Here is a 549,054-nt window from a genome sequence, read left to right as displayed (position 1 = left end):
CAGAATGATTTTTTAAAATATATTATTGTGGTTGAAAAAAAAAATTTTTTTTCAAATAATTGACAACTTAAAAAAAATAATTTAAAAAAAAATAATTTGATTGATTGTGCCTGTTTTTTTTTTTATTTTATTAAATTGAAAATAAAATTTATTTATTGATATCGAAAACAACTCAGTGAAACATTTCTAGTTTTTTTTTTTAAAGATTAGTTTTATGACAACCGATTGCCTTCTAAAGGTTTAATGATGTAAATTAAAAAAATATTCGGGAAATCGCAAATTAGGTGCCAGCGCCATCTTTGAGTCGAATAAAGCGTAGGGTAATTGTATGAAAGAAAGTTTGGTGCAATCAGTAAATGGTCGAACCACTTAAATATCGGGAGTATTATAGTTTAAATTTTTAGTGTCTACGGATAACGCCATGTGTGTATTCGCACGTCTTTCACCACTTACGAGGTAGATAGAATCTTTATTTTAAGTAGAAAAAAAAATTAGGAAAAAGTGAAAAGAATCACTTGAGTGACATATTTGGCCAATCGACGTAATATTTTTTACATACATATGTGTATACGGCTGTACAACGCCGCATTGGCCGTATGATTAGTGTAACGCGGTTTTAAATTATTCTAAAAGTGGAATTTGCAGAAAATGTTATTGAAATAAGGAAAGCTTATTAATATAGCACGACATTAATAAATTTTAATTTTTAACATAACATAAATCGTGGTAATGAGGGTTTGCGAATACACCCGCGCGGATTATTCCGTTAGTTGTACACGAGGGCGCGGGATCGTTTGTTCCTTTTTATTCCGTTCCGATCAAACACGATTAGCCAGACGCGTTTTTCTATCGCCATCCTTGTCTTACACGTACAGTTCGAGAGAGAAGGCGATACAAGATGTCCGTTTGACAGATCAATTTGATAGCAACGGGGTTTTATGTCAGTCTACAAGAAGCTTTACTAAAATAAATGTTAATTTTTAAGATTAAAAAGGTTGAAATTCACCGAAGGAGCAAGCGACGCCGCGCCCGCTTAGATTTCGTACTGTGATTTTTACAAGAAAAAACGTTACAAAAAAAAAATATTCCATATTTCCTAGTTTTTAAGTCTGTGTGAAGAAGAGGTCATCTGATTTTAGTAAAAAAAAAAAATGTTTACTTTGAATCCAAATTTAAAATTAAATAAGTTTTATTTGAATGTTCAAATGTTTTTACGTGAATCGTCAGCATCAGGCCTAAAATATTTTTTAATATCTTTTTTTTTAGATGAAGCATAGATTTTACGTAAAATTTTTTTTTTACTAAAATGATATGTACTTTCAAGTGCGAATGGGCGATTTTTAAACATTTAAGTGAAAAAAAAAACTATTCCACCGAAGGTCTTTTACATAAATGTTATAAATAAGTATTATAATATTTTTTATTAATATTAATATAATTAATATATTATTGAATTCATCTGACTAACTCTCCTCTTAGAGTTTCAAAGTGTCAAAATTTATCACTACACTCATTGTAAAATAAAAATTGGCATTTTTTTTTTTTTAATCTTTAATTATTATTTCTTAGTGTAATAGTAATTATAATGTGCGATAATTTTCTTAATCGTATTTAGGTATTAATGAAATAAACGACAAAAAAAATGCAAATCTTAAAAGAAAAATCCGAAAAAAAAAAATGATCTCAGGTACGTCAAAGTAGAAAAAAAAGCGTAGTTAAAAAAAAATTCAGCGTAAATATTTTCATTTTAGTTCAGCAACGATAATTTTAAAAGTATGAATATGTAGGTATGTGTGTGTGTGTGTCTGCAAATGCTTTCTCTTTTTGCTTCTTGGTGTGTTGATATTGAAGAAAAAAAAAGCTACGTATAATAAGAAAGATCTTTTTTCTATAAATATTTCTAAATAGTGAAATAGTATGTGTGAAAAACTGACGCGATGAGGTTGGAATATATATTAACGATCAGATAACGCATTTATTTCTAACAAAAAAAAGTCAGTCTACTGTCCAGAATATAAGTTGAACTATTTGTTCAATGCGAAAATGTTTACTTAGTTTATGGAAACCCTTTTGTAGCTTAACAATTTTTTTTAATTGTTTTTTCTCTACTACAAAGTCATACATACTATTATAACGACCGGAAATTTTGATAGGACGTGCTGTGTTAAATCTTTGCTACCGGAAGATCGTCTGATATATATATTTTATAACCTCATCGCGACAGTATGCCGAAAAACGCGAGCTGTGATACTCGTCGTAGGTATTGGCACATAATGTTAAGATCAAATTTTTGTATTATACCATTTAATTGAAAGGCCTAGAATGAGGTTGAATTTTGTACGTTACCCATGGGTTTAAAGAAAGTAATCTCTAGCACGATCTATATATTTTGACAATTGAAGTAAAATATTACACAATTGAAATAAGGTTTCTTTTTTGGGTGCCTAACACTTATGTGTCAAACCACGAAATATATAACTTTAGCATTTATGATAGTTTGGATTAGTAGATTAACGTAAATTCAACCTCGTCTTTGCATTCTTTTATAAGGTTTACGAAGCGTGCCAACTCGACAATTCGGTGGCCATTTCATAGAAATCAGACATATTTTCATAGATTTTTTATACCGTCAACATTACAAATCATATTACACAATAAAGGCAGAAATTGACCAATCAGATTACGTTTTTAAAAAATATACCGCTGTGATTGGTCGATTTTGAATCGCCCGTGCCAGTCATTGTAAATATTCATAATAACGTACATATCCTGAACCGAATTGTCGCGTGCATTTACATAGTCGTGCCTGGGTCGCGGCGATATGTAGTCGTGACGTCATAAAACTCGTATTTTAAGGTTATGTTGTAAACATATGTTTATAAAATTTGTTGTGTTCAATCTTGGTAAGCGAAATTTTATAGTTCTAAACAATTTAGTATTAGGAGGCTTATAGTTGAAAATCTACTTAATTCGTTATTTGGTGCAATTATTTACAAGAATGATGTCGTCATGATGGCTGTCGCCGCGCTTGTGTGTAACAACCCTTAAATCTCGAATCAATGAGAGAATAAAAGTTAACTCTTTATTTTATGACTTTTTATTTGTTTTCCTTGTAGCACCTCTACGTCAGACGAGAGTCTAAAACTTAGGCCAAATAAACATGTATGAAAATAACAAACATTCCAAGAACCAGATTCAAAAAGTTATTTTCCATCAAGCCTTGACTGAACTGAATCTCCACTCTGGTCTGGTAGCAAAAAAAGGACATCCTTGTATGTCAGTACTAGTGCTAGTGCATTATACACGTGCCGATTGTAAAAGTCAATCAACTTTGAATTGTATTACCAGATGGACAACCTGTCACTATCTTAAACTATCGTTTTGAAATCACAGTATATCGCTGTGACTTTTAGAATACATTGATAAGTTACAGCGATGTACATACGAAGAAGTCAATTTTTTTTGTATAGCGCGAAAATATTTGTAACCTATAATATTTGGACCCATCAGAGCGCGCCTTTAGAACCCGTGTCTGTCCGCTATTTGTACTACTATTGTTTAAGATGTTAAGTTTAATTTACTTCATTATTACTATGTTTCTCCATGGATTTTACGGGTCTATACACTCCGGATTTTTGAGAGGAATGCGTGGGGATTATTATTGAGTTTTCATTTCGTTTAATTCGGCGGTAGATGTGCTATTCTTGCGCCTTTCTGCCGAGGCGACATAAAAAAGTGGTAAGTAATATACATAAACTGTATCGTCGGGATTTAAAATGAAAAACACAAGAACTTTACAACAAATTTTATTTTCAGCAAAACAGATTTGAACTTAATTTCATAATCAAATAATATATTTACACTGGTGAACATTTTTCAAAAAGTGACTTTGGATATACATTCACAAATTCTACAATGGGCGGAGTGGAAATAATGAACTACGAGATGATTTTCGATAAGTGAAGTAAAAACAAAACAACATCGATATAAAAATAGTTGTTTAAGGTAACTGCTTAAACATAATGTGATAACAAATTTACATTCCAAAACCTAAGTCTTATTACTAACTAGGTAAAGTTACCGGCTTATAAATAAATTATAATGTTTACTTATAAATTAATCCTTTTTAAATAAGCACCAGGTAATCCGTGGTCTTAAAAATAAATGTATTATGCAAAGAACTAGATTTTCAAAAATTACAATTATAGTTTATATTTTATACAGTATCTATATAAAAAAAATCGGAACATATCAGAATAAAAAAAACGGATGTTGGCTCTGAAGGTTTAATCTCCATGGTACAAAAATATTACTTAAGAAATTTCCGGCAGTTAAGATGAACTATGCGTACTTAATTCACTTTTAAAGGTATTAATCCTGAGTTAACAACATGGAACTGAAACTAAAGAGCTAAAGGCTTAATGGCATTTTAGACAATTTCAGAATGGAAAATTGACCTCAAATTACCTTTTGTTTTATTTGCATACGTCTCTTTCTAATTGTAGTAATTAGAGAATAGAAAAAAATATGTTTAAAAAAGATGTTCGTTATTTTTTTTTTTCATGGGTTTATGGTTCAATTTATATTTCGGCTACTGAATGTTTAAAATGAATTTTTTTTAGTACAAAATAACTTTACAACAATCAATTAGCAACAATCCTTAAATTATGTTAGCTTAAATTAACGTTTCATAAGTAAGTAAGATGCTATTTACAAAAGATATCCAATCAAAGTTTAAAAATATAACAAAAAAAGTAATGGTAAATCTGTGGTACCAAAGACTATAAATTTTGCCATCACATGATATTCATGGTGGGATAAATTCGTGACTTAAAAAATTTCAGATCAAAATGATGAAGAAATTATGAATACACTAACTAAACTACAATTTTTATTTATTTATATGAAGGGTGAATGAAAGAAATCCAAATCCAAATTGCCAAATTTTTTAATTCTATTAAGACAGAGATCCGAAACTTAAATTTGAATAATGGACTTAGATCGAACTTATAAGCTACGATTATGTACGAGTAGGTACCCGTAGAGTAGAGTAGAGTAGGTATTTTATAACATAGAAAAGTGCAAATTTATTTGTTCATGTAACTAATCTCTTTATCCGCATACTTTCGTCAGAATCAAGATTCTGGAACGGCGCGATTTTTTTTTACTGGCTTTTACGCTATATTAGCGGAAGACAGTTTGGTCAAAATACAGTCAAAATTAAATAATTCTGGGAATTATTAAGAATAAGATTTATCCTTATAATTAATATTACCGACATATACATAAAGTAAGGCGTTGATGTCTTAGAATACTTCTAATAAAAGTAAAATATCCTTACATATCAAAAATATATTTTTTTTTGATATAAATTGATTTTCATCATCAATTTCATCAACCTGAGTGCCTAGGAGTCTATTTACGAACGTTGACTTTTTGGAAAAGTTTCGTAAATAAGTCAGCTGTTCAAGTAAGTTTAATAACTTTTTTTGTCTTTGAGAAACTTTGTAACGATGGATAGACAGATCCTCATGCTGTATTAAATACAGCGGATGGTGGGCATGTTAGGTTACTTTTAAAATTAGAATATTACAGATACATATTGCTCAAAATTACAACTCGCGTTTTTAGTTAAACGTCGCGGTCGGATAAAAACAGGCAAATTTAGGCCTTTTTAATACGGCGAACGGTTAATAGAAAATATAATTTTCAAATCTCTTGATATTACAATTTGCTTTTTTTATTTTCCAAAATGAAGTTAAAGAAATCCAAATTTAATTAATTCTAATTATCAATTCTATTCTACTTTCAAATTGACTTTCGAATAATCCAAATTCCGATAGGCTGACCAATCAAAATTAAAACCATTTTTTTTTGGAGAAAGGTAGTGATCAGTGAGATGGCAAGTGACAGAAGTAATTGGACAAAATTAACATACTGTGCCGAGACCACATAAAAAGTGGCAAAATGTACCAAAGAAGAACAAGAAGAGTTTCACTAGTATTCGGTAATTCCGAAAAGGTTTTTTTTTCGTTCGTAGACATTCATTGTCAATAGCAGGGCTTCCACGCGGCTTTATAATCTTTTAAATATATACCGTAGAATGGTCCTACTTTACTCCAATAGGCGCATATATGCGCCACAGCAGCTGAGAGGTTAATGGAGCAAAGTAGGAACATTTTACGGTATCTGTACAATTTTTTTTTTCGTTCGTTATTTGAATTTAGTTTCTGCATTTCTTGAGAAACTCGAACACTTCAAAAGGGTGGTGTTGCCTCAGCGGAGAACGGGTGGCCTCGCGTGCGTACTCCAAGGGCGTTTTGGAGCTGTAAAAAAAAAGTAAATAAAAAAAATGTTAAAATGCGTGTGGGCGATTCAAATTCTACCTCGACCACGCGTACCAATGACTTTTTTGAGTTATTGACAATAGTTTGAGAGCTCTATCTCTCTATCCCCGCAAGGGATATAGACGTGGCCATATGTATGTATGTTTGAGAGCTGACTGATGCTCTTATGGTGGAGGAAAACGTCGTGAGGAAACCTGCACATTCAGGCAACTGTAAGGCGACTAAGTAATAGGCTTATAAACTTGGGATTCTTCTTTTAAGCGATGGGCTAGCAACCTGTAACTATTTGAATTTCAATTCCGACTGTTGTCTCTGTCTACCCCGTAAAGAATAAAGATGTGAAAAAATAAATCCCGTTATCTCCTGCTCACGCGGGAATTCCCAAAAATCCATTCTTAGCTGGTATGTTTTGGTTTGAATCTACCTTCCTGAAAAATTTCATCTTTATTTGCGCAGTAGTTTTTGAGATTTCGTGATCAGTGACTGACTGAGTTTTCTTCGCTTTTATTATAAAGACAGACATATTTTTTATACAAATATTTGTCGTTTAAAACATTAGTATGCACTTAAATTTTACAGCATTTTAAAGTATTAACTTTACAGCATAATAGAGTGTAAAATTGTTAGTAGACCCCAATAAAAAAAATTCAAAAAAAAAAAAATTAAAAAAAAGGATGAAACTCACCGCATGTTGGGCGTATGCGCCAGTTTCTTCCATAACTTGCGGTCCACATGCCTGAACAGCACCATAACGAGCTGAAGGTCGCAACTCATGGAGTTCACGGCGAGGTGGAGGGGCGTGTCACCGCTTTTCATGTTCTAGACAAATAACATAAATTTATACTTAGCTATACTAGCTGTCCCGGCAAACGTCGTTTTGCGAAATAAATATTTTTTTATGTAACTTCAAGTTAAAAATAATATTAAGGGTGGACAACCGTTATTACAAAGGGGTATAAAAAAGAAAAAAGATGTCGGCCTATTCTCAGACCTACTCAATAGGCTCACAATTTTTTTTGAGAATCAGTCAAACCGTTTCGGAGGAGTACGGGAACGAACATTGTGACACGAGAATTTTATATATAAGATACACTAGCAAACGAGAGATTTTTTCGGTAAAAACTTTTTGGCGGGATTAATACATCATTGGCGCACCGATCAGCTGATCGACCTCCGCCATGTTTTCCTAGAGATTTCCTTTTAAATATTTTATTTTTAAAAGTAAAAACAAGTAAATAATACTATTACTTATATACATCGGTCGCCGCCTATTTGCCATGCCTGTAAAAGGTTGCTAAGTTTTAAGCTGCATTCCAAATTTTATGACCAATTTATTCATTTATTTGCCAATAATGCTATGAATATGATTATTTGTTGTATCAAACGAAACATGTCATTATCTATGACGCCTGCAGGTCGTAGACAAGAACATTACTTTTTTAAAGCGTAAAATTTTCAATAGGTTTGAATTGTGCACTGACAATGATCTATAAATAAATTCTTACAATGTTTTTCTTAACTAGACCTTTTTTTTTGTCATTTTTTGGCATTTGTCTTTCATCTCACCCGATGGCACGTGACGATGAAATTTTACAAGCTTATCCAAGAGTAACCTATTTATTGTACTTTTGAATGTTCGCAGAGAGTAACTTGTCGAGGAATATAGACGCAGGCAGTTCATTCCACACCTATCTATCTTCGAGATACATACATACACGTCACGTCTATATCCCTTACGGGGTAGACAGAGCCATAGTCTTGAGAAGACTGAATGGTTCAGCTATTTGGCTTAATGATAGAATTGAGATTAAAATAGAGTAATCTTTGAGATTTGTGATCCATTATAGACTAGCGACCCGCCCCGGCTTCGCACGGGTGCAAAATTCGGAAAAAATTATACATAAAAACCTTCCTCTTGAATCACTCTACCTGTTACAAAAAACCGCATCAGAATCCGTTGCGTAATTTTAAAGATTTAAGCATACAGACAAACAGACTAAAATAGCGACTTTGTTTTATACTATGTAGTGATAAATAACGAATATTGTATAATGTCTCATCCCTATAAGCATTAAAAAAGTAGTTTGACAACTTACCCCTTTCCATATGTCCGCGCCGGCGTGCTCCAGCAGAACATGCACTGAGTGCAGTTTGGGGGCCGACGGGCTGTGCTCTGTGCATGACACGTGCAGCGCTGACATACCTGCAAAAAAAAAAAAAAGAATTTCATCCATGCATACATAGAATCACGTAGTAATCCCTCACGGTGTTAACAGTGTCAACTGTCTTGAAAAAACTTTTAGGTTATGTTAAACTGTTTGGTTTTATAATAGAATTGAGATTCAATGACTTATTATTAATTACTTAGGTACAATAACTTATTGAGTTAGAATGCTATTTAATGAAACTATGTAATATTAATATTTAGGGTCTGTTGTGTTGCCTTTAAAAAAAAATTAGTGACAGCTTGCTAGCCCATCGCCTAAAAGATCTTCCCTTGATTGACTTTAACAATCTAGCACGGGAAGAGAAGCAGCCTGGGGCACACACTAGTTTTCTTCGATCTATACCAGCAAGGAAGCTTAATTTAAACAATATATAGGAGAGATTTGTAAGTATGTTGGTTGATTCAATAACGATTGAAATTTTGTAGACGATTTTGACTTGGCATAGATAAGACTGGATATTTTAAAAGCAAAAGAATTATTTTTGATAGGACGGTATCCATTTTGAATATAATTTATTATATTAAAGAAATAAATATTTATTTTAAGGTATGTTGGCGTCGTTGACGAGGATGCATCAGCTTTTACGTCAAAAGTGTTATCTTCCTAAACCGCAATAATATATGACTCAGAGAAAAATAATGTATTGCAAAACAATCGATGAGCTAAATGTACCATTTCAATGATTTCATTATATAAATGTAGGTACTGAAAGTAAAATAAAAAAAAAAAATTGTTACATACTTTCAAATATTTGAAATAAAAGAAGTCTATTCGGGCAGTAGTTAAGTATTTTTAGCACTGGCCATTTTAAAAAGGTAACATTGGTAACAAATTTGAATTCACCATCAGCAGCGGTTAGTACGCACTGTCTGTGACACCGGAGGTCCCGGGTTCAAATCCCGGCCAGGACATGAGGAGAAAAGAACTTTTTCTGATTGGCCTGGATCTTGGATGTTTATCTATATAAGTATTTATTATAAAATATAGTATCGTTGAGTTAGTACCTCGTAACACAAGTCTCGAACTTACTTCGAGGCTAACTCAATCTGTGTAATTTGTCCCGTATATATTTATATTTATTTATATAAATTTTTGCTTTCTCAATTTCGCGCCAATTTTTACATGTCTTCTTGTTTTGGAGTACACTAACAGTAATGAATTGTGTGGCTGACTACTGACAGTAAGGGTTCTTGCGTCCTTCCGATGGGTGTCTTTCTACAATATTTGAAAATCTTTATTAAATATTAAATTTATATTTTAAATTGTTGTATAAAGAGAAATAAGTTGAATAAATGAATTGAGTGAGGAAATAAATAAAAGTATTTCTAAAATATATATGTTTATGTATATCTTTATTTTCCCTTTTAATTGGAGTTAATTTAAACAAACTTACATGTCCAATATCAGTTATCTACGTCCAATAGTTTTAGTTCAACTGTACTTTGTAACAAAAGAGTTACATATATAAATTGATAAAAAATTTATGGATCAGGACAAACCACATAGTAAATTTACCTGTTGATTGAATTAATAAAAGGTAAATGATTCAGAAAATCTTGGATCGTGTTTACCAAGAAACAATAAAATATCTCATTGTTCACTTAACGATAACTTTATCATCAACTTTGTTTTTATTTTAATAATTCTATGGTAACTTACACTTAATAAGTTGAGATGTTTAGTAGAAAATTGTTGAAATTTAAAGTAAATATAGCAGGTAAATCGTAAACGTAAATCTAAAAATCACCATGATTCTAATTCCCGCGGGAATTTCTAAAATTCTCTTAGTGCACCCCTAGACCACACAAAGAACCTACACAAATGCCAAATTTCAAGTCTAGACCAAGTTGTTTGTGCTGTGCGTTTTCATGTCAGTCAGCAGTTATTAACTTTCTTCTTTTTTATATATAGCTGAGATTCAGCCTAAAAAAAATTAAGGGTGGACAACCTCTATCACTAAGGACTATGAAAAATAGATGTTGGCTTATTCTCAGACCTGCTCAATATGCCAACATAATTTCATGAGAATCGGTCAAGCCGTTTCGGAGGAGTACGGGAACGAATATTGTGAGGGTGAGAATTTTATATATAAGATGTAAGTATATTTTGATTAAGACATTTTAAGATTAAAGACCTATAATTTCACTACAGTAATACACTATAGATTAACTTGTTATGTTAGCAATATACACTAACATTTTATACGAGTATGTAGGTATTTAGGTATATGTATGGATAAATTCTTGTAAAAGAGGAAGTGGATATACGATGTTTACTTAATTATTGCATTGGCACGTGTTTATCTGTTTTATGTACGCAATGCACATTATTAAATGAACAATATCTATATTATGTGCCCGCAACTTCATCCACGTGGAAACTATTCCATTTAAAATTATTCATCCTTGAGGGCCAAAATAACTATATTTTGGGCATCATTGAAGCCCTCAAGTATGAATAATTTTACCCGTTTTTTTCACATTTTCCATTATTTATTTGCTCCTTATAGTTGCAGCGTGATGTTATATAGCCTAAAGACTTCCTCGATAAATGGTCTATTCGACATAAAAGGATTTTTCAATTCTAACCAGTAGTTTCTGACACTAGCACGTTCAAACAAACAAATAAACTCTTCAGCTTTATAATATTAGTATAGATATGTACCTATAGAACGAAATGGTGACTTATTGACTGATATATCAACCCACAGCAAAAACCGCTGGGGCTAAGACTTGAAATTTTGCATACGTCTATATCCCTTGAGGGGTAGACAGAGCAAATTTGGCATGTCTCCAGAGTGGTGAGGATGCAACCGGGACTAAAGCCAAGAGTAAGAAGATACTAAAGTACCAATTCGTTATACCTATATGTATAAGTAGTTAGATATTTTTGCAAACAGTACATCACATATAATCACGTCTATATCCCTTGCGGGGTAGACAGAGCCAACAGTCTTGAAAAGACTGATAGGCCACGTTCAGCTATTTGGGTTAATGATAGAATTTAGGTTCAAATAGTGACAGATTGCTAGCCCAAAAGAAGAATACCAAGTTTATATCCCCTAACCCTGAGTCGCCTTTTACGACATCCATGGGAGAGAGACGGAGTGGTCCTATTCTTTTTTCTTTCAGATGAACGACAAACGATGAACTTTCAGATGTAACATATACTTTTTTTTTTTTCAAATTATTTAGGTACTGGAGCGAAAACGCGCGCGAAAGCTAGTTAACTATAAAACAGCTGCAACAATCAATTTACCAATGGGATTTCCCAAAAAAGCCATACTTACATTTATGGGATTTCCCCGTTGGCAAAATATTTTTTGGCTTTTTTAATAACTTCTAATTTTGGTTGTAGCAAGACTATGTTAATTCGACGACCCATCCCAAACATGTACAGTGCACAGGTTGCTTACCATCAGCTTGGAAATGTTCCCCTTTACTTGTTACTTAATCCGTAGACTCAGTTTTCTATATCATATAAACAAAAGGTAATTTGGTGACCCATCCTAACCATGGACAATACTACAGTTACTTACCATCAACGTGTTGGACCATCTCCATATACAAAAGTTACTGGAAATCAGATACTGGCCACTCATTCTTGTAGCCCAAAGTCTTTCGGCGACCCATCTCTATCATGGACAGTGATAAGGTTGCTTACCATCAGCGTTGAGGTGTTCCAGCCGGAACAGTGGCCTCTCCTTGTCTTTGACGATCTCGTACAAGACGTCCGCGTGAGTGTCGCCGACTCGGGCGCAAGCTATCACCAATGTGTCGCCTTGGGCATCCAGCTAAAAAAAATAATGTTAAATGTGTCATCATCATACATACATATATATAATCACGTCTATATCCCTTGAGGGGTAGACAGAGTTAAAAGTTTTGAAAATTATAAATTATTGTTTAATATCCTATAAAGTCTCGTACTTATTTTGAGGATGACTCAATCTGTCTTCTTACTCCTGGTTACATCCATAAAGAGAGAGAAAATAAGGGAGCTTTACTAAAAGAAATTATTATAATATAAAAATATAGTATCGCTGAGTTAGTATCACGTAACACAAGTCTTGAACTTAATTCTAACACTTAACCTAATTTGTGTAATTCGTATATATATTTATTTATTATTAATAGATATTATTCATACCTCGTGAAATATAGACCTTCTGTCGCCGAGCAAGCTTGGGTCGTGTCGTATAGACGTTTGTATGCATTCAACGAGGTATCTCGTGAAGATCGGTCTCCGGGGACATCGCAAGGCAGCCGATGACAACAGCTTGAGCCCTAAAATTAAAATCTTTGTTATTCAAATTTCTATCTATGGTATGGTCCTTTTTTTCAATTTTGAATTAAGAACGCACGTCACGTGACATTACCACGTTTCTTTTTAAATTGATGGCGCAGAATAACGAATGAAATCTCAAGAAAAAAACGTCATTACAAAATACAAAAACATTAAACTTACAAAAACAATACAGGTGACAGCCCCTTTTTTTCGGAATATTCTTTGAACGCCAGAATACTTCGTAAGAAAGACTTAAAACCCTGATAATTTCCATTTTCGTCAGTCAGTCCTTTTTGGCGCTAAATGTATGTAATACTTAACAGCAAATCCCGTTATTTAGTTAATAAATACATACATACATATAGTCACTTCTATATACCTTGCGGGGTAAACACAGCCAACACCATTGAAAAGACTGATAAGCCACGTTCTATTTGGCTTAATGATAGAATTGAGATTCGAATAGTGACAGGTTGCTAGCCCATCGCTTAAAAAAAGAATCCCAAATTTTTAAGCCTATCCCTTAGTCTTATTACTTACTTATTTTTATTAGTTAGTTAATTCCCATGAGAATTTTCAAAAATCCTTTCTTAGCGGATGTCCACATCATAGCAACTATCTGCATGGTAAATTTCAGCTCGATGTGTCTAGTAGTTTGTGTTATGTGAGTTGATACATCAGTCAGTCAATCAGTCACCTTTACGTTTTATATTATATAATTATATTTAATTCATGGTGGAAATCTTACCAAATTGCCCCACGAAGAGAGCAGAATTCTGTCCCATAACTTTTTCGCAGATAAGACAGAACATCGCGTGCTGATAGTCCTCAAACTCCGACCCTTGAGACAGGCTTATAAGAATATTCTGCAGCACTCTGAAAAGAATTATAATTAGAATTAAAATAGAAATAGACACTGATTCTATAATGTTTTCCATCAATATTACCTACTAATATTATAAATGCGAAAGTTTGTATGTCAGGATGTTAGTATGGATGTGTGTTACTCTTTCACGCAAAAACTACTGAACCAGTTACGATGAAATTTTGTATGTAGGTAGCTGAAGACCCAGAATAACATGTAGGCTACTTTTTATCCCGGAGTTCCCGCGGGATTGATAGGGTTTCCATGTGGACGAAGTTGCGGGCGCTAATCTCAGGAAGTAATGGTTGAAATTGAAAAGTTCTTTTTGCGTTGAATAGACCATTTATCGAGGAAAGCTTTAGGCTAAATAACATCACGCTGCAACTATAAGGAGCAAAGAAATAATGGAAAATGTGAAAAAAACGGGGAAAATTATTCATCTTTGAGGGCTTCAATGATGCCCAAAATAACTGTTTCACTCGGACGAAGTCGCGGGCACAGCTAGTGTGCAATAAAGAGTTAACAAACATCTAGTAAAATCTTAACCTACAATCTTAAAATCCATGAAATGACTAATTAATTTAATTTTATACATTTTTTGTATGACTTAGTTTTATCTGTAAGTACTTAACAAATCTATTCGTGCGTTAAAGAAGGCTTGTATTGTTTTTTTTTTATTCACGATCACAACGATATTGAGTGCTTTTTTCAAAGTCTATCAGTGCTCGTTGCTAAATATAACTATCATTTGTTTTTTTTGTGATGTCTTATTATGATAAGGTCTTTGACCGCGATGGAATAGTCGTAATAGTTTTTTTTTTTTTTTTATTGTATCAACCGTATTAACAATATTTTCCAAGTTTTTTTAATATTACTACTAATTAAAAAAAATTATATTCAACATTTTAGAATTTTATCTAACTTTGTGTATCAATGTTATTAATGTTTTCAACTTTGAGTAAATAGTGTTTACCTTCAATGGTTTGCACATTCAGTAATCAAATTAACATATGTATTAGATTGTATATCATGTATCAATCTAGCATACAATGGTAGACCAAATCCTACTAATATTATAAATGCGAAAGTTTGTGAGTATGTTAGGATGTCAGTATGGATGTTTGTTACACTTTCACGCAAAAACTACTGAACCGATTACGATGAAATTTGGTATGAGTGTAGCTGAAGACCAAGAATAACATATAGGCTACTTTTTATTCCGGAGTTCCGGCGAGATTGCTTGTTAATTTATGATAGGGTTTCCACGCGGACGAAGTCGCGGGCGGCCTCTAGTAAATAAATAAATATTAAAGCATTCAGACGAGAAGAGTAACACGTCGAAATATTATCTTTTATATGTCATTAGTTATGTCATTTGAATGGAATGCCGTATAAAATGATTCAGACATCTTCAGAGAGACATTCAGGCAACTGAACGTAAGTATAACCGTGATTCAATATTCCTGATAGCCCTGCAAAGGTTGCGGAGTCACTTCGTGAAAAAAACTGACTTTAAAAGGATCATGGTATTTAAACTACATAATAATTTACTTAGTACTCCATAATACAACTTCCTCCTGGCTTTAGTCCCGGTTGCATCCTCACCACTCTGGAGAGGAGCCCGGGGTATACGTTTGACCATGGATCCTAGATTGGGCGAGTCAGGTTTTATACGAAGCTACTCCCATCTGACCTCCACAACCTCTGCAGGTAAACCTAACCCGTATTGGATCGATCATGGTAACACATCTAATTGCCTGAATGCTCACGATTTTTTCCCTCACCGTAAGAGCATCGGTTAGTATTCAAACTAATGTAAACATACATACATACATATGGTCACGTCCATATCCCTTGCGGGGTAGACAGAGCCAACAGTCTTGAAAAGACTGAATGGCCACGTTCAGCTATTTGGCTTAATGATAGAATTGAGATTCAAATAGTGACAGGTTGCTAGCCCATCGCCTAAAAGAGGAATCCCAAGTTTATAAGCCTATCCCTTAGTCGCCTTTTACGACATCCACGGGAAAGAGATGGAGTGGTCCTATTCTTTTTTGTAATGGTGCCGGGAACCACACGGCAACTAATGGAAATAACTTTGAAAATTGTCATTGGTACGAGGTCGAGGTGGGATTCGAACCTGTGCCTTGTCGGGCATCGATTCGACCACCGGAGTGGTGAGGATGCAACCGGGGGCTTAAAGCCAAGAGTAAGAAGAAACATTAAAAAAGGGAGCAGACTTACCCATAAGCTTGGTTGAGATCCATTGCAGTAACGTTGTAACACATACTCATTCTTTCATCTTGCCTCAACTTCTGCATGTGTTCCTGAAAGACCTGCTTACATGTTTTCTTGTTAATCTGACAGCAGTATTTCTTACTGAAACCATTACCAATCTCTTTTTGCATATCCTTATATTGCTTCATGTGTTTTTTTACAGAACCAGGCGGAGCTCTGTCCCTTTTTAAAGTCTTCTCAACATCATTATTAGATACAGACACGGGGTATTCTAAATCAGCTATCGGAGCGATCTCCTGGAAGACTTCGTTGTCGCTATTAATGGCGGATGAACTATCTGGTGACAATGTGCATTCACTGTGTCTGTACATTGAGTTTTGACAGTCGGACATTGGACTAGCTATGTCGACTGAACACGGCGGCGTCGGATATACAAAAGTAGCGTTACTTGCGAGACTTGTGAGTACATCATCGTAGTTATTCTGATCGACTAGATCATTATCAGTATTCAGATGATTCATGTTAGTGAACTCTTCTATAGGATTCGGTGTAGGCTCTGCAGCTGGTACATTGAGATTATAGTTGAATTCGGATATATCGACAGGTTGGCCGAATTCAGCTAAATTTGATTCTGATTCAGCTTGTGTGTGTTTTGTGATTATTTCGTCTACGGCTTCCAGGAGCCAATCTTCACCGTTTTCGTGTTGGGATATGGTCGTTGTTTTTTGTACTTGTCTCAGGGCTGTCTCGACCTCGTCCAGATTGTGTGCTATCAAGTTGTTTGTATTTGTGACTGGTACGGAGTTCTCGATAATTTGGCCGCCGGAGAAGAACTGCTTGTTGACTTGATGGATCTGTAAATAAACAATGTTCATTGAGTTATCGTGCCGTGGTGTTTGTTTTTAATTCTACTTATCATATTAATATCTACGAGTATACTAATATTATGAAGCTGAAGAGACAAACTCTTCAGCTTCATAATATTAGTAATGTTTGTTTGAACGTGATAATCTCAGGAACTACTGGTTCGAATTGAAACCCTCTTTTCGTGTTTATTTTTTATAGCACCTAAGTGATTCCTAGTGCATTTCTAAGTAAAATGGTAGAACCATTTTACTATGAAATGCACTAGGATTCACTTGTGGTTCCCGTTGTGGCCACACGTGTGGTTCCCGGTACCAATATAAAAAAAGAATAGGAATACGCCTTCTCTTTTCCATGATGTCGTAAAAGGCGACTAAAGGATAGGCTAAAAAACATGGGATTCTTCTTTTAGGCGGCAGGCTAGCAAACTGTCACTATTTGAATCTCATTAAGCCAAACAGCTAAACGCGGCCTATCGGTCTAGACTGTTGGCTCTGCCTACCCCGCAAGGGATATAGACGTGACCATATGTATATTATTATTTAATCAATCCGTATTCAACCTACGTACGTCAAATAAGCCAATTTTGAAAATACATCTATTCCATTCAATGTATTAAAATTGTTTTTAAATAAATACATATAATGTATTAATGTATACCTATGTAGCAAAATATAAATGTTTACGTTATATCCGTGTGAAAATGAAAACAGGATATATAGTTAAGTTTGTTGCGCACGCTACGGTCGTGTTATGTAAGAAGTGATTGCTTGGGTCACACTAGGTCGAACTTGGGTCTTGGTGAGGTCTAAAATCTATACTAATATTATAAAGCTGAAGGGTTTGTTTGTTTGTTTGTTTGAACGCGTTAATGCGCTGTATGTAAGAAACAAGTACAAATAAAGTATCACCTATACTATTATTATAAAGCTGAAGAGTTTGTTTGTTTGAACGCGCTAATATCAGGAACTACTGGTTCGAATTGAAATTATTTTTTGTGTTGAATAAACCATTTATCGAGGAAGGCTTTAGGCTATTTATCATTACGCTGCAACTATAAGGAGCAAAGAAATAATGGAAAATGTGAAAAAAAAAACGGGGAAAATTATTCCTCCTTGAGGGCTTCAATGATACCCAAAATAACTATTTCACGCGGACGAAGTCGCGGGCACAGCTAGTATAAATAATAATACGCGAAGAGATGACTGACTGATGGGCCTAGTTTAGCGGTTTGGTTTAATGATAGAATTGACATTCAAATAGTGACTAATTGCTAGCCAATCCCAAGTCTATAAGCATATCCCTTAGTCGCCTTTTACGACATCCATGGGAACGATGTGGAGTGGTCCTTTATTTTTTTATTAGTGCCGTGAACCACACGGCACCGTACATATGTATATATACGGAATTACACAGACTGAGTTTCTCATCATGCCTTAGCTGGGAATCGAACCCGGGATCCACTGTTTTACAGACAAGCACAATACCTACCGCTTTGATACAGATGTAGTCAAAGACATTTGAGAATTTGTTTTTTTATATATATACGGGACAAATTACTCTAATTGAGTTAGCCTCGAAGTAAGTTCGAGACCTGTGTTACGAGATACTAACTCAACGATACTATATTTTAAACGATAATAAATACTTATATAGATAAACATCCAAGACCCAGGCCAATCAGAAAAAGTTCTTTTCTCATCATGCCTTGACCGGGATTCGAACCCGGGACCTCCGGTGTCACAGACAAGCGTACTACCGCTGCGCCACAGAGGCCGTCAATTTTACATGTTTAAAGCCAGCAGAGAGTTAAACCAGTGTTATCCGTAGACTCTGTCTACGCTATTATAGTATAGACGTGACAATTAGAATGCATATGAGGAAATACACACGATAACAACAAGGACGTCGCAAGTATATTTGAAATTAGAATTTCAATTCCTTCGCGGTAAAAGGAAAAACATTTATTTTTTCTCAATGCGATCTTACAAGGCAAAGAAAATCATTATACGTACTTAATATTAGAACATACCCGAATAGCATACTCATAGATATAATTACATCTTTATCCCTTACGGGGCAGACAGGTTCTGCTTCTAGCGACATCTTTGTTCAAATAAGTATCAATTTAAAAAAAAACGCCTTGCAATATCGTCATTTCCCGAACCAGTAATTCCCATGGGAACTGAAAGGCAACAAATCCAAGGATCACGCTAGTTAACATTACAATTGATTGATTGATCTTTTTTTTTTTAATACATATTTCCTTATGCCACTGTTAATTCCCGTGCTTACGTCATCGTGAAGATTACGGCGTGTTTATTATTAAAAGTAGTAGGTATTTAAAAGGGCGTAGGTAGCTCTGCTATCGGTTATAAGTAAGTACCTTCTCATTTTAATTACTAACAACGGCAACGCTCAACCAAATATATGTTGTATATTTTATAGATGTTTGGCTTAATGATAGTATCGAGATTCTTATATATGTATATATATATATATACGGGACGCAAGTCTTTGTTACGAGATACTAACTCAACGATAGGTACTATATTTTATAATAAATACTTAGGTATATTGATAAACATCCAAGGCCCAGACTAATCAGAGAAAGCTGGTTTCTCATCATGCCCTGACCGGGATTCGAACCCGGGAAATCGGGTGATAGAATAGTAGAAATATTGACAGGTTGCTAAGGTTGCTAGCTTATCGCCTAAAAGAGGAATAACATGTTTATAAGTTTGTCGCCTTTATTAAGTTATTTTTATTTAATTGTTTACTTTAAAAAGGGAACAACATATAATTAAGTATTTTGTGAAAATTTTAAGCATCTACCTATTACCGTTTTTAATATTGAGCATAAAAAAATACTAGTTTATAGAATGTGTAGTGTGTTGATGCGGTATGCTAATTAATTTTATCAAACTACTAGCTGTGCCCGCGACTTCGTCCGCGTGGAATAGTTATTTTGGGCACCATTGAAGCCCTCAAGGATGAATAATTTTCCCCGTTTTTTTTTCACATTTTCCATTATTTCTTTGCTCCTTGTAGTTGCAGCGTGATGTTATATGTATAGCCTAAAGTCTTCCTCGATAAATGGTGTATTGAACGCAAAAAGAACTTTTCAATTCGAACCAGTAGATCCTGAGATTAGCGCGTTCAAACAAACAAACAAACTCTTCAGCTTTATAATATTAGTACATACATATAGATATGTGGGTATATATCTATACTAATATTAAAAAGCTGAAAACACAATATATCAGTGTTTAACCAACTTGCGTGTTTCTTTTACCCTTATAAGTATGGAGCCTTAATATTTTCATTTTTCTTATATTTATGTAGTTTATTTTTCGCTATTCTAGCGGCAACGTCAATACATAATTTGTGAAAATTTCTGCTATTACGGTTTAGGACGTTTAGACGGACAAATGGCGGAGACTATGAGGGTCCCGTTTTTTACCTTGTACCTAAATCCTTACCTTGTACATTCTTGTTAGTCCCGGTTGCATCCTCACCACTATGGAGAGGAGCCCGGGGTATGCATTTGACCATGGATCTTGGATGGAGTGAGTCAGGTGTATTTACACGAAGCGACTCCCGTCTGACCTCCGCAACCTTTGCAGGTAAACCTAACCCGTATTGGATCGATCATGGTAACTAACGCATCCAGTTGCCTGAATGTGCAGGTTTCCTCACGATGTTTTACCTCACCGTAAGTTTTTACCTAGAAAGGTACGCCACCATAAAAGGGTTTTATCTATACATATAATAAAACAGTAAAAATATTTTGTCTGTACATTTAGTATTTTTGACTGAAATGGATAGAGGGACACTAAGAATGAACAATAGAAAGCAATTTTTTTTTTTTTAATTTTTTGTCTGTCTGTCTGTCTTTATTAATGTTCATTGATCACGCTTTTCTCCGAAAGTACTGAACCGATTTACTTTAAAATTACACCAATTGCTTTGTTTTAACTCAGAAAAACATTTAAAGTTTGTTTCATCAAAATCGGTTAACTAAAAAAAAAGTTGTCGTCGTTTGAATGAACTCAAGGCATGAGTTTGCCTGCAAATAAGTTTACGCGGAAAAAAATCGAAATTTACGCGGTCGAAGTCGCGGGCAACAGCTAGTAATTTATAATTTATCTTCATGGTGTCTGGACAAAAAAGTTTATAAACAGAAGTATGTATAGTATAAGCATGTTAAGGAAAAACTTAATTTGAAAAACAACCCAATTTGACTATAGTAGCTAACTTGCCCGTGAGGAGTTATTTGCATAACTGGAAATACCAATTTGTATAGTAGTATGACAATAAATAAGTGTAAAAACCACGGCTAAAGCTTCAACATACATACATACATAGTATAGTCGCGTCTATATCCCTTGCGGGGTAGACAGAGCAAACAGTCTTCTAGACTGAAAGGCCTCGTGCAGTATGATGGAAATGAGATTCAAATAGTGACAGGTTGCTAGCCCATCGCCTACAAGAGGAATTCCAAGTATCCTAGTAGCCCTTAGTCGCCTTTTACGATATCCATGGGGTAAGATATGGAGTGGTGCTATTCTTTTTTCTATAGGTGCCGGGAATCGCACGGCACTGCTGTAGGACAAAATTTTTTTTTTTTTTTTCTGTAAATTTCGTGGCAAGTGGATATCTCTAGTCTATCCCGATGGGAGACAGGCGTGATGGTATGTATCATATGTATGTTTGATTATATGTTCGTGTGGCGACATCTCTACGCCACACGACACAACAGCCAATCACACAACTACTGTCAATCATCGCGAAGAAATCGACACGCTCAACCAATTGCAGCGAAGAATCTAAATCGCGATTACAAAGATTTCACGGATTGGAGCATATGCAACCTCCGACACAACATCGTTGTACATAAAAATATGAACGCAATAAATAAATAGGTAATACGGCCTCTGTGGCGCAGCGGTTGTACGCTTGTCTGTGACACCGGAGATCCCGGGTTCGAATCCCGGTCATGGCATGATGAGGAAAGAACTTTCTCTGATTGGCCTGGGTCTTGGATGTTTATCTATATAAGTATTTATTATAAAATGTAGTATCGTTGAGTTTAGTATCTCGTAAAACAAGTTTCGAACTTACTTCGAGGCTAACTCAATCTGTGTAATTTGTCCCATATATATATATATATATATATATATATATATATATATATATATATATATATATATATATATTATTTATTTAATAAATAATTGATTACCTGACGACATGATCCATCCTGCGTCGGATACGGCCTCGGAGTTTGATGGCTGCTTAACTTCTTCCGAAAAGGCGACCTCTTCAAATAAACAGTCTGCCATCTCTTTTTCTTTTTTCCATCGTCTTCTATTTTCAATTGACTCAAATCATCGGCCAAATCCTTCTTCTCTTCCCCAAAACCACTATCTTCAGACGATTGTGAGTCAATCCGCTCGGAGTGAGGTAACTTTGGGACTCTTTCCACCTCAACGACGGTACTGGAGAACTTATCTGCTTCATTCTCAAGGCTGACTTTATCAGCTTCGTCTACAAGGCTGCCTTTATCACTTTCATCGGCAATGCTGTCTTCTGACGCTACTATTATCGTTTTCTCAAATTCAAGAGCTTTTGCTTTCTCATTATTTTTCTTGTCAAGAGCAAGCTTAGTGAAATTTTGAAGAACGTCTTGAACACTTACTGTTATTTCTTCAACATTGACTTTATCTTCTTCTACGGTTTGTTCCCTTTTGTCTTTTTTCTTGTCTTTCCTGAAAAAACGTTTGATGCCTTTGAATAGCTTTGTGAACTTCTTCTTTTCCTCCGCCATTGTTTGTAGGTTAGAAGAATAAACTTTAGCACTGCCCATCTTGGGTCGTGTTAAATCTTCTTAAAGTAATTTTCCATTCTGTAACAATGAAAAAAAAAATATTAACGTTGCGTTATAAACTACCAATAAAAAATTGAATGCGGTGTCATTGAAATCTTATAATATAAAAAAGCTTTTAAAATGATTTGCAGAATGTGTTGGTAAGCGCACAACTCAACAAAGCCTGGATCAATTTGTCTATTTCTTTTTTAAATTTTCGTTAAAGTTCGAGGATGGTTTTTACGGTAAGAAAAAATCAAATTATTGCCGGAAAAACCATTAAAACAGCCCTTTTCTTTTTACTATACAAACTTTTTCTAACTAAAACGTCGATCGTCTATAGAGTCAATATGAGCTTAATTGCTTTTATATAAAGTTGACTGTTGCCTTAGTAGGTGTGTTCAGAACGTCATAGTTAATTTGCACTTTATTATCGCTGAACAAAATTTCAATTTTTTTTTTAAATATAAAATAGGCAAGAACAAGATCTGCTACATTCAAAATTCAAAAATTCAAAATTCAAAATTTTTTATTCAGTATTATAGGATACTATTATATCGCTTAATAATTGTCGTATGGTTTAACAACTTGGTTGACGTCGAATAAATTACTTAAAAACTAAGTTTACTGCCGCTTCCAAGGCGTCAGTGCAGAAGAAGCGGTAACAAACTGCACTGCAGCATTTTCTTCAACAACGTCAACTTCACAATATTAAATTATACTTAGAATAGAATGTGGTTTATTACAAATCTTTTTGACAGAACGAAGTATGTCGGGTCCGCTAGTTCTAAAGAACTACATTTTATGAAGTCACCCTATTTTCCTCTGTTTGTATGTAAGCGCTTATCTAGGAAAGTTGTGGACGGATTTTGTTCCTGTTTGAATTGTTGGAAATAGGATTTTCTGAGGTAGGTCTATATATATAAATGTCAACCGTGCGAAGATGGCAATTGATAGAAGTAATTGGAAAAAATTGTGTGACCTGGCAATTGATAGAAGTAATTGGAAAAAACTGTGTGACCTGGCAATTGATAGAAGTAATTGGAAAAACTAATATACTGCGCCGACCCGACGTAGAAAGTGGGAATAGGTAACGACGAAGAACCGTGCGAAGCCGGAGCGGGTCGCTAGCGATGTAGAAATCAGAAGAATCGTTTATGAACTTAATTTTATTTTATCCTACGAATCCTATGTTAGTACAAGGCAAAAAAAATACAGAAAGAATGGCAAATAAAATTGTAAGTAAATTAAAGTTTAACTCTTAACCACCTAGCATATATCTTTGTTACACGACCACCTACCTACCATACGTCTGGACCCCAGAATAAAAAAAAATATTTTTTTGTTAAATATTAAGCAAAGGTATAAACTTGAATAAAAATTATGTTTGGTGCATTATTATTCTCTTCATTAAAAAAATAGGAACATGAAAATCAGGAATCAAGGAACATCAAAAAAATAAGTTAATATCATTTACGGTTTACTTTCTAACAGTTCTAGAAAATTACATCCACAAAAAATATTTTAAGTAATAGGCAATTATTTTTATATTTATTATATAATTCAATTAACAAGGAATTAAAAAAAAAAACTCTCAATAAAATAATTAATTAAACAAAATTGCAGACAACCACCGCTCAATTACAGCGTCCCTAAAAGACTATACCTAAAACTAAAAACAAATATACATAACAAAAAAAAAATCACGTAACCTCCTAACAGGGGTCTGTCAGACCTACTCTGGTATTTAACTACTCACCTGAGACAAACGCGCACACTTCTAACCTTGACGAGCCGTTATGCGGTACTCAGGGGCGCAGGGAAAAGGTACAGGAATGTACGAGTCGATACAACACTCCGGCGCAAAAATATTCACAATAATAATATCAACAGGATCTTTGAGACGTATGGTAGGTGGTTAAGGGTTAAAATTAAATTACATCAAATCCGTTCAGCAGATTTTGCGTTAAAGTGTAACAAACAAACACACACACGCTTACAAAGTTTCGTATTAACATACAGATATACATACAAATCATGATCCAAAGTACACCATGAAAAGCCAGGTTAAGTCGCTAGTACTAGGTATGAATAGAGAATAGCCCGTATGGTAAATGGAGCGTTGCATGCCTTTATGAGCAGTCAGACACTGTCCAAAAAGGCTCGCCTGGCTGTGCATAAGGGCGTGTTGGTCCCGACATTAATGTAAGGGAGAGAAAGTTGGGCGTGGCAAAAGAAGCACGAAAGCAGAATAAATGCGGTGGAAGTGAGAGCGTTAAGGAGTATGATGGGTGTGAAATTGGGTGGCCGGATAAGAAACAGCGTGTTGGTGGTGCGATTGTTGGTGCACTTTGCACATGCAACTTTGCATTACAAACAAAATACATACAAGAAACATAAAATTCATACAAAATACATTAAAAATACATAAAATATCAAATAAGGATGACCCATATTGATCTGACTTGGGACCATGGGATTCTTTTTTAGGCGATGGGCTAGCCACCTGTCACTATTTGAATCTCAATTCTATCATTAAGCCAAATAGCTGAGCGTAGCCTATCAGTCTTTTTGACTGTTGGCTCTGTCTACCCCACAAGGGATATAGACGTGACCATGTGTATGTATGTATGTATTATTGATCTGCCGAAGGTAGAACTCATTAACAGCATATTTGAACGCCGAGCGACTAGAAGCTCTCCTAATCTTTTCAGGAAGAGCATTCCAGGTACATGATCAAATATGGAACATCCTGACAAAAAGGTCAAGAGTACCTAAAGCAAAAAAGAAAACGAATTTTGACGTAATTTTGTAGACATGTAAATTATACAAAAAAATAATAAGTACTTTTCGTTCCGAAAATTAATAAAAGAACCAGTACAATGATAACTTAATTGTACTTAAAATGTAAAATGCAATTAATTATTTGTCTTTAACAGTGCGAAAATGAAAACCAACGAGTCTCGCAATGCTCGAAGACCAGGGCAAGAGAAGTTTAGTAGAAGTAGCAGTTTTTATTTAAAATTCTAGAAATCCTAACGGAAAACGCGTAATTATTTGATAACGAAATAGATGATTCATAACGGCGAAATTAGATTACTATTTATTGTAATGTGGCCAAAAAATACATTACCACCGTTACTCAGAAAGCGTCATAGACATTTAACTCGATAGAGAACGTGAGTATAACAATATAATACATACATGCATACATATAATCACGTATTTATCCCTTGCGGGGTAGACAGAGCCAACAGTCTTGTAAAGACTGATAGGCCACGTTCAGCTATTTGGCTTTAAGGTAGAATTGAGATTCAAATAGTGACAGGTTGCTAGCCCATCGCCTAAAAGAATCCCAAGTTTATAAGCCTGCCCCTTAGTCGCCTTTTACGACATCCATGGGAGAGAGATGGAGTGGTCCCATTCTTTTTTCTATCGGTGCCGGGAACCACACGGCACAAAATTAACCAAATAGTAGTAACAGTAAAAGTCAATGAAGGGAAAACTTGCGATTGTGCTTTTAGGCGATAGGCTTGTCGTTAACTTTGAATTACGTAAAACCCCAGTTCCATCACTCAGAAATGTTGCTCGCCAAGCACATTGTCGCCATTTTTTTTTCTCTATGGTCCTCTTCTTGGCTATAGCCCATCGAGAATAATCAATTTGCGAATGATGTTTTCCTTGAAACGGATTCTAAATGTACTTTATTACAACCCACGGTTTTATTTTAATAAATTATTTTTGTTGCTAGGGAAAATGTATGAGTGTCATGACCAGTTTGGAAAATCGGTGGCCTCATGTAGATTATGTTATCCCAATCCCAACTAATAATAAAATACCATAGACAAGTTTTATTTAGGTTTACCAAATAATAATTAAAATGAAAAATGAAAATATACTTATAATAAAAAATATATAATATTTTTTTTAGTTTTATTTTAATTAAGTATTATTTGTTAAACGTAACTAATAATATAAATGCGTTGAAGTTTTGTTTGTTTGTTACCTTTTCACGCGATTACTAATATAGCAATAATTATTATGGGAGAATGGTTTACGTAGAAAGACTACAGTCTCGCTAGCAAAAAGAAGTAACCTAAATTTACTAACTATTTTTTTTATTACTTAATCTGATAAAACTAAACTTAGCGAAATTAATAAACAAATAAAAACAATGAGGTAGTAACAAGTTTCTTCAAATTCATGTTTGTTTGTTTGTATTTCCGCCGATTACGTGTTTTAGCGAAGTCGATTAGAAGTTAAACGATATGACGGTTATCATATTATCCTTATATCTTATCCTAAGTACATCTCCAGATACGTTGGTATCGATTTGTGATACGTCGTCAAAGGATCTATCGATGATGTCATCAATGCATTCATGTAAGGTTAGTATGTATTGTTTTTTTTTCTTCACAGACGATATATAAATAGATAGCAGTTATAATGTGACAATTTCTTTTTCTTGATAGTTGCCGTGGCAATCAAACTTCTTGTGAAGTAATTTTTTTAATACTGTGTTTCATTTGAATTTGAGATAGCACTTACAATGTGATAAATAATTCTATTTTTTTTTATAGTCGCCGTGGCCATCAACCTTTTTTTTAGTTACAAATTCGCACATTTCTCACCAGCCACTCAAACACTTACGTCCATCAGACACACCCATCCACGCACTCACCCACACACACATACAACCAAGCACACTTGCGCACACGCATTTACTTATCCTCATCTTGTAGACTAAAGCATGTTATTTTCTTAAAGAAAGATTTCTTGTCTTTGTTTCATATAATAGTAGTCAGAGTTGTAAACATTTATAGGAAGTAGCGGCTCATTCCCATCACTAGTATCTTTGGATCACTGGGAAATCCAAGCACTTACTTGTAATCTAGATAACTAAAAAATAAAATAAAAAAAATATTAAAATATTTTTTCTTTCTGAAATAAGCAGACCCTATGTAATTTTGTTTCTTGTGTTTATCATTCTCGATGTTTTCTGTGTACTATAAATTAGTAAATAAATAAATAATCGGAAGTTGGTTAAGTGTACGAATCACTTTGTTATCTGACACACAAACTGATTCACACCTGTAAATACCTATAAAATTTTGTTGTAATCCTGTAATAAGATTAAGTATAACCTAAAAATTTAATTAAGAAGATTTTCTGATATTGGCTAAATATCATGGAATTCTATGTAAATAAAAAGCAAAACTACGTACTCGTAGTACGTATACAAATTTACGACTCTTAATGAGTGAGTTGCAAATGCTTTGGTCAATTGACCTTGTAATTGTATCTATTTTTGTCCTCCGCGAATTTTAACTGTTGTCCTGCTTTTGGCGTAAGGTATACTTCCACTAGCTCGCGACACGAGGGCGCTAAATTGAAAAATTAGCTAAGTAATTTTAAACCATCATCAACTGTCAATATGAGGCTTGCGTAACACACATAATGACGTCACGCTACGCTCAGGTCCATGACCCAATGATACAATTCTGATTCAAATAGTGAGAGTTCTGATTCGAGCAATTGTCTTTATACTCCTGTGATGATGAAGACCGCCGGAATGGCAAGAAACGAAAAGCTTAGTCCAAATGGTCTTATGAAGATTGTTCCCATTCATAAAATAATTATGTCATGTCATTGTTGAGTTTTTATTAAATTAATCTGAGTAATAAACATTTAGGTACTACTATGTATTGACTTGTATTAATTGTTTGAAACATTGGAAAGTAATTGATCTGGTTGATTGGCAGCGTTTTTGACAACGTTGTAGGATTCTTGGCTCTACACGAAAAGTTTCCGTGAATATGATGAAAAAAAAAATATTTTTCTGTCGGGCTTGGATTTTACATATTTGTCTATTTAATTAATTTTTCTACTCACTCTTGATGTTAGTACCGATGTCGTAATCACTTTCAAGAAAGGAGCCCGGGGTGCGCCTTTTTAAGTAGGTACTATATGGGAATCCTATTGGTAGTTGAAAGAAAAGTACAGGGGTAACGCACCACACATGAACACTAAATACAGGGTTTCAAAAAGATTTGCGAAGTCTTAACAACAATGGCGACAAGCCCGCGTCGAATAGCTGTCGCCGGCCGACTGAAAGTCTGAAACCCAGCGCGCACGACTTGGGGTGAAAGAAAGCGAGACAGCGATAAATTTTATTGGTAGGTATCCACAACATTGTATCATACTCATAAACATAATAAAGTCGTCACCGTAAGCCTAGCCGTGTATGTTAATAATTTATTTATTTCAAAGAAATTATTTAAATCGATTTTTTTAAATAAGAAATTTCCTAAGTGGTTTATTTCACATGGTTTCAAATTAAAAGTTGCGGGCTTTGAACGGCGCCCCAGATCAGTTTTTGGACCGCTTGTGCTTTTTCGTGGGCGTCTCTCGCTTCAACCAATTTATCTGACAAGCTTTAAGGTATGGGAGTCCACTATAGCCCTCAAAATAGTGAAGGCGTCGCTCGGCGCCCACAACTCCTTTCCGAAGGTAAGGTACTCGTATTCAGGTGAATAACCTGACTATCTGTATCATTATCATCATTGCGAATCTGACTGCAAGGTGAATATTCTACTCGACGTGGTCATTCCCTACGAAAATAACCAGCTGAGGCTTCAAGTCTTTGTTCTTTCGTTAAATGGGGTTGGCCTCCGGGTGGTAAAATGGTGTTAGCACCTGGTCAACATGACATGACCCGCCTGCTGCATCACCTTGATGACGAAATGGACTCCATTATCCGAAGTACACCATATCTCAGAAAAACCTCGTTATACGAGTGTTTTAGCATACTTTTGAGTGCCAATTATTCCACCCAACTTGACCCAACATCCTCGATGGTAAGGATCCATCTATTACGTAGAGGGGGTTCCAAGAAGGGACCAAATAGTTCCACAGATAAAGACATAGCAGGCGTTTGCAACAACTCAGCTGGTTTCTTGTTGCGTTAGTTTAACATAACACAAATTTTGGTGACCTTGAGTTTAGTTCAATTTGTGCGATTGGTCTATACTATTACAAGGAGGTAAAGTTTGTTTGTTTGTAAGGGCCAATCTACGAAAATAATGGATCATCAAAATTATTTCACCGTTAAAAAGATAATCACATTATCTGTTTGTATTTATGGACCACGGTAATGTTATGCTCAAATTTGCATATTTTTAAGTAAGGTTTGCTCTTACTATTTGTAGACTATCACTTTTTTTTAATAATGTAACATTCGTATATTGCTGGCAACGCGGGCTAATAGATTTGTAGCTTAAACCCGCGGCCGCCATCTTGGATTAATGCCAAGGTTCGCGGATCGCAAACTATGTTGCAGAAATTATCTGTTGTTGTTTTCTCGGAAACTAAGGATGTAAATAGAAAATTTATGTTTTTTAGTCTACATTATTTTTGTTGCTTTCTTTCTCAGCTTTACTTACCTAATATTTCCAAAGTTCTAATAATTATAATCATATTGATTTATTACTTAATAGTCAATCTAGTGCCGTGTGGTTCCCGGCACCAATAGAAAAAAGAATATGACCACTCCATCTCTTTCCCATGGATGTCGTAAAAGGCGACTTAGGGATAGGGTTATATACTTGGGATTCCTCTTTAAGGCGATGGGCTTGCAACCTGTCAATATTTCAATCTCAATTATATCATTAAGCTAAACGTCATTTGGAGACTGTTGGTTCTGTCTACCCCGTAAGGGATTAGGACGTGTAATAGTCTAAAAGGGACACTCCCCGAAGAATGAGGAAGTTATTCGGTAAAATGTAGGTATGTCTATATTTATACGCCACTAGTACCTAATAATGTAAACATTTCTGATATACATGGAACTCTTATCAAATGCAGTATTAACCCCAATTGACATTGCTACTGTCCGAGTATATGTAATTAACTTAGTAACAACATTAGTCCGCAGTTCCGCTATTGTGGACTAGCTGTGCCCGCTACTCCGTCCGCGTGGAATGGGCATTTGGGCATCATTAAAGCCCTCAAGGGTGAATAATTTTCCCCGTCTTTTTCCATTATTTGATTTCTCCTAATGGAGCGAAGAAATAATGGAAAATGTGACGCTTCAACGCAACTACAATATACGAATGCTACACAACGCTTCAACTATTAAGTTGAAGCGTGATGTTATTTAGCCTTAAGCCTTCCTCGATAAATGGTCTATTCAACACGAAAATAATTTTTCAATTCGAACCAGTAGTTCCTGAGATTAGCGCGTTCAAACAAACAAACTCTTCAACTTTATAATATAAGTATAGATTTTGGTCGTAGCGAGAGCAATGATTCAGCTCGACCGCCACTAGTGTTGCCCAAATTCAGTCTTGGTCTTGCAGTCTTGGTCTTGTTCTTGCGTTTTTGCAAGACCAAGACCAAGAACAAGTCCGCGTATTTTTAGCAAGACCAAGACCAAGACTGACTGTGCAAGACTTGAGCAAGAACAAGACATAGCCTGCAAGACTCTTGCGTCTTGCAGCTAGGACTTAGCGCTATTTCACTGAGTAGTTAGGTGTAACAGTTCGGTGTATAGGTAGGTACGCTTAGGAATTCTATGAGACGCAAAAAACTGTATCAAAGAATATGAAAAACTGGACCTATGCGCATTACGACTAATACCATAAACATAGCGAATAAAAAAATATCTATTAAAATCAAACTGAGTGCATGCATAGTTATGTTTTAACCATCGGCACTTCGATAATGCGGCATCAAGGTTTTGTACTTATATCTCAAAGAAATTTGCCGCTTTTCGGAAGTACATGGTTATGATACCCGCGCCGGCGGCTTCTTTTGAAATCAAAAACAATCGTTGCCGCCACGCCGAAATCATAACATTTGACACTATTTGATTGCCGCCATAGGGCGTAGGTATACTCATGCAAAATAATTTCGAATTTTAAGAGTACCTACAGGTGTTCCAAAGAATAAATAAGTTTCAGAGTGCTTAGAATGAAAATGAATACATTATACTGATCACGCAAGTAGTATTATGATTAGGATAAAATGGTAAGGATAGGTAGTAGATGTCATATTAATTCATTCTAGTAAGTATATATTATAATATTGATTACTTATATGGTTTTAAACTAATTACTTAGGTACTATTATTGTACATTTAGTCATTATATTTCTTAAGTTTTTACAAGAAAAAATAGCAAAAAAGTGTTCAAATATCACCCGTTTAATAAATATTGTAGCCACTTTTAGATATACTTGAAACGTGTAAAAAATTCTACAAAACTAATAAAATAATATAAAAAGCGTAGGTACTTACCTACTAATAAAATAAAAAGCCTGCGATAAGAGTTTTGTATTACTTACCAGCCCGAATATCTCTGAGAGAGATGATGAGAGTAAGTATTTACTAGCTGTGCCCGCGACTTCGTCCACGAGGAATAGTAACTTTGGAGGTATAATGACGTTTAGGACTTATTTATTTATTTTAAAACTTCTGTCATCAAACATACAAACGAACTCTTCAGCTTTATAATATTAGTAAAGATGTACGCCAAAACATTCACTTATATGTAAAGAATAGTGATTGGCACTAATTCTTTACATATATTTTATTCACGCGTCGCGTCTGTACAAGTAGGTAATATTTAGTGTGTGTTTGTACGCCGCACGCGGCATTGTTTGATTTGCGGCGGCATCCTTTTCATAGAGCCGGCACGTGGCGAGGGGGCGCGGTAGAAAGCAAGGAAACGTACTATAAATAAAGGAATTATTTTAATTCCAGTCATTTCCAATTGAGCTGTGCTTCGAGTCTAACTTAATAATTGTTTTTACTAATTCTCGTTGTTTTCTAAAAACGTATCACGTGTACAATTTAATATGAGTGACGAAGATTCAAATTATTCTAGTCCGAGTAACGAGAGTTTGAGTCACAGATCTAAAAGACCCAAAAGCAAATTTGTGGAGTTTTTCGAAATAATTCATGCATCCCAAACTGCCTCTGTAAATTGTGCCAACATAAAAAGATTGAAATAAAAATGAAAAACAGAAACACTTCAGGCTTAAGGAAACATCTAATATCTTTCCACAAAAAGGAATCAGAAATATTTCTTCCTGTTAAACCAAAATTAAGTGGAGATATCACAAGCTTTTTAGTAACCGCTGGAAGAAGTGGACAGGTAAGAATATTTTTTTAACAGTTAAAAGAATTTTAACTCTGCGTAGCTATTCATGCGATACTTTCAAAAACGCCATTAACTTACGTAAGTATTTTTGAGTTAGTGGTGTTTTCATCTAGGGGTGCGACATATTAAGTATGTAATTATCGTCTTAAATATTTTTTATAAACACCCATATTTTCATTTAATCGGCCAGTAACAACTAAGTACTTTATTTTGGTAAATTACAGTACAGTGCAACCTTAATATAACAAATATCAATTTAATAATTTTCTCGATTTAACAACAACAAACCTCCTCCTCTTATACGCTCAAACCTAGTATGTTTTAAATAATAACACAAGATTTATTGTTTTGTTTCAGTCGGAAAACAGCAGTGACAACATCACGACAGCTACAGTTGATTGGGTGGTGAAAAAATATCTTCCCTTCTCATTTTTCGATGACGAAGCTACACAAGTATATTTTCGACGTATTTGCGCTAATATGGTGTTTCCTAAAAGGTCTACACTTAGAAGGAAAGTCAAAGAGCGATTTGAAGAGCTCCAATTGAATCTCAAGGAACGACTTCAACAATTATCATCTAAAATGTCTTTTACCATTGATGGGTGGACGTCAATTGCTGGTAGGAGTTACTACGGGGTTACTATTCACTATATTGACAACGAATGGTAGTATCAATCTGTAGTTCTTGATTTTATACCATCACGCGGTCGACATACTGGGGAAGATATTGCAATGATTTTCCATGAATGTTTATTGGAATATGGCATAATTGATAAAATACAAGGTATCACGGTCGACAACGCCACTGCAAATACCAAATTTATGTATGAACTGGGCAAACAGCTGCCGCCACACTTTGATTCAGACAATCAACATTTCCGGTGCTTAGCTCACATTTTAAACCTTGGTGTACAAGATTTATTAAAGACCTTAGCATTACACTGTGAGTCTGACACTAACGCGCAAGATCAGCAGTACGAAGACTATGCAGACGAAACTGAGGATGAGGAAGATGAAGAATCTGCACCAAATATTGCTGACTCGCGTACATCTGTAACAAAGTTACGCAGTATTTCCAGTAAAATAAAAAGAAGTGAGATAGTGAAGAAGAAGTTTCAGTCTGCTTGTGAAGCAGCTGGCGTGCCATCAAATCTAAATGACATTCTTGACTGTCCAACGAGATGGAATTCCACACATGATATGATTGGATTTGGTTTAAAAGTGAGAGCGGGCATTGACATATTGTGCAGTTCTGTCACCGAATTAAATGATTTTCAAATCACAGCTAATGAATGGCAGGTACTCGAAAAATTACATAAATTTCTAATAAACTTTAAACTTTTACTTGGTGGAGACAAATATGTTACATTACCGCTAGTCAGTGTATCATTCAATCTCTTGCTAGATAAAATTGAATCCATGGTAAAACAGTTAGATGAGAAACCTAATCGATCTGAAGTGGATGAAAGGCTCATTCTAGCTTTCCAAGCAGCTCGAGACAAAATGCTTAAACATTACAAGAAGAGCAACTGGATTTATTGTACTTCTTTAATTTTAGACCCAAGGCATAAGGCTCAGACTTTTGACCTGACAATGTGGGGGAAGCAACTTAAAACAGAAAGTCTGCGCAAGTTCAATGAACTTTATGAAGAATATAAAAGTCTACACTCACTGAACAAATCTCTGGAATTACCAGAAAAAGAAAATAAAGTATGTGATGAAGATGAAGACGTAATAGACTTTGATAAACTCTATGAATGTCCCTCGACGTCATCTGGATCTTGTCTTCAAGGCTTAGTGATAGACAAGTTGGAGGAGTACCTGAGAAAACCAAGAACTGCCAGCTCGGAAGACATTTAGATTGGTGGAGGACGCATGAGACAGAGTATCCGATTTTATCGAAAATGGCCCGTGATTTTCTCTCAATACCTGCAACTTCAGTACCTGCTGAGAGGTTATTTTCTAAAGCATCATTAGTAATTAGAAAACATAGAAATAGGTTAAGTGATGAGTCAGCCAGATGCTTACTTTGTATTAATTCTTGGTCAAAAAAATTTATATAAAGTATCATAACCTAATGATAAAGCTGTTGATTTGTGTTGTATTTTATTTTTTATTCAAATAAATGATAAATCGTAAAACTCTTTTATTAAATTTCTTATAAGTTGAGGGTTCAATCTCTTTCTAGACAGATAAGTATTGTTCTTTAAAATACAGTCAAGTTATTGTAATTAATTTGTTTTTTTACATGTTTTAGCAAATGTAAGCTTATAAATCATAAATGTTTATTAAGAAACAGTTACTTCCATAGAAAACGACATATATCGTAGGTCAGTTGATTTTTCGAATTTCTTATCAAATCTTCAGTTATTTATTAATCTGCTTGATCTTTACTATGGCTATGTTAATTCAAGCTCACAATGTTCCAATTCTAATACGTTTTTCTAAGATTTAAAGTAAACTTTAATAAATAGTAATAGACTAATAGGTAATTGCAAGACTTGCAAGACTCTTACTGCAAGACCAAGACCAAGACTGGCTAAGTCTCGTCTTGTTCTTGCATTTGGGCAACACTAACCGCCACCAAAGGTAAGATCTTCCGCCAGGCTGGTGTGATGCCTGGGGAACCGCGCGACACACGATTTTGTGTCGGAGGTTATATTTATGTACCAATCCGTGATATCTTTGTAATCGCGATTAAGACTCTTCGCTGCTATTGGCTGAGCGCGTCAATTTCTTCGCGATGAATGACAGTCGGTGTGCGACATTAGTGAAGACGCCACATAGGTAATATTGCGTTTTCGATATCCTGATTCGAAAAATTGAGATTCAAATATAAAAAGTTGCTAACCCATCGACCAAAATAAGTTTACAAATGATAATTTCTCAACTGCTTGTATTTTTGGATAGCAAATGCAAACGGTATATATATTTTATTATAAGTTAAAAGCTAGACTAAATTATTGCCCCTTGCAGGGGTGAGAAATGTTTTTTGCAAGTAAAGGTAATAACCAGTTTCTAATTTTGATCAAGCTACTCGAAAGAAAACCACATATAAATCGGAGCAGTAGTTTGCGCGTTTTGCGAGTACAAACATACGGACAGAAATTTAAGAAATCACATTTCGACTTCTGCTGGTCTGTCTGTCTGTCTGGCACTTTATAAATTCGAAACTAATTCAAAATCTTTCACATATAGGTCTTGGCGCCACATTTGCCCTTTCTAATATCCCAATCGATCTCAATGACAGTTTTTTTTTTTGGCAAATGTCACCCGCCTACCTGCACCTGGCTCCGTCTGCTTGGGAGAGAATGCAAAATTTAATTTTAACAATGTTATCTGATATTACCGTATTCTTCACTTTGAAGACGAAATTAATCACTTTCGGACCAAAACTAATATAATATAAATATAAATATATACAGGACAAATTACACTGATTGAGTTAGCCTCGAAGTAAGTTCTTTGAGACTTGTGTTACGAGATACTAACTCAACGATACTATATTTTATAATAAATACTTATATAGATAAACATCCAAGACCCAGGCCAATCAGAAAAAGTTCTTTTCTCATCATGCCCTGGCCGGGATTCGAACCCGGGACCTCCGATGTCACAGACAAGCGTATTACCGCTGCGCCACAGAGGCCGTGAAGATACTGCGAATATGTTTCGTTAAAAGCGTCTTTACAAGCTGCTTTTCATTCGGGTCGTGAGTGTATAGCCTATAATCTAAATTACTTATTAAAAACAAAGTAATTGAAAAATAAGCAGACCGAAAGAGGTTCTTTTAATGTATTTGTGAAAAATGCGAAGATTTTAATTTAAAGTGTTAGTATGTAGTACGTTAAGTCATTATTGTTTTGAAAAATAAATAAAAACAATTGAGAAACGGTAGTTCCTTAACTTGCGCTAGTATGTATAAAAAAAACTGCCGCTTCTATAATTTTTAAACGTAGGTATTACAATGTCCATGTGCAAATTAAATGACGCCATGATTCCATTTACGAATATTAACGATGCGTTCGCATTATTCCAAAATCAACCTAATGCCTTCACACGTAAGTTCAAATTACCCTGTTCCGCGAATTGTATCGGGATTTGTTTTTAAATTTAGCACTATTGGAAAGATTATTTTCGCACAAACAAAATAAGGTCGAAATTGCGTAGGTCGATTTAGAGGTGTGTTTGCAAAGTACTTTACCTGACCTGTGTATTTTAAGAAGTGAATGTTGTATTCGAACATATGCGAACATTTCATCGGATGTTTTTTTTTATTTAGTTCTACTACGTATCCAAACAGTCACTCGCGCCTTTTAGACGTGCGTATACTTTTTTTTCTACATATTTACGTTCGCGGCGAACCACTCTTATCAAACTTAAAAATTACTTTTAACCAATTTTGATGCCTCACGCACTTAAAAAATCTATTGACAGATACTACATAAATTTCATGAAAAAAAAAGTGTTTTCACTCCGAATTGATTCATAGCAAAATAAAGGCACTGAATGAGAATGCTTAAGTTTCGCTGATATAGATTGAAGATCAGACGTGAACTGCTACGTGCCGTCTGAGTTACCCTAGAGGTGTGACTAATATGGAGGAAACAGAGACAATAGAAGAAAATAAATCGCGTGAAAAAAAACGAGGCAAAAGCCAGGATGAGATGACATCTCTTAACACAGGGGCGGTACTCGTATTAAATAACCTATCAACGTATTTTTCCATCACGGCCGCCATTTTCTCGTGCTTATAGCAAAATAATTGAATATTTTCCTGTACCTTAAGCAGATAAAACTATAAATAAATTTTGCTCATGGACTTATTATTCAAAATGTCGCACTAGTTAAGCAGGTTTTTGTTATTGTAATTTAGAAAAGGTTTTAAAGAATTTTCATTGACAAGCGTTTACGATGCGAAAATGATTAATTATTACTGATGGCGAAGAGATGTCGCTACAGCTCTGTCTACCACGCATGGGATATAGACGTGAATATTATTATATGTATGTATGTTTATATTTTTCTAGGAATAAAACGTCATAGTTTACTTCATTTACAAAAAAGTGGGTTGTGGATTAAAATGTTTTTGTTTACACAAATTTCTGAGATAAATTTTATTGTAAGTCGAAACCACTGTATGTATTTCTAAGTAAAAATTACGTCCGCTGAAGTATTCAGCGTCTGCAGTATTTTATATTACATAATATACAGACAAGCACAATTATAGTTTACCAAATTTATAATTTCAAATGTAAAATACTTGTATTTGCTTGCTAAATGTTCTGCTTTTTATTAGCAGAATTAGCATAGGCATACGAAACTCTGACAAACAATATTTTGCGTGAAAATGTGCGTCTATTTGGACGTAAATAAACCATAGATAACAGTAGATGTTCGCGCCAACTGAGAGATTACATTGTCATGGCCATATGTCATACTCATAGCGGAGACCTGTGTTACGCAATGAAGCCCTAAAAGACTTAAAAGTTGTTATGTTACGTCGAGCCAATTTTTACATTCAAGTTTTGTTCAATTATATTAATAATAACAATTTTTTTGTCAACGCATTTGAAGCTTTTCATTGGACATTTCATTTGGACAAATATCCTACATACATACATATAATCAATATAGTATAATCACGTCTATATCCCTTGCGGGGTAGACAGAGCCAGCAGTCTGTAAAAGACTGATAGGCCATGCTCAGTTTTTGGCTTGATGATAGAATTGAAATATCCATCGATATAAAAATGATGATTGATTTATCGCGGAGATTCGTCGAGTCTAGTTAAAGTTCTGTTTTGTCAAGCCTACTAGATACGAGTAATTATGAATCATATAATAACAATATGTAAGTACAGAGTAAAGAACTGCTATTTTATCGAGTGTGTCTACTTAATTATTATTCTCATACTTTGAGACAATAAGGTAACTATTTTAAAAACATAAGGGGCCGCTTATGCAACAAATCAAGATTTATTTATATTTTAATAGGTGGTTCAATTTTTGTATGATCATAGGAAGGAAATGTTAAAAATTCTTTAAAAAGTTTTCAAGGCAAAGTTGCGTCCTTTTATGCCAAAAACGTAAAAAAAAGGTTTAATAAGCCCATAAGAATCAAATCATGTGCCTAGCCCTAGATCGCATCTATACTTATATTATAAAGCTGAAAAGTTTCTTTGTTTGAACGCGCTAATCTCAGGAACTACTGGTTCGAATTGAAAAATTATTTTTGTGTTAAATAGACCATTTATCGAGGAAGGGTTTAGGCTATATAACATCACGCTGCAATTATTAGGAGCGAAGAAATAATGGGAAATGTAAAAAAAGCGGGGTAGATTATTCATCCTTGAGGGCTTTGATGATGCCCAAAATAACGATTCCACGCGGACGAAGTCGCGGGCACAGCTAGTGTTGGATATTTTGCAAAGAGAATGTAATTAAATTAAACAGTCTACTGATATGTTTAATTATGACTGGTAAGTAAGTAAGGAAGTTTTTCTTTATCTCAGTACAAATAGTCAAGTCAATTCTTATCTAAATAGCATATTATTTCAACTATAGTTCTAAATCATTAAAAACGTATTAACCCTTAACCACCTAGCATATATTTTTGTCACACGACCACCTACCATACGTCTGAGGGACCCCAGAACAAAAAAATTTTTTTTTTGCAGTCGCCAAATTTAGAGCTTTTCGCGACAATTAGAACAATTTTTATTTGAGCATTCAAGGCAAATGGACGCTTTGCATTCGAAACACATGTATTGTGTTTTGCGATTCTTTTTGCATTCACAAGTAGAACAATTCTAACGACCTGATAATCACTCTTCAGCAGTGCTGATGCATGGAACAGCTGCTGGAGGGGTCACGCTGATCTGGAGTATGCATTGTATGCTAACACGTATATATCTCGTTGCAATTTCACGTGCCATATGCGGTCTTATTAGCTGTTCAGCAAGTTTCTTCAAAAACTTGAACCTGCTTTCAATCTTTTGTCCTAGTGTCTGCACAGACAGGTCCAAAACATAGCAATTTGAGCAACAATATTGCCAATGGCCACCTACGAAAGCGACGACTAATTCGAGCACCTTTGGTATAGAAGATACACTCCAATTTTGGTTTGGTTATAAAATAATATGATCTCTGGTTTCTTCGTCACTTTTTTGACACCTGGAGAATGGTGCATGTTTGAAACAGTGATGACTGCCTTATTTTGTTTTGGCACATATGACACTCGGAATCAGACGCACAACTTTCTTCTGGGACGTGACTAATTTCGACCGGCTCCACATCGCTGCATTCGTCATTTGGTATTTTTTCATCGTCTGATAAATTATTTTCCAACCACCACTCAATTACAGCGTCCCTAAGAAACTATAACTAAAACTAAAAACAAATATACATAATAAAAAAAATCACGGAACCTCCTAACAGGGGTCTGTCAGACCTACTCTGGTATTTAACTACTCACCTGAGACAAACGCGCACACTTCTAACCTTGACGAGCCGTTATGCGGTACTCAGGGGCGCAGGGAAAAGGTACAGGAATGTACGAGTCGATAAAACACTCCGGCGCAAAAATATTCACAATAATAATATCAAGTGAGACGTAGGGTAGGTGGTTAAGGGTTAAGGATCTTCAAAGTGGGCTCAATTGTATATTATTTTTCCACAAGCTTTGGTCCGGGGCCTCACTTCTGTGGGAATTCCCAAAAAGTAGTGAACGTAGTTTATGTTTAACGTAAAAAAAACTATAGGTAATCATATAATACCTATAACATTAAAATCGGTCGGCTTAGCCGTGAAGGGTTTATACTATTTTTTTAAATTAATGAGGACAAACTTGGTTTATTAAGTACCAACATTTCAATAACATCTGTCCTGTTTTCCTTCACCAAATAAAACTAGAATAATCGATTTTTTATCTAAGACCTGATCTGATTCATTTTCGCGCTTTGCTCTGACATTAATGGTGAAAGGTTACTAAAAAATAAAATTAATAATTGCTTAGAGAAGAGGTATTATTGTTGCCAAAAAATAAGGGTTTCATAGAATATGCAATAATTTTAGAGAAAAATTAGTTGCATTATTTGCATGTCTAACCTATAAGTACACACATAGGTATTTATTGTATTTATATTTATTTAAGTTTAATGAAATAAATATAGGTATATATGTACGTGTCTTAATTAGAAGATATCTATTTTCTAAATATTTTCTTATGACCGCGCACCCCAAGCTCCCAAATTCTCCTCTCACGATGTGTTCCTAGAAGGGATTGCATAATAACGATAAGACCGCCTTTTGTACATTACTTTAGCTATCTATCTTGTTAACTTGGCCAATTGTGCACCTATACGAAGCGGTATTGCGTCATTTAAATAAAATAATAGTTTTTCACCTCATACATAACATTAATAAACTTATTTAGCGGGAGCTGTCATTTGAGCTCGTCAAAGGGAACCGCCGGCTCCGACGATGTTGTTTTTTTTTTTTTATTGGACCTATCCTTGTTGCTGCCCGAGGGGCTTTGCAACGTGACCGGGCGCTTTTTAGTGGCGGGGCCGGAAGGGCCTCCTGCCTACGCAGTGGCTGCTCAAAGGGTTCCCAAAGCGGGACAAACCTCGGCTTTGACGCCACCCGAGTAGGTTTAACCTAGTGTTCAACTGCCATAAGGGCTCCGACGATGTTGTGTCGGAGGGGTTGTATTTATGCTCCATTCCGTGAAATCTTTGGTTGCGTGATTTAGACTCTTCGCTGTTATTGGCTGATAGCGTCGCGTGATTGGTTGTTGTGTCTTGTGGCGTAGAGATGTCGCCACGCATGAAGCAGACGAGACGGAACAATAGGGGCTTGTCAAATACTATTCCCACGCTTAACGGCCTTATATGATAAAGTAAGAGAAAATTTAGCTAAATAGAAACAATAATTACATTGATTAAGGCAAATGTACATTGGATGGTCGATGTTCTTAGCTTGTAAATAAGGAACTTAAAACTCGAGCAGGAGAGAACTAAACAATGAGTCAATAGGACTTAAAAAATTCTATCAAAATCTATACATGTATGACGTGAATGAGATAACAATATCGTAGAGTCATTTTATTTATTAAAAATACGCTAGCAACTAGCAACACAAATATAAGATATACGATATCATTACTAACCGTTACGGAGTAGACAGACTGAGGATTAGTCACAAAACATTACATAGAGAGGATTTTTTCGCGGAAACCCAATAGTCATGTTGTTTGTTCTTCATCCAATTTGTGTTTTTGACTTATTGTTAATGATATATGTATTTGTGTGGATTATATAATATCAAGTGTTCAATTGATTTTTTTCTTGTTTATACGATGGAAAAATGGGCTCATGAAGAGGTTTGTTTGCCACAACGAAGAAAAAAAAACAACTTACAAAACGGCGCGTTGGCGCGGGAAGAAGAACAGCTGGCATTATATTATTCTTTGAAACCGGTCTAGCAAGGAAGCAAAAAAAAAAAACAACGTTTGTCTAAGGTTTACAGACAAAAAAATTCCGCCATAATTGAAGATCAAGGATTAGCGGGCTGGTATGAGATTACAGTTCAATATGTTATCAAGTTAGATAAATATGAAGAGTGCGCGTGTGTCATTTTATCGCGCGGAGTTGTACTCTAGAAGGACATATTTATTAATTCAATTCGCAACACCTTCCTCGCCTGTTTTTCACATTTCAGACGGAAAATAAACAATAATTTATTTTGGATACCCATAAGTGCTCATCCTAACAATATTGTCTATACTAATATTATAAAACTGAAGAGTTTGTTTGTTTGAACGCGCTAATCTCAGGAACTTACTGGTTCGAATTGAAAAATTCTTTTTGCGTTGAATAGACCATTTATCGAGGAAGGCTTTAGGCTATATAACATCACGCTGCAACTATTAGGAGCAAAAAAATGGAAAATGTGAAAAATATCGGGGAAAATACTTCATCCTTGAGGGCTTAGATGATGCCCAAAATAACTATTCCACGCGGACGAAGTCGCGGACACAGCTAGTAAATGATATAGATGTGGGTTTGTTACGTTTTCACGCAATTTTTTCCGATAACTATTTGGAGAAATTTCGATGTCTGTGAATTTTGATTATTAAATTTTGATGGTAAAAGAATATAACCTAATATAAATGCACCCATAGCGTGTCACGCACGATGAAGTTTTTATGGCGCGAAAAACTATTGTTGTTCCATTTCACGTCATAACAACGATACAAGTTACACACGAGTGGGCTGGAATACAATGAATAAGTAGGTAGTTTTTAAGTATTATTGATGTTTTTAAGTAGAATTGCTAAAAATAAATGAACAATGTATTCTCTCGTCCACATTCTATTCTAAGTATAATTTAATATTGTGAAGTTGACGTTGTTGAAGAAAATGCTGCAGTGCAGTTTGTTACCGCTTCTTCTGCACTGCCTTGGAAGCGGCAGTAAACTTAGTTTTTAAGTAATTTATTTGACGTCAACCAATGTTGTTAAACCATACGACAATTATTAAGCGATATGTAGTATCCTATAATAATGAATAAAAATTTTGAATTTTTGAATTTGAATTAATCTTAACCCTACTTACTTTAGCTTACTCTACAGTTTTCTATTAAGTTTTTTACAGACACGAATTATGTTACAACTGTGTCAATTAAAAAAATATATATTGATACCTACTAGGTATTCGAGTTTAACGTCAACAAGAGAGTCAACATCTACATTTTTAAAATCCACCAATTAAAAGAATTCACGCAGTATAAAAGTAACTTTACTTTTATTTTCATAAGGATAATGTGAAATTTATTGTCAGATTTATTTTAAGAAAACATGTATACGGTTAATTATTTTTTATTTATGCTGTCTGACCTTAAAGAGTAGCGATGCACTTATAAAATTTGTAGGTACTTTTAGAAATGTAAAGAAACAGATTATAATAAATTAGCCATTATTGCCGATAAATGTTATTAATTTCGTAAAATTAGTCACATAATCGTGTTTTATCAATCACACCACGTTATACCAAGCTAATAACAATAATTAAGATACCAATAGATAATAACATAAAATCACGCTTTTTTCCCGGAGGGGTAGACAATGACATATGTTTTTCCATTTGCCACGATGTAAATGTGGCCCTAACTTCTCCATAGGGGTCAGAATGTAACTGAGACTAACGCTAGGAGATTAAATACCTACATAGATATAATCACATGTGTGCCGTGTGGTTCCCGGCACCAATACAAAAAAGAATAGGACCACTCCATCTCTTTCCCATGGATGACGTAAAAGGCGACTAAGGGATAGGCTTACAAACTTGGGATTCCTTTTTAGGCGATGGGCTAGCAACCCGTCACTATTTGAATCTTATGGCAATGGGCCGGCCACGTCGAACTTCGACAAAAATTTCGAACGTCGTAAAAAAAGGGAGATGTTAGGAGTACCCGTAATCGTCTGCTATGCGTGAGAAGAGTGATAAGGGTCTGTAAGGATCGTAGCTAGTGGAAATCCATAGTCTCTGCATACTCAATTCAAATAGTAACAGGTTTCTAGCCCATCACCTACAAGAATCCCGAGTTTATAAGAAGTTGCATGGGAGGCGAAGAGACTAGAACACGCTGTTTTTTTTTTCGCATATAGACCAGCATGGAAGTCGCCTTAGGATGATGACATAAATTATTAAAATTGCTTTTAGTAAACAGAAATGATAAAATTTTAGTTCGTTTCCATTATTAAAATTATGGTTCCATAAAATAATATGATCGTTATTCAGCTTGTTCAAACAAGATATGCTTGTCGTTAAGGTAAACAGTTAAACACGTCTATCCATGTTGATATACACTGTAATTATTATGTAAGTAACATCTGTAATAGGCATTGAATAAAGTTGAGTTCAGGCTATTACTAAATTCAAAAAAGTTTTATTAAAAAAATTAAAAGTTACTGTTTAAGGCTACAGGTTTTTTTTTGGTAATCAGTATGATTATTTTATTTTTATTTATTTATTCCTTATTGTAACAATAACAATTTGTAAAGTACAATACCTATGCGGACTTAATGCTAATAGCATTATCTAACAGTCTACCAACGCGGGAGTTAGTATCTCATGACACAAGTCTCGAACTTACTTCGACACTAACTCAATCTGTGTAATTTGTCTTGTACAGATTTATCCTTTTATTCTTTATTTATAAATAATATATACGGGACAAATTACACAGATTGAGTTAGCCTCGAAGTAAGTTCGAGACTTGTGTTACGAGATACTAACTCAACGATACTATATTTTATAATAAATACTTATATAAATAAACATCCAAGACCCAAGCCATTCAGAAAAAGTTATTTTCTCATCATGCCCTGGCCGGGATTTGAACCCGGCACCTCCGGTGTCAAAGACAAGCGTACTACTGCTGCGCCACAGAGGACGTATTTATTAGTAAGTTAAAGTATCAAGTGTGGACTTGCCCATAAAAAAACACCATACTTGTTATGCGTGATTGCACACTTGCAATAATGTGACCTTCAATTTGCCCCAGTAATACTATTGAGGGATAAGTCTATCCTGCTCCCACGGACGCAATCATATATCTCATCTCCCTTTCATTATCGGTCATCACTCGCGGTATACAAATGTATTCTGCCGGCTCGCTGCTTTTTTAAACGGATTATATGAGATAGATACTTGGCTGTATGTTGATTGTCTTTGCCTCTTTCTTATGACCAGGAATTTTTTTTCCCTATTGCTTGAAATGAGACAAACAATTCCAAATGCCTTTTGGTGGGAACCCAAAGGTCCTGTTGTTGGCGCTCTAATATTTCTTTGTCATTTTTTAATTTAGCCTGGCATTTTTTAATTTTTTAGGTTAACCATTAGATTACATTCACAAGAATTTAAATAATACTTTAATAGGTATGTTTGTTTCGAATTACATCTAAGTCCTAAAAGAGCATAATTTAGCTACTCATACTTTTTATAACACAGCTTTATTAATACCTTTAGTGGAAGATCTGTCTGCCTATATGTATAATAAAAAGATATGAAATAAAACAATTATGTTTATAATAAATGTTACCTAATATAGTATAGAGTCAATAACATTACCGGCATTGCAGCAGAAGAGTCGAAACTCCGTCGTCCCCTCATCATCTTAAAGCGAATTAGCAAAGAAGTCCAGAGTCCAGAGATTAGAACCAAATCCCGAGCGAAGAAATACGTCTTTGCTTTCTCTTAAAGAACCGCAATGAGCGCTTTTATAATGAGGTTATGGAAGTAGCCTCGGCGATCCGGCGAAAGCTGGTCGAAGGGGAGCGCGCGAACGTGGAGCACCAGCGGGTGCACGTGGCGGACTTCAGCCGCTTTGTGCAGTGCTATAAGTGCCTGCAATTCGGGCACACCAACAACAAGTGCACCGCAGCAACCCGTGCGCCCGCTGTGGTTCCATAGGAATGTGAAAAAATAATCGATTATGGAAATAATCGATGAAATATCGATTTTTTATAATCATGCAATAAATGCACTCCGACATTACGTTTGGTCTTCTAGCTTGGAGCCCGAAACGGGAACTGCCAAAGAATACTATCATAGCCATCTGTCCATTCTTTCTGTGCTTTTAAAACAGTTTAAATGATTCATTTAATCAAACATTCACTAGATTTAGTTAGTCGATGAACTGTATTTTACCGACATTCGGTTGATATGTAATTCATTTTTCGTTGCTGAAACTTCATTTTTCAAACTTGATTGTTTTTATAACTTTAATTTGGGTTGATTATATAAGAACTTACTGCTTCTGTTGTTTATTTATAATAAATAAATATATTGATATATAATGTATATGGCGTTTAGTTTGACATTAATTGAAAAATTAGGAAGAAGTTTATTTATCTATGCACGCCTTAACTCGAGATCCCATTGGAAATTGGTGAATTGTACCAATTTCCAATGGGTCACGAGTCTTGCGTGCATAGATACCACATCAAAAGTGGCCGCCCTTGATGTAATGATGTGCCTCAACAAGAAAATACAACTTTATAATTTTAACACCCCATCAAAATGCGAAGTCGCCACAAAATACCTAATAAGTATTACATATCGATAACATAGTCACAAAACTTAAGCAGATGAATGGCACCTAATCAAACAAACATAGCTCTAGACAGCAGGTACCCATTACCGCGACTTTTGTCTACATTAAATCTAGAAAACCCAATCTTGGAAAAATGTTGCCAACTTTACGGTTGCGGCGCTAAAATCGGCGGTTTGCGTTGTGGTGTTGAGGCGTCGCGAAAAAGAACATTTTATTGTCGTGCGATAGGATAAACAGTTCCTCGTGATTTTTATATTTGAATATAATATATATATTAAGTTTGATTGTACAATCTATTAATTATTAAAACGTCATATCGCTGGAACTAGCGCCACGATGCTGTGCTGCGCCGCAACAATCGGCGGTGCTGCTACCGCCGATTCTCGCGGGGCGGCGCCGTAATGCGATTATGTGTTTTGGCCCTTTAGTATAAAAAATACTTATACATATTTAATTTCATATCTACTTAAAACCAGTGCAGATTTAAAGAGACTATTACAAACAACATATCAGGTGTATTTGTAGTCGATTTGAGTAGGTTGTTGACTGTAATTATTCTTGTACTATGCTTTAATGCTGGTCTGCGAAAACATAAGGTGTGCTTGCTGTTTTAATAATGGAATTTTGTTGAGATTGTAGAGATAATGTTAAGTAGAGCATTGGCGGTTGAATCAGTAAGGTGCACCATTGAAATGTGTGTGGTGCAAAATGGGCACAGGTTTGAATCCTACCTCGGCCATGTACCAATGACTTTATACTAAGTTATGTACATTCATTTGATTTGATGATGATGCTCTTACTGCAAGGCAAAACATCGGGAGGAATCCTGCACATTCAGGCAACTCAATGTGTAACCATCTGATCCCATACGGGTTAGGTTTCCCTGCAAAAGGTTGCGGAGGTCAGATCAGTTGCTTCGTGTAAAAATCTGACTCCTTCAATCCAGGATCTATAGTCAAGGGCTTATCCAGGCTCCTCTCCATAGTGGTGAGGATGCAACTGGGACTAAAGCTAGGAAGAAGAAAAGTAGGGATAATGTCAGAGCAGATTCCAGGCCCCAAAGAGTAACAGCTGCGGGTGCAAATTTGTAAGAAAATTGCAGTTTTAGTTGTCACGGTCCTATGTTTTACAAAGCATTAAGTTGGTGAGTGATATGTTTTATATCATAAGATAAAAATATTGTCTCTCATTATTTGTGATTTGCTCAACTCCCAATTTATGTTTACAATGAATCATGATAACTTAATATTTTTTATACTTTTTAAACCAAATCATGCTTTCAAGTGCTAGAAGATAGTCTGAGTGTGAAATGGGTCTGTCATGAAATGTAAATAAAAAAGAATTAACTGGACACACCTTCTCTTCTAAAAAGATTTTAATAAGTTTTGTAATAATACTTATAGAAAACGATATCTATTCTGTTTTATTTATTATTTCACTAGTACCTACATAAACAGAAGTATTTATCATAAAAATCACTCATTAATAGCAGTGGCAGTTGGTACCTATCAAACAGGAATTCCCAACTTGGTTGAATAAATTATTGTCAGTTTTATCATTTTGTACTCTTTTACCAAGACATAGAACATGTTTCCTATTGCTTACAATAGTGAAAGACGAAAATTTAAAAAGAGAATCAATCCATAGCCACTTCGACGCAACTTTTTTTTGCAATAGTTGGGCGCGAGGCAGCAACCGTTCGTATTAGGATTTTACTTACAGCACTTACAAAGCTTATAAAAAGTGTGAAGGTTTATTTAGGCCACTCACCTCAGTCTGTTGAACATAGTGCGATTATTGAATGAGCAAAAACTCAATGTTTTTTTCGCTGCTGGATAGACACTAACACCGCATCCACGTTAAACACACTCTGTCACTGTTGATAACACATATCAATCCAACCAAAAATATGTTCTCAATGAATGCACTACTTCCTAGAAATTTGTTGTTTGCGAAATATGGATTTTCGCGAAACAAACACGCACGTCAATCAAATTGCGATTCACAATGCGCTTGAGTTTGAGTAGAATGGCAGGAAGTGCCAAATTGACAGTTGAAACTCGGTGTTACTAGTAAAGATTTTTAAAATTTTACAGAACGGTTAAAACAAAATAATTTATCTCATATTAACATTTATAATGTGTTAACTCAATATGCCCTTTCTGTTTAATTTTCAACCTTAGCCTTATTTTCAAATTTAGCCAAAAAGATTTTTAGGGAGATTTGTAAGTAAGTATTTAAAATGATTTTGAAGTCTAATTTTAATTAAGGACTCAAGTCCTTAATTATCTCCATCTCTATTTATCTTCTCTCCATTATTCATTTACTTCCAAACAGCCTTTTGGATTTTAGGTTCTTGATAAGTTAAAATCGCTTGCTTGAAATTAGTTGATAAAATCAGTTTTATACAACTCTCTAGTCCATACCTAGTATAATTATAATATATCGTAAAGTGTATTCAGTACCGTAGTCTTATCGATAATTTTTTGAGTACAAACTTTACCTGTTTTATTCAGTGCTACATTGTTTTGTTGTATGTGTCTTTTTCGGAAATATCTCTATTTAAATAAAGATTATGGTAACTTATTTACTATATATAATACATATATATAATCCGGGAACCACACGGCACTTATTTACTACAGTAAAATAATAAGCACACACTGTATAATCAATTTTTATCTAGCAACACATAAAGTGCGTCATACATACTATTATGTCAACGAGAAATCGTCTCATCTCGCTCGCTCTTAGAAAGAGATATTGGAGCTTTGATATTAAGTTAAAAACAGTGCATTATTTTCTTTGTTGTTGGTTGACGTCACAGTGACGTCACTCAGGAACCCGAAATATGACTATAGATTAGTTAGACTAGTAAAAATTAAATAGGAGTATACAAACATACTTACATATAATCACGCACGCCAATATCCCTTGCGGGGTAGATAGAACTAGGGTTGCCATCCGTCCGGGTTTCCCCGGATTTGTCCTAGTTTAGCGGGCATCCGGGGAGCGTCCGGGGAAGGTTTCATTTGTAGACCGGGGTTTAAAAAATTCATAAATAAAAAAAATTTGATTATTTTGTTTTAAAATTTTAATGCCCAATGTAACTTACATTGCTGTAGGTCTAAACTTTAAAAATGTTCTGATTTGTTGTTTAATATTTAAGAAGACTGAACTTAGTTTATATTCTGCTAAAATAGGTGTATTTTGTTACATAAATGACTCCTGGTAAAAAGTTAAACAGATAATATATTTTAATAAGGTGTTGTTTTCTGATTTCAAGAATTAAAAAAGGTGATTTATGACATTTTCAAATGTCTTTTATTGCATTATGTTTAAAAGATCTTGTTGACATGTCCGGCTTTCGGACTCTAAAATCCGGGGTTTTCACGCGTCTTGTCCGGTTTTCCAAATTTAAGAGATGGCAACCCTAGATAGAACCAACAGTCTTCAAAATGGTGTGCCGTGTGATTTCCGGCACCAATGCAAAAAAGAATAGGACCACTCCATCTTTTTCCCATGGATGTCGTCAAAGTCAAAGGCGACTAAGGGATAGGCTTATAAAATTGCGATCCTTTTTTTTAGGCGATGGGCTAGCAACCTGTCACTATTTGGATCTCAATTCCATTATTAAGCCGAGCAGCTGAACGCGGCCATTCAGTCTTTTCGGGACTATTGGCTCTCTCTACATAGACTCTATATAGACGTGACTATATGTATGTATGTCTTCAAAATTGTTATATGCCAAAAATGAGGTTCAAATACTGACAGGTTGCTAGTTTATCGCCTAAAAGTAGAATGCCAAATTTATAAGCCTATGCCTTAGTCGCCTTTTACTATATTAATGGGGAAAAAGATAGATTGGTCCTATTCTGTTTTCTATTTGTGCTGGGAACTACACGGCAATTTGTATTATTTTTGCTATCAAATAAAAGAATAGATAGATGGACTCTTTATTGTACCATAAGAAAAAGAATACATAGGTACATACCGGGTAATGTTCTTTGAATTATGTGAACGAAGCCGCGAGCAAATGCGAGTTAATTAGTTAATGAGTTTGTCGAGATAAACTAGAAATCTCAATATGTCGTTGACCTAAAATAAACTAGTAATTAAGTAGGTATGCTATGCTGCAAGATGTTAAATGTACTTACACCTAGTATTTAAAGTACTTAAGTATTTATAAGTACTTACGTACTAAGGTATTTTAATGCTGTTTATATTGGTGCCTTGAAACATGTTAATATAATTGTATATCTGTATTAGATCTCACTTTTATTTTTGTGGAAGTTGTACATAGATAAAAATCACGGCTCTCTCCCGGCAGGTAGACAGAGATAGCTTTTCATTTCTTTAATCACATTATCATACATCAATACATAAGTACTATCGTAATAAATCTGATGAACAAAAATTTTAAACACTGGATATTTTTTTTAATTATCTGTGGAATATACTTAGTTTTCGATACATATGACGAATCAGCAGTTTTTAATCTGCAGTTTTTAATTTTCTTTTGTCTGTCTATCTGAACTGAACGAGCATCACGCAAAATCCACTGGACCGATTTACTTGAAATTTGGATTATGTTGCCGGGGTAATATCATTGTAGGTATACCGACCAACTGTCATGTTCCTGTAGGGTTAATAAAAAAAATCAACAGAATACCCACTAGGTAGTTTAAAAGATAAAAATAATCCAATTAGTGCACAAAGTCTCAAAATGAGAGCCCGTGAGCTCGGTTCTAGCAGTCATGGTATTAGATATTATCTATTCTGTAACAATTCTGACCATTTTTATTGCTCTCTCACCTAACTAACCCATTCCTTTTTATTAAAATTAATTGATTGACTGACCAATTGACAATTATAAAGTCTAGAGATTTGAAATCTAGCAGGTAGATTCCTTATGTGCACTAAGATGGGGCTTCCGTAATTCCCACGGGAACGGAATTGGGGATTTCTTCAGCATACATGTAAGACTAGATTTTCCTCAAATGAAGTAGCACACATCCTGTTTTTATGAAAATGGATCCACTCTACGTCAGAGGTAACGTTAAAGTTGGAGGTAGCAATGTCAGAACAAAAACAGGTATAAATGTAAAAATTATGCGCGGTCAGAATGACAAATAGGTATGCTACATAAGTTCACTTTTTTCATGCTACTTTTTAGTATACGTGTAGTTTTTCTTCCCGCGCTGTCATTTATAATGACGAAAAACGGGACTGAGATTGTTTTATTGATAAAGACGGCGTTGCGCGTGTCATCCTATGGGGGGGTGGGCTGGTCCCTGTTACATCCTTTACTATTATCCCTAAAAAACTTTTATACACGAAGCGAGTCCAATACCTAATTGAACTTCGCAACATTTGTCAGGGAACCTGATTCATATTGAATCATTGGTGTCACATCTAAATGCCTGAATGTGTAGGTTTCTTCCCCAACTTTTCCATCACTTTAAGGGCATCTTTAAGAGCTAATTTTAAATATTACTCATGAAAGAGTAATTAGAACACGGGAGAGGTAAGATTTGAACCTGTGACTGAATCCTGTCGTTATTTCTGAATCCTTATACATAGTAAAATAAAAAAGAAATAAATATGTACGGGACATATTACCTACACAGATTGAGTTAGCCTCGAAGTAAGTTCGAGGGTTGTGTTAAGAGATACTAACACAACGATACGATATTTTATAATAAATACTTATAAAGATAAACATCCAAGACCCAGGCCAATCAGAGACGGTTAATTTCTCATCATGCCCTGGCAGTTCAGTAATATAAAAAAGTGAACTTAGCGCTTGTCACCTACCTATGCTAATTCCTGAATATTTTAACCTTATCCTAATTTTACAAGGTTTGAAACAAACAAAATTTCAGCAAGTGTAGTTGTTTTATGGTACCTATTTAAATGTAAGTAGTTTATAAAGATATATTCCATTTGATTTGATCGAAGTATACAAACTATAGTTTACATCTTAGAGCAGAATTGTTCCACTTAAATCACCTGGCTGAAGCACCCAGATGCTTTAGACTACTTTTTGGTTATTATAAATACATTATATTAGTTTAATTAAAAGAATCAAAAAAAGTCAGGTCAAGATTGAGATGTTCAGTTATTTATATTTTATATATTAGAAATAAGCTCGAAACAACTTCAACACCAAAGGTATGAATGTTTATAAAAAAAATAGGTAGGATGGTTTTTTAAAAAGACAATAAAAATAAAACAAAAAATGAATGCCATAAATATATTATTTATATTAAAAAAATACATAATTGTGTAGGATTTTAAATAAAGAACTCTAAAATGCACTGATTTGGATAAATACGCTGGATATAATTTTGATTTAGTGAACTTCAATTTAAAAGGTGATTAAATTATTTTATTATGAGATAGGGTGAAATGGTTCAAAGTTATTGAGATAACTTAAAGTTATCCTTTTTCGACAATTTAAATCACTTCTTTGAACACAGGACATTAAATACCGGAGCGGCACATACAAACTGCGTTAAAAAAAATCAGTTTCTTAGAGTAAGACCAGCGTATTATTTTTTTACCATCCGTGCGTTTTGTTACCAAAGAGAACTTATAACATATTATATTACTCTCTACCTACTAATATTATAGTTGCGTTTTGTTAATACAATCTGATAGATCTTCGGACATTGGTAGGGATTTCAGATACAGCGTCGTAGCAAACGCAGATTCTGCCTCGTGGGAGTGGTCCTCCCACAGCGGTGGAGGATGCTGTAAAAGAAAAATTGCATAAACATTTTGGCGCGAACTTACACGTTTTAATGACAAGAAAATGGATGTCGTAACAGGTCACTAAGTGATAGGCTAATAAAGTATATATATCTATATATATATATTATTCGTATTCAGAATGAAAAAAAAAGAAATTCAGTATTCAGAATAGTGCCGTGTGGTTCCCGGCACCAATAAAAAAAGAACACTCCATCTAGTTCCCATGGACGTCGTAAAAGGCGACTAAGGGACAGGCTTATAAACTTGGGATTCTTCTTTTAAGCGATGGGCTAGCAACCTGTCACTATTTGAATCTCAATTCTATCATTAAGCCGAACAGTTGAACGTGGCCATTCAGTCTTTTTAAAACTATTTCCTCTGTGTACCCCGCAAAGGATATAAACGTGATTAAATGTTTGTCTAAGTGATTTACCACTAGCAGCTGAAGAACTAGCGCTTGATGATGAAGCACTGTTGTTGGCTGCGCCGGAGTTGCTGCTACCCGAAGCGGCTGAAATGAATGACTTTTGTAAAAAGAGAACCGTCTCCAATAGACATCCTCCTTTTCGAAGTCGGTTAAAATTAAATAAAGGGCTGTTAGTGCCGTGTGGTATGGTAAAGTACCAAACATATTATTTAAATTATAAAAATACATACATATGGTCACGTCTGTATCCCTTGCGGGGTAGACAGAGCCAACAGTCTTGAAAAGACTGAATGGCCACGTTCAGCTATTTGGCTCAATGATAGAATTGAGATTCAAATAGCGACAGGTTGCTAATCCATCGCTTAAAATGAATCCTAAGTTTGTAAGCTTATCCCTACGTCGCCTTTTACGACGTCCATGGGAAAGAGATGGAGCGGTCCTATTATTTCTTGTATTGGTGCAGGGAACAAAAACATCGACATGTTGCTGAAAGAAATATACACATTCAGTTTGAATGTAGTCATATTTATTTTCATAGATTCATATAATCACGTCTATATCCCTAACGGGGTAGGCAGAGCCAACAGTGGCGAAAAGACTGACAGGCCACGTTCAGACGTTTGGTTTAATGATAGAATTGAGATTCGAATAGCGACAGTTTGATAGCCCATCGCCTACAAGAGGAATCCCAAGTATATTAGCTTAGTCTTCTTCTTCCTGGCTTTTGTCACAGTTGCATCCTCACCACTCTCGAATCCTCTCCAATCCAGGTCAAAGTCATACCCCAGGTAGGAACCTGGGGTATGACTTTGACCATGGATCCTGGATTGGGTGAGTCAGGTTTTTGTACGAAGCGACTCCCGTCCGACCTCCGCAACCTTTGCAGGTGAACCTAACCCGTATAGGATAGATCATGGTTACACATCCAATTGCCTCAGTACAAGTTTCCTCACGATATTTTCCCTCACCGTAAAAGCATCGGTTAGTATTCAAACTAATGTGCCTAGTGATAACAAAAAATTATAAGCGAAGAGTAAACAAAAAAATTAGATAAATATACCTAGGGTGTTGTCATACCTGATGCTCCTGAAGAGCTTGATGCTGAAGAACCTGGTCGGCCCCTTGTAGATGTAACTGGAACAAATAATATTAATTTATTAGAACACATTGCCGTGTGGCTCCCGGCACCAATACAAAAAAGAATAGGACCACTCCATCTCTTTCCCATGGATGTCGTAAAAGGCGACTAAGGGATAGGCTTACAAACTTGGGATTCTTAGTTAGGCGATGGGCTGCCAACCTATCGCTATTTGAATCTCAATTCTATCATTAAGCCAAATAGCTGAACGTGGCCATTCAGTCTTTTCAAGCCTGTTGGCTCTGTCTACCCCGCAAGGGATATAGACGTGACCATATGTATATGTATGTATTAGAACACAATTAGAGCAATCACCAGGAGATAAAATTAGTTTTGTATTCATTCATGTTTTTTTAAATGTAGACAATGTGCATTTGTCCACGATTTAGATTAAAGAGATTTATATTTGTATATTGACGTCCGGTGAAAATGCTGCACTGTAGTTTGTTCCGCCGCTTCTTTTACACATGCGCTTCGGAAGCGGTAGTAGTTATAATTAGATTTAAGTGATGTGAGGTCAATAAGTGATAACTTGTATCCAATTTTGAAAATATTCTACCTATTCTATTAAAACATATAGTTATGAACAATGAGGTTATTTGATAAATACCTGTGGTAGTAGATGAGCCTGATGATGAACCTGAAGCACTTGGAGCAGGTGAGCCGCTACCTGATGTAGCTGAAACAATCAATTTTGCAACAATCAGATGAAGAGGGAGCGATGTTTTAGACTCGACCACCACGAAGGGAAAATCATGAATTTTGAATAAAAAATTTGTTTGTAAACTCATGCCACGTCATTCATCTAAGGGATGAGAAAATAGATGTAAAGCAATACCTGCTGAAGATGAACCACTTGATGCTGAGGAACCTGATCCTGATGATGTTGGAGCACCTCCGCCGCTGTTGGATGTGGCTGTAATAACAATAATCTTTAAAACATACGAAAGAAGGGTAATAACACCAATAATAAAAGCCGTGTGGTTCCCGGCACCAATAGAAAAAAGAATAGGACAACTCCATCCCTTTCCCACGGATGTCGTAAAAGGCGACTAAGGGATAGGCTTATAAATTTGGGATTCTTCTTTTAAGCGATGGGCTAGCAACCTGTCACTATTTGAATCTCATTTCTATCTTCAAGCCATTAGGCTTTAAGAATTTAATTTAATTGAATCTGAACGTGGCCTATCAGTCTTTTCAAGACTGTTGGCCCTGGGATATAGACGTGTTTATATGTGTGTATACGTGTATGTATGTATAAAAGTTCAAAAAAATTCTCTTGTAGGAATAATGGTCATATTAGTTATCTGACGGAGCATGATTCAGGTCAAGATAAATTAATTATCAATAAGGTTAATGTAACAATTATTTGACGATAATGATCAATTGATTTGACAAAACTAGAAGTAAAGATTATTTTTTGACAAATAAAAAGAGAATACCAATTTTAACGTCAATTAACTAATGAAGGATATAGTTAAAGATACCTGTTGAATGATGTTAAGCAATACCTGTTGAAGACGAACCACTTGATGCAGAGGATCCTGATCCTGATGACGCTGGAGCAACTCCACCACTGTTGGACGTGGCTGTTACAATAATAAAGTTTAAAATACCAAACGATCTTAACAATTCTAAATGTATAATTCCCTTGTTAACTAAACTGTCTTAATTTATTTGCAAAATGAAGGTTTTATTGGCAATGTATTTTGGTCATTATTATCACAATTTATTATCTATCATTTTCGCACTGTAATAATGATTTCTTTAAACAAATGAAAGGGTAAAGAAGTCACTAAAACAACAAAAACAATAAGACTGTTGTGATTAAATGAAAATCATAGGTTAGACATTATATTGATCATTAATAATTCTAAAGAAATAACAACAATAATATAAAGAATAAGATATCAAACATGATCATACCTGTTGATGATGAACCACTTGATGCAGAGGATCCTGATGAGACTGGAGTACTTCCACCATTATTATTAGATGTGGCTGAAAAAGTTAATGTTTAAAACAAGTTAATATAGTTTTATGCCTAAACAAATTTTGTTTTAAATATATTTAAAGTAATATTAAAACTATAAATTAATTTTAAATTCAGTTCAGTAATTCTTTAAAAAGTTTTATTTTGGTTAATTAATATTATGTTTTAAACATACGAATAATATAAGTTTCGACAAATTTCACTGTATTTTTAATAAAAGATAATTTTCCTATTAGCAATAAACTTTGGCTCATAATTTGACAAAGCATAATTTAGATTTTTATTATAATATTGAGGATCCCCAAAAAACTTTGCGGAGGTCAACCGGGAGTCAGTTCGTGTAAATAACCGACATATCCAATCCAGAATTCTGTACCGTAATACAAATTTCCACGCGTGCGAAGTTGTGCGCAAAAACTAGTTCAGATTAAAGTTCTTGACAAAATTCTTAGTTGAATTAAATTTTAAAGTAGTTAGTAGTTAACAAGAAACACAATATTGAAGTACAAATTAGTCAATTAACTTATAATAATACCTGTTGAAGATGAACCACTTGACGCCGAAGATCCAGATACTGACGAAGCTGGAGCGCGCCCACCATTGTTGGATGCAGCTGAAATAAATTATTTTTTATAAACCAACGTAAAGAAAATTGTTCTAAACCATTATCGAAAACGCAGTAAGTACCTTCAACAAATAAACAACAATTATAACGAAAATCCCTTCTTTTGGCCGAAGAATGAAAATTGTCATGAATTTTTGAGGCGAGACATATATACGAATATTCTTTGTGCATTAATTACGCATATACATATATCAATTAAAGCGTATATTGCTTGCAAAGCAAGTATTAATGTTCTTATAGATAAGTTTATTTTTAAAGAAGTACATACCACTTAGTAATAAATAAAAATTCTGTATATACTATAATGTTACCTGTCGATGATGAACTACTGGATGCAGAGGATCCTGAACCCGATGACGCTGGAGCTACTCCACTATTGGTAGATGTGGCTGAAATAATAATGAAATTTTTTAAACATAAACAGGTAAAAAATTATCATGAACATTCAATTTTAAGAGTTCAGTTCCCTGAATGAGTAACCATGATCTAATATGAGTTAGGTTCTCCTGCAAAGGTTACGGAGGTCGATGTAAGACGCTTCGTGTAAAACTGACTCACCTAATCCTAGATCATGGTCATAAAGACGCATCCCTGACTCCTCTCCGGAATGGTGAAGATGTAACCAGAACTAATGCCAAGAGGAGTAAGGTAAGACATTTCTTACCTAATCCAGCAAAAAACTGATTATTATTCCCAAGGGATAAAAAAGCAACAAAAACTATTAATAAATATACCTGTTGAAGATGAACCACTTGACGCTGAGGATCCTGATGAGACTGGGGCGCCTCCACCATTGTTAGATATGGCTAAAATAATAATGAATTTATAAAATATTTACAAGGTAAGAAAATTATAATTTAACTAAGAAAAAAGCAGTACAATACGGCATAGAACCATTATTTTACGGAGCATGATTCAGATTAATAGGACAATGTCTGTATCAATTTGAGAAATTGATTATTGTTTTAAAGAAGCAGCAAGTAAAAATGCAGCTAGATCTTTAAAATTAAGAAGCAATAAAAGGTTTTATAAGGTACCTGTTGAAGATGAACCACTTGACGCAGATGATCCTGATCCGGATGAGCCTGAAGCACTTCCGCCATTATTGGATGCTCCTGTTATAAAAATATACTTTAAAATACGTTTGCAATACAAACCTGGCATAATTCATGTCTGTATATCCAGTAGGAGCTTAAATCCAACAAACAGTTAACGTTTAATCCCCTGCCGACCAAAGTGACAAAATTTTATTGGTAAATACCTAAATTGTAAAAAAAATTCGGCAATAGATGTAGATTCTGCTTACCCCTTCGACAGAGGCGTGATTTTATATACCTATGTATGTATATAATACCTGTTGAAGATGATCCACTTGACGCAGATGAACCTGATCCGGACGAGCCTGAAGCACCTCCACCATTATTGGATGCTCCTGTTATAAAAATAGACTTTAAAACACGTATACAATACAAACCTGACATAATTCATGTGTGATAATCTAGCAGAACCTTTAGCACGACAAACAGCTAATGTATAATCCCCTGCCGACCAAAGTGACAAAATTTTATTGGTAAATACCTAAATTGTAAAAAAATTCGACAAAAGATGTAGATTCTGCTAACCCCTTCGAAAGAGGCATGATTTTGTATATGTATGTATGTAATACCTGTTGAAGATGAACCACTTGACGCAGAGGATCCTGATGCAGATGATCCTGAAGCACCTGCACCATTGTTGGATGCTCCTGTTATAAAATGAAGTTTAAAATTAGTTTACAATACACTCCTGACATAATTCATGTCTGTATATCCAGCAGGATCTTAAATTTAACAAACAGTAATTGTTTAATCCCCTGCCGGCCGAAGTGCCTTAATTTTATTAGCAAAATACATACCTTGAGAATATTTTTGACAATTTTCAAATATATGAATGTATGTAATACCTGTTGAAGTTACCTTCGTGTAAAAACCTGACTCACCCAATCCAGGATCCATGGTCAAAGGTATACCCGGGCTCCTCTCCGGAGAGGTGAGGATGTAACCGGTATTAAAGCCAGGAGGAAGAAGTAATACCTGTTGAAGATGATCCACTTGACGAAGATGATCCTGAGTCGGACGAGCCTGAAGCAGCTCCGCCATTATTGGATGCTCCTGTTTTAAAAATAGGCTTTAAAATACGTAAACAATACAAACCTGACATAATTCATGTCTACATATCCAGTAGGAACTTAAATCCAACAAACAGTAAACGTTTTATCCCCTGCCGACCAAAGTGACTACATTTTATTGGTAAATACATTGGGAAAATTTTGCGACAAAAGATGTAGATTTTGCTTACTCCTTCGAAAGAGGCGTGATTTTATATATGTACTCGTATGTAAGTAATACCTGTTGAAGATGATCCACTTGATGAAGATGAACTTGAGCCGGACGAGCCTGCTGCGCCTGCACCATTGTTTGATGCTCCTGTTTTAAATTATTTTACAATACAAACCTGACATAATTCATGTCTGTATATCCTGCAGAACCTTAAATTCGACAAATAGCTAATGTTTAACCCCGTGACTAACGAAATTTCTAAATTTATTGGCAACATACATAACACATGGTAAATATATTATGTTAATTTTACGAAAGAGGCGTGATTTTATAAATGTATGTATGTAATACCTGTTGAAGATGAACCACTTGACGCAGAGGATCCTGATGCAGATGATCCTGAAGCACCTGCACCATTGTTTGATGCGCCTGTTTGAAAAATAAAGTTAAAAATACGTTGACGATATAAACCTGACAATTCTCTTGCCGACTTAATCGACTAAATTACATACATACATACATATGGTCACGTCTATATCCATTGCGGGTTAGACAGAGCCAACAGTCTTGAAAAGACTAAATGGCCACGTTCAGCTATTTGGCTTAATGATAGAATTAAGATTCAGATAGTGATTCTATCATTAAGCCAAATAGCTGAACGTCAGTCTTTTCAAGACTGTTGGCTCTGTCTACCCCGCAAGGGATATAGACGTGAGCATATGTATGTATGTATGTGTATACAAGGTATGAAATTCCTTACCAACCCACCAAGAATAGGAAGACTACAGAATTTGTAATAGTTGTGATTAATTGAAAATCATGATTAAAATTAGTATAAATTAGTTGTGTATACTTAAAAAAATAAAGAGTAACAAAAAAAAAAACGTGAATTAAAAACAATTAAGCAACATAAACCTGTTGAAGATGATCCACTTGACGCAGATGATCCTGATGCAGACGAGCCTGAAGCACCTGCACCATTATTTGATGCTCCTGTTATAAAATGAAGTTTAAAATTAGTTTACAATACATTTCTGGCATTATTCATGTCTGTATATCCTGCAGAACTTTAAATTCGACTAATAGCTAATGTTTAACCTTGAGCCTACCGAAATGTCTAAATTTATTGGCAACATACATAACACATGGTAAATATATTATGTTAATTTAACGAAAGAGGCGTGATTTTATATATGTATGTAATACCTGTTGAAGATGATCCACTTGACGCAGAGGATCCTGATCCGGACGAGCCTGCACCATTGTTGGATGCTCCTGTTATAAAAATAGACTTAAAAACACGTATACAATACAAACCTGACATAATTCATGTGTGATAATCTAGCAGAACCTTTAGTACGACAAACAGCTTATATTTAACCCCGTGCCCACCGAAATTTCTAAATTTATTGGCAAGGTACATAACACATGGTAAATATATTATGTTAATTTTACGAAAGAGGCGTGATTTTATAATTGAATGTAAGTAATACCTGTTGAAGATGAACCACTTGACGCAGATGATCCTGATCCGGACGAGCCTGAAGCACCTGCACCATTGTTGGATGCTCCTGTTATAAAAATAAAGTTAAAAATACGTATAAATTAAAACCTGACAATTCTCTTTGTTACCGAACTGACTAAAATATATAATGATATTTAGAAATTGCGTTATTAAAGCATACATACATATGGTCTCGTCTATATCCCTTGCGGGGTAGACAGAGCCAACAGTATTGAAAATACTGATAGGCCACGTTCAGCTGTTGTACTTTTTAAATTTCAATTCTCATCATTAAACCACACAGCTGAACGTGGATTTTCAGTCTTTTCAAGTCTCTCAAGGCTCGGTCTCCCCGGCAAGGGATATAGACATGATTGTATGTGTGTATGGACTGTTGATAGTTCAGAAATACCTGTGGATGAAGAACCGCTCGATGCTGAGCTTCCAGAAGATGGTCCTGATGGAACTCCTGGACCGCTGGTCACAGTTGTGGTGGAAGTTGACGATGACCCTGAATTGATTTGATGAAATATTAAATATCCTACTACTATTATAAAGGCGAAAGTTTGTATGGATGTTTGTTACTCTTTCACGCAAAAACTACTGAACCGATTACCATGAAATTTGGTATGTAGGTAGCTGAAGACCCAGAATAACACATAGGCTACTTTTTATCCCAGAGTTCCCGCGGGATTGATAGGGTTTCCATGCGGACGAAGTCGCGGGCGGCCTCTAGTATAAATATATAGTGGACAATAGAATAGAATAGGACCACTCCGTCTCATTTCCCGTAGATGTCGTAAGAGGTGACTAAGGGATAGGCTCTTAAACTTGGGATTCTTATTATAAGCGATGAGCTAGCAACCTGTCACTATTTGAATCTCAATTCTATCATAAAGCCAAACAGCTGAACGTGGCCTGTCAGTCTCTTCTTTTTCTTGAAAATACTGATAGGCAACGTTCAGCTGTTTGGCTTTATGATAGAATTGAGATTCAAATAGTGACAGGTTGCTAGCCCATCGCCTACAAGAAGAATCCCAAGTTTATAATCCTATCCCTTAGTCGCCTATTCACATCCATGGCAACGAGATGGAGTGGTCCTATTATTTTTAAATCGGTGCCGGGAACCACACGGCATTCAATTGTACAAGTAATTACCAGATGTTGCAGTAGAGCCTGGAGCCGCTGGTGCTGGGGCAGTTGTAACTGGGGCAGTGGTAGCTGATGACGCAGTTGACGCAGATGACGCAGATGACGCAGATGACGCAGAAGAACCTGATGACGATGAGGCTGACGAAGCAGAGGCAGCCGCTGTCAAATAAATCGAGTAAATTGTTGAGGAGTAATTTCAATCTCACAAGTAAATTGTTGAAGAGTAATTTCAATCTCACAAGTAAATTGTTGAAGAGTAATTTCAATCTCACAAGTAAATTGTTGAAGAGTAATTTCAATCTCACAAGTAAATTGTTGAAGAGTAATTTCAATCTCACAAGTAAATTGTTGAAGAGTAATTTCAATCTCACAGTGCACTGGTGAACTCAGATTAGTGGTGGATTTCGCCCTACCAGTTCACATCCGATCCAAACAATTTTCTTAGCTTTACAGCGTTGCAATGCTGCCGGTATTAAGGGTAATTTGGACCAGAGGTAAGATCGGGAAAAACTATTTTTTTTAATTTTTATATACATACATTAGTCGCGTTTATATCCCTTGCGGGGTAGATGGAGCCAACAGGCTTGAAAAGACTGATAGGCCACGTTCAGCTGTCTGGCTTAATGATAGAATTGAGATCCAAATATTGACAGGTTGCTAGCCCATCGCCTAATAGAAGAATCCCAAGTATATAAGCGCATTCCTTAGTCGCCATTTACGACATCCATTTAAAATTTAATTTTTGAGTTTAGTTAGGATTATTACGAGCATGTTATGTCAATAACACGAATGTATTATACGTAATGCCAATAACACCGATGTTACTTATTATGGTATAAGTATTTTATTTGCTGTGAAATTAAAATGGCCTATTAGTCTTTTTAAGACTGTCGGCTCTGTCTACCCCGCAAGGGATATAGACGTGATTATATGTATGTGTAAAGAAATATGTCGTCAAAAATGTTAAACCGTAACTATAAATACAAACCATTTGAGAGTTATGAATGTGGATGAAGCGAAGCTAATATGCAGAGATCGTGGCAAGTGGAAAGAGGTAGTCTCTGCCTACCCCTCCGGGAAAGAGGCGTGATTTTTATGTATTACGTATGTATTATCAAACCTCTTCCAATGTTACGTACCTGCCGTGCTGATGATCTGCTCCAAAATGGTGATCAATTGTTCGGCTGTCGCAATAGCTGATGCTGCAACAGTGAAATCAAAATATTTAACAGGAGTCTGACTTACTCACTTCTCGAAATTCCCTAAGAGACACAAATCGAATAATTTTTGTAGGAATCCATACATATATATGATCACGTCTATATCCCTAGCGTTGTAAATAGAGCCACCAGTCTTGAAAAGACTGATAGGCCACGCTCAGCTGTTTGGCTCAGTGATAGAATTTAGATTCAAATAGTGACAGGTTGCTAGCACATCGCCTAAAAGAGGAATTCTAAGTTCATAAGCCTATCCCTTAGTCGCCTTTTTCAACATCCGTGGGAAAGAGATGGAATGGTCCTATTCCTTTTTGTAATGGTGCCGGGAACCACACGGCATTTTGTAGGAATTTCAGGAATATATACATAAATCACGCCTCTTACCCGGAGGGGTATGCAGAGACCACATCTTTTCACTTGCCTCGATCTCTGCACACTTCTTTCGCTTCATCCACATTCATAACTCTCTTCGTGCAAGCTCGTCGGTTTCGGGTACTCTTAAACAAAACTTTTGCTAGAACATCTCCGATTTACCAACAGTCCCATTCACACTTCCTTTGTATATTTGCTTAGTCAACCCGCTTTCATTCGGGAATACATAAAACATTTTTTTTAATAAAGCTTTTGTCTGACCGGGCGATAATTTTATTATGTTTTTTGTTGTTTGCAAAGTTTTTTCTGTGTGTTAAAAAAAATGGCATTTCGCTCTTGTGGAAACGTTCAGAGAAATAAATGTAGCTGATTAGAGCAGAGTTTAAATATAGAGGTATAGTATAGTTTAGAGGTAGATATTATAAATAGTACTCTCGTCCTGATAAAGCTATTTGAATAGATTATTAACCATGATATTGTGCCGTGTGGTTCCCGGCTCCAATAGAAATAAGAATTCACTTCATCTCTTTTCCATGGATGTCGTAAAAGGCAACTAAGGGATAGGCTTATAAACTGCTTCTCTTAGGCGACGGGTTGGTAACCTTGTACTTATTATGAATCTCAATTTTGTCAGTAAGTCAAACAGCTGAACGTGACCTATCAGTATTTTCAATACTGTTGGCTCTGTCTACCACACAAGGGATAAGACGTGATTATATGTATGTATGTACGTATATATGTTGTTATCGCTGATAAGAAGAAGCTATGTAAATTGACGTCCGATGAAAATGCGGCAGTGTAGTTTGTTCCGCCGCTTCTTCTACACATGCGCTTTGGAAGCAGCAGTAGTTATAATTAGATTTAGTGATGTGACGTCAATAATTGATACCTTGTATCCAATTTTGAAAATAAATCTATTCTATTCTATGAAAGGTCAAGGGTCGTCCTGGTAAAGGGTCAGGTCAAAAGTACCCGAAACCGCCGAGCTTGCATGAAGAGAGTTATGAATGTGGATGAAGCGGAGGAAGTATGCAGAGATCGTTGGAAGTGGAAAGAGGTAGTCTCTGCCTACCCCTCCGGAAAAGAGGCGTGATTTTATGTATGTATGTATTCTATGAAACAAAATAACAAACCTACAGCTACAGCTATAGTTAATCTAGTAAAGCTACTATAAGTCGAACATGATGATGTTAACGCTGATGATGTTGTTAAGAAAAGGTAAGAAACAATACCTTCTGCTTCAGCAATAGCCGCGGGGGAAGCTCCTGGTCCTGGAACAGCTGGTAACGCGACGATGGGTCCTGGTGATGATGGACCGGTAGATACAGCACTTGATGATGCTTTTAATTAATAAAAAAAAATTATTATTGATAAAAGTATAAATTTTCTATAGACAAAAACAAAATATTGGTTAGACACTGGTTGAGAACGTAAAAAATTATATTTCCCATTCGAAAAATAATATTTGCAAAGCAGAGATAGACAATAGAGTAATACAAAATATAACAAGAAACACTTGAAATGATTTGTTTGGTATCATGCAATAGTAAGCAAATTCTACGGATATTTACATAGAGATAAAAATAAATTGGATTAGAATCGTCAAATTTGATTAACCCTTTAACCGAAATTCGTATCACTACAAACCTTATTATTGAAGTGCCTCGTAGATACGCAAAAATATAGTCGCGCCATGGATAATTTTACATCAATCAATCATAAAGACAGTGAAGCAAACAGTCTTTAGAAGACTATAAGGCCACAGTTAACTGCATGGCTTAATAAAAGAATTGAGCAGTTGGAAAAGTTTTACTTGTACCGTTAATAAGGTTAAAATATCAACTAACACTTTAAGAAGTGTTTTTACCTGATGACGCGGCTGATGATGATGATGATGATGCAGCTGGCGACGTCGAAACTGAAGTCACTGGGCCAGTTGTGCCAGAAGTTGCTGTTGCAGCAGCTGTGTGAATGGATTAAGATAATGTACGTAAGCATAATATAAATTGAGATTTCCATATATGTAAATTGAAGTTAATAATAAAAATTAACTAAATAATTATAAAGTCACTGAATTAAGGATATGCGGAAGTAACAAATAGGCTTGAAATTCCAAAAGTGTTCGTTTTTACTATTTGTATTTATATTTGTTTTTAAATAGTTTTTAAGTTTACCTTGTTTCTATAAATAGTTTAGGCACATGAAAAACTTTTCGATACATAATTTGCGTTTTAGTAATACCTAAAAGATTGATTTAATTACCTCCTGATCCCGATGTAACAGTTGTCTCATAAGTAGTCACTGTGCCGTCATCTGATGTAGTCGTGGTAGCTGAAAGTGACAAGAAAATTGCAAAAAAATACTTCCTACTGGATGGTTGTTGTTAAACATATGATAAAGAAAGAATAAATGACTAGTTTATGTCACACTGTAATGGTATGTGCATTAATTAACAGTCTATAGTTAGATATCTATATAGAAGAAATTAATAAGTTGCATTAAATAGATAGCACAATCAAAAAGTTGAAAGAGAAATATTGAAAAGTGGACCCCGGTCTAGTGGGGAAGAGTGGAACTGGGACGTAAATATGAGAGAGAGAGAGAGAGACAAAGCTAAAATCAGTAGATCTACATATATACTATAATGATGACACAATTCTTATTGATATCGACTCACTTGTTGTAACTGGCGCACCAGCAGCTGTTCCTGAACTTGTGGCAGAAGATGAAGCGGCTGCTGAAATAATATATACACAAATAAATGATCACTTTTCATTATCTAATAATTTTGCTATTGATATTATAAAAATCTGTTTTATTTTCCATTTCACTGGGATGGTACCGTATGAATTGCATCTTTGTGACAATCCAATTTCATACGCATACATATATTTACACCTGAAGGGACAACATCTTTTCAATTATATAAAATGTATAAAACCTAGTTATAAAATAATCTCAAGGCTCACCTTTGTAAAGAGGAAAATAAACGTATTTTATTATTATTATTATAATTGCATCACTGCATACTTCTTTTGCTTCATCCACATTCATCGCTTTTTATACAAGCCCCATCTTGACTTGGCCTTTCGCCAGGAAATGATTACGAAATTTAAGGCTAATAGTTAAAAAATAAGTAAAATATACTTTACACACAATGCTAAAGAATAAGATTAATTACCTGCGGATGATGACGTCGCTACGGGAGCTGGGGCGACAACGGGGACAGTAGATACGGGGGCTGGGGCAACTGACACAGTAGAAACAGGGGCTGGGGCAACCGACACAGTAGAAACAGGGGCTGGGGCGACTGACGCAGTAGAAGCTGTGGCAACTGCCCCAGATACAACTTGAGCTCTTGATCCTTCAATGACCTTTACGTTCTGCCCTCCCCCAACTACGATCACTTGAGATCCGGGTCTGGTTTCAACTTCTCTAACGTTTGGTTGTTCAACAATTGTTTCCTGACGAACGATTTCGTTTTGTGGTTGATATTGCACTGGTAGCTGGTACTGTTGGACGTTCGATCCTGGACAAAAGGTTCGTATTATTTAACCTTTTTGTAGGTCAGAACGAATGCTCAATGGATACATATATATTTTAGGTGTGAAATGTTAGTGAATTGTATGATTCATTTACATATAGCATACATACATTCATACATATGGTCACGTCTATATCCCTTGCGGGGTAGACAGAGCCAACAGTCTTGAAAAGACTGAATGGCCACGTTCAGCTATTTGGCTTAATGATAGAATTGAGATTCAAATAGTGACAGGTTGCTAGCCCAAGGCCTAAAAGAAGAAGTTTTTAAGCCTATCCCTACGTCGCCTTTTACGACATCCATAGGAAAGAGATGGAGTGGTCCTATTCTTTTTTGTATTGGTGCCGGGAACCACAAGGCATTTACATATAGTTATAAGATAATACCTTTAATATTAAGTACACAACAAAGTTAGCTAGCTATCTATAAAACATTTTGTCTGGATACAAAGTGTATGATGAAAAACCAAATTTACGACAATCTACGACCTTTCTTCCGGAGGAATAATAATTAGTTAAAGGTTTAATGATAACGAATCATAATGACGGAGGAATGCATAGAAATAGCTTCACTTACGCGAATACATATAAATGGTCTTAAATACACTAAATAAGATTTTGTATAACATATATAACTGTATATTTCCCAAATGAAATTAAATAAATAAAAAAAATAACAGAAAAGAAAGAGAAAGTTTAAGATCTTATACCTGATGATGCACTGGATTGGGAAGATGCTGAACTTGAAGCTGAAGAACCGCTATCTGTAATAAATATCACAATATATAAACCAATTACAAAGTAAACCCTGATTGAAAGGACCATATAAGATTCAATAACAAATTTTCAATTCTTTAAGGTTGAAATCAATGGAAACCCACACGCATCTAATGGGAAAATATCTTACATTTACATATAAAGCCTTAAAAGGAATACCGCCGACAAGTGTGGAAGCCGAAAGGGCATTTTCTGCTGCTGGCTATATTGCTTCTAAAATACGCAGCAGTTTGGCAGATGACAGTTTAGATATGTTGTGTTTCCTTCGCAAACATTTACAATTAAAAGCTTTAGCTGACAAACTAAATAGATAAACCAACTTTTATTTTCAGTTGAAATTAGTTTTTTAGTTGATATTTTATTATTTTGGTGTATTTTATGAAGAAGATAGATTTCATGTTTTTTCAGTATTTGTTGCTGTATTTGTGAAGAATAAACGAAGTAATTTGATTGATCTCATACTTATAATAATATTTAAATAAATGCGGAGTTAGTTGATTAATTCATTGTTTTAGTTGCCTTATTTATATATGAATATTTTCAATATGCGGGATCCCGCAAATACCGAGATCCCGCGGGATTTAAAATTTGTAATCCCGCAAATACCGAGATTGAATTCAGGCTGCGGGATTGGAAGCCCTAATTCAAACAAGTCTTTCCTAATTTGTACATGATGCATACAAACTACAAGTTAACTAATGCAATTTTCGATAAACAGTCGCACGTACAACATTCACAAAGATGTTAAACTTTGTTGGAAATTGAGGATATTATATTTCGGTGGTACTTTAATGTTATTCTACTAGATGGTTATAGATTCTATCAGGGTCGCCTCAGGGAACATTGTTGGGTCCTCTCCTCTTTATAATAGTCGACGTGAATACATATAATCACATCTATATCCTTTGCAGTATAGACAGAGACAACAGTCTTGAAAATACTGATATTCCACGTTCAGCTATTTGGCTTAATGATAGAATTGAGATTCAAATAGTGACAGGTTGCTAGCCCATCACCTACAAGAAGAATCCCAAGATTAAAGGCCCAACTCTTAGTCGCCTTTTACGAGTTCCATAGGATCGTGATGAAGTGTTCCTTTTCTTCTTTTTATTGGCGCCGGGAACCACACGGCATTAAGTTAATTCACATCAAATTGTTATATTTTGCCAAATTATAGTTTTATTGAAGTAGGCAATGAGGAAAGAGAGGAACCTTTATAGGCACGTCTTGTGTTTAAAATTTATTTATTTTATTTGAACTCTAGATGTGCCCGCGACTCCGTCTGCGTGGAATAGTTATTTTGGACATAATTAAAGCCATCACGGGTGAATAATTTTCCCCGTTTTTTTCATATTTTTCATTATTTCTTCGTTCCTAATAGTTGAAGCGTGATGTTATACTCGTAAAGCTTAAAGCCTTTCTCAATAAATGGTCTATTCAACACAAAAAGAATTTCAACCCAATTTCAATTTGAACCAGTAGTTCCTGAGATTAGCGCGTTCAAACAAACAAACAAAAAAACTCTTCAGCTTTATAATATTAGTATAGATTTAAGACCGAAACCACTTTAAGGCGGTCTACTCACCAAATAATGGTACAATTTCTGTACTTATAACAGCCCTATTGTTTTCTTTACTTAGATGAGATTTGAGCTCAAACTCAGCCAAATCTGCAAAACCAAATTGTACATTTGGTAGGATTTCACTAATATGTTATGCTTGAAAATGAAATTTATTTTTGGCTGTGAAATTTCTGGGGCATATTTGTTTTGTCTTTTCTTTATTGTGTTACTTTTTTTTAGTTCACATATCTAATTACCTATGTAAGCGAACCTAATATTTTTAATTATTTTTAAGCCAGCCAGACTTAAATATAAAATAGAAAAATATAAAACTTACTTCCAATTGGTACTTCGATAATCCTCGGGCCTGTAATAAAACAATTTGAGAGTTCAATCGACCTTACTTAAATTGTAAAGATGGATGCCGCCAAAAAACAAAATAATCCGGCTTTTAATTTACCGTTTAGTTTGAATGAAAACAATAATGAGTGGGGAGGAAGCGAGGTATGTATGTAGCGATCGTAGCAAGTGGAAATCCTCTGCCTACCTTTGTGGCAAACAGGATTTGCATAAACTAGCTTAGCGGCTCAAATGGTTTGTATTTTTAAATGCAGTACCGGTTTAAAATTTTTGACGACATCTTTCTTTACACATACATACATATAATCACGTCATCATACATATGCGACACTGTCACTTATGCAAAAATTGCAAAAATGAGTAACATATGTAATAACTCTCCTAATGTTTCCCTTAACTTGGTGCGATAACGTTACGTTTGTAGTACACATAGTTACCGCAGTATAAGCTATTCATCTTGTAAAAATCTTCAAATATGACAATGTTATGGGATGTTAAGTTATAAATGCTTCTCTTTTAAATTGTGTTTTTGCATAAGTGACAGTGTCGCACCGGGGGTGCGATATGATGTATAAACATATAACCCGCAAGGAATATAGACGTGTGAAACTAAAAATAAAAAAGAAAAACAAATTATTCTACAGTTTTTTTTTGACTTGTAGAGAGAGGTAAAAGTTATTGATATATTTTCTTGGTGCAATAAAGTGTACATACATACATACGACCACGTCTTTATCCCATACGGGGTAGACAGAGCCAACAGTCTTGAAAAGACTGATAGGCCACGTTCAGCTATTTGGCTTAATGATAGAATTGAGATTCAAATAGTGACGGGTTGCTTGCCCATCGCCTAGAAGAAGAATCCCAAGTTTATAAGCCCATCCCTTAGTGGCCTTTTACGACATCCATGGGAACGAGATGGAGTGGTCCTATTCTTTTTTTATATTGGTGCCGGGAACCATTTATTGTTATTGATATACATATATTTTTTCTTGGTGCCATAAAGTGTCTTTCTCTAATTATCTATTTATCTCTCTGTTAAAAAATTAACTTGTTAAATTTATCAATTTCTTACTTGACACAGTGTTGACCTGCTCGTTGACTGGATAAACATTTTCAGTTTGTCCGTAATTGTTTCTTGCTATCTCCGCCTGTCTCGCTACATTCTGCCATTGCGCAGCTTCGTTGTTGTTCACTGAAATCAATTGTAAGTTATTTAAACACGAAAATCCCTGTAATCGATGCACCTAATTTAGCGGTCGGCCAATCAAATTGCTTCTTTTAAACATAGAACTTGTTAATAATAAGGAATATTTATTAAACCTCTTTTCCTGTTGTGTTTTAAATAAATTATATAAAAAATCCTTAATCCAGGTTTAGGTTATGCGGTGTCAGTCGTCTTTCTTACATGTGGGCATTCAATCAAATAGCGTTTGGTTTTAAAGACATGTGCCGTGTGGTTCCCGGCACTAATACAAAATAGAATAGGACCACTCCATCTCTTTCCCATGGATGTCGTAAAAGACGACTAAGGGATAAGCTTACAAACTTGGGATTCTTTTTTAGGCGCTGGGTTAGCAACCTGTCACTGTTTGAATCTCAATTCTATCATTAAGCCTAATAGCGGAACTTGGCCATTCTGTCTTTTCAAGACTGTTGGCTCTGTCTACCCCGCAAGGTATATAGACGTGACCATATGTATATATGTATGTATATTTAAAATCTTTAAACCAGGGCGGTGTCAGTCATCTTTCTTACATGTCGGCATTCAATCAAATAGCGTTTGGTTCAAAAGTTATTTTAGCCACTTCAGATGTGAATGTGAGTGAATGAATGACTAATTCTTCTTTGTTTATACCTGAAACAGCGTTGACTCTCTGTTCAGCTGCTCTTTCTTCAGCTATCGCCTGCTGTTGTTCAGCTTGACGGATCACGTCTCTGTATTGAGATGCTTCGTTGCTATTGGCTGGAATAACATTGTTCCCATTAGGTATTTTCATCTCTTTGATTACATGAATGAAACAAGTTAAATCTTTATTGGTAGTCTTTGAATTATTAAAACTTTAATTGTCGATATTTGTGAAAGAAATAACTATTTCTTTGAGCAATAGGTATATAGCCGCATAATAGTTGATCTATATAACTTTAATCATTGAAAGTTTATTACAGGTCACACAGTATTAACTGCCACTTTTCTATGTACATGCGCAGAAATGAAATTGTAGGTCAATAATATATGATTTATGTTTTAGTTACTTAAGGACACGTACACGACTGTTTGTTACCTCAAAGAAATAAATAAAAATATAATGATGAATGAAAGAAATAACTTACCGTTGATGACATTAGCCCTTTGCTGGTAGATGTTTTGGTCAGATTCGACTTGTCGGGCTATATTCCTGTAGTTCACAGCTGCATTTTGGTAATTGACACTGTTAGCTACATTTTCATAGTTAGCTTCGTTAGCAGCTGCTATATTTTGATAATTAAGTCCATTATTGTGGTTATAAGCGTCGTTATTAGCTGCAATGGTTTGATAATTAGCAGCGTTATTCTTGTTGTAAGCCTCGTTGTTAGCAACTATGCTTTGATAATTAGCTGCGTTATTTTGATTTATAGCGTTATTAGAAACTATGCTTTGATAATTAACTGCGTTATTTTGGTTAACAGCTTCGTTAGCAGCTACTATATTCTGGTTATTAACCAAGTTATTTTGGTTATTTGCTACAACGTTTTGGTAGTTCGCTGCGTTATTCTGATTGTAAGCCTCGTTATTAGCAACGATGCTTTGATAATTAGCAGCGTTATTTTGATTTGTAGCTTCGTTATTAGCAACTATATTTTGGTAGTTCAGTGCATTATTTTGATTATTAACTTGATTATTAACTCCGCTGTTCTGATAGTAGTTTGCTGTAAATTTGAAAGAAAAATTATAATCATTATGGTAAGTCACTATCAGGCAACTGATCTTAGCTATGATCCTGTATGGGTTAGATTTCTCTGCAATGATTGCGGAGGTCAGATGGGAATCGCTTCGTGTAAAAACCTGACTCGCCCAATCCAGGGTCCATGGTCCAAGGCATACCCCGGGCTCCTCTGCAGAGTGGTGAGGATGCAGTCGGAACTAAAGTCAGGAGGAAGAAAACTAAAACTCCTTGCGGTCGCTGACAGTAGTTCCCTCCCGGCATCTCTCTTCCCCGATACATAGAATAGTGCCTATTCACTCTAGCCTTAAAAATTCCTAACCAATTTTTAAGGCAAGGGTGAATAGACACTTTTTCAGCTTGTGTGCATCACCTTAGGCCTCATCTCACACTACCAGGCAGATTGAGGTCAAACGTAAAGGTTATCTTAGAAAAAAATATACATTTGAATGGAGAGCTTAATTTTTTGAAGTCGGTTAAAAATGCCATGACTGCTTCGTCGGGTCTAGATATAATAATATAAGAGGCAGGCCAAAAAACAAACCTGGGTGACTTAAAGTTATATGAGAGTTAATGTTCTTTAAACTAAGGGTGCTGGTGATCAGAAAAAGTGCAGAGAGAAACCTCAAAGCGGACCTTAGGTCCGATAGGAAATTGTGATGGGTGCAACTGGGAATATGCAAAGATGAGATTGAGAAAATGATACTAAGTATTATTTAGTAACATAGTTCAAACCGCTTGGTCTAGACCAATGTGGTTCAGAGTTTCTAGAAACTTAAAATTTGGTATGAAGGTTCAAATCTATATAGATTTGAACCCTATTTGAAGACTAAGGGAGGATTTCCCAAAATTCTCGCAGGAACAGAAGTTAAAGAGATTGTTCGTTTTACAAAAATCTTTGCTTGGATTTTCAGTCTTGTCGAGACTGCTGGCTCTGTCTACCCCGTAAGGGATAAATACATTTTGAATTTAAATTTGAAAACAGAGCCAACAGTCTTGAAAAGACTGATAAGCCACCTTCAGCTTTTGGCTTGATGATAGAATTGAGATTCAAATACTAGTAGTGACAGGTTGCTAGCCCATCGCCTTTAAGAAGAATCCCAAGTTTATAAGCCTATCCCTTAGTTACCTTTTTTTTAAAGGATAAAGATATATTACATGTATGTACTTACATGACAGAAGATTGGATCTCTGCTCGTTCTCATAGTTGTTATAACTTCGCTCCTGACCAGATTGCTGGTAGTTATGGAAGTTTTCGTTGTTCACTGAAAAAACGAAAGATTATTAGAGAAAAATGAGAGATAGAGAGAGAATAGAGAAAAATTAGAGAAAAATGAGAAATATTTAAGGCTAAATAAATATTTTAAATGATAAGAATATAACTTAAATGTCTTAAAAAAAGGTGCCTGTATATTTAGCTGTGGGTATCCAAATGAGCATTTATTCCTAAGTGTGAGATCAAATTACTCTCAATGAAACTGACATAAAGTATATCAAAAAATTATCTGATAATATTATAGAACTGGAATTGAAATAATTTAATTCGCGACTTTTTGCTGTGCTTAGAGACAAATGCTTTTACAATTTTCAGATTTTTTTTTTATTGTAAACTGATCAAATATATCTTTCCTTCTCAAAATTACATGCATATGTAGCGAATTCTATATCACAAAAAAATAAAAAAATTACATCACGCGACGCTATCAGTCATTAACAGTGAAAAACCTAAAACGCGCAAGTAAAGATTTCACGGATTGGAGCTATATATACAACCTCCGACACAACATCGTCTGTCGCGCGGTTCCCCAGGCATAACACCTAGCCTGGCGGAAGATCTTCCCTTTGGTGGCGGTCGAGCCGAATCATCGCTCCCGCTACACATAGGTACTCTTTAACTATTAGATAATTATATATTATGTGATGTGGACCCCCCGGGCTCTGAAGACCAACCAAGGACCGTGAACAGACTCAGAAGATGATACATACATACATATGGTCACATCTATATCCCTTGCGGGGTAGACAGAGCCAACAGTCTTGAAAAGACTGAATTGCCACGTTCAGATATTTGGCTTAATGATAGAATTGTGATTCAAATAGTGACAGGTTGCTAGCCCATCGCCTAAAAAAGAATCCCAAGTTTGTAAGCCTATTCCTTAGTCGCCTTTTACGACATCCATGGGAAAGAGATGGAGTGGTCCTATTCTTTTTTGTATTGGTGCCGGGAACCACACGGCATCAGAAGATGATAAGAGAGATAAAGAAATAATATAACCTTGGTTTGGCGCTGCTTTGACGCTCAGAACCTGTAAGAAAAAGAAAGAAAAATGACATAGTATTTTATTTACTCAATCATCAAAAATTTTACGTATTAGGTATTACATATTTATGGTAGATTTTCTTTATCTTGTACATACATACATAATCAAGTCTATCTCCCTTGCGAGGTAGACAGAGCTAACAGTCTTGAAAAGATTGATAGGCCACGTTCAGCTGTTTGGCTTAATGAATGCTAGCCCATCATCTAAAAGGAGAATCTCAAGTTTATAAGCCTTTCCCTTAGTCGCCTTTAACGACATCCATGGGTCTTTCCTAGATGGAGTGGTCTGAAGAATGTGGAAAAATGTTTATTTATATATTTATGTACATCAAGAAAAAAGGAAGAAAAGAAATTAAACTAAAGAGAAATTAGGTATCTAATGCACAAGGGCACTATTTATTTCTAGAGAAATTGCTTCCAGTAGGCCCACGACAGGAAAATGTAAAGAAAGGCATTGCCTTCTGTACTTAATTAATCTATACTAATATTATAAAGCTGGAGAGTTTGTTTGAACGCGCTTATCTCAGGAACTACTGTTTCGAATTGAAAAATTCTTTTTGTGTTCAATAGACCATTTATCGAGGAAGGCTTTATGCTATATAACATCACGCTGCAAAAATGGAATATGTGAAAAAAAGGGGAAAATTATTCATCCTTGAGGGCTTCAATGATGCCCAAAACAATTATTCCACGCGGACGAAGTCGCGGGCACAGCTAGTAAGTAATTATTTATGTACTCACACTGAGGGCGCAGATCCAAGAAATAGTTGCAATAAAACGCATCTTGGCTGATAATTATGACCACAACCCAAGCCGAAGTCAAAACTTGACTATACTATTTCTACATTTGACCAACTTTTATACCGAAAATTTTGAAAATCTGTCCAAACAATAATAGCCATTTATCATTATAACGACTTACTCATGCGCATTATGTATTTTCAATTGTCTGTAAGCGCCATAAATTAATAAAGTAAATATCGTGTTTCTATTGTAGATACCCTAAACATACTTTGGTATTTTTAGACAAAGTACCTTTAGGCTTGTCGTGTGGTGTCAGAACTTTAGAATAAAACCACTCCATATGTTTCCAATGGATTTCGTAAAAGGCGACTAAAGGATAAGCCTATAAACTTGGGATTCCGCTTGTAGGCAATGGGCGAGCGAACTGTCACTATATGAATCTCAATTCCATCATGAACTGATTAAACGTGACCTTACAGTATTTTCGAGAGTGTTGGCTCTGTCTACCCCGCAAGGGATATAGACGTGACTAGTGTACCTTTGAGATCATTTATGCATAAATTTAATGACGTCTTTATCCCTTACGAGGTAGACGGTGCCTATAGTCTCAAAAAGACTGAAAGACCGCTTTCAGCTTTCAGATTTTAGCCCATCGCCCAAAACAAGGATCTCAGTTTATTACTTGATCGACTTCTAGTTCTCTTTGTCGACTTTTACGACATCCATGGGAAAAAGATAGAGTGGTCCCATTTTAAGATAAAAATAGGTTTTACTAAAATCAACCACTTTTCGTCAGAGCTTAACTCAATCTGGAATATTTGTTCCGACAAAAAATATAGAAAAGAGATTACTTATGTGCCTATATTTATTTATTTAAACACAGCACAAAATACAAATGTTATAGCACAACTGGCGGACTTAATGCTAGAAGCATTATCTACCAGTCAACCATTGGGTCTGACAGAGAACTTTATGTGGGGTCAAACTAAAAAAAAACATATGTATACCTACACAAAATATAAAATAAAAAGAAATATAACATACTTAAATGCATAAAAACTACAAAAGATAAACAATATACATAAATAAATAGGTGCAGCGATTACCAAATGAGTGGAAAGGCTTACCTATAGGTATTAAATACGATGACGATTCCACGCTAACGAAGTCGCGGGCATAAGCCAGTTGTAAATGCCTTATTGTTACAAATGTTTATCCGCGTATTAACTATGCCATATTTACTCAGAACAAAGGTATTTTCAGTTTATTTATTCTGAAATTCGACGCACTTTTATTCTTAACTATACGCTTGTAAAATATAATAGCACACTTGTGTACACATTGTTATATTGTGTGCAGTACATATGTATGTATACATATGTCGTATTGTTCTTGTCACTTTGGAAAAAGGACTACGCCATATTTTAACGGAACCCTAATAATAAACTTCCGTTCAGTACTTTGGAAGTTATATTGTACCGGACAGACTCATAAGATAATAAGATAAGATTCATAAAATTGTTTTTTTTGGATAAAAAAAAAATTTGGTACCGTGTGGTGCCCGGCACCAATAGAAAAGAGAATATTACCACTCCATGGATGGCGTAAAAGGCGACTAAAGGATAGGCTTATTGACTTGGAATTCTTCATTTAGTCGATGGGCTTACAACTTATTTGAATCTCAATTTTATAATTGAGCCAAACAGCTGAACGTGGCCTGTCAGTCTTTCAAGACTGCTGGCTCTGTCTACCCCGCAAGGGATATTTACGTGATTATATGAATGAACTTTTACGAGCGAGATAGCATTCAGCTGTATGACTTGAGTTTTAAATAGAGAAGGTTCTTCTTCTTTGTCATAACCTTTTCCTACATTTTACGTGGTGGCACAGTATGTAAAATTTTCCAATTACTTCTGTCACTTGCCATCTCACTGGTCACTCCCTTTCTACTCATACGTAAATTCTATCCTTAACGCCGTCCATCCATCTCCTTTTCGGTCTTCCCCTATTTCTTAAACCTCCCACTTCCATATTTAAGGCTCTTTAGTAAAATAGAGAATATTGTTAGCCACAGATTTCCCATAATGGAGTAGTCTGTTATCTGTGTTACTATAAAGCCCATCGCCTAAAAGACTATTCTCAAAACAGTTGTGTTATTATTTTAATTGGAACTTTTTCTGTGATAAGCCATTGAAAAATGGCGTTCAGTTCGCGGGCTCAATACAATACAATACAAATAATTATAGTTATGTAAGTTAATATATAGTATATATATATTTTTTATTTATGTATGTTTAGCATGAATTAGTTTGTAATTAATTGATTATTGTAACGCATCCTCAATGCTTTTAATGTGCGCTACCTCTTTGATTATGGATTTTCCTTTTTATTTTAGGATAGGATCGTTCAATCTCTTTCACATGGATGTCGAAAAATGAGACTAAGGGGATAAGCGCACTTTCATCTAGTGCAGCTTCTACGTTTGTCTGGTAAAAATCTTCATCTCTTTCCTAGCTAATTGTAAAAGTCAATTAAAAGAAAGCTAAAGTCTGGTATTAAGTGAAGTGGCGAAATACTTCTGTGGAGGGTGTAACCGGGAACTTGGAAGATGAGAGAGAGAACAAGCCTGGGATTCTTCTTTAGTCGATGGGCTAGCATTTGAATGTCAATTCCATCATTAAATCATTCAGCTGAACGCGTGGCATTTCAGTCTTTTTGAGACTGCTGGCTGTGTCTACCCCGAAAGGTATAAAGACGTGATTATGTACAGTAAAAAAGAGTACCCTATACCTATTGGGATTTCTTTACAAGAAAATTTGAACAGAAGAACTAAAAACCTTTGTTACTTTGGTAGGTACCAAGCTCACTTTCAGGTCATCATCATATCATCACCTGATGGTGATGTCCATACTTAAAGGTATAGAGGAATTTAATAAGGAAAGGTATTTTGGTTCATGACATGACCAAACTGCATTGATTTTGATTGAAATTTGGCACAAAATATATCGTCTATGTTACTATAGACTAACTGGATTTCTCAAAATTATTATTATCTACGTTTTATTATTATAAAGGAATCTTTTGAATTGATTTAAGATTATTTCTTTTTTCTAGTTTTAAGATTGTAGTGTTCCCAACCACAGAAAGTAAGGATCGAGTTTTTTTTTCCAATAAATACAAAAATGTAATGCTCACAAAATGCTCAGATTTATTATATAAATAACTCAATACAAAATCCGCCATTTTGTCGCTAAACAAGATGGCGTTTAAGCGCCGACTTGCGCGCGCACGTTCCCAGGGATATCGTGCAAATCGTCGTAGCAGACGCAGATCTTGGTCTTCCCTCTCCTTGTCCAGGGTGAGTTTCCAGCAGTAGCTGAAGAGCTGGAACTTGAACTGGCTGCCGACTGTCCCCGGCTGGTCGCTGTTGATCCGCTAGAGGCCGTTGAAGAAGCAGTCGAGCCTCGATTTCCAGCAGTTCCAGCATTGCTGCTGGCGTTTGATGAGCTGGATGAAGAAGCTGAAGTTCCCTGTCCGTAACCTTGTGACCCGTCATTGCCTGAAGTCGTGTATATAATAGTCTTTTGTCCTGAGTTGCCGTTTGCGCCTGTCTGAGTTGAACTTGAGGCATTGGAAGAGCTTGCTGATGAAGCGTTAGACCCGGATTGAGCTGCAGAACCTGACTGAGCAGTGCTAGAGGCATTTGATGTGCTACTAGACGATGCTGACGAACCTGATTGCCCTGGGGATGAGTTGTAAGTGATGGTCGTTATAGTCTCTTCCTGTTCTCCCTGGTCATTTGTTGTGTAAGTTTTGGTGGTTCCAGGTCGTCCGGCTAAACTTGAAGCATTTGAACTGCTAGATGATGAGGCGCTGGATCCAGTTTGACCTGGTCGATTCGCAGTGCTGGTAGCTGAAGATTGGCTGGCTGAAGACGCATTTGCTCCGGATTGGGAAGGTCGAACTCCGTTACCAGCAGAGCTGCTAGCTCCTGATGAACTACTGGACGACGCTGTTGACCCTGATTGTCCAGGCGAAGTCGTGTAAGTGACAGTAGTAATGGTTTCCCCTGATTCTCCTGGTTGTTCATTAGTTGTAGTATAAGTTGTTGAGCCTGGTCGGGATGAGCTCGAAGCGCTTGAAGAACTGCTGGATGAGGCACTTGACCCTGTTTGCGTGCCAGGTTGGCGGTTCTTATTCTGATACCAAAGCCACAATTCCCAAAGCTGATCTTCAGTCAAATTAGGGTTTGCAGCGGCAAATGCTTCTGATACAGAATTGGATGAGCTTGAAGCAGTTGATGACCCAGATGAGCTGGTTGCGGCTGCAGCACTGTTGGATGAGGCCGCAGCTGATGTTGGTCTACCGGAATTTTGTCCGGCAGAGCTAGAGGCAGCAGAAGAGCTTGCCGCTGCGGCTGAGGAACCTTGTGGAACACCTCGTGAGGACGTGTAAGTTGTGGTAGTTGTCGTCTGTCCAGGTTGACCTGAGTTTCCATTTGACGTATATACCGTGGTAGTGCCTGGTCTTCCGGCAGTGCTAGAAGCAGTTGATTGGCTGCTAGATGATGATGATGATTGCGCTGGCTGCGAGGAACCAGCTTGGCTAGTGCTGGTTGAGCTCGACTGGCTAGATGACGTTGAAGAAGCTCCTGTTAGTGGTCGTGGACCTGTAAATTATTTTGATGTTATCAAAGATTTTTCATTTAAGCTGTATTTTGGGTTCGAATGAAAATTAACGACAATAATATTTAGTGGGCAATGCAGCATTGCCATTCAAAATGGCAATGCTGCCAGTCTTCTGGGCACACTCCCGCAAGTCGATGCTATGCAGGGACTGTACAATTTGTAAATTTAATTTTAGTTTGTGATCATCTTTTTTTATATAAGTAGTTTTAGTTGTAGTTGGCAATAGTATTAACTTTTATAAGAACATTCGGAAGAAGATTTCAGATTTTTAATTTCCTCATATTGTTATTTTTGATGTCATTGACAAATGAATGATTAACCCTTCATTTATTTTTCCTTTATATATTTATAGCAAACCTAAAAATATTACCTGGACGGGCTGGGCCGGTCTGAGGTCTTGATCCAGCTCCAGCTCCGGAACCAGCTGTAGCAGAACTTCCAGAGCTAGCACCACTTGAGCTTTGCCCATTGTTGGTACCACTATTGGCATTAGATTGACTACTTGATCCAGCATTGCTAGAAGACTGTCCTGAAGATTGACCATTGTTATTAGCACCGCTGTTGGCGTGAGATTGACTTGCAGAATCAGCATTGCTAGAGCTCTGACCATTATTGGATTGACTATTAGCATTAGATTGGCTGCTAGATCCTGCATTGCTAGAAGATTGACCGTTGTTATTAGCACCGCTGTTGGCGTGAGATTGGCTTGCAGACCCGGCGTTGCTTGAGCTCTGACCATTATTAGTTTGGCTATTGGCATTAGATTGGCTGCTAGATCCTGCATTGCTAGAAGATTGACCATTCTTATTAGCACCGCTGTTGGCGTGAGATTGACTTGCAGACCCGGCGTTGCTTGAACTCTGGCCATTATTGGTTTGACTATTGGCATTAGATTGGCTGCTTGATCCGGCATTGCTAGAAGATTGACCATTGTTATTGGTGCCACTGCTGGCGTGAGATTGACTTGCAGAACCAGCATTGCTAGAGCTCTGACCATTATTGGATTGACTATTGGCATGAGATTGGCTGCTAGATCCTGCATTGCTAGAAGATTGACCATTGTAATTGGTGCCACTGCTGGTGTGAGATTGACTTGCAGACCCTGCGTTGCTTGAACTCTGGCCATTATTGGTTTGACTATTGGCATTAGATTGGCTGCTTGATCCTGCATTGCTAGAAGATTGACCATTATTAGCACCGCTGTTGGCGTGAGATTGGCTTGCAGAGCCGGCGTTGCTTGAGCTCTGACCATTATTGGATTGACTATTGGCATGAGATTGGCTGCTTGATCCTGCATTGCTAGAAGATTGACCATTGTTATTGGTGCCACTGTTGGCGTTAGATTGACTTGCAGAACCAGCGTTGCTTGAGCTCTGGCCATTATTGGTTTGACTATTGGCATTAGATTGGCTGCTTGATCCTGCATTGCTAGAAGATTGACCATTGTTATTAGCACCGCTGTTGGCGTTAGATTGACTTGCAGACCCGGCGTTGCTTGAGCTCTGGCCATTATTGGATTGACTATTGGCATTAGATTGGCTGCTTGATCCTGCATTGCTAGAAGATTGACCATTGTTATTGGCACCGCTGTTGGCGTGAGATTGACTTGCAGAACCAGCGTTGCTTGAGCTTTGTCCATTGTTACTGTTGGAATTAGATTGACTACTAGAGCTGCTTGAAGATTGACTGTTGCTTGCGGTCTCTTTTTGCAAGTACTGTTGGTACAACTGCCATATTTTCTTCCAGGCGCCCGTTCCTGAAGCAATAATTATTATTTATTTATTAAAAGGCAGTTTTAAAATAACATAAATGTGAGTTATTTGTTGATATTGTGTGTGTAGTTATTATCTGATTTTAGATAGGATCCTTGGGCGTTGTTTTAATTTATTGTTTCATTTAAAAATTAGAGATAAAGCAAAAATTTATATAACATGTGGATTACTATTGCAATCACAAATTATAAAATTAAGTAGGTACTTTAATATGTATGTGTATCTATGGTGAACGATGTGTTATTGTTGATTGATATGTTGTTGTAATTTTTGACAGATATCTGTAGGTAATTGAAGTTTTCGTAAGAGCAAGATGTTGAGAGAATTTCCATAAATGTTTATAAATAACTTTCACTTACCATCGCCTCCTGAGTTCTGTTCACTCGAGCTGGATGATTGTGAGTTGCTGTTGGCACTAGACCCTGAATTGCTATTATAATTATTAAAACTGGATTCGGAACTAGATTCATACGAGTTTGACGCATCTGAACTGCTATAGTAATTATTATAGCTGGATTCTGAGCTAGATTCTTGGTTGGAATCGGAACTACTGTAATAATTAGACTCCGAGCTACTGTAATAGTTTCCGTTGTTGTTGTTACCATTGTTGTTGTTGTTGTTATTTTGATAGTTGTTGCTGTAACTCGACTCGGAACTTGACTCAAAATTTGACTCGGAGCTACTAGAGTAGCTAGATTCGGAACTAGATTCGGAATGATCTAGAGATTTGTGGCCTAAGGCCTTGTGGCCTAAGGCTTTATGGCCTAGGGGCAAATGGTGGTGGTGCACTGAAAAAAGAAGAAGTATTTAAAAGCTGTCAAAAAATTTAAGTGTTTGGAGAAAAAAAAAAATACACTTTTCATACTTACATAATGCTCTCGCGTTTATGATCTGTGGAAGTTGAAAAAAAATTGATTTATCTCTTATTTAATACTTAATAACTTGTGTTTTCCGATATGATCACGAAGTGAGAGGATTTTAGAATTGTGGGACCTTAAGGACATAATATTTCAGGGTAGTACCCGTACTAAGTTCAACAATTTTTATCTAATTGTTGATGATAAGAGAAAAAAAGTACATTTACTCATGGATCGGTACAGGCGAAATGTAAAATCTAATATCTTTAGTTTTTCCAAAGGTTTTCAGCATCTACCAAACTTATTAAGTTGACAAGGTAATAGGTAATATTATACGGAAATTTAATTTACTTACGCATAGTGCACCAAGGGCCACGAATAATATAAAACGCGCCATCTTTGTTAGTACTGACTCCACTGAAGATGTCAGTTATACTATAACCGTTCGTCTTAATTTTTAAGTTTTATACTCTTAAACTGGCCTGTGTAAACAGCCAGTAATAAATTAACTTTATATAAACAAAACATTCAATCGGTTCTTTTTGAATAAAGAATTATGGCGTGTGTATGTATTCTTCTTTTAAAATTATTGCCTGTTTTCGAACGTTTGTTTGTTAAGAAACGGAAATTATTTTGTTCAAGCTATTTCTACGTACGATAATAGAAATTCAAGTCTTTGTAACAACGATACAAAGGTATTTCTGTTTGTTTTTCGTTTGGACGCAAACGGCTGTTGGTTGGAGTAAAGACTGAAGGAAATTTTACAAAGCCCGGGCCCTTTTATACCGCACGATTTTTCACTGTCCCTGTGTGATAGGTGTCTATAACAATGCTTAAATTTATGGCTGTAGCTTTAACCAACATTTGAATATATTATTGAATTCTATAAACATTTTCTTGTCTATTCCAAATTTGCATTGCAATGTTATACTTAGAGTGCCGTGTGGTTACCGGCTTTTAAGAATGAGGCCATATTTCCGTGGTAGGTACATCGGGAACAAAATTGAACAAAATTAAAATATATTTGTCTACGAACTTTTGTAAAGAACATTAACAAAAAAAAAGCCTTATGAGCGGCTTGAGATCGAGATTGAACCTTATTACTTTTAAACATACGTATATCTCTTACTGGGAAGATACATACATACATACATAAAATCACGCCTCTTTCCCGGAGGGGTAGGCAGAGACTACCTCTTTCCACTTGCCACGATCTCTGCATACTTCCTTCGCTTCATCCACATTCATAACTCTCTTCATACAAGCTCGGCGGTTTCGGGTACTTTTGACCTGACCCTTTACTGGGAAAATAAAACCAACAATCTCAAAAGCTACGTTGAGGTGAATGACTTAATGAATTGAGATTCAGATAGTGACAGGTTGCATGCCGTCGTCTAAAAGGAGTATCGTTTTTCTTATTATTTAATATCTATGTTATAGGTAAAAATTTTACGTTAAAACCATAAATCACTATATATTAATCAAACATTTCTTCTTAAATGCGTAAAACTTGTGTTAACAACGCCTATTGTATTAGCCTACACGCTATTTCATCTGAATAAACATATTAATAACATTATTTGCTTAATATTCATTGTTCCATGAAAATTACTACCTAGTTTAAGTAAATATTTATAATTCTCCATGAAAACCTTCCTTTTATACGAATAAGCTGAACAATTAGGTAGGTATAGCAAATTACCGCGAAGTTACACCGATGTATCCACGCGGAATTAAAATTTTCGTTTGGCGCGCAAATATTTGAGCGAATGAGCCAATCAGAGCGCTCCATTTAAACCCGCGAACTAAACTGTACGTTATTATGAGCGAGTAAGCAGGAGACATTTCGTTTTCGGATTTTAATGTATTTGTATTATGATTGTTATATTTTTACTTAGTTCTTTCATTCGGTTTGAATCAGCGGTTTGTTCTAGTCGAATATTTCAATAAATAATAAATAAATAAATACATACGGGACAAATTACACTCTTTTTTGAAAACTGTTTTAAATCAATCCTGAGACTGTGTTATACCTATAGAATTTTTATTAAAATTTTTTGAAGCCGAAAAGTGCTCTAAAAACGATTTATTATTTATGATTTAGTATTTTCGCGCGAAAACGCCATCCGCCATGCTGTTTTGACTCGTGACGTCATACTTTTAGTAAACAATACGGCTCTACGTAAGACTAAAGTAAAAAGATTTTTGTAATAATGAATTACAATACATATTGTTGGTGTCTTGTTCCTGAATGCAAGAATACAAGTATAAAAACACCAGAAAAATTGTGGATTCCACTGCCAAGTGATATTAAAATGAGAAACAATTTCGCCACCATCAACGTATTAATCCTCGGTAGATTTATATTGTCTGCTTTCACAAAACCGTCTTCCATGATTCTATTAAATTATTAAAGAGTAAAAACCCAAAAACGTGATAGAAATTTTAAAATTTCAAAATAAACAGAGCCTGACATCATCAATATGTTTTCGATTCGATATTTGTTTACTAAAAGTATGACGTCACGTCAGTACCCAACATGGCGGATAGCGTTTTCGACTTTTGAAGAACAGATTAAAAAAGAGGATTTTTTAAATTGAATTATAAAATCCATATTGCACTTTTATGAATAATGATCGATGTTTTTCTTTTATTTTTTACAAAATCTATAAGATACGTGCATTTTTATATTTTTTTTTTACATGGTGTAAAATAGCCTATTGTATAATAAATGCTTATATACATTAAAAAATCTAAGGCCCTGGCCATTCAGAAAAAAGATCTTATTTCATCATGCCCTGGCCAGGATTCGAACCCGGGACCTCCGGTGTTACAGACAAACGTACTACCGCTGTGCCACAGAGGCCGTTGATTTCCGATGTGATGTCAAAGTGGTAGTACTGATATGCCGTGTGGTTCCCGGCATCAATAAAAAAAAATAATTAGACCACTCTATCTCGTTCTGATGGATGTCGTAAAAAGCGACTAAGCTTTTAAACTTGGAATTCTTCTTTGAGGCGTTCGCGTTGGGCTAGCAACCCGTCACTATGTGAATCTTAATTCTATCATTAAGCCAAACAGCTTAAGGTGGTCTGTCAATCTTTCAAGACTGCTGGCTTTGTCTTTCCCGCAAGGGATATAGACGTGATTATATGAATGAATATCTCTAGCACATCGCCTAGGTACTCGTAAAAGAAGAATCCCAAGTTTATTTCCTTGATTGACTTTTACAATCTGCGCGGGAAGAGAACAAGAAGAGATTTTCTTTTCTACAAGATCAATATGGTAAAAATAAAACAACGTTTTTAATTTAATATGTTTATTTTATATATTTATTTATTGTACCAAGTAGTTTTGGATGTAAATTACCAAGCAGAATTAAGAGTAACAGGTTTGCACATCTAACTTAAATATTACTTTACAAAAATATGTATTCGTCTTGATCAATTTTACTTTGAACATAAACAAGTAGAGGTTTATTGTTGAAACGTTTTTCCAAAATGTCCCAAACATCTTCACCCACTCCTGTCAGCTCCAACGGCATTAATTCAGGATATTTACTTTGTATTTTATTCGTATTACGATCAGTTATTTCATTATGAGCCAATACATTATTATTAATCAAAATATTTTCGTCATTATCTTTGGTCATATCGAAAAACCATATAGTTTCCACAGGAGGTGATTCATTATCTCTATTCGTCAATTTATCTTTACCTGCGTTTGTATTTATATCATCATGTTTTTTTTCTACATTGCAAGAACAAGGACATTTTTCTGCAACCTCTTCGGACATATTCTCTACAATTATTGTTTTAGAAACATCAGGATCTTCGCTAGTAACTTCTATTACTGTAGTATCATCATATTTTTCTTTAGAATCACCACCTACATCATCTTCAAGACAATCGTTAACAGTTAATTGTAGTTTCAGCTCTTTCTCTTCCGTTTCATCTTCAGAGTGACTTTCTATGTCGATTTTGATGAATCTTATATCGTAATTATCGAATTCAGTTGATATGTTGTTGAGAAAATCTGTAATTCGGGTCACTATATTGTTTATTTCTTTTTCTTTTTGCTGGTCCATTTTGATGCAGTGCTCAGGTTTGTACGGATGATCTGTGAAAATTAAGTTAATATTACATCTTTGATGTTAGCTAAGCCATGTTTCTGTCGTAAGACGAATTTGCATACTCATATCCATTGGTCAAGTCTCTCTGCAGTCGACAATGACTGTACGGTACCTAACTTAAGTAATATAAATAAATAATTTGCGACCATCTCCTTGAAATTTTGCATAAATAAGTACGAGTAGAAAATAAATAAATATATACGGGACAAATTACACAGATTGAGTTAGCCTCGAAGTAAGTTCGAAACTTGTGTTACGAGATACTAACTCAACGATACTATATTTTATAATAAATATTTAGATAGATAAACATCCAAGACCCAAACCAAATAGAGAAAGTTCGTTTCTCATCATGCCCTGACCGGGATTCGAACCCGGGACCTCCGATATCACGGACAACCGTATTACCGCTGCGCCACAGAGGCCGTGAGCAAACGAACTAACAAAACAAAAATTGTATAATTTAAGTACTCACATTAAGTTTTTTAAGATAGTTTAGCTTGAAATAAAAACAAAAAAGTAATATAAATAAAAAAAATAAAATAAAAAGATAACCTCTGGCAGGAATGGCTGCAACATTTTGTATCATCTGAAACTGAACACGAATAAAATTAAAAAAATAAAATTCAATGTAATTTTAATATGAATGAAGTGAAGTTATTTTCCAAAATATGTGTTATTATAAAAAAAGGGTTGTAATTTTCCAAAAACGACCTATTAAGAAGCAATTACTTTTTACCCACAGTATCTAAAGCTCGCACTCATTTAGCGCCACAAAAGATTTCAGGTTTTCGCAAATCTCACGGGAACTATATTTTTTACCGGGATGAAATGTACCCTGTGTCCTTTTTCACACTCTTAATAATATATAAAAATTTCAAGACAATTGCTTAGAGGTAGATTACGCGTGTAGTGACAACAAATAAACATACTTTCGCATTTTTAATATCATTTGGGATAGTTTTGAGAAAAATTAAATTTAGTTTTAATTGCCCTGTTCGGCGCTGTAAATCGATCCCCGGTTAGATCATAATTAAAAAAAATAACTTTATTTCTTTTTACATTCTTTATCTTGAATTATTTAAGTTGATATTTATTACAAAATATAGTTCGTTGAGATAGTAATCCGTGACACAAGATTCGAACTTACTTTGGCGGTTGATAAATTATAACCATAAAGAGAGATATCCAATACATACATATAATCACGTCCAAATCCCTTGCGGGGTAGACAGAGTCAATAGTCTTGAAAACTCTGAATGGCAACTTTCAGCTGTATGGCTTATAAAGATGGAATTATGATTCAAATAGTGACAGAGGTTGGACTAGCCCTTCGCTTACAAGAAGAATTCCAAGTTTATTAGCCCTTTCATAGAGATATAAACAAATCAGTACACATTATAAAGTCCTCCTATATTCTCTGTCTGTACGAGTATGTATGAGCACTAATCTCGGAAAGTTGCTAACGGATTTTGTACGTGTTTGAAATGTCAAAAAGAGGGTTTTCTGTGGAAGGTTTATGTCTATAAATGCTACCCGTGCGAAGCCGGGGCCGGGGTAAATAATAAATCTACTCACAGCAAACGCACACAAAATATAAATTTGGACCTCCATCGTCACCTATAAAGGCTTTACGAACGACAGTGAGACTAACACTGTTCATATTCCTACAAATAAATAGCCATTTGAGCAAATAAGAATAAATGTTTTTGTATACGTAATGTGCGTATTAACAGATTAAGTATTTATTTAGATAGGTACCTACCTACTTATTGTCATTTATTTTGTGAAGTACCTATCTATTCATCATCTGTTGCTTAATTCTATTACAATCTAAGTGCGTCATTAGACATTTTTAACCGCTTCAAAAAAAATGGTTCTCAGTTTGACCCGTATGTATTTATGTTTGTGCACGATTATTACCTCCTTAAATGACAAAAGAATTGACTACTATTAGGTGTCCAATATATCTAATAGTTAATTTTAATACATACGTAATGATTTTAGTGTTCTTTAAAATGATGTGGCGCAGCGGTAGTGCGTTGTCTGTGACCCAGGAAGGTCCCGGCTTCGAATCCCGGCCAGGACATGATGAGAAATGAACATTTTCTGATTGGCCTGGTTATTGGACGTTTATCTATATAAGTACCTATTTATTTTTATTTATTATAAAATATAGTACAAAAGTCTCGAACTTACTTCGGGGCTAACACTATCTGTGTAATCTGTCTCGAATATATTAATAACTATTTAATTATTTAAAATCTGAGATATTAAAAATGTGATATTTCTGTATTTGTCTGTCTTATACAAATAATAAAACAAAAGTAGGCCATATACTACTTGTTTATTTGTCCAAAAGGTTTACAGTCCACCGCAACGTTTACGAATCATATTCTTCTGACGACAGCACCTCATCTACTTCTTTCTCAATCTTTTTCCTCCCATTATCTGATCGAACTGTAGTTTTGCTTCAAACAAATTCCTTCTCAGTCGATACATCATTTCGTTAGCGGCATTATCAGTTATTTCTGGATATTGATGTTGTATATTCTTCTTTATCTCATCAAACTTCTCATCCATAAAACCATCTTCTATTTTCTCCATCTGCACCCATTCTTTATCGCTCATTAAAACATCGTTCAAATCAACCGCGAGTCTTTTGAAAAACTCGTCTAAAACTTTAGATATATTCTGGGATTGTTCTTCCGTTGTGTTCTGATTGGAAGTCACGAAGTCTTGGACTATTTTTCTGAAGTGTTTGGCATGTACAGTAATGTCATGGTTGAGAGATATGGCGGGGTTTTCATGCTCGGGAACCACTTGGCCGTTGGCGTATAAACATACGGATAGGAGAATAAGTGAAGACCCTGTAACAATTTTGCAGAGTTATTTATATAGCTTTTAAAAGCAGCTTCGCCCGATCTGATTAGCGCCACCTAAAAGCGCGAATTAAGTACCCGAAACCGCCGAGCTAGCATGAAGAGAGTTATTAATGTGGATGAAGCGAAGGAAGTATGCAGAGATCGTGGCAAGTGAAAAGAGGTAGTCTCTGCCTACCCCTCCGTAAAGAGGCGTCATTTTTGTATGTATGTATGTAAAAACGCGAATTTAGCGACGCCTACAAAAGAATACGGGCTTATCGCAAAAGAACTGATTTACCAAGATGCAAAATATCCTATGTAATTCTCTATCTTAATTATAAATACGCAATATTTCAAGAGAGTCCAGCAGATAACGAACAAAGAAGAAGAGGTGACAAGCAAACTCACTTTCGCATTAATAATATTGATTGGAATTGGGATAAAATCATTCCTCTTTCAAGTAGAGCTGGGAAGAAACTACATCTTTCAACGGCTCACGATCCTTGCATACTTCTCATACATAATCATCATTCTCTTTATGCACACTCGTTGGTTTATGATTCTCATCTCTCGAGTTCCCGGTTGCACCCTCCACAGAAGTTCCGGTGCCCGGGGTCCGCCTTCCGACTTCTCTCTCCACTTGGTCCGGTTTTCGGCGTCCTTGGATTTCAGTCCATTGGCTCGCATGTCATCTTTTGCGACGTCCAGCCATGATCTTTTCGGCCAGCCCTTCTTCCTGAGCCTGGCGGTAGCGGCATGATATCTGTTTTATGATTCTCATGACCTGACATTTTTACCAGAACATCCCTGATTTGATCAAGGTACGTTCCCTAGAGATTCCCTTTCGTAAATTCTCACACACACTTTTACAACTACCTCGTCTAATTAAATAAATAAATATATACGGGACAAATTACACTGATTGATTTAGCCTCGAAGTAAGTTCTTTGAGACTTGTGTAACGAGATACTAACTCAACGATATCATGTTTTATAATAAATACTTATATAGATAAACATCCACGACCCAAACCAATCAGAGACAGTTCTTTTCTCATCATGCCCTGGCCGGGATTCGAACCCGAGACCTCCAATGTCACAGACAAGCTTAACTTTCTTTTCTGCATCACGACCAAACCATCCAAGCATTCCCTTTTCTATTCCTGTCACTACATCTTCTTTCACATTCCCTTATAACGCTGTTATTCTATCACTAATTTCACACTGATTTTACTCCTTAACGCTCACATTTCCACCGTATTTTTTAATGATAATGATAAATGCGCATTCTAGCAGTCGACGCAGATTTTTTTACTCCTACCCTACATACTTAGTTCCTTATTTTAATTTTTGTTTTACAAAGACAAGACAAAGTTTTAGCAAGACAGCGAGCGTCTTGCTATACTTATGTATATTGTAAGTTTCTCAGTAAGTGAATTGTTAATACTTTGTGAGGAAATATAGTTCTTTAAACTCAAATTAAATTCACTTACACATTTCGTTGAGATGCGAATATGACTGAGTTAGAATGAAACTACATATTAACAAGATGAAATTGACACTATATGCTTACGCATTGAACTGTTTGTAGTTATGCAACAAGGAACCTTTTTTTCTATTATCACTATTAAACCATTCGTGCCGTGTGGTTCCCGGCACCAATACAAAAAAAAGAATAGGACCACTCCATGTCTTTCCTATGGATGTCGTAAAAGGCGACTAAGGGATAGGCTTACAATCTTGGGATTCTTTTTTAGGCGATGGGCTAGCAACCTGTCACTATTTGAATATCAATTCTATCATTAAACCAAATAGCTGAACGTGGCCATTCAGTCTTTTCAAGACTGTTGGCTCTGTCTACCCCAAGGGATATAGACGTGACCATATGTTTGTATTAAACCAGCATGGTTTAATTAAGGTAAAAATAGTATTTTAATTAATACAAATAGCTTAACAATTAACACGTTAATTCTTGTTTAACAGGACGGTCTTAATTAACTTACTGTTTCAATACAAAAACATTTCAATTCATATCAATCAAGTTTGGTAGCGAAAGAAGAATATTGTTCTCTTCTCGTTACTACATACATATAGTCACGTCTTTACTTACGAGGTAGACAGAGTCAATCCTACTAATATTATAAATGTGAAAGTTTGTGAGTATGTCAGGATGTCAGTATAGATGTTTGTTACTCTTTCACGCAAAAACTACTGAACCGATTACGGTGAAATTTGGTATGTAAATAGCTGAAGACCCAGAAATTTCCCGCGGTATTCCACGCGGACGAAGTCGCGGGCGGCCTCTATAGTCTATATGGTTAAATGATGGAATTGAGCAAATTATGTAAAAATAATAGTTTAAAAAAAACTAAAAAACGCACGCTTTTTTCTCTGATTTAAATTGTTTTGTTTATAAATTTAATTTTGTTATAATTTTAATCGGAGGTAATTGACTATAACTGATTGTTAGACTTGCTACTACTGTTTTATAATTCCTTTGTCATTAATTTTTATTTTCTATTTTTTAGTTCGATTAGCAATAAAAGCGTAGTTTTTTAGTTTCTTTATACGATTATTTTTTGGAAGTTAACACTTCTAGTATAACTACTATCTTACTAGAAAAGACATTCGCAACCATGCGCCCATCGCCGGAGGTTTTCACAATTAACTTTCTTAAAGTTATACGTGGCCTGATTGGATTAAATCTCATTATATTCTCATAATGATGATTGTTAAACCCAGTTGAAAAGAATTTTATAGGGAAAAATCACTGTTAATAATATTTTTGACTATCCAGCAATGATAATAATTTTCGATTGTGGCCTTGCCAGGAATCAAACCACAAGATTAAGAGGCAGATTGATACAGGAACAAAAATATTTCAAACATACCTCCACCTCCTTTACAACCAGGAACGCAACAATGTTTATCTGAAGACATCGTGGCACTTTTGTTGTAAAATCTGTCTTTCACAAAAACAAACACAAATTTGGGAGTCCTATCTCAAATAATCAGGTACTTTTTACAGGAGTCCTATCTCAAAATATCTGCACAACACAGTGAACACAGTCAGACGTCAGTCATGATAAAATCACACGAATATCCGGAAGAACAAAGCTCGACTCAACGGAAGATTCCAAACTCCAAATAACGACAAGTTATCAGCACAAAACAAAGTGCAAATAAATACACAGGTACCGGTAAAAAAAAAAAACAGAAAGAAAGTTTACAGGTGTTCGAATCGAATTCAAAACTTATTTAAAGTAAATAAACTGTCACTCATTTTCCAAACGAGTATTACAGTGTTGCTATTATAAATAGGCAAAAGATACCTAATGTTAATTCAAGAATTGCATTAATATGTTAAATACGTATTAAATATCGCAAAGTTCTGTAGGTAGTAATTTTATTCTTGTATTATTGTAAATTTAGTTGTTCAATTTTCATTTATTAATTTTGTTTTATTACTTATATATTTTTTATTGTTTTAAAATATTCTACTAATTCTACTATTGTTTCTAATGGTAATTCTAAATGGAGCGATGCGATGAAATAAAAAAGCCTCAGGTTAATAGTAACTTTATATTACATCTCTTTTTGGACTCGTTATACGTCAGAACTTCTCGGTTTATTGTATATAGATTACTGGCACTGGCGCTATCTCTGTCTCTTTTACTCTCCTACGAAGGATTTAAAAATGAATTTATTAATCCTGGCAGTTTTAATAAGGATAATGAGAAACTCTTATCAAAATATTGCATTGTCATCGGTCCTTGATACGTGTGCAAAGTTCCAAGTTGATCAGACGTTTAGAAACCAGTGAAAATTAAGCTCAAAGATTCCGTTACATACATACATACATACATACATACAACCCAAGCTAATAAAAGCGTAGTAAAAATGGAACTAGTACACATACATACATATAATTACATCTATATCCCTTGCGGGGTAGATAGAGCCAACAGTCTTGTAAAGACTGATAGGCCACGTTCAGCTATTTGGCTTTAAGATAGAATTGAGATTCAAATAGTGACAGGTTGCTAGACCATCGTCTAAAAAAGAATCCTAAGTTTATTAGCTTATCCTAAGGGATAGTCGCTTCTAACGACATCAATAGGAAAGAGATGGAGTGGTCCTATAATTTTATCTATTGGTGCCGGGAGCCACATATAGACGTGATTGTATGTTTAAGGTAGACCTATTCTTAAGGCGAGAGTACATTAACTTCTTGTTCCATTCTCGCATAAACTCATCCTATTATTGCTTATATCCTGTCGTAAGGCTAGCACCAAATTGACGTCCTATATCAAGTATTAACCGTTTGTAAGTAGCAACTCCTATACAAACATGTTTTCATCTCTTACACACAATTTGGTTTCAAAATTTTTTTCTAAACGGTCACGATTTAAATTCTAGAAAAGATTTATGTACAAACATAATTGACAATTGACATCCGGTAAAAAGCTGCAGTGTAGTTTGTTCGGCAGCTTCTTCTACACATTATACGCTTTGGAAGCGGTATTATATATTAGACTTAAGATATTATTTTTTTTATAGTAGTTTATATATTAAGTATTTATGAATGTTGACGTAAGTAATGTTGACGTCAATAAATGATACCTTATGTATCGAATTTTGAAAATAAATCTATTATATTCTTGAAAAGACTAAAAAAGCCACGTTCAGTGTGGCTTACCTAATGACAGAATTGAGATTCAAATAGCGACAGGTTGCTAACCCATCGCCTTAAAAATAATCCCTAGTTTTTAAGCCTATCCCTTAGTCGTCTTTTACGACATCCATGGGAAAGAGATGGAGTGGTCCTATTCTTTTTTGTATTGGTGCCGGGAACCACACGGCACACACACGTTTAACTACCCAACTATAAAAATATCGAACCTAAATTATTTATTTTAAACAAAATCAAGTATCTTAGGAATTGCAATTATAATACGCCATTTCTATTATCTCATAAACCTATATCAAAGTTTATACACAGTTCTAACTCAGACGTTACATAACATAACATATATTCACGTCCCTTGCGGGGTAGACAGAGCCAGCAGTCATCAAAAGACTGAAAGGCCACGTTCAGCTGCTTGGCTTAATGATAGAATTGAGATTCAAATAGTCTGCTGCTAGCCTAAAAGAGAAATCCCAAGTTTATAAGCCTATCTCTTAGTCGCCTTTCACAACATCCCTGGAAAAAAGATTGAGTGGTCCTGTTCTTTTTTCCATTGATGCCGGGAACCACACGGCACGATTGAGACGATTCCCGATTTAATTATGTACTCACAATGATCACCAGTCTACAGATTCTTATTATTTCATTAACAGTGCGACACGAAACAGATCTATTTAAAAAAAAAACAAAGAATCCAACGGGAACATTTGTATCAATTTGTATCTAAATCTTTTTAAGTCTAGGGAACGTCGGGGTAGAATGTACATAATCTGTTTTAAAAAAAATAATGTTTTCTGTAATAATGTATAAAGACTTGATTATTTGTATGTGTATATGTTTGTCCATACATACATACATACATATGATCACGTCTATATCCCTAGCGGGGTAGACAGAGCCACCAGTCTTGAAAAGACTGATAGGCCACGTTCAGCTTATTGGCTTTGAGATAGAATTGAGATTCAAATAGTGACAGGTTGCTGGCCCATCGCCTAAAAGAGGAATCCCAAGTTTATTATCCTATCCCTTAGTCGCCTTTTACGACATCCGTGGAAAAGAGATGGAGTGGTCCTATTCTTTTTTGTAATGGTGCCGGGAATCACACGGCACAAAAAAAATGTGTATAAAGACTTGATTATTTGTATGTACGTTACTATTATATAATTATTTACTATCAACAGGAAACCAGCGTCTCCGCCCGCGTACATTTTAATAATAACACTATTTCAATTTCCCGCGGGAATTTTGAGAAATCCTCCACCACATACCTAAGTAACATATATCCCAAATTCCAATTCTAGATTTTAACTGTAAAACAGCGGCTGATATCAGGTAGTAAGTTATATACAATAAGGAATGGAATTTCCAAAAATCGTATCTTGATACACGTCTCCTACTTATAATCTACCTTCCCGCCAAAATACACTAATTGGTCTAGTTTTAAGATTTCGTGATCGGTGACTGAGTGAATCATAAATAAATAAAGAGTTAGCCTCGAAGTAAGTATGTTCTTCGCTTTTATATATTTAAATGCACCAACAAAAAAAAGGAATAGGACCGATCCATCTCTTACCCGTGGATGTTGTTAAAAGCGACTAATGGATAGTCTTTATAAGACTTGGTATTCTTTTAGGCGATGGGCTAGCAACCTGTCTCTATTTGAACCTAAATTCTATCATCAATTCCAATAGCTGAACGTGGCCTATCAGTCTTTTTAGACTGTTGGCTCTGTCTATCCCGCAATCGATAAAGACGTGACTATATGTAACTATTTAGATAAGAACACATCGCAACGTTCCATTTTACCCGAATCTCCCCACTCATTAGCATACAATTCCGATCAAGTTTACTATAAATTCCCGGATTCACCCTTAGTTTTCCAGTGTATAAAAATTACCAGCGACACTTGGACTAAAAATGTCGACTCTGAGAGATAAATTTTTATTCCTATTAGTAACATTAAGTTTATATATCGTAGTCGTTTATGGTGACGAATTATTGCTAAAGGTGAGTTATTGTTCGGTACCTAGTTTTAAGAATAGCAAATTCGTTTTTTTGTTGTGAAAATTTACGTAAGTAACGGGATTTTTCTTTAAACGCGAGCGCTCTCGTGTTTTTATAAAATCTGTTAATACTTATTAGGTACATTTAATTTTTTCCGCTTAAAGCTTTAAATTAATTTAAAAATGTATTTTTCCACGAAAAAATATGTCATATTGTTACTGTTTTTGTAGTAACATACATACATACTTACGTACATTCACATAATCACGTCTATTTCCCTTGCGGGATAGACAGAGCCAACAGTCTTGAAAATACTGATAGGCCACGTTCAGCTATTTGACCTAAATAAATGGACTATATATATATAGTGAAACCCTTTGCCGTGGTGCAGTGTGGTTCCCGGCACCAATACAAAAAAGAATAGGACCACTCCATCTCTTTCCCATGGATGTAGTAAAAGGCGACTAAGGGATAGGCTTACAAACTTGGGATTCTTTTTTAGGCGATGGGCTAGCAACCTGTCACTAGTTGAATCTCAATTGTATCGTTAAGCCAAATAGCTGAACGTGGCCATTCAGTCTTTTCAATACTGTTGGCTCTGTCTACCCCGCAAGGGATATAGACGTGACCATATGTATGTATGTATGTATGAAACCCTTTATAAGGTATAGCAGGAAATGTGTTGTTTTTTCAGTAGAGCGCGCGCAGCCAAGTTGGAAACGTGGGGAATTCTTTTAAGGTTAGTTTCATTTTAGTTATTAGGTAACTAAGTAGTTATGTTTTGTATAATCGAAAACTCCCATTTTTTTCCCATTCCCGTGGGAATATCGGGATATCTTGACTTTGAGGAGAGCAAGGAACATAGCAAGTGAAAAGATGTAGTCTCTGCCTCTAATCTGAGTTCCAGCAGTCCACTTCTTGTTCTCTAGTCGCCTCTCACGACATCCACGGTGTGCCAACTACGCTAAAGTCAAAACAGTCAATCAATGTTTGTACCCATTATTAAACCAGTGACTATTGTAGTAGTTAAAACTGAAATGTACAAAATGATGTAATAAATTAATTGAAATCACGCGTCATTATCAGCCAATAACAGCGTAGAGTCTAAATCGCGCAAGCATAGATTTCACGGATTGGAGCATATATAAAACATTCGACTCGAAATCGTAGGTCGCGTGTCTGTTTTTTTCAAAATTGGATACAAGGTACCACTTATTGACGTCACATCACTTAAATCTAATTATACCTAACTACTACCGCTTCCAAAGCGCATGTGTAGAAGAAGCGGCGGAACAAACTACACTGCAGCAAGATAGCTAGATAAGAAGGTGTCCATTTCTTTTGGTAAACAATCTTGATACTTTTGCGTTAAATAATACGTTTTAAAATAATTTTATAGTAGTAAGTTAATAAAACAAAATTTAATAACACATTACTTTTGCTACAAACCATATTAAGTTATATTAAATACATTTTTCAACAAAAACACGTAAGTATTAAGATTGTGTTACTATATTTAATTAAATGCCCAGGTACCTAAAGTAATGGACTATTTTAATCTTAATGTCATCGGGTGTTTTTTAAACATATCTAATATCATCGGGTGTTAGGTAGGGCCGCTCGTGTCTGTATGTATGTATGCTTAGATCTTTAAAACCACACGACGGATTTTGATGAAGTTTTTTTTTTAAATAGAGTGATTCAAAAGGAATTTTTATTTGCATAAATGCTACCGGTGGGAATTCGGAGTAAGTGAAATACAAGAACTTTGGCGGCAGTACAATATTTTTTTTAAGTTATGATTGTTTTTTTTTTTTAGGATGAAAGCATAGACCGTGGGGCCCACAGTGACCGCAGTGGTCTATGGTTCGGCCCACGATTGGGGAAGAGGTCTTACCCCCCAGCGGAAGATGAGAGGTAATATAAAATTGATGCTCAGAAATAGATTTAATTTCGGAGTATTATGTTTATGAGGTATCACTTAATGACATCAACGTAACTTGAGTATAACTTTATCTACTACCGCTTCTAAAGCGCAAGTGTAGAAGAAGCGACGGAACAAACTACACTGCAGCATTTTCATCATCATGACAATAGATCTTTACGGTGTACATAGAGCCAAAGGTCATGAAAAGAATGAAAAGCAAAACAAAAAGCAAGCAAAATTGATACTCATGTCATGTCGGCTCTGTCTACCCCGTATGGAGATAAAGATGTAAAATCGTCTCCGCGCGAGGAGTAACACCAGCCTCGCCGAAGATCTTCCCTTTAGTGGCGGTCGAGCCTGAAAGATTTTACGATGATGGAAACCAATCTTCAGGAAACCTGCATATTCAGACAACTGAATGTGTAACCATGGATCCAAAACGGGTTGGGTTCACCTGCATAGGTTCCGGAGGTCAGATGGGAGTAGCTTCGTGTTAAAACCTGACTCACCCAATTTCACTCATTGTCAAAGGCATACCCCGGGCTCCTCTCTTGAGAATTGAGGATGCAACCGGGGCTAAAGCCAGGAGGAAGAAGAATAGGCTGAAAAATCGCTCCAGCTATATGCAATATGTAATTTTTTGTCAGTTTAAAAATTGACTAAGAGATAAGCTGATAAACTTGGGATTCTTCTTTTAGGCGACGGGCTAGCAACCTGTCACTATTTACTGACTATTTAAATCAATACCCTTATTTCACTATACATTCAGTGTTTAAATTAAGGACGTCCTGGTAAAGGGTCAGGTCAAAAGTACCCGAAACCGCCGAGCTTGCATGAAGAGAGTTATGAATGTGGATGAAGCGAAGGAAGTATGCAGAGATCGTGGCAAGTGGAAAGAGGTAGTCTCTGCCTACCCCTCCGGGAAAGAGGAGTGATTTTATGTATGTATTCAGTGTTAACGAAACTGTTAGCTTTGTGTATCCCACACATACATACATAAAATCACGTTTCTTTCCCGGAGGGATCTCTGCATACTTTCTTCGCCTCATCCACATTCATAACTCTCTTATCCGCAAGGGATAAGTGGATATATATTATTTTACAGAGATATCCTCCAAAAGCTGTTAGAAGCGGCGGCAAATCTAAAATATGAGAGCGATCTTTACGAACGTGCAACTGAGTCTGAAGCAAAAGGTAACTTATTTTTGAATGAGTAATCGATTATTATGAAAAAAAAAATTTGAAAGGGGCTTGATTCTTTATTTAAATAAACAAACTATCTTTGAAAGAGTCCTCATCTTTTTTATGAATAAAAAACTATTTCTAAAAGAGTCCTCAGCTTCTTTCAAAGAAACCTAAATACAAAAAAGAATAGGACCACTCCATCTCTTTCCCATGGATGTCGTAAAAGGCGACTAAGGGATAGGCTTACAAACTTGGGATTCCTTTTTTAAGCGAGGTAGACAGAGCCAACAGTCTTGTAAAGACTAATAAGCCACGTTCAGCTATTTGGCTTAATGATAGAACTGACATTCAAATAGTGACAGGTTGTTAGTCCATCTAGAACTGACATTCAAATAGTGACAGGTTGTTAGTCCATCTAGAACTGAGATTCAAATAGTGACAGGTTGTTAGTCCATCTAACAACCTGTCACTATTTGAATCTCAGTTCTATCATTAAGCCAAATAGCTGAACGTGGCCTATTAGTCTTTACAAGACTGTTGGCTCTGTCTACCCCGCGAGGGATACAGACGTGATAATATGTATGTATGTATGTAAAAATAAAAATGTTAATTTAGGTAACCACAGGTAAATGCATAATACAAGTTGTAGGCGTCTTCTTTTAAGCAAAATTTCTTGTGCTAGGAGGCACCGCTCTGCCATAACATAGCAATTGTTATTACTACTAAATAAACTGTTTACAAACTTAAGCTAAATAAAGGTTTGAAGGTACTTTGAGTGTTGTATGTTATGTTGAGATGGTTTGGACATGTCGAGAGAATGGATGAGGACAGACTAACGAAAGGAATTTATAATGCAGAGCTGGCTGTAAAAGTGGGACAGGGCCGGCCATGTCGAACTTTCAATGACCATACATACATACATACATATGGTCACGTCTATATCCCTTGCGGGGTAGACAGTGCCAACAGTCTTGTAAAGACCAATAAGCCACGTTCAGCTATTTGGCTTTAAGATAGAATTGAGATTCAATCAGTGACAGGTTGCTAGCCCATCGCCTAAAAGAAGAATCCCAAGTTTGTAAGCCTAGCCCTTAGTCGCCTTTTACGACATCCATGGGAGAGAGATGGAGTCCTATTCTTTTTTTATTGGTGCCGGGAACCACACGGCGCATTTTTATTTTTATTTATTTATTTTTATATTCTTTTCAACTTTGGTCACCACATCCTCTTTCACTCCACATGTTTTTCTCACATAGATATTTCTAATTCGACTTTATTATATCTGTGTTAAAGTTCATTAAACTTTATTTTAGTTATTTCGATTAAACGTGTGTTTTAACTTACTCGTATTTCACAGAAGGGGAATCGCGACGTTCATGGCTTAAAAAGCTACCTTCAGGTAAGTTGTCAGGACCTGAACTTTCTTTAAATAAATATATACGGGACAAATTACACGGATTGAGTTAGCCTCGAAATAAAATCGAGACTTGTGTTACGAGATACTAACTCAACGATACTATATTTTATAATAAATACTTATATAGATGAACATCCAAGACCCGGGCCAATCAGAGAAAGTTCGTTTCTCATCATGTCCTGGCCGTGATTCGAACCCGGGACCTCCGGTGTCACAGACAAGGGCACTACCACTGCGCCACAGAGGCTGTCAAATTCTCTTTATTTATTTATATATTAATTTGTGTTTCTTAATTTGTTACTAAAATTTCTTTAGTCGCCTAGTTGTTTATTGGTGACGTGTGGTTCCCAGCACCAAAAAAAATTAGGACCACACTCCATCTCTTTCCCATGGATGACGTAAAAGGCGACGAAAAGATAGTCTATATAAGACTTGGGATTCTTCTTTTAGGCGATGGGCTAGTAACCTGTCACTATTTGAATTTCAATTCTATCAGAAAGTCAAATGGCTGAACGTGGCCTGATAAGAAAAGAAAGACTGATAAGTCTTTTCAAGACTGTTGGCTCTGCCTATCCCGCAAGGTATATAGACATGATTATATATATGTATGCATGTATTTAATTTTTTTTAAACTAGTTGTAAGTGATACATACATACATACATATGATCACGTCTATATCCCTAGCGGGGTAGACAGAGCCACCAGTCTTGAAAAGACTGATAGGCCACGCTCAGCTGTTTGGCTTAGTGCTAGAATTGAGATTCAAATAGTGACAGGTTAGGTTAGGTTGTGAGTGATTGTGTTGTATATACATACATCATACATACATAAAATCACGCCTCTTTCCCTGAGGGGTAGGCAGAGACTACATCTTTCCACTTGCCACGATCTCTGCACACTTCCTTCGCTTCATCCACATTCATAACTCTCTTCATGCAAGCTCGGCGGTTTCGGGTACTTTTGACCTGTGTTGTAAGTATATGTATGTATGTATGTTATCAGGTTTCTTCACACCGCGCCCTGGGCGCTCTCAGAAGGAGAGACAGGACCCCAGGAGGAGGTATAACAGTAATGTGGACTTCACACCGAGACTCGGCCGCGGACTGAACGAAGACTTGGCAGTCTCAGATGAAGACTTGTGAGTATTTCCATTTTATAAATGCGAAAGTAAGTTTGTTTTGTTTGTTTTATCTTCACGCGTTATCTACTGAACCTATCTTCTTGAAATAGGACTACCTACTCCATCTATTTCCCAAGGACGTTGTAAAAGGCGACTAAAGGATGGGCTTATGAACTTTGGATACTTTTTAGGCGATGCGCTAGCAACCTGTCACTATTTGAATCTCAATTCTATAATTAAACCGAACAGCTGAGCGTGGCCTATCAGTCTTTCCAAGACTGTTGCCTCTGGCTACCCCGCAATTGATATGGACGTGTCTATATGTACTCTAGTAGATTCAATAAGAATATGTTTAATTTGTTTAACAGAGCGACATATTATGCAGTAAGAGCAAGTAGAAAACCTGACTTCACCCCTAGACTTGGCCGTGAACTCGTTGGTAAGATGTCTTATTCAAATTCATAACTTAATTAATTTCGTCTGGCGCAGCGGTGGTGAACTTGTCTTTGTCACTGGAGGTCCCGGGTTCGAATCCCGGCCAGGGCATGATGAGAGAAAGAACTTTTTCTGATTGGCCTGGGTATTAATTATATATTATAAAAAAATATAGTATCGTTGAATTAGTATCTCGAAACTCTGCCTGCCCTTTCGGTATAGGGGCGTGATTTAATATATTCTAAGTTAGTATAATGTGAAGTTGACGTTAATTTCTTCAATAATGAAGAAAATGCTGCAGTGCATATTGTTACCGCTTCTTCTGCACTGACGCTTTGGAAGCAGCAGTAAACTTGTTTTAAGTAATTTATTTGACGTCAACCAATGTTGTGAAAGCATTATGACAATTATTAAGTCATATTGATATATGTCCCAAAATAATGAATTTAAATTCCTTTTTTTACAAGTTAGTAAACAATTTTATTTTCATCGACAAAAAAATTTTTCCAAATTGTGAACTAAGAAAATGACATTTCTAATTTATACCTATTATTAAAAATACAACTAATATTATTTCATAATTAAAAAAAAAAGGATTTGAATTTGTATCTTTGAATTTCTTCCACCAGATTACCCAGACACAATCAGATTGGTGCGGAGTGTGAACAGCACGTCATAAGTGGAACTGAGATACTACTAAAATAATAAGTATTTAGTATATTTTGTATGTTTTGGGCAAAGATATTTGAGATGTATTTAATATAAATGAAACAATAAAGATTGTCGAAATTGAATATTAGTTTTTATCAAGAATTTTTATCTAACTTTCTGATAACGAACCATTAAAAGAAGAATTTGAAGTCCGCCTTTGTGCCTTCTCTGTCTGTTTTACACTTATGGTGCAATAAAGAGTTTTATCTATCTACTTCCGCTTGCCCTGCGTTTGCAGGGAAACCTTATTGGATTATGGCTACAAAGCCTGAATATAAAGATTTCCTCACTGTAACATTACTTATCTTCTAAATAAAGGATTGGTAATCCTATGCTCATACGGTGAGGTGAGAAATAAAAAAAAAGAGAATCAGAGATTTACCGGATTTATCGGGAGCCCGGGGGGCCTAAATTCCAAAATACCCTAGAAAGTCCCGCTTAAAAAGCGATTCAATTCTAGATGAAGTCCAGGGTAAGTTAAGTAGTTTACATTTTTACTTGGATGAAATATTTTACGGTGAAACGCAAAATAAGTATAAAGTTTTGAAATTATTGCATTTTTATGACGAATTCTATAAAAAATAGCAATAAAATTTCCCACTCACAATGAATTTATTGTTGCATATAGTTCACGTGTGTAAGTACTGAGCCTTATTTATTTTTTGGTTTAGGTGATGTTAGCTCGGTCCATTCTATACTTGCTGTTGTCAAATTAATAATAAATCCGCAAGACCAGCAAAAGTATACAATTCTCGCGCTTGGAATCGAATCTAGAAACAACGTGTTGCGAAACTGATTTTTAATCACCACGCTATATAGATAATCAAATAGTTCTACCCAATAAGTCTAATTTTCAGGTTATATTTCAGTTATAGTCACAGTTATCAACGGAGAAATACTATTCGCTGCAAATATAGACGATTTCAAAGCAATAGCCAAAAAGTACGTCCCTGAACAATTTGCTGAGAAGCTGGCTAAAATCGCTGCAGAAACTTCGTTGTTTAATAATAAAAATGTAGTAAATAATAAAGCAACAAATAACACTGTAACATATGTTAATAATAATCCGATAAAGAAAATTGCTAGATTAGGAGATAACAATAATAATAAAAGAATATCGAATAAACAAGAAGCTGTAGGCATCATGGAGCAACATGAAACAAAAGTGGTCCATAAAAGCAATGTTGATCCAATACAAAAAATACAAAGAAATATAAATGGACATGAAAATGAAAACAAAAAGATATCACTATCACGAATAGATCTTGACGAATTAGTTGAAAAAATTAAAGAACGATTGGACGCTCAATATTTGGAGAAGTACAAGAATTATGTTAATAATGTTCCGCATCCTGTTGTAAATGATAAAACTTCCTTAATAAGAGGTCAGCCAAAGCCTGATCCAGTGCCCGAGAAAGCTGATTATGATTATACTAATCAAGGTAAAGTAGAGGAATTTGAAGATAATGCGAATGTACGAAATCAGCAAAGCAATAATATGAATGGCGGAAACAACGAGCCTTTACCAGAAGGGGCAGCGCCGTTTTTTGAAGAAAAATATTTGACGAACACAAAAGACAGCTATGAAGAATATGAAATGAAAGTGAGTGATAATGTTCCAAAGAAAAGTGAAAATACACCGGTTCAAAAATCGAATACAAATGCAGCTACAACTCACAATTATCAAGTAAGTACATCTAAAAAACTAGAACAGAGGAAACCCAGTAATCCGAATTCAGAAGTAATACAAAAACAGGATGATAATGAGAAATTGGAATACGATTACAAAGCATTCAAATCTGATGAGATCAAAGCAAAAACTGAAAATTTGAACTACGATTACCACACTTATAAGATGAAGTTAGATAACATGAATGGCAAGACTCCAACCACGCGTAAAACTTTTAAAGGATCAGGTATACCAACAAGGGAGAGATTCAGTATGAGTAGTCCGAATTATTATGCTAGTGTTCCTGTTGTAGCTGAGAAGTATGACTTCAATGAACCTCTTCCGGACAGAGATAGAGAACCAGAGGATCTGAAATACTTGGAAAATCAGCCGGCGAAAATTAACAAAAAGGTTCATATATAAATATCTTCTGTTTAAATGAAAATGTTTATAAAATAAATCGTATAAAATCTGTGTATATTCTTTGATTAACTGTGTGGTGTCACCACAGACCGATTATTTTAAAATGCTGCCAAATATTTTTTATCTCTATCTTTAGCAGGCATTAAATTAAGCTATCAGAAGTCTTCCTATCTACAGAATTGCCTGCGCAGAATTCAAATTTTTGTAGGACGCAAAAATATTTGCGCTAACCTTGTGTGATTTGTCCCGAATATATAGTAATTTATTTATTTACCTATGTATGTAGGTAAAAAAATAAATGTGCCGTGTGGTTCCCGGCACCAATAAAAAAAGAATAGGACCACTCCGTCGCATTCCCATGGATGTCGTAAAAGGCGACTAAGGAATAAGCTTAAAAACTTGGGATTCTTCCCTTAGACGATAGACTAGCAACCTGTCACTATTTGAATCTCAATTCTATCATTAAGCCAAACATTTGAACGTAGCCTATCAGACTTTTCAAGATGGCTCTGTCTACCCCGTAATTATGTGTATGTAATGTAGGTATGTTCAGTTTCTCTTTCAAGAATTTTTCAGTCAATAGTGTTCATTTTTCATTTTATTTTGTTTAACTACATTGAAAAGATTGAAAAGTAATAAAATACGTGAAAAATGTACTCTTGTTGTAAAATGCTAGAAAATAAATTCATCATTTTCATCATTCATCTTCATCGTCATAACCATGAAGTTTTTCACATATTTTTTTGTTTTATTTTCTTTTGCTATTAATACAACGTCATTCGCGTCAGTGCCTTTAGTTTTAAAAGTTCCGCTAACTGTGGATCCTTTTGCGCCAATAAATCAATAATATAAGGCTCGTATAATCTGTACCTACCTGTGTTCATGAACAATGAAAGGCAATTGTGTCTAATTGTCTCTCGCTTTCTAACTATTAGCTTGGCTAGAGAAGTAGAAAGAGAAAGAAGATTATAAGACGTACCGTCTTTAAACGTTAATACATCTATGCAAACAGTTAAAAAAGTATTAAGTACGTACATTGAATATGAAGAACCAGTAGTAGTAAAAAAAAGGTTATGTTTGTGTTTGTATGCTAATCTCTGGATGGATAGATTTGAATTTGGGTAGGTTGGTGGGCTGTAGACTGTACATTTTCACAGAATAAAAATTCTACTTTTTTAGAACAAATCGTGGTCTTCAACCCTTATCAATAAGAAATTTGATGTCTTACACGGAGTTCCCGCCAAAACTTACAATAAAAACGAATAAATGGATACCATTGCGAAAACGTCAAGACAGTTCTGAATTAAGGAAGATGAGAAACAATTTATATTTTGGAAGTTTTGACGCGTATAGCGGAAAGAGAAGAAGAGTGTAACCATGGAATTATAACCAATATAAAAAATATAATCCTATACATTAAATATACATATTGGTAAAATTTTAAAATGCCAATCTAGCAGGATCCCTTGTCTGATTAATGTTTACTTTATTTTCAAATAAATCATTTTTCGTCATATAGGAATAGGACCACTCCATCTCTTTCCCATGGATGTTGTAAAAGGCAAATAAGGGATAGGCTTACAAACTTGGTAGGTATTCTTTTTTTAGGCGATAGGCTAGCAACCTGTCACTATTTAAATCTCAATTCTATCATTACACCAAACATCTGAACGTGGCCTTATCAGTCTTTTTAAGACTGTTGGCTCTGTCTACCCCGCAAGGGATATAGACGTGACCATATGTATGTATGGGTACCTGTTAAAGTTTAAAAGTATCGACAGCCTTTGATAGATAGTAAGAATTGTTATAAATGTAATATTTATTTATTTAATATCCCACATCATACTCTTTATTGCATTCTGTATCCTTCGGCTTACAAGTGGATTTCGGCGTTGCTGGTTTTGTGTAACGAGTCCCCAGGGAGCTTCTAGTTGATCCTGGAATGAAATCATTAATCATCACTTACAGTCTTCCCCCTAGCTTTAGTTTTTTGTTTTGATTGTTCCACATGTAACAGGCTAAGGTCAAAGACCATACTGCCTCATCATTAGTCAAATATATTACTTCTTCTTACTGCTTATCAACATACCTATGTAGGTATGTTGATAAGCAGTAAGAAGTATAACTTCATCAGTACCTATTTATTATGAATGATATTTCCATATTTTTTTAAGATATCGTAAAATACAATTATTAAAAAAAAAACAGTAAAACCCAAACCAAATGTCAAGCATCAGATATAAAATTTATTTTATGGCGCGAAAATATTTAAGCGTTTAAGCCTATCAGAGCGCGCCATTTGAACCCGCGAACTGAACTGTCAGCTATTACGAGCGAGATAGAAGCAGACATTTTGTTTTCGGATTTAAAATTTTTTTTTTTATTTTTTTTTTTGGCTTGATTCGGCAGTAGGTTGCGCTATTCTGCGTCGACAAAAATTGCTATTGATTTTGATTGGTTGAACTGTATTTAGATATCTAAGTTGAATCAAGACTTACCTTCAGAAGTTCCTATACAGGGCGGTCGAAACATTCGTGAGTCTTTGATCAAAATTTGCGTGTTAGACAGGTCCATATGCCACTTTTCGAAAATTTTCTTCACTCCGTGTTTTAATGATTTGAATGAGTGCTTTTGTCCTGAAAAAGTGAATTAATATAAACCCACGCTTTTTTTTATATCAATATTAGTAAGGTGTGTCGCCTTGGAAGCGGCAGTAAACTTAGTTTTTAAGTTTTTTGACGTCAACCAATGTTGTGAAACTAAAAGTTTTGACAATTATTAAGCGATATGAAGTATCCTATAGAATAAAAATTTTGAATTTTGGGACCACTCCATCTCTTTCCTATGGATGTCGCAAAAGGCGACTAAGGGATAGACTTGCAAACTTGGGATTCTTTTTTAGGCGTTTAGCAACCTGTCACTATTTGAATCTCAATTCTATCATTAAGCCAAATAACTGAACGTGGCCATTCAGTCTTTTCAAGACTGTTGGCTCTGTCTACCCCGCAAGGGATATAGACGTGACCGTATGTAAGTATGTAAACACACCGGGCATAATAAAATTGAATAATTTCTTCAAAGACGTAACTTCCCATTGGAAGAAGCGTAGTTGCAATTCGTTTATTTGATACAATATAGCTTCTATATCTTCTGGCGTTTGTGATTTGCCGTTTGAAGATAGCAGTTGGATGAGGCTGAAATAAATGGTAATATATATTATTGAGGCAAAGTTTCATGAAAATCCGTTCAGTAGGTAGTGTTTGGATGGAACAGTAACGAACAAACACACATCCTTACAAACTTTTGCATTTATAATACTAGGCTTAGCTAACGTAGGTCTTATTTTAGGCGATGGGCTAGCAACCTGTCACTATTTGAATATCAATTCTATCAAAGCTAAACAGCTGAACGTGGCCTATCGGTCTCTTTAAGACTGTTGGCTCTGTCTAGCTCGCAAGGGATATAGACGTGACTATATGATATGGATATACATTCAGTCAGAAAAGTATCGGGAATGGATTATTTATTTATGGTTCCAAATTCAAATTTTTGTTTTTTTTGTTGTTGTTAGATTGGCACAACTGTTTTCCATTTTGGCGCGGAGTTTGAGTTGCATCTGTTGTTTACATTAAATACAGTGCTATTTTTAGTTATATTATATCTAGTGTGTATTGCTAATTTCATAATGGATAAAAACATCGAACAAAGAGTTTGTCTTAAATTTTGCATTGCCAATGGAATATCGTGTTCGGAGTCACTGAAAATGTTACAGAAGGCTTACGGTGAATCGACTTTATCAAAAACTCGTGCTTATGAGTGGTACAAAGCGTTCAAAAGCGGTCGAGATGTGATGGAAGATTTGCCTCGCTCTGGTAGGCCATCAACGTCTGCAACTGAAGTTAACATCGCAAAAGTGAAGGAAATAGTGACTGAAAATCCTCATTCAACTTTGAGAGAGATAGCCACCGAACTTTCTGTATCTCACGAGTCGATCCGTACCATTTTAACTAATAATTTGGGTATGAAACATGTTGCCGCTCGGCTAGTCCCAAAAGACCTGAATTTTTTTCAAAAACTCAATCGCATGAGAGTCGCTGAGGACATGCTAGAACGAGTCAATTCCGACCCAACATTCATGAAACGCATTGTTACTGGTGACGAGACGTGGGTTTACGAGTTTGACATGCAAACTAGTCAACAAGCTTCGGAGTGGCGCCTTCCAACTGAACCGAAACCGAAAAAACCACGCCAAAGTCGTTCAAAAGTCAAAGTCATGTTGACTGTTTTCTTTGACTATCGCGGTGTTGTGCACTCGGAATTCTTGCCGGAAGGTCAAACGGTAAATAAGGAATATTATTTGAGTGTTATGCGGCGTTTAAGAGAGCAAATCCGACGAAAAAGGCCAGATTTGTGGAAAGAAAATTCTTGGATTTTGCACCATGATAATGCACCTTCGCACAAGGCCATCATTGTGAACGAATTTTTAACCAAACACTCAACAAATACCATCGAGCAACCACCATATTCACCAGATATGGCTCCAGCCGACTTTTTTCTTTTTCCTAAACTCAAATTACCACTTCGTGGCACCCGTTTTCAATCGGTAGAAGACATAAAAGAGAATTCGCGGCGAGAACTGACCTCAATTCCGGAAACAGCGTTTAAAAAATGTTTTGATGATTGGATTATTCGTTGGCGTAAGTGTATCGTTTCTAAAGGAGCATATTTTGAAGGTGATAAAATAAATTTGGATGAATAACAAACAGTTTGTGTATTATTGATCTTTTCCTGCTACTTTCTTGACAGAGTAGTATGTAATACATTTTGGCATCAGCGGCCGTGTCTCGTCTCGGTGTAAACTGACCTTTATCAACTAGTATGGATTAGTACACTTATAATAAAGAGAAAAGTTTTGTATTATTGTATGTTTATAATTATAACAAATAAACTCAAAAACTACTTAACCGATTTTGATGAGATTTGGTACACAGATAGACCTAGAGAGTAATCAGCACGAGAGTGAAATCGCGCTCAAAAGCGACTAATTTATAGAAAAAACTAATTTATAGACCTAGACGAACGTATCTTGATCAAATTAAGGACGACCTGGTAAAGGGTCAGGTCAAAAGTACCGAAACCGCCGACCTTGCATGAAGAGAGTGTGGATGAAGCGAAGGAAGTATGCAGAGATCATGGCAAGTTGAAAGAGGTAGTCTCTGCCTACCCCTCCGGGAAAGAGGCGTGATTTTATGTATGTATTTTATAGAAAAAAAGATTAAAAAAAATAATCACCGATTTGCAACCTGTTCCCCAATGAACTTGCTGACCGTCGCGTTCTTCTTCATGCCAGTTATAATAGGTCTCAACAGGTCTACACAGAGCAAGGAATGCCGCCTCCTCATCTCAGCTTCCGTCTGAGCGTCCAATCCCGTATCCCTCCTATAAAAAATCTCAACGGGGTTGCCATATTTTTTTACATGTTTCTCCCATTTCTTCGCCTGCAACTTCGTTCTCAAAGGTTTTGCTTTATTTGTTACATTTTCACGTATTGTTAAGTTATTAATGTTTATTTCATTTATATTTATTGTTGATTTTGTCGTGGGTATGGTGCGGATGCGAAGTCTTTTCTTCCTGTGTCTGCTTATAGGAGTTATTGGGCCAGTTCTGACGATTTTGGTCTCCAATGGGTCTACGTCGTTCTCAGGGGGGATAAATTCCGGTTTCTTCGTCCTTATATCCGAAGACATTCTTAATTTTAAAAGCGATAGTCGGTCCAGTATAGTTGGTGTTGGTGCGTGTATCAATAGGGTACATTTTAATACTGAAAAGGGTTAATAAATAAATTCATTAGGTACTTAAATGTAAGATAAGGATATGTTGCATCACCTTGGCTGTTCAGCGTTCAATGGATTTTGATTTGAAAGTGGAGAAAAGATGAATGAGTTGACTTGTAGTCAATAATGTCTTTGCTGTCCATCAGGTTATAATAGCTTTGTCGATCGAGTAACAGGAGAAGGTAAACAGTTTATCTGAAGGCGAACATACTAACATAAGTAAAACTTCAAGGTGTCACTGGTGTGTCAGAATTTTTTCACCAAAATTAATTAATATAGTGATGGATTGGACAGTTATGAGAATATCAATTAAAATAATATGTTTGCCATAACATTATTGCGACGGCACTATCACCAGAACTTACCACTAGCTTGTAGCGGGTATTAGGTTACATTTAAAATTTGCATTATAATTATATACATATATATATATTTAAAGATTTTTATTATACAAATAATTATAAAATACATACGTCAATACATTATATCATATTTAAGTTCCTGATGAGTCCGGCCCCTAGAATACGGTCCTGTCTCTTAATGGAAGACCTAGCGCCCGGCAATTTGAAATCGCGGAGTCTTCGTTTTTGTTCGATAGTTTTTTGTTTCTTGTCACATTTTTTCCATCGATTATTTTAAGTTAGCGTATTGTGAAAATAGCAAACAATAAATATTTATTTTGTTAATCGTTTTTTTATCTTCATATAATTCGCAAGTTGCTATTGCCTCATACATACATACATACATATAGTTACGTCTACATTCCTTGCGGGGTAGACAGGGCCAACAGTCTTCAAAAGGCTGATATAGCCACGTTCAGCTTTTTGGCTTGATGATAAATTTGAGATTGAAATACTGACAGGTTGCTAGCCCATCGCCTAAAATAAGAATCCCAAGTTTATAAGCCTACCTACCACTTCCTCAGTCTTATGATTAGTGTTATTCCGAAATATATTACTTATTTTGAAGAAACAAATCTATACTAATATTATAAAGCCGATGAGTTTGTTTGTTTGTTTTTTTGAACGCACTAATCTCAGGAACTACTGGTTCGAATTGAAAAATTATTTTTGCGTTGAATAGACCATTTATCGAGGAAGGCTTAAGGCTATATAAGTAGAGGATAAAACAATCTAATCAAGAAATGAATGAATAAACAACGTACCCACAGCAATAACTACTACGAACAATATTTCTTTCATTCTGAGAAGAACTAAATATTTCGTAGGTAATTTTTTTTTTCTGTTAATCACGAACTATGAAATTCAGCGATGCGTTTTTCAACATACAAGAGAACGTATTAAAAATCGGTCGCTTGAACTACGGCTGTTTTTGTTTAAAGTCGTGCCGTGTGGATCCCATCACTTTAATAGAATAGTACTCCGTCTACGCCGCAAGGGATATACATAGACGTGACTAGCTATATGAATATAGTGACGTAAATACAGATAATCACGTCTATATCCCTTGCGGGGTAGACAGAGCCAACAGTTTTTAAAAGAATTGAAAGGCCATGTTCTGCTGTATGGCCCAATGATGGAATCAAGGTTCATATGCTAGCCCATCGCCTACGAGAATTCCAAGTTTATAACCCATTCCCATAGTCGCCTTTTACGAAATCCATGGGAAAGATATGTCGTGGTTGTATTCTAAAGTTCCAGAAACCACTCGGCACTTTAGAATAGAAATATTTTATAATGATGGTCATCGGTTCATCAATTATTGTGGTGCATGCGACCGAAGTAGCAGATAGACCTTTAAAAATGTGCAAAACCAAATCGCAATCTCAATTAGTAATAGTAATTTTTATATACTAGTTGTAGTTGAGCGAGTACTAGTTGAGCCCGCGATTTCTGTCTGTTTGTATGTAGGTTAGGTACATAAGGGATAGGCTTACAAACTTGGGATTCTTTTTTAGGCGATGGGCTAGCAACCTGTCGCTATTTGAATCTCAATTCTATCATTAAGCCAAACAGCTGAACGTGGCCATTCAGTCTTTTCAAGACTATTGGCTCTGTCTACCCCGCTAGGGATATCCCTATACATACATTCACGGTCACGTCTACATAGACGTGACCGTGTATGTATGTTGTATGTACAGAAGACTGAAGATGCAAGCACTACATAACGCATGTAACCGAAACCATAGTGCGAATTTATTTTTTGTTATTTATACTGTAGTTATTTTTATATAATAAAAACGACGTCAAAGAAAAAAAAAATACTTTGTTTTTTCATTTTCTCTGTACCCTTAATATTTTTTATTTATTTAATATTCATTTCTACAGGTACACAAGAGGTACCAAATCTACATATACAGTTTAATTACCTCAGATGCTAACTAGAGGTACACCCGCGGTCCTGACGTCAGGATGGCGGGTGTACCTATTTAATTAAAAAATCTTTACATAGAAGGAGGTACACAGATTTTTAGGATCGGTACACTGAGGTACACATCAGGTACGTTTTTAATCCAAAACAGATATTTAAATCCGTGAGGTACACCCGCGATTCTGACACACATGTTAATTTTTAAAAATGAAAACAGCGTTGCGTCTGGCATTCTACTGGGGCTAAAATTTACCTTGAGGCTATATAAAAATCATAATAAAAACACACAAAGTTTAAAAGAAAACCAGATTTGCGAGATTTTGCGCTTAAAACTCTAAATTCGCATACGAATACACATTCGCGCGTTTACTTACTCGACTTTATATTGAATATAGTTGCCACTTTATCAAAAAACTTTACAATAAATACACATTATCACACATCATAACATTTATTGACATTTCTCAATCGATATAATATTTTTTCTGACCATTTTCGAAACTTCCCACATCTTCATCATCGTATTGATTTAATTCTTCATCCGCCATATCGCTCAATGCTTCAATCAGCAAATTCGCGTCATTTAAACAAACAGACTTGTCTACCTCCACGTATTCTGAAATAAAATAATAGTTTTAAAGTTCCAAAGAGAAGTTTTTCTGTATTTTTGTAGATTTGATTTCTGAACTAGCTGTTTTCCGCTACTTCGTTCGCCGTAATCTCAATTCATAAAAGCTAACCCTCTATAATATAAAAGCTAAATTTCTCCAAGAAGCAATAGAAAGAAATTTAGCTAAGCCAGTTTTTAAGTTGGACCAAACCAACACATCAGAGAAAACCGCATCCAAATCGGAGCAGCAGTTTCGCGTGATGCTCATATGAACATACTGACAGACAGATATTCTAAAAATGACAATTTTGGCTTTTGTTGGTCTTATGGGTAGTATAATTGCGAAATTAACTGTCTGTCTGTCTGTTACGCTTTCACGCCTAAACCACTAAACCGATTTCGATAAAATTTGTGAGGTGAGGAAGAACATAGGCAATAATTGAGAAAAAAGGGGAAGTCGAAAAAAGAAGATAAAAGATTGTCAGTTAACTTTTACGACGAAAAAAGTTGCGGGCAACAATTTTTTTTTATATATGTAACTATATAGGTAGGTATATGGATGGTCTACTTACGTTGCAACTTGTGCTTGCAATTTGCAGCGTACAACTCGCACCTACTTTTGAATACTACAGGGGTGTTGTCGTCTATATGCACAGCACATACAGGGTGTTCGACATTCGGACACTCTTGGGGGCACCCATCCCGGAGCGAGTACATTACATAGACCTTACAATATTCCACTTTCACTGGGTAGAACTCTGGAAGAAGCAGTAAACTCAGTTTTAAGTAATTCATTTGACGTGAACCAATGTTGTGAAACCAAAAGATATGACAATTATTAAATGATATGAAGTGACCCGTGCGAATTAATAAAAAATATGTTTTTTTTTAAATATGAATGAGTTGCTTAAAAAAAGGGATGCGTAGGCACATCTGTATATACAGGGTGTCTGGTAAATCGCGTTTAATATTTAGGGGCATAGTTAATTATGAACGCGCTTAATTTTATTTAAATATAGAACGAATATAGAAAAGAAAAAATCCAGCGAGCGCAGCCACCGGCCGCAAGGATCCCCATACTTCTTGTTTTTGTAGAATAATTAAGGTAGTATTAGTAGTAAAAAAAATTGTAGGTAAGAAAATCTTAACCTCATAATATTTTCTAATTATTTGAAACTAGAATCAGATTCTGAGTGCCCCATTTCAATATGCAACGGGATTTACCAGACACCCTGTATATAAAAGCGAAAAACATTCACTCACTCATTACGAAATCTCAAAAACTACTGAGCCTATAAAAATGATATTTCGTATCACGGACAAAAGCTGACCACCTGATTACCCACGAATCGGGGGAGAATTTTTTGTACATCAGATTTAAGTTTGATCAAGACTAACACACATCTCAGAAAGTTTTCCTATCATATTATGTACTTTTTATACCGCAATTCCCACGGAAGCGAAACCACGAGGCGCGTCTAGTTTTACTATACCAAGCATGTATGATTACTTACTTAATACATACATACATAAAATCACGCCTCTTTCCCGCAGGGTAGGCAGAGACTACCTCTTTCCACTTGCCACGATCTCTGCATACTTCCTTCGCTTCATCCACATTCATAACTCTCTTCATGCAAGCTCGGCGGTTTCGGGCACTCTTGACCTGACCCTTTACCAGGACGTCCTTAATTTGATCAAGATACGTTCGTCTAGGTCTTCCCACTCCGACCTTTCCCTCCACACTCTCCATGTAGGTATATCTGCTTAGTCAACCTGTTTTCATTCATCCTCTCCACATGACCGAACCATCTCAACATACCCTTTTCTATTCCTGTAACTACATCTTCTTTCACATCACAACATTTACTTACTTAATAACCCTCTGTAATATGAGCACTTGTTGTTTAAAATAATATGGCAGACGCTCTGAAACCATTGGAACACGAATTGTTTCCTGTTATGACCGCACGCGACTTTATTGTAGTCTTTACATCGTTCAGGGTCACAGTAGTCCATAAGGCTCGGGTGGAAAGAACTAGGTCTCGCAGAAATGTGGACATCTGGCCAACGGGGGGGCCTGTAGCCCCTTTGTTTCACTGAAATAGTAGATAGATAGATAGATAATTCATTTATTTGATTTCCATATACATACATACATATGGTCACGTCCATATCCCATGCGGGGTAGACAGTGCCAACAGTCTTGAAGACTAAATGGCCACGTTCAGCTATTTGACTTAATGATAGAATTGAGATTCAAATAGTGACAGGTTGCTAGCCCATCGCCTAAAAGAAGAATCCCAAGTTTATAAGCCTATCCCTTAGTCGCCTTTTACGACATCCATGGGAAACAGATGGAGTGGTCCTATTCTTTTTTGTATTGGTGCCGGGAACCACACGGTACTACTATTTGATTTGCTACACACAATTTACAATTTAATATAAAATACAAATTAATTAGGGTGTGAGTTGCAGCAATAGAAAAAGGTCACAACTCAAGGAATTTATTGTTATAGAGCAATACGCTGATTTTCAGTTATGACCTAGGTGCTAGTGCAGGTCAATCTGCGCACGTTATAAAAAAATAAACAAAAACAAACTGTGTCATATTATGATTAATTATCTATGAGTGTCAATGTCATTGTCAAGAGAGAATAAAACAGTTTGTAACGGACATACAATAAAAACAGTTTGTGATGGCGTCATCATGCAACCATAGCTCGAATGTTTTATTTCATAAATTCCTATATGAAACACAAACAAAGACTCGTGTCGTGACTAAGATAAAGTTTCAATTGTATAAGTGTGATAAATGTAGCGGCTTAATAACCAAAAGAATATCCAAAAATATTTGAAAATTCGATACACGCCCCGGCATCGCTCGTGTAACGTATATAAACCTTTTTCTTGAAACATTCTTTAAAATATATAATGGGAATGGAATAGAAGAGTACATGAGAAGCAGAATCCGAAATACTATATGTATATGTGTTTATACAATAACTGAAGATTCAGCCATCTTGTTTTACCAGCGAGGTCTTTAATTGACTATTTGTTTTGTGGCGATGATTCGGCTCGACCGCCAACAAAGGGAAGATCTTCCGACAGGCTAGGTGTGATGCCTGGGGAACCGCGCGGTAAATAATGTTGTGTCGGAGGTTGTATATATGCTCAAATCCGTGAAATCTTTGCTTGCGCGATTTAGACTTTTCGCTGTTTCATATGGTTCGGCTGGCAGAGAAAGCCTTGTGGCATTTAAGTCCTTTTGTACATTTTACATGCATCAAGTTTAAATAAATAAATACACTAGACATCCTTTCAGCGGTTTTTCTCACCCATTGAAAACGAATTTAAGGTTAACAGTTTGAAGTAGATATATAAAAAAATTACACACCATTTTTTTTCTTGGCCATCCACTCCTTGTAGAGGACTGAGGCATTTCTAAAACAGAAATTAAATTTGTTACAGGCGTCAAAAATATCTTACCTATCTTAAAAACTTAGTAGGTACAGGAATACACAAATAAAACAGCTTAAGTTAAAGTGGTTGTGGTAATTATTAAATAAATAAATATAAACGGGACAAATTACACAGATTGAGTAAGCCTCGAAGTAAGTTCGAGACTTGTGTTACGAGATACTAACTCAACGATATTATATTTTATAATAAATACAAATATAGAAAAACATCCAAGACCACCAATTTTATCTCCTGATATGGTTGCGAATGGAAGTGCCGTGTGGTTCCCGGCACCAATACAAAAAAGAATAGACCCACTCCATCTCTTTCCCATGGATGTCGTAAAAAGTGACTAAGGGATAGGCTTACAAACTTGGGATTCTCGTTTAGGCGATGGGCTAGCAACCTGTCACTATTCTCAACTCTTTCATTAAGCCAAATAGCTGAACGTGGCCATTCAGTCTTTTGAAGACTGTTCAGGCTCTATCTACCTCGCAAGGGATATAGACGTGACCATATGTATGTATGTATTTCTTACTTCCCCGAGGTGCCAGGCGATCCGTCTCTGAAAGTGATAAGAAAAACCATTTTAGTGCCGCCTCATCATTACAGAGTTCGAAAAATATGTAAATAAAAAAATATATACGGGACAAATTACACTGATTGAGTTAGCTTCGAAGTAATTTCAAAACTTGTGTACGAGATACTAACTCAACGATACTATATTTTATATTAAATACTTATATAGATAAACATCCAAGACCCAGGCCAATCAGAAAAAGTTCTTTTCTCATTGTGCCCTGGCCGGGATTCGAACCCGGTACCTCCGATGTCACAGACAAGCGTACTACCGCTGCGCCACAGAGGCCGTAAAATTTTTTTATGGCGCGAATGTATTTGAGATTGTGTGTCAAACATAGCTCGCTATTTGAACCCACGAACTAAATTGTCCGCTATTGTATCATTCATTATGTGTCTTGAAGTGTCGCTTATTATTTTTGGGGATTTAAAAAAAAATACGGAGCTATTTTTGAATAAAATTTGACTATAATTCGAAAATCGAAAAGTAAAAAAAAAAACACAATCGGACGCGTGCATTGCGTCAATGCGGCGCAAAGGAGGATAAATAGGAACTTCAACATTATGAGATGTTTTGTCTTTTATATTTTAAGTTAGATAAATGTACTTTTAATAAAGTCGTTATTTTTTTAATTTCATTCGACATTAGTCTGCGCTGTTGAACGAAGCCAATGTGATTAAGCCTAAGTTGTCATAGTTTTTTGCTATCATTTAATCGATTTCCATGTTATTAGACGAATAAATAAAAGACAATTTTTGTTAACGACAGCGTTGCCAACTCTACGTCTTTTTACGTAGATCTACGTATTTTAAGCCTTTCACGCAAACCAACAAACTTTAGTCCCAAAATCTACGTAGGTATTTTCTATCAAAATTATTCAATTGCAAAATAACATATCTCGTCGTTAGACTGAATGGGCATTAATTCCGTTACTTTCGCGAAAAAAGTTGAATGAATGAAATAGCGCAAATGACGAACATAAACAGACTTTCCACTGAAACGCTAACAGGCTTACTTTTCACGAAAAGTAGCTTAAAAATAAATCACGACTGATTCTATGTATAAATTTAATTAATCTAAAAATGAAATAAAATTGAATAATTTTAATAAATCGATGACCATGAAGTAGCAAACTTTTTTAAATTATCTGTAAGTGGTGTTTCATATGTAGAATGTAGATAATGTGAAACTTGACTAGTTACTGGAATATTTATTTATTTATTACTATTATTTTTGTTAGCGGAGATATCTTTAACCAGTTTTATCTATCTTCTGACTGTTTGCAACTTTTAGGGTCTTATGAATTGTCGTTTTATTCACTTCTTCATTTCAAGCAGATAAAAGTACGTAGATCTACGTATTTCTCATTTGGAAATTTTACTATGTCTACGTAATTTTCTAATCTGGCCTACGACCTTTTCAAAATAATAGTTGGCAACACTGGTTAACGAACTAGGTAATTCTTACTTTCCCGACTTCCCCGTGGAACCTGGAGCTGCCCCTCTGAAAATGGTAAAAAAACTTTGAGTGTCGTAAATAAAGAATTGTAGGTCTCATCTCAGATATTAAAATACATAAGTAAGTAAGTTAATGCTTTATTTTTCACTAAAGGAGTACCTACATTACAAATATAAAACAGTAGTACAGTACAAAGGCGGGCTTATCCCTAAACTATGGTTTCAGCTATGATTCTTATTTGTTACTAGCTGTGCCCGCGACTTCGTCCGCGTGGAATAAGTACTTAGTTATTTTTTGCATCATTGAAGCCCACAAGGATGAATAATTTTCCCTGATTCTTCTCACATTCTCCATCATTTCTTAATTCCCTAAATTCCCTAATAGTTGCAGCGTGATGTTATATAGCCTAAAGCCTTCCTCGATAAATGGTCTATTCAACACTAAAATAATTTTTCAATTCGAACCAGTAGTTCCTGAGATTAGCGCGTTCAAACAAACAAACTCATCAGCTTTATAATATTAAATTTAGAATTCGACATAAGTCTGCGCTGTTGAACAAAGTCAACGCGATTAATCATAAATTTTCATACAACATAGTTTTGCTAAAATTTAATCGATTTCCATGTTATTCAACGAATAAATCAATCAATCAGTCAAGTTGTGTTAATGAACTAGGTAATTCTTACGCCCCTGACTTCCCCGTGGAACCTGGAGCTGCCCCTCTGAAAGTGATAAAAAACTTTTAGTGACGTAATAAAGAATTGTAGGTCTCATCTCAGATATTTAAATACATAAGTAAGTAAGTAAATGCTTTATCTATACTAATATTAAGTATAAAGCTGAACAGTTTGTTTGTTTGAACGCGCTAATCTCAGGAACTTCTGGTTCGAATTGAAAAATTATTTTTGCGTCGAATAGACCATTTATCGAAGAAGGATTTTGGCTATATAACATTACGCTGCAACTATAAGGAGCAAAGAAATAATGGAAAATGTGAAAAAACGGGGAAAATTATTCATTCTTGAGTGCTTCCGTTGCGTGTGCTGCGAAAACGGTTCAAGATACCAAAAATATATGTATGAAAGAATTATTTCTCTCGAAATCATCTAAAATAATGTCTGCGACAGTTTATGTCTTTCTTTTAAGATAAGCTCACTAGAACCGTTTTATGGTAATCAAATATGGTTGAAATTAATGCATTATTTGTTAAGATTTGTATCAACGTAATAATATTAATCTTTATCCAATAAATTTGTTGTTGCCTTCCTCGACAAATGTTGTATTCAACACAAAAATAATTTTTCAATTCGAACCAGTAGTTCCTTAGATTAGCGCGTTCAAACAAACAAACAGACAAACAAACTCTTCAGCTTTATAATATTAGTATAGATGACCACTGTAAGTTATACAAATAAAATTTAATACCTTGCTGGCTCCCCATCTTTGCCTCTCTGGGACACTAAACGATAATTAAAAATATAATATTAGATATATACTTTTAGAGAATATTGCGTTATAAGAAAATTATTCTAAAATTCTATTATAACATTTTGAAAAAGAGAACCGACTCCAATCGGTGTCCTCTTTTTTTGAAATCGGATAAATCTCTTAAATTACTTTGTTTAAAAATCAATTTAATTCAAGTCACTTGCGCTAGTGGGACATTTTGCGAAAGATGAATTCTGTGAACGAGTAATTTTGCGACCAGGGGACATTTCGCGAAAGAGACCTCTTGCGCATGCGCCGAACAGTGGTTGTGTTTGTTACTCTTTCACGCAAAATCTACTGGACAGATTTTAATGAAATTTGGTACACGGATGGAAAAAACCTTGATTAATTAAAAAAGAGCGATGTCCCGTGGCATAGCTAGTAAGATATGCTTGTTTGATAATTGTGTCTCGTATCAAAGAGAAAACATTGTATGTGTTAACTGATTCTCTTCTGCAGTACAAATTGGTAAAGTCGATCAAGATAATGGCTAACAATTTTGGGTTCAGGAAATGAGTCACTATCTGAAACATATATCACCATTTCCTTTTGGATTTTTATTATAAGCCACTAGAATTAGGATATTAATAGAATGTATGGAAAAACTTATTTTTAACGTACTATAAAAAAGGTGGATTAATTTTTTTTAAAAAAGGAGAAGGTTTTCAATGCGACCGATTCTTTTTATACTTACAAACTACGGCCAAAATTTGCAGCAAAATCAAAATTTTTACCCCATAACACGTGTACATTTTAAAAAGACCTTTTCAATAAAAATTTTTTTGGCTTTCAACAATTAGTGGCTGTAAAATCTTTAATCACAAAAGAAATAACAATTTTATGGCTATAAAAATGGTTAATTAGAATTGAACATGACTTTCTTGATTAATTATTTTTTTAACGTGACGGCCTCTGTGGCGCAGCGGTAGCACCTACGTTTTGTGACGCAGTATGTCCCGGATACGAATCCTAGGCACGGCAAAGAGTATGTAAAGAAAGTACTTTGTGAGAAGGCTTATTATAGGACTGATGATTACCTTAATGATAAAAACATCTGGCTGGAGCTTGGCACAGAAACCTCGTAATTAATTGTAGTTTGATTTGAACTTAAATCAAAATTCAGTACACTCTGTAAGTACATAAATCTTTTTAAAATTGGCAATCCATAAAATATATATATATATATATTTTTAACAATGTATTCTCTCGTCCATTCTATTCTAAGTTTAATTAATATTGTGAAGTTTACGTTGTTGAAGAAAATGCTGCAGTGCAGTTTGTTACCGCTTCTTCTGCACTGACGCCTTGGAAGCGGCAGTAAACTTAGTTTTTAAGTAATTTATTTGATGCAATTATGTTAAACCATACGTTTTGACAATTATTAAGCGATATAATATAGTATCCTATAGTAATGAATAAAAATTTTAAATTTAGAATTTTTGAATTTTGGCATGATGAGAAACTAACTTTTTCTGATTGACCTGGGTCTTGGATATTTATCTATATAAGTATTTATATTAAAAACTAGCTGTGCCCGCGACTTCGTCCGCGTAGAATAGACATTTGGGCATCATTGAAGCCCTCAAGAATGAATAATTTTCCCTGTTATTTTTTACATATTTCATTATATCTTGGCTCCTTATATTGTAGTTCATCTTATATCCTAGTATTGTAGTTGCAGCGTGATGATATATAGCCTGAAACCTTCCTCGATAAATGGTCTATTTAACGCAAAATGAATTTTTCAGTTCGACCCAGTAGTTCCTGACATTAGCTCTTTCAAACAAACAAACAATATAGTATAGATACCTATAGTATCGTTGAGTTAGTATTTCAAATCACAAAGCCGGCGCCGGCGCCGAGCTGTCGACTCGTTTCTTGGGAACTATTATTTGGTTCCCGGCACCAATACAAAAAAGAATGGGACCACTCCATCTCTTTACCGTGGATGTCGTAAAAGGCGACTAAGGGATAGGCTTACATACTTGAGATTCTTTTTTAGGCGATGGGCTAGCAACCTGTGAATCTCAATTCTATCTTAAAGCCAAATAGCTGAACGTGGCCTATCTGTGTTTTCAAGGCTCTGTCTATCCCGCAAGGGATATAGACATGATTTTATGTATGTATGTAGATTAGAAATGTGTATGTAAAAGTGTGCTTTTGTCGTATTTTATGTCTTTTAACCACTTTACTTAATCTCAATGAGGATTTATATTTAGTGTGATTACACGGAGAATTTCACGCGGGCGAAATCTATTATAATTAAAATAATTAAAAAAAAAAAAATTTATACTTATAAAAATAAAATTTTAATCAAATTTGCCATTAAGTAGGTACTAAGTTACAATAAAATTTATACATAACAAATTTAAAATATTTAAAAAAATAAACGCTCTCCTTAAAACTATACCTACATTACAACATAATGCTAACAAAGGCACAATTAAAAATGGCCACAGATTTTTCCACTTTGTGAGAAGTTTGAGAACTCCAAAGACATATGTACATTCAATCGCGCAATTAAGGGACATAGATACCATCTCTCGAAAGGACTGAAAGGTTCAGATAAAGACGAATTGACAGCCCATCGCTTAAAAGATGAACATACATACATACATATGATCACGTCTATATCCATTGCGGGGTAGACAGAGCCACAAGTCTAGTTAAGACTGATAGGCCACGTTCAGCTATTTGGCTTTAAGATAGAATTGAGATTCAAATAGTGACAGGTTGCTAGCCCATCGCCTTAAAAGAAGAATCCCAAGTTTATAAGCCTACCCCTTAGTCGCCTTTTACGACATCCATGGGAAAGAGATGGAGTGGTCCTAATCTTTTTTGTATTGGTTTTGTGTAATCATATCCAGCTCAATATTTAATACGTTACAGTGGCGTAGCGTGAGTGTCGGCTGCCCGGGGCGGAAAACCATTTTGCCGCCCTCTTATTTAGGTATTTTAATTTAATGTATACTATACATTACATATATTAATTATAGAGAACTTTTCGGCGAGAGCAGTCATCATTATTTTGCATTATACAGGTTAGATTTTAAATAAAAAAGTTTATTTAAGTTTTACAATCACGTTTATTAAACAAAAAATCTTTTACTTTAACCACTTAGATACATTGATATAACTTAGGTACCTATCACTTAAGATTAATTACACCTTGATGATCGACAAGATTAAATAAAATCAATTTTTAATTAGAACTAGAACGATACTACAATGTTATATTTTTATTGAATAGTAATATGAGTATTTGTTACAATTAAAAACAAAACTTCCGTCTTCAATTAAAAATTTATACGTCTACTTTTTTTAAGAGCAAAGTCTTTTATTGCACCGTCAATGTCTATCGCATCACACACCTCTTGTTCAATAGACAAAATAGCCAAATTAGTTAGTCTTAGAGTACCCATTGTTGATCTTAAATAATTTTTAATTAATTTCAATTTTGAAAAACTTCTCTCACAGCTGGCATTGCTTATGGCAATTGTAAAAAATATTCGGAACATTATTAAAATATTGGGCAGAGTATCTTCCAGCTTGGATTTAATAATAAATTTAAATAATTCAAGTGAGTCTGCATTAATCAATTTATTTTCGTTGCCTGTAGCAGCAACGAAAGTCCGCAGTCGAAGTCGTTCCAGCTTGAAATCCTGCTCGTCAATTTCGTCAGATGCGTAGTCTAGATTACATTCAGTGTTGTCTGGATCTAATAATATAGCCGGCGTTAGATAAGCAAACTTATCCGTTAAATTCTGTAGCTGTTGAAAACGCTCACGAATTTCTACAATAACTCTATCTAACGAAGAAAACAGCTTTCGTCTCAACTCATTTTCACAAGACAAGTTAACATCTCTAGTTCCGTCATCAAAAATATGCTTTCTTGTTATGCGCCTCAGAGGTTTTATGGAAATTCCAAGTTCTTCACACATATCTTTTGCATAACCTACAGCGCCATTTGCCCATTCCTCTCTTTTCTCTGTCAATATCATCTGCAAAGCATTTACTTTCTGAGCGCACAATCTTATGTCAAGTCCTCTTGTTTGTAAATATTTTTGTGCATCATTCACTTCATGTAGCACCGGTTGCCACAGGCCCAAAAAACAAAGAAAGGAAAATGACTGCATCGAAACTAGTAAAGCACCTGCATCTGTCCTAGTGTTTAAGCTTTCACCTGCCTCTGTCAGTTTTTCCAAAGTGACGAGAATGTCTTTGTAATGATGCCATGTCATATTTACGGCATCGCCTCTTGCACTCCACCGCGTGTCTTGAACCCTTTTTAAGCTTTTGCCTGTAGCTGCTATCAGAACTTCCCAACGATGTGTCGATGAGGAAAAAAATGAATAGCAACGTTCTAAAGTGCCGAAAAAAGTTACTGAATCCACCTCAACTGAGGCAGCGTGTAAACAAACTAGGTTTAAAGAATGATTTGAGCAAGGTACGAATTCAGCTTTAGGGTTTATTTCTTGAATTCTTTGCTGAACTCCTGAATACTTTCCAGCCATAACAGCAGCATTATCATATGCTTGGCCTCTACAGTTGCTTATATCTAGGCCATCAGCTTGAATCTTGTCCAAAATCATCTTTGAAATTCCTTCAGCAGTTTTGTCTTTAGTTTCAATAAAATCTATAAAAGATTCCATTACTTTTACCTCCTGATTTTCAATTACTACGTATCTTAATACCTGACTTGTTTGATCTTTATGAGAAAGATCTGGAGTGCTGTCGAATATAATTGCATAATACTTAGCCTTTTTTATTTGTCCGATGATATGTTGGCGAACATAATCTCCCAAAATGGCAATAAATTCGTTTTGTATTTGTGGTGACATATAAGTGATTGAAATTTTGCCACACATTTTAGACCTTACAAGATGTTCACGAAGTACAGGATCGTATTTTGCAATTAAATTAACCAATTCTAAAAAGTTACCTCTATTGGTACTGGTGTCGTTTTCTATATGTCCACGTAAAGCCAAATTTTGTTTGGCAAGGAATCTTATAATATCAAACATTCTGATAAGAATTTCCTGCCATTTCTTTATTTCTTTTGCCACTATGTCTTGCTCTTTTTTGTCAATAGTCTGTCCTTTTTGAAGTCTGCTCTCCAACTCCTTCCATTTACAATAATTTTGGATGTGTAGTGCACTTGATTCGTGACTTGAAACCTTAGGATTTAATTTCCACCAAGTATTAAATCCATCAGATGAGCAAAATTTAGATCCATTCGGTGTATTTACGTTCTCAAATAAACGACAACAAAAGCAAAATAATGATGCTTTAGATGGAGAATAAGCCATCCAAGTACGTAAAACTTTTTCGCCGTTAGTCAATGTACGGTAAAACCATTCCTTAGTAAGCCGTCTTGTCTCTCCTTTTGATTTTAAGGAGCACGAATCTGAGCGTGTTACTGTTGACATTTCAGCAAAATTAGTATCAATATGCTGAATAATTTCCTGTCCTTGCTGAATGAGATGCAATCGGATATTGTCGTCTATGTGTTCAGGCCATTTTCCAATATCGTCGAAATTTTGGTATTGAATAAGAGACAATGCTGATGTTGTATCAATCTCTGTTTCGGAACTATGCATGTCCATGTCTGGACATACAGATGGAGACACTAATGCAGTAGATGTTGTTGGAATTTGATCTTTAGGAACAGTGTCAAGTTCTTGTATTTTTTCAGCTTGTTCTGAGTTTGAAGTTGTCTGTGATGAATTTAAACCTAACGAGGAATCTGACGTCTCAGGAATAACACTTTTCACATATTTAAGTAAAGCTCCTTCATTTGCTCTAATATTTTCCAACTTAGCTCTTCTCTTATTACGGTAAGATGCCCCACTTTCTTTTACTCTTTTCATTTTTGATGCTAAAATAAAAAAATATTAAATGATAAATGTACAAGTTAGAGGTTAGAGTTGTAAACAAAACTAAGCAATTTTTACTCGATCTTAATAAACAGGTAGAAACTTGAATATTTGTAAGTAAATATTTGGAAATTTATTAACCCTTAATAGGGCCTGGTATCAAAAGTATCAGGATTTTTGTAATTTTTTAGATTTGGGTTGCTATATAACAGCAGGCCCCCCTCGCCCTCCGCCGCTGCGCTTGCCCACATCAGGTCACGTGTCGTCTTACGCTTTTTCGATCAGGGTCACGTGTCCTGACGCGAGTTTAAGATTTTATACCCATTACAGAAAAAGTGCTCAACGCCGCTAAAGAAGTTTTCACTTCAAAAAATTAAAGTTTGAAAAACATATCAGATAGTCCAACATACAATTAGATAAATATAATATTTAATACTCACACAGTTAAAAGTTGTTCAATAATTTCACCACTACTACACGTACTTATTTGCACAAAAATCACAATTTAGAAAGCGTAACATAGTTAAAATACGAGACAATGTGAATTGGACAACTGACGATCCATCAATAAAACTTTCTCTGAATTGTCAAACTTTGTCAAAGCACGTAATTCCCCGTACTTTAAAGGGGCTTCCCCGTAGGTGTAATAAGCTATATTGAACTTAATATATATGTAATAGAAGTCATTCTCGCTGATTGTTAGTCATAAACGGGGAATTCCCACAAACCAGTATAGAGGTTGTTGCCAGTCGCTACAAAATATCATTCAAAGAGAAAGGATTCCCCGAATTCGTCACAAAATAAGCAATGAAAAATTCCGAGCTCCTTTCAATCGGTCCGAATTTGTAGTTGCGATAAAAATATAAAATGGTTCAAATATTTACAAAATATTTTTATTATTTATTGTTAAATTTTGCCGCCCCGTAAAAGTGCCGCCCGGGGCGGGCCGCCCCTGCCGCCCCCACTACGCTACGCCACTGATACGTTACATACGTCTAGAATTACGTCTATATAGCTTGCGGGATAGACAAAGCCAACAGTCTTAATTTAGGTTATAAAAAAATGTTATCACCACTTGCTTTACTAACTAAGAATTTTATAAAATTTCTTAATTTTTATTTTTACGTAAATATTAGAAATCTTGATATGTCAAAATCATAGTACTAAAACTTCTTCTAAACAGCCAGTTTTGTCACAGCTATTGGTCAAAAACATTTTAAAATTATTTTTATGATTTTGACCTGACACATGACAATTTATATTACAAATGTTATATATTTCAGTGTTGCATACAACACAATTGATGGTTGATTCGTCGATCTGTAATAGAAAACAGTATACATATTAGAGCCTTCGATTAACTATTATATAAAGTTCATATCTTTATATATATTCGGGACAAATTACACAGATTGAGTTAGCTTCGAAGTAAGTTCGAAACTTGTGTGACGAGATACTAACTCTACGATACTATATATAATAATAAATACTTATATAGATAAACATCCAAGACCCAGACCAATCAGAGAAAGTTCGTTTCTCATTGTACCCTGGCCGGGATTCGAACCCGGGACCTCCGGTGTCGCAGACAAGCGTATTACCACTGCGCCACAGAAGTCGTAAATTTTTTTATGGCGCGAATATATTTGAGATGGTGTGTCAAACCGGGCCGGGATTCGAACCCGGGACCTCCGTTGTCACAGACAAGCGTATACTACCACTGCGCCACAGAGGCCGTCCAGAAATGGTAAAAACTATAAGTTACTGTGGGATTTGCGAAAAACCTATATTATTTTTTAGGTGGCTGAATTCATCGTTCGTCGTTTGTAATATTTAAAAGATGTGCAGTGTGGTTTCCGGCACCAGTAGGAAAATAATAGGACCACTCAATCTCTTTCCCATGGATGTCGAAAGAGGCGACTAAAGGGAAAGTCTTATAAACTTAGGATTCTTATTTTAGGCGACAGGCTAGCAACCTGTCACTATTTGAATCTCAATTCTATCACTAAGCGAAGCAGCTTGGTTGCTAGCCCATCGCCTAGAAAAGACTCCCAAGTTTATGTAGTCTATCCCTTAGTCGCCTTTTACGACATCCATGGGAAAGAGATGGAGTGGTCCTATTCTTTTTTGTATTGGTGCCGGGAACCACACGGCACATTTTTCATAAAAGTAAAAATAAAACAAATAATAATTACCTGTCTAAGTAAATCAGGAAAATATTCAGTCATAAAAGGCAGCCTTAAGTTACACGTATGTTTTACGCTATTAACGTGATTATATATGTCACAGTCAAAACTCTTAACCAGTCAAAAGTACTATTGACTAGCACTTAACCAGTCAAAAGTACTATTGACTAGCAAAATCAGTTAAAAGTACTTTTGACCGTTGCTGCATGAAGCAGGTACGCGCTCTTACTAACAAATAAGTAGTCGTATTCTTTTCGGACATTGTTCTCAGACGCGACATGCATGTGATAGGTTCGAAGGGTGATCGCGAGCGCAGCGAGCGATCACCCTTCGAGTGTTAGGTATTTTTTTTGTAAACCACCCAAAAAGCTTTTTTGTTGCTAGTCAAAAGTACTTTTGACTGGTTAAGAGTTTTGACTGCAACATATATATCTTTCTTATTATTTAAAAGGTCCCTGCATAATAAGCATTTATGTGAACATCTTTGGTAAGTATTTCTAACTTTGGAAATCGCATGCCACGCCTCCCAATTCAATGCGTATTTTAAATTGTAACCTTTCAATATCACTAGCTTCCTCTTTTTAAAATTTACATTCGACATAAGCTGTGTGGACGAAGACACGCTCGCGTTGACCTCTGGTTCATTTTTATGGAAGAATAAAGATTCTTTTTGTTTTAATTTTTTATTTGACGTTGACATACAGTCTTCAATGTCAAATTGTTGGCGGGATAATTTAAACTCGCTATGCTTCAAATTTTCTTTAGAATCATCTGTGGTAGAAGTTGAGAGACTGTCTACAATTTCTGATACCTTTTCGCATTCATTGGATTCAACATCTGTGATAAAAGTTGACAGACTGTCTATTATAATCTGTGATTCTTTTTCGCACGATAAATTAGACCCGCTTTGTTTGGAATTTTCATTCGAATTAACATTTGTGGCGGAAGTTGAAAGACTGTCTGTAAACATCAATGCCTTTAGGCACGATGAATAAGTCTGGGTTTTCTTCAAATTTTCGTTGGGTTCAGTATTTGTGGTAGAAGATGACGCGTTCGATTTTGTCTCTATATCATTTTTGCGCGGTAAATCAAACTCGTTTTGCTTTAAAATTTCTATAGATTCATCATTTGTTTTACAAAGTGACAGAGTAACTTTTATATCTGTCTCCTTTTCGCGGAAGAATATGCACTCTTTTTGCTTTTCGTAGGCTTTACATATATATTTTTTTAATTGCTTCTTTTTAAATGATGACATTAATTTCTTGTTATTTTCATGTGACGTACAGTTTAAGTGCGCTTTAAAATCAGCGCGTCTCAATATTGTGTTGCAAAACGCACAGTGGTACAATAAAGTATTCTGAAAATGAAAATGTTGAAGTTTTATTTGATACTTCCTTTACATGTGACTACTTACCAATGACTATTTAATGAGTTAAATAAATAAATACATATGGCAACAAATTACACACATAAGTAAGCCTCGAAATAGTAACTCAACGATTCTATATTTTAAATAAAATAAATACTTATATAGCAAAACATAGAAGAACAATATATAAGTACATACATACAATTAATCACGTCCATATCCCTTGCGGGGTTGTCAGAGCAGACATTCTCGCAAAGATTGAAATGCCATAATTATCTTTATGGCTTAATAATAAGAATTGAGATTAGTGATAGGTTGCTAGCCCGTCGCCAAAAAAGTAACTTAACATATAAAACATGAGGCGATACCATATATATGTGATTGAGCTAACTATTCACCTGTCTAATAAAATTTTCGCCATATTCAATTAAAAATTTGTGTTTCTTCATATTTTCCATATGCAAATCACTATCAATATGATTTTTCACCTGATCGTATTCCACATTTTTTCTACAAAGAAAGCAATGTCTATCTCCGTCGCCTTTAGGCACCATAGCGTGGTAGGACATTAATGTAATTTTAGATCTACCTAAAGCAACTTCTATTTCAAAAACATCTGCTGAATCAATTTTGCTGTCTTTATTTGAGAATTTCTCGGCTAAACCTGATTCATTTGTTTTTTCAACCAAAACATCATTCACTATATTTCCATCGTCAACTGACGAAGTCTGTGTATTTTCAATTTCATCGTTGTTAATAGTTGTGGCATCATTATTCATATTAGAAACGTTATTGTTATCATTTAAAAAATCGCTGCTTGGTTTAGAAATATCGTCAATTTTATTCGCAACAACATTATTTATGTTATCAACATCATTATTTATGTTTCTAACATCATTATTTATATTTTCATCGTCATTATTTATGTTTGCAACATCATTATTTATGTTTCCAACATCATTATTTATATTTTCATTGTCATTGTTTATGTTTGCAACATCGTTATTTATGTTTGCTACATCGTTATTTAGTCTTGTCTCTATTCCAGCAGCAGTTGGAAAATTCTGTAACATAGCCTTGCCAAGAGCTAAGTTGGTCAATATTACATGACCTGCGTTCTGAATGTGGTGCAACAGTAAGTCTGGTTGTACAACACAATGGCAAATGCCACAATGCGGTAACCCATTGACCTGTACAAAAAAAAACTGTTGGCAACATTTATACATCCATGTACCGTATGACTGATTTTAAACTTACGCGTTGCATGATACTATATATAAATAATACAGGTATTAAACGTTACGTAACTTTATTTTATCTTCTGAAAAGTCGCTCGGCGACATGATTATTACATGATTCGAAACGTCCGAGATAAAATAAAGGTACGTTAGGGAGCGCTTAAGTATTACTTAATGCAATTTTTGAAGATTTTTGACACATGTCAACAAAACTGCATAATAAACCCAGTTGTCTTAGCTCATTAAATCGATTATAATATTATCTAGTAATTTGATGTAAGTTGAACATTTATAATGTTCGTCTTAGTTTTGGATAAAATTATGTAACTTAAATAAGGGCTGCACTGTTAAAACGTGTGAAATGGCTCTTAATATAATTTTAAGTTAACCCAAGTCAGTCTTTTTTATCAACTTTCTTTACACGCGCGACTTTTTCTTCCCTTGCAGAGCAACGACTATTTAATAGAAAAAAATACTTACCAATCTTATATAATTATAGCCATATTGAGGCAACGCCGGTACAGATTTCAACAAAAGTAAATGCATAGGATTACATATATGAACTTGTATATAAAAGAATGGAAAATTAATTCTGCACAGTCCACAATAGAATCCGTTCACATAACGAAAAATAACGTGAAGAGACATCAATGAAATATTGATTTTATATCCGCATAAAATCACGAAATGTCTTTCATTAATGATTGCATTTATTTTATCATTAATGTTTGCATCTATATTTGTTTTTTCATTATTTTTATTTCTGGTTTCGGAAAGAAGACATTTATCTTTCAGAATTTGTTTATTTCCTAAATGGGATTCAGGTGAACTCAGTGGTTCTGCAACTGCTTTCTTACTTTTATGCATTTTACTAATATGTTCGTCGATTCCGCTCAAAAAATGTACAGTATTGCATGTACCACAGTGACTGAACTTGTCATCCTGAAATAAAATTGCAACTTTTCATTAAAAACATATAATAAAACAGTATAAAAAAAAACTATACCTACATCAAATTAATTTATTTGAAATTAAAATTAGGCGGTGAGGAAACAGTAGTAATATTTGAATTTGAATACAGAGCTTTTTGTCTGTCATAGAAGATATAAATGATCTTAAAAATGTGACGATTGATGGAGAACCATGATGGTCCAGCTATACGAAGGAATTACGGAATATAGAATAGGATTCATTATCAAAAATCGTTCAGCCACGCGAACGAATGTGCGGGCATCAGCTAGTCATATAATAACCGCTTAAATTAACTTACCTGTCGAATAACATGATCTTTGTAAATATGATTAATTTTAAATCTTTTCAAATTATCATCATGCACTTTTTCAACGATATGATTTTCAATTTTTTCTAATTGATTGGCAATCTTGCAAGCCATACAATAAAATGTATTACTTTTAGATGCTTTACTAATACAAATCATATTCCAAGTATAATATGACATTTCTAGAACATTATTCAGAACTTTAACAGAAACTGTGGATTTCATTAATGTATTTTCGTATGATTCATCATTATTTATTTCTTTATTCATTGCACAATCATTATTTCCATTTGCATTGTCATCATTATTCTCGATTTCTGTAAGTGCTGCTTCCTCATTATTCGTATCATTATTGTTCATCTCTGCTCTTGTTGTTTTTTCGTCGTTATTTATTTTTTTATCATCATTCTGGATTTCCATTATCGACATAACATTATTATTGATTAAATTTGTATCAGTATTCTTAATATCCGTAGCATTATCATTGTTTTGCTTTCCGCCTTTTTTCTTTTTTCGTCTTACTTTTTTATGCCGCTTCGTAGTACGAGTAGCATTTAGAGATGCTATCGTCTGTTTATCACAGTGACTTCCCTCTTCCGAATGGGTTTCTAGATAGTTTTTATGCAATACTGTATTGCAAACGCCACAATGGCCGTGTTCGTTTTTCTGAGAGACAATATTTACGTTATAAACATCAATCAAACAATATCGCGGAAGTAATTTTGTTTACCCCAAGGAGACTTAATCTTCTTGAAATTTCGCATATTTTATGGTAACTTACTTTTGCGCGGGGCTCTCCTATATCTGTGTTGAATTTCGTGAAAATTACAATAGCGCCGTGTGGTGGTGCCGGGAAGCAATAGAAAAAAGAATAGGACCACTCTATCTCTTTCCCATGGATGCCGTAAAAGGCGACTATACCAAATTCCAATTCTAGATTTTAACTGTAAAACAGCGGCTGATATCAAGAAGAAAGTTAATACAATTAGGGATTGAATTTCCAAAAATCGTTTCTTGATACACGTCTCCTACTAATAATCTACCTTCCTACAAAATTACACGTAGGTATTGGTCCAATTAAGATTTCGTGATTGGTGAGTGAGTGAATGAGTGAGTGAATGTTTTTCGCTTTTATATATTTAAATGCACCAATAAAAAAAAAGGAATAGGACTATCTCTTTCCCGTGGATGTTGTTAAAAGCGACTAAGGGATAGTCTTTATAAGACTTGGAATTTTTCTTTTAGGCGATGGGCTAGCAACCTGTCACTATTTGAATCTCAATTCTATCATTTATATCATTTGACGGCCTCTGTGGCGCAGCGGTAGTACGCTTGTCTGTGACACCGGAGGTCCCGGGTTCGAATCCCGGTCAGGGCATGATGAGAAAAGATCTTTTTCTGATTGGCCTGGGGTCTTGGATGTTTATCTATACAAGTATTTATTATAAAATATAGTATCGTTGAATTAGTATCTCGTAACACAAGTCTCGAACTTACATCGAGGCTAACTCAATCTGTGTAATTTGTCCCGTATACATTTATTTATTTATTATTTATCATTAAGCCAAACAGCTGAACGTAGCCTTTCAGTCTTTTGAAGGCTGTTGGCTCTGTCTACCCCGCAAGAGATATAGACGTGATTATATGTATGTATTTTTCGTGGAAATCAGTAGTTTTTATGTATATTCGTAAGAAACATGTGGATTAAGAGTCTCGAGAAGGACATAGGCATCTTTCATCCCGGTAAAAATTATAGATCCCGTGGGATTTGCAAAAAAAAACTGTACTCTTTTTGTAGTTGTCGGCGCTAAAACCGCGCGGGCGAAGCTGCGTGTTAAAGCTAGTCTTCTGTTATAACTTCTAAATATTTTATTTCATCAAAACAGAGGTACATATAATAAAACAGTTCAAATCGAGTAGGTATATTATATCTTTCCAAAAACAGATGAAACCAAAAAATAAATAAAAATATTTGTAATTTTTGTTAGTCTGTCTGAGTTATATAACTGTTATTTCGAATTTGCGAATTTTTTATAATTTATTACTTCGAGCGATTTGAACACGACTTCCACAGATGTATTTACGTGCATTGTCAAAACTTTGTTTCATTAAAATTGATAAAGGATAAAAGAAGTTATGTATATATGTAATTGAAAAACTTCAATTATTGCTTCAAAACTTAAATTAAAGTATTTAATTTAGATAAGATAAAGCTAAAAAAGAAAAAATTAAATTAAATAGTTTACTTTAGATAAGATTAAGCTAGAATTTCTACTTTGTTTTATACATATCGTTAATGACAAAAACACACTGCAGTCTATTGATTTTATAAAAAAACACAATGAATGTGGATGTTCAATTTAGTTACATAAAAGCTTAATAGATGGCGCTCACTTATTTTAGAACTCGCTATGACTATTAATACTGATTTCGTATTCGTATACTTTATCTGTTATTTTTGTTTTCAATAGACCATTTATCGAGGAAGGCTTTAGGATATATAACATCACGCTGCAACTATTAGGAGCGAAGAAATAATGGAAAATGTGAAAAAAAAACGGGGGAATTATTCATCCTTGAGGGCTTCAATGATGCCCAAAATAACGATTCCACGCGGACGAAGTCGCGGTCACAGCTAGTTGAGTGTATATGAATCATAACGGTAAAAAAATAGGTTGTGGAAGACGAAGAGATGCAGTAACTTCTTACTACGTATTCACATGTTCTCCACCTTTCACGCTCACTATCACTTTAAGAGTTTCTTTCAGGGCCGAATGTCTCAGTTATGGGCTGCGTCTACTCTTCTAGAAACATGTGGTACACCTCGACCATGTACCAATGACTATTATCGAAGTTATGTACATTAGTGTTAATACTAACCAAAGCTCTTGAAAACATCGTGAGGGAACCTGCACAATCTGGTAACTGAATGTGTAACCATGATCAACCCCATCTGAGATAGGTTCCCCTGCAAAGGTTGTGGAGGACAGATGGTTGTGTAAAAACCAGGCTCACCCAATCCAGGATACATGGTCAAAGGCATACCCTGGGCTCCTCTCCAGAGTGCTGAGGATGCAACTGTGATCGAAGCAAAGGAAGAAGAATATTATTCTTCTTTTCTTATTTAAGTTCACTAACTTACCAGTCTCATAATGCTTAAACCAAATTTCTCCAAAGGCGGATATTTATCCAAGTTAATCTGATGTTCATCACTCCTGATATGATCATCCTCATCTTCTTTCCAAATAATTTTATCGCAAACAAAACAATTTAAATAATCATCAATAGCAACCATTAATGTGTGGAAATTAACGATGCTTAGAAATATTGTCGAATTAATTATATATCCATGGTTACACATTTTTATTTCCATATCAAGCTTTTTGGAATCTGAAACTATAATTACAACATTTGTAATATAAAAATATCATATGCTTAACTATGATAAACAATAAATATGGGACAATATCACCCAGATTAGCTATAACCAAACTTCTAAAATCTAAGAGCTGAGGCAATCAGAAAAATATTGTTATCAAACAGGACCTGCCGGGAAACGAACTTGAGACCTGCAGGTTAAAGGGAAGTACAAAACCACTTTGCCAAGTAAACAATTAAGTGACTCTTTCGATTGACTTATACAAACTGTGTGTGGACTAGGTTTTGTTATGACGGCCTCTGTGGCGCAGCGGTAATACGCTTGTCTCTGACATTGGAGGTCCCGGGTTCGAATCCCAGCCAGGGCATGATGAGAAAATAACTTTTTCTGATTGGCCTAGGTCTTGGATGTTTATCTATGTAAGTATTTATTATAAAATATAGTATCATTGAGTTAGTATCTCGTAACACAAGTCTCAAAGAACTTACTTAGAGGCTAACTCAATCAGTGTAATTTGCCCCGTATATATTTATATTATTATTATAGGTTTTACATTTCTTTTCGCCAAACTAAATGTACCTCTCGCAAGGCCCTCTGATGATGTAAATATTTTTAATAGTATTTATAAAAATATTACAAGTATTATTTATACATACATATGGTCTCATCTATATCCCTTGCAGGGTAGACATAGCTAACAGTCTTGAAATGACTGAATGGCCACGTTCAACTATTTAGCTTACTGATAGAATTGAGATTCAAATAGTGACAGGTTGCTAGCCCATCGCCTAAAAAAGAATCCCAAATTTGTAAGCCTTTCCTTAGTCGCCTTTTACGACACCCATGGGACAGTGATGGAGTGGTCCTATTTTTTTGTATTGGTGCTGGGAACCACACGGTATTATTTTTTATATTTTTTTATATTATGAAACTACTTTGAAAACAATTTAATTTTCGGTCCAATGCGATTCCATCTGCCCTTACATACCCTACACCCACCTCCATCCCTGGTTTGTTTTTTGATTTTTTTTTTTACATCCTCTAAAAAAACTCACCTTTTTGAGCATAAATTTTAAATGGTGTGATGTCACCAAACTCATTATACTCATCCTCTGCATAAAACTGTCCGTGTACCTCATAAACTTTTCTATCATACTTTGTCACTCTTTGCTCTGTCAACACAAAGTTCAATAAGTCTTTATTCACAAATACACTAGGTATTTTTGTTATATCTGTTGTTGATTGTATATATTTAGTTTCATGGTCTGTATTGCTTGAATTATTTTTTTCCTCTTTTGATATCTCCGTACCCATTGTAGCGTTATTCTGAAAGATTTTAAGCACTTTCCACATCAATTAAATACATTTTTACTATGTTAATCAGATGTTACTTTGGTACTCGGCACTTTACATACGAATTAAGCCATAAGGATGCTAGCCCACCACATAAAAGAAGAATCCCAAATTTATAAGCATTCACCTTCATTGAGTTTAACAATATGCACGGGAAGATGAGAAGAAGAATTTCAGATCAAAATCCAATATAATACTACTACTACTACAAATGAGCTTACATGAAAATTTAATTAATATTTATTCATGTTTAAAGAAAGACTAACAGGCTAAAATTAAAAACAAAGGTAACTTCAATGGTAATTAAACGATTGCTACAAGCCTACCTACATAGATTATTTAAAAAATGAACAATGGTTGAGCACTCGTGTGAGACTGTGGAAATCTGCGCATACGCTTTGTACTATAACTATGTCTGACATTGCAGCACACAAGTTGTGAGTTGATAAATGTAAATAATTAAAGATGATACATATATATTCACGCCTCTTTCGCAAAGGGGTAGGCAGAGACTACATCTTTCCTCTACACACGATCTCTGCATACTTCTTTCGCTTCTTCCAAATTCAAAGAAACTTAAAGTCAAGGGCTTATATCGAGTGGAAAAGATCTTATTTCTACCACCCCGGGAAAAAGGTGATAAAATGTATGAACAGTGCGCAATGGGAAATCAGATTACTTACCTTTTTGCAAACTTATTAACATTGACCCGACATGAAAATAATTGTTTTGGAGAATATGTAGCTACACTCTATCATTATCACAATAAATAATAACTTTGTATTACGTAACAAAAACACTGCAGCATCAAAACAATTCGGTCCGAAAACGTGTACAACGAAAATTAATGAAATTTCATTAAGTTGAGAAATCTACAAAAATATATTTATGGCGAATGAATAACTTATTCCACCAAATGGAAATGGTGGATGGAATCAGAACACTGCGAAACACATACACAACAGAAATAGATGTGTTGGGCTTGGGTTTGAAATCAGTGTCTGTGGGGTGAATGAGAACTCTGGGTTAGGGTAACGGGGCCAACCAAGCAAAAAACGTATTTCGGGAAAATCCCAGTCATAGACTAATAGAAATATGTACAGTATTGTTCGGTTCATTGATGGAAATGTTATGGAAACGTAACTGGGTTACCAAAGTTATGTACTCCTGAGACATAATCCTCTTCATAATTACTTGCTGCTCTGTCTTTGAGTGCATTAACAACAGAATCGTTAACTAATTCCCCAGATTATTTATAGAATAATCATATTTGATCAAGTCGACATACAAACACAAATTGTTACATTACAGCCAGTCGCTGAATGATTACAAATGTCTTATGAAATCTATAGTAGTAGGTACAGAAGTGTTTATAAGCTTTGTTTTTATGTACCTCAAATGTAATAAAATGTAATTGCGTCATGATAATGTTACCTATGATATTTTAAAAATAATCTTGTCTTTATTTTTATTGTCATAGTTGTGTATTAACTAGAATAAAACCAATAATAGCGCCTCCCTAGTGTGCTTGTTCTATCTTTTTGTTTTAGACTTTTAAGTATATATTTTTATAAGTAGGTTTGACGACAGGACAGATACGTATGAATTAAATGGAAATACTGCTTCTATTATGTGTTATATTATTCCGTGCCTTTATGCACAGCACCACTGATTGCAACCTGAGTTTGGCGCTTTTACGTTTTATAAGACATCTATGTCAGTTGTCACTAGCATGTCACAACACAACAGCTCAACCAACTGCGGTGGACTCAGCGGTGTTATTTGTTTACTTCTTGGTTTCCTTTCCTTATTGTGCGGTTCCTTCTTTTTTTTATTTTTACAATCTAAAGTCTGGAAAGCTGTTATATATTGCAGTTTATGTTAATCATAGATTACTTTTACGTAATCAAAATACTAATAACACACAGATTCTGCTGTTCTCTTTTCTAACTACATAATGGGTTGCGACTCTAGTTTTTGTGGAGAAATCGATGAAATTCCGGGAATATACGTAGATAATTTTGAGAAATATGATACACAGGCATATTTCCTCAGTCACGCACACACGGATCATACTGTGGGCCTCTTAAACACAGTGAGATATGGTGATAATAAGAATTCAGAATTTGCAAACTTCCTCGCAAAAAAAAGAATATCTATTTACATGTCAGATGTTACCGCCAAAATATTTGAACATGAATTTAGTGATTTAGCCCCTTTCGTGAAGCCTTTAAAGATGGGTAAGTATATGCATTCTGCATTTTGGTTTAATCAAGCTGGAAAACGATCATGATATATATAGATTGTCCTTAACTAATAAGTCAACCTTAAACTTCCACAAGCCAGAAGAAAAAGAGGTCTGGCTGTACCTGATGTGCTTATCTTTACTAATATTATAAAGCAGAAAAGTTTGTTTGTTTGAATGTGCTAATCTCAATAACTACTGGTTTGAATTGAAAAATTATTTTTGCATTGAATAGGCTGTTTATCGAGGAAGGCTTTAGCCTATATAACATCATGCTGCAACTATAAGGAGCAAATAAATAATGGAAAAAATTGGGGGAAATTATTCATCCTTGAGAGCTTCAATGATGCCCAAAATAACCATTCCAAGTGGACGAAGTTGCGGGCACATCTAGTACAAATATATATGGGACATTACACAGATTGAATTACCTACCAGGATTCGAACCTGTCGGTGTCATAGGCAAGAGACTTCCACTGCTCCACAGAGGCTGTCAACTTGAATGAATTAAGTTAAAAGAAAAGCTTATAAACTTAGGATTCTTTCAAGTGATAGGCTAGCAACCTGTCACTATCTGAATCTCAATTCTATCGGTAAGCCATTAATACTGATAATGGCCTTCAAGCTAAAGGACCACCCCATTTCTTTCCCATGGGTGTTGTAAAAGACGACCAATGGAATAAGCTTTTGTACTTGGGGTTCTTCTTTTAGGCAATGGGCTAGCAATGTGTCATTATTTGAATCTCAATTCTATCATAAAACCGAACAGTTGAACATGGCCTTCCAGTATTTTGAATACTCTGCCTACCATGTAAAGGGAAAAATATGTATAAAAATTGTATATCCATGTATTTTCAGGTGAACATAACATATTGACGTTGCCCAGTACTGAGAAATATGAGGAAGTACATCTTGGTGTCACCCTGATTCCAGCAGGGCATTGTCTGGGTTCAGCGATGATTTTGTTTCAAACAAACAGAAAGACTGTACTGTATACGGGTGATTTTAGGTGAGATACTTGTGAAAGAAGTGAAGTGCCGTGTGGTTCCCGGCACCAATTCAAATTCAAAATTTTTATTCATTACTATAGGATACTTCATATCGCTTAATAATTGTCAAAACGTATGGTTTAACAACATTGGTTGACGTCAAATAAATTACTTAAAACTAAGTTTACTGCCGCTTCCAAGGCGTCAGTGCAGAAGAAGCGGTAAAAAACTGCACTGCAGCATTTTCTTTAATATAAATAACATACAAGTCAAACTAAATAAAAGCTTTTAAAAATAATGTGACCACTCAATCTCTTCTTTCCCATGGATAATGACGTGATAATATGAATAAATAAATAATAAATATATACGGGACAAATTACACTGATTGAGTTAGCCTCGAAGTAAGTTCGAAACTTGTGTTACGAGATACTAACTCAACAATACTATACTTTATAGTAAATACCTATATAGATAAACATCAAAGACCCAGGCCAATCAGAAAAAGTTCTTTTCTCGTCATGCCTTGGCCGGGATTTGAACCCGGGACCTCCGGTGTCACAGACAAGCATACTTCCGCTGCGCCACAGAGGCCGTCCAGTCCGTCTCATCCGTTCCAGTTTTGAATGAATCAGTCATCATGCCTATTTATTTATAATTACAGGTATACACAAAATGATGTTAAAAAAATTCGTGACCTACACAATTCAAATAATCGTAATGAACCAATTCATATAGACACGATATATTTGGACACCACATTTCTGACAATAGACAAAGAGGACTTGCCAAGAAGGTCAGAGAGCATAGACTATATGCTCAGAGAAATAAAATACTGGCTGGAGAGAGGTGACGAGTTCAAAGTAGCTTTGGAAACTCCTGCTAAATATGGATATGAATGTGTGTTTAATGATATTTTTGAAAAATTGGGTAGGCAAGTCTATGTGGTGGACGCGAAGTGGTCTTTATACAGGTAAGATCGAGATAGAGAACAAAAATTTTTAATAGTAATTTCTCATAAGTTAAAATATTTTCTACATATTTTGTGGGCGATGACGATGGTAAGAAGTATGTAACAAATTTTATAAATAGAGTACTAGCTTTTTCGCGGGGATTCAGTCCCTTGAGAATTTCTAAGGGAGTTGCCTATGTTTTTTCAGAGTCGTTTACCTGTCTCTGTGACAAATATTAATGAAAAAAGGTAGAGTAGTTTTTGAGTTTATTTGTTACAAACAAAAGAATAAAAATACATATATTTTCTGTTTATTGTTATATGCAAATAAAATGAAATCATGAGAGAATTGGACGTGTTTAGTTTTACCGACGATATCCGATGACTGTTAGCGCCATCTATTACCCAATTTTTTCCAATAGATGGCGTTAAAGTAGTAACATTAATTTAACTTCTCGAAATTACTGAAGTACTGGTTGAGATTTGAAGCACTTAAAAATATTTCGCTAAAGGCGACTAAAGGAGAGGTATGTACACTTGAGATTCTTCTTTTAGGCGATGGGCTAGCAACCTGTCGCAATTTGGATCTCAATTCCATCATTACGCCATGCCTTTTATGTCTTCGCGTGACTGTCGACTCTGTCTACCCGGTAAGGGATAAAGACGTTATAACATTTATCTATGCATGTTTTATTTGTGTTTCAGCAAAATGAAAGCCCTACCAGGCGTAACGAACGACAAGAACCTCATAGACATTCACAACTGCGCTTTCAATTCCTCGGATCACAGAAATTGTGAAATACCGTTTCGTCATAAATATATATTTCTAACTATACGCCTGTCTGCTATGAAATGGAACGGGTACAAAATTGAAGATATACCTTTGGAAAAAATCGCAGGCAACAAAATGAGTGTATGCTTCAGTACTCATTCTAGTCGAAGTGAATTGATATATTTCGTGAATCATTTTCAACCAAACAAAGTGATAGGTTTTCCTAATGAATATGTTCTGAGTGAGTCCACTAGGGAATGTGTGGATGTCGTTTTGTCTCCTGTCAAAAAAAGGAGGGTTAAATTGTGAATGTTAGCGGTACAAAGCGTGCAAGTTAAATTTGACAAGAATTTTAAAGTAAATGGACTTTTTTTTTGTTTATGTTTTAACTTATGTTGTTAAACATATATTTTTATACTGACATGATGATATTAAGTTTATATTATTATGATGAATTGAATTTTAAATTATATTTTTAACATGGAATTCAATAAAAAGCATTGGTCTGTGATTAACGTATGACATTAATAAATTCTTTAAGAATTAAAATTTAGAAAAAAATCTTTGTTTTTATTTATTCCTGCGAATGTGGTAAGAGGCGATAAAAGGATAAAAGTACACCAATAAATTATATCAGTTTCTTTTTCAAGCATGAAAAGATAAATGAGTGTGGAGAAAGCGGGAGAGGCCTGTAAGGATTGTAGTAAGTGGAAATCCAGTCTCTGCCTACCCCAATGGGAAACAGGCGTGATGGTATGTATGCACTATGTAGCCGTACTTTTACCCTTTGTCAAATAATTGTACAAGACTTTTTATGTTTTATTAAGATTATGATTTTGTCGCAAAAAAATCTGTTTTTTTTTATATTGTTCAAAAAAAATCCCAAGTTTATAAGCCTATCCCTAAGTCGCCTTTTACGACGTCTACGGGAAAGAGATGGAATGGTCCTATTTTTTTTATATAGGTGCCAGGAACCTCACGGCACCAAAAAAAAAAATTATGAAGGTATGAATATTGTTCCCCGCATACGAAGTCTGGGCCAAATGCTGATAACATTTGATTACCTAACTATGTAATGTTTTATAAATTGAATAAACTGAGAAAAAAAAACAAATTTTGTAATTAGCAGTTAAAACATTTTTACGTGTTTCGATAAAATTATTGGTAAGTGTTTAAATATATAGGTACTGTTTAAATTGCACGACAAGCGACCATTCGACTAATGTTTCGGTACATTATTTTATTGGGTAAGTATAAAATACATACATATAGATATATACATATGGTCACGTCTTCATCTCTTGTGGGGTAGACAGAGACAACAGTATTGAAAAGACAGAAGACATATAAGAGAGAAGATAGAATTATGATTCAAATAGCGACAGGTTGCTAGCCCATCGCCTAAAAAAAGAATTCCAAGTTTGTAAGCCTGTCCCTTAGTCGGATTTTACGACATCCGTGGGAGAAGGAGTGGTCCTATTTTTTGTAGTATCCCGGCACGGGAACCACACGGCACAACAGTATAACATACGTACTATATGTAGATATGTTTATACATACCTACATCAATTCAGGTAGATTGAACCAACAGCTTCGCAAATTATCTAGGATCACTCCATCTCTTTCTGATAGAATAGAATAGGTTTATTTTCAAAATTTGATACAAGGTACCACTTATTGAAGTCTCATCACTTAAATCCTACTAATATTATAAATGCGAAAGTTTGTAAATATGTATGTTTGTTACTCATTCACGCAAAAACAACTGAACCGATTACGATGAAATTTGGTATGTAGGTAGCTGAAGACCCAGAATAACATATAGGCTATTTTTTATCCCGGAGTTCCCGCGGGATTCCACGCGGACGAAATCGCGGGCGGCCTCTAGTACCTACTTATATATAATACTCTTACAGTATTATGTCGGTGAAGTTAGCATAACAACTTTCAGCATATCAAAATTTTATGAGAGTTCTATTCGCATCCACAATAGTTCTATAGTTCCTGGTGGTTTTTAGAAAAAGTTCTAGTAAAATGAATTTTTTAAAAATTTTTGAAAAAATGATATGCCAACTTCCGGTAGCATATCATTTCGGACAAATTGCAATTTTTTTGGTTGTTAATTATTCATTAGGATCACTTTTATAGTTCTAGGTACTTCTAACAAAAAGTTCTGGCTTATTTGCTTCGGAAAAAAATAATAATGGGAACATGTACCTAGACGACATGATTTCACAAAATTGAATAATATATTTATTTAACTGTTACAGAAGAAAAAAACTTTCTTGTTTTAAGTCTTGTACACCAAATCAAAATAAATATTGAAATAAAAAACTGTGTGAGAATAAAAACAAGCCCAAGACGGATGAAAGTTCAATTTAACGGTATTATTATGAAATTCTTTCGAAAGAGTAAACATTTTATTCTAGCAAAATACAAACTGCAATAATACTGTAAAAGTGTAACTCATAAAAATCATAAATCATAACAAATAAAAACATTTTTTATTACAGAAACATCAATCTCTCACAATACTATCACCATATAAGTACTTTGATGAAATTACCGATGTTTGTAAAACATCTAGAAAAAAAATATTTTCTAAGTCTAGGCAATCAGAACTCTTCTGTTTTACATAGAACAGGTATATACCTATACACAAACATCAAAATCTAGACCAGAACTCTAACAATACTATCAGCATATCAAGGGTGAACATCAATACTTTGATGAAATTATCGATGTTATTAAAACATCTAGAAAAAAAATATTCTGTAAGTCAAGGCAATCAGAACTCTTCTGTTTTACAAAGAACAGGTATATACCTATACAAAAACATCAAAACCTAGACCAGAACTCTTACAATACTATCAGCATATCAAGGGTGAACATCAATACTTTGATGAAATTATCGATGTTATTAAAACATTTAGAAAAAAAATACTTTGTAAATCTAGGCAATTAGAACTCTTCCGTTTTACAAAGAACAGGTACATTCCTATACAAAAACATCAAAACCTAGACCAGAACTCTTACAATACTATCAGCATATCAAGGGTGAACATCAATACTTTGATGAAATTATCGATGATATTAAAACATCTAAAAAAAAAAATATTCTGTAAGTCAAGGCAATCAGAACTCTTCTGTTTTACATAGAACAGGTATAAACCTATACAAAAACATCAAAATCTAGACCAGAACTCTCATAAAACTATCAGCATATCAAGGGTGAAATTCAATACTTTAATGTAATTATCGATGTTATTAAAACATCTAGAAAAAAAATATTCTGTAAGCCAAGGCAATCAGAACTCTTCTGTTTTACATAGAACAGGTATATACCTATACAAAAACATCAAAACCTAGACCAGAACTCTTACAATACTATCAGCATATCAAGGGTGAACATCAATACTTTGATGAAATTATCGATGTTATTAAAACATCTAGAAAAAAAATACTTTGTAAATTTAGGCAATAAGAACTCTTCCTTTTTACAAAGAACAGGTACATTCCTATACAAAAACATCAAAACCTAGACCAGAACTCTCATAATACTATCAGCATATCAAGGGTGAACACCAATACTTTGATGACATTATCGATGTGATTAAAACATCTAGAAAAAAAATATTTTGTAAGTCTAGGCAATCAGAACTCTTCTGTTTTACATAAAACAGGTATATACCTATACAAAAACATCAAAATCTAGACCAGAACTCTCATAAAACTATCAGCATATCAAAGGTGAACATCAATACTTTGATGAAATTGTCGATGTTAATAAAACATCTAGAAAAAAAATATTTTGTACGTCTAGGCAATCAGAACTCTTCTGTTTTACATAGAACAAGAACATCCCTATACAAAAACATCAAAATCTAGACCAGAACTCTAACAATACTATCAGCATATCAAGGGTGAACATCAATACTTTGATGAAATTATCGATGTTAATTCAACATCTAGAAAAAATATTCTGTAAGTCTAGGTAATCAGAACTCATCTGTTTTACCTAGAACATCAATAGATCTATACAAAAACAGCAAAATCTGATCCAGAACTCTCATATTACTATCAGCATATCAAGGGTGAACACCAATACTTTGATGACATTATCGATGTGATTAAAACATCTAGAAAAAAAATATTTTGTAAGTCTAGGCAATCAGAACTCTTCTGTTTTAGAAAGAACTGGTATATACCTATACAAAAACATCAAAATCAAGACCAGAACTCTTATAAAACTATCAGCATATCAAGGATGAACATCAATACTTTGATGAAATTGTCGATGTTAATAAAACATCTAGAAAAAAAATACTTTGTTAGTCTAGGCAATCAGAACTCTTCTGTTTTACAAAGAACAGGTATATACCTATACAAAAACATCAAAATTTAGACCAGAACTCTAACAATACTATCAGCATATCAAGGGTGTACATCAATACTTTGATGAAATTATCGATGTTATTAAAACATCTAGAAAAAATATTCTGTAAACCAAGGCAATCAGAACTTTTCTGTTTTACATAGAACAAGAACATACCTATACAAAAACATCAAAATCTAGACCAGAACTCTAACAATACTATCAGCATATCAAGGGTGAACATCAATACTTTGATGAAATTATCGATGTTATTAAAACATCTAGAAAAAATATTCTGTAAACCAAGGCAATCAGAACTCTTCTGTTTTACAAAGAACAGGTATATACCTATATAAAAACATCAAAATCTAGACCAGAACTCTCATAATACTATCAGCATATCAAGGGTGAACATCAATACTTTGATGAAATTATCGATGTTATTAAAATATCTAGAAATAATATTCTGAAAACTAAGGCAATCAGAACTCTTCTGTTTTACATAGAACAGGAACAAACCTATACAAAAACATCAAAATCTAGACCAGAACTCTAACAATACTATCAGCATATCAAGGGTGAACATCAATACTTTGATGAAATTATCGATGTTAATTCAACATCTAGAAAAAAAAAATATTTTCTAAGTCTAGGCAATCAGAACTCTTCTGTTTTACATAGAACAGGTATATACCTATACAAAAACATCAAAATCTAGACCAGAACTCTCATAAAACTATCAGCATATCAAGGGTGAACATCAATACTTTGATGAAATTGTCGATGTTAATAAAACATCTAGAAAAAAAAATATTCTGTAAGCCAAGGCAATCAGAACTCTTCTGTTTTACAAAGAACAGGTATATACCTATATAAAAACATCAAAATCTAGACCAGAACTCTCATAATACTATCAGCATATCAAGGGTGAACATCAATACTTTGATGAAATTATCGATGTTATTAAAATATCTAGAAAAAAATACTTTGTAAGTCTAGGCAATCAGAACTCTTCTGTTTTACATAGAACAGGTATATACCTATACAAAAACATCAAAATCTAGACCAGAACTCTTACAATACTATCAGCATATCAAGGGTGAACATCAATACTTTGATGAAATTATCGATGTTATTGAAACGTCTAGAAAAAAAATATTCTGTAAGCCTAGGCAATCAGAACTCTTCTGTTTTACAAAGAACTGGTATATACCTATACAAAAACATTAAAATCTAGACCAGAACTCTCATAATACTATCAGCATATCAAGGGTGAACATCAATACTTTGATGAAATAATCGATGTTATTAAAACATCTAGAAATAATATTCTGAAAACTTAGGCAATCAGAACTCTTCTGTTTTACATAGAACAGGAACAAACCTATACAAAAACATCAAAATCTAGACCAGAACTCTAACAATACTATCAGCATATCAAGGGTGAACATCAATACTTTGATGAAATTACCGATGTTTGTAAAACATCTAGAAAAAAAATATTTTCTAAGTCTAGGCAATCAGAACTCTTCTGTTTTACATAGAACAGGTATATATCTATACACAAACAGCAAAATCTGATCCAGAACTCTCATATTACTATCAGCATATCAAGGGTGAACACCAATACTTTGATGACATTATCGATTTGATTAAAACATCTAGAAAAAAAATATTTTGTAAGTCTAAGCAATCAGAACTCTTCTGTTTTACAAAGAACAGGTATATACCTATACAAATACATCAAAACCTAGACCAGAACTCTTACAATACTATCAGCATATCAAGGGTGAACATCAATACTTTGATGAAATTATCGATGTTAATTCAACATCTATCATCAGTTCTTTGTAAAACAGAAGAGTTCTGATTACCTAGACTTACAAAATATTTTTTTTTTCTAGATGTTGAATTAACATCGATAATTTCATCAAAGTATTGATGTTCACCCTTGATATGCTGATAGTATTGTTAGAGTTCTGGTCTAGATTTTGATGTTTTTGTATAGGTATATTCCTGTTCTATGTAAAACAGAAGAGTTCTGATTGCCTTGGCTTACAGAATATTTTTTTTCTAGATGTTTTAATAACATCGATAATTACATTAAAGTATTGAATTTCACCCTTGATATGCTGATAGTTTTATGAGAGTTCTGGTCTAGATTTTGATGTTTTTGTATAGGTTTATACCTGTTCTATGTAAAACAGAAGAGTTCTGATTGCCTTGACTTACAGAATATTTTTTTTTTTAGATGTTTTAATAACATCGATAATTTCATCAAAGTATTGATGTTCACCCTTGATATGCTGATAGTATTGTAAGAGTTCTGGTCTAGGTTTTGATGTTTTTGTATAGGAATGTACCTGTTCTTTGTAAAACGGAAGAGTTCTAATTGCCTAGATTTACAAAGTATTTTTTTTCTAAATGTTTTAATAACATCGATAATTTCATCAAAGTATTGATGTTCACCCTTGATATGCTGATAGTATTGTAAGAGTTCTGGTCTAGGTTTTGATGTTTTTGTATAGGTATATACCTGTTCTATGTAAAACAGAAGAGTTCTGATTGCCTAGACTTACAAAGTATTTTTTTTCTAGATATTTTAATAACATCGATAATTTCATCAAAGTATTGATGTTCACCCTTGATATGCTGATAGTAATATGAGAGTTCTGGATCAGATTTTTCTGTTTGTGTATAGATATATACCTGTTCTATGTAAAACAGAAGAGTTCTGATTGCCTAGACTTAGAAAATATTTTTTTTTTTAGATGTTGTATTAACATCGATAATTTCATCAAAGTATTGATGTTCACCCTTGATATGCTGATAGTATTGTTAGAGTTCTGGTCTAGATTTTGATGTTTTTGTATAGGTTTGTTCCTGTTCTATGTAAAACAGAAGAGTTCTGATTGCCTAAGTTTTCAGAATATTATTTCTAGATATTTTAATAACATCGATAATTTCATCAAAGTATTGATGTTCACCCTTGATATGCTGATAGTATTATGAGAGTTCTGGTCTAGATTTTGATGTTTTTATATAGGTATATACCTGTTCTTTGTAAAACAGAAGAGTTCTGATTGCCTTGGTTTACAGAATATTTTTTCTAGATGTTTTAATAACATTGATAATTTCATCAAAGTATTGATGTTCACCCTTGATATGCTGATAGTATTGTTAGAGTTCTGGTCTAGATTTTGAATTTTTTTATAGGTATATACCTGTTCTATGTAAAACAGAAGAGTTCTGATTGCCTAGACTTACAAAGTATTATTTTCTAGATATTTTAATAACATCGATAATTTTATCAAAGTATTGATGTTCACCCTTGATATGCTGATAGTATTATGAGAGTTCTGGTCTAGATTTTGATGTTTTTATATAGGTATATACCTGTTCTTTGTAAAACAGAAGAGTTCTGTTTGCCTTGGCTTACAGAATATTTTTTTTCTAGATGTTTTATTAACATCGACGATTTCATCAAAGTATTGAAGTTCACCCTTGATATGCTGATAGTTTTATGAGAGTTCTGGTCTAGATTTTGATGTTTTTGTATAGGTATATACCAGTTCTTTGTAAAACAGAAGAGTTTTGATTGCCTAGACTTACAAAATATTTTTTTTCTAGATGTTTTAATAACATCGATAATTCCATCAAAGTATTGATGTTCACCCTTGATATGCTGATAGTATTGTAAGAGTTCTGGTCTAGGTTTTGATGTTTTTGTATAGGTATATACCTTTTCTTTGTAAAACAGAAGAGTTCTGATTGCCTAGACTTACAGAATATTTTTTTTCTAGATGTTTTAATAACATCGATAATTCCATCAAAGTATTGATGTTCACCCTTGATATGCTGATAGTATTGTAAGAGTTCTGGTCTAGATTTTGATGTTTTTGTATAGGTTTATACCTGTTCTATGTAAAACAGAAGAGTTCTGATTGCCTTGACTTATAGAATACTTTTTTTTAGATGTTTTAATAACATCGTTAATTTCATCAAAGTTTTGATGTTCACCCTTGATATGCTGATAGTATTGTTAGAGCTCTGGTCTAGATTTTGATGTTTTTGTATAGGTATATACCTTTTCTTTGTAAAACAGAAGAGTTCTGATTGCCTAGACTTACAGAATATTTTTTTTCTAGATGTTTTAAAAACATCGATAATTCCATCAAAGTATTGATGTTCACCCTTGATATGCTGATAGTATTGTAAGAGTTCTGGTCTAGATTTTGATGTTTTTGTATAGGTTTATACCTGTTCTATGTAAAACAGAAGAGTTCTGATTGCCTTGACTTATGGAATACTTTTTTTTAGATATTTTAATAACATCGTTAATTTCATCAAAGTTTTGATGTTCACCCTTGATATGCTGATAGTATTGTTAGAGTTCTGGTCTAGATTTTGATGTTTATGTATAGATTTCTACCTGTTCTATGTAAAACAGAAGAGTTCTGATTGCCTAGACTTAGAAAATATTTTTTTTCTAGATGTTTTACAAACATCGGTAATTTCATCAAAGTATTGATGTTCACCCTTGATATGCTGATAGTATTGTTAGAGTTCTGGTCTAGATTTTGATGTTTATGTATAGATTTATACCTGTTCTATGTAAAACAGAAGAGTTCTGATTGCCTAGACTTACAAAGTATTTTGTTTCTAGATATTTTAATAACATCGATAATTTCATCAAAGTATTGATGTTCACCCTTGATATGCTGATAGTAATATGAGAGTTCTGGATCAGATTTTTCTGTTTTTGTATAGATATATACTTGTTCTATGTAAAACAGAAGAGTTCTGATTGCCTAGACTTAGAAAATATTTTTTTTTTCTAGATGTTGAATTAACATCGATAATTTCATCAAAGTATTGATGTTCACCCTTGATATGCTGATAGTATTGTAAGAGTTCTGGTCTAGGTTTTGATGTATTTGTATAGGTATATACCTGTTCTTTGTAAAACAGAAGAGTTCTGATTGCCTAGACTTACAAAATATTTTTTTTCTAGATGTTTTAATCAAATCGATAATGTCATCAAAGTATTGGTGTTCACCCTTGATATGCTGATAGTAATATGAGAGTTCTGGATCAGATTTTGCTGTTTGTGTATAGATATATACCTGTTCTATGTAAAACAGAAGAGTTCTGATTGCCTAGACTTAGAAAATATTTTTTTTCTAGATGTTTTACAAACATCGGTAATTTCATCAAAGTATTGATGTTCACCCTTGATATGCTGATAGTATTGTTAGAGTTCTGGTCTAGATTTTGATGTTTTTGTATAGGTTTGTTCCTGTTCTATGTAAAACAGAAGAGTTCTGATTGCCTAAGTTTTCAGAATATTATTTCTATATGTTTTAATAACATCGATAATTTCATCAAAGTATTGATGTTCACCCTTGATATGCTGATAGTATTATGAGAGTTCTGGTCTAGATTTTGATGTTTTTGTATAGGTATATAACAGTTCTTTGTAAAACAGTAGAGTTCTGATTGCCTAGACTTAGAAAATATTTTTTTTCTAGATGTTTTAATAACATCGATAATTTCATTAAAGTATTGATGTTCACCCTTGATATGCTGATAGTTTTATGAAAGTTCTGGTCTAGATTTTGATGTTTTTGTATAAGTATATACCTGTTCTATGTAAAACAGAAGAGTTCTGATTGCCTAGACTTAGAAAATATTTTTTTTATAGATGTTTTAATAACATCGATAATTTCATCAAAGTATTGATGTTCACCCTTGATATGCTGATAGTATTGTAAGAGTTCTGGTCTAGGTTTTGATGTTTTTGCATAGGTATATACCAGTTCTTTGTAAAGCAGAAGAGTTCTGATTGCCTAGACTTACAAAATATTTTTTTTCTAGATGTTTTAATCACATCGATAATGTCATCAAAGTATTGGTGTTCACCCTTGATATGCTGATAGTAATATGAGAGTTCTGGATCAGATTTTGCTGTTTTTGTATAGATCTGTTGATGTTCTAGGTAAAACAGAAGAGTTCTGAATACCTAGACTTACAAAATATTTTTTTTTTCTAGATGTTGAATTAACATCGATAATTTCATCAAAGTATTGATGTTCACCCTTGATATGCTGATAGTATTGTTAGAGTTCTGGTCTAGATTTTGATGTTTTTGTATAGGTATGTTCTTTTTCTATGTAAAACAGAAAAGTTCTGATTGCCTTGGTCTACAGAATATTTTTTCTAGATGTTTTAATAACATCGATAATTTCATCAAAGTATTGATGTACACCCTTGATATGCTGATAGTATTGTTAGAGTTCTGGTCTAAATTTTGATGTTTTTGTATAGGTATATACCTGTTCTTTGTAAAACAGAAGAGTTCTGATTGCCTAGACTTACAAAGTATTTTTTTTCTAGATGTTTTATTAACATCGACAATTTCATCAAAGTATTGATGTTCATCCTTGATATGCTGATAGTTTTATAAGAGTTCTGGTCTTGATTTTGATGTTTTTGTATAGGTATATACCAGTTCTTTCTAAAACAGAAGAGTTCTGATTGCCTAGACTTACAAAATATTTTTTTTCTAGATGTTTTAATCACATCGATAATGTCATCAAAGTATTGGTGTTCACCCTTGATATGCTGATAGTAATATGAGAGTTCTGGATCAGATTTTGCTGTTTTTGTATAGATCTATTGATGTTCTAGGTAAAACAGAAGAGTTCTGATTACCTAGACTTACAAAATATTTTTTTTTCTAGATGTTGAATTAACATCGATAATTTCATCAAAGTATTGATGTTCACCCTTGATATGCTGATAGTATTGTTAGAGTTCTGGTCTAGATTTTGATGTTTTTGTATAGGGATGTTCTTGTTCTATGTAAAACAGAAGAGTTCTGATTGCCTAGACGTACAAAATATTTTTTTTCTAGATGTTTTATTAACATCGACAATTTCATCAAAGTATTGATGTTCACCTTTGATATGCTGATAGTTTTATGAGAGTTCTGGTCTAGATTTTGATGTTTTTGTATAGGTATATACCTGTTTTATGTAAAACAGAAGAGTTCTGATTGCCTAGACTTACAAAATATTTTTTTTCTAGATGTTTTAATCACATCGATAATGTCATCAAAGTATTGGTGTTCACCCTTGATATGCTGATAGTAATATGAGAGTTCTGGATCAGATTTTGCTGTTTTTGTATAGATCTGTTGATGTTTTAGGTAAAACAGAAGAGTTCTGATTACCTAGACTTACAAAATATTTTTTTTTCTAGATGTTGAATTAACATCGATAATTTCATCAAAGTATTGATGTTCACCCTTGATATGCTGATAGTATTGTAAGAGTTCTGGTCTAGATTTTGATGTTTTTGTATAGGTATGTTCTTGTTCTATGTAAAACGGAAAAGTTCTGATTGCCTTGGTTTACAGAATATTTTTTCTAGATGTTTTAATAACATCGATAATTTCATCAAAGTATTGATGTTCACCCTTGATATGCTGATAGTATTGTTAGAGTTCTGGTCTAAATTTTGATGTTTTTGTATAGGTATATACCTGTTCTTTGTAAAACAGAAGAGTTCTGATTGCCTAGACTTACAAAGTATTTTTTTTCTAGATATTTTAAGAACATCGATAATTTCATCAAAGTATTGATGTTCACCCTTGATATGCTGATAGTATTGTAAGAGTTCTGGTCTAGGTTTTGATGTTTTTGTATAGGTATTTTCCTGTTCTTTGTAAAACAGAAGAGTTCTGATTGCCTGGGCTTACAGAATATTTTTTTTCTAGATGTTTTAATAACATCGATAATTTCATCAAAGTATTGATGTTCACCCTTGATATGCTGATAGTATTATGAGAGTTCTGGTCTAGGTTTTGATGTTTTTGTATAGGAATGTACCTGTTCTTTGTAAAAAGGAAGAGTTCTTATTGCCTAAATTTACAAAGTATTTTTTTTCTTGATGTTTTAATAACATCGATAATTTCATCAAAGTATTGATGTTCACCCTTGATATGCTGATAGTATTGTAAGAGTTCTGGTCTAGGTTTTGATGTTTTTGTATAGGTATATAACAGTTCTTTGTAAAACAGTAGAGTTCTGATTGCCTAGACTTAGAAAATATTTTTTTTCTAGATGTTTTAATAACATCGATAATTTCATTAAAGTATTGATGTTCACCCTTGATATGCTGATAGTTTTATGAAAGTTCTGGTCTAGATTTTGATGTTTTTGTATAAGTATATACCTGTTCTATGTAAAACAGAAGAGTTCTGATTGCCTAGACTTAGAAAATATTTTTTTTATAGATGTTTTAATAACATCGATAATTTCATCAAAGTATTGATGTTCACCCTTGATATGCTGATAGTATTGTAAGAGTTCTGGTCTAGGTTTTGATGTTTTTGCATAGGTATATACCAGTTCTTTGTAAAGCAGAAGAGTTCTGATTGCCTAGACTTACAAAATATTTTTTTTCTAGATGTTTTAATCACATCGATAATGTCATCAAAGTATTGGTGTTCACCCTTGATATGCTGATAGTAATATGAGAGTTCTGGATCAGATTTTGCTGTTTTTGTATAGATCTGTTGATGTTCTAGGTAAAACAGAAGAGTTCTGAATACCTAGACTTACAAAATATTTTTTTTTTCTAGATGTTGAATTAACATCGATAATTTCATCAAAGTATTGATGTTCACCCTTGATATGCTGATAGTATTGTTAGAGTTCTGGTCTAGATTTTGATGTTTTTGTATAGGTATGTTCTTTTTCTATGTAAAACAGAAAAGTTCTGATTGCCTTGGTCTACAGAATATTTTTTCTAGATGTTTTAATAACATCGATAATTTCATCAAAGTATTGATGTACACCCTTGATATGCTGATAGTATTGTTAGAGTTCTGGTCTAAATTTTGATGTTTTTGTATAGGTATATACCTGTTCTTTGTAAAACAGAAGAGTTCTGATTGCCTAGACTTACAAAGTATTTTTTTTCTAGATGTTTTATTAACATCGACAATTTCATCAAAGTATTGATGTTCATCCTTGATATGCTGATAGTTTTATAAGAGTTCTGGTCTTGATTTTGATGTTTTTGTATAGGTATATACCAGTTCTTTCTAAAACAGAAGAGTTCTGATTGCCTAGACTTACAAAATATTTTTTTTCTAGATGTTTTAATCACATCGATAATGTCATCAAAGTATTGGTGTTCACCCTTGATATGCTGATAGTAATATGAGAGTTCTGGATCAGATTTTGCTGTTTTTGTATAGATCTATTGATGTTCTAGGTAAAACAGAAGAGTTCTGATTACCTAGACTTACAAAATATTTTTTTTTCTAGATGTTGAATTAACATCGATAATTTCATCAAAGTATTGATGTTCACCCTTGATATGCTGATAGTATTGTTAGAGTTCTGGTCTAGATTTTGATGTTTTTGTATAGGGATGTTCTTGTTCTATGTAAAACAGAAGAGTTCTGATTGCCTAGACGTACAAAATATTTTTTTTCTAGATGTTTTATTAACATCGACAATTTCATCAAAGTATTGATGTTCACCTTTGATATGCTGATAGTTTTATGAGAGTTCTGGTCTAGATTTTGATGTTTTTGTATAGGTATATACCTGTTTTATGTAAAACAGAAGAGTTCTGATTGCCTAGACTTACAAAATATTTTTTTTCTAGATGTTTTAATCACATCGATAATGTCATCAAAGTATTGGTGTTCACCCTTGATATGCTGATAGTAATATGAGAGTTCTGGATCAGATTTTGCTGTTTTTGTATAGATCTGTTGATGTTTTAGGTAAAACAGAAGAGTTCTGATTACCTAGACTTACAAAATATTTTTTTTTCTAGATGTTGAATTAACATCGATAATTTCATCAAAGTATTGATGTTCACCCTTGATATGCTGATAGTATTGTAAGAGTTCTGGTCTAGATTTTGATGTTTTTGTATAGGTATGTTCTTGTTCTATGTAAAACGGAAAAGTTCTGATTGCCTTGGTTTACAGAATATTTTTTCTAGATGTTTTAATAACATCGATAATTTCATCAAAGTATTGATGTTCACCCTTGATATGCTGATAGTATTGTTAGAGTTCTGGTCTAAATTTTGATGTTTTTGTATAGGTATATACCTGTTCTTTGTAAAACAGAAGAGTTCTGATTGCCTAGACTTACAAAGTATTTTTTTTCTAGATATTTTAATAACATCGATAATTTCATCAAAGTATTGATGTTCACCCTTGATATGCTGATAGTATTGTAAGAGTTCTGGTCTAGGTTTTGATGTTTTTGTATAGGTATTTTCCTGTTCTTTGTAAAACAGAAGAGTTCTGATTGCCTGGGCTTACAGAATATTTTTTTTCTAGATGTTTTAATAACATCGATAATTTCATCAAAGTATTGATGTTCACCCTTGATATGCTGATAGTATTATGAGAGTTCTGGTCTAGGTTTTGATGTTTTTGTATAGGAATGTACCTGTTCTTTGTAAAAAGGAAGAGTTCTTATTGCCTAAATTTACAAAGTATTTTTTTTCTTGATGTTTTAATAACATCGATAATTTCATCAAAGTATTGATGTTCACCCTTGATATGCTGATAGTATTGTAAGAGTTCTGGTCTAGGTTTTGATGTTTTTGTATAGGTATATACCTGTTCTATGTAAAACAGAAGAGTTCTGATTGCCTTGGTTTACAGAATATTTTTTTTCTAGATGTTTTAATAACATCGATAATTACATTAAAGTATTGAATTTCACCCTTGATATGCTGATAGTTTTATGAGAGTTCTGGTCTAGATTTTGATGTTTTTGTATAGGTTTATACCTGTTCTATGTAAAACAGAAGAGTTCTGATTGCCTTGACTTACAGAATATTTTTTTTTTTAGATGTTTTAATAACATCGATAATTTCATCAAAGTATTGATGTTCACCCTTGATATGCTGATAGTATTGTAAGAGTTCTGGTCTAGGTTTTGATGTTTTTGTATAGGAATGTACCTGTTCTTTGTAAAACGGAAGAGTTCTAATTGCCTAGATTTACAAAGTATTTTTTTTCTAAATGTTTTAATAACATCGATAATTTCATCAAAGTATTGATGTTCACCCTTGATATGCTGATAGTATTGTAAGAGTTCTGGTCTAGGTTTTGATGTTTTTGTATAGGTATTTTCCTGTTCTTTGTAAAACAGAAGAGTTCTGATTGCCTGGGCTTACAGAATATTTTTTTTCTAGATGTTTTAATAACATCGATAATTTCATCAAAGTATTGATGTTCACCCTTGATATGCTGATAGTATTATGAGAGTTCTGGTCTAGGTTTTGATGTTTTTGTATAGGAATGTACCTGTTCTTTGTAAAAAGGAAGAGTTCTTATTGCCTAAATTTACAAAGTATTTTTTTTCTAGATATTTTAATAACATCGATAATTTCATCAAAGTATTGATGTTCACCCTTGATATGCTGATAGTATTGTAAGAGTTCTGGTCTAGGTTTTGATGTTTTTGTATAGGTATATTCCTGTTCTATGTAAAACAGAAGAGTTCTGATTGCCTTGGCTTACAGAATATTTTTTTTCTAGATGTTTTAATAACATCGATAATTACATTAAAGTATTGAATTTCACCCTTGATATGCTGATAGTTTTATGAGAGTTCTGGTCTAGATTTTGATGTTTTTGTATAGGTTTATACCTGTTCTATGTAAAACAGAAGAGTTCTGATTGCCTTGACTTACAGAATATTTTTTTTTTTTAGATGTTTTAATAACATCGATAATTTCATCAAAGTATTGATGTTCACCCTTGATATGCTGATAGTATTGTAAGAGTTCTGGTCTAGGTTTTGATGTTTTTGTATAGGAATGTACCTGTTCTTTGTAAAACGGAAGAGTTCTAATTGCCTAGATTTACAAAGTATTTTTTTTCTAAATGTTTTAATAACATCGATAATTTCATCAAAGTATTGATGTTCACCCTTGATATGCTGATAGTATTGTAAGAGTTCTGGTCTAGGTTTTGATGTTTTTGTATAGGTATATACCTGTTCTTTGTAAAACAGAAGAGTTCTGATTGCCTTGACTTACAGAATATTTTTTTTCTAGATGTTTTAATAACATCGATAATTTCATCAAAGTATTGATGTTCACCCTTGATATGCTGATAGTATTGTTAGAGTTCTGGTCTAGATTTTGATGTTTGTGTATAGGTATATACCTGTTCTATGTAAAACAGAAGAGTTCTGATTGCCTAGACTTAGAATATATTTTTTTTCTAGATGTTTTACAAACATCGGTAATTTCATCAAAGTACTTATATGGTGATAGTATTGTGAGAGATTGATGTTTCTGTAATAAAAAATGTTTTTATTTGTTATGATTTATGATTTTTATGAGTTACACTTTTACAGTATTATTGCAGTTTGTATTTTGCTAGAATAAAATGTTTACTCTTTCGAAAGAATTTCATATAATACCGTTAAATTGAACTTTCATCCGTCTTGGGCTTGTTTTTATTCTCACACAGTTTTTTATTTCAATATTTATTTTGATTTGGTGTACAAGACTTAAAACAAGAAAGTTTTTTTCTTCTGTAACAGTTAAATAAATATATTATTCAATTTTGTGAAATCATGTCGTCTAGGTACATGTTCCCATTATTATTTTTTTCCGAAGCAAATAAGCCAGAACTTTTTGTTAGAAGTACCTAGAACTATAAAAGTGATCCTAATGAATAATTAACAACCAAAAAAATTGCAATTTGTCCGAAATGATATGCTACCGGAAGTTGGCATATCATTTTTTCAAAAATTTTTAAAAAATTCATTTTACTAGAACTTTTTCTAAAAACCACCAGGAACTATAGAACTATTGTGGATGCGAATAGAACTCTCATAAAATTTTGATATATTGAAAGTTGTTATGCTAACTTCACCGACATTACAGTATTGACCTTCCAATTTTCGACTTCCTACGTCTTGCTGGAAGTCAGCAAGGATGACAGGAACCAGTCGGAAGTGAATGCGTACGTGCACAAAGTAATTCCAGCCAAATCTGACCACCGTACAGTTGCGAAGTCAAAAGTTCGAAGGTAATTATTTTTGGAGTTCCATAAGTACTTAACTGAATTACCAAAATGGTTACAGCAATTTTTAACGGAAACTACTTATGAATTATATAAAAATAGAAAATCAAAATCAATATATTTTTTTTTGTTAATATTTCTTTTTTTTTTAATATAATTAATTATACGGGACAAATTACCCTGATTGAGTTAGCCTCGAAGTGAGTTCGAGACTTGTGTTACGAGATACTAACTTAACGATATTTATTTTATAATAAATACTTACTTATATAGATAAACATCCAAGACCCAGACCAATCAAAAAAAGTTATTTTCTCATCATGCCCTGGCCGGGATTCGAACCCAGGACCTCCGATGTCACAGACAAGCGTAGGTACTACCGCTGCGCCACAGAGGCCGTCAAATATTTTATTCAGTAAATAACCTTCGGAGGCACTTTTTCACGTCATTTGTTTGTTTGTTTGTAATATCTTTATTGTAAATACGAAAGAGCACAAAAATAATTTTGTAAGACAAAATATACAAAGGCGGACTTATCCCATTCAGGGATCTCTTCCAGGCAACTTTTGAGTAATTAAGAGGAGAGTAACTTGAATCGGGCAAAAGTACGTACAAATCCTTATCCTATATAATTCTACATACATATATACACAAACATTATAACTCACATTTCAAGAAATTTCAATTTCATTTAAGTTATATGTATAATACTAGCTGTCCCAGCAAAAAAAATGTTTTGCTATGTAATTGATATTAAAGTAATTTCTAGTTTAAAAAAAATGTAATGGTTGGACAACCCTTATCACTAAGGGGTATGAAAAATAAATGTTGGCCGATTCTCAGACCTACTCAATATGCTCACAAAGTTTCATGAGAATCGGTCATGCCGTTTCGGAGGAGTGCGGGAACGAACATTGTGACACGAGAATTTTATATATACTAGATATAATACGCCCGCGGCTCCGCATTCGTAAAACAAATAGGTCTGTTCCCACGGGAATTTTGAGATGTCTTTTAAGTGGTCTAAACCCTCTAAATACTAAAGCAACCTTCACACCAAATTTTTTAAACCGTGGTTTAGGCTATGCCTTGCTTTGGTCGAACGTAGCCTTGCAGTCTTTGTGAGACTGTCGGCCCTGTCTATCCCGTAAGGGATAACGACGTGATTATGTTTATGTGAAATTACTTTCTCATGACACAAGCATTTATTTTTTCACTTAAAAGAAAGTTTTAACAACTATCATTTTGTTATATGCCAACCCAATAAAATAAATGTGAGAATTTATTTTAGATTCGAGGTGAAGAAACGAGCTGATGATGTCGCACGTAACACCAACCCAACCCTGGAGTCAGACCGGAGCGAGAAGACGGTGGTGGTCATTAACCAGGCATTTGACGCTCTCAAGAGTATAGTGGAGAAGCCTGAGTTCAGAGCTATTAAAAACTTGTCTTTTATTGAAAATGTAAGTGATTGGTTTGTTTTTTGACGTGACAACGTCTTATAATTCGATTGAGCCGGCTGCACGCACGAAAAAAACATGAGTCATGCGGCGTTACCTCGCTCTGAGGCGTTCCATACATACATATGGTCACGTCTATATCCCTTGCGGGGTAGACAGAGCCAACAGTCTTGAAAAGACTGAATGGCCACGTACAGCTTGGCTTAACGATAGAATTAAGATTCAACTAGTGACAGGTTGCTAGCCCATCGCCAAAAAGAGAATCCCTAGTTTGTAAGCCTATCCCTTAGTCGCCTTTTACGACATCCATGGGAAAGAGATGGAGTGGTCCTATTCTTTTTGTAGTGGTGCCGGGAGCCACACGGCGTTCTATGTAAGGCTTGAAGTGCAAGCGAGAGCTCGGAACGAGCGACAAAGAGGCACAATCGGCCTTCGCGTTCGGCAGCGTTCGACATCCGTCTCTCTCTTACTTGAGTGAGCGATGCGTCTGCGTGGACGGCTAGGTACTATACTAAAGTACATTTACATGTTTTGGTCGAGTATCAAGTGGATAAAATACGTAATTAGTATATAAGAGGAAGTATGAAAGTAGCGCCAATAAATGAAAAGATGAATGGTAATAAGCTGGGTTGGTACGGACACATCATGAGAAGAGAGGAAGGTTACTAAAAGAGCCTTAAATATGGAAGTGAAAGGTTCAAGAAATAGGGGAAGACCGAAAAAGAGATGGATGGACGACGTAAAGGATAGTATGAGGAGAAAGGGAGTGACCAGTGAGATGGCAATTGACAGAAGTGATTGGAAAAAACTAACATACTGTGCCGACCCCGCGTAGAAAGTGGGAAAAGGTAACAACGAAGAAGGTCGAGTATCAAGTGCAATAAAAAGTGGAAAACAAATGAAATTTAAATTTTCTTTTGAATAATGCTACCACCATTCCATCAGTATTTTCTTAAGACGTTGTCACGTTTAACTATCGTCAGTGAAACGACTTTGCAGACACCCGATTTTTTTTTTAATATTTTCTCTTTTTCAACTGACGTGCCGTGTGGTTCCCGGCACCAATACAAAAAAGAATAGGACCACTCCAACTCTTTCCCATGGATGTCGTAAAAGGCGACTAAGGGATAGGCTTACAAACTTGGGATTCTCTTTTAGGCGATGGACTAGCAACCTGTCACTGTTTGAATCTCAATTCTATCATTAAACCAAATAGCTGAACGTGGCCATTCGGTCTTTTCAAGACTGTTGGCTCTGTCTACCCCGCAAGGGATATAGACGTGACCATATGTATGTATGTATGTTAACTGACGTCTAAATGGTTTAAGATAATCGAAGCTGCCAGAGAATTCGTGAACGCGCCAGCATTCAGGAGTAGCAAGACGATGAGGTACATCGATAAAGTTATCGACATAGTCAAGGAGGCAGCTTTTGGACCAGCCTACAGGACAGGGGGGGTGCCGGAGAATTTGAGTAAGAAAATCTATACTAATATTATAAAGCTGAAGAGTTTGTTGTTTGAACGCGCTAATCTCAGGAACTTCTGGTACGAATTGAAAAATTATTTTTGTGTTGCATAGACCATTTATCAAGGAAGGCTTTAGGCTATATAACACCACGCTGCAACTATAAGAAGCGATGAAATCATGGAAAATGTGAAAAAACAGGGTATTCATCATTGAGGGCTTCAATGACGCCCAAAATAACTATTCCACGCGGACGAAGTCGCGGGCACAGCTAGTATTTAATAATCTAAATCTATTTGAATCTCAATTCTATATCATTAAGCCGAACAGCTGAGCGAGGCATATCAGTATTTTTAAGACTGTTGGCTATGTCCACCTCACAAGGGATATAGACGTGACTATATGTATGTATGTATGTATTGTATGTATGTATATAGATAAACATTCAAGACCCAGGCCAATCAGAAAAAGTTCTTTTCTCGTCATGCCCTGGCCGGGTTTCGAAAATAAATCCACTTCTATTTCATGACTTAGCTGATGAACCGATTTTGATAACGTTTTGTATAATTTGAATACAGTTGATTATCCTAGTCAAACGTAGGCTTTCTTGTTTTTCCATTTACCATGGAAGTCGTAAAACCTGTCTACCCCGCAAGGCATATAGAAGTGATTAGACGTATGTATGTATACATACATACATATGGTCACGTCTATATGCCTTGCGGGGTAGACAGAGCCAACAGTCTTGAAAAGACTGAATGGCCACGTTCAGCTATTTGGCTTAATGATAGAATTGAGATTCAAATAGCGATAAGTTGCTCGCCCATCGCCTAAAAAAGAATCCCAAGTTTGTAAGCCTATCCCTTAGTCGCCTTTTACGACATCCATGAGAAAGAGATGGAGTGGTCCTATTCATTTTGTATTGGTGACGGGAACCACATGGCAAGCTATTTACCATGGAAGTCGTAAAGCCTGTCTACCCCGCAAGGCATATAGAAGTGATTAGATGTGTGTATGTATGTAAATTCTGCCCTGGTATAACTAAAATGCCGTTATCTGCCAAATCCTTGTTTAAAGTAAAACGTCAAAAACTGCGGTATAAATTTAAACTGATGCCATTCATCAATGAGAACGCCTATTTATGACTTAAAGGTAACAAAAAGTCGTATATACAGATCGAAAGAGATTTTTTTTCTTATTTTTCTGGTAAAAAAGGTGTAAATCCTGATGTCAGATAACGGCATTTTAATTATACCACGGCAGAATTTAAAATTATTTTCAGAGACAGAACTAGTACATTTCCGTAACGGGCAACCGTCTATGGTTTTCGAGGTGAAAACAAACTTCGTCGTGGATTTTGTCAGAAAAATGTTATCATCGCATCTTATTGAGAGGTATATGGACGATATGGAAATGATGCCGGCCGCAAACCAACATCACAGTTCCGTACGAAGGCATCCGAAGAAATACTTGCCAAAGTATATATTTATCTGTTTATTCTTATTGTAACAATTACAATTTGTAAAGTACAATAGGCAATAGTGCCGTGTGGTTCCCGGCTACAAACTTGGATTCTTTTTAGGCGATGGGCTAGCAACCTGTCACTATTTGAATCTCAATTCTATCATTAAGTCAAATAGCTGAACGTGGCCATCAGTCTATTCAAGACTGTTGGCTCTGTCTACCCCGCGAGGGATATAGACGTGACCATATGTATGTATATATGTACAGAGCTAAAAGTCACGAAAAGACTGAAAAGCCACGATCAGCTGTATAAGCTGCTGCAGCTGTACAAGAGGAATCCCAAGTTTATAAGCCTTAGAAAGTTTTATAAATCAGTTGTATTGTTGTGGAGAAAAAATAAAGTTAATTTTTATTTATTTATTTTATTATAATTTTTAGCTCTGCCTCACTCATAAAATATGTAATTAAGTTTAACATGAGGCATGTGTGCCTGTTCCTCTTTTAGCTATGACAAGAAAATGCGAGCTGAAGATGAGGAACTAAATGATGAGCCAAATATGAGAAGTAAGCAAATCATCAGAACTGTCGATGACACGTTTGATGCTCTCAAAAAACTCGCTAACAGACCGGAATTTAGATCGAGAAAAACTGCTGCCTTGGTTGATAGCGTAAGTAATTTCTAAGTATATTAATAACTATCACTATATATACTTATAATAGCTGTGCTCGCGACTTCGACCGCGTGGAATAGTTATTTTTGGCATCACTGATGCCCTCTATGATGAATATTTTTCCCCCGATTTTTTTCACATTGTCCATTAAAAGAATATAAAAACTCGTAATTTATAGAATAAAAAAGAATAGATTTATTTTCAAAATAGGATACAAGGTATCACTTATTGACGTCACATCACTTAAATCTAATTATAACTACTACCGCTTCCAAAGCGCATGTGTAGAAGAAGCGGCGGAACAAACTACACTGCAGCATTTTCATCGGACGTCAATATACAAATATAGAAGATCTCTTAAATCTAAATCATGGACGAATGAACATTGTCTACATTAAAAAACATGAATGAATGTAAAACTAGTATAAATTGTTTAGTACCTATTCCTGTAAAACGCTTGCCCACTGCAACAATGCTTAATCTTTGACCTAAAGCCCTCTGGTTAGGATCTAGATGCCTCGCTGGTCAAACAGGCAGTTAAAATGAGACATAACCTCATTCGTTAGTAGGTAGTACTGGCTGGAAAACAAGTGAAATTAAAAAAAAAAGGAACAAAAATTGTATGATTAGCGCCAAACCGAATTGAAGTTATTGTTTTATTAGTCCAACTTATTGATTATGGTAATTTAAAGTCCTTTTAATTTTAATAATCAATTAGTTCATCAGTGCATATTGTGAAAGTGTAAAATATCCTTAAAAGTATTGTGACAATACAGTGCAATCTACATATCTTGTTCTACAGTTTTCTTCACGACACCTACAAATCCTTCTGTTTGCTTATATTTCATGAAACATTTATGAGTTCATTAAACACTCGCTTTTATATATGTTAATTTTTTTATTAAATTTTTTTCACAAACGGGCACAGATTGTCGGTGCAGTACAAGAATTCGTCAACGAGCCTAAATTTAGACGCAGCACAACAATGAAGTACCTCGACAAGGTCATCGAGATAGCCAAAGAGGCTGCCTTCGGTCAAACACACAGGAGTGGAAGGACTCCAACCAATTTGAGTAAGAAAATAATTTCCGTGCCGTGCGGTTCCCGGCACCAATACAAAAAAGATTAGGACCACTCACCATCTCTTTCCCATGGATGTCGTAAAAGGCGACTAAGCTATGCAAGTTTAAATGCTGGACTGTTACCGAACAAAAAACATAGTGTCTGGTACATACTATGTTTTTTGTTCTGTAACAGCTGCTTCTCTTCCTGTGTAGGTTGTAAAAGTCAATTAAGAGAAAAGCTCATAAACTTGGGATGAACTTTAAGGCTTTAAATTAAATTTAAAATCCATATCAAAACTGTAGGCTTCACTTACACCGTAAGGGATACGGACAGACGTGAATTCTTGTATTTTATTTGCAGAATCGGAAATAGTCCATTTCAAAAATGACGAGCCATCGATGTTTTTCGAATTGAAAAAAGGTTTCTTCGTTAATTTCTTAACAAAAGTGCTATCATCAAGACTTATTGAGAATTATTTCGATGAAATGGGTATACCAGGAAGGTCTGATTATGGCGGTCATCACAGTCTCAGGAACAAAGTGAAGAAATATCCATCATCGCAGTATAAATACGTTTATCAAACGTAAATTTTGTGAATTAAACCGGTTCTTGGCGGCCATGATTAGTTTTTTTTTTATTTACGCGCGCACTTATGTGGCTTATGTTAATTTGGGATTCATCTTTGACGCGATGGGCTACCAACCTGTCACTATTTTATTCTTAATTTCATCATTAGGCCAAACATCTGAATGTGGCCTTTCCGTCTTTTTGAGATTGTTGACTCTGTCTACCACTATGGGATTAAGACGTGATAAATGTATGTATTTCTCAATATTTTGTTTTTCAAATGGTTTTACAGTTTTGCAGAAATATATATTTATCTTCAGTCCTGCAAGCATAGCATTACACGCGCGACGCCGTTTCTATCGCGCGATAAAACTATCGCTGTCCCGTTTCACTTGAAAATAAAAAGCGAAACAGCGACAGTTTATCGTATGATAAAAATGGCATCGCCCTGAATTGAAATTAAGAAATTATTAATCTGCAAGCAATGTTTTGTCTTTTAGATTTGTTGATTTATTTAAATGATGTCACAATATAATTTCGCATTCTGTAAGGAACGTAAAAATTATTAAATGGTGAATAAAAAAACTCAATTTGAAAAATATTCTTTTATTTTCATACAAATCAGTACGTTTACATTTTCATAATTATTACAGTATATAACTATTAAGTATCCTTGCTAAAAAGCAATACTACATTTTGTTTCCAATAAATCTTTTTGAAATAAACAATTTTTTTTATATAAAAATGCCTTATAGATCCAGAAGATCAAATATTTGCAACATCGTAATTCAACAGAAAAAAAAATTAAATATAAATCTATAATGTACATATTTATCTTAAAAAAGAAAAGTAATTCTTTTAATTGCATAACATATGTAGGAATGAAAATAAAATCACAATGTAAGCACCAAACATAACTTAATATACTTACGAGTTCGATAAATGTATAATATTTACATTAGTAATTTATAAATTTTTACGTGAGACTTCGCTTCCGTGCGACGTTCCAAAAAGAAAAGTATTTTACATTATTTCGTCAAAATAAGTCTAGTCGTTTTTGAGTTCCTTACAAATAAAAAATCAAGCAGTTTTTCTGTATAATATATAAGATTAGAAAATTGATTTTGGAGCTCGCTTTTAGTACTTTTGGTAAAAATTACATACCTTAATTTGTATACTTACTTTTGCCCATAGATAAAATTAAGAGCTAATAACACATAACATATTATTAATTTTTTTAACCTAGTTTTAAGATAAACAAAGTTTTTAAAAGAAATAAAAAATAAAATTCTTTAAGACTTCAATAAGTAAAAATATAAGTTAAGTATGGCATTTAAGAAAGACTTACAACTATTTGACTAAACAATTTACTATTTACACGATTGGTCGATAAAACGAAGTACCTTAATGTCTTTTTACATAAAAATAAAACTGTAACTTAAGTTTAAAATCACAAAAATCATAAAAAAATATTCACAGTGCGAAGAAAATTGATATCTAGTAAATTCGAAAAAAAAATGTTTTGTCGATGTTAATACATCCTTGAAATTCATGTACTTATAACACTTATTCCATGATAACTATCAAAATAACTAAAAGATCTAAGTAAGTAATGTTTCAAATAAATGCCTAAATTAATTTAGGTATTTGGTAAACATTCCTTACACAACACACATAACCTACGTCAAAAAATTAAAAAAACAACGGGGTAATTTCTTTTATTTTGGTCGTAAAATAAACTTATCGAAAATGTTTATACTTATGTATGTACAAAAAATAACCTATAAAGGTAAATAAAAAAATTAATCTTGATTACAATCTTTTGTTACAAAATTCATTCCTAAAAGAAAAATGATACCTAAAAAAACTGATTATCTGTTATTCCATTTAGCTTTTTCTTCTCATGACTATAAATTAATTTTAAAAAGTATTTTTCAACAAAGAGACGTGACAATTTTGTTTAACAACAGAGTCAATACTTACAGAAATGGACTTTAAGGAGACTGCTAAGCCAAGTCAAACACATATAATACTTAGAAAGCATATCTTGCTTACAAAACACACAACCACAATTAGTTACAAAATATCATACTTTTATACAATATGTATGTAAAAAAAAACCTTGTCCGATTTAAAAGGAAATATAACATTCTTGAGTAACAGGTTAAAAATAAATTTTGTAATTTCATAACTTATTACCCCAATAATTAGGTAATTCAATGAAAGTGGCAACACCATTTCAATAAGACGTGTTGGTTGCCATCTAAAAATGTTTTTTTTTTTAAAACTATCTTTGCCGAGAATCTGATTAATAAAACCTACAGGCTTAGTAACACAACCTTCGTGGATCGAACAAGGCTTTTGCTACATATTTTGCGTCTTAAATAATTAAAATACTCAGTACGATTTGAGCAGCCACAAGATGGCTGCCGTGAACAAGATGGCGGACGGCGTAATTGTCACTGCTCCACAGTGTAAATAATCGTTGGCGTAGAGGTTAGGCGGCATCGCTTCTTCGCCACCTTTGCAGTATTCTCCTCTAGACTATAAAAATAATAAAGAAAACAATATCGGTCTAATCATATTCATAAAAGTGATTTGTGAGTAACCCTGAGTAGTAGTCTACATATTTCCACTTTTCACGATTCCTTACGTTTCATCCGTCTCTGAATACTTCGCTATGTTGTTTATTTTCTTAGTGAACCTGCTAGCATTCAATTTTTCCATATTACCAAACCATCTAAGCATTCAATTTTTTAATCCTGCCTTCACGCTCTTATTATTGCTGTTTTTTTATTCTGTCACCCAATTTTATTATTATTCGGATTTGATCATCACAACGTACAGATCTTCCACCAAGCTAGTTAGTTAAATCCGTTAGTTGATTAATATAGAGAGTAGTTAAGTGATTGATTAGTATACCTATTATTTAGTGCTGTGTGGTTCCAGTCAATAGAGAATAGGACCACTCGCATTTATTTCCCGGGGATGTTGTAAAAGGCGAGTAAGGGATAAGCTAATAAATATATATATTTTTTTTATACGGGACAAATTACACAGATTGAGTTAGCCTCGAAGTAAGTTCGAGACTTGTGTTACGAGATACTAACTCAACGATACTATATTTTATAATAAATACTTATATAGATAAACATCCAAGACCCAGGCCAAGCAGAAAAAGTTCTTTTCTCATCATGCCCTGGCCGGGATACGAACCCGGGTCACAGACAAGCGTACTACCGCTGCGCCACCGAGGCCGTCAAATGCTAAAATAATATATATATAAAATAATAAATATATATGCTAGAATACTTACGGCGAATTCGTCAGCACAGAGTTCCCGGCAAGGCGGACATACCACGCCCCCCTTATGTAACCAGCCCTTCTTTTTTATGCGTATTTGTAATACTTGCCCCGCGTGAAAACATGTGTACGAATAGTTGCCAACCTGAAAACAATATTAGCTATATATTTAGACAGAGCCAACAGTCTTTGAAAGACTGATAGGCCACGTTTAGCTGTTGGGCTTAATGATAGAACTGAGATTCAAATAGTGACAGGTTGCTAGCCCATCGCCTTAAAGAAGAATCCCAAGTTTAAAAGTCTATCCCTCTCCTTATGTTTATTTTTATTCTTTCTTTATTCAACTTATGTTTATTCTTTTTATTTTTGTTCCGTGTGGTGGAATGGAAGAATTTTATATTCATACCTTAATTCAATTCAGTTTTAAATTACCCTTAACTTTCTATAATTCACTTGTATTAAAAAGCCTTTACCAACTGAAGTATTTTGTTATTTTTTTCCCTTTAACTTGTAAAGCAATTAAAATGAAAATAAAATATATAAATTTTGTTATAAGATTTTTTCTTTGCTATAAAAGTATTTAAAATGAAAATTAAACAAAATACTCACAACAATATGGAGTCGTCCACTCTCGCATTTATATTTGTAGCAACCAGAGCCCCAGTGTTGCCATTCTCGAATCTGTAAAATATATCACTATAATTATAAACATAGGTACGGGGTACGCAGAGAATACATCTTTCATCTTGCCACGATCACTGCACAATTCTTTCATCCACATTCATAAGGAGATAGGCTTATAAACTGGGATTCTACTTTTAGGCGATGGGCCAGCAACCTGTCACTATTTGAATCTCAATTCTACATATAATTAAACCTAACAGCTCAACGTGGCCTATCGGTCTTTCAAGACTGCTAACTCTGTCTACCCCGCAAAGGATATAGACGTGAATATATGAATGATTGAACTCTGACCGCCTCTGTGGCACAGCGGTAGTGCGATTGTCTGCGACACCGAAGGTCCCGGGTTCGAATCCCGGCCAGGGCATGATGAGAAAAGAACTTTCTCTGATCGTACTGGGTCTTGGATGTTTATCTATATAAGTATTTATTTATAAAATATACATAGTTTCGTTGAGTTATTATCACGTAACACAAGTTTCGAACTTACTACGACGCTTACTCAATCTGTGTAATTTGTCCCGTATATATTTATTTATTTATTATTGAAATTTCTTAACTCTCTTCATGCAAGCTCTTCGGTTTTGGGTGCTTTTGAACTAACCCTTCGCAAGGACCTCCCAGATTTGATCATGATAAGTGCGTATTAGATCTTTCTATTCCATGGTTCCTATTCACAGTAGTAGACCCCAAGCTTTACATACATACATACAAATAATCACGTCTATATCCCTTGCGGGGTAGACAGAGCCTACAGTCTTGTAAAGACTGATAGGCCACGTTCAGCTATTTGGCTTTAAGATAGGATTGAGATTCAAATAGTGACAGGTTGCTAGCCCATCGCCCAAAAGAAGAATCCCAAGTTTATAAGCCTATCCCTTAGTCGGCTTTTACGACATCCATGGGAAAGAGATGGAGTGGTCCTATTCTTTTTTGTATTGGTGCCGGGAACCACACGGCACGGCCCCAAGCTTTTCCCCAGGGTAAACGGGATCAGGACAAACGCTAGAAAGATGATGATGGAATCAATATGGCGGACTCACCTGCCGACAAGACTTCTGTTCCCAAACCTTGTCGCTGTGTTCGAAACATTTTGAATGCGGACCGTAATTTTCTAATGCGAAATTAACATCAGTCTCTGTGAAAGACGATATTATTTTTACTTTATAATTGCATGTATTTATGTACATATGTATGGGTAGTTTTTATTTTTTATAAACTTGTATAGAAAAAATAAATAAAATAATATCGTTTGTTACCACTAAAAGTTAATAGAATATTCTTCAACGCTTAAAGATTTTTTTTCTTGTACATTTTACCCCGTTGTGTTCTTTCACCCCAATATTTCATTTTTGCAAAATTGATCGTCAACTGTTTTGGCATTCCAAAAGCTATATATGTATAAACTCTTTGTCCTTTCTGTGCGTTGTTCTGTAATTCGATACAGTTTACAGGCCTAATGGCTTACTTGGCGTATTTTCTTCATAAGAACAGCGACTCCCTCTAACTAAGACGCTCTTGTGTTTCCACGTGAACTCTTGCAAATAAGGGCAGTAGTCAGCCAACGAGACGGAGCCCCCGTAGTGCGCCTCGTCGCCTGGAGGCACGTTTGGGAGGATGTCGAAGTGCTGGAAAAAATTAAAGATACCGTCCCAAATGTATTTATTTATTTGCCAACTAAATTTAAGGAATTAAGTCTAAATTTAGGAACATAAAATATTTAGAGAATTTTTTATTTCTTGTGTGTTTTATATTTTATATCTAAGACTAGTCGGATTTCACTGCAATTTAACATACATAGTAACAATAATAGCACCAGCTAGCGTTAAACGTAATGCAGACCATAGACAATCATTTGTTTATGCCATACATACAATCAAGACTTTATCCATTACGGAGTAGAACAGAATTAACAGTCTCGTAAAGACTGAAGGCTACGTTCAGTACGAGTTTAGACTGAAGGTATAGATAGAATCACCCACCTGATACGCTCTTGGCAGTATAGTGTCATGTCTGACGAGATTGCAGAGAACCACAGCATCACGCCGCGACGAGCATTCTGTCCGCAAGGGATTCCCTTTTATACGCTCGCAAAATGGCGCGGGGTTTTTCCGTCTGTGGAAAGAAATAGTGTTCTATCGTTAGCACGAAGTACGAAGACAATATGATAGGACTACAGAATATAAGGGGAAATAGTTGATTATGCAATGTAAAATATATATAATGTAAATTTTTAAAACTTACTCCTCTAGCTCCGTTCCGTTTAAATAGCTTGCAATTATAAAAATACAGAGTTACATAAACAATTAACAATAAAATATATATTGAAACTGCTGACCCAAAGATAACATTAAAAAAAAAACACTAAAAAGAAAAGTATATATTCTTAAAATATACTCACTCTGCTAAATCATCAGGTCCGCTGCTTGAAATAGAAATAAGTTAGTGGTTAGTAGTGTCATTGGGTACGTATAAATATATAGGAAAATAAGCAATAAAAATACTAAAACGTTATTGTGGCTCTTTCTATAACTCAAGCGTAATTATTTTAGTCTGGATATTTCAAAATAATTTGTTTTTAGGGTTCCGTACCTAAAAGATAAACCATTAGCCTCTGCTGTCTGTCTGTCTGTCACCAGGCTGTATCTCATAAACAATGATACCTAGAAAGCTGAAATGTTCACACATCATAGATTTCCGTTGCCGCTCTAACAACAAATACTAAAAATTAAAATATTAAGTCAACAAGTCGCGAGTCCGACTCTCACTTGGCCGGTTTTTGTTAAAATATATAACTTTTAAAATAGTAAAAGTATCTATTATTATGTAACCAACCAACGACCGAGGGGTTAATAAATAGTTAGTGAGTTAGCATGATTAAGTAGAAGCGAAGGCAAGAAAATAGACCCAGAATAAACCCCATTGGACCCGCATTCAGAAATAATAATAAAAAAACTAAATATGTATATCCAACATCCGAAAGGTTAATAAATATTAAGTTAGCATGAATAAATAGAACCGAAAGCTGGAAAATTATCGCACTGAAAGTCCCGATTCACCCCTGAACAAACCCCATTGGACCCGAATTATTAATTAATAATTCAAATAAAAAAACAACCCATAAAAATCAAAAAGTACCTCAACCTTTGTGTGTTTAGCCATTCCTTGCAGGATTTCATAGCGAAACGGCACCCTAACCCCCTTCCCCAATCAAGGGGTGCTGCGTGGCTGTAGTCCGCACGGTACCAGCCTGTGTCCTCCATCATGGCTAGGGTTATTCTGCTGAATACTGAGTTCTGAGTGTGTGTGCCCGTCATTGCTTCGTTCTGATGAAAAAAAGTAACAAAAACTTTTGGCGGGAATCCAAACGTCATTTTTTTAAAAAATATTATTCGACGTATAAGCTAATAAAGTACGCAGTTTATAATTTTTTTATTAATCATGACGACTCAATGGTCATTGGCCATTATATTTTTATAAAACAACCGCATTGATGTTTAGTTACCGACCTCAAAAACTCTCTTCTCCCAATGTGTGAGAGCTGTTCCGTCCCCTCCCTGGTCTTCCAATTCGGCACCTTCCAAAGACGAACAGTTGAAATGCTCCCGAACCTATGAATAACAATAAAAGAAGCATTGATGATTATAACATAAATACATACGGTCACGTCTATAGTTTGCTGTCTACAGGTTGCTAGCCCATCGCCTAAAAAAGAATCCCAAGTTTGTAAGCCTATCCCTTAGTCGCCTTTTACGACATCCATGGGAAAGAGATGGAGTGGTCCTATTCTTTTTTGTATTGGTGCCGGGAACCACACGGCACTCATGATTATAACATGAGAAAATTTAACTTTTATACCAGCTAAGTGACTCAGGGTTTTTTTATTATAACTAGGAAAACAAGCCCCCAGCTTCGAACGGATAGCATTAATAGATATAAAACCTGCCTCAGAAAACCCTCTTCCCAATATGTCAAACAGGAACAAAATCCATCCATAACAGAGATATTAGACTTTATAATATTTTGTGATGTGAAAGGTGTTTGTTTATCCGTCTTTCACGTCAAAAACACTGAACAGATTTTTATGAAATTTTGCATACCGAAATATAGTACGGAGTACGGAGAAGGACATTCATAATACATAAAATTTTAGAACACACTTTGAATCATACCTAAAAAAAATGTATTTATATAACCTGTAAAGAAGGTAATCATATTAATAAAAAGTATTTATTATAGTGCCCTGTGGTTCCCGGCACCATTACAAAAAAGAATAGGACCACTCCATCTCTTTCCCATGGATGTCGTAAAAGGCGACTAAGGGATAGGCTTACAAACTTGGGATTCCTCTTTTAGGCGATGGGCTAGCAACCTGTCACTATTTGAATCTCAATTCCATAATTAAGTCAAATAGCTGAACGTGGCCATTCAGTCTTTTCAAGACTGTTGGCTCTGTCTACCCCGCAAGGGATATAGACGTGACCATATGTATGTATGTATGTATGTATCTATTATACTTTGCTGTCAAATTAAATAACCTAAAACTTAATTGAATAACCCCTTTTTACAGCAAATAATAAAACTAAACTGACGTCACCACAGTATACAGATCAATTTCAATTACCTCCTTAACCACGCGTGGAGTTACAATCATATGAAATTTCCTCTCAGTATACCCTCCCCTGATCATCCAGTCTTTCCTATAGATGTTCTTCACCACCTTGTCTGACCATCTGTGGATCTGTAACCTGAAAATATGGAAAATAAATACGTTATTAAAAATGTGCCTCACACACACGAGAATAGCATAGCGCATAGAACACAATTTTTAAATTTACTAACGAAAGTAATATTAAATTATATATATATATAATTTAATAAAACATAGTATTATAAATTAAATTAGTAGCAATAAAAGGGCCAATGGGGAATATATTTAGCAAAAACTATTCTTTTTTTAAAGTACCTACTCGTAGCAAAATATTTGTTGTTATATATTATTATATAACTACTAGCTGTGCCCGCGCATCCGTCCGCGTGGAATAATTATTTTGGGCATCATTGAAGCCCTCAAGGGTGAATAATTTTCCCCGTTTTTTTTCACATTTTCCATTATTTCTTCGCTCCTAGTTGCAGCGTGATGTTACGTAGCCTAAAGCCTTCCTCGATAAATGGTCTATTCAACGGAAAAATAATTTTTAAATTCGAACCAGCAGTTCCTATGATTAGGGCGTTCAAACAAACAAACTCTTCAGCTTTATAATATTAGTATAGATATAGATTTTGTTATACTCACTCTTCATCTAAAGGTGGGTTTCCGGTATCAGACCGCCTTTCAGTCAAAGGGTCACCATTGTCATCTCTGAAAAAACAAAATGTAATTAAGTTTAAAAAGCAAACAGCAGAATGTGGCCTTTCAGTCTTTTCGAGACTGTTGGCTCTGTCCACCCCGCAAGGGATATAGACGTGATTATAAATATGTATGTATGTATATTCCCAGAAGATAAATTCAGTAGATAGGTAACCCGTGTGGTTCCCGACACCAATAGAAAAAAGAATAGGACCACTCCATCTCTCTACCATGGATGTCGTAAAAAGCGACTAAGGGGTAGGCTTATAAACTTGGGATTCTTCTTTTAGGCGATGGGCTAGCAACAGCAACCTGTCACTATTTGAATCTCAATTCTATCATAAGCCAAATTGCTGAACATGGCCTATCAGCCTTTTCAAGAGTGTTGGCTCCCCCGCCTGTGGACCCCGCAAGGGATATAGACGTGATTATATGTATGTATGTTTGTAGGTAACCCGTCAAGTCCGCTTAACAAGAAACGACGACACATAAAGGGTGAAAAAAATACTTAATAATATTTAAATATCTTAATATTATTATTATATATCTTAATAGGTATGTTACCTAATACATAATAACATTTTAAATGTCTTAACATTGTTATAATTTTCCCACACAAACACAAGTCCTTTCTAGAAAAAAAAACGTCATTTCTACCTGTAAAACGCAAATAAAGACACGCTGAAACCCAGAGCGTGCAACATTTCGTGCTTTACCGTCGACAGTACGGAGGGGAGGTCGCGGTCTTTGGTAGACAACTCGCCGGGGCAGAAGTTGGCGTGTCCCGCTACTGGTCTGAAAGAAAAATTGACAATTGACGGCCTCTGTGGCGCAGCGGTAGTACGCTTGTCTGCGACACCGGAGGTCCCGGGTTCGAATTTCGGCCAGGGCATGATGAGAAAATAACTTTTTCTAATTGGCATGGATCTTGGATGTTTATCTATATAAGTATTTATTATAAAATATAGTACCGTTGAGTTAGTATCTCGTAACACAGGTCTTGAACTTACTTCGAGGCTAACTCAATTTAGGTTTAATAATAAACAATCCGTCTTTTCCAGAGGGGTAGGTAGAAACTGAAAAAAGTACATCTCTGCATACTTCAGTCTAAGGGACATGATACGGCTTGAAATTTTAATATCCCTCCCTTAGTTGAATGAAGTGCTACTGTTAGTAAATTTATGAAGAATGGACGATGAACTAATTCAACTAATTCTAGGGCTATACTTCAACAAACGTGACCCGCTAAAGATAATCTATACTCAATATAAATAGATAAGTATTGTAACTTTGTAAGGGCTTAAATTCGAAATTACTGAGCATGACAATACTTTAAATGTCAAAAAAGTACAATATGGCGGCCGTTAGAGGTTAATTTATGCACCATGGACGAAGCCGTTAGCTTAGATAGTCAGGCTAATGATCTATATACCTGTCTAAAGCAGCTTCCTGCTGACAATGCGATGCGTAGGCGACGGTAAGGCCTCGTCTACACCGTTCCGTTTCGACAGCACTCACGTACAGCACAAAATCGGTGTTTTCCACCCCTTTGGGCACCTCGTCCAGTATTTCTTCTTCAGGCATCGCTGAAAAACAAACGCTAGAAGTTGTAGAGAAGACCAAACTGATTTAGATGAGCAGTCATACTAATATTATTAACTAGGTAGCTGTTACTCGCGACATCGCGCGTCGTAAAACGTAAATAGTTCACTGAGAATTATAATATGTACAAAAAAATCTGACCGCCTGCAACTGCAAAACTTTCTAAGACGGGTCGGGAGAGAATGATCTGAATAACAGATAAGTTATAAAAATCATATTTTTGGCTTCTGCTGGTCTCGTCGTCTCGTTTTTTGCACAGAAATGATCTGTTACAGTTTTATTATTTGTACGGATATGTTAGGTTACTTTAGCTTAAAATAAAAATAAAATAAAACCTGTAGTCTCGATGCCGTCGTTCAGTGCATTCCCGTTGATTTCCGTTGTCATATCGTCTTCTACGATCTTCGTTCGCAGCCGTGGCAGCACCCTGCAGTTATGGCCGGTGCTGTTGCAAACGTGACACGCCTGAAATAAAAAAAAAATAAAGTCAGGTGAACCTCGTGTTCGTGGCCGTGAAATGTTTTTAAAAATAATAGGCGGGAAAATCACATCAATATTGGAAAAATAAAATTTGGATAACAAACTAGGTATTCGTTGCGAAATTGTACTATGTAGTAGGTAGGTACGTAGGTAGGTACAAACTATCAACATCAAAATTCATAAGGTCGCATTAAAATTAAAAAAACAAATTTAGTTATAAAACGCACGGAATAGTCTTCAAAGAACTCGTTTCATTTAAAATAGTAACAGTTACTAATAAAATAGTTCTAGGTGAAAAAATCAGAATTTTTATATGAAAAAATCAGATATTTTTTCAAATACCTGTGTTATTGTAAATGGCAGTATAAAAATATTTACTATATATAATAAAAAAAACGCTGTTAAAATAAAACAATAAAAGTTAAAGTCAAATCAAAATGCTGAAGGCAGTATTGCGTCTTTTTTGTGAGTAATTTAATTTTCTACCCGTTTCTCCCGCTCGTATGGGTATTTTTTTTATACACTAGTTTGTTTAGTTGGCAATAAATTATTATGTTGATGGGTATACTGAATATTTGTATGGAAAGAGTAGCGTTGATGGGTATCTGCCATTTGATACAGATACCTCATCGTCGCTATATATCTCGACGTGCGGGTAGTTTGAATACCTAATAATAAGTAGGTAATTGAAAAGTGTTCTATATTCCAATTTCGAGTCATATTTCTATTTTAATTATTTAGTACTTTTGATGTTTCAAAATTAATTCATATGATCACGTTTATATTCCTTACGGGGTGGACAGAGCCAACAGTCTAGAAAAGACTGAAAGGCCATTTTTATCGGAATGGCTTTATAATGGAATTATGATACAAATAATGACAGTTTGCTAGCCCATCGCCTACAAGCTTATAAGCCTTCCTTTTGTCGCCTTTTACGACATCCATAGGAAAGATATGGCCTTTTTTATTCAATTTTGGAATATTAAATTGGTTCTACGCTAAAATGTCGGATACCACACGGTATTTTAATCAAATATATTTATCATTTTCAGATGTAAACCTTTTAATAGGCGGATTCTTAACAGACAGCTTCGTCTTACTTACGGCGAACGTGGAAGACCTCAAGCAGATAGCCAAGAAATTCCTATCAGCGTCACTTACAGAACAACTCACCGATTTTCTAGCTAAAGGCAAGTCTCCCGACCAGTTGTCTGAAGAGAATGAAAGAAACGCCCAAGAGTATAGGAATTCTAGGTAAAAAATAAATAAATATATACAGATGAACGTGGCCTTTCTGCCTTTGCGAGAGCGTTGTCTCTGTCAACCCCGTAAGGGATAAAAGCATGATTATACACTAGCTGTGCCCGCGACTTCGTCCGCGTTAAATAGTTATTTTGGGCATCATTGAAGCTCTCAAGGATGAATAATTTTCCCCGTTTTTTTCACATACATACATACATACATACATATGGTCACGTCTATATCCCTTGCGGGGTAGACAGAGCCAACAGTCTTGAAAAGACTGAATGGCCACGTTCAGCTATTTGGCTTAATGATAGAATTGAGATTCAAATAGTGACAGGTTGCTAGCCCATCGCCTAAAAAGAATCCCAAGTTTTTTAAGCCTATCCCTTAGTCGCCTTTTACGTCATCCACGGGAAAGAGATGGAGTGGTCCTATTCTTTTTTGTATTGGTGCCGGTAACCACACGGCACTGCCGGGAACCACACGGCACGGTTTTTTTCACATATTCCATTATTTCTTTGCTATACTATATACTATACTATACTATAAGATAGTTGCAGCGTGATGTTATATAGCCTAAATCCTTCCTCGACAAATGGTCTATGCAACGCAAAAAAAAAATTCAATTCCAACCAGCAGTTCCGGAGATTAGCGCGTTCAAACAAACTCTTCAGCTTTATAATATTAGTATAGATATGTAATTAACCAATTTCAGAGAACTAATTGAAAATAACGAGCCATACAATGACGTACAGACACCAGCGAAGACATACAGTTACGATATCAACGCCGGGCCTCCAATTGAAAATGTAAAAGTTAACACACAACACGTTCAACAGATGAAACGTAAAGAGAATAGGTACAGAAAGCCTAAACCGGAGAACGCGGATCCTAGACAGATGCAGATAACGTATTCCAAAGATACGAATTCGTATGAAGTGCAGCCGAAGCCGAGTTTTCCAAGAAAACAAAGGAAAATCGTCAGATTACAATACGGCGATGAGGATTTGAAGAAATTAAGAGAAGTTCAAGCTCCTAATTATCGTAAATTGCAGATGACTACTTTGAAACAACGCAATGAATTTGATCAATACGATAATCATAGAAATAATTTGGTAGCAACAAGCGGATATCTGGGTTTGCCAAGAGTTGAATGAGGTGTTAAAGATTTAGCTAATAAAGGAATGTAATCCATTACTTTTTTACCATACATACATAAAATCACGCCTCTTTCCCGGAGGGGTAGGCAGAGACTACCTCCTTCCACTTGCCACGATCTCTGTATACTTCCTTCGCTTCATCCACATTCATAACTCTTCATACAAGTTCGGCGGTTTCGGGTACTTTTGACCTGACCCTTTTTTTACCATACCATTTACCATTACCAAATTGAAACACAATTTAATTACTTCAGCAGGGAAAATGCATAATTATAATCACATCTTAATCCCTTACGAGGTTGACAGAGCCAACACTCTTGGAAAAAACTGAAAGGCCACGTTCAGATGTACGACTTACTGATAGAATTAACATTCACAAGTTTGCTAGCCCATCGCCTGAAAGAAGAATCCCAAGTTTACAAGCCTATCCCTTAGTCGCCTTTTACGACATCCACGGGAAAGAGATAGAGAGGTCCTATTCTATTTTATTTTGGTGCCGGGAACCACACGGCTCAAAGAGAAATGCCTAGCTTATTAGACTTTACCAATACTTATTAGCTTCAATTAATATTACTATTTCTGTCAATATTTGAATATCAATTCTGTCATCAAGCCAAAAAGCTGACCGTCCTTTTAGTCTTTTCAAGACTGTTGGCTCTGTATACCCCGCAAGGGATATAGACGTGACTATATAGTCAATCAATAAAAAATGATTGATTGAACCATAGATTCTAAGTTAGGGGCTTATCTTTCCAATAATTATAATACTCACGATTTAAAAAGATAATGATAAGCTAACGATAGGTACCCTAATAAATTTTGCCTTTGAAATAGATACCGTAATATGATACAGTCGCCTTCTTAGAATTACAAATTTATGTAACCACAGATAAACACATCTTTACCAAATAAATAAACGTGTATTTGTAAATTATTGTATGTTCACAAGAACGAAATGGATGTCGTAAAAGGCGACTAGGGGATAGGTTTACATACTTGGGATTCCTCTTTTAAGGGATGGGCTAGCAACCTGACAATATTTGAATCCCAAATCTACCATTATGGCAAGCAGCTAAACGTGGCCTTTCAGTCTTTTGATAACTGTTGGCTCTGTCTACCCCGCTAGGGATATAGACGTGATGATATGTTCACAAGAACAGTTGTAGTTAAGAGTCGCTTTTAAAGAAAAATTTACATGCTATTTATACTTAATTACGTCTTTATCCATCACGAAGATTCTTAATTCTATCGTCGAGCCAAAAAGTGATACGTGGGTCGTTGTCAAATTTTGCGCAGGTAAACTAGTCCCTTGACAGTTTTTACTTTATATTAATTAATAATTCAACTATTACTAAAAAAAAACATATTGAGTAAATAATAAATCACATTATTAAACATCTATTAATAGAATAAAGATTTAGTTTAGATGTTTTTGTTCTTTTTTTAAGTAACATAGTGGTAATTTTAGGTAACAGAGGGGTTTTCCTTATAAATTCTATCTGTCCCAAGTAGCCACCACTCCATCTCTTTCTCATGGATGTCGTAAAAGGCGACTTAGGGATAGGCTTACAAACTTGGTATTCTTTTTTAGACGATGAGCTAGCAACCTGTCACTATTTGAATCTCAATTCTATCATTAAGCCAAATAGCTGATAGTGGCCATTCAGTCTTTTCAAGATTGTTGGCTCTGTCTACCCCGCAAGGGATATAGACGTGACGATATGTATGTATGTATGTATTTTCTTTATACCACTATTGCCAAGGTACTCACATTTAAATGCTCCTCGGGGACTCTGACCTCCCCGCACATGGTATCAGCATTGCACTCCTCTATACAATGTGATATGCCACCACGCACAAATACTTGCCTCGTCGGACATTTCCTGAAACAAATATATATTTTTTTTAATTTTCGACAACATATATGTATGTTTGACTACACTTACTAACATTTTGTTGTCACTACATATTATAAAATCCCCATATTTTATATGTCTGTATGTGCTGTGTATGTATAAATAAATATATACGATTACACATACATACTAGATACAGATGAGTTAGCCTCGAAGTAAGTTCGAGACTTGTGTTACGAGATACTAACTCAACGATACTATATTTTATAACTAGCTGACCCGGCAAACGCTGTTTTGCCAATTATTTTTATATGTTATTACGGAACCCTATTTTTTTCCAAAATAAAATATAGTCTATGTTACTCGTGGATAATGCAGCTTTCGAATGGTGAAAGAATTTTTAAAATCGGTCCAGTAGTTTTTGATCCTATTCGTTACAACCAAACAAACAAAGTTTTCCTCTTTATAATATTAGTGTAGATAAATACTTATATAGATAAACATCCAAGACCCAGGCCAATCTGAAAAAGTTCTTTTCTCATCATGCCCTGGCCGGGATTCGAACGCGGGACGTCCGGTGTCACAGACATGCTTACTACCGCTGCACCACAGAGACCAATGTCGAAAAGTTGTAAACACATTTTGTTACTGTTTAAATTTTGGAAAGACGGTTTTCTGAGGAAGGTTTATATGTCTATATATGCTACAGGTGCGACGCCGGAGCGGGTCGCTAGTTCAGAAATCTAATACTTTGTATAAAAAAATATCATGAGAAAGGTTTGCAGATCCCGTAGGAATTATAAGGTACCGAACTCCCAAAACGATTTCCAATTACGAAGACCGCGTTCTCTCTAAAAAATGTGTGTAGGTGTAAGTACATGGGAAACATAAAAAGTTTCGTGTGGTTCCCGGCACCAATAGAAAAAAGAATAGAACCACTCCCATCTTTCCCATAGATGTCGTCGTAAAACGCGACTAAAGGATAGGCTTATAAACTTGGGATTCCTCTTTTAGGCGACGGGCTTGCAACCTGTCACTTTATATGAATCTGTATTAATACATTATAGACACATAATAGGTTTTTCTCTGATCAAAGTGGAATACATTTTATAATATTATGTAAATAATGTTAATTCTATGTTAAAAAGTACTTTTTTTTAAATTTAACTGTAGATAAAACGGTGTGGTTAATACCACTCCTGGAAACACAAAATCTCTATCACCACTTTCAAAGCCTATCGAATAGTCATTATTTAATCAAGTTCTTTAAATTCAGATTAAAGTTATCGCAGTCAGATTCCTTATAAAAAAATCTTGGGATATTGCCAAATGCCACAAAATAATATCGGCCGAATTATCTAAATTACCTGTCACTTGTTGTCATGTCACCGTATGAATCTCAGTTCTATCATTAAACCAAACAGATGAGCGCGGCCTATCAGTATTTTCAAGACTGTTGGCTCTGTCTACCCTGCAAGGGATATAGACGTGATTATATGTGTGTTATCTAAATTCCTTTCTTATCAAAACGCATTATATTATATGCCAATTACATTCTCAGTTATGAACTTCAAACCCTCAAGTTTTTTATGTTGACAACTTATAAATACTTGAAACGATTGTTTTTCCTAAGATTTCCCAAAGTCAAGGAATTATGATAACATGATAGTACCTATTTTGTTTCTTTTTTAACGTGACAACGTCTTATAATTCGATTGAGCCGGCTGCACGCACGAAAAAACATGACTCATGCGGCGTTACCTCGCTCTGAGGCGTTCCATGTAAGGCTTGAAGTGCAAGCGAGAGCGCGGAACGAGTAACAAAGAGGCACAATCACATACATACAAATCTTTTAAACAAATGAAATTAAAATTTTCTTTTGAAAAATGCTACCATTCCATCAGTATTTTCTTAAGACGTTGTCACGTTCAACTATCGTCAGTAAACCGACTTTACAAACAACCGATTTTTTTTAATGACGTGCAGCAACGGTTCATGTCACATTATTGAAAGTTGTATCAACAGCTCCATTATTTCCCCACAATTTTAGACAAATATTCCACGTTGCGATGATTGTCGATAAAATGTAGCACGTATTTATCATCGTGGTGATAAGGAAATGCTTTTATCTGCGATTATCATCACGGCTTCATTCTAGGTTTATCTTTGACTTGGTGCGTTGTTTTTTTTTTGTGAATCGTATCGTAGTGCTTTGTGAAATGTATGGTGTTTAATCTGTGCGTTATTTTGACAGTTTAAATGGGGTAGATAGTTGGTAAAACCGAAAGGTACCAATCCTTGGTCTGAAGGTACTAAATAATCAAATTTTCTTAATGTATTACACACAGCGTCAATAAATTGATTTACAAATGATAATATAAAATGATGACATTACATTTGGGTGTTAGCAGATATCTGAAAAGTTATGCCGCGTTGGCTTACAAACTTGGGATTCTTTTTTAGGCGATGGGTTAACAACCTGTCACTATTTTAATCTCAATAATAATTGTACCATTAAGCCAAACAGCTGAACGTGGCCATTCAGTCATTTCAAGACTGGCTCCGTCTACCCCGCATGGGATACGTCACGTTCACGTTTTCTAATATATGTATACTTATATTTTTTACTTTGTTTTATCTCATAATCTCATTACGAAAGATTTTAAATTCAATTCAACATCTTTATTGCTAATAAATATTATACATCCGTTGAATCACAGTCACTGCTTATAAGTCTGTACAATATACATACATACATAGTCACGTCTATATCCCTTGTGGGGTAGACAGAGTCAAGAGACTTAAAAAGACTGATAGACCACGTTCAGATTTCGGCTTGATGATAGAATTGAGATTCAAATAGTGACAGGTTGCTAGCCCATCGGCTAAAAGAAGAATCCCAAGTTTAAAAGCCTATCCCTTAGTCGCCTTTTACGTCATCCATGGGAACGAGATGGAGTGGTCCTATTCTTTATTTTTTTATTGGTACCGGGAACCACACGGCGGAATACGTACTGATTGATGATGGATACATACGAGATAAAAGATTTGAGTGAATAAAGTTGAAATTAACGTTTAATAAAACTCGTATAGGTAATAGGATTTTTGTGACGTAACAAAAAGTTCGTAAATTGTGTTATAAATAATGTACCTGAATATAGTAAAATTTATATAGTGTAGTGTAAAAAGTGTTTTTTGGATTGACAAAGGGCGTGATAATACGTCTTCTACTGTTGCCAACTGGACTGAGTCTCGTTTTAAAGGATAAAGCAACAATTGGTGAGTTTTTTTTTTTGGCAATGGAAGCGGAATAAATATGATAATTAACGACATCACATTAGAAACCTCAAATATAACAGTAATTCTCCACTATTTAATGGATGTTATTATATATAAACCTTCCTCTTGAATCACTCTATCTATTGAAAAAAAACGCATCAAAATCCGGTGCGTAGTTTTAAAGATTTAAGCATCCAAAGAGACATAGTAACAGAGAAAGCGACTTTGTTTTATAATGTAGGTAGTGATACCGCCTTAACTCCCTTAAGGTTTCTTACTCGTACCATAACATAAGCTTAGGATAAATTTATTATGTTAATTTTATGTGCATTAAAGGATATTCCATATATCTATCTAATACAGGTTTTTCGCAAATTCTACGGGAACGATAGTTTTTACCGGGATGAAAGGTGAATGTCCTTCTCCAGACTCTTAATTATATATATATTATATATATACGAAATAATGATTATAACTGATATTATAATTAATATAACAAAAGGTGAATGTTCTTCAACTTGTTCGTTTCTGTAAGTCCCTTCTTAGTTTCTTGCCCGTATACTTGTTTTTTGTCCTGTGTATTCGAAATGAAGACTGTCAAGGTTATAATAAGTATTTTGTTATATAAGAATTCTTTGCCAAATACTTTAAGAGGTGCACTACTACCGTTGTATTATTGGCGTAAATAAATAAATATACGAAAAATTGCAAGAATATTGGCTCAGTAGATAATGACAAACTTACTTTTGCATAATTAAAATGAACTCAAATTAAAACCAAAGCTAAAACTACTTATAAAAAAGAAACAAAAAAAGACTACTTACAAACTAAAATTTAATTTACAAATGTACAGTCCGTGCATCAAAATATGGGAGTGTGCCCAGGAGGCTGGCAGCATTGCTAATTTGAATGGCGACGCTGATTCTCTGAGCCAGATAATTTCCACCCCGGTCACAAGATACCTCAATCAGCTTTTTCGACAATGGTCGGAAAAGCTGATGGGCAGATGGGCCCCACGGTCCCAGAGTTTCTACCCCAAAAGGTTCAAATATATAGGTATTACCGATATCTACATATTGCATGCTTTTTATCCATTCGCATCAATTACCAGAAGTATTTTTATTGTCAAATGACAATCGATTGCGCAAATCCGCGATAATGTACGTTTTTTGAATGTGACGTAAAACGGAGTATAATGCAATAGGATCAAAGGTGACAAATGTGCGGACAATGTTACTCATATACATAGAAGAGGTTTATTATTATATTATATTAGTTTGAATAGTTGTGACGTTGACGTTGTTGAAGAAAATGCTGCAGTGCAGTTTGTTACCGCTTCTTCTGCACTGACGCCTCGGAAGCGGCAGAAAACTTAGGTTTAAGTAATTTATTTGACGTCAACCAATGTTGTGAAACCAATAGATTAGACTATTATAAAGCGATATGAAGTATCCTACAATAATGAATAAAAATTTTTGAATTTTGTATTTCTGAATCTTAATTCCATCATTAAGTCATACAGCTGAACATGGGCTTTCAGTCTTTTAAAGACCGGACTCTGTATATCTAGACGCGATTATATGTACTTACATGCATAAATTTAATCACGTCTATATCACTTGCGGGGTAGACAGAGCCAACAGCGATTATATATTATGTGTCTAATAATATTGGAAGGCCTAGAAGAACGTACCTTGATCAAATTAAGGAAGGCTTGGCAAAAGGTCAGGTCAAGAGTACCCGAAACCGCCGAGCTTGCATGAAGAGAGTTATGAAAGTGGATGAAGCGAAAGTAGTAGGTATGCAAAGATCGTGGCAAGTGGAAAGATGTAGTCTCTGCCTACCCCTCCAGGAAAAATTCGTAATTTAGACTGCTAGGTAAGTAAGGCCTCAGTCCAATAAAGATTTATAAAAATTAAAATAACATTGTAAAATTGGTCCTGATATTCTAATAATAGCCATCTTTTTAATTAAGAGCAACTTTTGTTGTTTATCATTTGTGAAAAGGGGAATTTCTCAGAAACTTGGCGTTAAATTTGTCTGAGCGAAGTTTACCTAATATAGGCACCTAGCAATAAACTGAAGACGGAATATTCACTGTAAATTCGCCTCTATTTAGTGCGTCATAAAGTTTCATGCCGGGTAATTTGATGTATCTACATACATATAGTCAGGTTTTTATAATATTTTCACAATTTTTTTTAATGTAGTCAAAGTCAGTGCATTCGTCCACGGTTTAGATTTAAGAGACGTCCGGTGAAAATGTTGCAGTGTAGTTTATTCCGCCGGTTCTTCTACAATGCGTTTTGGAAACGGTAGTAGATATAAGTACATTTAAGTGATGTGACGTCAATAAGTGATACCTTGTATCCAATTTTGAAAATAAATCTATTCTATTCTATCCCTTGCTGGGTAGACAGAGCCAACAGTCTTGAATAGACTGAGAGGCCACGTTCAGCTGTATGGCTTCATGATGGAATTGAGATTCAGTGATAGCCCATCGCCTACTTAAGAAGAATTCCAAGTTTATAATCCCTTAGTCGCAATTTACGACATCCATGGGAAAGCTATGGAGTGGTACTATTCTAAAGTGCGCGGCAATATGCGGTTGACTGTACATTTATTATATATATATAAAAGAATTTTATCTTTTTTTGAAAAAAAAAACAAGAGAGAGATTATAATAATATAACATAACTAAGCATATAATACAAATCTTCTCTTCATTATGAGTGTGTGTGTTGAGCAGTTAATATAGTAAAGAAAATCATTTTTTGTCTTTAAGAAACAATAAAAAGAAGTTTGTTTCGTTCGTATTTACAGTCAGCTGAAAAGAAAACAATGTACGCTTCATTTCCTCTGTGATTTGCCAACAACAATACTGTTTACAATGAGTCCTGTTTATTTTTGGAGAACAAATAATGATATTTTTGTTACATTTCTGTTATATTCCAGCCCAATGCCCCGAGGTGGGTCTTCGCTGTGACAGTTATGATATTCTGACTGAGATTTATAATATTATAAATGAAAGTATGATCTCCCAGACATTATCTACTGAACCAATTTTCTTGAAGATTTGTATATCTATACTAATATTATAAAGCTGAAGAGTTTGTTTGTTTGAACGCGCTAATCTCAGGAACAACTGGTTCGAATTGAAAAATTCTTTTTGTGTTGAATAGACCATTTATCGAGGAAGGCTTTAGGCTATGTAACATCACGCTGCAACTATTAGAAGCGAAGAAATAATGGAGAATGTGAGAAAAATCGGGGAAAATTATTCATCCTAGAGGGCTTCAATGATGCCCAAAATTACTTTCCACGCGGACGAAGTCGCGGGCACAGCTAGTATATAAATAAGAGTCTGGAGAATGACATAGAGAGATACATTTAATGCCGGCAAAAACTATAGTTCCCGTGGACATTGCCGAAAATCTTATATTCGTTAAATTCGTCGCTTTATGTAGATGGTGCCAAATTCAGAAGCTGCAGGTAAAAGTTAGTTTCGAATATTTTGTAATGTTAAAGGTGGCCGACCGAGTTACTACCTAATAAATTAACTTAGAGCTTCGCCCCTGGAACGGAGTTACGTAAATCAGACACAAAGATTCGTTTCATGAGCTTTTGTTAGCTTAAAATTTCATAATAGAAAGCTTCACTTTCATCTTGTTCGTCTGCATAAGCTTCAAATCAAATTATCGTGCCTTACATAAAATTTACGTTAAAACTTTATGAGAATTTTTTGGACACTATGTTTTTCCTCCACCTTGTAAGCATAGAAGTACTTATACAGGGGACTCTTTATAATTATAATTGTTTAAAGAATATGCCGGGATAAAATAACTACGTGTTGGTAAATCAATATAAAACTATAATGTATATACTAAAAACATAAAAATAACGTGAGTAATTCTAATCCATGACAATACATACATACATTCATACATATGATCACGTCTATATCCCTAGCGGGGTAGACAGAGCCACCAGTCTTGAAAAGACTGATAGGCCACGCTCAGCTGCTTGGCTTAGTGATAGAATTGAGATTCAAATAGTGACTGGTTGCTAGCCCATCGCCTAAAAGAGGAATCCTAAGTTTATAAGCCTATCCCTTAGTCGCCTTTTACGACATCCGTGGGAAAGAGAAGGAGTGGTCCTATTCTTTTTTGTAATGGTGCCGGGAACCACATGGCACATGACAATTATTGTGAAAATTAACAAAAAGAAGATCACAATTTATTTTTTTCCAATAAATACTTATTTACTTTTTTTTTTTAGCGGCCAGTGCGCTATACCTTTAATTTTAAACAATAAAATCAATGTTCTTTTAGTAACATGGCTACTAGTTCCAACGCGACGACGAGCAACCAGCCAAAATACCAGGGTTACCCGTACGCCAATCTCCCGGCATTCGGGGTGCCCACGATTGACTCCCAAGCGGCCTCCAGATACGCCAACCTGCCAAGGAGGCCGATAACTGCTGCCAGAACCGAAGCTGGAGGCAGTGGGATTCAAAATCAACAGGTGAGATTGAAGTGACATTCATGAGTGAGAATTAATTACTAGATTGCCGAGTAGTTACATCTCATCTTGGGGAATCCATCTATCCATATAATCACGTCTAACTATATCCCTTGCGGGGTAGACAGAGCCAGCAATCTTGAAAGGCTGACAGGCCACGTTCAGCCGTTTGGCCTAATGATAGAATCGAGATTCAAATATTTAACTAACTTTCTTTGAATCAAATCAATTATGGAGAATATACGATTTTATAAAAGGTTGCCGGAGCTAGTCTGTTCTTGATATGCTTAAACAAAAAATCAAAGGGTATATAAAGAAAGTACTTTGTAAAAAGGCTTAGTATAGGACTGATGATTATCTGAATGATAAAAACATCTGGCTTCAGTTTGTCAAAGGAACCTCGTAAAGAATTGTAGTTTGATTTGAACCTAAATCAAAATTTAGAACACCCTGTACATAAATCTATTTAAAATTTAAAATTGCCAATACATAAAAAAAAATATTATTTAAATTTCATATAAGTCAATTAATCAGAACAATATATTATCTCGTCTACATTTCTTTTCTAAGTATTGATATAGTTTTGAGGTTTATTGTTGAAAAAAACGCTGCAGTGCAGTATATCAATTATTAAGTGATATGAAGTGTCCCATAATAATGTATAAAATTTTTGAATTTGTATTTTCATCTTTATTTTTCCATTTCAGACCGGAGTCAGCTACAGTATTAAGAAAAAAACGACAGAGGTAAAAGGCTATTCGGAGGCTTCGTATCCCACCGCTGTCACCATTATAAAATAAAATTAGATCGATCATGAAAACTTTACCAATTTTTATCACAACAAGCAAAGTGCCGTGTGGTTCCCGGCACCATTACAAAAAAGAATAGGACCACTCCATCTCTTTTCCACGGATGTCGTAAAAGGCGACTAAGGGAAAGGCTTACAAACTTGGGATTCTTTTTTAGGCGATGGGCTAGCAACCTGTCACTATTTGAATCTCAATTCTATCATTAAGCCAAAAAGCTGAACGTGGCCTATCAGTCTTTTCAAGACTGTTAGCTCTGTCTACCCCGCAAGGGATATAGACGTGATTGTATGTATGTATTATATTGAATTAAACAGTCACTATTTTCAGGACGAGCAAAACAACCAAAGTCCGACCACACCAGCTCAAGAAAAGCATGATTTTGACGAGAACCCAGTGGTTTATGTTGACCTCCCTGATGGCACAGACAATGGTGTAGTTGATACAATAAATCAGGTTGGTGGTAATCGAGCAGTTTAGTTATTTTTTTTTTTTTGAGTTGCACTTAAATATCTTAATTATATTTTATCTTTCTTATATATAAAATTCTCGTGTCACAATGTTGTAGATATACTAATGTTTATTTATATACACATTTGTCTCAATATATGTATAATATAGTTACTCCAGTAATAGTCTACATATGTTTAGTTAAATAAATACTTTTTGTTTTCATATGAGATTGTGCATGAGATATCATGACTTATGTTAACCACAAGTGGGGGGGAGGCTGGTTTTCTGAGATACAGGCATCTGCCTAGTTCAGACACCAGTCTCTCATATTCATATTCTTACCTATTGCATTTACTACTTGATATTTGAGAGAAAATAAAAATATTTTTGATTTGATTTGAAAAAAAAAAAAAATGTTCGTTCCCGTACTCCTCCGAAACGGCTTGACCGATTCTCATGAAATTTTGTAAGCCTATTTAGTAGGTCTGAGAATCGGCCAACATCTATTTATCATCGATTCTGAGCTACCTACACTAACTAACCTTACCCAAATGTATATAATTTTAAAAAAGTAAGCACCTAGCAATTTCCTTAATGGACCATTAACAGACACATATAATCACGTCTCCATCCCTAACGGGTAGACATCACAGGAATACTGAGCCCGCAGTCTCAAAAAGTCTATGTTCAGCTGTATGACTTAAGATTCAAGTTGACAGGTTGCTAGCCCATCGCCTAAAAGACGAATCCCAAGTTTATAAACCATTTCCTGGATAAAAAAAAAAGATGATAGTTTCTATATATTTCCTTATTTTTACCGTGTGGTTCCCAGCACTAAAGAATAGGACCACTTTCGGAATTCTTGTAGGCGATGGGCTAGTAATCAAGTCACTAATTGAATCTCAATTCCATCATTGAGCCATTCAGTTGAGCGTGGCCTTTCAGTATTTTCAAGAATGTTGGTTCTGTGTACCCCGTAAGGCATAACAACATGATCATATCTATACTAATATTATAAAGCTGAAAAGTTTGTTTGTTTGTTTGAACGAGCTAATCTCAGGAACTACTGGTTCGAATTTAAAAATTCATTTTGCGTTGAATATACCATTTATCGAGCAAGGCTTTAGGCTTTATAACATCACGCTGCAACTATGAGTATAAGGAGCAAAGACATAATGAAAAAAATGAAAAATATTCACCCTTCAATGATGCCCAAAATAACTATTCCACGCGGACGAAGTCGCGGGTACAGCTAGTATATGTATAGTTTCCATAGCGTCAATGGTAACGAAGTAGAAGAGATTAAAACAAAAGATTTACATTAAAAGTAAAGTAAGGAAGTATGCAGAGATCGTGGCAAGTGGAAAGAGGTAGTCCCTGCCTACCCCTCCGGGAAAGAGGCGTGATTTTATGTATGTATATACATTCATATGATACATGTATGATTTACATTAATATTCTCCTCATATTTCCAGGAGACTGTGAAGACACCAGACGAATCCATCAGTTACAAGTCTGATGATGAACCGGTTCTGTACATAGACATGCCTGATCACGACGCCAGCGACATTTACGTGAGAAGTGACGAAAGTCCAATTCAGGTACCAAATGTAATACTAGACTTTACAAACATTTGAAACCTACAAAAAAAATCATAATAACATAAATATAAATAAATATATACAAACATACGGGACAAATTACGCTGATTGAGTTAGCCTCGAAGTAAGTTCGAGACTTGTGTTACGAGATACTAACTCAACGAAGCTATATTTTATAATAAATACTTATATAGATAAACACTAAGACCCAGGCTAATCGGAAAAAGTTCTTTTCTCATCACGCCCTGGCCGGGATTCGAACCCGGGACCTCCGATGTGACAGACAAGCGTACTACCGCTGCGCCACAGAGGCTGTCTAAAATATAAATAAAGAACATAAATGTCTATCCCTTGCGGGGTAGACAGAGCCAACAGTTTTTAAAAGACTGATAAGCCACGTTCAGCTGTTTGGCTTTACAGGTTGCTAGCCAAACGCCTAAAAGAAGAATCCCACGTTTATAAGCCTATCCCTTAGTCGCTTTTTACGACATCCATGGGAACGATATAGAGTCGTCGAGCACGCGCGAGAGAAACCTTGTTACAAAAATATGTAAAAAATGTACCTTGATAAACGATAAATATAATATTTTATCAGATACGTATTTATTTTGATAAACATATAGTCGATACTTTAGGAATGACATTATGATAAGCGCATTCCGCTCACGATCACAAGAAAATATTTAAAGAGGTTAGAACGGCCTCTGTGACACCGGCGGTCCCGGGTTCGAATCCCGGCCAGGTCGTGACGAGAAACGAGCTTTCTCAGATTGGTCTGGACTGGACCTTGGATATTTATCTATATAAGTATTTATTATAAAATATAGTATCGTTAAGTTAGTATCTCGTAACACAAGTCTCGAACTTACTTCGAGGCTAACTCAATCTGTGTAATTTGTCCCGTATATTTTTATTTATTAACTCCTAAACTTGTCGTTACCCAGGATCCTGGAAGACCGCCCCAAGCAGCTTCAAGCAAGGAGGAAGAAGAACACGTAGTATACATTGACATACCAGAATGCAGCGGTAGCGGCGTCAGCGAGAGACGACAGGAATTAGATTATGGACCGTCTACATCAGTTGTTCAGGTAATTACACCTTTTCAGGCGTCCGTAAAAGAGATACATACATATGGTCACGTCTATATCCCTTGCGGGGTAGACAGAGCCAACAGTCTGGAAAAGACTGAATGGCCACGTTCAGCTATTTGGCTTAATGATAGAATTGAGGTTCGAATAGTGACAGGTTGCTAGCCTATCGCCTAAAAAAGAATCCCAAGTTTGTGAGCCTATCTCTTAGTCGCCTTTTACGACATCCATGGGAAAGAAATGGAGTGATTCTGATACTGATAGGCCAAACAATACAATACAAATAATCTTTATTTCTCATAGCAAAATACCGAAGAACCTATTAGAAACTTACACAAAAAAGGCGGACTTATCGCTAAGCTATCTCTTCCAACCAACCTTTGGGTAGTGAAGTGTAAAAAATAAAACAGATAACCACGTACCTATTTATTAAGACTGAAAATCCACATTCAACTATCACGTAATCTAGAAATTTTAAAGTAACCAGTCGTACGAATCCATCGTTTCTTAGAGTACCTTTCAGTACTAGTAACTATTGGCAAAATAGCTAGGTACTTTAAAAGATCAACGAAAGAGCTGAATAATCTTGCTGTATGCTCCGAGCTGGGTTTGTTCAACTCCAGAACGAGACAGTTTGTAAAAAGCATGTGCTTGATTTAATCCGGTAGTTTAATGACTCTCAAAAGGTTCAATTCTTTGTGTTTTTTCTCGTCCCTTTCTGATTCCTTTTTCTTTTGTTGTCCTAGTTATTACTTATGTAGTATAATTTTGCAGACAGGCTGTTTAGATTTTTACATGTGAAAATATGTAAATACGTCCTGGTAAAGGGTCAGGTCAAAAGTACCCGAAACCGCCGAGCTTGCATGAAGAGAGTTATGAATGTGGATGAAGCGAAGGAAATATGCAGAGATCGTGGCAAGTGGAAAGAGGTAGTCTCTGCCTACCCCTCCGGGAAAGAGGCGTGATTTTATGTATGTATGGTATGTATGTTAATATGTAAATGGCCAATAATCTCTCATATAGTTATTATTTAAGACTGTATATTTTTTGAATAAAATAAAATAAATAAAATACTTTTTCAGGAGACCATTTTGTATGACCAATTCAAGGACAGGAGAATCGATGTGATCCCACAGACGTCCCTGGATAGTCCGACGAGCAGTACCGGCTCCTCAGCGAGGCTGTTCCAACGACCCACCCCCCCGAATAGCTTAAACCTTCGGCCCGCTGGCACAGCTAGTAAGTTCCACGTCATCACTACATAGTATAAAACAAAGTCGCTATTTTAGTCTGTTTGTCTGTATGCTTAAATCTTTAAAATTACGCAACGGATTTTGATGCGGTTTTTTGTAACAGGTAGAGTGATTCAAGAGGAAGGTGTTTATGTATAATTTTTTCCGAATTTTGCACCCGTGCGAAGCCGGGGTGGGTCGCTAGTATCTAATATATTTAAACGAGCAATTCTTGTATATATATAATCAGGATTATTCAGGATCTCGGAAACGGCTCCAACGATTTTCATGAAAGTTACAGATTAGGGGCTTTTCGGCTCAAGGAATCGATTTATCAAAGTCCTAGGTTCGAGAAAAGCTCGGTTCCCAAGATATATAAACATTTTAAGAACCGCGTTTTAAGAAACTATCAGCGCCATCTATATATATATATATATATAGATGGCGAGCTTTGCTCGGTCTACAGACTATATATATATATATATGTATGTATATATATATAATATATGTAAAAAATTGTAATCGACTGTTTCAAAGAAAACCTTACATCAAATCTTCAATTTCAGACTCATCACTGCCTCCTATCACCCCCAGACAAACCCCCACAATATCTTCCTACCTATCACCAAATAGTTATCGAGGGCGCACCCCAGAGGACGACTTCCGTTTACCCCCACTACCAGTGAACGAGTTTCCGGACCCCCCACCTGCGTACACGGAAATAGATTTCCGTAGCCCCGTCGGCGAGTTGGAGACTGCGCCTGCGCCGGTCGCGAACTGTGTAACCGCTCAACCTATACAGAGGACTAGAGTCGTACTTCATGGTTAGTCTAATTCTTTATTTATTCACTAGCTTTTCCGCAGGGTTTCACTCTAGTGGGACTTTAAAGGAAAAATGCCCATTTTTTATCTGTGTATAATTTTTGAGTTCATTTATAAAAAAGTGCAATTATTTTTCTCTCTTTATTATAAAAGCCGATTTATTTAAAACAAAAACAATTTGTTTTTTTATATTAACATTTTGAAAAAAAAAAACGTCATGATGATTAACTTAACAAATGATTTTCGGGTATTACCGAAAAACAAAACACGCCATATATGATAGGTAATTTCTGTTTACAGATGTAGTGGGGAATCCCAACCGTAAATTTATGACTTGCAAGCACTGTGGTATGACTGTCAACAGTCTGGTCATAAAGCGTACAACATTGGAAACACACATGCTCGCGTGTCTGTGTTTTATGTTTGCGTAAGTGTTTTTTTAATTTATTTCCTTTTGTTAATACATACATACATATGGTCACGTCTATATCCCTTGCGGGGTATACAGAGCCAGCAGTCTTGAAAAGACTAAATGGCCACGTTCAGCTATTTGGCTTAATGATAGAATTGAGCTTCAAATACTGACAGGTTGTTATCCCATCGCCTAAAAAAGAAGCCCAAGTTTGTAAGCCTATCCCTTAGTCGCCTTTTACGACATCCATGGGAAAGAGATGGAGTGGTCCTATTATTTTTTGTATTGATGCCGGGAACCACACGGCACCCTTTTGTTAATCGACTTTAAATAACTTTTGAAAAGAGAATTCGCCTCCAATTGGTACCTTTTGAATTCGGTTAAATCTTATAACCTTATCGTAAGTGTAACAAACACTTTCCTGAAAACAGCATCAGAATCGGTTCAGCGAAACGCGAGATAATCGCGAACAAACTTACATATATACATACATAAAATCACGCCTCTTTCCCGGAGGGGTAGGCAGAGACTACCTCTTTCCACTTGCCACGATCTCTGCATACTTCCTTCGCTTCATCCACATTCATAACTCTCTTCATGCAAGCTTAGCGGTTTCGTACATACATACATACATACAAACAAACATACCTACATAATACAAGTCACACTGTAAACCACCTTACTATTTTGAAGGCGGTCAAAAATTGGCCATAGATCTTTGAGACATTCATGGGAAAAAGATGGAGTGGTCCTATTCTTGTTTTATATTGATGCCGGTGGTGCCGGGAACCACACGGCCATTGTAAGTACATGTTCTTCTAAATTCAATAACTGTATAGAGAGAGCCAACAGTCTTGAAAAGACCGAATGGCCACGTTCAGCTATTTGGCTTAATGATAGAATTAAGATTCAACTAGTGACAGGGTGCTAACTATATTGTAATCCTACTAATATTATAAATGCGAAAGTTTGTGAGTATGTCAGGTTGTCAGTATGAATGTTTGTTACTCTTTCACGCAAAAACTACTGAACCGATTACGTTGAAATTTGGTATGTAGATAGCTGAAGAACCAGAATAACATATAGGCTACTTTTTATCCCAGAATTCCCGCGGGATTGACAGGGTTTCCATGCGGACGAACTCGCGGGCGGCCTCTAGTTTGTTATATTTATTTTTTAGTGCAATAAAAAGTTTGCATACATACAAACAAACAATTATCAAATGTTTTTTTTTAGAATGTTCCCGATCATCTTAATGATATACTGCTGTGATTACTGTAAGACCAAGGTCCACTACTGTCCCAACTGCGGCAAGGAGATGGTCAAGGAGAATTTCCTCAATTTCTGATCCATCTCTTCTGTTTTATGGATAAAATTCCCAGGAATTACAGCGGGAAGGGACCATGCATAATATGGCCACGTTCAGCTATTAAGCTTAATGATATAATTGAGATTCAAACAGTGACGGGTTGCTAGCCCATGGCCTAAAAAATAATTCCAAGTTTGTAAGCCTATCCCTTAAGTCGCCATTTACGACATCCATGGGAAAGAGATGGAGTGATCCTATTCTTTTTTGTATTGGTGCCGGGAACCACACGGCACTTCTCTCGTTCTCTTCCCTCTTCTATTTTATGATAAAATCCTCAGGAATTACAGCGGGATGAGAAATTAACAAAAATTTAAGCTTTCACTCGTTTACTTATGATGTTTGTATGCGTGGCTAACATATATAAAAAGTACAAATAATTTGTAAATATTTTTTAATCTTAAGTTTTTGTAAACAAGTTGAAATGTGATGTCGTCGATTATTATCCTACTAATATTATAAATGCGAAAGTTTGTGAGTATGTCAGGATGTCAGTATGGATTTTTGTTACTCTTTCACGCAAAAACAACTGAACCGATTACGATGAAATTTGGTATGTGAAATTTTATCCCGGAAAGCGGACGAAGTCGCGGGCGGCCTCTAGTAGGTACATATTTTTCTATAATCTTAACTAGATTTATAACTTTCCATGTCTATATAAATAGTAAACAAATGTGATAAATAAATTTAAAACATTTTGAATATTTTTTTTTTTATTTTATACCCACATTACGGAAAACCTTCTTTCCAACTTTTCAAACAAGAACAAAATAAGTCCTATTGTCCTACTTAGTATTTATATTGCATTAAAGCTTCTTAAAGTAACACAACCCGTTTCAATATCATTTCAAAAGCACTTACCTATTCAATCTGATTGGTCCTCCGGTCTTCCTCACTTTGAGAGCTTGCTCCCAAAACTTGACCGCTTCCGGCAGGATAGTGTTCTGAAATTTATAAAAATTCTGATAATTTACGTATCTTTAGGCTATATCTTAAGAATAGAATAGATTTATTTTCAAAATTGGATACAAGGTATCACTTATTGACGTCACATCACTTAAATCTAATTATAACTACGACCGCTTCCAAAGCGCATGTGTAGAAGAAGCGGTGGAACAAACTACACTGCAGCATTTTCATCGGACGTCAATATACAAATATAGATCTCTTAAATCTAAATCATGGACGAATGCACATTGTCTACATTAAAAAACATGAATGAATGTAGAACTAGTTACCTAAGTAGTTACTAAGTTACCTAACTACGACTAACACCTTTGATTTGTTTCTTTTATAACTATGTACATACTATTTTCTTGTTACTGTGTAAATTTCTATGCAATAAAGATATTACAAACAAACAAACAAACCTTTGACTTCTATACAGATCTCTGGGATATAAGATCTGTGACATAGTAGGCTCTATTTATGAGAAATAACCCCACAACATAGCACGTGAGATGCCTTTTTTACGAAAAACTATCGCTGTCCCGTTCCACGTTATAATAAAAAGTGAAACAGAAATAGCTTATTGCGCGATGAAAAAAAGCGTCGCGCGTGCCATGTTATAGAGGCTGGCTGGCAAAGAAAAAATATAGTGTCTACCAATTAAATCTCTTTTCCCGTGCAGATTGTAAAAGTCTGTTAAGGGACAGGTTTATAAACTTCGTATTATACTTTTTGGCGATGAGTAAGCAACCTGTCACTATTTGAATCTCAATTCCATCAATAAACCAGACTTTACTAGCATTGCATGCAGTCAAAAATGCATGATGCGCAAGACTCAGGTTCATGAAAATCATCGTGAGGGAACCTGCACATTCAGGCAACTGGATGTGTAACCACGATCAAATACGGGTTTAAGTTTTATAGCAAAGGTTACCGTTACAGACGGGAGTCGCTTCGTGTAAAAACCTGACTCACCCAATCCAGGGTCCATGGTCAAGGGCGTTCCCCGGGCTCTTCTCCAGTGGTGGGGATGAAACGGGACTAAAGCCAGGAAGAATACAGACAGTAATCTCCAAAAAAAAATTGTAAATACTTACATTAATCATGAAGAACTTCTGCGGATCTAACCTGTAATAAAAAAAAAAACATTTTATTATTTAACCTTTGCAACTTTTTATCCTCAACAGATGGCGCCATTGTCGCCTAAGGTTTTTCTTTTTACTCGAAATGAATTGAAAGACGAAACTACCCTTTTTAATTAAACCCGCTCGGCTATGCACGAAGCATTTATTTAAACTAATTTTACTGTCTAGATATCAGTTATTATGTTCTATCTATCTTGTTTTTCATAAAATGGATTTATATAATCATTTCAATTTTAGACATCGAGATTTTAGACCTCGATATTTTTGTGATCGATACGTCCGCTTACGAATCAAATCGATTTGAACATCGATCTTTTTTAAAGAAGAGGCTTTGATTTTAATTAAGTACGTGAATAACTTACCTATATACTGAATGGTCATAAACTATACTAATTCTTAAAGGCTGGTCTATACTCCGCTTTTTGACTATATGCGCTGGCTCAATGTGCACTCCTCGGATTACCTGTAACAAAAATATATATTGATTAAAAATATACGTTAACATATCAAATACGGGTATAGGTTCTACTGCAAAGGTTGCCGATGTCAGATGGGAGTCGCTTCGTATAAAAACCTGACTGACAATGATAGAACAGTGACTCAACATTATATACATTACATATGGTCACGTCTATACCCCTTGCGGGGTAGACAGAGCCAACCATCTTGAAAAGACTGAATTGCCACGTTCAGCTATTTGGCTTAATGATAGAATTAAGATTCAAATAGTGACAGGTTGCTAGCCCATTGCCTAAAAAAGAATCCCAAGTTTTTAAGCCTATCCCTTAGTCGCCTTTTACGACATCCATGGGAAAGAGATGGAGTGGTCCTATTCTTTTTTGTATTGGTGCCGGGAAACCACACGGAAAGTGGTAGTGACTCAATATTCAATTAATAACTCTTTGTGCAATGCAAATAAAGTAAAATTTTGAGTCGCTCTTTTTAAATGTCGTGTTTCATCTCGTCTTCGGTGTGAACAGACCCTTGTTGTCCATTTATCTCAATTGTGTGTGACCCCTTTATTGCAAAGACAAATGATGTTTAACAATCAATGATAGTGTAAACAAACATAAGTACTGCGTTACAGAGTTATTACATCACTAGATTTCAAGGACGTAGCTAGGACAGGCTAAAGTACCTAACTAAGGGATAGGCTTACAAACTTGGGATTCTTTTTTAGGCGATGGGCTAGCAACCTGTCACTATTTGAATCTCAATTCTATCATTAAGCCAAATAGCTAAACGTGGCCATTTAGTCTTTTCAAGACCCCGCAAGGGATATAGACGTGGCCATATGTATGTATGTATAAATAGGTAGCTAGGACAGTGTTCAGGGAAAGGATTTGATATTGTTTATTTTTATACTCATAAAGTCAGATGGCAAACAAAAAAATATACTAATAAAATACGGTGAATAAATCCGCGTGTTATATCTACTTACCGAAACGTTTGACAAATATTTTATAAGCAATAAAATTTTGAAGCAATACGTTTTTTTATTACTTTTTAAAATGTTGCTGCCTTTACTCCTATTTTTTATTCACACCAGCGTAGCAAGATGTAAGTAAAATTAATATTTATCATCCTACTTTGTTTTCGTTTTGGAAAGATATGTAAGTACCTAATGCAACCAATAGTTACATAATGTAGGTATAACAAACTAATTAAAATAATCTAAAACTAAATACTATAAAAACTTAACTAAAAAAAAAAGGAAAATTATATAAAAAACAATACATATTTAATCTGAAAAAGCATCTTACAAAAAAAAAAAAAACAAAATAGTACTTCTCTTATTTTTTTTTATTCTACTAACATAGTATCATTTAGCGTCTTAAAATTTCCGGAGAGGAGGCCTGGGCCCGCCTGTGACCACTGTACTTGAGAGTAAGTAAGCTACTCCCGTCTGACATCCGCAAGCACGTTTCTGGGTAGACAAGGCCAACAGTCATCAAAGGACTGAAAGGCCATGTTCATTCATTCTTTAATGATGAAACTTAATGACCACTGATGCTTGATATACAAACACTAATCACGTCTCTTTTTAGGGGTAGAAAAAACTCAATAATGACTTAAAGGCCACGTTCATACATACATATTATCACGTCTATATCCCTTGCGGGGTAGACAGAGCCAACAGTCTTGTAAAGACTTATAGGCCACGTTTAGCTATTTGGCTTTAAGATAGAATTGAGATTCAAATAGTGATAGGTTGCTAGCTAATCGCCTAAAAAAGAATCCCAAGTATGTAAGCCTATCCCTTTGTCGCCTTTTACGACATTCATGGGAAAGAGATGGAGTGGTCCCATTCTTTTTTTTATTGGTGCCGGGAACCACGCGGCCACGTTCATCAGAATAGCTTAGTGAAGAATTAAAAAATAAGTGACAAGTCAGCTAGCTATAAACTTGGGATTCTTAGAACCATCTAAGAGAAATCCCAAGTTTATAAATGTTCTCATTGTAAACACATTATTCACAGATGGTTCTTTGAAGGATGACATCTACACGTTCCGTCGAAATGTCATTCCAGAACTGTCCACCAGACTATCGTTAACAAAAACCACTTCAATAAAAAATATTTACGGTGAAAATAAAAATGTATTTCGAAACCTTAATGGTTCTGGCCATGACGGCATTAAAAAATTGGTCACCAACGTTTTGCCGCATTTAGGAATACATGAAGATGAAATAATGAAGAAATTGAACAAATTCAGATTGCACAGAAAACATACTAATTTCAAAATACCCGGAGTCATTCCTGATGAAGAAAATCAAGGTGTTTCAAATGCAACGCTTAGTAGAGTACACGAATATGTCAATAATGATACTAATCATAAAAATTATACAGATTTAAACGACACAAGCTTTACTGAATTCAGTACAGATGTAGACGAATACAGATTGCAAGCTAAGAAGTTTGAAAACGACTATGATTACGAATTAGGTGATGCGAATGATTTTCTTGAGACAGACAAGCCTAAAACTCCTCCTGTGAACGAAACAAATGATCAAGATTACGATGGAACTCCGAAAAACGTTCAAGGCATGATATCGCAGGTATTTCAGAAACAAAATGAGTTGATAGCTAAATTAGAGAATTACTTGCGCGCTGACACTTCACTGAGAGGTGCGGCCCAAGATTTCGATAAAATCTTGGAAGATATAGAAAAACAGAGGAATGTTACTTCGACAACTCCACTTGATTTCAATCTGTTTGAAGTAAGTAAGAAAGTTCCGAAGATGATACCGATCGTTAGAACGGTTATCGATCAATCCAAGGTCAAAGAGGCTCTCATGAAGGATCCATACATACGAAGAATATTATCTATGAACAAACAGCGGAGGGCTAAGTATGAAAGGGATTATAAAAAGTATTTTGGTCGTAATGCTAAGAAAAATATATCCGCCTAGTAGGTAAGAAGCATTGTCAAAACGGGTTAATATATATACACAATATACGTTTTGTTTTATTTATTTCAGTTAGACTAACATGTTCGTGGTTTAAGATGGTCAGATGTTTTTATTAAAAACATAACATATGATCACGTCTATATCCCTTGCGGGGTAGACAGAGCCAACAGTCTTAAAAAGACTGAAGGCCACGTGCAGCTTTTTGGCTTGATGATAGAATTGAGATTCAAATAGTGACAGGTTGCCAGCACATTGCCTGCAAAAGAATCCCAAGTTTATGAGTCTATCCCTTAGTCGCATTTTACGACATCCATAGGAAAGAGATGAATTAGTCCTATTCTTTTTTCTACAGCTGCCGAGAACCACACAGCACGCTGCCAGGAACCACACAGCCACAGCACATGTTTTAAATTATAATTTAAATACTTATGTACCTAATTATTAGATGTTATAAAGAAAAAAAAATCACGCCAATGATGTGGACACGCGGACGGAGTCGCAGGCAAAAGCTAGTACAAAAACGTTGGGTACTACCAAGATTGAACAAGGTAGTCGAAGTAAATTTTATAGAAACCATTGTTACCCATTCGCAAAGATCATTGCTATGAGTATCTGACCTAACCCAAAGGTCAGTTCAATCGTGCAGCCACGCCCGTCTTTGGGTTACACACGTACCTTCAAACGTTCATAATGTTTTTGGTACCAATGTTGTATCTTCACCGAATCTATACTAATATATAAAGCTGTCTATAATAATATATAAAGCTGTCTAAAATAATATATAAAGCTGTCTATACTAATATATATGTAAAGCTGAAGAGTTTGTTTGTTTGTTTGAACGCGCTAATCTCAGGAACTACTGGTTCGAATTGAAAAATTCTTCTTGCGTTGAATAGACCATTTATCGAGGAAGGCTATAGGCTCTATATATTTTATATGTTATATATAACATCACGCTGCAACTTTAAGGAGCGAAGAAATAATGGTAAATGTGAAAAAAAAATTCGTCTACCTGTTACTGTTATAATATTGAGCAAAAAAATATGAAAAATACACTGTTATCATAGTCACCCTTAATATTTTCATTTATATTTTATTAGAAATATAGTATAATTTGTCATATCATATCACGATTTATGAGATGCCCCCTGGTGGCTGACACAGCCGAAGCTGGGTAATAGGGTCCCATTTTTACCTCTTTGTACGGAACCCTAAAAATTCCCACCGGAATTACAGTTCCTAATTGAATGCAACCGCGGAAAAACAACGACAAAATTCCATTCGGATGTCAATATTGCAAAGCACTTACAATTTAGCCTGAGAACCTACATTTTTTTATGACAATTTTATGTAGATCGAGTGCAATTTTCGCGTGGTTATTCGTATGTCGTAATATTTCCGAAGGTTTAGTTTGTAACTGACTTGACAATTGAATATTGCTTATGCAAACGACGGTTTTTAACAAACACACGCACATACAACATACATACATATGGTCACGTCTATATCCCTTGCGGGGTAGACAGAGCCAACAGTCTCGAAAAGACTGTTACACCACGTTCAGTTCTGTTTGGATTAATGATGGAATTGAGATTTAAATAAGGAGGGTTTGCTAGCCCATCGCCTAAAAGAAGAATCTCAAGTTTACTTATAATTATAATCCTTTCTCTTAGTCGCCTTTTACGATATCCATGGGAAAGAGATGGAGTGGTTCTATTATATTTTTCTATGTTCGAACGAACGTATCTTGATCAAATTAAGGACGACCTGACAAAAGGTCAGGTCAAAAGTACCCGAAACGGCCAAGCTTGCATGAAGAGAGTTATGAATGTGGATGAAGCGAAAGAAGTATGCAGAGATCGTGGCAAGTGGAAAGATGTAGCCTCTGCCTACCCCTCCGGGAAAGAGGCGTGATTTTATGTATGTATGTATGTATATAAGTCTGTATATATGTAAGTTTGTCCGCGATTATCTCGCGTTTCGCTGAACCGATTCTGATGCTGTTTTCAGGAAAGTGTTTGTTACACTTACGATAAGGTTAAGGATTTAACCGAATTCAAAAAGAAGGGTATCAATTGGAGGCGTGATTTTATATATGTATGTATGGGTGGGTCAGGTTTATACATGAAGCTGACCCGTCTGACCTCCGCAACCTTTGCAGGGAACCAAACCCGTATGGGATCATGGTCAAAGTTGCTCCAATTAAATGTGCATATTCCTTTAGTCGCCCTTCTGATTCCGTAAAACTGAGTAAATGGTTTCCACACCAAAATAAAGATAAAATCCAGTGAAGTGACTCCGCTGAGGTCATAATGCGGAACCGGTCCGCCATTGCGCGTACAGACAGACACACAAGTGGTTTTAGTTTTAATATTATCATCAGACGAATTTATAAATTTTAAGGAATCAAAATTAAATATTTTGACAATATATATTTTAAATAATTGTTTTGACTCATTAATTAATTTATTACATACATACCTATGGTCACGTCTATATCCCTTGCGGGGTAGACAGAGCCAACAGTCTTGAAAACACTGAATGGACACGTTCAGCTATTTGGCTTAATGATAGAATTGAGATTCAAATAGTGACAAGTTGCTAGCCCATCGCCTAAAAAAGAATCTTAAGTTTGTAAGCCTATCCCTTAGTCGTCTTTTACGACATCCATGGGAAAGAGACGGAGTGGTCCTATTCTTTTTTCTATTGGTGCCGGGAACCAATTTATTATCAGACAATTTATTTCATCTGCCACTTTCACTACCACATCCGACCACGGCCACTCTGTCAAGAGTGTATCGATAAAGAAGATATATTGTAACTATGCATATAAAACATATAATCACGTCTATATCCCTTGCGGGGTAGACAGAGCCAACAGTCTTGAAAAGACTGATGGGCCAAGTTCAGCTATTTGGCTTTAAGATAGAATTGAGATTCAAATAGTGACAGGTTACTAGCCCATCGCCTAAAAGAAGAATCCCAAGTTTATAAGCCTATCCCTTAGTCGACTTTTACGCATCCACGGGAGAGAGATGGAGTGGTCCTATTCTTTTTTCTATTGGTGCCGGGAACCACACGGCAAATTGTAACTATGAAATGAGTAAAAAAAAAAATTAACACTTGTCTCTGCGTCTGTACCGTCTCAGAAAGCAAGTGGAGGTCAGTAACACTCAGTTCCGCAGAATGACGCTATTTTACACTTGTTCGGTTTTTCTTGTGTGCATATTTTTTTTAACATTGTTTACTTGCTTGTTTGTTGCAGTGTTTTATGTGCCGTGTGGTTATCGGCACCAATAGTAAATAGTATAGTAATAGGACTCGATCTCCTTCCCATGGATGTCGTAAAAGGCAACTAAGAAAAAGGCTTTATAACCTTGGGATTCTCCTTTAAGGCGATGGACTAGCAACTTATCACAATTTATAACTTAATTTGACCTCAGTCTTTTCTAGACTTTTGGCTCTGTATGCCCCGCCCCGTAAGGGATAAAGACGTGACTACATGAATGTACCTATTATGAACACGTTCATAAACTTGGGATTCTTCTTTCAGGCGATGATCTTGCAACCTCTCACCATCTGCCGGCTGGCTTTTGAGTCTTTTCGACATTGTAAGCTCTGAATACCACTTAAGGCAAACAAACGTGATTTTATGTATGTATGATGAACTAAACTGTGTGGCGACATCTCATCAGCCAATGACAAAGAAGAATCTAAATCGCGCAAGCAAAGATTTCACAGATTAGAATACATTTATTTTCAAAATTAGATACAAGGTATCACTTATTGACGTCACATCACTTAAATCTAATAATAACTAACTACTACCGCTTCCAAAGCGCATGTGTAGAAGAAGCGGCGGAACAAACTACACTGCAGCATTTTCATCGGACGTCAATTTACAAATATAGATCTCTTAAATCTAAATCGTGGACGAATGCATGAATGATTGGAAAAAAACTAATGTATGATTGGAAAACAGACACAAAATCTGTGGAGCCGCAGTTCTTAGCCTATCACTATCACGCCTAGCCTAGCGGAAGATCTTCCCTTTGGTGGCGGTCGAGCCGAATCATCGCTCACTATCAGGGATCGGATATTCGGATGCATATTTACCTAAAATTGGGGTGTTGGGTTAGTATGGAACGTACTTCTGTAAAAAAAAATCACGCTGTATAATTCTGGAATCCCGGTAGGTAGGTAATTTTTTTAATAAATGTGATCATCCATCACTTATGTTTATAAAGGTGTTTATCATACTTAATATACGATAAGTTTCAATTTCTTGTTTGATAAAATTTCCGGGATTCAAAATAATTCGAATCCCGAAAGCAAGAAGCCGCCTCCTTACTTTGTTAGCCAAAATATTAGTTTAGGTAAATATGCATCCGATTATCCGATCTCTACTCACTCTACAACTATATAATGTATGTCTTTATGAACGCAATCATTGACTTGAAATGCAGTCAGTATTCCTAATGGACATTGCGTAATTCATTTCCTTGTTTATGTGACCAGGAAAATACACGTTCTAAGGGGGGTAATGAGACATACGATCAATAACCGGTTTCTGTATGTGAGGCATTTCATAAGAACTTCATAAAATAAGATTGATTGATTTTTTATACCAGCTGTACGCCGTTACATTACCGGGCACGCGTTTTTATTCCTTTACGTGGTAAACAGAGAGCCAACAGCCTCGCAAAGACTGGAGGGTAACGTTCAGATTATGGCTTAATGATAAAATTGTGATTCAAACAATGACAGGATGCTAGCGCATCACCAAAATGAAAGATCCCAAGTTTACAGCCCCTTAGTCGCCTTTTACGACATCCATAGGAAAGAGATGGATTGATTCTATTCTCTTTTATATTCGTGCCGGGAACCACACGCCATTAAACGTAAAATATATATATTAGCTGTTGCTAAAAAGTTCCTAAAACAAAATTTCTACAGAATTATGAAAGCGTAAAATCGTTCGTACAAAATCGATTGGACAGAGCATAATCGAAATCGGTCAAGTTTTCGCGTTTTCAAAGTCATTACTGTGACGATTCTTATAAACAGTTGTTGCGGTCCGCTGCTTCTAACTTCTGCAAATACGGTAAATTTTAACAGCTAAAGAGAGTTATTTTGCCAAAAAAAAATGATGTGGTGTTACCATGATCCAATGCAAATTAAATTGACGCATTGAAGATTTAAATTGTTAGGAAAAGGATACCTATTTTTCTAAACAATTACAAGAGGTTAGGAGGAAGCCTACACGTTCAGGCAACTGGATGTGTAACCTAATTAACAATGTATTCTCTCGTCCACATTCTATTCTAAGTTTGGATATTTGCGAAGTTGATGTTGTTGAAGAAAATGCTGCAGTGCAGTTTGTTACCACTTCTTCTGCACTGACATCTTGGAAGCGGCAGTAAACTTAGTTTTAAGTAATTTATTTGACATTAACCAGAGTTGTGAAACCAAAAGATTTGACAATTACTAAGTGATATGAAGAATCCTATAATCTATACATATAATAATTACATATAATAAATCTGTAGAAGGGTCAATTCTGTACATTAAAAATATTGAAAAAATAAATAGAAGGGGGTGTTACTGGATCGATACCAAACCCAAATATGTGATAAAAAAAAATTATGTCTGTCTGTCTGTATGTTTAGGCATCACGTGAAAACTAACGGTTCGATTTCGATGAAACTTGGTATTATTATACCTTATTATCCTGGGCATAAAATGGGATACTTTTTATCCCGGAAAAATAGAAAGAAAAAAAACTTAATTTTTAAGTTTAAGCGAACTTCTCTTACTAAAACATCGAAACATGCTAGGCAAAGCCTAGACGTATTTGGGTCCAATAGATATTTATAAGATGGCATTGTCCGAGTTACTTAAAATGGCGAAATAAACCATCCACGCGAAGACCGACATCCGCGCGGACGGAGTCGTGGGCGGAAGCTAGTAATGAATAAAAATTTTGAATTGATCCTCTCTCCCTCCTCCATTTTGTCTGCTGTGTCACGGACATTAAGACAATGACAATGAGAGTAGTGAGCATATAAAGTGGAATAACGGAGGAAGAAAAAGCAATAAAACTGATGTATATAACCCTATTCCTACATTGTTATGAGCCATGACCCTATCCAAGCTAAAGAAACATCATAAACAATAAATCACATAGGAAGGCACATACATACATACATATATATATGTTAAGCAATTAAATCGTGATGAAGAGTCACGAGACAGACGCATATAATATGCATTATATATGTATATGTTGCATTGCTGATCATTAAAATTAATTGATATATCATCATGGTCATTTCTGGGTCATTATTACAGAAATTTAAGTCATTTCTTATGCGCGCTAGGGTCTTAACCTTTATATACATATAGTAATGGGGTAGACAGAGCCAACAGTCTTGCAAAATCTGAAACGCCAAGTTCACTGTATGGGTTAATGTTTCAATTGAAATTCAAATAGTGACTAGGCTGCTAGCCTATCGCCTAAAAGAAGAATCCCATGTTTATAGCCTTTCCCTTAGTCGCTTTTTACGACATCCATTGGAAAGATATCGAGTGGTGCAGTCAGTCAATCAGCTTCCACTTTTATATACCTTTATCAAACGGTATCATAAGTCATCTTGAATTTATCAGTTCACGGTAACCTTGTGTGTTCGTTTATAACGTGCATATCTCAGAAACGCACGCGCTTGGTAATTGTGTAAATTGTTTTGATTACCCTTTGTCCTTTATCTTAAGCTATAATACATTATTATTACAATAGCTGTTGCCTGCGACTTGGTCCGCGTTAAACGAAATCCGTGGCTAATAGTTCACAGATAATCTCAATAGAAAACCTGACATCCTGTGTTGCCCTCTCAAAACAGCATACATACATACATATGGTCACGTATTTATCCCTTGCGGGGTAGACAAAGCCAACAGTCTTGAAAAGACTGAATGGCCACGTTCAGCTATTTGCCTTAATGATAGAATCGAGATTCAAAAGTGACAGGTTGCTAGCCCGTCGCCTTAAAAAAGAATCCCAAGTTTGTAAGCATATCCCTTAGTCGCCTTTTACGACATCCATGGGTAAGAGATGGAGTGGTCCTATTCAATTTTGTATTGGTGCCGGGAACCATACGGCACTCTCAGAGTAAGGTGGAATTTTTATGTTGAATTAGGCTATACACATTTGAGTTCAAATTTTTTCAAATTGGAGCAATAATTTTCAGTTTTTCATTTGTTTTTAGATGTTTTCTGTTTTGTTTTTACTACTTTTTATGGATTTCCTCACGTCCACCGAGCACCGCTCGGTCTCCCAGGTACATACATACAATTAATGCGAAAGTTTCAAACTTCTTTGAACATATATATCAGTTATATAATTTGCTCTGTCGCATTGCTCGGTGATATATCGTCTTTAGGTACGTCCAGTTTCATTTATCTACGTGACAATGGTAAGTGGCAGGGAAAAAACTAGTTTAAACATTATTGTGTAACTCCATATAGATGTATGACCCTACTCAATAAACATAGAAGGCGTGTTAATGTGTATTTCTTTGAAGGAAAAAATAGAAAAAGATCAAGTTACCGATAGCGCTCTTATTTACATTTTCTGCTTAAATTGAGATAGTCTATAGAATAATATAGTAAAATTACCATTTTGAAAATATGGTCCTTCTTTTTCGATAAAATATATTTTAATTATTCGATATTTCCGAATGAAATAGTGATCACACAGCTGAACGTGGTCAGTCTCTGTAGTATCTGGGTCTGTCTTCACCGCAAGGGATATAGAAGTGAGTATATGTATGTAAAAAATGATCTCGAATTAATTTCTTCGTTACATTTCTTTCGGTGAAGAAAATTTTCTACTTGATTTTGTTTAAAAAGCGACAAGCGTATCTTCAACTTAACGTTTACTTTCTGAAATTTGTAAAACTAAGTCTGGCTCACAGTGATCATGTACCTCCGTCCGTCACACTCCTTCTATTTGTTATATATCTCTAGATCTATGATCTTACACAACGCCTTTCTATGAAAGCGACATCTTTCGTGGCCTATGACATTGCGAATTTTTATCTCCTCAAGCTATCGGAATTTAGCGAACACGTAACCTATATTTGTAGTGTAAAAGAAACCAGCCAAGTGCGAATCGGATTCCGTAGCATCATCACTTTTGTTGTTAAATACTATATTATACATGCATGTAATTACATCTAAATCCCTTGCAGGGTTGGCAGAGCCAACAGTTTTAAAAATAATGAAAGGCCACGTTCAGCTGTATGGCTCAATGATGGAATTGAAATTCATTAATCAAAATAATCAAAATAATAATAGGACCACTATTTTTAAATTTTGCCGGGAACCACACGACAAAATTTTGTCAATAAAATTGATGATGATAATCGACCAAAAAAATTGCTTGAAAATACGTTTATTGTATGGCCATGCCTTAATTAAATTTTATATTTTTTAAATTATTGACTATACGGGCTCCTGGACTCCTCTCCATAGAGAATTATGATGATTCAATTCAATTCAATGTGCAAGAGAATCTATCCACGTTCAAACTAATCTGGTCATCTGTCCGTTTTATATATCTATGTTTGTGATTCAATAACACGTGTGACGAATACTAATTATCACGGTCTGCTTAACTAGTTAGTTAGTTAGTTAACAAACACGCTCCATTGGTATTTCTGATTGATTGGCTTTACCTCACTCACTGGTACTTACTTGTAACTAGCTCATAGTCAGCTTTACTTTTGGTACCTATGGCATATGATTTTGTGTTCCGGGACTTAAATAGAATAGAACCACATCATCTCTTTCCCATAGTATCGTAAAAGGCGACTAAGGGAATAGGCACATTTATGTAGAGTAGCTTTGTCCATGACCGAATATGGGTCAGGTTCCCCTGAAAAGATTTATTTATTTATTTATTTAAACTTTTTGCACGTAACATGTATAACAAGTGGATTCAATGCCACAAAGCATTCTCTGCCAGTCGAACCTTTGGACCAAACTGAGATGGAAAGAATAGAAACCATTACAAAGGTTGCAGTGGTCAGACGGGAGTTGCTTCGTATAAAAACCTGACCTCCAGTGAGGTTACGTTGTCTTCTGACTTCCTCCTGGCTGTAGTCCTGGTTGCATCCTCACCACTCTGAAGAGGAGCCTGGAGTATGCCTTTGACTATGGACCCTGGACTGGGCGAGTCAGGTTTTTACACGAAGCGACTCCCGTCTGAACTCCGCAATCTTAACAAGGGAATCTATCCCGTATTGGGAATAGCAGGTACCTGTTTCCAATACGTTCACATTCATTCACCGTTTGAGCAAAACATAAAATATTAATTTTAAAATTAAGAAAAAAAACAAAATAATCTGGATCTTACAATGTTGCCAAGTTGCAATGTTACATTGGCATTCGAGACGTTATCGAGATTTGTGGCACTATGCTATGCATACATACACATATATACTATCCCGTCTATATTCCTTGCGGGCAAGACAGAGCCAACAGTCTTAAGGAAAAAACCGAAAGACATACAGTTGCATAGCTTTATAATGGAATTAAGATTCAAATAGTAACAAGTTGCTAGCCCATCGCCTACCAAGAAAAATCCCATGTTTTTTAGCCTATCCCTTAGTTGCCTTTTACGACATCCATGGAAAAGCAAGGGAGTTGTCCTATTCTTTAGTGCCGGGAACCACGGCACGGCACTAAGATATGCAACTAAGTATTTTATCTTTGTTCACTTTTAAACGAGTTAATTTTAAATGTTAATATCGACGGTTGAAAGGCTAATTGTGTCAAGCGACATTTTTTGCGATATTGAGTTATATACATATTTGGAATCTGCGAATTTTTCTCCATCGTTTGAGCTCACTCTCAAATTTTTCTGAGCATTTTTTTGGCGCTTGACACACCCGCAAAAAAGGGTCTCATTTTGGCGGACATTGATCTAAACGACAAAGATTTGGATAAATTTGTTGATCTGCCACTTAAACCTTTTTGACTTTTATCATAATTTTTGTGTCAAGGCGTATGGATTACATTACATCATACTATTTTGAAAATCAGAGGCGATTGCGCCAATTTGCCTTTTCGCTTTCTATAGGATATGGTCGGTTGACCCATTTTGATTTCTAAGATAATATTGAAGTACGTCGCTTAGCCGTTTTTGTTTTCCATTGCCCCACACACGCATGTCGTTTGACACATTTTGTTGCACGATGTAGGTAGTTATCGAGTTGTGTGCGCTACAAAAGGCGTCAGTCAAACGCCGGCGGTTAACGAAGTTGTACATACATACATACATAAAATCACGCCTCTTTCCCGAAGGGGTAGGCAGAGACTATCTCTTTCCACTTGCCACGATCTCTGCATACTTCCTTCGCTTCATCCACATTCATAACTCATACATAATGCATGCTCCTTTATTTTCTATTCCTGTAACTACATCTTCTTTCAAATCACAACATTTCCTTACCACGCTGTTCCTTATCCGGTCACTCAATTTCACACTTTCTCTTTCTCATGGATGTCGTAAAAGGCGACTTAGGGATAGGCTTACAAACTTGGGATCCTTTTTAAGGCGATGGGCTAGCAACCTGTCACAATTTGAATCTCAATTCTATCATTAAGCCAAATAGCTGAACGTGGCCATTCAGTCTTTTCAAGATTGTTGGCTCTGTCTACCCCGCAAGGGAAATAGACGTGACGATATGTATGTATGTATGTATGCAATTTCACACCCATCATACTCCTTAACGCTCTCATTTCCACTGCATTTATTCTGCTTTCGTGCTTCTTTTGCCATAGGTACCCAACTTTCACTGCCATACATTCATGTCGGAACCAACACGCCCCTATGCACAGCCAGTCGAGCCTTTTTGGATAGTTTCTGACTGCTCATAAAGGCAAGCAAAGCTCCATTCACCATGTTCCCTGCGTTCACTCTCCTTTCAATATCACTAACACACTTGCCATCTGATGTAAACTTTGATCCTAGATCTACAAACTCTTTCAAGTGAAAGAGTTTGTAGATCTAGGATCTAAACTTTTTCTCCTCCAATCAAAATATTACATGCTGTCATTTCTTTCTACATACATACATACATTAAATCACGCCTCTTTCCCGGAGGGGTAGGCAGAGACTACCTCTTTCCACTTGCCACGATCTCTGCATACTTCCTTCGCTTCATCCACATTCATAACTCTCTTCATGCATGCTCGGCGGTTTCGGGTACTTTTGACCTGACCCTTTACCAGAACGTCCTTAATTTGATCAAGATACGTTCGTCTAGGTCTTCCCACTCCGACCTTTCCCTCCACACTCTCCTTGTATATCTGCTTAGTCAACCTGGTTTCATTCATCCTCTCCACATGACCGAACCATCTCAACATACTCTTTTCTATTTCTGTAAATACATCTTCTTTCACATCACAACATTCCCTTATCACGCTGTTCCTTATCCGGTCACTCAATTTCACACCCATCATACTCCTTAACGCTCTCATTTCCACTGCATTTACTCTGCTTTCGTGCGTCTTTTGCCATACCCAACTTTCACTCCCATACATAATTGTCGGGACCAACACGCCCTTATGCACAGCCAGCCGAGCCTTTTTGGATAGTTTCTGACTGCTCATAAAGGCATGCAAAGCTCCATTCACCATGTTCCCTGCGTTCACTTTTCTTTCAATATCACTAACACACTTGCCATCTGATGTAAACTTTGATCCTAGATATACAAATTCTTTCACTTGTTCAACGTTTTCTCCTCCAATCAAAATATTACATGCTGTCATTTCTTTCTCCATTTCAAAAACCAGTGTTTTAGTTTTACTTACGTTCACTCTCATTTCGTTTTCTTTTAAAGCTTCATGCATACTGTTTACCATCTGCTGTAACTCCTCCGCTGATGACGCCAGTATAACCTGATCGTCGGCATAGAGCAGACATTTGACGAGTAACTCACTCATCCTTAATCCACTTTCAGACTCTTTTAAATGTGTCAAACAACTATCCATAAATAGGTTGGTTGAACAGTCGCGGTGACGCAACACATCCTTGCCTAACGCCTTTCTCAATCTTAAACCACTCAGTGTGCGCTCCGTTTATCCTGACACAAGCACTCGAACCCTCATATAAGGATTTCTTTTTTGTTTTATTTAAAAATAACCGTTATTTAATTCTTAAAAAATTATTGTATTGATGACAAGAACCTAAAGTCATGATCACCTTTCTATTGGCATGCCGTTTGTTTTAATTGCTCAATTTTCTTTTTGTATTATTTTGTCTTTTAAACTGAAATATCAATTTAGTGTTGAAAATTACATGGCATTTAAATCATTTTCAATTATTTTGTATTGTATGGGATGGGCGCTTGAACCATTTTGCTGTCCAGTTATTTGTTCACTTCAAGTATTTGACTCATTTTGCTGTCAAGTTATTTGTTCATTTCAAGCATTTAACTCATTTTGCCTTTCCCTGGAAAAGTGTCATTTTGATGTAAGCGCCATAAAATTACTGAAATATTGCTAAATAGTAACAGAAATAATGGTTTTACGTACTTTTTAACCTTATAAATATACTGTATTAATTTTATCAAAATCGGTCAAGCCATTTTTTTACAGCGAATTTTTTTCCAAAAATTAAAACTTTCAACCGCTTTTTCTCAGCTTTCACAAAATGGCGCTTACCACAATTAGCCTTTCAACCGTCGATATATTCATGACTTAACACATACATATACGAGGTATGTATTTAACGTAACGTCTACAAAAGACATCATTATTATTTTGCATAAATTTGAATCTTCGAAAAGATTCAAGTACATTAGAGTTTGACGGCCTCTGTGGCGCAGCGGTAATACGCTTGTCTGTGACACCGCAGGTCCCGGGTTTGAATCCCGGTCAGGGTATGATAGGATAGATAAGAATATAGAATATTTATTTCGAAAAAAACCACGACGACAAAGTCCCGGGATAATACTAGTTAGTTCGGTTTCATCATAATTCATGACCTGACCGGGGAACCTTGTGCGAGAAGAGTGCGCATAACCACTACGCCGGAGGCCGTCAGATATCCAAAGATTATCTATAATTAAACTCATTGTTAGGCCCAAGCGCACATTTCCGTGTTTGAGCAGAAATCGCAATTGATCGCGAACTTTCACTGCCAACTGTGGAAACACACGGCGTATAATTGCGTGCGTGAACGCTACGTTACTAAAAAAAATATGGCGAATCAATAACGTAGGTACTCAGGGCTATTGAATCACAAGAGAACCGCATTTAAATTCAATGTGCAGGTTTTTAAATTTAAGTATACATAGGCTATCGAGAAAAGTGTGTGACATCTCTTGGAGTGAAAATACAATTATCGAACCGTTGATTTGATTTTGATTAAAATTATAAAAAAATTGTGTAGGATCTGTGAATAAGTTCGTAGAGGCAATAAAATTTGTTAAGAAGTTTTTAAGATATTTATAATTTTGCTAAAATTTGCCGTATATGTTGTTAAAATTTTATAGGAGCGAGATCTAACATCGCTACTAAAGTCAACTATTTGGCGAAAAATAATATACGTTAACTTCCCATCAAAGCGTGCCTGTCCTAATTACCAGCCCGTATGTTTTCACTGAGCATGAGATAACGGATAACTGACAGGTTGCGCAATACATCTAACCTCTATTGTATAGTTTATTAACGACGGGTCTCAAACGAGCCCGAACGAGGAAGGTAGTTAATAGTTTAATTGTTCTTAATTGTTAAATAGTAGTCAATTTTCTGCTTGACTGTTTAAATATATCTATACTAATATTATACTAGTAAAGATCTTTTTTTTTTGTTAATTTTCACAATGATACTAAAACGTAATATAAGTTAGTGTTATTTTTTTATAATATGAAGTTTTTTATTATAATTTTATTTTGATTTCACCACACCGCACATACTTATTTTATTTTTGTCCCGCCATATTCTTTATATAACCTCAAAACTTAATTTTTCATCAAACATAATTCATTACATAACCGGTAGCCTATGGCGTTAGGTCGTGCGCGCGATTTAAAATATTAAGTAAGGTCAAAGGCCATGAAATACTTTCACTTTTCGCTGCCAAAATACCTAGAGTTTATTTAACTTGAGAAGTAACCGAAGTAAGTCGAAATTCGCTATCGTATAATCCTTATTATTAGGAAACTTTCAAAGCCGTGTGGTTCCCGGCACCAATAGAAAAAAGAATAGGACCACTCCGTCTCTTTCCCATGGATGTCGTAAAATGCAACTTAGGGATAACTTGAGCTCCTTCTTTTAGGCGATGGGCTAGCAACCTGTCAGTATTTGGATCTCAACTCTATCATAAAGCCAAACAGTTAAACGTGGCCTATCAGTATTTTCAATTTTTGTCTAATTAATAACACTAATCTTAATTACATAAAGCATTTTTTCATCTCCAAAATTAAATAGCGTCGCGTGTTTTCACTAACGTTATACTCTGTGTGTCCCCTCACACGTCTTCGGTATCCGTATTTTACAACACCAATTATGGGAAACGTTATAACCTTCAAATAGTTATAGTTTCGCGCCATTGTTCTTTTCTGTAGAAACTCTTTGGCAATCGACCTTGAAATGTGCTGAGTAATCTAATGTAGCAAATAGAAATGGACCAGCCGTGTGGTTCCCGGCACTAATAGACAAAAAATAGGACCACTCCATCTCTTGGATGTAGTAAAAGGCGATAGGTTTATGAAGTAGGGATTCTTTTTTTAGGCGATGGGATAGCAACCTGTCACTATTTAAATCTCAATTGAACCAGGAGTCTTTTCAGGACTGTTGGCTCTGTCTACCCCGCAACGGATGTAGACGTGATTATATGTATGTATGTATGTAAGAAATGGACCAGTTTGTTTAAATAAATATTTGTGATAAAATTTGAAAGAAATGCTTATTTACAAGTTTGCAACTAGTAACTAAGTTTCTACGCGCTATGAGCAAAGATCGTTAACTTATCATTAACCTAGCAGTGATTTAATATTTAAGTTCACTTTTGATCACATAAAAGAAGTAAATTATGAGTTTGGTCTGTGTCAAATTAGATAATAATTGAGTAAGTATTTCTATATATATGTACATATAATTCTTCGGAAGTTAAATGGAATATTGGTTTACATAATACATATATTTTATTCAAAAATATGTTAATTCCAACTTAGGCGACAGTTAGTCTTAATTTCTATAATTTAAGTAATATTTGACATTTTATTAGTATTTCGGGATGTGATTTGTATTTTAAAGTTACTCGTAAACCATTATGTAACTTATACACAGTTTTACGCATCACTAAATTCGCATTCGCTTATTGTACTACTCGATTAAAGTCAATTATCCTATTGACAGGTCAAACGACGAGTCCAAGCTAGTCATAGCTTTCATCAGGAGTTCGTTAACATGGTAGATCATTGTCAGGTTCATTCAACGCTTTAGAAATTGATTTTCCAACAAATTACTTGTGGTGATTGATATTTATAGTTATAGTAAATGCACAAAATGAATATGTCGTGTGGTTCCATGCACTTTAAATATGACCACTCCCATCTATTTTTCGTGTATGACGTAAAAGACGACTAATGGAATAGTAGCACAATCAACTAGTGCAAGCGATGAAAAAAAATTGTGTGTTGAACTGTTCAGCTGATAGGCTAGCAACCTGTCATTATTTGAATCTCAATTCCATAATTATGTATTTACTAGAGGCCGCGCGCGACTTCGTCCGCGTGGAATCATTCCCGTGGGGAGTCCGGGATAAAAAGTAGCATAAGGGCTACTTTTTATAAGAAGACGTTTGTACTACTACCTACCACATTTCATCGTAATCGGTTCAGTAGTTTTTGCGTGAAAGAGTAAAAAACATCCATACTGACGTCCTGACGTACTCACAAACTTTCGCATTTATAATATTAGTAGGATATTTACAATAGGAAAAACTAAACCTTGTTTTTAAGAAAAAAAATATATGCCCGCGGATCTTTATTATTATATCCACCTCATCAGAAATTAGCTTATAAATTGGCAGCCGTATTACCACAACTTTTTTTAAACAAAAATAAAAATACATATCCCTAGCTTCATATAAAATTATCCACCTGTGCTCATCAGGAATTAAGTTACAAAATGGCCGCCGTTTTTCCACGTTGTGATACAAATCTACTGACTTTCCTGCGCGTGTTAACGTTTAAATGAAATACCTTGCGACCACTGGACTGTGAACTAAAGCCATACTTAGAGCTAGGGTTGCCAACAGCATTTTTATAAATAAATAGATATATTACTCCTGGCGATAAAACATTCATCTATACTTATAATTATAAAGCTGAAGAGTTTGTTTGAACGCGCTAATCTCAGGAACTACTGATTCGAATTGAAAAATTTGTGTTGAATAGACCATTTATCGAGGAAGGCTTTAGGGTATATAATATCACGCTGCAACTATAATGAGCGAAGAAATAAGTGAATATATGAAAAAAAAACGGGGGCAAATAATTAATCCTTGAGGGCTTCAATGATGCCCAAGCTAGTACATACATAAAATCACGCCTTTTTCCCGGAGGGGTAAGCAGAGACTACATCTTTCCACTTGCCACGATCTATGCACACTTTTTTCGCTTCATCCACATTCTTAACTCTCGTCATGCAAGCTCGGCGGTTTCGGGTACTCTTGACCTGAACTTTTGTCCAGGACGTCCTTAATTTGATCAAGGTACGTTCGTGTACGCCTTCCCACTCTTACCATCCACACTCTTCTTGTATATTTGCTAAGTCAACCTGTTTTCATTTATCTTCTCCAACCATCTTAACATACCTTTTTCTATTCATCTATATAATATTATGAAGCTGAAGAGTTTGTTTGTTTGAACGCGCTAATCTCAGGAACTACCTACTTGTTCTAATTGAAAAATTATTTTTGCGTTGAATAGACCATTTATCGAGAAAGGCTTTAGGCTATATAACATCACGCTGCAACTATAAGGAGCGAAGAAATAATGGAATATGTGAAAAAAATCGGGGCAAATTATTCATCCTTGAGGGCTTCAATGATGCCCAAAATAACTAGTTTTACTATATCTCGCTGGGAACATTCTCACCTCTCAGGAAATAAGACCAAGGTGCGTACGATCATGAACCTGGATCGATTAAGTCGGGTTTTTACACGAAGCGACTTTCGTCTGAATTGCTCAATATTTTTATTGAATCATAGTGTTTGTTTGAATTTTGAATCGTTGCAAGTTGCAATATAATTAAGGACACGCTTAATATAAGAAACATACAAACTTTAATATAAACCTATACTAATTATATACATACCAATATATATTTGCGGCAGATTACATACAGAGATTATTTACTCTCTCATGACTGAGTCAGAAACAACTGGACCACGTGCGACTTAAAACTGGCGCGGCTCGGAGAAGCTTGAATGGAGTCAGGAAGTGCATTCCTATTATGGTTGTGATTAGTGGATTACGTACATGATTTAAGATTTTTTTTTCGTAATTTAGACAACCCTAACCTGAAACCATTTTTAGAGTCCGCCTGAAGACTATCGCGAATATTAATAATTTATTTTGTGCTGTTATAATCATTTGCATTCAGATGGCGATATGACGGTTGTCATGGCAACAGCTTGGAATCGCTTTCAATAAAATCACGTCTATATCCCTTGCGAGGTAGACAGAGCCAGCAGTCTTGAAAAGACTAATAGACCACGTTCAGCTGTTTGTCTTAATGATAGAGTTGAGATTCTAATAGTGACAGGTTGCTAGCCCATCGCCTAAAATATTAATCTCAAATTTATAAGCCAATCCCTTAGACGCCTTTTACGACTTGTAATATATGTATATTGTAGGATATAGAAGAAAAATTTGCGACCCTTTTGGTATGTTCATTGTATAGGGGTTTATGTAACAACGCCGAAGACTTAATACACTACATACGGATATAAAACAGAACTTGAAAATGGCGCTCACTTTTTCGAAGTCGGTAAAAATAAATGACGGTATTTATTTTTGTCATGTTATGCCATCATTTGAGACTTTCCGTTTATTATAGGTAAATATTGTTTGATCCTACTACTATTATAAAGGCGAAAGTTTGTATGGATGTTTGTTAATCTTTCACGCAAAAACTACTGAACCGATTACCATGAAATTTGGTATGTAGGTAGCTGAAGACCCAGAATAACACATAGGCTACTTTTTATCCCAGAGTTCCCGCGGGATTGATAGGGTTTCCATGCGGACGAAGTCGCGGGCGGCCTCTAGTAATAAATAAGTAAGGAAAAGTTACCTCGTTTATTTTCAAACAAATAATGTCTTTCGTTATAATTTCCTTGTTTTTCCAAAGGCGAATGTCCTCGTATCGACACGACAGGTATCATATCAGGAATATGAGGGAATATTGTTCCGAGAACTATTTCCTCTTGGCAAAACTGAATTTCTATCAAATTGAGTTGAGTTTGATAGAAATTCAGTATATGTGTTTCATATGAAAAACGTGCAATTCTTATAAGAATTTCTCGAATATGACTTCAATGATGTATTGGCATCGTTATAAATGATCTTATGATGAACACTATTTAAATGATTTGCCAAAGAAAAATATTTTTGTAAATTGTTGGACAATTAGCTTACAAAATTATGCACGGTGTTCAATGACTTTGTTAAGCAAATAATTTGACAACTCTAGCGTGTTAGAGCGTGTCTGATTGGCTGTCTGTCTGAAGGTTGAAAAACATTATTTAACCAACTTAAAAAAAAAGTTTGCAATAGTGAATTAACTAAGTGGTTGATTCTTTTCTCCCTTATGATATTGGTATAAGAATCTGTATCGTGTAAAGACTTTGAAAGACCTCTTTGTAAATGTGCCAATGTTTTTCGAGACATGGGATCTAATTTAAGTGGGCTTTTTCGACGGATTGAGTTATTTTATTCAATTCTTATTTTTTTTCAGGAATCACGACATATTGTTAAGTTCCCCTTATTTCTCTGCCTGTATGTACGCGTTAACCTCGGAAACTGAACGGATTTTGTTACTGTTTGAAATGTTGAAGAGGGTTTTTTTAAGGAAAGTTTATAACCTACTACTCTGTCAAGAAAGTAGCAGGAAAAGATCAATAATACACAAACTGTTTGTTATTCATCCAAATTTATTTTATCACCTTCAAAATATGCTCCTTTAGAAACGATACACTTACGCCAACGAATAATCCAATCATCAAAACATTTTTTAAACGCTGTTTCCGGAATTGAGGTCAGTTCTCGCCGCGAATTCTCTTTTATGTCTTCTACCGATTGAAAACGGGTGCCACGAAGTGGTAATTTGAGTTTAGGAAAAAGAAAAAAGTCGGCTGGAGCCATATCTGGTGAATATGGTGGTTGCTCGATGGTATTTGTTGAGTGTTTGGTTAAAAATTCGTTCACAATGATGGCCTTGTGCGAAGGTGCATTATCATGGTGCAAAATCCAAGAATTTTCTTTCCACAAATCTGGCCTTTTTCGTCGGATTTGCTCTCTTAAACGCCGCATAACACTCAAATAATATTCCTTATTTACCGTTTGACCTTCCGGCAAGAATTCCGAGTGCACAACACCGCGATAGTCAAAGAAAACAGTCAACATGACTTTGACTTTTGAACGACTTTGGCGTGGTTTTTTCGGTTTCGGTTCAGTTGGAAGGCGCCACTCCGAAGCTTGTTGACTAGTTTGCATGTCAAACTCGTAAACCCACGTCTCGTCACCAGTAACAATGCGTTTCATGAATGTTGGGTCGGAATTGACTCGTTCTAGCATGTCCTCAGCGACTCTCATGCGATTGAGTTTTTGAAAAAAATTCAGGTCTTTTGGGACTAGCCGAGCGGCAACATGTTTCATACCCAAATTATTAGTTAAAATGGTACGGATCGACTCGTGAGATACAGAAAGTTCGGTGGCTATCTCTCTCAAAGTTGAATGAGGATTTTCAGTCACTATTTCCTTCACTTTTGCGATGTTAACTTCAGTTGCAGACGTTGATGGCCTACCAGAGCGAGGCAAATCTTCCATCACATCTCGACCGCTTTTGAACGCTTTGTACCACTCATAAGCACGAGTTTTTGATAAAGTCGATTCACCGTAAGCCTTCTGTAACATTTTCAGTGACTCCGAACACGATATTCCATTGGCAATGCAAAATTTAAGACAAACTCTTTGTTCGATGTTTTTATCCATTATGAAATTAGCAATACACACTAGATATGATATAACTAAAAATAGCACTGTATTTAATGTAAACAACAGATGCAACTCAAACTCCGCGCCAAAATGGAAAACAGTTGTGCCAATCTAACAACAACAAAAAAAACAAAAATTTGAATTTGGAACCATAAATAAATAATCCATTCCCGATACTTTTCTGACTGAATGTATAAATGCTACCCGTACGATTCCGAGGCGCGTCGCTAGTAGTTCTGTAAAGAAAAGCTGATAGGTGTAATGCCAAAACTGAAACTGGTGACGACATCGTAAAAACTGTTAATCAACAGTTATTACTGAGGCTACACCGCGGCTAGATGACAGATCTTTAAAGTAATCTTATAATCGTTTTTCACACACACTCTCTCATTGCATAACTGAACCTTCACAAGGTTTGTTTAAACTTTTGTGAGAGATTAATTACATCATAATTTCTTTTTTATTTGTTTAACTACCCGACAATTATATATTTCACACGCTTTGTACAGTGCATATATCGTAGTAATACAGAAATAGCCGGGATATACTAATAGCCTTAGGGATATCCCTAAGGCTATTAGTATATCCCGGCTATTTCTCAATTATATATTTCACACGCTTTGTACAGTGCATATGTCGTAGTAATACAGAAATAGCCGGGATATACTAATAGCCTTAGGGATATCCCTAAGGCTATTAGTATATCCCGGCTATTTCTCAATTATATATTTCACACGCTTTGTACAGTGCATATATCGTAGTAATACAGAAATAGCCGGGATATACTAATAGCCTTAGGGATATAATCATATACCGGATAGTTATCAGAAAGCGATTCATTACTATCTTACTAGAGATATGGGCGACTAAGAGAGATGCTTATAAACTTGGAATTCTACTTTTTAGGCGATAGGCTAGCAATCTGTCACTGTTTGAATTTCACTTCTATTCTATAAAATGACCTGAAAGTACCACTTAAAAGTTACACTTCCAAAGCGTACGAGTATAGCACTTATATACCTACTACCATTTGCGTGGGATATCGCTCCCGTGGGAATATACAAAAAAAAATGTAGGCTTTATCTGAATGTTTTATCTGTATCTGTGTGAAATAGCGTCCATATTCAGTGTTTGAGTTTATTCGTTATAAACAAAATAACTAGCTATTTATTTTCTCTCTTTAATATATGGATTTACCGTGGATAATAATTTTAAGGTCATTACAGCATCTGCTGTCAGCAGACTAGAAAACTGAACTGGCTGTACTAAATACATTTCAATACTTCGAATAGTTGAGAGCTGTTAAAAAAAAAGAAAAAAAAAAGATGAACTAATGAACGAACGAATCGCTATTACGCCAACGTCTCCTTATGCGAATAGATCGCAGTTCGATGACAATGAAAGTGTTACGTAATGTTCGTGAGAATACCGTCAGATATCGATTTAAGATGGTATATAATTTTTGTTTTTCGTTTTATTTATAAGGCAACACAACAGACACTAATTAATAAGATACAAGGTTTCTTAATAACTAAAATTGTTCCAACTTAGCATCCTAAACGTGTATGCGGAATGCAAACGCAATGCGTTTTGGCAATTAAACTTCTTCATGAGCTTATCTTTGCCAGTGTGCAGTTTAGAGAGTTCAAGTCATAGACTTTAGATACTTACTTAATAAGATACTTTGTATTGGTCGACTATTAGCTGAGGATGATTTACTTCCTCTCGGGACTTTTTGTCATTAAATCCGATAATGTTATATACTCTCCCACAATCATGCTTGTCCACGAATACTAATTAAATCAATAATCCACACTTATTAATAATTAATGGTCCATTAAACACATATTTTTGAAAAATATTACCTACAGCGCAAACAAAATGACGTTTGGGTTCCCGCCAAAAATTCTACGGTATACCTTCAGTTATTTTATACATAAAAACACTGGTATACTAATACCTTTCAGTCTTTTCGAAACTGTTGGCTCTTTCTACCCCGCAAGGGATATATACATGATTATAAACATGTATGCATGCAGTAAATATTTATTGGACATCTTGTAAAGCAAACAGCATAAACTTTTTCACTTAGTGCAAAATTCTCTAGGATAAGGGAGGAGATAAGGTTAAAAAAGAAAGTGGAATAGAAAATATCTTATAACCAATGGTGATTTGCCCCTTTGTATGTAATTGATGTCCAGGCTTATTATACTGTACTAGTGATTCGCCCCGGCTTCGAACGGGTAGCTTTTATATACGTTAATTATTGGTATAACCTCTTAACATGATGAGAAATCATAAGTTCACAACTGAGGACGCTATTCAGTAGCGAATAGAAGTGGAAACTTAGTAATAGTATGAATATTTAATAATTTAACGAGCTTTTTATTTGGCTTCAGATGTCTTTGTCTGAAATTATATGTGTAGAGCAAGTTAAATTTGAACTTGTTCTAAATTTCACACAAAGACACCTAATATAATAGGATAAGCTTTGAAGAAATACATACATACATAAAATTACGTCTGTACATATACCTTGCGGGGTAGACAGAGCCAAGAGTCTTGAAAAGACTGATAGGCCGCATTGAGCTAATTGGCTTAATGACAGAATTGTGATTCACATAGTGACAGGTTGCTAGCCCATCGCCTAAAAGAAGAATCCCAAGTTTATAAGCCTATCCCTTAGTCGCCTTTTACAACATCCATAGGAACGACATGGAGTGGTGCTATTCTTTTTTTTATTGGTGCCGGGAACCACACGGCAAAGAAGAAATAAATAAATAAATTCGGGAATAAGTCTTTAGCGTAATACCTAAGTGCTCTGTAGTGTGGGTACATCGCGTGAGGGGCAATTATAGAAAGCGATTCTAACGTTGCTGCTGTCAACAGTTAGCCAAAACACAATAAGTTGGCTTTTCTTAAGACTTCAGGAATCGCAAACAATGTCTCGCCTGGTGAATTGCCCTTCGAACATAATCCTGGATTAGATAAGACAGGCTGACTACTACACGCTAAGCTACTCCTGCCTAACATCTGCAACTTACCCATGTAAGATAGTTTTAAAATTAAGAAGCCAAAGATATGATTTTTTAAATTTCAGTCTGTCTGAATTATTTATTTTATTTATTTATTATCATTACAAAAAAACAACAATTACAATGGTATACATAATGCATTAGGTTAAAACCACAAAGGTTTGTTGTGTACTAATGCAGTTTAAATACATGTTGAATGTTTTGCGGTACTCGCGTCACACGAAAACTATTGCTCAAAGAATGCAGTTTTCTAAGATGCGTTTGGTTAGCCAAACTTAAAAGTCGGGAGTTAGTGCAACGCTAGTGTGCTACTTAGAACTTGCTCCTTGCTTACGAATTGTACTCGCTATCTATATTACTAGCTGTGCCCGCGACTTCGTCCGCGTGGAATTGTTATTTTGGGCATCATTGAAGCCCTCAAGGATGAATAATTTACCCCGTTTTTTTTACACATTTTCCATTATTTCTTCGCTCCTAATAATTGCATCGTGATGTTATATAGCCTAAAGCCTTCCTCAATAAATGGTCTATTAAACACAAAAATAATTTTTCAATTAGTACAAGTAGTTCCTGAGATTAGCGCGTTCAAACAAACAAACTCTTCAGCTTTATAATAGTAGTATTGATACCTAAGTCACTTTAAGTCATGTGAAATGACTCGTGCGGTTATGCATTCAAAACGCATTCCTATTGCTTTATCGATACGGTGTTGCATGTTCATTTTAATTGTATTAAAATAAGGTTGATTGGATTTCACGGCTCATATGCGCAAAAATTAAGTAATGCGCGATTAAATACCTATTAAATAAACATTGGTTTATGCAAAATCGTGTGCAATGACTAGATAGGTAACCTACCTACTAATCTAAGCACGATTCCTCCATATTAAGTGGGTAGGTAGGTATATTGACATTATCACTTTTGTTTACATACGAAACTAATACTTACAAACATCTTAAACCTTTGAATTCGGTTATGGCCTAAGTAGGTATTTTAATAGATAGATAAAATTCTTTTTTGCACCATAAGAGTAAAACATACAAAACAGATAGAGCTAATGCAATCTCTTCCAGTCAACCTTTGGGTGGAAGAAAACCAAACAGGAGATTGGCGTTGGCGCAGAGCAAGAATGAATACTTTGAATAATAAAATACCTAACTAGTTAGGTACTTGATTTTTATAATTATTTATCTTTTAAGGTCCGCAAAAGAAGAAAATAGGACATCCAGTTATTAAATTGTGAGGGTTGGAGAGATAACAAGAACAAAGTAGGTAGGGACCTACCAAAGTAACTTTGGCATTAAAACAATATTAGTGTGTTAGGAAAATTTACCATAATGTTGATCCAATAGGTAGGTACGAGGTTCATCAAATTATGAATATCTTGTTAAAATTATTTAGTATTTATCTATTTCAGTACATAGGTACTTCACTTTAAGTGGATTAAAAGAGAGATATCTAGATTTCTCTACAAGATTGATGCAGATCTAATAATATGAAAAAAACTAGGTACCTACAATTAAAATTTACTGATTAATGATGATAACATTTGATCGTAAGATAGGTACTAGGTATTTCGTTTTCTAGTTTATTTTCTACCCATTACGTGCTTATAATGATAAAATAGTATAGTTAACGAATGAAGAAAGCATAAAACGATTAAACTCACACGTCAATGTGTTTATTTAATTAAAATCGCTGAACACAAAAACAAAAAGACAAAACATCTGCGGATCAAGCAAAACATAACCTCAAATAAACATAATTTCAAATGTAGAATTTTCTCGCTTTTCTTTTTAATCACCTTTTTTTTAATAATAAGAAGTAAAGAAATTAAACCTGTACATACTTGGTCTTCCTTGGGGTGTTCATGAGTACAATGAACGTGATGATGTTCGCTTATAATATCGCCACAAACTATATTACACAAAAACGACACAAGCACAGACACAGCGAACGTTAATCCGGACATTTTGAAATGTTTTACGACATATTTCACTAAGAAAACAATGTGTTTAAGTTTACATATTACTATATTTTTATCACACGATACGTGTTATCGCGATCAAAACGCAATCGTTACTGATTTCGCGGCGGTCGTGTTCGTGAATGGACGGGGGGTACATTAGAGTGAAGTTGCTTGGTTGGAAGATACATGTTGACGCCCAAAAAAACTGTTAGCCCTTACCCCTATCCCTTATATCACTTTTACGATTCCCAGTCAAAAGGAGAGAGGAGGAGGGTTTATATTTATTTATTTATTTGCATAAGACTTATTTATTTGACAATTTGATGTCGTATAAGGCGACTAAGGGAAAGACTTTTAAACTTGGGATTCTTATTTTAGGTGATGGGCTTTATATAAATCTCAATTCTATCAGTAAACCAAACAGCTGAACGTAGCCTTCCAGTATTTTCAAGACTATTGACATTGTCTACCCCGCAAGGGATGTATGTATGGAACCTTTTTGGTAACATTTAAGTTAGAATAAGATTTTTAAGTTAAAAATAACACTGTAGGTATATTCATAGATAATATAATTTCCCGTCGAAACGAACCATCAGCCTATTAGGCTATTTTCCCGGAGGGTAGGCAGAGACTACATCTTTCCATTTGTCACGATCCTTACATACTTCTTACGCTTTATCCATATTCATAACTCTCTCCATGCAAGCTCGTTGGTTTCTGTACTATTGACATTTGCCAGGAAGTCCTGAATTTTATCAAGGTTCGTTCATCTAGCTAGGTCTTCTCACAATCCAACTTTTTAATTCGCACTCCTTACTTATTCAACTTGCTTTTAACCATCAGTTTAGTCAGACGAGAGAAAAATAATATGAACTTATAATAATGATGTGTGTGTATAAAACGGCGCCCGAAAAGGGCGCCATTTTATATCCCATAATTATTTGTCCTATTGTTCTTTGGCATAACGGGTTTTATATATTAGGTAGCTAAGTTTAGATTAAACGTATGTAAGGTACCTACGTGTTTTTCTATTTGCTCAACTACTCAAGACCAATCCTATGTAATTACGTATTTAGCACGCGTACGGACGGACATACTGACCGTCTTTACGTAACATTACGTGATCGGTTTGTTCATTGTTGGAAAGTTATGATTTTCCTTAGGTTGGCCGAAGACTTATATAAAATTTCCTATCGTCTGTGCCTATAATTATGATAAAATCACTTTTTTTGTGGGATATAGATGCGAAAATTTTCAGCCCGTAACTTTTGGATTTTTATGACAAAATGAAGTTGCGAATACCAACTAAAACCTCATTTTCACAAAATTAGGCAGAATGAAGTCAACTGTTCAAAACCACTAGAATTTCCAGCGCCACAATCTTTTGATGTAACTATCAGATCAGTCTTCCCCGTTAAGGATAATGACTAAATGTGTGTATAATTCCGATTCACCTAATCTTTAGAAAGGTAAGGATATGACCGAGACTGACTCCAGAAAGAAGAAGATATTTAAGTGTATACAAGTATATTATTACAATAACATTTGTTAACTTAAATCCCAACTAATAACAAAAATGCTTAAGTTTAATTTAGTAGAAATCTCATAAAGTTAGTTAATGAAGTTTAGTAGAAAACCCATGAACCTAGGTACTTCATGGGTTTTCTACTAAATTAAACTTCTTGAAATATCACGTACCTATACCTATATAAATAAGAAGAGAGAGGAGAAGAAGGAATAATTCCCGTGGAATTGAATCACATATTTTGTAGGCTCGCTTTTTGTACGTGGCGTTTAATTCGTTGCTTTTTGTGGATGGCGCTTACTACATCGCTTTATTGTAGGTGGCGTTAAATTCGTCGCTTTTTGAAGATGGCGGTGAATGCCGGCGAAGCTGTTAGTAAAGGCTAGTCAATAATATTTCACGATGTTCGGTTACCAGAACCACACGATGAACTAAATTTAATAGGGAATGTTAAGTATTTGAAAAGAAAATAAACTTTATATAAAACACCTTTTAGGTACCTACCTAAAAGGTGTTTTATATAAAGTTTCTTCTCATGCGACATTAAGAAGGTATCAAGAGTACCTACTCTTGATACCTTCTTAATGTCGCATGAAAAAATATTTATTAAAAAAAAAATTATTGGCGCGGTGGTATAAATGGATAAATTCTTATGTTTAATACATATAACTGCAAAGTGTGTGTTCTGTAATACTGAGTGAAAAACTAACAAACACCCATGCATAAAAAAAAAACAAAATATTTCATACAATTTTCTATTTATTAAAAAATAAATGCTTATTTGAGACCTAAAAGCTTACCCTTACTAATAAGGTTAATTTCATTTTAAGTATTACTTTGTGAAAACAATTTCTCAAAAAAAAACACAATATCTTATTTTAATGTACATGACATTACAACTAAAGTTCACGCAAATGGTTTACAAATAAATCCAATTTAATACTTAATAAGTTGAAAAAGGCAACTTCACATTAAGAATTAATAATACTTTAAGATAAGCAAAACAAATGGCCGACCAATTATATTATATTAGTCTACATATCGGATCATCTAATTTTTTAAATCTTTATTGCACAGAATATAGAAGTTTACAATTTTGTAAAAAAAAAATATCGGCAAATGCAAACCCTTACCGCCGTGTCTTGCAATTTATTAAATTTTTTCGTAATAAAACAAGTCATTAAGTAAATATAACTTTAAAAATGCGCTTTTGGTGTGACAAAGGCTTAAGAGTTTATTATTCACTTATATTGTTATCTTAAGTATTATGCTGCAATATTTTCCTAACTCTATATTCATACTTTAATATAAAATTACAACTTTTATAATATAATGACAGTTCTGTCACTCTACAGATTATATAAACTTACTGTGTACTAAAACCCTTTGTTAATTTTTACACGAAATCTTTTTAACGTACAGTACAACAAGTATACAGGTTTGAATACAACATAGCAGAATTAACATTAAGTATAAAAAGGTCTTATATATCTAATTACAGATAGCTATTTCCTACATATGAAGCTCTAGATAATTAATGCGTTTTTTTTTATCTTGCACAACGTTACATACGAGTTTCTCGAAACTTTACCTATTTTATTTTCAAAGTGATATTATTTTTATGTATAAAAATTCTGAAATTATTCCGGCCAATGAGATTTTAATTCGAAAAATCAAGTTTCAACAAGAAAACGAAACACATACATATAATCACATCTAGTTGCCCAGTGGGGTAGTCAGAGACTGCATTTTTTAAAAGCACTGTCTTTGTTAACAAAATAAATCTTAGTTTAGATAGATTAAGCTGACTTAGCGAACCGATTTTAAAGTAAATAATTTAAAAATATGTAACATTTTGCAAGACACAATAGGTACGTAAATCACAACACAATTTTTTTCTCATCGACTGTGTTTCACATAATTTTTGAAGTTCACAGATAATACAGAAGATCTTGAAGGGTAACAACACATTAAGAGGACTGTGCTTATTTTAATGGACGATGAGAATAGTATTTGTTTTTCCCAGATTCCCACATTACTCCTGAAATTCCCACTTTATTCCCACATACATACATACATACATAAAATCACGCCTCTTTCCCGGAGGGGTAGGCAGAGACTACCCCACATTTATTAAAATTGGACATACGCTTTCGTGAAAACAAAAGAATCTTGAAATTTGATGAAGTAGTAATAAAGATTTTTGGAAATTTTATGAGCAAGTGCATGAAAAGTATAATAGCGACATGACCCGGGCTCACGTGGGTAGCATTCATAGATTTTAAACCTTCCTCAGGATACCCTCCTTCCAACATTTCAAACAGGAACACAATCCGCCCACAACTTTCCGAGATTAGCGCATACATACAAACAGGGAAAGTAACGGGACTTTACTCAGTGCAGTTATATTGATATCTCGAATCAATGAGCGACGTAGTTATGATGGTTAACACGCTTAATATTTGATGCTACATTCATTTGGTTTAAAAGTTATTACACAAATTAGGCTTTTTTTTATATTTTGAGAAAGTTTACATACTATCATCATTATTTCGCCTAATATTTCTGATAACAAGTAACGCGTAAGAATTTGGAGCCTCAATTAGCATTGCGTAAAAATTGTTTGCATATTCTGATGGGCGAACAAAATAAACAATTTATTACCGGATTCATGAGATCGGTGTGATATAAAAATCTTGAGTATTGATGCAATAGTTACAATACAGAAGAAATGAGATCTTATGCATTACGTATAAAACCAAAAATGATAATTTGATGAGCTTTATTATTCCCACATTCCCACACAATTTCCCATCTACTCAATAAGAAGCGACGCACTCGCGTAGGACACAGGAGAGTCTTGAGAATTCATATATCCTACTAATCCTACTACTATTATAAAGGCGAAAGTTTGTATGGATGTATGGATGTTTGTTACTCTTTCACGCAAAAACTACTGAACCGATTACCATGAAATTTGGTATGTAGGTAGCTGAAGACCCAGAATAACACATAGGCTACTTTTTATCCCAGAGTTCCCGCGGGATTGATAGGGTTTCCATGCAGACGAAGTCGCGGGCGGCCTCTAGTATTATATATGCGAAAGTTTGTATGTCAGGATGTCAGTATGGATGTTTGTTACTCTTTCACGCAAAAACTACTGAACCGATTACGATGAAATTTGGAAGGTAAGTAGCTGAAGACCCAGAATAACATATAGGCTTCTTTTTATCCCGGCGTACCCGCGGGATTGATTCCACGCGGACGAAGTCGCGGGCGGCCTCTAATTAGTTATATTTTCGACATTTTTATTTCCATATTTCCACTTTCCGGCTTCCTACAATTTTCATGTACACTATTACGAGCGACGAACAAACGGAAGTCACGGAAATCTTGAGATTTTACGCATTAAGTATATAATGTATATAATTTTTTTGATATTTAGACGAGAGATGGGAATAACAAAACCCACATTCTCACAATTCCCATCAACTCAATAAAAAACGCACTATCTTAAGACACACAGGAGAGATTACGAATATTTTGTTGTTGAGCTTTGTTTTCCCACATTCCCACACAATATTCCCACTGTTCCCACTGTTCTACTCGATCACTAACGAAGCACTTGCGTAAGAGACGGAAGAGTCCTGAGGATTCACGCACTGGGAAGACTGCGCATACTTCAGGAACTTCATCGACATACGAGGGCAGTTCTGTTGAGATTGGAGCTTCGCTATTGCCTGTAAACACAAAAACATACATACATACAAACATATGTATAATCACGTCTGTATCCCTTGCGGGGTAGACAGGGCCAACAGTACAAAAAGACTGATGGGCCATTTTCAGCCACGGTATGGCTTAATGATAGAATTGAGATTCAAGTAGTGGCATGCCGCTAGCCTATTTCCTAAAAATGAAGAATCCCAAGTTTACAAGCCTATCCCTTAGTCGCTTTATACATGTAACATGCTATTTATCTATCACGAAAGAAACCGTGACGGCCACTAGTAAAGTAAACCTAGTGGTAATAATGTTAAATAATGGAGTATGTTAATTTCAGAACCACGCAGAAGTATACATATATATATTTATTTAATTAATTAATTAATCTCAATTCTATCATCAAGCCTTCTCTCTCAAGACTGTTGGCTGTGTCTACCCCGTAAGGGATATAGACGTGACTATATGAATAGCCCTCCGGGGAAAAAGCGTGATTTTATGTATGTATCTGTGTGTGTATGTACATTATGTCAATATACCTGAAGCAAAACTCCGATAGGATGCCGGCCGCATATTGTGTTGCCATATTTATTGAGGTATTCGGTGAACGAGCGCGGGTCCATTTTCTCAATTATGTCCATGCCCTGTGAAACACAATGAACAATTAAAAAACCTCGCGGGGTAGACAGAGCCAACAGTTTTGAAAATACTGATAGGCCACGTTCAGCTGTTTGGCTTATGAGAGAATTGAGTTTCAAATAGTGAAAGGTTGCTAGCCTCACTGTTTGAAACTCAATCGTCGCCTAAAGCAAGTATCCCAAGTATATAAGCCTATCATGGACGTAAATGGTGACTATATGATAGGCTTATTAACTTGGCATTCTTCTTTTAGGCGATGGTCTAGCAATCTGTCACTATTTGAAACTTATTTTTTATTTGCTTCTATAACTAAGTTGTAGTCCTAAAATGAACATGAATGTGGGGGGGGGGGGGGGGGGGGTTACACCTCCTGTAACCGACCTGCCTGTCGAGCCACTCGATGCCCTGGTGTATCTCCTGGCGCGCGGCCGGCCGCCACGTGTAGCGGAAGCGCGCCCCCCAGTGGCAGAAGTCGGACGACACCACCACCAGGTTCTGGGGGTCCGCCAGGTAGGGCGCCAGGATCGAGCCGTATCTGACAAAAAAAAATTATGACAGGCATCATATGAATGACTGATTTATTGTGTGTTTGTTTGTTTGTAAACTGTACCAAAAAATCTTGAAAAAAAATTACCATTTATTTTTATGAGTAGCTATATGTACTAATATTATAAAGCTGAAGAGTTTGTTTGCTTGAACGCGCTAATCTCAGGAACTACTGGTTCGAATTGAAAAATTCGAACCAGTAGTTACTAGTAGTTTTTGCGTTGAATAGACCATTTATCGCGGAAGGCTTTTAGGCTATATAACATCACGCTGCAACTATAAGGAGCGAAGAAATAATGGAAAATGTGAAAAAAAAAACGGGAAAAATTATAACATTCTTGAGAGCTTCAATGATGCCCAAAGTAACTATTCCGCGCTAATAACTAAGTCGCGGGCGCAGCGAGTATATGATATCGTATAATACATACATATAATCACATCAATATATGTGTGTGGTTCCCGGTCACCAATAAAAAAAAGAATAGGACCACTCCATCTCTTTCTTATGGCTTTGTCGTAAAAGGCGATTAAAGGACTAGTTGTTCGACTGATAGGCCACGTTCAGCTGTTTAGCTTAGGGATAGTATTTAGATTCAATTAGTGACAGGTTGCTAGCCTATCGCCTAAAAGAAGAATCCCAAGTTTATACTGGTAAGCTTTTCCCTTAGCCGCCTTTTACGACATCCACGGGAACGAGACGGAGTGGTCCTATACTTTTTATTATTAGTGCCGGGAACCACACGGCACCTCTTATACATACATCTTACTCTTAATTAATTAAATCAAATTCTTAAAAAACAAACTTACTTGGCCTCTTTCTCCGGTGTGAGCGATCCAACAAGTATTGGTATGATTGTAAATCCAGTCTTATACCTGTACAAATAACAAGGGAATTCATATCACCTAGGTATTATAAATCAGTGTATTAATTGTGTGTTAGTTAGTTAGTTAGTTATAAACCACCTCGGCCCGGGTCTTGGATATTTATCTATATATTATAAAATATAGTATCGTTGAGTTGGTATCTCGTAACACAAGTTCCGAACTTACTTCGAGACTAACTCAATCCGTGTAATTTGTCCCGTGTATATTTATTTATTATTTATGTATGTATGTATGTATGTAACATTACATATACTCACTCCTCCATAACCTTAGCTATGTAAGGTAAGTGCATCTCTATAGAATGCTCGTCCTCATCTGTCTGCACGTCCATCCATTCGAACTGACGCGTCGCCTCCAACTCCGCGTAAACTGAAAAAAAATAAAATTGTCGGCCATGTTATATCGAAAATTCAAATTCAAAATTCGAATTCGAAAGACATAAATGCAATTTTAAAATTTACAAATTCAAAAGACTAAAATTCGAAATTCAAAACTTTTATTCATTATTATGGGGCATTTCAACATTGCTTAATCTTTTTGTTTCACAACATTGGTTGACGTCAATTAAACTACCGCCGCTTCCGAAACGTCTGTTCAGCAGAAGCGGTAACAAACTGCAGTACAGCATTTTAGAGTGACCTTTCCATGGATGTCGTAAAATGCGACCAACGGAATTGGGGCACCTTGATCATGCAGTAAAAGTCAATTCAAAGCCAATAATTACTTCGGAATCCTTCTTTTAAACGATGGGCTAGCAACCTGTCACTATTTGAATCTCAATTCTATCATTAAGCCACACAGCCGAACGTGGCCTTTCAGTCCGTTACGACTTAACTCTGTCTACCCCGCGCGGGTGGTAGATTGACTCCTAAACTTTTGTTAAACAAGTAAATCTTACTCTGTTTGTCTATGGTTAGATCATAGAGCGGCGTCTGGTATTTGTCCAATGTGGACAGAGCGCAGCCGCCCAGCCTCACGTGATGGGACGGACCGAGTATGAAGATTCGTTTGCTATAAAAAAAAAACATTTTTACTAAAGTGTGAGCGATGATTCGGCCCGACCGCCACCAAAGGGAAGATCTTCCGCCAGGCTAGGTGTTATGCCTGGGGCACCGGTTTGTATATATGTTCCAATCCGTGAAATCTTTGCTTGCGCGATTTAGACTTTTCGCTGTTTCTGACTGATAGCGTCGTGTGATTTTCTTTTTGTGACTTGTGACGTATAGTATACGTATTTTTTCCCACGTCGTAAAAGCTAATAAACTTGAGATTCTTCTTTTAGGCGATGGACTAGGTAGAAACCTGTCACTATCTTTATCTCAGTTCCAGCCTTCAGCTATACAGCTAAACCTTTCAGTCTTTTCGAGACTTTTGACTCTGTCCACCCCGTAAAGTATAAAGATGTAATTATTATTTACTAGCTGTGCCCGCGACTTCGTCTGAAAGGATGAAGAATTTCCCCCGTCTTTTTTCACATTCTCCATTATTTCTTTGCACCTTATAGTTGCAGCGTGATGTTATATAGCCTAAAGCCTTCCTCGATAAATGGTCTATTCAACGCAAAAAGAATTGTTCAATTCGAACCAGTAGTTCCTGAGATTAGCGCGTTCAAACAAACAAACCCTTCAGCTTTATAATATAAGTATAGATGTAAGTTCTGGCAAAAGTGTCATCAGAACTCACCATGATCTTGCCACTTCTATAGTATCATGTTATTTCGAATTCTACACTTACATGGGTAAGACTTGACAATGGAACAGGTATAGGTACTATAGGTATACTCACACAACAACCGGGCTGACTTGTCTGTACGCGAAAGCTGCGCACGCGCCGCAGTATGAGTAACCGGCGTGACTGAAACGAAAGAATTCACAGTATGTATTAAGAGCATGAAGACACAGGTTCTAATCCTACATACATACATACATATAATCACGTCTATATCCCTTGCGGGGTAGACAAAGCCTACAGTCTTGTAAAGACTGATAGGCCACGTTCAGCTATTTGGCTTTAAGATAGGATTGAGATTCAAACAGTGACAGGTTGCTAGCCCATCGCCTAAAAGAAGAATCCCAAGTTTATAAGCCTACCCCTTCGTCGGCTTTTACGACATCCATGGGAAAGAGATGGAGTGGTCCTATTCTTTTTTGTATTGGTGCCGGGAACCACACGGCACTTCTAATCCTAACGTGGACATTTGTACCAATGACTCTTTTCTGAGTAAGTATGTATAGAATAAGATATATTAAAAAAAAAGGATACAAGGTATCGCTTATTGACGTCAACATAACATATATAATTAATCTACTACTGCTATCAAACGGCGGGTGCAGAGGAAGCGGTAGAACAAACTTCACTGCAGCTTTTCACCGGACCGGAAAGAGGAAGATAATGTATAAATGATACCCGTGCATAGCCGGGAGCGGGTCACGTCTGTATCAACTGCGGGGTAGACAGAGCCAACAGTCTTGAAAAGACTGAATGGCCACGTTTAGCTATTTGGCTTAATGATAGAAATGAGATTCAAATAGTGACAGGTTGCTAGCCCATCGCCTAAAAAAGAATGTGCCGTGTGGTTCCCGGCACCGATACAAAAAAGAATAAGACCACTCCATCTCTTTCCCATGGATGTCGTAAAAGGCGACTAAGGGATAGGCTTACAAACTTGGGATTCTTTTTTAGGCGATGGGCTAGCAACCTGTCACTATTTGAATCTCAATTCTATCATTAAGACAAACAGCTGAACGTGGCCATTCAGTCCTTTCAAGACTGTTGGCTCTGTCTACCCCGCAAGGGATATAGACGTGAACATATGTATGTATGTATGTGTTATAGATAAAATTAATACGTACGGCGCTATGATAGCGCGAGCTGGGCCGTGTGTGAGGTCCGCTTTGGACAGCCAGAGGTCCAGCTGTCTTGATAGTTCCGTACCTGCAAATAACATACATACAATATAATAGATAGTGCGATAGTGTGGTTTACCGAATTTAAGAATAAGACCACTCTATCTCTTTCTGATGGATGTCGTTAAAAAAAAAGGCCACACATTGACTGTGTGATTGACTATACACAATTTACCTTAGTATATAAGCACTTGATTAATCTTTATAAATCATTAATTGTTCAAGTATAATGGGTGTGAAAATGAGTGACCAGATAAGGAACAGCGTGATAAGGAAATGTGATGTGAAAGAAGATGTAGTTACAGGAATAGAAAACAGTATGTTAAGATGGTTTGGTCATGTGGAGAGGATGAATGAAAGCAGGTTGACTAAGCAGGAGAGTGTGGAGGGAAAGGGCGGAGTGGGAAGGCATAGACGAACGTATCTTGATCAAATTAAGGACGTCCTGGTAAAGGGTCAGGTCAAGAGTACCCTAAGCCGCCGAGCTTGCATGAAGAGAGTTATGAATGTGGATGAAGGGAAGGAAGTATGCAGAGATCGTGGCAAGTGGAAAGATGTAGTCTTTTTAGTGTATGTATATATCTCTGTAGATTTTATGTATGTATGGTTTAACAGTCTTTGTGGTTTAATCTACCATACCAATCAAGGGAAAGGCTATTAAACCTGGGATTCTTCTTTTGAGCTAGCAACATTGTTTTGTCATTATCAGAATCTCAATATCATCAGCTGAACATGGCTTGTCATCCATTTTATATATTTGGCTCTAACTTCCCTATAATCCTATCTTGAAGTTAAGACAGGAATTCCAACCATATGTGGTCTATATTCCCATACCAGGGGGTGGTCAAAATTGTCACTCAGGAATTAAAGAATATTTAGTAATGCAATAAAAAAATTAAAGATAAAACATTTATTTACAACTATATTAAACATAAACATATAAAAATTAAACACATCTATCAATCTTCATCATCATCATTTGTGATCCCGGCGATCTTCTCCGACACCTCCTTCATCAGTTTCTCACTGAAATTCGGGAATTTCACATCAAACTCTGCTTTCAAACTATCCAGATCAAACCTATCCTTCTCCAATTGCACCAATGTCTGTTGAGATTTCTCGTACTCCTTAAATTTGTCTATGTCCAACTTTGAATGCTTTTTAATCTGTTCCAAACCCTCTATAGCATCATTGACGGCATCAAGTAGTTGTCTATGGCCACTGTTTTTATCGTAGCCAAAGTCTATGTTTTTGGTCTCCAATTTATCAAGGCATGCTTGCTCAGTTGTCATTAGATTTGTAAGAATCTCTTCAACCTTTGAGGTTTCTGTCATGTCGTAGAATTGAGAGACGTCTCTGTTCTTGAGGTCTATTAATCTAAAACAAAATACATTTAATAGAAAAATAATAGCACTTCATTGCACCAAACAAGTTAAAATAATAGCAAAGAAGATTATTGTAATGCTGAAATTTCTTGAATTTCCAACTATGGTCAATACTTGCAAGCTTCATAATTTAAACTAAACATTAATCTTCGTTATTTGCTTTACATATAAATTTAAATTTTATATACTTTCAAGATTAACCTAGAAATACTAACCTTTTCTTTTCAACAACAAATGATATATTCTTCAGCCTTTTATTGGTTTTGTCCAACTGTTCTATAGTTTTCTGAAACCTGTCTGCCAACTGGGCCATCTGAATATCTATCTGGGTTTCCTCGCGCTCAATTTTTTCGTCAACGAGACAGTCTTCTAGCATAGCGCGCATAAATTTCCCATATGCTATTTGCCGCTGCTCAGCATCAAAATCAGGCAATGAAGCTTCTGGTTTACATATTGTAACATCGCCATCACCGATCACAGTTGTATTTTTACTAACTTTAGGCCGCGAAATAGTATTTTTGTCCTTTGCTGATGTTGTTGGTATTTTTCCGCGAGAAGACGTAGTAGCGGCGCTGACTGTTGAGGGGCGTTTTGCTTTCAATGTTTTAGAAGTTGGGGGAGGCAATGATTTGATTTTGTCGGACATTTCGAACAAATAAGTAGTAAGTTATTATTTTTAGCAACGAACGATTGTTTTGTTTGGTCGATTTGACGTTCGTTTGAATTGATGTCAGATTGCTGTCAAGGGAAATTCTATTTCCGGTTTATTATTGTTCCGTTCAGAAATTACCAGTTGTCTATGATTTCGGTTATTTACACCACGGATTTTAATAACACATTCAACAAATAGGATGTCTTGATTTTGTTTATATAAAATCTGCCACAAGATAAAATATTTCAGATACACCAAAAATGAATCAGAAAGTCATAGTTGTTTTATCGTCAAAACTCATTGTATGATATATGTCGCTTTCAAAGAATTTACCTAGTGTTGAGTTACTACTGCACTATACTGCGGCTGGTTAAGTCTTCGGAGTCTTAAATTTGGAACGCTGGCAACGCGCCCATAAAATTTCAGCCTATTTATATTTCTACAAAATCAATACCTACAATAAAAAAAGCTATTCATATTTCAAAAAAATCAATACGACGTATTTATATCACTTGCTTTATCTTAATTTATTATCATACATACATAACAATCAGACAATAAAAACAATTATGTAGGTACTATTCCTGAACGAATATCAAAAACAAGACAACAAAAGTAAATCTTTTTATTCAATAGAAGTGCATACATAATGCACTAGAGGGCACAAATATAAACAAAATCATAAAGAAAGTGTCATATAGTAAAAAAAATCACACATATGAAAGAACAAAGACCTTTGTTAGTACTTTTCTTCATATTAATATGTAGCAAAACAAAGAGGTCAATAACCCTATGACTTTCCACGAAACGGGAGGAATTTAGGAATATTTTTAAGATATCTGCTCAGTCACGCCACTGAGAGACGCGTCAATATACAAAATAAAAATACATGCAGAACTTCTATTTTTACCTACTGCACTAAGTAACAAAATATTCCTAAACAACTTATCAATGTAACACCATCTCCAAAACACTGCATAGATAATAGCTAAGACTTACCATTTTCAGTGTACCAGCTACCTGCATGAGATGCATTGCGACAAGACATGTTCTTATTTAACAAATTAATTTGCAACAAATACCTACTAACAAAATAAATTATTATTACAATCACAAAAGCAATATTATTTGACGTTGACAACTTTGATTGATTGAGGGAAGGAAATGGAACGAACGTACTAGTGAAGTGCCAAAACAATCTACATTCGACTTCCTATCGATATTTGTTCGTTCACTTTCCTTCCTTAAGTGATGTTAATAACACATTGAAGATAAAGATTGACGATGATATGAATTAAGTGTAGATGATATGTAGTAACATTTAGTAAGTAATTTATACTAATATTATAAAGCTGAAGAGTTTGTTTGTTTATTTGTTTGAACGTGCTAATCTCAGGAACTACTGGTTCTAATTGAAAAATTCTTTTTGTGTTGAATAGACCATTTATCGAGGAAGGCTTTAGGCTTTATAACATCATGCTGCATCTTTAAGGAGTAAAGAAATAAAGGAATATGTGAAAAAACGGGGAATATTATTCATCCTTGAGGGCTTAAATAATACCCAAAATAACTATTCCACGCGGACGAATACGCGGGCACAGCTAGTTTATTATATACATTTATAGCGTTAAAGCAGCTAATTTTGTTTTTGGTATGACAATGACATTTGATTTCTTTTGAGAAAATCTCTCGGGAGATCTAGTGAAAATGAAGAAGTGAAAAGTGGAAAAACTAGTAAAAGTGCAATTAAAATGTTAATGTAGTTTGTGTTTTAAGACTTTCTATTCCTTCGCCTAACTTTTCATTGGATCTTGGACTTTTACCAAATTATAAATTGTTTGTTTTGCCTATCAAAACATTACCTGAATTTTCATTTTTCATTCAGTAATTTTTTTGAAGCCGGAAAATATTTGTCAGACTTAAACATAATATTTGTTTACATCTATCGTTCAAATAGTTCTGTGATATTCATTGTTAAGGTTCATAGGTTTATTGCAACTATATATTATATATAATTTTTTACTATATTCTGAGTGTCTGAAATGATAAACATGATAAAATTAATATGTAAGTATCTTTCATGATGTTTATCAAAATATTATAGATAAGTAACTTTGTAAAAACAGTTGCATATAATAGATATCTTCATCCTTGGAGTTAATTTGCTGAATCAATTATAACATTTAGATGAGAAATATTTTTATTGCAGGTATTTATTTGCTACAATCACTTTATGACCATGACTTGCATTCTATATTTTTTTATTAGATTTCTGTAATAAGATACATGCACATAAAAATGCGATATTTTAAATTTCTATTTAAAAAATATTATGATGTATGCCAAATCTCTTATGTAGCTGTTTCATAAATATAATAATTTAAAAAATTAACTTTGTCAACACGTAATATATCCCAAATTAATTATCTATTTTAGCACGTGTTTATTCTCTGCGGCCACGCCTCTCAGCGTCTTACAGCGTGACACAATCAGTGATTGAGACTGGAAAGAGGCCCAAGACTGGCATCGTCATGTTAAATATGGGAGGCCCAGAGACCACAGATCAGGTAATTACAAATTTGAGTGTGTCAGGTGTGGTTGATGTACTAAACTATAAAGTACTTACATAAAATCAACATAGACATACATATAATCACATCTATATTGCTTGCGGGGTAGACAGAGTCTACAGTCTTGTAAAGACTATTAGGCCACATTCAGCTATTTGGCTTTAAGATAGGATTGAAATTCAAATAGTGACAGGTTGCTAGCCCATCGCCTAAAAGAAGAATCCCTTTTACGACGAATTAGTCGCCTTTTACGACATCCATGGGAAAGAGATGGAATGGTCCTATTCTTTTTTGTATTGGTGCCAGGAACCACACGGCACTGCATTTTAATCTACATATACATTTGTATATGTAGATTAAAATGCCACGTTCAGCTGTTGGGCTTAATGATAGAATTGATATTTAAATACTGATAGGGTGCTAGACCATTGCCTAAATAAGAATCAGAGTTTAGCCTATCTAGTGTAAATTAACTAGTTATTATAATTATTTTGATAGCCCATCAATTATTCCCATAATAATCTTAGCAGACATCCTCTAGTCATAATATAATTTTCTACCAAATTTCATCTTTATCGGCCGAGATATCGTGATGAGTGAGTCTTTTTGCTTTTACATATATAAAGATTTTATCCAGGTCAAAGATTACCTACTCCGCATCATGACAGACCGGGACATGATCCAGCTGCCGGTGCAGAGTAGGCTGGGGCCCTGGATCGCGAACAGGAGAACTGAGGAAGTACAAAAGAAGTACGCGGAGATTGGAGGGGGATCGCCTATACTTAAATGGACTAATACACAAGGTGAGGAAACTTTACATACTATAGCAGCTTGCGAATTATGTAAAGAAAACAATGAATTACAAAATAAATATACATATATTGAATGCTCTTTATACAATACACTAACTTAAAAAATTTTCAATGAAAAATATGTGAAAAGAAACAAAAAACTATCAACAAGAACAACGAAATTCATAGAAGACTCCGCGATTTCAAATTGCCGGACGCTAGGTTTTCTATTCTATTAAGAGACAGGACCGTATTCTAGGGGCCGGACTCAGCAGAAACTTAAATACGATATAATTTACAAATAATAAAAATCTTTAAATATTAATTATAATACAAATTTTAAATTTAACCTAATACCCGCTACAATACATATAATGACGTGGAGCGTCGGTAGTCGAATTGGTAAGGTGCCCGGTTAAAAAAGGCATAGGTTCGAATCTCACTTCGGCCTTGTACCAATGACCATTTTCGAAGTTATGTACATTAGTTTGAGTACTAACTGACGCTCTTACGGTGAGGAAAAACGTCGTGTCACCATGGTTCCAATACGGGTTTGCGCAGGTCAGATGTGAGTCGCTTCGTGTGAAAACCTGACTGACCCAATCCAGGGTCCATGGTCAAAGGCAGACCCTGGGCTCCTCTCCAGAGTGGTGAGGATGCAACCGGGACTAAAGTCAGGAGGAAACAATGGTATTCTGTCTATCTATATACCCTCTGAAAACATAGCTCGATTGATGCAGTAACATAACTATCATGTTTCAGGTAGAATGCTAACGGAGGCCCTGGACCAAATGCTGCCCGAGTCGGCTCCCCACAAGCACTACGTAGCGTTCAGATACGTGCCGCCGTTCACGGCAGACGCGTTCACACAGTTGGAGAGGTGAGACTGTGTTCATCATTTACTAGCGATATAGCGGCCGTTCAGCGTCCATGGACAGACAGACTCTTTGACTTGACATTTTAGATGACCAAAACTGACTGACTAATGAACAAAAGGACAATCGAAATTATGACAAGACGACCTTGAACAGGCAAAATTCTGTTTTATTTTAGACACGACCTAACAGACCCTCGGCCCGTTCAAACATTGAGCCCCGGCTTTACACGGGTGAGACCTTTCCAACAGGAACAAAATCCGTTCGCAAGGTTCCGAGACTAACGCGTAGGTACATACATACAGGCAGGAAAATAGGGGGACTAGACTAGGAAATGAAAAGAATAGGACCACTCCATCTCGTTCCCATGCAGGTCGTAAAAGGCGACTAAGGGATGGGCTTATATAAACTTTGGATTCTTTCAGGCGATATCATTAAGCCAAACAGCTGAACGTGGCCTATCAGTCGTTACAAGACTGTTGGCTCTGTCCACCCCGCAAGGGATATAAATGTGATTATATGAATGTATGTATGTAACTTTTTCCCATATAAAAGGCGCGACGACTACTTGAAACGGTAACTCAGTTAGCGAGTTTCAAGTCAAAGAGCCAGAGTTCGATCCCTGGCAATGGTTACTTTTATTTTTTGTGTTTACAATTTTTTTTTGCTGTTGTTTTTTTCTTTGATGTTTTTTAATTTTTGCTTTGATGGTTGGTTGATGGTTTCCCTAGACGTCCACCGAGCACCGCTCGGTAACCCAGGTATTATACAAGTTAATCATCATCCAAGGTTTATTCTGACTCCTTCCTCACCAGGGACGGTGTCCAGAGAGCTGTGATCTTCTCGCAGTACCCTCAATACAGTTGTGCTACTACCGGCTCCAGTATGAATGCTATAGCGGATTTTTACAAAAACAGGTACAAAGTGTATGAATGGTATTCTTCTACATGGTATTCTTCTTTTAGGCGATAGGCTAGGATCCTGTCACTATTTGAGTCTCGATTCTATCATTAACTCAAACAGCTGAACGTGGCCTGTCAGTCTTTTTGAGACTGTTGTTTCTGTCTATACCGCAAGGGATATACATACATACATATGGTCTCGTCTATATCCCATGCGGGATAGACAGAGCCAACAGTGTGATTCCCGGCACCAATAGAAAATAAGAATAGAACCACTCCATATTTTTCCTATAAACGTCGCGAAAGGCGACTAAGGGATAGTCTTATAAACTTGAGATTCCTCTTGCAGGCGATGGGCTAGCAACCTGTCACTATTTGAATCTCAATTCTATCATACAGCTGAATGTGGCCTTCGACTGGTGGCTCTGTCTACCCCGCAAGGGATATAGGCGTGAATATATGTGCTTTTTTTTGTCTAGAAAGATTCCAGAAAATGTGAAGTTCAGCCTGATCGAGCGGTGGGCGGGTCACCCGCTGTTGGCGCGAGTGTTCGCGGAGCGCATCTCGGAGAACCTGCACAGGTTCGATTCCCGGGTCAGGGACAACGTGCTCATACTGTTCACGGCGCACAGTCTACCGTTGAAGGTACTTTATTATTACTAAAATTATAAATGTCAAAAAAAGTTTGTTTAATTAATAATACATACATACATATGGTCACGTCTATATCCCTTGCGGGGTAGACGGAGCCAATAGTCTTGAAAAGACTGAATGGCCACATTCAGCTATTTGGCTTAATGATAGAATTGAGATTCAAATAGTGACAGGTTGCTAGCCCATCGCCTAAAAAAGAATCCCAAGTTTGTATGCCTAAATTTAATAAATAATATCTAAATATATATACGGGACAATTTGCCGTGTGGTTCTCGGCACAAAAAATACGAAAAAAAGAATAGGATCACTCCATTTCTTGTCTCTCGTGGATGTCGTAAAAGGCGACTAAGGGATAGGTTCCTGTGAGTCTTTTCAACACAACTGTCTCTGTCTACCACACAAGGTATATAGGCGTGACCATATGCATATATGTATGTATTGTAACACTCGCCCCCCCCCCCCACTCACTCCCCCAGGCCGTGTCGCGGGGGGACACCTACCCCCACGAGGTGGCAGCAACCGTGGCAGCCACCATGAGCGCCCTGAGCGTGCCCAACCCCCACAGGCTGGTGTGGCAGTCCAAAGTGGGCCCCCTACCTTGGCTACAGCCCTATACCGATGACGCTATTAAGGTAAGCTTGTATTGTAGTGCGATATTTGAATCTCAGTTTTCAGTCTTTACTGCTTACCGCAGGCTCTGTTTGCCCCGTGAGGGGTGAAGACGGAAGAGTTATTTTTTTTATGTATTTGTGTTTATCTTTTCGCACTTTGTGTTTTTCTTTGAGCACTGCTCGGTCAACTAGCTACTAGGCTTTGGAGATATGAAGACAGGCTATGAAGTCAACAAGGCTAGCTATCAAGTAGGCTATGAGTTCCCTAGCCGTGCCGAAATAAAGTTGCTATTTCCAGTAGTTTTAAGTAATTTATTTGACGTCAACCAATGTTGTGAAAGTAAAAGATTTGACAATTTAAGCGATATGAAGTATCCCACTATAATAATGAATAAAGATTTTGAATTTTGAGTCCTCAGTGCTGTAATTACTTTTATACAAAGCTGAAATGAATGTAAATGTAAAAGTAGTGGGTGGGCGGGCGTGTTGTTAAGAAAAAGGTATAATTAGCATGTTATATATATAATAAATTGCCAGAGAGATTTAAGGATCTTATTTTTTTAAACTTTAAGTAGACATTGAAACTAAGTATTTTTATTATAAAAATGCTATTATACGATAAATGATTTTTTAAATGACAATACCTAATGTAAAAAATATTATTACCTTTTTATTTGTTTTTTTTTAATGCATGATCAAACATACCTAAATGTAAACGATATCTTGTGAGTGATAATTAACTTATTGTACTTCCTCTCTAGGATAAAACATAGTGATACTACAAAGTCATGTAACAAATCTGTTCTACTTACCTATATAATAAAAATCTTTATTGTAAACCATAGTTTACAATAAAGATTTTTGAATTTGAATTGATGGCAATTACATCTTCTTTTAGGCGACAGGCTAGCAACCTGTCACTATTTGCCAAACAGCTGAACGTGGCCTATTAGTCTTTTTAAGACTGTTGGCTCTGTCTACCCCGCGAGGGATATAGACGTGATTATATGTATGTATGTATGAATTTGAATGTAAAACATTTTCAAAATTCCAGGCGTACGCAAAGCAAGGGCGCAAGCATATAATACTGGTGCCAATAGCGTTTGTGAACGAGCACATTGAGACTTTACACGAATTGGACATCGAGTACTGTGACGAGGTCGCCAAGGAGGTGAGTTATTTTCTAATTTTGAGGTCGAGATATTTAAAAACAGCAGTGCCCGCGACTTCGTCCGCGTGGAATAGTCATTTCGGGCATCATTGAAGCCTTCAAACATGAATAATTTTCCCGGTTTTTTTTTTTCATATTTTCCATTATGTCTTTGGTCCTTATAGTTACAGCGTGATGTTATATAGCCTAAAGCCTTCCGCGATAAATGGTCTATTCGACGCAAAAAGAATTTTTCAATTCGAACTAGTAGTTCCTGAGATTAGCGCGTTCGAACAAACGAACAAATAAACTTTTCACCTTTATAATATAAGTATAGATATCACTTACTTACTTAATACACTTGCATATAATATATCACGCTGTTCCTTACCACTCAATTTTACACCGAACATCCTTAAAGCTCTTTTTAATTCATCCTTTTCACGTGATACATATACATACATACATAAAATCACGCCTCTTTCCCGGAGGGGTAGGCAGAGACTACATCTTTCCACTTGCCACGATCTCTGCATATTTCCTTCGCTTCATCCACATTCATAACTCTCTTCATGCAAGCTCGGCGGTTTCGGGTACTCTTGACCTGACCAGGACGTCCTTAATTTGATCAAGATACGTTCGTCTTTTTACGTGATCATTTAACAAAATATAAATATTTATTAATTACAGTTTGAAAATACATACACATATATATATATATATATAATTTTATTCTTCAGGCGGGCGTGGAACAAATAGAACGAGTGGCGACTCCCAACGACCATCCCACGTTCATAGCGGCGTTGGCGGACGTTGTGGCGAACCATCTGAAGAATGGGCCCAAACTCAGCAACCAATTCCTGACCAGGTAAGTGTGTACGCAAACCGGCCTATAGATATCGGCTGGATTCTGTAGTGGATACCAGATTTTGAATGAACCCAAGATGAATACCTGAACCTCGACGGCCTCTGTGACGCTTGTCTGTGACAACGGAGGTCCCGGGTTCGAATCCCGGCCAGGGCATGATGAGAAACGAACTTTTTCTGATTGGCCTGGGTCTTGGATGTTTATCTATATAAGTATTTATTATAAAATACAGTATCGTTGAGTTAGTATCTCGTAACACAAGTCTCGAACTTACTTCGAGGCTAACTCGATCAGTGTAATTTGTCCTGTATATATTTATTTATTTATGAAAATAGGAAGAAGGGTGAGTTGGTGGTCGAATAGGTGAGTTGCCCGGTTAAAATGCGTGATGCACAGAAGGGAACATACATATATATAGTCACGTCTATATCCCTTCCGGTGTAGTCAGAGCCAACAGTCGTCAAAAGACTGATAGGCCACGTTCAGCTGTTTGGCTTAATGATAGAATTAAGACTCACAGGTTGCTAGCCCATCGCCTAAAAGAAGCATCCCAAGTTTATGAGCCTATCCCTTAGTCGCCTTTTACGTCATCCATGGGAACGAGATGGATTGGTCCTATTCTTTTTTTTATTGGTGCCGGGAACCACACGGCACAGAAGGGAACAGGTTTAAAATTCACCTCGCCCATGTACCAGTGAATATTTTCAATTTCAGTTATGCACATTAGTTTGAATACTAACCGATGCTCTTACGGTGTGGGGAAACATAGTGAGGAAATCTGCACATTCAGGCAACTGGATGTGTAATCATATGATCCAATACGGGTTAGGTTCCCCTGCAAAGGTTGCGGAGGTCAGACGGGAGTCGCTTCGTGTAAAAACCTGACTCACCCAATCCAGGATCCATGGTCAAAGGCATACCCCGGGCTCCTCTCCAGAGTGGTGAGGATGCAACCGGGACTTTTAATTGGGATCATTCCACACTTTAAGTATCCTACTTCCTACTAATATTATAAATGCGAAAGTTTGTATGTCAGGAGTAAAGCCAGGAGGAAGAATATGGTAATAAGGAAGAATATAGATTTATTTTAAAATTTTCAGATGTCCCCACTGCGTCAGTGCGCGATGTCAATCATCCAAACAATTCTTCAAGCAGCTCATAAGTGGTGTTATCAGTGAATAAATTGTACAAAAATATGAGGTTTTTTTTAATTCATATCCCTTTTTTTTTTTTTTTTTTTTTTTTTTTTTCTCCGAAGGTGAAATCCTTTTAACGGACTGCCTCCCGGGTCTTCGCCCGGGAGAGTGTGGGACTCCTGGCATCTAATGTGCCAGCCTACCCACTAAAACCCCTCCGGTGCGCCCTTTTCGCCATTTTGAGGACATCATGGGATCGCATGGCATTTCACCACAAAATTCATATCCCTTGCGTCTGTCAGACGATCTGTGTAAAACCAGTAACTTTTTATATACATTTTCGCTTGCCACTATTCTTGCAGATAAACTGCTTTGCTGTTTCAAATATGGTGATATCTCGAACCCGAGTGGGACAAATCCGTAGGACCACGGGATGTATACATGATCTTTTCATATAAATTCGTCGGCTAAAGCTGACATTTTACCAGAACGCCACTGTAAATTATATACGTGCGCCTGAACGTGGCATTTCAGTATTTTTAAGCGCCTTCATAAAAGTGGTAGTTCTCATTTTGGCTTGTATGTATGTATATTTGTCCGCGATAATCTCGCGTTTCGCTGTACCGATCTTGATGCGGTTTTCATTAGTGTTCGTTAACCGACGGTTCTCTTTTTACAAAAGTTATACTTATTCATTATATCTTAATATTCTTGGCTCTATCTAACACTTAAAAGGCGTAATTATTAAAAAAAAAAACAGGTTAAATTTCGATCAAAATTTACTCGGTTTCACATACATAATCTTTTTTCGTAACCACGGCACGGCACAGAAATTCAACATTGAATTCAAAACGGACAAGCAATAGTCCAAAATATTCCTGAGGTGGATTCTTGGTTTTACGATTTCAGACTCCGCCTGAGGTATCACAGGTTTCTTTGGTATTTTTCTGACGATTCTTCTCGATTTTTTAACAAAATAATCGTCTTTATGCTTCGTTATAAAGCTACCGTCGACATCCAACTTGTACCAAGATTTATAGCGATCTAAATCAATATTTTTGTCATCGCTCGCGGCACAATCTTTGTCGATGCATTTTTGGCGCTCCGATGCCATCCAGTCTTCAACTACATGTAGATTTAGATTTGCTGACTAGAATTTTTCAAAATATTTGTACATAATATTTGATGATTGTGTCTGATAGAAGATTTGATTGACTTATGTAATGTCACTTTACTGATATCTATCAGAATCAGGCAAATAAGTATATAGGTATTTTTAATGTTCCTTAAGACCAAAAAAATCCTTAAATAAGAGCATTAAAAAAATAATTACGAATAATTAAGATTTTCAAAAGGTTTTTATTTTTAATGTAGACCACAGATTTAAAAACATTACATTTATATGTCTGTGATGAAGAAAAAATAACTTATCCAATATTGTTTTTTTTTCAATGGATTCAAGGAATGAAGCATAAATAAAAAACAAACATAGTAAAATATAAACTTTATTCTTGCTAACCAGTTTACATGCGGTAATAATTCCAAAACTTAACGAAAACAACTTTTTTAATTTTTCAAAAGTCTCGCTTCACATTATTGCCACCAGAGCGGCGCCACTGTCTAAAATATATTTAATTCATCAGCAGACAAAATTATTATTATCAAAAGGAGCAGCCATACATTTTACAAATTTTAATTAAAATAATTTAATAATATGTCATAATGACTGACAATACATAAATAAATAAATGTACAGTTATTGTTTTGTTTTTGTTTGTTTGTTATATTTTTATTTTATAAAGATAAGAGATTGTAACAAGGCTCCTTACGAAAATAATATCATTCACTCTTTCTTTAAAAACTGAATTTTATGTTCCATACAGAATCAATAATTTTACTGGTACGCATTAGTTATAAATTATATCAATAATTTTTTTAGTACTTAAGCTTATATACTTTATTATTACATCATCAGAGTATTGACTTGTCAAAGTATTAAAAAAAAGCGAGACTGTTTTTCAATTTTTTTTCAATTTTATTTACAACCTCTTTTTACCACTGACTATAAAACGGCTTATTTAATGTTTACTACTTTTTGCCGTTTTCTTTAGTGATGTTTAATAATATTATTTATTATATACTTACATTTTTTTTATGTAAATACAACCAATTTTTCTAATATATAGAATATAGATATATGTAGGGAAGTCGGCAAATTTAATGCACTATTTATATATGAAGGAAAAGGGTCATATAGCCAAAACCAATGAACCGATTTCGCTAAAATTTGTCATGCCGGGCAGTATTGATTTGATACGCATCTGTGCTAGGGATTTTGAAGTTCCCATGAAAATGTTCTAACTTATCTAGTAAATTATCAAAATAAATAATTTGCTTTATGTACGTACAGTGGACGCACAGAAATGTGATTGCACATTCCTTGTGTCCAATAATAAGTAATCTATATATAAAAGTATACAACCCGCGTAGGGTTGTATACTTTTATATATAGATTACTGTACATAACACTACTGTGATAGTTCCATCAATCGAACGTTTTGTTTATCAGATTTTTTATAATAATTCACAAGATGTGTAGAAAAATTAAGTTACTATTTTTTTCAGTACATGTGACATCTACTGATATTTCATATCGTTGTTTTTTTTAATGAATAAAAGCCCTCTTTATTGCACACTTAAATACCTCATATACATCAGTACATTAAATTATATAAAATAACACGCGTTCCAATCAAAAACAATCATAAACTTTTACAAAAAGGAACGTTCTTATTTTAAAAATATTTTTTTATCTTTTTGTGAAAAGAAATTATACAAAAATGGTAAAACAAATTTGGGGTCTACCGTTTTTTTTTGTAATAGGATATAATTAGTTTTTATTGAAAGCGCACATATAACAAATTTCAGTATCTAACATAGAATGTATAGAATTTGTACGTAACAAAATATTAATTTCATTAATTTAATACCGCTAAATAAATTTGCATTATTTTGACCTTAAAATATATAAGCTAACATATAAATAGCCCAATAAATAAATATTCCATTATTACATATAAATTTTATTATATTGAGTATTTAATATTATTATATTATTTTTTTTATCAACATTATTAGGTATTTTAGGTTTAAATTAATAAAAAATAAATAAATGTTTTATTTTATATCTCAGGAATATATTATGTATTTATATAATTTTCATTCTTCAATATTTCTTATTGCAGTTTTACACTTAATTAAATATGTATGTATATAATAAAATATCTCCACGTTTGCCGACTTCAAGTTTGTTAATAAATATATAATATATGTTTGTATGTTACAATATTTATCCTAAACCCGCCGCCATCAAGTGCTGCCGCGGCTCGTCGAGGGCTCGGTCGCACTTTCTTCCGTTGAGGCATCGTCCTAAAAACGTTAGATATTATCCACATATATCTATACTAATATTATAAAGCTGATGAGTTTGTTTGTTTGGACGCGCTAATCTCAGGAACTACTGGTTCGAATTGTAAAAAAACTTTTTTGTGTTGAATAGACTATTTATCGAGGCTTTAGGTTATATAACATCACGCTGCAACTTTTAGGAGCGAAGAAATAATGGAAAATGTGAAAAAAAAGACCGGGAAAATTATTCATCATTGAGGGCTTCAATGGTGCCCAAAATAACTAATCCACGCGGACGGAGTCGCGGGCACAGCTAGTTTGCTACAATAAAATTGTAACCGTTCGATGTCAGTTTGTAATTGAAAGATATTGCCAAAAATTGATCTATACAAGACTGGCAGGAGACAAATAATTTTTTATTTATTTTAGAATCAATCAATATAGGAATAACCATGATCGAACCAATACGGGTTAGGTTCCCCTGCCAAGATTGCGGAGATCAGACGGGAGTCGCTTCGTGTAAAAACCTGACTCACCCAATTCATGGCCAAAGGTAGGTATACCCCTGGTTCCTCTCCAGAGTGGTGAGGATGCACCCGAGACTGAAGCCAGGAGGAAGGAGATAAACATTCAACACCCAGGTCAATGAGAGTTCTTTTCTAATCATGTCCTGGCCAGGATTCGAACCCGGTAGCTCCGGTGTCACAGGCAAGCGCCTTGTCGCTGCGCCACTTAGGCCGAAAAAATATAATACATACATACACATAATCACATCTATATCCCTTGCGGGGTAGACAGAGCTAACAGTCTTGAAAAAACTGATAGGCCGCATTGAGCTATTTGGCTTTATGATAGAATTGAGATTCAAATAGTGTCACGTTGCTAGCCCGTCGCCTAGAAGAATCCCAAGTTTATAAGCCTATCCCTCAGTCGCCTTTTACAACATCCATAGGAACTAGACGGAGTGGTCCTATTCTTTAGTACAAAATATAATAAACTAGTAGTTCCTGAGATTAGCGCGTTCAAACAAACAAACTCTTCAGCTTTATATATTAGTATACATACATACATATAGTCACGTCTATATCGCTTGCGGGGTAGACAGAGCCAAACAGTCTTGAAAAGACTGACAGGCCACGTTCAGGTTTTTGGCTCGATGATAGAATTGAGATTCAAATAGTGACAGGTTGCTAGCCCATCGCCTAAAAGAGGAATCCCAAGTTCATAAGCCTATCCCTTAGTCGCCTTTTACAACATAGATGAGAACAAGACAGAGTGGTCCTATTCTTTAGTACAAAATATAATAAACCAGTAGTTCCTGAGATAAGCGCGTTCAAACAAACAAACAAACTCGTCAGCTTTATATATTAGTATAGATCATCATATTCCGACCTTGAGCGCACTCCTGCTCCTCTGCACGCTCATGCTGTTCTGAGGCACGCTGCAGTCGGGTGGGACGCCCAGGGAGTCGTATATCTCGCGGAGTATGAGGAGCATCGTGTCTTCAGACTCCCTTCAATTCATTAATTAGATTTTGTAAATTGCATTTCTCTTGAGGGGGTGAAATAGAGGTTGCAAGTTTGTATGAAACTTCGTTTTTTGATGGGTGTCGAAGTGCGAGAAGTCTTAAAATATTGGTTAGTAAAAAATACGTATTATTTGCGGAAAGCAGGATGGCACTAAATAGGATGGGATGGGACAGGATAGGGCAGGACGGGACGGGACGGAACAGAACGAGAAGAAGAATTTAAATCAAATATAAACTTAAAACAGTTCCGCACGATACAGGATTAAAAATAGGGTGAAATTTTATGGTGTATCCTTATCAAAAAAAAAATTTTTATTCATTACTATACTATATATTGCTTAATAATTATCAAAACGTATGGTTTAACAACATTGGTTGACGTCAAATAAATTACTTAAAAACTAAGTTTACTGCCGCTTCCAAGGCGTCAGTGCAGAAGAAGCGGTAACAAACTGCACTGCAGCATTTTCTTCAACAACGTCAACTTCACACTTATAATCTAAAATACATTTGCGCGGGCGAAGCCGCGGGCAAAAGCAAGTAATTAATAAATCCGTTCAGTGTAATGCACGTTCGTATGTATAACACTGAACATACGTACGTACATACATACGTCACGTCACGTCTATATCCCTTGCGTGGTAGACAGTGCCGACAGTATTGAACAAGAATGAAACAGCCACGTTCAGCCGTATTGTTTCAGTTCAAACAGCTGAACGTTGCTTAACATTTTTCTCAAGACAGTTAGCTCTGTCTACCCCGCAAGGGTATTAGACATAACTACATGTATGTATGTAAAGTGCAAAGGCGGGATTTTCCCTTAGTGGCATATCTTAGTGCCTTCTTTAAATTTAGAAGATCACATACATATATGTGCCGTGTAGTTCCCGGCACTAAAAGAAAAAAGTAGGATGGTTAAAAATGTCATGAAAACTTTTATTCATTCTAATAGGACACTTCAACATTACTTTATAATTTGTCAAATCTTTTGGTTTCACAACATTGGTTGATGTCAAAATGAATTACTTAAAACTGAGTTTGCTGCCGATTCCAAAGTCCGTTTAGGTACACGCAGACGTAGCCGCAGGTGACAACTAGTATCGACTACGACCGCCTCTGTGACTCAGCGGTAGTACGCTTGTCTGTGACACCGGAGGTCCCGGGTTCGAATCCCGGCCAGGGCATGATGAGAAAAGAACTTTTTCTGATTGGCCTGCGTCTTGAATGTTTATCTATATATAAGAACTTATTATAAAATATAGTATCGTTGAGTTAGTATCTCGTAACACAAGTCTCGAACTTACTTCGAGGCTAACTCAATAATTGTAATTTGTCCCGTATATATTTATTTATCTACTTTTAAAGACTCACCAATAACAAACATGGCTGCTCATGGCGAACAAATACTCGTTTATCATTTCGAATGGTGCCTCTTGAAGTACATAGTCTACCCGCCGGCCAGAGTTCAAGCGGCCGAGCAGTTCTGGGGTTACCTGACAAACAAACAAACACACAAAAATTTTAATTCATTCATATAATCACGTATATATCCCTTTCGGGGTAGACAGAGCCAGCAGTCTTGATAGGCTGATAGGCCACGTTCAGCTGTTTGGCTCAATGATAGAATTCAGATTCAAATAGTGACAGGTAGCTAGGCCATCGCCTAAAACAAGAATCCCAAGTTTAAAAGCCTATCCTTTAGTCGCCTCTTACGACACCCATGGGAAATGAGATGGAGTGGTCCCATTCTTCATCAAATTGGTGCCGGGAACCACACGGCACTGAAGGCTTTATTGATAGAGTTGAGATTCAAATAGTGACAGGTTGCTAGCCCATCGCCTATAAGAAGAATCCCAAGTTTATAAGTCTATATAATCTATATAAAGAGTAATTGTATTGTTAGTTAAGCGTCGAGCGGATAACAGCGAATCAATATTTACCTCCTCCTGAGTGGTTTCTTCTTTACATTCTTGGTCCTTCTCCATTTCCTCTTCGACGACCTGCAAAAGGAAATTACTTTTATTTTAAAATCTTTTAATTTTTGGATCGCATGGAAACCCTATCAATCCCGCGGGAATTCCGGGATAAAAAGTAGCCTATATGTTTTTCTGAGTCTTCAGACCTACATATACCTACATATCTGTCTATATCCCATGCGGGGTAGACAGAGCCAACAGTCTTGAAGACTAAATGGCCACGTTCAGCTATTTGTCTTAATGATAGAATTGAGATTCAAATAGTGACAGGTTGCTAGCCCATCGCCTAAAAGAAGAATCCCAAGTTTATAAGCCTATCCCTTAGTCGCCTTTTACGACATCCATGGGAAAGAGATGGAGTGGTCCTATTCTTTTTTGTATTGGTGCCGGGAAACACACGGCATTGAAACTCAATTCTATCATTAATCCAAACAGCTGAACGTGGCCTATCAGTCATTTCAGGACTGTTGGCTCTGTCTACCCCGCAACGGATATAGACATGATAATATGTATGTGTGTATGCACCTTCTCCAGCTGCCCGTCGATGGGCGGCGTGGTCTTCCACACGCTGGTCCACGTCGCCTTCAGGGACTCAATCAGCTTCTGCTTCAGATCAGCGCCCACTCTTGCCATGGTGTCTTTGAGCTCTGTCAAGTGAACATTTATCATATATAAACATACATACATATCATCACGTCTTTACGAGGTAGACAGAGCCAACAGTCTTGAAAGGCCACGTTCAGCTATTTGGCTTTTTGATAGAATTGAGATTCAAATAGTGACAGGTTGCTAGCCCATCGCCTAAAAAAAGAATTCCAAGTTTGTAAGCCTATCCCTTAGTCGCCTTTTACGACATCCACGGGAAAGAGATGGAGTGGTCCTATTCTTTTTTTTATTGGTGCCGGGAACCACACGGCACCATAACCATATACCTACTACATTGTATAAAGTAAGTGTGCTGTGTGGTTACCGGCACCAAAAAAAAAGAAATGGGATCACTCCACCCGTGGATGTCGTAAAAGGCGACTAAGGGATAGGCTTATAAACTTGAGATTCTTCTTTTAGGCAATGGGCTAGCAATCTGTCATTAAGCCAAACAGCTGAACCGAGTAGTCTTTTAAGACTGCTGGCTCCGTTTATCCCGCAAGGGATATAGACGTGATTATATGAATAAATAAATGATGTAAAAAGCAATGTCGCTTCCCCCGTTTGTCTTTATGTATGTATGTATCTTTAAAACTACACAACGGATTTTGATGCAGTTTTTTTAATTAATAGAGTAATTCAAGAGGCGGGTTTATATGTATAAATGATAACCGTGTGAAGTCGGGGCGGGTAGCTAGTTCATACTTGTATAATTACTTCATATTATAAAGTAGTCCCTTTATTTCCTCTGTCTGTATGTATGCGCTCCTCTCGGCAAGTTTTGAACGGATTTTGTCTGTATACATACATACATACATAAAATCACGCCTCTTTCCCGGAGGGGTAGGCAGAGACTACCTCTTTCCACTTGCCACGATCTCTGCATACTTCCTTCGCTTCATCCACATTCATAACTCTCTTCATGCAAGCTCGGCGGTTTCGGGTACTTTTGACCTGACCCTTTACCAATCTGTACCCTTTACCTTTGTCTGTATGTACGCGTTAATCTCGGAAAGTTGTGCACGGATATGTATGTGTGTATGTATGTAAAACTTACCCAAATGCATGCGCTTGCGACCCTTGTGGTGCGGTATCAAAGACGGTTTCACATCTTTCAGCTGTCGATTGATGAGAGGTTCGATTCTGTTCAAAATTAAAAAAGTCAATTTAAATAAATATATACGGGACAAATCACACAGATTGAGTCAGCCTCGGAGTAAGTTCTAGACTTGTGTTACGAGATACTAACTCAACGTTACTATATTTTATAATAAAAGCTTATATAGATATATAACATCTAAGATCCAGGACTCATGCCCTGGCCGGGATTCGAACCCGGGACCTCCGGTGTCACAGACAAGCGTACAACCGCTGCGCCACAGAGGCCGTTTACATACACATGGTTTTGGCAAATTAATTTATCTTTTCTTACCTATAAGCTAATTGGGTCGTAAATATAAATATTTTAACGAAGTCATTGCAAGAAGGGAGGCATAACTTGTATTGATTTAAAAGTGCCGTGAGGTTCCCGCCACTTCAGAATAGGAACACTCTTTCCCATGGATGTAAAAGGCGACTAAGGGATAAGGCGCATACTCATCTAGAAGCGCAGAAAGAGCCAATCAAGGGAAAGTTTAAAAAAAAAAACTTATTATTATTTTACAAGGCGATGGGCTAGCGACCTGTCACTGTTCGAATCTTGATTCTATCATTGAGGCGACCATTTAAAGACGGCCTTTCAGTGACTGTTAGCTCTGTCTACCCTGTAATGGAGAAAGACGTCATAATATTTATGAAAATTATATTTATGAAAAGACCTTTTATGAAAATGATGAGGTCTGTAAATAGGTAGGTTTCGTACGTAATGAAACATAGTATAAAGGATATATGTAATAATCTTCATGATTTATTTTCTCCTTATTCATTTTATCATACAATATGTTTTCAGTATAAAACAATATACTTTGTTAAATTCATAGAAATATATTATTTTATTTATTTTAATATGTATGTATGGGTACCAAACGTGTATGTATGGGTACCAAACTTGTTACAAACACATACATACATACATACATAAAATCACGCCTCTTCCCCGGAGGGGTAGGTAGAGACTACCTCTTTCCACTTGCCACGATCTCTGCACACTTCTTTCGCTTCATCCACATTCATAACTCTCTTCTTGCAAGCTCGGCGGTTTCGGGTACTTTTGACCTGACCTTTTACCAGGACGTCCTTAATTTGATCCTTACAAACACAACTTACCTATAAGCTATTGGGTCGTAAGGATGGAATATGTTGAAGAAGTGGTTGCAAGTCGGCAGACAGAACTTATCGCCCAGCGAGTCGACGCCTCGTATACACTCGAACATCGCTAAAGAGAAAGAATTAAGATAGGTTTAGTTGGCTTTGTAAATCTATTGTTACTAATATTATAAAGCTGAAGAGTTCGTTTGTTTGTTTGTTTAAACGCGCTCATCTCAGGAACGCGTTACGTCGCGTGCACGTCTGTGTGTGTGCGTTCGTGTGTATGTGTTTTTTTATGTGTGCGTGCGTGTTTGTGTTACACACATACATACATACATATGCTCACGTCTATATCCCTAACGGGGTAGACAGAGCCACCAGTCTTGAAAAGACTGATAGGTCACGCTCAGCTGTTTGGCTTAATGGTAGAATTGAGATTCAAATAGTGACAGGTTGCTAGCCCATCGCCTAAAAGAGGAATCCCGGAAGTTTGTATGTGCGTGCGTATTTGTCTTCATGTTTATTATCGTGTGTTTTTGTGTGTGAGTTTGTGTGCGTGTGTGTGTGTGTTTGTGTGAGTGCGTGTGCGTTTGTATGTGCGTGCGTATTTGTCTTAATGTTTATTATCGTGCGTGTATTTGTGTTTGTTATGTGTATGTGTGAGAGTATAATCACCGATAGGGCTCCCCAGCGCGTACAAGGCGGCGGGGCTGAACTCCAGCGCGGGGTAGCGCACGGCCGGCGAGATGTCCGCGCCCGTGCCGCCGCCCACCATGCTCTTCGCGGGGCTCCGGCCCGACTGGAAAACGTGTTTATTTACATTTTATGCACGTAAAATGTACAAAAGATATATGTATTTAATGCCACAAGGCATTCTCTGCTAGTCGAACCTTTGGACCAAACTGAGATGGATCATATATCATATATGTATATAAATCTTATCTTAAAGGAAGTATGCAGAGATCGTGGCAAGTGGAAAGAGGCAATCTCTGCCTACCCCTCCGGGAAAGAGGCGTGATTTTATGTATGTAGTATGTATGTATAAATATTATCTTTGAGTAGGTCTGAGAATTGGCCAACATCAATTTTTCATACCCCTCAGCGAGGGTTGTGCGCCCTTAACATTTTTCTTCTACATACATACATACATATGGTCACGTCTATATCCCTTGTGGTGTAGGCAGAGCCAACAGTCTTGAAAAGACTGAATGGCCACGTTCAGCTATTTGGCTTAATGATAGAATTGTGATCTAAATAGTGACAGGTCACTAGCCCATCGCCTAAAAAAAATCCCAAGTTTGTAAGCCTATCCCTTAGTCGCCTTTTACGACATCCATGCAAAAGAGACGGAGTGGTCCTATTCTTTATGATAAACAAAGTAACGTTACGTTGTTCTGATGACACAGCAGGTCGTACAATATAACGCTGCCTAAGGAATGCCCGCCGAGGGAGACGGTGCCCCGGTAGTTGGGGTTGCGCGATTTGAACAGACGGTATATGCGGTTCAATTCCGCGCACACAGTGTTCACTATTGTCTGTGGACAAATATTGTTAGATAATAATTTAAAAAAAAAAATAAAAAAAAATCAGGTCAAAAGTACCCGAAACCGCCGAGCTTGCATGAAGAGAGTTATGAATGTGGATGAAGCAAAGGAAATATGCAGAGATCGTGGCAAGTGGAAAGAGGTAGTCTCTGCCTATCCCTCCGGGAAAGAGGCGTGATTTTATGTATGTATGTATAATTTAAACTTGATCTTATTTGTGTAAGTATCAACCAGTTACATATAAGTATTTATTCATTATTATCTTCAAAATTTACTTATATATTATCTTATAAAATTAATCAAATATACCTAATTAAATAATATAAACTAATATTAGTTATTTTATAATAAAAAAAAAACTATTCTAAATTACAAACTAACAACATTATTATTTGTGTTGTATAAAACGTCACAGGTAAAAGAAATGAGAGATGATAAAAAAAAATTGATTTGACGGCCTCTGTGGCGCAGCGGTAGTACGCTTGTCTGTGACACCGGAGGTCCCGGGTTCGAATCCCGGCCAGGGCATGATGAGAAAACAACTTTCTCTGATTGGCCTGGGTCTTGGATGTTTATCTATATAATTATTTATTATAAAATATAGTATCGTTGAGTTAGTAACACAAGTCTCGAACTTACTTCGAGGCTAACTCAATCAGTGTAATTTGTCCCGTATATATTTATTTATCTACTTTTAAATACTTATTAATAACAAACATGGCTGCTCATGGCGAACAAATTCTCGTTTATCATCTCGAACGGTGCCTCTTGAAGCACATAGTCCATTTGTAATTAACCCCTTCAGTGAACAACGAAGCGTTCACTCACTCACTCACTCGTTCACTCGTTCACTCACCTGACAATACAACGGGCTGGTATAAAACAGTACGTCCAGTACTGTGTCATTCGTGAAGTTCCTCAACCTCGGTATGCTCTCCAGCGTGATCTCGGCGAGGCGGCGGTCCACGCCCGTCTCGCCCGAGTGAAGGCTCGAGTGCCACGATATTGGCAGCACCTGGTCAGTTAATCAATCGGATTTAGAAAAAAAAAGAAAAAACTAGCGGTGCGGTTCCCGGCACCAATACAAAAAAAAAATTGGACCACTCGCATCTCGTTCCCATGGATGTCGTTAATGACGACTAAGGGATAGGCTTATATATAAACTTGGGATTCTTCTTTTTAGGCGATGGGCTGGCAAACTGTAAACTATTTGAATCTCAATTCCGTCATAAAGCCAAACAGCTGAACGTGGCCTATCGGTCTTTTCAAGACTATTGGCTCTGTCTACCCCGCAAGGGACATAGACGTGATTATATATATGTATGTTTACAAAAAAAAAAGTAGTCATACGTGTCAAATGCAGAACCCACTTTTTTCAGGTGGGTTAAACAAGCTTGCGAATTTGGCTATAGATCGGGATTTAAAAAAATATTGTATCCGTTGAGAATACAGGCCGGTTGTGGTGTTAAAATGAAAATGGAACGGTGCTACGAGTGTAATTCGGAAAACACTGGCTGTTACTTATAATTTGAAAATGGAAGGTTGTTACAAGTGTCACTGGATATGAGAATGCTGGCCAGTTGTGGTACTTATAATTTGAAAATGGAACGTCGCTACAAGTGAACCGCGTTCCGTTCTATTATCAAGTGTCGCTAACTACACGACAATAGCTGGACTGAAACGTGCAAATAAAAATAAAATAAAGATATAACAACCAATTGCCTGAACGTGCAGGCTTGCTCACGATGTTTTCTCTCAACCTAAAAGCATCGGTTAGTATTCAAACTAATGTAAGTACATAACTTTGAAAATAGTAATCACAAACAAACAAAGTGTTTCTACAAAAAAAAAACTTTTATACCTCAACTCTGTTCACGACTCCGTTGTCGTACGAATTTCTGTAATGAGACTGCAGCAACTGAAGACTTGTCGCTCGGAAATCGTCCACTGAAAGATAAGAGTTAAAAGATAAATTCAAAACGCGATATATGTAAATGCATTCAAGATGTCAAAATGACAATAGTATTCGAAGTACCAACATGTTTCGATGAATGTATGTTTTATATGTAATGTGGGCACTAAATTTTATATATATAACATGTTAAGTATTAAATTAAATAACATAACATTTGATGACGTCTTTATCCCTTGCGGGGTAGACAGAGCCGAGTCTTCAAAAGACTAAAAGGGCAAGGTCAGCTGTTTGCCTAAACGATAGAATTGACATTTAAATAGTGTCAGTTTGCTAGACCACCGCCTAAAAAGAAGAATCCCAAGTATGGTTTATCCCTTAGTCGCCTTTGACGACATCCATGGGAAAGAGATGGAGTGGTTCATTCTTTTTTTCTTTTGGTGCCGGGAACCACACGGCACAATTAATTAAAATAACTGGTTATTATTGTTGCTTTAGGAAACCTCATAAAAAATGCCTAGATTTCTAGATTGATCGAAATTCTTAACAGCGCCATCTCTCAGCCGGTTTTGTAAACTCACCGACCTCTTCCACGGAAAAAGTACTTATATTGCACCAGTAGTTAGTTACCCGTTCCACAAAAGAATTACATCATGTCTTCATCTCAAACGGGTTAGACAGAGCCAACGTAACCACAAAACTCAGGAGACAATTTGATTGAGAAAATAACAATTATTAGGTAAAAATTCAAAACTAACCGACTTCCTCTACAGACCGGAAGCGCATATCACAAGCGGATCCGACGCCATGACACAGGAGTAGGAGGTGGTCTATGTTCGAAGGTTCGGTGTCTTCTATTTCGGACTCGTCCCATCCGCGACGGACGACGCGCGGGCGCATGGCCGATTGCTGGAAATTTATTGATTTATTTATTTATTGCTAGCTGTCCCGGTAAACTTTGTTTTTCCATACAAATAATTTTAAATAAAAATGTGTGAAATTGATTCATTTCTTCATTATAATCATGTCTATGTCCCTTGCGGGGTAGACAGACCCAACAGTTTTGAAAAACTGAAAGGCCACGTTCAGCTGTTAGGCTTAATGACAGAATCGAGATTCAAATAGTGACAGGTTGCGTAAAAGAAGAATCCCATGTTAATAAGCCTTAGTCGCCTTTTACGACATCTTTTCAAGACTGTTGGCTCTGTCTACCCCGCATGGGATATAGACGTGACTATATGTAGGAAAAAGTTCTTAAGAAGCGTTTTCAACAGCGTCGTCAACATACATGCATAAATATAATCACGTCAATATCCCTTGCGGGGTAAACACAGCCAACAGTCTTGAAAACACCGATAGGCTACATTCAGCTATTTGGCTCAATGATAGAATTAAGATTCAAATAGTGACAGATCGTTAGCATATCGCCCAAAAGAAGAATCACAAGTTTATAAACCCCTTAATCGCCTTTAACGACATCCATGAGAACGAGTGTTCTTCCTTTTGTACAAAAACAACATCAAAAAAATCGTGTATTTATCGTGTACCTCCCTATTAGTAGTTTTAACTACATCATACACTTAAATCGTGTATATTTCTACATCATAATAAATCGTGTGTGGTTTTCTAACGACTCTCTCCTGGTGCCTCCTGCTACCGTATTCTCCAGCGCCGTGGACCAGGAAGATCAGGTGATCAATGTTGGCTCTTTGGTCTCGGGACACGTGGATTTTGGGCGGGTTGCGGTACACGCGTTTGCCGAATGAGAACAGCTGGAAGTGAAGGGGGGTTAAGGAGGTGGGATTCATGGGGACATGTGGATTTGAAGGGGGAGAATTATGAGAAAATGTAATTTTGAAAATAGGATTAAATGTTACGCCAACGTGATTTAAGTATGTATAATTAAATCTTACTACCGTTGTGTAGATGAAGCGGCGGAACAAACTACACGGCAGCGTTTCAACTTGATGTTAGTTTACAACCGATTTGTATGTTTGTAACGAATAAATTTAAAAACTACAAGACTGATTTTCACGAAATTTGATTCTGTTGGATTAAGATCCTGCCATTACCGACTAATTTTTAGGTGTTTCTATCTAAAATTATTTGTAGAGGGGGGCCCTAGTTTAAAGTTATTGGTAGTTCTCACTAGATGGCAGTATTTTCTTACTCATCATCATAAGTTAAGGACGCTCTTGCTAAATAGTGTTGGCAGTTCTCACTAGATGGCATTAGTAGACTTACCGCAACGGAATTGAACCCGTCCACCTGGCCTGCAGAAGGTGCACCATCACAGAGGGGCCGTGCATCACCACCAGCTCGTTAGTTACCTTAATCTATGCATGCGGCAAAAATCTAAACCAGTTTAGATAGATTCCGCATGAATCCGTAAAAGCAAGTCTGTAGTGGACGCTATTGTTAAATAATGTTGGCAGTTCTCACTAGATGGCATTAGCGGACTTACCGCAACGGAATTGAACCCCTCTGCATTGACTATTGTTGGGTGTTTCTATGTAAAATCATCAGTAGAGGACGCCTTTGTATAAAGTTGTTGGTAGTTCTCACTAGATGGCAGTATTTTCTTACTCATCATCATCAGTTACGGACGCGAGTTTGTTAAATAATGTTAGCAGTTCTCACTAGATGGCATTAGCAGACTTACCGCAGCGGAATTGAACCCGTCTGCATCGACTCTTGTTGGGCATTTCTATGTAAAATCATCTGTAGAGAGCGCCCTAGTTTAAAGCTGTTGGTAGTTCTCACTAGATGGCAGTATTTTCTTAGTGCCGTGTGGTTCCCGGCACCAATACAAAAAATAATAAGACCACTCCATCTCTTTGCCGTGGATGTCGTAAGAGGCGACTAAGGGATATGCTTAAAAACTTTTTTAGGCGATGGGCTAGCAACCTGTCACTATTTGAATCTCAATTCTATCATTAAGCTAAATAGCTGAACGTGGCCATTGAGTCTTTTCAAGACTGTTGGCTCTGTCTACCCCGCAAGGGATATGGACGTGACCAAATGTATGTATGTATGTAGTAGACTTACCGCAGCGGAATTGAACCCGTCCGCGCTGGTCTGCAGAAGGTGCACCATCACAGAGGGGCCGTGCATCACCACCAGCTCGTTAGTTACCTTAATCTATGCACGCGGCAAAAATCTAAACCAGTTTAGATAGATTTCGCTTGCCTCCGTAAAAGCACGTCTGTAGTGGACGCTATTGTTAAATACTGTTGGCAGTTCTCGCTAGATGGCATTAGTAGACTTACCGCAGCGGAATTTAACCCGTCTGCATCGGCTCTTGTTGGATATTTTTATGTAAAATCATCAGTAGAGGGCGCCCTAGTTTAAAGTTGTTGGTAGTTCTCACTAGATTACAGTATTTTCTTACTCATCATCATCAGTTACGGACGCGAGTTTGTTAAATAATGTTGGCAGTTCTCACTAGATGGCATTAGTGGACTTACCGCAGCGGAATTGAACCCGTCCGCGCTGGTCTGCAGAAGGTGCACCATCACAGAGGGGCCGTGCATCACCACCAGCTCGTTAGTTACCTTAATCTATGCACGCGGCAAATATCTAAACCAGAATTAGATAGATTCCGCATACTACCGTAAAAGCAAGTCTGTAGTGCTATTGTTAAATAATGTTAGCAGTTCTCACTAGATGGCATTAGTAGACTTACCGCAGCGGAATTGAACCCGTCTGCATCGACTATTGCTATTGACTATTCCCCGCAAGGGATACAGAAGAGACCATATGTATGTATATATGTTTTCTTAGTCTGCGGTTCTCAAGACTTACCGCAGCGGAATTGAACCCGTCCGCGCTGGTCTGCAGAAGGTGCACCATCACAGAGGGGCCGTGCATCACCACCAGCTCGTTGTTGGGCAGCACCAGCCGCCGGTGCCATTCCCCAGTGGTAACGCCGTGGCGGTATTCCTCCTAGAAAATATTGACATGCACGTCTTTAGCCCTTGCGAGGTGGACAGAGGCAACAATGTTAAGATCTTCAGCTGTTTTTGGCTTACTGGTAGAATTGAGATTCAAATAGTGACAGGTTGCTAGCCCATATCGCCTAAAAGAAGAATCCCAAGTTTAAATGCCTATCCCTTTAGTAGCATTTTACGATATCAATGGGAAAGAGATGGAGTGGTCCTATTCTTTTTTCTATTAGTGCTGGGAACCATTCGGCACAATTGCATCGACCATTATATTTTAATTTTTAGTAGGTACCTATTTGTTATTATACCGGCAACGGAATTATACTAGTAACTTGTAATGTATGTGGCTCTGACAACCCCGGAAGGGATATAGACGTGATGATATACGGCCTATGTGGCGCAGCGGCAGTGCGCTTGTCTGTGTCACCGGAGGTCCCGGGTTCGAATCCCGGCCAGGGCATGATGAGAAACGAACTTTCTCTGATTGGTCCGAGTCTTGGATGTTTATCTATACAAGTATTTATTATAAAATAAAGTATCGTTGAGTTGGTATCTCGTAACACAAGTCTCGAACTTACTTCGAGGCTAACTCGATCTGTGCAATTTGTCCCATATATGTATGTATGTATTTCTGCCATTTTACAGCCTCATTGCGGGTTCGACTAACCTCAAGTTTCTCAGCAATGTGTTCTGAATATGGCACATAACGAGCGTCCGTGTTCCCTTTGTAAAACCAACTGCATCTAAAAAATTAAATAAAAAAATATATATATTATAATATTTAATATAAAAATCACTGTACATAGTAAGTACTAGCTGAGCCCGCGAGTTCTTCCGCGTGGAATAGTTATTTTGGGCATCATTGAAGCCCTCAAGGATGAATAATTTTCCCCGTTTTTTTTTCACATTTTCCATTATTTCTTTGCTCCTTATAGTTGCAGCGTGATGTTATATAGCTTAAAGCTTTCCTCGATAAATGGTCTATTCAATGCAAAAGTAATTTTTCAATTCGACTTCCCGAGTCCATCAGGACATCCCCTAGTCATTCTAGTTTCAAATCACAGGTATACCGGTTTTTCTAGAGTCGCGAGGGTATTTAATACTTATAAGCCTTTTCACTCATTTCGGTAATTGCTGCACCTATTTATTGATGTATATTGTTTTTCTATTGTAGTTTTTAGGTATGTATGTATATTGTATTATAATTATTTTATTTTATATTTTGTGTAGGTATAAATATATTTATTTTATTTGACCCCACATAAAGTTTTCTGTCAGACCCAATGGTTGACTGGTAGATAATGCTTCCAGCATTAAGTCCGCCTATTGTTTTAAACATTTGTATTTTGTACAATAATATTTAAATAAATAAATACATACGGGACAAATTACACAGATCGAGTTAGCCTCGAAGTAAGTTCGAGACTTACTTAACGAGATGCCAACTCAACGATACTATATTTTACAATAAATACTTGCATAGATAAACATCCAAGACCCAAAGGCTAATCAGAAATCATTTTTTCTCATCATGCCCTGGCCGGGATTTGAACCCAGGACCCCCGGTGTCACAGACAAGCGTACTACCGCTGCGCCACAGAGGCCGTCCTGAAACGTGACAAAAATACGTACCTCATAACATTACTCGGCTTATCCGACCAGTACACAGCCAGCCTCAGCCTACCGATGATATTCACATCATATCTACCCCCATCGGTCGCCACCAGAGTATTTTCGTTCAACGTTGCTGAAAAAAACAACATTATCTTTAATCAGTTCTATCATTAAACCAAAAATCTGAGCGTGGCCTATCAGTCTTTTAAAGACTGTTGGCTCTGTCAACCCCACAAGGGATATAGACGTAACCATATGTATGTATCTTAATCACTATCACTATACATATAATAAAAATGTAAGTACATACATACATATAGTCACGTCTATATCCCTTGCGAAGTAGACAGAGCCAATAGTCTTGAAAAGACCGAAAGGCCACGTGAAGCTGTATGGATTCATGATACATACATATGGTCACGTCTATATCCTTTGCGGGCTAGAGCCAACAGTCTCGAAAAGACTGAAAGGCCACGTTCAGCTATTTGGATTCATGATGGAGTTGATATTCAAATAGTGACAGATTGCTAGCTTATTGCCTAAACGACGAATCCTCAATTTATAAGCCTATCCCTTTTACGACACCCATAGGAAACATATGGTTCCATTCTATATTGGCGGAATCCACACGGCACTGTCGATGGAGACAGTCTGTCAGTTTTGGTCATCTAAACAGTCTAGTCAAAGAATCTGTTTGTCCATGGAGGCTGAACGGCCGCTACAGCCCCCCCTAGAATAGGGGGTGAGTGAAACAGAATCAGAGGGACACAAAGAAGATTTTGAAGGTGTTGAATAGATATTGCACCTTCATGCTTTTAATAGACAATGTTCTTTGTCATATTTGGATTTAGATTGTACTGCAAAGATGTTTTTTATCTTAGCTACCAAAAATATCAACTAATAAATGTTTAAGCCCTTTCACAGTTTGTTATGTACTAGAGGCCGCCCGCCCTAAACATCCATACTGACATCCTGACATATTCACAAACTTTCGCATTTTTAATATTAGTAAGAATTCTTCCCAACAAAGGCAGTCAAGAAAGGGTGAGTTGTTAGAAGCCAACACGAGAGCAGCGCACTCCGAACACGATTTTTTTATATATTTTTTTTTGTATAATTATAATACTTCATGTATTTATTTCATTTTTATATGCTTTAAACAGCAAGACATAGCGAACTAAACTCGTATTATTATTCAACAACTGTATCTTTTTACCTATGTTAATAAATTGATTGATTGATTGACGATAAACGGAAGGTTGGTGGAGCCATGGGTGGTGGTGACACACTACTTACGACTGTGGAACGCCTCCTCCAGGGCCTTGGAGTCGGTCAAGGAGAATCCTCTCCACGTCGACTTGGACTCCAGATCCACACGGTAGAACCAGTGGTGGCGGACGGGTATGTAGTCTTGTGCGGCACGATTCTGATTAAAAAAAAAAAACAACCTTTATTAAAACACTAGCTGTTGCCCGCGATTTCGTTCGCCTTCAATATCTATTAATGTTAGTTTATAATTTTGTTTTATTTAAACTAAAATTCATTTTATTCTTATGTCTAAGCTATGTGCCGTGTGGTTCCCGGCACCAGTACAAAAAGAATAGGACCACTCCATCTCTTTCCTATGGATGTCGTAAAAGGCGACTAAGGGATAGGCTTACAAACTTGGGATTCCTTTTTTAGGCGATGGGCTAGCAACCTGTCACTATTTGAATCTCAATTCTATCATTGAACCAAATAGCTGAGCCCCTATCAGTCTTTTCAAGACTGTTGGCTCTGTCTACCCCGTAAAGGATATAGACGTGACCATATGTATGTATGTCTAAGCTTGAACTCCTCCTCCTGGCTTTAGTCCCGGTTGTATCCTCACCACTTTGGAGAGGAGCTTACGGTACGCCCTTGACCATGGATTCTGGATTGGGCGAGGAGAGTTTTACACGAAGCGACTCCCGTCTGACCTCCGTAACCTTTGCAGGGGAATCTAACCCGTTTTGGATCATATGGTTACACATTCAGTTGCCAAATGTTCAGGTTACTACACGATGTTTTCCCTCACCGTAAAAGCATCGGTTAGTATTCAAACTAATGTACATAACTTCGATCATTGGTAAATGGCCGCGGTGTGATTCGAACCGGTGCCTTTATGCGCGCAACACGCAATTTAACCCTCAATTCGAGCACAGACTCTCATTCAATGCCTTCGCTATAACTGCTGTCATGTATTTGGTTCATGTACCGTACTATTTTTGTTTACCAGTTTTTAAGTTGGACCAAACCTAACGTATCTGAGCAATAGTTCTCGTGTAACGCGCGTACAGACAGATAGGCAGAATTTCTATAAATCACATTGTTGCCTTCGCTTGATTATGGATCCCCATAACGATTTTTTTTGGAAATACTTTTCAAGTCATCAATCAATTACAATTTTCAATAGGTATATAGATGGAGAATATTAAAAGTAAATACCTCTTTGAGCATGGCAACACCTTCACTTGCTTCTTCATTATTGCCGAGCGTCACCGAAACTTTTCTTTTATCGCTTCCACTCTCTCTACGCTCCGGTTGATTCATGTCGGCACTACCTTTATCGTTATTACTATTATCCATTACTTCCCTATACAATTTATCGTCATTTGTAATGTTACAGCAATTATTACAACTTTTCACTACATCGATTGCGTCATCGTTACAATTTTCCTCTACCCCTCCATCGCCTAAATCGTTATGTACAATCGTGTCTAATCTCTCTTTACAATAATTAGGCACTGTTATTTTAATTTTATTTATATTAATATTACTATCGTATTCTACGGTGAAATAATTCACTGTTCTAACTATTTGGTCTCTGTTAATAATGTTTTCGCACGAAGTTAAATCATTTATTAGGTTGCTAGTTGGAATGTTATTACGAGTTTGATTTAAATTAAATATTCGTTCGCCATCCTGGTTCGAGACGTGTCTGTAATGGTTTTGACTTTGGCTTAACTCAAAAAAAGACTTCGCTGGATCTGTTTTTGTTGGTGACGTAAAGTAACTAGCTAGTCTGTTGAATCCGTTATCCGTGTCTTCTTTAGGTTCTTCTTTGGAGGAAAAGAAGCTTAAAGGATCGGGTAATGTATCAGCTGCTGGAGGTTTATCGGCAAATACTGATGCTGCGTCACCTCCTTCCAATTTGATTGGGTGTAAACCGAAATATGATACTGTTTGTGATGTTGTCTCTTCTAAATGTTTAGAGTCGGTGGGCCCTGTAGAAGGTTCTTTATTCACGCCAAAAATAGTCGCGAAAGGAGATAAAGTCTTCTCCGATGATTCTTGTGGCTGATCATTTAAATCAAGTTTTGAAAACAATGTCGCAGGATCCGTTATCTTGGCAATTGTGTCTTGCACAGTGGTTGTTGGAGCAATGCTGTAAGATGTCGTTGTTGTTATTGCAGTTTGAGTTGCCGTTTCTGGTATATAAGGTTCATTTTTGTGTCCAAATGAATCTAAAGATCCACTTAATCTTCTCGGATGTTCATTTTCAAAGCCAGGCGGGACGCGTGTTTGCTTACTTGGGGAACTTATATTTATTTGGCTGAAGGGTGAAGATGACGATAAAGAGTTCTTATAATGCGTTTCGGCCGCATAGTTACCAGTATCGAAATACGAAGCTATAGTTATAGCTGGACTTGTAGAAGTTATAATTTCTATTTTCTTCTGCACACCAAACATTTCATCAATATTTTCACTACTTTCTTCCATTTTTTTAAATCTCTCTATCCTGTTAGTAAACGTGTCCACATCAGGGATTGGATCATCTGAGCTTCTTTCACGTTCCTTTATTTCAATTTTATCATCATCTGTTTCCGAAGGGTCAATCACAAATTCTTCATATAGAGGGAAATCATTTTTTGCATCCTGTTCTATAGAATGTACATCTAAACCAGTTTCATCGGATTTTGAATCATCATCATCTGGCACTGGAACTGAAGACGCCGTTGGTATACTTAATTGTCGGGGTGGAATAATGGGTGAACTTGTTTCGTCTTGAGAATTTTTGAATTCAGCCTTAATTTCATCGCTAGCATTACATGGAATATTTTCAAAAAACATAGAATTATCACCGAAAAAACCAATTGCATTTGTATTCATTTGAAATGAGTAATCGTGGTCAAGCACATCTTTAGGTGTTGTACTAGATTCATCTACATTCCAACCATAACTTCTAGTATTTTGTTCTGCACTATCGTTATCTAAGAGTTTTGTGGCTGACTGTCCCTGAATAGTTTCAATTGTGTCTTCAATTATGTGAGAAATTTCAGCACATTGATCAGAGTCAAAAATTATTCCATCGTCTACAGGAGTATTGATTTCTGTTAAAGGTACTTCAACTGGATTTGACAGCTGTATAGGCGCTATGATATTTTCAATTAATTGCGCTGTTAAATCTTCCTTTTCATCTTCAATCTCAGGCCTGTTTACTTCTCTACAAGTTTCACAAATATTAAAATCAGAAATACTGTCTTCTTCTTGACTGTCTTCAAGAAGAGGTTTATTTTCTAGATCATTTTCACTGAAACTTACACTTGCTTCCCGATCAAATACATTACTATCATTTTGAGAATATTCACGTTGGGAGTCCTCAAGTTTGCCAGCAATCATAGAAGATAAATCAAACAACGGGACTGATACGTTTGAACTTTTTTTCTCAATACTTGGATCCTTTTTCAAATCTTGTTCCTTTGGCGAGTTAAAGAAATCCTTGTCATTACTATCAGTATCGAAGGTATAATTTGCAAAAGCGTTTTCTAACTTTACGCTTTCGGACTCTTGACGATTTACAGAATTATTTGAATCAGTTTCTATAATTTTGTTAGGAGCCGATTTCAAAATTGCAATAGTTTCCTTCATTGCAGTCAAATCTTTTTTCTCACTTGATCTTGAACTAGAAAATGTATTTATAAGACTTAGTGGGATACAGGTAGATTGCTCTAGAGTGTCATCATTTACTTGGGATTCAGTCAAAGGAACTTCATTCCTGTGTAAATCTGTGAAACCTTTTTCTCTTATTAATTTATCTTCTTTGATATCTCCCTCTGAAGTTACTACATTAGAATGTAAATCTATTTCCCCCACTTTTGGGATCAGATCTGGTATCGACGGTGATATATCAAAATGCTCTTTAGCATGTAAATCAGTTTCACCTCTGTTAACACTTTGAATAAGAGCTTGACCTGAGCTATTGGCGCTTAAAATGTAATGTCTTTCCTCCATATCTTCTAAATAAGTTTCCGTAAAAACTTGAGCATCAACTATATTCCTTGATTCTCCAAATGCATTAGTTTCCGTACTTTCATGGTAAATATTACCCGTTTCAACCACATTGCCCGTATTTGCAAATACTGATGTTTCATGGGTGTTTTGAGCATGCAATTGTGTAAAATCGGTACAACTTGGATACATTTGACTCTGATTTTGGTAGTAATACTCTTGATTATTATAATACTGCTTATTCTCCCCGTAGTTATACTGTTGATTCTGATAATTTATCTGATCACTGTACTGAGGATATATATGTGGACTTGGATCTATACATATCCCTAAATTATCCTTTTGACCATAAACTGACGGGTTAAACTGATGTTCATAAGATTTATTAATAAACTTGTCCGAGTCATTTTCCTGTTTAGAATTATTATAAGAGGGGTCGAAAAAAGTTGTTACACTATTTTGTATCTTATTAATATCTAATGAACCAAGTTTAGATTTCAGTGAACCAATAATACCAAATCCTTTGGTTTCTTCTTTTGGTGGTTCATAACTATCAGTGGTTTGTCTGCTTAAGTCAAAAGCAGTGCTGTAACTAGCTTCAAAAGGTTGTACCATTGGATTACTTATATCAAATGAAGGATATGTTTGTGGTAAATTAGATTGTTCAATGTTAGGAACCACTAATTCTTGATCTTGAATTTGAGTAGGTGTGAATAGAGCACCATGGAAATTTCCAGGGTTGGCTGTAGGTAATACAGGTTTAACATTATTACTAATAGAACCAACACCCTCTATTGGGCCGGAATAATACTGAGGCCTTTTCTTTGTCAACCGATAATTCAAATTTCCAGATAGTTTTGGAGGTTCAGGTATCGGTTTAGGAGGCTCTGAAGCAGGTGCTAATAGTGGATTATCGTTTTGTTGAGGTGCAAAAACTGCATTACTTTGCATGTGCGTAGTATTCTGACTGAAGAATGTTGGCGGAGAAGGAAACTGTGATTCCATGGCTTTCTTATTTATTTCTATTGGTGGCTTATTTGTCAATACGGGAACAACGTTTGTACTTATCGGAGCCAATGAAGGTTGTGTTGTCAAAGTTGGTGGTGCGTTGTTTATTGAATTTGGAGTGGATTGGAATATATTAACTGGTGGTATTTTCGATTCCAACTTGTCATAAGACATTTTAGTTTCTGGTTTAAGAAAAGCATTTGAAGTAACAGACGCTGAAGTAAATAATGATGCTGATTGAGAATCCTCTGTAGTGATTATTGGTGTAAAAATATTTGTAGGCGGCGGTGGTAACGTTGTTGGCTGTGACGTAATTCTAAATATATTCGACGCTGATATCGATGGTGGAGCTGCTAACTTTGTCGATGGTGGAGGTAAGTTAACTGGAAAAGATGCCTCGTTAGAAACATTTGGTGTAGAAGCGGTTGCTGGCGGTACATTTGTTGTTTGAAATCCAATTTCTCGGTCTTTTTCTGAAGCCAGTTTTGTAGACGAAGGAGGTAATATTGTAGAAATAGATTGGTTTGAGCTTGATAGGAATGTAGACATATTTTCTTGTATTTCACCTCCTGATTGAAACTTTCCTGTAGAAAAGGACGGCGGCTGATGAATCGCTTGTTCAAATTTTCTCTGTTGACATTGATCGATAGAGGGCGTCCGTCCTAAAATATTTTCTTGAGTATTATCAATTGCAGGTACAAAAATATTACCAGTGTCGATTGGAATTTGTGATGTTTGTTGCTTTATTACAGGTTGATTTGCAGAAATGCGTCTGGCAACAGATGGCGGTAAGATAGACTTTCCTATTCCTGTTTGATTGTCCTTCCTAGGCAGATTAGAAAACATTGGTGGTGGAGGAATAATCGCAGTATTTGGTTGTGTGATTGGAGCTGGAGCATTATATATGTCAAATACTTTTTGCTCAGCCGAATCAATCTTTAATGGATCATAATTTGGTCGAATATTGGAAAAAGCTTGATGAGCATTACTTTCAAATGCAGATTCCACCCTTTGAGGATAATATATCGGCTGGGTTGGCTGAACACTTTGTTCAAGAGAATAAGTTGTATCAGATACAGGACTAAACGCATCGACATCCTTATGCTTTGATTGATCAAACATTGCGTCTTCCGTTCTAAACTTATCATCTCCAACTCCTGGCTGACTACGAATATCAGTGATATTTGGATTTGGTGTCATATATGATGGAATAGTATGACTTGGTGGTAATGCATTGATTTGGGTGTTATCTTTGGAGCTCAATCCTGGTATTTGCGCGTAGGCTTTCTTTTTTGTAGTTATCCGATAGTTCGATGTACCTGTAACAAAACCAAAAAAACGTGATGAGTTTTATTCACGCGGCGTTTTCGAATCGAATATATTAAATGATTAGTTTTTTTTACAACGCAAACGTCTTGTAGGCTATTTATCGCAATTATTTCTTCGGATTTATTATGATAATCTTCTCGCAGCGTATTCTCGATAACATTTTTGGCTTTTGACTTCAATGCTTTGGTCTAAGCAACAGTTTAGTTGAAATGGTCCGTAGTGACCGTCAATGAATGGTAATATAAAATCTTAATATCAGGTCAGCCTAACTTGACCTTTCAGTAATTTCGACAATCACCTCTGTAAGGGATAAAGACGATATGTAACCTTAAAATGTAGATACATACATAAATATGTAAATATAATTACGTCTATATTCCTGGCGGGTGAGACAGAACCATCAGTCTTGAAAAGACTGTCAGGCCACGTTCAGCTTGGTTTAATGTTAGAATTGAGATTCAAATAGTGATAGGTTGCTAGCCCATCGCCTAAAAGAAGAATACAAAGTTATCCCTTAATCGCCTTTTACGATATCCACGGCTAAAAGATGGAGTGGTCCTATTCTATCAAAGTGCCGGAAATCACGCGGCACAATAAAATATAGATTGTGTAGGAAATCCAATAAAATCTGAACTGGGTGGTATGTATAAATTGTACCTCAATCAAGAGTACAGCATACAGGTTTGGCTGGGTGCCGGAGTGCCTAGATTTTCTAACATATAATTAGTAACTGAAGCAACTTATCATGCTTAGTTACTTACATACTGGTGGTTTTCCATTGAAGTAACTGCGGCTCGGAAACTTTATTAAAACACTAGAGGCCGCCCGCGACTTCGTCCGCATGGAAACCCTATCAATCCCGTGGGAACTCTGGGATAAAAAGTAGCCTATGTGTTATTCTGGGTCTTCAGCTACCTACATACCAAATTTCATGGTAATCGGTTCAGTAGTTTTTGCGTGAAAGAGTAACAAACATCCATACATCCATACAAACTTTCGCCTTTATAATAGTAGTAGGATAATCTTTAAAATTTTGGTCTCGTCATCATCGTCTTTATGTTTTGACATTTTACTCATAATGAAAATTATTATAGAAATTATATTAAAAACTATCAATATCTATATTAAGATTTGACAATTTGATTTGTAGTAACAGTATTTTTATCGCAACAAAGTCTTGGACAAAAAATAATAATTTAACAACATACACGGAAGAGAATCAACTACTATGTTCTATGTATTATCAATTACATATACTACAGCTATATATTTATGTTTTCGACCTCTAAGGGCCCCCAGGGGTCACGCAAGTCGTGAGAGCGTATTTAACGTGCGTTTAACTATTGAAATATATACCTATAGTAATATTATTCAAAACTGATCCATACTGATGTATTATCTCTTTTATTAATATAAGTACTATCGTCTTAGACAAAACTAATTTACTCAAAATATAATTCAGAAGTTGAGTGCGTCGTGTCATTTTACAGGGGAACGTAACCCATATTGGATCGTGATTACTCTAGTCTCTTCACCATAAAAGCGTCGGTTACAATCAAAATTACACATAAGTGCCGTGTGGTTCCCGGCACTAATACAAGAAAGAATAGGACCACTCCATCTCTTTCCCATGGATGACGTAAAAGGCAACTAAGGCATAGGCTTACAAACTTGGGATTCTTTTTTAGGCGATTGGCTAACAACCTGTCACTATTTAAATCTCAATTCCTATCATTAAGCTAAATAGCTGAACGTGGCCATTCAGTCTTTTCAAGCCTGTTCCACCCCGCAAGGGATATAGACGTGACCATATGTATGTATGTTACACATAACTCAGAAAAGATTCGCACCTCGTTAGAACTTGAGCCGGCGCATCACGGATTTCAGTCAGGCAACTCCCGACCAGCGACGCTCAACAAAAAAAATCTTAATAATACGAAATATGCGTGCGCAAACCCATCAACGGACAGACACGCAATTATAGTTATTTGTCTAAAATTGCACTTCGTTACTCCGTGATCGTGAGAGGTCAACGTTATGTTCGGGCCTGATATAGGACGGACGAAACATTAGCTCAATTTTGTGAGACACCAACCCCCGTATCAATTAGGAATTGAAAATCGGGTATATAGAAGGTAAGCGTCACCAGGCTTTTTTTCAAATTCCATCGTATTTATACAAGTTTTTTACGAAAGTTTCAAGAAAGATAAGAATGACATATTTCATGTTTTTTATTAATAAAACCGAAAATATGAAGGAAACGGAAAAATACGATAGGAAAAGTATTGATTACCTTACAATATGCATCATTGTTTTAAAAATTGGTAATTATACATAGAATATATATATAGTTTTCCAATCGTTTTTTTTTGTATTTTTCGAAACAAACGACGAAAATCTCAACAAAACCGTTTTTTCTAAAATATATATATTTTCCTAAAAATATTTCAATGTAACAAACCAATAAAACGGTAAAATACGAAAAAACGTTTCTTTCACCGAAAAAAACAATTTGTTTCTTTCGGAATTTTCAACGCTACTGCTGACCCAGCAACACAATGACAAGCATAAAGCCAAAATCCTTGAACGTAACTCTTAATTATTAGCCAGGCCATCGTAAAATAGCAAGCAGTCAATGAAGCACTTTAATTATTTTCCTTAATAATGTGATATAATTATTTTTTGTAAATAAAGACTTCTAAATATTTTCATGAAATGAAGAACTTTGTTGTAAATAAACAGCTGTTTCCGCTTTATAAGCGACTGTATTTTTCATATTCTAGTCTATGTCAAAGTGTCAATCAAAATTTTAATGTCATACATACGACACAAAACAAAGAACGAAGTCTTGGAGGAAGGTTAAGGAGAACAAAGAAGTAATTATTACTCACCACCAATCGGAGGCTCCTTCGGTGGAGGCGCCACGTCTTTGACAGGTTCATCAACTCCCATTAATGGTACGTTGATCTCTTGTCTTTGACTAGGCACCTGATACCCAGGACTCGACTTCAGCTCCTCATATGTTGGCTCTCTCTTCATACTCAGCATATTTGAGAATGAACTAAACACCGCACTAGCAACTTGAGGCAAAACAGTCGGTAGCTGAGAGAAGTTCTGAGCTATGTCAGCCGTCAAGCTTTGCTGGACTTCAAGCTGAATTTTGTCAGGCTCATTGAGGTTTATCTCTTCTAAATTCTCGTCAGTTGTCTCGAGATTAGCATTGTTGTCTTCTTTCAGAAGACTGTTTATGGGAGCGCTTACGTATTTAGTTCCTTGAAGCCTAGCAAAATACTCATTGACGTCGAAATCGTCTTCAGACTTTGACGTGGCCTTGGACATTGTTGTAGGAGGATATTTGATTTTGGAGTGGCTATCATCTTGTTTTGTGCCAGGAAGGTTTGGCGTGGTGCTCGGATTTACTGTACGGTTAGATGGAACGGTATTAGAATTTACGTCCGCCGATACGATATTTGTTACGTTTGGTTCGGTGTTCCCCAGGGAACGGTTTTGGGGCCCAGTCGATTGATCTGTAACAAAGAAAAAATTACACTTTAAAATGTTATTGTGGTATTTTTGACCGCAGATAAAAAAACAACCTTTAAATGTAATACATCAAATGCCAAAGAAAAAACATTATCAATTCAATGATCTAAGGGATTTCCTCTGTGAGCGAATTGTATAAACCGCAAACCAATGTAAACATGTACTAACAATGAATACCCATAAATTTCAGATAGACTTTAGAATAACCACGATTCATCTTTACTTTTACCTATTACAAATTTTTACATCACTATGATAAGTTCAGTACAAAAAGTGATAGTAACGTCACCCATATTATGGCAAAACACAATCTTTTTTTGCTGTGCATTCATCATGTATATGACTCATCTCCTAATCAGATCCTAAAACATTTGACCAACTAAAAATATCTACGTGTCATCCTTGCAGTTCAGCATTAAAACAATAAAAAAGAACAACTTATCACAAATTTGACAACCCAAACTACTGACCTAAAACCTTAAAACACACATGTAACATACAAAACATACAATGGCCCAAGAGTCACTTAAACAAACCGGCAATTAAGTTATCTTTAAAAGTTAAAACCTGCAATCATATACACGATACTACTAACACCATCTTGGTACCATAGGCGCGGCTTTATGCAATAGTAACTAAATTAACATTACTAACGCTAATCATTAGCCATAACTCTTATTTTGTAACGCTTACGGTACAATATCACCTTTGAAACGTTAATGCGAATCTTGTGATGTACATACATATAGTTTAACGATCAATGCGAATGGAACTTTAAAACTGATGTGACAAGACATGTATTCGTTGTTAATTAGCATGTAAGGGCATATGACATAGTTCTTTTAAAAAGGAAAAGTATTGATAAGTGTTAAGGCGGGGTTGGGTTAGGTGATTTGGCGGTGTTTGAGGACACTGCCCAAGTAAACAATGATACCAGCAATGGTGTTGCAATAGATAAATCCACGCCTTAAGAGTATAGGCAATTTGTATCGTCCTTTGGTATTTTCTTAAGGGTCAAACAATAAAGGCGTGTTATTAACACATAGATTTAGGAGCCTGACTTAAAAAACGGGAATCGAAGGTTCATATCTTACGGGCCATCTACTAATTACTCTTTTCTGAGCTTATAAGTGTTAACCTATTCATTTATTTATTTACTTAGTAATTTATGTACACAGAAAACATCGAGACTGATAAACACAAGAACCAAAATTACAAAGGTTCTGCTTATTTCAAAAGAAATCTCTTCCAGCAGACCCGAGGTAGGAGACATGATGGAAAGGGTGACAGGCGTGTACTCCACTCACACAACTAATTATATACATACATAAACAAATACACAATTAAAATATAATAAAATACATATGTAAATACCAAATAATAAACTTATATACAATATATACCAAACTAGCTGTGCCCGCGACTTCGTCCGCGTGGAATAGTTATTTTGGGCTATATCATTGAAGCCCTCAAGGATGAACAATTTTCAACGTTTTTTTCACATATTCCATTATTTCTTTGCTCCTTTTAGTTGCAGCGTGATGTTATCTCGTATAGCCTTAAGCCTTCTTCGATAAATGGTCTATTCAACGCAAAAATATTTTTTCAATTCGAGCCAGTAGTTCCTGAGATTAGCGCGTTCAAACAAACAAACTCTTCAGCTTTATAATATAAGTATAGATTAGCAAGGCTTGGAGAGGTAATAATTTTTAATTAATTTTTAAATTGGGTCTGATGCTTTATCTGTGAGGGTAACATCGTGAGGAAACCTGCTCATTCCGGCAACTTATTTAATAATTATCCAATATGGAAATATATGTTTAAGTACAAATATTGTGTTGTTAACACAATATTTGTACTTAAACATATATAATTGCATTTTACATAATTTACACGAACTTATTCAAGTTTTTGCAAGCACTATTTATTTAATATATTCAGCGAGGCTGTTAGGGCGAGTCCTGCTCAACTTGTTTTACGTACAGACACACAGACAAACAGAAAGGTCCTTGTGGTACTTGTATTTACAAAGATTTGTCAACATTATCTTCTCTGATTGTTCTAGGTCTTGGATTTTTATCTATATAAGTATTTATAATAAAATAAAGTATCGTTGGATTAGTATTTCTTGTAAAATCAGTTCATTGGTTTTGACGTGAATTACAACAGACAAACAAATACATACACTTTCACAATTACAATATGAGCAAATTATTTATGAGTTTCCTCCATCTTATCCACATAACATTTTTGTACACGACGATACTAAAAATGAATAACGTCGCTCAGCTAGAAAGTGGTTCCGTCAGTCATTATAGGAGCAACGCAGGGTTATTAAACTAGCATTATTTTATTTCACAGCTCGGTATTATCAATATGTATTAATATAATAAAGAGGTACATAAGAGTTTGTGAGTTTGTTTGTTCAAATGACGATGCAGAATTGAACAATATATTGTAGAATGTGTCCTGTTATCTCGCTCATAATAGCGCAATAGCGGATAGTTCAGTTCGCGGGTTCAAATGGCGCGCTCTGATTGGCTCAACTGCTTAAATATTTACGCTCCATACGAAAATTTGACTCCGGCGCAGGCACATCGGTGTATCTTATAAAAGGCTTAATACCTTCTGTATGTATGTAGGCAACCTTCGTGTACGCCATAGGCACGGTTGCCATGGTATTGTTTGTTAGGTAAAAAATTTCAAAAGATATAATTTTTATTGTCAAATATTTTTATATTATTTAGAATAAAATATGTAGTAATTTTAAACTGATTATTTCTCTCTTCTTTTCTCCTTCTATCTTCTGTAGGAATAACTAACTTTGTGACTATAAGTACTTCCTACACGTAAGTACGTAACAGATTATATTCGTAAATTGCAAGGTGCTTCCCCTCGTGAGATCCTTATCATAATGGTGATGAACGTTGGGTAATCACCGTTTTTCGTTTTTGCAAAACATGATCACAGATGACTTCGAAAAAACACAGTGAGTCGGCCATTAATGCGCGCGTAGTGTAAATTTTTCTCAGAGGCTCCCAAAGTGTTTTTTTTCCGTAAACCTAATCGGTCTTGGATAAATATCCATATATATATATATAAACACATACATGCATTAACTCACGCCTCTTTCCCAGAGAGTTAAGCAAAGACTACATCATTCCACTTGCCACGATCCTTCCATACTTCTTTCGCTTCATCCACATACCTACATAAGTCTCTTCGTGCAAGCTCATTCTGACCCGACTTTTTGGCAGAACGTCCCCGACTTGATTGCTATATAGTTACATATATTTATTAAAAAATAAAGTCGTCCACATTCATCACTCTTTTCGTGCGAGTTCGTCATTTTAGGATACTCCTGACCTAATCTTTCGCCAAGTCATTCCGATTTGATCAAGGTAAGATGGTCCTTGCCCTATGGCTTCCTTTCCCACGTTTAAAATTACACTCTCCTTGTGTATTTGTAAGATCAAACTTCTTTCATCCATCTTCTACGAGACAAAACCTATTTTCTTCTGCCAGTGTATCTTCTTTCACTTCACAGCATTCTCTAATCGCGCTGTTCCTCATTCTAACTCAAATTTTTACACCTATTTTACTAACGTGATCAAATTGATCATAAGGAAATCACCTGAATTTGCATTATCCGATGAATATTACCAAGCTTGCGCGTGCGCACAAAAACAGCTCCGACTTGATGTAATTACTTTTTTACGCATACGTTGTTGTTATAATGTCAAAGACCTTATACTGATATACTAGAGTACGCCCGCAGCTTCGCTTACGTAAAATCAAAATTACTTAATTTCCGTTTCTGTCAAAATATCAAGTAATGGCTTAATATGGGTCCCCTGCAAATGTGCGCAGGTCAGACGGAAGTAGGTTAAAAACCTGACTTACCCAGTCCAGAATCGTGGTTACAGGCGGAACCTGGGCTCCTCTCCAAAATGGTAAGGAACTAGGTGCAATAAGAACTAGCGCCAAGAGGATGATTAACAAAAGAGTTATCAATCGCGGTAAGATGTGAACCTGTGTAACTCACTTTTATATTCGGGCACCTTAACCGTCCAACCATCGCCGCACTGAGTCATCTAAACTGTGGAACCTTACAAGGGTCAACCGCATGATTATTCGCTAAAGCAGGACAAACGTATATTTTGACCAGATTAAAAGAGAGAAACGGACAATATTCTGAAGGTAGCATAGTCACATAGAATGAATATAAAATAATTTTTCTGATAAAGAGCGTGTCAGGTTGCCTACAGACACATATAAAGGGTGACTTAATTCAACTGCATAAATTTAACGTGTGATGACGTTTAATTTAAATAGAAATAGGCTCAAACGGCTCAGAAGCATGGGTATAGTCTATGTTTAAAAGGATGCAGTTGTTTTAAATGTCACCCTGTATAGATGTATTTAAAAAACATTCCTGACTCCTCAGGGCCAAAGTGTTCATGTTCAAATTCGAATGACGGAGGGGTAGGCAGTGACTACATCTTTCCACTTGCCACGATCCCTGCATACTTCTTTCATTTCATCCACATTCATAACTTTATTCATGCATTCATCTGTTTCGGGCACTCTTGACCTGACCATGACGTTAGCCGTAAGCTAGCTAAGACTGCAATAAATCCGTACGAATCTTTGTTTTATACGTATTGAAGTTGTAAACTCGTATCGTGTTCCTCTTTGTCATTTAACTACTACACGTCTTTTGTTATAAAAATAAATGCCGCTTTGACTAATCTCACATACTCATGCTTTTAACACTCAAGTCACGTTCTTAATATAGTTATGTACATAAACTGAACTAGACCTCAACAACAAGTTCGCCACAACGTATAATCTACGCGCGTTAAAACTTGTTTTGTACACATAATAATTCAAATTTTCAAAATCACAATCATAATTATCACAACTTCTTGTTTCAAAACATTGGTTTACGTAAGATAAACAAATTGAAGCTAAGTAAACGATTAGTACCGCTTCTTAAGCATTATTCCCTCAGAAACGTTAACAAACTTCACTGCAGCATTTTCTATCAACAACGTCAACTTTTTCCTCATACGTCATACGCGCTCTATGTATTATTGTTACTCTAATGGCTGCTAGTGGACGCCCCTGACCAACAGCATTTCATTAGATCAATAGCGAATTTATTTACTAGCTCCTGACCCTGGTTTTGCCTGCAAATAGAGGCTAGGTTGATTTCGCTAGGATGATTTGCAAGCCAACTGTTTGAAAATAACACAAAAACAGATCATGTCGTTAACGAACAAAACATAGTGAGGGCCGACTGTTTCCCCTCTCGCACAGATTATAAATGTCAATCCAGAGAAAGGTTTATAAATTTGGGTGATGGGGTAGCAAGTGCCTCTATCTGAATTCTGAATCTCAATTTCATCATCATGAAATCCAACTGAATTATTCAACACTGCTTTGTCTACCCCTTATTCCCTATAGAAAAATATAAAAATATCTATATCATGCCTTTTGACGGCCTCTGTGGCGCAGCGGTAATAGGTACGCTTATTTATGAAAGCGGAGGTCCGGATTCGAATCCCGGCCAGGGCATGATGAGAAACTCTCTGATTGGCCTGGGTCTTGGATATTTATCTATATAAGTATTTATTATAAAATATAGTATCGTTGATTAAGTATCTCGTAACACAAGTTTCGAACTTACTTTGAGGCTAACTCAATCTGTGTAATTTGTCCAGTATATATTTATTATTATTTATTTATTTAGGAACTTAATATTATATATATATATTCCAAGTGGGGAGGTCGATATCTTGGGTTATCAAAGTGGAATAAAGTAGTAAAGGTAAAATAAGAATAGTATACTTAAATTAAAATGTATGACCTGTATTCCATTAATGGGACCAACGAAATAAATTTAATGTATAAACCCGTGAACACTATATAACACGTAACACTAGCGAAAAAGCGCAACTTATAATTTTTCTATAAAATGTACCGCAAAAATGTAGTGGCAGTGGGATAATTTAAATGAACAATTATCAGGTTTCGTATAATGCAATCAAAATAGTCTAGTTCGAATTCGAAATGTTGCCTCTTATACGTCATTCATAATTATTAGTTTATAATATGGCAACATTTTATTTTACGTCAGAAAGAAAGGTGCGACGTGCGAGCGAAATGACGAAACAACGTGGTAGTAGTTTTTACGCACGGACGGTGTTATTCAAGAGAGAGCGTCGGTGTTCGAACGGTAAAGGTGGCCGACTTAAAATGCGTATTGCACAGATTCAATTTCCATAGCGGCCATGTACTAGACTATAATGACAGTTTTCAGGGTTATCCACATTGGTTTTATTGTCAAACGATGCTCTACGGTACGTTACATTAGTTTGCATTCTAACCGATGTTCTTACGGTAATGGAAATCGTGCGAAAACCTGCACATGCAGACAACTGGATATGTAATCCGGGTCAGGTTCCCCTGCAAAGGTTGCGGAGGTTAGACGAGAGTCACTGTACGCATACCCCGGGCTCCTCTCCAGAGTGGTGAAAATGCAACCGGGACTGAAGCCAAGAGGAGGAAGCTCTACGGCACGAAAAAAAAAACGTCGAGACTCAACCTACACATACGAGCTGGATGGATATACATCACTACATAGTATAAAACAAAGTCGCTTCTCGCGCCTACATAAATTTTCAAGTCTGCGTCCGTTTAAATACAAATAATACCAAAACAATATACTTACTAAATTTATGTGTTAATTGCTGATAGATTACAGCACACAAAATATCTACTCCATGGCGTTGCGCGCGCGCTACCTACATCAATTTCCGGGCGCCTGCTCCAGATTCGTATAAGTATAAACCCAATAATCGTCTAGGTACGACGTTTTGTTAATTTAATTTTCTATTGATATTAGCTTTAAATTGTATTTTGTAGTCGGTTAATTTTTAATTAACTCTTATAATTTTAAGGGTAGATAATTAGAAATACAAACTTTGATATGTAAAATCACGCCTTTTTCCTTAGGGAGTCGGCAGATACTACATCTTTCCACTTGCCACGAACCCTATATAAGAATAAAACTTATTTTAGCATTAAATACATTACATAATGTACATCCGTAGTAATCATCACGTTCTACCGTTTTGTAATTATTCTGTTTTTATCAGTCACGCTTGATAGTTGGTATTTTATTAATTGATCTTCACTATACATTATAACAAAGAGGTGAAAACAAAAGAATTAATTATGTATCGTCTTTGTTTACGTCTTTGTCGCTTACTTAAATTTTACTAAAACCGGTCTAGCAGAAAATATCGTCCATGCCCGGTTTATAGATATTTATTGACTCATAAAGAATACAATAATTCACTTATAATGAGTCTAAAACTAATTTATAAATAATTCGTAAAAATATTGACGCAAATAAACAGTGTAGTTTTCGAAAAAGTTAAGTAATTTACAAAATTTTGGTGTAGATATAATTTTTAAGTCTTCCTTTAAACAAAGTCAAAGATTTTATGTTTTTTAAGTCCTTAGGTAAGTCATTAAACATTTTCGCTCCTTCATATAATATATCACTCTTTCCATATTAGTTCTAGGTGTGGGTAATTTTATTTTATTTGTATTTCTTAAATGGTGTTTATATTTATTTATCGCAAAAGTTATTTTTGTTTGAATTTTCTTTTCAAGAATTTTTTTTACAAGAATGCACATTTTATATTTATATAGTTGATTTAAATTGAAAATTTTGTTTTTTTTATAAAGCCAGCTGCCAGCTGCGATTATGAAAACATATTTGTTAGTTATGAATGAAACCAAAAACTACTGGACCTTTTTGATAAAGGGACATACAAAACCTTCCGAAGGAACGTAGACAGGCCTTTTATGTGAAAATTATAAAATTATAACGGGAGGGATGATTTTTCTCTTTATTTATTCTTACTTTGTTTGTTGTTGTTAGTTATTTATATATAGGACGATTAGGGAAAGCCTGTGCTTCTACGTAGATGGCAACTTATTAAAATTTCCAATCGAAGTAAACAATAATGCAATCATTTAGAAAGTGAGACAAAGAAACAAAAGTTAACACGCTGCCAACATTTTTCTTGATTACTTATTCATACACGTCAAAAATTAACCTCCGCTATTCATCCGACTGAAAAGAGACGAATTTATATTTAGCTATTAGACAGCCTTAAAATAGAACAACTCCTTAAAATATGAAATAATTAGCATCTGCGCGGAGGCCAACTTTCTTGGGAATTATCGAGAATAAGTTTATTTTACTCTTAAAGGTTTCATTTTTCTCTGTGCTAAAGATCATAAAAAATAAATAAAAATATAATCTTCATAACATAATATGCATTAATATAACTTTTAAAACCATTTAAACAAGGTTGAATATTTGACCTAACCGCTTGGATCTGAGACGTTATACATACATCACAATGTGACAGGTGCTGCTGCTCAAACACAGCTGATTAATATTTAAATAGTTTTAGTTATTATGGATGAGATAAGAAATTAGCAAGACAATGCTTTTACTGAGTCATCATCATTCATATCATTGATATCGAAATAAGGTAGACAGAGGGCGGTTACTTCTTGACTTCTCGCAAAGGGTCATGTATTATTCACTGTTATTGTACTAATATACAAAATCTGGTGCCGTGTGGTTCCTGGCACTAATAAAAAAAAGAAAAGGACCACTCCATCTCGTACCTATTGATGTCATAAAAGGCGACTAAGGCTTATAAAGTTGGGATTCTTCTTTTAGGCGATGGGACTAGCAACCTTTCACTATTTGAATCTCAATTCTATCATTAAGATAAACAGCTGAACGTGGCCTATCAGTCTATTCAAAATTGTTAGCTCTGTCTACCCCGCAAGGGATATAGACGTGATTATATGTATGTATGTATGTATTGTATACAAAATCTGAAATAAGTTCAAACTAAAGAGATAGATTGTGCAGTCACTCCAATTACCGACTTCTAAGCGAAACTACTGAGTCATACAAAATAATACACAAAGAGTGAAGATTACGTCGGCATCCTCTTAGTTAAGATTTTTTCAAATTCCAACCATGCACCGACCGATAGCTACACATTTAGATATTTTTTTTCAAATGTTTTGAACAATAAAATAATAACATAAAACAAAAACTAGTATGGACAATAAAAATATATCGTACACAGTTGGCAACAGTTAATGACTAATTAAAAGTTGACTTAGACGATGAACCCACCTTAAAATTGTCATAGCCAAGACTATTCGCGGAAACATTTATCATTAATGGAAAAGCTGTCAGCGAAAAGTTAATTACTACAACAAAGCGTAAACTGTTCATTATTTCATTCACATTCACCCGTATTAGATATATACATATAATCACGTCTTTATCCCTAATGTAGACAGAGCCGTGTGGTTCCCAGCGTTAATACAAAAAAGAATAGGACCACTGCAAATATTTCCCATGGATGTCGTAAAAGGCGACTAAGGAATGGGCTTGTAAATTTGAGATGCTTCTTTTAGGCGATGGGCTAGCAACCTGTAACTTTCAATCTCAATTCTATTCAAGTTAAAAAAGTCTTTCACCTAATCTTGTTTATTCCGCAAACGCTTACGACTTGTGCCAAGCAAAAAACATCAAAGTGCGCCGCTGCAAAATACAAGTATTTCATTATCTATGTAGTTTTGTAGAAATTTGTGTAAGTCATATCGCGTTAACTATTACTGTCATAGTCATGATATTTCCTGGCTAGTTTCAATTTCGCAATATAAATGGAAAAATTGGGCGGTAATAGAATTATGATTGAATCAGATTTCAGAGAATAATTGAATCGACAGGATCTATGATTAAACTGAGGACTAGTTAGAGGTGATGATATGTAGTTTCTTTCGCAGGAAACAAAATGCCCATGATCTTTCCCTTTATATGAATTTTTTGCATGAAATAATATAGAATAGAATATTATCATTGAAATAAATTTTATATATTACAAATTTTCCACAAATAAAATTATAAAACATTATTATGTCAAGGAAAATAAAAATGTATTAATTATTTTATAGTGTTTTATTTATATATTTAAAACTTTATTGAACCTTAAAAGTACAATAAGTGAACTTAATGCTAAATGCAATATCTACCAGTCAATCTTTCGAAAACCAGTTTTACATTAAGAAAAGTATCAAGTTTCTACTAAGTACTTAATGTAAATCGCCATTCAGATGGAGTTCATGACCTAACTATGAAAGTGCTTTTATATTTTTTAATTCCTTACAATAATCAATATAAACATAGGAAATAATATTTAATACATAGTGACAGGTCGCTAGCCCATCGCCAAAAAGAGAATCTTATGTTTATAAGCCTATCCCTTAATAGTCTTTTACGACATCCATAGGAAAGGCATGGATTGGTTTTATTCTTTTTTCTATTTGTCCGCGAACCACATGGCACGGAATCAATCATATTGATTTAATAATTATTTTGTACAATCTAGTAAGTAGTATACATTCGAGGCCCTTAAGTATGCTATTTCTTTGTGGTCACAATTGTGGTTTACTACAATAATAAATTTATAATATAATTTTTAAAGTTGAAAAAACTTAGTAACAATGGTTTACATACAAAAATAAAGGCCAGAACCATTAAAAAGGGATAAATTAAATCTTTAAAACATGACTATTACAAAACAAATTCCAAGAACAAAAACGACTATCAAATATCAACATATCCGGTGTTTTAACACAGGTTTTGACTAAGCGAAATAAAAAGTAATCAGATAACAAAAATGGAGCGGAAAGTATGTATTTTGAAGAATTCGCTCTTCTCGCATACCACCGTCCGGTCATTGAAGTATTTTCATAGACACCTGCGCGCGCAAACACCAGTTTAATTTTCGAACGCGGCGAGCACGCGCGTCAATTCAAATTAAGAATTCGTTTTCTTATTTTTTCGTCGTGTTGAATTATAGTTTTTTGTGACCAGCAATTGTCAAGTGTTTGTGATTAAGTGTTTTTTTTTTTGTGTCAAAGATAATATAAAAGTAAGTTTATTTTTCGGTAAAATATTTTTGTCGGATTACGAATTTGTGATGTTTGTTGTTTACGTACCTATAGGATGCAATCCGCTTATTAACACATGCCGGTGACATTAAATAAGATAAACAAACATATTCCGCAAAGAATTCATATCCTCTTCAACAAAAATAGTATCAAAAACTCGTTTTGCTTCTGATACGACTATTTTTAGTTTATTTTTTCTTTTGAATCACTAATCCAAACCTAAAAATAAAGAATTGTGTTTTTGTGAGATCCCAAATTTGAGTGTAAATATGAGCCAAATATTATTTCGTCGCGTAAGCGCATAATACCTACCATATCAGAAATAAAATAAAAATACATATAATGAAAAACTTCCGTAACAATTTGTTTCTGATACATAAACTGATGTTAAAGCAGAAATTGATGAAAGATGAAATAAATATATTTGAATAAAAAAAATTCGAAAGTAGTAACAAAAAGCAAGTGTAAGAAGAAGAAAAAAACAGGAATCCGCTCTTTTCATTATAACAACACATTTGCATTAAATTCAGCGCCAATGTAAATTGAATACTTTAAATATTAAATCACCAATTAATACAATCATAGACAATCTATATATATAAAACTCTTCCGTTACTGAGTGACTGACTGACAGACAACGCACAGTCGAAACTACTGGTCGTAGACAGCTGAAATTTGGAATGTAGGTTCCTTGGGATATGTAGGGGAGCACTAAGAAAGGATTTTTGGAAATTCAACCCCCAAGGGGGGGAAAAGGGGTAAAAACGTTTCTATGAAAAATCTTATTCCTTGGGTTTATAAACTTGAAACTTGGCATAAACACGTACATAGGCAAGTAAATATGTTTGACATTATAAGTTTTTTAAAACTACCCTCCAATCGTGATTTAGGGGGTGCGATTGGGTGACTGATTTATTAACGCACAGCCGAAACCGCTCGGTATAGGAGTCTGAGATTTTGAACAGAGGTTCCTTTAGTAACATAAGTGAGCACTAAGAAGGGATTTTTGAAATGTCAACCCCCAAGGGGGGGAAACGGGATAAACTGAGCCGGGGCTGCGGGAAAGTTCTAACGAGATACCGTGGCCCCGGAACGCAAAGGGCAACTGAAGGAACGAGGTGGGTTTTAGTCAGTAAAAGTCTGACACTCCCTTCCGTTCCACCCAGAGCGGGAAAGGTCATTTGATGATTTCCCATCCTTAAAAAAAAAGACTTTGTATGACAACTTTCAGTCGTCTCTTTAACATACATAATAACATACATAATTATGTACATACATGCATAACATTAATAACATCACGCCTTTAAATCCCTATTTTGTGTTAACACTACCCATACAAACAGCTACGAAATTTGTCCGCATCCATTTTCACCTAAATTCTTAACGTTAATGAGATTTACTTTTTATTATCAGGTCAACCTAATAGCCTCACATGTACGTATAACTTCGTAAGAATTTTCTTTCAACTCCTAACCGTTGAGGAGTTGTACCTTCCATCATCAGCTCATTCACATGGGATGATGACTATCAGACGCAAATACTTAAACAGATCTATGAAATTGTCAAAAACGTAATTGCCTGTAAATTTGAGGTTTGCCCTTGATTTCCCTGGAATACCATCATCAGATCCTGACTAGGTAACAACGGGACCAACTTGAAAGTATACTCTACCGAACAAAAAAAGAATCACGTAAATCGGTCCATAAATCTCGGCGTAATCGGTATGCATAAATAAAACACCCGAATTTTATATATAAAAGCGAAAAACACTCACTTAGGAATCACGAAATCTCAAAATCTACTGAGCCAATAAAGATGAAATTTGACAGGAACGTAGATTTTAATTAGGAGGGATACACTAAGAAAGAATTTTTTGGAAATTAAATTTCTAAGGGGGTAAAATGGGAGAAATTTTATGGCGTATCCTTATAATCTAAAATAAATTTGCGCGGGCGAAGCCGCGGGCAAAAGCTAGTGAGTAAATAAAATTCCACCGCTCTTTTGGCGCCAAGCAGTCTGCGTTTTATTATTGGCGGGATTTTTGCATGCATATAGGAAACATTCTGATGCCCTCAAAATGAAGAAGGCCGTTTCTTATATAATATGACCAGTGAGAATTCAATTCAATTAATATTTATTCCATATATAACAATAATAAACATTATGTCCGAAATTACGATACATAAAAATTTTAATAATAAAAATTACATCTTTATCCTTTCATAAATTGAAGTCACTAAATATATTACATTTCATTTTATTTGTGATTCCCGGCACCAAAATAAATAAGAATAAGACCGCTCCATCTCTTTCCCGTGGATGTCGTTAAAGGCGTCTAAGAGATAGGCTTGGGATTTTTTTTAAGTGATGAGCTAACAACCTGTCACTATTTGAATCTTATTTCTATCATTAAGCCAAACAGCTGAACGTGGCCTATCTACCCCGCAACCGCAAGGGATATAGACGTGATTATATGTATACTATGTTAATTTTAAAACATTTATCATTATTATTTAAGCCTCATCATTATTTCATTCCTTTTCCATTAAAATCATTATATCAATTAATCTATAGCATAAGAATAATTTAATAAGCTCTTAATCGCCTTTTACAGTTATTGAGAACTTTAAAAAAGCGATATAGATCCCGCAAAACTAAAATTTATGCAATATTTTTTTAAGCACAGTACCATAGGTCAGAGACAATTTAATTAAAAATGTATATGTATGGATGGTTACCATTTCTTGATTAATAAATATCTATGGTTTTGTCTGTGGATTGGTCTCCCGTCACGCCTAAACAATACAGTTAATTAAAACGACTACAGTGTTTTATTGTCACGAATATAAAACTATTATATATTTTAAAACACGACTAAAAAAAAACATGGAAGTAACTTTAAAAGGTTATAAGGTCACTTCCTCATAATCCTAACTAATGAATGCCTTTACAATGTTTTATCCTTCCATGTTACATACAAACATACATACCTACATACAATTATATCCTTTTACGTTACGGGGTACACAGTGTCAGCAGTCTTGAAAAAACTGAAGATCAACAATGAATATTTAATTTCAAGGTCATGTAATTGAGATGCAACAGTGACAGGTTACTACCCCCATCACCTATAAAAAAGAATACCAAACCAAGCTTATTTAGCGCCCCCCTTAGTCACCATTTACGATATCCATGGAAAAGAAACAGAGTGGTCCTATTCTATAATACCAACCGCACGACCTTTTTCTTTAAGAAAAAATAATTGTTAGGCATAACTTAATCAATTTAGCGAAATATCTAGAAAATATTAGCACAACTAGTTCTTTAGAGTATATTGTCACCAATCACAGGTATTTGCAATACGCGTGCGTGACCAGTTTCCGATACTAAGATACAATAATAAGTACGTACCAGGTATACAATAAGATATAAGACTTTATATATGTATATGGGCCTTGGCCGGCCCGGTTCGGACATGAATTTATGTAAGCAAAGGTAATGAAACTCTTTATAAAGTAAATCAACCAAATTATAAATACATACTTAATTGTAGTACTAGCTGTCCCGGCAAACGTTGTTTTGCATTTTGTGGCTATGAAAAATAGATGTCGGTCGATTGTCAGACCTACTCAATATGCTCAGAAAATTTCATGAGAATCGGTTAAGCTGTTTCGGAGGAGTAATTATTGTGACACGAGAATTTATATATATAAGGATATACATATAAATTTAAAAATAAATATTTATTACCGTATATAGTGCCGTGTGGTTCCCGGTAGCAACAGAAAAAAGAACAGGACTACTCCATCTCTTTCTCATGGACGTCGTAAAAGGCAGACTGACTGAGGGATAAGCTTATAAACTCGAGATTCCTCAAAACCAAACCAATGACTAGGTACACAACAGACAGCATACACTGATGAAACCTTCCTCCTGGCTTTAGCCCAGGTTGCACCCTCACCACTCTGGAGAGGAGCCCGGGACCTTTTACCCTGAATTCGACGAGTCAGGGTTTTTACACGAAGCCACTCTCATCCGACCTTCACAACCATTGCAGGGGAACCTAACTTTTATTGGATTGCCTCAACAAGAAGGTAGGGAGAGCCCTGTAATTTTAACGCCCTGTCGAAATGCGAAGTCGCCACGCAATCCTACTACTATTATAATCCTACTACTATTATAAAGGCGAAAGTTTGTATGGATGTTTGTTACTCTTTCACGCAAAAACTACTGAACCGATTACCATGAAATTTGGTATGTAGGTAGCTGAAGACCCAGAATAACACATAGGCTACTTTTTATCCCAGAGTTCCCGCGGGATTGATAGGGTTTCCATGCGGACGAAGTCGCGGGCGGCCTCTAGTATCCAGTATAGCACATCAATCATATAGTCACAAACCTAAAGCAGATCAATGGCATCCGATACTACAGACATAGCTCTACATAAATAGCGACGATGGGTATCTGTATCAAATAGCAGAGACCCATCAACGCTACACTTATCACACAGTAATATCCAGTATACCCATTTAATAAATAATTTATTGCATATATCAAAAAAAAACACAAACACATCCGGTTGCCTGAATGTGCATGGTTTCCTTCCGATGTTTTCCCACACCGTAAAAGCATCGGTTAGTATTAAAACTAATGTACCTAGCATAACTTCGAAAATACACATTGGTCGAAGTGGATTCGAACTTGTGCCTTTAATGCGCATTTTAACCATACCGATTCGAACACCAACGCTCTCTGTTAAGATCGTTCAACAACAATACACTTTCACCTTCATTCATTTCGTAGTCACACTTGAGATTCGCCGTGACCCCACAAGTGACTTGACACACGACAGGTCAACGACCCCAAAGGGAAAAGGTAGGCAGAACACGAGTTTTCCCCGTGAGTGTGGCACGTGTTTCCGCAGTTTGACATAAGGAAAACTATCTGTCTACAACGCTAGGGATATATATATATGTATATACATATAATCACGTCTATATCCCTTGCAGAGAGGATATATAGAGGCTATACAGAGCCAACAGTCCTGGAAAGTCTGACAGGCTACTTTCAGCTGTTTGGCTATATGACAGAATTGAAATTTCTATAGTGACACAGGTTGCTAGCCCGTCGCCTAAAGGAAGAATCCCAACTTATAAGCCTATCCCTTAGTCGCCTTTTATGACATCTATGGGAAAGAGATGCGAGCGATCCTATTATTTTTTCTATTGATGCCGGGAACAGATCAGTCTTTTCAAGACTGTTGGTAATGTCTACCCCACAAGGGATATAAACGTGATTATATGTATGTCAAATATGTAGTATATAAACAAAAATCATACGAACTTCTAGCGTCTTAAATGCGACTCCCGTCAGACTTTCACAGTCTGTGGCATAGAACCTAACCCACCCAATGATCCAATACTCGTATCATGGTTCAACATCCGGGTCGTCTAAATGTGTCGGTTTTCTCACGACGACGTTTCCACGGTTAGATGTCAAACGAATCATGTCCGCGGTAAGGTTAAAATAGGGATGGCGATCGATTAATCGAAGAATCGAAGAAGAATTATTTAAAATCGATATGCAGTACTGAATCGATCCAGGAAAACGATGTTTTACCTTTGAAAATCTTCTTCGATTTTATTTTAATTTAAATATGGGCCCTTCCCCGATGCTTCAAACTTTATTTTAAACAATAACTACATTTTGAAAATAAATGTTTTCTTTCATATCTGATCTCATTTTGATATAGAAATAAAATTAAGGTTATTATCGAACCCTAAAAAAAACTGATCTTTAAAATATTTTCTCATAAAATGGATTTATTTTACAATACAAATGCAAACTTGAAAAAACAAAAACCTTTTTTCGACCACAATTTTTTTTTATCGATACATCCGCTTACGATTCGTATCGATTCGAAAATCGATCTTTTTCGGAAAGTATCGCCATCCCTAGATTAGAACCTAATCGATGGTACCAACAAACAGGGCCGATCTGCACTAGTAAGTACAATGCGTACGTCACGCAAAACAGTACATATTATTTAATTTTCTTACAAAAAATGTTCATAACTTCATCAATCACCGAGCGCGACGGTTGCATACAAACATACAGTCAAGGTCTGTCCGTCTGTTTATGTATTCCGTTCTCGGGTTTTCCGGGAGCGTTACATTCTAGACGTGTGTTAACGACGGACCAAGTTAATAGGCGCCTCTAGCGGTCTCGTGTTGCGGTTTTGTGTTGGTTTTTTTCTTTTTTACATACATACACACATACATATGGTCACGTCTATATCCCTTGCGGGGTAGACAGAGCCAACAGTCTTGAAAAGACTGTAAGCCTATCCCTTAGTCGGCTTTTACGACATCCATGGGAGAGAGATGGAGTGGTCCTATTCTTTTTTGTATTGGTGCCGGGAACCACACGGCACCTTTTTCTTTTTTCTTTTCTATTTTTTCCCATTTAATACAAGGTTTGTTTATGTTAAACTAGCGACCTGCCCCGACTTCGCATGTCATTTATAGATATATACATTTTCTCAGAAAGCACTCTTTTCAACATTTCAAACAGGAAATCCGTCCGATTAGCGCATAGGCATACAGACAAGGAAAATGGGGACTTTTCTTTATAATGTATACTAGCTGTCCGGCAAACGTTGTTTTGCCATATAAATATTATTATACTAGTAAAAAATATCTAGTTAAATAAAAATGTTAAGGATGGACAACCCTTATCACTATGGGGTATGAAAAACAGATGTTGTCCGATTCTCAGACCTACTCAATATGCTCACAAAATTTCATGAGAATCGGTTTTGAAGAGCAAATAAACGTTATTTATTTTAATCGCTCAAGCTCTTTCGAAGGGGTACGGGAATGAACATTGTGACGCGAGAATTTAATATATAAGATATTGATAGTGCTGTAAAACATACATATACATAGGTAGTTATCCTAGAGAATCCAGCGGCTCCACCCGCATATAGCCCTTCACCCGCGGGAATTTCGAAAAATCCTATCTATTCCTTCCTTGACCCGAGATCCCTACATCGGATAAGTCTTAAAAAAAATACAAACAAATATATATTTACCGTTTTTAAACTTCAACGCACATTCGTTGAGAAATCAATACCAGCTTTTAAACACATTCATTTTGAAGGGAAAGTTAAAGGTGTTGCGAAATTGCATTTGCTGTAAAAAATGTATTTAAAGTTGCATAAGGCATAAAGTCAGCAAGATACAAGGCACATTATCTATACTTATATTATAAAGCTGAAGAGTTTGTTTGTTTGTTTGAACGCGCTAATCTCAGGAACTACTGGTTCGAATTTAAAAATTCTTTTTGCGTCGAATAGACCATTTATCGAGGACGGCTTCAGGCTATATAACATCACTAGCTGTGCCCGCGACTTCGTCCGCGTGGAATAGTTATTTTGTCAGGCGGTCACGCGTATTAGAAAGAACGCTGGTTCGCCGTATTAAATGTTTCGCTGCAAATTGCTTATAACGACTATATCTCAAAACCTATTCGTCTGATTTATATACTGTAAATGGCAATTTTAGTCTACATGAAAAGCTGAAAGTAATAAACATATTTATTTGGATAAGGATTAATACTGAATTAAAGAAAATTGGTTTCAAAATGACTTATGTTTATAATTAAAAAAATAATCTTAAAAAATGAACATAAAAGTGGTTATTGTAAGTAAACCTTAAGAGATAGATATATGCTCTCGCGGACTTTTTTATGGCAAAAAATGAGTACTTCACATCTTTAGTACATTGTTTTACTATATCTTTGTTGGTTTGCGCAGCGTTCGCGTGGAAAGCTCGCAGATTGCCGACTCATTCAACTTTCACCTGCATTGTTGACGTTTCCCGTAGGAAATCCAGGATAAAATGTAGCCTATAGCCTTCCTCGATAAATAGACTATCTAACAGTGAAAGAATTATTCAAATCGGTTCAGTAGTTTCTGAGATTAGCGCGTTTAAACAAACAAACAAACAAACAAACAAAACAAACTCTTCAGCTTTATAATATTAGTATAGATGCTGCAACTATAAGGAGCAAAGGAATAATGGAAAATGTGAAAAAAGCGGGGCAAATTATTTATCCTTGAGGGCTTCAATGATGCCCTAAATATTAAACTAAAACTATCACACGCGGATGAAGTCGCGGGCACAGCTAGTTACAAAATATGCAATGTTTTTTAAAAAAAATGTTATATTTGTTGCTTCTAACCTATAACAGCTATAAACCTCTGCGTGGTTACTTATAATTTAAAAATATATATAGAAAGCACCAATTGAAAAAAGAATAGGACCACTCCATCTCTCTCCCACGGATGTCGTTAAAGGCGACTAAGGGGTAGGCTTATAAACTTGGGATTCTTCTTTTAGGCGATGGGCTAGCAACCTGTCACTATTTGAATCTCAATTCTATCTTAAAGCCAAATAGCTGAACGTGGCCTATCAGTCTTTACGAGACTGTTGGCTCTGTCTCCCCCGAAAGAAATATAGACGTGACCATATGTATGTATGTATGTTTATACAATTAAAAAAAAATATTTTTAAACGAATCTTTAAAAACACTACACCGAAACCCTGTTTCTCCTATTAGGCATTAGGAATCCCAACTGCGTACATTCCTGACAACTTTTTGTCCCGCCTTCCGTCCGACCCGAAATGCGCGTGCCTTAATGAGCCCAAATTCCATGGTTTTGTTGTGGCGTATCTGTATTATCTATGTCATTCATTCATTCATTGTTGATTGAAGAAAATGCTGCAGTGCAGTTTGTTACCGCTTCTTCTGCACTGACGCCTCGGAAGCGGCAGTAAACTTAGTTTTAAGCAATTTATTTGACGTCAACCATTGTTGTGAAACCAAAAGTTTTGACAATTAGGTATTAAGCGATATGAAGTACCCTATAATAATGAATAAACATTTTGAATTTGAATTCTTATAATCACGTCTTACGTCTTAGCTGTAAGGGTCAATGAAAAAATTTAAATTCAAATAGTGACAGGTTGCTAGCCCATCGCCAAAAAGAAGAATCCCAAGTTTATTAGTTATTTTCCTGAGTCGCCTTTTACGACACAAATGAGAAAGATATGGAGTGGTCCTATTCTAAACTGCTAGGAAAAACGCCGATTATAGGTATCCGTGCAGAATTCTTAGAATTCTTTCACTTCATGCATCATTTCCTTTTCTTATTACATATTTTCTAATTATTTCTATCTTTTTTAATTTATTTTTTTCTTTGAAGGATTTGAAGTCGAAGCCGCGGCTGCAAATGAAATTTTATTTTTTCCCTTAATAAATTACACTTGCCCCGAACTCCTGAGCACAATTTTTTTTCTCTCTCGACACGTGCCTCGTGCAATGGGCCGAAATTCCAAAGAGTTTTTGTTGAAATTTGACGATGAGTCAGTAATTTTTAACGCGACCTCGACAAAGAAAGAGTTATGTTGTACACTACCAAACTAATATTATATTAAGATTTGTACTTTGTTTAGTGAATAAATACACATACATACATACATAAGGTCACGTCTATATCCCTTGCGGGGAACAAAGAGTTGAAAAGACTGAATGGCCACGTTCAGCTGTTTGCCTTAATGATCCATCGCCTAAAAAAGAATCCCAAGTTTGTAAGCCTATCCCTAAGTCGCCTTTTACGACATCCATGGGTAAGAGTATTATGGGTTCGATATATATAGGTATGTATTTTATATATATGGATGAGAACTATTCTTTTTTGGATTGGTACCGGGAACCACACGGTACGTGAATAAATTTTGTATAGACTTTGTTGAATTTTCTAAATGCGAAAGTAAGTTCATTTGTTTGTTGTCCCTTCCCGCGATATCGTCTGAACCAATCTTCTTGATATTTTGCGTATATACATATATATATAATTAACAGTCTGAAGCAAGATATACTTTTCATCCCGGTAAAAACTCAATTACCCGCGGGGTTTGCTAAAAACCTGTATTATTTTGTAGATGGCGCCAAATTCGCGCGAGCGAAGCTAGTTTCCCATAAAACTGGAATCATACATACGTTTTCATAATTATATCATAAATTATTTATTTCTATAGTCGTATTAGGTACTAGTTCCGGGTATTGATGGTCGGGCTAATAAATAAATGATTAATGATATTTGCATATTACTACAAATTATAATACCTAAGTACTATATTACGATGACTGTTTTCCTTGATCGCTTGTAAAATATTGTCCCCTACGTAAAACAAGTGTCCAACTTAATTTAGGGCTACCTTGATCTGTGTAATTTGTCCATTGTTTATTTATTTATAAGAAATAGCTACTTACATATATATATACATATAATCACGTGTTTATCTCTTGCGGGGTTAACAGAGAAAACTAACAGACTTGATAAGACTCAAAGGCCGCGTTTAGCTCTATATGGGTCAATTATGGAATTGAGATTCAAATAGTGACAGGTTGCTAACCCATCGCCTACAAATGGAATCCCAAGACACCTACCTTTTACGACAACAAAATTACAAAATATATGGAGTGGTCCTATTTCCGCAAAAAACGCTCTATCCGGATATTCGCTTCACAAATAAATAAACTTCTTCACTTACACAAATAAATAAACTGCGTGCTGTTTATTATTTAGTCTTGAATTAAATAATTATTCTGGTGTGAATTTGAAATAAATAAATCTTACAACGTTAATTTGTTTCAGATCTATCTTCGGTTCAACAATATGCTAAGAGACATCTGAACTAAAATCAACATGGCTTCTTCAAGGACTAAATTGGCTCTAGTTTTAGTGTGCATGTGTGTGTTGAGTGACATAAAGTGCGACAGTGAAGTGAAACTGAACTACGACATCGATGAACTTAAAGCATCAGAACTGTTAAGAGGCAGTGGGGATAACGAAGAAATTAAAGACACACAGACACAAATAAATACTGCAGAATTGGACAAAACAGATATCATTGAAGACGCTGACGATAATGGTACAGTGGTAGATAAATTTACAACTGTTGATGACGCTCCAACGACGACAGAATATCTAGAAGCTTTGGCGCTAAGCGATGTAGTAGAAAATAGTAATGAAGAAAATGAAGCGACTACAACAACAGAAGCGGATACAGACACTACATTGTCTATAATAGACAATAATGTTTACAAAAGCAGAGACGACATGGTGGATATTTATTCTGATGACCGCCTCAATACGAAGGTGAGTAATGACAATATTTTGCTTTTGTTGTAGATTGGAATATAGCATCACTGCTATATATATAAAAAGAAACTGGCTGATCTAACACACACCGGTCGGATATAGAAAAATAAGTAGGGATAAAAATTAGAAGAGTTTTACTTGTAATCGAAAAATCAAACAATTAGCATACGAAAGAGCGGATTAGATTAAGATTTATATATTTGCGATGCATTTGCCTTTTTTATACCCACGGCAATTTATATTATTGATTACAGGCTGACGCAACGGCCTTACCTACCACAAGAACGGTGGATTCAGATGGGTTGGTGCCCAGAATAGCTGAGTTGGACGAAGAAATGGACGTGGGACAGAGAAATCCTAAGACCGAAAATTGTACGTATTTAACAAAATCACTAAAGAATAATAATGATAGATTATTTCACGTGCTGAAGCCACCGAGCTTTACAGCAATCAAGAAACAATGGAAACAAGGTATGATGACGAAGAGAAACTTGATAGACCCTAAAACAATTTGCATTACGAAATAGGACCACTCCATCTCATTCTCATGGATGTCGAAAAGGCAACTAAGCGATAGGCTTATAAACTTGGGATTCTTCTTTTATGCAATGGGCTAGCAACCTGTTACTATTTGAATCTCAATTCTATCGTTTCAATTTACGAAAAATTCTACCAGGCAAACATGAATCATGAACATTGTTTTACAGCTGGCCCTAACCCGCCCGTCGACAAACGTAATTACGACAAGCCGCGCCCCTCCCCCGCAGTCAGCAAGAGCACCACTCTCCGTTCTTGGCTTGAAGACTCATGGCTCCGCCCGCCCACTGGCATCCTGGTACCTCTTAGGCCTGTGGCGCTGAACAGGGCCTTGGCTGTTTGGAATGATCTCGTTGTTGATGGTTTAAATTTGACGGATATCATCATCATTGGATACGACTCTAATGGTAAGTACAATTATGGAGAGGAGACAAAAAAAACTAACAAACAGTCTAATCTAGTCTCTCAGAAAAGATTTTCATATTAGTTTGAACACTGATGAAATTAGTCACAGAGCCAATCTTGAATCAGAACGCGAATAACGCCAAAGGGAAAAACTTGTCCTTGAAGAAAGTCAGATCAGCAGATGATCATTTATTTCCGTCTCAAGTTAAATCGGCAATAACTACAATTACAAATGTAACAATAAGAGATTCATACATTTTTCCTACGCCACTAAATGGATCATTACAAACTACTTGCAGAACAAATTGCGTAATTATAAACGCATAAAAGGGAAACAATCAGATTATGTCACTGACTGAAGGTTGGATACTAATTATGAGGATCTCGAATCAAAACTTTAGCACTGCGTTCCACGTTTTAAAACTAAAGACTTTTTTTTTAATAATGCCGGCAAAATAATGACATTACACAGATTAATCTAGCATCTAAATAAATTTAAATGTCCAATCGAAAAATCTTTAGAAGTCGCTCGCGTCTTACCGCTGGATTGTCTATCCCATAATCAAGTAATTACTTGCTTACGTCGCCTTTAACATTATTTTTTAATAAAGAAATAAAGACTCTTAAAATTGAGTGTTTACCTGCACCTACAGATGAAATCGAGTTTTCAAATTGTGCAGTATCTTACCTGAAACAAACAAATACGTTATTGTAAGATTTCTATTCAAATAAAGCATGCAATCCGTAGTACAAAATGTTATTAATACATATGTTAACCTAATTAGTTGACAGTTCTTGAAATTGTAGGACTACAGGTAAGAACTGCTTGTGGGATGAGTAGATTTAACACACCTTCTAATTCTATGTCTACACGTTTATATTTAATATACTTTCAAGTAGGTAGGGATTTTTTTAATAAAAAATGATTAATTTGAATGTTCAAAGCGGCTTTGAGGACATAATGTTATTATTATAATGGGAACGAAATCTACGCACTCAGTGTGTCTAGATTTCTCAAGTGTCTTTCAATATTATTAAATTTCAATGGAAATTAATCGAAATATACTCACACCCGGCCGATATAACTGGACCGTGACGCTTACATAAAGGTCTGAATGTCTTTACATTCACAAACAAGGTTAGATTTAGCAATTATTATGTGTGCTGGCCACAAGTTTTTTACTTTATTGTAAAAAGCGTTAATAAAAGAAAACGAATGTGCAATGTTAAAAATAAATTAATTCAAATACTAAGTTAAACATAACATGATCATATGCTAGTACAGTATTACCACAAGTTACACCGATACACCGGCGCAGTAATCTAATTTCTAATTGGCGCGAAAATATTTGAACGGTTGAGCCAATCAGAGCGCGCAATTTGAACCCGCGAATTGAACTGTCCACTATTGTACTACTATTATGAGCGAGATAGCAGATGACATTTTGTTTATGGGTAAAATCCAAAAATTTAATTTTAATTTTAATGAATGTGTAATAAGGACGAATTAAATAAATTGAGTTTTTATTCAGTTTGATTCGGCGATAGGTTGCGGTATTCTGCTACGTCGAATAATGTTGAGGTGACTTATGAACGTGGTAGTAATGTAACAGCTTTAAATACAATAATAAAATATAGAAAGACACCATCTGTAAGACAAGAGTTTGTCTGTAGTCAATGAGACAGCTGATGCGCACATATTTTTAAAACAGCCCGTCTCTCAGGACATATTGAAGCAACATTTGTAATTGTAGGTGTCAATTGGCGTTCGAGACACAGTCTTCAGCCGTCTAGCAACGGGATAGGTGACCGGGCAGTTTCTGAAGCGCTGTCCAAGTTACTCATGAAATACCAGGTGAGCATTGAAGACGGAAGACTGACAGCGGTATGAATCACTAGAGTTTGTCCGCAGCTGGACCCGCTGAAATTTGATTTTAAAAGTATCTGAAGGGATTAAATATTCTGAAGGACCTTCAGATACTTTAAAAATCAAATTTCACAGTTTCTAAATAAGACCTTTTTTTTTTCTTCAAAATTGACAATGTCCGTGTGAATTTTAAGAAATTTTTAACATTCTCACTAAACTACACTTCCCATGAACTTACTTGGCAAATTGCAGCCGCCTAAACTCGTGGCCTTTCAGTCCTTAGTAACCAATGAAGAGGTGTTCCTGATGAAGCAGCATGCGTAAAACAGGAAAAACCATTTCCTTTATTTCGTAAAATCCTTTCTTAGCGCCCCTAGAAAGAAACCTACTAGTCCAAGATCCCAGAGCCGTAAGACACAACTTATTTTCTAAAGAATGGATCTTTCGATTCTCAGTAGTCTTTCATGTACTTTTAATACCTGCATGTTTGTGAGACTTGCCCGGTGACACCTGCGCAGGTACCAGGCGAGAAAGGTAACTAAAAATCACAGTTACTTAACTTAAATTTTTATGACTGATTTTTATATATATTTTATAGACTATTACTCTGAAGTCATATCAGAGAAGTCAGACGCTTTCCATGCGCCAGAACTTTTGTCAGACGCTTTAAAGCTCTATCAAAAAAAAATTAACTTAATTTATTTTTAAATGTCTGACTTTTATATATGTTATTCAGATAACTATTACAAAGTTGTATTAAATCAGTCAGACAGTTTGTAATGACCAAACACCCCTTAAACACAAGAATTACTCAGCCTCGAGTATGAGCGCGATAGCACAATGCGCATGCGCGTCAGAGTAAAATATCTAATATTTGAAAAGTACTTACTGTTTTCAATTTCATATTTTTGCATATCTATTCAAATACGATGAAATTTATAATTAAAATAATAATTAATCATTTTTAAAATAATATAATATATTGCATACTAGCTGTTGCCCGCGACGTCGTCCGCGTAAAGTTCGAGTTGAATCTTAATCATACAGTCTGATACAGACAGACAGACAAAAAATGTAAAAAAAAATTCTCTATTTGTTTCAGTCAAAATATTAAATGTACAGACAAAATATTTTTACCGTATGATTATATGTAGTATTTTGATTTTCAGTTTTTTTAATAAATACTCAAACAACACAAAAAAAAATATTTTTAATAAAAATTAATATATATCTTGTTATTGTTGGGACTCGAACTCGGACCGCCAACTTCACAGTCTCACGCGCTAACCACTGGACCATCGAAGCCGTTGCGGTGGTGTCGAAATTAAAGTAGACTACATACATATGGTCACTTCTATATCCCTTGCGGGGTAGACAGAGCCAACAGTCTTGAAAAGACTAAATGGCCACGTTCAGCTATTTGGCTTAATGATAGAATTGAGATTCAAATAGTGATAGGTTGCTCGCCCATCGCCTAAAAAAGAATCCCAAGTTTGTAAGCCTATCCCTTAGTCGCCTTTCACTTATATTTATATGTTATAGGTTTACTATTACTATACTATTTTTTAATTGTTTATGATTTTATTTTTACGGAAAATTCTGCCAGCAACGACAATCTAACTGATGATGAGGACGATGACTTGAGTGGACAGTATAGAGATTTAATAAATGATGAAAATTCAAATGATTATTTTGATGATGAAGATGATAAAGAGACAATAAAATAATTATTCAATTGATTAATCATTATTAATTATTTTTTTATTGAAATTATTATAATAGATATATTTTTTTAAATAAAATAAAAATCATTCTTTTTGAAAGGCTATTGCTACAAAAAAATTCATTTTCCCCTATTTATATGCAATATATTATATTATATTAAAAATGATTAATTATTATTTTAATTATAAATTTCATCGTATTTGAATAGATATGCAAAAATATGAAATTGAAAACAGTAAGTACTTTTCAAATATTAGATATTTTACTCTGACGCGCATGCGCATTGTGCTATCGCGTTCATACTCGAGGCTGAGTAATTCTTGTGTTTAAGGGGTATTTGGTCATTACAAACTGTCTGACTGATTTAATACAACTTTGTAATAGTTATCTGAATAACATATATAAAAGTCAGACATTTAAAAATAAATTAAGTTTATTTTTTTTTGATAGAGCTTTAAAGCGTCTGACAAAAGTTCTGGCGCATGGAAAGCGTCTGACTTCTCTGATATGACTTCAGAGTAATAGTCTATAAAATATATATAAAAATCAGTCATAAAAATTTAAGTTAAGTAACTGTGATTTTTAGTTACCTTTCTCGCCTGGTACCTGCGCAGGTGTCACCGGGCAAGTCTCACAAACATGCAGGTATTAAAAGTACATGAAAGACTACTGAGAATCGAAAGATCCATTCTTTAGAAAATAAGTTGTGTCTTACGGCTCTGGGATCTTACTCTAACATGCCAAATTTCGTGTCTCAAGCCCAGGCGGTTGGGGCGTGTGTTGATACGTTATCTCAAACAGTGTCCCCTTTCATTTATATAGTTTTTGTCGATTCTATCAAGTCGAAAATAATCAAACGTCACAAGCAAAAGATCTCTTTGAAATAAGAAATGAACTGTATCGCACAAAACACAATTAACATACCAATGATGATGTTTCTAGATGTTAACAAATAATACACATGTTTTCGTATTTCAATTCAGTGTACATTCATAAAGACTAGTTTCACATCGATTACATCACAAAAAAAATAATACTACTTAATCTATTCCTGATTTCAATCTCGTGAGGACTGCATATATACTTCTCCCTTTTTAAGAAAGGCAAACTTTTGTAAATGCTTATGATTATACAGAAGATTTCATAAGAAGACAAATATAAAAAAAAATCAATGTGAATCATTCTTCTAAATCTTAATCATTTCGCCACAAGATACTTTAATCATTTGTGTAACCAACAGTACCACTTGAAGATAAAATAATACAACATGAAAAATGTAATCATCTGTAAGATCACATGCAAATTGGACCAAACCGCGAAGTAAGTTATAATAACGCATGTGACGTGCCCGATACATTTTAACGTACCTAAATGTTAAAGATTTGCAGACTTTATTTTGTTCCCGTCTTTATTTTCGTGTTGATACACAAATATACAAAAATATATGGTGCCGTGTGGTTCCCGGCACCAATACAAAAAAGAATAGAACCACTCTATCTCTTTCCCATTGATGTCGTAAAAGGCGACTAAGAGATAGGCTTACAAACTTGGGATTCTTCTTTAGGCGATAGGCTACGGCTAGCAACCTGTCACTATTTGAATCTCAATTCTATCATTAAACCAAATAGCTGAACGTGGCCATTTAGTCTTTTCAAGATTGTTGGCTCTGTCTACCCCGCAAGGGATATAGACGTGACTATATGTATGTATATATAATACACAAATATCACGTATTTAGGGTTAAGAGACAAAAGTCACAAGACACGAAGGTCACGCTAAACTGGTACATAGTAACTGATTTCTTGCCCACCATCTAAAAGAGGAATCTTTTCCATGGTTCACTCTTACAATTTCATGATAATGGTTCTGTCAATTCCCAGGAAGTCAACACGGACATCAACACAGATGGGACAATGCGCGCTCTCACGTCTGCTGCAAAATTAGTTCCTTACGATAGCGCCCTTTTCGTCGTCACCGATAAAGGCGCTGGTGACAGCCAAAGACTTCCGCTGGCTTTGAGGGCGCTAGTGGAGAAAAGGCTTAAGGTGAGACTCTATTTAGACATAGGTGATGAACAAAGATCAGCATTAAGGAAATACAATAAATAGTACTTCCTGACGACAATAGTCGTCACCGTTAGAAAGATGGACATCAAGAATAACACCTACCACTAAAACAAGTGGTACGACAACCTTATGGTTTCTGGAAGACAAATGCTTTTAACCGGTAACCCAATGACAAGAAAAAACAGATCCAAGTGTTACTTCATACAGTATCATGACGACATTTCGTCAAATTGAGACAAGAAACGATTACATCAAAATTCTCAACAAATAATCCGCTATTAGTCAACACGTTTCGCATACAGTAAGCGAAGATAAGTTTTTTACACGTGACCAAATTAATTGCCGACCAGATTATACTGTTTTTATTAATATATCAGCGCTGACCAAGAGATAATAAGGGGCGATGAACTGCAGATTTTGAAACACATTTTTGAGCCGTAGTTCGTGTTGTGTATTTAGCTTTTATGGTGAGCTGAAACTGTGTGATACCTGTACATGCAAATGAATGTGAACTAATGATCCAATATGAAGTATCCTTGCAAAGGTTGCGGAGGTCACTTTGTGTAAAAACCTGACTTACCCAGTCTACATAGGATCGTGGTCATAGGCGTACTCACCTCTTGGGACAAATGCCAGGAGGATGATTTTAGTGTGTTGTGATCTTTAGTATTATTATTTGGTGTATTATTTTCGGTTCCTATCTGCAAAGAATTTGCCTAAGCTGAGCCTGAGCTTTTGACCTTTGATTTCCTTTTTCAACCTTGAACTCTATCCCGACGCCAAACATCTATCTGGTTTCCTTCCGCCTTTGTACCATCTCTGTCTCATTTGTGTTGTTATTGTATGTTTTACTCTTATGATGCAATAAAGTGTTTTATCTATCTATCTGACCGTCCATTTCCAGGTGTACACAATATGGACAGACCCCAATCACCCCAGCGAGGAATCGGAGATGGAGTTGCAAGTTCTCAGAAACGTCTCCAGGCACACAGAGGGTGACGTTCTGCCTTACAATTTACAAGTCATGGTGAGTCTGTGCTGACATCTATAGTTCAGGCGCATCGACTTCAGGCTTGAAATTATTTAATCTACCACCAATGGGTAGATAATGTCGAAACTATATCCGATGTTCGTGTAATCTGCGAATAATCTAAGATATAATTATTGTCATCACGAGATCGGGCGACAGGATATGTCGGAAAAACGGTATATTCCACTTTGACCACCCAGGTGAAATCACCCGGGTGATCAATTTCCACAACCATGTTTGCTACACAGATTCCACAACTGCTCATAATGGAATAGTCCTGGGTGGACTTATGTATAAGTATGTATATCTTATACTGCAGGAAATGGATAGCTCCAGTAACCTCGCAACAGATGTTGATCAATGGGACTCGATGGACCTGCTCGGAGGTCGAAAGGCAAGACTAAACACGCAGTTGAACACAGAAAAATTCGAGGTGAGTATAACATTAAGAACAAATTAAGAAAGGTACAAACACGTATATGAAGAGTGTGCATGCTCATAAAATTCACTTATTGTTGGCACCAAAAAATCCAATAAAAAAATGGAAGTAGATTTAATTTAGCGGGAACACGCAATTATGGAAGAGAGAGACAAATTTAATAATTCAATTTGTTAAAAAAGTCAGATTAGCCCAATCCATGTTGATTCTTGATATTTCTCAAAATTACTCCGCTGTTACTCACATAATATTCCGGTTAAATATTCGGCTGGAACGTTAAAAGATGGCGGAGAATACGAGTATCACAGATAATAACCGGTACATTATTAATATTTCTCTCCTTCCAGACATTACTAGTACGGCGCGGCGGTGGGGAAGCTATCTCCCTCGGGATGCCTGTAGAGAGTGGAGTCACTGCGCTCAAGATCTTCATAGAGGGCGCTGTTGAACATGCCGTGCTTTACCCGCCTAATGATGGTAATTTCATATCTTGATGGTAATATCAATACTCTTAACAAGGCTGTTTAAAGAAAGTTCCTCGTTGCCGAAGGTACAAGACTAATGATCATTATTCGGCGTCTATACCATGATTTATGTTACTCATTTATCAAGTAAAGAATGTAGATATTAAACTGTCGTATGTACAAATTCAAATTCAACCTACCTACCTTTTGAAATCCGCGAAATCAGCTGTGTTTTACGAGAAATCGTGTTGAATCCAACAATTTGACGGCAAATTACTGAAACGCTAACGATCTCGGAGGTTCATCTCAATTTTGTCATCGGAAATGTATGACAGTAATTGCATCATCATCATTATAATGATTCACATTATTTGTGGCAGCTACCAAGGTCACTGTCAGGGCAGTGACGTGCATAGACAGTTCAGTAGGATCAGACAGATGCTCTTTTAACCTTTCTTTCTATATCACATTGCTTAGCCAGGCCTACACCTCTCTTGAGGGCTCGTTGAAACGCCTTATATTGTCAGTCCAACATATCCTTAGCCTGACACATACTGTGCCTGTTAGATTAAAGGCAGAACTTAGCACGCAATCACCACCGCTAAGAATGCAATCACGAATATATCATGTTAGTCTTGAAAACTCCAGTAATAGAACTAGACTTGTATGATGATATTTTAGGTATAGCAACATCAGAGACCATGACATCAATGTTCAACGTCATGGCATATGATTAAACTGAATCAAAAACTCCCTTAATACAATACAAGCCATTTCCAATTTTATCTTTTACAGGCCCCCAAATCGATTTATACAATAGTACATCGGTGGCTAATTTCTCTCCGTCATCAAAAAGCCAAGGCCATTCACCCAGGGATGTATATCTGGTCTTCCCCGGCGTGGACCCTGATGAGGACATGTAAGACTAAATTTTTACAAGATATTCTTATGCTTAATTATTTCTAGTGCAAAAACTCCGATCATCCATCGCAATTTTTTGTATCATCCCATAGCTAATTTGTTCCTTGTCTTTCTTGGACCATATGCAAAAACCATATGCTAATCAAAGTGCTTCGCCAAAAATTTGGTTGATAGAAAACACAGCACTAGCAGGACGTATTCTTCATTAAAATGATGTCTATTTAGTTCATAAATTTCTAATCAGATTGCGGTCATCAGCTGGCGAAGGACTGTTTCAAAGGTTTAGACACGTTACACTGTTTGTAACTGTTCTTGTTTTTTTATCTCAGTGATAAGCAGGATTAATGTGTGAATGTTAATCCGGTCCAAAGGACCATGTGTCATCATGCTTTTGACCGGCTTCTATGACCGAGATTGTTGTTTATATACTAACACGATCTTTACCAATTAGAACAACCTTTGTTTGTGACTTTGTCAATAATAATTTTAATCGTTATTAAACGTTTGCAGGACCATTGTTCCACGTCGTGTCGTTAAATGACTCAAAAGCTTTGAAATTTTAATACAAAAGACAGTATCAGCACTTCAAAGTCCCATCAACACATAAAAATATTTGACATAAAAGATTAATTCCCACTCTTTAACACCTACAAGATGTAGTTTTCTGATTTAATATTCTGCTGGAATCTACACGGTCGAGTGTATTGCTGTATACGGTTTTTTCATAGCAGACTGGCATCTTTTATTATACCTGTATAATGACTTTAAATTCACCTGCATAAATTTAACTGTTAAGTGTAGGTACTCATCTAAAGCATATTTAAAAACGTTAAAAGAAAAATATCGGTTCATATTTCAGAAAGTACGAAAAAAAAAATTATCAAAATCCACGATCAGCGATCTCGACAACTCTGTGTAAAATAGGCTTAAATGGCTCAGAAGCATGGGTATAGTCTATGGATTAAAAGGATGCCGTTGTTTTAAATGTCACACCCTGTATATTTTTTACCCAGGCTATCAGTAATCCCAGCCAGCACTTCCAACGTGGGCCCGGTGGACCCAATGGTGGGAGTCTGGCACCTCAGTCTCCGTTGTGACACGTGCGACTACCGACTCTGCGTTAGAGCCCGAGCGAGGCTCCATTTTGACGTGGAGACTGTTTCGAAAGGTCAGTGAAAACATCTTAAAAGAAACTCTTTCTACTCCCAACTTTGATCTCCTAAGCTTAAGCCCATTTTATTTAGGGTCGGTTCTGTTGTTCCTCGATAGTTGAGCGTTCTAAGACCCGATGCTCTTACAGTGAAGTTCTATTTTCTGGACTCCTACTATGTCTCCTGCATACAAATCTTAAAGGGAATTGGCGTCAGACTGATAATTCACCGTAGAAACTACCAATATTGTTACACTTGATGATTTTTGCGTACTCAGATCTTTGAATTTAACATATTGATAGAGGATCAACATTACATTGTAATTAGCTGCACAGATCTCAGCTACGTTTGAAAATAATCTTCACCCGTGTTTTTTTACGTTGGTCAATCAACTCATAACACCACAAAAACTTGGTTCAGTGAACTATGGGGTCAAAATATGATACTCATTACGTTTCTTTCATGGTTACTTTTATGTTCATAAATAAGAAATAAAGACTAATATGCCCGTACTAAAGGGCAAAATGACTGACATTCTGGCAACTAAAACTATTTAAACAACTCTCGGGTGTACAGATCTGCTTAGTAAACGTGATTTTTTATTCTCATAGGCGTATGTAGACATACATAAATACATAAAATCACGCATCTTTCCCGGAGGATTTCCCTTTCTATTAGCCGCAATTCCTTAATACTTTTTTCATTTCTCGTATGTAGAACCGAATCGAAAGAAAAACTCTGCCTTGATGTGAAATCTAGGCTGAGTTTTGTGTGTCCTTCTTTACGAAGTCGATTAGGGGTGAAATGGTTTCAATGAAAGCCAGAAGAAAGAAGAATAACCATGCAAGAAATACAGATAAATAAATAACTGGAGTATGTTATAAGATATTATAAATTCAAATAACTTTGTTAATGGTATAGCGGTCAAACTGAACGAAAAACCGGATGTAGTGAATGAGACGGAGAGTAAAAAATAACATGAAAAAACTGACAGAGTTATTATAAATAAATTGATTCCGTTTATGTTGCGAAACAAATTGTTAGCAAAAACATAATCATTTGACATGCTTGTTAAACTTAGACCCCAAACATTAATTCATTTACGATCAAAACACTGGCACAAAAAATGCAAACATTTAAAAATAAATAAAAAAAATAACCTTAAGATGTCACGATGACAGCGCGCCCATCTTCCAAAAAATGGCGACGCACTTTTTCTAGGCCAAGGACACAAATGTTGCACTGTGTTCAATACAATCTTGATTCGTATCGGCAGGTTCAAATGTCGAATTTCTAAGTTTAAACTCACCGGACCGTGACATCATAGGTAACCAGTTTTTTTGTGTTAATGTTACGTGACTATGTCGAAACTCAATCGTAATCTAAAATCGCTGTCATTATAAATTGCGTGAGAGAAGTAGAGGAAACGATTAAGGAGAGGAAAAACGGCGGAAACGCGGATAATATTGCTGTAACAATACAAAACGAATTGCCTAATTTTCTCTATCAATTATTATTACAGTACAAAAATTAATTCCGTATTCAAATTAGATGCCTAAGTTGAGAATTTAAAAGACACTGGCACGAATACTCACAACAACAAAAAAATAACAATAATGCCGCGTAAAATTAAAGCGAACAGACGCGTACTACTGACGAAACAAAACTAAAGTTCAAATGATATCGATATTTTGTAGGTTATTCCTTATCATATTCCTTATTGACTTCATCGGTAGCGTGAATTGATCGTTTTAACGCGCAAATAAACAAGATTAGATTAATTCATTAATTTATTGATGCATCTATAACTATCTCCTTATATATGTATATATTTTTTAATGTTTGTCTTTAACTATGAAAAATCGTTTTATAAGAAAATTAAACATATTTATTTACTATATAAGTACTTACATTATAAACCTTTGAACGATTCTATGTTATTAACACTAAGTTGGATACAGTTATATCAAGCAGTAGCGATTACGTTAAGAAAATATTAGGAAAATTATTAAGTGGTGTTAAAAATGTCCTACAATAAAGAAAAAATATTCGATTTTCGATTCTTTGACAAAAATATTTTTGTTTACAAAGAATCATTTTACAAATTACTTCCGCACTAATTAAAAACAATCAATTTTCTAAATTTAACACGAATCCAGATGCAACAGTTTGCTGGATTGGATAGAGATCAAAAGAGAAACAAAGGTAGACCACAATTAAGATGTGAGTATGATATCAATTAAGTGGCGGACAACAAATTGACCTTCTTGTCCTAAAAGAACACGGTAATTGAAATATCTTAACATCAAATATTTAATATACGAAGGTTTACAATAATATGAAATCAATGAACAAAACCATGAAGCATAATTAGTACAAAATAAGTTCAAACACGAGTATGTAAATCTATTTACAAGAATAAGCGGAAGATAGTGTCTTGATAGTACCGTCATTGAGATGAAATTGAGATGCGGAGATTACAGAGGTCGCCACTATCGCGCGGGTCGCGGCCCCGTGTGGAAATCAATCATTAATAAATAATACTTACGTCATGTGTCGAAAATAGATTAATTAATAAAATTAATTGAATATTAGCTCATTTTAAAAACGGAATGAGTTTACGTTTTTGATAAGAAAAACATCATCAGAAACTGTCACAGTGATATTTTCCAGTAAAAGCCGTAGTCGGTTTGATCTTGAATTTTTGTTTAAATGTTTTGATTCTAGGGGAAAAATTTTCAGGCGTGTATTACCTAAATATCTGATTGGAACGTTTTCTTTTATACTAATATTGTTTTGTTGTTAAACAATTGTTAAACTTAAAAACTACTCTGATAAATTATGGCACAGAGATATAATCTAGACCTTAGAAAAGTAACCCCTAAAACGTTCCACGGGAGTGAAGCCCAAAATCTGATTTTTTTGAAGGGAATTAAACTAAAACACCGCGCCAACAGAAATTGTTTGTTAACTCTTTGAATTAAGGTTCAGTATCAAAACAGCGAATGAGCCGAAGAATTTTTTTCTTTTACAGGAACGTGGAAGCTGAGAGTTTCAGGACCAGTTGCCAGCGTGAGGGAGTCAGTTCTTATTGACGAGTATGGAACTGAGCTTGCCAAGCTGCCTTTTAGGTATGAATTCTATCACGTGTTTATAAAACATGATACACCGGTTTCATTTCCAGTTGCCATCTATGTATTCACATGACAACTGAAAAAGAAATGGCGACGATTATTATATATATAGACAATAAAAATTGAAAATTAGAATTGAAAAAAAAATACAAAGTATTTGACGCATTGATATCATCGCACGCAAGGAAAGCGATACTCGATATGCACATTATAGTGATATATCGCAGGCATCAAGGCAAGCAAGGTTAAAAAGAATTTTTGGGGACATTTTGGAAAGTCCTTATGGAAAGGCCTAGACAGCATGCTAGCTAAGATTTTGAGTCGTAATGGAATAACTATAAATAACATTAATATACATATGTTTGACTCTGGTTTTTGAATCTTTTACTACTTTCAGCTACCAGCCAATGACTACAGACGGCCACGAGACCAAAGACAACCCTGTCTCAGAAGTAGTAGACGAAATCAGCATACCAACGGTTAAAGCATCCAAGATTTATATAAAGATTGTTGGCAGGGACATGCTAGGTGAGTCTACATCTTCAAATTTTAAATAAATAATTTTGTCAGGAGACTGACATCAGCGAAAAGCCTAAACGGATAAATATATATGATAACGCCCCTTTCTTCGAGGGGCAGACAGAGAATGGACGAACTCCACAAATAATATTTAAATGCATAAGACATTTCATTATCGTACAAACAAGATATCTGTTCAATATTTCAGCTTTTTCAAAGCAGGTCAAAAACTTAATAGACACGGGAGCAACTGTATCCGATATACTACTCTGTCAAGAAAGTAGCAGGAAAAGATCAATAATACACAAACTGTTTGTTATTCATCCAAATTTATTTTATCACCTTCAAAATATGCTCCTTTAGAAACGATACACTTACGCCAACGAATAATCCAATCATCAAAACATTTTTTAAACGCTGTTTCCGGAATTGAGGTCAGTTCTCGCCGCGAATTCTCTTTTATGTCTTCTACCGATTGAAAACGGGTGCCACGAAGTGGTAATTTGAGTTTAGGAAAAAGAAAAAAGTCGGCTGGAGCCATATCTGGTGAATATGGTGGTTGCTCGATGGTATTTGTTGAGTGTTTGGTTAAAAATTCGTTCACAATGATGGCCTTGTGCGAAGGTGCATTATCATGGTGCAAAATCCAAGAATTTTCTTTCCACAAATCTGGCCTTTTTCGTCGGATTTGCTCTCTTAAACGCCGCATAACACTCAAATAATATTCCTTATTTACCGTTTGACCTTCCGGCAATAATTCCGAGTGCACAACACCGCGATAGTCAAAGAAAACAGTCAACATGACTTTGACTTTTGAACGACTTTGGCGTGGTTTTTTCGGTTTCGGTTCAGTTGGAAGGCGCCACTCCGAAGCTTGTTGACTAGTTTGCATGTCAAACTCGTAAACCCACGTCTCGTCACCAGTAACAATGCGTTTCATGAATGTTGGGTCGGAATTGACTCGTTCTAGCATGTCCTCAGCGACTCTCATGAGATTGAGTTTTTGAAAAAAATTCAGGTCTTTTGGGACTAGCCGAGCGGCAACATGTTTCATACCCAAATTATTAGTTAAAATGGTACGGATCGACTCGTGAGATACAGAAAGTTCGGTGGCTATCTCTCTCAAAGTTGAATGAGGATTTTCAGTCACTATTTCCTTCACTTTTGCGATGTTAACTTCAGTTGCAGACGTTGATGGCCTACCAGAGCGAGGCAAATCTTCCATCACATCTCGACCGCTTTTGAACGCTTTGTACCACTCATAAGCACGAGTTTTTGATAAAGTCGATTCACCGTAAGCCTTCTGTAACATTTTCAGTGACTCCGAACACGATATTCCATTGGCAATGCAAAATTTAAGACAAACTCTTTGTTCGATGTTTTTATCCATTATGAAATTAGCAATACACACTAGATATGATATAACTAAAAATAGCACTGTATTTAATGTAAACAACAGATGCAACTCAAACTCCGCGCCAAAATGGAAAACAGTTGTGCCAATCTAACAACAACAAAAAAAACAAAAATTTGAATTTGGAACCATAAATAAATAATCCATTCCCGATACTTTCTTGACAGAGTAGTATATCCATCAAGCCTCTTTCTTGCAGTTGTAAGCTGAGACTTTTTACGACATTTGTCACGAACCCTGCATACTTTTGCTTCATTCATCAATCATATCATGCAAGCTGGTCAATTAAGAGTACAATTTTCCTTCTAATCTGTTCGATTTGTTCTTTCAATTAATACTTTTACAGGTGAACCATTTGTGCGTCTAGCCGGGCCGTTGAACCAGAATACAGAAGTGAGGGTAGCAAGGTCGGCCTCTATAGTGTTTCCTGACGACGTGAACGATCTGGAGAGAGCTGAAGAGGACAGCTGGAGGGTTTATAATGAGAAACTGCTGTACAATGACAGCAATGTGCTGCCTTTCAGCAGGGCAGTGTCACAGGTAATGAAGATAAATTGGGAGAGGAATGCTAAGTTATGGTACTATTAAAGCATATAAACTACTTAAAGGTGTTTATTCAGGATTGTAAAAAGAAATGTAGAGATAATGGCAAATTTGTGCAATTCGTCAACTGAGTAAATAGATGAAATCACACTTACGGTCTACCGAAGAGGCTTTCTTGTCCAGAGACAACATCTTTCCACTTGCCACGATTCCTGCATATTTCTTTCGCTTCATCCTTATTCTTAACTCTTTTCATGCAAGCTCATCGGTTTTGGGACTCTTGACCCGACCTTTTGCCATCGAATCGGAGGCATTGAAAGTTTTATGAAAACGCATCGATGGATGAGTTATGACTTTAAATGTTTGAAGTGGGTGAGTCTGTTTCAAGATATACGTTCCAGGTCATCAACCAAAGAGGATCGCTCTTGACAGCTGTTCAGATCGGTTTGAGCTCAAGACTGTACGGCGCTCCCGGTGACAACTTACAGGTATTATCAACTAAACATTGCCCGGTTGTCATAAAACGAAAAATCCCGTATTGTTCCGTTCCCTCGGGAGTTTCCAAAAAATCCTTTCTTACCCGATGTCTCCAATTTACAATCTACTTTCCTGTCAAATTTCACCACTATAGGCTTGGCAGTTTTTGAGATTTCGAGATCAGTGAGTGAGTCTTTTCCACTTTCATATATGTAGATTAAATATTTAATGCTGTTTTCCATACATAGATCTAGTGAATGTGGGTAGGTTGATATGCTGTTGACTGTACCTTTGGCGGAAAGGAACGGTGAATACGCCTTACAGCACTTTCTTTCTTTAAATTGTCTAAAGACACATTATATTATAACTTTTGTATAAAATACATTTTTTTTAGATACACTTCGAAGTTTCCAACTACAGAGAGCAGGCTGTCAATTTTCGTTTTGGCGCCGTTGGGGAATTGAGGTTTTTGAGAGGCATTAGTCCCACAAGGCAAGTACTTAAAGTTACCTTCACCAAAATCAAGACTATGTACACTTCCCGAGCAGATTGGCTTTAAGACTATTTCTATTTGAATCTCAATTATATCAATCAATTAATCATAAAACCAAACAGCTGAACATGGCTAAAGTCTTTCCGAGACTTCGGCTCTGTCTACCTTGCAAGAGAGAAAACAATTAATTCAAAATCGCGTCATTTCTAGTCTCTATTTCTCTTAGATCTTTTGGACTTACTGATACCGGTTTGAAAAGTTATTTCATTATAGTATGAGTATCAAAAATTCTAAAGCCCTAATTTAAAACGGTTATTTCCATTGTGCGTGACTTGATTTTTTTTTAATTTTCTTTCCAGCCAAACGGTACCTTCTGGACAAACAGTTAATGTCATTGTTAGCGTCGGGATCACCACCTCAGCCCAGCCAGGGGCTCGTGACCTCATAACTTTCACTGCTTATGGTAAGGCATGAAGTATGACATACATACACATTGTACTAGAAATAAGTAATTAATATAAATAACCTGATGATCAGCATAAAGAAGACTTGGGAGGAGTACCTTACTTATTCATCTTTTATCTTTTTAGTCTGTCAAATAAATATATATATATATTTAGGTTGAACAGATAAGGTGACGCAAGACATCCTTGTCTAACAAATAACCTTTGTTAATGTAAAATCACTGAGTTAACGCCCCATTAATTCTATGTAAGTGGAATTCTTATGTTAATATTTCAAAGTAAGTAAATAACTTAAGAAACTTGTCGAGACTTAAATAAATGGACTGCTTATAAGGCATAGAGTACATTATGCCTCACTGAGGAAGTTAAATCTTCAAAGGTCGACTTATGTGTGGATTTAAATGGTCAGGTATTTGGTGCAGTGGAAGATGATAATACGAATCACAATTTTCTTCAGGTGTAGAACAAGTTTCGATCTCTGCCTACGTTTACGTGGTGAACCCAGGGGAGACCACAACCGACATCTGGGCTCCAGAAGTCCGACACAACTTCCAGGGGACTTGCATCGGCCGGCAGGGGAACGACTGCGCACAACATGTCTGGTCTGCGACCATCATCGCTAGAGATGCAGTAGGAGGTAAGAACGAGACTGAATGATTCTAAATCATCTTCGAGAACTCGGGCGACAGAACTTTTCATCGTTAAAAGATACGTCGATAGAAAAGTAGGAGTCTATTCTGCGAAACGGCTACGTATTCTATGGAAGAAGCGATAAAAAGCAAAAGATACCGAAAAGTACTTGTCAGAACAATAGTTTCCTCTCCTATTCTTTTACAGTTGTCAGAACCAACCCAATTCTGTCGCTTTGATTTCAGCTTTCAACAACACATGCATTCTATCTAACGCCTGATGACCATGACAGTCAGTAAGGATTATCTTTTTCCACCTGCTAAGATCATCACAAATAATATATCTTGCTTCCTGTTCACTCACTAGGTCTACTCCGACTCTCGTCTTCACCTGTCGGCTTGGTCTACGACAGCAACTTCATATCAGGGTCTCGGGAGGAGGTCATAGCGACTTACAGAGCCACGTGCTGCGCCCCAAGGGTCATGGTGACCGCTGTGGACGCTTTCGGGAACGCCAACAGTTACGTAGTTGACATATCTGGTGAGTATTGGAATATGCGGCCGATTTTGAATGGTCTTTCGGATAGACCGTAAAGGTCTTTAAGAAGACCATTCAATTAAGAGTAATTAAATTTGAGACTCATTTGAAAGGGTATTTCGAGTAGACCACCTAAGGTTTTTTTATGGAGTTCATCTGTTTTTTAACGTTTTGCTATACCTTGGACGTATCTTCTGAGATTTTATAATATTGGATATATTATAGTCTTAACAAAATAGACTATTCGGTCTCACAACTACATCAAGTAACGAATACATTAATTTCCAGGCGATTTTTGTTGGTCTCTAGACCAGATCATTTTGAGCATAAATCATCTTAATAAATTTAAGACATATCGACTACAGATATTTTTTTTGCATTTAGAAGCATCAATTTCGAGTAAGGTCTATAGGTCAACTATGCTCGCGGTTACTTGGTATAATTACTTATTCCAGTATTGTGAAAATAAGGTAGTTTTGTAAATAAAAAGTACCTAACCTATATTACAGGACCAGAGATTAAACCAACTTCAGAGATGCCCAAAAACCATATCGGAAAGCTACATAATGGTCAAACTGTAGGTAATTTGCATGTTATAACGCATGCAAAGAATACAAATGGAGTTTTGGAGAGGCAATGGGTTTTCCTTTTGCTTTTTTTCTATTAAGTAATTTGCAAGCAGTCATGCTTATACGGTACACTGTTGATCTACTTAGTAGACCTATAAAACCATGCATCCTTCGATGAACCATAATAGTTTCATCCGATGATTCATGCATCTATATAGAATACTGTGATACACATTAATATAACTTGGCCAGTTTATTATGGGAGTGGAACTTCAATGGTGTGTGGTCTATTCGTGTGAAAGCCTCTTCCATTTATAACCCTTCTCATTTTCATTGGCAAGATTCATTAAAATCTTATCTGCCTGTACGTCGTTGGCGAGCTTATATTAAGATGGTATATACTAACAAAAATAAATAATTTCTAATGTTAGCAGTAGTGTTGCCGATAGATACGTCTATCGATGGTGGATTAATAGCAATAGTATCGATAGGACTAACAATAATAATGCCGCCAATACTATTGACACCCAAAATCGATACTATACATAGATAGTCTTCTTTGTCGTTGCCTTTTCCCGGCACAGTGTGTGAGTTTTTTCCAATTACTTCTGTCACTGCCATCTCACTAGTCACTCCCTTTCTACTCATACTCTTTCTATTCTTTACGGTATCCATCCATCTCTTTTTCGGTCTTCCCCTATTTCTCAAACCTTCCACTTCGACATTCAAGGCTCTTTTGGTACTCATAACATGACCTGTGTCCGTACCAACCCAGCTTATTACCATTCCAAGAATACTATATATAGTATTGGAGCTCAATATCGATAATGAAAGCAATACTATCCAGGGCAAGGCCTCAGTATTTTTGATGATACTGTACCAAACTGATCTATCGATACTATTGATAGGCCTATTCCTAATGTAGGTGATTTCCGGGTTCAACTATCGATAATTTCATTATCGATAGTCCGGCAACGCTAGTTAGCATGGGTTTTAATAATTTGAACTTTTTCAGGCTACTACACTCAGGCAGCGATCGCGGCTATAGTCCTCGGAGTATTGTTAGTGATAGCCCTTATAGGTTTAGTCATATTTTTAATTTACTGGTGCGTCAAGCGGCGGAGGGAGTCCCGCGAGCTGCCTACCTACAGCACCTCGTCTAGGAACGTTAGTTAAGTTTTGTCTATTAAGCTGAGTGCACACCGGGTCAACGAAGGCCACTAAGGGTTGGCACGCACGGTCGTAAAATCTCGATTATCGGTGGCTGATTTACGCCAAACTGCCCAAAAATGATCAATAGCTTGCAAACCCTATTTGTTAGCCTTCTTTGTGCAGGTGTATATGTATGTAACTTAACAAGAAACAGGTTTAGAAACAGGATAACGAAAAGTAAGACTAAGTTCATGTAAACAGTCATTATCTAAAAAATCTGACTGAAACAAAAGATTGAATGATTTAGAAAATAAGTTCTATAAACTGTTTATTTTCCTTAAAATTTAATGACAAATGACATATAATTAAATATAAAGTACTTTTTATGATAAATAATAGTGTTAATAATTTAGTCAACAAGGAATAATTTGTGATTAATTTAATTTTTTTGTTTTAAATCTTTTTTTTTCAATTAAGTACATCATTGCTGAACATGAGATCGTGGCAAGTGGAAAGAGGTAGTCTCTGCCTACCCCTCCGGGAAAGAGGCGTGATTGTATGTATGTATGTATGTATTGCTGAACATGGCCTTTCAGTCTTTGCGAGACTGTTGGCACTACCCCATAAGGGATAAAGTCGCGATTATTTAAGTAACCTTTAGCTTAAATTATTTTATAAGAAGGGCAACTTGTGAGAGGACACTGAAGCACAGTCAAAGAGAAATGTTGGAAAAAGACAAAAATAAAAGAGAGGGAGAGGGTGCAACATATTATGTGAAAATGAAGAGTATTACATTTTCTAGGTGCCATCCCCATTTGATCAGATAAAATTCTAAAAGAAATAGGATCACTCCATCTCTTTCCCATAGATGTCGTAAAAGGCGACTACAGGATGGGCTTATAAACTTGGGATTCTTATTATAGGCGATGGTCTAGCAACCTGTCACTATTTAAATCTCAATTCTATCATTAAGCCAAACAGCTAAACATGGCCTATCAGTCTTTTTCAGACTGTTGGCTCTGTCTACCCCGCAAGGGATATGAACGTGATTTTGAATTTATTTTCATATACATTCCATAATATTGTACTAATACGGGTAGTATCTATTTGTAAGTTAATTATTATTAATACGTCAAAAAAGCCATAATTTTGTGATGATGGTGATAATAAATGTATTTATTATGCGAGTTTAATTTTTTATTCATTCGTCAACTCAAGAACTTCCTTGTCCAAATATTTATTTAAATTTTGATAGCTCATTTAGTGTTATTTGATTAATTTACCGAAGCAATTAATTGATTTGTAACAACTGATTTAACATCCTTTAAACATTTTCTCAATTTGAAAATTATATATTTTTTGTCTAACATATGTATTTAAATTTAAGGTATTTATATCTTTTGCCTTTAATTCTGAAATTATTATGAATTTTAGCATGAACATTTCTTGTATATATATATATGTATATGTATTTAAAGGTAAAACTTTACATTTTACATTGAGTCATTCAGAGATTTTGAATATACATAGGTACATATTTAATTATTGACAGTAATAAAATCGTAATAATTTTGTCAATTACTACCAATGAGTTACTTTCCGTTCTACATAACTGATTACTAGACATAAATTATTTTTTTTCTAATATTAAAAGAACTAATATTTGTGACATTAAATAAGTAACAATATTGGTAGGTTAATGCGATATACAATCTGAGTATTTTTTAAAGACATTTAAAATTGATTTTCACAAAATCCGAATTTCTGTTTCTATTAACTACATTTCTGTTAAACGAAACTGCTGTGGCAGCTGTCAAAAACTAAATAAACAAATGGACAAGGTCTACACCAAATTGATAATAGTATTTTGTGTACAATAGACGGACATTAAATCCCCCACCTCACACCTGGGATTACACAGAGTGAGGCAGAGGTAAAGTCAACAGCACATCAACCTACCCAAATTCACTGCAAACTTGCCTTTATTATCTCGTCATAAAGTTACATGCAGAGTAACTTGATATGATGTTTAATGTACAAAATAAGTAAGTTATAGAAAACTGAACTAACATCCTCATTCTATTATGGGAGATGGCAGTATTTTGGATAGGAATTGTTAAGATGGCTGTCCTATCAACACCAAAATCAGGGGAGAGTGGCTGAATACTACATCTTCTAGCAATAATAGTTTACAAAAATAGTAAAAATAATAACTATACTATTTTTGTCAAGGAGTTGACCCTAGCTATCTGTGCAAATATATTGAATTGACAGCTGTCAAATATTATTACTATCTATGACATGACAAAGTAAAAAGTATCTGGTGCAGGTGGGCTAAAGCATGGTATGTTGGGGAAGGAGTTTATAATTTTTTAAAGACTCATTCAACTGAATTCCAATTGCCGGAGTAAAATTTGTTTGGTACAGGGATAGCATGCACTAAAGCTATTCCATAATATGACAAATACTTGAAACAGACCCCGAAAGTTAGTAGAAACTAGGGATTATGAAAGTTTTAAATATTTACTCACACGAAAGACAGAATAACTGCCCTTCTGGACTTTTCTATTCTTAACACTAGAACAAAACGGGAAGTCAGGCACGAAACCACTTTCAAATGGTGCATTCCTATAAGACTTGTATAGGAATGATGACATTTTTTACACTTCACTGTATAACTATTAAGTATTTATGTTCGCAATAAGTACCGGAACTGTAAAATTAACTTCGGAACACAGGAAAATAGTGCACAGACGTTATATATTTACGAAATTCACGTAAAAACGAACAACGCTCGCACGGTCTTTTCGTGTTATGTTTTTGGCATGTTTAAACACTCCAAGGTCAGCCTAATAGAGTTATGTGCGTAGATATAGTTTAAAAATAAAGCATAATACTCACCTCGGCCGGTGATCAAGTCCTGGCTTGGTACGACGGGCAGCAAGACAGCGTTGTGTGTCAAATCTTCAATAGAAAGCCCAGTAACTGCTGTCGAAAGAAGCGGGTTTTTCAAGACACTCCGACCCACTGGGTCACCGAAACCCTTATCGGACATATTTTCATTAAGCTATTTACCGTTGGAAATACGAATTTTCAATAATTTACACATTTGGAGGTCACAAAAATGAAAATTAATTAATTTATTGTGAAGTTACGTGTCACTTGGATATTTTGACAAATTCTTTCATGTGACAGTTAGTTTGACGTTTCTTTTTTTTTGCTGATGGAATGACAGGAAGTGACAAACGTATCGAATAAAAATTTGCCCAAAAATAAACAAAACGAAACACGTCTTTATTGTTGACTGAAAATTATGCACAGTCCTGCATCGTTGTCTTTGCGGCGATATCGTCGACGTGCTGGGCCAGCATGGCCTTTCTTGCCGCAGAAGCGCCGACCGGTTAAGTCGACACGCTGCTCTAAACAACATTATTCATTCTCGCCACTATCAACATTCCTGCAATTCTAAACCCAACGGTTTGGCTCGTGATTATGGCAAGAGACCTGATGGAATGACCCTCGTTCCTTGGAAATTGGGACGTCCCCTTATCGGGGATGCCACTTGTGTGGACACCTTGGCACAGTCCCACCTCCAAACCACCGGGTCCAAGGCCGGCTTAGCTGTAGAAGCTGCAGAAGACCTCAAACGGCGTAAATATGCAGTTATTGGGAATAACTGTAAATAAATTATACTGTAACTGTAATAAATTATACGACGTCATCGACTAGAGGGCTTAAAGACCTTTATCTCGCTCAAAATATAACCATTGTATCGCCATAATTTTCAAGAAGGGACTGTTTTATTAGCCTAACACCTAAATATGAATAAAAATGGTTATTGTACTAATTATCTTAGAATTAAGTTTTTATCGTGGCAATGCTGTCAGCCTTCTGAGCACTTTACCTCAAGACTCCGATTTGCTGGGACTTGCATTTTTTGTTAATAAGTTTAAGTTTTATGTATATTTAGGCTTATTTGTAGATTTAGCTTTTCATTTATTAGATTTATTCAGATGTATTAACGTAACTTACAATTTGTTATAATAAATTATTCAAAATTTTATTACTAAAATATTACTGGTATTTCTACATTTACAGCTTTTAGATTTGTGTAAGTACCTTTTAAATGATTTATGAACACTAATGTACCTACATCGCTATACATTGGGTTCTTTTAATTTTGTTAATAAAACGCAAAGTAGAACAAAAATAAACTTAATGTCAATGTCAACCTCAGATGTCAACAACACGCTGTCGGTCTGTTCAAGCGACATTAAGCCTTATTTTATTTTCGCAAGGCTGGTTTTTATTTGAGCGGCTTACTATTTACCTTATTTGATTGCATTGCATTCTGCAAGCTGTATCCCAAAAACGTACAAAACGAACTTACTGTTTTAGAAATACAAATAAATTTATTAGAATTTACAATAATGTCGGAGTCTCAAGCGAAGTCAGATCCCCCAATAAAACGCTACAGACGCGAAGAGAAGTCTTCGGAATCCGAAGAAGATGTCGACAACTATGAACCCTATATTCCCATTAGGGAGCGAAAAAAACAGAAGCTCATGAAGCTAGGTAGACTTGGACAGCTTACTGCTGAGGCCTCGGCTGAAACGAAGAGCTCTAGTGAAAATGATCCGGATGATGAGAGTAAGTTTAATTAGTCATATGTATTCTTGGCATCACAATTATCTAAATCTCATCACATACATAAAAGGCTGGAGCCTCTTCGCCGGAGGATCATGGCAAGTGGATATATGTAAGTCTCTGCCTAGCGAAAAAGTGATTTCTACGTGATTATGTACGTATGATATTCATCAACCATGTAAAACAAAATTTTCAACACAATTCTTTATACTTATTAACCTTATCTTCTCAATTTCCCAGCATCCCAAGAGGAATGGGGCCGCCTCAACAACGTATCTCTACTGGAACAACACAGCTCCCTGAAGCGACTAGCTGAAGCGAGGGCGCTCTCCGCAGCGGAGAGACAAGCCCGGGAAGAACAGCATATATTGGAGAGTGTGGCACAGAGCAAGGCGTTGATGGGTGTCGCTGAGTTGGCTAAAGGTCACAATCCTTTCTTATCATCATATTCCTAATCACATCCTTAGCTGTTGGTTTCAGATAATTTTTAACTAAGAAAATGTTTCCATGCCAATCTTGGCACTTAAGAATAGAACAACTCCATCTTTCCCATTGATGTTGTAATAGGCAATTAAGGCCGAAGAACTTAGGCTTATGAACTTGGGATTCCTTTTGTAGACGATTGGGCTAGCAACCTGTCATTTCAGTCTTTTCAAGACTATTGGCTTTGTCTACACCGCAAGGGATTTAGATATGACTAGAAATGTATGTATGCATGAAAGAAAACAGAAAGGATTTGTAACTATGATCAATATATATCTGCAAAGTTTGCGGAGGTCAGATGGGAGTTGCTTCATGTAAAAACCTGACTCACCCAATTCATGGACAAAGGCATGCCCCGGGCTCCTCTCCAGAGTGATGAGGATGCAACTGAGACTAAAACCAGGTGCAAGAAGAAGTTATTTAAACAGGCCATATTTAACTTTTCCATATCTATACTAATATTATAAAGCTGAAGAGTTTGTTTGTTTTTTTAACGCGCTCTTCTCGGGAACTACTGGTTCGAATCAAAAAATTCTTTTTGCGTTAAATAGACCAGTTATCAAGGCAAGCTTTAGGCTATATAACATCACGCTGCAACTATAAGGAGCAAAGAAATAATGGAAAATGTGAAAAAAAAACTATTCATCCTTGAGGGCTGCAATGATGCCCAAAATAACTATTCCACGCGGACATAGTCGCGGGCACAGCTAATAAAACATAAAAATAAAATAATATTTACAGGCATCCAGTACGAAGAGCCAATAAAAACCTCCTGGCGTCCCCCGCAGTGCATCCTCGCATTGCCGGAGTCCCGTCACGAGCTGGTCCGCCGGCAGCTGCGGGTGCTGGTGGAGGGGGAAGACGTGCCCCCACCCCTCAACACATTTCAACACATGAAGTTTCCAAAAGGTTGGCAATAAATTTTATGTTAATTCCATCATCTATACTACATATTATAATACAACAGTAAAAATGTTTTGTCTGTACAGTATTTTTGATAGAAATGGATAGAGGGACACTTAGAATGAATAATAGAAAGCAAAATTTTATTTGTTGAATTTTTTGTCTGTCTGTCTGTATGTATGATCACGCTTATCTCCGAAAGTACTAAACTGATATACTTAAAACTTTCACATTTTCACCAATTGCTTTGTTTTAATTCAGAAAAACATTTAAAGTTTGTTTCATCAAAATCTGTTCACTAAATAAAAGTTATCGTTATTTGAATGAACTCAAGGCGTGAGTTTGCCTGCAAATAAGTTTACGCAGAATATTCGAAATTTACGCGGACGAAGTCGCGGGCAACATCTAGTTATACATATAAATAAAACTCTTTATTGCAACATAAGAGTAAAACATACAAAACAGCACAGAACAGACAGAGACGGTACAAAGGCGGACTTATCGCTAATGCAATCTCTTCCAGTCAACATTTGGCTGGAAGGAAACCAAACAGGAGATTGGCGTTGGCCCAGAGCAAGATAAATAAATGTTTAAACATAATACAATGCACACAGAATATATATTTAGATATAATACATATAAATATATAAATAATAATATATTGTACCCGAAACCGCCGAGCTTCCATGAAGAGAGTTATGAATGTGGATGTAGCGAAGGAAGTATGCAGAGATCGTGGCAAGTGGAAAGAGGTAGTCTCTGCCTACCCCTCCGGGAAAGAGGCGTGATTTTATGTATGTATGTATGTACATATAAATACTTACAAATACATATTAAACCTTCCAACTGAACTGACCTTGTAGTTCAAAACTGTTGGTTCTTTTTCTCCTGGAGTTAATCCCGGTTACATCCTGACCGCTCTGGAGTGCGCTTGAACTCCCGGGGTCTGCCTTTTGGTCATGATACCATGATTTGGATTTCACAAAGGCGACTGACTGATCTATCAACGTGTAGCCCAAATTACTGGACCGATCGTGCTGAAGTTTTGCATGCCGATAGTACCTAACTATAATTTTTAGGAAGGATATCTTGAAAATTCTGCGGGAACGGAAATAGAGGGATTTTTGTGATATTCGCGAGAGAGGTTATACAACCCTTTGAAATTACAAACATACATATAATCCCATCTATATCCCTTGTGAGTTATTCAGAGCCAACAGTGTTGAAAGGACTGATAGGCCACGTTCGGCTGTTTGGCTTATAAACTTGGGATTCCTCTTGTTGATGACTAGAAACCTGTCATTATTTGAATCTCAAATCCATCATAAAGCCATACAGCTGAACGTGGCCTTTCAGTCTTTTCAAGACTGTGGACTCTGTCTATTTAGGATATCGACGTGACTATATGTTTGTAACACCAAATTCCAGGCATAATCCGGGGACTAGAAGCTAAGGGCATTAAAAAGCCCACTCCAATCCAAGTTCAGGGTATACCGGCCGTTCTGAGCGGGCGGGACATGATCGGCATCGCGTTCACCGGCTCCGGGAAGACACTGGTGTTCACGCTGCCGCTCCTCATGTTCTGCTTGGAGCAGGAGATCAAGATGCCTTTCATCAGGTCAGTTTATATTCAATGGACGAGTAGTTAAGCCATCTTAGTTGTCAAACTAAGGATGGAATCACACTGCGGTCATAAACCAATGGCTCTTTTCTGAGATATGTAAGTAGTTTGGAAGGTAACTGGTTCTATTACGGTGATTGCATGCATTATGAGGAACCCTGCATATTCACGTAACTCAATGTGTAACTATTGTGATTGGAATCGTTCCTTAAAATTACCCGACCAATCCAATTGTTTAGGCCCAATGATGCCCAAAAATAATAATGCGTTGCCTTTGCTAAAATAATAAAAATAAAATGTATTGTCGCGATGGTACTAACTGTCACTGTCATTTTATAGTTGTAATAAATTTAATTTTACTTTTGGCGGCTTCACCGGCGTTACGCGCTATAACTAAAACCAATTCGTAACTATCATTTCTTAATACACTAAAATTTAAGAAACTCGAGTTTTATTTGGCTCCAGTGTGTCAAGGGAAGACACTAATCCTGGGTCATTATCATAGATATTACCTATGTGAGAAGCAACTGTGATATGACAAGACGATCATTAGTTTGTTAGCTAACCAAGACTTACGGTGAGAGATCACAGGGTCAGACGCGAAATGCATTAAGAACATACATACATATAATCACGTCTATATCCCTTGCGGGGTAGACAGAGCCTTGTTAAGTACTGATAGGCCACGCTCAGCTGTTCGGCTTTAAGATAGAATTGAGATTCAAATAGTGAAAGGTTGTTAGCCCATCGCCTAAAAGAAGCATCCCAAGTTTATAAGCCTACCCCTTAGTCGCCTTTTACGACATCCATGGGAAAGAGATGGAGTGGTCCTTTTTTTTTCTATTGGTGCCACACGGCAACATGCATTAAGAATTACACTCCTATAGCCATCTCCCATAAGGCACTAGCGGTGAACTTCTCAAAAATCCCACAGGACCTAGGAAATCTGCTGAAAAAACTAAAGGGCATAAAAAAGCAAACTTCTATCCAGGTTTACTGGCTACGGAAGACCCAGGTGTTCACATCGACTTCTCATGTTGTGCTTGGAGCAGATCACAAACTCAATAATTTATTGCTTGCGCGCAGGAACGAAGGACCGTACGGCCTCATCATCTGTCCATCGCGAGAGCTCGCCAAACAGACACACGATATTATCCAGCATTTCATAAAACACCTTAAGATGACTGGCTGTCCAGAGATTAGGAGCTGTCTGGCTATTGGAGGTAAGGTAACATACATATAATCACGTCTATATACCTTGCGGGGTAGACAGAGCCGAGTCTTGAAAGACTGGTAGGCCACGTTCAGCTGTTAGATAGACTTAATGATATAATTGAGATTCAAATAGTGACAGATTGCTAGCCCATCGCCTAAAAGAAGAATCCCAATATAATAAGTCTATCCCTTAGTTGCCTTATACAACATCCATGGGAAAGATATGGAATGGGCCTATTTATATTAATGCCGGGAACCACACAGCACGAGGTAAGTTATATACGTAACATGTATAAACACAGGTATTTGGGTAGGCCGAAAGTACTTTCTGTTTATCCATCCACATTATTGTGCTATACATTTGTATTTGTACAATAAAGTTTCAATAAATAAATAAACTATAGGAAGTATAGTCGCAAATTTAGTTATTCACTACAGAAAACAAAAGGAGAAAAGAGAAGAGTAACCATGGTAACCGTTGCTATGGCGTACATAAAGAAGGTTGTCTACATAAACATTCTCGAACTTACCATGGATTATTCAATCTGTGTGATTGGTCTATATATATATTTATTTATTTTCAGGAGTGGCGGTATCGGAATGTATGGAGGTGGTCCAAAGAGGCGTTCACGTAATGGTGGCCACGCCTGGACGTCTGATGGACATGTTGGACAAGAAAATGGTGAGAATCTGCTTCTTCACTATGTCCTTCCCACTTCTGATGTGTGGTCGGTGTATGACTGAAACACGCCGCCATATTAAGCTTTATTGCGAGGACATAAAGCTGACACACGACATATTGAAGCTGTCCTACAAGTTTCTTTTTCTGCCGAATCTAATAACTTTGTGTACAAAAATATCTTATATTAGTTTTAAACCGCAGCAAGCGTGACATATTGAACCTGCTAGCCTGCAAAGTTCCTTTTCTGCCGAATCTAATAACTTTGTATACAAAAATATCTTATACTAGTTTTAACCTGCAGCTTCGCTTGTGTGAATTTAGCGTAGTTTAAATAAGGCGACAAATTTAACGCCATTTACAAAAAGAGACGAATTGAGCTCCACCTTCTAAAGAATACAGGTTTTTGTGTTTGTGACGTCAATAAGTGATACCTTGTATCTAATTTTGAAAATAAATCTTTTCTATTCTTTTTCGCAAATCTCACGGGAACTATAACTTTTACCGATACCCGACCGATTATGAAAGGTACCCCAATGTCCTTATGACTTTTTACTTATCCGTGCCGCTTCGGTCACCCCGGCGCCCCAACACAGCCCGGGAGCCCTATATCGTGCCCCGGGCCTTCGCCTTTGGTCTACTTCAGCGCTCACCAAGCGCTCCCAATCCTCTGGCGGCTATATGCTGGATCTCATGTCTATAGCTAAACTCACACCCCCTTGAATACTGTTAAACTAGTCCGCTAATACTTTTTTCTGATTGGCTTGGGTCTTGGATGTTTATCTATATAAGTATAAGTATTTATTATAAAAAATAGTATCGTTGTGTTAGTATCTCGCAACACAAGTCTCGGACTAACTTCGAGGCTTACTCAATCTGTGTAATTTGTCCCGTATATATTTATATATATATACATACATACATGCCGTGTGGTTCCCGGCACCGATACAAAAAAAAAAAAGGACCACTCCATCTCTTTCCCATGGATGTCGTAAAAGGTGACTAAGGGATAGGTTTACAAACTTGGGATTCTTTTTTAGGCGATGGGCTAGCAACCTGTCACTAGTTGAATGTCACTAGTTCAGCTGAACGTGGCCATTCAGTCTTTTCAAGACTGTTGGCTCTGTCTACCCCGCAAGGGATATAGACGTGAACATATGTATGTATGTATGTACATACATACATACGGTCACGTCTTTATCCCTTGTAAAAAAGAATCCCATATTTAGAAGCCTATAATTTTTATGTATGTATTTATTTAATTATTTATTTATCTCTCTTACCTGCTACGATTTCCAACAGGTGCGTCTGAACGTCTGCCGCTACCTGTGCATGGACGAAGCTGATCGCATGATTGACATGGGTTTCGAAGAGGACGTCCGCACTATATTCTCTTACTTCGCCGGGCAAAGGCAGACTCTGCTGTTCAGCGCGACCATGCCGAGGAAGATACAGAACTTTGCTAGGTAACCCTTTCACTGTTCCACTATGTACATACATACAGACATAAAATCATGCTTCTTTCCCGGAGGTGTAGGCAGAGACTAAATATTTCCACTTGCCACGATCTCTGCATACTCCCTTCGCTTCAGCCACATTCATAACTCTCTTCATGCAAGCTCGGCGGTTTCGGGTACTCTTGACCTGACCCTTTGCCAGGATGTCCTTAATTTGATGAAGATACGATTCACTATATTTTTGCAAAAATAGCTACTATGCTGGTCGGGTAGCGAATAAAAAATGTGCAGTGTCAGTTGCTTCGATAGGCTATAATGAGCATGGGATTCTTCTTTTAGGCGATGGGCTAGCAACCTGTCACTATTTGAATCTCAATTCCATCATTAAGTCAATTCAATTTTTCAGCTGTTTACCTGGCTTTGTTTACCTTGCATGGGATATAGACGTGATTATATGTATGTACTAGAGGCCGCCCGCGACTTCGTCCGCATGGAAACCCTATCAATCTCGCGGGAACTCTGGGATAAAAAGTAGCCTATGTGTTATTCTGGGTCTTCAGCTACCTACATACCAAATTTCATGGTAATCGGTTCAGTAGTTTTTGCGTGAAAGAGTAACAAACATCCATACATCCATACAAACTTTCGCCTTTATAATAGTAGTAGGATAGTAGGATGTAGGTCTATAACCGGTTATGATAGAGACTATTTTAAAGCGACTTCCAAAAGGGTGATTCTCATGTAGTCTTTTTCCTCCTGATATTTATCTCTGTTACATCCTCAACTCTTGGGAGGAGAGATACGCCGTTAACCATAAACCATAGAGTGGTTGAAAAGACCAAAAGGCCACGTTCAGCTGTATGGATAAACAATAATGACAGGTTGCAAGCCCATCGCCTAAATGAACAATACCAATTTTATAAACCTATCCCTTAGTCGCTTTTTACGACATCCATGAACTCGTGCTATTGTTAAGTGCCGGTAACCACACGGCTATACATATAGGCTGACTTAGTCAAAGACCCCTGATTTCCCTTGTCCAGGTCGGCCCTAGTGAAGCCCGTGACGGTGAACGTGGGCCGCGCGGGCGCCGCGTCGCTGAACGTGCGCCAGGAGCTGGAGCCGGTGAAGGCGGAGGCGCGCACGGTGCACCTGCTGCAGTGCCTGCAGAAGACGCCGCCGCCCGTGCTCGTGTTCGCCGAGCGCAAGCAGGACGTCGACGCCATACACGAGTACCTGCTGCTCAAAGGTGGGTCAGGCAGTTACCGCTATGGTCAGTACTGGGATGGGTCGCCATCCGGAGCAAAATGTCATTATTATATAGGTACATATTACTTAAAAGTTGGTTAAGCATATTACTTAAAGGTTGTGCAGTGTGGTTCCCGGCACCATTACAAAAAAGAATAGGACCACTCCATCTCTTTCCCATGGATGTCGTAAAAGGCGATTAAGGGATAGGCTTATAAACTTGGGATTCCTCTTTAAGGCGATGGACTAGCAACCTGTCACTATTTGAATCTCAATTCTATCATTAAGCCAAATAGCTGAACGTGGCCATTCAGTCTTTTCAAGACTATTGGCTCTGACTACCCCGCAAGGGATATAGACGTGACCATATGTATGTATGTATGTTGGTTAAGCTTTTACCATAATTGGGATGGGTCACCACACCGCTGGTTTGTAGTTCCAGTAACTAAAATAGCAGGTTAAGCAGTTAACTCGGTGGTCACAAATGGGATGGGTCGCCGTTCGTGATCAGCAACAGTCGCTAGATACAAGGATCTGTCACTTTATAATTGGTTAAGCAGTTACCTCTATGGTCACCATTGGGATGGGTCAAATTAAGTACCTACATATTAAGCTATGCATCAAAATTTTCGTCTTTGATAGGTTAATCAGTTACCTGTATGTCACAACTGGGATGGGTCACCATCCGAAGCGAAATGTCATTACTTTAGTATAATATATAACTTAAAGGTTGGTTAAGCTGTTACCTCCGTGGTCATAATTGGGATGGGTCACCACTGGTTTTTAGTTCCAGTAACTAAAATATCAGGTTAAGCAGTTAATTCGGTGGTCACAAATGGGATGGGTCGCCGTTCGTGATCAGCAGCAGTCGCTAGATACAACGATCCATCACTTTATAAAAGGTTAAGCAGTTACCTCTATGGTCACCATTGGGATGGTTCAAATTATGTACCTACATATTAAGTTATGCCTTAAAATTTTCGTCTTTGATAGGTTAATCAGTTACCTGTATGTCACAACTAGGATGGGTCGCCATCCGAAGCAAAAATGTCAGTTTGCAGTTCCAGTATCTAAAATAGCAGGTTAAGCAGTTAACTCGGTGGTCACAAATGGGATGGGTCGCCGTTCGTGATCAGCAGCAGTCGCTAGATACAAGGATCTGTCACTTTATAATAGGTTAAGCAGTTACTTCTATGGTCACCACTGGGATGGGATGGTTCGCCAATATGTAGAAATTGATTCTTTATTGAATGACTAATTGTACCCGGGTTTGCACGAGTAGCATTTGTACATATAATCCTTCCTCTTGAATTACTCTTTATATAAAATGCATCAAAATCCGTTGCGTAGTTTAAAAGATCTAATATATATATTATTCATTATAATATAGTATCGTTTTGATAGTATCTCGTAACACAAGTCTCGACCTTACCTCGAGGCTAACTCAATCTGTGTAATCTGTCCCATATTTATTTATTTATTCTCTTGTTCATCAGGTGTAGAAGCAGTAGCCATTCACGGCGGTAAGGACCAGGAGGAGAGGTCTCGCGCTGTGGAGGCGTTCAGGCGGGGGGAGAAAGACGTACTGGTGGCCACAGATGTCGCCAGCAAAGGTAATTGTTGGTGTTAGTTTTTCAGCCGTGAGGTTCCCGGCACCAATATAAAAAAGGAGGAGGAGGAAGGATATCCCTTGCGGAGTAGACAGAGCCAACAGTCTTAAAAAGACGTATAGGCCACGTTTAGCTTTTTGGCTTAATGATGGAATTGAGATTCAAATAGTGACAGGTTGCTAGCCTGTCGCCTAAAAGAAGAATCCCAAGTTCATTAGCCTATCCCTTAGTCGCATTTTACGACATCTATGGGAAAGTGATGGAGTGGTCCTATTCTTTTTTCCAATGGTGCCGGGAACCACACGGCATAAAAAAATTTAATTCATTATTATGGGACATAACATTGTGGTCAATTCAATCAAAACTCCTCCTTGCTCTTGTTGGGATACAGAAAAAAAGTAGCCAATACCAAGGACTATTATCGAAGTTACGTACATTAGTTTGAATACTAACCGATCGAAACTGGCACATTCAGGCAACTGGATGTGTAACCATGATCGATCCAATACGGGTTAGATTCCCCTGCTAAGGTTGCGGAGTTCAGGCGAGAGTCGCTTCGTATAAAAACTTGACTCACCCAATATCCATGGGAAAAGGCATACTCCAGGCTCCTCTCAAGACTGGTGAGGATGCAACTGAGACTAAAGCCAGTAGGAAGAAGATATGTAGGGACACAATAGTGTACTGTTCCCAGAATGCAAGCTGGCATATTTGACCGCATGGCGTGATGAGCGTCGCCTGTGGAACTTTCCTCAGTCTACCGCGCCTCCCGTGAAGAGCGATTTTCTGGATATGTTGCGTCTTATATAATTTGAGTTTATTTATTACGTGGATATATAATATCTATATTGTGTGTGTGGAATAAACTTATTGTGATTGAACTTACCGGTTTTTTGTGGACACACCCTAGTGACTTACATTCACCTCATACATACATATACTATATATACATATACATACATACATAAAATCACGCTCTTCTCTCCCGGAGGGGTAGGCAGAGACTACCTCTTTCCACTTGCCACGATCTCTGCATATTTCCTTCGCTTCATCCACATTCATAACACTCTTCATGCAAGCTCGGCGGTTTCGCGTACTTTTGACCTGACCCTTTACCAGGACGTCCTTAATTTGATCAATAAATACTATAGATGTATACTTATTAAATCCAATTCTCAGGGTTGGACTTCGCGAACATACAGCACGTGATAAATTACGACATGCCAGAAGATATTGAGAACTACGTCCACAGGATCGGGCGTACCGGCCGAGCGGGGGGCGAGGGCGTAGCTACCACCTTGCTGGGGAGGGCGGCCGATGATTCAGTGCTGAGGGATCTGGCGCACCTACTCAGGGAGGCTGGCCAGAAGGTACGTGACAATACTTAAAAAATATGATCTATTATTCTTCTTTTAGGCGATGGGCTAGCAACCTGTCACTATTTGAATCTCAGTTCTATCATTAAGCCAAATAGCTGAACGTGGCCATTCAGTCTTTTCAAGACTGTTGGCTCTGTCTACCCCGCAAGGGATATAGACGTGACCATATGTATGTACATATGTATGTATGATCTATTATCAAAATTTGCTTAAATTTAAGATGGGCATTTTCTAATTTATAGATTATCTATCGATATTTTTAATGAATAGAATGATAGCTTTAAGTGCGACAAAGTTTAATAAAAAATAATATAGTGTAAAAGATCAAGTTAGTGGATTCCAATCTTGATAATATGTACTAGGAAACTCAGTCTGGGGCTACCTCTAGGCTACATATAAGACACTATGGATTTCCACTTCCTACGATCCCTACAAACCTCCCACTTCCTCCATACTCTGCCTACCCCGATAGGAAACACGTGACGGTATTTATTTGTAGCGGGAGCAATGATTCGGCTCCAAAGGGAAGATCTTCCGCCAGGCTAGGCGTGATACCTGGGGAACCGCGCGACACACTATGTTGAGTCGGAGGTTGTATTTATGCTCCAATCCTTGAAATCTTTGTAATCGCGATTTAGATTCTTCGCTGCTATTGGCTGAGCGCGTCAATTTCTTCGCAATGATTGACAGTTGTTGTGTGATTGGCTGTTTGTGACGTGTGGCGTAGAGATGTCGCCACATATGTAGTTATTGAAACTTGCCCTGAAAATTAAGAGGCCTAAAGCCATTTTCGAAGATGGACATTTAAATTTACATATTTTAAATTTTTTCAGTGCCGTGTGGTTCCCGGCACCAATACAAAAAAGAACAGGACCACTCCATCTCTTTCCCATGGATGTCGTACAAGGCGACTAACGGATAGGCTTACAAACTTGAGATTATTTTCTAGGCGATGGGCTAGCAACCTGTCACTATTTGAATCTCAATTCTATCTTAAAGCCAAACAGCTGAACGTGGCCATTCAGTCCTTTCAAGACTGTTGGCTCTGTCTACCCCGCAAGGGATATAGACGTGACCATGTGTATGTATGTATTTTTTAGGTGCCATCGTTCTTACTGGAGATGATCGGCGAGCCGGACGTGCCGGCGCCGGACGGGCAGGGCTGCTCCTACTGCGGCGGGCTCGGACACCGGATAACCGGTAAGGTTACCTTATTGACCTCTCCTGACCCCTTAACCGAGTGTTTTAGATATTACGACATGACAATTTGTAAAGTGACGTTTGAAATGTCCTATAATAATAAGTTTTGAATTTTGGATATTATAACTATTTCCTAAGGATGTCGCAAAAGGCGACTAAGGGATAGGCTTGGGATTTAGGCGATGGGCTAGCGACCTGTGAATATTTGAATCTCAATTCTATCATTATCATGGCAAGTGGAATGAGGTAGTCTCTGCCTACCCCTCCGGGAAAGAGGCGTGATTTTATGTGTGTATTCTATCATTAATCCAAACAGCTGAACGTGACCTGTCAGTCTTTTCTAGACTTGGGCTCCGTCTACCCCGCAAGGGATATATACATGTATTACAAACATAATGACGTATGATGACATGACATGCTTTTACTCTATCTGGGGTTAATCAATCCCAAGGTCTGGCTTCCGACTTCTATCTCTTCACTTTGACTTAAGTCCATTGGCCAGCGTGTCATTCAACATTTAGCTTGAGATTACATACATACATACATATGGTCACGTCTATATCCCTTGCGGGGTAGACAGAGCCAACAGTCTTGAAAGGACTGATCGGCCACGTTCAGCTATTTGGCTTATTGATAGTATTGAGATCCAAATAGTAACAGGTTGCTAGCCCATCGCCTAAAAAAGAATCCGAAGTTTAAAAGCATATCCCTTAGTCGCCTTTTACGACATCCATGGGAAACAGATGGAGGGGTTGAGCTTTTGAGGGTTTGAGAGTTTGAGATTAGTATGGATTAATATATTATTTTTGTATATTTTCAGAATGCCCCAAGTTGGAAGCGGTACAAAACAAACAAGCGTCGAATATCGGCAGGCGAGACTATTTGGCTAACACCGCGGCGGATTATTGAAATAATAACCTTTGTTTATTTAGGTTATGTTTTATTGAATCTGATAGAGTACCGTAGGAAGTGGTCTGGGTTTCCAGAATTCAAATTCATTATAATAGGATACCTCATATCGCTTAATAATTGTCAAAACGTATGGTTTAACAACATTGGTTGATGTTAAATGAATTACTTAACTAAGTTCACTGCCGCTTCCAAGGCGTCAGTGCAGAAGAAGCGGTAACAAACTGCACTGCAGCATTTTCTTCTGAATGATTTGGAATAACCTCTTCGCGTCTGTGTTTCTCGATACCCACATTTTAGGGATTTTCAATGCAATAGTGAATAGGCGTTATTTGAACGCCCGTCTTATATCAGGCAAATTGAAATCAAACGCCATTTTTTTAAATAGATTTGTAACGTGGAGATAGTTATTTGTATATACAAGACTGATGTGATAATAATTGTGTAAATAAATTATTATTTAACCTAATTCCTTGACGAGTTTTATTTTAATAGATTTTAATGTACATTAAAAACAGCCAAATAGGTGAGCGTGGCCTATCAGTCTTTTCAAGACTATTGGCTCTGTCTAACCCACAAGGGATATAGACGAGATACCATATATATGCATGCATGCATTAAAAACATTTAGCAAATATTTTATTAATAATTATTTACGCTAGTAACTTGTGTCATGCCATGAAATCACTTGGCGTTAGTCCAGGTTGCGTCCTCACCGCTCAGGAGAAGTAGTGCGCCTTTGACCACGACACTGGATTGGACGAGTCAGATTTTTTATCGAAGCAGTTCCCGGTTGACCTTCATGACCTTTACAGGACAAAAATCTAACCCATATTAGATCATGGTAATACATCTAATATCGGATTTTCTAGCGATATTTTCCCTCACCGTAAGAGCATCGGTTAGTATTCAAACTAATGTACATAACTTCGAAAATAGTCGTACCTACACGGTACACGGCAATATTGCATCTAATGTTTAAAATAAACTTTATTTTAATAAAGGACGTATAAAAATTAAAAACTTTTTGCCATTAATCCGTTTATTTTATCATTAAACATAATATATATATATAATAACATACAATAGCAATACATTAGGATTCCGCATTTCATCAACTTTACATAATTTTTCAAATTTACACAAGTCATTTAGGTACATATATAAAAATATATCCGTCACATACAAAAAGTCGTATAGTTCTTATAACTATCAGCTTGCAGACTAAAGTTTCAATACTTAAAAACGTAAGCTTGAAAATTAGCTTAAAATAAAGTCATTTAAATGTAAAAAAAAAATTTCGACAAAAAAGTTGCGTTCTTCTGTTCTACCCAACATTAAGTTGATGTCGAACTTAAGTGTATAAAAATGTATAGTCTTATTTTTTTAAGGTAATCTACTAAATTTAAACAATCTTGTCTTATTGAAAAACACGTTTTCAAAATTATGTTTGGATACTAGAAAAAAAATTATAATTGCAAATGTCATCTGTTATTTCTCGTTATCTGTTCTTGTCATGAATGCTTTTGAATTAAAAATGTATTTTATATAATAAGATTTCAAGCACCATTATCATGATTTGCCAATATGTTGTAAATTACTATCGGTCCTAGTTGATGCCTGATTAGAACCTTCGAATCCCGGTCAGGGCATGATGAGAAACGAACTTTCTCAGATTGGTCTGGGTCTTGGATGTTTTCCTATATAAGTATTTATTATAAAATATAGTATCTTTGAGTTAGTATCTCGTAACACAAGTTTCGAACTTACTTTGAAGCTAACTCGATCTGTGTAATTTGTCCCGTATATATTTATAACCTCCTTTTAAATCCCAAATAATATTATAAATGTGTACAGTACAAAGGCGGACTTATCCCTAAGTGGGATCTCTTCCAGACAACCGACTTTAAGAGGATCGCATGCAAACTTACTTTCCCTTTTAAAATACTTATATAGATAAACATCCAAGATAGGCAAATCAGTACAAGTTCTTTTTCCATCATGACCTGACCGGGGTTCGAACCTGGGACCCGCCAAATAGGCCAACAAAGACGTTAATAGATGTAGAAGGTCATGGAATATTCTTTCAACGCAAATTTACTGAATAAATTATTAAGAAATGATTTAAAACAAAGAGCAAAATAACAAATACTAAACTCATATACAGGATGTCCAGTACGCGTTGCACATTTAAACAGGAATCAGTACATAATTCTCGTTCCAAATAATAGAAAAAAATATGGGGTTGAAATTTTAAATATTAGTCCAAACATTCTGAGACTTTGCGCACACTATTATGATTACTTTATCTTTTATAAAAGTGAGTATTTTATTGGTTTTAAATTTTACTAGCGGCCTCGCACGAGTATCATTTACACCTTCACTTGAATCTACAAAAAAAAACTGCATCACAATCCGTAGTGCAGTTTTAGAGATCTACGCGTACATACATACATAGGGACAGACGTGGCGTGAAGCGAATTTGCTTTAAACTATATAAGTAGTGATAAAGTTATAGCGTGTTCATGATTTTCAATGTACTCATGAAGCGCTATATACCAGACATATGCTATTTCAAGACTGTTGGCTCTGTCTACCCCGCAAGGGATATAGACGTGACCATATAAATATAAATAAATATGTATGTATACCAGACACCCTGTATAACTCCATGGCATTAAAATTGTTAGAATTAAGATTTCACCTCGTGTTCATTGGACATATGCTTCTTCAAATCAGTAGATTTTCTGAATTTCTTATCACAGATGGGACAATCCGCTATCTTGTACCTGCAAACAAAGATTACGGCGAATTAAAAAACATGCAAATACATTTCATACAATCACGTTTTTATTCCTTGCGGGGTAGACACACCAAACGGTCTTGAAAAGATTGAAACGTTTTGGAATTTGGAATTCAAATAGTGACAGGTTGCTGGCCCATGAATAATCCCAAGTTAATAGTTAAACATCTCCCTTCATCAACTTTTACAATTTGTGCAGGAAGAGAACGACATGCACTAAGTTTTTATTCGCTATATTTATATAAAAGCCGCTTGGTTCCCGGCACCAATACAAAAAAGAATAGGACCACTCTATCTCTTTCCCATGGATGTTGTAAAAGGCGACTAAGGGATAGGCTTACAAACTTTTAGGCGATGGGCTAGCAACCTGTCACTATTTGAATCTCAATTCTATCTGAAAGCCATACAGCTGAACGTGGCCATTCAGTTTTTTCAAGACCGTTGGCTCTGTCTACCCCGCAAGGAATATAGACGTGACCATATGTATGTATGTATGTACAGCATAAAAGCTCCGTCAAAACGATAAAGAAGTGATACTTGTACATACATACATATAATCACGTCTATATCCCTAGCGGGGTGGAGACAGCCAACTGCCTTCAAAATACTGAGAGACTACGTTCAGCTGTATGGCTTTCAGATGGAATTGAAATTCAAATAGTGACAGGTTGCCACAACCCTTAGCCTAAAATAGAATACCAAATTTATAAGCCTTGCCCTGAGTCGCCGTTTACGATATCCATGAGAAAAACGTTATATACCTATATAAATGTTATTTAAGCAAATAATTTACCTTATCCTAATATTAAGCTTTCCGTTGTTGGTCCATCGTCTAGAAAGCGAGAATTTAAAGAGAGTATAATATTACTTCATTGTGATATCATTAATTCATTTTTAGCATCATCATTCAGTCTTATATATGGAAAAAAGAAAGAATCAAAGTGAATAATTTATTAATTTACCACAATAACAACGGTTGACTGGAAGAGATCCCTTCATGGGATAAGTCCGACATTGCAAGTGATTTACTTCTTGTATACTGCTAACTACATACTATTTCTTATAACCATGTAAATTTCTAGATATCAATAGTTATAGAAAGGCCAATTGTTGACCGCAGTATCTATTTTATCTGGACAATATTGTCACACCAGCGTAGGAGGCGCTGCTGCCTACCTTACGCTTAAACCCTCAATCGCCTCCTACGATACTCCAGGGAAGATATGATGATAAGTGTGTAAGACTGAAAATAACGTAAGACTGAAAATTTCTAGATATTAATAGTTATAGAAAGGCCAGTTGTTGACCGCAGTATCTATTGTATCTGGACAATATTGTCACACCAGCGTAGGAGGCGCTGCTGCCTACCTCACGCTAAATCCCTCAATCGCCTCCTACGATACCCCAGGGAAGATACGAGTATGGAAAGGGAAGGTACAAACAATATTTACATGCCATACTTCTGGCGGAACATGTAAGATCACATATATTTCCAGGGCATGATGAGAAACGAACTTTCTCTGATTGGCCTGGGTCTTGGATGTTTATCTACATAAGTATTTATTATAAAATATAGTAACATTGAGTTAATATCTCGTTACACAAGTCTCGAACTTACTTCGAGGCTAACTCAATCCGTGTAATTTGTCCTGTATATATTTATTTATATATATTTATATTTCTAACACCCATTTGCACCATGTTTCAAGTAAGTAAATAAAGAATATTTTAATTCATACTAGCGACCCGCTCCGGCTTCGCACGGGTGCAAAATTATAAATGTTATTATACATAAAAACCTTCCTCTTCAATCACTCTACCTGTTACAAAGAACCGCATCAAAATCCGTTGCGTAATCTTAACGATTTAAACATACACACAAACAGACTAAAATAGCGACTTTGTTCTATACTATGTAGTGATATAAATAGAGACGGCACAAAAATAGCGACTTTGTTCTATACTATGCAGTGATATAAATAGAGACGGCACTAAAATAGCGACTTTGTTCTATACTATGTAGTGATATAAACAGAGACGGCACTAAAATAGCTACTTTGTTTTATACTATGCAGTGATATAAATAGAGACGGCACTAAAATAGCGACTTTGTTCTATACTATGTAGTGATATAAATAGAGACGGCACTAAAATAGCTACTTTGTTCTATACTATGTAGTGATATAAATAGAGACGGCACTAAAATAGCGACTTTGTTCTATACTATGCAGTGTCAATAAATAGAGACGGCACTAAAACAAGAGGAGATGACTGTCGGCCCCCGCCTACCCCGCAAAAGATAAGTATGAACGCAAAACGTTGTGTCAACGATATGGGTCTAGAAACCTGGAATAAATGATTTTTATTTTTATTATTTATTTATTTTATAAAACTGACCTGATGCCGTGCCGCTCCCACTGGTGGTCCCACTTGGCGCGCACGCTGGGGAACCTGCTGCGGCACACGAAGCACGAGAAGCCCTGGCTGCGCTCGTGGGCGCCCCGCACGTGCTTCTTGTACGCCGAGTGGCTGTAGAACTTCTTGTCCGGGCACCACATGCACGGGAACGGCTCGTAGTTGTGTTTCTGTGGGTGTAATGCTCATGTTAATAAGGGAATGCAGAAATTAAGAGGAACGTTACATACATATAACATATAAATGTTAATACGGGGTGCAGAAGTTAAGAGGAACATTACATACATACAACATATAATCACATCTACCACGCAAGGGCAGAAGTTAAGAGGAACGTTACATACATATAACATATAAATGTTAATACGGGGTGCAGAAGTTAAGAGGAACATTACATACATATAACATATAATCACATCTATCACGCAAGGGCAGAAGTTAAGAGGAACGTTACATACATATAACATATAATCACATCTATCACGCAAGGGCAGAAGTTAAGAGGAACATTACATACATACAACATATAATCACATCTATCACGCAAGGGCAGAAGTTAAGAGGAACGTTACATACATATAACATATAATCACATCTACCACGCAAGGGCAGAAGTTAAGAGGAACGTTACATACATATAACATATAATCACATCTACCACGCAAGGGATAAAGTCGTGGTTAAGTATATGTATGTGTACCGAGCTTGTATGAAGAGAGTTACGAATGTGGATGAAGCGAAGGAAGTGTGCAGAGATCGTGGCAAGTGGAAAGAGGTAGTCTCTGTCTACCCCTCCGGGAAAGAGACGTGATTTTATGTATGTATGTATTATTACGGGGTGCAGACGCTTAAGAGGAACATTACATACATACATCTAATATATTTAAAAGAGCAATTCTTGTATATATATAATCAGGATCTCGGAAACGGCTCCAACGATTTTCATGAAAGTTACAGATTAGGGGCTTTTCGGCTCAAGGAATCGATTTACCAAGGTCCTAGTTTCGAGAAAAGCTCGGTTCCCAAGATATATAAACATTTTAAAAACCGCGTTTTAAGAAACTATGTCAGCGCCATCTCTGGTATACCGAGCAAAGCTCGGTACTTTGACATTTTGAAGCATTTCATTGACTAAATATATTTGACATTTTGATGAATTCTATTCATTATGTTTTTTTTTCCCAATTTAATTGTTTTTTTTTTTTAATTAATCCGTAGTATAGCCGTCAAATATTATGATTACCTCCAAATGTGCGATGAGCGACGACTTGGCCAGAAACTTTTTCTTACACAAATCACAAATGAAAGCTCCCACGTTGTGTGTCTTCTTGTGTTTGACGAAATTGCTCGAGTCGCTGAATGTCTTGTCGCAAAACTCGCAGTGGTAGACCGTCAGGCCGGCGTGGTCGCGCATGTGACGCCGGAAACTGAAAACGTACATACATACATACATAACAATATAACTTGCGTGAAGTTATGAATGTGAATGAAGCGAAAGAAGCATGCTTATGCTATCGCTTTTTATTACTATGACGTGAAACGAGACAGCGATTGTCTTTCGCGCGATGAACCGGCGTCCCGCGTGCTAAGCTACGGAAGCTGGTTAACTTATACTCTCTGAAGAAGAGTCTATTGCAGTTTTTCTATTATATTATATATTATATACACCGTAATATAAGCGGGAGCGATAATTCCGCATTAAAGGGAAGATCTTCCTGTATACTGATGTTATACCTGGGGAACCGCGCAACAGACGATGTTGAGTCGAAGGTTGTATTTATGCTCCAATCCGTGAAATCTTTGCCTGCCAGCGTTGCTAAATCGCAGCAACGCTCTGTGATAGGCAGGTAGCGTGTGACGTTTGCGATGTCGTCATATACACTTCGCTGCTATTGGTTGAGCGCGTCGCACTCTCACTGTGATTGGCTGATGGTGTGTGACGTAATCAAGTCGCCACAGTATGTTTAAACTTACTGGTCAGACTTCTGGAACACAGATCTGCATATCTGACAGACGAGCCCGTATGTGTTGTTCATCTCTGCTAGAGCAGACTCCAACAGGTGCTCCACCAGATGCCGCTTCTTGTCCGTCATCCGACTAAAGAATCGACCGCACACTATGCAGTCTTTTGGTACCTTCTTGCGTACCGTATCGAAAATATCTGGAAAATTATATCATCTATACTAATATTATAAAGCTGAAGAGTTTGTTTATTTAAACGCGCTAATCTCAGGAACTACTGGTTCGAATTGAAAAATTCTTTTTGCGTTGAATAGATCATTTATCGAGGAAGGCTTTAGGCTATATAACATCACGCTGCAACTATAAGGAGCAAAGAAATAATGGAAAATGTGAAAGAAACGGGGAAAATTATTCATTCTTGAGGGCTTCAATGATACCCAAAATAACTATTCCACGCGGACGAAGCCGCGGGCACAGCTAGCAGACCATAAACCTGCGATATAATATAAATAACTAGATTCACAGACCCATATAGAACTAAAACAAAATAGAGTCGGAACTGCAATTCAAACTTGACATTTGCATATCACTTCAAGTTTTACAGAAAAAAAAGTACTGAATAGTGAGTAGTTTAATTAAATTTAAACCGTATTTACGTATTGTATAATCTCATTTATCTTTCATCATTGTAAATGTCTCAAATTTTTTTTTCAAATCTGTAATCTGCTTGGTTAAAAGCGTGATGCGCAGAAAGGCACAAGTTCAAATCCCACAGGTTTTAGTGTTAACTGATGCGCTTTATATTGTAACCATATTCAAGGAGTAAATGATTATGATTCAGAAATTTTCAAGAAAATGTTAGTTTTGGTTACAAGTTATAGCAATGCAAACATTTAAAATTAGCCATTGCCCGCGGGTTCTTCCGCGCGAATTTCGTTCGGGAACAGAAAATAAATACTTTGTATACTCCAAAGTATATAACGCCAGGAACAATCCTGTTTTTTTAGGATGTGCGTTAAACAATGTGCATGAAAAAAACCGCGGGACACAGTTAGTTTAGTAAATAGTTGATTGAAGGTAATAAAAAGACACTATACAAATCTTGATAAAGTTTGATGGTCAGATGGGAACACCTTCATGTAGACACCTGACTCATCTACTCCAGAATCGTGGTCAAGACCACACTCTGGGCTCTTCACCAAGAGGAAGCGTTATACACACATACATAAAATCACACCTTACCCAGAAATGTAGTCAGAGACATTTTTACACACATCTTTCTTTCACATTCCCTGCACACTTTCACTTCAGTCAGTCTGTTCCAAGTACTCTTGACCTGACCTAATGCCAGTATATTTGCACCGACCAATAAAAAAAACTATAACAACTCACCAACAATTTGCTCCAACAGTTCCTTAGGAATACCACTTTCAGATTTGCACTGCACCACCTTCAAATCCTGCTGGTGTATATGAGTCTCCCAATGCTTGAAGAACATATTTCTTTGCAGCATTTCCTTGCACACTTTACACCGGAACACCCTAGTCTCATTAGATAACAACTTGACTCTAACAAACATGCGAGTTATATGACTCGACATGTGCACTGTCCACAGAGAGAGATTAGCAAAAGTCATTTCACATTCATTACACTGCAAGTACTTAAAACCGTGCTTCGTCAAATGCTTGATGAAAAGTCTCATGGTGGGGAACGTCTTCTTGCACTTCGTACAAGACCTTTTGTCATTCAATTTTTGTAATTTAGACGATTTGCACACTTTAAGATGATTTTTATATTGTCGCCTTCTACCTTCAAAACCGCAAGTCTGACATACTATCATTTCATCTTTTATAATTTTGCCACTAAACGTCGTAGTTACAATGTCGTCTTCCATTGTCTCTAGAAAGTTCTGCAGTTGTTCTGTAAACTTTTTTGGCGTGTCAACATTTGTCAATGTATCATCATCGTATTTACACCCTGATTTGCGTCTGCGATCTAGAAAAGTAAGATTATTCGCGTCCGAATATGTTTTAGTTATCATTTTGGACGACCCAGCTTCCGCCATGTCGAAATCATCAACTTTTTCTTGTTTAACGACAATTTCGTCGAATTCCAACAAATCTGACGCGTTCACCTCTGTGCCTGCTTCGTCGTGAGGTTCAATTTTAATCGATTGTAGCTCAAGTAATGTCGGTTTAACATCAACATCCATTTCGTTAAAATTGCCAGTGTCGGGCGTATCAGCTTTAGTATCTATTTCACCTAAATTCGAAGAATTTTCTTCACAGTAATTTGCCATAACATTCTCTATCTTTATTGTGGGCATAACATTATTCGTATCTTGCATTGGATTTTCAATGTCATCTTCCAAAGAATCTCTTGGTTCTTTTTTAACAATACAATTCTTATTTCCCTCGTTTAGAGTACACAAATCCTGATTAGAAACTTTTAGAATAGTATCCTGGGTTTCATCTTCTGGGACAGAGGAAATTTCACGTTCTTCAATATCCATAGAATTTTGACTAACATTTTTATTATTTGAAACATCACAATCATCTTCTATCACATCTTCTCGAATAGAAGAATTCAATTCTTCAATATCTGTGGAATCTTGGCTTACATCTTCAATATTTGAAGTGTCTCGGGTACTGTTTTTAAGCGACACCGCTCCCAAATTCTGCTTGTCACCCATTATTAACTTCTCGAGAAGCGGGTTGGACTTGGATTTAGGTCCACGCTTAGGTAATGGTTTGTATTCCAGTATCTCTTTATTACCTTCGTAACAACTTGTTGGGATTATCACCTGAAACATAGAAACTTCATAATGAATTCCATTCACTGGTGGCGAAAGAAAATACATAGTTTTTTTATATTTCTTTGGAAATAACTGACCATTGGAGTCCATGTACAAAGTACTTTACTTAGTCTAAGATAATGTTGTATGTTATAAAATAAAATAGTGTATGTCAACTACTTCTCTTTCCCATGGATGTCGTAAAAGGCGACTAAGGGATATGCTTACAAACTTGGGATTCTTTTTTAGGCGATGGGCTTGCAACCTGTCACATTTTGAATCTCAATTCTATCATTAAGCTAAATAGCTGAATGTGGCCATTCGGTCTTTTCCAAGACTGCTGGCTCTGTCTACCCCGCAAGGGATATAGACGTGGCCATATGTATGTATCAAGGGAAAGACTAATACATAAACTTGCGATTCTGCGAGACAGAAACGCCACTTTATATGGCATAAATATAAAGCTGTGAACCAAATTAATAATGACACTTCCCAAAAGAAATTTTGCTAAATTGTGGCATTCAAACGTTTAACTTCCCACGGAGGAGAATCTGAGCGAAATGTATTTATGAGTCACCTTTGAGCAGCACCACATGAGCTTCGCGGCCCTGTGAACATGCACAGCATGTCTCTTCAACATCAACTCGTTCTCCAGCATTACGTTACTGTGACACATCAGACACTTATACATCAACTTAAACTTGTCCGTGTGCTTCAACAAATGGTCCATCATGCTGCACTCGCTCCCAACAATTTCCATACAAAATTTACACTGCACATTCTTCTTCGCAATACTCAAATGCATCTCAAAACCATTTTCAGATGGAAAGTGCCTCATGCAAATCTTGCAGAAGTATTTCTGAACTTTCCCTCGACAATAATGGTACGAGTAAACAAGGTAATTCTGATTACAGAACATACACTGACGTGTCATCACCAACATTGGGTAGTCTGACCGCGGTACGTGGAACATATACTGGTGCCTATTCAGTTTGTCTTGAGTGAAGAAGATTTGCGGACAAATTTTACATTTAAATGCTTTGACGTCTTTCGTTTTCTGAATTTTCATCTGCTCCTTCCACTTGCTAAGACATATTCCCTCATGTTCTACTAATGCTTGACATGTGTATAGGGTGCTCTTGCAAGCTGAACATTTATATGATTGTTGTAAGCCCTTGTGGGAGCCATAGCCTTTCCCACACTTCCAACAGGCCCCGTCTATTGGGAACATCTTAAAGGTAACCCGTTTGGTTTGGTCATGAGCTATGATGTTGCATTCCTGGTTATGTTTCTCAAGCGTGACAGACACATAATTATGACACTTAATATGATTTCTAAACGGATCAAGATGCCACCAGCCTTCATTGCAAATGTAGCATTTATATAGCAAAGGGACGGACCTCGTTGTAGTTGTACCCTGCCAATTAAACCATTGACGTAGGGCGTAGTCGATAAGCGCAGATTCCCTCGTCATCTCCGTATACTCAAATCTAGTGCCACCTATCCTGTTTCGTAACTCAATGTTCAAAGCTTTAAGTAATGGATCATTGCCTTTTGCTAACTCTTCAGCAGCATACAAAATAATGTCTTCCCCAACTTTAATTTGCTCGAGAACAGGCTTGTTCATACTTTTCCCCATATCTTTTAACTGCTTCTTCAAAATAGATCTTAAAGCGATATCCCTTAGTTCGTCTTTATTAATTTTCTCTGCTGATTTATTTACTTCAATTAATACAGGTTCATAATTTTTATCTTCATCTGATGAATCACCTATATTTATAATTGTGTCTGATTTCTCATCTTTTACATGGGGATTATTTACAACGTTGCTATTTTTCGGCGAAATGGACTTATTGGTATCACATTTAGGTTTAGGATTACCACAACTTTTATTTTTACAGTCATCAGGAAGTATATATATTGGTCTTTTACAGTGACTAATCTTTTTGGGGATCACATAAACAGGTTTCATTGCAGCTGGATCAATAATTACGAATTTATCTTTTATATTCTCAATAGACCTATTGAAAGTTTTATTTTGAATTGCAGTATTTTTTTCAGAGTTTCTTTCGTCACTATTCTTTTCTACCTTAATTGATTTAAGTGTAATATTTTTATCATTTTTATCAACAGTTATATTTGTTGTTTCTGCTTTAACAGGTTTATTTTTATTTATATTTGAAGATTTTATATTATTTCCTGGCTTATCATCAGAAATGACATCTAAGGGTGTTTTACTGCTAACAGATGCTGTAACATTTTCTTGCGGGTCACTCTTCACTAGTGATACACCAACCGACCTTGCATCTTGTTTAGGTACAGGTTCATCGGTGAATACAACATTGATTCTTAATTTTGGCTGCATATTATTTATAACTGGTTGATTATTTCTATTATTTTTTTTACTGTATGTTCGTTCGAAAGTTTTGATTTTCAGATTTGGTTTGGGGACAGGCTTGGTGGGAGACGGGATATCATCTTTTTTCTCTTTAAGAGGTTCTTCCTTTTTCGCGGTAACTTTCTCTTTAGATGGCCCCGCTGTAACTATTGGTTTGATTTGATTTTTTATTAGTTTTTCATACTCGTTCAGGGGCTCTTCATCGTTGTCGCTGTCGCTGGCAACTTCCGCCCAAAGCTTTCTATATTCGTCGTTCGTCCAATCATCCTCCTCTTTAATTTCTTTCTCTAAGGCTTCAGATAGCTTTTCTGTTTGCATTTTTGCGAAATTTTCCTGAAATCCAAATAAACAAGTAAACTGAATGTTTTTTTCAAAGAACAGCACTTACACTGTCTCCCTATATTTGGTCCACTGTATACAGATATAGATTTTGCAGAGGACCCCAGAAAATCATAAAGTCCCACTTACCCTAAAAGAAACATTAAATTTGTAATGCCGTGTAATTCTCGGTAATACAAAACAAGGTCACCTAATTTCTTTCCCACGCATGTCATAAAAGACGACTAAGGGATAGGCTTATAAACTTGGGACTCTTCTTTTCGGCGATGGGCTAGCAATCTGTCACAATTTGCAACTTTGAATCTCAATTCTAAAGCCAAACAGCTGATATCAGTCTTTTCAAAACTTGGCTCTGACTACCCCGCAAGGGACGATAAACGTGATTATAAGTATGTACATATGTACGACTTAGTGCGGGCCCGCTTTCAAACTGCGCTGCTTCAAACCTGCTTCTGTCTGGTGTAATCCTATGCACCTTTCGATCTCTCCCCTGGTGGACCAGTGCTTACCTCGATGAACAGCTCATCGTTGATCCATTCTTCCACTTCAATGTCAACCTTGAACTGGATTGAGCTGGACTTCTTCGGCGACTGCTGCGGCGTGGCCAAGCTTCTTGTGTTCATTATTTTTATCTGAGGCTCCTGTAATGAAATTATTATTTGTTATGCTTATTTAATAAAAATCAATGCCGTGTGGTTTTACCGGCACCAATAAAAAAAGAATAGGACCACTTCAAAATTTTTATTCATTACTATAGGATACTATATATCGCTTAATAATTGTCAAAACGTATGGTTTAACAACATTGGTTGACGTCAAATAAATGGGACATGATGATATATAAATGTAAAAATATCCCTTGCGGGGTAGACAGAGCCGACAGTCCCGAAAATACTGATAGGCCCCATTCAGCTTTTTGGCCTACTGATAGAATTGAGATGCATATAAACTGACAGGTTGCCAGCCCGTCGCCTAAAAGAAGAATCCCAAGTTTATAAGCCTTTCCCTTAGTCGCCTTTTACGACATCAATAGGAAAGAGATGGAATGGATCTATTCTTTGTTCCATTGGGGCCGGGAACCATAAGGTACAAAAAATATATTTTTTAATAATTACAGTGTCACTTTAGAATAGGATCACTCCATCTCGTTCCCATAGATGTCGTAAAAAGCGACTAAGGACATAGGTGTACATTATCTTGTGCATGTACAAAAATCCATGCTGCACTAATTGTATCCCAATTTCATTGGCCATTTAACTCATGGCTCAGTCATGTTGGCTTTGTCTACCCCGTAAGGGACGGAGACATGATAACATGATTCCAACATTTTAATAGAATAGGGTAATTTCATCCCTTCCTATGAATATCGTAAAAGGCGACTAAGGGAATAGGCACATTAATACAATGCATAGTTGTGGTTTTCCCAATATTTATACTGAAATAGAGCCTTTCAGTATTCTAGACTGACGGCTTTATCTAGCCCAAAAGAAATAAAACCTTGTTAACCTATCGCTTACAAGAACACCAATTAGCCTATCCTTTAGTCGCCTTTTACGATTACGACAACCATGGGCAAGAGATGGGGTGGTCCTATTCTTAAATGCCGGGAAGCAGTATATTTAATCTGTATTAAATATGTAATCTATTTTTTTTCCAATTATTTGGAATGAGAATTGGATACTAAGTGCCCCCTTTTAATATGCAAGGTAATTTACCAGACAACCTGTATTGTCACACTCTTGACTTGTTGACAATTTCGCCATTTTCTAAGAGAAATTTCTGTTTTCTTTCTGTTGTCTAAGAGAATCAAATTTCACTTTCCTGTTCAAGGACAACTCAGCCCATCATATAACCTCTTTAATACACTATAGTTCATAACAGAGCACTCATAGTGAAAAGTGTTTGTAAACAAATGACAACAGATGTATCAAACTTCTGACCTACTTATCATTTATCATATACTTATATATCTTAACTCTTATTACCTCTTAGATTATTTTGCGGTGATATAAACTAATTAGATTATATTATTGAATTTAAGTACATCATACAAATTAAATTAAGAAAATAAATGTTTTTAAAGTTCTTTAAGACAATATTTGCAGGTCCATCTAAAGGACCATGGGTACAAATTCACCAAATTATTATTTATTTTACATTAAGTTATTCAGTTATGTATCAATGATACTAACATAGTGCTTTATTAAGCTTTCGTAATAAAAAATTACATAGATGATATAACCTCAAAGTGTTTGTAAACATCAAATACTTATTACAAAATTATAATTAAGAGCTAATGGTACACAGGTACAGTTGTCTTAATAATATTTAAAGTTCGTAATTTTAAAAAGGATAGTTTGTTTTGTTTCATTATCACAAACGTGGGGTTGAGGAGGGTAGAAATATTTTTTTATAAATGTCAAAAGCATTTAGAATACCCGCAAATTTTGTTTCCTTTTTTCCCGCAATCGTTATTATACTGAATTATGTCATACAAATTACATCATATGTGGGTAGATAAGCATCAAGAATTTTCGAAAATAAAGTACAAAATGGTGGCCTACCTCCATTTCAGTGACTTGGATCTCAGGTTCTCCTCCTTCCGTACTCCGTGGCACTAATTTTGCTTTTCTGGATCTACGTTTTGGTTGAGACATGATAGCTTTTGCACCAATTAAATTTCAAAGAAATAAAATTAAAGCTTTCGGAGGGTATATAAAAAGCTAATCACCACGAAAACTGCTTCATTTTTTTCGCCAGGTAGGTACTTCGTCGTTGGCATTGGCATAAATCAAATCATTCGTTCACTTCAAATTTGTTCGTTCTTTATGGTTCCCGCCTTTTCGAGCGAGCCCGCCTATCAACTCATCTGACGTGTTCATGTGGCGTGTGATCTATAATGTGACGATTGTTAGAACTTGAGTTAAGGTGAATTGCAGTATAAAATTTGAAATGCAAGGCGAATTACAAAGTAGTTAAGAAATTAAATTATTTAAATACGTACATAGAGCACTGTTTTTTTAAAAACCATGGCAATTGACTCTATGGACCTTGTTTATGAGAGATCTTGTCTATGGATAAAATTACATTCTGGCAATACAAGCAGCAAAATCGATATTATTTTTTATTTTCATTGAAATCGATTTTTAAAAGGTTTTTTATGCTATTGTTCAGATAAAATTATATAATTTTGTTTTAACTTGCGAAAAAATGTAATAACAAATCTACAAATACAATCTAAGTCTACATCAAATGATGTCTTACTTTTATTAGTTTTGCCTAATTAATCGTTAAGACTTGTATGTCTTAACCATAATGTGATTGTTATTTATTGTATCACCAAATATATTTTTTCATTAATTCGTATAAAAGATGTTTGTTTTAAGAAAATTATTTAATTCAATTTGATTCAAATTTCTTTATATTTCTCCACAATTTAAACATGACACAGACTTATAGTAAAAGTTACATGGTTTAACTTATTTAAGTAGTAAGAGACTGGTGTCTGAACTAAGCAGAGCTTGTATCTCAGTGCACCAGCCTCATCGTTATTCATATTCGATTAATTATGAATCGATTCTTATTAAATTCTAAGTGTTGCCAGTTTCTGAAATAGATAACAATTACATCACCATTTCATGGCATCGCACGGGTTGACTTGACGGCATTTGTTAATTTTTCGACTTTTCGTGACAGCACGTCATTTTCGACATTTGATTGATAATTTTCCAAAGATCCATCAAATTAGTTTGTTTGAAAGTTAGTTTGGGCGCTAAATGTTTATGGCGTATAAATAATCGTTCGTGATAGATATGTGAGGAAGCGTAGGCCATATTTGGTTGGGTCTACACAAGCTTTACAATGAGTGTTCAGAAATGCGTCGTGGAGGGTTGCAACTTGGAGTACGATGTGGTTTGCAGCTTCTCCTTCTACAAGTGAGTTGTTTACATGCTATATTTCGTAAGAGCAACCGCGCTTTCATGTCTTAGGTCACCAGGTAAAACCGCGCGTGAGTGACCTCCAAGCGCGGGAGATTTACGTAAAGAGGTTGGTTTGGTTAACATATTGCATGCATCACAAGTCACTCATAGGTCTCATTCATTAGGTATTGATAGGTACCAATTTGTACATTGATGGTGAATTTGTTTTTATTAACCTTTTCTAAATGTTTACATAACTGTATATAGTTATTAAAAAAATATGTATATTTACATTCAGTCATGTTCAGAGAATGAATCAAAGCAATATGAATTTTGAACTTAGGCTTCCACCAAACGAAAGTCTAATTTAGAACATGCCAAAGAAGCATGTAGAGGGGCATGCTAGGATATAACTTGACAAATAGAACGAGCAATGGACCTAAGAGAGGTCACCAAATTGGAGGATATTAATATGAAGGTGAAAAAGAATTAATGTAGAGATGGACAGCACACATGATGCATGACAAAGTACAGAAGTGGGCACAACTGATCATGGACTAGACAGCAAGACGCAGAACAGAGAAAATGAGAGGTTAACAAAGAAGAATATGTACATACAGTATATGACATAATGCAGGTGCCTTCTGTGTAAGACTCACAAGAGACCAAACACTAAACACACAAGGCATAAAGGTGGATCTGAAGAAGGCTTTTGTTTCAGAAAGACAGGCTGGTGGAGATGTGTTTTTATTATAAGTACCTGGTTGGTACCTGACCGAGCTTTGCTTGGTCAACCAGAGATGGCGCTGATATAGTTTCTTAAAACGCGGTTTTTGAAATGTTTATATATCTTAGGAACCGAGCTTTTCTCGAACCTAGAACCTTGATAAATCGATTCCTTGAGCTGAAAAGCCCCTAATCTGTAACTTTCATGAAAATCATTGGAGCTTTTTCCGAGATCCTGATTATATATATACAAGAATTGCTCGTTTAAATATATTAGATAGATAGTTGTACATACATACATATAATCACGTCCATATCCCCTGTGGGGTAGACAGAGACAACAATCTTAAAAAGACTGATAGGCCATGTTCATCTTTTTGGCCTAATGATAAGATCCAAATTGTGGCAGGTTGCTAGACCATCGCCTAAAAAAAAGAATCTCAAGTTTATAAGCCTATCCTTTATTCGTCTTATACAATATCCATGGGAAAGAGATGGGAGATCCTAAGTTTTTTATTGGTGTCGAGAACATACATACAGAATTGTATACATATTATATGTATATAGTATAATAGTTGAAAATACTGATAATGTAAATCGGCAATAAAGGCTTTTGAAATTAAAATCAATAACCTATAAGGCAAATGTAAATTAGAATTAGCACGGAGATCCTTAGTCAACCTACCAATGCTTCCTAGGACAAGATGCTTATAAGTTTTGTCCTTCACCTAAATATAAGTATAATTGTATACGGGACAAATTACACAAATTGAGTTAGCTCTGAAGTAGTTAAGTTTGAGACTTGTGGGATACTGACTCTACAACAAAGAAAACCTTCGTATATTTTATAATTAACTAGCGACCCGCTCCGGCGTCACACGGGTAACATTTATAAATATAAACCTTTTTAAATCACTCAATCAATTTAAAAAAAAACTGCATCAAGATCCATTGTGTAGTTTTAAAGATCTAAGCATACATACGGACATAGGGACAGATGTGGGAAGTGCTTTATACTATGAAAATACCTAAACAGTAATATAAGACCCAGGCCAATAGAAAAAAGTAATTTTTCTTACGTGACCTGACCGGCGGTCGAACCCGGTACCTGTTTCATAGGCTGGAATCTATACTTATATTATAAAGCTGAAGAGTTTGTTCGTTTGAACGCGCTAATCTCAGGAATTGCTGGTTCGAATTAAAAAATGGAGGAAGGCTTTAGGCTATATAACATCACTCTGCAACTTTTGAGAGCGAAGAAATTATGGAAAATGTGAAAAAAAAAATACGGGGAAAATTATTCATCCTTGAGGGCTTCAATGATGCCCAAAATAACTCTTCCGCGCAGACGAAGTCGCCGACACAGCTAAGTAACTAATAATTGAAATGTTTCCGCAGTGCCAATATATCAACGGAACAAGAGAACAAGCGCCAAGACTGGATCGAGGGCGCCATGCAGGAAGAGAGTGAGTGCCTTTGGCGACACGTCAGCCTCCATCTGTGTGGGTGAGTTGTCAACTTTTTTTTTTTTTTTTTTCAATTCCAAATTTAAAATGAGATATCGAGCGTAGAGAGAGATTGAAGTAATTAAAAATTGATTCCCACGTCTTTATTAACTTGACATACAATATAGTCACGTCTTGCGTGGTGGACAGAGCCATCAGTCTTGAAAAGACTGAAAGGCCGCGTTGGATAGCCCGGCTTTATGATGGAATTGAGATTTAGTGACAGCTAGCCTATCCCTTAGTCGCCTCTTACGACATCAAAGGGAGAGAGTGATCCTATTCTTTATTTGTATTGTAGCCGGGTACCACACGGCACAATGTAAATACTTAAAGATTAATACTACTCGTAAATGCAAAAACGTTGTCTTTCCTTTCTTCACTCAATAACACAAGAGTTTTATATTATGTCATGAAGGAAAATGTTTATGTCCATAATTCCTAAAATCTAAATTTTCCAAAACATTTGATCATCACGTCAAATCCACAGGTACCACTTCGAGCTGGACAACCAGGGTCTCTGGATAGACTCCCCGATGCTCCCGGAACTCTTGACCCCTCAAGAGAAGGAACTCCACGTTCCAACCGAGGAGGAGAAGAAAGGTAAGATGACTGACCTGTCTGATTAGATATCATCACTCTGCCTCTGTGGCGCAGCGGTAGTAAGTGTGACACGGAAGGTACTTTACATCAGTGTAATTTATAAATACCTACGGTTATACTGTTAATTACATCAAAAAAAAAATTGAATTTTTATTGTTTGTTTAAAATTTTACTAGAAGAATGCTCTTACAATCTCAGTTGATAATGTTATTTGGGCAAATAGGAACGATTAGGTGCCCTTTAATAGGAGTTTCCAAAATTTTGAAATACCAATCAAGGTAAAGGCTAATAAACTTGGTATTCTTCTTTTAGACGATGGGCTAGCAACCTGTCACTATTTGAATCACGATTCCATCATTAAGCCAAACAGCTGAACGTGGCCTATCAGTCTTTACAAGACTTTTGGCTGCGTGTTGAGTAGTGTGGACGTGATAGAATAGAATATTTATTTATTTAAATGAATTAGATCGTATAATAGTTTAGGGGATATAAATAAATCGATATTTGAAGGAAGAAAAAATTTCTTATTTCGAAATTTGGTTTTGAAATCTGAAAAGTAAAATTAGGTGTAAGTTTTTTCCATAATTGCGAAAATAATTAATAACTAAGGGAATGCATAGTTAGGGGCAGGTAGAGCTAGGGTAGGAAATGAATGTTCCGGCTGAAACGAGTAATACGCCCCTCTGCTTGGTTGCAGGGGCGAACTCGAGAAAAAACGGATACCAGATGCTTTTTGAAAAATTTGTCCACCAAAAACCAAAAGGTATTATACCAATGAGCGTTCACTACAAACCCTGTTATATTAACTGTTTTTGAAATTTGTACTTCGACTCTCTGTCTACTCAAATTTTCCAGTGGTTTTCATGAAATAAAAATAGTATATTTTTGCACATCGAAACATGTGACAAAAATAATTTATACATTTTCTTTTCTAACTGTCCTAATGATCATATTTTTACATAAAGTACCTGACGTTGGGCAAAATTTTTAGGGAATTGTGTATTTCTGTATTAAAAAAAAAAAGATAATACACACATACACTTCACAGAAGTACTTATAAGTTAGAAGCAAAAGATAGATTCATCAAATCATTCATTTTCATTTTGATGTTTGTATAATATAATTGTTGTAAAAAGATAAACCGCGTCCAATCGATATCATACCTTTTTGAAGTCGGTTATATGTCATCTCCTATGTGTACAAACACTTTCCTGAAAACCGCATCAAAATCGGTTCAGTGGAACGCGAGATAATACATACGTACAAACATTATTTCAAACTTATAGGAGAGAGAATTAAAAAGCATTGTCTTCCAGCATTCTCAAATAAGTCATTTGTACTTGTTGAAAATATAAAATATTTCTAGATCCTATTGAAAATAGGTATAAAATATTATTAGAAATAAAATTCCTAATATTACTTGATTGTAAAATCAATTGTAGGTATATCTAAGCAGATAATTTGCTTTGTAAGTTTAATCTCACTGTTATTATTTCTAACTTGGGATTCTTTTAGGCGATGGGCTAGCAACCTGTCACACTATTTGTCACTTATTCCATCTTTAAGCCAAACAGCTGAACGTGGCCTATCATTATTTTCAAGACTGTTGGCTCTGTGTACCCCGCAAGGGATATATGTGTATGTAACATCCTTATTTAACACCAGCTGTGCCCGCGACTTCGTCCGCGTGGAATAGTTATTTTGGGCATCATTGTAGCCCTCAAGGATTTTTCCCCGTTTTTTTCCACATTTTCCATTATTTCTCTTCGCTCCTAATAATTGCAGCGTGATGTTATATAGCCTTCAACCTTCCTCGATAAATGGTCTATTCAACACAAAAAGAATTTTTCAATTCGAACCAGTAGTTCCTGAGATTAGCGCGTTCAAACAAACAAACAAACTCTTCAGTTTTATAATATTAGTATAGATTTTATTAATTCAATATATATTTGTCCACAGCGTTGGAGTTGATCCGTATAGAACACAATTACACCGTAGAAGTTCAGGAGAAAGCGCCCGAAGTGATATCCAGACTGAATGTGAGGCAGTTGGTGGACACTCTTGGCTATCTGTGAGTGACTTTTGTTTATTTTTTATTTTATTTTCAAACTAGCGACCCGCCCCGGCTTCGCACGGGTGCAAAATTCGGAAAAAATTATACATAAAAACCTTCCTCTTGAATCACTCTACCTGTTACAAAAAACCGCATCAAAATCCGTTGCGTAATTTTAAAGATTTAAGCATACACACAAACAGACTAAAATAGCGACTTTGTTTTATACTATGTAGTGATTATTCAATTTATTCCTTCGCAGATCCCTCAAGAACCTTCAGCGCAAGCAACTGTGGGTTGTCAAGGTGGAGACTGACAAGGCTGAAGCGTCCATCACCCAATCGGAACAAGTCATCACCAAAATGCAGGATCCTAAGCAGATCATAGAGGTGAGTCTTCTTCTTTGTTGTTACCTTTATTTATATCTATACTAATATTATAAAGCTGAAGAGTTTGTTTGTTTGAACGCGCTAATCTCAGGAACTACTCATTCGAAATGAAAAATTATTTTTGCGTTGAATAGATCATTTATCGAGGAAGGCTTTAGGCTATATAAGATCACGCTGCAACTTAAAGGAGCGAAGAAATAATGGAAAATGTAAAAAAAAAACGGGGAAAATTATTCATCCTTGAGGGCTTCAATGATGCCCAAAATAACTATTCCACGCGGACGAAGTCGCGGGCACAGCTAGTACATATATAAAATCACGCCTCTTTCCCGGAGGGGTAGGCAGAGACTACCTCTTTCCACTTGCCACGAGCTTGCTATTTATATATTTATGTACAACAAGAAAAATAAGCAAAAAAAAAACTTAAAATAAAGAGAAATTCAGTACATGGGCACTACTTATTTCTAGAGAAATTTCTTCCAGCTTAATAATTATTAGCTTTCCCACTTTCTACGCGGGGTCGGCACAGTATGTTAGTTTTTTCAAATTACTTCTGTCAATTGCCATCTCACTGGTCACTCCCTTTCTCCTCATACTATCCTTTACGCCGTTCATCAGTCTCTTTTTAGGTCTTCCCCTATTTCTTGAACCTTTCACTTCCATATTTAAGGCTCTTTTAGTAACATGACCTTCCTCTCTTCTCATGATGTGTCAGCACCAACCCAGCTTATTAACATTCATTTTTTTCATTTACTGGCGCTACTTTCATACTTCCTCTTATATACATACATACATATGGTCACGTCTATATCCCTTGCGGGATAGACAGAGCCAACAGTCTTGAAAAGACTGAAAGGCCATGTTCAGCTATTGGGCTTAACGACAGAATTGAGATTCAAATAGTGACAGGTTGCTAGCCCATCGCCTAAAAAAGACTCCCAAGTTTGTAAGCCTATCCCTTAGTCGCCTTTTACGACATCCATGGGAAAGAGATGGAGTGGTCCTATTCTTTTTTTGTATTGGTACCGGGAACCACACGGCACTCTCTATACTCGTTACATATTTCATCCATTCTTGTCACTCCACACATCCATCGTAACATTCCCATCTCACGCGCATGCAATTCCCTTTCATCCGTCACTTTCGTTGTCCAACACTCTGCTCCATACAGCATGACAGATGTTAGAGGTGAGTAATAGTACTAAAATTGTAGTTTTGTAGGCATAAAGTCGCAGGTAAGAGAGATAATGTCAAAATCCGTAGAATAACTACATGAACCTTTATTAGGACTACAAATTTAAAGAGGTGGGTTTAGCTGTAAAAACGAGATTCAACAAGTAGTCGCTAGAGTATAGCGAGCTACTTGGTGAGCGTTGAAGTTGACCAAAGGCGAAGGTCCGGTGCTAATATGTATGTATAGATAGATAGACGTAGAACGTATCTTGATCAAATTAAGGACGTCCTGGTAAAAGGTCAGGTCAAAAGTACCCGAAACCGCCGAGCTTGCATGAAGAGAGTTATGAATGTGGATGAAGCGAAGGAAGTGTGCAGAGATCGTGGCAAGTGGAAAGAGGTAGTCTCTGCCTACCCCTCCGGGAAAGGCGTGATTTTATGTATGTATATATAGGGCTCCACGGCTGTGATGGGGCGCCGCCGCGGAGACCGAAGCGGGCACGATGTCACACTGGAGCGGACTGGCTGCTGTTATTATATTCTGCCAACCGGAGTGTCGCCATTTTAGCGCTGAAGGCAAATACGATTGTCCATGGAACGTTATAGCTAAACGTCATTACTACTATTATGAGCGAGATAGCGGGAGACATTTTGTGTTTGGATTGTAATAACAAGGTCGTTATTTTATTAGAATTTTCTGAATTCCGAAAAATCTGGTACTTTTTTTTTTGCTATGGCACACATTTGCATATGTATGCCAGCTGGGTTTGCCTGTTAATATTTATATATAATAAATAATTGAATACAAATAAAGAAGGGGTTGCCTACACCATTAATTTATATCTCCATTTTTTCCCTAACAGATAGTACCCCAAACTTCGACATCCGGTGAAGTCCAACCTGGCCAGAGTGAAGTTCTGCAGATTATGGAGGACGGCACCATTCCTGACACCTTCATATACGAGATCGCTGAGGAGCAGGAGATCACCATGGAGGAGGTAGGTTCATTGTTTGCGTGTGTATATTGACGTCCGGTGAAAATGCTGCAGTGTAGTTTGTTCCGCTGCTTCCGAAGCGGTGGTGCTTAGATATAATATATTTTTTTTAGATGTGTGACGTCATTAATTTTGAAAATAAATCAATCGAAAAAAAAAATAGTACCAATGAATGTTTTTTACACTTTTACCTTTTTGCGCATCACGCATTTTAACCAAGCACCTTACCAAATCGACCACCGAAGGTCTAGTCATGATTATACATACATACATAAAATCACGCCTCTTTCCCGGAGGGGTAGGCAGAGACTACCTCTTTCCACTTGCCATGATTATATATATGTACATATTTATAAAATCCTTCACAGGTCAAAGAGATACCAGCGGCTGAGAACACAGAGTGGATGGTCAACATCATACCCGAAGACAACAAACCCAAATACGCTTACATCAAGCACTGCAACACTGGCAAGAAGAAACGCCACTTCACAGCTGAGATGAACGAGATCACCCTTCAGGGCGACTTCGACAACTATTACATCCTGCCGGACGTAGACCCGTCATCAGGAGTCGAAATAACAACTAGCTACGAACCCGAGAACTATATCGTCGAGGAATACCAGCATCTGGTGCTCGAGGACAGGCCGAGGAAACGCAAGGAGCCAACCGACTCCGGCAAGAAGAAGAGGAAGAAGTTCTCAGCTGTGCGGGAGCAAGTGAAACAGTTGCAGATTAAGAGCGAGGATGGTGATTGGGTTATTGAGAACACACCCGTTGAGTTTGAGCAGCCCGTTGAGGTGTACGAGGAGCCCCAGAAGACTCCAAGGGTCCGGAGAAAAAATAAAAAGTATTTAGGTTGGTATCTTTGTTGTTTGTGTGCTGTGTGGTTCCTGGCAGTGATTAATAGGACAAAAACTTTCCATGGATGTCGTAAACTGTGACTAAGGGAATAGATTAATCTAGTGCAGCTTTTGTCACGATCCAATACGGGTTAGGTTCACCTGCAAAGGTTGAGGAGGTGAGATTGGAGTCGCTTCGTGTAAAAACCTGACTCACTCAATCCATGGTCAAAGGCATGCCCCGGGCTCCTCTCCAGAGTGGTGAGGATGCGATTGGGACTAAAGCCAGTAGGAAGAATTTTTAATTTTGTATTTTTTTTTTTTTTGTTTTAGACTGAAAACTGGTATGGCGGGTATCGCGTGCGAAGTAGTGTACGAGTGAACGACGCGCGCAGCCAATCACAGGAGGGCATCGGATGAACCGCCGGGGTCGCTCTGTAAATACTGTTCGAGGGATATGAAATGAAAACGAAAATTTTTAGCAAGCGGGAAAAATTACATTGAAAGATTTCCGTACTCATCCATCATTTTATAATAGTTGTTGTTGAAAGAGACAGATCTGCCTCCTTTTAATTAGTTTAATATGAAAGAGATTAAAAGAAAAATACGTCTTTCATGATCGAATTTTGGTTCTGATATTTTTTTTGTTTTCAGCTGTTAAAACTTAGAAACATTCAAATTTTGAATAATTTCCCACTTCAAACTGACGACTAACTTTCGAATTTTAAATTGTGTTCGATTTCAAAACGCTGTCTTTAAAAAAAGACAGCGTTTTGAATTCTTTAACACTACAGTTTACAGTTTTATTTGATTTTATCTAGCTAATATTTTTCATTTGAGTCTTTCATATTTGGAACTGATATTAGGACAACATTTTATTTTTTATTTTTAATGCATAATAAGTACATTTTAAGTGTTTTATTTGCTTTAATAAAAAATATTTTTAATCATTTGATCAACAACTTTGGCAAGACTTAATAGGCCAAGGCTTAATTTAACTTTTTAAATGTACAGTCAACTGCTGAATTTGTTTTTCGATGTTTTGGGTTGTAGAAACATTTTTAGTTAACTGTACACCAAGAAGGTTAAGTAATAAAAATGGATTTTTGTTTAAAAGATCTAGATTTTAAATTGTTTTTTAATAATGAGAATAGAATACAGAGTGATCCCATAGGTCAAGTTTGGGTTAGCAAATATGCAAAATAGTTTGATCTTCATAAAACGGCACGATATTGCGTCAAAGATCGAGGTTTTAGTTACTTCTCTATCCCTTACGGGGTAGACAAAGTAGTCACAATATGCCAAGTACCGCTGTAAGTCTAAATTGAAATTTAACAACTTGGAATCCCAAGTTGTTAAGCCATTCCCTTCCATTACCCGATTACGGCGAAGTAAAAAGGGTCATGACTTTGACCTTTACTTATATTGTCTAATAATACCGTATTATTTAACATTTTAAAATTCTGAAGCATTTCGTTCCGTTTAATGAAAATCATACATCGAATGAACGGTGCCTGTAAAGGAATAGAGATGTTGTAATATAACTATTAAAGCTATGTTTCTTTTTTATCTGTAAAATAAATATGTATTCATTTTTGTCACCAAGGGAATGTATATTCGTCGACTAAATGTTAGAGGGAGAGTACCATGTTAATTAATATAAGTTCATGAAATTCATTATTGTAGAAATTCTGAAGTAAATAAAGTCACGCTTTTTCCCGGAAGGGGAAGGCAGAAACTACATCATGCCACTTGCCACAATCCCTGCATACTATTCTATCGCTTCGTCCACGTTCATAACTCTTCATGCAAGCTCGTCGGGTTAGGAAACTCTTGACCTGACCTTTTGCCAAGATGGAAGGAAAGTGATAGAGTAAATATTCACACAACGTTAGTTTCGCTATAGTTTGTAACTAAAACAACTTCTTTTCGAAGTTTCAAATATCATCAGGATGGGTTTTTTTAACTGAAACTTTGGATAACGTCAAAGTCATCATGTAGAGAATTTTATTTAATTTTAAATATTTCAGGGCGTGGTACACCCCTGACGAGGTATAATTGTAAAAAATTGAGGTTTGAAATTTTTCGATTTGAAATGCACATATAATCCGTGTATAGGTAATATGTGTCTGCTTGGCGGCTCTTTGAACACCTGACAAACTTTCTGAGAAAATTTAGTTGGTTTTATATGAAAAAAATATACCATCTCGTACATATGTGGAAGTCGGAATTTTTATGATTGATATAAATAATTGTCCAAGGTTTTGTATAGTACTACTAAACTAAACTTGAATCTGAAAATCTGCCTGGTATTAAAGAAACCAAAATGTAAGTAGCGACTAAGGGAATAAACACTGAGTGTAAAATGGTTGCACTGTGTATAAGTACCTATTCCTTTAATCGAGGGGCTTTCCCCGGGGAGACGGGACTAATACTCGTAAGATTGTGAAAACTTATTATTACAGTAAAAGTTCCGGATTCATCATATTTTTTTTTAGTTATTAATTATTTGGTATCAAAATTGTGTGTGAATATGGAAAGTGAATGGGTTTTTGAATCAGCAAAATTATTGAATATAACACGTGCGTTTTTTTTGTCAAATAAAATATAACTGTATAATATAAGCACTTTATGTGTATATTATTTAGAAAATATACTGGTAGAACATGTTTATTTTGTTTTAGTTGTAATTCGTTGTACAAGGAACGCATGAAATGATTGCAATGCCTAAATAAATGTTTATTTTTATGCTAATGAAGCGTCCTTTAGAACATATTTCGATTTTTTTCTGTGCCGAAAGTCCCTTAAAATAATTTGTTCTAATTTCGTCCAGTCCTTGTACAATATACCTAACTCCCAAATATTGAGTTCAGATACTATAGCGCGGATCAGTGCTAGATTGCATACAATTTCATATTATATTTTGTGCCGACGACGTTTAGTCTGGGTTTTATTCAGTCGCTGAGTTTATATCCCATGGTATAAAAACAGCATGTATAATATATCTAATGCTTTTAATCTAGCACTATACACGAAAGAAGGCACATACAGATGCATTTTCTCACTGTAAAAAATGTCGTGTGCATAGTCGCATCATGTCTTGGAAATTATGACCTATATAATGAAGTTCTAATTCATGCATATGTTCTTTACTCACTTCCTACGGCACTGGATGGTGTGGTTCAAACCCAGGCTAGGAAATGAAAACCAAATTAGCGACTTATAGAAGGTTTGCAATTTCATTGATTTGTGACCATTTCATTGTGTCGTAGTCATTGGCGTCTTTCGAGTCTTCTCTAGAAAAAGTTAAATGTAACCGGATGAAACGGTATATGTGTAGGTATAGCACGGTTAACATACACGACAAACTCACAATGGCCTACAGATAAATTTACTCGCCTCATACGGTAAGGTAAAAAAATGTAATGCAGACTTGCACAGACTATATACAGAGTATTTTTTTTAAAACTCATACACCAAAAGTGACTAGGTGCTAATTAACACATCAATCACTGTTATAAATAGGAACAAACTTACACTATTAACTTTGATTTTCTTGGCTTTGAAATTTTGTTATAATCAAGACTTGTATAAAGCTTTTCTGCATGTATAATAGTAGATAACGATTCGACACTATCTGCTATTAAAATCAGAATATATTAACTGAAATGTTTTAATATTTTTTTAAGTTCTTAACAGAATAATCTGTCAAACGGGACGTTTTATATTGCCGTTTGTTTAGTCTTAATCTTAATCATAAAATAATCCACAATTGGATTTTACAAAACTTGTTTCTTTATTAACTGTCATTATTAATTTGTAAGACTGTGAAGTGTGTATTCAGAGTGCAAAAATCTATAATTGATAGCAGTGTTATGAGGCTTTTCTGTTTTCTGTTCTCTTTCTCAGTGATTGTTACTTCTTTGCTTACACCAATAATTTAAAAATAAGTCTTCATTTTCTTATTATTTCACTGTATCGTATTTTAAAGCGGCTTTCGAATTTCTTAGGAAATTTTCGTAATTGCTGGAATTTTGCGCTGGACTGAACTTTTATTTTTTTTGTTGTTTGACGATACTTGTATGTAAATGATGTAATGATAGATGTATTTCGCTAAATCCGGATAAAGAATACTAATAGCTTAGCTATTTCTTGAATTACAATGTAATACGTTGTTATTTGTGAAGCACAGGTGGCCACAGAGCTTTTATGAAATACTTTTGTGCTTTTAACACCTCCCAATCGTGTATATTCCGCTGTAATTATCTACTATTAAAATATATTGTGTTTTCTTTTATTATTTGTTTTTTATTTATCACCTATTTTATATAACCTGTTAGAACCGCGGCAAGTAGGTACGCATTCCCAGCAAAAAGTATACATAGATAGGTAGATATAACATTTACTCATTTATAGCTACAATCGTATTGTATGCGTTTGGCTTAGATATTAAATGATCTAAAACGACTGGCCTTGGCACTTCCACACATAACCGCCCGTTCCGAAAACAAGGTGATCTTAACTAAGGCGTTGAAATAAAAGAACTCATGGTTTTTATTATTAATTTATTTATCAATATAATATGTATATAGTTGTAAACTTACAGCCACAAGAGTCGGCGCGGCGGGTCGGAGTTAGACGCGCGAAAACTTTAAGAAAACATACACCGATGATGTAGCGGCCGGCCGCCGACACCAAGCACGCTTAAAAAACATATTTATTCACCTATCAGTTACTGACTAATACTATTTTAAACACCTACGCATCCTATAATTACAACAACCAATTTTTTTTTATAATTTCCGATATTTCAAATTATAAAATGAAAAAAAAAATCAAACTCCGCTGGAAAGTAAAGTGTTCACTTTTACTAAAATCCTTAAATATTATACAGCGCTTAATATAACAGCAAGTTTTTTTTTAGATTTTTTACACTGGTCATATATTTTTTAATTATTTTCTTCTAGGCATTGTCTCCTTTGGCGTGTCTTAAGTTAGACGTTGTAACAAACGCAAGAACTAAAAAAACTTAACAAACACATAACGCATCATAAGTAATCGGTAAACGAAGTTGCAGTTTTGAAAATCTCCATTTGGTTACTACATTAGAAAAAATATAAATAAATATCTTGCTTAAACCAAATTGACCTTAAAATCATTGTTTTATAGAACTTTATTTTGCACCAGACTTATTTTAATCAAATGACATCAACTCATAAATGGCAAGATATAAGTTTAACAAATATGTCAAAATCTAAAGATACATGTCTTAATTAACATAAGTCAACAATTTTTAATCATATTTCAATGTGTGTACCTATCCATTAAAAATAATATTTCTGAAAGGAGTTTGAAATATTTCATTATCAAGTTTCAATTCAAATGTTTATTTTTATTTATAAATTATAAATGTGTCATGATTTCCAAAACTGTAACTTCGTGGCTCGCGACCGCTTCGGACGTTTTCACCATAATCGGTTAATTCAAATGCTAAAGAAAAGGACGGTTAAACATATAAGACCCGCGTTTCGTATCAAAACGCTTCATTTTAAGAGAGAAAGATTTTTTTAAATAAATTGAATTTTCGACTGATTTTATGATTGTTTTAAAATATACCTTATTGTTAGTTTAATTAATTTACTTCAAAACTGAGCTTTAATTAAGGACCTTTAGTAAAAATTACTTTAATGACATTTCAATTACCCAACTACAAGTGAATTAGGTTTTATGTCATGATAAGTATTCAAGTGAACTTTTTCAATGTAAACTAATAAATCTGGCAACAAAAGTATTAGAGACGTAATCTGATAGTTCACATCCAAACTATTTAAGGTCTTAACCTTAAGATTTTCGTAAATTGATAGGACTCATTACTATAAATCTTACTGTAGCCAGATGATAAAAGCAACAAGTTTTGTTAACTACACAAGTCCTTTAACTATGACACAGCAAACTTTGTAATGCGATTCATTATTATACTTACTTTTAATGAAAAAAATCAATCATTTAAATATATTTAAGTGGAATTGAGTCGATATTTAAGGATAATTCAACACTTTCAGTTCAGCTCGTGAAAAATTAACGTAACATAGGAACTATAATTAAAACGAAGCGATCCAAGCATCTAGACATAATATTAAACATTTACTCACTATTTTTTACGAATTAATAGCTTTCAGTTCGACCGTTGAACGTGTTCAAACAAGACTTATCATTTTTACGTCGTTTTTCACTAATATCTATATTTTTATGTAGTTTAATCAATTGTTTTTTTTAATTTAAATTCGGGATCAGATACAGACTAGCGTATATATAACATTATAATTATTATAAAATTGTTTTGAACATGCGCAACAGTCGTATGTACATCCAGCGTTTTAAAAATAAAAAGCACACTTATTAACTAAAGAAAAAAATGTGTAAAACAGCGGTACTCGCCCTATCGTATGTCCTTATGTTATATTTCGTGCATTATACAGTACAATGTGACTTTGTTATCCAAACTGAAATATTCATTTTTTTTTCTACGGCTCATACATTTGACCATACAAAATCTGTACAATTTTCATGAACGGCAAATGTATTGTTTAGTGTTACATGTCCTACTAAAAGTTACTGAAAATTGTGGAAAATCCATCCAAAAATTAATAGAAATACATTTTTGTGGGCAGTGAGTGTTCATTTCAGAAATACGTTGAAATTACTTCGAATCGGATAAGCCGGCCACTTTTGACGTGTCACATAGAAAATATTACACACACAAAAAAAAAATATATTGAGCAAATCAGCATTATTCATGATCTTGAGAAATTAATAGGTAGATCAATTATTACCTAGCCAACGCACACCTTAATATCATTTAGTTTCGTATACACGATCAATTAAATTTGGATAAGTGGAAAGAGTAACCAACATAGGAGGTGAAGGTAGCCCTATAAAAAATATTAATTGTAAGGTAAATTTTCAATTAGAAAAAAATTATGCCGAATTAAAGTCCAGGGTGGAAAGTAGCTTTCGATATTCCCACGGATAATTCAAAATTAGTTTATTTTCCTAGTAATCAAGCACTAATTACAATTTATCTTCAATTGCCAATAATAAAGAACTCCTTTAAAGTTAATTGAACGTGTATAATCAGACATATTTACAGAAATTTCAAGTTCCCGCCTCGCTGGTAACTTGAAAGATGTGAAGTCACTTTTCGTAGTTAACGGGTCAATCGATTATACGTACCCTGGTTCTCTTTTAGCCATAATTACCTTATGGTATCTCACAAACTCATGAAGCTTTCGCCAGAATTTCAAAATGGAAGTTGAAAAGTAACACCACACCCATCTCGCTCACACTGTGAAGAATGCGAGCGAGATAGCATTACGCGCGCCTCTCAACATAATAATTGCCTCAGACCCATGCTTTTGCCGTGTAAACATATGATACAGGAACGGAGATATTATTGTTAAATTTCGTTTAACTTAAATTTGTCAATTTTATTTTATTACGTAAAAAGTCTAAAAATAAACTTTTGAAACGTCAAATGAGTTCTAAAATGTCGATTTTTTTTCTATAATATTCTGATATTGTCAATACGAGTTAGTCGGAAACCTTTATAATGAAATTTTTCGCAGCAAAATTTATTATAATTAATTATAATTCAAATTATACCTGTTCTTTTATGAAATTTCAAAAACATCACATCTGTCAATTTTTCTTGCAACCATGTCACTGTATATGTATATATTTGAAACGATATATCTCCGAAACTGTTCATACATTTAGCAGTTACATGCTCAATTGTCCTAAAACACCGTGGCAGTACAATGGCCGACCCCGGACGACGAAAGTACGAAACATTATATTTTAGAATTTCAATCGAAATAAATTTTAAGTCTAAATTGACGAAAAATCGGACGAATTTAAAAACATATTAAAAGAAAGCAATGTCAATTGAATGTAGGTAAAGTTTACGAGTACATCACATCTAATGCAGACAGAACAGATGCGCTTGCTCTAGTAATAAGCAACCGTAAATCAAAGAGGATTTTGTTACAGCACTAAGAATTAAAAACTATTCAACGTTTGCAAGATATCATAACTAGTTATTTTTAAAAGTATTTTTATTGGATTTGTGCAAATTAAAAAAAAAAAACCTTAACAATTTTTCGCCCAAAAACCCATTCGTCTCCCGGGGTCGTCGCTTATGAAAAACACACCGGTCACACATTCTGCACACACGTTTATACAACCCGAAACGCCTTAACCTCCTTTTTAAGTCATGAAAAATATCAACAACTGTACATTATAACAATTTAGACGATTATTTTTTATAAAGTTAGCCGTTCGTCAATAGTTTTTTTAGAGTCGTGCAAAGTCCTTAGAAATTGTGGTGTCCATATTGAATGGCATACATTTTGATGGCATAAACAAGAGACATGAAAACGTTTTTGTCATAACCATCGTTTCACATAACTAATTCTTATGTTATGAAACACCATGATTATGTCAATTCCAATGCCAATAAAATGTATGGGACCACAAAATGTCACGTCACATTGACTACAAATATTTCGAGGGTAGATTCAGTCGTACATACTAAACAATTTCATCATTATTATCAACAGTTATCATATATCGGTAGCTATTCGAGCGTTTATACTAATATTAGTATTGTATTGTATATGCGCTTGCGCACGTCTCGAGCTCTCGTTCGAAATATGTCTTTTTTTTTCGATTTTAAATGACATTTGATGATAAAAATGAAATATCTAGTATACATCGATGAATTTATTCTAAAATATTTGCATTCAATTCTGGCAGATTATTTTTATTTATAGAAATAACATGAATATCTAGTTTTTTTTCTATAAAAGGAAAATTTGTCTTTATGTAGCTGATGGAAACTTGATTTTACGTGAGAAATATTTTTCGTAATTAGGAACTGATAGGGAGAAAATAAAATTAATTTCGTAAAGATCGTAATTAGGGTTCAAATTACGCAGAAAATAAATAAAATGCATTATTATTCGTATTATTTCTATAAAAAAAATTACCTACGACTTGTCAATATGTTCACACTACTCTGTCAACATTCATTATTCATAAGAGTTTTCATTAAAAAATCACTTAAAGATACACGTTTATTAATGTTAAGGATTACTACATATAAGAATTAGTGATTTATTATATTTATACACAGTTCCTTATTAATAATAAGACGAAATACCAATTAATAATGAAACAATGACAGTTTTAAAAAAATACATTCCATTTTCTTTCCAAATCCACCGTATTATTCCAACGCTTTTAGACAAAATTATACATATAAAAAATGCTCATTTGTGTTCTATATATTACACCGTGAATAAAGATTATATATTCAAATATCGGATGACTTCAAAGATTTTTTTAAACTATCATCTACGTTTTTATTTTCTATCTAAACATTTTCGCTAGGAACACAATCCGAAAATATTGAGCCAAGTCTACACCATCATGTAATTTTTCCAAATATTTCAATACACGCCTCGCAAAACTGTCTTTTGTAACACATTTCATTGATAAAGTAGACTTGAGACTCGTTATCCAAAAATCCAACATTTCGATCCGTGCAAATCTTGAAAAGTCATCCAATTATTTTATATACACCTTCATCTTAGCATAACAAGTTTAGGCAGTTTGACTGAACAAACATACAGACATTCGGCTAACCGAAGGACCGGAGATCCGCACTGTAGCACCTGGAGTGCGCACTTAACCTACGAAAGCGATACAAACTAAGAAAAAAAAAGAATTTTTAATATTTTTTAAGGTGAATTTCGAAACGCTCGAAGTATTCAATCTCGAAAAATGACGTAAAATAACCCTCGTATGATAGAACTGCATCGGAAAAACAAGGTTTAAATATTGAACAAAAGAGCACATCGCAATTTGAAAAAAATAAAAAAAAATATCAACGTGGAATCGAGGAGTTTTAAAAAAAGAAAATTCGATGTACTGTAGATTGACAATAACTAGTCATAAATTCTTGCCTTTGCTTTGACATAGAAAAAAAATCTATTCCAAATTCGAATGCGTTTAAGTCGATTTCATCACATTTATCAAACCAAAATTAAACCTACAGAACTCGAAATAAGGTCCACATTTGATGTATAAGTACCAACTGACTGTTTACATTACATAATAGCAACTTTAGAAAAAAAAATCAAGATCTAAATTCGAATTTACAATTTTAACTATTCACTTCAATCACGCGCGAAATCCACCATTTTGTTATATTACCAATTACAATTCTAATAGAAAAAAAATAACTAAACGTATGACTGCTGTTAATGTACATTGTCAAAAATATATATAGACATATGTTTACATCGAGGCATACATGTCGCTGGCAGCTCTAGCGGTGCTTATTGTCTTTGCATACAAGCTGGAACAAAGAAAAATAACAATTATTAATATTAATATGTAGTTATAAAAGGAGAAATTATATTTGCGTGATTTGAGTTACAGACGTGATACATACATATATTCACGTCTATATCCCTCGCGGGGTAAATAGAGCCAACAGTCTTGAAATAACTGAAAGGCCACGTTCAGCTGTATAGCTTTATGATGGGATTGAAATTCAAATAGTGACAGGTTGATAGCCCATCGCCTATAATAAGAATCCTAAGTTTATTAGCTCATCCCTTAATCGCCTTTACGACATCCATGGGAAAGATATGGGAGCGATACATACATACATATAATCTATCTATAAAACGATCAATCATCTCATACCCTTGCGGGGAAGACAGAGCCAACAGTCTTGTAAAGACTGATAAGGCCACGTTCAGCTGTTTGGCTTAATGATACAAACGATATCGATTGGGAGTGTTCCTATTCAAAACGTCAGAAACCGCACGGTTACCGAGACGGCCTCTGTGGCGCAGTGGTAGTACGCACTGTCTGTGACACCGGAGGTCCCGGGTTCAAATCCCGGCCAGGGCATGAGGAGAAAAGAACTTTCTCTGATTGGCCTGGGTCTTGGATGTTTATCTATATAAGTATTTATTATAAAATATAGTATCGTTGAGTTAGTATCTCGTAACACAAGTCTCGAACTTACTTCGAGGCTAACTCGATCTGTGTAATTTGTCCCGTATATATTTATTTATTTAAAGAAAAAGTGAACAAAGCTAGTTCTACACAGCATGTAATAAAGCATGTAACTCACCCAAGCCCCGTACGCGCGCAGCCTGCACCCTCGCGATATCAACACTACATCGGCCACCGTGGTCGTCCACTTCACTAATTTTATTTTATTATATTTTTATATAGTTTTTTTTTTTATTACTTTTTAATTTATAAAAATGCATCGATAAACTACTACGTTTAAGTATTGTCCGCTGTGAAATTCACTGTTTAGCCGCTAGTGGTTTAGGTTCGCAGTCCGGCTTCGTTTTCGGCTTGGCTGCAAGTGAGAAAAAAAAACAACATTTAATAAGTCGTACATTTCATTCGTTCATTCATTCATATAGTGACGTCTACATCCCTTGCATGGTACTGAGCCAACAGACTTGAAAGACTGATAGGCCACGTTCTGCCGTCCGTAAAAGAAGAATCCCAAGTTTACAAGCCCATCCCTTTTTAGTTTTAGTTAGTTGCCTTTTATTGCATCCATGAATAAGAAGGCTTAACTTAGGTTTCTTATTTAGGCGATGGGCTAGTGACCTGTCACTATTTGAATCTCAATTCTACCATTAAGCCAAACAGCTGAACGTGGCTTATCAGTCTTTTCAATGCTTGGCAATTTTGGCTCTGTCTACACTGCATGGGACATATACGTGATTATAAATATAAGTATGAATAAGAAATGTAGTAGTCCTATTCTCTTTTTTCTATTAAAAAGTAATGAAACATATTAAGAGTGTTTAGTATACTTCAAAATGAGTATTGGTTCAAACTCTTTACTTCGTTTACCAGGTTGCAACTGGACACATACAAAAAAATAAAAATAAAATTTTTGAGTTAACTTGGAATTCCATTAAGAAACTTAAGACCGATTTAATGTTTAGCATAAGTACCTATTGTTATTTTATTAAAGTGCATGTTTTTAAGTTAAAATCAAAGTGCAGTTTCAGTTCATCAAAGAGTTCATATAACTATTTTTCAATGAGTATTAAGTAATTCGACAGATTAGTCGCCTAATACGACACCGATTAGCGAACGTAATAACCAGAGATCGGAATAGGTAGATTTATTTGGGGCCAATGAACTAAAACGTATATATTAATATGGACATGCCTCCGACCGGGATTTGTAAATTATTAAGATTTTTTTTCGGAATTTTTACAAGTGGAATTAAGAATATATTAGTGGTAGCTGTTTTCCCCCGACTTCGTTCACGTACATTGTAGTCCTATGTTACCCGCGGACAATGTAGTTAACTGTAAGTACTGAAATGGAATCCCGAAAAAGAGGCTTATCCATATTATGCTTTCTATGGTAATTCATGATGCAAGTACATAAAATCAATCTACGTATTCCGATCTATGGTAACAACATTATTCCCCTATCAGTCTTCCAGTAGTATCGACAAATTATAGGCAGAATTCATTTTTATGGCGCGTAGGCAAGGCTTTCAACACTGTTGCAAAAACCATAGACATTGATATTTTTAACACCTCTCCAGCAAGGGCTAAGCATTTGTTGTATGAAAACTTCTTTTGTGATTAAGTATTTACATTTATCTTCTTTAAGACTAATTATTCACAGTATGTATGCACTTAAGCATCTGCTTCAATGTTATAATTAACTAGTGTGTGTTTAATTGGCGTTCTCGAAAATCTTATTTTTTAAACTGTTTTTATTAGTGAAGACCTGTAATTGGCACTTAAATGTATAATTGAAAATCTAATGATTGTAAAACTTGCTGTTGGTCATCCAAATATATAAAATAAAAAATAAAATAAAAAACAGAGCGCAGTGTACTCACGTGCGGGGCGCGCGGTGGCGACCACGCTCTGTGCGCCGCACGAGCCGGCGCGCCCGCGCTGCTCCTTAGCGCCGGCTGGTTGCGCGCTAGTGTTGCCGCCGCTCCTTGTGGAAGGAAATTAACGTTAATACATATAGGTACATTATTATGTAGAGTTAGCCTCGTAGTGAGTTCGAAACTTATGTAACGAGATACCAACTCGACGATACTATATTTTATACTTAAAAAAAAAAACTATATCATATAGATAAAATTCTCGTCTTATATATAAAATTCTCGTGTCACAATGATCGTTCCCGTAGTCCTCCGAAACGGCTTGACCGATTCTCATGAAATTTTGTGAGCACATTGAGTAGGTCTGACAATCGGCCAACATCATTTTTCATACTCCTTACTGATAAGGGTTGTCCACCCTTAAAATTTTTTTAATGTAGAAATTACTTAATAATTATTTATATGTCAAAAGAACATTTGCCGGGACAGCTAGTTTTATAATAAAAAAGAGTCAACGTGTGTGTGTGTGTGTGTGTGTGTGTGTGTGTGTGTGTGTGTGTGTGCGTTACCTGAGCGTGAAGCGTGCGTGCGCGCGCTCGCTCTCGGACAGCGAGCGGTGGCGGTCGTAGGCGCGCGCGTGCGGGTGTGTGTGTGTGTGTGTGTGTGTGTGTGTGTGTGTGTGTGCGTTACCTGAGCGTGAAGCGTGCGTGCGCGCGCTCGCTCTCGGACAGCGAGCGGTGGCGGTCGTAGGCGCGCGCGTGCGGGTGTGTGTGTGTGTGTGTGTGTGTGTGTGTGTGCGTTACCTGAGCGTGAAGCGTGCGTGCGCGCGCTCGCTCTCGGACAGCGAGCGGTGGCGGTCGTAGGCGCGCGCGTGCGGGTGTGTGTGTGTGTGTGTGTGTGTGTGTGTGTGTGTGTGTGTGTGCGTTACCTGAGCGTGAAGCGTGCGTGCGCGCGCTCGCTCTCGGACAGCGAGCGGTGGCGGTCGTAGGCGCGCGCGTGCGGGTGTGTGTGTGTGTGTGTGTGTGTGTGTGTGTGTGTGTGTGTGTGTGTGTGTGTGTGCGTTACCTGAGCGTGAAGCGTGCGTGCGCGCGCTCGCTCTCGGACAGCGAGCGGTGGCGGTCGTAGGCGCGCGCGTGCGGGTGTGTGTGTGTGTGTGTGTGTGTGTGTGTGTGTGTGTGTGTGTGCGTTACCTGAGCGTGAAGCGTGCGTGCGCGCGCTCGCTCTCGGACAGCGAGCGGTGGCGGTCGTAGGCGCGCGCGTGCGGGTGTGTGTGTGTGTGTGTGTGTGTGTGTGTGTGTGTGTGTGTGTGTGTGTGTGCGTTACCTGAGCGTGAAGCGTGCGTGCGCGCGCTCGCTCTCGGACAGCGAGCGGTGGCGGTCGTAGGCGCGCGCGTGCGGGTGTGTGTGTGTGTGTGTGTGTGTGTGTGTGTGTGTGTGTGTGTGTGTGTGTGTGTGCGTTACCTGAGCGTGAAGCGTGCGTGCGCGCGCTCGCTCTCGGACAGCGAGCGGTGGCGGTCGTAGGCGCGCGCGTGCGGGTGTGTGTGTGTGTGTGTGTGTGTGTGTGTGTGTGTGTGTGTGTGTGTGTGTGCGTTACCTGAGCGTGAAGCGTGCGTGCGCGCGCTCGCTCTCGGACAGCGAGCGGTGGCGGTCGTAGGCGCGCGCGTGCGGGTGTGTGTGTGTGTGTGTGTGTGTGTGTGTGTGTGTGTGTGTGTGTGTGTGCGTTACCTGAGCGTGAAGCGTGCGTGCGCGCGCTCGCTCTCGGACAGCGAGCGGTGGCGGTCGTAGGCGCGCGCGTGCGGGTGTGTGTGTGTGTGTGTGTGTGTGTGTGTGTGTGTGCGTTACCTGAGCGTGAAGCGTGCGTGCGCGCGCTCGCTCTCGGACAGCGAGCGGTGGCGGTCGTAGGCGCGCGCGTGCGGGTGTGTGTGTGTGTGTGTGTGTGTGTGTGTGTGTGTGTGTGCGTTACCTGAGCGTGAAGCGTGCGTGCGCGCGCTCGCTCTCGGACAGCGAGCGGTGGCGGTCGTAGGCGCGCGCGTGCGGGTGTGTGTGTGTGTGTGTGTGTGTGTGTGTGTGTGTGTGTGTGTGTGCGTTACCTGAGCGTGAAGCGTGCGTGCGCGCGCTCGCTCTCGGACAGCGAGCGGTGGCGGTCGTAGGCGCGCGCGTGCGGGTGTGTGTGTGTGTGTGTGTGTGTGTGTGTGTGTGTGTGTGTGTGTGCGTTACCTGAGCGTGAAGCGTGCGTGCGCGCGCTCGCTCTCGGACAGCGAGCGGTGGCGGTCGTAGGCGCGCGCGTGCGGGTGTGTGTGTGTGTGTGTGTGTGTGTGTGTGTGTGTGCGTTACCTGAGCGTGAAGCGTGCGTGCGCGCGCTCGCTCTCGGACAGCGAGCGGTGGCGGTCGTAGGCGCGCGCGTGCGGGTGTGTGTGTGTGTGTGTGTGTGTGTGTGTGTGTGTGTGTGTGTGTGTGCGTTACCTGAGCGTGAAGCGTGCGTGCGCGCGCTCGCTCTCGGACAGCGAGCGGTGGCGGTCGTAGGCGCGCGCGTGCGGGTGTGTGTGTGTGTGTGTGTGTGTGTGTGTGTGTGTGTGTGCGTTACCTGAGCGTGAAGCGTGCGTGCGCGCGCTCGCTCTCGGACAGCGAGCGGTGGCGGTCGTAGGCGCGCGCGTGCGGGTGTGTGTGTGTGTGTGTGTGTGTGTGTGTGTGTGTGTGTGTGTGCGTTACCTGAGCGTGAAGCGTGCGTGCGCGCGCTCGCTCTCGGACAGCGAGCGGTGGCGGTCGTAGGCGCGCGCGTGCGGGTGTGTGTGTGTGTGTGTGTGTGTGTGTGTGTGTGTGTGCGTTACCTGAGCGTGAAGCGTGCGTGCGCGCGCTCGCTCTCGGACAGCGAGCGGTGGCGGTCGTAGGCGCGCGCGTGCGGGTGTGTGTGTGTGTGTGTGTGTGTGTGTGTGTGTGTGTGTGTGTGTGTGTGTGCGTTACCTGAGCGTGAAGCGTGCGTGCGCGCGCTCGCTCTCGGACAGCGAGCGGTGGCGGTCGTAGGCGCGCGCGTGCGGGTGTGTGTGTGTGTGTGTGTGTGTGTGTGTGTGTGTGCGTTACCTGAGCGTGAAGCGTGCGTGCGCGCGCTCGCTCTCGGACAGCGAGCGGTGGCGGTCGTAGGCGCGCGCGTGCGGGTGTGTGTGTGTGTGTGTGTGTGTGTGTGTGTGTGTGTGTGTGTGTGCGTTACCTGAGCGTGAAGCGTGCGTGCGCGCGCTCGCTCTCGGACAGCGAGCGGTGGCGGTCGTAGGCGCGCGCGTGCGGGTGTGTGTGTGTGTGTGTGTGTGTGTGTGTGTGTGTGTGTGTGTGCGTTACCTGAGCGTGAAGCGTGCGTGCGCGCGCTCGCTCTCGGACAGCGAGCGGTGGCGGTCGTAGGCGCGCGCGTGCGGGTGTGTGTGTGTGTGTGTGTGTGTGTGTGTGTGTGTGTGTGTGTGCGTTACCTGAGCGTGAAGCGTGCGTGCGCGCGCTCGCTCTCGGACAGCGAGCGGTGGCGGTCGTAGGCGCGCGCGTGCGGGTGTGTGTGTGTGTGTGTGTGTGTGTGTGTGTGTGTGCGTTACCTGAGCGTGAAGCGTGCGTGCGCGCGCTCGCTCTCGGACAGCGAGCGGTGGCGGTCGTAGGCGCGCGCGTGCGGGTGTGTGTGTGTGTGTGTGTGTGTGTGTGTGTGTGCGTTACCTGAGCGTGAAGCGTGCGTGCGCGCGCTCGCTCTCGGACAGCGAGCGGTGGCGGTCGTAGGCGCGCGCGTGCGGGTGTGTGTGTGTGTGTGTGTGTGTGTGTGTGTGTGTGCGTTACCTGAGCGTGAAGCGTGCGTGCGCGCGCTCGCTCTCGGACAGCGAGCGGTGGCGGTCGTAGGCGCGCGCGTGCGGGTGTGTGTGTGTGTGTGTGTGTGTGTGTGTGTGTGTGCGTTACCTGAGCGTGAAGCGTGCGTGCGCGCGCTCGCTCTCGGACAGCGAGCGGTGGCGGTCGTAGGCGCGCGCGTGCGGGTGTGTGTGTGTGTGTGTGTGTGTGTGTGTGTGTGCGTTACCTGAGCGTGAAGCGTGCGTGCGCGCGCTCGCTCTCGGACAGCGAGCGGTGGCGGTCGTAGGCGCGCGCGTGCGGGTGTGTGTGTGTGTGTGTGTGTGTGTGTGTGTGTGTGTGTGTGTGCGTTACCTGAGCGTGAAGCGTGCGTGCGCGCGCTCGCTCTCGGACAGCGAGCGGTGGCGGTCGTAGGCGCGCGCGTGCGGGCCGCGCCCCGGGGCCGCCGCGCCCTGGCTCGCCAGCAGCTCGTTCAGCTGCGGCTGCGGGCGGGGGGACATATCTTAACTTCTCATTCAATTCTTAATGTTTACGTACGTTTGATCACGTCTATATCCGGGTAGACAGTTATGTTAACTTTATTAAACGATAACTTGTATAGCCTTTAGAAAAAAAAACATATTTCTATTTCAAAATTTTGGAAAAATTTACATTTAGTTTTCGTATAAAATCAAAATCGAGAAAAAGACGTAATGAATCAATGTTTTCTGTTTTGTATTCGCAAATACTAATAGATTTTTTTATATTCACAAACACTAACCGACATCAACTACTTTTATAATAAATATCAAAAATCATTTATAAAAAAATTTTCAAAACATTCCCATCTCCTCACCTCCAGGACCCTGAAGTCCTCAATGCTCTTGAAGTTGGCCAAGTACTCCTGGAGCTTGGGGTCCACCTTCAGGGCGGCTGCGTTCTTGTAGTACTTCAGGAAAGCCCAGAACTTCTCCAGACCGTAGAGCTGACCTGGGTATCATCACATTTGAGAGAATTAAAATCTCATTCATATAAACACGTGTGGTTCCCGGCACCAATAAAAAAAGAATATAACCACTCCATATCTTTCCCATGGATGTCGTAAAAGGCGCCTAAGGGATTGGCTTATAAACTTGGGATTCTTCTTTTAGGCGACAGGCTAGCAACCTGTCACTATTTGAATCTCAATTCTATCATTAAGCCAAACAGCTGAGCGTTGTCATTCAGTCTTTTCAAGGCTCTGTCTACCCAGCCAGCGATAAAGAGATATAGAACTAATTCTCTTTATATCCATCAAAGGCTGTTCAATTCAGGGATCACAATTTAGAAAGAGTAATGCAACCTCATTGGTTTAATAAAAGTAATGGCTGGTAATAGACGCTCAAATAGATGTAAAAAAAGAAAAAAAAAGAACTTCAAATAGTGTCTACCGCCCAAGGGACATAATGTGACTATATGTATGTATGTAAAGGTAAGTTGCGTGCGCGTTTAATACGTGTATTATTTATAGTTTTTTTTTTTATATAGTTAAAGATAATGTAACTCCTGACACATCACGAAAGCGGATGACCACTCCGTGTAATGATCTCTGGAGGTTTGATTTCCCCGCGGTGCGTAACCACTCGTGTCCAGGGGGAAACGAGGGGCCTAAAATGCGGGATGTTAATTAAAACATACATTTTTTCTAGCTGAAAGCTATAGTCTCTGCCTATCCGTCTGGGAAAATTACGTGGTTGTATGTATATTATATGTATGTATGTATACATTCAAACTATAGATTCAATTGTTAAGGCTTATGGACCATGCTGAAAATTATTCCTATGTTAATGTAATAAATTGCAACAAGATATTCACTTTTTATCATTGAATAAGGCATTCTTAATAGAATGCCTTATTCAATGCCACTTAATAGTGGGAGTAAAATTAGCTCAGGTATTTAACGAATTCGCTAAGGAATTAATATTATTTTCTCAAAAGGAAAATACTTTGGACTTTATTAAAAAGTTCTTTTTTTAAAATACATGTTGACTACGTTGTATTCTGTTGTGTGATAAAAAAATAAAATAACAATATCTGAACTTCCATAGGAGCAAAAAACGATCGGGAGTTCCACAAGGGCGTCGTTTGGGTCAAATAGTTTTTACATTAAAGATTTCAAGAACAAAAAAGCATATTTTTCTCCATAAATCCTATCATTCTCGAAATCAGCGCTTGTCTCATGTTAGTAGTGCTGGTACAACTCTCTTCTGAACTTCTTCCAGTAATCTAAAGAGCTGGACCGCCATATTATTAAGAGAAAACCGGGAGTCCCACAAGGGTATCATTTGGGCCCAGTGGTACTTATTTTGAAAATAAAGTTTTCTTTGTAAACCTTACCATTCTCGAAGTCAGCGATAGTCTCCTGCTGGAAGTGCTGATATAGCTCTGGTCTGAACTTCCTCTCGAGCCCGTACGAGTAGAATCTGAACAGGCACTCTAAGCCGTATCGGAAACCGGCTGCTGCGTCTTCGTTCGCTAGCGTTCTGTGATAAATATGAGAACATTGTTTATTTTATTCATTCATACATACATATTATTGTGAATTTGCTGTTATTTATTGTGTTGATATAAAGAGTTATTGTATTGTATACGTATATAATTAGTGCCGTGTGGTTCCCGGCACCAATAGAAAAAAGAAAAGTACCACACCATCTCTCATAAAAGACTAAAGGACAGGCGATGGGCTATCACTAAATGTACCTGTCACTATTTGAATCTCAAAATTATCATAAAGCCATACAACTGAACGTAGCCTTTCAGTCTTTTCAAGTCTGTTAAGTCCGTCAACCTCGCAAGGCACATAGACGTGACGTATGTATTTTTACTAGAAATAATAAAATAAATAAATTTACGAAACTAACCTGAACTCATTATACATGGTGCGGTTGAAGTGGTCCCTGAGGAAGAACGACCAGAACCTGAACAGGGTGTTCATTTCTTGCGATTGCCCGATGCCGAGCTTCTTGCGTTCTGTGGAACAAGACAAACATACATACATCCCGATTAATATTATAAACGCTCGAAACTTAGTTCATTTATTTGTCACCTCTTTATCGGGTTATCTTCTGAATTAATCTTCTTGAAATATCATGTAAATATAATTTACGAGTCTGCAGAACGAGATAGGGTGCCTTGCATCCCGGTATAACTATAGTTCCCGTGGGATTTGCGAAAAACCTGTATTCATTTTTAAAGTGGCGCTAAATTCGTCGCTTTGTGTTGGCGGAATTTAATTCGTTGCTTTTTGTAGGTGGCGCTAAATTCACGCGAGCGAAGCTGCGGGTGAAAGCTAGTATTACTATAAAGTGCTGTGTTTCTCTTTAGAATAGGACCACTCTACTTATCTCCCATGGATGTCGTAAAAGGCGACTAAGAGGATACACTAATAATTGTTGCCAAGCGCTTGACAGACGATCAAGAGGCTTCTAAAGACAACAATTTTATCAAATTATAATAAGCCGTTTATAAGTTATGAGGGAACAGATGAACATCTTTACTATCTATACATACAGTCCAAAATCATAACCCTCCATTTTGCATCGCCGTAGTCGGTAAAACAATTGATAGAAAACGCTACGATCTCACCTTTGAGGCATCTAGAGTGATATTTGTGGTACGCCTGTTGTGTGAAGTGGTTCTCCCGGAGTAGCCCATGGCTGGGGTGGTGGAACGTGGGCAGCGACTGGGGCACGGAGCCGCACGACGAACCCAGCGTGGGCGATGTGCCTATCGATGACCTGGTAAACAGATAAGGGAAATAAGTTCAACTTATTCTTCATTTGCCTGTAGAAAGTATCTGTGTAAGAAAGAAGTTAAATTACTAAGAAATTCAAACTTTGTCGGATAGATGGCGCTATTGAGAATTGTCCATACATAGTGGGAAAGTAAATTAAAGATAATATAATTTAGTTAGTCAAACAAGAATTTTAATCAGCATTTAAAGATTTTTTATTGACATTCGTGACATTCACGTCTCGACGCGAATGTCACGAATAAATTTCTCAAACGTCTGCCGGCGACTAAAGAACCTGTCCGGCTATATTGCATAAAATTTCGTAGGTGGCGCTAAATTCGTCGCTATTCGTGCGTTTTTTTCGTTGCTTCTCATAGATGGCGCTATATTCACGCGGGCAAAACTGCTGGTAAAATCTAGTATTATAGGTATATCTATACTAATATTATAAAGCTGTAGAGTTTGTTTGTTTGATTGTTAATTTGTTTGAACGCGCTAATCTCAATTTTGGAATTAAATTTTTTGTTGGATTTAAAAAATCTTTTTGTTTTGAATAGACCATTTATCGAGGAAGGCTTTAGGCTATAGAACATCACGCTGCAACTATGAGGAGCGAAGAAATAATGGGGAATGTGAAAAAAATCGGGGAAAATTATTCAATGATGCCCAAAATTACTATTACACGCGGACGAAGTCGCGAGCACAGCTAGTAAATAATAAATGGCCGGACCATTTTGGGTCAACTTATACGCCTCGCGTTGTACGACTCACCCGGTGCTGTGAGTGCGCGGGCGGTGCTCGCGGATGTCCATGATCCAGCCCACGTGGTGCTCCACCGGCGGGTTCAGGCTGTGGCGCGTCTTGTTCTTCCTGCTCGTGCTGCGAAAAAAAAAGGAAACATTTATATTTCGGCCTCTGTGTGGTACAGACAAATATACAAAAAAGAATGGGACCACTCCATTTCTTTCCCATGGATGTGGAAACATTTATATTTCGGCCTCTGTGGAGTGCTGTGTGGTACAGACAAATATACAAAAAAGAATGGGACCACTCCATTTCTTTCCCATGGGTGTCGTAAAAGGCGACTAAGGTATAGGCTTACATACTTGGAATTCCTTTTTAGGCGATGGGCTAGCAACCTGTCACTATTTGAATCTCAATTCTGTCTTAAAGCCAAATAGTTGAACGTGGCCTATCAGTCTTTTCAAGACTGTTGGCTCTGTCTACCCCGCTAGGGATATAGACGTGACTATATGTATGTATGTAAGACTCACATAACGTCAGTGGCGTGTGGGTCCTTGTTGGCCGCGTAGAAGCGAGCGGTGCGGCGGCGCGCGGCCCTCCCCCCGCCGTGCTCCGGCTCCGCCTGGAATCAATCAATCAGTCAGTCAAAGTTGTTTGACAGCTTATTTTTTTCAATGTACTCAATTCTTATACAATGTAGTATAAGAATGGAGTACATGGCGTTTAATTCGTCGCTTTTTGTAGTACAATACAGTACAATGTATGTGTGTAATTCCTTGCCAAATACATCAAGAGGTGTACTACAACCATTGTATTATTGGCGTAAATAAATATATATATAATGGGGTGGAGGGTTGATAACCTGAGATACAGGACTAGTCCTAGTTCAGGTGTCAATCCGCCATAATTTTATAGATGGTAGGTACTGTTTTAAGAGCCTAACACCTAAATAAGAATAAAAATTGTTAATGTACCAATTGTCTTAGAATTAAGTTTTTTATATTGTTCTATTTAACTTAACTGTAATTGATTATGGTGAGCAATAAACTTAAACTTATATTGTGTGTGTGTGTGTGTGTGTGCGTGTGTGTGTGTGTGTGTGCGTGTGTGTGTGTGTGTGTGCGTGTGTATATGTATGCGTGTGTGTGTGCGCGTGCGCTCACCCGCTTGGGGCGCGGCGGCGGCGGCGGCGGCTCGGCGGGGTTCGCGTGGCGCTCGCTGGGCACCGTCGCCTCGAACTGCTCGCGCGATATCAGCGACACGGTGCGGTATTGGTTCTGGCTGCCGTACGACTGTTATAAACAGTAACACATTTAGGTACTACTTGTGCCGTGTGGTTCCCAGCACCAGACCACTCCGTCCCATTCTCATGGATGTCGGAAAACACCGACTAATGGGATGGGCTTATAAACTTGGGATTATTATTATTTTAGGCGACAAGCTAGCACAACCTGTCACTATTTGAATCTCAATTCTATCATTCAGCCAAACAGCTGAACGTGGCCTATCAGTCTTTTTAAGACTGTTGGCTCTGTCTACCCCGCAAGGGATATAGGCGTGTTGTGCTAGCAACCTGTCGCTGTTAGAATCTCAATTCTATTATTAAATTGTCCTGGGTTTAGTCCCGGTTGCATCCTCACCGCTCTGGAGAAGGAGCCCAGGGTATGCCTTTGACCATGGATCTTGGTTTGTGTGAGTCAGGTTTTTACACGAAGCGACTCCCCCCATCTGTCCTCCGCAACCTTTGCAGGGGAACCTAACCCGTATTGGATCATATGGTTACACATCCAGTTGCCTGAATGCGCAGGTTTCCTTACGATGTTTTCCCTCACCGTAAGAGCATCGGTTAGTTATCAAACTAATGTACATCACTTCAAAAATAGTCATTGGTGCATGGCCGCGGTGGGATTCGAACCGGTGCCTTTATACGCAACCGAGTTTTGACCAAGCACTTTATCGATTCGACCACCGACGCTAATAGGCAGTGAGCTATAAACTTTATATATTAGTACCCGGTTGACCGAGCTTTGCTCGGTCTACCAGAGATGGCGCTGATATAGTTTCTTAAAACGCGGTTTTTAAAATGTTTATATATCTTGGGAACCGAGCTTTTCTCGAACCTAGAACCTTGATAAATCGATTCCTTGAGCCGAAAAGCCCCTAATCTGTAACTTTAATGAAAATCGTTGGAGCCGTTTCCGAGATCCTGATTATAGATATACAAGAATTGCTCGTTTAAATGTATTATAGATAGATAGTAGAGAGTAATTAAAAAAAATAATGCAGCTTTACTGTTTTATCACTCACCGATGTGTACTCGGAATCATTCCACAAATCCTCCTCGTAGCGTCTTAGTCCATCTGTGATGACCTGCGTAAGAAAATGAACAAATGAGCTCCAACAATAATATGCTGATGACATGATGACGTTTGAACAGGTAAAAAAGCATATACATATAGTCACATCTTATATCTATGTATATGGGCTAGCGACCCGTCACTATTTGAATCTCAATTCCATCACAAAGCCATGCAGCTGAACGTGGCCTCTCAGTATTTCAAGACTGTTGGCTCTGGCTACCCCGCAAGGGATATAGATCTGACTATATGAATATGATGAATACTTAAATAGGAAATAAATAAATAAGATTACTTAGAAATAAGTAGTGTCCTTGTACTGAAACTTTCTCTTTAAGTTTTATTCTTATTTTCTCTTTCCTACATAAATATATAAAAATAAATAAACACCCAAGACCCGGGCCAATCGTATCGACCAGGATTCGAACCCCTTTGCCACACACAGAGGCTATATACAACATCACCATCATCATAATAATCATCATCATCACCTGCTCCAGGTCCTGCGTGATCTTCGTCCTGGTGGTCCAGTCGCCCTGCCTGTCGTGGTCGTGCTTGTGCTGCCTCGCCGGCGTCTGCGTCACGATGAGCAGGCGGCCCACGTCGCGGTCGGTGAACTCCAAGTCGGATTCCTCATCAGACCTGTTTGAGCAAAAAAATATATATATATCATTGTGAGAACGTGATTCGATAAGAATTTTGGGCGAACTTCTTGTATTACGCCATTAGGAACGGTTGCCATGGATTTTGTTTGGTTAGGAAGAATGTCGAAATAATTTTCATTGTCAAATATTCTTAACTAGCGACCCGCCCCGGCTTCGCACGGGTGCAAAATTATAAATGTTATTATACATAAAAACCTTCCTCTTGAATCACTCTACCTGTTACAAAAAACCGCATCAAAATCCGTTGCGTAATTTTAACGATTTAAGCATACAGACAAACAGACTAAAATAGCGACTTTGTTTTATATTATGTAGTGATGTTATGTTAAAAAATATATAGTAATTTGAAACTGATGATTTCTATCCTCTTTTCTCCTTCTATCTTCTGCAGGAATAACTAACTTTATGACTATACTTCTTATAGAATACATATACATACATAGAATCACGTCTATATCCCTTGCGGAGTAGACAGATCCAACAGTCTTGAAAAGACTAGAGAGATAGGCCACGTTCAGCTTTTTTTTGGTTTAGATGATAGAATTGAGATTCAAACAGTGACAGGTTGCTAGCCCATCGCCTAAAAAAAGAATCTCAAGTTTGTAAGCCTATCCCATAGTCGCCTTTTATTATATGTATGTATGTATGGTGCAATAAAGAGTCTTTCTATCTACCTATAATATACATACATAAAATCACGCCTCTTTCCCATAATGTAAGTTTAGCCAAACCGCTAATAACTCAGCGGTTCCCTTGCACGTTCATAACCATTCTCCACACCTAACGACCACCATCACACTCACCACGTGTCGGTGAAGGTGTTGACCCTGGGCGGCGGCAGCTCCAGCTCCTCGTCCAGCTGGAAGTGCAGCTCCTCGCGGGGCTCGGACGCGCGCTCCTCCTCCTGTGGGGGGGCGCGCTCGCGGGAACCAGCTTTTGTTCGCCGTTTCACCTGCGAATTGAGATTGAAGAAAATTTTATTTATATCAGCTGTGTTGTGTTCTATATTATTTTTTTTGTCGGTTAAATAGTGCCGTGTGGTTGCCGGCACCATTAAAAAAAAGAATAGGACCACTCCATCTCTTTCCCGTGGATGTCGTAAAAGGCGACTAAGGGATAGGCTTATAAACTTTAGATTCCTCTTTTAGGCGATGGGCTAGCAACCTGTCACTATTTGAATCTCAATTCTATCATTAAGCCAAATAGCTGAACGTGGCTATTCAGTCTTTTCAAGACTGTTGGCTTTGTCTACCCCGCAGGGGATATAGACGTGACTATGTGTATGTGTATGTATAAAAAACAATTGCTCAAACTTCTAACTTAAGATAACATACATACATATAGTGACGTCTATATCCCTTGCGGGGTAGACAGAGAAAAAATGTTTTGAAAAACTTGCAAAGACTAAAAGGCCATGTTTAGTTGTATGGCTTTATGATGGAATTGAGATTCAAATAGTGACAGGTTTTTAGCCCATCGTCTACAAGAAGAATCCTAAGTTTGTTAGCCTAAATTTCATAATGTTGTTATTTTAAATGTGACTTGTAGCGACAATTATGATCCGATCCGTGTACGAACACGGCCAGTTCGGTTGTGTCGCGACACTGTCACCTCCGCATACGAGGCGACGCGAATGTTGCGCGACGCCTGAACAAGGGAGGTAACATTCATTCATATAATCACGTCTATAGTTTGTGGGATAGACAGAGCCAGCAGATTTGAAAGGCTGAAAGGCCACGTTTAGCTGTTTGGCTTAATTTTAGAATTGAGTTTCAAATAGTGACAGGTTGCTAGCCCATCGCCTAAAAGCAAAATCCCAATTTCTAGGAACCACATGCCACGGAATGTCGAGAAGAAGAGTCCAAAAAATGAAAATTGACAACTCACCTCAGTCCAATCATCATGTTTGTTGGTGGTGACGAGGTCAGCGCGGTCAGAATGAGCGTGGTCAGCGTGGTCAGCGCGGCGCGGCACGAACTCGGGCACGTCTGGGTTCAGCGGGTCGGGGGGCGGCACGCCCGCTCGGTTCGTGCGGAACATCCTGACAAACACACGTACACATTAAGTAAGTAATGAAAAGTTAAGTTTTTAATGAAATTTTCTCAGAATAAATAAAATCGTAATTAAGTAAATGATTGCATACATACATACATAAAATCACGCCTCTTTCCCGGAGGGGTAGGCAGAGACTACCTCTTTCCACTTGCCACGATCCCTGCATACTTCCTTTGCTTCATCCACATTCATAACTCTCTTCATGCAAGCTCGGCGGTTTCGGGTACTTTTGACCTGACCCTTTACCAGGACGTCCTTAATTTGATCAAGATATGTTCGTCTAGGTCTTCCCACTCCGACCAAAACACGGTCAGTGAATGATTGCAAACATTATTTAATTCTTTTGGAATTAGTCGCAAAATGTCCCTACTTACACTTGAAATTATTACAATTTTCAAAACAAATTATAATGATATCATAATTTTGTTGCTTACTTCTTACTTATATTATTATCACCAGTAAAACAATAGTTTTTGGGAATTGCAATTTCCTAAAGCCGCGTACACACCAAGCCAATTGCGATTAAGTTCAAATACACAAACCACCTCTATGCCAACAGTGTGTACGCAACTTAGAATAATTCTACAGACAGTTGAACATACATTTCTTCATATAATCACGTCTATATCCCTTGCGGGATAGACAGGGCCAGCAATCTTGAAAGACTGATAGGCCACGTTCAGCTGATATGCTTGATATTCAAATAGCGACAGGTTGTTAGCCCATCGACTATCCTACTAATATTATAAATGCAAAAGTTTGTGAGTATGACAGTATAAGTGTTTGTTACTCTTTCACGGAAAAACTGTTGAACCGATTATGATGAAATTTGATGTAGGTGAGACCCAGAATAACATATAGACTACTTTTCCCCGCCGGAATGATTCTACGCGGACGAAGTCGCGGGCGGCATCTAGTAGGTAATATAATAATCCCAAGTTTATAAGCCTATCCCTCAGCCTTTACTATATCCATGAGAGAAAGAGACAGAGTGGTCACACCCTTATTTAAATAGCTGCCTGAAACCACGTGGCACAAACATTCAATACATATATTAAAAAAAAAGAAAAAAAATCCTTGGCGCCGTACACCACAAAGCACATAAATTCATTAGATTTATTAAAAAAAAAATAACCATACCTGGGTAACGGAGGAGGCGGCACGGCCCTCAGTAAATGGGAGACGGGAGCGACTAGCGGCCCGCCCATCGTCGCGAGCGGGAATATACCCACCATTTGCTTTTTACGTCTGCGAACAAACGTTCCGAGTTTAAGAAAAAAAAACACTGAAATCAGTTCAGTATATTAACCCGTGAAGAGGTAACAAACAAACTAATAAACTTACTTTCGCATTTATTATATTAGTTAAAATTATTGTTATACACAGCTGTATGTGTTCAAGGAGAGTGTGGAGGGAAAGGTCGGAGTGGGAAGACCTAGACGAACGTATCTTGATCAAATTAAGGACGTCCTGGTAAAGGGTCAGGTCAAAAGTACCCGAAACCGCCGAGCTTGTATGAAGAGAGTTATGAATGTGGATGAAGCGAAGGAAGTATGCAGAGATCGTGGCAAGTAGAAAGAGGTAGTCTCTGCCTACCCCTCCGGGAAATAGGCGTGATTTTAAGTATGTATGAAATAATAAATATATATAAATACATACATTGATAAAATCACGCCTCTTTCCCGGAGTTGTAGGCAGAGATTACCTCTTTTCACTTGCCACGATCTCTGCATACTTCCTTCGCTTCTTCCACATTCATAACTCTCTTCATGCAAGCTCGGCGGTTTCAGGTACTTTTGACCTGACCCATAAATATATAAATGATAATACCTTTTCTCCCCCGGCTTCTCTTCCGCCTCATGCTGCAGAGGTGGATCTTCGTTGGAATCCTTCTTCGCCTCTGCCTCATGTTTGTCTGTCTGCTCGCTCTCTTCAGCCGGCGGAGCGTTATCTTCGGCTGGTGAGGGTTTCTGCTACAGATGTAAAATAATCATCGTTAAAAACAAATTGAAATTTTATACATACGATACTATGGTAGTATATTATATGGATAATATCGCTACATTGTAAGTATAAAGCAGAGTCGATTACCGTGTATGTTCAGATGTCTGTATGTATGTAAGCTTAACACAACGGATTTTGATGATAAAGTTTTTTTAATAGAAACATGAGAAAGGGTTACATGTATAAATTCTACCCGTGCGCAGCCGACGCAGGTCGCTAGTAGTAAAATAAATATAAATAATATAAGTGAGCAATGTATTTCATTGAGTTCTCTTCTTGTGATGTCTAAAACAAAATGGCGGAATCCGATATTAGTTAGGATCATTCACACAGAAGTACAGCCTCTTGCAATAAAATTATTAGTGTAATCATACCATCGCTATAAGATTTTAACTATTAATATCGCCAGCATCAGCAACGGCTTCTTTATACTGAGGCTTCGTCTTGCTTCGCTTCGACACTCACCTCGAGTAGAGTAATAGGCTTTTATTCTTTTTTCTGATGATATGTGGTGGTCAAGATAAAACTAAATAGACTTCCTCAACCTCAACTAGGATCAAGCGAAGCACATGCTTCGCATCGACTCGCGTCTCGGCTAGCATATCTAGTGTTGTTTGGTATAAAATTAAAACGAAATAAAAGCTACTCACTTCGTTCGCATTAACAGAGACTTCCTCAACCACCTTGCTCTCCTGCTTCGCTTCTATACTGGGCGCTTCGTCCTGCTTCGCTTCGACTCGCGTCTCTGGCGGGTTCTCCGGTTGTGGGTTCTGTGGTTGTGGTTCCGGCTCTTTAGGCTTTTCTTCTGGTGCCTAGGAAAAAAAAATTAAAGTTTGATAAGTTACTTTCACGCTCAAGGCCAAAAAGCCAAGGGAGTGATCCAGTTCTGAAGTGTGGTGATTACCGGCACTTTAGAACAGAACCATTATCTCTCTTTCCCATGGATGTCATAAAAAGCGACTAAGGGAAAACATGATATTTTTGTTTTAGGCCATCGGCTAGCAAGCAACCTGTCACTATTTGAATCTCAATTCCATCATTAAGCCATACAGCTGAACGTGACCATGTAATCTGCGAGACTGTTAGCTCTGTCTAACCCGCAAGAAAGAAATCTCTAGTGTGTTTGGCGGAATACTAGTATTGAAATAATTAATTTTACATTCATTCATGTTTTTTAATGTAGACAATGTGCATTCGTCCACGATTTAGATTTAAGAGATCTATATCTGTAAATTGACGTCCGGTGAAAATGCTGCAGTGTAGTATGTTTCGCCGCTTCTTCTACACATGCGCTTTGGAAGCGGTAGTAGTTATAATTAGACTTAAGTGATGTGACGTCAATAAGTGATACCTTGTATCCAATATTAAAAATAAATCTATTCTATGTAAATAAAATAAACTTTATATATATACCTTAGGCTTTTCCTCGGCAGGTTTCGCCTTCTCCTCCAGTTGTTGTTGTTGTTGATGTTGTTGCTGATAATAATGCTGTTGTTGTAACAATTGTTGTTGCTTCCTCTCTTCATGGCCCTCCGTGTTGTTCGTTATGTCGAGGATCGGCCATTTTGTCGGCTCGAACGCTGTCCGCACCTGTTGGCGTACAATGAATATTTGAAAAACCAAATTTTTAGTGTTCTGTGTGTAGTGTGTAGTTATGACGTCACATTTTGAAAGGTCCTTAACTTAATCCCATACATATGTTTATATATAAAATTAGATTCTTTTCGGGAGGGGGAATATGGCGGCCGAATTAATATTCGAATTATTTTGAATCACGGAAATTTTATTAAACAAGAAATTGAAACTTATCGTATATTAGGTATGATAAACACCTTTATAAACATAAGTGATGGATGATCATATTTATTAAAAAATTACTTACCTACCGGGATTCCAGAATTATACCGCGTGATTTTTTAGTCAGTACAAAAACTTTCTGAGGTTATTCAGACCATCAAACTGAACAACTTTCACCATAGGGTCACATTAAGGTACCTCAAAAATTCCGGGATTCGGCATCAATGCCTACAGAAGTACGTTCCATACTAACCCAACACCCCAACTTTAGGTAAATATGCATCCGAATATCCGATCTCTGGTGATAAGAGATTTAGACTCTCTAAATTTCTTATCACGTTAGAATGCTCCATTTGTCGGTAGAAATAAATATAACTAACAATTTTCACATACCTTGAACCCATCAATCAACTGAAGTTTATCCGAATCTCGTATCGCGCTGAGCACCAATTGCACGTCTTGCGTCAGAGCCCGCACCCTATGGAAGGACGCTATGAGGGTGACCGGAATGGTTCCGTCGGCGGCCATCTTGCGGCGGAGGAAGAAATCGCGGGCGAGGTTGTCCGCGCTGAAGTAATACTCACTGTGGGATATAAATTATATATTTGTATAATCATTCATCATCGGGGGGTCCCGGTTCGAATCCCGGCCAGGGCATGATGAGACACGATCTTTCTCCGATTGGCCTGGGTCATGGATGTTTATCTATATAAGTATTTATGATAAAATTTAGTATCGTTGAGTTAGTAAGGCCAGTCTCGAACTTACTTCGAGGTTAACTCAGTCAGTGTAATTTGTCCCGTATATTTTTATATTTATTAATTACTGTAAACATACAATTAATTCACTGACCAGACGCGCGGCGCCGTTATTATCGCGCGAAAAACTATCGCTGTCCCGTTTTACGTCATAATAAAAAGCGAAACAGCGATAGCTTTTTCGCGCGATTAAAACGGCAATGCCACGGGGACAGGAGGCTTATGGGGGAAAGTTCTTCCTCCTGGATTTAGTCCCGGTCGCATCCTCACCGCTCTGGAGAGGAGCCCGGGGTAAGGCCTTGACCATGGATCCTGGATTGGGTGAGTCTTTGGCTTATGGAGGAGGATTAAAAGGCTGTATCACTCCAATTTTGAGGTTTGCCAGAATAGGAGGAAGAATTGTAAGGCATTGCTTTCGTGAATAATGAGGTGCCAAAAAATTTTGTTATTTACCATTATTTATACAAGGACAGCGGTGAAGACGTGTCTCCTTTATAAATGTGGAGTTTGCTAAGTACCTTAATTTGTCTGCCAGTTGAAATTATAACTACATACATATACATATTTTGAATTGATCGGATAAAACTAATCTCACTATTGACACAGAGTAATTGTACTCCAAAAAACTTCTTAACTAGCAAAAATACCCGGATATCATAAAAACAGAAGAACACACATCTGCTTCTTGATCAAAACGATAAACTAACGGAGCCCGAGCTAAAGTACCAGGACATCACAACACAGTACGATCACTCACATCTGCTTCTTGATCAAGTCCTTCAGCGTGGCCTGGTCGAGGCCGATGCCGTAGGGCGCGGCGGTGGCGGCGGCCGCGCCGTAGTAGAAGGCCTGCGCCAGCGGAGCCCCCAGCGGAGCCCCGAGCGGCAGCCCCGAGTACTGCAGCACCAGCCCCTGCGCCACACCGGCCTGAGCGACTCGCAGCTAGGGGGGGATAGGGGCCGTATACCGTGAGTTTGATGCCCGTGACAAATGATGGTTATAATACTTTTGGCACAAGATATACTAAATAATGCTTTTAGGATAGATGATATAACAATAGATATTTTTTAAACACATTAAATATAGAAGGACTGATGAATAGTTCAAAAAAAATAATATATAGGACAAAGAAAAGAAAAATAATGTTAAAAACTGTATACATCTTTATAAAATTTAGATATGCTCTGTCTCTGATCCCTTTAAAATAATTAATAGGCCTGTGATCATTATTATTAACTAAATAATTAGACAATGCTAATAGTGCAACTATAAACCTTTACTCTTTAATCTTTCATTTAAAAATCTAGAATTAATAAATATTCAAACAACAATGTGAAGAATTGAAATGAAGAGGTTCTTCAGATTTTCACGTTGGGAATCAAACCCATTAAATCCTAAAAACGGGCAGAGATTTCACAATTAATTTTCATGTGCTATACTAGTATAATAATATAATAATATAAAATAAAATACTCAATTGGACAACGAGCTATGATGAAATAATCATTATAATAACCTATATAATAAGTAAATATCAAGCCACACATAAGAAAATAAGATAAAACAATGAATTACCATAATGAATAAACTATACATATATAGCAAAACCATGCATAATCACATTATAAAACGATCAAGTTAACAATGATTCATAATGCTTGATTGATTGTGAAATAAATAGCAACACTAATACAGTATTGACGGTCGTGTGAAGGTTAAGATTAAAAAAAAAAATTCGACACTATTGGTAAAACAGTATTTTAAAATTTGAATCGTTTAAAGCTAAATATTGACTTGTATAAAATTCATTTAAGTTTTTGGTTATTTGAAAGTCAATTCTAAAGTATCGCCCAAGTTTGTGACAACAAAATGGCGGCAATAAAAAATGTTGTTTGAACTTAACTTCAAATCAATTAATATCTCAACGTACACACACATATTCCTTATACAATTTAAAACCAATGAGAAATGAAATGGTCACACAGAAGCGGAGTAACAACGTGCAATGATATCGACCAATGAGGTTACGCTCACAACGCACGGAGCGCTATGATTGGTCGATATTTCAGTACCCACGATGACATCGACCAATAAAACACAGTTATAGCTCTGTGAGTATGAAACTTAATGCGTTAATAATTTGAAGCCATGAAATGAATCTAATGAAAGGTTTTTTAGGATAGGACTGCGATCGTGTTGAGTATTTCTCACAGAGAATTACACAACGGGACAAAATCACGCTCAGTTTAACTTTGTCCAAGTAAAAACAAAATATTAACTGACAAAAAGTAAGAAAACAAAATAAAAATGGCTTCTTCGCAAATTAATACCTACTATGTAATGCGAAAGATTATAAGTTATTACAATAAAACAATTCGAATAAAATTAAGGTAATTACAAACCAGAGCAGTAAGATTTAGGCTGTTTGAAAATGACTTGAAAAATGTTTCCTGAACAAACTTACATGCTATCTTTTGAGTATGAAATGTGTATTTTTTTGGCATGAAATCAGACTATAGTTAGTTATATTTCCGCCGGCGGCATAACAACTGCCTAAAGCAGCGCACACACCGATGCATGTTCATACAAAGCGTGCATTGGAAGGATCCATTAAATTTGGATAAAAACTGTAGAAATAGCAGGCAAATGTGACGTCACAACTGATGACTTCATAACGTTGTTTTATTTGCATCTCAATTGTGACTTTTATTTGACAACTGCCCGGAAAAAAGTTCCAAAATGACGTCACAGTCTAAGTACTTGTTTTATTATCGTTGCTTCCTCAAAAGTTCCAACATTAACCGGGCTTTTATTTTCCTTGGCAATGCAATAGGCAAATCTCAAAATAGTTCAAAAAGTTAGGTGGTATTTCTGTAACTATTCCTATTAGTAATAATGGCTGTATCATAATGATATGCTGCAGTGTAGTTTGTTCCACCGCTTCTTCTACAGACGCGCTTTGTAAGCGTTAGTAGTTACAATTAGATTTAAGTTAATGTGACGTCAATAAGTGGTACCTCGTATCCAATTTCTACAATAAATCTATTCCATTCCGATGAGACACCATGGCTGTATTAAAATAATCTGCTGCAGTATAGTTTCTTTCGCCGCTTCATCTACACACGCTCTTTGGAAGTTACAATTACATTTAAGTTTACGTGACATCAATTTAGAAAATAAACATATTCCATTCTGACACGACATACCTGCGCCAAATCCGCATGGTGGGGGAACTCGTGCGGGTGGTAGTGCAGGTGGTGGGGCGGCGCGGGCAGCGCGGAGGCGGGGCGCGCGCGCCGGGCCCCCCGCCCGCGCGCCGCGCCCCGCCCGCGCGCCCCGCCGCGCCCGCGCCCCTCCTCGCCGTTCAGTGACACCGTGTCTGTCGGGGCGGGCGCACGGGTCAATTATAGTGTAACTTAGGTAACGCTACATTGAAGCCGGATTTGCATTACGAAATTATTGGCTCGGCAAATGAGTTTGATAAAATTCAATTTGAATTCATGCAACTCGATGTGAAAACATGATCGTTTCAATATGGATTAGATTCCCCTACAGAGGTCAGATCGGAGTCGCTTCATATAAAAATCTGATGTGTGAAATCCAGGATCATGTTCGTAAAAAACGCACACCAAGCTCCTCTCCAGAAAAGCGAGGATTGTTACAAAGACTAACGCTTGGAGAAAGAATATATCCCTTGCAGGATAGACCGAACCAAGCCAAGCCTTGCGAAGACTGAAAGGCCACGCTCAGCCGTATGGCATTATGAGATACATACATACATATGGTCACGTCTATATCCCTTGCGGGGTAGACAAGGTCAACAGTCTTGAAAAGACTGAATGGCCACGTTCAGCTATTTGGCTTAATGATAGAATTGAGATTCAAATAGTGACAGGTTACTAGCCCATCGCCTAGAAAAGAATCCCAAGTTTGTAAACCTATCCCTTAGTCGCCTTTTACGACATCCACGGAAAAGAGATGCGAGTGGTCCTATTCTTTTTTGTATTGGTGCCGAGGACCACACAGGTTAGGCATTATGAGATTGCGATTCAAATAGTGACAGGTTGCTAGCCCATCGCCTAGAAAAGAATCCCAAGTTTGTAAGTCTATATATTTATAGATGTGATCAATTACCATTGTCGAGCCTGGAGTTCGACATGCCGTGTTTCCCCGGCCGGGCGGCCTTCACGTCGATGTCCAGGGGCACCCACTTGTGCTTGCCCGACTTGTTGCCGCCTTTGCCTGCACCTGAAATGATGAGTACAAATACAAATACTTTATTTGATATAAATGCCAATTATGACCACCACATAGTGGTAACTATAAGTGCTGTGTGGTTCCCGGCACCATTAGAAAAAAGAATAGGGCCACTCCATCTCTTCCTCGTGGATGTCGTAGAAGGCGAATAAGGGATAGGCTTATAAACTTGGGATTCTTCTTTTAGGCGATGGACTAGCAACCTGTCACTATTTGAATCTCAATTCTGTCATTAAGCCAAACAGCTGAGAGTGGCCTAATGGCCTTTTCGAGTCTGCTGGCTCTGTCTACACCGCAAGGGATGTAAAAGTCCCATTCTTTTTTCTATTGGTTCCCCACGACACCTTGCTGTCGTTGTACTTGAGTTTAGACTGTATTGATTCCACTCTCCGCTTTCCACTGATGAACTGGGCTCCTAATAATAGCTTTGTTCCAAGTCACAGAATAGAATAGAATAGAATATTTATTTGCTTTTGACTAGGGTATACAAAAGGTGTAAAAACAAGAGAGCAGAGACATATACATACATACATAAAATCACGCCTCTTTCCCGGAGGGGTAGACAGAGACTACCTCTTTCCACTTGCCACGATCTCTGCATATTTCCTTCGCTTCATCCATATTCATAACTCTCTTCATGCAAGCTCGGCGGTTTCGGGTACTTTTGACCTGACCCTTTACCAGGACGTCCTTAATTTGATCAAGATACGTTCGTCTAGGTCTTCCCACTCCGACCTTTCCCTCCACACTCTCCTTGTATATCTGCTTAGTCAACCTGTTTTCATTCATCCTCTCCACATGACCGAACCATCTCAACATACCATTTTCTATTCCTGTAACTACATCTTCTTTCACATCACAACATTCCCTTATCACGCTGTTCCTTATCCGGTCACTCAATTTCACACCCAGACAGAGACATGTAGAAGAAGTAAACCGACCTGAGGCTTTAGCTTTGTCATAGTTCTTCTCGTTGTGTTTGTCGTTGTGTGCGGCGGCGTGGTACTGCGTCGACTCCACCCTCTCCACTTTCGTCTGGTGGACTGGCTCCTCGGGGGGCTTCCGCTCCTGGTCCTGGAAACAGAAACATATGAGGATTTAAATTATTGATCATGATCATGAAGAGTCCAATCAAATACTACAACAAGACGATTTTGATGAAATTTCGCACAGCCTCAAGGAGAGTCATTGACATTGTTTTTTTTTTTATTAACAAGAGAACGAAGCCGTTATCTGCCCTTGTAGCATGACACGCGCGACGCCGTTTTTATCGCGCGAAAAATTATCGCTATCCCGTCCCGTTCACGTCACAATAAAACGCGAAACGGCGATGGTTTTCGTGCACTTATACATACATATGGTCACGTCTATATCCCTTGCGGGGTAGACAGAGCCAACAGTCTTGAAAAGACTGAATGGCCACGTTCATCTATAATTATTATTTCGTGCACTTATTAAATGCTTAATTATACAAGTTATCCAAGAAGAAGAAGATATGAAGAGAGTTATGAATGTGGATGAAGCGAAGGAAGTATGCAGAGATGTAAGTGGCAAGTGGAAAGAGGTAGTCTCTGCCTACCCCTCCGGGGGAAAGAGGCTTGATTTTATGTATGTATGTATCCAAAATTGTTTCCTTATTTGACGGCCTCTGTGGCGCAGCGATAGTACGCTTGTCTGTGACACCGGGAGTCCCGGGTTCGAATCCCGGCCAGGGCATGATGAGAAAAGAACTTTTTCTGATTGGCCTGGGTCTTGGATGTTTATCTATATAATATAGTATTTATTATAAAATATAGTATCGTTGAGTTAGTATCTCGTAACACAAGTCTCGAACTTACTTCGAGGCTAACTCAATCTGTGTAATTTGTCCCGTATATCCTACTACTATTATAAAGGCGAAAGTTTGTATGGATGTTTGTTACTCTTTCACGCAAAAACTACTTAACCGATTACCATGAAATTTGGTATGTAGGTAGCTGAAGACCCAGAATAACACATAGGCTACTTTTTATCCCAGAGTTCCCGCGGGATTGATAGGGTTTCCATGCGGACGAAGTCGCGGGCGGCCTCTAGTAGGTATATATTATACTCTTACCGCGTTCCCGTTGTGATGCGAGGAGTCTGCATCTTGCGGCGGCGGCGTGGAGTGACACCGCGCGCCGGCGACCGCCGCGCCGAGTGTCGGCCAGTCGCCGATGTCGGTGAAATCTGACGCCTGGGGGCAAAGACGACAGGACCATTAGTATTTTATCACGAGGAGACGATGTCATCAAAGCCGAGGAGTGAACGAAGACAAGTGATAGGTAGAATTTGTAGACTTGGAGATGGTAGCATTCTGTTGACTTCTACATTAAATAACGCTGACCGGTTCCCGTCACAGTCCATAAAACATTCTTAAATCTGATCTTCCAACGTTTCGCAATCAGCACTTGTTTACAATAGGAAAAGAAACCAGACCACCATTTGTCTTTAATTTTAATTTAATTTAATTTTAATCATCCTAAAACGCGCTATTAAAATTTCTGACACGAAATCATATTGCACAAATCGTTATGATGTACCTGCGCATCACTCTCCACCTTCGCCCAGCTCTTCCTGGACCTGGACTTCCTCCTGGTGGCGACGCCGGCAGTCATTGCCACTGGTAACACTCACACTGACATGTCCGCACTGTCACTTTGATTGTATTCGTTTTGATTTAAAAGTTCTCGTTCTGTCACATCATTGTCATAGTATAGCTTGATAGATATTTAATTCGATAAATCCTGGTCTAAAATGTTTATTTTTTAGAACGGACACGGTAAAAACTATGCCAAAAATTTCACTATGCATTAAACTTAGTGCAAAGATTGGCAAACGTTTCAATTCATTTATTGCATTATAATTATGACATTTTTTTTGACTACTACTTTAGTCACTGGCATATAAATGGAAACAACATGAACCGCGTAGGGTTATAGCACCTCGTTTTGGACTCCATCTTGAGAATGAGAATTTTACTATAATTTTTTTTTTAATTAACGGACAAATCACACAAATCGAGCAAACCTTAAAATAAGTTCCAGACACGAGAGTACTACCGTAACGATATTATGCTATTCAAATCTAGATTAATCTGGAAAAGTTCAATTATTGGACCCGATACCTCAAACCCGGGACCTTCACAATTTGGTAAAAAATTATTGTACGCGAGTTCTACGTTCGCGGCGTACGATAAGACTAGTAATTCGAGAGGTTTTTAATGAAATTGGTACATTTTAATGAAATTGGTACATTTTGATGAAATTGGAACATTTTGAGGAAATTGGTACATTTTGATAGCATGGCACGCGCAAAGCCGTTTCTTCTTCCACCTGCCTTTGACCCGATTGCATCCCCACCTCTCTGGAGGAGCCCGGGGTATGCCTTTGGCCATGAATCCTAGATTGGGTTAGTCAGGTTTTTTTACACGAAGCGAATCCCATCTGACCTCCGCAACCTTTGCAGCTGAACCTAACCCTTATTGGATCGATCGCGCGATAAAAACGGCGTGGCGCGTGTCATGGCTACGGAGGAAAACTCCAGGGCGCAGCTAGTATAACATTGTTTTTGAGTATATTACTTCACAAACAAAAATACAAATCTATTCTCTTAATAGAATTAGTATGCATATAATCGTGTCGTGCGCGGCACAGATAAGTAAAGAATGGCTGAAAACGTGACGATAATAAATAATCTGCAGCCTTGTATATCATTATTTTTGTTATCTATATCTTTTGCACAGTAGGCGATGGACTAGCGACCTATCACTATTACAATATCAATTCCATTAAGACTTAAGACTGACGAATTTGTCTACCCCGCAAGGAATACATACATACACAGTGTTGAAAAGACTGTTATGCCACGTTCAGCTGTCCGGCTTAAAATGGAATTGAGATTCAAATAGTGACAGGTTGCTAACCCATCAACTACAAGAATAATCCCAAATTTATTAGCCTTTCCCTAAGTCGCCTTATACAACATCCATGGAAAAGAGTTGTGCTTTTTTAAATTGCAGTGAACCACACGGTTCAACACGCAGTTTCAGTGACATTGACAGTTTAAGAAGAAAAAATCTAACTAAAATCCGAAATGAATTCAATTTTGAAACGAGTGTGGTTTATTAATTTATTTTACTTATAAGCCTATCCCATGGGGACGAGACGGAGTGGTCCTATTCTTTTATTGGTGCCGGGAACCACACGGCACTTGTTGATTATTTTATAAAGTCAATCACGGAAGTGTTTAATTTAGAAATTCTCCAATAATAGTTTTTACCACACCCTCGCTAATGTGAAAGCACCTTTATTCTTACGATAACAGAATAAAGGGCTTCGACTGATAAACGTGATTAGATACGAAACTATGTTGCCATGTTGTACGGTATTTATTGCACACTCATAGGTATAGACACGGCTATATCCCCTGCGGGGTAGACAGTATTGAAAATATTGAATGGCCAAGCTCAGCTGTTGGGTTTATGATGGAATTGAGATTCAAATAGTGGCAGATTGCTAGCCCATCGCTTAAAAGAGAAATCCCAAGTTTATAAGCCTTTTTAAAGTGCAAGACCTCAAAGTAAATACAATGCTTATATTATAAGATTACCTACTAACTCAAAGATACTATATTTTATTCCAACTACCTATATAATATTTTAAATGAGAAAGTAATTTTAATTGTTTGTTTGTAACCTCTTCACGCGTTATCTACCGAACCAATCTTATTGAAATTTTGCTTATATATAATTAAGAGTCTGGACAAGGATAAAGGGTACCTTTTATCTCTTTTACAACTATAGTTCACGTGGGATTTGCGGAAAATTATATTGTAGGTGGCGCAATTTTTGCGCGGGCGAATCCCTAAGTATAAGCTTGTAATAAACTAGACTGATTTACTGTGAGAAAGAGACCAATTATTAAAAAAAGACAGAGAGTGAGAGATCAATGACAAAAAGAGACAGCTGCACTCCCAAGTAACTAATAGTTAGGGTACTAAAGATTATGTAGTCAGAGAGTACCTACAATAATCCAAATTTTTTAAAAAATATATTGGTATTAGTCCTTCTCCAAAGCAGACTAAAAAAACACCCCTGCAATTGTCACGTGTCCGTGCACTGGGAGTGAAATTGACAAGTAGAAGTTTGCATCAAAATTGATCGCCATGACTGATAATAATAATAAAAAAAATTTTAAAAAAAAAGAAGGAACTAATGAAATATTAGTTTTAAAATTCAGGTATCGATTTGTGATCGAAAAACCTCCACTATCACGACGACGCTGATTGACGTTCACTACACAATCTTATTGCACAATACCGCACAGATATAATCTACAAAAAAAAATATTCCAAATAAAAATAGGAATTATCAGTAACCGTTATGGAATTCTGTACAATCACAAACACTGTTTCACGACGATTTAAAAAAAAAAATAAACCGAGAAAAGTGTCACACGATAAACGAATTTCAAAATTGGAATCGAACGAAAACATGCATAACCTAAAAGTTTCATACGACAACGTGGTTTTGGTGACCACGTTTCGCGAGCCGGTATAGCTATCTCGCTCCACCGCATACAGCCATCGTATCGTGCGCTCGCGCCGTATATTCTTATCTCGTTTTAACTTGCCGTTCTATCGTATGTCGTGTCTCGCTCTAGCCCTCTCTCGATACAAGGTCGCTAGTTGCGTAGATAATCGAAACGAACGGTGCATGTGACGCGAGTGTTAAGAATTGGAATTATTAAAAAAAAAAAATACTGGGTAGACTGGACGGTTCTGACATTGACAAGGGTCTGCATTGTCATCCCTTTGGCGTTATGTTTTGTCCTTAATAGAAATGTCAGGTACTTGCAAAACAGTGAAACGAGTGTTGTCCGAACTTAGTATTTTTTTTTTACGAGGAGAACCCGATTTTAAGTAATTAAGTAGGTTATGCATCCCTAAAATTGAGCCGTCTATGTTTAAGGGCCAGGAATAGAAAAGTCAGGTACTTTAAAAACAATGAAACGAGCCGATTTTAAGTAATTGAGTACATAGTTTAAAGTGAAACGCAGTACAGTCAACAGCATATCAAGTTATCGTGCATCAACTCTATGACACGGTTATAGAGATGAATTTGCAGTGAATTTGGGTAAAAAGCTGACGACAGTAAAAAGGCCGGCTGATCCCTGAGAGAGGGACCTCATCCAAACAACTTTAAATTTAGAGGATCATGTAGAAAAACACATTACCTACATAATTTTTTTAAACATACGTACGTCACTTCTATATCCCTTGCAGGGTAGACAGAGCCAACAGTCTTGAAAAGACAGAACGGCCACGTTCAGCTATTTGGCTTACTGATAGTATTGAGATTCAAATAATGACAAGTTGCTAGCCCATCGCCTAAAAAAGAATCCCAAGTTTGTAAGCCTATCCCTTAGTCGCCTTTTACGACATCCATGGGAAAGAGATGAAGTGGTTCTATTCTTTTTTGTATTGGTACCGGGAATCACACGGCATAAATATATACGTACAAAATCATAGTATGTATTAAATATTGCAACTAAACATAGGGCCCAACAAACAATAGTGACTAAAGGCTTTCTCCCACAGGTACGTAATTATCGAAGGTTATTATGGCATACCTTATATTCAAAATTCGTTTTCATAACAGTTTAAGGATGGTCATGCAGTTAAAACTATGGGACAGGCTTATAAACTTGGGATTCTTTTTTTAGGCGTTGGGCTAGCAACCTGCCACTATTTGAGTCTCAATTATGTTATTAAGTCTAACAGCTAAACGTGGCCTCTCAGCATTTCAAGACTTTTGGCTCTGTCTACCACGCAAGGGATAAAGACGTGACTATATGTATGTATGTCTGAAGTTTGTACACTTCTATCAAAATAACAATTTTGGACGTACTAATACAATCTGTGGTAGTCTTAGCGTGAAAAAAGAAAAATAAAATCTACAAATTTTAACTCAAATGTCAAACCTATACTAGTGCAAAATTTCACGAAAATCTGTTCAGCAGTTATAGCGTGAAAGAGTAACAAACACACACACATAAACATCTTTACGCGAACGTAGCCGCCAGCAACCGCTATCAGAACAGAACACAAACAGAAAGTTAATTTTCACACAATGGCAACATTGGTAATGAAAAGGGCAAGGGCGTGTCGGCTGTTAATTTCGCGGGGTTTATGCAAAACATGTTACAAATAATGAGGCTGATTGGAGTGGTGCTTGGTGGATGTGTGTAATCATGATGCAGTTCGGGTCAGACGGGTGTCGCTACGTGTAACAACCTACATACATACGTCACGTCTATATCCCTTGAGGGGTAGACAGGGCCAACAGTATTGAAAAGACTGAATGGCCTGGCCACGTTCAGCTATTTGGCTTAATAATAGAATTGAGATTCAAATAGTGACAGGTTGCTAGCCCATCGCCTAAAAGAAGAATCCCAAGTTCGTAAGTCTATCCCTTAGTCGCCTTTTACGTCATCCATGGGAAAGAGGTGGAGTGGTCCTGTTCTCTTTTGTATTGGTGCCAGGAACCACACGGCTTTAGCAACGGTGTAACATAACAACCTGACTGATCCAATCAAGGATCATGGTCAAAGGCGGACTTATTCCTTATTCCTGTTCTTTTCATAACTATCTAATATTCCTAAATGGTATAAAACCTTTGCTAATCACCAGACACTCCGGTTGCCATGTCTACAAAATTATAATTCTTGTGACTTCGTGTCATCTGTAACACTTCTCTTAATGTACCTACGCAAGGTCGTCAGCGTTACGTACACACGTTATGTAAATACGTTTTACATGCTTTAGTCAATTCAAATTTTGATTTCTTGTGCCGTCTGGTTCCCGGCACCAATACAAAAAAAGAATAGGACCACTCCATCTCTTTCCCATGGATATCGTGAAAAGCGACTAAGGGTAAGGCTTACAAACTTGGGATTCTTTTTTAAGGCGATGGGTTAGCAACCTGTCACTATTTGAATCTCAACCTTAGTCGCCTTTCACGACTGTAAGTAACTGTAATTCAACTGATGTACTTTATGATATGCAATAAAGATTTTGAATTTGAAAGTTAGACAGATATTGTCTCTGCCTACCCTTCCGGGGAAGAGGCGTGTGTTATGTATAACAAAAGTGAAATACATTACCTAGGCTGCATGCATATACAATGATAAAAGTCGATAGAACTGTCCTTGGCCTTTGCATATCAAGAAGTTTCGACTGCGATATGCTGCCATTTTGAAATGTTATAAATTATAATACATACATATAATCACGTCTATTGTCTCTTGCGGGATAGACAGAGCCAATAGACTTGAAAAGACTGATAGGCCATGTTCAGCTATTTGACTTAATGATAGGATTGAGATTGAAATAGTGACAGGTTGCTAGTCCATCGCCTAAAAGAAAAATTCCAAGTTTTTAGCCTATCCCTCAGTCGCCTTTTACGACATCCGTGGGAACGAGATGGAGTGGTCCTATTTTTTTTTTAAATTACATCTTGTGTTTTAAAATATTCCCCGACAGTCGTCAGGTCTATGAAAGTTCTCAAAACAATTTTTTTGAGACATAAATTCGTGTGAATAGTATTTTTAAAACTGTTACCGTTTTAAACTTGACGTGTCTGTCTGTGGTATTGTATCTCCGGAATATATGAACAGTCTCCGTAGCATGGTATGGCAAGAGTACTTATAACTGATTTTGCTAGTCAATACTTCTTTTGACTGGCTAAGAGTTTTGACTGCAACATATACACACCACTATCAAAATTGGGACCTTAATTTTTTATTTTGTTAAATCTTAGTCAAAGAAAACCTTCCTAGGCCAACCTAAGTACTGATCAATTGCTTCATATCAGTACGTAACATGGATGAGTGATTAAAAATACAGCAAGCGCTGGCGATAACGGTGACACTATCACCCTGAGCGATTAGCGCCGAGATAAGAGGGGAATGCACTTATTGTGCGTATAGTCACGTCTATTTCCCTTGCGGGGTAGACAGAGCCAATATTGATACAATACCACTTGTTAAATGTAGGTAATTGAGATTCAGATAAAGTTGCAGGATGCACAATAATATTTCTTTTTAACGACATCCACGCGATACCGATTGATTCTATACCGTCGTGCCGCAGAACCACACGGCATGTTTGATAGTCATGTTTAAAATCATACTTAAAACCAATTGTTCCACTGTTTACATGCGCCGGCGACGGTACAGTCAGACCCGGGCCATTGTTCGTAGCCATGCGAAACATTCACCGTGCATTGTGTTGAGTACAGTTCCAATCCATGTACAGTCGGGCGCGGATCAACCCGACGGCCTATCTGTCAATAATAATTAACTTAAAGCCCGGTCAGATTTATGTGCCTCCGACTGTACAGTACAATTATCATTTAACTCACAAGTTAAAATAGTAACATACATACATGCATACATATGGTCACGTCTATATCCCTTGCGGGGTAGACAGAGCCACCAGTCTTGAAAAGACTGAATGGCCACGTTCAGCTGTTTGGCTTAATGATAGAATTGATATTCAAATAGTGACAGGTTGCTAGCCCATCGCCTAAAAAAGAATCCCAAGTTTGTAAGCCTTAAGTTAAAATAGATGTATAACTATAAAAACGGAAGGCGGACCCCGGGTCCGGAAGCATTGCGGTAAATGTTTCAACCGGTAACACGCTAAGATAAAGAAATATGTAACACTAGATGAAGCGGCGGCGGTAGAATGGTTAAGGTGCCCGAATTAAAAAGCGCAAAGCACAGGTTCGAATCCTACCGCGGCTATGAACGAGAGGAACTTTTCTAAAATTGCTGGCTCTGTCTACCCGCATATTTTGAAACCTGACCAAAAACCTATTATGTAGGTGAAAATAAATAAGTGTTTTTTTTTCACTTACAACTATGTTGACGACCACCATTTTTCTTTTATAAAAATTTTTCTTTTTTTTTCTTAGCGGCCAGTGCGCTATACAATTTAAAACAGTTAATATACTTACTCTAAAATTAACAGCTATGCAATTTTTATCGCATCGCTTAAACTTTGTCTAACGGTCGCGTCAGAGCGAGAAGGAAATACCTACTATGAGAACGAAACGGACATACCGAGACGCGTTTTTTTTTTAATTACACAATTTTATTATGCCACTTGCTCATTAGTTTAAAAATGTGGTCGTTAAAAAGTAATAATAAATAGGTAGGTTATATATATATATTTTTTAATATAATCTTTTTTTCATACGAAAAAAAAAAACAGTCATTACAACCAACCAACCTATACCAATGCCAACCTATACAACTAGGTCTAAAATATGAAATGTGACATTTTGATTTATCTATACTAATATTAAGCTGAAGAGTTTGTTTGTTTGAACGCGCTAATCTCAGGAACTACTGGTTCGAATTGAAAAATTATTTTTGTGTTGAATAGACCATTTATCGAGGAAGACTTTAGGCTATATCACATCACGCTGAAACTGGCGATGAGATAAAAGAAGAAGTAATGGAAAATGTGACCAAAAAAAACTGGAAAATTATTCAATCTTGAGGGTTTCAATGATGCCCAAAATAACTATTTCACGCGGCCGAAGTCGCGGGCACAGCTAGTACGAAATAAAAAGTCATTACAACCAACCAACATATGCCAATGCCAACCTAGACACCTAGGACTAAAATATGAAATGTGACATTTAGATTTATTATGGAAGAGAGTGACTTTACTCAACAGAATAAAAAACCGCCGACCTTACCAGTCGCCGCGCGAATATGTGGAGTAAATCACATTATTTTTTTTGTCCTCAAAAAATTTCCGTTTTCACATAATTAATACGCATGTCCTTGTCTCGTGTGCTGGTGAAATATCAATGTCCCTTTCTACGCGTTCAGCTGACATATTGCACAAGTTGTAACTCTACATATAAAGTAATATCTATACTAATATTATAAAGCTAGAGTTTGTTTGTTTGAACGCGCTAATCTCAGGAACTACTGGTTCGAATTGAAAAATTATTTTTGCGTTGAATAGACCATTTATCGAGGAAGGCTTTAGGCTGTATATCATCACGCTACAACTATCAGGAGCAAAGAAATAATGGAATATGTGAAAAAAAAACGGGGAAAATTATTTATCCTTGAGGGCTTCAAAGATGCCCAAAATAACTATTCCACGCGGACGAAGTCGCGGGCACAGCTAGTGTATTATACTAGAGAACCCGCCCCGGCTTTCTACGGGTAGCACTTATAAGATTCTCCTTGTAGACGATGGGCTAGCAACTATGTCACTATAGGAATCTCAATTCCATAATTAAGCCACACAGGTGAACGTGGCTATTCATTCTTTTCAAGAGTGTTGGCTCTGTCTACCCCGCAAGGGATATAGACGTGATTATATGTATGTATGCTATTGTTATATTAGGGTGATCACAAACTATCAATGTAACTGCGTTTGATAACATGCCAGCACCGATATAGAACGTTTGTGTGTTATGAACAGACAGACTAAATACATGCTGATACACTATTTAGTGTCGATGGACTAGTGGTTAAAGTATCCAACTAGAAGTTTCGGGTTCGATTCACATTACGATCTTAATTATTAACGTGACCGATGCTTTTATATCATAGCCTTTCCAATATATCGCAGACTCTGTCTATACCGCAAGGGATAGACGTGTTTATATATATATGCTTTCACGGTAAGGGAACTTAAAATCCCACCTGTTTCCTGGAGGGGTAGGCAGAGTCTAATACGTCTGTGAGAAAATTTGTACATTCAGACAACTGAAGATGACTATTTATCACACTGGACCATGAATCCTAGATTGGGTGAGTCAGGTTTATACACGAAGCGACTTCCATCCGACCTTCGCAACCTTTGCATAGAAACCTGAACTGTATTGGATCGTGGTTACACATCCAGTTGCCGAAATATGCTGGTTTCCTCACGATGTTTTCCTTCACCATAAGTGCATCGGTAAGTATTAAAAAAGTACTACATAACTTCGTAAATAGTCACTGGTACTTGATTGAGGTGGGATTCGAACCGGAGCCTCTATGCATTACACGCGTTTTAACCGGACACTTTATTTATTTATTTATTTAAACTTCATTGCACATAATAATTATAAATTGGTCAAAAGTACCCGAAACCGCCGAGCTTGCATGAAGAGAGTTATGAATGTGGATGAAGCGAAGGAAGTATGCAGAGATCGTGGCAAGTGGAAAGAGGTAGTCTCTGCCTACCCCGTCCGGGAAAGAGGCGTGATTTTATGTATGTATGTATGCACAAAATACAAATTTACAGCACAATTGGCGGACTTAATGCTGGAAGCATTATCTAACAGTCAACCATTGGGTTTGACAGAGAACTTTATGTGGGGTTAAAATAAATAAATATATTTATACCTAACCTACACAAAATATAAAATAAAATACCGATTCCACTACAGAAACTATGCATGAAAATCTCTTCACTAGAAATAAAAGTAGCAAACAGATAGACATTTACCCCAACTTGTTATTGTAAATGTCTCAAAAATCTGGTTTTTACGACCAGCTAAACGTGTTCTTCTCGAGATTGTTGGCTCTGACCAACCCGTAAGAGATACACAAACATGATTATGTATATGGATCTGTGTAAATTTCTGTGCAATAAAAATATTACAAACAAACAAACAAACAAATTTGTAGTTAATCAATCTGTCTCGATTTGTCATCTTGAGTATATGCTAAATCAATCATGCATAGAGTTAATCACAATCTTATCGTGCAAATTTTTGTAAAAAAAAAATTAACTCTTATCGATATATGTATTTTCCAACGAAATTACCTAATCCGTCTGCGATTATGGTAAAAACTATTTGAGATAAAAATATATTTTTATTATACTAGCAATGTCTCATATCATGGAGATAGCTGCACAGTGTTGCCAACTCAAATCTTGATTTAAATTGCGAACAGCTTGTTTGAAATTCACAAAAAGAAAAAAAATTGCAAACTGTAATTTTATACACATATAACAAATGTGAAAGTATGTTTGTCTGTACGTCGTTTACGTCAAAACCACTTACCCGTTATTCGTGAAATTTTACATACATACAGTGTGGAGTATGGAAAAGGACATAGGGTGCTTTTAACGCGGACGGAGTTGGTACCGAAAGCTGTATGTTACGTATGCGTTGGTTCACCAATGGGTCTTACAGGTGCTTTGATATCAACTTATACATATAGTCACGTCTATATCCCTTGCGGGGTAGACAGTGCCAATTGAAAAACTGAAAGGTCATGTTCAACTTTTTATCTTAATGATAGAATTGAGATTTAGATAGTGACAGGTTGCTAGCACATTGATTAAATTCCCAAGTTTATAAGCCTATCCCTTAGTCACCAGAGACCAAATTAAGTGTGTGGTTTTTCCAATATATTTTTTATATTAATCGAAATAATTATCCCAATTATAAACTAATTAGAAATAACTGTTTTCCTTCGGCCATAAGGCTATTTTTTATCTGTATAGCAACAACATACGTAATTAGAAAAATAATATATATTATGTTGTCAAACATAAACCGCGAAAAATTCGCAGAGTAATTTGTGTCACCGTAACCAATTTTGCACATAAAACAGCACATTCCGATAAACGTTACACGGCACACGAAGAAATACGCAGTATTTTTTGTATTTAATAACAATGTTTACGTGGGCATATGTTAACGCTCTATATTCACAACACTGTGATATCAACCATTCTTTTTTTGAAAAACAAATAACACTACCATAAATTAAACACACTGGCCCGTTTAAAAAACTAATTATATAAAAAAATATATATATTCGAAGTTTGAAATACGCGGGTTAACGCGCGGCCGTCTGCGACGCCACTGCACGTAGAACTGCTTTAGTGATGTGACACTATACGGCGAATGCAAAAATACGTTCGTTCGCGGACAACAACAGCACGCTACGTTAATCATTCCAGATCTAAGACGCGATTACTGTTATTCGTAGACCTTGTTAAGTTGAAAGGTCGTTGTTTACAAACAAAGTAAGAAACAATAGCCACGCCATGGTATGTTAATTAGTTCGGTTTGTAATAAGTTTCACTTTTGAGATCATTGTTTTGCAATCTTATGCTACTTATGAACATTATTGAGTTCAATTTCAAATATATTTTACTACTTACTGCGTTACATGAAAGCTACACGTGTTGTTGGTTTTGTCTACAGATATTTACTACTGAAATGCCAAATAACAGAAGGAGTGCGTGCACATTATACTAACTTTGTAGTAGTAAATCTTCTTAATAATATCTTGTATCTTTTAAGATTTTAATGATAAAAATATCACTTGAGGTTTAGCTGCGCCTTATATACCTATACGCCATTTGACAACCGATGTTTAGACGACAGCGTTATCGATGAAAAAATTATGTCACATCACTAAACACGAGCGCGATAAATAAATTCGCGATCGCGACGCCCGAAGTCCTTGACGTTTATTTATTCAGCAAAACTGGAATTATATCATCAGTGTATACAGCCGGCTTTTTACGGGGCTGATAAAATGGAATTCGTCGATACGAAGAAAAAGCTTGTGGAAATCAGCTGTTTGCCTGTTTGATTGCTCGATCGCTCGAGAAACTTCTAAAGTTTCTGAAAAAAGTGACTATTCTTATCTAAAGTAGAAATTTTATAAAACACACATATATCAAATGAGGCGAAAAAGGCAGTTCCCTGATGAAGGTAATGTCAAATGCGAGTGAAGCGCAGAAGTGCATCAAATCAAAAAGACCAATCAGATTACGTTCACTCAAACGGAGTATTGTGATTGGTGCGTTTCACAGTTATTGAATAATAAGTAAGGGTAGTAACGATGACAACTTACCTTCTGATTGACCTTGCTAGTCTTGGGCGCCTTCACGATGGCTGGCTTAGGCACTGGCGGCGCGGGCGCAGGTTCTGTCGAGAAAACAATCCTATAATTACAAGGGACTGTTATAATTATTACCATTTTTCCAAAATAAAGATCAGCTAAAATAATTCGGCTGCTAAGCACTTTTAAGTACATACCTACATTTTATGGATGTTCAACGATGAGTGTCAGTGTACGTTCAAACCTACATATTATGATTTTTGTTACACTGTAGCAGTTAAATGTATATAATGTAAAAATATCTAAGTTTAATAATAAATAAAATAAAAGTATTGTAAAACACATATTCAAATAAGGATGTATGTCCGTGTATTGTCCCTGACTTTCTGAACCTGCATCGTGATAATATTTGGACTATGGGCCCTAAGTAACCTGACTATTAGATATGTTTTTTCTGCCGAACGCAAGGCATTTATTTTCAAAAATATATCTTGACAAAATAACTGTGTACATAATTCGATTATGACAATAAACTTGGACAAACCGTTGCCTCGGATTGCACATCATCTTTAGCGAACATCAGCTAGGCCTTTCTTCTGCATGTCTTAAACCCAGCGGTGGTGGTCAGATCAGTTATTCCCTACTAAGATAGCCGCGTGGTACCAAAAAACATGACCGTTCCAGCGTAAGAGGCTCTCTTCTTTTTCTCTGCTATATCACGGACATGAACATACATACATACATATAATCACGTCTATATCCCTTGCGGGGTAGACAAAGCTAACAGTCTTGTAAAGACTGATAGGTCACGTTCAGCTATTTGGCTTTAAGATAGAATTGAGATTCAAATAGTGACATCGCCTAAAAGACGAATCCCAAGTTTATAAGCCTATCCCTTACTCGCCTTTTACGACATCCATGAAAACGAGATGGAGTGGTCCTATTCTTTTTTTTATTGGTGCCGGGAACCACACAAATAACAAAACAATATTTAACAACATGAAAGAATTGTGAATGCATTAAAGAGCTCCTTACCTGGCTGGGGCGGGGGCTGCGCCCTGCCCTGTTGCTGGGGCTGCAACGGCGACCGCTTCTCTTGTTCGACCACTACGGGCGCGGCCGGGGGCGGAGCACCCGTGCTGCCACCTCGCACCTGGATTTAACATAAACATTGAAATTAATTATGGCTTGTTCAGAACTTATTATCGGTACAGGAAGTATGGGTTTGTTTTCGATCTACTTTATCAATTACGCGCACGTGATATCTATGGTTGATTAAAATTGAACATAAATTATATAATAACATCTTTTTCCTCACGGGATAGACAGAACCACCAAACTCGAAAAAACTGGAAAGCCACACTCAGCCGTATGGCTTAATGATGGAATTGAGATTCAAATAATTACAGGTTGCTAACCCAACACCTAACATATGTAAGAATCCCAAGTTGGTAGCCTTTTACGACATGGGAAAGAGATGGAGTGGTGTATGTATGTATGTATGAAATCAACAGTATTTATTTGGACTATGAAAACATATTGCCTGAAATGCATTTACTATTACAGCGGGACGTTTTAAGGCGGGGACTTGACGCTCCTCCTAGCGACCATAACCTTCGCTTGCACAAAGCATATCATACGGGATGTTCTGCTAGAGTCCCATTTTTACGGTCCCTTAAAAAGTCGAGCAAAATGGCGGGAAACAGCTGACAAACGTTACGGATGAAGCCCGTACTTCCCACTTTATCGCAAATCGATTTCCATGTAACCGATTAATCGTAAGTTTCCTTTATTAATGTAGGTACTTACATAGGTACACGCGATTATTGTATTTCCTTTTAGATAGCCGACAAATGTGCAGTAAATTTTTTTTTTCAAATGTAAATGTCGGGAATGAACGTTTTTACTTATTTACCAATTAACATACATACATATGATCACGTCTTTATCCCTTACGGGGTAGACAGAGCCAACAGTCTTGAAAAGACTGATAGACCACGTTCAGCTATTGGGCTTAATGATAGAATTGAGATTCAAATAGTGACTAGTTGCTAGCCCGCTAGCTAGCTAAAAGAAGAATCCCAAGTTTTTAAACCTATCAATTAGTCGCCTTTTACGACATCCATGGGAACGAGATGGAGTGGTCCTATTCTTTTTTTTATAGGTGCCGGGAACCACACGGCACCAATTAACCGAGGCTAATGGCCGAGGGTGAAACCGAGACCACGCTTACAGAGAGAGAGACAGCACTACAGATGGAGAAAATTACCAATTAACGTACACAGAAAACATATTCCTACATGTGTGAATAACACAAGAAACATTAGTACATAGCTTCTGCCAATGTCAGGTCGAGTCGCCTTCAGCGGGCTGAAGTCAAAATGCTGGATTGACGTTCCAAGGATAGCAATTATACATGCATACGTATACATATAACCATGTATTTTTCCAATACTGGTTAGACAGAGCCTACAGTCTCGAAAAGGCTGAAATGCCACGTTAAACTGTATAACTGAGTGATGGAATTGCGATTTAACGATTGACAACTTGCTAGCTCAAAAATGCCAAAGCTAAAAAGAAGAATCCCAAGTTTATTAGCCTTTCCCTTGATAAACTTTTACAATCTGCAAACGAACAGCAGCAGCTGGTAAAGCTATAATTTTCCTAAGCTTCAAGACCAGTATGGAAGTCATAATTTTAGACAGACCCAGAACGTGCAGAAAGTCAAGTCTTGTAGACGCCTGGGGATTTACTGGGAATCGAATGCCCGTCAGACTCATGTAGTAACGGCGGGCCGAAGAAGTCCTGGCTTTTTTTTTATAAAAAAATGATACATGAAAACGTTGAGAGAGAAAAGTCGCAAAACCGAACCCAGGGTCTCGAAACGAAGCGTGTGGATGGAGCGACCGTGAACGTCCTATAATGAGGGAGACAATGTGCGAAAACAAAATGCCGGAAAGTGTAGATACGAAGCATAATAATGGCCGAGGGTGAAACCGAGACCACGCTTACAGAGAGAGAGACAGCACTACAGATGAACAAAATCTTTTCGAGTTTTTGATGCGCAATTTCGTGTGAACGCCTCCTTTAATTATGATACAGTACGTATGTAACAAGCGGTGAACGAAAACCGCTCGACTTTTTTCTACGCTCCCAATATTCAATAAGAAACCAGTTTGCGATACCGAAAAAATGACGTGTGGTATAAATTACGAGAAGATTACTTTGAATTGCATTTTTAATTATCAGAATTAATGATTCGTAAACTTTAAATTTAATGAAAAACCATAAAAAATATCAATGACAAAACAGGTTATTTCCGCCCTAGTAACCGTTCTATAACCTGTTATGTTAATGGCGTTAAAATGTCACATAATGAATATTGAAATTAATAGCTTACGTCCATTATAGCGTTCAAGGTTATGTGGACGAACCAATTTAGACGTAAATTTCTAAATTTTAGGTAATCTAATAAAGCTTGCGCACGCGACTCATAAACATCACATCACGATAAGAATTGAATGAATAGTTGAATATAGAGAATTACAAGCAAAATTAGACTACTCTGTCTACCCCGTAAGGGGTATAGATGTGACTATATGTATGTATGTAGGTAGTACAAGCAAAATATAGAATTAAAAGACAAAGATAATTACGGCGTGATCCTCTTCCAAGTCTACAAGATTTTAAAAGGCTACTTGATTATTCATTTCTTAAAGGTTGTACACATAAGCGGTCCCAGTCTTCGGAGGAAAGTGAATCCTGTAACTGGGTCCTGGTTAATTAGGTCCTAATTAAAAAAAAGTAATCTAATAACCGTACACGCTTGTTTGTTTAATTAACATGCGCACGATTTGCCAATTAACTGTTACACGCATACACGGCATTATTAACGAAGTGGCAAAAATATTACACAAAAAAAATTGTATTCGGGCGATCTTTTACAACTTGTACCATACACCATTAGCGCAATCTATCACTTACCAATAATGAGTCCTACCAAACAACTAAAATGAATTTTACCACGTCATTTAATAAGGATCAATTTCATTTGCTTTTTATACGGACAATTATGTTGAACTAATTTATATTATTTTGATCCGTATTCCATCCACAATAAAGTTTATTTTTGCAGGGCAATGTCATAATCAGACAGGTTTTCTTTGCAAAATGTCATATCGGTCAATTTCTACGGTAGCATTGAGATATTTTCTTATCATGCCGTTTTGTTGACTACTTATTTATGTATCTATTGGAAAACAGTTACTTACCGGTTAAAAGACAGTACTTTTATTAATTGCTACATAACTGAAACTTATCCCTATGTTGTTCATACATACATAAAACTAACTTATCCCTATGTTGTCTTCCACATTATTCTATAATTCTCTCTCATGGCAGCATGTTCTGAATTGCATAGCCGTAGTTCTAAACCAAATTACAAAAAATAATAAATAAAAGTTTAGAATTCCTGTCTGTCCGTCAGTATGTATGTTTGTACTCGCATCACGCGAAAACTATTGCTCCGATTTCGATGCGGTCTTTATCAGATGTGTTTTGTTTGGTCCAACTGAAGCGTGATATACAAAAAATACTTCCCCAAATACAATAGGACAGTTTTTTATTCCGTTTTTAGGCGAAAAAAGTCGCGGACAACAGCTAATTTGTAATAACAAGCCAGCCCGAAGCATCTTCAAAGTCTCAAACGAATGTAATAGGTTGATGACATGCATTTTTAACACCTATATTTTTTGACAAAAGTTCACATTATCTAGAATAGAATAGAAGAGAATAGATATATTTTCAAAATTGGATACAATATATCTCTGGATTTAAGTCGTAGTTACTGCTTTTTGCACTACACATTCGATGTAGTGATGTCATCTTGTCATCATCGTTTAGATCCTACTCATATCATGAACTTAATAAGTAAGTAAAATAAGTGCCGTGTGGTACCCGGCACCAATACAAACAAGAAGAGGACCACTCCATCTCGTTCCAATGGATGTCGTAAAAGGTGACTAAGGGAAAGGCTTACAAACTTGGGATTCTTTTTTAGGCGATGGGCAGTTTTGAAATGACTGAATGGCCACGTTTAGGTATTTGGCTTAATGATAGGTTGCCAGCCTATTCAAATCGGAAAGAAAACAAATAATGGTAAAGGTACTGTGGATTAAACAATATTTTTCTTTAGTGGCCACGTTTAACAAAAAGCATTTTAAGAGCGCGCTTTTTGCGAGTTGGATATCGTTGTGGCCACGAAAAAGGCGTGCGCTGCTAATATTTCACAGTGACGTGCAAACGCAGAAACACATGTCGCTTATTTAATCACAGATAGGGTAGACAGGATCAGTAAGCAGGGGTCCCGTTTAGTTGTATAGCTTATGGATGAAATTAAGATTGAAACGGTGATAAGGAAAATTTCAGATTTTAAGTTAACTTAACGTTTAAGAAACAAGAACTGAGAATAATTTCTTAATAGTTGCTCTATTGACCCGAGAGATGACGCCAACACCTTTTGCTCACACTCCGCATTTTTAGAGCTATTGAAACTTTAAAATAAGAAGCTCACAACATCTCGCATTTACGCCGATGGGTTCAATAAGAAACAGCTCACAGAGAAGGTAAATAAATAGACTTATATGTTCGGGAAATGACCGAAATCAATACTGATTAATTTGATAACCTTAGTTTCGAGTGTTTGAACTTGTATTTTTCCGTATCTTGTTTACAGTTTAACTTTTTAATATCTTCTTTTGAATACCTGAATAAAGTCCAACTTTTTTTTAATTTACCAATCGCCATCTAAATTTATCTCAAGCACGACTCTCTCTTTTATTGTTTAACGTTTTCAAGACTTTGCCGATGGTCCGGCAAGGAGATGTAGTGAAACACGTAATGGTTTTAAGTGTGTCTATTTTACATATATCGGTTGCTTATATACTAATAAAGGACGTGCGTTTTGCTATCTAACTTAATCTCTAAACTTTATCTTATAGTGTGCCTTATCTGGTTATGTGCTGATTGTATGTTGTGACGAGTGGCGTAGAGATGTCGCCACAGTACTCCCCCCCAAGACCGGAGGTCTGAAGTCTTGATCTTGCTGTGCAATCTGTGCTTCAGTTGTAGCTTGCAAGTGCCAGTTGTCTTCCAGTGAGTCGGAAGTTGCTCGAAGTCCTAGTGAGTCAGGAGTGAGCCGTTGCGTTGCTCGTAGTCTGCGGTGAGTCGAGACAGTAGAGAGCGAAGTCGACTTGTTGGCGCCGGTAGAAATCGTGCAGAGCTGCCACGCTGGAGAGAAGAGCGGCCGTCGAAGAGATCCAGGCGTGGGCTGCGGTAGATGCGTCGGTCGCCGAAGTCGATGAGAGTGAGTGCGGGTGGAGACAGGACCAGGAAGCTCGGTGAGTCGGCTGCGATGGACCTGCTGCGATACCCAGTTGCTGGCTTGCTGTGAGACTGCTTGCAGAGTGAGGAGTAATGCTGAGGATTGGAGTTGATGATGATGGAGAAGGTTGCTTCCAATCACGTCGGTCAAAGGTGTCTTCTTTCCCGACTGTTTGTTCTTGGTCTTGACCTTAATGGATAATGCTGACGATTGTAATAATCTTGACCGCTGCGTCGATGACCTTGCTGAATTGCATTCAGTTCTACTCGCATATTTGCTAATTGCGCTAATATGCACGTCATTGTGTCGTCATTTGTTTTGTTTTGATTCACGACTGATACTTCTGTAATCTGTGAGTTTGCTAATATTTTGTCGGCGATCTTGCTCATTTTGTTGACGTCCATGTTTTCTGTGACAGCCAGGACCGTGGTTACGGATGGCGGTAAAAGCCTCAACCATAGGAGTTTTATGGTGTCGTCGCCGATTTTTTCCTTACTCAGCACTCGCATCTTACGTAGAAGGTGTGAAGGTTTCTTGTGCGTTGTTGCTTGATTTGCAGGGTGATTGTGCCGAGGTGTACATTTTGTTTTGACGAATTTTCTTCTTGGTCAGTTGCTTGCTGTTCGTCGGGGTCACCAATTTGCCGATGGTCCGGCAAGGAGATGTAGTGAAACACGTAATGGTTTTAAGTGTGTCTATTTTACATATATCGGTTGCTTATATACTAATAAAGGACGTGCGTTTTGCTATCTAACTTAATCTCTAAACTTTATCTTATAGTGTGCCTTATCTGGTTATGTGCTGATTGTATGTTGTGACGAGTGGCGTAGAGATGTCGCCACAAAGACTACACTATTCCGGCTACTTTACCTGAACTATTGTATTCCCAAATGTCCGTCGCCTTTGGTTCTCATAGTAAATATTCGACCGATTCGATTCGACGACGAAAAGCCAGGATTATTTCTACCTGCCGGGTTATTCAAGATTCCTTTTGGCATTAATTATTAAACTAATTTTACCTTTTCCCAAAAATATTAAATATTTAATTGTTGATAATTGAGAAGTTATATTTTTTCTCCAAACAGCATTCAATTTCCATTTCGGGTTATAGGGTCGCTCTTGTACTTAAATTTAATTAAAATTCGTTGAGTTGTTACTATACAACCGCTCTTTCCATAGCCACACAACAATCAGAGTTCCAACTTTATCAATAAAAAATCAAGATGGCCACCAGTTTTTTGCGCCCAATATTGCGCTGGTCGTTGACATGGCTCAGGTAGGTACTGGTTATGATGCATAAATCGGTGATACAATTGACGGGTGTACGGTAGGCAGAGACAAAATAGAAAGATATATTTTCAAAATTGGATACAAGGTATCACTATTTGACGTCACATCACTTAAATCTTATTATAACTACTATGTACCGCTTCCAAAGCGCATGTGTAGAAGAAGCGGCGGAACAAACTACACTGCAGCAATCTTTACTAATATTATAAAGCTGAAGAGATTGTTTGCTTGTTTGTTTATTCGAACGCGCTAATCTCAGGAACTAATGGTTCGAATTGGAAAATTATTTTTGCGTTGAATAGACCATTTATCGAGGAAAGCTTTAGGCTATATAACATCACGCTGCAACTATATGGAGCAAACAAATTCAATTATTTATCGATGAGGGCTTCAATGATGCCCAAAATAACTATTCCACGCGGACGAAGTCGCGGGCACAGAAATAGGGATTTAAAAAAAGAATGTAAAATTTCACAAAGCACCAGCCACATGTCATGATCGATGGCCCGTTATCAGCGAAGACAACATCAAGGCCGGCCTAATCAGCAGATACGTAAGTACGTGTGTCAGCATGGTTATATAATTTATAATTAAACATTATAATTTAATAGGCTCGATACTTTTTTAATTATGGCAATAATCTTTTTTTTTTTTCTAATTAGTTAAGTTGGGGTTTTCACGAATGTAGATAAGACGCACAACTTTTATCTCGTTCTCTCGCCGAATGAGAGAATAAGACATATGCGTTATCAGCCTTCGTAAAAAGCTCAGAAAAATCATATCAGAGACGTCCTGGCGACAGGTCAGGTCAAGAGTACCCAAAACCGACGTGCTTTCATTAAGTGGGTTTTGGATGTGGATGAAGCGAAACAAGTGAACAAAAATCGGGGTAGGTTTAACCCTATAGGGAAAGAGTGACTTTATGTATTTGAAAAGCCCCATTTGGCAGACGCACTTGCTGGATGGTGTGATAACGAAAGTGAGGGAGACTGGAACAGGTTAGACTTTCGTCTAAGTAGAATAGTTTATTAGCCGTATCTGTTCATTTGATCTTCGCAGGAAGAGAAGCAGATGATGAAGAGTAAACATTTTTGAAGAACTATGGGGAAGTTCTTCAAAAAACGTTTACGTTAGTTATCTGACAGTTCCTATCACGCGTTTAAGTCAAACTTAATATTCAGAAAATCAGAAAAACAGCAACAAGCGTAATTGTAGATCAGGCTGTACAAATATTTGGCTGATACAGCCTTGTCTGAAAGAAATAATGTAAAAACTTGATAATAATTTGTGAAGTTTCTGGCTGACGATGTTTGGTCAAGTGGCTAACTTTTGACTTGCCCAGTGATAACTATAGCCAATATGGAAATAATTATGAGAACAATTGTTAAACCTGTGTTTGAAAACTTGGAAGTGGAAAGCCCAGACAAATCGGGGGTCTGCAAAAACGTAAAGTTGGAAAGTACTTCGGGCTCAAGAGATAGCTGTGCCACTTCACAAAGTCATCCAGGTATCTCGTGAACCGTGTGTACTAACAACTGATTTAGAGGTTATATCAAAAGATTATTAAATTATGTTTGTAGGGATTTCGGGAAGAACTTGGCTTCCGCAAGAAGGCAGAGTATGCCTTCGCGAAATATCAGACGCTCGAGGCAAGAGATAAAGACGAGATTATACTTATGTATGTAACTTAACCGTGGAAGTACGTATTCTTTGTACCATCAAACAGGTAAAATGAAAAGAAAGAAGTCCAGTTCTGGCTCGGGTCCAAATCGTTCCGGCCGCGTGTCGCCGAGTCGGCATCTATTTTTGTATGGTTAAAGCTTCTTGTTTTGGGTTATTTTGATTTCTATCATCGTGCCGCCGAACGTGGCCTATGCCGTAAATAAACACGTCCAAGTGTGTGTCCAAAACGATGGGAAAAGAAGTAAAGACAGTTTTAAGTCAGCATCCCACTAGGTTCTAGCGCGTACCATGTTCTGGCTGGCATCGGTACCTATTACCCTCATTATCATCATCAAAATCCCTCATTATCATCATCAAAATCATGAGGTGTCAAAACAACTGACTCAAGTTAGGTCATGGTGACACATCCAGTAAATGTGCAAGTCACCTTGCGATGTTAAATGTAACCGTAAGTTAAGGGTTACTTTATCAGTTTGGCGTCAGTTCTGTTCATCAGTTTGTTCAGAATTCTGGGAGAATTATCGTCTAACCGCTTGACTGACGGACTGATGGTCCAGAATGACGAAAGTCAAATATTTTTTATCATTCTGTTCTGAATGACTGTAGACTGATGCCAGACGTTAGACAATAATTCTCCCATCATTCTGAGGAAAATGATGAACCGAACTGATGCCAAACCGATAGTGTAACCCTTGTCTAACGTAACTTTTATGAGTCCGCTATCAGTCTTACGACTGAGAGCAGACTGATTAAATCTAAGCCGGACCGAACTGATGGACTGAACTGACGCCAAACTGAAAGTAATAACCTGTGTCTAAGAGTATTTAAAAGTAAAAACGTAACTCATACATAACAAAACGAAACATTTAATTAAACAAGAAAGTTCAAAATGGAGTGAAATGCAATCTTTAAACAGTAACTTGGCACATCTCCAACATGAATCTGCATTATCAAACGCTATGTGGATTGTTGGATTCTGATGCAATTGCATGAGGTCGCTGGAAAAGGTCACAGGTTCAAATCTACTATAGACAAAGTAACAGTATCTACTACGTACGAATACTCATTGATGTCGAAAAGGCGACTAAGGGATATGCTTATAAACTGGGGATTCTTCTTTTAGGCGATGGGCTAGCTGTCACTATTTGAATCTCAATTCTATAATTTAGCCAAACAGCTGAACTCTCAACACTGTTGTCTCTGCCTACCCCGCATGAGATATAGACGTGATGATATGTATGCATTAATTGATCAAAATGCACACACCCCCACAATGATTGTGATGTGATAATCTGTCACATTACATCATATGAATGAAGTTTGGCATGCGTAACCCGACGTCATACGGTCAGGGCTGACAGCAGGCTAAAATTAGTGGTAAGTCGTTAAAAGCGAATATTTTAGTAAAGCATGGACGGAACAGGTGAGTAGGTAAACAGTCTCTCTCTGTCTGTCTTTGCGACAGTTGCCCGTGACTTCGTCCGCAATAAAACGATTAAATAACCGACCCCCTGTATTGCTACCTCACATAGTGTAGAAAACACATCTGAAAACCACATTTAAGTCGGACCAATAGTTTTCGAGTGATGCGAGTAAAAACATACAGATCAACAAAATCTTTCAGACATCGGCCAGTCACACAGCAAAATGACTATATGTGTATATAACCTTAACTGCCTTTTGCCTAGATATACTTCATATTTTCAGGGGCAGGTTAACATAATGCGAACTTATTAAACAGAATTTTGAAACTTAAATAAAGAAACAAAGAAAAGAAAAATTGCGTATAACTACAAACAAAACAAAATCTTTTGTGGTAGCTATATTTCGCTTTATGACCTTGGGAATATTTGTGTTAACTGATCAGTTTCAGTTGAACACTCATTATTCGTCATATAGAAATCACGTGTGACGAATTAGTTTTATTTTGAAGACATCTGGGAAGAATTAAAAAGAAAAAAAAAACTAAACAACGAGATTACAAAAGTCAATTACTCCAAAACAACTGAACGAAACCGCCGCTTCGTTACATAGTTGTAGGCAACCATCTTTATTTGTACTTAATTTTTTATTATATGTATATAAATAGAACAAATCAAGGACGCCCTGGCAAAAGTTCAGGTGAAATATATCCAAAACCGCCGAGCTTGCATGAAGAGAGTTATGAATGTGGATGAAGTCTCTGCCTACCCCTCCGGGAAAAAGGCGTTATTTTATGTAAAGGCAAAGCCAGCTGGCAAAGATATGCATATGTATGCCATAGCAACAGTTGCCATTAACTTGTTTGTTGAGAAAAATTATCAGATTTTTATTGTTAAATATTTTGCTTTGATTTCCAAAAAAATAGTGCTTTTCATTTGATTACTTCTCACTAAAGAAGACAAGGAAAACAAAGGAAAGATTGGTTATATTCTCCTCTAAAAGAGAGAAGAATATAACCTTTTTTTCTTTCTCTTTCCCTTTTTTCCTTCCTACAATAGTAAATCACGTGATATAAGTAATAATTAGTGAAATTCAGTGTGTAGCTTGTAAATCCACGGCATTTTTGGCGGTCATCCAGAACAGCAAGATTGAATAACTCGAAATGTAATCAACGTAGTAACATGATGATTGTGAAGAGAAACAATGGGAAATGATTTTCAGACAATTAAACAAATCAGTACAATTGTTGATAATTCTATAGATTAACTGCATTCTGAACTAGGTCCTTTTAAGATAAGAAATAAATCTGACGAAATATTCGTATTGAAATAACTAGTTCTGCATTCATTCATGTTTTTTTTTAATGTAGACAAAGTGCATTCGTCTATGATTTAGACTTAAGAGATCTATATTTGTATATTGACGTTCGATGAAAATGCTACAGTGTAGTTAACTAATATTTTTTTTAAATGGAAAAAAGTAAACGCCCGTATGTTATTTGTGGAGTTAACTGCATAGGTACCAAAACAATAGTGTTTGATACCATAAATCAGTGGGATGTAGTATTTAAAGTTGCCGGCATTCTGAGAAGGTTGTGGAAGCCTCGAAGATCTTGGCCAGCGATCATAATAACAAAAGTGCAAGTCCAATGCACAAATGAAAAAAGAACAGTACCACTCGCATCTCTTTCCCGTGGATGTCGTTTAAGGGACTACTAAGGGATAGGCTTACAAACTTGGGATTCTTTTTTTAGGCGATGGGCTAGCAACCTGTCACTATTCGAATCTCAATTCTATCATTAAGCCGAATAGCTGAACGTGGCCATTCAGTCTTTTCAAGACCGTTGGCTCTGCCTACCCCGCAAGGGATATAGACGTGACCATATGTATGTATGTAATGCAAGTCCAAATCTATCCGAATAACTACGAGATACTGTACAGCTTCAACCTTCCAAAATCAAGGGGGTCACCTTTCTGCAAGCAATTTCGTACGAAAACCCTCTAAAAATTGTGCGAACTCATTACGATTCTCGGAGAGCCCACACGTCACGGTGGAGCCGTTGACATTGTGACGTCACCACTTGGCCACCGTCCAGAATATAAATCATCAGAGGGTTTGACCATCGAGCTTTAAGACAACAACAGCAATTAGTCTCTAGATACAAGCACGAGTACGTTTTTTGAAAAAAATATATATTGCTTTGTCATTTGTGCCGTGTGGTTCCCGACACTTGGAAATAGAATAGAAGAGATTTATTTTCAAAATTGAATACAAGGTATCTTATAAATTACTTTGTCATTTATGCCGTGTGGTTCCCGACACTTGGAAATAGAATAGAAGATTTATTTTCGAAATTGGATACAAGGTATCGATTATTACCGTCACATCACTTAAATCTAATTATAACTACTACCGCTTCCAAAGCACATGTGAAGAAGAAGCGGCGGAACAAACTACACTGCAGCATTTTCATCGGACGTCAATATACAAATATAGATCTCTTAAATCTAAATCGTGGACGAATTAAATATAAGAGATACTTAGACGGGAATTTTTGAAATTCCTACAAGCACAGAATTTCGGAAACGACCGTATGGACCTAAGTGATATACATACATATGGTCACGTCTATATCCCTTGCGGGGTAGACAGAGCCAACACTCTTGAATAGACTGAATGGCCACGTTCAGCTATTTGGCTTAATGATAGAATTGAGATTCAAATAGTGACAGGTTGCTAGCCCATCGCCTAAAAAGGAATCACAAGTTTGTACGCCTATCCCTTAGTCGCCTTTTACGACATCCATGGGAAAGAGATAAAGTGGTCCTATTCTTTTTTGTATTGGTGCCGGGAACCACACGGCACCAGGTAGAACCTGGTACATTATACATACATATTTAGTTTTTGTAGTACCTACATACAGCTCTTATCATAACTGCATATCTAATTTTGTAATAACTTGCTCTTATTCTGTCAAACCTGAGTACCTTTCACTTGCTGGACAGTGTTTAAAGTTTCTGTTTATTATTACCTATGTTATTACGCAAATCCTATCGGGAAAGATCGATTATTATATTTTGAGTGCATCCGGACTGAGTTTATCTTAACAGTTGGTTAAGTTATGTATGTTTTTTTGTTACTTCGTCACGCTTTACATAATTATAACTTAAATGTATCGTTGATTTTTTTGATTTTGTTGACATATGGTTTCAGGCACCAATAAAAAAAGGATAGGACCACTCCGTCTCTTTCCCGTGGATGTCGTAAAAGGCGACTAAGGGATAGGCTTATAAACTTAGGATTCTTTTTTTAGGCGATGGGCTAGCAACCTGCCACTATTTGAATCTCAATTCTATCATTAAGCCTAACAGCTGAACGTGGCCTATAAGTCTTTCAAGACTGCCGGCTCTGTCTACCCCGCAAGGGATATAGACGTGATTATATGAATGAATGAATGTATGCTTGAAATTTAGCAAAATTGGAAGATTTCTTATAACGACATTAAATGTTGATTGCTTTTAATGCAACTATGGAAAATATGTGCCTCCCTGGTGCGCAGGATCTGGGAGAGCGGGAACATCATCCTGCGCATGATCGGGGGGATACACAATAATATTAAGCAAAAAATTATATAATTACTAACATTATATTACTTAGGTAAGTGTAATCAATCACATACTGTGAGTCATAGTAACTTGAATAAATATTTCATTCATTCATTTGATTGCTTTTAATCCTGAAAACAGAACAGTTCCCGTGTGATTTACGCATAAGGAACTTAATGTTTTTTTTTATCTAATTTATACGTGAGCGAAGCTCCGGGCAATAGCTAGTCTAGGTAACTAAACAATTAGTCAAACCTAAATCATTTTCAAATTGACAAAACAGCTGTTTCTCAATATCTTCGTATCTAAAAATTAATTGTCGCACACGATATTGAAACCCACAGACAATATCGACTGTTATCGTCGCAGTGATAAGAACTAACCTTAAAACTGGCACATGGTTGCGAACGTAGGACCATGTGGCGAGCGAGACAGATGGTGGGGACTGTGCTGGGGTGCAAGAGGGATAGGTGGTGTCATTCGAATTAAATTTCATTGAATCCTAAGTATAATTATAAATGCAAAAGTTTTGCAATACTTTATAATTTCGTTGAAATTTATCTACTAACTAAACCAATCGTTTTGTTATTTCTTAGTGAGACAAAGTTTAAAGACATATTACCCCGGAAGTCATAGAAATAATATTCCCGTGAAATTTCAGATTCTTTGTTCACAAATACGAACAAAACCGAGGGCAAAAAATTAAGTGAAATAATTCTATTTGAAACTAACAAAGGTTTACAATCAGTTTCTGGAAACTCCGTTTAGGTAAAATACCTGTGTAAGGAATATGAGAGCGTCCGTGGTCGAATCGGTAAGATGCCCGGTGAAAATGCGTGATGCGCAGAAAGGCACAGGTTCGAATCCCACCTCGGCCATGTACCAATGACTATACATAAATACATACATATGGTCACGTCTATATCCCTTGCGGGGTAAACAGAGCCAACAGTCTGGAAAAGACTAAATGGCCCGTTCAACTATTTGGCTTAATGATAGAATTGAGATTCGAATAGTGACAGGTTGCTAGCCTATCGCTTAAGAAAGAATCCCAAGTTTGTGAGCCTATACCTTAGTCGCCTTTTACGACATCCATGGGAAAGAAATGGAGTGGTTCCATTATTAAAATAAAAAATAAATAAATAAATATTTTTTGTATTGGTGCCGAGAACCACACGGTACCAATGACTATGTTCGAGGTTATGTAGATTAGTTTGAATACTAACTGCTCTTCGGTGAGTGAAAACATCGCGAGGAAACCTGCACATTTGGGCAACTGGATGTGTGTAACCATGATCTGATACGGGTAAGGGTCTACCTGCAAAGGTTGCAGAGGTCAAATGGGAGTCGCTTCGTGTTAAAACCTGACTCACCCAATCCAGGATCCGTGGTCAAAGGCATACCGCGGATGCAGCCTGGACTAAAGCCAGGAGGAAGAAGAGGAGACCTGTGTTAGGAATATCCATTCTTCCTTGTTTAACATTAATTAAGTCTGTAATAGAAACAGCACAGCTGAACGTGGCCTTAGCCTGGCCAATAAGAGGAAGGATGACTTCCCAGAAATGACAAGTAGGGTTGTCGAAACCAATCCCGTCCCGTCCCGTGTGACCTTGTTAACAGAGAGAGATAGAGAGCCAGCTTGGAGCAAAATGTATGTACCCAACGTTGGAAGTTGGAAATGCCAAAACGAACACCCAAATCTTGGTCGTCCTGGTGAAGGGTCAGGTCAAGAGTATCCTGAGCAGACTAGTTTGCTTATTTTTAGGGTTCCGTACCTAAAAGATAAAAACGGGACCCTATTACTAAGTCTCCGCTGTCTGTCCATCCGTCCGTCTGTCACTAGACTGTATCTCATAAACCGAAATAGCTGGAATGCTAATATTTTACACTAACTGCTCCCACGCCTATTGCCTATCGTGACAGGCTAGCTGCAGTAAAGTGAACCTCATAGAATTAACACCAAAAGCAATCCAAATGCCTATACATTTGACCGTTGAAGAAAAAGTACTGGCTTCCTTTTTTTTTCCTTTCTATATTATTGCTTTCACCTGACTTTCGGTGATTCTGCCAATGTCATGGTTTGAAGAGACCCACAAAGTTATGAATTTGATTGATGGAAATTGTGTAACTTCAAGCAACAAGGCTGCTCTGTCAAAAGCATACGAAGAAGAACCTCGACTCTCGTAAAGATGAGAACTTCTTGAGAGATACAACAAGAACTGTCACATTGTTGGTCAACGTAGCGCAGTGGTAATTTATTGCCTCTGAGTCAGTCCCAAACTAGATTCCTGCTTGGGTGAGAGTAGAGTGGTCATTGTATTATACAAGAGATAGCTACTCTTGGCCTTTGAGTCTTGTTACTATTCACTCTGTACACTCCGTAAGGGATAAAAACGAGATGTGCATGTCGACTTTTCCTTGTGTCAAGCTCGTGACTCCTTTACGCGGACTTTCCCGCCATAAAGCGCAATAATAAGGAAACGAAGACCACATAAATCATTGCATGTGTACAAATAATGTACCTATTCCATGACATGTGCTATAATCATAAGAATAAATGAATTCTGGCTACTGTTCAGCTGAATCTTCCATGCCGGTCCATACCAACTGGTCCACACACCAGCTGTTTTATGTTCAACTGAACTGAAGCTGAACGTGGTCTTTGAGTTCTATATGGTGCCGCGTGCGTCCGTGCACTTTAGAAATGGAGCCACTCCATCTCTTTCTTAAGGATGTCCTTAAAGACCACTAAAGGAATAGTGCAGCTGTTGCCATGATTTAATATGGGTTCCCCTGCAAGGGTAAGGGAGGCGCTCGGCGTAAACACCTGGCTTACCCAAACCAAGGAATATGGACGTGATATATGAATGAATATGTAGGTATTAATGCCAAAAAAAGTTATTATTCATGAAACGGGAACTTCTGTGAGTCATCAGGAACTTCTGTGAGTCATAGCTATGACAAAGTAGGAAAGAGATCATTTCCAATGGGAGTCCTTCATGTAAAATCCTGACTCACCGTTTGACATAGTCAAAGGTTCCTCTCCAGAGTGGTGAGGATGAAATTGGGGTTAAAGACACGAAGAAGAACAACTGCAGTAAACCTTTTCTGGACTTCTGTTGTAGCCATTTTGATTGCCGATGTCAGAGACAGTCTCTCTGTATAAAAACCTTATTCTCATCAAAAAGTCTAAGTATGCAGACCTATTCAGATTATTTAAAATCTTTCCGCACATCAGGGTAATGCCCAGGATGTGGCCGGACATTGATACATATACAGTTGTTATGGATTGACTCTGCAACTCCTTAACCAGTACACACACAAAATGTGTATCATTTAATCCATAGATAATGTATGCAGTAGGCTTTGGACTAACTATGGTTAGTATAAAAAAAAATCACCACATCACTAGTGGAACTGGCATCTTGGTAAGTGCATGAAAATAAATAATTCCTTTTGTTTCTACTTTAGGAGTAGGTGACGGAATACTCTGATGATGAATAATAATTATTATTTATTATAATATTTATTATAATAAATAATGGAAGAATGCAGAGATTTTGGCAAGTGGAAAGATGTAGTCTCTACCTACGTGAAATAGTTATGATTTTACTATGTATGATGGATAGGAAGTATTGAAACTTCATTTATAATAATATCCAAATAGCATAGAAGTCAGAATTGTTATTCATTACAGCTCAGGACGTGCTCTGTATCAGGACCATAACAGTAAATTTTATTAGTAATCGTGAGGACACAAAGCAAAATGTAAAAAAAATTCTAGGTATCGTAATCTTCTAAAATTAAAAAACATCATGTTGACCAAAATGTCTTGCCTATTCCACTGAAATAATAACATGTAAAGTAAGTGGAAATTGTATTGTTTATAAGGGTCCGTGCAGAGTGCTGCCGATTTTGTCCGACGTAGGTCTGACCAACTCGGACAAACTGGATTAAACATGTGTAATTAAACAGCACGACGGGACAAACCAACGACTGGTGGTCCTGTTGATCTAGTGAATCCGAGTTGGTCAGAATAGAACTAGGTAGGCAGTTATGGACACAATAAACCATTGAATATTGATATAAGTAAGATATTGCCCATCTGGTCATGAAAATTTGTAAATCTGAAAGGTTGAAGAATTAAATGTTGAGCTATTTGCTTAAATCATATCACACAAATAAAATAAGAACCTCCAGATTCAATTAACATTAAGACAAAGGAATTTCTGACACTCTACTATAACAGCATGTTGTAACTATGACATAATATTGAGAATTACATAGTTTAGCACGGTATATTCTTCAAGGTCACACAATCAAGGTTTAGGAAGCAATGAACAAAATTTAATATATAAATCCGCAATTCCTCATTCGCAGTTTATAATCACATCATAACTATTACTCAAAATTTTGCAATGACTTAATCTGACAGACATTTGTTTACATTATCGAGTGAATGTGTCACTCACCTGCCAAGGATTGACCTTCGGAATTGGTGCTTCCACAAACTTCTTGGGTTGTGCTTCTGCAGCCGCTGCCTGCTGCTCTGCTGTCGGTTGGGGCTCAGTGTGCGGCTGCGGCGTCTTGTGTGGCCGCGGGGGCGCTCTTCGCTCACGCTCCCGCCGCCCCTTGGCGGGCCTTCTCCCGTGGGAGATCACCGGCACGAAGCCCTCCTCCTCTTCTTCATCGTGCCGAGGGGCCGCATCAGCGACCTCCTCGGCACTCTCTATGTTCTCTATGTTTTCCTTATTGCTATCACCTCCTCTAAAGTTCAGCACTGATGCGTACGAGGGTCCAGCACCCTCGGACGACACGCGAGCGGCCATGCCGTCGCCTCCTCGTTATATAAGCGGGGCGCGCGCTCCGCGCCGGCCGACGATCACGAGCGCGCTGCCATGCTCCTCAACACGGCATGGTGCCGTCCTAACCCAACAATCTAGAACGAATTGCACCACACTCGCGACGCGACCCAGTCGAGCGAAGGTCGAACGAACGGGGAGCGACTTTGCGACTGAGGAATAATACGTAACCACTGACGAACGGAAAATATGCGCACACAACTCAGGGCACACCGGACTGACCCTGGTCTGGACTGTATTTACATCGAAAAAATCCACTTCCGCCGCCCAATTCCAACTTTTCAGGCACACTGGACGTTCCGTAAACACTCTATTTATCGATTCCGTATGTAATTCACTTCAAAACTGGCTTCTTAAAACAGAAAATCACTGAAGAACCATATTTTGTTCACAATTCTCACATGTGGTCGGACGCCCAAAAAGGGATTTTTCCGCAACACACACGGATCTTGCAGAAGGCTGTGACTTCTAATTTTACACGCGGACATTTTGCCACTAGAGGGCGCTGAAACATCATTGACATTGAAAGCGTTCAAATTAATGGAAGATTTAACAAGCAATATTTATTTAAATAAGTAAGTTAAGAGTTAAATAAATATTTATAAATATAAAACAACAGTCATTATATCAGAATACGCTTGCATAAAGTTTTTAGAATGATTTAAAACGAAAATGAAATTGAAAATAATTTTGTGACACATGAATGAAACCATAATATGAATCACATTTTTTTATTTTCTTTCTCAGTTTACAAATCTCGTTAAACGCAAAAAAAATTTATCGTTTCGAATTCTTAGTGTTTGTATAAAAGTTATTTTATTGTAATATTTATTGAATTGTTATTATCATAGTTAGAATTAAATATGCAAACTAGCATTTCTTTTTGTTTCATTATCATGGGTTCAAATTGTCTATGGTAATTCATTCGGACTTTGGACATCGAAAATAGCAGTTCAGGCAGAACCAAAACCTAATCAAAGGTTTTACAGATCTCAATCTTGATGATCCTTAATTGAACTCCGAGAATCACCTGTTGTTGGATCATTGTATCATGATTCGAAACATCTGACGTAAACTAACTGTACGTTAGGTGCGCGATTAATACCTTGGTAACGTGCCCAGTTAAAATGTGTGATCTGCTTTATGCAGATCACACATTTTAACTGGGCACAGATTCGAATCCTACCTCGGCCATATTATTATGACTATTTCGAAGTTTATGTACATTAGTTTGAATACTAACCGATGCTCTCACGGTGAGGGAAAACATCGTGAGAAAACCTACACATTGAGGCAACTGGATGTGTAACCATGATCGATCCACCACATTCAGGATCCATAGTCAAAGGCATACCCCGGGATTTTCTCTAGAGTTATGAGGATGCAATCGGGACTAAAGTCAGGAGAAAGAAGTAATTTACCACTGCGTCACAGAAGCATATTGCAAGAGCTCTGGATGTTTCTCTTAAAAAGCTACTAATATTTAGTACCTTGAGATATGTACCTTCTGCAAATATTTACAACTTCGTTCCTGACTGCTGAATTCGATTTTTTTTCCAAAATATCGATATGGGGGATTTATATAAGACCAACAAATGCCAAATATATGATTTTTAGAATTTGTCTGTAGATATGTTTGTACTCACAAAAAGCCAAGACTATTGCTCCGAGTTAAATCCGGTTTTTTGTATTTATTAGGCTTGGTCCAAACAAAAACAACTCTCCCACATCTCTAAGGCGCAATCGAAGGGGTTAGCTCTTTTAGTGAACTTCTACGTTAAACGTAGTCGTGGACAATATCCAGTACTTACATAGAATTCAGAGATGGTAAAATTGTATAATCCTGAACTTGCTGCCCTGCGAGTTTCTCAGATTATTAACCACGCATTTCGAAATCACAACATTATTGTTACTGAATGTTTTAAGTTAGTACCTAAGTAGTTTATATAATTAAACATCATTCTGAGTCGTAGAGCAGACATTTATTTTCATCGTATCGTAACATTCTCAGGATTTGTGGGACAGTAACTGCCTAAAAATGATCTACAATTTCGACAGTAATGAGAAACATCCTTACAGGAACGCATGATATAAGGTAAAGGCACGCAGATCCAACAACACATAATGCACAACACAATCGCACAGAGATGTGTACATAGAGTAATTTTACTGGTCACTTGAGTCATACCAGTGAATCCACAGTCTGGACAAACTACTAACATTGGAGCGAAACCAAAGTTATACACACGTGTTGGCGGAGGAGGCACATTATCCAAATAAATATCAAATGAAGCTGTGTAAGTAGGTGGAGGAGTATGCTGTACAAATGATGGTGAAGGTATGAATGTTCCAAACATTCTAGGGCGCCTTCGTACTGCCATTTGCCTTAAAACGAAAGAATACGATGGTGGAGCACTACCTAAAGAACTTGGTGTGGTTAATTCTGGAGATACAGACCGGTTTGAAACCATTACAGCTCGGCTTAGTGATGAATCAGGCGGTTTGCTTAATCTGTTTACTGCAAAACTTATTGCACTTTCATTCAATTTTGAAAGAGCTTGGAGAAACAGAGACTGCGGTTGGTTTGGGAGGATATTAATTGACATGGGTGAGGGTAAATTTGATGAAATTTGAAGTTGAGTGGCTGTTGAATGTACAAACATTGAAGGTGTATCTTTAAGCTGTTGTATCGTAGGTGGTTGAAGTGCATTTTCGATTTTTATATTAGATAACGTTGACGCCAATCTGTAGGCATTTGGTATTAAATCAGCTTGATTGCCTGATATAATGAAGATTGAAGAACCATCTTTGTCATATTCCTGTGAAGATGACTGATAACAGTTCTTCATTACATCAGCTTGAGATTCAACTATTTGTTTATTAGATATATTAGCGACTAATGACAAATCTCTTTCATATTGTTTTAATAGTAATTCACGGCCTCTTTGAGCATTGTATGCTTTGGGTTCAACAATGGTCTTATCTGACCCACGAGCCATGAAGGGCACATTTGTACGAGTATCATGTTCTTGTGACTTTGATTCTTGATTATTATTTTTAGTATCACATATTGAAAGATCAGCTTTTTGATCTGGTATGTCGATGAATGAAGACATGATTTTATTATCATCTAATGATATAATTTGAAGATCATCATTTGCTGGAACTACAAGTTTCTGATCATTGATGAAAGACAACATATCTTTATCGTAATCATAAAGTTGAATTGGAAGATCCTTTGTAGCTTTATCGGCGTGAGGATTATTTATTTGGTCTGGGGCGTCAATGATTGAAAGTAAATCACTGTCCACGCATTTCTGCATTAAGGTCTGATGACTGATTTTCTCATCAGTTTGAAGCTTCATGATCTGTTTATCTGATACAACGATAAAAGAAGGAACAATTTTGTCATCGTCTTGTGATTTTTCTTGATGATTCCTACCTCTGCAGTTGTGGCTACATGTGGGATCATTTGTTTGGTCCATTGCTTTGAAAAACTTTATTTAGATCCGTGAACTTATTATGTAAGTACGAATTAATACCTCGTTTTTCTCAAATATATGGAGATAATAAATATAATTTTAATGTAATACTATATAATAGTTGTATTAATTCCATAGTTTGAATTGACATGGTCACAGTTGTGCTTCAGAACCGTCAGTCGTGAATTGTTTGACAATAGTTTGAGGGTCGGAGTTTCTGAGCTGAGTTAAGACATTTGAGTGAAGGAATGCCTATTCAACATGAGACAACATGCGTGTTAAAACAAAACAGACGAAACTGGTTCTATGCATACTCTGTCTATGTTTGGCCCAGTGTACGACAAGGGGTCTTCCCATACTCCCTAAGGGGAGTCGGAGTGAATGGTCAGGGCTTTTGGCCCTCTTCATTAGCCTCTTCGCTGCCTACAGCTGTAGGCAGGTCAATGGGGCGGCCGTAGCGGCCCGGCCCGGTGTATGCCGTATGCGCAGCTATTAATATATCATTTGAATAAAAAAAAAACTTATTCCTAGTAGTCTATGGGTTTTTGGCTGCACGGGCTAGTACCTTTTGCCTCCTGAAAATAAATAAAAAAAAAGTAATAGTTTTACTCTTTATAATAAATATCAAAAATTTTACGTAGAACCATTAAAATAGGTACGCTTAAATACTATTATTTCGCTTTAAAATATGTAACTTGGATTATTTAATCATTTTTTTCTGCCTCTTTTATTTTTAATACTTAAGAGAAATAAAATGACTTCTTTGTTCATTCATTTTTGAATCTGGCAATAGTCCTTTTGCACTGTCAAAATTTTCCTTCAACGCTTCCGGTCTTTTTATTCCTCCGTGGCATGGCGGATGGTCTTAACCGCCGCTAATAGTGTGTTTTGGAGGAAATTTCTCGCTGTTATAGCGAAATGGTAAGTGTAATTGTAAAAGAAGTGATTAATCATTAAGAGCATTGTGCAGTGATTGGATCTGAAATAGTGTAAGTGATGTTTTTGTTTAGTCGAAGTTGCAGGTTGTCCCACGTGTTTGGTAACATTTATTCGTAAATCTTTCGTTTATTTGCTTATTTCTTCGTTTTATATCATTGATATATTGTATGGAAGTGATTTTAACGATTTTGTCGCTTTAATTTCGTGGATAATTCATTAATCTGGAATATATATATTCCAACACGCCATTGACATTTATTCACTCAAATCTGTTTATTGCCATAAAATCTATCCAAAACGAATTAGAATATGTTCCCTCCACTCTAAATCTCAACTAACTCCACTCTATATCTCTCTTTTCTGGAAAGAAGGTTGGAAGGGACCATATTTCAGTCGATAAATTTTGAGGTTAGGTGTGATATTCTCACTACTCATCCTGCCCCGAACTCTTCCTAGTTGGCTGTTATAGCTCTCTAGGTACACGTAGGGGAAAAGCAATATGTTCCCTTAGGAAACACTTTGGTCAAGATGACTGCAGTGTGTCGACGTGAGGAACACAAATATTTTATTGACCACTATAACCAAATATCCTGTTTTGTATCAGATAAACGATAATACTTATACCTTGACTACTATTTTCCCATAGATTTTAGATAATATGCATAAAGAAAAATAAAGAAAGAAGACAAGCATAAAAATGTTGTATTGTTCAATCAGAAAATCTGTTGCAAATGTACCATTGTAAATGATTACAATTCAAATTGGCTTAGTTAAATCTGGTAAAAAAAGTCCTAAGATTGAAATCTGCTGTTTACATGTTTTGCTGTGAAGACCTATATTTGTCTTATTCAACTACTATTTTGTCACAAGAATAGTTGTTAGACATCTTAATAAAACAAAAACATTAAAACAATATATTAAGTGGGTGTCACACATTTTCGATCCAATCTTTCTGTCAATGCAGTTTATGGCAACACTTAAACTGTAAATCCATTTCAGAGTTTATCCGTAGCCCGACCTTTAGTGTCGGTGTACTCCGAGAAGAGTGAGGTGGTCGCCGGGGCTGCCTTGCCTCTGCCATTCGTGTTCAAGGCACCCATCCGGCCTGACATTGTGAACGATGTCCACGTATCCATGTCCAAGAATGCCCGGCAGCCGTACTGCGTAAGCAAAGAAGCCGGTTAGTGTTTGAATGTTTGTTTTACTACGTAGGTATTTTTCAGACTTTTAAATTAAAGAAGATAATTGTTAGGAAATAACTTCTTGAATGAATTATCTGAAAATTGTAAGTATTTGATATATCCAGTCTGATAGACAAAAAAAAATGGTTTCATAACAAGTATAAACATATATACACCAAGGTTCTCTGCTTAACCAAATGGTAATCTGTTTGATAATTGTTCAATTCAGGAATCACAATTTGAAAAGAGTAATGCAACCTCATTGGTTTAATAATAGTAATGGCTGGTAATAGATGCTAAAATTGATGTAAAAAAAAGAAAAGATAAATTAGAATTGTTTTTTGATTGCATAATTATTATGATAGTTATTAAGATAATCGAGTTCACTGATTTTAGATCATAGTTTATAATTCAATGTAATAAATAAAATGTAATGCATTTAGTTCAAATAACAGTGAAAGTTAAAAATCTAAAGTTCGTTTGTTATTTGTTTCACACAAAAAGGATCCCAAATTTCAGCAGTACAATAAACAGTAATGCTATTAGCATAAGTCTGCTTATTGTACTTTACAAGTTGTACATGTTTCAATGTGTCAAATCAAAATTCATTCGTTCAATTAAAAGTATGTATGGGATAAAGTTACTCTGTAATAATCTATTGTACATAGTTGACTGAGGGTGAAGCCAATGACATCTACAAATCAACTTGGGGCTAAAAACATTTTTTATATATGTATATGTGTGTATGTATTATGATAAATTTCGAACTATTGATTTCATTTTGATGAAATGTAAAATGTTTAAGGGTTCTGTATTTTGAAGTTGGTGGGGCTACATAACTGGTTCAATCATTGTTGACTAATTAATAGTGTTAATATTTTCTTAAGTTGAATTGGAAAGGGAAACAGTAATAATTTATCTCATGATAAAAACGGGTTGTGCTTAGCCAGGGGGTTTGGTGTAAACTTAGAATTCGTAAATACATATAAACAACGCTAAGGTGTAGACTGAACAGAAAAGCTGCCTGTTTATTGTAGAATTTCACATCAGTCTCAATATGATTTCAGAGATCAGTTTCCCAATTTCTAAGGTCAATATTAAATAACTGTCAACAGGTCACCAAACCAGTGCTGAGTCATGGGGTACCGGACGCGCCGTCGCTCGTATTCCCCGTGTGCGCGGTGGTGGTACCCACAGGTAAACTAGTTCAAATCTGACACTGTTGATGGTTTTAATATTAACACTGCTGGATATTTGGCGAATTGGAATAGTCACTATAATTTAAACACTCATAATGCTTTGTCACTGATAAACTTTGGCGAATGGGCAATTGAGGGTTTGTGTGCCTTCATATGCTGGGATTAGATTGCAAATTATAGGGTTGCCAGAAAAAAAAGTTTGGTAGAAGGTTGGTAGAGAAATATTGGGTGTTAGAGTAGAAAAAAGTGAAGTTAGCAAATTATAATGGCAGCTATCAATATTGTTGAAAGTATTGCATTTTATGTCCATCCAGCCAACTAATATACTATGGAAAAATAATTGAGTACAGTCCTTAGATGGTCCTATGCTAAAAATCTTTTCTCATGAAAAATTTTGTTCTGTGTCAATCCTTGGTCGTTTTATTTTTGGTTTTGGGAAATTTTAAAATGATGGTATTTATAATTCCATAGTATTTTAAGTTTGCTGACTCCATCATGATATTCCTCTCCTTATTGCACTCCGCATGGGGTTGACACAGACCGTAAGTCACTCAAATTTTATTCTTTGCAAACTGTAAAGAAAATAAATAAATGTATAGGTCAAATTACACAGATTGAGTCAGGCTCAAAGTTAGACAGAGACTTGTCATATGAGATACTAACTCAACAGCAACAATACTATATTTTTTAAGACATCCAAGACCTAGGCCAATCAGAAATAGAATTTAATTGATAATTAAATATATTTTTAATTTTCAAACTCAAATTAAAAGTCAAATTCGTTCGTTTTTTCAAGTACTGACAGGATTAATTATGGCCCAACTTTTTAAGGTTTATAATCCTGGAAATTTGAACTGTTTTCGATGTTTAAGTGATCACCAGTTATAGTAAATCACTATACTGATAAAAGTGTTGAATGTTCACAAAATTCATTCTTTTGTCATCTTGCAAACAATTGGCTTATATACTAGACTTAATACATGAGAATCTCCATTCCAACACTCATCTACTCTTTTTACTTCTACTATATTAGTCACAAATATAATCAAAATAAAATAAAAGTAGCTGTTAACTTTTAGGTAGGTAAGGTAGTTCTCAGTGTGACCTGTATGTATGTATTATTGTCCGCGATTATCTCGCGTTTCGCTGAACCGATTGTGATGCGGTTTTTAATAAAGTGTCGATTGGAGGCAGTTCTCTTTTTACAAATGTTCTGACAAAATTACTCCCAAATCCATCTTAACAGTACACATTTTAATTGACCTCAAAGCATTTACTATACTTGGCGATCATTTATATATTTATTCATTGAATTTTCTTTCTTTTTTTTAATGTCACAATGCATTCATAATGCGGTCATTATATTCACTAAGTTCTAGCACTAAATGTCCACATCCAAAGGCTTTGTGCTGTTGGTTGTCACTGCGGATTAGTGCGACATCAGTGGAGCCACATGGCGTTCCGGGCTGGCTCCGTGGCCAGCACGGGTGCATGGTGGCTGCTACAATCCAAATTAACATTGGAGTATAGTAACATAACATTGCATTTGATTCCAGCAAGCGTAATGTGAAAGTAGCTTTTTATAGAATATTCATTATATCTTTGCTTTTTTACTCTATAATTTCTTCTTCTTTCAACTTTCGCTCATTAAATCGATTTTTTTCCATCCTGTATTTTTTTAATACCATTACATTGCGTCAAATTAGACTTGTGTTAAGTATAGGTTTATAGTATTCAATTCATTTATTTGCTTAAAACATGGTTATAAAAGATGTCACAGTAAATTGTAGTCCTAATACATGTTCTGCTTAAATATAGCATGCAAATATTAAATATATTACAGATATTACAGATTATAATTTCTTATTAATTTGTGCTAGAATAAGTGTCAATATTATAAAATCATGTCAATAATGTCAAAATTCCAGATACTAGGTCCATAACAATAATAATAAAATATATATTTTTTTATAATACTAGTAATGTCTATAGGTTGCGTCTTTCCAAAAATTCTTTTACATTATATATGGTATAGAAAGTATGTTTATTATACATTATTATTATCACCCATACAAAGGTTCATTACAAATTGTAATTTTTACAATAAACAATAAATAAATAAAAATATGAAAAAAAAAATTGCGACCTACACAAAGCTATATTTTAACAGTTTTTGAATACTAACTTCATTTAAGGTATGTAATTAATAATCTTAATTAATTTTTAATCCAACTTGTATAAACTACAAATAAAAATAAATATAATACTATATTTATTTTTATAATATCTTCTGTGGTGTGGTCGGGTGCTGACTGGATTCTATTCAGCCATGACTTTTATTTACCCATACTTCTTCTCCAGCGTATTACACATAAAAACAATTGGATGGTGGGACCAAATTTATTAGACACTTCGAGATATTTAACTGTATATTTTTTCTAAACACCGGTATACACCGAGCCAACAAAAAGGTTTCCATAGGCTTCTGTTATTTTGACGGTTTGCCATAAGCTTAAGTTCGTGAACGAGACTATGGTTGGCTTGATGTGAACGCAACTAAATAATTGGGGAAATAAAAAGCAATCTTCAATTTTTAAGAAATGAAATTGTCAATATTATTCTGTAATTTAGTCATCATCTATACTAATATTATCAAGCTGAAGAGTTTGTTTGTTTGTTTGAATGCCCTAATCTCAGCAACTACTGGTTCGAATTGAAAAATTATTTTTGTGTTGAATAGGCCATTTATCGAGGAAGGCTTTAGGCTATATAACATTACGCTGCAACTATCAGGAGCGAAGAAATAATGGTAAATGTGAAAAAAAAATTATGCCCAATATAAGTATCCACGCGGACGAGGTCGCGGGCACAGCTAATTTTTCAATAAAGAACATTGACAATTTCGAAATCGATAAAACAGTCTTCTTTTCGAATTTGGAAATCAGGTCCGGGCAGGGCGCGTTCGGCAACATGTGCCGTGGAGGTCGCATGTTCGCGCCGACCAAGCCGTGGCGGCGCTGGCATCGCCGCGTCAACCTGCGCGTGCGCCGCGCCGCTGTGGCGGCCGCCGTCGCCGCTACGGGGGTTCCCGCTCTGGTGCAGGCTAGAGGTATTGTGTTGTGGTTATTTCAGTTTTTTTTAGGACTAAAATTTAGGAGGTGAACCTTATTCATATTGGATCATGAAGCAAAAGCTGCACTCGATGCCTATTCCTTGTCCTTAGTCGCCTTTTTGCCGGCCTGAAGAATGGTGAAAGAAAGTCTGTATAACTTAGTTCTAGCACTAAATGTCCACATCCAAAGGCTTTGTGCTGTTGGTTGTCACTGCGGATTAGTGCGACATCATTGGAGCCACATGGCGTTCCGGGCTGGCTCCGTGGCCAGCACGGGTGCATGGTGGCTGCTACACTTTCAACTATATCGTAGTGATAGGTTGCTAGCCCATCGCCTAAAAGAGGAATCCCAAGTTTATAATGCCTATGCCTTAGTCGCCTTTTACGACATCCATGGGAAAGAGATGGAGTGGTCCTACTCTTTTTACCACACCCTTACAACTGTATAATATTGCAGGTCACGTGATCGACAAGGTGCCAGAGCTCCCGCTGGTGGTCTCCGACAAAGTGCAAGAGATCAACAAGACCAAACAGGCGGTCATCTTCCTGAGACGCGTCAAGGCGTGGTCCGATGTTCTGAAGGTACATTCTCATCTATCACATCACTGCGTAGTATAAAGTGAAGTCTTCTCCATATTTTCTCTGTCTGTATGGTATGCGCTTTATCTAGGTAAGTTGTTCACGGATTATCTTTTCTTGTCTTAGTTTAGATTTACCATCGAAATAAATTACAAATAATTGATTTTCTTTTCGTTTATTGTGTGATAACAGTGTAACTTACAATCGGAAGGAGTAAAGTAAAAAGAATTTATTCGTAACACAGTCCTGAAAAGAATGATAAGCCACATTCAGCTATTTGGCTCAATGGTACAATTGAGATTCAAATAGTGACAGGCTGCCTTTTACGACATCCATGGGAAAGAGATAGAGTGGTCCTATTCTTTTTTGTTTTGGTGCCGGGAACCACACGGATTTGTAAACACATACTGAATAAACAAAATTTGTAAGATATCAGGGGTACCTCCTGTACATCAATATAGGCGAGTTGGCACAACTATCTTCTGAGCCGACTGTACTGTCTCACACGCAACAGTGCGTGAACGTAAATGTTTGCGCCCTTTTTAGCTGAGACGAAAGAAAACTGTCCATAACACTAACAGGCAATCGAAACTCATATTTTCGATTGTTATAATTTGTGGATTACAATTTTTTATAAAGAATACGACGTATTCTTTCACAGCAATAACGAAGTATTATGGTAATTTTACATACATACATACATGAAATCACGCCTCTTTCCCAGAGGGGTAGGCAGATACTACCTCTTTCCACTTGCCACGATCTCTGCATACTTCCTTCGCTTCATCCACATTCATAACTCTCTTCATGCAAGCTCGGCGGTTTCGGGTACTTTTGACCTGACCCTTTACCAGGACGTCCTTAAATCTTACTAGTGGTTATCAACCCAAGGATCTTTATTTCCGAAATTTCACCTTTCTCAAGGTCATGTTTAATTCTATCAAAATGGCGTCTGGCGTTGTTGTAGTACCCTGCATCGATTGTGGACCATAACTATAGTATACTAATATATTTATTTTTATCTCAGGTGTACAAGTCTCAGCGCCTGCGCGCCGGCAAAGGCAAGATGCGCAACCGCAGACGTGTCCAGCGTAAAGGGCCTCTCATCGTCTACAACAAGGACCAGGTATGATAGTTATACTTCTAAGAATGTTAGTAATGGACTAATACTTATATAATAAAGCTGAAGAGTTTGTTTGTTTGAACGAGCTAATCTCAGGAACTACTGGTACGAATTGAAAAATTATTTTTGTGTTGAATAGACCCATTTATCAAGGAATGCTTTAGGTTATATAACATTACAACTATAAGCTAAGAAATAATGGAAAATTTAAAAAAAAAGGGATAATTAATCCTTAAGGGGTTTCAATGATACCCAAAATAACAATTCCACGCGGACGAAGTCGCAGGCGCAGCTAGTATATTATAAGTGTTTGAGCATGTTTATGATTTACTGTGTCAGACACCCTGTATGTAGTCTGTTAGATCCCCAGAAAGCTTTACTTGTTCTGTCCATGCAGTTTAAGTTATGAATGACCGGGGAATATTACCATGGTCCCAAAGGAAACATTAGCTTGGCACGCAGTCAGCTGGTGTGTCGACATGAGGAGCACATTGAAACATCTTATTTATTTACTAGAGGCCGCCCGCGACTTCATCCGCGTGGAAACCCTATCAATCCCGCGGGAACTCCGGGATAAAAAGTAGCCTATATGTTATTCTGCGTCTTCAGCTACCCATATACCAAATTTCATCGTAATCGGTTAAGTAGTTTTTGCGTGAATGAGTAACAAACATCCATACTGACATCCTGACATACTCACAAACATTCGCATTTATAATATTAGTAGGATTTATGTACACAAAATTATGTACAGGAGCATTTAATGCAGTAATTCTTGTACAAAGGTACTTATTTCAATAGAAGTCTCTTCTAGTAGACCCATGAGAGGAGATGAATTTTGGAGCGGTATGGCGTGTGTAAAAATAACGTTTATCGTTTATAAATATCATCTTTTCATATCTCTCTCATATGACCTATGAGACAAGGTTTCCGGTTCAGTCAGTTTTTGGTAGAAGTGAACTTCTAATTCAACTTATTGCTTTTTGTTTATCCATGTCACATTCTCGTGAAGGATAGCTTTGGAACCCCATCAGAAGCGGGCTATTCCACCTTGATTGATTGATTTGATTAATTTATTAATTAAATCAACATACATACATACATAAAATCACGCCTCTTTCCCGGAGGGGTAGGCAGAGACTACCTCTTTCCACTTGCCACGATCTCTGCATACTTCTTTCGCTTCGTCCACATTCATAACTCTCTTCATACAAGCTCGGCGGTTTCGGGTACTTTTGACCTGACCCTTTACCAGGACGTCCTTAATTTGATCAAGATACGTTCGTCTAGGTCTTCCCACTCCGACCTTTCCCTCCACACTCTCCTTGTATATCTGCTTAGTCAACCTGCTTTCATTCATCCTCTCCACATGACCGAACCATCTTAACATACCCTTTTCTATTCCTGTAACTACATCTTCTTTCACATCACAACATTCCCTTATCACGCTGTTCCTTATCCTGTCACTCAATTTCACACCCATCATACTCCTTAACGCTCTCATTTCCACTGCATTTATTCTGCTTTCATGCTTCTTTTGCCATACCCAACTTTCACTCCCATACATTAATGTCGGGACCAACACGCCCCTGTGCACAGCCAGTCGAGCCTTTTTGGATAGTTTCTGACTGCTCATAAAGGCATGCAAAGCTCCATTCACCATGTTCCCCGCGTTCACTCTCCTTTCAATATCACTATCATACTTGCCATCTGATGTAAACTTTGATCCTAGATATACAAACTCTTTCACTTGCTCCACTTTTTCTCCTCCAATCAAAATATTACATGCTGTCATTTCTTTCTCCATTTCAAAAACCAGTGTTTTAGTTTTACTTACGTTCACTTTCATTCCTTTCTCTTTTAAAGCTTCATGCATACAGTTTACCATCTCCTGTAACTCCTCCGCTGATGACGCCAGTATAACCTGATCGTCGGCATAGAGCAGACATTTGACGAGTAACTCATTCATCCTTAATCCACTTTTAGACTCTTTCAAATCTGTCAAACAGCTATCCATAAATAGGTTGAACAGCCACGGTGACGCAACACATCCTTGCCTAACGCCTTTCTCAATCTTAAACCACTCAGTGTGCGCTCCGTTTATCCTGACACAAGCACTCGAATCCTCATATAAGGATTTCAGTGCTCGTATTAAGAGACTGCTCACCCCATGCATAGAAAGTGCTGACCACAATTCATTCCTCTCAACTCTGTCATAGGCCTTTTCCAGATCTACGAATGTGCAATAGACTTTTTGACTCTTGGCCAAAAACTTTTCGGCTATGCACCGCAAGGAAAAGACCTGATCAGTACATCCCATTCCCTTTCGAAATCCCGCTTGAGCATCCCATATTTTGTCATCAGTTTCATTCCTGACTCTATTAATCAATACCTTAGCATACAATTTGCCGACGACGCTAAGCAGGCTTATACCACGATAATTTTTGCAGTCCAGCTGTGACCCTTTTCCTTTGTAAAGTGGCACGATAACAGCCTTACACCAATCTTTTGGTACTCGGCCGCTTCTCCAACACAAATTGAAAAGGCAGTACAACTGACTAGCTACTACGCCTTTTCCTGCTTTAAGCATCTCGACCGACACTCTATCACACCCAGCAGCCTTTCCCGCTTTCATACTCTTAAGTGCTTCCACAATTTCGAACATTTCAATTTCGCCTTCCATCTCATTCTCTTTTTCTTCGCTATAGCAGAAATCTTTCTTATTTCCTTCCTTTTTTTCAAATAAACTTTCAAAATAGTCCTTCCATATCTTTAGTACACATTCTTCTCCTTTCACAACGCTACCATCCTGGCATCTGATCCTAGTCAGCTCTCTGGTTATAGTATTTCCTCGGGCTGACCTTACGGATTTCCAGAATACTTTCAGATTTGACTGAAAGTCTTCTGATAGCCTTTTATCAAAATCCTCTTTATACTCTTCTTTCTTTCTAATCACAGCTTTCTTAACCAAATCTTTCATTTTCTTATATTCCTTACGTGCTTCATTCACATCTTCATCTATAACCTCTTGCATTCTTAAGTTAGCTTTTGCTGCTAACAAATCCAGCCATGCTTTCTTCTTTAATCGCACAAGTTCTTGCACATCTTTACTCATCCACGCATTTTTGTGATTTTTTCCTTTCCTTCTTCTACTTACACCACACACTTCAACAGCTACTTTCACAATTCTTTCTTTAAATTCCTTCCATCCATCTTCAATATCGCTCATTTCCTCTAAATCTTCAAATTCATCCTTCAGTCTATTAATATACTTCTTACCTACATCCATATCTTGCAAATTTTCTACTTTTACTCTTTCCGAAGCGCTGGTTTGCTCCCTTACCCTGTGCCGCCAGCGATTGAAGATACCCCTTATCCGGGATATCACCAGTAAATGGTCCGAGTCAATGCCAGCACCGCGATATGCACGGGTATCCAGCACTTTGTTCTTCAATCTTTCATCTACAATCACAAAGTCTATCATACTTTTTAAAATACCTTCCACTCTTGTGTAGGTGTGGATCTTTTTATGTTGAAACATTGAGTTCGACACAAAAAGATCCCACTCTAGACAAATTTCTAATACACTTCTTCCATTATCATTCACCCTTTCGTCACCAAACGCACCAAGCACCTTTTCATATCCATCACGCTTTACACCCACCCATCCATTAAAATCACCTAACATAATAATCTTCTCATTTGGCTTGGTAACTTTCAATACTTCTCTTACACTATTCCAGAACTCCTCGTTTTCGCTTTTTGCTGATGTTGTACCCCTCGAACCCACATCCCAAGGTGCATAAACACCTAGAACGAAGATCCGAGTGATTCCAACTTTCAGCCTAATCCATAGAAGACGAGGGCTGACACACTCATACTCATTCACGCACTCAGCCATTCGTGCAGAAAGAATTAGACCGACCCCTTGACAGCCTCGGCTGGTACTGGAAATTCCAGACCAATACGCCGTGTAAGGGCCGTGCTGCGTCGCGTCGCATCCTTTCCGCTTCGTTTCATTCACGCACAACACATCCAAACGTCTTTCATCCATCATCTGGCATACTTCCTCAATCTTATCCTTCATTCCTCCTCTTACATTCATCGTCGCAAAGCGGCTTTCAGCAGACCGCATACCGCTCCCGCCGGGAACGAGACGTGATGGGGTGCGGACACCATCGCCGCCATCTAGGTGCTCTTTCAAAAAATTTGCATCCATGCGATTCCCACGAGACGCTAGGGAAAAATTTTGTCCGCCCCAGCAGAGCCCCGCATGCCAGGGTAAGGCTAGCCATTACCTGGGGGTCGCCCAACCCCATGGCGGAAGTGGCACGCTCGAGACTAGGCTCGCCCCTAGCCATGCATCCATCGGCGCGGCAGACCTTAGATTGGCAGCCATGCATCCATCGGCGCGGCAGACCTTAGAACAATCAACAGCATTACAATGTTGTCATTAATAGTATGTAAATAAATAACGGCCTCTGTGGCGCAGCGGTAGTGCGCTTGTCTGTGACACCGGTGGTCCCGGGTTCGAATCCCGGCCAGGGCATGATGAGAAACGAACTTTCTCCGATTGGCCTGGGTCTTGGATGTTTATCTATATAAGTATTTATTATAAAATATAGCATTGTTGAGTTAGTATCTCGTAACACAAGTCTCGAACTTACTTCGAGGCTAACTCAATCAGTGTAATTTGTCCCGCATATATTTATATTATTTATGTCCCGTATATATTTATTATTTATTTATTTAAATAGGCAACATATAATTTTAATCTAATGGCACGTATAATATCGTAACTTTCTCCCCCAGGGTCTGACCCGCGCCTTCCGCAACATCCCGGGCGTGGAGATGCTGCACGTGGACAAGCTGAACCTGCTCAAACTTGCCCCGGGCGGACATGTTGGACGGTTCATCATCTGGACACAGTCCGCTTTTGACAGGCTCGGTGAGAAGATATATCAACAGACCGTGGTTATTGTGATAGTTTGATCAAGCCAGCTGGTTGGCTCCGGCAGAAATAGCAACAGATTGACATACATATGGTCACGTCTATATCCCTTGCGGGGTAGACAGAGACAACTGTCTTGAATGGCCACGTTCAGCTGTTTGGCTTAATGATAGAATAGAATAATTTGTTTTCAAAATTGGATACAAGGTATCACTTATTGACGTCACATCACTTAAATCTAATTTTAACTACTACCGCCTCCTAAGCGCATGTGCAGAAGAAGCGGCGGAACAAACTACACTGCAGCATTTTAATCGGACGTCAATGTAAAGAAGAATAGGACCACTCCCAACTCTTTCCCATGGATGTCGTAAAAGGTGACTAAGGGATAGACTTAGGGCTAGCAACTTGTCACTGCTCATTGTCACAGCACAAAACAGACAGAGACGGTACAAAGGCGGACTTATCGCTAATGCAATCTCTTCCAGTCAACCTATTTAATATACAGCATATAGAATATTCAAAATTGAAAATGATGAGTGAATAAAGATATCAATTGTTTAGTTTTGGTCACGCAAACCGTAATTCGTCCCCGAAAAGCTTTACTTGTCCTGTCACTATAGTCCAAGTTAAGAATCACCCGGGGTATATCACCATGTTCCCGAAGGAAACATCAGCTTTGCTTCAAGCCAGCTGGTGTGTCGACATGAGGAGCACATTTAGCTGTATATTAAAGAGGTCTGGTTGACTGAAATGTCAACTGTATTGTCCCTTAAAATATCCCTAATCTAATGTGAACACCACACACATCATAATTGGATTGTAGCGGGAGCAATGATTCGGCTACAAAGGGAAGATCTTTCGCCATTCTAGGTGTTATGCCTAGGGAACCGCACGACAGACGATGTTGTGTTGGAGGTTGTATATAATATATAAAAGCAAAGATTTCACGGATTGGAGCATATATACTATATATGCTCCAATCCGTGAAATCTTTGCTTGCGCGATTTAGACTTAGTTGTTTTGACTGACTAATAGCGTCGCGTCATTTTGTTGTTGTGACTTGTGGAGTAGAGATGGCGCCAGAGGATTATGTCGATAAAGTAGATAATGAAGTCTTCTAACCGTCAAATTTCTTACAGACGCCATATTCGGCTCATGGAAGACCCCATCCAAGGAGAAGAAGAACTTCAACCTCCCACAACCCAAGATGGCCAACACTGACCTGAGCCGGCTGCTGAAGTCTGACGAAATCAGAAAGGTGCTCCGTGCGCCCAAGTATGTTTATTGTGTCTTTATATTTTATTCATTATTATTGTTCCCTGCAAACTTGGCGATTAAGGGAATGGCTAAAAATTTAGGATTCTTCTACTAGGCAATGGGCTGGCAACCTGTTACTTTTTGATTTTTTAGCTAAGCCATACAGCTGAACGTGGCCTTCTCTCTTTTAGACTGTTGGCTCTGTCTACCCCGAAAGGGATATAGACGTGATTGATGTATGATGATACTCTATCAAATCATTGGGAGAAAGAAGATACGCCTTTTCAAGTTTGTGAATAGGTGGGCTGGTTTGATATCAAGTTTTTTAGTCCAAGGATATGTAGCACCTTGGCTGTTCAATCAGAAGAAAGAAAAACAACATCTTAAGTACAGCTACAAATATTCTTATTAAATGATGATACTCTCTATCAGAGCATTGGGTTATGACAACCATGATTACTCACACGTTGACAATACCTGACTCACCCACCACTCATCACCACTGTACAGTCATCTGAAAACCACCATAAAACTCACACTTCATGTCTTTGCAGCAAACGCGTGGTCCGTGCCACAAGGAAACTTAACCCACTGACCAACACGAGGGCCATGCTGAGACTGAATCCGTTCTCCGCTGTGTTGAGAAGGAAAGCCGTTTTGGATCAGAACAGAATCAACAATCAGAGGGCTTTGGCTTTGGCTGAAAAGCGCGGTGTAAGTATTTCTTCCCTTCCACATAAATCATATGAACGGTAGCTGATAGAAATGTTACATTTCTTTTTGATGCAAAGTTAAACAAGGATATTTACAGTAATAAACAAACTCGCAAGACAATAGATTACATAATGGACAACATTTATTCTGTAATATTTATATTTTCCTACCCGCAAAAGTTATTTTTTTAATCTCGTGTACGTCTATTCCTCAATTTCCGCCAGAGAATAATTATTGAGCATTACTCCTGTAAAAAATTATAAAATCAAATATTCTTTTTGTTTGGCGGCTGTGTTTTTTGCTGTGCATATTTCAGATCAGACTGGTTATATTCTTTTGTTCATCAATGGAGCATCCATTGTTCTATTTCTGTTAAAGGTTTTTACTACCGATGTAAGTGATCTAAATAAATATATTCTCAAATGATGATACACTCTTTCAGAGCATTGGGTTATGAATACCGTGATTACTCACACGTTGACACTTCCTGAATTATTTTCTCACACTTCTGCCGCTCAATTTTATATCTTTCCCTCTACATGATAAGTTTGGTTTCAGATCAAGCTGCCGGCCGGCGATTCCGCTGTGAAGGCGCAGGCGCTCCGCGAGAAGAGAGTTAAGGTAATTTTAAACTTACGTAAGATTTTTTTGCCTTTGGTTCCGGTCCCAAGGGAATTGAGAAGAAAAAAAAAGAAAAAGCAGCCAATGTTACATGAGATCTACCCTTTTTTGTGCCTAAGTCTTATGTATCTGTCCAGAAGTTTGATTGTACTTGCCAAATATAAATTTACTTTATTTATAATCTTACCTTTTGGAATAGGAGCTAAAGCCTGTGGGGTATTGGTCAACCAATCCGCTATTTAAAAAAAAGTCATCAAGGTATCTCGTGATCAGCAGCATTTCCATTTAATATGTCAGTTCTATGTGACTGTAAAATTCATCCGTGTTCGGTAAAAAAAAAGAATCTCATGAAGGCAACTGTACGTCTCATATTTTTAGAGGGAAGAAAAGAAAATTATGTAGTTTATCTTCCTTCAACTTATTGAGAAACTGGTTTCGAAATTAGGTTTCGCAAGTGCCCAAAGGGATTCGAGTGATGTAATTTACCAATTTTATTTGTTAATTATACAAATAAATTATTTTGATTTGATTTGATTTGATAATTTCCATTCCAGTTGATTAAACTGGCGGCGTCCAAGAAACCCAAGAAGCCAGCGCCGAAGAAGACCGCGCCCCCGCCGCCCAAGAAAAAGAAGGAAGCGGCCAAACCCAAGCCGGCGGCTAAAAAGTGATCCAGCTAATAAAGATATATTGTAAAATTATTTGTGTTTTACTGATGGGACTCGTGGTATAGGCTTGTGGGGGGATTGTGAAAGGATGAATTATAATTTTGCGAAGGGTTCATTTAGCCAAATTGTCATTTTGAGAAATACACAATATTACCCTTTTAAAATATGTACTTGTATATATCTCTAGACCGATTTTTTTGATCGAGGCTTCGCTGCCGTATTAACCAGTAGGTTACTAAAGTGTCACGAGTATGGAGCGGTAGATCACCCTCCCAGCGCTAAAGTGGTATAAGGCATTTTTTGGCACCGTGTGATTTCAAAAGCTTCACGTAACTATCGGATTTTCCGTATAGCCGGGACGCAGACGAGAGGGTTTCCACATGTATATAAGAGAAAACTAAATAGACTTTCTGTGAAAAAAAGTACTACCTTTAGTTACAAACCTATACACCTGTATGTGTTTCATTGTATATAAAAAGAAATTAACAGGCATGCCCTTTCCCCAAATGCATTTCTCCATGTAGAAAGTAGTCTTAACCTGTGAGGAGTATACATACATACATATGATCACGTCTATATCCCTTGCGGGGTAGACAGAGCCAACAGTCTTGAAAAGACTGAATGGCCACGTTCAGCTATTTGGCTTAATGATAGAACCGAGATTCAAATAGTGACAGGTTGCTAGCCCATCGCCTAAAAGAGGAATCCTAAGTTTATAAGCCTATCCCTTAGTCGCCTTTTACGACATCCATGGGAAAGAGATGGAGTGGTCCTATTCTTTTTTGTAATAGTGCCGGGAACCACACGGCACCACGAGAGGAGTATCCACTTCATTATAAATTAACAAAGTACATATGTGAATATTGTAGCGGGTATTAGGTTAAGTTAATTTTTTTTATAATTAATATTGAAAGTTTTTTATTATTTATACATTATGTCGTATATAAGTTCTGCTGCGTCTGGCCCCTAGAATACGGTCCTGTCTCTTAATGGACATTTTTTCATTCGATTATTTTTTAAATAGCACCCAATATATATATTTTTTGTTAATCGTTCTTTTCTTTACATAATTCGCAAGTTAGTATAATATAAACATGTGTGAAGTATGTTATTAAAAAACCGGCGGAAAACACACGTTCGCTCCTGGTGGTAAAGAACGAATTTGTGTGCCTTAAAAATTTGGGATAAGTTTGACATATTTGACAGTGACACTAGCTTTCTCGTAAAAAATAACCTCAAACTTAAAATGGCAATATGATTTCTATTTGAAAATTATTAAAAACTACAAAAAAAATGAGTTTATTTATCAGAATTTACAAGCCAAATGGCTTGAATGCAGCATTTAATAATAAAATATGGCGTTTGAACTCGACCAGCACCGACATATCTTTAAAGAAAGGTGATGAAGATGAAGAAGAGTTTCGAGTGTTGGATATTATGAGGAAACGGGAAAGGCAGCAGAGGAGGACTATGAGGAGGGCTGATGTACAGCCTGATAGGGCTGACAGGATGGCTCCTGACCAGGTAAGCTTTTCGTATGTATGTATGTCGTGGCCCAGTCAAAACTACAAAATATGCAGTTTGTTCCGGCTTAGAGATTTGTAATAAAGCGCGTATCCATCATAGTGGCTTCTTGCCATTCTATAGTAGCGCAAAACCTAAAATTAGTTTTGGTAGCCAGTTGCAAAAAAGAAACATTCATTTTTTTCTGACACTTTGGAATAGAATCACTCCATATCTCTCCCATGAATGTGTTAAAATTCGACTAAGGGATAGGCTAAACTTGGGATTTCTGTTGTAGGCGATGGACTAGCAATTTGTCACTATTTGAATCTCAATTCCATCATGAAGCCAAATAGCTAAATATTGCCTTTCAGTCTTTTTCCGGACTGTTTATTAGTATACCTCTAGGTTTGGATTAGAGATATACTAGTTTAGCAGAGTAGTGGTTTAATTTAAATAACGAAGCACTCGGTAAAATAAAAGATATTTTATTTTAAGTTATATATAAGATGAGAGGCAGAGACATAGCAAGAAAGATAAAATCTATCAAAAAATGGAATCAATTCAAAGATGAAATTAGAAGAAAAAACCTCTAAAACTCTAAAGAGGTTTGTTCTCTCCAACACTGTTGGCTCTGTCTAATTGATTTATGATTTAATTTTATTGGGAAGAACAACAGCTATTATGGTTCAATATATGATAAAAACAGCGAAGGATCGTTCATGGTCAAATTGGTAAAGTGCCCATTTACAATGCATGATGCGCAGAAAGGCACAGGTGCGAATCCCATCTGCAAAGGTTGAGGAAATTCAATGGGAGTTCCTTTGTGTAAAAACCTGACTCACCCATGGTCAAAGATATTACCGGGGTCTACTCTCCAGAGAGGTGAGATGCAACTGCGGCTATAGCATGGAGGAAGAAGATGTGATAAAAAATAGTTATCAAAAACCAATTTAACATCCACACAGCTGAAATAAAATAGACATCAGTTAATGAATTAGCGGCACATAGCTTATACCTGCCCAGTCCCTGTAGCATGGCACAGGCGACACCGTTTTTATCGCGCGACGCCACTACTATCGCGCGACGCCACTACTATCGCGCGACGCCACTACTATCGCGCGACGCCACTACTATCGCGCGACGCCACTACTATCGCGCGACGCCACTACTATCGCGCGACGCCACTACTATCGCGTGACGCCACTACTATCGCGCGACGCCACTACTATCGGGCGACGCCACTACTACCCCGCGACGCCACTACTATCGTGCGACGCCACTACTATCGCGCGACGCCACTACTATCGCGCGACGCCACTACTATCGCGCGACGCCACTACTACCGCGCGACGCCACTACTATCGTGCGACGCCACTACTATCGCGCGACGCCACTACTATCGCGCGACGCCACTACTATCGTGCGACGCCACTACTATAGCGCGACGCCACTACTATCGCGCGACGCCACTACTATCGCGCGACGCCACTACTATCGCGCGACGCCACTACTATCGCGCGACGCCACTACTATCGCGCGACGCCACTACTATCGTGCGACGCCACTACTATAGCGCGACGCCACTACTATCGCGCGACGCCACTACTATCGCGCGACGCCACTACTATCGCGCGACGCCACTACTATCGCGCGACGCCACTACTATCGTGCGACGCCACTACTATCGCGCGACGCCACTACTATCGTGCGACGCCACTACTATCGCGCGACGCCACTACTATCGTGCGACGCCACTACTATCGTGCGACGCCACTACTATCGCGCGACGCCATTACTATCGTGCGACGCCACTACTATCGTGCGACGACACTATTATCGTGCGACGCCACTACTATCGTGCGACGACACTATTATCGCGCGACGCCACTATTATCGCGCGACGCCATTTTTATCGATAACGCTTAAAAAAACAATACAGACCCGTTTCAAGTTTTAACAAAAAAAGAAATAACAATAGCTTTTCGCGCGATAGAAACGGCTAACGCGTTCCATTCTTCGGAGGAAGCACTGTATAATTTTATTTAGTAACTCACACAATCATATCTCCTATTTCTAATTCCAGAACTGGGGGAACGTATGGCCCGGCCCCAAAACCTTCCATCCGTCATCAGTGCCCCTGCCACTGCGACAGGGCTACGTACCCAAAGGGCAAGCACCGCCCGGCAAAAAAGCCAATGCTGAATTGATGAAGATACCTAACTTCCTCCACCTCACTCCGCCGGCCATTAAAGCGCAATGCGAAGCCCTAAAGAAGTACTGTACGGAATGGCCGAAGCTGCTTAACTCAACAGAAGCCATCGAAAAACACTACCCAGTTGAAATCATTGCTTCAGACTATTGTCACGCGAGTCCATCCATCCGCAACCCTTTAGCAAGAATCGTGACATTACGCATCAAACTTTCAACGTTAAACTTAGATAAACATGCTCGTGATAAATTTATAAGATTGGTCGGTGATCGTTATGATTCCACGACAGATTTGGTCACGATAACAGCTGACCGGTGTCCTGTTAGGAAACAGAATTTTGACTATGTCAATTACTTGTTAACCGCTTGCTATCATGAAGCGTGGAATTTAGAGGAGTGGGAGAGAGAGAAAGGTGAGGATGACATGGAATATTACGATTTTGATAACAATAAGTCTAAGAGAAATGTTGTCGAATGGTTTTTGAGGTCAAATAATGAATTTAGAGAGTTGACGGACGATGAGATAAGAATTTATGACGTAAGTATGATTCCTGTCGGAGTTGAGTTTAAAGAAGCAGTGTCCAAGCTGATGAATGATGGAGAAACCGAGGAAACGGTGAAGGAATACGGGGATACGGTGAGGAAGTTATTGGGGCTGCCGGAGAGGAAAGTTGTAACGTAGTTGTAGTATTTATAATAAATTGTAATTTAGTTTGTAATTGTAGTTTTATTTGTAGTGATTCTTTGAAGGTTTTATGAAGAGTACTAGCAAGTGTACGGATGTAGTCTGCAACTCCCTGTAGAAAATGGGCATGATTCTACATACTAGCAGTCTGTCCATATTACCAGTAAAAATTTGCCTATGTTGGAACTCAGATATCTTTTTTCTTCGGGGCTTTAGGCCGGGTTGCATCCTCACTACTTTTAGTATTTGTTATAGCGGCAAAGGTTATACATAACTAGCTGTGCCCGCAACTTCGTCGGCGTAGAATAGTTATTTAGGGCATCATTGAAGCCCTCAAGGATGCATAATTTTCCCCGTTTTTTCCACATTTTCCATTATTTCTTTGCTCCTTGTAGTTGCAGCGTGACGTTATATAGCCTAAAGCCTTCCTCGATAAATGGTCTATTCAACGCAAAAAGAATTTTTCAATTCGACCCAGTAGTTCCTGAGATTAGCGCGTTCAAACAAACAAACTCTTCAAATTTAAAATGTTAGTAGTTTTAAAAAAAATTAGCTTTCTTATCACTTGTTTATGAGATAGAATATATACTGCTTGGTGACATACAGACGGCTGATGGGCTAGCAACCTGTCACTATTTGAATCTCAAATCCATCATTAAGTCATACAACTGAACGCGGCCTATTTTTTAGTCTGCGAGACTGTTGACTCTATTTACCCCATAAGCGATAAAGATGTGATTATATGTATGCATGAATCTCTTAATCGTCAAAGGATGGACCTGAGGTCTGCGTATGACGGCGAGTCCGGGGTCCGCTACGTAAACTAACTTGAAGAAAAGCAGGATATATATTTAAAAGTACCCTTTTTCTTATCGGGTTTTAACATGCACCTAAGCAATTTCATGTAAGCACATTTTTCACAATATCCAATAAAAATGTTTTATATCGCTTCACTTACTTCAATACAGTTTTCGGTCGTAAAAAATTTGGTACCTAAATGTATTATGTATGAAAGACTTTTAATAAGTTAGGAAATGTGGTTGTACGTTATTTGTCTTGTGTTTATAGGAACTGTTGAAAATATTTTGGAGAATGATTTCATGGATACCAACGGTAAGGGACAACATTTTTGAAGTAGCATTACACTTACTATATACTTACTATCTTCCTGACTTCGGAGCTGGAACGTAAAAAAATGCATTTTAATTTAGATTAAGGTGCCGTGTGGTTCCTGGCATCAATATAAAAAAAAAGAATAGAACCACTCCTACTCTTTCCCATGGATGTCGTATAAAAGACGGCTAAGAGATAGGCTTATAAACTTGAGATTCTTATTTTAGGCGATAGGCTAGCTACCTGTCACTATTTGAATCACAATTCTATCATTAAGCCCAACACCTAAACGTGTCCTATCACTCTTTCAAGACTGCTGGCTCTGTCTACCCCGCAAGGTGATTTTATGAATGAATGAATTCTATCCCATTTCCATCATAATGCGATTAGTTGTTACCTAGTGACCCTAGTGTAAGAAAATTATCTTTTACTTCTAGTAATGAAGATTGAACACTACGTGTATTGGCCGAACGGCACAGTGCCATTCTACATCAATTCTAATCATTTTGGTGAGTGACATACAAGTTAAACCTACCTGAATACCTACCTGCAGATATCTCAGAGATTCATCATTATATGAATAAATAAATAAATATATACGGGACAAATTACACGGATTGAGTTAGTCTCGAAGTAAGTTCGAGACTTGTGTTACGAGATACTAACTCAACATTACTATATTTTACAAGAAATACTTAGGTACCTATGTAGATAAATATCGAAGACCCATGCCAATAATAGAAAGTTCGGTTCTCATCATGCCCTGGCCGGCATTCAAACCCGGGACCTCCGGTGTCACAACAAGCAAGATGCCGTCAGTTTTTCCTAGGCCTAAGTTTAGAACTTGTTTCGAGGCTAACTCAATCTGTGTAATTTGTTCCGTATATGCAGTTATTTATTTAATTACAAAATTTGAATTAAATACTCTCTTAGTGACACATAGACAACATATGGAACCTACATGTATAATTTCAAAAATCTCGACCCCAGCAGTTCGGACTGAATTCTACCCACGTAAATTTTAAAAGAGGACTCTTCTAAATTTCCTTAGAAGATTTCACTCTGTTTTTATTTAAATTTAGGTGCCGTGTGGTTCCCGGCACCAATAGAAAAAAGAATAGGACCACTCAACCTCTTTCCCATGGATGTCGAAAAAGGCGACTAAGGGATAGGCTTACAAACTTGGAATTCTTTTTTAGGCGATGGATTAGCAACCTGTCACTATTTGAATCTCAATTCTATTATTAAGCCAAATAGCTGAACGTGGCCATTCAGTCTTTTCAAGAGTGTTGACTCTATCTACTTCTATATCCCGCAAGTGATATAGAAGTGACCATATGTAGGTATGTATGTATGCATTCATTCACTAAAAATCTTAACCCTCAACAGATCACGAGCAAACCAATGTGATCTTGACTGCATTGACTATGTTTGCGTACAAGACTTGCCTGAAATTCTTACCTGCACTTGTGGCGCCATCTGGTAGCCAACATGTCCTGGTCATAGAAAACCCGGATGGGGTCAGGCAATGCGTTATAAGTACCACGGGTCACGCGAGGGAGGAACCTCATGTAAGTTAACACTAAAATATAAAATACAAATAAAAATATATTAAACTAGCTGTCCCGGCAAACGTTGTTTTGCCATATAAATGATTTTGAAGTAATTTCTAGTTAAAAAAAATGTTAATTGTGGACAACCCTTATCACTAAGGGTTATGAAAAATAGATGTTGACCGATTCTCAGACCTACTCAATATGCCCACAAAATTTCATGAGAATCGGTCAAGCCGTTTCGGAGGAGTACGGAGATAAACATTGTGACACGAGAATTTTATATATAAGATATTACAAGATAAAACTTCTTTTAGGCGATGGGTTAGCAACCTGTTACTATTTAGATCTCAATTCTATCATTAAGCCTAACAGCTTTCAAGACAAGACTTTAGAATAGAAGCACTCCATATCTATCGCATGGATGTCGTCAAAGGCGACTAAGGGATAGGTTTATAAACTTGAGATCACTTTTCAATGCGATGGGCTAGCAATCTGTCACTATTTGAATCTCAATTCCATCTTTAAGTTATACAGGTAAAAGTGGCGTTTCAGTCTTGACGAGACTGTTGGCTCTGACTACTCCGTAAGGGGTAAAGACGTGATTATAGGCAAGTGAACCATCCATACTGGTCTAGTAACAAACAAAAAACATACATAGTGTTTGCCTGCATCTTTTAATTGGAAGAAAGTCAGTGGGATTTGAACCTGTGTCTCCGTACCTTATCCTTATCGATTCAGTTCAACTACCGACGCTCCTCACGTGTCAATCGTGTCTGTATACATACATACATATAATCACGTCTATATCCCTTGCAGGGTAGACAGAGCCAACAGTCTTGAAAAGACTGATAGGCCACGCTCAGCTATTTGGCTTAATGATAGAAGTGAGATTCAAATAGTGACAGGTTGCTAGCCCATCGCCTAAAAAAAGAATCCAAAGTACGTATATAAGCCTATCCCTTCGTCGCCTTTTACGACATCCATGGGAGAGAGATGGAGTGGTCCTATTCGTTTTTCTATTAGTGCCGGGAACCACACGGCACATCGGTCTGTATGATTAAATAAATACTATTTTCCAGTACCTGACTCTCGGCTACGACTGTCTTCAGTCCCCTCAAATAGATATGTTGATAATGAAGGCTTTAGGATTTGGGTTTGAACATAACCGGGCCATACGGAACTTATATATCAGCGTTCAGAAGGAGAATATTGATCCAAGTAAGAGTTTTTTTTGACTATGAGAACATAGTTTGCCTGAGGGGCATTAACTATTACAGCGGGACAGTTTTAGGCGAGGGCCTGATGTTCCTTCAACAGCCTTTTCGGCAAAAGCAAGGGGCTTCCAGTTGGGACGAACCTCGGCCTTGGACTTTGCCTTTGAGCAATGCGAGCAATGCAACGCTCAACCTTAAGGGTTTTATCTTGACTAACCTTGCCTTAAGGGCCTATAGTGTCGGCGTGGAGCGCCCTGGTACATTGCGGTACCCTGAAGAACGAGCTACTGTTCCTACTTCGCGCCCTGTACCAGATTTTGGTTTAGTTGACAGCTCGTCATTTTACGTATTTCGGCATTATCTTAATACGTCGCATTAGTATCACGTCTCTTGGCTTAACTAGACAACATCTCCTACTTGTCTCATCCACATCCACACTTCCACACTAATAATAAAGAGGAAAGATTTGTATTTTTGTATATTTGTGTGGAATAAACTCAAAAGCTACTGGTCCGATTTTGATAAAATTTGGCACAGATATAGAATAGACCTTCAAAAGTGACATAGGCATAAATTTGTTTTGAAATAAATTAATTTCAAAATATAAAACACAAAAATATGTCCACCCGTGCGAAGCCGGGGCGGGCCGCTAGTTTATTATAAACTAGCTTTTATGCGCAGCTTCGCCCGTGCGAATATAGCGCCATCTACATAATAATACAGGTTTAACGCAAATGCCGCGAGAATTTTAGTTTTTACTTTAAAATTAGTATTCTTTCTCCATTTCAAGAACATTGGTTCAGTTAAGGTAACGCGTGCAATGACAACAAACAAACAAACAAAAATTTATAATACCTAGTTGGGATTTTACTCCTGTTGAATTTACTAAAACCATTTATAGATTAAAGTTTAAATTTCTTATCATTTTTATCAATTCATTACCTTGATCAAATCGGGGATTAGATACCCTAAGGGAATGATGAATGTGGATGAAGCGAAAGAAGTATGAGGAAATCTTGGAAAGAATAGTCTCTGCCGTGAAAGATGCGTGATCATATGTTTGTATGTACGTATTTAGCACAAGTTTTTTCTAAAACAATTTAACTAAGTATTAAGTATTTTTCATGAGATTTGTACCTCCAGATTTTTAAGCGAATCCTTAACAGACTTAATTATAAGTTGCACGTTATTAACGTACCTTAATTTATGTCAGACATTAAATATGAGAAACAAACAATAAACCGTATTTACAATTACTTCGGAACAATGGAAGATAAAGTGTTCTACTGTTATTGGTTGCGCATTGCGCAAACAACCATATCTCTTAATTAATCCCGTCGTATCTGTCATTTACGAAAGATAACGGGCGGCGCTCATTGCGGACTCAAATCAAAAGGGAGCAACATGTCTGTTCACGAGGTGTTTTACAAATTGTACGATAATATATTCATAGAAACAAATTTACAAAACACCGATTACGATGCTGTAGTGTTCATTCTATACCCGGACGAGTTAGGTGTTAATTTGCCGAGACATATTGGAAGTTTTGTAGATAAAGCTGCGAAGATAGATAAACATATTAATAATAGTGTGACAGTGTGGAATTGCGATTATGTATCCGGAGGGAGGCTTATAATATCTCCGATTGGTAAAGTGACTCCTTATCACGATGTTTCTGTTGTCAAAAAAGCCGCCCAGAAAGGAGTGGTGAGGGCGCTCGATGCTGGAGCTAAAAGTCCTTTGATTGTAGTTCAAAGTGTCGTCCATTTTCCTGATGCACAGTTGGTGTGTGTAATGGGAGCGCTGGAAGCTCTGTACTCGCCGTTGCAAATGAGAGAAAGAGTTGCTCCGAACAATTTCACGAAAATTGGTTTCCATGCCGAAGAACAATTAAGTGAAGGTTTTGAGAGAATTGTGAGGAACGCTATAGCCATGGAAAGAGCTAGAATCATAGCTAGGGACATCGGTGGCTCTGATCCAGAAAGAATGGCTCCCGCTAACATTGTTGAGTACATCAAGAACTCTTTTGCTGGTGAAAGTAATATTACAATTAATGTTATTGACGATGAAAAATTGATTGCAAAGGAATACCCTCTTTTGGCTGCTGTTAATAGAGCCGCCAGTCGCGTAGACAGACACAAGGCGAGAGTTGTTGAAATCGAATATAAGCCGTCTGATCTTTCTAGGGTAACTGAAACTTTGATATTAGTCGGCAAAGGTGTGACATATGACACAGGCGGTGCTGACATCAAGATTTCCGGCAGAATGGCTGGCATGGCAAGGGACAAATGTGGAGCGGCAGTAGTAGCAGGATTCCTGAAGGCTTGTTCTATCTTAAAGCCGCCGCATTTGAAAGTGACTGGAGTTTTATGCCTCTGCAGGAACTCCGTAGGGTCTGATTCTTACGTTGCTGATGAATTATTGGTTTCGAGGAGTGGGAAAACTGTGAGAGTAACTAACACCGATGCTGAAGGTCGTCTGGCAATGGCAGATGCGTTGTTTAAAATGGCAGATAGTGCTAGCAAGGAGCTCAATCCTCATATTTATACGATCGCCACGTTGACGGGTCACGCTCGTGCCTGTTACGGAAATAACGTTGCTGCAATGGACAACCACAGTGCAAGAGCTACAAATCATTCTGGCAAGTTACAATTTAGCGGCTCCAGAGTTGCTGAAGGTATAGAAGTGTCCATCGTGCGCCAAGAAGATTTAGCTGTGAATGTAGGAAAGTGTAAGGGTGATGATTTGGTGCAGTACGATACTGATGCGAAAGCGAGGAATCATCAGCTCGCTGCTGGGTTTTTGATTAAAATTGGGGGGTTGGATGATAAGAATTTGAAGTATACGCACTTGGATATAGCCGGCGCTGCTGGGGAGGCGCCCCACGAGCCCAGCGCGGTGCCAGTGGTCTCTTTGTGCCATTTGCATAAAGTTTTCATGTAATTTTTAATGATAAATTGCAATTCAAAGTTCAAATTCAAAATTTTTATTCTTATTATAGGATACTTCGTATCGCTTGATAATTGTTAAACCTTTTGGTTTCACAACAGTTGTTGACGTCAAATAAATCAGGTATTTAAAACTAAGTTTACTGCCGCTTCCAAGGCGTCAGTGCAGAAGAAGCGGTAATAATGTATTTTCTTGATTAATTATATTTTTCAACATCATTGTACCTACTAGATGATAACTTACCAGACGATTTTTTTTATTCATTTGCGCATACCGGTCCAATCTAATTTATCTATAAGATATAAATGTATTCTTACTGTTATCTTTCAGATTGCATCACATATTTTGTTTATAAAAATTTGTTTTTAAATTAATTAAATAAATTCATAAGATAATGATGTTTTTTTTATCGTTATCTAGTTTTCACTTTGTATCCACGCCCAGGATCCTTCTTATTGTAATTCTGATCCATTTAACTGACATTTCACCACCAATGGTCAGCACTCGAAAAAGAATAGGACCACTCCATCTCTTTCCCATGGATGTCGTAAAAGTCGACTAAGGGATAGGCTTAAAAACTTGGGATTCTTTTTTAGGCGATGGGTTAGCGACCTGTCACTATATGAATCTCAATTCAATCATTAAGCCAAATAGCTGAACGTGGCCATTCAGTCTTGTCAAGACTATCGGCTCTGTCTACCCCACAAAGGATGTAGACGTGACCGTATGTATGTATGTAATTGTCATATCTTTTGGTTTCACAACATTGGTTGACTAAACAAGAATAGGCAAAAGTAACTTTGAGAGGCACAAAAGGTCTTTAAAAATTGCGCCCAGACGCACATTTATAAGTTGGAAATAAACAACTAATATCATAAATGCGAAAGTAAGCTTAACCATATTTATTTTGTTTTTTGTCTCTCACGCGTTATCTCCTGAATTGTGAACTAAGAAAATGATAGATATTTTTAATCTAAAATAATATTATTTATTGAAGGAAAAAAAACTATTCTAAATTACAGACTAAACAGATTATTATTTAAAAGACCCCTAAAATACTTGTCATCACGATATAGTTCTCATGGAATTAGCAAAATATTTATGTATAATAATATCACTAGCTGTGCCCGCGACTTCGTCCGCGTGGAATAGTTATAGTATTGGGCATCATTGAAGCCCTCAAGGATGAATAATTTCCCCCGTTTTTTCACATTTCTCATTATTTCTTTGTTCCTTATAGTTGCAGCGTGATATTATAAAGCCTTCCTCGATAAATGGTCTATTCAATGCAAAAATAATTTTTCAATTTGAACCAGTTGTTCCTGAGATTAGCGTGTTCATACACACAAACAAACAAATAAACTTTTCAGCTTTATAATATTAGTATAGATTATCTTGAACCTTATTTTCAGGCGCCATGGATCTTTTTTCAATGGACGACAAACTACCATTTGAGTTGCGCGCGCTTCCTTATGATTTGAACAGCGTAATGCATTTCGGTGAAAGAGAATTTAGTAAGAATGGACACAGGACTATCATTATTTTGGTATAAACTTGTATTTATTAAAACTATTTATTTTTAAGATAGGTTTAGCTTGATGACGATAATAAAAGTATAATTATGTCTAGTTACTAACGCTTCTGTGTGGTTTACGGGTTTAGAAATAGAACCACGCCATATCTTTCCCATTGATGTCGTAAAAGGCGATTAAGGGATAGGCTTATTAATTGATAGTGACTTGTTGCTAACCCGTCGCCTTCAAAAGGAATCTTAAATTTATAAGCCTATCCCTTTATCGCCTTTTACGACATCCATGGGAGTGGAGTGGTCCAATTCTTTTTTGTGTTGGTGCCGAGAACCACACGGCACATAAATTATACATTATTTATTATCATCCACACAAAGATTCTCTGCTTAACCCAATTGTAGACTGTTAGATAATGCTATCAGCATTAAGTCCGCCTATTGTACTTTACAAATTGTAAATGTTACAATACAGAATAAATAAATAAATAAATATTATTCTCATAATAACTATAGATTTATGTTCCTATCAAACTAAATGAACAATACTTTTTTGTACAAATTAATTTATACACAAATTTTAGGATCACAAAGTACAACAAAAAAGAGAGGGACTCTCTGATCTAGACTTGCGGAAAATAGACATTGTCTATGGCCCTGAGTGCAGGAAAAGAGATCGTCTAGAGAAGATCGATCTATGTCAAGGTTTCCCCGGTGTAGCTAGAAGGAAGAGAGAAGTAGGAGATTTTGTAAGAGAAAAAAGAAATGTAGACGAGCCAGTCACACAGAAAGAAGAGGTGAAACCTACTGAAGTTAAGAGTTTAAGAGTTAATCCCGATATAACAGCTCCACCTGAACTTGCAGATAATAGTACGAATGATGCAGAGGAGGAATTCATGAGATTATTAGAAGATTTGGGTATTAAAGATGGCGTTGACGAAGTAACATCTTTCGTTTACAAGTTAGGTGCTCAAGCGTTGAATAAAACGAGAATCAAGTATTGTAACGTAACTAACGTTACTAAAGATGAAATAAAACTTGTTAGACGTTCTGCCGAAAGGAGGCCTGATATATTTGGCGTTGTTGAAACCATCGCAGAGTATGTGAAAGATATGGTCGATCATGCTCTGAGTAATATAACAGCATTTTGCGAAGCGGTGGACGATTTTAAATCATATCAAAGACAGAGATGCAGCTATTACAGTGGTGGAGCTAATAGATGTCCAGTTTTCTATAGATCAACCAAAACCGGACCTCTTTTCCATTCTACCAAACACAGACCTATAATTCCACAATCAACCAAACACGCAGGTAGTTATCATAGACCTATATTGTATCACCAAGGTAGAAGAACTGATGATACTCCTGAAAATCCTGACGATGGTGAAAGAAAAAAAAGAGATGTAGGTAATAAAGAAGAATTGGGAGGTGAGAGTGAGAGGAAGAAGAGAGAAGCGCAAGAGTTTATCGGGCGAAGGTATAAGTAAGTTTTTGTGAAGAATCATATATTATAATTGGCGATAACGTTTGACAGAATAAAATTGCAGGAGCTTTTTATTTAATTGTATTTTTTTCCTAGTCTTACTTGTGGGCTTCAAATCTGAATAAAACAATTATTAATAGGTTTATTACTAATATTATTCAGATCAATGATATGTTTAACAGAAGTGACACAATTTGAGTCAGCAAAGTCGCTAAATTGACCTATAAGGCGTGGTTGTTGCTATTGCTTTTTGAATTTAAAAGTAAAGATTCGATCCCCAGTCAGGTCGTGTTGAAATGTGAGAAATTGTTTCCTGTTTTTATTTTCATAAATAATACAGTATATTTCAGTATCAAGTTACTAAAGGAACATTAGGGACTCTTTCAAATTCCCAATTAGTGTAATCATTGTCCTAATACCCGTGTGGTTCCCGGCACCGATAGCACTCCAGTCTTCCTCATGGATGTCGTAAAAGGCGACTAAGGGATATGCTTATAAACTTAGAATTCGTCTTTTATGCGATGGGCTAGCAACATGTCTTTATTTGAATCTCAATTCTATCATTAAGCAGAACAGCTGAACGTGGCCTATCAGTCTATCAAGACTGTTGGCCCTGTTAACCCCGCAAGGGATATAAACTTGATTGGTGATTATGTATGTAATATTTTTATAATAAAAAATAAAACGAAGGACTAGGTTATGTTTTCTTAAATTTAGTCGGTAGGTAAGATAATGAGATATTTAATTTGAACTATGACAATTCAAAATTAATACCTACGTCTACATATCAATAGGAATCTTTCGTAACTCACTGTTAGATTTTAGTCAGATATTTTTTTGGAAGCTGCCCGTTTACCCTTGTAGCGTTCGGAAGGAAACCGAAATGAAGTGGGACGAGTCCGTAATCACCATGGAGAAGACGGAGAGACCTAAAAAGAAGGTTCTAGAAGGGCATAGAAATAAACGTAAAGATAACAGGAAAAGGTATGATCTCTTTTACATTTATACTTGTATAAGTTTGTTTGTTAGACTAATCTTGAGAAAAACCTATTTATTATTTTTTTTATCATGGTCCCCGCGGAAGACCAGCGTTCTGATATCCTACTTATATACTACGACAATTTTTTATTTATTTATTTTCAAAATCTCATATAAATAAATTAATCTGAACAATGTATTCTCTCGTCCACATTTCTATTCTAAGTTTGGATTGTTGTGAAGTTGACTTTGTTGAAGAAAATGCTGCAGTGCAGTTCTTTACCGCTTCTTCTGCACTGACGCTTTGGAAGCGGCAGTAAACTTAGTTTTAAGTAACTTATTTCACGACAACCAATGTTGTGAAACAAAAAGATGTGACAATTATTAAGCGATATGAAGTATCCTATAATAATTTGAATGCTGAGAGGCAATTTTGGTACAAAATTGTTATAGGTTAATTGTTTTTATTCTTTTATGGTCCTTGTTATGTTGGCTGGAAGAGATTGCTTAGCGATAAGTCCGCCTTTGCTCAACATATTCGTAATGTATGTTTCTACTCCATATGTATTTTTTATGAGCTATAAAGATAATTTGTATTGTATTGTCCTTGTTATGTTTTTATGTTACAAAATAAACATATTTTTCTTTCTTTCTTCTTCATGAAAATGCAAACATTGTCTGCGGGTGTTCAAGGCTATGTGTGTAGCCGTGGCGAGCCGTACAGTACATTATAGTAGATCACGTATTTTTTTTGAGAATTTAGTGTAAAAAGTAGGTAGAACTAGAAATAAAAAAAAATGATAGGTATTTTGACGGCCTCTGTGACGCAGCGGTAATACGCTTGTCTGTGACTACGGAGATCTCGGGTTCGAATCCCGGTCAGGGCATGATGAGAAACGAACTTTCTCCGACTGGTCTGGATCTTGGATGTTTGTCTATTCAAGTATTTATTACAAAATATAGTATCGTTGAGTTAGCATCTCGTAACACAAGTTTCAAACTTACTTCGAGGCTAACTCAATCTGTGTAATTTGTCCCGTATATATTTATTTATTTATTTATTTAATTTTGTCTGCTTAAGGCTCTGGTAGGTTTGCTCTGAACATGATTACAGGGTCGATGGAAAAGAAGCAAAAAGGAATAAAAAGGAGCGTGCTGTGCCCATAACGGTGCAGCTTTCGAAGAAGAACAAGGAGTTTTATGGGGAAAGGAAGTGGCCTGATGGTGTTGTTAGATATATTATCACTAATGATAAGAAATGTAAGTACTGCCGTGCGGTTTGGAATAGGAACACTCAAACTTTATACCCTAGCGGGGTAGACACTCAGCTGTTTGGCTTAGTGATAGAATTAAGATTAGAATAGTGACAGGTTGCTAGCCCATCGCCTAAAAGAATAACCCCAAGTTTATAAGGCTATTCCTTAGTCGCCTTTTATGACATCCGTGGGAAATAGATGGAGTGGTCCTATTCTTTTTTCTAATGGTGCCGGGAACCACACGGCTATTTTATTATTTTATCCCATGGATGTCGTTAAAGGTGACTAAGGAATCAGGCGCACATTCATGTAGTGCAAGCTTCCATGCTAATATCGGAGAGAAAAAAAACACAGCGGAACGTGGCATTTATGTCTTTTGAAGTCTGTCGGCTCAGTCTACCCCGCAAGAAAAATAATCGTGATTATATGGTATGAATGTTTATTATAACGGGAAAAACATATGGTCACGTCTATATCCCTTGCGGGATAGACAGAGCCAACAGTCTTGAAAAGGCTGAATGGCCACGTTCAGCTATTTGGCCTAACGATAGAATTGAGATTCGATTAGTGGCAGGTTGCTAGCCCATCGCCTAAAGAAGAATCCCAAGTTTGTAAGCCTATCCCTTAGTCGCCTTTTACGACATCCATGGTTCAGAGATGGCGTGCTCCTATTCTTTTTTTGTATTAGTGCCGGGAACCACACGGCAAGTGATGTGAATCCTTTTGTTTTGAATACCATTCTTATGTGAATCCTCTATGTTTTTTGCATATCTACCATGCTTCTTAATGCAAAAACAGATGACCTGACTGACCTCAGACGGCGTTTGGACGCCGTCAACGGCATCCTGAAGGCTCGCACGTGTGTGACCCTGGAGGAGATCACGGAGCAGGACGCCGAGAGGTTTGAGGACTATCTGGTGCTGGATGGCAGCGCTGATTATATTACTGGCAGGGTCGGCGGGAGGCAGGTGGGTTTGGATTGAAAATACATACATACATATGGTCACGTCTATATCCCTTGCGGGTAAGACAGAGCCAACAGTCTAGAAAAGACTGAATGGCCACGTTCAGCTATTTGGCTTAATGATAGAATTGAGATTAAAATAGTGACAGGTTGATAGCCCATCGCCTAAAAAAGAATCCCAAGTTTGTAAGCCTATCCTTTAGTCGCCTTTACTTATGTCATATCCCAGAAAATTTCATCATTAACATAGCCGAATGTCGCCTTCGAGTCTTAGAGTCTGTTGGCTCTGTCTACCCCGCTGGTGCCGGACTGGAGTACCGACTATGTTACTGGCAGATTTGGGGGCAAGCAGGTGGGTTTGTCTTAAAAATATATATCATTGAATTTCATCATTAATATAGACGAAGGTCGCTTTCGGGTCTAAGAGACTGTTGGCTCTGTCTACCCCGCTGGTGCCGGACTGAATTACCGACAATGTTAGTGGCAGATTTGGGGGCAGGCAGGTGTATGTATTTCAGAGGGATGGGCTTATACCTTTTCATTTGCCAGCGGCCCTGTTTAGTTTTTTGCATTTCATTCACATTTTTCTAAACTTTCTTTCCGCAGTATCATTGCATTCTTCTCTTGCTTCATTCACATTTAGGTATCATTCTTTTCATGAAAGCTTGTCTAAAATTTGACTGACTTTTCACCAGAACGTTATCATAAATCTTAATGCGTTCTCGGAGTCTTGTGACTGTGGATTCATCTGCGTCGTAAAGTTGTAAAGATGTGATAATTACAGGTATGTAGGTAGTTGAAAATGACGAGACATTGAATAATTGATTAAGAGGATTGTATGTAGGCCTAGTAATTCAGTGAAATCTTTGAAACGTTTACAATATGTATGTAAATAGGAATACCATTTTGCACAAGAAAAATGTAAAATTCACTAAGTGTTCAGGTAAAATGACAGAGATAAAATGATTCGGAAATTTCTCGTAAAATCATCTCGAAAGTACCTACATAAAAGTTAAATAAAATAATAATAGTTATAATACAATAGAAGGCTAATAAAAGTACCTGTTTATCACAAATACTATTAGAAAAAAAAACTGTTTTCATTTTGAGCGCGCGTGACGAGTTTGGGATCAAAAACAATGTAAGGGTGCAGTCACATATGTGGTCAAATTTATATTTTTATTTTATTTCAATGTTATCGTCTATATGAATTGGATTATAAACATATATTTTTTAAAGAATAGCTTGTTTAAAAAGAAAAAACAAAAAAATACTTAAATATTAATGGCTAATGAAAAGAACATTTATTTGTTTTTTATAAGGTTTTACAACGGGGTACAGAACATATTTCCGTCTGATTACCCGTTAAATAAAGGATAAATTGATGATATTGTTATTTCTATTTAACTGTAAATGTTAATTCCGTTATGTCAACATTTGATTAAATTAAATTACTATCTAAAATTGAAGTATTTATGTGTGTAAAGTATGTTCAACATTTTTTTCCTTGAATCCCCCTATTTTGTTAAATATAGATATGCATTGCACATAAAGTAAACAATTATTTTTAAATCTTTTACTTTACAGTATTACATCTAACACTAATTTATGCACATTTCTTGTTCTTCTTGGGTATACCAGCCTCTTTGAACAATTTGAAGTATAATTTGTAAAATTTTCTACTTTATATTACTACTTTGAATCGATTAAATGTGCGAATATTATTTTAATTTCCCCTATGAATGACAAACTTTAATGAAAACATTTATATGAATGAGCCCTAACACTACGCATAAATAATGTGAGAGTCGGCAGTGAAAGAGATAGAACGAATACAAAGGGTACAAAGACTGCGCGCGTGAAAGAAATAGAGATAGTACATGTGCTTATTTGACGTCAGCGAACGGAGCAATGAACTGGGTGGCCAGTGTGAAAATTTTCTACACTTGGTGTAACTTTTATACGTTGTGTAACTTATTTTAATATGTACCAACTATGAAAATAGATTCAATGATAAATATTAACTGTATTACAAAGATATCACACCTGTTTTACTGTGTTAATAAACGAAGTTGGAATTTATAAAAATGTATTGAGTGGTATATACCAAGCAGATTTTATTCAATGAATATATTTTAAAATATTTATATTAATGGGCATGAAGAAATAATTTAAAAAAATTTCTTAATCATCGTTGCTTAAATAAGAAAAATGTAATACTATCGTATTAAAAATATGAAAATAATTGCGTTGATTACTTATTACAATATTATATTATTGCCATTGTTATCATTTTTGATGAATCCATATGAGATAAATAAAAATAAAAATAGTTAATAAAAAATGCAATAAGCGAAGAAGCTACACAAACATTAGCAAAAACATGTGTAACAATTTTTTTATAACACTGGCAACCCAACTCTAGTACTTTCTACAAATATCGCGTTCCGATTGGTCGAGAATTTTGGTGCTCTCGAATTTTCTTTGTCGTCATTGGCCGAGGGTATATATTGCGGTCGAATCAGGTTCGAGGGTAGTTTCATTACACCGGCAATACGTGACGGATCGTTGTGGCGGGATTTAGAATTAAGTTGTGAAAAATGGTGGCGATCGGAATAGATTTAGGCACGACGTTTTCTTGCGCGGCCGTGTGGCGACATGGAAATGTAGAAGTGATAGTGAACGAACAAGGAAATAAGACGACACCTTCGTATGTAGCTTTTACATCGTCAGAACGTTTAATCGGTGAACCGGCAAAATACCAAGCTCCGTTTAACCCGTGCAATACAGTGTTTGGCGCGAAAAGACTTATTGGAAGGAGATACGACGATTTAGGCGTCCAAATGGATCTTCGACACTGGCCGTACAAAGTGGCCAACGAAAACGGTAAGCCTGTTATAACTGTGGAGTATAAGGATGAGAAGAAAAAGTTTGCACCAGAAGAAATAAGTGGAATGATTCTTTCGAAGATGAAGCAGTCAGCTGAGGCTTACCTAGGTTGTGAGGTAGACAGTGCCGTGATAACTGTTCCAGCGTATTTCAATGATTCCCAGCGCTCGTCTACTAGAGTAGCGGGAACGTTGGCAGGTTTGAAAGTATTGAGAATTATCAACGAACCTACAGCGGCTGCTTTAGCTTATGGCTTAGAAAATAACTTAAAAGGAGAGAAAAATGTATTGATCTTTGACTTAGGAGGCGGTACTTTGGACGTTTCAATACTTACCATCGCAGAAGGATCAGTTTTTGAGGTAAAAGCCACTGCTGGAAATACACGACTGGGTGGAGAAGATTTTGACAATAGACTAGTCGCGTATTTCGCTGAAGATTTCCGGAAAACATACAATATCGAAATAATAGGTTACCCACGGCCATTGAGGAGATTGAAGTCCGCATCGGAAAGAACGAAAAAATTCCTAACTTCAGCTACGGAAGCGACAGTTGATGTGGAATCTCTATACGACGGCATTGACTACCATGGAAAAATATCTCGGTCCTTATTCGAAGAGCTGTGTTCAGATCTCTTCAGAGACACGCTTGTGCCAGTACAGCAGGCTTTGCAAGACGCAAAAATGACCAAAGATCAGATAAATGAAATCATTCTCGTTGGTGGAAGTACTAGAATACCAAAGATTAGGAGCATGTTAAAGGAATTTTTCAACAAACCGCTAAATGCCTCCATTAATCCTGATGAAGCTGTGGCTTATGGAGCTGCGATACAGGCAGCTAAACTAAGTGGACAAACTCACGAGAAAATCCAGGATATATTGCTTCTCGATGTCGTTCCTTTATCTTTGGGCGTCGAAGCAGCTCGAGGTCTAATGTGCAAAGTTGTTGACCGAAACACGCTCATACCGTGCCGACTGACCAAAGATTTGACAACTTTGGACGATAACCAAGTATCTATGACTATTGAAGTATTTGAGGGTGAAAGATCTTTGACCAAAGACAACAATCTACTTGGGGTTTTCGACTTAAATGGTATTCCACCAGCACCAAGAGGTATACCAAAAATTGACGTCACTTTTGATATTGATGTCAACGGTATTCTCACTGTATCGGCTAAAGATCGTAGCACGGGAAACAGCGAGAAAATAATCATTAGAAATGAGCACAGACTTACAAAGGATGAGATTGCGAAAATGTTAGAAGACGCTGAATTTTTCAAGGAAGAAGATAAAGAACGAAGAATGTGTCTAGAAGCGAGGAATCAGCTGGAGAACTACGTTTATCAAGTTAAGAACACGATCGCTGAAAAAGGGGACAAAATGTCGGTTGAAGAGAAAGTTGTGATGGACACTGAAATTGAAGAAGCTATGGAATGGTTGGATAAAAACACTGATTGTCTTCGTGAGGAGTATGAGAGAAAGATGACGGAGTTGATGAAGAGGTGGTCGGACATTTTGAAGCAGTTCTATGGTCATATTTTGAGACACAAAGCTAAGAGGCAGAGGAGCGAGACCTACCAAGCTACACTTGACCAGGAATCGACTTCAGTAGACGAACTGCACAAATAAGTATGGTAAGGTTGCAAAAGTGACTGTGGTTATAATGAGTAAGTATTTTTGATCATTTATCCCATTTTTAATCATCATTTTATTTTTGGAATTTTAAGTAGTTTATGTATTGACATTTCAGGAGATTTGATGGAGCAATATATGTACAAATGATTTTTCTTCAGTGTCTTTCAGAACGTCCGTATTATTAATGGTAAGAATAATTATATATATTTCGTATTACATTTCTCTCTTTTCAGCACTATTTGAAATGGTTCACTAGATTGTCCATTTCACATTCAAGACATATAAAAGTTTTTTTAGACAGTTAATTATTAATTAAATAACATCGATTTTAATAATGCGGACAATATTTCGTTTGTATAAATTTTAAACCAATTTACTTTTTATAATGCTTATTTGTCATTACTCGCATATTTTTAAAGACGCTAAGTGAGCCGTTTTTACAGCACGTGCTATCGGGAAAAACTTATATTTATTATTCAGTGACTTCACCAACTGTTTTAGTTATAAACAGTTCATAGAAGAGCAACTTTTTAACTTCGCCGTATGTAGTTTTCCTGTGAAATTCATATCGCCGATGATCTACCAGATAATGTAAGAAAATTTTTAATTTACAATTCGAAAACCCTCATCAGGTGGTATTCTTCAGCCGTGGTGTAAGCGTCTGTGTTTTTCATCAGTTCATCTCTCTACTGTCCAGCCTACAGCTCTAACACAACTTTGGAGAAGCAGTTCGAGAAAAACGACGAAGACCTTTAATATCCTCGTTTTAAGTTGTTTGTTGATCTGGCTTTTCATTATGCAACAACTCTTATTCAGTGATTCATCAGTAACACTGTAGGTGCTGTGATTATCAAGAACCACATATCCACCTTGCAGCATTGTGGTGCATACAATATTAATACTTATGGAGACCTCAACTGTGATACTCGAATGAAAACCGTACCACTAAGACAATAAATACATATAGAAATTGGTGCTATAGAAGAGTGAATAAGCAATAACCCGTGCCATATCGCGCCGAGATACCTTCTTTGGACATTTACACAAATACAGCGATTCTGAAGTGACAGGAAGAATACTTCTCATGTGCCTTATTTACAGCTTCCAATATACATATATAACTCATCCCACCCATTAAAGTTATTTTAACATTTGACTAACCAAATATGTCTCTGAGAATTATATTTTGATAATTGTGACAGTAGCTTGTTGATTATGACAAATTTGACGAAGCAAATTGTGGATATTTTATTAGTGAAAATTTTAACGAAGCATTTTGCGGATCACATAAAATTTAATTCACTTTCTATGCTCACGTTAAATTAAAATTTAGCTTTTGTTATCTAGACGACGTAGTTAGTAGCGGGTAATTTTTGAAATTGACTGTGTAGTTTGTTAACAAATTTTATCTCATTATTATGTATTTTTTAAATAAGTGTAAAGTGTTATCGACGCTTCAAATAGTCATTATTTCTCAGGGACATATTCTAACTCTTAATTGCAAATATTTCTAGCTGTTTCAACTTACATAGTCCTAGACCGCTTAACATTTGTACTGTAAGTTCTTGTTTGGCTGTGTTGTTATATAGATCTCATATATTTTTTTAACCATATGTATGTACTGTTGATGTATTATCTTTGTTATAAATCAGTATATATTTAACGCTTTTATTAGAAACATCTGATATTTCATACATTGCACTGATTTTGATACCACTCACTCAATTAACAATTGCTACAAGGCATTTTGTTCCGCGGATACTATTAGTTATCAAAATTATTGCAATCGTATTGAGGTCTATAGTATTATTTTTGTAGTAGGAAGTCTGATCGGGATTAAGTAGTAGCAGGAAAATAACGCAGTGTTGGCGAACTATCGATAGTTTACATTCAAAAAGGCCACATTAAGTGCCTCAGTTGCCTAACTAACGTTAGTCCACTACTGAGGAGCAACGCTAGGTGGGAATAATTGCAAAGTATTTTTGCGTACGAGACAAGAACACACGAATTTAGAGGCGAGTCGTCTACTCTACTGAAAAGTGTGTTGTTGTATAAACAAAATTTAAACTGAATCTTCGAAAAGCTAGTATAGAGAATTTACACGTAAAAGTCCCGGTCCGGCGCATATCCTCTCTCTGTGAGATTTTGCTTTTTCAAGTGGTAATTGTGCTACTTTTCAAGTATTAGACAATAAGAATGAATATTATGTTTTTAATGATTTGAATCGTAAAATCGTATTTAGTCTTAGGTGTGATATTAGTAGATAATTTTATGAGCATGCTCTGAGATTTGTAATCAATTGCTCATTTGGGAGTTCGCTTTGATGACAACGATTTAGCGGACAACGTTTTTGTTTTCTCGGAAAGTTTCGTTTAAATTGTTATAAGTAACTACCTCTAAGACTACCTCATAATCAAAAGCTTATTCAAACTCAACAGTATATCTAATTGTTCTTCATGGGCTCGAAGGTTTTTGTCCTATGCTTAAATGTAAAGGACTAGGTACTAGATAGTCTTGTTCTTTATACCAAAGAATCTATTAGATTCTTTGGTATAAAGAACTAGAAATATTGGTAAATTGATAGTTCTTCAAGCTCAGAAAGCCTGAGATGACCTGAGCGATTTTTGTGCCATATTAGATTTTAAAAATGTGATAAATCATTTAATACTAAATAATAGAAATAATTATCACGTTTCGAAAGCAGATCTGAAAATTATGCTTTTGAAATTTGAGCAATAAGTAAGGCCTTTTAGCACGCGTCTTAAATACTATGACTGAATAGTTGGATATGCTGTTGTGTGTATAATGTAAATTGGTATTAATAAAAGTGATTATCATCTTGCCTTAACGCATTTTCAATTTGTATTCTTGTTAAATCCTACTTCGTGTATGAGACCCCACCAAATTGTCAGTCAACAATCAGTAAATATTCATTAAAAAAGAAAAATTTACCATTTTTCCATTTTTAAAAAATAATTCTATGCAATTCTTTGAAATTCATTAAAATTACATGGTTAATTAATATTCAGATTTTTACGGTTCTCATTGGATCTTGCTAGCTCATTTTAACATAGAATTCGGAACAAAAAATTCCAACAAGTTGGACCAAATTAAGGACAGTTGTCTCCTCACCATCATTTCAGCCGTAGGACGTCCCTGCTGAACATAGGCATCCCCAATGACTTCCACCTGGCTCTGGAGGCGATCTGCATCCAAGGTTTCCCCGCGGACTTCACCAGATCAGGCTCCAGTGCTCGAACAGCGCCCGTCGACGACAGTTCCACATCTGGAACCTTGGAACTTGGGGTCTTTTTGGGAGCTGTGTACCCATAGAGGCCATGTCCCACCGCTAGTTAAGTGCGTGTTAGCGGGTTGACTGACTGCGTTGGTGGTGGTATATCCACAGAAATGTTCTACCACCCACAGGCGATGGGGTCGACACGTCCCGACAACATTTGTCCAACATAAACAATTTTTAAAGACGGTAGTTTTATTTTTCAGCATTTTGGCGCCCTAGAGTTGTTCGAAGGCGGCCAGCACAAACAACATGCCGCCATGATGGTAATGGCAATGCTGGGCTTCTATTTCGAGTTGGCGAGGCACGACAGGGACGCGCATGTCCGAGTCCACTTGAGACATGTTAGAGCTGGTGAGTTTTTGATTGGCGCCATTTTACAGCGTTTTTAAATGCTACAGCAAATTTTACTGATAGCCGGTGCACTTAGAGGTGGGGTTTGCAATGAAGACTGACGCAGAATTATGATGACTAAGTCCAGAATGAACCCGTCAGTCTTTTCAAGACTGTTCTGTCGCCCTGCAAAGGATATTGACGTGATTATATGTTTGTATGTATGTAGAGAGCACAAACCGTCACTTAATTCATGCCGCCTTAAGTGGACTGAATTTTAAATCAAAAACTATAATACACGGGATTATACTATGAGAAAAGAAAAGACTAACATTCATTATCCGTTTGTCTCGTACCTTCATCGTCTTGCAATTTCCAGATAAACTCCATCACTTCGAGAAGATCCGGTCAGACGCGACTCTGCCCCTGCCGTACGATTACGACAGCGCCACACACCCAGCATGGCAGTTCTGGAGGAAGATCGGCAGAACTGGCATATCGACAGTCGCCACTTATAAGGAGAAGGTACGTTTTTAAATTTGGCAGGTTTTTCACGATCATTGACAAGGCACATCGTTTTGTCTGCCCTCTCTTTCTAACTCTAAAGTTAACTAGTAAGATAGAAAGAGTTAGAAGGATTATACATGTATATTGAACGTGTGTAACTGTTACTGTTTTTGGCTTACCCTCCATTTTAAAAAGGAAGGAAAATGAACTTGCCTAATTTTTAGGAAAATCGGGCTTGGGAGGAGGCTACTTTCTTCAATACTTATTATCTTATAAATCCATCAGGATTTGCAGTAGTCTGATTGATGTATAAGCTCGCACAATTCGCCTTATATAAAATACAGGATGATATACAATTGCTCTGTTCTGCTCAGCAAGGATGTACACTGTTTGGAACTGCTCAAAATAATTTACTGCCCCGGTTAACTCAAGAGTAATTCTTAAACGTCTTGTTTCGCAGGATCCCGACGGCTCCATAATGCGTTCGTTGGGTCAGCATGATCAACTTCTATCGGAAATGGACATAATCAAAATAAACAGCGTTTACGGAGTCAACTGCTTTACTAAAAAGCCCGAGCCGGTTATCGATGAGGTAGTTATTAGTCCTCATTTAAAAGAAAAAGGGAGTAAATATAAATACGACGAAAAACCCGCTCGAGAAGAAAATGAAGGTGATAATACACCACAGGAACATGATAGCGGTAAAAGTAAATATAATAAACATCCTGAACCAAATGATGATGATGATGAGGCTGGTGCTCACGAAGAAAGAGGTCAAAGTAATAAATATAATAAAAGACCTAAACCTGAAATCGATGAAGATGAAGCGCCTCACGAAGAAGAAAGAGGGAAAAGTAAATATAATAATAAAAATCCCGAGCCAGATAACGATGACGATATTGATCAAGATGAAGATGAAGAGAGAAGTAAACATAGATTAGAACGAGATAGAGAAGACAGAGAACCAGAAGACGAAGACTTTGAGGACGAGGAAGCACATAGAAATGAAAGACAGAAGAATAAGAAGCAGGAAGGTAGAAATGGTGAAATAGAGGAACACGAAAGAAACAGAGATAGGCATCGGAATAAAATTGAGCCAATAATGGATGAATCAGACGCTAGGGACAAAGAAGAACATGAAGGGAATGGGGATAGACATGCTTACAGGCATGAGAGGGAAAGAGATAAAATAACAAGTAGAGACAGAACTGAAAAGAATAAACCTAGGGATAGAAAACGAAAAAGGCCAAGCGAATCGGATGAAGATAGGCAGAGTCATGTTCAGAAACATCGAGAAGAACTGGAAAGAGAAGAAAGACATAAGAACGATGCAGAGAGTGACCACAACAATGACGAGGTGCGGGGTAGACAGCAAGAGAGTAATGAAGAAAGTAGGGAAGAGAGACATAGAAATAGGTTTAAAGAAAGGGATCAAGAAGATGAGGAAATTGGAGAAGATAGGAGAGGAGGCGACGAGGGCAGAGAGGAAGATCGACCGGACGATGTAATTGTGTATAGGCAGAAGAATACAGAAAAAGAAGTAGATTACAGATGGGACCACGTCTATCAGGACGACCGTAGACACGAAAAACCTCGCAAAAGGCCTAACTATTTTCTGAATCCGCCAAAATTTAGGGTTCACGAGCAAATTTTCGCCCCTGTTAAGTTACAGTAGTTAAAGGGGTCTTGGTTGGTGGTTTCTTTGTCTGAATTGTTAAACGACTTTTACTACGCTTTTTTATTTGTAAAAAACATCAGTAACAAGTGCCTTTGTAAGAAATGGAGAGATAAAAGAGGGTATATCGCTGAAACTTTCTCGCCTTTATCGATCATTGGACTGCAGCGTCATCTAAATTTAAAAATAAAATCTAAATATTTCACCGAACAGTATGCTTGTAACAATTTCATTGCAAACCATATAGATGGCGTTGTTCATGTTTCTACTTATTTACTATAATAAATACAACGACATAAAAAAGGATAAAAAGAACGGAATTGTTTTAAGAATTCTTGACATTTCATTGACATTAACAAGACATTTGACATTAAAAAATATGACACAGAGTAAATATTTAATATTTTTAACAAATGTGGCGCCACTTAGACTCTAACTGCAAAGAGCTATGGCAGCTTCCCATACATCATTTTAGGTCATGTCTAAAGTTAGCGTCTACGAATGAAATATATCTTGCCTAATAGAGCTTATTTTCTGGATCTTGGTGAAAAAAACTATATAGCCGTATGACTTCAGGTTTTTGAAATATACTGTTTTGAAGTTTTGTAGGTTATGTCACCATCAACCTTAATATTAGTTTATGTTGTATCAAATACTTTACTACGGAAACTGAGTAAGGCATATTATTCACAATTACGCATGTTAAGCTACAGCACTTATGGTTAGGTACCATTCGTATCAGTGACTACAAATGATATTTAGGTAAGTATATAATATTAGCATGCCACAGTTTGTAAAATGTTTGATTACCATATAGGTATTTATTATAGAAAATTGGTTTGAGGTCCAAAATAACAATCCAAGTCGTATTCAAAAAAGCAAAATCAGAGTCCTTGGGCAGTCCGGGTCAAAAAAAAACAGAAGACGGGGAAAGCTACGAAAATACACAGAACACAACGAAACGCGGGCGCAAGCGAGTGAGATGTGTGAAATGAAAACTCAAATCGGAAAGAATGAAAAGAAATGTCATTTTTTTTGTTGACAGCTCTGATTGGCAGGCTTTTAGCTAGCTTCCTGTCCATCAACGGTCAAGGAGGCTTTATTATGGCTGCATTTCATTGCAAAGCTATCTAATATGAATTTATAAAAAGCAAAAACAATAGACTTGTTTATATTGAAAATCTGTTAAATCATTCAATCAAGAAAAATAATATTGATGTATTGTAATACACACAAAAAACATTTTTAAGGCTGTCAACACTGTGACAACAACAAATGGCGAGTTCTATAGAAAATCAAATAGGTATCATAATAGCTATTTTTAATTATCACTCTTTTATCTAGCTAGTTGTGAAATGGTATTGATATTTTGATAATTTATTGAAAAATATTTTATGATTTTTGGTATAGCCGACATATATAGACGCTTTTAAAACCTTGACCTAAAAATCTGCCATAGCTCTTAAAAAAATTTCTGAATCAATCCATCGAAAATATCAAACAAAAGACATCTTGCCCGCCCAATGCCTGTCCACTAACTACCTAATATGATCTGTCACCTATTTTATATATGTATATGACATGTTTTTTGCAATTGAAAATAAAGAAAATATGATATTAAGGATACAATTTTGAAATATATTTTGACTTTATATATTCTTATTATTATTGGATAATTCAGAAATTATATTGGAAATGACGACATGATGAGATGTTAATAATATTTTTTTTTTTGGAATTCAAATAAAGGTTTATTTCTTATTCGTTGTTTCATTTATCTAGGTTAAGTTTGCAAGCACTAAAGGGCCTATTAGACCATTTGATATTCAGACAGTTTTAGTCAAAATCGTACAGAGTAGTCAAGGCAAATACATAGATCTAATTCGTTCATTAAATAAGTTAACTTACCTCTATGAAAAATATTTTTGACTGAGTTACGACTCCGAATTCCGACAGCAAGACTTGGCGAGTCTGTCGACGAGTTTGAATATCGAGTAGTGTAATTATGAGTTTAAATAAGAATATCGGATTGGCACACTAGTTTCAGACAGAGTAGTCAGACCAAATAGATCTAATTCGTTCATTAAATAAGTTAACTTACCTCCATAAAACATTATTTGACTTGATCTTAAGGGTTTACGGCAAAGAAAACAAACATGCGAAAATAAGAATATTAATTTTAATAAAAACAAACCTATTCCGTAATATTGTGCGTACTGGATTGCAATTCGTGGTCCTTCGTTAGACTAATATCGCTCTTAGTGATAATGTCGTAAATATCATTATTGCCTGCGTACACACGCCGTCGAAATATCGTCTTGTCTGTGTTTATTATAACGCTAACAGCTGGAACAATAATAGGTAACATTTTTTCTTCGGATTGGACTCGCTTTTTCTTATAAATAGATTTATCGCCTTAAATTCTGAATTTAGACACTATTAATTTTGAACAACTCTTTCTTGGTTCTATATTTTGACACAACAGACATACCTTGGACAAATACTGCCTCGTGAAAATAAGTTACAAGTGTTAAAGAATGTATGTATTCAACCAATAAGTTCAATTAGCTCAGAGATTACCATACAGTATACATACCATCTCTTCAAGACTTTTGGCTCTCTCTACCCCGCAAGGGATATAGACGTGACTATATGAATGAATGAATTAACGCACAATATGTACCTATGGCAATCCTTCTGACACTCGCAGGTTGAAGCAACGCTTTACAAAACTTACAATGCAGGGACCGTACGATTTAAGGTAAGTACTGACCAAAGAACATAACAGTACTGACAATGATGTTCATAAACAAGCACGCTTAAGCTTGGTTAAAAACAATGTGTTATGCAATTGTTAATTTGCTACCAAAAAGCTTATCTACTATTTTTTTTATTATTATAAAATAATTAATATTAGTTTAAATTATTTAATTAGGTATATTTATTATTAGTACTTTTCTGATTAATTATAAGTTGGTATGTATCTCGCGTACATAATTATTATGTATGTAGGTAATAAATTTATTTCTTAACTTTGCCTTTTTCGATCTTTGCTTCAATGTTCGTCATACTACGCACGTCTTGTGGCATGCCACGATGCCGCACTGCGTTAGTCGCTTTACGCAAGGGTGTGCAGTGTCGATTGACCTAATACTAAATTTATAAAGAAAAATACACACCCGGTCTATCCACATAAGTCATCACCATTCTTTCAATCTTATGCTCTTCCTTCCAACGAAAAAACATTTTTTTTATAACTGCTATAACTAACGCTATCATAAATATGCTTAGACAAAATAATATCGTGTATAGAGCCATTTATATCGAAAGCAGATTGTTTGATATCCAACATCTTGATTTTAATTAAAATTTTTGTTATGTTGCAGTACTCTGACAACCCACTGATAATAATGACTGAGTCACTTTATTTTTTGGAAAATAAAAATAATAAGAAAATCTCACTTGACGCACAGTGCATTCAAGGATTCCGTTAGCCGCAAATTTAAGTGGTGAAAATTAAAAATAAATCGAATTTTAGGATAAAACAAAAAAAAAAGATATTAAACCGCCTTCTAAAAAAAAATAAGGCTCTATGATGATACATTCCTGTGTCAGCCATATTTTTTTTTAATAATTTCAAAAGAATATGAATTATGAATATCATGGCGCGAAGTTTGTGCAGATTCTACAGTTTGTAAACTTTTATTTAAAAAATAATAAAAAAAAATTCTCTACATTATGTTGTTACTTTTTATGAATAGAAACAGATTTAAAAATGAGTTCTGACAACTACGGTATGTAATTATCAATTACCTTTTGAATGAGCCATAGAAATATATGTTTACTATTCTTAGGATCTTGTTCAGATATAATGTTTTATTGGATTAGATGGAGTTAAAGCATAAATAAATTAAACGAGGCCGCGGGAAGACGTTATTCAGTCCATATTTTCAAACAAATTTCGACATGGAGTTTTTTAAAAAATGCTAAAATATTAAATTTCTTTGGAATATTTTTATTCCGTCATTTTGGACGCCTCGAGCTCAATAATAAAAACAGTTAAGTAGATAAGCGTAAACAAAACCATATTTCGTTCAAGTTCACATCGGTCGTTTACCCGTGGTCCCCGAATCAAAATTTTATTGATTTGTTAGGACGGGAACTTGAGAAATCGTTTACGCTTCCACCTACCGAAATATTATATCAATATTTTTTCTACTACCTATTTCCCTTGTGGGGTAGACAGAGCCAGCAGTCTTAAAAGACGTAGGTACATGATGAAAGGCTAAGTTTAGTTGTTGGATTAATGATAGCTTTGAGATCCAAATACCTAATAAGTACTTAGTTGCTAGCCCATTGCCTTAAGGAAAAATCCCAAGTTTATAAGCCTATCCCTTAGTCACCTTTTGCGACATCCATGGGAAAGAGATGGGAGTGATCTTATTATTTTTTATATTGGTGCCGAGTGGTTCTCGGCACCAATACAAAAAAAATTACACTACCAAGCTCGGATTTAACGTATGATGTCATTTCATCAATTTCAGTTCGTCATTTAGTCCAAAAATACAGATTAGCCGTAGCAGTAGCAGTCATACACACTAAACCAGAAACGAAATCATTGGACAGACACATCGTCGATTTGAGAAACAAATACGACAATGATAATAAGGACGATGATGATGATGAAATGATTTGCAGTGATGATTTTGAAAATATCAATGAAAATGACTTTCAAGATGTTATAGTTGACGATCTTAATACCAGTGAAACAGTATTGAAAGAATATAATGTTGAAGTAGGTTGTTTACAAATGAGGAATGAGAGGGTAGATAATTTTGATGTAAGCTTAGCACAAAATGTTTACGAAGAACGCCAAGATCAGGTGAGTGATTTTCTTTTTGATTAAACTTTATTATTGTTGATTAAACTTAGTACATATTCGCTCCTTTTTTCTGGAGGGCAGAGATTCCATCTTTCCATTTATTAATGATTCTTGCATGGGTACTCTTTGTCGGACCTTTGACTTTAAATGGAATCAAAACTCTTTCACCTTAATCATAACGTTAAGTTTTGCTTATTTATTTCAGGCGAATAACTACCCCATTGATACCCAATCTACATTTTGTGAAACCCAACCTTACATAGCAATAGAAAGCTTGACCGATACTGATAAAACTTTCTGCAATAGTATAGCACGTATACATGAAGAAAACATAATGGATATTGATAAGACTTGCGTCAGCATAGCCAGAATCAACGATACTCAAATCACAATTGATAGAACTATGAATGAAAATGTTAATCAAATTAATAAGAAAATAGACTACAATATTAGGACTAATGCAAATGAAAATAGTATAAAGCAGGCAGATTTAAGTAAGTCAGGAGATAACATACATGGCATTTTAGAGCTTGAAACGGCTTTTGACTCACAGGCGACAGAATTATATACCTTAAATAATGATACACAAATTTTTACTCATTTAAGTCAAAGTCAAAATCTCAATGTTGATGTATCAAATAAATATATTAAAGGTGTAACTAAAAGCATTGGAAATCAAAGCGCAAACGAATTCACAAATGATTTGCTGAACGACAACACAGATTTTAATTGTCAAGTTAAAGATGTTGAATTTGTTAATAAGATTATTGAAAATTTGGATAAAGAAAAAGATATAAACTTAGATAAAGAAAAAGATATGCAAGCAGAAATGTACAGTTGTGTTGAAAGTCCACAGAATAATGATAATTTTGACAATAGTAATGGTGGCCAATTTCAACAAACAGAATTTCTTGATGTGTCCAAAAAATATGATTCTGATACGTTACCATACTTCAAAGACGCTAATTTAGTACAGAAAATCAGTAACAATTTAGCAAAAGACAATATAGTAATGCAAACAATTCATCAAGATGACACGCGTGATCATTATTCACAGAAAACTCATATTTGTAAAGAATCTTACAACATACAAGATTTTTCACAAGAATTCAATATTGAAAACGCTCAGGGTTCAAATAATTTCGACAATACCAATGAAATAACTACTAAAATTGATAAAACATCGGCAACTAATACGGACAATGTGACAATGGAGGTACATAAAAATAATTCTCAAAATGTAGACGAAAATATAAATGCAGATGACGATTTTGACTCTGATGGCGATGGGTCACAAATCGAATTGATTCCTTTCAAAGTTATGGAAGAATTGAATAGGATAAAACTATATTTGAACAGGAATCTCGAAAGGAGAATGAGTTATGATTCTTCACTCGATTCGGGATACAGAAGTGATTCTCAGGGACGGAGTTCTCAAGGTAGAAGTGGTAAGTATAAAATACATACATATGGTCACGTCTATATCCCTTGCGGGGTAGACAGAGCCAACAGTCTTGAAAAGACTGAACGGCCACGTTCAGCTATTTGGCTTAGTGACAGAATTGAGATTCATATAGTGACAGGTTGCTAGCCCATCGCCTAAAAAAGAATCCCAAGTTTGTAAGCCTATCCCTTAGTCGCCTTTTACAACATCCATGGGAAAGAGATGGAGTGGTCCTATTCTTTTTTTGTACTGGTGCCGGGAACCACACGGCACTATAAAATTAATAAGTATAAAATTCTGTCCGATATTTAAGAATATTAGGAAGTGCCGTGTGGTTCCCGGCACTAATATATAAAAAAGAAGAGAACCACTCCATCTCATTTACCTAAAGGTTGCGGAGATCAGATGGGGGTCACACCCAATCCAGGGTCCATGGTCAAAGGCATACCCCGGGCTCCTCTCCAGAGTGGTGATGATGCAACTAGAAGGAAGAAGAATAAGATAATAAGAATGATGTTCTTTAATTTTAGTAAATTAAAGATACATTAAACATTACGCGACATTTTGCGTTGGAGACATTGGCTCTGTCTACTACGAAAGTGATATACATACATACATACGAGTACATACATATGGTCACGTCTATATCCCTTGCGGGGTAGACAGAGCCAACGAAAGTGATTATCATGTATTTACATTTTATCAACCAGGGTTCCAGCTTTCTGGTAACTGGGTAGGACAATCCGGGCACTGCCTTTACGAGCATCTGATTCGTTGTCCCTTAGTCGCCACCACGGAAGAAATCGTTGGAGAAATATCTGAGGTGAGTTTAATGTTTAAATATGTTGTTAATATCGGAAATCTAAAATACTTTTTGTTACTTTACATACATATATAAAGTCACGTCTATATCCCTTGCGGGGTAGACAGAGCCATCAATCTCGAAAGGAATGAAAGGCCACGTTCACGACGTTCATGGGAAAGAGATGGAGAGGTCCTATTTTTTATATTGGTGTTGGAAACAGCGACTAAGGGATGGGCTTATAATCTTAGGATTCCTTTGATAGGCGATGGGCTAGCAACCTGTCACTGTTTGGATTTCAATTCCATCATTAAGCAGTACAGCTGAACGTGGCCTATCAGTCTTTTCAAAACTGTTGGCTCTGCCTATCCCGTAACGGATATAGACGTGACTATATGTATGTATGTAGGTAATGTTAGTAAAATTTCCCAGGTTTTAGGTCAATTAATAGACAAACTTCACGAGGAGGAGTTTTACCCTGCGTTTTTAGAAGAACTTCTGGATCAAGTGGACGCTCTCATCCAAGGTGTACTCTCTGATGATGAAATGGTTTGTATTTAACGTATATAAATAAATATATACGGGACAAATTACACAGATTGAGTTAGCCTCGAAGTAAGTTAGAGACTTGTGTTACGAGATACTAACTCAACGATACTGTATTTTATAATAAATACTTATATAAAGATAAACATCCAAGACCCAGGCCAATCAGATAAAGTTCTTTTCTCATCATGCCCTGGCCGGGATTCGAACCCGGGACCTCCGGTGTCACAGACAAGCGTACTACCGCTGCACCACAGAGGCCGTCACCGTATGTGTCGTGTGGTTCCCGGCACCATTAGAAAAAAGAATAGGACAACTCCATCTATTTCCCATAGATGTCGTAAAAGGCGATGGGCTAGCAACCTGTCACTATTTGAATCTCAATTCTATCATTAAGTCAAAAAGCTGAACGTGGCTTATCAGTCTTTTTAAAACTGTTGGTTCTGTCCACCCCGGAAGAGATATAAACGTGATTATTAATGTGTATGTATGTTAAAGTATTTGTTATATTTAATAAAACTTTTGTGCCTTGTGGTTTGTAGCACTTAAGAAACGGACCGCTCCATATCCTCCCTGTGGATGTCGTTAAAGGAGACTAAGGGAGAGGCTAATAAGTGTTGTGATTCATCTTTCATTGATCATCTTGGTAAAGGGTCAGGTCAAAAGTACCCGAAACCGCCGAGCTTGCATGAAGAGAGTTATGAATGTGGATGAAGCGAAGGAAGTATGCAGAGATCGTGGCAAGTGGAAAGAGGTAGTCTCTGCCTACCCCTCCGGGAAAGAGGCGTGATGTTATGTATGTATGTATTCATCTTTCAGGCGACGAGCTAGCAACCTGTATAGAATATTTAGTAAAAACAAATTTTTTCAGGTCTTAGACAAAGAAGAGAAGATACAACGTCTCTTTCTACTCAACATATCGATACACATACAAAAACATAGTATAGAAAAAATAACATATACATTGGAACAGATTTACACACATTTAACTCAAACTGAGGAGTCGTACGAACTGACAAACATAAACGAATTGGCTAACTCATCATACATATTTCACATACTGGAAGTCATTTTGAGAAAATATTTGAAATGTAAAAAAATTGTAGACAGTCAAACTCAATCGCAAGATACAGTGATAAGTCAAAAACGCAGCACAATATCGGATATTTGGCGGAAAAAATGGAATCCCAATTATAAAGAGGATTGTAAAAACGAGGGTAGTTATGAAAAAAAATGCGTTTTGAAGGAATGCAATGAGGTTTTGAATAAAATTATTGTCGGATGCATGGATGGGTATAGCTTGGTTGCATTCGGAGCATTACAATGTTTCAATCTGTTACAGTCTTGAATGGCTAAGTTAACTTTTTGCTAACCTCTTTCTAACATAAATCTGTACTTACCTATATTCACCTATGTGGAGAGAAAATAAACAAATTTTTATTTATATTTATTTCTGTTTTTGCGTGGCCCTCTGTTACTATAGGTACGTTTTGATGATAGTTTTGTTATTTATTCACTAAAAAGAAATCGTTTAAAAAAAATACGCTATCCTTTTTATGAACGATCGAAACGCTTTTCAGTGGTTATTCTTACATACATATAGTCACGTCTATATCCCTTGCGGGGTAGACAGAGCCAACAGTTGGAAGGACTGATGGGTCATGATCCGTTTTTTGGCTTGATGATAGAATTGAGATTCAAATAGTGACACGTTGCTAGCACATCGCCTAAAAGAAGCATCCCAAGTTTATAAGCCTATCCGTTACTCGCCTTTTACGACGTCCGTGGGGTGGTTTGTGGTTCAGTGGTTATTTTTAGCAGAACAACGTATTTTATTAAGTGACCCTTATAAAAAAAAAGTTAACGTAGCCAATTATTATTTTTAAACATAAATTTTTGCTTGTAAATATTTAATTGATATTGACATTGAAAACAAGTGATTTGTATGAATCAATCTTATTTAAAATTAAATCTGTTATGTAATCATTTCAATGTTAGTAATATGTGTTGTTATCCTTATAAATAAAAATGCTTGTGTATTTATATGTATGTAAATTTGTTTTATTGAATAATTAGATCATCAGTCATTAAACAAGATAAGACCAGAGATTTCTAAATTTATCTCGTTTTGACTTTATGCGATTACTAGCTGTGCCCGCGACTTCGTCCGCGTGGAATAGTTATTTTGGGCATTATTGAAGCCCTCAAGGATGAATAATTTACTCCGTTTTTTTTTTCACATTTTCCATTATTTCTTCGCTCCTTATAGTTGCAGCGTGATGTTATATAGCCTAAAGCCTTCCTCGATAAATGGTCTATTCAACACAACAAGAATTTTTAAATTCGAATCAGTAGTTCCTGAGATTAGCGCGTTCAAACAAACAAACTCTTCAGCTTTATAATATTAGTATAGATAGTTAGAACAAAGATACATTTATTTCATATTAGCCGTTGCCTGCGACTTTGATCGCCTTCTCTAACATACATACTTGATTCAAGCTAGAGCGAGACAGTAAATGACTTTACGTAGGAACTGAAAATATTAAAACAATTATTATTATCTAGTTCCTTTATTGTTTGCCGGTTGACTGGAAGAGATCCCTTAATGGGATAAGTCCGCCATTGCAAGTGATTTGTTTCTTTTATAATTATGTACTATTTTCTTGTTACTGTGTAAATTTCTATGCAATAAAGATAAAAAAAACAAACAAACAAAATGGACCAGAATCGTTTTATTAATATGGTGAAGTACATCAGGGTTGTGGTCACATCTCAAACGTCACAAGCCATCAACCAATTACAGAGTCTAAATCGCGTAAGCAAAGTTTTCACGGATTGGAGCATAAATACAATCACTCCCGTTATCTCAATGTTAGCAACCTTCTTGATATACGCCATAGCAACGGTTGCCATGATTTTGTTTTTAGAGAGATGTCAATAATAATTTTTATTGTTAGATATTCTAAATTTTTACATTGAACAATATAGACATTTTAAACTCATTATTTTCTCCTCTTTTCTCCTTCTATCTTCTGTAGGAATAAATAACATAATAACTATACTTCCTACACTCAATAATAGGTTCTCTAAATAAAGGTGACAGTTCGTTCATATTTTCCCGCCATCGATCATAGGTCAATTTACGCGCCAACTAACGCACATTGGTTATTATCAGACGCCATCTTGTGCGTAATACGAAGACAGCTCCTCTTCTAGTCTCTCCTTCTCGCACACTTCTCTCAAATGTCTGTTCAATTTGTTGTTTCCCTGAAAACGGTTAAAGTACATTTAGTAACTAAAGTTGACTAAGCAGATATACAAGGAGAGTGTGGCGGGAAAGGTCGGAGTGGGAAGACCTGGACGAACGTATCTTGATCAAATTAAGGACGTCCTGGCAAAAGGTCAGGTCAAGAGTACCCGAAACCGCCGAGCTTGCATGAAGAGAGTTATGAATGTGGAGGAAGCGAAGGAAATATGCACAGATCGAGTTCGAGTTTATCGCGAACAGACCGACAGACGAGCTTTGTTTTATAATATGTAGTGATATATATTATATATATAGCAACAGAATATTTACCTTAAAACTCCTCCCACAAAGGTGGCACACAGCCAACTTGACCTCACTCTTTACATCATGCCCCCTTAAATGCCTATTCAGCGCTTTATTCGTGGCGTATCGAGCGCTACAGCGGCTGCAAGCGTAGTTTTTAGAAGTGGAGTGTACGGCTTCGATGTGATGATTGAGGGAGCGCTGGTTTGCGCACGAGCGCGCGCATATCGGGCAGTCGAACCTAGGAAATATATACATACATATGGTCACATCTATATCCCTTGTGGGGTAGACAGAGCCAACAGTCTTGTGACGTTTTTTTTTGACTAACCAATGATATGTTCACCTTACTTTGTAATGTATTTAACAATTTTTCTTTATAATATTGTATATTTATACATATATACCGTGTAGTTCCCGGCACCAATATTAAAAAGAATAGGACCATTCCATCGCTTTCCCGTGGATGTTGTAAAAGGCGACTAAGGGATAGGCTAATACACTTGGGATTCTTCTTTTCGGCGATGGGCTAGCAACCTGTCACTATTTGAATCTCAATTCCATCATTAAGCCAAACAGCTGAACGTGGCCTATCGGTATTTTCAAGACTATTGGCTCTGTCTACCCCGCAAGGGATATAGACGTGATTATATGTATGTATGTAGGTATGTAAATCACTCACTGTTCTTCCTGATGTTGTTTCGCATTCCTCCTATGGGCCAAAAGACTCTTTCTATTAACAAAACTCTTGCCGCACGGCGCACAATAACAATGCGCCTCGATCTCGGCAGATGGCGCTGTGTGTTTCCGCTTGTGCTGCGTCAGCGTGTAGGGGGAGCTGAACGTGGAGGGGCACAGCGGGCACGGGAACTTCCGGCGGATGTGTTTGCTAAAAATTGTATTGATAATTTGGGACTTGTCTTCGCCAATTATTTATTTATTAACATACATACATACATATGATCACGTCTTTATCCCTTACGGGGTAGACAGAGCCTACAGCCTTGTAAAGACTGATAGGCCACGTTCAGCTATTTGGCTTTAAGATAGGATTGAGATTCAAATATTGACAGGTTGCTAGACCATCGCCTAAAAGAAGAATCCCAAGTTTATAAGCCTACCCCTTTGTCGGCTTTTACGACATCCATGGGAAAGAGATGGAGTGGTCCTATTCTTTTTTGTATTGGTGCCGGAAACCACACGGCACATTTCTTTTATAACTATGTACTTTTTATTTACTTGTTACTTTGTTAATTTCTATGCAATAAAGATATTACAAACAAACTAACAAATAGTTGATATCTTAAGTCTTCATATCTTAAGTCAGGTCAAGAGTACCTAATTGGCAAAATTTAAGCTTGTGTGACGACCATCTCAGCATCTCTACGCGGTGTGCCGTGTGGATCCCCATGGATGGCACAAAAGTCGACCAAGAGAATAATAACATACATACATAGGTACATATAATCACCTCTATATCCCATTCGGGGTAGACAGAGCCAACAGTTTTCTAAAGACTGATATTTGGCTTTAAGATAGAATTGAGATTCAAATAGTGACAGGTTGCTAGCCCATTGCCAAAAAGAAGAATCCTATGTTTATAAGCCTATCCCTAGCTGAGTGCTGACTTGTTAGCGAAGAAAACACCGTGCAGAGTTTAAAAAAGGTAAAGGCTAAGAATTCTTCTTTAAGACGATAAATAAATAAATATATACGGGACAAATTAAACATATTGAGTTAGCCTCGAAGTAAGTTCGATACTTGATTACATACATACATATAATCACGTCTATATCCCTTGCGGGGTAGACAGAGCCAACAGTCTTGAAAATACTGATAGACCACGTTCATCTGTTTGACTTTAAGATAGAATTGGGATTGACGTGATTATATGTACGGTCGCGTTCATAATTGCAGTCATAGTTCGCAAAACTTTTTAGCTTGCAGTCACCGCTGTCACTCACACATTCACACAAGTAACACAATAAACAACAAGCGGTTAAGCGTTGGGTAACGCGCCATCAAGAAGAGGGTAGTGTAAAAAGTCGACCGCTCAGCGACCGTCGTCCGCTAATCAACACAGCGACACGCCACACAGCGGAGATCCATGGTGGAACAGTACGAAAATAATGGCTTCATACCGACCAGAACATTTGCGGAACAGTTCGACACATCAGTGGTTACTGTTCGTCGAGTTTGCACCGTGAGGGAGTATTCCACAGACAGCCAGCAAGAAAGCCGTATTTATCCGAAATAAATAAGCAAAAACATTTAGAATTTGCTCGGCAGTATTTGGATTTTGACTGGAACACGGCGATATTTACGGACAAAAAGTTCGTTTACGTCATCGCAACACGGTAGGCTTCATTTATGGCGAAGAAATGCAACTCGGTATGAAGAAAAAAATATTGTGCCAAATATGGAGTCTGCACGCATATCTGTAAATATGTGGGGCTGGATGAGTGCTGCTGGACCTGGAGAACAGATGTGGATAGCAGGACGCGCTACAGCTGCTCATTATGTGCAAGTGCTGGAAGAAACCATGTTACCAACTGTGCGGTGTATTTATCCGATTGATTATATGCAATATCATTTGTGCAAGACAACTACCCTGTGTATCGAGTCCATATAGTGCGTGAAAGGTTCTGCCAGTTTATATTAAAACTACTACTTAGATAGTATTTTAAGGACAGCTTCAATATCTTTTCTTTATGAAAACGAATAATTAAGCTGTAACCTTAATAACAGGAGATAGGTAAATTAGTGTAATATGCTGTATGTATACCTTTATATTATAATCATCAATATGTAAACAAAACTATAGGTAAACTGTTTCAATAAAATTTCCTAATTTTAATTATTGAGTGTTTTATTTTGCTCCCTCTTGATTAATATTTCTTGCTGATTTCCGTGTTTGAAGACACGGGTATCGTAATTCTTAGATATCAGTTAATTAGTTAGTCAGTCAGTTACTTAGTTCAAATGGCACCTTGAAACATTAAAAATTGTCAGTAACAATATATTTTTTTTTAATAGACAGAAATTCCTTGAATAACTTCGGAATCCGCTAGTAACTAGAACAAGCGAGTGTGAGCAAGCGAGATTATCTAATATATCTTAGATCTCACTTGCACAAACGAAGTAATAAAATTGCTACCCAATAACTTTCAAAGGAACCACTACCTATGTTAGGGTCGTGTGCAGACAAACTTTCAACTTTATTGAAATGACATAAGTCTGGCAGTCGCAGGCTTCCCTCTATAGGCAAATCTTATGCAAATAATGAGAGACGACGATATCTCGATCGACAATTATCGGGCCCAGTTCGGACATCGTTGATTACCCTCTCTTTCTGTTTTGTTATGTTATATGTCATAGAATAATAAACTGTTTTACTTAGTAATCATTGGTATTAAAGACCGTATTCATTTGAAGGAATATTTATTCTTTTAAAATATGCATGTGTGTGTGTATCTAGTGGAACCACAGTGCACGCTATTTTAACCCGTAAGAATTTTAAAACTATGACTGCAGATATGAACGCGATCGTACATTGTGTGTATATATTATGTCTTACATCATATGAGTTCTGACAGCCGCCTGGTTGGAGTAGTTTTTTCCACAGACGCTGCAAGGATAAGTCCTCGTGCTGACCTTGGTCTGGTGGAACCGCTTCAAATGCTGCTGAAGGCCGCTTGGGTCTCTGGAAGTAGGGGGCATAAAGATCTTACATACATACATACACATAAAATCACGCCTCTTTCCCGGAGGGGTAGGCAGAGACTACCTCTTTCCACTTGCCACGATCTCTGCATACTTCCTTCGCTTCATCCACATTCATAACTCTCTTCATGCAAGCTCGGCGGTTTCGGGTACTTTTGACCTGACCCTTTACCAGGACGTCCTTAATTTGATAAAGATATGTTCGTCTAGGTCTTCCCACTCCGACCTTTCCCTCCACACTCTCCATGTAGGTATATCTGCTTAGTCAACCTGAATAAAGATCTTATCTTTAGGTATGTGGCGCTAGCTTTTACCAGCAGCTTCGCTCGCGTGAATTTAGTGCTATCTACAAAAAGCGACGAATTTAACGCCATCTACAAAAAAAGCGACGAAATTAGCTCCACCTGCTAAAATTATCAGTTAACCGCCACCTTCAAAAAGCGAATGAATTTAGCGCCACCGACAAAAGATTACAGGTCTTTCGCAAATCCCACGGGAAAGGAAAAAGATGGTCACTTACTTAAATAACCTGGGACATTTGTCGCAAGCGGCGACATCCCCGCTTCTGCCGTAACACAGCGCCGCGTGCGGAGCCCTGGCGCGGGGGCGGAGCGCCCCGCCGCAGCGGCGGCACACGTGGCGCTCCGCGTGCAGCGCCGTGTGGGAACGGAGCACCGCCTGAGATGCGAACCTTAGCGTGCAGACTTCGCAACGATACTCACCGTTTGACTGAAAGAGAACATACATAAATATGGTCACTCACGTCTATATCCCTTGCGGGGTAGACAGAGCCAACAGGCTTGAAAAGACTGAATGGCCACGTTCAGCTATTTGGCTTAATGATGGAATTGAGATTCAAATAGTGACAGGTTGCTAGCCCATCGCCTAACTAAGTATCCCAAGTTTGTAAGCCTATTCCTTAGTCGCCTTTTACGACATCCATATCTACCGAACGGATCTGAACGAAATTCGGTACAGATATAGTTAGTATCCTGGATTAGAATATAGGCTACTTTTTATCCTGAAATTCTATCCCAAGGGGATGAAATATGGGGTGCAAGTTTGTATGGAACTTCGTCATTTTTTGTTCGAATTGAAAAAATAATATACCTCTTCATGCCGCATCATATGAGCCTGGTACGTATCTTTAAAAAGAAATCCCAATGCACAGTTATAACACTTAAATTCCGCTTCTATATACTTCTTCTCTTTTCTATTCCTTTCCAAATTCGCTTTTTGTTGTTCTAAACTCAGAATTACTTTGTCAAACTCTCGCTTTATTTTTGATTTACTTTTAGGTTTTATCTTGTCACCATTCTGATCACTAATTGCGTAATTTTTTGAATCTAGTGCCTCAGTATTAACGTCATGAGCCTTTTTCTCATTTACTTCATCATTCGAATTATAATCATCATCATTATTGGCAATATTGTCCTCTTTAAATTCCAAAGTTTCAACACTTTGCAATTCATTTTCTGTTGCATTAAATTCATCAATTTCTTTAACAACTTCCTTCACAATTTCTTTATCATAAACAAAATCATTATTCTCTTCAGGTAACTGTAGATTATAGTCAAAAATGTCATTGTTATGATCAGAATGATTATTTTTGTCTAAATAATGTATGGATTTATTATTATTGTTAAGTTCATTGCATATTTCCTCAATACATATGTTTGTTATTTCAACATTTTGTGTTTGAAGATTTACTGTTCCTCTTTCCCTGCAAAAATAAAGGCAAATTTGATAACTTCTGTATTTGACTTTGTGATGTTATGCCGCTTCGATCTCCCCACTTGACAGCCCGGGAGCCCTTTAAAAGTGCACGCGTGCGCCCTATTTCCTCACCTTTGGACTACTACAGCGCTCACCGAGTAGCTTGTTATCCTCTGGTGGCAATTTTTTGGATCTTGTGTCTGTATCTATAGCCATAAACTCTTAAAACATACGTAATCACGTCTATATCCCTTACGGGGTGAACAGTTGTGGATCACTTCATAATGTAAAGTCCAGCTATGTGCTCTCTCTGTATATATGCATTATTTTGCAAAGTTGTGAACAGATTTTGTTTCTGTTTGAGATTTTGGAAAAACAAAGAACAATAAAGGGAATTTTAATTAAAATAATTTCTAAGTTAAGTTTTGGTGGGAAAATAAGATTGATATCGAAACAAAATTTTGGTGAGCAGTGTTTGTAAAAAATACTAGATTTTACCCGCGCAAATTTTGAGCAACCTATACACACGAATTTTACTCCACCTACAAATTAATACAGGTTTTTCGCAAATTTTACTGCAACTATAGTTTAATGAAGTATGTTTTTAGGCATGAAAAGTACCCTTGAAAAGTATAATGTCCTTCTCATGTTACATATAGTGAAAATTTCAAAAACTTCTTACAGTAGATCAGATGTTAAGAAAACAACAAACAAATAAACTTAATTTCCATTTATAATTTCGGTTGGGATAATATTTACCCATTAATGCATACCTGAATAGTACAGGATACTCAAGGCTCCGTTTCAGACATATTGACTTGAAATACCAGAATTTATCCAGCATATGGCAGCATATAACGCACAGGTAGGAATCCAGGCAAAGCTGTAAGAGAAATTCAGAAATATATTTTTTTAATATTCAAGTTTATACCTAGAGGTTTTTTTATAATATTTTCAGAAAGTAAAGCTCGCTTACAATATGCCTATAGGGTTAGTATCTTTGCGGCAAATTTTATTAAATTAATTTCTTGGAAATAATAAAATCTTACAAAACAAACTTACATTCATTCCTATCAGTTCTCTGTATTTGTCGCGGAACTCATCGCTTGTATCCGAATTGACGACGCTATGACATATAAAACAAAGCCATGACATTATTATTTATTATTACATTAAATGCAATTTGTAAACGAATGAAGGTGAAAAAATTCATATGAATCTGAAAGTCTTTTAAATGTAAATAAGTCCAACCAACTGACGTTAAGTAAACGTCAATGTCAAACTGCTCTGCTCTGCATCTTAGTACCAACTAAACAAAAAAAAATTGGTTTTAATGTGCTAAGGGTGCTTTAAAATTAAACTAGTTAAAATAACGTTTATGCGATAAATGATAATCAATTAATTAGTTTGTAAATTAAAACATAATATGATAAACATTCACAATTAGTCTACATTAATTGTTAAATGACCATTCAAATTACAAAATTAAGATCAAGAATTAACTACGGAGTACTAGATTATTTACTCGATTCCACTCCATTAAATTTTTATGAGTATTTGTTAATCTAAGCACTTCCAACCACTCATTCCACAGATTGCCATTCTAATTCGGTTAAATTTAACTTTTTTATTCACACCTAAAATTAGAGACTTAAAACATACTTGCGTTTTGATTAAGCGATAAGTACTTTATTCATCAGTAACTATTGACTTTATTACAGTAATAGTAAGAGAAACCTGTCATTGGCCTTATAATAGCATAAGATTAATACTGTATTAATATTTAATGTATACGCTGTTGGTTTCTTTAATAAAATAAAATAAAATAAAATAAATAAGTACATACTTGGTAAAGGACAAGTTATAAACACAATACCGGTTTATGTGTGAGCTAAAATGAGAGGTAGGGACGGACATATATGAATGTCATTAACGTCGTTTAATAAATTTGAGATGAAATATCACAATAGTAATAAAAACCTCAAAAGAGGTTTGTCTCTTCACAGTTTGTTATAGTGGTACAACTAGCAACCCGCTTCACATGGTTTACATTTAGACATATAAACATTTAACTGTAAAACATGTAATGTTTTTTTCTGCAAAACTATTGATATTATCGATAGTATTGCCACTAACGATATCGCAAGTCCTATTGATACTATGTATACATAGAGCGTAAATTGTATTGCTACTATCGATAGTATTGAATGTTCGTTGAAATAGACAGCAGTAATAATATCAATAGGCTATTTGACAAAGTTCTAAAAACTATCTTAGGGTATTTATTTGTTTATAAGGGGCCCTACAAAAATACTTTTCTGCCTTTATTATAGCTATTTTATTAAAAAATCGAAAAAGAAAATGAAATATTCAAATATGCCGCCAAAACGCGACTTTAAGCAATATGGCGGCCATGGCATGCAGTGACGTAAATTTCGTGTAAATATCATACAAAGCTTGTTGGTGTTTCGAAAAGTTTTGATTTTCTCTTGTTTTATTTAACTTGTGCCACGTCATATGTGTGAAAATTATTAAAGTGAGTTCCTATAAATGTTGTGCAGTGCCTCAATGCACTAATACAACAATAAAATCTCCTACGAAACTGTTTTTTCTATGCCGATGGATTTGAATATTCGCAAGAAGTGGTTTCAGATCATGATCTAAGATCAGTGGTTACCATACCAAGATATACTTACATTGATGTTTTCACATTCCTCAGTTCGGCAGCATAGAAATCTGGATTGTCTTTGAAGAAGACAATCCAGATTTCTTCCTTCAACCATTATTGCGTCCACTTTTGGTAGGTTTCGACTGTCAGCTTTCGCGGAATTGGTTTCCATTATTAAATATCCATGTTATCTGAGTAATCCTGAGCGATCAAACACTTATAAAAATTTTGAAAAATAATAGCGAACACTAAGGAACGGTACGATCGACAGTCTGTTTATGGATAATTGACGTCATAATAGAAATAGCCAATCACGTTCGTTTTTAGTCACGTGACAGCTGCATATAAAAACCTAATTTTCTGAGACGGATTTTGTTTAAATAATGCAATATTTTTATCTCGCGTTATTACAAATCGCTCCAAAAAAATAATATTAAGACTGATGACATAAAAGAAATGTATATTTTTAATACAGTCAAATAGCCTATAGTATTGATACAACTGTTATCGATAGACTGTTGTTAATGGACTGTTGAAGAGCAACACTATTCGTTAAAGAAAAGTAGGTACGTTACCTACGATACGAACTGTCATGTCGTCTGTCAGAAAATTGAAGGGATATTTTCTATTCAATCTTCAATCAAAGCTTATTTTCCAATAAACCACAATTACGACACAATCCCGAACTAACGAACGTTTGAAATCATACGACGGAGTGTTTATTTTGCGAATAAAATTCAACCGAACTTAAATTTGTGTATCTTTAACTGTGTAAAATCGGTGTGTTTTGGCTTTGATTGATAAGGTATCATTTATCCAATGACTTTTATTTGGATACGACGTCTTCCTAGATTTCTGCGAGCGGCTATTTGATAGACATTAAATTCGTGTAGCGTTTTATATCTGTGACCTTATTTCTCAATAGCTTTAGTAATGTTGTTCGCCGGTCGGCATATTATGATCGACATTTCGTGAAGGAAAGGCGTTTTCATGAGCGATTCTTCAGGAGCATCTACAGTTGAATGTACGTACAAATTTTGCTCCATATTTACTGCTTGAAACTATATAACTCTTGCTCTGTAGGTGTTTTTCTTTAATTGAATTACAGTGTTTGTTTAATGGGTCAACACTTACTCAATATAGATACTAAACAGAAACTAATTGGATATACACCTACTGTTTTCAGGGTATGAGTTGCATTTCATATTTTTGTGAATATTTTTACACTTAGAATGTAAATAGAATAATTGCATCAGTTTTTCAGTTTCATTCATAGTTCTTGATAAGAAATATTCAGATGTAATGTGTATTTTTGATTGTAATGAATTAACTCAAAAACAGACTTGATTTTGTCCAAATTTGGCAGGGAATAGACCTTCAGGAGGGTAAATTGGGGTAAAATTCCCACAGTAAGCCAGGGTGGTAAGTTTATATAAAATAAAATGGTAAAAAAATGTTTGAAATTTGTATTCTTTCAAAGGCAGAAATTACCAACAGCAATTTTTCGATTGGTTGTTTGCAATGAAGAATAGGCAACATAAAAATTAGGCATGATTAGCACCCAAATTGTGGGTCACGCAATTATGCATGCATACAGCTAGACTAGAATGTGATAAGTGTCTTAATAAGGGCAAGATTTTTTATTGGTGTATCATAGCAATTAAACAAGGCCCACACGGTAATAGGCATACATTAAACACGTCTATATCCCTTGAGGTAGACTGAGCCAACAGTCCTCAAAAAAACTGAAAAGCCACATTCAGCTGTATGGCTTAATGATGGAATTGTGATTAAAAATTAAACTGGAGATTTAAATATTGATACCTTCTAGCCCACCGCCTATAAGAAGTTGTAGTTAAAAATTATAATTTTTCTTATGACCTGGTCATTGTATTCACGACCTTGTGAGTTAAAGCACACACATTACCATTGCACCACAGAGACAGATTGAGTTGGAGAAAGAATTTAATGTGTCACACATTAATTTTAAAATGTTTGTAAGGCTGAGTTCATACTGATACTATATGCTGTGCAATATATCTGTTTTATCTTTTCCTGTATACAAAAGTTGTAAAGTAGGTACTAATATAAAGTTTTTGAGTCATTCTATTATTATATGTGCAGCGTCAGGTCCCTGAGGGTTAAAGTAAAATATATATTTACTTCCAAAATTTTCTTTTGAATATTTTTTTCCTTTAGGGGACAGCTGCCGTGTTGAAGAGAGAATTGAAATTAAAATAATGACAGGTTGCCCATTAGCTAAAAGAAGAATCCCAAGTTTACAAAGAGTTTAAAATCTTAGTCCATTTTTTAGATGTTTCATTCTTTAGATGTTAAATCTGTCTCTACAGCAATAGTACTAAAATATGCTTGTAATAGATAAGCTACCCTCAATGATGACAGATAAGAAATCCCGCTAAGATTGATTGGGACGCTGTGCACTGATAATACTTATCAGGCCTGCTCAACATATCAACTGCCAAACGTATAAGGAGACCGTACAAATGGAGTGTCTGTACATTAAATATTAAAAAAAATGGATAGGGGGCGATTATGGAAGAGTAACAGTAACAAAAAGAAAACAATTTTTGCAATTTTTGTCTGTTTGTCTGGTACGTTATAACTTCGAAACTACTAGACGGATTTGAACGCGGTTTACACAGGTGGATTAGTTTGCATATATTTTTGAGCATAGTCTAAGAATTCGTTTCAAAAATTTTAAACCAAGTTCATTGTAGTTTACAAAAACTTTAGATAAAGCTAGAATTTCTACTAAGTGAAGCATATATATATTATGTACATTTACAAATATTTAGACACCTGCAAAACAAAATAATAGTTTACGTAGGTACGTTGGAAACATGCCAAGGGTGTGTTGTATGATATCATAAATTAACAATCTCTTTGATAAAATTGTTTTGGATTTGTTTAAATTCTGAAAATATTTGTAAATATTGTTTTTGTGTTAACAATAACGAAATTTTATCGCATCAAAGCTTATAAACTTGGGATTCTTCTTTTAGGCAATTTGCTAGCAAACTGTCACTTTTCGAATCTTGAGGGACTATCTATACTAATATTATAAAACTGAAGAGTTTGTTTGTTTGAACGCGCTAATCTCAAGAACTACTGGTTCGAATTGAGAAATTCTTTTTGCGTTAAATAGACCATTTATCGAGGAAGGCTTTAGGCTAAATAACATCACGCTGCAACTATAAGGAGTAAAGGAATAATAGAATATGTGAAAAAAAAAACGAGGAAAATTATTCATCCTTGAGGGCTTCAATGATGGCCAAAATAACTATTCCACGCGGACGAAGTCGCGGGCACAGCTAGTCTTACAATAAAAGAACAAGGATGACTATTCATCAACGCCCAGCCTAAACCTACAAAGTTGAAATTTGGACATCTTTATATATATAATGGTTACATACATACCTAAAGCTGATGTCCAAATTTTAATTTTCACCCTTGTTCCTTCATACATAGATATGTACATTTAACTGAACTTTTTTGGGGTGATGGTGAAAATTCCCAATGCATTAGTCACGTTTAATATGAGTATTTGAACGTGTGATAATATAAAGTTATATCATTGATATAAACATGACTCACACGGATGATAAAATTGTTACTTTTTATCATAATAGTAATCATGTTTACATATCAGGTTTCTCCATGTTTAACCAACAAGTTAAAAGGTGGTTGTTAAAGTTTGACGTGTGTCAGTCAAAGGATTTTAGTCGATTTTATGTTTCAACAAAGAAACTGTTAAAAAAATTAAAGGGTAGAAATTGGGGGCGAGTAAAGGTGTGTAAATAGGGTGTGAAATAAAGGTAAATTTATGTTAATGACTCATTGTACATGATTGGGCTGTGTACACTAAATTTGGACATTTGCGAACTTGTTCATTATATATACATTTCCTAAGTATTATAATAATGTTAAATAAAATTAATAAAATTCATTTTTAGATAAGGACATGATTTAATAGTATAAGACAAAAGACGAATATTACATATAGAATTTTATTTTTTAATTATATTATATTTTCATGAGTGATGTTATAGAAATGTTTCCATTTTCTGTTACAGGAGAAGCGATTACTAACCTTTCCTTCCTAATATATCTAGAACATTCCACAACCTTCCAAACAAACAAAAAATGTTATAATCATTCCATTTACAAAATTTAATTTTTAGAACATCAAAATTGATACTCCAAACTCGCCAGTCTCCCTTTCCCCTTTGTCCAACCCTTCCCCTGTCCGCGTTTCGCCGCCAAAACACGAATTTTTCAAATATAGAACGTCGTCTCTGAAAAAAGAAATCAGTTTGTCGTCATCGAATGTGGCAAAGTCGCCAGTGTCAAAACGCCACCACAGGCACAGTTCGTCGTCTAATGTAGTAGTAGTGCCCTATAAGGGGGTAGCGAAATGTACTGACAGTATGAGTTCTTCCCCAGTAGTCGAGCCCTCCTCCCCCTCCACTACCCCGTCGTCGCCTGCGCTGAGGGCGGACGCCGTGCAGTTCCATACTTCCACGCCGAATTATATTGGAAAGGTCAGTGTATTTATTTAGTACTAGTTTAGTATAAAATTAAAGATTTTAATATTAAGTACGTATATATGAACCAATGTTGAGGCCGTGTAGTATTCGGCACGAATATCAAAAAAAGAATAGGACCACTCCATCTCTTTCCCATGGATGTCGTAAAAGGCGACTAAGAGATTTTAACTTGGGATTTTTCTTTAAGGCGATCGGCTGGCAACCATTTAAGAGATGGAGTCGTCCTATTCTTTTTTCTATCGGTGCCGGGAACCACACGTCACAATTTATTTTTAATTTATTTTATATATGGAGATATTTTAAGACCCGAGGCTAAAAATAAAATATTCGCGTGAAAGTAGCTTCAAACGGTTATATGTTTACATACTTATAAATTTATTTCCAAATAGCGTAGGTACCCCGTATTGTGTTCGTTCATAGAGTTGCTATTGTATAGAGCTGTCATCTAGATTTTTTTTTTTATATCAGATATTTTTTGACATTTACAGAAGCACAATCCGCCCCTGAACGTCAGCCTTCCTTCGACGGCGCCGGCCACACCGCCCAGTACCACCGCTTACGGTAAGTGGGTTAAGTTAACTCATCACTTAAGTTTATACTCACCACAGTTAAGGCACTAAAATACTTAGAATAACAGTTTATATGTGCCGTGTGGTTCCCGGCACCAGTACAGAAAGAATAGGACCACTCCATCTCTTTCCCGTGGATGTCGTAAAAGGTGACTATGGGATAGGCTTACAAACTTGGGATTCTTTTTTTAGGCGATGGACTAGCAACCTGTCAGTACTTGAATCTCAATTCTATCATTTACACAAATAGTTGAACGTGGCCATTCAGTCTTTGCAAGACTGTTGGCTCTGTCTACCCCGCAAGGGATATAGACGTGACTATGTATGTATGTAACAGTTTATATCCCCACCGGAGTACATAAGGTACTAAAAATACTTAGAAGAAATATTTATTAATAGAGGCCGCTCGCGTCTTCGTCCGCATGGAAACCCTATCAATCCCGCGGGAACTATGGGATAAAAAGTAGCCTATGTGCTCTTCAGCTACCCACATATCAAATTTCATCGTTATCGGTTCAGTAGTTTTTGCGTGACTGTGGTTGTGTTGTTACTCTTTAACAAACATCCATACTGTACTGACATCCTGACATACTCACTAACTTTCGCATTTATAATGTGGTTCCCGGCACCAGTACAAAATAGAATAGGACCACTCCATCTCTTTCCCATGGATGTCGTATAAGGCGACTAAGGGATAGGCTTACAAACTTGGGATTATTTTTTCAGGCGATGGACTAGCAACCTGTCACCATTTGAATCTCAATTCTATCTTAAAGCCAAATAGCTGAACGTGGCCTATCAGTCTTTACAACACTGTTGGAGAGCCAACAGTCTTGTAAAGACTGATAGGCCGACAGAGGTCTACCCCGCAAGGGATATAGACATGATTATATGTATGTATGTATTAAGAGATAAATAGCTGAACGTGGCCTATCAGTCTTTTCAAGCTCTGTCTACCCCGCAAGGGATATAGACGTGATCATATATATGTATGTCAAGTGATGACGAATCATTCCGCGCCATTTGTTTTCTGAGGAAAAAAACATCATTAACATTAACAACATTATACACGGGACAAATTACACAGATTGAGTTAGCCTCGCAAAAAAAGCGCCATTTGTTTTCTGAGGAAAAAAACATTACCATTAACAACATTATACACGGGACATATTATACAGATTGAGTTAGCCTCGAAAAAAAGCGCCATTTGTTTTCTGAGGAAAAAACCATTAACATTAACAACATTATACACGGGACAAATTAAACAGATTGAGTTAGCCTCGCAAAAAAAGCGCCATTTGTTTTCTGAGGAAAAAGAAAAAGTGTGCAATGTTATCCAGGCGAGCCGACCCTCACGCCGCCCCCCCGCTCCCCGGGTGCGGTGGTGACTCCGGCCTCCGGCGACGGCCGCGACCATCCGCCGGACGGCACTTCCTCGGACAAGGTGAGTTGTTCCCCGTGGAATGCTGGAAAAGTTCAAAAATGCGACAAAAAAGAATAACGTTAAGAAAAGAATAGAACAATTAAAAAAAAAAGTGTCCCTGTAGCCGTGTGGTTCCCGGCACCCATAAAAAAAGAAGAAGAATAGTACAACTCATTTCATGGGCCGTTTTTGGTGCATGCATGCATGTAATTTAAAATTCACTAATTCCAATTTATATTTTGTTAATGTACCAAATAAACGATTTTTCTTTCTTTCAACTCCATCTCAATCCCATGGATGTCGTAAAAGGCGACTAAGGGATAGGCTTATGAACTTGGGATAATTTTTTGTTAAGGCGATAGGCTAGCAACCTGTCACTATTTGAATTTCTCAATTTAATCCAAATAGCTGAACGTGGCTTATCAGTCTTTTCAAGACTGTTGGCTCTGTGTACCCCTTAGGGGATATGAACGTGATTATATGTATACATACATACATATGGTCACGTCTATATCCCTTGTGGGGAAGACAGAGCCAACAGTCTTGAAAAGACTGACAGGGCCACGCTCAGCTATTTGGCTTAATGATAGAATTGATATGTGTGTATGTATGTATGTATGGATCGTGTTTCCAGTCTTCCGAAACAGCGGTTGGCGGTATTTCGCGAACGCCGAGCACAGCTCTCTCCAGAAAAGAGAGTTACAAGGCGCAGAGGCAGCACTATAGGAGGGAGAAGAAGAGGGCCGCTTCTGCTTTACTGCATTCTATAGAGGATCCTTCTGTTGTGGTTCTCTCTGATTGGCTGAAGGTAATTACGATAGTTTATATACATCATTACATAGTATAAAACAAAGTCGCAATTTTAGTCTATTTGTCTGTATGCAATTATCTTTCAAATTACGCAACGGATTTTGATGCGGTTTTTTGTAACAGGTAGAGTGATTCAAGAGGAAGGTTGTTATGTATAATAACATTTATAATTTTGCACCCGTGCGAAGCCGGGGCGTGTCGCTAGTTTTGATACATAACACAGGTCTGCAAGTAGAGAAGGAGTGACTTAGTCTGACGAAAACCCTGACTTGACGTCGCGAAAGATGATATTAGTCCCAAGGGTCTAAGGAATAAAGACGCGGTAGATCGGAAGAAGTGGAAATAGAAGTAGGAAAGCTGATCCCAGGCCCCGAAGCTTAATAGCAGAGGGTGCAACTGGGAACATGCCATGATGAGAGAGAGAGAGAGAGAGTAACAATGCGCAGACGCAGCACTATAGGAGGGAGAAGAAGAGGGCCGCTTCTGCTCTATTGCACTCCATAGAGGACCCTTCTGTTGTGGTTCTCTCTGATTGGCTGAAGGTAATAACTATGTCTAGTTAATATACATAGCACAGGGCTCTGCAAGTGGAGAGTGAGTTACGCAGTAGTTCGGAAGAAGTGGAAAAAGAGAAGTAGGAAAGCGAACTCTAGGCCCCGAAGATTAAAGGCAGAGGGTGCAACTGGCAACATGCCATGATGAGAGAGAGAGAGAGAGAGAGTAACAATGCGCAGACGCAGCACTATAGGAGGGAGAAGAAGAGGGCCGCTTCTGCTCTATTGCACTCCATAGAGGACCCTTCTGTTGTGGTTCTCTCTGATTGGCTGAAGGTAATAACTATGTCTAGTTAATATACATAGCACAGGGCTCTGCAAGTGGAGAGTGAGTTACGCAGTAGTTCGGAAGAAGTGGAAAAAGAGAAGTAGGAAAGCGAACTCTAGGCCCCGAAGATTAAAGGCAGAGGGTGCAACTGGCAACATGCCATGATGAGAGAGAGAGAGAGAGAGAGTAACAATGCGCAGACGCAGCACTATAGGAGGGAGAAGAAGAGGGCCGCGTCTGCTTTACTGCATTCTATAGAGGATCCTTCTGTTGTGGTTCTCTCTGATTGGCTGAAGGTAATAAGGATAGTTAATATACATTTTCATACATAGCACATGTCTCTGCAAGTGGAGAGAGAGTTACTAGGTCTGACGAAATTCCTGACTTTGGGAAAGATGATATGCGTGCCAAGGGTTTTAGAACTTAAAACGCAGTAGATCGGAAGAAGTGGAAAAAGAGAAGTAGGAAAGCGAACTCTAGGCCCCGAAGCTTAAAGGCAGAGGGTGCAACTGGGAACATGCCATGATGAGTGAAAGAGAGAGAGTAACAATGCGCAGAGGCAGCACTACAGGTGAGAGAAAAAGTGGGCCGCGTCTGCTTTACTGCATTCTATCGAGGATCCTTCTGTTGTGGTGCTCGCTGATTGGCTGAAGGTTATCTTCCTCCCCCCTTCCCTTGTCCCATTTACGTGGGATCGGTTCTCCTTGTTTATTTGCGCGAGAGTGGGTTGGGCGGGCACAGGTTGGAATCCCACCTCGGCCATGTTGTAATGACTATTTTCGAAAGTCATGTACATTAGTTTGAATACTAACCGATGCTGGGAAAACATTGTAAGGAAACCTGCACGTTCAGGAAACTGGATTTGTAACCATGATCGATCCAATACGGGTTAGATTTATCTGCAAAGGTTGCGGAGGTCAGACGGGAGTCGCTTCGTGTAAAAACTTGACTCGCCTAATCCAGGATCCAAGGTCAAAGGCATACCCCGGGCGCCTCTCCAGAGTGGTGAGGATGCAACCGGGACTAAAAGCCAGGATGGAGAAGATAATAACTTAAAATTTTTAAGAGGTTTCAGGCGGACGAATTAGCAGGCAAATCTAAATCTGTTAATAATATATTTAAGCTTCTTCTGTCTAATAGTTTTGGCTCAACTGATTGTAAAAAATATGTTTTTTTCCAGGTTCGCGGCTCACTCAAGTCATGGACGAAACTCTGGTGCGTTCTGAAGCCGGGACTTTTACTGCTGTATAAGAGCCCTAAAGCTAAGGTACAATGCAATACATTACAATACAATGCAAAACTATAGTTAACGTGGGATTTGCGAAAAACCTGTATGCTCTTAAAGTTGGCGCTGAATTCGTCGCTTTTTGTACATGGCGCTAAATTCCGCGGACGAAGCTGCGAATAAAAGCTAGTAATGTTATATTTATTTTAAACAAGTAAGTCTGTACAATTTACATACGAGTCACTATCCCTTGTGAGGTAGACAGAGCCGACAGTATTGAAAATACTGAAAGGCCACATTCAGATGTATGGCTTAATGATGTTATTTAGATTCACAAAGTGACAAGTTGCTAGCCCGTCATCCACAAGAAGAATCCCAAGTTACATTCCTTTCTCCCTTAGTCGCTTTACACGACATCCATGGGAAAGATATGGAGTGGTCTTATCCTTTTTTTTTTCTATTAGTGCCGGGAAACACACGGCTGCAGGGACAACTATTTTATTTGTTTTAACAGATGGTTTTTTTTTTATTTAGATAAATCTTTCCACTTGCTACTTTTTTTATATACTAGAGGCCGCCCGCGACTTCGTCCGCATGGAAACCCTATCAATCCCGCGGGAACTCTGGGATAAAAAGTAGCCTATGTGTTATTCTGGGTCTTCAGCTACCTACATACCAAATTTCATGGTAATCGGTTCAGTAGTTTTTGCGTGAAAGAGTAACAAACATCCATACAAACTTTCGCCTTTATAATAGTATAGTAGGAAGTAGTAGGATATAATTAATTATTTTTTTCCGCCTTGACTAACAGAGCAGCCACTGGGTGGGCACGGTGCTGCTGACCTCGTGCCAGGTGATCGAGCGGCCCAGCAAGAAGGACGGCTTCTGCTTCAAGCTGTACCACCCGCTGGAGCAGAGCATCTGGGCGCCCAGGGGGCCGCACAACGAGGCCATTGGTGAGAGTTTGTTTGTTTGTTTGGTTGATTGTTTAGTTGTTTGGTTGGTTGATTGATTGTTTGGTTGTTTGGTTGGTTGGTTGTTTGGTTGTTTGATTGTTTGATTGTTTGTTTGTTTGGTTGATTGATTGATTGATTGATTGATAGATTGTTTGTTTGGTTGTTTGTTTGTTTGAATGAATGATTGATGGATTGTTTGTTTGTTTGTAACATCTTTGTTGCATAGAAATTTGCACAGTAACAAGAAAATAGTAGTTACATAGTTATAAAAGAAACATATCACTCGCAATGTTGAGAGTTGGTCTAAACATTACTATGATGAAATGCTATGCAATTGTTATGTCGACAGGAGCTGTAGTCCAGCCGTTGCCCACCGCCCACCTGATCTTCAGAGCGCCGTCGCAAGCGGCCGGCCACTGCTGGCTGGACGGGCTCGAGCTAGCCTTGCGATGCAGCAACGCCATGCTCAGGTATGCCCACCTTCGCCCACCACTGCCCACCGCCTATCTGAAGCTTCAGTATGCTAGCCCACCCTTCGCTCACCCTTCGCTCACCCTCGCCCACCTTCGCCCACCACTGCCCACCGCCTATCTGTAGGTTCAGTATGCTAGCCCACCCTCGCCACCCTTCGCTCACCCTCGCCCACCTTCGCCCACCACTGCCCACCGCCTATCTGAACCTTCAGTATGCTAGCCCACCCTCGCCACCCTTCGCTCACCCTCGCCCACCTTCGCCCATCACTGCCCACCGCCATCTGAACCTTCAGTATGCTAGCCCACCCTTCGCTCACCCTTCGCTCACCCTTCGCTCACCCTCGCCCACCTTCGCCCATCACTGCCCACCGCCATCTGAACCTTCAGTATGCTAGCCCACCCTTCGCTCACCCTTCGCTCACCCTTCGCTCACCCTCGCCCACCTTCGCCCACCACTGCCCACCGCCTATCTGAAGCTGCAGAACGCTAGCCCACCACTGCCCGCCGCCCACTTGTAGCTTCAATTTGCTAATTCACCATCGCCCACTCTCGCCCACCATCGCCCACCACTGCCCATCGTTCACCTAAAACTTCAATATGCTAGCCTACCATCGTCCAACACACACTTGCCTTCCTTGGAAGCCTCATGTACTACTTTTGTTATAAACTATGTCCCTTGTGAAAGTTCTCTATCCTTATACCACAAATATCATCTTTCAAGACTGCTGCCTTTGTCTACCCCGCAAGGGATACAGACGTGATTATATGAATGAATCGTATCTATCTAGGTGTTCGAGAGCGCGGGCGGAGCACCCTGCGCAGGAGACGCCGCAGTCGCAAACAAATATTTCGCACGAGGAGCTCGAAAAACACTTCAATGAACACGGTGAGTCTTTTTTTTTTTAATTTTCTTTACAGCATCTGCCCAGTGAAAATCTTTTTTTGAGACTTACGGCTTTAGAATTTCTTTTCAAGCTGTAGGTCGACTCTTGACTTTGAGGTGAGGGAAAACATTGAGAGGAAATCTTAATATTTTTTGATCTTGTGATGGCCTGGAAGAGATTGCATAATGAGATAAGGCCGCCTTTTGTACCTTACATTAGCATATGTTAAGGTTATTATAATTTTATGTGCAAATTCAAATTCAAATTTTTCAATTCCTTATTATGGTACATCTCCCACCCATGGGATAAGAAAACCCTCTTTCCAATATTTCAAACAGGAACAAAATCCGTAATCCTAATAATAATTGAATACTACTTATTATTTAATAATTGAGGACTACTAGGACTACTAAATGTTAAGGGTATATGCTATATGTTTTCAATTGATTCTACGTGGGTGTAAAAATATCTGCCCGAAATACTGGTCTGAAAAAGTAATTATTTAATATCATAAATGTATCTTAATTTTGTACGTCATGTATCTTCATTTTGTACGTTTATTACGAATCTGTGTCATATGTACTTATTAATAATTTAATTTTTATTGTGTTTAATTGAAATACTTTAAAGGTAATTTTTAATTTTCTCTTTACGATTTTTTTCCTTCATCCTTTTGCACTGTACGCTACAATTTTCGCTGTTTCTCGTGTTTTCTCGCTATGATTAAAACCTTTTATCGCTAGCAGTGTTGAAATTATCTGAAACAACATCCTATAGATCGCCTACTCCACTCATGTCTGTCTCTGATTATTCTCCAAAAAGAAATAGTCCTACGTATTTAACGAAAAAAGGTAAACCAAAAAAAGTGTCAAAGTGGGCGCAATTCGTCGAATCTATAGAAACAATACCAAAAGGACACGATTCGACAGATACTACGCCAGAACGGGACGGAGGATTCTTAGACTTTCTGCGTAGGAAAGAGATGGCAATACAGAGGAATGCGCCGAGCACCTCCTCCTTCAGAATAACTCGACAACCGACTGTCATTAAAAGACCTTCGAAATCATTAGCATCGAGTCCTATGAAATTACAGAAGAGAAATGTTATATTGAAATGTTTCGAGCTGCCGAAACTGCCGATCTCGTTCGACAAAAAGAACGATAAAGATAGATCGCCCAATATGATAGAAGAGAATTTCGTAAGGTTCATGTCTACATTTCCAAAAAGAAGGAGCTCTACACCTGGAACGTTGAAGCCTAGTTTGACTCAAAAAAGGATAAGTGAGCTGAGAGAGTCTGGTGTAAAGACAGACTCTGAAAATGATGAGTGTTTTAAAGAGTTGCCTAAAAGGAGGAAGGTATTTAAAGGTAACTATTTCTCGCTTTTAACGCCACATTTCTGGACAAAAGTGAGAAATTAAGAGAAATAAGTGTGAGAAACTAAGAGAAATTATACTTACTGATAAGGTTAAGACGTTGAAAGACTTAAACCTAACTTCATTATCATTCTTAACTCTTAAACTACTACTACTAAAATAATTTAATATTTCTCGAAAACTATAGGATGATTTCTAAATATTTTTTAAATCCTATTTTTTATTTTATTTATTGTTATTTTACATACGTAAAACCTAAAGATTTTAGATCGACAATCAACTTTTTTTCACTACAATATTAGAAATATTTTTTTAAGGTAGTTCAGAAGTTTTGTGCGAAACGCCTGACAATATTTTGATAACAAAAACAGCGCCATCTAGTGAGAGGTTTAGGAAATATAGCTCGTCATCCACTGACGATGTATGTGATACGGAGAGTAAGGAGTTTTTAAGGTAAGTTTTTATTTCTACACTAGAAGCTTGTTAATTTGGCTCCAAGTTAGAATCTTATAAGACAAAATACCTTTCTCTACAATAACAGAATTTAAAAACACCGCACATTTGAAGAGAAAACTATTTAAAAAATACCTCGTGGTTGAATGACTTAATATCAAAACTTAGATGAATAAGTTTTGGCGAAATCACTAATGTCATACACCCACTGTCAATCATAGCTGAAGAGTTTGTTTGTTTGAACGCGCTTATCTCAGAAACTACTGGTACGAATTGAAAAATTCTTTCTGCGTCGAATAGATCATTTATCGAGGAAGGCTTTAGGTTATATATCATCACGCTGCAACTTATATTAGGAGCGAAGAAATAATGGAAAATGTGAAAAAAAAACGGGGTGAATTATTCATGCTTGAGGGCTTCAATGATGCCTCTAATAACTATTCCACGCGGACGAAGTCGCGAGCAGAGCTAGTCTCTAATAACAAACATATTATAACATACATACATATGGTCACGTCTATATCCCTTGCGGGGTAGACAGAGCCAACAGTCTTGCAAAGACTGAATGGCCACGTTCAGCTATTTGGCTAAATGATAGAATTGAGATTCAAGTAGTGACAGGTTGCTAGCCCATCGCCTAAAAAAATAATCCCAAGTTGGTAAGCCTATCCCTTAGTCGCCTTTTACGACATCCATGGGAAAGACATGGAGTGGTCCTATTCTTTTTTGTATTGGTGCCGGGAACCACACGGCATATATTATAAAAATACATATACATATTATAAAAATAATTTCTAACGTATTTTAGAGATAAATATCGTTCCGTGACCAAATCGCACACTCCTGAGAAGTTCTCTCTGATAAATTATGATCACCTGCCGTCTGCTAGTCTTGACGCTTTGATGTCTCAACGACGCGACGACAGAGTTTACGCCGAGAGGGTCTATGTTACAGGGAGGGTCGTTTGCGATGGTAAGGGGGGGAGATGTGGGTTATACGGTATATATTACATACATACATATGGTCATGTGTATATCCCTTGCGGGGTGGACAGAGCCAACAGTCTTGTAAAGACTGGATGGCCACGTTCAGCTGTTTGGCTTAATGATAGAATTGAGATTCAAATAGTGACAGGTTGCTAGCTCATCGCCTAAAAAGAATCTCAAGTTTGTATCCCTTAGATAATGGTATAGAATTGTTAGGCGTGTGGTTCCCGGCACCAATAGAAAAAAGAATAGGACCACTCCATCACTTTCCCAAGGATGTCGTAAAATGTGACTTAGGGATAGGTAGATGTGTCCTGTCCTGTCACCATTTCTTTCATTAGGCTAAACAGCTGAACGTGGCCTATCAGTCTTTTCAAGACTGTTGGCTCTGTCTACCCCGCAAGGGATATAGACGTGATGATATGTATGTATGTATGTGGCTCTATTGACAGGGGGGGAGTGTAGGTAATCATTTGTTTTTAATTGGAGAGGGGAGGGGTCTGTAAGTCGCTTCTGATGCTAGAAACTAGTAAACATTTACTAGTTGTATGTAATATACATATTATGCTAGTAACTATGCCTAGTTATGTTATCAATGAGTAAAGGAGTATGGTGTTTACATGTAACATTAGATTTACGTGTGTCGAGCAGTTGTCCAAAATTAATATACTTTGGCTTCCTATACTGTTAGTTTTGACGCTTTGAGGTCGCAACGAAGCGATGAAAGTGTTTGCTGACAGAGTCTAGCTAGATACAGGAAATGTTGTTTGTCATGGTAAAGAAAAAAAGGGTGGGGGTGTTAGTTTTTAGTTGCTGTAGTAATAAAGGTTTATTTAATCGTGCGCTAAATGTAGCTATATTGAGATTAAAACTATTATGGCTATACTTATTTTCAGTTTATGTTCATACTAGCTTTTACTAGGTTTATTGTCAGTCGGCTAAAGTTGTATTTCGGGTGACAGATATTTGTTGTTTTTTTTTCATTAAAATACCGTAGATGTTTTGGCCACGGAGTGTCGCTTTATTTAGCTATATTGTATAGTATGTTAAGTACAAAATTTAAAAAAAAATATTCATAATAAACAAGCACCAGTTCTTGGGTTAGTCCATTGCAGCTGTGTAAACATAATTAGGTAAATAAGCAGTATCCGCGTGATGTACCTACGTGCGAACGAACATACAAAAATCTTGAAAATTGAAAGAAATATATTTTTTGCTGTATGCCGTGTGGTTCCCGGCACCAATACAAAAAAGAATAGGACCACTCCATCTCCATTGATATCGTAAACGGCGACTAAGGGATAGGCTTGGGATTAATTTTTAGGCGATGAGCTTCACTATTTAAATCTCAATTCTATCATTAAGGCAATCAGCTGAGCTAAACGTGGCATATCCGTCCTTTATAGACTGTTGGCTCTGTCTACCCCGCAAGGGATATATGTAGATGTGATTATATGTATGTTAGTATGACTAGTCTGTCGCTGTGATAAATTCGTCTATTGGTTACAAATACGAATACAAATGTTTCCTATTAAATACGGATTAAAATAGTAAAAAAATGAAGTGCACGTTTTCTATGTCATATGTCATTAAGAACTTATTAAAAACAAATCATTATTTACCTAGTTTTATATTTTGTAACTAATTTGGTACGAAATACAACTGGACCAATTATTGTTACGGACGGATTAACGCAACGCTTCTATGCATAGAAACAATGACATACAATTAGATAGATACCGCTTCACACATATATTGTCAACATAAACGAAAACCGAACATGTCAAGAATTTTCCGAGTACATACAAATAATCACGTCTAAATCCCTTACGGGGCAGACAGAGCAAACAGTCTTGGACTGAAAGGCCACGTTAAGCTAATTAATAGGCTAAGTGTCAGAATTGTGATTTAAATACTGATAAGTTGCAAGCCCATCGCCTAAAAGTTGAATCTCAAGTTTATAATCCTATCCCTAGTCGCCTTTTACGACATCCATACGACGTAAAAGTTCACTGTGAATGCTGGCTCCCCTGTATTGCCAATGCCCTTATAGATGGGTGGAATGATATATTTTTATACCAGTTTCTTAGTTGGAAATCTTAAAAACAGCATTCTAATCAGAACGTTAGTTTTCGCGTTTTGCGAATGCAAACATATAGACGGAAAGACAGCCTGACCGAAATTATGAAAAAAACATTTTCGCTTTAGCTGTATATCGATTCCCCATGTCTACATTTTGCCAATATCTATTTTGATTGATTTTATTAATACAGTTCAACACAGCACCTTTTTGTATGGGTTGTATGTATGTATGTTAAGTTAATTGTTTAAATTTAATTAGCTACAGCAATAGTATTATTTCCATTGAATATTGCATAATTTCCAGTTATAATGCCATTTAGAATAAGTAGACGATCGTCCTCTGATTACGATTTTTCCACGCGATTTGGCATACTAAGTGCACATTACACTTATGCACACGCCCGGTCTAGCTATATCTATGTCAGTGGACGCAACGCCTCTTAGTCATTATGCAAACAACTTAATGTGTCAAGAGCGGGCCAATACGACCTCTATCGCTGTGCAAACAGAGTCTTTTGTGCTGTGTTTACTGAGCTAGTGAGATAATTTAAGGATAAGGATACATTGATACATAAAGACACATTCAGGCAACTGACATCTATGTTATTAATTATTTACGATTGTGCGTTAAAATGTGTAGCTTAATGCTTTTTTTGTTATCCTGTGTAGCTAAGGCTTTTAAGGTCTCTGTCGTCACCGTAAAAATGAAAACATTCAACAACATTTAAAACACAATACAATATCCTAATGAAATGGATGCGCTAGCGCAAGTTTTGATCGTAAATCGGAATCGCAAGAAATAATTGTCAATCCCATAATTTCTTGACCTTTCAGTCTTTTCAAGACTGTTTGCTCTGTCTACCCCGCAACGGATATAGACGTGATCATATGTTTGTATTTTTAGGGATCAGTTTTTCAAAGAACTCTCTTCCTTTAATATTACAGCCCGCCCAACACGCGTGCGTGGTTTAAAAAAAAAGAAGAGAGTAAAAAGAAATTAAATTTTTTACACACAATATTAGGTATACAATACAATATGTTAATAAATGATGGCAGTGTATTCAACTATTGAAAGAATTATGAAAAAAAAACTTATATAATCAAATAAAAAGAGTGTTTTTCCAATATAAAAAATATAATTAGCAATTCCTGACCTATGCCTTAAAAGCGTAATTTGCTACAAAAATAACTTCTAAGCCGTCATAATAAGGAAGCATTTCCTTCGCAATATTTTTTCATATACAATTAAATCTATAAAGTTATTCTAAAATCGACTTTAATGTTTAAAATCGTAAGTTCAATTTTGACTGAAAATATTTTATGATAACATAGTATACTTTAGGATGTTTTGTCAGTATGTTATCGCTAGTTATGTTTTTATGTGAGTGTCTTATTACGTGTTTTAACGATAGACTTGCGACTTGATATAAGTTGTGGTAAAAATACTGGGTGTTGTAAACAAAAAAAAAAAAATACGATAACAGTGACTTTTTAAAATCGGAATTTTCGTTGATGTTCGAAATTTTTGTTTTATTTTTATATACATAATATGTACATATGTATGTTAAAATTGTGTGATAGTGAGTTTTGAAACGACCATTTCCTCCCGGCTTTTAGTCCCGGATGCATCATCACAACTCTGGACAGGAGCCCGGGCTATGCCTTTGACCATGGATCCTGGATTGGATGAGTCAAGATTTTAAACGAAGCGATTCCCATCTGAACTCCTCAACCTTTGTATACTTCATGAGAACCTAACCCGTATTGGATCGATTATGGTTACACATCTAGTTGCCTGAATGTGCAGGCAGTTTCCTCACGATGTTTTCCATCAGCGTAAGAGCGTTTTGAAATGACCACAAATCGAGAAAAATGAAGCACACTCAGCATTGTGCAATATTAGTGTTAACGGACCTACTCGTGTCTGAAATTTTAGGGATGTGCCGTGTGGTTTTTGGCACTTTAGAATAGAACCACTCCATTTCCTTCCCATGGGTGTTATAAAAGGTGACTACCTTTTAGACTTGATATTCCTCCTTTAGGCGATGGGCTAGCGACCTGTCATTATTTGAATTTCTCAATTTTATCATTAAGTAAAATATCATTAAGCCAAACAGCTGAACGTGGCCTATCAGTCTCTTCAAGACTGTTGGCTCTGTCTACCCCGCAAGGGATATAGGGATATATTATATGTATGTATGTTTTAAAAGCTTCTAGCCAATGCCTAGATGGATTAAAAATGTTTTATGCTTTATTGTGCACATGACCTTACTATTTTAAAACGTGTGTACATTAATATCAGCTGCTTCTTTCTCGCGCAAATTGTAGGTATAAGTCAATCATTCGAAATGATTCTTGAGTAAGTAAGTTAGTAAGTAAATGCTTTGTTGTTCACTAAAGGAGTACATTGCAAATATAAAACGTATCAAAAAAAAGTATCAAAGTTGAAGTTTATTCTCTTACACTACAATGTGCTAGAATCCCGTCACGATCTTTGAATCTCAATTCCATTATTAAGCCGTCTGATCTGTGGTTTTTCTTGAAGAAAGTCTTGTCCAGACTGTATTTATGCTCTGTCTATCCCGTTATGGATACAGATGTAATTTCTGTGTGTATGTTTTACCTCATGTTCGGTACTTTAGTGCTCTTATCAATTCTTTGGTTGATAAACACTATAATCAACAATCTCATGATAATTGAGTTCGTTACATGTCCTATCTTCGCGTTTGTATGTGTCATTGATATAAAATTAAATAGATAGCCAATGGTATTTTATCAAATATGTTTATTTATTTATGACAAATCATTTAGATCCTTGTTTCATGATTCAATGGTTGTCTTAAAGAAATCGCTTTTAGCGATAAGGCTTCCCATTGTTACTATGTTTTTTGTTTGTACTTAGTACATTTTTTATTTATTTATTTTATTATAAGGCAACACAACAGATACTCAGTAATAAGATACAAGGTTTCTTAATAACTAAAATTGTTCCAACTTAGCATCCTAAACGTGCATGCGCAGTTGCTTAAGCTTATTATCTAATATAAAACTTGTTATGAGCAAGTATTTACAATAATAAAGCGATAAAATTAAAAAGACATACAATACAGTTAATTACAAGCAATTACAAAAACAATGCCAGACTATGTACTAGATGTGGTGCCGAGAATTTTGAATGTACATATCTTAATGGTAATTTTTAAATAACTTACTCATGTATATGCTTTGTAGATTCTTATTTACGGCGATGGGCTCGCAATATGTCACTGTGTGAGTCTCAATTTCATAATTTAGTCATATCTGTGTCGCAATGCCATTGTAGCGGGAGCGACAGTTCAGGCTTGACCGCCACAAGGGGAAGATCTTTCGCCAGGCAAGGTGTGATCCTGGGGAACCGCGACTCCGACGATGTTGTGTCGGAGGTTGCTTGCGCGATTTAGACTCTTGCTGCTATTGGCTGAGCGCGTCGCGTTCTTTGCTGTGATTGAGAGATGGTGTATGATGTTAATGATGTCACCACACCATCATTCAGCTTGACATTCGGATTTTGTGTGACGTAAAATTACTCACTAAAAGACAATGTGAACTGGCCGAGGGTATGATAGGTCGTGTCTGAATAAAACAGAATTTTGGCTGTTCAAGGCGTCATCTTATTGTATTGTTTTGTTGTATCAGTCTGTCAGTCAGTTTCGGTCGTCTAAAATGTCAAGTCTGTTTGTCCATGTAGGCTGAACGGCGGCCGCTACACAATGAAATATTAACTTAATTCATTTTGCGTATCTACATATGGTTTTTAATCTATGGCCAGTACACCAATTGCGTTCATAAATATTTAGTTACAAAGTGCGAATGCGGCTTATAGTGCGCCCGTGGAAACAAACAGGCGGTCAGCTGACCTTGTGTGTTTGTGGACTCTGGAGGTCATGACCACGTTTTTATTAGTCTAGTATACATACATACATAGGTATAGTCACGTCTTTATCCCTTGCGGGGTAGACAGAGCCAACAGTCTCGAAAAGACTGAATGGCCACATTCAGCTTGACGATAGAATGTGTGTGATTCAAATAGTGACAGGTTGCTAACCCATCGCCTAAAAGAAGAACCCCAAGTTTATAAGCCTATAGCTTAATCACCTTTTACGATATCCATGGGAAAGAGAAGGAGTGGTCCTATTCTTCTTTTTTATTGGTGCCGGGAACCACACGGCACGTTATTGTATTAGTATTTTATGTTTGTACGCGCAGTCAGGAAAAATTAAAATATATTAATATATATAGGAAACAAAAAATATTGTTATTTATTTTTCCTGTTGCATTTTCCTATAGGATTATACATTTTTATGAATATAGTGAAAACTATATAGTATGGTATATTAAATCCTCAAATTTACAAATTAATAAAAAAAAGCAAGGGAAAGGGGTCAAAGTCGGGTTGTTTGCTAAATATATGTTTTATATTTGCTTGGTTTTAATAATGTGTCCAGTTCTCTATGTATTACATTCTTCTTCCTCCTGGCTTAAGCCCCGGTTGCATCCTCACCACTCTGGAGAGGAGCCCGGGGTATGCCTTTGACCGTGGATCCTGGATTGGGCGAGTCAGGTTTTTACACGAAGCGACTCCCATCTGACCTCCGCAACCATTGCAGGTATACCTAACCCATATTGGAGCCATGGTTACAATTGCCTGAATGTGCAGGTTTCCTCACGATGTTTTCCCTCACCGTAACAGAATCTGAGAGTATTCAACCTATTAACATAACTTTGAACATTGTCATTCGTTCATGGCCGAAGTGGGATTTGAACCTGTGGCTTTCTGCGCATCACGCGTTTGGTATGAGAAAAACTGTGAAATACATATAATCACGTCTATATCCCTTGCGGGGTAGACAGAGCCAATAGTCTTGAAAAGACTGATAGGCCACGATCAGCTATTTGGCTTTTAGATAGAATTGAGATTCAAATAGTGACAGGTTGCTAGCCCATCGCCTAAAAGAAGAATCCCAAGTTTATAAGCCTACCCTTTAGTCGCCTTTTTCGACATCCATCCATATTCTTTTTTATATTGGTGCCGGGTACCTACCACACAAAATTGTGACATACCTACTTATGTAATATTTATTGGCTATAATGACCTGAGGCCATATAGTAAATCTAACCTAGATTTTTACAAGGTTGGTTCCCACGCACGCTGTTACAATCTAGATACGACCATAAACAGATGTGATTTCATAATTTTATCGGATCATAGTTAGTGTTCAACATGTAAGGATTAAATTTTTAAAATATTTTGTTTTAATAAATTTGCCGGCAAAATTGTATACCGTCAAAATTGTACACCGTCAAAATCGCAAACCGGTTTTACTTTTCACTACGCAAAGGTTGGCTGGAATAGATTGCTTAGCGATAAGTCCGCCTTTGCTCAACGTATTCATAATGTATGTATGTTTCTACTACATATGTATTTTTTTTTATGGACAATAAAGATAATTTGTATTGTATGGTCAAGCGGTGCAATAAAAGAGGATTTTCACAAAATTTGCCCCCGGAACGATACACGCGGGCGGAGTCGCGGGCGAACGGTTGCAGAGTGGATATAATACTTTAATAATTTGGCTTTAACAACATCCTTAGTCAAGGAAGTTTGGTTTAACCTTGCTTATTACGTATAGTAAAATCGTTTTGATAAGATAAATTGCAATTTTACTGATAAAGCAATGATAAAATCACAAATTCATCTGTTTTACATACATGTGAGATTTGAATCATAATAATATTAAAAGAATTCATATTTTTTCTTTTATTTGTTCGAAACAAAATTTTTTTTTCATGCTGTCAAGAACAAAATAACGTGTGTCGCGCGATTTTAACGCCACCTGCAAAGGAATAAGGGTCCGTTCGCGCGAATTTAGCGCCACCTATAGAAGAATACGGGTTTTTCGCAAATCCCATGGGAACTATGGTATTTACCGGCATGAAAGGTACCGTATGTATTGCTCCAGCAAACTTACATACATTACATACATATAATCACAATCAAAATCCCTTGCGGGGTAGACAGAGCCAGCGGTCTGAAAGATGAATCCCAAGTTTATAAGCCTATCCCTTAGTCGCCTTTTACGACATCCATGGGAACGGAATGGAGTGATTGTATTCTTTTTTTTATTGGTGCCGGGAACCACACGGCATAAATAAACTTTCACATTTTTAATATAAGATAGGCTGTAGATATTATTTATGTAAAGATATTTTTATTTGTACAAATCTTGTGTAATAAGAATATGACAATAACATTATACAAACAATATAATGATACGTAATTAAGAAGACTTAAACTGGGAAATTTTAAGGCTAAATGTTAAATGTCAACTGTTTGCATAGGTTATGTCATCGTGTGCACAGATAATGAAGATAATAGCTATCACAGATTAAATAATCTTTAAACTATATGTTTGTTATGTTGTTTCGTGTAAATTAACTCATTATTATTCACATACATACATACATATAGTCACGTCTATATCCCTTGTGGGGTAGACAGAGCCAACAGTCGTGAAAAGACAGATAGGCCACGTTCAGCTATTTGGCTTAATGATAGAATTGAGGTTCAAATAGTGACAGGTCGTCAGCTCATCGCCTAAAAAAAGAATCCCAAGTTTCTAAGCCTATCCCTTACTCGCCTTTTACGACATCCATGGGAAAGAGATGGAGTTGTCCTATTCTTTTTTGTACTGGTGCCGGGAACCACACTGCATTATTATTTTACTTAGCACATTTCACACACATTTTCGTCATTGTGGAAATACAACTTTATAATATGCGCAATAAATCATAGATATAACTTATGATTTTTTAAAAAGTAAGCAGTATAGTACTATTTATACCCAAAAACTCCATCGTCAGTTTAATTTTTAATCAAAAGCAATTACTTTTTGATAAGTAGAAGAGACTCAACAAATTTTTTAAACAAGTCGAAGATGAAATAAAACAATAAAGACAACGCCATCTGTTAAAAAGAAAGTGAAGTAACAAAATGACTTGAAATTTTATACAACGCCATCTGTTGGAAGGGAAAATGAGTTATTTTTCTAATTGAAAATGGAACACGATTCCGAAATAATGTTCGCCGCTGTCATGAAGGATAAACCGCCGAAAACGGAACGCAGGCGGTCGAGTATTTTACTCAGGCTACAGAAGAAATTGACGAGACAGTTCTCTGAACCGGCGGCCGCGTTTTCGCACCTGAAAATTCGGAAGTATTCGGCGGACTCCGCAATTCTGACGGATTATAAGAAGAACGGCGTCAGCAAGGAGTCTGTAAAGGATGATATTTTCACTGATAGCGATAAAGGTTTGTTTACAACCAACTTAGTTCTTACAAAAGTTAGGTGGTGTTAGGATCAGCCAATCATGTTACGCTCGCAAATGATGACGCGCTGTGATTGGTGTTTGTCCTTTTACACTTTCTTTATGATGTTTTATTACCTTTTATTTACATTAAGGATGCATCTAGATAAAAAAACAGACCAAATAAATCGAGACTTTGATCAATGAGTTGTCATAATGGAAAATATGAACCAGAATATCTAAAATGTTCTCAAATTTTATTTACCGCTATTAATATTTAAGTACCGAAAGACTTATATTAGCACTATATAAGGAATATGAGTAGAATTGTCTTTCTGGTTTTCATAATGCGCTATTAATGTTTTCTTTAGAAGTACTTTTCTGTTTGGAAATTGTAGAGCTATGATAGTTTAATTTGAATTGAAAATAATAATGCTACAAAAATGGTGGTAATTATTTATGTAATATGCACTCGTAAAATTAAGTATCGCTTAACACCAGCTGAAAAGTAAAATTTGTACTGTGGTCCATATTATTTCATATGTTAATGAACTATTTTTAGTTAGTTTTTTTTTCCACTGATGATTTGCCTTTGCTGAGGTAAAAATTGAGCATCGAAGTAACAATTGAATATAGAATCAAGAACACTAATGAGAGATAGATAAAGTAAAAAAATATATTCTAAATTATATATAAACATTATAAACCACGATAGATTCCTTACATCTGAAGTAATAACCATAGTACATAACATCAAGCCATAGACAAAAGCTAGATGACCACTCAACCCAACCCCACATTCTAGAGTTAGCAGGCGCGGCGTCCGATTCAGACAGCGAGGTGTCCAGAACCGGCATGCAAGTTCAGGAAGACAAGAGTTTGAACAAGCAAGCGATCATAGCGAGACTTGAGAGCCAGTACGTGGAGGATCCTGACAGAGACGTGGGTGCGGTGAGTGTTAATACAAATAATTAATAGAAAATAGATTCAGAATTAGCTAAAGAAGAAGGGTAAGTTTGAGATGACAAAAGTTTGAACAAGCAAGAGATTACAGCAAGACTTGAGAGTTAGTACGTGGAGGATCCTGACAGAGACGTTGGTGCGGTGAGTGTTTATACAAATAATTAATAGAAAAAAGATTTAGAGTTAGCTATAGAAGATGTACAAGTTTGGAAAGACAAGACTATGAACAAGCAAAGGATCATAGCAAGACCTGAGAGCTAGTACGTTGAGGATCCTGACAGAGACGTGGGTGCGGTGAGTGTTTATACAAGTAATTAATAGAAAATAGATTCAGGATTAGCTAAAGAAGAAGGGTAAGATTGAGAAGACAAAAGTTTGAGCTGGCAAGAGATTATACATAGCTAGACTTGAGAACCTGTATAAAGAATATTCTGACACAGACTTTGCTGTGGTGAGTGTTAATACAAATACAAACCATAATTTATTTCAAGAAAAAGGTAGTTAAAAAGTTGCGAGGTAAAGTGGTTCGGATGGATCTATACCACATAGATATATGTAACCTTTTAGATAGGAATAATGGAAGAAGAAGAGATTGAAGGAATAAAATGTTGATGATCCTGACAGATTTTTTTAATTTGCTAAATTTTGAAGCTAAATAAGAGTTTACATAATTTATTATTCTTGATGACCTAAGATATATATGTCTATAATTAGACGCCGCCCGCGACTTCGTCCGCGTGGAAACCCTGGAAGCCTATGGAAGCCTATATGTTATTCTGGGTCTTCAGCTACCTACATACCAAATTTCATCGTAATCAGTCAGTATCCTGATATCCTGACATATTCACAAACTTTCGCATTTATAATATTAGTAGGATATAAGGCGATTTGAGAATTTTGTCAATAGAAGTGACAATTTTAAGATATTAATATAACTTTCATGTTACAATTGGATAGTACCACGTTCTTAGAGAGAATTATAAAGATAACTATAACGATCCATTCACAGCCATTTCTAAATTTTTTTCTCTTACTTCCAGGCCGGAGAATTAGTAGAGGAGGTGGCAGAAGAGAACAAATCTCTACTGTGGTTCTTACTAAAGCAAGTCCGGCCCGGAATGGACCTGAGTAAAGTGGTTCTGCCTACCTTCATATTGGAGCCGAGATCGTTCCTCGACAAACTCTCCGATAATTACTACCACGCGGACATACTGGCGCTGTGAGTTACATTTTTTAGTTACATAGTTATTAGTAATTAATAATTCCTTTTCCTCATACATTCATATAGTCACGTCTATATCCCTAGTGGGGTAGACAGAGCCAGCAGTCTTGAAGAGAATGAAGGCCACGTTCAGCTGTATGGTTTTGTGATAGAAGTGATATTCAAATAGCGACAGATTGCTAGCCCATCGCCTAAAATAAGAATCCCAAGTTTGTAAGCCTATCCCTTAGTCGCCTCTTGTGACATCCATGGGAAATGTGATGGAGTGGTCGTATTCTTTTTTATATTGACGCCGGGTATCACACGGCATTAATAACTAATACTTATTATTCTTCCTCCTGGCGTAGATCCCGGTTACTTCCTCATTTTCCTGGTGAGGAACTCGGGTTGCGCCTTTGAACATGATCCTGCCACCATGCTGCGGTGGCACGCGCGATGCCGTTTTTATAGCGCGAAATAGTATCGCTTTTTTGATTTAGAAATTGAGAAAGGATTTGAACCTGTGAATCCATGTGCATTACGCATTTTAATCTAGTTACTACGATTATGCGGTTCCCGGCACCAATACAAAAAAGAATAGAACCACTCCATCTCTTTCCCATGGATGTCGTAAAAGGTGACTAAGGGATAGGCTTATAAAATTGCGATCCTTTCTTTAGGCGATGGGCTAGCAACCTGTCACTATTTGAATCACAATTCTATCTTAAAGCCAAATAGCTGAACGTGGCCTATCAGTCTTTACAAGATTGTTGGCTCAGTCTACCCCGCAAGGGATATAGACGTGATTATATATATGTATGTATGTTGAACCTGTGCCTCCATGTGCATTACGCATTTTAATCGAGTTACTACGATTATGTCACTGACGCACTATAAAAAAAAAATGATATTAAAAAATTACTGATACATTACCTACTATATACCAATCTTGCGCAGAGCTCAAACCATCGAAGACCCCTACCTCCGGTTCAAATGCGTGCTCAAATGGTACCTGTCCGGCTTGTACAAGAAGCCCAAGGGTCTGAAGAAGCCCTACAACCCGGTGCTGGGGGAGACCTTCAGGTGTTGCTGGAGGGGACGCGATTCAGATTGCTACACGTTCTACGTGGCGGAGCAGGTCAGTGATTCACATCTGAGAGTTTGTTGCGTCAATCCCTTTTGTCAGTGTATTGCGTCAGTCTTTTTCGTCAGTGTCAGTCAAGCCTTACAACCCGGTGCTGGGTGAGACCTTCAGGTGTTGCTGGAGGGGACGCGATTCAGATTGCTACACGTTCTACGTGGCGGAGCAGGTCAGTGCTTCACATCTGAGAGTGTGTTGCGTCAATCCCTTTTGTCAGTGTATTGCGTCAGTCTTTTTCGTCAGTGTCAGTCAAGCCCTACAACCCGGTGCTGGGGGAGACCTTCAGATGTTGCTGGAGGGGACGCGATTCAGATTGCTACACGTTCTACGTGGCGGAGCAGGTCAGTACTACTACCGACAGTCTGTTGCGTCAATCCGTTTTGTCAGTGTATTGCATCAGTCTTTTTCGTCAGTGTCAGTCAAGCCTTACAACCCGGTGCTGGGGGAGACCTTCAGGTGTTGCTGGAGGGGACGCGATTCAGATTGCTACACCTTCTACGTGGCGGAGCAGGTCGGTCTGACAGTCTGTTGCGACAATCCCTTTCGTCAGTGTATTGCATCAGTCTGTTTCGTCAATCCCTTTTGTCAGTGTATTGCACCAATCTTTTTCGTCATTGTCAGGCCGGGACTCCACCAAAGCAGAGATGTGTGCGGTGTGCTGTGTGCTGTGCGAGAAGAGATGTTTTTCAGCTCGCGGGACTCCACCAAAGCGGAGATGTGTGCGGTGTGCTGTGTGCTGTGCGAGAAGAGATGTTTTTCAGCTCGGGTGCGGGGCGTTGAGTGCTCAGTACGCACATCTCTCGTCTCCACTGCGCGTCGTCCGCGCACAGCTCACATCTCCGCTTCCATCGCGACATACAAATATTACACATCTCCGCACAGCGATCTCCACTGAAGCTGAGCGGAGAGGAGACGTGTCAATAACTCAATTCTATTGGTTGTTTAAAAAACATCTCCTCTCCGCTCGTCTCGTCTCCGCTTTGGTGGAGTCCCGGCCTCAGTCCGGTGTAGATACACAGTTCGTGTTGTGTTGAGGACTGCTTGTGGGACGTGGAACAGGTATACGTATGTCAGTCAATTTCGTCATTCTATCAATGTTATCGATCTGTTTTGACAGTATTTTCTATTCGTAGGTCAGTTAATCAATCATAAGTATGTACGGTTTAGACAGTTCGTGTTTTTAAACGAAGACTAAAGGTCCGCTTTTGAATTCGATAAATTATTAAAAGTTCTGCTTCATTCCTAAACACTCATTTGGATTTATATATTTTTTTATATTATTTACATTTTATAAATTTAGTTTATTTTACACATACATATAAACATTTGGTCACGTCTATATCCCTTGCGGGGTAGATATAGCCAACAGTCTTGAAAAGACTGAATGGCCACGTTCAGCTATTTGGCTTAATGATAGAATTGAGATTCAAATAGTGACAGGTCGCTAGCCCATCGCCTTAAAGAGAAATCCCAAGTTTATAAGCCTATCCCTTAGTCGCCGTTTACGACATCCATGCGAAAGAGATGAAGTGGTCCTATTCTTTTTTGTAATGGTGCCGGGAACCACACGGCAATTTATTTTATATTTTATTCTTTTACTCAATTTTAACTCACTATTTGAATCAAGTCTTTTCAAGACTGTCGCCTCTGTCTACCCCGCAAGGGTTATACACGTGATGATATGAATGTATGTATTCTTTCACTTTCAGGTGTCACACCATCCACCCGTGTCAGCTTTCTACGTGTCAAATAGAAAGGGCGGCTATGTCATAGAGGGCAGTCTGCTGGCCAAGTCGAAATTTTATGGTGAGCTTATGTTATTTCATCGTCAGTTACCATCAGATGTGATGGGAGACACATGAATTCAATTTCATAATTTTTATTCATTATTATAGGATACTTCATCACTACATAGTATAAAACAAAGTCGCTATTTTAGTCTGTTTGTCTTTATGCTTAAATCTTTAAAATTACGCAACGGATTTTGATGCGGTTTTTTGTGTATATTTTTTTCCGAATTTTGCACCCGTGCGAATTCGGGGCGGGTCGCTAGTCGCTTAATAATTGTCAAAACGTATGGTTTAACAACATTGGTTGACGTCAAATAAATAACTTAAAACTAAGTTTAATGCCGCTTCCAAGGCGTCAGTGCAGAAGAAGCGGTAACAAACTGCACTGCAGCATTTTCTTCATGGTTAATCCAATATTGAATAAAATAGTTTCTTAGTTTCAGCCTAAAATCTGTGTCTGTTATATATATAAAGAGGAAATATTGGTATTGTTCTATGTTTGTAAGGAATTAACTCGAAAACTACTGAACCGATTTTTATAGAAAAAAGAATAGGACCACTCCATCTCTATCCCATGGATGTCGTGAAAGGCGACTAAGGGATAGGCTTATAAACTTTGGATTCTTTTTTTTAGGCGATTGGCTAGTAACTTGTCAATATTTGAATCTCAATTATATCATTAAGCCAAACAGCTGAACTTGGCCTATTCGAGAACAAATTCATATAAGCTAGGATTTATAACAATACTTCGATGATTCCAAACAGGTAATTCAACGTCGGCCATCTTGGAAGGCTGCGCACGAGTGCACCTCCTCAACTGGGGCGAGACGTACATTACGACGGCGCCCTACGCGCATTGCAAGGGAATCGTCATTGGCACTCTTAGCATGGAGTTAGGAGGGAAGGTAGGTTTTATAACAAAAGAGACGGCCTCTGTGGCGCAGCGGTAGTACGCTTGTCTGTGACACCGGAGGTCCCGGGTTCGAATCCCGGCCAGGGCATGATAAGAAACGAACTTTTTCTGATTGGCCTGGGTCTTGGATGTTTATCTATATAAGTATTTATTATAAAATATAGTATCGTTGAGTTAGTATCTCGTAACACAAGTCTCGAACTTACTTCGAGGCTAACTCAATCTGTGTTATTTGTCCCGTATATATTTATGTATTTATTAAATATATAAACATATACATATACCCTGTATATATATTTTTTGTTATATTGTTATACAGGGTGAATTTATATTTCATTAGTAAATTTTCACACCATGATTTGACAGTGAAACTGAGTCGGTTTGCGTTAAAACATAAAGCAAAAAGCGAAATACATTTAAATTTCCCATACTAAGACCGATTAACTGATCGACCAAATTTGTATGGGAGAGTAAATTTTTTCTTTTACTTTTTGTACTTTGTTTTACTGGAAACCGATTCAGTTTCATTGTTCAAACATGCTGTAAAAATTTCCCCTAACCTATGAAAATACACCCTGTATAATGACGCCACAAAATATTTTATTTCAGGTACACATAATATGTTCAGAAACTGGTTACCAAGCAGACGTCGAATTTAAGTTGAGGGTGAGTTCTTATTAATTCACGTTTTATTAGTTACACCGATGTACCTGCGCAGGAGTCTTTAATTTTGTATGGCGCGAAAATATTTGAGCGGTTGAGCCAATCAGAGCGGGCCATTTGAACCCGCGATTACTGAACTGTCCGCTGTTACGAACGAAGTAGTAGTAGGCGACATTTTGTTATTGGATTTTGAGTTTAATGTGCTTGTAATAAGGTTGTTATTTTATTGAGTTTTCATTCGGTTTGATTCGCCAGTTGTGTCGAATATTGCCGAGACGGTCTCTGGAAGTGGTAGTGCTGTACCCTGGCTTTGCCTCTTGCAGCATCTGCTCCAGGCTTTGGAACTTGGATTAAAATAAATGATACTTACTCAACTCATGCTTTCCATTTTCCACGGCTCCGTCCACGTGTTAGTCGCATTTCGCGTGACCCACCCCCAATTTAGTGATTAGGGGTAGATTTTAGAAAAAAAAAAAAACAGTTTCCAGTATGTTAGAACGCGATTTTTGAACTACATACATACCAAATTTCATTGGAATCGGTCCAGCGGTTTAGCTGTGGAAGCGAAAGAAACAGACAAGCAGACTTTCGCATTTATAATATTAGTGAGGGATTTAAGCTCCAGCCTATTCTTATTAACATTTTTTTTTAATCTATTTATTAATATCTTTCAAGGACACAGACACCGGTTAATTATCAATTTTATTATATTTATGTATATTATGTATTGATTATTTTATTGGTGACGTGTGGTTCCCGGCACCAATACAAAAAAGAATAGGACCACTCCATCTCTTTCCCATGGATGTTGTAAAAGGCGACTTAGGGCTAGGCTTACAAACTTGGATTCTTTTTAGGCGATGGGCTAGCAACCTGTCACTATTTGAATCTCAATTCTATTAATAAGCCGAACCAATAGCTGAACGTGGCCATTCAGTCTTTTCAAGACTGTTGGCTCTGTCTACCCCGCAAGGGATAGAGACGTGACCATGTGTATGTATGTATGTATTATTCTATTTCAGTCCTTCCTTGGTAGTTCGGAACAGACCAACGCCATCTCTGGGCGTATAAAGAAAGGTAAAGATACTGTCGCCTCTCTGGAAGGTTACTGGGACGGTAAAATCGATATTAAAGACAAGAAGACTGGGGTGAGTACTTTGTTAATATATGTACATTCTCCTTATCTCTGATTGTAGGAAACTAGCTGCGCCCGCGACTTCGTCCGCGTGGAATAGTTATTTTGGGCATCGTTGAAGCCCTCAAGGATGAATAATTTTACCCGTTTTTTTTTTTCATATTTTCCATTATTTCTTCGCTCCTAATAGTTGCAGCGTGATGTTTTATAGCCCAAATCCTTTCTGGATAAATGGTTTATTCAACACAAAAATAATTTTTCAATTCGAACCAGTAGTTCCTGAGATTAGCGCGTTCAAACAAACAAATTCTTCAGCTTTATAATATTAGTATACATATGTTAATATAGTTAAAAATCGTCGAAGAGCGTCGTGGTGGTCGAATCGGTAGTGTCCGGTTAAAATGCGTGATGTGCAAAAGCACAGGTTCAAATTCCACCTCGGCCATGTACCAATGACTATTTTCAAAGTTACGTACATTAGTTTGAATAGTAACCGATGCTCTTACGTTTAGAGAAAACATCGTGAGGAAATCTGCACATTCAGGCGACTGGATGTGTAACCATGGATCCAATACGGGTTAAGTTTACCTGCAAAGGTTGCGGAGGTCAGACGGGAGTCGCTTCGTGTAAAAACCTGACTCGCCCAATCCAGAATCCATGGTCAAAGGTCAACCATGGATCCTGGATTGGGTGAATCTTATATTCCTGGGGTCTCCCGCGGGCTCCTTTCCAGAGTGGTCAAGACGTAACCGGGACTAAAGTCAAGAGAGAGAAGATCAATTTAGACGTGATTATATATATATATATACATATATATATATATATATATATATATATATATATATATATATATATATATATATATATATATATATATAATAAAGACAAAAGATTTGTATATCTGTATGGAATAAACTCGAAACGAAATTTGTTACACTGATAGAGAATTTCAAGAAATTCCCTTAGCAATGACAAAGTATACTATTATTCTCTAAATACCCACGGGAGCGAAGCGCCGCTCAAAATATAACCTTTGATAAAATTTAAGGAGGACAGCTGTCTACTGGACGTGGCCGAGCTAAAAGAGCAGAGGATGACGCGATACCTGATGTCCCTGGACAGGCAGGCGGAGCACGAGTCGCAGAGACTCTGGCTGAAGGTCTCCGAGGCCATACAGAACGACGACCAGGTGATCATGCCTTGTTTATTTTTAATTCCATGTCATTTCGTCTCATTCCGTCTCATTCCGCCTCATTCAATCTCATTTCGACGCATTCCGACTCATTCCGTCGCATTCCGTCTCATTCCATCTCATTCCGCCTCATTCAATCTCATTCCGTCTCATTCTGCCGCATTCCGCCTCATTCGGTCTCATTTCGCCTCATTCCGTCTTAGAACAGAGGATGACGCGATACCTGATGTCCCTGGACAGGCAGGCGGAGCACGAGTCGCAGAGACTCTGGCTCAAGGTCTCCGAGGCCATACAGAACGACGACCAGGTGATCGTGTCTTGTTTATTTTTAATTCCATGTCATTTCGTCTCATTCCGCCTCATTTCGTCTCATTCCGCCTCATTCTGTCTCATTCCGCCTCATTCAGTCTCATTCCGTTTCATTCCGCCTCATTCAGTCTCATTCGGCCTCATTCAGTCTCATTCCGCCTCATTCCGTCTCATTCGGTCTCATTCCATCTCATTTCGCCTCATTCCGTCTTAGAACAGAGGATGACGCGATACCTGATGTCCCTGGACAGGCAGGCGGAGCACGAGTCGCAGAGACTCTGGCTGAAGGTCTCCGAGGCCATACAGAACGACGACCAGGTGATCATGCCTTGTTTATTTTTAATTCCATGTCATTTCGTCTCATTCCGCCTCATTTCGTCTCATTCCGCCTCATTCTGTCTCATTCCGCCTCATTCAGTCTCATTCCGTTTCATTCCGCCTCATTCAGTCTCATTCGGCCTCATTCAGTCTCATTCCGCCTCATTCCGTCTCATTCGGTCTCATTCCATCTCATTTCGCCTCATTCCGTCTTAGAACAGAGGATGACGCGATACCTGATGTCCCTGGACAGGCAGGCGGAGCACGAGTCGCAGAGACTCTGGCTGAAGGTCTCCGAGGCTATACAGAACGACGACCAGGTCATGCCTTGTTTATTTAATACCATCTAATTTCGTCTCATTCCGCCTCATTTCGACGCATTCCGACTCATTCCGTCGCATTCCGTCTCATTCCATCTCATTCCGCCTCATTCCGTCTCATTCTGTCTCATTCGGCCTCATTCCATCTCATTCCGCCTCATTCCGTCTCATTCTGTCTCATTCGGCCTCATTTCGTCTCATTCCGCCTCATTCCGTCTCATTCCGCCTCATTCGGTCTCATTCCATCTCATTTCGCCTCATTCCGTCTTAGAACAGAGGATGACGCGATACCTGATGTCCCTGGACAGGCAGGCGGAGCACGAGTCGCAGAGACTCTGGCTCAAGGTCTCCGAGGCCATACAGAACGACGACCAGGTGATCGTGTCTTGTTTATTTTTAATTCCATGTCATTTCGTCTCATTCCGCCTCATTCCGCCTCATTCCGTTCCATTCCGTCTCATTCCATCTCATTTCATCTCATTTCGCCTCATTTCGTCTCATTCCGCCTCATTCAGTCTCATTCCGTCTCATTCCGTTTCATTTCGTCTCATTCCGCCTCATTCAATCTCATTCCGTCTCATTCCGCCTCATTCCGTTCCATTCCGTCTCATTCAGTCTCATTCGGCCTCATTCCGCCTCATTCAGTCTCATTCCGCCTCATTCCGTCTCATTCCGCCTCATTCCGTCTCATTCAGTCCCATTCGGCCTCATTCCGCCTCATTCCGTCTCATTCGGCCTCATTCCGCCTCATTCAGTCTCATTCGGCCTCATTCCGCCTCATTCCGTCTCATTCAGTCTCATTCGGCCTCATCCCGCCTCATTCAGTCTCATTCGGCCTCATTTAGTCTCATTCGGCCTCATCCCGCCTCATTCCGTCTCATTCGGCCTCATCCCGCCTCATTTAGTCTCATTCGGCCTCATTCCGCCTCATTCCGTCTCATTTAGTCTCATTCGGCCTCATCCCGCCTCATTCCGTCTCATTCGGCCTCATCCCGCCTCATTTAGTCTCATTCGGCCTCATTCCGCCTCATTCCGTCTCATTTAGTCTCATTCGGCCTCATCCCGCCTCATTCCGTCTCATTCGGCCTCATCCCGCCTCATTCCGTCTCATTCGGCCTCATCCCGCCTCATTTAGTCTCATTCGGCCTCATTCCGCCTCATTCCGTCTCATTCAGTCTCATTCGGCCTCATTCCGTCTCATTCGGTCCCACTTCATCTCATTCCGCCTTATTCCGTCTCATTCAGTCTCATTCGGCCTCATTCCGCCTCATTCCGTCTCATTCAGTCTCATTCGGCCTCATTCCGTCTCATTCGGTCCCACTTCATCTCATTTCGCCTTATTCCGTCTCATTCCGTCTCATTCCATCCGGTTCCATCTCATCCCATCATGTCTTGTATTATTTATATGACATAGGATATATATATATGTATATTTTTTTTACCATAATTAATATCTGCAGGTGGCGGCCACAGAGCAAAAGACGATAATAGAAGAGGCTCAGCGCACGAGGGCCAGGAACCTGTTGTCGCCGTGGACGCCGCGGCACTTCCACAGGGACCTCGCGGCTGCGGCGCCGGAAGGTCAGTGGTAGTCACGTCACGACATGTCACACTACATACATACACAAAGTCACGTCTATATCCCTTGCGGGGTAGACAGAGGGGACAGTCTTGATGTGCCGGAAGGTCAGTGGGTCATACATAAATACATATAGTCACGTCTATATCCCTTGCGGGGTAGACAGAGGAGACAGTCTTGATGTGCCGGAAGGTCAGTGGGTCACACATAAATACATATAGTCACGTCTATATCCATTGCGGGGTAGACGGAGCCGATAGTCTTGAAAACACTGATAGGCCACGTTCTGCTGTTTGGCTTGATTATGGAATTAAGATTCAAATAGTGACAGATTGCTAGCCCATCGCCTATAAGAAGAATCTCAAGTTTATCAGCCTATCCCTTAGTCGCACGACATGCATGGGTATGAGAAGGAGTGGCCTTATTCTTTTTTTTTATTGGTGACGGAATCCATACGGCAATTTATTTTATTTATTTATTTACTAATTTATGTACACAGATAACATCGAGACTGATAAACACAAGAAACAAAATTACAAAGGTTCTGCTTATTTCAGAAGAAATCTCTTCAATGTGTCTTGTCTCTTCAATGCAATGTGTCTTATAAATTCAAATTCAAAATGTTTATTCATTAGTATGGGACCATAGCGTATTTATCATAAAATATAGTATCGTTGGGTTAGTATCTCGTAACAAATGTCTCGAACTTACTTCGGGGCTACCTCAATCTGTGTAATTTGTCCCGTATTATTTATAGACGAAGAAAAAAAGGCGGACGGAGTGATGCTTGCAAAAATAATGAAGCATCGTAATGGCGGCATTGTACGCATGTGTGAGTGACAGAAAATAAAGTGCTTCATTTTGCCGTATAGTAAAACTCCGTCCGCCTTTTTTTCTACGTTCTAACCAAAATGTAACACCATTGTAACCTGTTTTCACAAAAATAAATTATATTGAATAATTAAAATGTTTTAACTATAGTCGTTTTGTTTTCTAAATAGAAATTATATGACTATTTTTAACAGAAGCCTCATAATTTCGTCCTTTTGCAGAGCAATTCTTAAAAAATATTCTTTTTTTTTTTACAGGAATCACCGACCAATGTTGGAAGTATAACCACGTAAATACAAGGTAAATATTATTGTTGAAACAAAATATTTTTAACTCTGTTTGGTTTCTGAGAGTGCCGTGTGGTTCCCGGCTCTTTGGAATGGGACAACTCCGTATCTTTGTTAGAATTGAAATTCGAATAGTGACAGGTTGCTAGTCTATCGCCCAAAAGAAGAAACCCAAAATTTATAGGCCTATCCCTTATTCGCATTTTACGACATCCATGACAAAGTTGAAGTGGTCCCATTCTTTTTTTCTATCGGTGCCGAGAAACACACGGCATTTAAAAAATCTAGATTATTTGTTCAAGGTATTTATCAGAAAGTATGCAGAGATCGTGGCAAGTGGAAAGAGGTGGTAGTCTCTGCCTACCCCCCCGGGAAGGAGGCGTGATTTTATGTATGTACATACATACATACATATGGTCACGTCTATATCATCACGTTCAGCTATTTGGCTTAATGATAGAATTGAGATTCAAATAGTAACAGGTTGCTAGCCCATCGCCTAAAAAAGAATCCCAAGTTTGTAAGTCTATTCCTTATTAAGGATTTGTAAGCCTATTATTAATGTACTAGCGACCCGCCCCGGCTTCGCACGGGTGCAAAATTATAAATGTTATTATACATAAAAACCTTCCTCTTGAATCACTGTACCTGTTACAAAAAACCGCATCAAAATCCGTTGCGTAATTTTAAAGATTTAAGCATAACAGACAAACAGACTAAAATAGCGACTTTGTTTTATACTATGTAGTGATGTATGTATCTATTTATCCAACCAATACGGTCTGCTTTCTCCCCAGCCCCTGGCAGCCTCAAGAGCTGATAGAGTACGAGGAGGATTACGTCATTCAGAGCACCCTGGGCGGGCCGGCTGAGAGGACAGCTGTTCCTGCCCCCCGGCTCAGGGACCTGCCGCAGAGGTCAGACTCCGACAGCAGAGACGAACTGGTCAAGACTTACTCCAAGGCTTCCACGTGAGTTAGACTCATCTTTTGTATTACGTTCACCAAAAAAATAGTGATGTAAAGCAGAAGAACACATATCGAGAGACGCTCTAAGCTGATAACGATTACGACTTGAGGAAGACAGAAAGCTATCTTATTGTGTCATCAATTAATTTTGACGGCCTCTGTGGCTCAGCGGTAGTACGCTTGTCTGTGACACCGGAGGTCCCGGGTTCGAATCCCGGCCAGGGCATGATGAGAAAACAAGTTTTTCTGATTGGCCCGGGTCTTGGATGTTTATCTATATAAGTATTTATTATAAAATATAGTATCGTTGAGTTAGTAGTCTGAGTAGTCTCGTAACACAAGTCTCGAAATTATGTACTTCGAGGCTAACTCAATGTCTGTCTGTCAACCTCGGAAAGGATAAAGACGTGACTATATGTTAGTATATTTGTTTGTATACACACATATGATCACGTCTATATCCCTTATGGGCTAGACAGAGCCAACAGTCTTGAAAAGACTGAAAGGCCACGTTCATCTGTTTGGCTTAATGATAGAATTGACATTCAAATAGTGACAGGTTGCCTTTTACATGTTTATGTTATGTATGTTTATGCCGGGAACCACACGGCACTTTTGTATCTCTAGTTATATAGAAATATGTTAACATTAACCCTTTTTTTTCGTTTAACAGAAAACCTAATCTGAAACAGACTTTAGTGGCCATCGATTGCTCACTTCGCGACCACACTAATGCGATAGAACGCCTGGCTAAAACCGTAGACGCCCTGGGTGTGACCCAGCGAGCCGCGATGAGGACCCACGTGGGTGCCACCCCAGAGATAGGCAGAAACTGGCACATGGTCGTGGGATTTGTACTGGCCATAGTGCTTCAAGCGCTGCTGAATTGGCTGTTCAATAAAAAGGACTGAAGTGATTGGAACTTTATTAACCTTAAGGTTAGATTTTCGGAAGCGGTTAAGATGATTAAGGTAAGAATTGGAGGTTTGGTGTTTCTTGTGTTTTGTGGTTTTTTAGGTTCGATTTTGATGGTGTATGTAAATGAAATTTCGATGTGACATTAAGTTGATGTTATGTGTAAATGAAATTTTCAAGTCTCACCTAATTTTGTGGTTGATTGACTTTTGGTGGTGTCGATATAAATGAAATTTCGAAGTGATATAAAATATGTTGGCGTTGTGTAAACGAAAGTTTCGAGAATATAACCTATTTCATGACTGTATTAAACATTTTGAACAAAGACGACTAATGACTGAATGTTGTTTCTCTTAAATGTTCTCTTATCTTTATCACTGATGCGAAGCTTAACTCTTTGTCTATTTTTAGTGATATATTACATGATTTCTTTTAATAAAAACATGTCTCTAATAAATGTAAAGTTGTTGTATCCTAAGGCTTCCACTTTCTTCTTGAATGGCATGATAAATATGTGTGCAAAATTAAACTTGAATTGTGAAAGGCGTTTGAATATGTATTTTGTTTAAATTAACGATCTTCCGTCGTCTCCTCGATCCTATTGAATGTATGTGAAACCATTTGTTTCCTGATGTCTTCTTTTACTTTTAAAGCAATACATGAGCGTGTTTACAAAATGAGTTCAATACACGACAAACTAAACATGGTGTTCTACAAGGAACTATCTTCGGACCCTTAGAATTTTATTTGTACTATTTTTGTATTCGAATATTAGTTAACCGCGGGAAATTTTTTTCTAAAGTAAAAATTTTCGTTTACATGACAATTGATCTTGTACTGAGGCGAGTACATAGAGATATAAACAGCTGAGCCCTATTTTTTTTTTTAATTCGACCGATTCCCTATGGGAAAATTTGTTCGTACTGTTCAGTATCGTGACCTTTATGTATATAAAAACCGTGACCTTTCTATTACACACTGTAGATGTTTGACCTCTATACGCGGTACGTTATAGTGTGGACAATGCCTTACATATTACAATTTTGTATTTCACACAATTAAATAGAAACGAAAAAAAATAGATTCGATTTTTCATATTGTAAGTACGAAGTGTACAACGAGGAATTTTATTATTTTTAAAGGCCCTAGCTCAGATACGAATTTTTATTTATACATACATATATGTATGCTACAATATGTGCCTATATTGAATTTTGACATCAAATTCAATTGTAGTAATAACAATTTTTAAATAAGAATTCGTTTTACTTAATCGAATGTTGCCAGTGTATACGTAAACAAAATTACTATTAGTGAATAGATTGATTTAATTGAAATTATTATCGGCCTTTTTTTTTTTTTAATATTTTAATATTATAGGATATAAAATTGATAATTTAATATGTTTTCTACTATTTATTTATTTTATATATATGGTTCGTACAAATTATATACTAGAAAATAAGTTTACTTGCAGTGTCTCCATAGTACTATTTGTTTAATAGAACCTTTTTTTGAAAATAAACCTTTCACATATTACTTGAATGTACCCTTAAATTGAACTTAATTTGTGCGAACCATATTTAATTTTTTTTAATGAATGAGTTATGCAGTTATTATGTATATAACCTACCGTCACTTTTAAATATATTTTTGGTATTATATCCGCTGAGCCTAGGGTTGCCATCTCTTAAATTTGGAAAACCGGACAAGACGCGTGAAAACCCCGGATTTAGAGTCCGAAAGCCGGACATGTCAACAACGTCTTTTAAACATATACAATGCAATAAAAGACATTTGAAAATGTCATAAATCACCATTTTTATTTATTAATTTTTTAAAACCCGGTCTACAAATGAAACCTTCCCCGGACGCTCCCCGGATGCCCTCTAAACTAGGACAAATCCGGGGAAACCCGGACGGATGGCAACCCTAGCTGAGCCAAGGTTATATTGAGTGCACATGCACTTAGTAACCTCTACATTGCGCAGAATGTTTCACGATTAATGTTTTTGCGCCCTTTAAATTGATCGGAACATTTATTTTAAAAAATGCCTGCGAAATTGAAGACATCATGTGTATTGGATTCCAAAAATTTAAATTAGAATATATTGTAACTTGTCCATATATTTTAGCAAATTAGTAATTTGAGCTTGTCACTCGTGATGTTATTAATGAATAAATTAGTGAATAATTATAAAAAATTGTGCGAATATTTTGTATAGATAATTATTAAATTTAACTCGATTGTGTTGAAAGCTCCACTTTTGCCGGAGAGCGAAAGTTAAAAAGACATTAAGAATTTTTTTTTTTTTATTTTGTTTTTATGAAAGTGCTGATTTGATTTTTTTTAAACAAGCTGTAAAATATTTAATAAAGTGGAGTTTCATTACATAATTTTGATTTAATAAATATGTAATAATAGGAAAGAATTCGGAATTTATACCTTACGTATGGTTCATTCTATTTTTACATATTCACGCTTAATACACACGATTTTCACTTCCATTTTTAATTAAATTTTACATGTTGTAAGGTCCAATTGTAAATAGCAAATGAGCGGTTACTGCAAAAAATAAAAATATTTTTAATAATCTATCAAGAATGAATTGTAATTGACTTGCCGCGATGAATAATAATAAATAATTATTGTAAATTGTGGAATAAATTACATTTTCCATGTTAAATAGCTATAAATATATTGAATAGCTTCAATTGACGAGTTATTTTTTCACAATATTTGTATGGTTGCCATGAATTTTTAAACAGTATAAAATTTAATTCGTCTACTTCTTTCAGCTAAAGGCGTTTCTGGTTAAGAAAGTCTCATGGTAGCCATACAAATTCAAAACTCATACACCTATTATAAATTTACCTTTATAAAATTAAAGGAACCTTTTTTAGTATTGTAATGTAAAAATTACTTTAAAATATTGTAATGGAGAGAAAGCGTTACAATGATCGTGGTTATATTAAAATAATAATCTATGTTTCTTCCATTCCAAGATAATAATTTTGTCATTTTGCGAGTGTTAAATGTGAGTAAGAGCATTTGGAGGAATTTGCCGAACAGACTTGTATCGGGCTGGTGACGCAGAATGTGTAAAACGCAAAATGTACACTTTTTATTATTCCAATTTATATATATATCCCAAACTAAAAAGTGCTCTTGATTTTAATTGCATTCATCTTTAATTCTTTCATCATTTATTATATGATTTCATTATAATTTTCAAAGCGTGGGCTCTAAAGGATAATAGATTTACTACACCTTTCAGTATTTAATTTTGTTGAATTAAGAAAAGTTTATAAAAAAACAAAACATAATATTGCGTTGACCTACATGCGTATACCAATTGCGAATTGTACATTTTGTGTTATTTTATCCCATGATTTATAATTAATTAGAGAAAAATATTGTTAATGATTCCTCCAAAGACGGAATCTCAATTGTTTGCATCAAACCTTTGCATGAATTCCGATGAGGTCCAATTGATAAGCGGAACACGCACAGATATCAATGCGGGTTGGAAGTAGCGGGTTACACCAACAGCGGAATGAAAACCAGATGTAATGCAGTTTGAAGCGGGCCAAGTACCAAATTGTAACACAAGAAACTCTTAATCCAAAATCATTATCATTTATTCCTTCAATATGGTTATAATATAGGTCGTAATTATTTAGGTACAGTTTGCTTGAACAGATATTCTGCCTCTGAAGGCTTCGGACAGCATAAAAATAAGCAGCGTATAAAGGCTCTGTCTAGTCTAACAAAGTTTTACGAAGTGGTCACACTGCGGTGAAGCGCCGAAGGCCCGCGTTTCAATTTGATGAATACAATAGATTTATTTTCAAAATTGGATACAAGCACTTATTGACGTCACATAACTTAAATCTAATTATAAATACTACCGCTTCCAAAGCGCACGTGTACAAGAAGCGGCGGAACAAACTACACTGCAGCATTTTCATCGGACGTCAATTTACAAATGTAGATCTCTTAAATCTAAATCGTGGACGAATGGTCGTGGTCGTGGTCATTGTCGACATTAAAAAACATGAATGTATGTACAACTTATTAGGTATGTCAATACGAATGTGTGTGATGTGACGAGTTTGATGTTTTTTTTTAATGTCAAAAAAAAAGAAAACACGCCGTGCTTCCAACCCGCAGTCGCTCACTGTGTGTTACGTTCCGTTCTAGCCCGTACGTACCTACGTCCATAATTCTTTTAAATTTTAGTTTTTGTAAAAACTATATTTTTTTTTGTCGCTTGTCATTATTTTTGTCCAAAATATTCTTAATCTTTCTGGCTTTAGTCCCGGTTTCGTCTGCTCTGGCGAGTCCAAGCACAATTGAATAAAGAAAAAGGAAGCTTCTTCTTTGTATTCAACGTTTTTAGTAGCCTTCTACGGCAGAGAGAAGAGTAGGAGGAATTTTAGTCTGCCGAAAAGCTGATTTTACTATATGTAGTATTAAAAAAATGCCTAGACAGGACGTAAATACCTATGGTCTAATACGGGTTCCCCTGCAAAGATTGCGGAAGTTGGACTTAAGTCGCTTCGTCTTAAAACCTGACTCACCCGAGTCAGAATCATGGTTAAAGGTTTACTCGAAATAGATTTTATTTACAGGAGAAAAACTAGGATAAAAGCCAGGAGAATTAAGTATTTTAAGGGCTGAAAAGTTCCATCGGACGTACACGGGCGAGTTGCCATGTTTTTTTCATAAGTATTACGTCTAAACTGTAGTCATGTTTATACCTAAGGGCCCGAGTGCCGGTCGGATAGTATTCCTGTATGTAAGCATTTAGAAAATCTTAGATTGTTGATATTATCGTTGTTTTATTCAGTGAATTATATATTTTTTTCCAGATTACATGTGTGTTTTATTTTGAACTTAAGCAATCCTATTACCTTTACCGTAGGGATTATTATAGGTCAGTGATTAAAACGCTGGGCTGTCATGTTCTTATTATTTAAAATCGCAAATATTATCTAACTTTATAACTAGTTCTCCTTTCTCACCTCCAATTTTACGTCGTAATCGTTAATTTAACCGAATTTCTTTATAAGATTATTGAAACAGATATTTTTAGGGGTTAACAACAGACCTAAACATTGCCACACTCAAATCAGTTCAGCTACATTTGTATGGAAAATACAATGATGTTATTTAAAAAAAGTTAATCAGTATAATTTATAGTATTAATTTATAAGATATGAACTTTAGTCTGAATCAAGGGAAACGCCTTTAGGACCATTAAAGAAGAAATAACCTAAATTAGGAATGTCTTTTTGTGACCAGTTGTAGTGTTTCGGCAGAAAATATGGCATTCTCATTCGCCTGTTTGCCAGTCTTCTTGTGTCATCGCTATTTTCACCCGAATCTTCCATCGGAGGGTACATTGTCAGTTTATTGCCTTGCAAATACAGTTCTACCTCCTTATCGACATCCTTGTCTTCATCTGAAGCTTTCTTTTTTGCTTTCTTAGTTTTCTTTTTCGTTTTAGAAGTAATTTTATCGGATAACTCACTGAAGTCTTCGTCTGAATCCAAATCTTCTAAACTGCCCTTTCTCACGTCATCATTACTGTCATCAGAAGGAGAGTCGCTTTTTATATCTTTCTGGTTATGTTTATTCTTCACCACTTCAAATCTCTTAGATTTTGTCTCTTCATCATCTTCATCGTCATCATCACTGTCCTCGTTGTAGGATCTTAACGCTTCTTTCAGTCCTACTATCGCTCTCCTGGGCCTGTAAGGTTTTCTCAAAAATCTGAAATCTATGTAATCTTGTGAGAAGCCAGATTTTGGTTGTTTACGACTAATATCGCCGAGGTCTATGTAATCTTCAGAAAATTGTTTCTCTACCCTCGTTAGATCTACAAAGGGTTTTTTCACTACGGGAGTCTTCTGATTTAGAAGTAATTTTAAAAATGGCTCCAGCTCTTCCAGAATATTAAGATTATCGTGCTTAGGCCTTTTAAATTTCTTTTGAAGTTTTGGTGATCCATAAATGTTGCCGAATAATCTGTTTTGTTTAGGAGAAATTTCTATCGGTTGAAGGTTTGCGGAATGCTTAAAAATAGAGAACAACTTCTCGGCATCAGCTTTCCCTGGGTCTCCTGATGTGACCGGATTGAACGTCAAAGACTTTTTATCTATGGCCAGGGATAATCTGTGGACATCACCGTCATTGGATTTTGTATTGATCACGTAGACTTCAGCGCCTGAGACTGTGACAGCTGGAAAATATATGATGATACATTTTAAGTATTACGAGAAAACACCTTATTTCTTAAAATTTGAGAAACGAATGAAATTGTCGATTCGGAATTATCCAGTTATCTACTCATTATTATTACATACATATTGACCAATTTCTAATTAATGTTTTTAATTCTAACACTTCCAACTACACCTTTAGCTTAAACATGTATTTTAATTAAAAAGAATTACAATTATGGAACAACAGCATTTCTATTATTTCGTTCTTTATGTTATGTTCGGAAATAAATAAAGCTTTGTACTATAATACTAATAAGTAGCACCTTTGTACTAGAATTGCTGTAGTAAATGCTTCTGTATATAATTTTGTGTACATAAATAAATAAATAAAGCTATCCTGCCTAAACAATCCAATTTGGTTAGGACAAATAAAAAAAAAGATACGTACCATAAAATCGTATCAAACAAAGCAGAAAACATATAGCACCAATCATTTCTCCTTCTATATTAGCACCTCATCGCGTAAAAATTTTGATTAAATTACCTACAATGGCTTTTCTTATCGCTACCTTATTAAAACTAAAAACGTTAGAATATACGTCTGGTTGTATACAGTTTTAAATATAAAAAAAAAATCTGTTATATTTTTAATCTACAACACATTATATATACATGTACTTTAAAGATTAGATTTAAAATTATTCTAATTAATAAAAAAAAAATCTCTTTTTAAATTTATTTACTAAGATTTTTTGAATTACTTGTCAAATTACTCTTTACTCATTCAGTGTAAATTTTTATTTTATACATAAATTACTTAGTTATAATTATTAATGCAGCTTCATTCAGATTATTGTACGTTATTGAACATTAATAAATTTAGCAAAAATTTTCAAGCAAATATTATACAGTTAATATGCAGTATTTTCACGTGAAGCCGTAAAACAGTAGGTAGTTAACGTAAGGAAGTATTTATTACGTCATAATACATATCTGTTCACGCATG

General features: G+C 36.7%; 32 protein-coding genes across 54 annotated transcripts; 16 read left to right on the top strand and 16 right to left on the bottom strand.

The window, feature by feature from the left end:
* Positions 1-6,083: 6,083 nt before the first annotated feature.
* On the bottom strand, positions 6,084-49,012 carry LOC106134392 (uncharacterized). Of its 3 annotated transcripts, none has more exons than XM_013334428.2 (9): positions 48,750-49,012; positions 22,075-22,737; positions 15,972-16,819; positions 13,611-13,738; positions 12,725-12,861; positions 12,239-12,368; positions 8,444-8,550; positions 7,033-7,166; positions 6,084-6,326 (listed from the first exon to the last, which is right to left on the bottom strand). In XM_013334428.2, exons 2-9 carry the CDS (start codon positions 22,696-22,698, stop codon positions 6,224-6,226), a joined length of 2,211 nt encoding a protein of 736 aa, XP_013189882.2. In that variant the 5' UTR covers positions 22,699-22,737; positions 48,750-49,012; the 3' UTR covers positions 6,084-6,223. The 3 variants fall into 3 exon arrangements, with proteins under 3 accessions (XP_013189882.2, XP_013189886.2, XP_013189884.2); XM_013334432.2 differs by lacking the exon at positions 48,750-49,012 and adding an exon at positions 28,713-28,805; XM_013334430.2 differs by lacking the exon at positions 48,750-49,012 and adding an exon at positions 28,591-28,730.
* Positions 49,013-55,222: 6,210 nt separating this feature from the next.
* Positions 55,223-76,792, bottom strand: LOC106134400 (uncharacterized). The gene is made up of 34 exons (XM_060952125.1): positions 76,708-76,792; positions 75,922-75,952; positions 74,819-74,911; positions 73,057-73,632; positions 72,581-72,688; positions 71,798-71,917; positions 70,700-70,729; positions 70,387-70,470; positions 68,735-68,788; positions 67,663-68,010; positions 67,159-67,218; positions 66,744-66,812; positions 66,349-66,444; positions 65,714-65,821; positions 64,032-64,094; positions 62,899-63,051; positions 62,153-62,251; positions 61,730-61,807; positions 61,443-61,511; positions 61,152-61,229; positions 60,588-60,665; positions 60,306-60,383; positions 59,991-60,068; positions 59,585-59,662; positions 59,273-59,350; positions 58,956-59,033; positions 58,653-58,724; positions 58,230-58,307; positions 57,829-57,906; positions 57,227-57,301; positions 56,812-56,889; positions 56,139-56,216; positions 55,911-55,979; positions 55,223-55,296 (listed from the first exon to the last, which is right to left on the bottom strand). Exons 1-34 carry the CDS (start codon positions 76,747-76,749, stop codon positions 55,223-55,225), a joined length of 3,429 nt encoding a protein of 1,142 aa, XP_060808108.1. The 5' UTR covers positions 76,750-76,792.
* Positions 76,793-79,895: 3,103 nt separating this feature from the next.
* LOC106134399 (pneumococcal serine-rich repeat protein) lies at positions 79,896-84,505 on the bottom strand. The gene is made up of 5 exons (XM_013334441.2): positions 84,383-84,505; positions 84,040-84,061; positions 83,530-83,958; positions 81,769-83,154; positions 79,896-81,379 (listed from the first exon to the last, which is right to left on the bottom strand). The coding sequence occupies exons 1-5, from the start codon at positions 84,422-84,424 to the stop codon at positions 79,977-79,979; spliced, it is 3,282 nt and encodes a 1,093-aa protein (XP_013189895.2). The 5' UTR covers positions 84,425-84,505; the 3' UTR covers positions 79,896-79,976.
* Positions 84,506-87,346: 2,841 nt separating this feature from the next.
* LOC106134372 (uncharacterized) lies at positions 87,347-89,819 on the bottom strand. Its single transcript, XM_013334398.2, has 3 exons — positions 89,738-89,819; positions 88,715-88,754; positions 87,347-88,146 (listed from the first exon to the last, which is right to left on the bottom strand). Exons 1-3 carry the CDS (start codon positions 89,771-89,773, stop codon positions 87,446-87,448), a joined length of 777 nt encoding a protein of 258 aa, XP_013189852.1. The 5' UTR covers positions 89,774-89,819; the 3' UTR covers positions 87,347-87,445.
* An 18,609-nt stretch (positions 89,820-108,428) lies between these two features.
* LOC106134358 (uncharacterized) lies at positions 108,429-112,472 on the bottom strand. Its single transcript, XM_060952124.1, has 4 exons — positions 111,894-112,472; positions 109,650-109,795; positions 109,100-109,237; positions 108,429-108,538 (listed from the first exon to the last, which is right to left on the bottom strand). Exons 1-4 carry the CDS (start codon positions 112,346-112,348, stop codon positions 108,429-108,431), a joined length of 849 nt encoding a protein of 282 aa, XP_060808107.1. The 5' UTR covers positions 112,349-112,472.
* Positions 112,473-115,180: 2,708 nt separating this feature from the next.
* Positions 115,181-124,517, bottom strand: LOC106134384 (uncharacterized). Its single transcript, XM_060952438.1, has 6 exons — positions 123,402-124,517; positions 119,377-119,403; positions 118,774-118,820; positions 117,251-117,475; positions 115,949-116,134; positions 115,181-115,382 (listed from the first exon to the last, which is right to left on the bottom strand). Exons 1-6 carry the CDS (start codon positions 123,503-123,505, stop codon positions 115,231-115,233), a joined length of 741 nt encoding a protein of 246 aa, XP_060808421.1. The 5' UTR covers positions 123,506-124,517; the 3' UTR covers positions 115,181-115,230.
* Positions 124,518-125,660: 1,143 nt separating this feature from the next.
* On the bottom strand, positions 125,661-128,234 carry LOC132901743 (zinc finger MYM-type protein 1-like). The gene has a single exon (XM_060952122.1). The coding sequence runs from the start codon at positions 128,232-128,234 to the stop codon at positions 125,661-125,663; it is 2,574 nt and encodes an 857-aa protein (XP_060808105.1).
* Positions 128,235-128,283: 49 nt separating this feature from the next.
* LOC106134380 (variant-silencing SET domain-containing protein) lies at positions 128,284-140,149 on the bottom strand. 2 transcript variants are annotated; one of them, XM_060952436.1, is made up of 9 exons: positions 139,728-140,149; positions 138,747-139,034; positions 137,455-137,708; positions 134,304-134,978; positions 133,514-133,975; positions 132,194-132,985; positions 130,857-131,783; positions 130,436-130,522; positions 128,284-129,560 (listed from the first exon to the last, which is right to left on the bottom strand). In XM_060952436.1, the coding sequence occupies exons 1-9, from the start codon at positions 139,747-139,749 to the stop codon at positions 129,396-129,398; spliced, it is 3,672 nt and encodes a 1,223-aa protein (XP_060808419.1). In that variant the 5' UTR covers positions 139,750-140,149; the 3' UTR covers positions 128,284-129,395. The 2 variants fall into 2 exon arrangements, with proteins under 2 accessions (XP_060808419.1, XP_060808420.1); XM_060952437.1 differs by having other exon boundaries at positions 129,159-129,560; positions 138,747-139,017; positions 139,728-140,146.
* A 616-nt stretch (positions 140,150-140,765) lies between these two features.
* On the top strand, positions 140,766-144,797 carry LOC106134369 (protein artemis). Its single transcript, XM_013334395.2, has 4 exons — positions 140,766-141,284; positions 142,148-142,298; positions 142,943-143,251; positions 143,936-144,797. The coding sequence occupies exons 1-4, from the start codon at positions 141,002-141,004 to the stop codon at positions 144,309-144,311; spliced, it is 1,119 nt and encodes a 372-aa protein (XP_013189849.1). The 5' UTR covers positions 140,766-141,001; the 3' UTR covers positions 144,312-144,797.
* Positions 144,798-161,012: 16,215 nt separating this feature from the next.
* LOC132903548 (uncharacterized) lies at positions 161,013-167,091 on the top strand. Its single transcript, XM_060952121.1, has 7 exons — positions 161,013-161,023; positions 161,297-161,470; positions 162,756-162,927; positions 164,253-164,397; positions 165,673-165,868; positions 166,360-166,522; positions 167,032-167,091. Exons 1-7 carry the CDS (start codon positions 161,013-161,015, stop codon positions 167,089-167,091), a joined length of 921 nt encoding a protein of 306 aa, XP_060808104.1.
* Positions 167,092-167,109: 18 nt separating this feature from the next.
* Positions 167,110-168,177, top strand: LOC132903587 (uncharacterized). Its single transcript, XM_060952183.1, has 3 exons — positions 167,110-167,206; positions 167,454-167,598; positions 167,951-168,177. The coding sequence occupies exons 1-3, from the start codon at positions 167,204-167,206 to the stop codon at positions 168,175-168,177; spliced, it is 375 nt and encodes a 124-aa protein (XP_060808166.1). The 5' UTR covers positions 167,110-167,203.
* Positions 168,178-170,364: 2,187 nt separating this feature from the next.
* On the bottom strand, positions 170,365-230,335 carry LOC106134387 (leishmanolysin-like peptidase). Of its 6 annotated transcripts, none has more exons than XM_013334418.2 (19): positions 230,100-230,335; positions 201,870-201,970; positions 201,460-201,490; positions 200,276-200,358; positions 183,750-183,861; positions 179,429-179,558; positions 178,924-179,077; positions 178,149-178,286; positions 177,438-177,503; positions 176,766-176,889; positions 175,651-175,752; positions 175,280-175,467; positions 174,543-174,566; positions 174,124-174,256; positions 173,610-173,769; positions 173,185-173,279; positions 172,070-172,141; positions 171,474-171,605; positions 170,365-170,701 (listed from the first exon to the last, which is right to left on the bottom strand). In XM_013334418.2, the coding sequence occupies exons 1-19, from the start codon at positions 230,220-230,222 to the stop codon at positions 170,555-170,557; spliced, it is 2,115 nt and encodes a 704-aa protein (XP_013189872.2). In that variant the 5' UTR covers positions 230,223-230,335; the 3' UTR covers positions 170,365-170,554. The 6 variants fall into 6 exon arrangements, with proteins under 6 accessions (XP_013189872.2, XP_060808222.1, XP_013189873.2 ...); XM_060952239.1 differs by having other exon boundaries at positions 174,543-174,563; XM_013334419.2 differs by having other exon boundaries at positions 175,286-175,467.
* On the top strand, positions 180,537-181,975 carry LOC132903542 (uncharacterized). Its single transcript, XM_060952108.1, has 2 exons — positions 180,537-180,827; positions 181,534-181,975. Exons 1-2 carry the CDS (start codon positions 180,577-180,579, stop codon positions 181,973-181,975), a joined length of 693 nt encoding a protein of 230 aa, XP_060808091.1. The 5' UTR covers positions 180,537-180,576.
* On the top strand, positions 185,981-194,539 carry LOC106134388 (uncharacterized). 2 transcript variants are annotated; one of them, XM_060952241.1, is made up of 5 exons: positions 185,982-186,143; positions 186,935-187,113; positions 191,445-191,637; positions 192,771-192,896; positions 194,369-194,539. In XM_060952241.1, the coding sequence occupies exons 3-5, from the start codon at positions 191,449-191,451 to the stop codon at positions 194,528-194,530; spliced, it is 477 nt and encodes a 158-aa protein (XP_060808224.1). In that variant the 5' UTR covers positions 185,982-186,143; positions 186,935-187,113; positions 191,445-191,448; the 3' UTR covers positions 194,531-194,539. The 2 variants fall into 2 exon arrangements, with proteins under 2 accessions (XP_060808226.1, XP_060808224.1); XM_060952243.1 differs by lacking the exon at positions 186,935-187,113 and having other exon boundaries at positions 185,981-186,143.
* Positions 230,336-235,141: 4,806 nt separating the features above from the next.
* On the bottom strand, positions 235,142-243,635 carry LOC106134394 (protein MEMO1). The gene is made up of 9 exons (XM_060952322.1): positions 243,480-243,635; positions 240,390-240,471; positions 239,323-239,391; positions 238,436-238,548; positions 237,795-237,906; positions 237,460-237,525; positions 236,488-236,641; positions 236,007-236,111; positions 235,142-235,484 (listed from the first exon to the last, which is right to left on the bottom strand). The coding sequence occupies exons 1-9, from the start codon at positions 243,526-243,528 to the stop codon at positions 235,347-235,349; spliced, it is 888 nt and encodes a 295-aa protein (XP_060808305.1). The 5' UTR covers positions 243,529-243,635; the 3' UTR covers positions 235,142-235,346.
* On the bottom strand, positions 241,339-242,628 carry LOC106134395 (uncharacterized). Its single transcript, XM_013334437.2, has 2 exons — positions 242,044-242,628; positions 241,339-241,820 (listed from the first exon to the last, which is right to left on the bottom strand). The coding sequence occupies exons 1-2, from the start codon at positions 242,472-242,474 to the stop codon at positions 241,403-241,405; spliced, it is 849 nt and encodes a 282-aa protein (XP_013189891.2). The 5' UTR covers positions 242,475-242,628; the 3' UTR covers positions 241,339-241,402.
* A 496-nt stretch (positions 243,636-244,131) lies between the features above and the next one.
* LOC106134393 (ferrochelatase, mitochondrial) lies at positions 244,132-252,097 on the top strand. The gene is made up of 10 exons (XM_013334433.2): positions 244,132-244,547; positions 244,917-245,047; positions 245,688-245,853; positions 246,604-246,721; positions 247,532-247,633; positions 248,098-248,263; positions 248,749-248,904; positions 249,938-250,054; positions 250,774-250,901; positions 252,002-252,097. The coding sequence occupies exons 1-10, from the start codon at positions 244,523-244,525 to the stop codon at positions 252,081-252,083; spliced, it is 1,191 nt and encodes a 396-aa protein (XP_013189887.2). The 5' UTR covers positions 244,132-244,522; the 3' UTR covers positions 252,084-252,097.
* Positions 252,098-255,136: 3,039 nt separating this feature from the next.
* LOC106134385 (uncharacterized) lies at positions 255,137-327,999 on the bottom strand. The gene is made up of 19 exons (XM_060952487.1): positions 327,724-327,999; positions 281,334-281,969; positions 273,322-278,432; positions 272,152-272,281; positions 270,874-270,988; positions 269,909-269,984; positions 269,102-269,242; positions 266,056-266,206; positions 265,247-265,332; positions 264,242-264,400; positions 263,230-263,376; positions 262,517-262,640; positions 261,860-261,968; positions 260,652-260,737; positions 259,475-259,596; positions 258,914-258,973; positions 258,345-258,466; positions 256,838-256,958; positions 255,137-255,466 (listed from the first exon to the last, which is right to left on the bottom strand). Exons 1-19 carry the CDS (start codon positions 327,875-327,877, stop codon positions 255,407-255,409), a joined length of 7,710 nt encoding a protein of 2,569 aa, XP_060808470.1. The 5' UTR covers positions 327,878-327,999; the 3' UTR covers positions 255,137-255,406.
* LOC106134386 (uncharacterized) lies at positions 292,860-326,004 on the top strand. Of its 2 annotated transcripts, XM_060952489.1 has the most exons (21): positions 292,860-293,036; positions 303,779-304,282; positions 304,540-304,657; positions 304,993-305,229; positions 306,982-307,082; positions 310,700-310,864; positions 311,790-311,912; positions 312,235-312,348; positions 312,702-312,831; positions 313,614-313,737; positions 314,753-314,907; positions 317,925-318,021; positions 318,422-318,552; positions 320,304-320,497; positions 320,902-320,988; positions 321,372-321,469; positions 321,830-321,933; positions 322,392-322,571; positions 322,931-323,104; positions 323,611-323,678; positions 324,686-324,852. In XM_060952489.1, exons 2-21 carry the CDS (start codon positions 303,830-303,832, stop codon positions 324,716-324,718), a joined length of 2,886 nt encoding a protein of 961 aa, XP_060808472.1. In that variant the 5' UTR covers positions 292,860-293,036; positions 303,779-303,829; the 3' UTR covers positions 324,719-324,852. The 2 variants fall into 2 exon arrangements, with proteins under 2 accessions (XP_060808472.1, XP_060808471.1); XM_060952488.1 differs by lacking the exon at positions 323,611-323,678 and having other exon boundaries at positions 292,861-293,036; positions 324,686-326,004.
* A 1,148-nt stretch (positions 328,000-329,147) lies between the features above and the next one.
* Positions 329,148-342,683, top strand: LOC106134368 (ATP-dependent RNA helicase abstrakt). Its single transcript, XM_060952483.1, has 12 exons — positions 329,148-329,472; positions 329,710-329,892; positions 330,694-330,861; positions 332,284-332,473; positions 333,563-333,699; positions 334,276-334,373; positions 335,673-335,836; positions 336,871-337,076; positions 338,572-338,688; positions 339,865-340,055; positions 341,165-341,264; positions 342,085-342,683. Exons 1-12 carry the CDS (start codon positions 329,253-329,255, stop codon positions 342,171-342,173), a joined length of 1,863 nt encoding a protein of 620 aa, XP_060808466.1. The 5' UTR covers positions 329,148-329,252; the 3' UTR covers positions 342,174-342,683.
* A 1,032-nt stretch (positions 342,684-343,715) lies between these two features.
* Positions 343,716-357,656, bottom strand: LOC106140999 (uncharacterized). Of its 2 annotated transcripts, XM_060952276.1 has the most exons (9): positions 357,449-357,656; positions 355,394-355,525; positions 352,725-354,878; positions 350,746-352,156; positions 349,366-349,552; positions 348,635-348,818; positions 347,374-347,561; positions 345,770-345,808; positions 343,716-344,962 (listed from the first exon to the last, which is right to left on the bottom strand). In XM_060952276.1, exons 1-9 carry the CDS (start codon positions 357,539-357,541, stop codon positions 344,866-344,868), a joined length of 4,485 nt encoding a protein of 1,494 aa, XP_060808259.1. In that variant the 5' UTR covers positions 357,542-357,656; the 3' UTR covers positions 343,716-344,865. The 2 variants fall into 2 exon arrangements, with proteins under 2 accessions (XP_060808259.1, XP_060808260.1); XM_060952277.1 differs by lacking the exon at positions 345,770-345,808.
* Positions 357,657-358,519: 863 nt separating this feature from the next.
* LOC106138069 (uncharacterized) lies at positions 358,520-367,676 on the top strand. The gene is made up of 8 exons (XM_060952275.1): positions 358,520-358,819; positions 360,929-361,036; positions 361,523-361,635; positions 363,595-363,706; positions 363,951-364,077; positions 366,114-366,248; positions 366,614-367,100; positions 367,418-367,676. Exons 1-8 carry the CDS (start codon positions 358,746-358,748, stop codon positions 367,420-367,422), a joined length of 1,161 nt encoding a protein of 386 aa, XP_060808258.1. The 5' UTR covers positions 358,520-358,745; the 3' UTR covers positions 367,423-367,676.
* Positions 367,677-378,338: 10,662 nt separating this feature from the next.
* On the bottom strand, positions 378,339-436,879 carry LOC106138068 (la-related protein 1). Of its 11 annotated transcripts, none has more exons than XM_060952471.1 (27): positions 436,006-436,879; positions 418,187-418,304; positions 417,164-417,237; positions 404,338-404,457; positions 403,184-403,316; positions 402,120-402,233; positions 401,192-401,364; positions 398,743-398,927; positions 397,621-397,810; positions 396,844-397,020; positions 396,081-396,242; positions 395,257-395,399; positions 394,567-394,674; positions 393,259-393,412; positions 392,175-392,323; positions 391,198-391,348; positions 390,657-390,719; positions 389,513-389,641; positions 388,880-388,971; positions 388,377-388,484; positions 387,458-387,609; positions 386,734-386,842; positions 386,210-386,355; positions 384,690-384,823; positions 384,209-384,336; positions 380,055-380,158; positions 378,339-378,530 (listed from the first exon to the last, which is right to left on the bottom strand). In XM_060952471.1, exons 1-27 carry the CDS (start codon positions 436,360-436,362, stop codon positions 378,475-378,477), a joined length of 3,729 nt encoding a protein of 1,242 aa, XP_060808454.1. In that variant the 5' UTR covers positions 436,363-436,879; the 3' UTR covers positions 378,339-378,474. The 11 variants fall into 11 exon arrangements, with proteins under 11 accessions (XP_060808454.1, XP_060808455.1, XP_060808456.1 ...); XM_060952472.1 differs by having other exon boundaries at positions 395,257-395,396; XM_060952473.1 differs by having other exon boundaries at positions 398,743-398,897.
* A 3,762-nt stretch (positions 436,880-440,641) lies between these two features.
* LOC106138260 (large ribosomal subunit protein uL4) lies at positions 440,642-456,257 on the top strand. Its single transcript, XM_060952278.1, has 11 exons — positions 440,642-440,798; positions 441,816-441,996; positions 443,113-443,194; positions 446,142-446,305; positions 446,766-446,890; positions 447,915-448,013; positions 452,823-452,958; positions 454,104-454,239; positions 454,776-454,935; positions 455,494-455,556; positions 456,111-456,257. The coding sequence occupies exons 1-11, from the start codon at positions 440,796-440,798 to the stop codon at positions 456,225-456,227; spliced, it is 1,266 nt and encodes a 421-aa protein (XP_060808261.1). The 5' UTR covers positions 440,642-440,795; the 3' UTR covers positions 456,228-456,257.
* Positions 456,258-457,441: 1,184 nt separating this feature from the next.
* LOC106138262 (small ribosomal subunit protein mS35) lies at positions 457,442-460,657 on the top strand. The gene is made up of 2 exons (XM_013339373.2): positions 457,442-457,748; positions 459,814-460,657. The coding sequence occupies exons 1-2, from the start codon at positions 457,518-457,520 to the stop codon at positions 460,618-460,620; spliced, it is 1,038 nt and encodes a 345-aa protein (XP_013194827.2). The 5' UTR covers positions 457,442-457,517; the 3' UTR covers positions 460,621-460,657.
* A 4,857-nt stretch (positions 460,658-465,514) lies between these two features.
* LOC132903547 (uncharacterized) lies at positions 465,515-473,680 on the top strand. Its single transcript, XM_060952120.1, has 5 exons — positions 465,515-465,572; positions 468,868-469,001; positions 469,565-470,463; positions 471,328-471,479; positions 473,496-473,680. The coding sequence occupies exons 1-5, from the start codon at positions 465,551-465,553 to the stop codon at positions 473,678-473,680; spliced, it is 1,392 nt and encodes a 463-aa protein (XP_060808103.1). The 5' UTR covers positions 465,515-465,550.
* LOC106138264 (putative aminopeptidase W07G4.4) lies at positions 465,857-467,850 on the top strand. The gene has a single exon (XM_013339375.2). The coding sequence runs from the start codon at positions 465,911-465,913 to the stop codon at positions 467,447-467,449; it is 1,539 nt and encodes a 512-aa protein (XP_013194829.2). The 5' UTR covers positions 465,857-465,910; the 3' UTR covers positions 467,450-467,850.
* Positions 473,681-476,221: 2,541 nt separating the features above from the next.
* On the top strand, positions 476,222-481,759 carry LOC106138256 (heat shock protein 68-like). 2 transcript variants are annotated; one of them, XM_060952518.1, is made up of 3 exons: positions 476,222-478,213; positions 478,297-478,368; positions 481,683-481,759. In XM_060952518.1, the coding sequence occupies exon 1, from the start codon at positions 476,262-476,264 to the stop codon at positions 478,173-478,175; it is 1,914 nt and encodes a 637-aa protein (XP_060808501.1). In that variant the 5' UTR covers positions 476,222-476,261; the 3' UTR covers positions 478,176-478,213; positions 478,297-478,368; positions 481,683-481,759. The 2 variants fall into 2 exon arrangements, with proteins under 2 accessions (XP_060808501.1, XP_013194820.2); XM_013339366.2 differs by having other exon boundaries at positions 476,222-478,368.
* Positions 481,660-483,991, top strand: LOC106138259 (uncharacterized protein DDB_G0283697). The gene is made up of 3 exons (XM_060952119.1): positions 481,660-481,830; positions 482,189-482,334; positions 482,777-483,991. Exons 1-3 carry the CDS (start codon positions 481,737-481,739, stop codon positions 483,989-483,991), a joined length of 1,455 nt encoding a protein of 484 aa, XP_060808102.1. The 5' UTR covers positions 481,660-481,736.
* A 10,377-nt stretch (positions 483,992-494,368) lies between these two features.
* Positions 494,369-501,903, bottom strand: LOC106139981 (zinc finger protein 343). The gene is made up of 8 exons (XM_060952463.1): positions 501,717-501,903; positions 501,428-501,537; positions 500,049-500,661; positions 499,459-499,667; positions 498,793-498,918; positions 495,898-496,104; positions 495,243-495,456; positions 494,369-494,932 (listed from the first exon to the last, which is right to left on the bottom strand). Exons 1-8 carry the CDS (start codon positions 501,807-501,809, stop codon positions 494,837-494,839), a joined length of 1,668 nt encoding a protein of 555 aa, XP_060808446.1. The 5' UTR covers positions 501,810-501,903; the 3' UTR covers positions 494,369-494,836.
* A 1,997-nt stretch (positions 501,904-503,900) lies between these two features.
* On the top strand, positions 503,901-542,679 carry LOC106139979 (oxysterol-binding protein-related protein 8). Its single transcript, XM_060952221.1, has 21 exons — positions 503,901-504,346; positions 507,417-507,884; positions 508,379-508,451; positions 509,800-509,903; positions 510,517-510,690; positions 512,695-512,781; positions 513,551-513,695; positions 514,045-514,165; positions 514,957-515,054; positions 528,098-528,243; positions 529,296-529,474; positions 530,414-530,594; positions 532,307-532,403; positions 533,153-533,292; positions 533,910-533,966; positions 534,986-535,111; positions 536,147-536,287; positions 538,698-538,818; positions 539,905-539,947; positions 540,732-540,905; positions 541,576-542,679. The coding sequence occupies exons 2-21, from the start codon at positions 507,771-507,773 to the stop codon at positions 541,811-541,813; spliced, it is 2,559 nt and encodes an 852-aa protein (XP_060808204.1). The 5' UTR covers positions 503,901-504,346; positions 507,417-507,770; the 3' UTR covers positions 541,814-542,679.
* A 4,367-nt stretch (positions 542,680-547,046) lies between these two features.
* On the bottom strand, positions 547,047-548,555 carry LOC106139978 (putative uncharacterized protein DDB_G0287265). The gene is made up of 2 exons (XM_013341494.2): positions 548,497-548,555; positions 547,047-548,065 (listed from the first exon to the last, which is right to left on the bottom strand). Exons 1-2 carry the CDS (start codon positions 548,540-548,542, stop codon positions 547,047-547,049), a joined length of 1,065 nt encoding a protein of 354 aa, XP_013196948.2. The 5' UTR covers positions 548,543-548,555.
* Positions 548,556-549,054: the final 499 nt, after the last annotated feature.

Source organism: Amyelois transitella, chromosome 28 (genome assembly GCF_032362555.1).
Source record: "Amyelois transitella isolate CPQ chromosome 28, ilAmyTran1.1, whole genome shotgun sequence".
NCBI classification, from domain to species: Eukaryota; Metazoa; Arthropoda; class Insecta; order Lepidoptera; family Pyralidae; genus Amyelois; species Amyelois transitella.
Note: the sequence above shows the minus strand (reverse complement) of the source record. Positions and strands in the feature narration are given on the sequence as shown.

Coding starts and splice junctions, on each gene's coding strand:
- LOC106140999 (XM_060952276.1), bottom strand. CDS start 357,541: ATGTCTCAACCAAAACGTAGATCCAGAAAAGCAAAATTAGTGCCACGG. Junction 355,526..357,448: donor TCCAAGTCACTGAAATGGAG/GTAGGCCACCAT, acceptor ATTTCATTACAG/GAGCCTCAGATAAAAATAAT. Junction 347,562..348,634: donor CGCTCATCGCACATTTGGAG/GTAATCATAATA, acceptor TTACACCCACAG/AAACACAACTACGAGCCGTT.
- LOC106134393 (XM_013334433.2), top strand. CDS start 244,523: ATGATAAACATGATAAAATTAATAT. Junction 245,048..245,687: donor GCCCAGAGACCACAGATCAG/GTAATTACAAAT, acceptor GATTTTATCCAG/GTCAAAGATTACCTACTCCG. Junction 247,634..248,097: donor GCGGATTTTTACAAAAACAG/GTACAAAGTGTA, acceptor TTTTTTGTCTAG/AAAGATTCCAGAAAATGTGA.
- LOC106134399 (XM_013334441.2), bottom strand. CDS start 84,424: ATGGCGCGTTTTATATTATTCGTGGCCCTTGGTGCACTATGC. Junction 83,959..84,039: donor CATAAACGCGAGAGCATTAT/GTAAGTATGAAA, acceptor TTCTTTTTTCAG/TGCACCACCACCATTTGCCC. Junction 83,155..83,529: donor ACAGAACTCAGGAGGCGATG/GTAAGTGAAAGT, acceptor TTATTGCTTCAG/GAACGGGCGCCTGGAAGAAA.
- LOC106138069 (XM_060952275.1), top strand. CDS start 358,746: ATGAGTGTTCAGAAATGCGTCGTGGAGGGTTGCAACTTGGAGTACGAT. Junction 358,820..360,928: donor TGCAGCTTCTCCTTCTACAA/GTGAGTTGTTTA, acceptor ATGTTTCCGCAG/TGCCAATATATCAACGGAAC. Junction 364,078..366,113: donor ATCCTAAGCAGATCATAGAG/GTGAGTCTTCTT, acceptor TTTCCCTAACAG/ATAGTACCCCAAACTTCGAC.
- LOC106134386 (XM_060952488.1), top strand. CDS start 303,830: ATGGCTTCTTCAAGGACTAAATTGGCTCTAGTTTTAGTGTGCATGTGT. Junction 310,865..311,789: donor TAGTGGAGAAAAGGCTTAAG/GTGAGACTCTAT, acceptor GTCCATTTCCAG/GTGTACACAATATGGACAGA. Junction 322,572..322,930: donor CGCTAGAGATGCAGTAGGAG/GTAAGAACGAGA, acceptor TTCACTCACTAG/GTCTACTCCGACTCTCGTCT.
- LOC106134392 (XM_013334428.2), bottom strand. CDS start 22,698: ATGGGCAGTGCTAAAGTTTATTCTTCTAACCTACAAACAATGGCGGAG. Junction 16,820..22,074: donor AGGATGGATCATGTCGTCAG/GTAATCAATTAT, acceptor GTTTATTTACAG/ATCCATCAAGTCAACAAGCA. Junction 6,327..7,032: donor GCGCATACGCCCAACATGCG/GTGAGTTTCATC, acceptor TTTTTTTTACAG/CTCCAAAACGCCCTTGGAGT.
- LOC132901743 (XM_060952122.1), bottom strand. CDS start 128,234: ATGAAAAGAGTAAAAGAAAGTGGGGCATCTTACCGTAATAAGAGAAGA.
- LOC106134384 (XM_060952438.1), bottom strand. CDS start 123,505: ATGTACTTACAGAGTGTACTGAATTTTGATTTAAGTTCAAATCAAACT. Junction 117,476..118,773: donor GATGGCCAAGAAAAAAAATG/GTGTGTAATTTT, acceptor CTACTATTTCAG/TGAAACAAAGGGGCTACAGG. Junction 116,135..117,250: donor ATATTACAGAGGGTTATTAA/GTAAGTAAATGT, acceptor TGCTTCTTCCAG/AGTTCTACCCAGTGAAAGTG.
- LOC106134369 (XM_013334395.2), top strand. CDS start 141,002: ATGGGTTGCGACTCTAGTTTTTGTGGAGAAATCGATGAAATTCCGGGA. Junction 141,285..142,147: donor CGTGAAGCCTTTAAAGATGG/GTAAGTATATGC, acceptor ATGTATTTTCAG/GTGAACATAACATATTGACG. Junction 142,299..142,942: donor CTGTATACGGGTGATTTTAG/GTGAGATACTTG, acceptor TTATAATTACAG/GTATACACAAAATGATGTTA.
- LOC106139979 (XM_060952221.1), top strand. CDS start 507,771: ATGAGTTCTTCCCCAGTAGTCGAGCCCTCCTCCCCCTCCACTACCCCG. Junction 514,166..514,956: donor TGCAGCAACGCCATGCTCAG/GTATGCCCACCT, acceptor GTATCTATCTAG/GTGTTCGAGAGCGCGGGCGG. Junction 536,288..538,697: donor CCATACAGAACGACGACCAG/GTGATCATGCCT, acceptor TAATATCTGCAG/GTGGCGGCCACAGAGCAAAA.
- LOC106138260 (XM_060952278.1), top strand. Junction 443,195..446,141: donor CGCGGTGGTGGTACCCACAG/GTAAACTAGTTC, acceptor TTTGGAAATCAG/GTCCGGGCAGGGCGCGTTCG. Junction 446,891..447,914: donor CGTGGTCCGATGTTCTGAAG/GTACATTCTCAT, acceptor TTTTTATCTCAG/GTGTACAAGTCTCAGCGCCT.
- LOC106138259 (XM_060952119.1), top strand. CDS start 481,737: ATGATGGTAATGGCAATGCTGGGCTTCTATTTCGAGTTGGCGAGGCAC. Junction 481,831..482,188: donor CTTGAGACATGTTAGAGCTG/GTGAGTTTTTGA, acceptor TGCAATTTCCAG/ATAAACTCCATCACTTCGAG. Junction 482,335..482,776: donor TCGCCACTTATAAGGAGAAG/GTACGTTTTTAA, acceptor CTTGTTTCGCAG/GATCCCGACGGCTCCATAAT.
- LOC106134380 (XM_060952436.1), bottom strand. CDS start 139,749: ATGTTAATAAGTTTGCAAAAAG. Junction 139,035..139,727: donor GTTAATAAGTTTGCAAAAAG/GTAAGTAATCTG, acceptor TGATGTGGAAAG/TGCTTAAAATCTTTCAGAAT. Junction 133,976..134,303: donor AAGATCATGTTATTCGACAG/GTAAGTTAATTT, acceptor ATTTTATTTCAG/GATGACAAGTTCAGTCACTG.
- LOC106138068 (XM_060952471.1), bottom strand. CDS start 436,362: ATGGCCGCTCGCGTGTCGTCCGAGGGTGCTGGACCCTCGTACGCATCA. Junction 418,305..436,005: donor CGAAGGTCAATCCTTGGCAG/GTGAGTGACACA, acceptor TGTTAAATCCAG/GTGCGAGGTGGCAGCACGGG. Junction 388,972..389,512: donor CGCCGCCGCGCCCCAAGCGG/GTGAGCGCACGC, acceptor GATTGATTCCAG/GCGGAGCCGGAGCACGGCGG.
- LOC106138256 (XM_060952518.1), top strand. CDS start 476,262: ATGGTGGCGATCGGAATAGATTTAGGCACGACGTTTTCTTGCGCGGCC.
- LOC106139981 (XM_060952463.1), bottom strand. CDS start 501,809: ATGTCATGGCTTTGTTTTATATGTCATAGCGTCGTCAATTCGGATACA. Junction 496,105..498,792: donor GCTGTCAGAACTCATATGAT/GTAAGACATAAT, acceptor TACAATTTTTAG/CAAACACATCCGCCGGAAGT. Junction 494,933..495,242: donor TTTGTGGGAGGAGTTTTAAG/GTAAATATTCTG, acceptor AACCGTTTTCAG/GGAAACAACAAATTGAACAG.
- LOC106134394 (XM_060952322.1), bottom strand. CDS start 243,528: ATGTCTTGTCGCAATGCATCTCATGCAGGTAGCTGGTACACTGAAAAT. Junction 240,472..243,479: donor TAGCTGGTACACTGAAAATG/GTAAGTCTTAGC, acceptor TGTTATTTGCAG/GTACGGAACTATCAAGACAG. Junction 235,485..236,006: donor CTATCGGAGTTTTGCTTCAG/GTATATTGACAT, acceptor TTGTGTTTACAG/GCAATAGCGAAGCTCCAATC.
- LOC106134400 (XM_060952125.1), bottom strand. CDS start 76,749: ATGCGTTTTATTGCAACTATTTCTTGGATCTGCGCCCTCAGT. Junction 71,918..72,580: donor GAGAGTCAACGCTGTTTCAG/GTATAAACAAAG, acceptor AATTGATTTCAG/TGAACAACAACGAAGCTGCG. Junction 57,302..57,828: donor AAGTGGTTCATCTTCAACAG/GTATTATTATAA, acceptor TAACTTTTTCAG/CCACATCTAATAATAATGGT.
- LOC106139978 (XM_013341494.2), bottom strand. CDS start 548,542: ATGATTGGTGCTATATGTTTTCTGCTTTGTTTGATACGATTTTATG. Junction 548,066..548,496: donor TTGTTTGATACGATTTTATG/GTACGTATCTTT, acceptor TATATTTTCCAG/CTGTCACAGTCTCAGGCGCT.
- LOC106134368 (XM_060952483.1), top strand. CDS start 329,253: ATGTCGGAGTCTCAAGCGAAGTCAGATCCCCCAATAAAACGCTACAGA. Junction 333,700..334,275: donor GAGCTGTCTGGCTATTGGAG/GTAAGGTAACAT, acceptor ATTTATTTTCAG/GAGTGGCGGTATCGGAATGT. Junction 341,265..342,084: donor GCTCGGACACCGGATAACCG/GTAAGGTTACCT, acceptor GTATATTTTCAG/AATGCCCCAAGTTGGAAGCG.
- LOC106134358 (XM_060952124.1), bottom strand. CDS start 112,348: ATGTCTTCGGATATAAGGACGAAGAAACCGGAATTTATCCCCCCTGAG. Junction 109,796..111,893: donor GGGGAACAGGTTGCAAATCG/GTGATTATTTTT, acceptor CATTTATTTCAG/CCTCATCCAACTGCTATCTT. Junction 109,238..109,649: donor ATTCAATTTTATTATGCCCG/GTGTGTTTACAT, acceptor TCACTTTTTCAG/GACAAAAGCACTCATTCAAA.
- LOC132903548 (XM_060952121.1), top strand. Junction 162,928..164,252: donor ACTTGTCTTTTATTGAAAAT/GTAAGTGATTGG, acceptor AAATGGTTTAAG/ATAATCGAAGCTGCCAGAGA. Junction 165,869..166,359: donor CCGAAGAAATACTTGCCAAA/GTATATATTTAT, acceptor TTCCTCTTTTAG/CTATGACAAGAAAATGCGAG.
- LOC106134388 (XM_060952243.1), top strand. CDS start 191,449: ATGGCTACTAGTTCCAACGCGACGACGAGCAACCAGCCAAAATACCAG. Junction 191,638..192,770: donor GTGGGATTCAAAATCAACAG/GTGAGATTGAAG, acceptor CACTATTTTCAG/GACGAGCAAAACAACCAAAG. Junction 192,897..194,368: donor TAGTTGATACAATAAATCAG/GTTGGTGGTAAT, acceptor TCATATTTCCAG/GAGACTGTGAAGACACCAGA.
- LOC106134385 (XM_060952487.1), bottom strand. CDS start 327,877: ATGTCCGATAAGGGTTTCGGTGACCCAGTGGGTCGGAGTGTCTTGAAA. Junction 262,641..263,229: donor TGCTGTGTCATCAGAACAAC/GTAACGTTACTT, acceptor CACGTTTTCCAG/TCGGGCCGGAGCCCCGCGAA. Junction 258,974..259,474: donor TCGACGGGCAGCTGGAGAAG/GTGCATACACAC, acceptor TTCCTTTTGCAG/GTCGTCGAAGAGGAAATGGA.
- LOC106138262 (XM_013339373.2), top strand. CDS start 457,518: ATGAGTTTATTTATCAGAATTTACAAGCCAAATGGCTTGAATGCAGCA. Junction 457,749..459,813: donor ACAGGATGGCTCCTGACCAG/GTAAGCTTTTCG, acceptor TTCTAATTCCAG/AACTGGGGGAACGTATGGCC.
- LOC106134395 (XM_013334437.2), bottom strand. CDS start 242,474: ATGTCCGACAAAATCAAATCATTGCCTCCCCCAACTTCTAAAACATTG. Junction 241,821..242,043: donor TTTGTTGTTGAAAAGAAAAG/GTTAGTATTTCT, acceptor ATTTTGTTTTAG/ATTAATAGACCTCAAGAACA.
- LOC106138264 (XM_013339375.2), top strand. CDS start 465,911: ATGTCTGTTCACGAGGTGTTTTACAAATTGTACGATAATATATTCATA.
- LOC132903547 (XM_060952120.1), top strand. CDS start 465,551: ATGCGTGATCATATGTTTGTAT. Junction 465,573..468,867: donor GCGTGATCATATGTTTGTAT/GTACGTATTTAG, acceptor CCTTATTTTCAG/GCGCCATGGATCTTTTTTCA. Junction 470,464..471,327: donor TTTATCGGGCGAAGGTATAA/GTAAGTTTTTGT, acceptor TTACCCTTGTAG/CGTTCGGAAGGAAACCGAAA.
- LOC132903587 (XM_060952183.1), top strand. Junction 167,599..167,950: donor AAGGACTCCAACCAATTTGA/GTAAGAAAATAA, acceptor TTTTATTTGCAG/AATCGGAAATAGTCCATTTC.
- LOC106134372 (XM_013334398.2), bottom strand. CDS start 89,773: ATGGAGGTCCAAATTTATATTTTGTGTGCGTTTGCT. Junction 88,755..89,737: donor ATATTTTGTGTGCGTTTGCT/GTGAGTAGATTT, acceptor ATTCGTGTTCAG/TTTCAGATGATACAAAATGT. Junction 88,147..88,714: donor TGCAGCCATTCCTGCCAGAG/GTTATCTTTTTA, acceptor TAATTTTCACAG/ATCATCCGTACAAACCTGAG.
- LOC106134387 (XM_013334418.2), bottom strand. CDS start 230,222: ATGTCCGGATTAACGTTCGCTGTGTCTGTGCTTGTGTCGTTTTTGTGT. Junction 201,491..201,869: donor TATGACCATTCAGTATATAG/GTAAGTTATTCA, acceptor TTTTTATTACAG/GTTAGATCCGCAGAAGTTCT. Junction 177,504..178,148: donor TCTTTATTTGCGTTTTACAG/GTAGAAATGACG, acceptor TTGTTTTTTCAG/AGATGACAATGGTGACCCTT.
- LOC132903542 (XM_060952108.1), top strand. CDS start 180,577: ATGTCGGATACCACACGGTATTTTAATCAAATATATTTATCATTTTCA. Junction 180,828..181,533: donor CAAGAGTATAGGAATTCTAG/GTAAAAAATAAA, acceptor AACCAATTTCAG/AGAACTAATTGAAAATAACG.